The 576,716-nt window shown below is 39.5% G+C and overlaps 5 protein-coding genes across 7 annotated transcripts; all 5 read left to right on the forward strand.

The window, feature by feature from the left end:
- The first annotated feature begins 103,464 nt into the window (after positions 1-103,464).
- On the forward strand, positions 103,465-397,401 carry FRMPD4 (FERM and PDZ domain containing 4). The gene is given in 19 exon segments (XM_058825363.1): positions 103,465-103,605; positions 290,298-290,414; positions 298,639-298,665; positions 298,667-298,720; positions 333,114-333,274; positions 335,376-335,478; positions 366,937-366,982; positions 375,342-375,446; positions 376,644-376,751; positions 379,698-379,829; positions 381,880-381,999; positions 382,772-382,908; positions 384,133-384,259; positions 386,589-386,678; positions 387,269-387,451; positions 390,706-390,844; positions 391,442-392,503; positions 392,828-394,099; positions 395,231-397,401. Coding segments are annotated over 19 exon segments (5,376 nt in total). The 5' UTR covers positions 103,465-103,564; the 3' UTR covers positions 396,583-397,401.
- A 33,088-nt stretch (positions 397,402-430,489) lies between these two features.
- PRPS2 (phosphoribosyl pyrophosphate synthetase 2) lies at positions 430,490-453,441 on the forward strand. Of its 2 annotated transcripts, XM_058824591.1 has the most exons (8): positions 430,490-430,729; positions 440,025-440,208; positions 442,782-442,802; positions 445,425-445,523; positions 446,567-446,691; positions 448,520-448,693; positions 451,274-451,433; positions 452,293-453,441. In XM_058824591.1, exons 1-8 carry the CDS (start codon positions 430,608-430,610, stop codon positions 452,383-452,385), a joined length of 978 nt encoding a protein of 325 aa, XP_058680574.1. In that variant the 5' UTR covers positions 430,490-430,607; the 3' UTR covers positions 452,386-453,441. The 2 variants fall into 2 exon arrangements, with proteins under 2 accessions (XP_058680574.1, XP_058680580.1); XM_058824597.1 differs by lacking the exon at positions 442,782-442,802.
- Positions 453,442-456,990: 3,549 nt separating this feature from the next.
- On the forward strand, positions 456,991-464,590 carry LOC131572433 (toll-like receptor 7). Its single transcript, XM_058825610.1, has 3 exons — positions 456,991-457,000; positions 457,979-458,025; positions 461,450-464,590. Exons 1-3 carry the CDS (start codon positions 456,991-456,993, stop codon positions 464,588-464,590), a joined length of 3,198 nt encoding a protein of 1,065 aa, XP_058681593.1.
- Positions 464,591-471,967: 7,377 nt separating this feature from the next.
- On the forward strand, positions 471,968-477,697 carry LOC131572338 (toll-like receptor 7). Of its 2 annotated transcripts, none has more exons than XM_058825488.1 (2): positions 471,968-472,096; positions 474,503-477,697. In XM_058825488.1, the coding sequence occupies exons 1-2, from the start codon at positions 472,094-472,096 to the stop codon at positions 477,641-477,643; spliced, it is 3,144 nt and encodes a 1,047-aa protein (XP_058681471.1). In that variant the 5' UTR covers positions 471,968-472,093; the 3' UTR covers positions 477,644-477,697. The 2 variants fall into 2 exon arrangements, with proteins under 2 accessions (XP_058681471.1, XP_058681472.1); XM_058825489.1 differs by lacking the exon at positions 471,968-472,096 and adding an exon at positions 472,281-472,309 and having other exon boundaries at positions 474,553-477,697.
- A 49,202-nt stretch (positions 477,698-526,899) lies between these two features.
- Positions 526,900-527,826, forward strand: TMSB4X (thymosin beta 4 X-linked). Its single transcript, XM_058825249.1, has 2 exons — positions 526,900-527,013; positions 527,369-527,826. Exons 1-2 carry the CDS (start codon positions 526,914-526,916, stop codon positions 527,401-527,403), a joined length of 135 nt encoding a protein of 44 aa, XP_058681232.1. The 5' UTR covers positions 526,900-526,913; the 3' UTR covers positions 527,404-527,826.
- Positions 527,827-576,716: the final 48,890 nt, after the last annotated feature.

Here is a 576,716-nt window from a genome sequence, read left to right on the forward strand (position 1 = left end):
AGATTTCCTTTTCTTCTTTATCTGTGAGGAGAGATAAGGTTTCAAAATAAAAAACTCCCTTGTTTTTGATCAACATTTTCACACAGTGAAAATTAACCAAGTTATTCTGATATACCTGATATGCAACATTTTTTTTTCCTTTTTAATTTTCAAACTTATTTACTTCCCAAAAGGCTACAGGAGTGGCTTTGGTGAGAAGCTGCCAGAAGTTTCCTCCATGTATGGCAGAGCCAATGCCAGGCAGCTCCAAGCAGTGCTAACACTATCAGCTCCCTGATGGGGTTTAGGAAAGTAGGCCTGGGCTACATGAAGGATGGGAATAGAATTTTCTTTAGTAATTCTCCTACCTGGACTGCATAGGTGGGTTTGCAATCAGAGATGCTCTCTGCTAGGATTGTGGTTGAGCAACAGAGACTCTGCTATTAGGTATTCTCTAGGGCACTTTATTTTCCCAGGTTCTAGGAAGGGAAGAAGATATCAGAGAATGCTCTGGGCTGGTGAAGCTATTTAAAATGCCTTTGGATTGGATGTTTTTATTTTTAAAAGGCAAAAGAAAAAATTAATTTGAATTATTATTGAATGTAATTTTGCAAAGGCTTTCAACAGCCAAGCTGGCCTGTTTGTCTTTTCCCTTCTCCTTCGTTTAACCATTCTTTCTTTTTTATAACTATCAACTGAGTTTGAGATAATGAAGTTGTGTAGCAAATGTCTGGTGAGTGGTTGTGCAGCGTGGGACTCATTAACACACAGAGCCTGACTGTGAGACTGCACTGTGCACCCCACTCCTGCTTGCAAACCCAGCTGCAGAAGGGATTTCCAAAGAAAAAGCACTGATCAGCAAAGATTCGGGTCTGCAAAAGTCATGGGATGTAGAGCAAGGCATTGCCATGAAAGCTTGCACATCCTGGAACTCTGTTTATGTGAGCAGTTCCATATGTTTCCATGGAATCGCTCTTGGAGGTCAAATTAAGGATATGAAGGCATCTCCCTGAGCTGTGTTTAACTTTCCTAAATTGTTATGACCAAGTTATGAAAATTACTCCAACACAGTCATATATCTAAGCAAGGGGATATTTTCTCATGTCTAAGGCAAAATAAGGTCAATTTTCTTCCTTTCCCTTCTGAATATCTTCTCCTAAACAGTCTGAAAGAGATCACTTGCTTTTCTGGGCAGTGATAGTGAGGGGAACAGCCAGCTCTGATGTGGAGCTAGTGGGGGACTGCAGCTGTGCCTGAAGTGGGCCAAAGCATCCCAGAAGGGGGCCTGAACAGGTGAGGTATTTCCTCTAAATGTCAGTGGTCAGTGCAAACTGGCTTTCTGGAATAAAGCCATCATAATACTTCTGGGCTGATATTTACTTTTAGAAAATGGGTTTCAAAGGAGGGAAACCATTATGATATTTTCTCCCCTACTGCTGCAGTCTTACCTGCAGTAAGTTGCTTAAAGCCACAGAGCCCCTGGGAGTGAGTGGTGACTGTCCTAGCAATTCTCCGGGAGACAGGAGTGTCATGCATTTCCTAGCTTTGTAATACATGCAGGCAAGAGCAGATATATTGTCTTGACCCTGAGATTCAGCAGTCATCTGGTAAAGACTCCAAATACTCCTGCAGTGAGAATTTTATGTGATGAAGTGCTCCTAAATCTCCACTGACTGTTGATTTGCACACATGAAAAATGAAGGAGCAGTAACAAGTCTGGTAGAGTATCTTAACTGGGAGTGGGGGTCCTGCACACTCAGGGCTCAGAGAAGCCGTCTGGTCTCCCACTGGTCACCTACACGTTGATCTGTGCTCTGGGGGGAACACAAGCCATTTGTATCAGTGCCAGCCATGCCAGGATTTTCAGACTAAAATTAAATGTGAAGTAAAATGCTTCTAGAGCAATCATTAAGAGAAATAGAGGAGTTGGATATTTTCAGTAATAATTGCAAAGTACCTTGCAGACTGTAGTGTCTGCTCCAGGGAAGGTTTTCTCTCTTCCCTGGCAGGATTACCAATGCACCCTCTGATGCAGTAGTGAGTAGAGCAAACAGATCTCAGAGGGTGGGTGTGGAGCTCCATAGCATGTTAGGTGTCTCAAAAATAGGCTCAAATGTTTTATTCTCTTTCTGCTCCCATTTGATGCTATTTATGTTAAGACAAAATAGGATGTATAATATTATTGTAAATAATTGAAGAGCCACAGCCCCTTAAAGTATTTCCTGCATTGCACTCACAGCCATTCGGAATTTCAATATGAGAATTGTCAAAATGGCTGCAGTGTCCTTATTTTAGATGTGGTAGGAAGAGAGAACACCAAGCACAGTCCAGCTAAAGAGGGAAATAGAAATGCTGTCAGATTAAAACAGTTCTGTCTGAGATCTGTATTGTCAGAAATACCTAGGCACCTCCCTAAGGTACCTTACGAAAGGAGGCCTAGACAGAGGGAATAAGTAACTATATCATTAATTCATACCCATTTTTTGTGGCTCAGAATAAGAACTACTTCCAAGATACCTGGTGGCAGTCCTGGAGTTGCTGTGTCATACATTAACACTCCCATCCTCCCAGAACATCTGCAACACCTCTGGTGCAGGGCAGCAGTGCCCCAGTCCAAACTCTTCTCATCCTTCTAAATGCTGTTTGCACTGTGGTTTTACCTAGGAGCCTTGGCTGTGTGTCATAGATTCACAGTACCAAATGGTGATGAAACTAAAATAGAGAGTTCTATTTCCAGGCTTGCAGTTTTTATATACACCAGGAGACAGTCAGGAGGAGGTGGAGAGGCAGAAGTGGGCAATGCCCAGCTGGACTAGCACCATCATTTCTGCCACAGTTTGAGTGCAGTGGGAAGCTCTTGCCCCTGGGCATCTACTTGTGAAGGCTGTGAGAGGAAGACTGTGTGAAGGCTCAGTGAGCTGGTTTACCCTGAGAAGGCTGGCAGTGATTCCCAGCTCAGCTTGCTTACAATAGTTGTGAAAGATATGGTTGCCTTGCACAAGCAGCAAGCAGGGCATGGATGAACCCCTTTTCTCAGACCTTGGCTCTCCCAAGGCTGTGGCCAAGAGGTGGATGCTCTTCCTCTCCTGAGGTCTCTGCCTCCTTCCCATTCACACTGTCCCCCTCACTCTGTGTTTTCTTTCAAGTGCGCAATGTAGCTCTCCCTCATTCAGCACAGTGTAACTGAATTACTTTTGGTGGCCCAAGTGCAAGATCTTGTTGCAGCATCAAGGATTTGTCTAGCTTTTTTTTTTGGCCTGTGTGGTGTGGCTGGTGTGAAAGGATTCTGCACATTTTTCCCCATTAGGACCAGAGCACAGCTAAGAGCCATGGAGTGGTATTCAGCCCCAGGAGGTACTGAGGCCATTGCAAAATTTTAAAAGACCTTCCTCTGACAAAAATCCTTTTTTTATGCCAAAGGTTTCCTTCATTTTTTTACCAAATTTGAGCTTGTTTTCTCAAAGAAAATCTCTAGCCTCTTTAAATTCAGTTTGTGCTTAGAAGAGAGGTGTGAAACATATTAGGCAGATGAGAGAAGCTAAACCAGTGTAGGGATAGACTGTTCAAGGGACTGAAGTTCTAACTATAAATTATTTAAAACACTGAATTTGAATTTACAATATCCCTTTAAATTATCCTCTGTATTCCATAACTGGAGGTAAGACTTCCAAAGATATTCAGCCTGCTGCCCAGGGCTCAGGATCTTTCTTTCCTTTTCTTGCTGGCTAAGTATCCGATAGCTTTCACTTCCTCTCTGATCATGCTGCATTTTAAGTTTCCTTTAGGTGGACTTTAAACACTTGAAATGTGAGTTCACAATGTTCTTCTGTAAGGGAAGACCCTCTTCTGGTTTTTGCAAGCATTATATGGTTATCCCCATCCAGACAAAGGCACATGAGGAAAGGGGATGTGCTTTATTCACTGTGTTGTGTAAGACTCTCCTGCCAGCATCCTGGCTTGATTCAACACCGAGTGGAGGACTGCTGCTGTGCTCCTCATTTTTCACTTGAAAGGGGAATGTGGATACACAGAGAGCCATGTTCACAGTGTCATCTTCCTTATCCCTGTAGTAAATTGGGCTGGCTCAGAAAAAGAGGTTATTTTTCCTTATCGAATGTGAGTGCTAGGATCCAAGGCTCTGCTTGCTGCCTTGGAGAGGCTTTCAGTCTGCTACTGAAAGTGCTAAATCCTACACTTCTGCTAACTGGTTGGAGGAAGCACCATCCCCCAACTGTGTGGGTTTCAACAGTGATTTAATATATTTTTAAGTGCTTTAACACTTTCCCTTATATGTGATGGGCAATCTCTAAGCCTGGATGTTGGATAAATTACCAATAAAAGCTACTGCTGCTGTTGGAAAGAAAACCTCATGCGGCTTCTCGTGCAGACATTGTGTTTGTAAATCACTCAGGGCACATGACCTCTTAGCCGTATCTTGTTTCCAACTTGCAAAATGATGTAAAGTGATTGGGCTCCATGCACTCACCACCACTCTCCCCCCTTCTCTCATCTGTGTGATTTTCCTTCCCCCGAGTTGCTCTGACAGAGTAAGCCCAGCTTGCTCCAGCCTTTTCCAGCTGAGGGGCAGCAGGTGCAGAGCGGCTTCATGCGCTCCCTGCTCCCGCCAAGGGCAGGGGCGGTGACAGATCCCTGCCTCCATCATGGACAGGGGCTTTGGCAGTGGGAAAAAGCAAACCCTTTGCATTCCCTGGGACATCAGTGAAGTCATGGATGGAGTGGAAGAGGAGCAGTTTTGCCCGTGAGTAGCAACATTTAATTTGGCAGCCGCTTTCCGTGCTGGCAGAGGGTTGATCCATGGTGCTGAGAGCTGCTGCTGCATCACCTGGGGACACACTGAGGTCCGTGTGTCCCTCAGCATGGCAGGGGTGCCTGCAGCAGCTACCCTCCAGCCCCTCAGAGGACAGCTACAGGGTGGGCACCCCTTGTGCAGTGTCACAGGGGGCAATGAAGTTTTTGGGAGCAATTGAAAGAGGAAAAATTCGACCTGGGTGAATTTCTGAAAGAGAAGACAGCTCCAGACTAGCTGATATGGTAATGCATGTAATTTTTAAAATGGCAGTAGAAGAGTCTGCTTCTTTCTTCTCTTAAAAGCTTAAAAATCTTGCCCAGAATAAGAGGGGAAGACAGTATTTGTTTCTACCTGGATACTGTGTCTTTTGCTGTTGAAGACCTGGATATGCAGCTGCCAAAACTGCAGCAAAGAGGATGGGTTTGGAGAGGTGAGAGAAAGATTGGCATAGAAAAATATATGTTGACAGGATTTTAGGCTACCATAGTGACAGTGCCAAAATTTTCTTCGGTTTTAATCTTTGATAAGATGAACAATCCTGGCTGAATTTCAGTACTAATTGAGGGTTTCCTTTTGATCATCATACACACACCAGACTTCAGCACAATCTTTAGAACTACTTAACAATGTACGAAGATATTCAGATATCCTTCACAATCAGTAATATGGACATATAAACAATCAGATTTTTTAATTGAAAAAGATGTTTTTCTGATACAAAATCTGTTAGGTGAAAACCTGAATCTCACAACACTTACAGACCTCAAATTCCCATCTGCCTGACCAGGCTTCCCTCATTCCTAATGGGAGCTAGGGTACAGTACAAAGCTGTGTTGGATCCACCTGCTCCTTGATCCCTTGACCTTTGTAGATTAAAAAGGATTTAATGGGGAGGAAGTTCTGGATTTGGGAAGAGGGAGGGGAAAGGGCTTCTTTTGGAAGGCTGTGTGTTGGCTGATGTGCTGCTGTACAATTGGCCACAGTCTTGGTCTTTTAGCCGTGGCTGTATTAACTGCACCACAATGTTTCTGTTTCTTTCTTTCAAGGGAATGGGGAGAATTAAATCCTATTTTCTCATCCAAGTTATTCCTCTGAGCCAAGATCATGTACTCAGTTTTGGCAGATGCACTTGGACATGTGCCCCTGTCTCTTTGTTTGTAAGGCATCCTATTCTTTCCTGGTTTGGGGAATGTGGAGTGTATCTTTGTCCCCCAGGAGTAAGTAAAGAGCTGTAAAATACACCAGCATATTCTTAAGGGCTTATTATGAGCAGGTAGCCCAGACATTGCAAGGGCACTGTCACAACTTCCTTTCCTATCACACAGTACTGCAGGACAGATATATATATATGTATATATGTATATATGTATATATTTTTATATATATGTGTGTGTGTGTGTATAAAAATCTATTTTATATATATATATATATATACACACACACATACATACACACACACATATGAGAATGTTTGCTAACTTAGATCTGGGATAAATTACCCCATTAATCAACCCTTCTGCCAAGGTTTGTGGGAACAGGAGGCTTGGGAGTTATCCCACAGTCTCATTGGTGCCAGGGCTTAAGCTTTCCTATGGGCACAGGTGAGAGCTGCCATGGTTGCTGCCATCCCATCCCCCTAGTCTGAGCTTAGTGCTTTGCTGGTGCAAACAAAGAAAAAACTGCATTTTTGAGAAAAAAAAATGCTTACAGCCTATTCTTTCATTTACACTAAGAATCAATGGGAAAAGGAATGAGATAGCACAAACCCCATCAGCTTCCAGCAAGAATAATTACACTTCTCCTGCTGTTATAGAGAGCAAAATAAAATCTGTAAAGGGCACCATATAAAGGAAGACAAATTAGGGGAGTGTGGATACAAATCTTTAGGACAGTGAACAGTGTCCATTTCTTATCATAATATTGTCTCTTTGTTATTGTTTTCAGTTTAGTCTCAGCTAAAATAAATCTTGAAGTATCATTTATACTTCTACGTGTGGCTTCCACCCTCCCTCCATAACACAACATTCAGTGTCCATTTAGATGGCTACTAGTGGTTGAAAATAGTTGGCCCTAATGAAGTACATAATAAACCATTGTACAAATATAATTTTCTCTTGCAATCATGTAGATCCCCTACCTGAGCTCAGCTCCACTTTGTGAAACAAGCACGGGGACTGAAGGTATAGGGGATTCAGTAAACTTTGCAAACTCTTTCTAGCTTTTCTTACCAGCATTTGTATCACATACTGAAATAACATCAGATGGAGTTGCTTTGACTCCTGTTCTGCAGTGCCTACACCTTTCAGGATACAGCATATTAAGATGCTGAAGTGACTTTAATCTTCCACTTCATTCAGTTTAGGGTTTTTTTTTAAGCTGGAGATAAATATTTTTATACTAATCAGTGTAACTTTCACTGAGGTCACTGTTAGGTAGGATGAACTTTGGCCGTGACATGGCTTGTTCTGTCAGTTCTAGGATAAGTATTATTCATTTAATATGTGAATAGAAACACAGCAGCTGCCTGACCTCCACATTAGGTGTATGATTTGTTAACTGTCTGTGAAGCCTTTGATTCACTGAGAATCTTGCTCCACTTGCAGTGAAAGCTTCCAGCAGATGTTTTTTGATGGATTTCAGGGTGGTGGAGAAGCATTTCAGTGAGCAGTGCAACCAGTCATGCTTTGATTCCCTGGAGATTTATGTCTTGAGTTTGAGCCACCTTGCATACACTGGTTCAGCCTGGGTGGCTTTTCTCTACCTCACCTCCTCTTTCCATTAATCATGTTCCAACTAAACTCCCTTGATTCTCCTGCTACTCTGTCAAATAACCTTGATATTGGCCAGCAGCTTCACAAGCTATTAGGAATAGTAGACACACAGTTAGCAATATCAGGTAAACATAATAAAAAACAGTTGGTCTGTACAGATCTCTAAAACAGGTAACATTCAGTTTTAGCATTTTACATTGGAGGAGAAGAATATGTTGTGTCTAGGCCAAGCCCTAAGAAGTGCCAATTGAAGTACCTTCAATTCCTATTAAATTCCACACAAACTTTCAGGCTCTGATCAGAGATTTGGATCTGGCTATGACTTCCTCTAGAACTGAGGCAGGTACCCCAATAGCTTATAATATTATAATATGCTAAATTAATCTGAGGGAGAAAAAATCCAGCAACTCCACTTGGTGCAACACCTCAGAACTGTAGTGATCCCAGTTGTATTTTAAGTGCCATGCAGACTTGCTTTTGGTAATAAGAATTTCTGGAGCTTATTCAACCATTTTCTATCTCACTTTGGGGCAGATGCTATAAAAGGCCTAAAGCAAAAAGAGCTTCACCTTGCAATATTCTGTCACAAGTATGACAGACTCGTGATCACAGCTGCAGGGGATGAGCACCATGGTATTTGAGGAGGTAGAATGTGTATTCCTGAATCCTTCCAGTAACAGTCCCTCACCTATCAGCAGTAATTAGCTGCTGCACAGCTGGTTTGAAGCAGTTTCTTGTGCAATTGTGTAAGGCCCTTGAGTTTGGGGTCAGGTGCCCAGCCATGGCTGATGGGCAACAGGAGGTCAGGAAAGAAGGTGGGAGAGAGGGGGGCTTTGGTGAGAGGGTCTGTGCCTACCCAAGGGCTGTGCTGGCAGAAGGGGTGGCTGGGGCTCAGGCAGCAGCTCTTGGAGCAAAGAGAGACATTTTAGCTCAGCTGTGCCTGGGACTGGAGGGAAGAAGGGTGAGAAGTAAGGAGCATTTAATGTTTTGATGTGCAGTATGCTGCTCTGCATCTTCTGCTCGTCTAAAGCTGAAGGTCACCTTAGATTGTGGAGTGCTTTGGGTTTGGGTCAATACAGGAATTATCTCATCTTTCCGCAGGGCATTGATGGTTCCATTAACCAGCTGGGATTTTGTCTGAGAGGCTGCATTTTGCTGCAAGCCCAGCTTGTGCCGCAGAGATATCGAGCCTGGTTTGGAAGCTGCAGGAATGAGGTTACTCAGAACTTGTGGCATTTGGACTCTGCTGTCACAGTTAGTGTGCTGATGCCCACTCCAACCCCATGCAATAGTATTTTCTTTTTAAAGAAGAGGAGACTGCTTTTGAGTTTGTTGAGGCAGTCAGGGTGAGTGACAAGATGGTAGAAACAGGACCTGACATCCTTTCCTGTGGTCAGGTAGGTTGCTATGGTGTTTAGGAATAAAATGAAACTGAGAAGGAGGAGTAGTTCTAAGGCTGCAAACTTTTATTGTTTAAAATCACTTGAATACACAGACGGCTCTACACAAGCCCTAGTATTCATGACTTACTATGTTTCACTAAGTTTGGTATTATTAGCTTTTCAGAAAATAAAGGCCTGAGGTGCTCCTGGTAGCTTCTATACCAAATGTGTACAAGCAAGAGATTATTTTACTCTTTTAGCTGGAGAAAAATTCTAATTAATTTTACCTTTCAATCTACTCTATTAATTCAGAATCCACTGAGAAGCTTTTGATTAACCAAAATGTGTCTTTTTATTAAACAAATTAGAGCCATTCAAGAAGCACAGGAGAAATTTGTAAATCCACTATTAGAAGAAGCTTACTGATGATTTTACAGTAAGAAGTTAATTTTCCAGGAAGAGAAGACCATTTATGTTTCAGTGGGACTGGGCATACTCAGAGGTGTAGCATCACATCAGAACATAGAGGAGATAAGCAGCTGAACTGCTCAGGATGTTCCTATTTGTTTGTTTCCTGTATGAAAAATCTGCTTCTTGTATATTAACACTCAGAAATGTTAAAATATGAGTTAAGAGTAAATAAGCTGAACTGCATTTAGTCACTGCACCAGCTCTCTCAATAAGAGTTGACCTTTACTCAATTAAGCAGAAATTATTTTCAAAGTGATTGAAACTAAGTGGTGCAGTAGAGGCTATTAGGTTGCAAATTATTATGTATGAGGGATCTGCAGTAATTGACAATGGTTCTTAATATATAGCAAAAATGAAGTCATTCAAGCCAGAGTGGTACTAGGGCAGGGAGCACACCCAGATGCTCATGTGGGAGCTGGCATGCAACATGTTATTGCCTCAAAACTTGTAGTCTAAGCACTAAATTATTCTGAGACTTTTTAAAATGAAGGCATCTGCAGGAGACTTTGATGAAGTTTACCTGAACTGCCTTAAAAATGGGCTGGAATTAACTCTGCTGACCACTGTGCATAACCAGGTTATGGAATGGGAGTGGGATTCTGGAAGCAGCCAAGGAAAGCTGAAATCTGTTCTGCCAGTTGTCTTAGGGAAGTGGTGAGGTGCAAAGGACTCAGGTCTCCCTTGGGAAGAGAATTGAAGCTGTGACTGAGCAGGGAATGCCCCAGGATGAAGAAATGGCATTAAAAGTGCCTCTACTGTTGAACTTGGTGAGGGAGTCAGAGACTGCCAGCACTGGTGCAAGGTGGCAGCTCATAATACCATCAGGGTGAAAACCCCAGCACCACCCAAATCAGACTCTATATATCTCTATTCTGCATCTCATTGTAGTGAAAGGTGCCACCATGTCCAGCTCCACATCTAATCTGGCAGTGCAGCTTTAACTCATGCATTACATTTTCTGTGAGCAACACAAAGGGCCCGGAAAACTTGTCTGAATCTCCCACTGTCTCCTTCATACACTTCCTAGTTTTCCTGTTTCATTTGGCATTTTTGTGCTTTCTCATAATGGGCATTCACAGAACAACAATAAAGAGGAAATTTGGTGAAGAATAAAGGTAAATTTATTAAATCTAGCAAGTGGGGAGAAAGATGATGTGTGCTGCATCTATAATTTTGCCAATAACACTGTGACAGAAATAGCAGTTTAGGGTTTGCACTCAATTTGTGCATCTGCATTTCTTCTCTGCTGCTTTGCAATCAGACTAACAGCCCCTGCAGAGACCATCAGTGGCAACGATTACATTATGACCTTTTAAAGCTTACTTTCAGAGTAAAGATTTTTATCCCATATTACCGATAATTGCTGACTGAGTTTAATACAATCCTCCCAGTGTGCTGAAACTGCAGCGTTTGTGATTTCCATGATTTGATAGATCAAGTGTCACTGCTTTGAGGGAGACAAACTGTTGTAACAGCATCTCTGCCATTTGGTGATTTCAAATATCCTACCAAGAGGCTCTGTATTTGCTGTATGACTCTGCTGCCCTAATCTTGCAAACCACATCACCCTGCTGAATTTATAGCAATGTAAGGAGTGTAGGCAGAGATGCACTTCAAGGGCTTGTCAAAGCTTTGTGATAGTGAGGCTCCTGTTTAGTTTTATCTTCAACCAAACCATGGGAGCTGAAAGCAGAAAGGTGGTACCTATACTTCAGCCTGCCATGGCATGTCCGTCCTTGGCAGCTGTTTACTGCATGAGGCCCAACAGAGGTTTCATGTGACACCTGTAAAAGCCAAGGTGTGGTGGTGTTTGTGGGTCCCCAGGATGAGGGAAGAGATGAGAATCTTGACTCCATGTTTCAGAAAGCTGATTTATTATTTTATGATATATATATATATATATATAATATAGTTAAAGAAAATGATATACTAAAACTATACTAAAAGAACAGAAGAAAGGACTTCATCAGAAGGCTAGAAAGGAATGATAATAAAATCTTGTGACTGACCAGAGTCCCGACACAGCTGGACCTGTGATAGGTCATTAATTAAAAACAACCACATGAGACCAATCAGAGATGCACCTGCCATATTCCACAGCAACAGATAATTATTGTTTACATTTTGTATCTGAGGCCTCTCAGCTTCTCAGGAGAAAAATCCTAGTGAAAGGATTTTTCAGAAAATATGTCTGTGACACCAAGGCACAGTGACCTGTGTCTCTGTGCAAAACTGCTTTGGCACACATCTTGGTCATTTGTGTGCCTGCCTTCAGTCACATGTAGTGTGCTAGTTTGGACTTGTGACATATGTGTATGCCAGAAAAAATCTGGCACAAAATAAAAGAACAATCAGGTCACCAGCTCAGTATAAACCAAACAATTCCAGCATAGCATTTTGAAATAGTCTAGAGGGACTCAATTGAGATGTAGACTGTGTCTTACATATTTCTTGCTTCTTATAATAAGGAGCACTATCATTAATAGAGTCCTAATAAACAATTTGCTTATAAACAATTGAAGGTGTCACAGCAATTGCTAGATCATTTTCCCTGGAGAAATACCATTAACCTAAAAACACTTGGTAAGGCAGGCCTTATACAGTTCCTGAGATATTTTGTGGCTACTGAATGAGACCAATAGTCAATTTGGCTCCTTCAGCAGTAGCCTTCCTCCAGGGCTGCAGCTTAAAGAGCCTATCTTCCAACATATATGCACATACACACACGTGTGTGCAGGCACATACCTGCATGCACAGGTGTGTGCAAACATTCCCATGATCGTTCCCCCTCCTCCAGCCAGTCCTTTTTTTGGGACAGAGAAAAACTGCAGTATGGTGGAGTGGTCATTCCTGGTGTATATCTCTGGGGAAGGCTCACTTTTCTTTTGCCATGAGCTGAACTTGAACAAGGTATGAAAGCCCTCAACAGCCAGGGGCAGCCAAACCCACCTGGAAAAGGTGCTGTGATCATGCTAATACCATCAGAAACTGGGATGGGACTATTTGTGTGAATTAAAAAACAGATCTTCAGGGAAGACTGAGAATGATCCCAATGAATTTTAAATTAAGGTCAAATTTGGAAAAGTTTATTTTGTTAATTTAGGTTTTGCATCCTCTGAATGCAGATCAAGATCGGTTGACTGGGAATGACTGATTTGCAAAGTCAATTCAGGTGGCTTTTAGTGCTCAGTGCAACAAAAGCTGCTCTGAACCCTCACTCTGCTGCTTATCTTTTGGATAAAGATGTCCATGCTTACTTATGGCTGATGGCACTTTGTTTCCCCCATGAAGAATAGCGCATCGAACCTGTGCCAGAACTACCACTTTTAGCAGCCTCTTGGAGATGTGCTTTTACACCCACTTAATTCTTGGTATTGGTTGAGGGGACAGCTGATGCATTGCCAAACATGCCAGTGGTATACTGAGTGAGAACATATTCACTGGGTTCTGGATGAGACTCCTGAGCTGAATCATGGGTTCACTAATAGTAACAACTCCTCTTCACTGTAATTCCTGCTTTTGGCGTTAGGGCAATGGCTCTATATCAACAACCTGAAAGAAAAAGCCTTTACGTCCCATTCCTTACTGGTTTGTTAAACTAACCAGATTCTAAGAATGAAATTAATATCCCCTAGTGTGTAATTTCCTCATTAAACAGAGAACCAAATATTTTCCCAGACCTCTGCTTTATAGAATCCTGTATAAACAAGCTGAGAAGGCTCTCTCTTAAATTTTTTAATACATTTATCATTTTATGAAACACTGAAATTGAGATCTGACTATTAGCTATAACAATTTTAATGCTCTAATTAAGCAGCTCTGACATCCGTCCTTTCTGTGTATTGTCTAAAAGAGCATTGACTATGTGCACAGGAGTTATGAAACTAGTCAGCTAACATTCGAACAAACATTTTAGCAGCACGCCCCCACAGTTTTCAGAGGCTGAACTTTTGTTTCAGCTGTGATGTTATACAATCCTATTTCCATGGCAAACTTACAGATACACACTTGTCAAAATTCATGGTTTATTTAGCAAAACTGTCGAGGCACATATGTGCTGTATGCATTCCCCTATTCATTACAGACGTACTTTTTAAAACAGCGATTTCCTGCTGCAATTAAGTGTGGTGCTTGGACTTCAACACACACAATGCCAATATGTGTGGCATTGAAAGGGAATCTGGCTTGGACTCCTATCACTAAAAAGATCAGCTGTCAAGAAACCCTATGTGGCTTTCTACTGTTCCATCTCCTGCCTATTACAGACTTTTAAACATCCTGTTTTATTTGATTTTTATCAGTATTTATCCTGCATTCAGAAGGCATCCTTTCCTTCAATAAGACTGCACTTGCATGCACCTTAATATCAGATATTTTGGGCACTGTCTATCCATGAATCTTGAAGTGACTGTTTAGTTAGTGTGACTTATTAGTGACTGTTATCTGTTATGGCATCTTCTTCACAGAGCCCAGGATAAGTACACAGGCAGTCTGAGGACAAAGCAAAGGAGGTGCTCCTTCCAGCACAGATGTGTGTCAGGCAGGCAGCCTGAGGCAGGATTTTGTGAGCCTTCACCTTCCCCTGCAGACAGAGGTGTCACCTCCGTGCTGTGTCTGGAGCAGTGGAAAAGAGCAACACACAATGGACATTGAACGCTCAGGCCTTGACTTTCAGCTGACTAGAATCTCAAAATCTGGTCAAAACATAGAAAACTTCATGGGACACAGATTTTTTTTTTTGTTTGTTTTTACTATATATATAGTTTGAAAATATTTTCAGTGCAGAGAAAATTCCGCCTTTTGCCTTTGTGTCCCTCCTGTGTCCTTTTCCTTATTATTTTTCTTATTTCTTGTGCTCTGGTCATAGTCTTTGCCCCTCCTGTCCCACTTAGGAGGCATCCCTCCCCATCCCCAGTGCTCTGGTCCCATTTCACTCATATCTTTGCTCCCAGTTGTCTCCCTCACCACCTTGTGCCTTGCCTTCTCCCATTCTGCTGCCCCAGTTTCTGACCTAGAATCAGCCACCCCTTCTCTCATCTTGACACCTCTGCCCCTCTTTCTCTCAGGGTCTTCACACTCTTCACTATTAATTCTAATCACAACCATTCCTGGGCTCCAGGATCAAATGTATCTTGCTTCCTTTGCACCTGGTGCCCTGAGAAAAGATAATAGTTGCCAAAATATGATAAATGCAGGCAAAGTTCCCTGCTTCCCATCCTAGTGTCTGTATCCATGACACTGGGCAGCACTGCACCATGGAGCCCCTGTCCTTCACGCAGCTGGGTTCAGTGCCTAGAAAGGCAGCGGTGAGCCAGTGCAAATGGAAACCCAGCTCCAACATGAGAAAGCACATTCTTGTAAAGGATGATGTAAGGCTGCTTATTTGGGCATTATCAGACCTGTCTATAACAAGGAAACCCAAGCAGCAAACCAGAAAAAAAAAAAAAAAACAGGCAAAGAACTAAGGAATCCAGATCTAATTTTGCTTGCTCTGTTCACTAAGATGACATAATCTCAGCTGATTGTGTAAATTATAATTGCGTGGTGACCCCTTTCTCCCTTTGCTGGTCACTCCTCCACCCCCAAGATAGATGCAGTGCATGCTATCAAGCCATGACTTAACTCTGAGCCAGCTCAAAGCATAGTCACAAAAGAGTCAAAATAAATTTTGGTGCTTGAAGAAGAGAACCAAAATCCCTTTCCTGTCCTTGTCCAGGCATGAGGAGGCCACTTTGCACAGGGGCAAACACATTTGTATTGGGATTGGAAGGGGAGAGGGGAGTGGACTTGAAGAGGAGGCTGTGCTTAGCTCTGCATGAGGAACCACTGGCCAGAGCTGGGGGAGGGCAGGTGGGAGCTTACAGGGTTACTTTTATTTTTTTCCCCTGTCAAATAACACTCACAGATCACTTTTGTTTTTCCCCTGTCAAATAACATTCACTAGCACAGCTTTCCCCTTCCCTATTCTAGCTTATTCACTTATGCACCTCTTACAGGCGTCAAACTGCCTTTCCTCACAAGAAGGCCTCTCTGTACATCAAGCAACACTCAGTCCTTAAGCTTCCCAATTTTGCCATGTGAGACACACCTGGGATGGTGTAAGAGAAGGAGAGGGGCTGGGAAGGAAACCCTGGCCAACTGGACTTTGAATTTTTTTCTTGAAATAAAAAAGAAATACTAATTAGCTATGGTGATAGTATGCCAAAGGCTGTGGTTGGAGGGAAGCCCCAAAGGGAGCATTTGAAGCCCTATTAGATCAGTCCATATAATTTGATATAAACACCTCACTACATCTTGTAGCCATGCTTTACCTTTAGTAGCACCATGCTGCCAGCTCAGAGTACTGAGCTTAGGCTGCAGGAGTGAGAGAGCAGATGCTTAATTTGTTGGACTGATCCACAGGAAAATGGAGAGCCCTGCCTGAGTTAGACATTTTGCAGCTTTTTGCTGTACCACAGGTAATGATCATGGTATGGTATATTTTAAAGTAGTCACTTTTAGTGCCAGCAGTTCTCTCTGTAGCATCTTTGAACCTTCCATATGCCATCAGCAGCTATATTTATAGCAACCTTAGTTTAGTGTCCTTTTCAAGGCTTAAAGGTTTCTTTCTAGTTTATTTGTTTTGCTTTGTTTTTGGAGAGAGGGAAGAGAAGAAAAGGAACCAAAAGTTAGTGAGATCATGTGGATGTGAAAGAAATGTGCAACTGTGAAGCTTGCCTGTGGCAGAAAGGCTCCCTGAAAGGGCAAGCTGTTACAGCATTTCAGTAATTTGCCTGTTCTGTGAGGTTGTTAAATAATCAAATCCTTCAGCTGAAATTGCTCTGTCTCCACTCTTGTCTGTACCATGGTGCAAACAGATATATCTGTTGTGGTCATAGCTAGTTGAAGTTTCTTATTTGACACAGCTGGAGCTTGATGCTCTTACTAATAACAAATATTCAAGGATAAGCAGAAGTGAAGCTGGGTAGAAGCCAAGTGAAGTTCCCTAGTTTGTCCCAGAATAAATCAAAGGGTCTTCTGAGGCAACTGTCAGAGGTTCAGACTTCTCCTTCTAGTAAATGAACACAATTGTTTAATAGATTTCCCCTTGCTTTAAAGGGAACGACAGCAGCATCGAGGACACACAGTCAGTTACAATAGTCCCATTATCCCATCACAGCTCTCTAGGGGAACAGCCACATTTATTATTTTGCTTCCACCCACACCAGCACCCTCAAACTGCATCATCCTCCCTTGTTTCTAGGAGTGCTGTGTGTCACCTATGGAAGCATACAGCTCAAACAAGGCTTTATCTCTCTGGTTAGCTTTCCTGCATTGTCTGACTGGGATTAGATGTCCACAAACTTAAAGCTCCATTAACACATAACAAGGCTTAGGCAATTTGCTTGAATTATTCATACAAAATACTGCCTAATTCCCTAATTCCTTTTTGAGTTTATTTAATTTATTCCTCCCCTTGCTAAATGTAGAAAAAATACATGTTTTCTACAACCACTATTATTAAGTAGTTCAGGCTATTCCCTCTGCCTGAACATCAGACTTTTTTCTTTTGGAATTAGTAATAAGTTACATGCACTTGGCCCAAGTCTTCACTGCTCTGCCCTGCACAAAGGACAAAAAGCTATATGTAGAGATAATAGCCTGTTGCCTGTTGTTTTAAGCACATGTGTGATTCTTCTCCCTCGAAGCACGCTCCCAATTTGTGAGCAATCTGTTCATCCAGTCTTTCAAACACAGTATTTTTCTTCCAATGCCAAAATTTGAAATAACAGAACAGTGTCCTCTGTCTTTTAGTCTTTTGTGCACATAGCCACCTAAGTAATTATTAATTAACAAGAACCATTTTCCAGATAATGCATTGTTCTTCCTCACCTAAAAATGAATTGGAATTTCCTTCATTCGTGTCACATGGGGAGTAACTGGAAATACCTGTGAAGTTTTAGCCTGAAGCATGTCCATGGACAAGTTTTAATAGTCCTTTTTCCTGTCAAAGTTGTTGTGAGTGACCAGCGTCCTTTACTGCAGCAACTGCAAAATTCACAAGTGCTTTATACCAGATTTTCAGTTTCTTCACCAAATGAGCCCTTACAGGTCATCAAAACGCCAGCAATCACTTCATTAGCCATAAAAAACTTCCCTCCTCAAAGTGCTTACCATGTACAAATCAGGACAGAGAACTGTGGCACAGAAACAGCCATGGATGAAATCTGAGATGTGAAGCCAGATTTGTTGCATGACTAAATACATACTAAATAGCAACTGAATACATGCTGAAATAAAAGCAGTTATCCCAAACAAGAAATACCTACCTTATACCTTTTCTTCCTTTTCCAAAGCAGCCATTTCTTCATGTTAAGCATGAGTTTGTAGGCAAAGTAACTAAAAGAAATGATGGAACCATTGAAAATACATGTTTGCATTTTTGAAATGATGTAAGTACAAGTACCAGGAATCAAATACAGATTACTGAGTTGATAGCTACTGACAGTTACCATGGGTATCTTTTGATATATTTATATTTATCTAGTATATATAGATAATATAATTTACATCACTCTTAAAATAAAAGGTTAAAGTAACTATTGCTGTATAAGAAATAGGTATCATCAGTGAGTCTTCTCCAGTACTGCTGAATGTGCAACCATATGTGGTGATCAGTTTCATATGGCCATACCCATGTGCACCTGCAAATAAGAAGCTCAGGATTTGTGGATGTTTATTATATGAGTTCAGCAGAAATGTCTGCTTGATGGCCTTTTGTTTTAATAAATAAACTGGCTTTCTTTTGTAGGATATTTTAGATGTTTTTTTTCCTCTACAGCTTGAAAATTTCTTTTCCCAAAAAGTGTTTTAGGAGAGCGTTTAAAATGGGTTTCTGTCGGCTGCTATGGATATAAAAAATGCTTAAGTGCCTCTTAGGAATTTTTAATGTTCTTTGAGGCAAGAGAGTCAGAAGGAGTTAAAAACCAGAAGTGCCATAAGCAGAAATAGATTTTACAGTCCTTCTACTGGAACACAGTACCATCCCAGTGGAAGTCATTAGACATTTTTTCTCCATATATAATGAAGGGCTGTGGTGACTCATTCCTGAGTTGTAAATGAATTTTTAAAACCTTTCAGAGCCATGGTCAGGGACACTGTAAAAATGAACAGCTCAGAATATTATTCCAGCCCATAATTTCTTAGCAAGGAGATGATACAGGTCAACTGCTGAGTAAACCCTGTTTATGGACACTGAACTTCAGGTCAAGTGTATTGCTAAGAAGTATAAGTGCTGATAAATGAATGAAAATCAAAAGCAATTATGAACAATTCTATCTGTATAAAACTAAACATGTCTTTTTGCTTTTGCTGTTTTAAAATATCAGTGACCAGAAATCAACAGAGACAAATCAACAAACTAATTTCTACGGACTTCTTATCCAAGTGCCTCCTATTTCTGTTTTTTGTCTCATGTCTGTGGGGTCAAAAATGACATCATGTCATTCTTTCCCACATAATTACATTATTGCCTTACTAGAAATAGGAAATCTCGTTTCAAGACTATTGTCAACCATTTTCCTTTCTAGCCTGTTCTCACTTAGCCTCTACTTTTCAAAGTAATTGTTTTTTTTCTAGTGTGATTTTATTCCTTTTTCCATTATCTGGCCTAGTAACCTACGTTACTATGTTGGCCAAAGCACGGCATCACTTTCCCCACATCCTGTTGTAACTTAATTTTCTTTTTGTGTGTCACAGGGATGTATCTCATGTATCTCACCAGCAGACTGAAATGTAGGTGTCACTGCTGACAGTCAAGTATCTGGTCAGGCTGGAGGTGGTGCAGAGGAATCACAGGAAAATGATACTTTTACTTTTTTCTGTGGCTCTTGGAAAATTTCTTTTGTGTTGTGTGCATCAATTTTTGCATCTGTAGGAAGCACATGGTTACTCATCTCAAAGGACTGCTAAAACTTAGTTTATCAATAGCTGTAAAGCACCATGTACTCCCAGATAGAAAATACACATATTTTAGAAGATTAAATTTAATACTTGTGGAATTTAGAGGTTTTAAAAATGGTATTTCATCTACTCAGAACATCAACTCCAACCTACACAAAACAGTCCCTAAAATACCCCCAGTCCATTCATGAAAACCATGGCAAGTCCAAGCACTTCTGTTCAATTCTGTGTTCAGAAAATATTCAGAGTGAAATCCTGTCCTTGCCAAAGTGAGTGGCTAGGGTTTTGTTTCCAATCTAGATTTAGAGTCTCTAGACAATAAAATGCTGCTTATGTCCTTTGGAATCATATTCCAATGGCTTATTGCCCTTATGGCTAAAAGTCTTTGGAGATGGCATTTCCCAAAGGAGTCTACCCATCCTTAGATTTGATTTTAACCGTGTCTTCTACCTTTTAATTGAATATTAAATATATTCAGAAAAGTATTTAATAACATCTTGTGGCTGCTGGCCTTTTCAAAAACAATAATGTAACTATTTTCTAATAATCTGAAAGCATATTGCCTTTCCAAACATCTTGATTTATACGAAGGAAAGAGCTCAGGCAGTGGAAAAAAAAACATTCTCATTCAGAGAAATATTAAAGTGTTTTTCAAAGGCTGATACTGAGAAAGTAGAGACAGTGGAAAAATGAAAAAAGAGTTTATTAGGAGATATATATCCCTTTTGTACAATTTAATTCTTGAGTAGAAGAAAGTACATAGCAAGTGTTTTGCTCTTATTAAAAGAAAATGAAGTCTGGATGCATGGTTTCACATCCAATATGATAACACTGGTATTAGGTCAGCAAGGAATATAACTATAGGAATATAATTTTTTCCCCTTTCATACTGCTGGATTGCAATTTCAGCTACAGGCATGTGGAGACAAGGGAGGGAAAGAAATCTTACAACACTTCAGGCATTACCCTGGATTTTAATGACAATATGTGATTGATGTTACAACATTTTAGTTAAATGCCTGGGTTATTATGCTGTGAGAATTCCTGTCAGCCATAGCTGCATTGTTGCTCAGAGCAGAGCTGCAGTGAATTTCACTCCCCATTAATAAGGTAAACTAGAACAACCTATATCTCCATGCTGTAGAACTGAGGTCACAACAATAATGTGGCACTAAAATTTACTTTAAACCATACAAATTTTATCCTAACCGGCCTGAGGACTCGACCAGATCTTCAGGGGATGTTGCTTCCTTTTATCATTCTGTTGCATCTGTGGTGTATGATCCACATCTTCCCACTTGTTTGGAGTTTAGATCCTTAGACAAATGGAAAGGGAATGAAGCTCATAGTGTGTACATTTTTCAGGATGGACGCTGCCTAAACTGCTTGTTAATCACTCAGCCTACAGAAGGGACACAAAGAAATGAGACTGGCAGTTAGTGAATAAAGCTCAAGAAGTCTTGCAGCTTGCCTCCTGTCCAGAGGAGCCACCTACAGGTTGGACAGCTCGTCCTCATGAGGGGAAGGAAGCTTGTGGCAGTGCAGAAAGGAGGTCACTCACACTGCCAAGATGTAGTCTCAACAGGAGAGATGATCCACTCTCTCTTCTCTGCCTGCATCCCTGAGGTGTTCTGAGGCCAAACTCTCAAAGTCGTGTTTTATAGCTCAGTACAATTGTTCTGGTTGGTACAGCTTCATGTTTAATGATTTCCATTTAATGGGAGTCAGGAAACATTAAATGTCTGGTTACAGTGCTGTACCTGTGTCTCTTAAGCAATGAAATCAGCATGGACAACTCAGTTCAGCAAATGCTAAAACATGGTGGATCCACATGGATTATACTGCTATATTTTAAATCATTCAACAGAAAATGCAATTCTCCTGTCTAAATGCATGTCTCAGTCCCTTTGAATCCAGTAATAGGTCTCAAGAAAGTTTTGCTGATGCTGTGATTTCAAAGGTGAGCGTGACTCTACCTCTTGCCCCAATTATCAGCCAGTTTCTTTAATAATTCAAAATCCTTGCTAAAATCCTGACCTTAAAGATTAATAAAATGATCTTTTATAGCCTTTCCAAGTTAGGCCGATTAAACACAGATTCGGCACAGACAACCTGAGAAACTTCAGTAGCGCTATTCATTTAGCTAACAGAGTTACCTCCCCTGCTGACGCACTCCCAATTAATGCCAAGAAAGGCATCTGAGCCCGTGGAAGGGGACCGCTTGTTCCGTGCTCTCCATTACCTTGGACTTGGTCCCAATTTAATGATAGCATCACTGTGTTTTTCTTGAGAATTGTAATTATTTTATGGAAGTGGGTAGTGTTCTGTCCAGCTCACAAGCCTTCCCGAGAGGACAGCAGGCCCCAAGCGCGGATGGCAGCAGGTGTTTTGGAGGGAAGCATTCATTAGCTCCCCCAAAAGCACATGAAGGAAGGCGTGGCAGTGGGTGATTAATTTATACCCTGCAGTACAAAGATACCTGAGCTGAAGTACTTTATAATTGCAACTGATGGTCTTACTTATATCTGCTCATCAGCTTTTCCAGACCTAGGCTCTGCTGCAACCAAGCAGAGCCAGCTTAGCTTAACTCTGCCTGGAAGCAGCTCCGATTAAACTGATGCAACTGTACACACGAGGATGGATTTAAAATTAGTTTTTTGTTATGCTAGTGTTTATGAATGCCAGCTGAGTCACTGCAGGCTGAATTTAAACCAGTTTACTAGAGTTCATACCCAAAATTATCGGGGTTTAGCTAAACCAGTTTAAAATGTGGCAGTAGGGGTGGCACTGGATGAACAAGTCTTGCTGCAAGGCTCCCAGGGAGGAGGGCCATGCTGAAGGACAGAGCCCAGCCAGATGCCCATTGCCTCTGACATATCTCCAGGGGTAGAGGTGACATGGGTGATGGCTGTGCCTGTTCCTGGGAGGAGGAGAAGGAGAGCAGGAGGTCTGATCCCAGGAGGACTTGAAGAAATAGAATCATAGAAACATTTATGTTGGAGAAGATCAAAGTCATCAAGTCCAACTGCTGACTCAGCACTGCCAAGTTCACCACTTAACTATGTCCTGAGTGCCACATCCCCACATTTTTTAAATACCTTCAGGGATAGAGACTCTTACTGGAGTCCTGCCAGTCAGCACCAACTGGGAACTTGTCCCAACACAGAGCTAAGATATTATTCCCCTTGCCCAAATAACAACACAAGTTCAGCAGATAAAAGCTCTATCTCTTGAACTATTTTGGGCAGTTTTCCCCACCAAACCTTAGTAACTCTGCTTTCAGGATTGGAGAAGGGAGAGAGAGATCATTTAACCATGACTGATTTTACAATTTCCAGAATATAAGGTCAATATAAAATGATGCCAGGAAGAATGAAGTCTAGTTTATGTTCTTTCAATGCTGCACTGGAGACTTTGTGTACTATCTCTTGTGGGAGATGTTGAGAGGCCCCTCCCAAGCCCTGCGCAGAGAGGAGGGTCCAGGTCAGTGCTGTGGGGCACATGGGGTCTCCCATGGCAGGGAAGATTGGAGGTGTCCAACTCCTGGAAAAGGCAGGGGGCTGTGCCTCCATCCAGAGGCCTGCAAGGAGTGTGAGTGCCTCATGGCAGGTGGGGACAGAAAACTGTGCCTGGGGAAGCACCCTAGGCTCATGGCAGCACCAGGAGGAGGCACTGAGGCATGGCAGAGGGAGATCCCCCTTCCATGGGGACAGAGGCCTGTGTCTCCTGACCTGGCCTGCTGAGGGGGGCTTGGCAGATTGGGGCACCCCTGCTCTGCACAGGCACCTCTGCCAAGGCCAGAAGAGGTCCTGGTGCTTTTCTCCTGGATCCTGACTCTTTGTGGAAGGGGCTTTAGCTGTGTGTATAACTGTTGTCAGCAAGAGATTTGGCTTTTACCACTACAGGCCCCACTTCAGGAACTGAGGAGGGCTTTGTGGGCACCTGAGGCACGCACAGTCCCTACTGTGGAGATGGAGCCAGGCTCCCCACTGCAGTGCAGTGTGGGGTAGGAGGACAAGAGGCATCAGGTATAAGTTGAAATGAGAGTTTTGGGCTGTGGAAAAATAGAAACTGCCCTCCTGTGAGGGAGGCAGTGAGCAGGTCACCCTGAGTGTCTGTGCCATCTCCATCCTCAGAGGGTTTCAAGCCCCAGCTGGTCCAGGCCATGGGCAGCCTGCTCTGGCTCCAGCACGGGCCCTGCTTTGGGCTGGAGAGCTCCCAAGGTACCTCCTGGCCTGAATTACACCATCATCCTATGATAACCAATGTGTTTTTAAACCAAGACCACTTTGCAGGTACAGCACATTATACTTGGCCCTTAGCCTCAATAAGGTCTTGTGGCAGTAAATTATATAAATGATATAAATTATAGAGATGAATCAGTTAACCATCATTTCAGTCAGTGTTATTTTCGCTTTCATTTAAGGAAGCAAGACATTTTCATTTTTGCAATCCCATGCACGTGAGGGAAAATTTCCAACATACATGCTTAAGTAAGTAGCCTCTTTTTGACAGCGTTGAGCTCTCATCAACTGTCTCTTGAAGGGAAATTATTGCCAACTGAGCACTTTGGAAAACTTCTTTCTTTGTTTATCAGCCTACATAAGACTTTTCGACCCTAATTTTTGGCACATTTTCTAAAGTGTCTCTGCTGCAGTAGGTTCTATGTGTTCTGAAAAGGTAAATTCTATCCTTCCAAGAAAGGAGCATTATTATCACAGTCACAGAGTATGCTGAGTTAGAAGGGACCCACAAATACCATCAAAGTCCTGGCCCTGCACAGGACAATGCCAAGAGTCACACTTGTCTCTTGAGAGCATTGTCCAAGCACTTTTTGAACTCTGTCAGGTTGATGCTGAGACCACCTTGCTGGGGAGCCTGTTCCAGTGCCCAACCATCATACCTGTGTTATCATTCTTCCCAGATCAGAGAGTGGCTGACCCATCAAAAGTCTCACAGTGAGTGAAAATTGATATTTCAAACACAACCACCCATCTGTTAGTCATAGATTTCATTAGCAGAGAAGCAAGGTCCACCATCCTTATCCAATCAGGTACAAGTTTTGCTAAAATATAAGGAAAATTATATTAAATATGAGCCTTACTATGTTTACCTAAAATATCAAATTTTGTGTATGTTTTATTTTTAGTCATATCTGTAAAAGAAAAGACTTTTTTTGTTTCCAGCTTTTATTTATATGTCTGTTTTCTTCTCTTTTTGCAGTAAATTAGTCACTAATTTAATCATCTCTAAGATCCATATGCTCGCCCACACCATCCTTCATAAGAGTACAATGAGATAAAGATTCTTATTTGCTGCACTAGGGTATAATTAAACTTTCTAAATTTCAATTATTTCAATTTCTTACCATGAGTAATCACATGGCCTCCTGCAATAAAAGGAGATATTGTTTGCATTTTAAATGCAAATTTTCAGAATTTTATACACTCATCTTTTAATTTAGCTTCCAGTCTTTGATAACATGCTTTACCTACATCAAATTAGTGATACACTCTATGGTTTCTTTTGTTTTGGTTTGGGGTTTTTTCCCTCCTATGGCTGTATTGGCAAGTTTCACAGCTGAGCAGTATGACAAATACCATATGTTCACCTCCAGGCCACTGTGTTATTTGCTGGTAACTGAAATTCCTGCTGCTGTTGTTGCCCTGTGAAATTAAGAGTGACTATGACACTTTCCTTCTATTACCTTAAGTCATCTTCTGTATCTAGGCAACTTTCTAGTCACTGCTCCATGAAATGAATTGAAATATGTGTAGAATCACATTTCTCTTTGGTGAAACACAAGCAACATTTGAATTCTGAACAAAAATGAAAAACATTCCAATTGGAAAATTGCCTGCAAAAAATTCAATACTTTTCTGCCTTTATTCATTTATTTCAGCCTATATTGCTTATGAATCTAATGAAATGCTGGGCTAGAGCTCCATTTTGGTATGAAATGACTCAAAGGAATAGCATAAATGTCCAACTTCATGAACAGTATATGACAAATCTGTAGAGCAAGTCCTTTGATTAGTTTATCTAGTGGCTTATAACTTTGCTTTTGAATAAACAGGGATTATCAGACTGAGGTGGCAGGAGAGTTTGCTATGAATAGTCATGCAAACATGCCTGTCCAAAATCTTGTACAGTTTAATGGAGCTATACCTCTACCTTGCTTTGATTAATTGACTTTTAAAATGAGGTTTTGTTAATTTTTGTTTAAAATTTCAAAGAAAGAGGGCAAAGAAGAGCAACGGACGAAATTGCCATTCCCTGAAAATCGAAACACCAGTCAATAGGAAGGCAGGATTGAGCCTTTTATTTCCTAGTATATTTTGAGTCCTGCTTCCCACAGGAGAATGGCTGACTGAGTAAGAGATTTCATGTTTCTTGTTATTTTTAATCTTCTAACAAGAGATGCAGCCCACCCAGATCAAACTATTCTTTATTCATTTCTGGGCTAGTCCTGGGCCAAAGGGTTTCATTCCTTGCTGCACTGCCACTAAAGAAACTCCTGGTCCTTCTCTATCCAGAACATCAGCTCCCTCTTCTCCTTTGATTGCAGAAATCCTCCTTAGTGCATTGTGCTGACCTTTCCTCCTTATACTGAAATCCTTCATCACTGCAGCCACTCACCTGTGGACATGAAGCAGATCTCTAGTTGGCAGCTGCAATGGAAGTTTACAAAACTTTATTACACACACTGTCTCCCAAGTTAGTAACAGTGCTAATGCTGTAAGGGGAAGAAAGGGGGGGAAATAGATATCAAATTCCAAGTAGCAAAAGTGTTATTGCCTTAAGAAAATCATTGGCAGGTTTAGTGTGGGATCTTGCCAGGACTTTGCAGGAGCGAGGGGAGAGAGCTAAAGATACTGAGTTGGATGTAATCTATATGCTTACACAGTAATAAATAGTTCAGTCTGCAGTCATAAGGAGGATTTACAAGGTGTTCTTTCACCCAGTAAGACTTTCCTTAAGGAGGTGGATCTGCTCTTTCTACAATGTGTGAGGAAAATTAGCACCCTAGAGCAGAACCTGTAAAGGCGAAAACAAGAGCTGTCTAGGTAGGAGGAGAGACTTAAGGAGCTTTAGATCTGCTTCCCTCCAGGCAGTGTTATTTTGGGCTGCCTAGAGATACCTTCACACCTGTGAGCCCCCTCCTGGAGTAAGCTTTCAGAGAAGCCAGGACAGCTTGTTCTCAAAGCAGCAAGCGGGTGTTCTCCTTTCAGTGTCCAAGAAAATTCAGTCACTCAGAAGCAGCCGTGGCACCAATTCTTCCTTGTGGCTTTGTTTGCTTCCTCAGGTACTCCAGATTCCTGTGAGATACATGACAATTGCAGATGAGGAGGTTTCAGTTAAAGTAGGAATTCTGATGAAATCTAGACTCTTAAATTCACAGTTGTTGTCCTGAAAACATCTGGCTTAACTGTTACATATTATTAGTGAAAAATTTGATCAATCTATGTTTTGGGTTAATGTATAGAAAAATGTAGAGTATGTAGAAATTGAGAAAATTGGAAAGGGTTTGCCTACAAACAGTGTTCTTCAGTGACAATAATTAAATTGTGGTCATTTTCTTACTTGGCATTGCCAAAATCCAAAGACACTTTGGTTTGTGTATTTTGGGACCATCTAGTCCTTGGATCAAGGGCACAGATGGGAGATTTGAATCTAGATTTCTCTCTTCCCTCTCTCCCAGACATACCTACATCCCTTTAATGTTGTAAAGGAGGTAGATGAAGTCTTCAAATAAAGTGATTTTCTTTTGTTCATTTTGAATGCAGAAAATACTGGTAATATCAGTTTTCCAGATAATAAAGCTGAAACCTTGTGAGATTAAGGTGTCAAAAGAAGAGATGTTAGAACTAGCTGGTGCAATTAGGCAGCAGCTTATTTAAAAGAAAGTTTGGCTGCTGTTCCACCAAGTATTCCGTGGAAACACAAGAAAATGGTTTGGTTGTTAACAAAATGCACAGTGTTATTTTAGAAGAGACTTTAGGGTAGCAAATTTCAGTCCTATGTCTAACAAAGACTCTGTGACAACTGTGGAAATGATAAACAAGTTTGTCTAATGTCACCATTGAGTAAGACAATGAAGCAGTAATTAAAGGAAGTTGTTAGAAAGCAATAGGAACGGGAAGAGCTGCGATACTCACAAATAAACACTGATGCTGTAAAAGAAAATGGTGTTTTCAATCTACTGACACTTTATTGTAAATGCCACATCTAAAGTAAAATAACCTTAAGAAATATTTATTCAATCTTTTAAAAACTAAATTTTTTTGGTCAAAATTCCTGAAGTGGGGCCTGTTACTGAAATTAGGTATCATGAGGTGTGGGAATTATCATTAGGGAACAGCAAGCTATAGAAAATCAAGGACTACAGGTAAATACCAAGGTACCATGCTGGCAAAAAGCCAGCCAAGTGATGACTGCAGAGCTGCACTATGAATACTGTCAAATACATTTCAAATGGTGGTAAAGCTCACCTGAAGTGCAATAGAGTCCTGAAAAAGACACCTCACCAAACTAGGTAAACTGGCAGTGGAATGATAGATGGAGTATGTCAACAAAAGTGCATCATGGACAATACTGCTACTTTAAAAATAAAAAAATGCATCTCTAATGCATTCTTAATGCATCCCTAAGAATTATGGATGGAAAGGGCCTTCAAAAATTCACCAAAGTCCTCTTTATCTGCAGCAATGGTCAAAGTGTGACTGGATGTCTAAATGAGAATATAAGCAATAATAAAATTAATTCTACATTGTAGATGTAGCATACTTTATTATACATGCCTAAGGTTTCTTAAGGCATAATGTGTGGGTGCATGGGTGGGAGTGCAGAAGTACATATATGTACTGACATAAAATATTCACCTATCTACAGAGCTGAAGTTTTAGAAGCAATAATATTTAATACAATAATCCTATGATTCAGATGTTCTGTGCAGTCTTGGGGTGTCATTCCCCTGAAGTGCTAATGCTTCAGCTATTCTGTCTGTACACATATGCTCACTGAAACATGAACATGCAAATTTCTGCTATGCATATAAAAATATTCTCCCCTGTTTCACTGTTTTTTATAACATTTTTCCTGCTTATGGACTCCTTACAGAAATGATTAAGAGTAATGAAAGTTTTCCATAGGAGTATAAACTGAATGGACAGTGACACCTTGTTTCACAGAGGAGTTGAAGAAGTGTATGAAAGAGATGTGAAATCAGGGTACAGAGAAAGGCAATCAGGTGGTGTGTTTAAGGAGATGCTTGATTTACCTAAAATACAAAAAAATCTGAAACATACAAAGGTACCCTTATATTTATCACTGGCACAGTATATTTACTACCATATGTGGAACCTGCTGCCATATGATAACCACTGAGCCCAAGATTCTCTGGCAGTTAGGTGTATCAATGACAAAAACATTGAACCATCAAGTAAAAAAGAAATTAATGGAGACAATGAGGCTTAAAATTATAATCCCTGTAACAGCCAGGTTTTCTACAGTGTTTTTGGAGTGATTTGAGGCACCTGAAAATACAAGTAAGCATTGGATTGATGGGTAACTGTGATTTAGTAGGGTAATGCCACAGATCCCAGTTTGTTGCATTCCTGTAACTTAAGGTGATCTCAGTAACTTTGATGACTGCGTTTCCATTGCTCTTTGATAGCAATACCTCATGTTATGTCCCAAAGAGTGATCTTTTAGCCTCCAGTAAACCTCAAAACCTAATTTTCCCTTAAGAATTACAGCTTTTTTTGGCACCTTAAAGTAGAAGCTGAGATCTATGTGAGATTGTATCTTGCAAGGCTGCTAACAGTTAGCAATGATGGAGTAAATTCAGGATAAGTAGGAATCCCAAGTGCTGTTTCTGTTGCCCTAAAATTGAAAATCATTCAATCTGAGCAAAGACAAGTGAATATCCATTTTTTCCTGAATCCTGAAATAAGCATTGAGTTATATGATTTCTTTCAATGCAGTTTTTTGTTTTTTTTTTTTAAATTTAGCTCATCTATAGCTTAGCTCAATTTTAATACTCAAATAGAATCATAGTGAAGTAAAATGTTAAGTACTGAATTTTAGACTGAGGCACAAATCTATGAAGGCCATTTAAGCATTTGCTATAATGCTATACCAGGAGCAGGATTTTTCCTTAGAAATTTCCCCCCTTTAGATAAAAAGAAAAATAATGTCTCTATTGTGTGTCTTTATAGTCTTTTGTCATACTAGTTTTTACAATTGTTCACAATTGTTACTAAGTTTGCAAATGCTAAAATGTTAAAACTGGGCATTCACAAGCAAATGCTCTCCACTTATTTGTAACACTTGGGTATGAAATTAATCAAATCTTTTGAAGTGTCCAACATGCTCAGTAACTGCAATGGCAAAAATGGAGGAAAGTCCTCTGGCCAGACAGGCCTTTCTAAGTAATTACTTTTTTTCTCATTTTGTGTGTTAAAACTGTAATCCAGACTGGCTGATTTAGGGGTGGTTACCTCTGTTCAGCATGTCTGATTAGGTAACTTGATGTTCCTCTGCCTGGGCAGTATGGAGACTGACAGTGCCTGCTTCCTCCTGTGTGAGCAGTTCTTAGGACCAGGTAAGCCTGGCAGTGACAACTTTCATTATGATGAGGGAAATGCTTGGGAGAGGGTTGGTGGCTTTGATCCAGTGGTAAGTGTGGTGGAATTGTTGGCTTTTCTTCCCTCTTTCACTCTTGAATTTGCTGGGCAATTTTGTCTGTACCTGTCTAAAGAAATGAGAGACAGAGCTGGTGAAAATTAGTGGCCTAACAGAGGACAAAGATCTTGCAAGCATCTTCATATAACCAAAATATAACCTGGTGTTTCTGGTTTGGGGTTTTATTTCAGTTTCAGTATAAAATAGGCAATCCTCTCAGGGAAAACTAAAATTGGAACTTAACTTTAGACACTCAAGTCAAACAGCTACACTTCACAGACAAACAGGAAAGCAGCCTGCATTTTCTCACTGCTCATGGCACTCCCTTTCCCTTTCCCTTTCCCTTTCCCTTTCCCTTTCCCTTTCCCTTTCCCTTTCCCTTTCCCTTTCCCTTTCTCTCCCTGGTTTGCGTAAAAGAGACTAAGAGCAGCTTTATCTGATTATACCCCAAAATATTTTGCATAAATCTTGTCAGAAAAGGAGGCAGAACTGCTTTGCTTTCTCTGTACCCAATCCCTTGGTAGGTTGTTTTTTCTCATCTGGGGTGATATAATTGATGTCAGGGGCATTCTCTCTACCAGCATCCTTGCCTCCTTCCTACTGCCCCATTCCAATTGCCCCAACCCTATCCCATGCTGCTGCCTTCTCTCCGACTGCTGCCAAGAAAAGAACCAGAACCAACCAGAAGAGAAGCTTTGCAGTATGTTGGGCATATTTGTTCCCGTTCAGTACCATGTTCACCTCCTCCCTACATCTCTGCTCAGGGTCCCTTTCCAAAAGTAGCACTGATACCTTTGCATTCTGACCTTCTAATAGTAATTTAGAAAAATCCAAAATGATCAAGTCATTCTATGAGGCCAAGTTCTTGCAAGCACAAGTGTTGGCATACACAAGGCTGGAGGCAGGAGATCCCCATTCCCATCCATTTCCTCCTAGGAACAGTAAGCAGGGCTGTTCCTGAGAACAGCTTCTGATTTCAAGAGCTGGAAGAGATCAGATCCTAATAACAACCATGCTGTTCATACACACAATGCTCAATTTTCTTTTTTGACTGAATCAAAGCTACTTTTGCATAGTGCAGGTTTCATTGTAAAAGGTTCACGTTGTTCCTGAATTGTTTCCCCGTGTGTTCTGTAACAGCTTTGCTGCAATCAGCAGAGATTGCCCCAGAGAAGGAGCAGGGTGAGCTCAGCCAGTGTGGTACATGGAAAACAGCACACTGATTTCACCTTGTTCTTTTCATCTTAAACATTCTGGGCTGTAGAAATAAGATCCAAGAACATCAAAAACATGCCTGTAAAGCCTTTTGCTGGGTAAATTAAATCACTCATTCCATGGCTGCTCTCTACAGGTGCACGAGGGCACTGAAGGGAGAACCATGTTAATTTTCTTTGTATTTGTTTGAGGACTACTTTATATTCACTAGGGGATCTTTAACATTGTGTTCTTTCATTTTTCTGCATTTCAATATATATCTCAATATTGCCTTAGAGTTTTGTTCCTAATTCTAAGAGCAGGCTAATTGGTATGCTATTTGCCATTTTGGTTGCTATTTTCATTGTGAATCAGCAGCAGATATCTATATTTACAGGCTGAAATTGAGTTATAACTCTCTCCATTATTGTAAAATATAGTTTTACCTTTTTGTTTGTTTCCTCCCAGCAGCAGTAAGCTCTTTAAAACAGTCCTTCTTTTTCACCATCAAAATAACACACTGTGTACACTGCAGTTATTAATCACAGCCTATCACTGAAATTACTATTTGGAGGGTGAGGCAGGTGTTCTATGTCATGTAAATATTCAGAATTTTTCCCTCCTCTTATGAGTAAATAGTTTCAGGAAAATGCTCTGAATTGTTAATATCCGGTGTGCCAGCCTCTGAGAGGCTTTAGTAGTCTCTGAGTTGAGCAAGCAGGAGAGATTGCTCCCCTCCTCATTCGTGGATCAGAATCCATTCCTAAGAGAGAGTGCCTTTCTGGCAGCCCATGGGGCGTGTGTGCCCATGGAGAGCTGTCCAGAGCGTTTGACCTTTCTTTCAGCAATGTGCTTACAGGCAAATAAAGCAAGGATTGCCTAGAATCTTTGCAGATCTGGGGACGTTGATTTCTCCTTCAGTGGTTGTCAGCTCTGCTGGGGTTGATCCCTGAGGTTGCTCCCCTTTGGTGTCTGTGTGGGAAGCAGGGGCGACAGAGCCACAGGGCAAAAATACATTTTAGCTCATTTAGGTCTGTGAAAGGCACTGGGCAATTTGTTCCCTTCTTGCCACTCTGCCCCTTCTTTCTTATGTGTGCTAATTGCTAATGTATGCTGCAGTAAATATTATTTACTCTTCTTCTCTCAGGGCAATTTGTAATTCATAGAGGGTTGGGAACAGCTGGAAGGCAAAGCAGTGATCCTGAAATTTTCTGAGACTAAAGTCAATGATATTTTTATGGTCATCTAATTTTCCTGGGAGTATTCTGTGTTACATTAAGTGGTTGTTATGCACTGATGAGCATGCCTAATAAATGTAGCCACTTCCCTCTGATAAATTATGGGAACAAATTTGAATGCTCATTAATGTGTATATATTAACCCTGTGTGAACATTGTAAAGGGTTCTGCAGGGTACAAAATTATCACTGTGACTTACCCTACTGTCTGGATCTAGGTTTACCACTTGGCAGGAGATCAGCCTGAATGGAAATAAATAAATAATTAATTTATTTCCAATAAGGGAAACTGTATTAATATAAAACTGATTTAAAAGCCCATACCCATGGGCAGTTCCTTTCCTTCAGTATTACCATTGAGAAGATATTGAGAAAAATGACTGCAGGAATCAGTATAGTAGTGAGAGGAGAGGTAGGGAGAGCCCTCTGTGCTGAACTGAACCAAGTAGAAGTGTCACCTTGCTTTATTTCAAAGGAGGCTGGGGTCTCTGGGAACAGCAACCTGCTCAGGACCTTTACAAAGCCATCATTTGTGTTTGGTTCATTAATATAAAGCTATTTTTCCATAGCCACATACAGAGGTTTTTACTGTTGCCATAAGCTGAGGTACAGTCTCTTTCGGGCAAAGGAGTATTTTTCTTCTAGGAAAATTCAGCAGGTAATAGGTTTTTAATCATAATATGCAGAATAAGTCAAAAAGAGTAATTTTAAAAAGTAGCTTTTGATCCAGTATAGCTTTTCCCCAGGAGCTTAGATCAGATAACTGGTTGCATTAATTGGTACTCAGTGTAGGAAGAGATGCTAAATACTTCTCCCTGTCAATTCACCCAGATGTACAGAATAATCCAAAAAAGCACATGCAGTAACTGACAGGAATGAATTCTGAAAGAGCTGACAATCATGAATAATGCAGCAAGGTAAAAAAAAATATTGTGGTTGAGAGGTAGTTCAGAGGCTCCTCTACTAACACCTTCTTTAAATGCATTGTTCATAAATAGAACTTTTCCTATGACTTGCCCTAAATTAGACAGCATATTATGAAGGTAAGCTTACAAAAGAGTGGTATCACATCTGTAATGTTTGAAATATAAAAACCTGGGGCCTGGGAAGGAAACTTTGCTAAAATGACATGTTTGAATTTGTAAAACAAATATTATCTCTTTGCTGTCTGTATGTATAACAGAGACAGATTTCCACGGATTGGGATATAGACATAGTAAAAGAGATGCTCCTGCACAGATTTCTTTGTTTGATAACCAACCAGCTGAGATCTGGTAGAAAGCATCCCAGTGGCCTCAGTGGGTGCTCATGAGGGAATATTTTCATATTCCTTACCTTAAGCACGTAATTTGAATATGTAGGTGATGCCAGTATTCCCTGAAGCTTCAGTCAACACATCATTCTCTCGTTTGACTGTAGTTTTGGTAGATTTGCTATTTTTGTCTGCATACATTTCCTTTTCACCTTTGTCAGCTTAATGCAAGACTGCAAGAATAGAGGTACTGAGTGCTGCTAATGCCCCCAGCAATGACCACAAGCAGAAAAGTAAGAGTAAAAAATAGGAGTACTTCACGGAAATTGTGCTACTTTCCCAACATGGTCTCTTAGCCTCTGACAACTCACAGCTCTGAAACTAAGCTCAGAATTGGTGACCCTGTTTCAGATGCACTCAATGGATGTTTCTTCATAATGTACCCATCTGTACCAAGAATCACTGTCACCCCTGTCAGAATGACCTCCACAGTTTATTGTGAAAACTGTGCTTTTGCTCTGATACTTTTGGCCAGTTTCATGAATTTGGTGGGGGTTGTTTGTTTGTTTAGCTGGTTGATTTATTTTGTTATTCCCCAGTCCATGTGGAGATTTTTCCAGTGGTGTTGCTTAGTTTCCCTAAGAACTGTCAATGCCTGAAGATGGCTAGTTGAAAGCCCAGTGAGTACCACTGGGGTGCTTTCTCTCTTGTTCAGGAGTTTGTGAGGCAGGAATTCCCTCAAAAAGTCCATGCTGACTTTTTCTTGATGCCCTAAAATTGTCCATGTGCCTCACATTCTTTTCTTTACTATAAGTAGGTAGGAAATTTCACCAGAAAAGCAGTTTAAATTTTGCATTTATATTTCCTCTGGGTGCCTTGATTCCTACAGAATAGTTTTGATTTTATTTTTTTTTTTAAATAGAAGATATCTTTGCCACCCTCCAGTTCAGAGGGTCATCAAGGATACATGTTGGACTACAACAAAATGCAGTAGTCATTTCCCATAATGGAGTTTTCATTGTATGGGAAAAGAAGTGCCAGACTGCCATGTCCTGCCCACTATAGCAAGATGATGAATATGTAGGTCAATTTTTAGCAAAGAAAGGTAAGCATATAAAAAAGTGAAGCAAGCACAGTAGCATGTACCAAGGCTCTGTGAAACACCAGCATTCATCAAGAGCACCCTCAGGGATGACTTGAGATTGGGTTTTTACACAGACAAAGCATTTCTGGAGCTCTTGCAGTGTTTTTCAGAGCTATATCTACCCTGCCAAATAAAAGATGACATGTTTTCAAACCAAGTCCCAGTGACAGAGACAGGTTTGTGTGTATGCTGTGAAGCAGGAGCCTCTTGCAGATCATGGCTGTCTTGCAGGCAGCTGTTTGAAGAAATCCATCCCGGAACCAAGGGCTTAGAGAACAATTATGCTGTGTGGACAATCAATAATCGAGCTTGGCCTTGTTTTATTTAGGGTATAGAGGCACTCAGTGTGATCCTTCTAATAAAGAGGGACAGCTTGTAAAAGGATAAGAGAAACAGAGTGATTTCTGAGTAAATAATCTGATCTGGGGAATGATGTAAATGACGAGCAGAGGCACTTCCATGCAACGTGAAATCATTAGTGTTATGTAAGAGCTGAAAGCATTCATGTAAGGCTGGTGCACTTGTATCAGCACATGGATAGTGCTCTTACTCACATTTAGCATCCTTTTATTCCTGGATCTGGGGTCACTTGGGAAGATCCATCTACATAAACTGTATTTAGACTGTAATATTTTGATGTTAACTGAGCTGAAAAGGGCTCTCCTGATGAGCTCCTTCATGAAAAAACCAGACAAATCTGAATTTTGGAAAGAATGACTGCACGTGTCTTTTTGATACTACTCAGTGTCATGAAGTCTCATCTGAAATATGACCCAAGTAAAAATGAAACCAAAATGGATGAGAGTGTTTCTGCTTACTCCCCTGGTGTAAAAAGAAGATGGTGGTTTCAGTGTCTGAGAGCTCAAAGTAAAAGCAGTGCTAAGGAGGCAGGTAGTGTGAGTGCATCTCAGGCCAGCACCTCAGATGCTGAAATAAGCTGTATTTAACACTGTCTGCTTTTCAGGCTGAGATTTCTTTCCACAGTTGTTTTTTTCTTGAAGCTCAATTAACAATGATGTTAATAAAGTTCCCATTTCCTGATACAAAATCTTCATTCTTCCTGGACTAAATGGTAAGCATAAGTTAAATCATATGAACAAATTCGCCCATGCTGTATAGCTTTTAAAAGCATAGTAGACATGCCTTGTTAACTAATTGAAGAATTTCAGAGATATAAAAGCACATGATTGGCACATAATGTGCAGTCAAGGGAAATACTATGCTGAGAAGCTTTCAGCAATGAGACACCAAAGCTGCACTGTGCAAAGTTCACAAAAAAGAGCTAATGGGCTTCACTGGAAGAATCCAGAGCACACTGATCCATCATTGATGAAAACCCAGCTCAAGGCTAGCTAGGAAAATGGTGCCTTTTTTGTTTCTTTCCTAGTACAAAACATATTATCTTTTAGGCCTCAGAGTGCAGTCTACCCAACACACCAGTAAAAAGGTGTTCCCTTGAAAAAGATGTGGTTTGCACAGCCCAGGTCATCATAGACTCATGGAATCATAGACTCACAGAACAGCTGGGGTTGGAAGGGACCTTTAAGGGTCATAAATCCAACTAGGATCTTGCCCTCCATTACAACCGCCCTAAAAGACTTTTTCTCCGTGTCATGGTGCACAGTGACACTCTCTCCCAGCAGGACACAGCTCATTGCCCTGGAGCAGAGGATCTGGGAAAGGTGCTGCCCCTCGATTAGAAATCAGCACCTTTTTGGTAATGGTAGTCAATATAATTCTTTGTGTGCAGTTTCAGTTTCCTCAGCATCTCTGTAACTGTCCATGTTTTGACTCTCTTATGTGCTTCAATCTTTTTTTTGTGGGGGGGGACCCCTAAGTAATGGAATTATTCAGGTTGGAAAAAACCTGTAAGCTGATTGAGCTGAATCAAGTCTGAGAGTGTCAGGGATGTTTTTTAATACAGACTTACAGTCTTTTCTGAACACACCTGAGTGAAAACCGTGTAAGCCAAAGGGAACACAGCCACATAGGATACATACAGCAGTGTGTATCCTATCCTCAATGTAATTTTCAATCAGTGGAACTACACTTTCATTTCAGGGAGACAGAGAAGCTGTTATTTTGGATAACTACAAATTTAGGCAAATGGAAATTGCACATGCTCTTCTGCAGATTCAGACATCTTCAAGAGACAGGCTAAGATTGTTTTCATGAATACCATTCCCTTTTAAATCAGTTGTAGTAGTTAGCTGCAAAGAACCACTTGGGTACTTTGATTTCATTTGTTTTAGAACACAAATCATGTATATTTAGCTAATCCTCTAAAATTCAGCTGCATTATATTCTTTTATTAGCCTCTCTAAAATGCATTTTTACTGTTACATTTTAAAGAGGATTAATATCCCTAGTATAAATCACAGTAGTCTCTTCAGTTATGGTGCATTTTAAGGTTTACAGATTTTAAATTATTTAAATGTTGTTTTATGTTGCCTAATTTATTCTGTTAGAGCCGTTGAGAGTGTAAGACTGTCATTAAGGTTATTTTACTGCTTGATGCATCAGATACAAATCTTTTTGAAGAGCTGTTTCTTTCTCAATTATTATCCAAAATCTCAACCAGTACTTATCTTTTTCTTAATGTTTGAGAACTGTAGACAGATATAAAATACTAAAAAAAATTAGGTCGTTATAAAAATTTATTTGATAATAACCACCAGCAGGTGCATTGTCTGTATGCCACTGAAAAATTTAAAATGCTAGCAAGCCATATTCTGCTGTCTAAGAACCTGAATATGAGCTGTCACATGAACTTATCTGGAATTCCTAGATATCTTTTCTCCCTGCTGTCATTCTGCTACAGACATTTTTCTACAATTTTTTCTCACCTGATGTGGATTACATGGGACATTCTCACTTCCAGAAAAGACGATTACAGTACCTCTGCAGGTGTTACCCTCTTTTGTAAAATACAATTGGGGTTGATCTGTGAAACTCTCAGCAGAGGTCTCCTCTCTCCCACATGTGCCCTGTTTACTCTGAATCACAACTTCCACTCAGAGTGAGCTGCAGAGGCTTGGCACAGCAAACTGCCAGGAGACCAGCAAGCCTGGGGCAAAATGAGGACATGCATGTTTTCCTTTCGATGGGGATTTTAAAGCCATTGCAAGTGGCTTACATATAATTCCTTGGATTTATTTAAAAAGTTGGTTTTAATAGGTGAGTGGGGTTACAGCAAGAATGAGGGATCTAGTCACAGTTTAGCCACTGATCTTCTGGATGATCTCTTAATAGTCATGTGACAGGACTTTCAGGAAGGGACTGAAATTTGGGTGTCCCAGTTTAGAGTCCCATTTCTGATTTTTATTTAATTTACTTTTCATTTATTTAGGAGAAACATTTAAAAATGCTGCTTGGTTATTTTAGGTGGAAACACAAAATAATTCCTTTGAAACAATCTGAGTGCATCTTAGCCCAGACTTTTTGTGTAGGAAAATACTTTTACAAATTTCCTTTCTGTTGTTTTCTTATCCATATTATGGATCCAGCAATACTAATCATGTACAACTTTTGCATTTTTGTTAAGGATATTTAGCTCTGCTTCAGCTGAAATCACTATAAAGCTGTGAAAGCTAGAAATCAGGCGTTCCTATCTTTTGAGCCTACAGTCAAGTGTTTGTACATGAATTTGCATTTTGAACCCATGCATGTTTCAAACTGGTTTGCAGTGTGCTGAGAGCGGGGGCAGATATGAGAGTTGTCTTAAGGACAGCTTCTCAGTATGCCAACTGGATGCTCTTCCAAAGACATTGCTCATGAGCACGCATTGGACTGCACTTTGCTGGCAGGAGAAGGGAAAGGAGGAACATCACAAACCCTTCATCTCACGTGTGGGCCAGCGCTGAGCATGCAAGGATGTGCCCATGAAGGAGACAGAGAGGGATGTAATCATTGCACCTGTGTCTCTTTGTTCCAGCCTCATGTTCCTACATCTCTGCCAGGGAAAAGATTCACTTCCAACCACTCTGGCACAGCCTGGGCGGGGCAGTGCAGCAGTGACTCCTGAGGGCATGTCAGAACCTCAGGAATGGCAGAGCTCAGCTCCACTGACCTCCTGGGTGCATCCTGGTCTTCGTTTTCAAGAAACTTCAGCAGAAATTCAATCAATCAGGCGGGGACTTTATTTTTATTTAAAACTGCGATAGAGGAAAGGAGAAAACTCCACCAAGATCTTAATGTAGGATTATTTCCTGTATGCATCTCACCTATACTTTATACATATATATATTCCTTGTGAATAATTGCAGTCTAAAGAAGAAGGGATTGAGAAGTTTGTGATGGGTTTGTTAATTCTCAGATTCAGAGACCCCTACGGTCTAGGTGGGGATAACCTGTTTGGTGGGGGATGGACTTAACCCATAAGGTCTGTGAAGGCAGCTGTGCAACAGTGAAAAGTGCAAACCTAAGACTGGGATTTGCTGTTTGAAGTAAGATTTAGAAAGTAATGAGGAATGTAGGGTATTTGGGCTCCTTGCTGGAGTGTGGAGGGAAACAGAGGCAGCTGAGAGCCAAAGCAGGGAGCCCCGGTGACCTGACAGATAAGTAGCTCTCCATGAGAGGCTTTTACATTTCCTTGTACAGTCACCTGCTACTCTCCCTCAGAGAGATGCTCCTGATCAGATCCACAATCTACCTACAAACCAGCCCTGCTGACTGAGAGGCAAATCTGCCCTGGCTCTGACACCTTCCAGCAGTGCCTTCAGTAGGGCTGATGTTGCTTAATTCAGATTCCAATTAAATGCAGTTTGTGTGTGAATGAGGATATAAAATCAGACACAAATTACTGAGTTCAGTTGCTCTCCACCATAGAAGAAGATATTTGAAAAGGTGTAAGGAAAATGGAGCTGTATTTATAGTACAACACTGCAACATTGTATAAAGTAATTAATTAGAACAGTTGAGAGATCATAAAATGTTTGTATTTTTTTTCCTTTTTAAACTGACAAGCAGAAATCAGAAAGGAGCTGGTGTGAGTTAATTGAATGAAAATGAATTTTACAAAAGACAGTAACAACCTGCTTAAGTGTTACCATAACTTTTGATATTTAAATATATGATGCTTATCAGACAGCTTTGATTAACCTTTAAGCGAAACTAAATTTTGTTTTAATCAAAGTTATAATGTTAACTGCTTATTTCACAGTTTGCTTGGGGTGTATTAGCAGTAATATTTTTATGTAATGTATAAAAAGATAGATTAAATGCTAACTAGAAGGATGATTATTATTTTAGAATTATTTATAATTTTATATAAATTATATATGATGAATAATTGTATTTATTAATAATGATGAAATATTATCTAGATTAATACCAATTAAGTATCATATAATTACCTCCCTTCTTGTAAACTGTAATTGAATGGTGATGTTCACTAATTCAATATTTAAAATAGTTTAATGCAACTTCTGATATAAGGGGTTTTTTTTGAATCTTCTCTTGCTTCCCAGCCACATATTTAGTGGAGTTTTAATATATAACTGTGTATTTGATACACTTTGTCAATGAAGGCAAAGTCAAGAATGATTTAGTGATAAAAGCAGTTTGTGGTTATCTGTGGGTGTGTGTTTGACACTTTGGATTCATCTTTTCCTGTCTTCCAAGAAATTTCTCAGATCTTTATCTTTGCAATGGGTAATTTACCTGGATTTGAGGGCCAGACATACAGGGATGTTCCTTATCATATAATATTAGGAATGTTAGAGATACTTTCAATTCAAGCCTTGTAGGTAAAGACAGATGCCTTGCATCCTGAGCCTTTTTTTTTTCTGGGAAGTCAACATATAAGATAAGATATGATGTTCCTGGGGAAACCACATTAATTCTTGCAGCACTGCATGAAACACAGAATTACACATTACCCAGGGGTACTGACTCAGGACAGTACATGACAGAGACTTGTACCAAGGGAGCTCCTAAGACAAGGGCAGTATAGCCACCAGTAGGGAATGATGGCCATTTTCTCATTTTCTCCATCAGCAGGGAATGGTGTCCCCTACTTTAGGGGGCAGAGCATGCTGGCTGGCTGCATCTTTTGACAAGTCAACAGTTACAAATTGTATACTGGTTTGACCAGTAAGGATTTTGCATGTATTAGAAGAAAAGCAGGACTTCCATCCAGCTGAAAACTGTCTTTATTTTTTCTTCCCTTGCAGCATCAATATGTTAATTCAAATGTTGATTAAATTATCTTTTGTCTAAATTAGAGCAAGTTCAGGATGCCCACTAAGGGCAATGAAACCATCACCCCTTTTCCAAATAGGAAGCAGTCTGCTGTTCAGTGAATGCTCTTAAATCATCATTTAACCATCATTTCATGGCTTCATTGAGATGTGGGATTCCACCAGGACTAGCTCTGAATGCCTGCTTTGCAAATGAGGAAGCCTGGACCTTGGTGTCATCTCCCACCATGGATCTGTTGTGTCTCCTTCAGAAAGTCTTAAGCAACTGCAATGTATTCCCTGTGCTCCTGTAAACTCCTTTAGTTTGTTATCTCTTACAACTTGTCAGTCATGGCTAATGATGTAGTGGATGCAGTGGAAAATGGATGTCAGTCCTTGGAAGACCATCATTAAGCCATTAATTCAGGAATGTGTCTCTCCTTTACATTCCCTATGAAGCTATATTAGAAATATAAAAATCTATTGTAAATGGGTAAGCATGAAAAGAGCTTTTACTGAGATTTTTATAGTTGCACTCGGAATTCAGTAATAAATGTGCCTTTTAAAGAAAAGCTTGTGGAACAATTTCAGTTTTGAGGTAAAGGGGCAGGGTGAGGATTAGCTATAAATGTGTGTGTTGTTTTACCACAAATTTAATCTCAAAAAGATGAGTAGATCATATTGCTCTGCAAGCAACCAAAGGGATGAAGGAATGAACTCTAGGACATAATTTTTAGAATAGTTGTCACTTCCCAATACCCTGCTAGGGGTGACTGAGAGTGAAGCAGGTGTGTGTTGGTTGTATTTGGAGGAATTCTTTGTAATGAAGCTAAGTGACACGATAGGTTAAGTACAATGAAATGACATGACACTCTCTCTTTCTCTTAATAAATAATAATTTATAAATGACAAGATAATTTAAAAGCTGTTGCCACACAATAGGAGATAACATGGTTCAAAATTGTTCATAAGAAGGAATATGTATTTTCCCATCATTTTTTACTAGTTTAGTTCATATATTTCTGTGATTTCAGGTAGTTAAAAGTCAAGCACTTTAAAGGAGTTCCTTTACTGAGCAAAAGTTTTGATAATTTTTTTAAAGGAGCCCTTAAACTGGCTATTTCAGGTTTTTTTAACGTCTCCACCCCCCATTAAATCACTGTTAGGTCTTCTATTTATTCTCACAGATTAAAAAGTTATGCTAAATTAAGGGGAAGATGGAGTTATGCTACGCTTGCTAAAATCTGGACTCCAGTGTAAACAGACATAATAAAATGACTACTTTAGGCCTCTTCATAGTTTTAAAAGTCTTTTACAAGAAACTATAATTGGCTGAGATGATTGCATTTTTTGCAGTCTTTAGAAAGAAACAGTGATGTTTCAGAAGTGCTGACTGAAAATAATACAGGGTTTTTCTTGCCTACTAATTTGTATCCTTGTATCGTTGGCTTTTCTCCTTACAATTTGCACAGCATGGTGTGTTCTGAGGCAATTATAACACCAATTCTAGAATAGCTTTCTCTCCTTGACTGGACATAATGCTGGAAAAAGGGAAACAGATTTTTCCTTTAACCCAAAGAAAATGAAGAAAGTTGCTTTTTAAAGAAAGCAACTAAACATACACAACATATGTTTGTGATTGAGAAAGAGCTACATAGCTCTGATCTGTGGAATATTTAGGCATTTGAATGTATTCAGATTTAAATAGGCAAATGTTTGTGTGTTACATTAACAAAGGAGTTAACATTCCCCTGGATTATCAGTATAGTCTCAACAATGTAAGGCATAGCACAGCAGTAAAACACATGCATGAAACACCTTTGGAGAAAACAGCCTTTTTACTCTCATCCATGACACTTCCCTTTTTCTCGTTTAAATTTTATCTTTAAAATTAGTGCATTAAAATTTCCAGCCAGCCCATGAAAGCAGTTAATAGAAATTATTCCATGAAAGCAAGTTTAACCCTACCTTTCGCCTGAAATTCCAGAGCAAATCCAAACTAATTATCCCAAAAATAAAACCAAAGCCATAATTTGTTCCTTTTCTGGCAGACAGTAGAAAATTAATATCTCAGTTGGGTACAGCACGGACCCTTTGGACAGCAGGGAGTCAGTAATTGTCATTGTATAATGGCCAGGTAGGCCCTTTTAACACAGGTTTTGATCAACACGTTAACATTCGTAGCAACTTTTCAGTATTTCTAGGGAGACTACAAGAAAGGTAGGGACAGACACTTCAGTGTGCCCTGTTGCAATAGGAAAAGGGTTTAAAAATTTAAAAGTTAAAAGGTTTTAAATTAAAAGATGGTCAATTTAGATTAGGGATAAAGAAGAAAAGGAGAGTAGTGAAACAGTGGAACAGGCTGCCCACAGGAACAGTAGATTCCTGCCCCATTCCTGGAAGTGTTGAATGTTGAGGGAACATCAGACTCCAAGGTGCACACTCTGCAAGTTCAGCAATTCAGATTTAGATAGAGCAGCTGCAAGGGGCTCTCTTGTGGCAAGTCCTTGCATACATAGCATTAAACTTGGCTAAGGACAATAATTATAGTCAGTATCTATGGAGAACAAAAGAAAATTGAAACTGCCATGATAATCTTTGGCAAGAACAGACTAAGATGGGGACTTTCCATCTACACGGGTACGAATGTGGACGATGAAATGATGAATGTGCCAGAAGAGATTCTGCCTCTGAAATAAGATTAGAACAGTTTAAAAAAGCAGTGGAATTACCTCCTCAATATGTTTACCTCTGATTTATCTCTACCTCTGTTTTGGAATTTGTAAAGCCCTAAATTAATTGTACTTTAGTTCACTGTTTATGCAATGTTTACACATTGTTTACACTTGTTTCAGTTGAGTCAGAACAATCTCAAAACAGTCTTGAGGGCAGAGCATGCTGTACCAGCGTTCAGCAAATGCTGCCATCTCTTTTTGCCATCTTAATGCAAAGATTGAACTTCACCCAACCTGTCAGACCAGCTTTATTCTCTTTGCTTGGCTAGAGCCAGTACAGCTTTACTGAGTTTTAGGGAATAAAACAATCCAGACTTTCTTCTGGAAGCTGTCAGCTATGCCCAGAAAATTTGCAGGTGTTCATGGTAAGCTGTGTATAATGCTGCAGATTGAGGGGTCCCATCTTTCAGCCATTCTTCCTCCCAGTTACACCAATATGAGAACTCTGCAAGAAATTGCCATTCTTTACTCCCACATTTCTCAAAATGATTACAAGAAGTCTGTGATACCCAATTATTCCCACATAGTGCCTTTTTTTTCATCTCTTCTTTAGACCTTTTGACCTACCTCTCCTGCAGGAAATTTTACAACCAACTTCCTAATGCTCTTGACAAATCTATTATTAAATAGACACTAATCAAATTGCAAATTACAAAAAGATGATATTATGTTCTATTAGTGGTTTCTAATGGAAATAAAAGCTACCACATAAAGCTAATAAAGGTCAGTTGACATATGGAGAATGGCAATTAAAGCCTTAATCAATCAGCAACTGTTACCATTTGCAGTTTGCAGACCCATTGCAATGAGCTCTACATACCTATGCAATATTCCAGATACTTTTGACTCTTTTTCACACCAAATAGTCCACTAGAATATTCTATACACCCCCTGACATTTTGCAGAGCAGTTTCTGCTACCAATTAAATTATAATTTTTAACAAGGCATTTGATGTTTTTTGGAATCTGGAAGACCTGTTTGACCTATGACATTTCAGCTCAGAGTAGGGGCTTGCTTTGCCACAGAGTAATCATCCACTTAGTCCTGTGCTTGGGCTGAGTGCACCCTGAGTGGGTTTGCAGCTGACCCCAAACTGAATGGGGCAGCTGACATTCCTAAAAATGATACACCATCCTGTGAGACCTTGGCAGGCTTAAGGAGTGAGAGCATGGGAACTTCATGAAGTTCAACAAGATTCTACAAATAAGTTGAGGAATCCCCAGTATCCATACTGGCTAAAGGATTAAAGAATTGATGAAGGCCCCCCAGAGAAGGACTTAGAGGTACTAGCAAAAGAAATATTAGTCATGAGCTGGCAATGTGTGCTTGCAGCCCAGAAAGCCAACCACACCTGCATGGCCAGCAGGCTGAGGGAGGGGGCTGTGTCCCTGTGCTCTGCTCTTGTGAGACCCCACCTGGAGCTGTGTGTCCAGCTCTGGGGTGCCCAGCACACCCCAGACATGAATCTGATGGAGCAGCTCCAGAGGAGGACCATGAAGATGATGCTCTGTACAGAAATGCTGAGAGAATTGGGGTTGCCTGGAAAAGAGAAGATCTGGGGAGATTTTCTGCAGTATACTAATATATAAAGAGGGGTTATAAGAATATACACAGGCCCTTTTTACCAGGTCCTTTATTATCAGGACAAGGGGGCAAAAGTTTTAAACTGGAAGAGGGTAGGTTTAGAAAAACTGTGCCCAGAAAAACTGTGGTTGTCCCATCACTGGAAGTGTTCCAGGCCAGGGAGAATGCAGCTTAGAATGATCTTGTAAAAAAAAGACTGTACCCATGGAAAGAGAGTGGACTAAATGATTTTTGAACATCCTTTTCAACCCAAAGTCTTCTCAGTTTCCATGACTCTAGACTTTCCACATGTGTTTGTATCTATTACTAAGGATAGGTATCATTTTAGTATTAAGGTAGCTGTACAGCAATAAAAATTATCTGAAAGACATAAACCCCTTTTATTTCATGAATATTGAATGTTAACATAGGTTAAAGTAAGCAACACAGCTAAAGACTTAACAGTTTAAAAGGTATGTTCATTATTATGAAGAAATGAGTTATAACTGATATTTAAAAAAGTGTTATTATGTCAAAAGAAGAAAATACTTTCTCAAAACTCAGAAAGTCTTTCTCAACTATGCATTACTCTGTAACTTCATGCCCACAACATAATTAAGATTTATTCTTCCAGATGTAATGAAGTGGAATAAGTTTTTTCTCCTTTATGGACTGACTCAAACACTTTTAGTTTCAGTGAGCTTTGACTGTTTCTTGCTGCTGTGTAAGAGCATGACAATCTGTTACACCTATGCTTCACAGCTGGATGGAGCTTACAAGAACCATACACAGCTCCTCTACTTTGATGATGACAGTTCAATCCTTTATCCTGAAAGCACCACATACCTGTCTGCACAGCACAGGGAGATTCTTCAGCAGTTGTGCTGTCAGTGCCTCTGGGATGTTCATAAAGAGTAAAACACTGAGACAGCAAATAATGGCATATGAGCAAAGGTTATACTTGGACTGGAGTTCTAAAACTAATGCAGATTGTGTCTTAAAAAACTGTACACAAAAAATAATCACTTCAACCCAATGAATCTTTACAACAGATACTTCTAGCGTTTAATCAAGTGTTTATGACTTTTGAGTCACAAAGATCTTTCCTATCCTTGAGGATGCCTAGAATAGTTTGATCTAAGGCAAGCAGAGAGGGTTATGTTGGTCTGCAAACTTGCTGTAAAACGAACAAAGACAAGTTGCAAGCCACTAATACTCCCTCTACCTGAGGAGAGACAGGCTTACTGGAAAAAGTGCTTCAACAGGGAGAAAGAACAAAAATATAAGCATGTATAAATGTGTAAGTTACAGATGTTTGAGTTCTTTGTAGAGCTCTCTGAACAACTTTCACTAGTGGCCATCCTGCACATGTGAAGCCTTTATTGTTTATACTTGATTAACTTTGTGCTTCTTCCTTTTAATCAAAACATGAGGCAGAAAGGGGATTGATGCTGCAACACACTGCAGTTGCAGCCCACTTCTACTTTGGAGGTAAGGATAGGAAAAAAAGAAGAAAAGTAGGGATCAGTTTTTTGTTGGCAGACCTTTGTGAGATGGGGAACAGAACTCTGGGCAGCCACATTATTTCGCCTAAATTCGTCCTTGTGGCTTCAGTCAGTCAGAATTGATATTGCTGTGTGCTGCTGTTGAAGTGCACAGCTGAGCAGCTGCTCCCTCTCAACACAAAGAAGGCTGCACTTCAGGACGTGTTCAAGTGATTCTGATTTTAAAGCTTTTTGGGGTTCTTCAGGCTAAAAGGCATTTTAACCACTTCTGCAGCTACTGGTGTACAGGGAACAGACAAAAAGTTCCCTGGAGTTGGTACAGATGAAACTTGAATTTAAATAGAACTTTGGTAGTTCTGGAGGTTTTTCATTCTTCTTTTAATCTGTGTTTAATCTATAGTCTGTAATGGCCAGGACTTATACATAATTCTCTTTAGGGCATGATCCTAGTGTAATTAGTGTCAAAACCTGACTTTAATTAATGAGTAGGATAAGGCTTCAGGGATGGCCATGCATAAGAACTTCTCAGCCTAATGAATTGATTTCCATTTAATCGGCTATAAATATAATATCATTAATAATGAATTGGTTCATTGCAAGGATACCAGAAGACACTAGAAATGAGCAGATGTTACTTTTTTGCCTCAGAAGCAGGTTCAAAGGGTTGTTTCCCCATTGTGTTCTCTAACAATGTTGGCAGAATTTATAATGAACAATGTAGGCCTGTCTTGGGCAGAGATGAGGAGGCAGAGGTTTATAGCTGTGATGCCTCTACGTACAGTTAAAGCAAAGGTCCTGAAAACTGATCACTCATGCCACAGAAGAAACAGCTGAAGGATCTTCAGATATCCTTGCAGACACTGCATCTTCCTGAAAATCATCCCTGCAAAGGTAAGGAGTAGGTAAATAATGAAGAGATCATCAAAAGAACCAGCATTAAAAGTTTTGGTGACCAAAAGTATTTCTTTGATGAGGAGGCTGGAGCTGGCACCAAGCAGACAATTTCAACACTTTCATTGCCTGTAGGCTTCACTACTCTACACTGGGAAAGGGATTCAAAAAATGCCACACTGCCACCAGTATTCCTTTTTGGGAAATTAACATCCTTAATGCATTGCTCTCTAAAGGTCATTACTTTCCACACCTTAGTTTTCTTGTTTTGGTCTAACTATGTTAGACTATGCTCTTTCTAATCACACTCAAAAATCTGTAGATGTCTTCATTTGTGCACAGACTTCTAATTAGGAATGGAAAAGACCCCAAAACAACTGGATGGGAAAAAGTAAAAATTACCATTTTGATTCTCATACACATTCTGTGAGCAGCATCCAAACCTGATTCATCCTGTATTCTCTTGCAAATGAGCTATGTTTGAAAAGTTCAAGTTTTGGGAAGTTCAGAGGGCTGGAGCTTCCTGTTCCTAACACAGAGATGACAGAAACTTTGTTTTACATTTGCACAGCTCAAGGAATGCTCCAGTTACAGATGGGGAAGGATTATTTCCAGCCACTCTTATGAACTTTGTTTTCCAGATCAGTAGGAAGCCCAAGATACTTCACATAAGTGCTGATGTGGAGGTGTTTGCATATAAGCTTATTTTACAGGAGTCAGGAGCTGGTGCTGTGCTTTCACAGTGTAACACACCCATTGCCTCAGCAGTCCAGTAATGCTCTCTTGGCATCCTCCTTCATTACAAGTCTCAAAACAGATGCCCTTAGAATTGCATGTCCATATTCCTGATAATATCTTCCACATTTTCAAGCCTAAATCCTGGTCTCTTGTGTGGAAAGAACTAATTCTCTGAACTGCAGAAAAATACACAACCCCAGTGAATTCCTCTGGATATTGTAAGTGACTAACATTCATGAAAATCAGAACCTCTCATTCAGATGTTTTAAAAATAACCTAAGTATTTAATATCTAAGCATGCTTGTTCAAAAATGTCATTTAAATGTCTCTTTGTAGGCATTTTAGAGAAAAAAATATGAGTTTGATTTTTCAAACATGGTTTCCAAGTGAACCTATCTAAGCTGAGTGTGCAGTTCTGTACTAGAAAGAAAATGCACAAAGGTTTTAGCAAAGGTGAAAAAATATGCCTTTAAATATGGAAGTCCAATTAAATTCCCTGGGCTCCAGTTGCTTTTAACAACTGAGAAAAATAAGGAAGAAAAATAGGTTGATTTTCATGTATTAGTTTAGATTTAGAGAAGAAAAAAGAGGCATCCATCCAAGGTTCTACATTTCTGCTATCATTAAGCACACAATAAACACATTCTCACCACATTAAATAATCACTTCAACAGGAACTAAGCTGGCCAGCCGGCTACCTACAGGGAGTCCTGGGGGACAGATGAAGGAAAAATAAATACCTGTGAATACTCTGGGAAAACAGTAAATCTCCACTTTTCAGTAGCACAGCACTCCTGCTTCTAGCCAACATGAAGGGCAAAAAAGCTCAGTCAGTCTTATAAACTCATTATGATACAAGATGGAATATTCCCTGCCCTGATTATTTTGCCAAGTTAAGTGGACAGGGTTATTTTGGGTGGCAAAGAGAACTTTCTGCTTTGGAAAGAAAAAGAGAGCCTGGCTGATGATGCTAACAGATCAAAGGTGGGGGATGTGTGGATTCACTGAGCTGTGTAAAAATACCCCAGTATGCAGAACCAAGGGTGTTTACCAGACATCTGCTTCAGGACCCAAGAAGAGGATGTACACAAGCAACGGATTGCATTTTTTACTCACTTTTTGCATATGTGAGTAGGTTTTCAGGCATTATATCGTGCACCGAATGTATTCACAATACCATACAAAACAATGCAAATTAAATGTTTAGCTTACCAAAATGTGTTAATGATCTAAGGGTGCAATCTAATCTGTCTGGAACTAATTAGTGCTGAACACTGCAGCAGGAAGGCAGAAATGCCATGCACAGTTAAGTATGCAACTCTACTCTGCAGGGGAAAACTCTGCCTTGTCACAGAGCATGATCAATACATGTCCAAGGCACCAAGAGTGATGAGGTTTTTTGCAGCTGCAAAATACATCCTCACATTCTTCAATTTTTTGCTACTGAGATTGACATGCTTAGGTACATAATGTCAGGGAAATGCACCTTCAGTCTTCTGTGCAGTAAAGACACAAATCTATGGATTGGTTTTTTCTTTCTGGTCACAGTATTTTGAAACTGAAGAGTTTTACAAATAAACCTCTTAGTTTCCTTAGAAAGGAAATAATTACAGCTGTAGTAACAATTCTAAGCCTTATGAAGGAATTTTTCAAAGGTCCTATAATAACAAAAGAAAAAACCCAAACATTTTCATATATTTCTCTTTACATTTGTAAGTTTTATGAGAAACTGATAGGGCTTCATTATGGGAAGCAATTTTTGGATGTTAATTCTATGCTCATCTGTCTCCCCAAGCCCCTCAGACATTAATTAAACTTTTATAGCCATTCAAACTAACATCTAAACATTCCAACTCAGAGCTGCTTAAGTACAGCCTCAGGCTATATCTGGCCCAAATCCACCAGAATGGCTATGTGCCCAATCCTCTGTTCCAGCTATTGATTGTTCTTGACCCCTTTTCCCTTTACTTTTATCATCTATTATCTTAAGGGGGCTTATTCTGCCCTGGTTCTATTTTGTCCAATGACATAACAAGTTCTTATTTTTTTCTGTACCCCTCCCACCTGTGGCCAGCAAGTTTTCTTCCCAGTAACACATTCAGAGGCTTGAAATACCTTGACAGTTTGACTTTATTGAAGTTCCACAGCGGGTGATGGTGATGGTTGTTTGAGCTTGTGCTTCCAGATGGCATGAGATCAATACCTGGGATGTGACTCACAGCTAACTGGATATTTGGCCTTTGAAGTGAAGTGTTGCAGCTCCTTAGTAAGTGTTCCAAGCCTTACAGTTCTGAAGGGAGCTGCTGGCTGATATTTGGTGAGGGAGAGTTACAAAGTGTCAGAGCTGAAGAACATTTGGGCTGAGGTTTGCTGTCTGAGCTTTCAGCTCGTCCTCATCTCCCATCGTGTTTTATACTTCCAGCATCTAGGTGTGCCAGGACTTACACAGATGTCTCAGCTCCCATTAGCACCAGTGGAGTTTTAGAGAGTGATCCTGTGAATTTTGGTTTAAAAAACAGTTATTCAGACATCACTGAGCATGGGAGCAACATCTCCATTGCATTTATTTGGACCTTAGACAAGCAACACTTACCTGGGGATACCTATGTTGCAGACAGATAAAATTGTCAGCTTTTTTGCTCACAGATATGCAAATCTTCCAACACATGACAGTTTCATGAAAAATATTCCTAATTGGAAAACTGAGTGTTTTCCCATCCACAGAGTCTTCAACTCTTTGGGTAATGTTTTCTAGACATATGGTTAGCCGTGACGTTTTTTGCCAGTTGAATATTACAGAATCCTTCAGATTTAGTAACTCATTCAGAAAAATGTATAGCAGCAAAATAATATTACTCTCTGGGACAAAACCAAGTTTTATCAGTAACTAGTTCAGGTTTGTGAAAGAAAGCATACCACTTCATGTGAAAAGAAGACACTGTCTGGCCGCCAGTGGATTCCAACAGGAATGGCAAGGCTGTTATGATAGCCTTAGGAGTCATTTGTCAGAGTATTTCTGACTTTAGCAAGTATTAAGGAAAGGATTTTTCCATTTACATTGCTTTATTTTTGACTAGTTTTCTAAATCCTGTTTTAGATGTGGCAAAAGTGTTCCTTGCTTAGACGTTTCTCTTACAAAAAACCCCACCCTGTTTTCCTTACATATCAAAGTGTTTCTTTAACTCTAAATCCTTGATGACTGTATCCATGATGGTAGATTTCTGAGGAGGACATCAGCTCTCAGCAATATTTAACAGTGGGACCTCAGTCAGCTGCACTGTGAGGTCTGGCATCCCCCAACAGCATGAGGAGGCTGGGCCAGGGAGTGGGAAGCCCAGGGAAGAACAAGGTCTTTTGTCTGAAGGTCCAGCTGCTTTAACTCTGATAGAAAGACAAGTAAAATGTCTCTCTGCATTTTAGCAACTATATTTAGAGAAATACTTATGACTGCCATATAATAATAAGACTTAGGTATTTAGCAGTTACGGAGAATTAGGAATCCTGGCTGAAAATTTGGATTCCAATGGTTCAGTTTGTCTTTGCCCTTTTAAATCAGTCTAAATGCTTGCCAGCGGCTAACAAATACCTGGTACTTGGTACTGCAGGAGTGATACTCTGCTGAAGTTAACAATGGTAATTTTGATTGCTCTTCCAGTGTGTAACTATGCAATCATTACGCTTCATTAATCACATTCAATAGATGTGCAGTTCTATTTACTAGTTCAGGCTGGGAAACTTTCACAGTTCCCCTCTTCAGAGATTATTCCTATCCCCAAAAGCACTATAGGGTAATAGTACCCTTTTTAGTCTAGGCTCTTACCAAAGCAAGAAATCTTAAATTTATTGTTTTGTATTTACATTATCAGTTACTAGATGTGGCAAGCAAACACTCCAGTATTTTTTAGAACTTAATATTGCAAACTGTTTATACATAATGCTAATAGTTATGATTATGTTTATTGCTCAATCTGCATTCAGGAAAGCTTAAAGAAATGAGGAGAGAATGCTTTTGTGAGAAACCTGCTGTCCAAGTCTGTGAAACTTACTGCCTCTGGGCAGCTCTACTTAAAAGGCTTGTTCCTGAATCCTGTTTTCTAACCAAGAACAGGATATTCAATTTACAGTGTAAATGTGCTGGGGCAGAAAGAACTGATTATTAAGTTCAGTCTTCTCGATAGAAGGGAAGTAAAGAGATCTATTCCTACGAAATGCAATTTTTATGAGAGTTGATCATTAATTCTGGATCCTGACACTTTGCAGTTTTGATATATTAAAAAAGCTGTTAGATAGACCTGGCAAATCTCAAAGAAAACTAATTAAGAAAAAAAAATTATAATATTCTACTTGTTTCTGGTAAAGCTGCATGAAGTTATAAAGAGAATGCCAAAAGAATTTCCCCTCCCTTCTAATCCTTATTAATTTTTTCTGAAGATTAATTATGAAAAATCTACCAGAGAGTCATTAAGTGCCAAAAGAAATGGCATATATGTTAATATCTCTCTAGGAGCCATGGCTGTGGCTCCAGGAAATGAATTTATAATTCATGTGAATATAGTTAAAATTCCTTAGTGTTTGTTCCTGGATGTTACAGGACAGGCTCTAAATATCAGAACTTGCAAAAACTATGCAATAAATAAGATCAAGCTGTTCCTTGCACCAGAGAACTAGTATAGAAACTGAGTTTTTTTTCTCTGCTTTCTTCTGTCATCTTCATCTTACTTAAAATACCCAGCAAGAGTTCTGCCAATTGGGATGTAAAATGCCTTCTTGATTGTAGCATATAATTAAATCTTCCCTTTCAGCTTTTTCTCCACATCAGTTTATAAAGGATCTACTTGAATTTGAGGCAAAAAAAGACATCTGGCTTCATGGTTTTGTGTGGGCTGATCTAGTTATATTCCTTTTTTTAAATATATATATTTGCACTGAGTCAAACCTAAAATAATGCACACTCCTTACCCACTGGAATATATTCCTACATACTGAGAGGTGAAATAAATTCTGCCACGATCACTGAAAATATGCCAGAGCCATTATTGCACATTGCGCTACTTTGGCCCATTACCAAAAAGATTGAAGTCCTACACAAACTGAGCCCCCTGCCAAACCCCAAACCAAATACCAAAAAAATTCAAGCACTCCAAAACCTTCTCTTTCAGGTCCAGCTTGTGACTTTAGTTAAAAAATTAAAACAGGTAAAAACTACTACTACAGCATGTTGTATGAGAAAGAGAGTTTTTAAAAACACCCTGCCTATTTTCCTAGAGCATCCCAGAAGTACAGGTTTCAAAGTACTGAAAACATTTTTGCTGGGTCAACATCATGACAGCCATGCATTTGCAGTGTCCTTGATAAGAGTCACAAGGCTGCTTTACAATGAAGCTCATTAAAAATGATCGATATTTAAAAATTTTTGAAAGAAGCGACAATCATATTTCTTTGATGTAGTTTTGCATGCTGAAAAAAACTGCAGTTTTAAAATAGTGGTGGAAAGTTTAAAACTCAAATGATATAATGAGAAAACTTCACGAGTTTTTAATGTCTAAAGAGGGCAAACAAAGCAGCTAATCCTGGTGGTGAAAGAAATCCATAAATCGTGGGTGGCGGAGCTGACAGGGTGAGCTGTAATGCAGCAGCACTCTGGGATGGAGGGGGGTCCCTCGCTGGCCATTGAGTTGCACCACTAACAGCAGCACTTGGAGTACTTGAGAGGGATCTGGCTTATCCTAAATCCATCTCCCACGGTGAAATAAAAAGAAATGAGAAGGTTTAACAGTGTGTTTCAAAGATGGTTGTGCTTTAAGTCTGTCAAACCTTGGTGAGCATCAGTCTGGACTATGTGAATTTTGTTGCTTGGTAAACCCTGGATTGGTTTTGCCAAGTGATAAACTGGATCTTCCAACAGCCTTTCTAAACTGTTGGGATTGGGATTGCAGTCCCTCCAATTATCAAGGTTGGCTCCTCTGCCTCGACTGTGCTGTACTCACAGCCACCTCTGTGCCACCTCTGTGGTGCAGCATCAGTTTATCCCATGGGGGATCTGCTAGGGTTGAGACACCTGAGGGATCCACTTGTGAGTACCTTGTAGCTGTGAGTATAGGCTTTGAACTGCTTTTGAGGGAGATAAGGAAGAAAGGTCTGTTGGGCAGCATTGTGTATGGTTCTTGATGATAAAGAACCATGTCAAACCCCAAAAAAGCTCTGAAAACAGCTTTGATGGGACCTGTTCATCACTCCAGCCATGGCAGCTGGCAGTGTTCCTGAGGGATGACACACCCCACAGGGAGCCCAGCAGTTCCCCTGACACCCCACTGGTGCTGCAACTTGTAGCAGGAGAGACTAATATAACAAACTCCGTACATACTCCAGTAGATCCCTTTGCCCAGGTACAAATCACTTTTTTTAGAGAAAGGTTAAAATTAATGCCTCCTTTACCAAATTTCTACCCTTATGCAGTTATTAGCAGCAGCAGAGTTGCAGTTGCTAGCTGCTAAATAAGCCCAGGTAAAACAGGCTGAATGATGGTCTCTTAAACTGGAGCACTTGCAAAAGCTACATGGCAGCTGCTGGGTGTGGGGCCATGCAAGAACATCAGCCTCTGGTGAGCCACGTGGCTTCACTTCTACCTAGCCTGTGCATTTTGGTCACTGGCAACACCAAATGGCACCACAGCTATGGTCAGAGCTTTGCCCCCTCAGTGATGGAGCTTTCCCAGCCTGGAAATGCAGAGCTCAAGCCACATCCACAACCCCAGACTCATGGGAACAGGAATTCCATACTGTTCCTGAGTGAAACTGCAGCTAAAAGAAAAGCTACTGTTTGCCATGGGGAGAGGTGAAGAATAAAGGATAAAGAGAGGCAAAAAAAATTAACTTATTGCCAAGCAGTAAGGTTAAATCAGTGACAACAGATGCATGTTCCTAGAGTAGTGCCATTCAGATGGGGCTGCAGCTGGACTCCCCTGCTGTGGCTGTGCCGTGCCATTCCATGCCATGCTAGTCCTCTGTTAGCCAAACAGTGAGCAGGTTGCAGAGCAAGCTGCTGGGCCACAGGGACACATTCCCCTTGCAGGGAGGGGACAGGGCTTGGGCAGGTTTGGAACTTCCTAAGGTGTGGAGCCAGGAGACATCCAGGGCATTTTGTAGGAAAGTCTCCCTAACTGACATGTTGATAGCAAATTAACCCCAATGAATTGCATGCACACAGCTTAAAATATCAGGGACAGAGGTAACAGAAACAAACACATCAGTTTTTATTTCAGTCTGTGCAAGGAGGAGAGCAGCATAAGGCATACTTACAAATGATTGTAAATTTAAGCACCTCCTGAATTTTTAAAATCTCCTCTGTCTCCTATCTTGAAGGTCATGTTAAGTGGAAAGCATTTCTGATCTCTTTATAGATTGCCACACAGAGTAAACCTTTAAATAAGCAAGTGTCTTGAGCACATGGAATGACCATATTTTGCAGAGTCTTGGACCTTTACCAAATGTATTCCTCAATCAGGTTGGGGTGCAGTTTATAAAGGCTAACACACTTTTAAGAAAGATTTGAAGTGACAGCTTTTCACATGCCCATTATCTGAGTGGTCTGAGCCCTCTCTCCTGCAGTGAGACTGACAGACTGCGTGCAGCAGGGAGGAGAATGAGCAGGGAAAACCCATGAGAGCTGTATTGCCAGTTCCATTCCATGTGTGCATACCTGGCTTTCCTCTATGAAGAAGGGATGGTTTCCTTTTAATCTATTACCACATTTTCAAAGGGTTTCTTTTCCGCTTGAAATGTGACTGTGAAAAAATGTCAAGTTTTGCGGAACAAATTCACTCTCTGTGTGGATCCAGTCACATCTGTTAACCACAGTGATGAAGCATTAGCTAGTTCTCAGCTGAAATGTTCTGGCCTTTGTCCAAAGTATTTTGGTTTTTAGCCTAAAAACAATAATGTTCAGTTCTAGTGTGTAGTTTTAAATAAAAAAAGAAGACATGTCCTCCATTTTTTTTTATTTTGGTAATGAAAGCAAATGCTTTTGGCCCTCAGTTTCCGCTCAGTGACAAATGCAATTTTTGTCAAAAGGTGGTTTCTGTAGAAAATTTTACCAAGCTTATCATGTATCAGCTCTACCTACAGTCAGCAAAGCAATGCAAGCTATCAAAGCTATTAAAAGGAAATTTTTTGGCTATTATGAGCTTTGGCATTAGTTACTAGTAAGTAATCCTTAGCTGAATAGCATGAGGAATGGGAAGAAGAGTCAGAAGCTGAGAAGCAGAATTGGCAAATGTCACAAGGAAGAACTCTAACAGGGAATTGCCAGTTTGGACACAGGGATGATCTTGTGAGGAGGCAGTATTTGTATTGCAGATGATGTTGTATGGCTCTCTACTTATCCAGAAGAAAATAAAGCCTACGAGGAATGGGCAGAGTGAAGTTCAACAGCTTACTCTTGTTTATTGTCTATGTCTGGCTGTCTTTTAGGGTGTTACTGCCACTAGTCAGTTGTCTCTGCATATTCATCCTGTCTCAGGTAGCCAGTTTTTCCTGTAGGAATGACAAGGAGCTATGAATATTCCCCATAAAATTCACAATTTCTCCCTTGGCATTTCAGTATGACTAATAAGATTTTTGCCATCAACTCTAATGAGCATAAGTTTTAGTGTAAGCATTTCCTGTGGACACATCTCCACTTAATCACCACACCAGACAAGCATGAAGCAAGCAGAAGAGTTCCTCACACAACAGATCTTGGCACCGATGCTTGGAGGAAGATTTATGTCTCCTCAGAGGACCCCTTAACAACCTGCAGATTTGAAGAAAAGGAACAGAAGAGATGATAGTACCTTTTGAACAGAAAGAAATATACTTCTCTGTGGAAGAATGATCTCATGGAAAGCAGTTAATATAGCATGTTCTGCTTCCAGCCCATATCTTATCAGCTCGGCAGATTGCAGATTGCCTGCAGACATCCTGTCTGGATGCCCTTGGGAACGTGGTAATTGTCTTATTGCATTCAAGCACACAGCATCCTGAAGTATGTGCCTCTGACCATGCTGGAGGGCAGGCTGAGAGGCTTGCTGGCCAAACAGTTCTACAGCTGTATGGATGCACCTGCTTCTGCAAATTAGGAGATACTGAGTTCTCATGCAGAATCTTGGGAGGGCTAACATGTATATCTGCTACTTATGGAAGGAAGAGAAATAAAATCAGATACAATGACACCAAAATACACAGAGGGTACCAGAAAAAGAAAACAGGTGTTAATAAGAACTAAGGAATACAGAAGGAACACGTGCTGGCTTGCAGTGGAGATGGAACAATGGTTAGGCAAAGAAGATACATAGGGTCTGTACAAGTCAATTTAGAGGTATCCTGTATTGGTAACTACTTTCCTGACACAGCAGATCTGCAAGAAGCAGCAGATCAAGGAGAAGAGTTCAAACACATTCTTTTTCAGCTGCTGCCATGATGAGGACTCATGGCATTAACACCCTGCCTTGGGGAGAAACCTGGATTGGACAGTGCAGGGCAGATACAGAGTTGGATTTGGGCACACTTAATTTCTGAATCATCTCTGGAAAGATAAGGAGAAGTAGGTTGGATTATCTGAAAATATTCCTAATACAGTTCAACAATTCAAAGTTTTAAGATAACTGATGATGTTGACATAAAGTTTTATAAGTAATTTTCTGCCAGTTTTTAAGCAATTCCATGTCATTAGAATAATACACTAGTAATTTATATAGTTTGCTCTAGCAAACAAGACTCAAGAAAAGATTTCACAGAGTGAGTTGTAAAATTGTCATTTGGAAACTAGGGAGCATCCAACATTTATTTCTCACTACAAAAGCAGCTTGTGTTCCTCTGATGTGTTTTGTATACTGGAGACATACTGGAGCTCTAACTTCTGAAGTGTTCTCTGCTCTGGGATTTCAGCTTCTGCCAAATTTCTAGCCATCTAATGGTTTTGGTTCATTGTCTTTACAACCAAATGAGACCCCAGGCATTTGCCATTGGCATCAGCAGGAGCATGGTCAGTCAAAACTGGATTATCATGGAAAGGAATACTAATTTGTATACTGATGCTGACTGACTTTGGTTTGACTTTGGATCAGAACTCTGGAAAAATATATACAGCTAGTGAAAGAAATTCAACATTATAATAAAGTCATTTGTTCACCAGCTGTTAAAAATAAATAGCTATACAAATTATGTGCCATAAAATAAGACTACTGTTATACATAAGAATGTGTCTCTTCCTTTGATGATTGTTCTTTGATTTCTGAAAAGGTGGTGAATATCCACATCCTTAGCAAAGCTTTATTTTTGCTGGTGATGTTTGTTAATTGTGTTTTTATGCAATACAGGTGTCATGAAAAATGCTTTTAGGTCTCCAGTAAAGAGTGGCTGTCATTCTTCTTCCTGTTAAACTTCTTGCAACTAGAAGAAGCAGCATGTAGTCGTATGTAGCACTCCCATCACATCCCAGAGAAATAAAGAAGTTTATCACCAAGGCAGCATTCACACTCTATTGAAAGCACACAAAACCTAATGGAAAATGTGAAATAAGATGAATGACATGTAAGTGAAAAGTTTGCATTGTCTTGTTTTGATATGGAGAATTTAAAGCAGGATAAAAATAATGGTGCTGATCACTTACTTGGTGTCTTTTAATGAAATTCCTTGGAAGAAATCTTTATATATTCTACCTCTGTGAGATATGGCAGATGAGTATGTGTTTCCATTTTGTGGAGAAACAAATTCAAATTCACCAAAGTTGGGAGGTAGTGATCCAGCTGTGTATTGAAGCACTTGTGCAGATGTGCAACTGCAGAGCAAGACTCTTTGCTTTGATTCAGTATTCTCCTTCATCTTGTTTGGTTTCCAATACAAAATTTTTCGGTAAAGTGACTTTAATAAAGAGCCTTCTGTTTGAATTATTTGACAGTCATCTTTGATATTTAAGCTGTGATATGTAATTCTTCGTGATTTTTATTCGTATGCAAAATACTAAGTAGCGCAGCTGAAAAAGAGAAATTTTAAAAATAAAAACATCCCACTTTGCAACATTCAAGTACATGCTGATTTTTCCTTATCTGACTGCAAAAACTTTTCTATATCAAGAGCTGAAGGAAGATAGAAGAGGAGGCATTCATCAGTGAGCTTTATATACAGATCCAAACTTCCACTAGGCCTATGAAAAATGCAGTTTGATTGCAGGTTTATGCCTACTCTACTGTATGGGCCAGATCCATACAAGAACTTGTGTAATACTGAATAGAAATATTAAGTGGAGTCCCATAGATTGTTGGTCAGCCCTTGAACATCTGAGGCATGTAATAGATAAATGTGTTCCAAGGGAAAGTGTGAACTGTGAACTGCTCATCCTGAAAACAACATAGAAATGAGAAAATAATGAGTTGCAGGTGAAATGTGAATGGATTTCAATCAGATGTATAACTGGTTTGACACAAGGCTACTGTCATTTCACTCTGACAGATTAGAAGTAATAAAAAGGTACTAGTGCAATCTGTAAGGAGTTCAAAGAGAAAGTGTTGCATGGAAAAACCTGACAGTAGTGTACATAGCATTACTGCTTGGGGAAAAACATACTGAAACTCAGATTTCTTCTCTCTCCTGTTCAAAGCACTCATTGCTTGTGAAGCCAAAACAGAGAATCTTGGTTTCACAGGCATTCAAGCAGATGCCAGGCTGCAATGATCTATGCTTGCTGTATGTACACACAGCATCAAGAGAAGGCAATGTTATTCAAATGAACCTCTGGTTTACTAGACGAATTTAATTATTTCTGGTTTGGTTTTGCCCCTAGGGGCTAGTTTTTGATGGAATAAATTCAATATTAGTACTTACATGACTTGCAGTATACAAGCAACACTGTTGAGAGCATTCCAAAAGCAGTGTTCAATTATAGCTCAGTGAAGTCAGTAAGGACAATGAGGTTACATCTGTTATTCACAACCTTCAGTGGAGAAAACTAGGTTGCACATAAACTGAATATATAAGGAATAAAAGAACATACTGAGATCAAGCATAGATAAAATTTTGACTGGATACCTACATCCTCAGATTAGTTTCTCCCCACAATAACTAATAACATTTTCTCAATAATGAAGAGAGAAAGTTTATATACTGGGCAAAGTCTGTAATTCCAAACTTCTCACATCTAAGATTCTCACAGCCAGCCATTTTAGGGGTATTGATTTTTGGATGAAACCATTGCAAAAATTTTGTAAAGGAGATTTCTTTTCTGCATCCCACATTAAAGCTTCTCAAAATGCTAACTGCTTTCAAAAAATCATCTATATCAGCAGAAAACAGAGTGACGTACTTTGGGGTTTAACAGAGTGATTGGCAGTGATTCAGATAAGTCCTTGTAAAGTCATGAATCTCCAGTTAAAAAGAGCTAAAACATTGATGTGCTTTGGGGAAGATAAAACCAGTATTTATATACATGAGGTCTGCAAGAGAGCTCTACTTAGGCTAAAGAGCATTGAGGTCGGTGCTCACGTAGGTTTGCAGTCATACATCTTTACTGGCACATGCAGTTGCTAGTAATTAAAAAAGATTATGTTTCAGCTGCTGCTTTGCCCGAATAGCTTCCCAGGCAAGTGCAGGAATGAGTGGGAGAAGGAGGTGTGCAGCAGTGGGCTTTTAATGCTGGTGGGAGGTGGCAAAGCAACTGTGTGCCTGCATGTGTGGTTACCAAAAATAGTAGACAACCCGACTGAGCTAATATGAAAATGCTCTACTGAAGGGTTGGAGCATCAAGGAGGAAAAATGTTCTAAGAAGGTCCCCTTCTTCCTCCACAGAAGGTGCTGCCACATACAGATGCATGACAGAAAATGCTGACATTGTCTCTTGTTTGCTGTGGGATGTGAAAGAGATGAAAGAGATAAAATGAGAAATGTATTTCTTATCCTCCACCATGTTTTGTTACCATGAAGCATCTTCACATTTGGAGCACCATTTGTGTCTCAGGCAGTGACCAAAAGGCCATGTGGAAGAAGCACTGCCCAGTTAAAGCCAGCCAGTTTGTGTCCCCTGCACCACCAGCAGTGCCTTGATGAAGGAGTGCTCGTTGTTCTCTCAGTCACCTTGTAGATGGTTGTGGGAATGGTCAGTGAACTCATCCCTCCTACTTAGGACCACCTCCATCATGAAAATTCCATGGCAATTCTAACACTTCCTTTACACTAAAGAAGGCATAGGATGTAAAAATGGCATTAAAATTAAGGACTTGAGAATTAGCTACTCCATTAAAAGGCATATAGCGAGAAGTTAAATACTTGTCTAAGATACATTTTGCTAATGATGATTTCAATCTGATTTGAATTATATTCTGATTTGTAGATTGACCTGTCAAACTGACTGCCAAAATATCCTACACAGCCCTCCAACACAGTAAATATCTCCATTAACAAATCTGTTACTGAAATCTGCCTTCCTTGGAGTGGAGACTGACTTGGAAGTAAAGTTTCTCTTTCCCATTACTAATTTTTTTTTGGTTGCAAGTGAATTGGCCCAAGAAACTTTTCAAAAACCCCTTACAAGTAATTTAATGAATGCAATTGTTTTGCTCATTACAGCCTTTGCTCTTTTCACCTTTGTCAGATATGGTTTTCCTCTTATTCCTTAATGTTGATTGTGGAATCTGCCATCCTGCTGGAAGGCTACCATTTGTGTGGATACCTTAGCTGCTATAAGCTTCATCTTATTTACAAAATAGAAATATGCATTTTCCTGGAAGACAGGAGGGTAGTGCTGAGTTGCATCACTCTAAATATGCATGAGTTTTGAAAATAATTTTTAATGCTTTATAACTTCCACAGGAGTCATTATACCAACATCTAAACAAGAATGATGCAAGGCTCATCAGAAATCCTTGACAGAAATTAGGTACAATAATAAATAAATAAGCATGGAGTATTGCTATGTCTGGATCAAGTGATCTTTAATTATGAAGATCTTTAATTTGTTGAAATTCCAAAGTCTAATTTCTATGTGTGCCACCTTTAGCCTGATTGCTTCTTGTGTGGTTATAGTTTGTCTGGGTTGTTCATTAGCCACTTTCAAAAGAGGAATGTTGCTTGTCACTGCTGATATAAGGTGACCTTTCTCAGGCTCCAAGCACAGCAATCAAAAAGGTGTGAACCTATGTGATACAGATCTGGATACCTGTTTTGGGTCCCCCAGCAGCTCAGTCACTGGAAACAGCCAGAAACCACTGAAAAGACAAACTGTGACTGCTCACAGCTTTATTTTGAACCGACCTGACCTGTCAGTCATTGGAAAACCATCTGTGAGCCGCTTAACCTTGATCATAATTTGTTTCTTCCAGTTTCTGAGGCAACTCTGTGCCAAAATATGTTGGGGTGGATATAAATCTTTTGGTGGTACATGACTTCTTGGGTCACAGTTCCAGCTTGCTTATGGCAGGGTGTCAGATTCTGTTTGCTCAAGGCAGTAAGGAATGTGTCTAAGTTAATTATTACCTGGGACTTCTGTATATCCAAGTTTCTAAAACAGAAAAATATTGTTAAACACTTCTGGCAGCACTGAGACTCCTCTCTTTTTCTCTTACATGTCCTGGATTGATTCCACCATGCATATTCACCATGAGTTGTATCTAATTCTGCATGTGGGATTACCTCATAGGATCTTATCTGGCAGGTGCAAGGTTGGAAAAATATAATTTAAATTTTTCCCCTGATTTTATATTTCTCTGTAACTAAGGAACATGTACAGCAATAGCGCTTATTGCAGCTCCATAACATACCTGAAAATCAATTTTCTTGTTTTAACAATCTGTTTACTGATTTTAAGATGATAAATAATAGCATATGAAGAATTCTTCTAAGGATGTCAAATGCTTTATATAGCTTTGTTGATATAACAAGAGTGCAGAAAAATTACTCGATTTAATGCAAACATCAATACATACCAGTCAAACATAAGCTGAATGTTAAACAAACACATTGCACTTCCAAATGGATCATAGATACAAGATTAGCACCACCACTTCTCTCCTCCAGCTCTGCCCACTCTTTTCAGTGAGACTGGGACATGCTCAAAGCTCCAGCACTGTCAGTCTGCCCCCAGTTACTCATTCCTGTTTTTCCACACCCCATTTCCTTTCACTAATGGCCAGCACTGGAGATGAGCTTGGAAGGAGAGAAGGAGCCCACTTTACAAGTGAGAAATACTGTATGAAAAATTCTGACAGGGGCTGTAATTATGATAAACAATGGGAAGAGAATTCTTGCTGAATACATTCAACATCATGGTCTACCTGAATTATGCTCAAAACCAGTGTGTAGATCATAATGTGTTAGGGTTTGGGAGGATGGGGGAGTGTTGGGCTTTTAAGAAAAGAGCCAGAACACTGCCAGAGCATGTTTTTCACATGATTGCTGGCAACCCTATACTTTCTAACATATAAAAGGTTTTCTCCAAAAGCTTCCTCCAAATCTCTTGAAGGCCAGAGTCAGTCACACCAGCAAATATAATTTTATGGAATACTTCATCAGGGGAGCAGTAGCAGTAGGCTGGCAGCTTGCTAGACCAGTGTAACACCAAAGTCCAGTCTACATCTTTCTTTCACGCCTCTGTAATACAGGTGGAAGCTCTGAGACACAGACCTTTACTTGAAGTCTTAAGTTCAGAGTTTCTCATCTAGCTTCTATTCTTCTTTGTTGTTCAAAAAGTATTGCCAGTCTGCAGTACCACACACCAAACAACTTAGATAGACAGTAAATGGAAAGAAACAGACACTTCTAGGCATTATTCATGTTAACTGTACAGCAGCAGCTGAATTAGGTCAGATGAATCACATCCCAGAAGCCGCTGTGGCAGCAAGCAGTGGGTGACCAGCAGAGACAGCCAACTGCACCATGGGCCTCTGGTGTCAGACGATGCGAGTCCTGTTTAGGAGGATTGTTGCCAAGAACAAATGAAGCTAGAGCATTAGCTGTTTTGTAGAAAAAAAATCACCCCTTTCATGCCCTTAAATAGGGTTTATAATGTTTTTATTTTTTTCCAAACTGAATTTGACTAACATGCTATTTAATAATTGCCCTATGGTGCTGCCACCATACTTGACCTTCTGATACTTAGAGACTTCTCTGTATTGAAATGCCATCAGACCTGAGGCACTGACATGATAGGCAAAGTTTTAATTTTTTAAAAATTCCTGTGAAGCAGTAGTTAATCTCCTGTCTAGCAGCACAGTCAAATTGGCAACTTATCAGCACTGTTCTGTGTATTCATTTATTTAGCAAAGCCTGCCTTTGGCTTTACAAAATAGTATTGACACCTTATCCTTAGAAACCATGTTGCAACCAGTGGACTGAAACCAATGTAGAGTAAAAATAAGTGCTGGCCTCACTGTAACCTAGAGCAGCCATGGAAATCAGGATGAGGCTTCACCTTGGCTCAGTTTAGTGGCTATTCCTTCTCTTATGATGTGATTCATTGGACTCAAACATATCTCTATAATGAGATGCATTACATCTACAGGTGTCTTATTCTTTAGTGATTTTGGAGTCTTAGGTGAGGGGATTAAATGTCTGCACTTTTTAAGATAGGTCTCATTCTTCCAGTTAAAATGGAAAACTGTTGTACATAACAGTGAGGTAAGAATTAATTTTGTTGTGAGTTCTAGGAGCACTGTTATTGTGGGTTTAGTTGATTTTTGTCTTTTTTTTTTAGTAGCATTACATCTTTTCTAAGGTTATAGTCATGTTCATCTCAACAAAGTCAATCATATTAAAAGCAAATCCTGTACTGGAATTACCAGTTACATAACTTATGAAACCTTTTATTAAGGCCCAGTTGTTGTAGCTTCTACTATATATATATATATTATCATTGCTCTACTGGTTTCAATGTGTGTGCATCAAATCATGCCAGATGAGCATCTGGCCCTAAATGTTCAGTACGTGACTCAAGATGCTTTTAAGAGTGTAGTGAGAGGAAAGGATCATGTTAAAGGCTAGTTCATTTCATCACTGGTTTGCTCACAAGAGATGCTCTGAGAAAAGCAAATAAAATACATCACTTTTTACCTCTCTAGTTCTTTCAATGCCCCTCTTGCTGGAATTTCAAAACAGGGAAGTCCAGAAAGGGGAAACTGCTGGTGCTGAAGGTTGGCTTCTGGGACCTATCTCATTTTGTATCATGTTATCACTGAAATGATATCATTAATTTCTTCTGAGTAATGAGTTTGACCCCAGTGTCTAATGGTACATGAATAACTTCTGCCACATCTTTCATAGTGTGGGCAGATACCAAGATTTCTCTACAAAATATTAGAGAATCTGAAAAATGAGTAATTAAAGATCCAGATAAATCACATGCAACTGGGAGAAAACACAAGAGCGAAAGTAAGCGATCAGATTATCTATTCAAGTGCACGTGAGGGAGTCATATGGGGTAAACTACCCACATCATCCCTCAAACTATTCCACAAATATTGCCTGAATAATCTTTCATATATGTAAACCTTTACTTCTCTTTTGGACATTTGGAAACTAATGCAGTCTGAGTAGCTGTGAAGGCTGTTGAATTAGTGGGATATCTCCAAAAACACTTGCAAGGCTTGAGAGGAAAACTTGCTATTTTAAAAAGTGGCTTCTGATTACAGAAGTCAGATTGGTGTCATCTTGTATCTAGATGAGTTTAAAGAAAGTGATCATCTGCGACTAACCCTTCAGGATGACACTCACTTTGAAAATACAGCCCCACATGTCTCAGGCTAAATACTGAATATCAGGAGCTCTGTTTGAACAAATGTCTCAACAAGTTGTCTGTTAACGATTTGCTCAATGCCAGAAATAAAATTAGTTTTAGAGCTAGGATCTGAATTCTGAAATGTGGCCTAACCCCATATTTATACTGCACTTGGAATTTTTCAGTGCCCTGGAGTTTTTTAACCCTTAGATCACATATTCAAACCACCCTTGAGAAAACAGCAATTACACTTGTTATAGGCCTGCTTAGCTGGAATCAAAGCTTACCTTAGGAAAAAATCCTGTCTGCTTTTTGTACAAGTGGAGATGTTGACCTCATCTTGTGATCCCAAAAGAAGGGCCCAAACACAAGTTTGCAAGTAGACCAGAGTGTTCAGCTGTCATGTAATAGACCCTGCAGACATCAGCATTTCAACAAGGCTGGTGGTGGAATGTGTTCAGCCTGAGAATTAAGACTCTGGGACCTTCCACTGGCACTTTTTTAATGGAAAGATACATAATGGTCTCCATTTCACTTCTCCACTGTGTGAAAATATGAGTGGCACAGTACAGTAAAAACCCACCAGGTTGTCAGCTTTGCTTTTACAGCAAGGCTCTGGAGCCTTGGAGTGGAATTCCCAAGTGTTTCTCAAGCCAATGCAGCCCCTGCACAGAACTGATTCTGTTTTCTCTTGCTCTGCTTGGGGCCTGCAATGAAAGGTCCTTAGCCGTGGTCATTAGCCTTTAGCTGAAATGGTCTTTGTTAAGCTGTGGTCCCTTCCAACATTACAGAGATTCTGTAATCACCACTGCAGCAATGCCAGCAGTGTTTGTGATCCAGCCACCTGTACTTCTCTTCTGGAGTTTTTCACCTCACTAGGAGAGAAGGTACTTTGTGATTTGGCCAGCCTAGGTGAGAGCTGTGGGAAAGCAGGTGGGTCTGCCTTGTTGGAAATGGAGATGCCATTTAACTAACTGCTTTCAACACATCCATTTCCATGGTGGCTGCCTTTGATGGTAAAGACTCATACATCTGGTATACAGCTCTTGTTTTCCTTCTCTTCATCTACTTGGACGCAGCAGCTCCTGTCACCATTGCAGTCTGGGGGTAAGGGCTGGTGCACTTTCCCACAGCTTCCCACATGCCTGTCACCCCAGCCTCATTGTACAGTCTGTCCTTTTCCTTCCCTGAATGAAGCTGTGTCCAGTGCTGCACTCCTGGAGTGAGGGCACTGGGTGTCTGAAGAGAGGAAGGAGTGCTCCCATGGAAATTCTCAGCTGTCATCTGACTTTCACAGCTGAAGGATTTTTCATGCAAGATAACTGGGGAATAGGTTGGTATTCCTTCAGCAACTGTCTCAGCACCATTGTGTTTAAATTGCAGTGTGGATTGGTAAGGCAATGTTTTCTCTTTACTTGAAGAAATTGTGTTTCTTACAGGTGTTTTGTAAGATGCTTAAGTTCTGGAGCTGTAGGATCCTGTTAAAGACATAGTTTTCAAAAACTAGTGGCATCCTCCTTTGGAAATCAGAGGTCTTCAGCTCAGCAGAAGAAAACAGACATACACTCATTTGTTTTAGTGGACTGCTTTGTACTGTTTGTCCTGTGATATTTAACTGATAGAAAGTCTTTCTCTTGCTGTCATGTTTTTCTTTGCATAAGCAGAAGAAGGCTTTATTTCATTACAACCCCCAAAGTTATATTCTATTCCAAGAATCCCAGCCAATGAAAAGAAAACAAAGCACAGCTGTGCTTATCCCTCCTTACACCAGCAGACACTGACACATCATTAACATTAGGCTGGAATCACACATGATCCAGTCTGCATCAACATACATTCCTATATTTGTTGAGGTTAATCTCAAAGCTTGTTTCAAGGTGAAGCTTCCCAACAGTTTTCAAAATGGTCCTTAAATCATTACAGCCCAGACCACGGGACTGCAATTTTCCCATTGATCCTCCCGTGTCAGCAGCATCGACATGGATTGGCGTGCGGGAGCGTCACTGCCATGGAGCCCCCTCGTGTCCCCCATTGCCCCTGGTAGCTCTGAGCCAGCAGCAGTGTCCATGGCTCCATAGGCAGCCTGGAGAGGCTGGGGAAGGGGTGAGGCCGGGCAGCACACACAGAGGAGGGCTGTGTGTGCTGTGTGTGTGGAGGGTGCTGCGAAGGAGGCACAGATTCACCAACCCAGACCGCCGTGCCCAGGACTCTGCCACCCGCTTCCATCAGCTTCAAACACAATGGATGTCTATGATAATCCCTTGGGAATCTTCACCGTGATTCAGTGAGTAAGCTAACACATCTGTTCTTCCCATTTCCAGCTAATGGGAATATAAATATTTAAATATATGCATACTTTGCAAGGGCAATATGGTTTTGAATACTCACACCTCTGTGCCCTTAATGGTAAGGCATGTTTTGAAATGACTTAGTTAAACACTGAAAATAGTTTGACCTTTGAATTAAACTAATCTAAGTAGCATTTCAACAAGCAGTAACACAGGCATTCTAGATAATTTATTGAAAATGCCATAGAACTGCAGTGAACTTCAGAAAGTGAAGAAAGGAATCAGGCATTTTCTTTCTGCAAGGAATGCTGACTCTCTCAGAAGTTTTAAGAATGTTTTAGTAAGCATGTATTTATGTCACAAAAGGATTTGAAAGATCCTGAAAGTAATGAAGCAAGCTCCCATTAAACTGCATGGTATGCTTGTCTTTGAATAATGAACTCATACTGTAGATAAATTATTCAAGATTTCACTGTATTGCATGTATATTGGGTCATAGCATAGGATATGATGTTTGTTTTAAGAGTGCCTCTCTGCATTTATTTGCTCAAAGAGGTTGTCCAGTACTTAGGAGGGCTGGGAGATGGTGTGCCTTAATTCTGCTCCCAGTTCCACCAAGGACAATTCTTCAGCTCCAACTTAGGTTGAAGGTTTTCTTGTTTGGTTGGTTTCATTTTGGTTTTCTTATGTTGCTGTTGTAATTGTTTGTTTTCTCTTTTTGAATCTTGGTATTTTTCATCTTTTTGGATGCAAAACTAGAATTTAATAAATAACAGTCTGTCAGGAGAGTTAAGTTTTGCACAATCCAAATCTTCAAGAATTGTAAAGGCTTGGACTCATCTGGTCCCTTTCTACTTGAATAGAATTGTCTCTTCCCATTGAACTGGACTGCAGCTGAAACAATTTTCTCTGGATCTTTCAGTAATGTAGGTTGTTTGTAAATGATTTAACTTGTTTAGCCTCTATTTAATTTTCCACAAATGGGGCAAAATAAAATAAGCCCAAAGACATCTGTAAATTTTCATTAACAATATGATTGTCAGATTTTTGTATCTATTCCTTCTGCATTGTTTGCTTTTTGTTACTGTTTTTTAAGTTTTAAATCTCTGCTGCAAATTTTTTTGAATAGGGACCTTGTCTTTGTAGGTCACAAATGAAAAAAGTTAGCATATTCTGGAGCATATTAAAATAAATTCCAGAATTCTGAATAGTTTCTTTATGAACAAAACTCTGCCCTTCCTCCCCTCCATGAATCCCAAGGCAGATGGATCACTGCTATGGGGCCAGCTTGCTCCCTTGTTCTGGATGCAGCAGTTGAATGCAGGAATTGGGCAGACTTCAAAAAGAAAGAACAGAGACACAAAAAATAAAGAACTACATTCACAAATATTTTCCTTTCCCCACCTTCCCTACTCCAAAGACAAGAAAACAAACACCAAGATGGAATACAAACCCCCATAGTCTCGGGAGCAGCAGAGGATGTCTGCTCCAGCTCCACCTGCTCGGGGCAATGCTGCTGCTCCTGGTCTTCCAGAGCTCGGGACACTTTGCCTTTGAGGACTGCTGGGCTGCTGTGTAAAGCAAGGCAACCACTGCCAGTTTAATGGGGCATAGCAACTGAACTCCAGCAGGAGGACTTGCTGAATAAATTGATGGAAAGATAGGTTCATCTTTCCATACACTCCTTCACATTTCAGGGGGGCTTCAGGAAGTGTGTTTGCAAATTTGGACCCAAAGACTGTACAATGGCTGCTGTTTTTAAAGTTTATGTGCACTGAAGTTATGCTCAGCAGGCTTAGAACTGATAATTAATTTTTTTTTTCCAAGTGGAATTCTTTGAACATACTACATCAGAACAAAAGATGCTTGGAATGAGTGGGCAGAGCTTGTGCAGGCTCTACCATAGAGCCATGAGAAAGGCAGAACTCTCTATTATGCACATTCCCCTTAAAACATGAAGAAAGCTGGCAAGTCCTGAACAAGCATAAGGAATTTGAAAGCTTAAAAAGAATGGAAATATTCAGACTCAGTCATTACAGTCTCAGTTCTTTGATTATATGGACAAGAAGAGCTAGAGTGAATTAAATAAGGATTCTTGTATAGTCATCAAGCCTCTGTATTATCTGCTGCAGAATTCAGTCTGACACAGGCTGGGTTTTTTTTCCCAGGGCACTGAGCTATCCTCCAAAGTCAGTAACACAGTAATACAGCTCCCTACCTGCTTGTGGTACAGCCACAAATCTTGATCAGGCATATGCTCCTTGGTATATATGGCTGAGTCTTCATCTCTGTGAAAGCCATTTATCTCTATAAACAACTGTGCTTCATTGCATTCTGAATGGAGAGAAGCAAGAAAAATCACATCACACCAACAAACCCCCTCAAAAAACACAATAAAAAAAACTCCCAAGAAAGCCATATATCTAGCAACAGCTGGGCAGTGAGGGTTATGCCTGTATGTTGGGGTGTTCTCCTGATTCTGTTTCTGACACAGTCTTCCCTGAATGCCCATCTAGCTCACTATTAAATGGACTTGCTGGAGTTTAACCAGAGGAATCTGCTTACTGGAATACAGTATTTTGATTTCTGTGATTTGGCAGCAGTAAACATCTCCCCTATGCAGCTAGCTGTACAGTACTGTCCCCAGAGCACCACTCCTGACTCACAAAGCATCATAAGACCAGGTGTCCCACCATGGACAAGCCTGGAAGATGACAACATCTGGCAGTGATGGCCTGGGACAAATAAACACCCTTTTGGAGCCAATTCATATCAAACTCGACAGAATAGGCTAATTATGTAAAGGATTCCAAAACCAGTGATGTGTACTTCTCATTGTTAAACTTTCAAATTACAAAGAAGACAGGTATTTCCTGATTTGAATCTCTTTTTCTTTGTAACATTTAAGTCCTACCTTTCCAATAAAGAGGGAAAAATAATTTACTAGTTCTCATAGTGGTTCATCAAACGTACCAGTTTTATGTTTAACTGTGTACAGACAATGTGAGCAGCTAATGATGCTTGTTATCTCCACAGTCAGAATCTCTTCCTACACAAAGGATCTCCCTGGACCAAGACCACTCCTAAGTGATCCCAAGATGTGTTTGTGTTAGCAGTTTAGTACAGACCAGGAATGTACCCCGGAAGCAAATATTCTGTCCTGTTTACTGTACTTGCATTCTCAGTGTGAATGAAGGGGTGTTGGAGCACACAAACTGCATGTCCCTTTGCTGAATCAAGTAGATGGGATTCACTCAGTATCCTGCGTAGGGTCCAAATGAGAGATAGTCTGAAGTAATAACCCTAAAATGTGTACAGGTTGGCCCTCAGCTGCTGTGCTGCTGTGTACCCCCCATTTCACTCTACAGATCCACTCCAATCACACTGTGCTACTTGCCAATGCAGAGATGCCCTAGACTTCAAAAGGGGACAGTCAAACTGAGCCTGGCACTGAGCCAGATCAGCTATTAGCTTGCTGGCTTTTGCAGCAGTTTGCACTGAGATTATGAAGAGGTGCTGAGCAGGAAATCTATGACTGCAGTGTGGGTGGTGTCTAAAGCAGCTTTTAGCTTTGGGTTCGATGAGGGTGTCTGAAAGGGGGGTCTTAGTGACTTTTTTTTGCTTCTAGATAAGATGCGTTGTTCTCTCTTGGTTTGTTTTCTTTTCACACTATGCTCATCATCATTACGTGAAAGGTTGTGTCAGGATACAGCAAGTTCTAGCCCATGCCAACAAAAATGGCAGTAAAACCCACTGTCACAAGCTATCCACTTTGGAACAAACGCAAGGTAGAGCAAGTGGTACAAATATTCTGTCAGAGTGATCATCTGGATGATATAGCTGGATCTGTGACCTTCCTTGACTCACAGAGGATCTTTTTTGCTCAATAGGCCACTGAAATAGCTGACTTCTGGCTAGATTTAAATAAGCCACTTGTAAATAATTTTGTCATGTGTACTGGGAGGGAAAAAATCTGGCTAAAATTGATTTTGTTCCTGTACTTTCACAGCATTTTGCCACAAGCCCTCAGTATTGACAGTTTTCCCAGACCTACAGTGAATTCACAGTGGCTGCCCTAAATATCTCATGCCTGCTATTTTCTCTTTTCCTACAAGTTCATGTTGAATAAACATTGAAACCATTTCTGTCCTTGAAATATTTGCATACTGTGGTTAAGTCTCCAAAATGGCAAATGCATAAAATTGTTCTGTGATCAAATCTGTAAGTGATACTTTCCTAGGAAGGTACAGATGGGCATGACAAGCAGCTCACCATTAATCTGAGTTATGCTGTGTTTGAATCTACTGTGAAGCTTGCATTCATTTTAAACAGTGGAATATTGGGCTTATGGAATCCTTTGGTTCAGTCAGCTGTTCCAGTTGAGCTAAGAGCAGTGTAAGTGATTATGGCTATCAACTCACACTAGGCTATTGTCCTGTTTTTGTGGAAGGAGGGGTGCCCTCAGACATGGGGCACTGAGCTCTTTTTGGACAGGAGAACAGCGCTGGTCTTTGAGATGGTGACCCATGGCTGAAAGTAAAGGGTTATGGCAAATGGCACTCTCTTGAAAAAGGACTGACGGCCTTGGCAGAAAGTCACCTGGCAATGTGTTCAGTGTTAGCTCTGCTTTGAGCAGAAGGTTGGAAGAGAGACTTCCAGAAGTCCCTTCCACTCTGAATAACTCTGTGATGATGTTAACAGGACAGTGGAGAGGAAATATGCTAGAAGTAGCTTATGAAAAATAAGTTAATGTGACTCTCAGAAGTCACAGACCTTAAACACAAGCAAAATAGTGATGTTGATGAAATCAAGAGAGCTGCAGGCAATTACAGCACAAGCGTGAAAGATTCTATTAGGGAATCAGCTACATGGTTAAATTGGCAATAACACATTTGTCTCCCTCCTCTTTGATGTCCTTCCTTCCACCTTAATACCCAAACTTGCCAATGGCACAGTTTGTAGTGGTGAGTTCAGTCTTGACAAAGTTAATAAACTGAAAAGGCATTTTTTTGTTGTGTCATGAGATTGGCCAACTTTTTGTTGATCTTTCAAACTGGGAGACCCAACTGAAATACACCTTTCAGTGGTTCTGATGATTTAAATATTCTTAGCTGCAGAAGAGCATCCCCAGGTTGTTCAGTTTCAGTTTGCAATAAAATCTCAGTATCAGAATATCTCAGGCTTGCAAGGGTCTGCATGTGGTAGAGCAGAATTTATTGTGGGCTGAGACATCCTGGTGTTCAGCATAACAAACTAGAGCTCCCTCAGAACTCAGGGTAACTCTCCTCTGCAATCCACCATGAAAACATGGTCTTGTGCACCTCAATTCAATAGCAGGTAGAATTTTTTTGTAAATGGTTGTCTGGCACCTGCCATGAGTCAGCTTTGATAATGTGCCTTTTTGAGCACTGTTTTCAGAGGTACTCATTGCTTGTGTCTCCACTGACAGTGAGTCTGGAACAGAGGGCCCTTACCTGCGGCTTTGCTAATCAAGCATCTGTTTCTGGTGTTTGATAGCAGAATTGGTGGTCATTGCAGAGAGTTCTTCAGTATATTTCTGTGATTTCATGGTGTGTTTTACTGCAGAGCTGCTGAGAAAGGGAAATACTCATTTGCATGCTGCAAAGCATAGGCAAGGAGCCAGATCTGTGCTATTACAATATCTGATCTCTGTAAGGCAAACATCCTTTTGAAAGGAGCTAATGTTTCTGTCTATTCAATTCTGATTCACAGTTCAGCACTTTCCTCATTCAAACACCCTGGGGAAGAGTTAACTGTATTTTTCTCTCTCCTTTTATCTTTATTCCTGGATTAAGTGAAGAAATTATTGGTTCATGTTACAGCCCTTTTCTCCCCTTGCAGTAAGTCATCTGCAATACTTCTTGCTATGGGTGTGCTGCATGTCATGTATACCCTGTTCATGTCACACTGAAATAGTTAATTATTTGCATGACAAACATTCAGGCTTTATCCTATGAGTTGCCCCATAGGAGGCACATACTGTTAACTAATGCCTACATGCACATATCTTAGAATGAGCTTTCCATCAAAAGCAAAATATTGCTATAAAACATTTAATAACAAATGCTCTTGATTATTTTTCCCTTCTGTTTATGAAGAAAAATCATAATATTTAGTATAGTCATTAGTAGAATCTCAGCACTAATTTTTTATCTGCTGTTCACTTGCTGCCTATGCTTCACAAACACTTTCCAAAAATCAAATTATAAGAGTCACGAGCTGTAGTCTCTTCTTTCTGAGGGGACATGTCTGACTATTAAAAGAATCTTTAATTCTGTGAATACAAACCTTAAAATTATTTTTCTATAAATACCATGCAAAATGCAATTCATATTTATCACTTGTATTCCTGCCAGGAAATTTAATTGCTGTTCACAGAGAGCAAGTACGGAGAAACAAATTCATTTAAATATTTAAACATTTAAACATTTCCTATATGTGCTTTATTTGTGAAAAACAATTTGTGAAAAAACAATCCAAACAAAACAAGCCCACAAAACTCTTATAATAGGGAGCACTTTACATGTATTTATCAACACAAAGACTAGTCATGTCTTTTTCATCAGTCACTGTGCTTGTGCTTTCTCTAACACAGCAGTTGCCCTCTACCTACACCTGCAGTGTCCGTATGGACCCCTTGCCTTTCCAGATGAACAGGCACAGGAGCTGATTGTTCTTGAGGTGATCTTCCATGTAAAGTCTGGGGAGCATTTCAGAAGCCTCTCCCTGCTGAACCAACATTCCCAGCGTGCTGAAATGCTGAATAAATAACTTCCCTCCAAAATCAATGCATGCTATATACTGCTCCTTCATTTAAATAACATCTTTTTTATTCCAGGGCTTCGGGGTTAGAGTTCTGTAATGTGAAGGCAAGTTATCCCTGCATGGTTTCTGGCTTCAATCGCAGCCCAGGCTATTCAGGAATCTTTTTCTTCCAAATACTTCTGCCTGGTCCCACTGTGGCTTTGCTGACAAATTGTGTGCTCTGTGAGTGGCAGCCCACAGCAGCATCAGGTGTGAACTTTAGGCCTTTCCAGCCAGTCCTTCCTCCCCAGGGAGTCAAAGGCCCTGCTGGTGCCCAGAGCCTTCCTGCTGCAAACCCCTCATGGGGTGGTACCTGCTGAGGGAGCACCATGCTCTGCCTGGGGAGGATGGGGGTAAGGAGGCTCTGGGCTGCCCAGCAAAGGCATCCCGGCCTGGGTGGGTTTGTCTGTCTGTCCTCTCGGCCAGGCCTTTCAACACTGCTGAGGGCGCTGCACAACAGCTGTGCCTCACAAACTCAGCTTCCCAGGGTAGGAGCTTCCAGATTAAACTCTCCATCAGTTCTTTAATGGTGCTACAGCAAGAACCTTTTGCAGGAGGTACAGCTGCTTCTAAACACCCGTGGTTCATCAGATACAGGTTAGCAGAGACGTCAGAGTTTCCCAGCATGCCTGGGGTTTCACTGAGATCCTGTCATCAGTCCCTGGGATCTGAAGGGGAGCAAGAGGCTGCATTTCATTACATATTTGTATTTCAAATGAGACTTACTTTTCTTTTACCTCAACAGTACAGCATTAATGTTTTGTAAACGTTGATATATTGAAGCTGGAACAGCACAGCTCAATGGATGCTAATGAGCTTTAAACAAATGGAAAAGACATATGAGTGCTTGCCTAGTTCCAGCCTTGGCCAGCTGCACCAGGTAGCAGGCGAGGTTGCTTGTGGGATACAAATAAGTAGCATCAGTCCTCTCCAGAGAAATTGCTCAACATCTCTGCAGATACTGACACAGGAAAATATCTCTCCAGCTGTCAAACCTTCAGACTCCTACAAGAGGAAAAAATTGCTGTGGTTTGTTGTGACTACTTATCAGTTTAACTGGTTTATATAACCAAATATTTTACCCACATAGAAAATGATTTCAACAGTCAAATACAACAAAGAATTGAAAAAATTAGATGTGGCACTAGGAAAACTGTATCCTTTTCTGTAAAATCATAACCAAAGGCAGGGAGAAAAATCTCATGATTTTTTAATTTTGAAATTTGCTCTTTACTTATTTCTAAATAGTTATGATTGCTTTGAAAGGATACCTTAAAAATTAAGGAAGAAATGCAATTTTTTCCAGGACTTACAATTTTATTCCTTGCTGAAGGTTATAATTTTTTTCTGTGCAATTTATTGAGCTAGTCAGGAAGAGAATTTGAAAAAAAAAAAGTAAGCAGTATTGAGCAGTCAGTGTATTCCTGAGCATCTATATAGGAGGAAAGGTTTCTTATAAATTAGTATTCCTCAAATCTAAGAAGCTTTCGCTCTGATTCATATGGGTCAAAAATGTTCCTCTCATGAAAACAATTTAGAAATTCAAAGGTAATCCTATTCTAGGCTCTCTGCCATCCAGGTGCTTGTACCCAGCAGGAAAAAAAATATCTCTTTAATCCTCTTCTGTTTTTATAATTAGTTGTTTTTCCTCTTCCCAGCTGTTCTTCTGTTGAACACAAAAGTTACCACGTCCAATTATACCTTTTTGTCCTTGCTTATAAAATCTTCATGTCTCCTTAGTTATATATTAACACAAGATTAATCACTTGATCAATCTCAGGCTTTTTTCTCATCTGGCACAGCGACAGCCACCAGCCATTTGGTGGCATGCTCTCAGGGTTTTTGTGCAGCCTATGCATGTGTGTGACTGCATGGGGGAAAAAAGAGGATGAGCTAGAGAGAAAGAAAGAGCAAGAACACCAGGATCACATTTAGCATGGTAAATGCCATGGCATTTTGGAGTGACCAGCTTCCACATGTGATCATCTAATAGCTTCTGATCCGTGTTGTTGTGCATTTCACTGTTTATGTAAGAGAGGCTGACAGGAAGGGCACTTCTTGGCAGTTAATGATCACTGTCATTGACCAAGCCAATCAGTCAGTAACTGGAAATATCTGACCTTTATGGCTTTCTTCCTTTGATGATTCTTTTTAATCATATATTTTTTTAACCTTTCCTGTTGGATCTAAAACTGTGTACTTTGATATTAATGTAATGTGCCATACTAGAATGAAAAGATTTTTCTTTCTCGGACTATTCCTGACAGTTATTGTAACCAAAGGGAAAGCAAGATTAGTTTCTGAAAGCTCCATCATATTTACACTTCTAGTATTTTCCTTTACCTCCCTTACCTTTGCTGGAGCTGCTATCACTTTGTACTGTCCACTGCATATTATCTTGAGAGTTCATCTCAGAAAAAGCCCTGAATTTGTCAATGATTGTTTGCTTAAGGTCTGCTACAATATGAGTATTTTAACCTAGGGGATTTAAAGGTTTCCAAAATTGAATTCTCTGACAAAAATACACTGTGTGATGAAGACTGTAGCCTTTCTTGGGAAAAGGATATTAAGATTTTAATTTACAGATTACTTGGGGTTTATTTGGTAAGCCATTGTGAGTTCAAATGTTGGCATGAACAGAAGTCAATTTACTAGAATGTATCATATTCATAATGTTCTGAAAAGAACTTAGCTTTCCAAGCCATCTTGTGAATAGTTGCATTTATTACAGCAAATACTTGTATACTTCTGGCCAGGGAGAAACATTGTGATTTATTTAGGCACATACGAATATGAAGCAGAACCTCAGATTTACAAAGTGTGTTATCATCTAACAATTTTCTTAAAAATCATGGCTAGTCAGTGAAGTGCTGAAGGCCATGTTTTTCTTGGTGGCCCTCGGTGAGCAGAGAGCTGGAATTGAGCAGGGGTGCTGCTGCTCTGACCTGCTGGAGCCTTGGAGTGATGGCTTTGCTCCCCATGGCTGAGGCTTGGAAACACATTGGCTGTGCAGCAGACGTGGGGCAAGTTCAACCCAGTGGCCAAATTGATTTCCATGGTCATATTTTGTTTTGTCTTCTGGTTAAGCCTATTTCATGTATAGCATAAAAGACACTGCAATACACAAGAAAAAGGGACCAGTCCAAGGGCACTGAACTGGACACTTTGCAAAGAGAAAGGAGCACAACTCCAATGATTTCAATGGCATTCCCATTAACATAGTGCCTCTAGCTGGAAAGATGCAAGGAGGTTAATGTTTGTTAATGTATTCTGGTCTTCTTTTGGTGAAGCTCAGAGACACTGTCCTGCCCAGTGTGAAATCTCTCTATTTGACTCATGTCATGGAAAAGGTTAGAGTTATTAGGAATCATACCTTTAAGCAATAGACTTTCTGTATTACAGCATTCTGGTAAGTTTGGACAATATTTGTAAAATGATATGAAAATTACTTCTTGGTTTTTTAAAATTATTGTTTGTGAAGCGTTTGTTGAAATTACTATGCTGCAGTGAATTGGTGAAAAATTACCTGTCCCTGAACACCTGAGATACTACAGTAATTGTCCATACCTAGAAAAATACAATATTGATATAGCACTCCATGAGCATTGTGTGGTTCTCATTTCTGGCACCAAGCAGCCAAAGAGCAAAATGAACTCATGTTCAAAATGCCAGGCCTCACCTCCATAACTTCACAAAACAAAGACCTGTATCTTGTCACCACATAGATCCCTGCCTTGTTTTGCTTGGTAACCCTATGCATCCCCTGACTGCACTGGTGACAATTATGATGATATTGTGAAGTGCCCTGACACCAGCTGCTGAAAGATGCCATCCCTGAGATGCTGCTAAATAACCCCACAAAGCCAGGCGCCCCCCTTGTGAGGGAGAGCAATTCGTGCTGTGCCTGGGAAAGGGGACACTGGGGAGTGAGCTCGGCTTTGCAACTCAGCTAATTAAACATTAATGAAGCCCTTTCAAAAGAGGGAGCTTTGCTTCACACATTTCAATGCCTAAATCCAATCTGTAAATGTTTGTTTTCCCCATTTTAGCTTTTTAATTTATTCCTCAATTTTGTAACCTCTGAAATGATAATAAAATGAACTAGATTTGAAATAGAAGTCTCCAAACAGTATTTTGGCAATCTGTTAGGAGCTGGAATACATATGGATTACTCTGTAAATCTAAATTATTGGCACTCAGGAGAGATTATTTCCATGTATTTTGTTTTATTGTGTAATATTTTGCAGCTACAGCTGCAGTGCTGTTATTAACTCGCAATAGTTCTAAACCCGGGTAGGTGATAAGATCATTTACTGTGTAAAATTCAGGCCTCCAAAGTGAGATGGTGCTAATCAGTTGAGCCACAGGAGTTCCAGCTGCTCACCCTCTCCAAAGATTTGACCCCTACTGTATTGGAAAAGTCTCAACAGAATTTTAGTTTGTAATTGGAAACAGTTGGTAGAATATATGTTTTTCTTGACTAGCTATAATAGAGATAAGATACCGAAAACATTATCACAGCACAGGATGATTTTAATTCATACAAAGAAATTTATGGCAGGAAAACAGTCTTTCCAGATGCAAAGATGGGTCTGCATATTGCAAACATGCTTTTAACATACTTTGGAAAGAAGTATTTTCTCCATTGAAGTTAATTCCTTTTCTCATTAATTACTTATGTATCTTTAAAAATAAGGCAACTCTCTATGTTAAATGACAGCTGTCCTTGGTGATAGATAATTTTGCAACTTGGGCATTCAGGAGATGGGGTATTGCCACAGTCACTCTTGGTCCTCAGGCAAGTGATTCTATTGGATTTCTTGCCTGTATAGTGAAATAAGTCGTCCCTCATAGCTAAGGTAGGATTTTCCTTCCTTTTTTTCTCTCTCTCCACATCCTTGCACTTTAGATGTATTTGAATTTATTTTCTTAGGAAAAAAAAACAAAACAATGCTTGCTCAAGAAGGACACAAACTGACTTAGCAGAAAAAAAGAAAAAATCTTGAGAATTGCAAAGTCTGGCACCAGTTTCCACAGGGAGGAGGAGAAGACGATGGATAGAGTCACTCTCAGATGGTCACTCACTGAAAACTGTGGAGATGTTTGTTCTGGGCAGTTGGAACCTGGCTGAGGGATGTCTTTCACCAGGGCCTTTCTGAGCCCAGCTCCAGACACCGTTGATGCAGGTGGTACTTACTGCTCACAGCTTCCCCAGGTGATCTGGGCTGGATGGAGCTTGAATCATGAAGGGCTATGGCATTTCAGAGTTGTACAAATGTAGATTGCCACTGTCACCACATACACAACAAACACCAGATTTCTTAGGTAGGTCAGTGACCAAGATGGAAGAAGACTTGCCCTTTCCAAGTCCTGCATTTAGCATGCAATAAAACCTCTTCCCCCAGACACTCAAAATATTTGATTTGAAAGTATAAAAATGTATTACTCTTGCTGTGTTATGTCTATTGGGGGCTCGTTTAATGCACTTTTACTGTCCTAGCCCAATTGATTCAGACATAACTGAAATAAAAATGTTATTTAGAGAAGCAGGTGAATGTTATGTAAAACCAGAAGAATGCCATTCAGAACTTCAGCTCATACTAACCTACACAAAAATGCTGGAGGCAGTGTTCAGCTTATTTTCTCAAACTATCACTTATGGCTTATGTTTCAGACCTTAAGTTAATGACAGCAGTTAATTCAAATTAGAACAGCCATTTGGAGGTGAAGTGGTCCTAAACCAGGACAACTTCTCACCATTAATACATCTTATGCTAGCAGAACATGTGATGGAGGAACTTCTCCCTTCAAACAGTAAGCATTTGTATTTGTTTGATATGTTTACAGACTGATGTTAGTAGTTCTTTTTATAAGAAAAATTAAAAAAAATAAAAATAACATGAATTGCAATTGAAGAGCAAGTGGCCTTAGCAAGAATACAGGAAAACAGCACAGGGCACTTTCACATACAACAACAAAGAATGACTTGTCCAAGCATCCTGTCAGCTCTTCAAAATGAAATTCATATGATCAGACATCCATGCACATGATTAGGCATCCATGCACACTGTGGTCTGTGTTCTTTGCACATTTTTCTCAGTCTCATCCAGTGAGCAGCTTGCTCAATAAAGCCCAAAGGAAAAAAATCCAAACTATAAATTTTTCTTATGCTTTTGATAAAGGTGTTAGATTATCTACATTAACATTTGCAGCAACATCACACCAGTTTGAGATCTTGTCAGAGCTTACAAAAGTAGCTGAGCCAGGTCTTATTGGAAGGGAGATGGCAAACGTCCAGCAGCTCCCAGGTGCTGCAGAGTTCAGCAGCAATTAAAGATGTGCCACTCTGCCTCTGAGCCAAGACCATGATGTAAAAACTCAGAACAAAGCTATGAAGATCCTGTCAGCTTTTGGAAACCATGTAAAAGTGAAGTTCAGGCTACATGTGGTCATTAAAAATCCCTTCAAGCAGTTGGCAAATATCGTGCAATGCCTCCTTTATCCTGGACAGGTGCGACTCAGGTTTAGTTCCTCATCTGGCAGCTGATGCTCCCTCTGTGGTCTCACTTTATGGACAGGGCTGGTGGATGGGAGCTCTGCTTCATGCATGGCTTTCATTCTCTGCATGCCCACTGTGAGTGTGTGCTCTTCAGCTTTCAGCTTGCCTGAGAATTCCACCAATGAGAGCAAGTGTTAAAGTCAACATGAGGAAATTGGGTAACCTCATTACTTGAGAAGCATTGTCACACAGGAGTTTTGGGGAATATTCTAAACATTTACATGTAAAACCTGCTTACTGTTCCACTCAACCACTTCAGGACTGACTACCTCTTACAGTTAAGACCTTTAGTGTTTTCCAGAGATCTTTCAGAATATTTGAAGTTTACCATGCTCTGGAGCATGCCAACATTCCTACCCCCTGCAGGCTGGACTGAAGGTCAAACAGAATCACAGAAATATCTAAGTTGGAAAAGAACTGTACAATCATTGAGTCCAACTCTTAATCCAGCACTGCCATGTCCACCACTAAATCATGTCCCTTAGTGCCACATGTACTTTCTAATACCTCCAGGGGTGGTGACCAACCACTTCCCTGGGCAGGCTATTCCAATGCCTGGCCACCATTTCTGTAAAGGAAGTTTTCCTGATACCCAACCTGAACGTCCCCTACTGCAACCTGATGCCATTTCCTCTCATCCTGTCACTTGTTATCTGGGAGAAGAGACTGACCCCTGCTTCACTACAATCTCCTTTCAGGCAGTTGCGGGGCTCCCCCTGAGGCTCCTTTTCTCCAGGCTAAGCTTCCTCAGTGTTCCTGTTAGGACTGGTGCTCCAGACCTGTCCCCAGCTCCTTTGCCCTACTTTGGACGTGCTCCATCATATCAGCACCTTTCTTGTAGTGAGGGGCCCAGAACTGAATACTGGCTCCAAGGTGTGGCCTCACCAGAGCTGAGTGCAGTGGGATGATCACTGTCCCAGTCCTGCTGCCCACACCATTTCTGACTCAAGCCATGATGGTAGAACACCATAAACAATTTGCATTGACATACAAAACTACTCAGTATCCACAGTCACAGAAACGAAGTATCTTTTATCTCCTGACTGCCAAACTAGATAACTGAATAATGTAGCTCTGCAGCTACAGCATGGAAAGTGAAAGGTGTGAATGGTAAATGCCCTCAGGTCTCTAAATTACCTAAAACATTCCTTCAGTATCTGTAAGATGGTTTGGTCTCACCAACTGCATTACAACTTACACTGTGGTTCCAGTTGAAAAACTGGGGTTTGGCATTTCCCAGTGAAAATATAGCCCCAATTTTGTTCTCCTCCTGGATTTTGCATAATAAATAAAGCTGCCACTGGTTTCCGAATATATATATATAAAAAATGCTGATTCAGAGCTCAAGGTCAGTCTATGTCAGAGAGACAAAAAGGAGACCTTTATGGCTACATTGTTGGGGAAAAATGTTTAAAATAACATCTCTTCAAAGCTACACAACTATTTTAGGCATGTGGTGTGATTCTTGGGGTTGTCCTGTGCAGGGTTAGGAGTTAGATTTCAATGATTCTTGGGTCACTTCCAGCTTATGGTATTCTAAGATTCTATGATTTTAGAAGCTACAAAAAAATTGAGGTCAAGCAGTCAGCAAAGTGAGAAGTCCCGAAATAATTGGATAAAATAAAAAGGAACAAAAATTTGGACTATAATACAATTTTTTTTCCCTAAGTTATTTTGAAATTGGTGTGGAACAAATTGCTACCTGCACTCCTTTCAGTCATAAGAATAATAAACCCATAAATAAATACAAAACTGAAGTAGAGCACTGCTTTCCACACCTCCTGCCCTTGATCCCTGCAAGTACCAGGAATCACTCTAGTTGTCTTTCACATGGTCCGATTAAAAGGTTTTTGAAATTCTATTTCACAGCCTTTGTGTTTTGAAAATGTTGTTATCCTCAGTTCTTTTCAATAGACAAAAACAGAGGTCTCCAGAGAACCATTCATCTCATTTTAAGATAGGCATCTAAGTCAGGTCAGCAAATAGTGTTCTGAAGATGATTCTATTAACTATAAAGGGAGAGTAGACTCAGATATCCAACTTTTAGAAGTCTGTAATTAGACAAGATGATTTTCCACTCATCAAGCTACTTTTAGACAACTTTTTTTCCTCTTAAAATATAAATCTCAACTTTTTAAATGAGACAAATACACTACACCCTTACTAATTTTAGAGCCCTGCACATAGTAAGAGGGACTTTATTTTTCTGCACTCTAGACAAACTTTCAAGCCTTTCCTACTTCCCCCACTTGAAAGGCCAGCATACTAGAGGGACATTGCTCTCTCTGCATTTCTAGGTGTAATTCAACTCAAAGTGTTTGAAAACTCGTGAAAAATGTACTTGTCACATTTTCAGCTCAGGTTCAGAGACTTCCAGTTCATGTATGATTCAAAGGATCATCTAAATATTAGGATGCCTGTCCAAACTAAAATGAAATTCCAGATACTTGAGATTCACCTGTCATTGAAGATAATGTTCCATAAAGAAAGCCCCAATTATTCCACTAGCAATGAAATGCTGAGAATAACAGTAGTAAAAATGGCACTTTCTGAATTTACAATGATGCAAAGCTATGAGCTACCAGGAAGATGAACAAGGAATGTGGGAGACATTTTCCATTATTCATACTAGGAGCTGTACTGTACTCCTTGCTGTGAACATACCCATCCTGTACAGCCTGCCCAGAGTCAGATACTGTCCACCCCAAACAATTGCATGTGTCAGTTCAAATTGCTCATTGAACGGTGACACCTCACTCATTTCATGCTCCTCACCCTTTTCTCTGTATCATTCCTTTGTTGTGACCCTTTCTGTCAGAGATGTTAGTTTTAGAGCCAGCATGAGATTAACTGCATAATGCTCCCCTTTCAAGCCTGCCTTTGCTTTATCTCCATCCAGCTGAGCTGGACCCCGGGATGCACCGAGCCCCCCCGGGAATGCTGCAGCTCCCTGTTTGCATAACAGCTCACTCCTTTCTAACATGACCACAATAAGAAGACGGGCCACATTGTTTCCAGAAATAAAACAGATTAATTCTAAACCTACTGCAGAACCAGGATAATAATTCCTTTTTTTTTTAGCCATGTGTTTAACCATTTCTGAGGAGTCTAAAATAGCTAGACATTTGTGTGTGTGCTATTCTCGTTTAAGGAACAATCCTCATCTGGGTTTACCAGGGATTTATGTTTTCCACCCCCAGTTTAACAAAATACATTCAGAAAAAAAAAAATCAAAATCAGAAGACTGCATCACTATTTGCTAGTCTCCTCAAAATAAACATATTTAGAATTTTCCCTCAGTCCATCCACTGTTTCTCCAGCCAACTATTACTCAGAGATATGTTTACCTTCTTTCAAGGAACAGTTATTACTACATTTTTCCATGAAAGCCTATATCTGCTCTCTGCTGATTAACCAGCTAATTGACAGCTTTTATGAAGTGGGGGTTTTTTTCAAGTTTTTCCCCTGCATGTTTATTCTCTGCACAAGGCATTGATTTTCTCATGTTTTCTCTATGCCAGGCAGTTCTGACTTCTTCCCTTCAAGCTACGCTGTAATAAAACAGGAGAAATGCTGCAGTATTCTCTCCTCAAAAAAGAATAAGATTTTAACATGGGTGGTATTTACAAATAAAATTCACCTCTCTTAACTTTATGCCTCTATAAACTAAGTTTCTAATAATTTAAGTCATTGCTAACTGGCCATTTACATTCTCTACAGTCCTCAGACAGAAGCTTCCAGAGGGTAATTTATCCCCTGCTAAGATGGGTGCTCAGGGCAGGCACCTGCAGGAGATACTGGCTCCTATCTCATCCATTAAATAAACACAGCACCTTAATGATCTGGCAAAAACAAGACATGTATGGTTTGGCAGAGTCAAGTTGCAGGAGGTGAGATTTGCCCAGTGTCTGAATAACTTTAGGAACTTCTAGTCTTAAAAAACCCCAAACCAGCAGTTTTCATATAATCTGAAATAACTTTCAAGTGAAATGAGTGGTGCTGGATCACTTATCACAGTTTAACATGGAAATTAAAGCAATCACAGAGAAATGTCTTCCAGGTGATTACAAAATTTTCCCCCCCATTTCTGTGCTCTTTTGGAAAGATAATAGGAGTTTTGATTGTGCATCACCCAAGGATACCCTGCCTGTATACCTAAGAAAGATATATTTATTACAGTGATACAATGTTGATAAGTACTGCTTAATATCCATGTCTTGCTGTGGAGGAAGCAAAGAAGAAGAGTTATTTTATCTCACTCTTAAATATACTTCAACATATAAATTATATCCTTTCTTGAATAAATTTAAATACATCAACTTTCCCAAAGTTTGAAACTGCAAGCATTCTAAAGCAATTTTTCACATGATATATGTAAAGATATCAAAACTATCTGATATTTATCTATGATAAATATCAGTTCACCTACAAATAGCATCCTGCTGAACCTATGTTGAACAAGAAAGTATCAGTAGATTTGGGACTTAAAGCTCCTAAGTAACCTGGTAAGCTTATCTTAAACATTTTGCAGAATAATATAGACTTGCACAGATGAGAAGTATGTGAGGTGGGTTGAGTGATTTTTATTTGCCATATGCATTTACTGCACTGGGTCTTGATGAAGTCTTTCCTGTGCCCCTCACTGTAGACCCAAAGCAGGTGTTGCAAACCCAAAAGCCTCCTGAAACAGCAGGATCTCCCTCATCCCATGCCTGCCTGTGATGTTGTCAAGGCATTTCCTAATCTCCATCCCTGCTGCCTTTTGACAAGTGTATGCAAGATTAGAACTAAGAGAAGGAAAATATCTTCTAAGTAATATTAGTGGGGGGAACTTTTGCACTATGTGACAAAAGGGAACTCTACTTTCAGGCCAGCAAGCAAGGAATAGAGGAGTTTTAGCATGTAAACTTTTCAAAAGTTTAATTTGCTTTTGAAAATTGAATTGCTGTAGCACAATATGGAAATCTTGAGGGAACTCTTGGTCTTTTACTGAAATAAGCTGTGGCTTTTGACAGTGATCTGTATATAGATTATGGCATGAAAAAAACTATTGGGAATTAATCTGATACTATGAGGGGAATCAGATGGGACTCAACAGGACAAGAGATGGTTCCAGTTGTCTCTCCAAAATGGCTTCTGCATTTTTTAACTTGCGATAAGCTCTTTTTAAAGTTAGTGCTTTATCCCCAGGAAAACTAAATTGTCAGGAAACCTGAATTTATGATGAGCCAATGTCAAGATCATGTAGTCTCAGCCCATTGTAACCATGTTTGTTATCCCTAAGTAGCAATTCAGCCTTTCTGCTATTCAGAAATAAATGAGCACTTTTATCTGCTTGTGTGCAGAATTTATGAAGCATACAGGAAAAGTCCCAGGTCACAACATTATTTACTTAGTGCTGCAAGGGGAGTTCTCTGGCAGCAAAGAAGAGCTGTGATATGACATGTTCTTAATATTTCTCTCTACCCAGCCTTGTTATGTGCCCTGCAGTACTATGAGAGAAACTCTCATACCCGTTCTGGGAAATAAGCACATCTGGGTGCCTCCTTAGAGAGCCTGTACATTAATACCCACAGCATGGGGAACAAATAGGAGGAATTAGGGCTATGATCTCATTGGAATCACAGGAATGTGGTAGGATTCTTCCCACAACTGGAGAATTATGATGGATGGAGACAGACTTTTTGGAAAGGGTGGCAAAAAAGGGTGAATTATGCTGTATGTGAGGGAGCAGCAGAGATGAATGGAGCTCTGCTGTGGGATAGGTGGTAAAAGGGCTGAGAGCCTGTGTGTCAGGATAGGGGACAAACTGACATAGGTGATATTGTGGGTGTCTGCTACAAACTGCCTGGTCAGAAAGAAGTGGATAAAGTCTTCTTCAGAGAACTGGAAAAAGCCTTGTGTTCACTGGCCCTGGTCCTCATGGGGAATTAGAATCATGGTGGTATATTCTGGTGTGCTTTGACTGAATAGATAATGATGGAGCTGCTTTGCTCATGTCATACTTACAAACAAGGAAGGGCCATTTGGGAATCTGGGGCTGCCAGCACCCTTGGCTGCAGTGATTATGATGACTGGAGCTCAGAAGATGGAGTGGAGGGAACAAGGCAAAATTAGGATTATAAACCTGGACTACAGCAGAGGAGTGATGGCTTAAACAGCTGGAACAGAGTCTAGACAGAGTTAAGGGGAATATAAAAGGATATTTCTTGAAGGGCCTTCAAAGGCCACCCCCTGGCAGTACCAGAGCCACAGCTTTGGCTCTGCCCAGGTGGCTCCAAGATGGAAGCAAAAAAGAGGGCTTGGTCACAAGATCTCAAATTTTATAAGTTTTGGTCCATTAACATATTGGAGCTAATTGTCCAATTACAGCTCCAGCCCGTGAAGTCCCATCCTTGTTATTTTTCTCTCTTCAGTCCACATTGTTTATACTCTTGGGCCTGAGATCTGGATCCAGCTGTGCTTAGGTCCCTGGCTAGAGAAGGCACTGTTGTGTCTACCTACTCTGTGAAGAGAGCTAATTATCCCCTCATATGAAACCCAGACCCACACACCAAAGCAGCCTAAAATCAAAAAGAAGAAAAAAGAAAAAAGAATTAGAAAGCTAAAACCCAAGGTATCAGGAGACTTTGGCCTTTTTCAGAGATCTGCTTGGAAGAATGCCATGCAATATGTCCCTGAAAAAAGAGAGGTCAGGGAGAGCTGGTTCATTATCAAGGATCACTTTCTCCATCCTCAGGGGTGGTCCATACTAATGAGCAGGAAATCAAGCAGAAGCAATAGGAGGCCTGCATGGATAAACAAGGAGCTCCTGACTCAACTCAGACATTAAAAGGAAACATACAGGAGGGGAAGCAGGGATTTCAATGACATTTATGGGAAAACTCAACAAACATCAACAGTCTCAGTTTCCTAAAGAAAACTTGGTAGGGGACAGGACAAGGAATTCTAGTTACAGAGAGCAGGAAAAACAATGCAGTCTATGCATTTCATATGGCACTACCTACAGATCTGAGCAGGTTTAATTTTAACTTGGGACCTATCTGAGAGAGAGTAACTTTTACAGAATAAGAGACTTATCATCCATTGGGACAAAAAATGATCTGTGTTGCTGGTATTTGAGATGATGTCTCATAATTTTCCCAGTGCCTTCATATGGCTATTGAAAGGAAAGAGTGATTGATGTAGAACTGGAGGGTCTTCATATCTTTGGCAAGTAAGACAAAGCAGGCCATCAGCCCTCTGATTGCATTTCATACAGTGGATATTTTCCAGCTCAGTGCTTAACCATTAACTTCTCAAGGTAAAATGACTACTCAGCGCAGTGAATATATTGAACATTGTAGAAAGACACAGGAACCTTTGAATGGGCCAGAGTGGGTCATCCATCACTCCAGCCAATGGTGTGTCTATTCCAAATCCTGTCTGCCTGATATTTAGCTGGAAGGAGTCCATGAGCCAGGTGGTAAATAAGTTGGCTGTGCACAAACACAAATCAAAGGTGGTGTGAAGGCAGAGGTGATGGAATAATGGTAAACAGCATCTGAAAAAGTTTCAAAAATTTGCATTACTAAGTCTGCATTCTCAAAGCGCTCATTTTTTCCTCCACTTTTTTTTAATATAGAACTTAATGTCTACCACTTCACTGATGCCTGGGGCCAGAAATCCATGGAGAGAATCTGGTACTCAAAATGCAGAAACCTATCTTCATTTTGCAAAGTTTATGACCAGACACAGTGAAAAATAGCAAATACAGTCAATAAAAAAATACATATACTTTAGCACTTCCCTGATCTGCAAGGAAAATTTATGAGCTTCAGTTTAAAAGATGGTGTAGAAAAATTTCTTGGACTATAAAACTTTAAAAAGAGGATTGTTTATATGTTCCTTGAAGAGATAACCACTTCTGCTTCATAGAAATATATATACCTATATATACACACACAATGATTTATGAAGGTGATATAGTTAGGGAGCATTACAGTAAGGAGCAGTGATCAATGCACCACAAAGACATAAAGTTATGTGCTAATGGGTTTTTGATGTTGCTGGAAAAAAAACCAGGAGTGATAATATTAGCCAGATGATTCAAAAATGTATTAAAAATAACACTAATGAAAGGTCAAACATTGCAAAAGGAACATTGCAAAGCTCTTGGAAAGACTTCTGGGACTCTCAAGGCCTCAGATGACTCTTGGGGATTATCATGAAGTCTTACCCATCCTTGAGAATGTGAAATGAGTAAAATAGCTTTGCTGCCCACATTCACAGTATATTTTTAAGGTCAGGTAGAATCAGAAAATGTTAGAGGACCACAGAAACACTCCCTTCAAAACAGACTTAAGAGCTTCCCAACTTCAAAACTGCTATTAGCAGCAACACTCACCATGCTGCAAATCACAATTCCATCCACTGCATTCCTTACTTTCAGATGTACTGTGTCCAGAACTAGTAGATAAATTCCTCTCATAGCCAGATATTTAGACTTCCCAAAACTAATAAATTGAGGTCTGCAGTGTACATCTAATGTGCTCAATGCTCTTACGATTTTTTTCAGTAGCAAATTCACATAAAGCCTCACACCTTTCAACCACTCCCATTAAATTATTAAGTCTTTAGAGATCTACATGTGATACCGACTAATGCCAGAATTTATCAAACTTTGAACCAACAAAGGAATTAATTGGAATTGCAGTCTTCACACTAAAAATAATCCAAACCCTAGCTAAACAGCACGATCCTAGAGTAATAGAGAACTATTGTGTAGTGAGTATGATCATATCCCTGCTACAGCAATTTTATTACAGTCTTCCTTTAGATGGCATTTGTTTGAATTATTTGACAGTAAATATGAAGAGGGATAAGGGGCTGAAAGTATTCATAAAGTCTTTTCTTGCAATATTACTCACAATATTACTCTCCTCTGATGTCTGTCTTTATCTGGTGAATTTAAAATTTCACTTTTTATATTATTTTATTTAATTTATAGAAAGCTATTTGATACACTAAAATATAACAAAAATTCTCAATATTACAATACTAAGCTTAAATTTAAAGGATATTTTAATTTTAGTGTTTTTAAACCACATTGGTCTAAAACAAATATGCAACGAGACATCTGTCTAATCATCTTAGAGTTACAGAGAGAAAAAATAAAAATAATCCCAGTGACTCCAACTGCTTTTCTTACACACTATCCTATCATTTGAAGAAAAATAATGAAACTATACATAAAGCTGGTTTTAATGGGATTTTGGAAATTTTTTGTTCTTACTAAGGCAATTGACTAGAAAAGCCAACTCCTGAAAATGTGCATTGTTCAGTAAATTTTTATTTGATTCATAGTAGGATGGTGTGAAAAATATCAGCCATGGAAAATAACAGTCAGAGTCTACAGAGATCTTATTACAATGTCAAAACAAGACATCTTTCATGTAAATTATGCTAGCAGCAAAATATAAATTCTGACCATAGAAGTGAACGGAGAAACTCTTAATCAATTAGTATAGAATATAGATTTTTTTTTTTGTCTCTGTTGTATCAGCATATAACTTTAATAAATGCTACTTCTAGCCTTAAATTGGCATGCAGTTACCAGTCCACTGCTTCTGGAACAAATAAGCTCCACAAGATTACCCATAATGTTTGAAATTCAGCCTGGGTATTTCAGGAGTCAAACTGACTTGGATCCTTCACCTCAAAAGTCTTATATTTATTCCTGCAAGTTGCAGAACAATTCAAAGTAATCAGGGTGATAAAAGCAGTGAAATCTCATTTTCCTGAAAGCTTTTACTGTTCTTATTGCAGTGTGTTAGTCTGGTGTTCTTAGTCCAGTGTGTTTTGCAGTTAATTGTAAATTGGAAGGTTTTCAGGTGGATGCTAAGAATGTCTGAATGTGCCCTTTTAGGTGAACCTTTTAAACACCAAATACACAATTAATGCATACAAACTCATAAAAGCTGCAGGCTAAATGACTGAAGTCACAAAATCAATTATAGAATAATAGCAATTTTTTTTCCTTTTAAAAAACTTATGGCCTACTGTCACCCTTTCCATTTAAGACTTAGACCAACACCCTTAATACCTCAAAGCCATCATGATTAAAAAACAGATTTTTCAAAATCTGTTTCATATTGCCTCCTCAATCTGCTGAGCTTCTGTCCACCTCAGTGACCTAAAATTTCTGACTGACAGATTCCAAACCCTGCAGAGTGATCACTTATGATTTCATACGAATAACTTAGAACTAGAAACAGATATTGTACTTCAAATAGGGTGTAAAATTCTGTAAAATGTTTGTGTCTAGTTCTGGCAACTTGTAAGATACAATGGCTATATGCCTGCATTGCTCTGATGGGGAGACAAAATATTTTTGTATTTTGGAGGGCTTTACACTTGTATGAATATCATTTTCCCTTTCATTCTAAGGACTATGCCTTGTAACTAGGCAACCACACTATAGTGCATTATAGTATAATATTTTTTAATTCTCTAAAAATGATATAGTTATTTGTCCACATTGCTCTCTAAATTTTTCTATAATGCTGCATAAACAGACAAATCATGGGTTTGTGCCTTTGCACTTTATTGCCTTTAATAATTATATTTACCTATATTGTGGGGGATCTTCAGAGCTTATTTCTGCCTTCATTCCTTGTTAGCAATTACCAGTCATTCCTTTTTCCACTCTGTGGGAGCGGATCCAAACCAAAAATATGATCAATTGTTCCTCTGTCCCAATGATTCTTTTGTGCAGGACTCTGTGGTGCTCAGCTTGGCCATTACTCCTTCTCATCTGCAAGGTCATGACTGTTTTAAGCTCTCTTGGCACCAGCGAGCACCACAACTCTTAACTCGGTGATTTCTCATCTAAGCAGTACTAAGGGCTTTGAGTTTTCCCACTCAAAGTGGGACAAAATGATGATTTAAGTGAGAATTTCTGTACCATATTTATTGCAAAAGATAAAGATACTGTCGGGCTTCTAATAACAGAATTTGTATCTGTTCCTCTACATTATGAATTGCATTATGAAGCAGTAAACCAAAAATTGCAGAGGATTAATCAGTAGCAGAGGACAGCAAGATTTTGCAGTCTCTTGTGGGAAGAGCAGAGTGGGATGAACCTGGATATATAGAATCAACATGGTATGAATGTAATATTACACTTACCTCTGGCATTGCTGTCTCTTCCTTGTCTTGGACCAATATTAATCCCCCAAAGCTAAGACCAAGAAGCCTCCACTGAGAAGTATGGCTGCCCACTTTGATAGATGGTCTTGGGATGAGTATGACTTCAACTTTGCACTGTGCACCCTTATGCAAAAAGCTTGATTAAATTCAAAGTGTTATTTTTGACATTAAAAAATCCTTAAATGGACAGTCATTTAAACCCTGGTGACATGACTCTTAATTACAAGAGAATCAAGATTATACCAAATTACATTGAAATACAATACACAGTTTGTGGTGGATATTTAGCTTTGGGCTTCAGAGTTCATATACATCCTCTTTTGAGCACAGGGATGGGATTGTGTGCCACAATATAAAAAAAAATAAAACTATTAGAGAATGTCCAAAGGAGGGCAACAAAGATGGTGAGGGGCCTTGAAGGGAAGCTGTGTGAGGAGCAGCTGAGGGCACTTGGTCTGTTCAGCCTGGAGGAGACTGAGGGGAGGCTTCATGCAGTTACAATCTCCTTGTGAGGGGAAGAGGAGGGGCAGACACTCATCTCTGCTCTCTGGTGACCAGCGACAGCTGACCCAAGGGAATGGCCTGAAGTTGTATCAGGGAGGTTTAGGTTGGATATCAGGAAAAGGTTCTTTACCCAGAGGGTGGTTGAAAACTGGAAAGGGCTCCCCGGGGAAGTGGTCACAGCATCAACCGTGACACAGCTCAATAAGCTTTTGGCCAATACTGCTGGACACATGTGACTCTTGAAGATGGTCCTGCACAGGGCCAGGAGTTGGACTTGATGATCTTTGTAGGTCCCATTCCAACCCAGCATATTTTGTGATTTAGTATAACTATTTCTTTTAACACAGCTGACAGAACCACAGATCTCTGTTCCTTTCTCTTTACTCTGGTGAATGGTGCAAGCTTACCTTGACACAAACACCACCTGAGATATCCAATTCAGGAGCACAAGCAGTGGTGCAGAGATGAAACCCCACCTCTAAATTCTCCCACTCCTCCCCCTAAAAAACCAAAACACAAGCTGAACAACCAGTCAGACCTTAAATGGACAGAATTGCCTCAGAAAATGCTTGCAGTCAGTCTCCACTGACTTCACGGGGAGACCACTCAGAAGTTGTAAGGTGACTTTCAGGTAAGCAGAGTTTGTTCTCTCAAATGCAAATGTCTAAGCAGGAAGTTGATGGGTGTAGTCATGACCCCTACAGTGTGGTTCCATTAATCTTCCTGCTTCAATGGCTTATTGACAATTTGGACACTCATCTGGCGGAGACATAGGAGAAGTGGGCCTGGAGGACAGCCAGCATTATGGAGTTGACCTGATGGATAACCAGAATAATTATTCAAGTGGATGGTCTGATACAGCTAAATATGTATTTTTAATTTTATGTGTTTCAAAACTTCCAATATCCTGACATGTTTTCAAACTGTGCTAAGCCAGAAGAGTCTTGAGGAATTGTTACACCAGATGTTGTGCATCTCTCACCTAGATGTGTTTCTTGACGCAGTCTGAAAAGACTGGGTTCTCAATGACTGCGGCTGGCTTGGCTTGGAATTTCATGGGCATCTGATTTATTTCCCCTTAGTGTATGTTGTGCTTTTTTAAGAGGGACCTCCTGGAGGAAGGGGAGGTTGTTTCTTCCCCAAGGGGCACTGAGTGTGCTCAAAGAGAGAAGGTTCAGGAGACTGCAGGATGCACAGAGAAGGTAAGCTATAGAAAGGGGTCTGGACATCATGTGTGGTTTGGTTTAGAAGACAAAAACAAAGATGACAGAGCAGGCCAGCAGGCTTGGAGGTAAAGGGAGGAATTTCTAGAGGACTAGAGCAGACAAAGCAGAATTTCTATCCAATCAGAAATCTGTAAAGTTAGCTGCAATCATGGACTACCCTTCAAAACACACTGGATTTGTAAAAATTCTGTAGAGAATTCAATTTCTCTTTATGTCTTCTTTGTCTCCTTTTTAAAAAGATAAGATTTTAGGTTTCAGTTTTCATTCAGACGAAACTTTTGTTTCTGAGTAATGTAATGCAGATATGCAATAACCTAACTTTGAAAGAATCATCCAGGGGGAAAAAGTGCTTTGGCACATTGTAAACAAATAATTGTACTAATCTCAGCAGAGAAATACAAGAAGCCTTTAATAGGACATTTATATCATCTTAAAACCACTCATAAGGTACTCACTGGACTGATTTAAATCTACAGTCACAAAAGTATTTCATGGAACATAAAGTGAGCAGCCCCTTTCCTCACCTCTTTCTTACTGCTCCACTGGAAGTAAAAGGAAAAATCTCATATAGCTCTGTGCTCCTTGCTGCATGAAGCCAGCAAGCTTCCTGACAGTTTCACTGATATTATTCTGGCTGCTAAGCTCCAACATAGCTCTGAACCCCAGGCATTTTATGAGGCCTGCTGTGATTTGAAAATACCAATGCCTGATGTTTACATGGAACAAGTCCTGATTTTTTGAATTTGACTAAAATTCCATTCACCTGCAGCTACAGAAACTAAAGCAATAGGTTGGGCAGTGGGAACAATTTTCCCATGGGCTTTGTGGAAACTGTGCTATGTTTCTTTTTTGCAAGAGCTAGGAATATCTGCTAAGTATGTTACTGCTCTTTCATTAAATGGAAACACTTTAAATTCCTTTATTATTATTATTGCATTTGGATTTAAAATATATATCTGTAGAAAATCAGGGTGCACATTACAAAATTTAGATCAGAATTAGGCAACCATTTCTGTGACAACCCCCACACAGCACCAAAATAGCTGCTCTGAAAAGAAGTGATATGAGGCACATGATTAAATGTCAGTGAATTCTAAAGACTGTTTCTACTAGGGAGCACAAAGAAAGTGATCTTGCATTGTGCTCTAAAATGTCTCTACCCTGTAAGCTGATCTGCACAGACTGATGGTTCATATGCTGTGCATTGGGTCTTTGACTCCTTTTTGACTCCAGAAGGTGTGCATGTCCATTTGTGTGATCAAGGGGCACGATCTAGGCTGAGCAGCCTGCCCTGGGGGATGCTGTGCAGCCCTTCTCTGCTTTCAACCTCAGAGCACTGCATGCTGCAAAGGGGGAAGGGTAAAACAGGTCTGAGATAATGAGTATGGAGACAAAACAGGTTATAAATTTCACCCAGACTAGAACTGGTAGCTAAAGAAGTGAGAACAGGTGTGAAGCTCTCTTGTCAATGTTTCTTAGTGATCTGGGCAAACAGATTTCTGTTAGCAGAAAACATGGCACAAGAGCCTTTGCACACAGGTTACTCAGGCATGTGACAGGCCACTTGCTGATGAGGATGGGAAGGCTGGTTTTCTATTTCCTCCGAACTGACAGCATTAGGCTTGTACATTGTAGTAAGTAAACAGTTTTCTAAATGCACTGTATTTACAGGATAACTTTAATCAACTGCAGCACATTTCTAAAAATTGTACACTTTAAAAAAAGAAACGTATGTGACCATTATGGCATTTTTTTGTGCCTTTCAGCTTTGCAGTCCCTGCTGGTCTTTCCACATACCATATTCCCAAGATAGTTACTCTCCAGTGTTTATTGTTAGGACACATTAGGGATTCATTTTCTGTTCTAGAAGCACTAGAGAGCCTGAAAAAAAATCAAAATCCTTAGTGACACTCACCAGTGGTCACTTGAATAAACAGAAGTGTTTTGAGCATGCAAGACTCCTTATCATGTTACTCAGTATGCTGAGCAAGTAAATATCTTACTGTACATTCAACTACAGACAGATTTGCAGTCTTCTCTTCTGCCTGGAAAAAACAACATTCTTAATGCAAGCCACATGAAACAGTAGCCTGTACACACCTTGCAAACACAGATTTACACTGAGAACAACCCCTGATGTACAGACTGGCTGTTCTGTTGATGCCATGGTCAGGAAGAGCAGCTGCAGTGTGCTGTAATTTACCTTAGCTAAGAGCAATTCCTCTGCCTCAGACCTCACATATAATTCACAGGCCTAGTTGTATTAAACCTGCAATTAAGATCGAAATAACACATTGTAGTGGTTAAAATATGGGGTGTGTGATCTTTCAAACTACAGGCTGGAAATTTTAAGATGATATGCTTTGTCTCTTCAGATACTCAGGCAACTTTGTATAAGCTGCTTGGTTTTTAAAAGTACCTAGCAATCTCTTTTTCATTTGTGAATGTTTAGTATTACTGACAAGTAGGCCACCTATGTGCAAGTACCTAAATATGGACTGAGGAAACTGGGTTTTGGCACCCAGATACAAATGCTGTGTCTGTGAAGTTTCTGTTTGTTGGGAAAATCTCTTTTTTCCTTTTTTTTTTCTTCTCTCTCTCCTCTGACTGTAAGCTATTTTGCACCTGTGACATTGCTTTTTTCCTCTCCTTGCTGCAATGTTTGCATATACTTCCCAGGAAAATGGACACAGAACAAAAGCTTACAGTATTTCTTGAGTTTCACCACAATATCCCATTCTAACATGGAGGAAAAACAAATACAGACAAGCTGGCAAATTTTTAATCCATAACTAATATAAGAACCTGCTACTGGGAATAATAATAAAATAAATATTTTAAACTTCAGACTACAAACAAAAACAAAGGCTTCCTATCCCAATACAATTCTATCATAACAATCTTGTTCTTGGTTTTGATATCTTAAAAAAAAAAATTGAATATGCCTCTGATTTTTAAAATTCAACACATATTTGATCATTTAAATCACAGATAGTACTAGAAAGACTTCAGTGGTATTCCTGCTTTTTAACATTTTATTAATTTAGAAATTCATACTTTGATAATTTTTCTGAAGTTGCCACAAAATTTTCATTCTGCAGTTGGTTTTGGTTAAAGTATGAGAAAATCCCTGATGGCAGAATCAGGATTGCCTTTGAGAAGAAGGTGGATGAGGTTTTACTTCTCCTCAATTCTCTTTTCATTGTAAATAAATTTTAAGTACTTGCACATTAGCATTTCAAATTATTTTTCTGATTCATCTCTATACATTTTCTTATGATTTGTGAAGTCATATTTATTCAACCAACACTTAAACACGTGCTTAACTTTGTGATTGTTTCAAGTTATGTTTTAGATTAAGTGAAGCCATGAATAGGGCTGATTAGGAGCATATTTAACATTTTCTTGAATTGGGTCCATTTGTCAGTAACAGAGCAACTGTAGATAAGTCCTTTCCATATTCTGATTTCAATATTTCATACATACCCATTCCAGAAAAGTGAATCCTTTTTAATAAAGATAATTTCATTTTAAAATAACTAATGCATTAGCATTGTCTCATTCATAGAAGTAGGAAATGTTGTCTAAGGTCCTCTTCCTTATCTTGAGCTCATCTGTGTATTGCAGCATAGACAAATATTCTATTTAATGGTGTTTTTCTAATGCTACAGGTTGATATACTGCAAAAGTTTTCAGTTCATAATAACAACCAGTAGTTTTTGTTAACTGTCTTGATAACAGATTGCTTATATAGGTTTGACTACATGTGTGGCTTCAGCAGAATTGTTGCATCGGTTGCAATATTCTTGCTTATATTGTTCTATGCAATTCAGTATCCTTTAGGCTTCTAGATTTTTTTTCTTAATTGGCAAGAAAGAAAATCTTATCTGTTATTTAAATTTTCTATCTATGATCTAATTTTGCACTTTGATCTACCATGTCCACCACACTAAATTACTCAGCAAAATTGAAAACCTACAGGGTTTAACACTCTGTATGGGTCAATTATAAAACAGGCCTGAAAATGCTCTATTTGACACAGGGGCCAAAAAATGACAGGTAGAAACTGGTGCACAGATTCAACACAAGCAGAGGGACTTCCTGATAATGCTGTAAATACAGACATGGAGAAAATCTGTAATAATTACAATGTTTTTATATAGATTTGTACAGTGTTGGTAAGCACCATGATATAGGAATCTATTCTAAAAAAATGCCTGTTTCAAAGGCTCAAGGCTGAAAAAAAGAATGTAACATTTTAAAATACAAGTACCCAGAGTATTATAGGACATACAACATGGCAGAATCATAACCAACTATCTTTAGAAATAACAATCAGTAAGTAGAAGATCACAATGACAAAATATCTAAATATCTTCCCTTAAAACTTTGCATCACCAGCTATGTATTACCACCGCCTTACTCAATGGGTTTTATTATCACATTTCTTTACACATTGTTGCCATTTGGATATGAGTAATATCAAGCACTGCAAAAAAATCATAGAACCTTCAGCTCTTATCTAAAAAAAAAACATTCCAGCTTGATGAATTTTAAACCGTTTTGAGGATGAGACACAGCACTTTAAAGTATCTTTTAAAAGATTCCAAATCATTAAAACCCCTACTTGACTAGTCTTAAAAAAATTATAGTGTTGAGTTTTTAATTCACTGAGAAAAACTTTGACAACTTCTGTGAGACCTACAGAAGCATTTAAATATTAAGTGTTAGGTTTAGGATTCTACCTGTTTTCATTTAAATTATCTGGGATCAAATTTTATGCATCTTATAAATGACAAGAGATGCTATTGGTCCAGCTGCAGGGCTAAGTGTTTGTGCTGCTTGGTATCCTGGAAATCCCAAAGCATCTTCTTCTGGGGATTATTTAGTGCCTCAGAAGAAAAAATAAAAAACCTTAGAACTCAGGAACAAAAAAATAAGTGTTTCTTCATGTCCGTTGTAAATATATATACAATATATATATACAATCTTCGTAGCAGATTCTCTAGGAGCAAAACAACAGGGTTTTCAAAAAAATTAAGAGATTACTTGGTTTTAAATTTTAGATAGTATAGCATTCCTGTCTGCATTACATATGTCTGCCATTTCCTTCAGAACAGGGAGCATCATAAAATGACACAGATTTCCGTCTCTAAAAATCCCTATGAAACTGCCATACTATATGAATCTAAGGCTTTTATTCGCCCACAGTCTACATAAGGATATCTATGATTACACAAAGCATTAGTATTAAGTGTCCTAATTTGATTACTCTGGCCAGGCATAAAGATAATAGTACACGGTAACAAAGCATCCTCAAAAAGCTATATTTACTACGCTATTCTAAAAAAAACTGTAAAAAGCCAGGAACTGATGTCAGATTCTTACTTTCAGATTAGAAATGTTCATGTTCAATTACTATTTGTTACTGAGATACTGAGTACATGTTGGTTTGCTGTCTCTGGCTGCCTGTTCTCATTCAGTGTTTACATGTACCTTTGTCACATTCAAATGGGTTTTACTTCACCTGACTTCAGTCATCTGTTAGACAGTCCTCTAGTCAAGGGCAGGCATCTGTGCTTCCTGTCACTGGAGTTAACAAAGAAAATAAAGCACCTGCAGAAGGCAATTTATGTCACTTTTCCTAGAAAGAGATGGTTTGGAGTGCTAAGTACCTGTGCACCGCAGAGGTGGGGTATGACTAGCTGGGGCTGGGTCCTGAAATTTTGGTAGTTATGGAGAACAATCCCACTGTAGTAACTGAAAGGTATAAATGCATGTGCAAGAGTGCAGTCATGACACAGTCTAATTGATATTTCTGCAAATGAAGATAAAATACCAAAATATTATTTCAATGTACAGTTGATGGCTTCAAAGCCAGTCCAAACTACACATATCAACACTCACTCTTGAAAGAGAACAACGCCCACCCCTTCACTTCTTCGGGTAGGCAAATTTTAATCTTTTACTATGAGACTGACAGTTTTGTATCCAGTTGCTATGACAGCAGAAGCCAAAGAACCATGAACCAAAGTTCACTCTCATACCCCAGCCTCCTTCCCCATGTGTGATTCTCACATTGCACAGCTCCAAAACGCACAGCACTTAGCGCAGTAGGAAGGACACTTGCCCAGGTTCTCTTTTCATGTCTCACATCTGGGAGTAAGGCTCCTGTGATACTGCTATTAATGGACCTCCAGCACGTTGGCTGGTCCAAGAGTATCTCCACAGGCATTCTGGAGGATTTGCAATGCCGCAATAGCTTCAGCCTAGGAAAACAAAAATATAAAAGTGACTATAAGCACTGCAATATGGCATGTATCTATTTGGAAAGCCAAAGAAAGAAGAGATAATTTCAGCTTCATTTCAAATTTTAATGACTTTCATAAAGGTCTACCATTTTGGGTACACATCCTGTGTTTACAATACTGATGTTTATAAACAATCCTTTTTATCTCTTAGTCATTGTTTTGCTAGGCAAAACTCTTTCTTGCCATAAGACTCTTCATTACCTTTAACATTCCTGCACCTGCTCTCAATTTTCATAAATGTACTTTTTGAATAAGCTGAGTATGGCATTTCTGATCTGATCTTATGTTTTCTGCTTTTCTACATATCTCTACTGGAAATACTTCAGCCAGAATATCCTAGGATCACATTTGCCTTTCCTGAAAGACCCTGAAATCACAGAAATTCCAGTGACCCCTTAGAATTTTTTCATTTTTCTGGCACTCACCACTATGCTCTACAGCACCTTTATGTGAGAAGCCTTGGAGCATGAAGTGCTCAAGATAAGAACCTTGTTTGATATGGAACATATGTGCTTAATCTTATATATGGTGTATCATTTCATCAGCTTCAGTTAGCTTTGTAGGATCTTGGCCTATCTCCTCAGTCTATAAATAAATAATGACAGATTTATAAATAAATCAGTTTCTAACCAGCTGAAACTATGTTATCTTTGTAGCTTTTACCAATCAATAGAGCAGTGCGAATGACAGGCACGGGTTCTGCAGTTTTAAAAAAATCTGGTATAACAATAAATAAATAGAGTACACGCAAGTACCACATAAATATTTTGATGCACTAGCATAAAATATTTCATATGGTGTTTCAGAATATGCCCAAGCCGTTTACATCTATGCTAGGCCAGCAAGTGCTTTTTAGCTGCCAGTTCAATGTTCTCCCAACATAAATAGATGATCAATCATTCTTTGTTGCTATTGTTTTAAAGAATAGTTTGAAACCCAATTCACACTGTGTTAGTACGGCCTGTTCTTTTTGTTCTCTTATCAATACAAGTTTTAGTATTAAAAAAGTGCATTGTTTTCATCTGGCTGCAGGAGTATATGTGCTGAGCTCTGCTGTTACTTCCTAAGTTGGTTGGTGGGAGGGTGCAGGTGCAAGCCTGCAGAAGAGACTGAAACTCAGTGAAGGCACAAAGTAAAGCACATGCCAATCCATTCAGAGAACAAACACACAAATGAAAACACTTCAGTGAAGAGAATCTGCTCCCATACTGAGAATTATTGTATTACAGTGCAGAAGTTTGTGTGCAGATGAATTTGAATTTTACCCGCCTTCCTGTTCTGCTCAGAGGAAACTTATGGAGAGCTAAACTCCAGTGCCTCATTTAAAGCCTGACGCAGGACATGAGGCAATGAATGCATCTGTTCTTGTTCTTGTGTCAGGAGCCCTAGATTTATCATTTTTCCACAAGATGTGGTATGAAGAATGCTTGACTTTAATTATGTTGCCACAAACCAGCCTTGTCATGTTTCTGCCACAACGAGGACGCCGTCGGCTCAGGGCTCTTTCCTGGCATGTACAGAGGGATCACAGGATAGTGCCAGCAGCCAGCGGTGGATTTCAGCCCGGTGCCTGTCCTCGGTCCCCACTGCTGAGCACTCAGCGCGGGGGCTGAAAGCCAAAAGGCCTTCCTCACCCTCGGGGACTGCATGGAGCAGTGTGATCGTCGAAGAAAAGACGGCTCTCTGCTTTCCCAAGTTTTAGCTTTGCCAGGCCCAGGGTGCCGCTCCCGGGCTGGGGAGGGAGGTTTCGCCTCCTACTCACCAGGGCTCCCCTTCCCCTCTCGCCCAGCGTTCCGCTCCCTACCCCGGGGTCCGCAGCCGTGCCCCTCACACCCGGACCCCTCGCCCTCCTTCCCCGGCACCGCGGCTCCGGCAGGCCCTGTGGGGAGCCCGGGCTCGGCCCGGCGGCCGCAGCGCCGCCTCGGGCTGGAGCGGCGATCGGCGCTCGCCCGGGCTGGAGCGGGCCCTGCGCTCGCCCAGCGGAGCGGACACACGGCCGGCCGGAGGGACAGACACCCCGGTACACCCTGCGCTCTCCTCAGCACCCCGCCGCCTCCCTCCTGCGGGCACTGCGGAGCGGCGGCGGAGCGCGGCCGCCTCTCCCTCCGGCTGGCGGAGCGCAGGCTGCGGGCAGCGCTCCCGCCGGGCTCCCCGCTCCGCTCCGGACTCAGCCCGGGAGAGCGCTCGGCAGGCGGGGAGCGGAGCGGGGCGGGGGGAGCGGGGGCAGGGCTGCGCGCCGATGAGCGCCGGTCCTGCGAGATGCTGCACGCCCAGCTCCCCGCCGGAGGGGGGTAGCAGCCGCTGTCTCCGCCGGCTCCTGCTCTTTTGCAAGGGCTGTTGCTGCCGCTGGACGCAACCTTCTCCCGACATGGAGCTGCTGCCGCCGCCGCCGCCGCTGCTGCTGGAGTGAGTGAGTGTGACGGGCAGAGCTAGCCGGCCGCATGGATGGATGTGTTTAGCTTTGTGAAGATTGGGAAGCTCTCCGGGTAGGTGTTTGCCGCCACCGCCGCTGCTCCGCGAACCGCGGGCGTCCCGCTGCCCGTGCCCTGCGGGGGCAGGCAGGGATGGGGGCTGCCGAGGGCTGCCCGGCGTGGGGAGCGCCCGAGCCGCTCCCAACTTCTCTGGCGGCGGGGCTCGGCGTGTCGGGGTGGGGCGGTGGGGGCTCGCTGTCCGTGGTATCTGCCCGGGCCGTGCCCATGTCCCTGCGCGGGATGGGTCATCCATCCCCCTCTCCCTTGTGAACGGACAATGAACTGCGGCCGCAGCTGGGCGAGAGCGGTGCCCTCCTTGAGACGCCGGCCGGAACGGGTGGCCGGAGTGCCCCTGGAAATGCCAAAGCGGCGGCAGAGCCGGAGCCGGGCGCGGTGGCGGCGCTGAGGGGTGTGTTGGTGTTGGGGGTGGTGGCCGCGGTGCGGGTGTCGGTCATCCGCGGGAGCGGGGGCGAAGTTCCGAGAGCGAGCAGCGCCTGGCCGGGCCGCGCCGCCGGCAAGGGTCCCTGCCCTCCGCTCCGCTCCGCTCCCGCCGCACCGCGGGCACACCGGCTTCCCCGGGAGCCGCATTTTTGGAGAAGTGGCGAAATCGTCGCCACTCGCATCGTTTGTGAGCGCTGCCCCTCCGCCGTTTCGCACGGTGATGGGCGCAGGGGCGCGAGTGGATTTGGAGTCTCATCCCTGACTTGTAAGGCTCGTACTCCTCGTTGTTTAAATATGTGGTTGATTTGTATTGTTTTTCTCTATTTCTTTGTTTTCCGAATAAACCTTCTCTTGAATGGCCTCAGAGTTGCGGTCTCAGGCTGTGGACTGTTGCGTTCGCAGCCGGTTGCCAGGCCTGGAGCTGCATAGATAGATCAAGAGGCACAGCAGCCCCTGTTACAATGTTCCCACCGTAGTTCAGTCTAACTGGAGGTAGCCCTTCGCAGCTACACCGAGAATTGTGCTTTATCTCAAAGATGCAGTATGAAAGTACTTGAGTCACATTTCTTTTTCAGGGTTCTGGTGTGGATAATCTTCCTAAAGGATTTAGCTTTGATCACTGTAACTAGGAGTGTTTCAAATTCTTATGATTCACTGGTTCCTACACCATAGTTACCATATCCTTTTCTGTTTATGAGGCACGTATGAGGCAGAAATTGGACGGTGTACAAAAGGGAGAAAGGCCTTGGTAAGGAAATAAAAAAGGTGGCTGCTCCCATGATGGTCAGGTAGGGAGCTTGTCAAAATGACAGATGGTCTGTAAAGAACAAATATTGCACGGCTAGAAGTTAGAGTGCCACAGGTGCAGGCACTGCCTTTATCCCCCAAAATTCCCACCATTGCACCTGGCTGTGATTACAGCTCTGCTTGTGGCATGCCAGCACAGAACAGCTGCTGTCATTCAAGCACATCATTGTCTCATCCTGCTCCCAGCAATTTTACACCATGTGACAGTGACAATACAAGCAGCCCCCTCGACTTGCCTTGGGTGGTGTTCCTGGCTGATACCGCTAGAGCTGCAGCAGCAGGAACTACAGCAGAAACTTTGAGGAGCGGGAAAATATGCTCACGTAGATAAGGAATAGGTCATGTTGTATGGTACTTATTTCCAGGTAACTGAATTGTGTGACCTTCTCAATTTTTTTTTTGAAATGATGTTTTAGAAAAACTCCCAGGTCTTCACGTCACACTTGGTCTAGAATCAAAGGCAGAGAAAGGGATGTGTCATTCAAAAATTTTATTATGTCAGGTGCATAGTAGGTTTTAGATATGTATATTGTAAGCTTGGGTCTTTCTTGGTGTGTACAAAATCTGTAGCTTTCTGCATAATTGAAGACAGAGCTAAGATTTGCATTTAAGTAAAGACAGATCATAGAAATTCTTCAGAAGAACCTGAAGGTTCCTTCTGAAATGAAATTGCAAGTTTTAAAGCTTGTATCTGCCTCTGCTTCATTTAAGGATGTGAAATACTTACAGACTGTGTTTATCTTGCAGATTGCAGTACATGCTTTCTGTACTGAGCTACACTTTTTATTTCTAATTTTCCGGTTGTTAAAAGACATAATAGTTTACACAGGGCTTGACTTGACTTGCTGTTACCTAGGTTACAGCCAGGTGTCTATTCCAGTTTTAAGAGAGCTTCATGAAGAAGACACTTCCAGTGTAAACCCCAGGTTTTAGTCCCGTTGTGCATTTGGGTTGGAAAACTAGTTTGCCCAAAAATACTGGTTGTTTGCTGCAGGAAGAAAGGCCTCTCTGAAGAAAATATTTAACTGAGCGTGTGATCTTACAGGCAGATTACCTACAGAAAGTTGTTTTGAACATGGTTGGTGCTGAAATTATTTTAAATTTTATTTTGTTGTGCATTCAGATCTCCTCATTTTAAGTTGCAGGTCTTTTACTACAGTTTTATTCTGCAGCCTTGATTTTGCAGGCAGTGGCACACTTAAGCTCTGTTATACATGACTACTGGTAGGAATGCTTCCTAAAGTCATTATTTGATTTTAATGGGTCTGATAAGAATTTAAATCTTGTCTTGATGAATTAACATGTAAAATTTTTTATCTGGAAGAAGCTTTAGATGAGGCTTAAAGTCCTAGAAAGTGGCTACTGGATATAAAATTTTACATCGCATACATAATTTTTAATATTTTGATTATCTATGTGTGTTTTTTATGTGATACCTTTGTGTTTAGGGTCTTTTAGAGACTCTGCTTCTACAATGGCTTCAACAATTGTCCATACTTGCTGGGTAAGTGAAAAATATGGACATAATCTGGAAAAAGATTATGTGCAGAAATGACAGAATGCCAGACTGGTTTTATGACAAATGTGATCTCTGGTAATCTTGTCCTTTCCTTGACTTTGTAGGTCTGTCACATTGTGTACTATGCATAAACATACAGATCCTTCATGATAAAGTTTCTGTTGAAAGTTTGGAGATACCCATCAGACACTGAAACCAAAAATACCATACATAAATAGTGATCACACTGACACAGCCTCTTCCCCATTCCATTTTGGAAATTCACCAATCTGGTAATGGTCTGCAGTAAATGTTTTGGTATAAATTTTAGGGTGTCATTCTCTGGAGGAAAAAAACACAAACAAACAACCACCTTTTATTGTGATGAATGTCCAAGTGTAGAGAATGACTGACAAGTGTTGTTCAATGGATCAGTCCCCTGATGTGGAGCTGTACAAGGCAGGTGAATGTTTCTGTACCATGGGCAGCATAAGCAGGGATGGTGTGGTAGCATCTGTAATTTGGGGTGGAGGATTTGTGCCATAGGTGTGGTAGCATCTGTAATTTGGAATGGAGGATTAGTGCAGGTGAATATGTTTGTACTGTGGGCAGCATTAGCATGGATGGTATTGTAGCATCTGTAATTGGGGATGGACGATCAGTGCCATAGGTGAGGTGCAGAGCTGACACTTGAGGTTGGTTCAGAAGTCTGTCTTACCTGGTATTCTCTCCCAGTTGCTTTTAGCAGCTGCTTGGAGAAACAGTGGGAGTGGTGAGTCTTGAGCATAGGTATAGGCAGTGGAGGAGGGATGGTGCTGCTGTTCTGAACATGGAACTGTTTCCAGATCAAGGTAAATCTGAGAAAAGGGCACAGCGTCAAGTTTCTAGTCAATACTGGACAGGTGAACTATGAAACAATAGGTCAGAATAGTGGATGGAAGTTACTGAGAATTTAGGCCTGTATTCATAGAATATATTTTTAGTTGGATTTTTTTTTATTGGGAATGACTGTTTTTGTGATGTCTGTTGAGGTCAGTTCTATTTCAGAGCTTTCACAGCAGGAATTATAACTTTGATATGGAAAGATGCTTGTCTGGATGTCACCTGAATGTGACTGAGTGAGGCAGTGACCCTCCAGAGCTGGGATACAAAGCTCCTGTGCCCTCTTTTGTAGCTTTGCCAGATAACACTAGGGAGAAAATGACATGGCTGTCTGCATGAGTGGCTGTCATGTTCTAAGCTGTGGCAATACTGCTGAGGGTAGGGTGGACATCTCTGTCACACAGTTACATTTGTGGGAGAAGTGCTGAGCTCAGGAGTAATTTGTCACCAGAAAGAAAATCTCCATGTAGGCCTGCAGTATGGGGTAGGAAAGTAGAAATTGAGACTTTATTATAGCCATTAAAAGTATAACAATTGGAGAGTTAAACCCTTGTATCAAACAGGGGGATACCAGGAAGGTTTGAACGTGCCCTTAACAGCCATGCCAGTTTGTCACATGGGGTAGGTAAATTTGTCCTACATGGATCTTTACTTTTCTGCTCAAGTTTAGCATTGCCATCCATTATCCTTGAGTTTAAATTTATTCCATTAAAATAGGATGTGAATAGTCATGTCCTTGTTAGCCAGGCCCTTAGAATTGGCTTTAAAACAATGACAAAAAAAAATCCCTTAACCCTGCAAGCTCTTCTATTCACAGAACAGTCAAATATATTTTCTTGCTGTGATTATGCTAAACCTGAGGCTGGGTTTCTAACTGAGAAGAAACTTCTTACCAAGTCCTTTTCCATTGGGGTGGATAAATCTCACATTCTTATCTTTTGTGTTTATCCTTCCATAGCTGGCCATCTCTACTCAGGTAGACTGACTTGGTACCTACACAGATGTTTGAACTTTTGGGTTCTTGCTGCTGATAAAAGTGAAAGAAGCCTAAAGTGATGTGGAGCCTTGATTTGTTCTCTCCCTTTCCAGCCTTTGTAGCCCTGTGCTCAGTTTTGTTCTCTCCAGATACTGTCATTAGTCCTGCCAGACTGGTGTGAAAGGTTCTCTCCTAGATCTGCCTTAAAATGTAACAGACTAGAAGCTGTGCCTGTATCTTCCGACTACTAAACTCTGTTGTGGTTTTGTTTGTTTGTTTTGGTTTTCTTTTGTTTGTTTGGTTTTTTTTTAGGGAATCAGGTTGCTTGACTTCATGATTTAATTATTTTTGTTCAGCCAAGCAGATATATGTTTTTAGATTTAAAGTTCCAAAATTAGCCTGTCTGTTGTTTATGTTTTTGGGGTTTTCTTGAGGTGATTTTTTTGTTTTTGTTTTTTTAAAAATTTTTAATTAATTGAAGAATATTTTGGGATGTTTCTTTGTCTTTATCAGAATAGCACCTTTCTTTTTCTGTGATTTTCCTTGCTAAGTCTTTATTTTGCTGTGAAGTTTAAAAAAACTCTACGTTAATGGAGAGACAATTGAAAGTGTGATTAACTTACTGATGCTGTTTTGCATATGATTTTTGGAACAATTTTTATAAGTACTCTTTGAAATGACAATATTGTAGCTTGTAAGTTATTTTCAGTATTTACAAAAGATTCAGTAAGAAAGCCTATGATTATCCTTTTCATGTTCAAAGGAGGTAATTTAATTCCAAAAAGGATTTTATTATACAGGATGATAATTCAAATAACCAATAATTCATTTCAGCCTTTTTCCTTGAGGACTGCATTACATTTAATGGTACATTTGCCTAGTCACATTAATATAGGAATGTTACCATATATTTTCTTATTTGTCTGTTTTGTTTTGTTAGCTGACACACATAATAGAGACATATACTTTAATGTTTGTGATGCTAGTAATGTTGTATGTCATTGTGACTTCAGCAGTTTAGAGATTTATTAAAACCTCTCCTTACATTATGAACTGTTGTAAACTTGTCAAGTGGCCAGTAAATGATGATGCAACTCTGTTAAATATGTAGGTTCTCTATACCAGAAGCAACATTGTCTCCAGAAATTTTTGAGAAAGCAAAAAACAAAATAGAGAATGAGCCCAAAGTGTTGCTTTCTTTCTCCTCTTGTACTAATTACTGAAGAAGATGGAATGCAAACTTTGAGAATTGATGCTTTGATTTCAGAAAAATCAAAATGTGCAGGTTCAATATAATGCTTTTATTTCTAGGAAGATATCTTTTCTGTTTGCTTTTGGTTTATTTTGGAGGACTTCAATCTGTAGTGTAAAATTGTTGGTGACATGTCCAAATCAAGAATCTCAGGGCAGTTTCTCTTACAATTGTAGCCTGCACCAAAGTTCTTGTGTGTGCATGTTTAAGTCACTCTGTTAAAATTTTTATATGGTGTGAGAAGACAGAAGAGGGTTTTTTGTGGGTTTTTGCCTCTATTTCATTGGTACCAGGAAAAGCCTGAGGTATTTTACAGTTTATGTTTAGTTTTTTGAGGGAGGAGAAGGTTTGCTTGCTCCTGATGTGATTTTGTTGGTTGGTTTATTTTTGAGAAGCCTGCTTTTCAGCCTGACAGATTCATGTGGGAAATTTCAGTTAAATTGAAAAAAATTCTCACCATAGCAGTAATAAAAAATGAGGATAAGTTTTCATATTTTGCAGCATTCTAGATCATTGTGGAAGTGTACCAAGCTGTTCATAGGGAATACAAACCATGACCCGAAATAATGAGAGGATAATACATGGTGTCAGCTCCACTCATAATGTGGTGTAGAAGGGGTATTTTACTGCTCTTGAGAGCATTTCCCAACAGTTATGTCAGATCTCTCACAACTTAGCATCTGACTGATGGGGCAAAGAATTGACTAAAGTAATCCAGGAGCCTTTTATAAAATAAGCCATCATCTGGGGAGGATCTCTATCTGCTGTAGACAAATAATGCAAAAACTCAAATGTGAGAAAAGGGCAGGTAATTTTGGATTCCAATCCAACTGTGCCATGCACAAATAGCTCTGTTAAATCAGGGAAGACCATCCAGGTACATGAACTACTCATTTTCATGACTGTGTGCATATAACCCATATGAATCCACGTTATGGAAACTTTTGGTGCTGATAAAGTATCAGTGTTTAAATACTACAGGGACATGCTTGAACAGGAATTGACTTCTGATAATACCAAACTGTATTTAAAGCTGCTTTTTATAATTAGGAATAAAATGACTAGTTTTGTGACATACCTTGAAGAAATCTGTGAAGTGAAAAGGCTGCACATTTATTGAAGGAATGTTTAAAGACCTTTAAAATAATAAGTGAGACTCTGTTTCTGATAATTGTTCAATTGACTGGAAGTGAAACAAGTAACAGTGGAACAGTATAAATATCAGTAAGTAATTGCATTTCAAATCCTAGTGAAATCCACACTGCTTAAAATCTAAACCTGTGAAAGTACATTGGAGCTAGAGATGTAAAGTACTCCAGTACTCAAAAGTCTTTCTGATCTAAATTAGGACCTGCTGTGGGAGAAGTTTCTACCAGCATTCCTTTAGTTCAGAGCATACAGAAACTCCCTTTAAGAGGTTGATTATTGGCTACAAGCTGAGACATTTCTTTTCATTAGTTTTAAAAACCAACATTTAAAATTATAATAAAGTTAGTGAGGGGACTTGTCAGGTATCAGTTTCAGCTATGAGAGTGTGGGGAGATAAGGCTCTGCAGAATAGATGGATATCTTGCAAGATTTTGCGAACTGCTGGTTAAAAAAAAAATATACAAAAAATAGAAAGAAGGCGGTGAAGACTAAGAAGGAATATTTGTATGTTAGAGTCAAATGCTGAGAATGACTCTTCTTATGATCGGGCTCTTGATAGAGTTTATTTTTGGATTTTTATGAATTTTTGGAAACTTTAAGGGAAAGAGACTTGGGATATTGTAAGGTATTATGATTATTTTTGTATCTATAGATAATCAAAACAAAAAGGTATGTATTTGTAGATTGATCAAAACTATTTAGTGATTTACATTAACAATCAAAAAGACCAAAAAAGTCTCCCTTCTGTTCTTAAGAATTTATTTCTGCATATGCCCTTTCTGTTTGTTTTTGGGGAGTGGGAGAGAAAAGACATAGTTTTTGAAACTAATGTTTTTTAAGAAGAAAATCTAAAATCGCTATTTGTAAAACTTTGCAGTACTGATTGTACCTTATTTAGAATGAAGGTTTTTATTAATGTTTGTGTGTGATTGAGTTTTAATTGTTCAGACAAACTGTCAAACTTTTTCATGAAAGTGCTTACATATTTGTTTAAAATACTTTTCCAGCATTATGCAGCCCATAAGGTTTTGCTTATGTTGCTTATAGATTTTGCAGTTTCATTGTTTGTTCTTAATCTTGAATTTGTGATTATATTCCTCTGGATTTGGCAGTACTCATATGTTTGGAAAGCAAAATGCCCATTATTCAATGGCAGTCAATGCTACCAGGAGTACTGGCGTTGGCACCAGCCATGTAAAACAAGCCAGGCATGTGTTATAAGGCCGAGCTGCCTCATTTCACTTGTGCTCTGTGTTTCACTGAAATAGAGCAGGAGATAACTGGAGGAGAAATCTGGAAAGATTCCATTTCTAAGCAGATTTGTAGAGGCAGGATGCTTCATTACCTGAATGCCTGAATGATGGCACTGACTTTGACTTACTCTAAATGAGGCTGTGACAAGCCTTGAGGCATCCATGACAGGAGCCTTGAGACAGCAGAGATTGTAATTGCACAGCAGAGCCTGCTCCAGCAGGGCTGAAGTTCAGACTTTGGGGTTGGACCTGATCTTCAAGGTCCTTTCCAACCCAAACCATTCTATAATCCTGTGATTTTTCTTTGCTTGTGATGTCAAACCTTTATCCCACAAAAAACAAAGAAAAAAAATTTTAAGGTTATGTATGGCAATATTGTCAAGGCCTTACTCGCTCTAGAAAGGGGTGGGCTGTCTCTTTAACACTGCAGTATGTAACAGGTTGTGCACCTTTATCAGAAAAGACAAGTTTTGTTTTGACTGTACAATGTGGCTGATAAGTCAAAATGTAGTACATATGTTCAGGTAGAAATTACCAAATTTCACAGGTTTTTTACTGGCATTAGATTTTGGATCATATGAAAGTTGCTATTTACAGGCATCTGCTTTTCTTGTTTTTTATTTTTGACTTGTTGCTATCCTCAGATGATGTTAACTGAATTTTTAATTTTTATCTTTGAAGAATTTTTTTCCCCAGTGAGGGTGGCAGATAGATTTCTCATGAAATTGGCTACCTGCCTAGGTCTTTGCTTTGCATAATGTATTGTGTGTTACCTGTCATGTTTACAAGGAGTGCCTTCTCCTCTGTCAGGGCACACAGTGAAGGGGGACAGAGAAAAACTGCATGTGGGGAATTATCTGTACTTGACTATTCTGCTTTGAAGGCAAGGTGAGTCTGGGCTACAGTGTGTAATAGGGAAGGAATGGCAAAGGAAGGAAGAGAGAAATTGGAGAAAGGAATTAAATGAATGTTGTATTGGGTGAAGGCTAATTTGCCTGAGTTAATTGAATTAATTGTTCAAGACTAGCTGATCTTTTTGTGAAGGTGAACTTACATTGTTGCCTGGGTAGAAGTTTAGTTGCTTCATAAGGCTGTTTGAATTAATTGGTGAGATGTGCTGTAATCTGTGTGACTGCTGTTTTAAAAAAGGGAAGAATTCACTTCAGCATTGGAACAGAAAAACTTTTTTGGTTTCTAATGTCTTGAGTTTCTTCTTGAAAGTCCTTTAATTTTCTAAGGGGTTTCTGGTGGCTAAGCTTGATCTCACTCAACACATGAAATAATAAGATGGTCTTTGACTCCCTGAGCATTTTCTGTTTTGGAGACCCTGCATTCAGGATGGTGCCTTCTCTTAGGGTGAAGCTCAACCCCTGCATTGGTTCACTGGTGAACCCTGTGATTTCCCCCTCTTTGAATGCAGATAACTTGACTGCAAAATATGTAGGTGTTGGGGAATGTGTTTATGTTTCATTTTGGCTTTTAAAAAGTCCAAAAAAACAGAAGGCATTTGTTTTTTTTTTCTTTCTTTTTTTTTTTTTTTAATTGGCATGGGGAAGAAGTAGAACTAAGGTACTCTGAGGCATTTTGAGGGGGCACTTCTGTAATATGATCAGCCTCATGTAATATCTACTGGCAGAAGACCTAATGAGGCTGTGGGGTCTGATTTCCATTTTCTTTTGCTTTTCATTTTTCCATTCTGTCCCCTGCAGCCTTTTATGTCTCACACCATGGTGAGCTACTTCAGGGACTAAAAGCACTGGAAAACTGGTTTTGGTTTGTTTCATTTCTGCTAGTATAGATATCTAAACTGGCTTGGCAGAAGTGATTGAAGCATACATATTGTCTTGGGCAGCGAGGTGGAAGGGGAGAAGGGGAAATGGAGCTTCTGGTGTATGCTGAGCTCTATCACATTGCCCCCCATTTAGGGGTGGGTGGTGCTGTGAGAGAACAGGGAGGTGAAACCTTTCTCCAGGCACCTCTGGGAGCTGCGGAGTGGGGAGGCTACGTGAGACCCCCAAGTATGAGAAATCCAAGAAAAGGGGAGTTTCTGCAAAAGATGGCTTGCAGTGAGGAGAGGCTGCTTCAGCCCCTCTGCAATTCCTCAGATCTTTCCTAGTTCCTCTTGCTTCCTTGTCATTTCCTGCCTTTGAAGCCTGTTCTGCTGCCTTTAATTGACTTGGCTTTGCTTGGCACTTGGGAAAGCCAGTACAGGTTCTGTGTGCTAAATGCAGCTTTGTGTATCTTGCGCATCCTGATGTATGAAGGTATTGCACCCTTGCTACCATGCCATGCAGTCTAAAGAAACTGGCTTCCTGTTGTTTTTAAAAGCAGATTTCTAATCGTATTTTTGCTTTATTAGGCAGCAGAGGAGTGTGGTTGTCCAAGGGATTAATTTTCTTAGATTGCTTGTAGATGGTGAACTATCCAGGATAAATGAGAGGTTGTTTAATTTTTTTTTTGTTATCTTTTAAATAATGAACATGTGTTCATTCCTAGCAGCAATTTTGCAGTTATATCCTTTCCATGGACATATTTTCCAAGTTCTGGAAGCTGTCTGAAGAGATAAAAGGTTTCTTTCAAATGCTTTATTTCTGAACTTGGAAAGAACATCTTACAGAAGCAAGTATAGAGTGTCTGTGCTGCTTCTGAGACCACAGAAAAATAACTGGAGAGTACTAATGGCTTGCTTTTCAAATACTCTTCATTTTGAAACTGGAAATGGGAGTTTTATAGGTGCATAAGTAGTCTGAGTTTTTAATTACGCTTTGAACCACATGGCTTTCTCTTTTTTAGCAACAGCAGTAGTAAACTTTGAGGATCTTCCATACAGCAATTTTTCTCTTCCTTCTGTATCTTCTGTCATTTCTTGTACATATATGGCACTTCATCAGCCCCCTTCCTCGTTGATAACTTTCATACTTTGCAATGTTTATCCATCAACTCTATCACATCATTGAATATGTGGTCTGAAAATGGTGGTGGTGATGGGGATCTTGAAGGATACATCTAAAGGAGAAATCTAAAAAGCCTCACAACAAATTATTTCATAGAAAAAATTAAATTTAGGACTACTAAAGTTCTTTTAGCTTGGGTGTTTTATTGTAAAAAAAAATATAGTATATCCAAAGAAGTACTCTCAGGATGCGCAATTACAAAAACTACAAATTACAAAAAAAAGCTACAAAATTACTGTAGCTTTTGCACTTTTTTTCCTAGGTGTCAAGGTTTGACACTGGCACAAGGCCAAATGCCCCCATGAAAATACACCTTCTCTGGTGTCTGCTGTGAGATTTTGACCAGGAATAAACAAAGCAGGCTCTCACTTGAAAAAAAGAAAAGTTTATTAACTAAACTACACAAACAATTACTAAACTACACACAAAAGGAAAAAGAAAACACAAGGAAAATGAAAACCTCACAAAAACACTCTCATCCTCCTCCCCCCTAAATTCCCAATACAATACATCTTCCAAAATCACCATTTCTGGGTCCAGCACCACCCTTTAGAATACTCAACTTTCAGTTCCTCTAGAGGAGAGGGAGTCCTTCCATGTGTCGTGGTGGCCTTTTCCGTCCTTGTTCCGGTGCTCTCACCACCGAACAAGAATCAGGGCTGCTTCCAGGGTTGTCTTTTTAAGGATGCTTTGTCCAGTTCCAGAAAAGCACAGTCTTTCACCTTTGGGACATCTGTCCCCCCCATATTTTATATACCCCCTGGGGCCAAGGGGTACCCACACTGAATCTTCTTTGGCACTGGGACATTTCTCCCCCTGGACTCAGTCTCTGTATCACACGGAAACATGGCTCTGTCCATGGCTACACGAAAGAGTCCAGCATAAAATGCCACTCCATCTTCTCCATTCTTCTAACATCTCTCACTCTCTCTTTGGTCCAGACTTCCATCACACTCTCTCTTTGGTCCAGACTTCCATCACTCGCTCATTTCCTTCGTCCTCCTCCACTCTTATCCCTCGTTTAGGAAGGGTTAATGTTCTGTAAGGTTTTCATTGTCCAAAAAGGGTTAAAAACTCCTCCAAGCGGCTGGACTCCTGGCTGCACACCCCCCCCCATCTCCTCAGCCGGGCTGCCTGCTGCCAGCACATATTTACTGAATTTCAAGGTAATGGCACACAAACACAGGCTGCACTCTCTCTCTCTGTCTGTTATTACTGCGCCTGAGTGGGTCGCTGCTGGTCAGAGATAGACGGGAATCTTGTTTCTTGATCAGAAGGCTGATTTATTAAGATATTATATATAATACATTATTACTATACTAATAGAATATAGAGAGAGGTTTGCAGAGCTGCTAGGCTAGGCTAGGAATAGATAGAAAGAATCTACAACAAAGTTGTGCCCAAGGACTCAGTCCCCTGGCTTGCACTTTGTGATTGGCCCTTAATTATAAACAATAAGCATGAGCCAATCAAGAAACCCCTGTTGCATTCCACAGCATCTGATAATAATTGTTTACCTTGTCTTCTGAGGCCTCTGGCCTCCAGAAGACGCAGAAATCCGAAAGAAAGGATTTCTGTGAAGAAATGTCTGCGACAGTCTGTCTCCAAGGGGGGGGAACAGGCTGCACATTGCTTCCCGGCATTTCTTTACTTCTTCCTTCCACCCTCGGGGGGGGCCAGGCCTACCTCTCCCGGGCCGGGCCGCATGGCTTTTCCCCTGCCCCCGCCCAGCCAGCAACTGGGCCGGGGGAGAGACCCAACTCCCTCCCGCCAGAAATCCAAAGAGAGACTGCCAGGGGGAGAGCCCTGCTTTTACCCTGTGTTCTCGGAGGTGGATCCAATGCCCAGTGGTTGGGTCAGATGGCAATATTCAAATCTGAGCACTCATTGGCCCCATCCACAGCATCCCAGAAATCCTGTTTCCAGGTCAAACCATGACACTAGGTAGCTAACATCATGCATCTGCGTGACTTACAGTTAGCATGTCTTAAAGAAGACTACTTTATAAGTAATATCCGTGGAATATGAACAGTGGAATACAAGTCTGTTTGTCTTTAGTTGGCATGTTTGGAGAAAAAAACTTCCAATATATTTACTTTTTGATGCTGAATATGTTGCATATCTGTTTACTGATATGAAGGTGTGTTCTTTCAAAGCAAGACATTGATTATTGTTATTGTCTTTTGCTGGCTTTAATAGGCATTAAGGTCCTGTGAAGGTCTGATTAAGACAGGGATGCTCTGAAATGGCAGTGTGGAAAGCTGGCAGATTCTTTGCCCCTGCCTCTTGTTTCTACAGTTGTCCTGTTGGATTCAAGTTGTCCATGGTATCTGTGTGTGCTACTTGGTGCCCTGACTGTTTAATAGATTTTAATAGTAGCCTACCCTGTAAAGGGTAAAGGATGAATTTCACTCTTTCCAATGTCAGTGCAAGCCTTCTCCTTCATATCAGTAAAAATACTTTCTGTTTCTTTAATAGCAGACTGTTGATTTGCTTTTTGTTGTGTTTTCTAAAGCTTGTCCAAATCTCATTGTGTTCTTTAGCCTTGGACAAATGTATGTTTTTGTTTTTTCCCTTACATTAGTGTTCTTAAGCCATTAATGTCAGAGTTCATCCCATTTTCTCATGTTATGTGCTGGTTCTGAAAAAGAGAAATTCTGTTTTGATGTTAAATGTTTAAAATGTTTCTTTCATAGTAGAAGGTAAAACAGCATTAGTTTCTTTTTTTTTTTTTTCCAAACAGTTCATAGTTCAGTGCTGCAATGAACAGTTTTCCAACTAGAGGACACAATACCTGTTGTACTGGGTGTTATTCCAAAATGGCTGAAATGTATTTGAGCTGCAGAAAATGTTACCAGTACTATTTGTTTATATTTGTTTACCAGGCTGTAATTATAAGAACTGACATTTAATCTACTCAGTGTTCAAAATATTCATTTTTTTCTTCTACAAATGTGATGATAAGCAGAAAACAGTTTGTCTCTCAATTTCTGTGGTATGGTTTGCTGTTTTACTTCCTTTCCCCCATCCCCCTCCAATCAGTTTCCAACTTGAGCAGCTTTTTTTGCTAGTTCCCCCCTTTCACAGTGAGTGCTTAATGCTGACTCACCACTTGTTGTGATTGGGCTGCTTGGCACTGTTGGCAGGGGCACAGGAGTGAGTGTGTAAGAGCACTCAGACCACAACAGACACCTTTTTGGTCCAGATCTCTCTTTTATTAATTTATTAGTTCAGTATTCTGGCTTTTAAAGGTGTTGGGGGAATATGTGGTTTAGACTTTCATTTATATTTATGTTCAAGGGAGAGCAGTTCTGAGCATTAGAAGATCATGGTGATTCTGCCTTCAGTGAACAGTGGCAGGAAGCTGTAAAGCTTGTTTAGTGTTGTGTGAAACCATAAGGAAACTTTACTCTCATTTTTTGTAGTCTTTGCAAAAGTTGAGTAAGTAAGTACAGCATGGCTACTTTGTTTCTCACATACATGCAATTGTTTTATTCTGTCTTCATCCTTTTTTTTCTTTCTGAGCTGAGCAGCACAGATCTTATAACTGACACGAGGTGGATTTTTCTCCTTCCAGCCAGACTGTGCACCCTGCATAGGCCAAATGACCCTGTGTACATAATTTCTTTGCTCAGTAAATAACAGTGCAGCTTGAATCACAGCCAAAACTTTCTTTGCAGGCTTAACTGTAGCTCTAATTTCATCGGGTAGGACCTGCCTGTCCCAGGTGCCAGTTCAGCGTGTCTGACCAGCCACAACTGCCCCGTGTACCTGAGTGGAATAAATGAAGCATCCTCAGCACGGAGCTGCAGCCTCCACTGCTGCCAGGCTGGGTGGGGAGAGGAAACCTGCCACCCATACCTTGGGTCTGCTTCCCTATTTCTGTTGCTTCTGAAGGTGATGGTTCCCAGCCTTGGCAGACCCTTCAACAGGGATTTGTAATACACTGAAAGATTACATGGTCTATTCTTCAAAATGGCAAATCTAGTCTGGCAACTGTTTTGAATAATTTGCTGAAAAACCCAGTGTTAATGATGGCAAAGGAGTTGCATGCTTGGTGATTTAGGGGTCTGTGAATGCATCATTGTGTACACGTGCCTGCTCAGCTCACCATACAGCTCCTAGAAAATATCTGTTGAGAGTCTTTGCTATATAAAAGAACAGTCATTTTGGAGGCAAAGATCATGGCTTTCCATTCTCAAGTTAGACTTTCATAGCTTAGGCCTGTTGTATTGAAAGTTGTGGTTGTTTCACAGTACAAAAATAAAGTGCTATTTCACCTCTGAGAAAGGTACTTCTGCATCTTAGTGCCTGGTGACTTGTTAAGTATTTTTTGATATTTATCAACATATACATATACTAAGTGATAATGCTGGTGGTCCACTGGAAGGAAAACTCACCTGTGTAATGACCAGACACTGGGCTCAATGTAAAGATCAGATCACAGAATTAAACTGTCACCTGGTAAAACCTGGGAGAAAATTTTGTTCCAGAAAAAGCCAGCAGTTCTAATTGTTTGGTTTGTTGAGCATTTATTTTTAGTTCATGATTGTGGGGTAGGACAAAACCCCAGCAATTAGACAAATTTTTACTATTTATTCCTCTTAGAACTAGGATTTTGGTATCTGTAATCTATAAGCTAATGAATACTGAACTTCCACATGAAGATGCAATAAATTCAAGCTGATTTTTGAAATTTAAGGCCACCTTTGGCATTTCATTATGCCAAGTAGATATTGGACATCAAGAATTTTCTAAAGGACATGTTATTTCCATGTGGAATTGTCCTAAAATATACCTTTCTAGTTCATAATTAAAAATACCCCTGCTCAAATTAAAAATGTACCTTTTACATTTTGATTTTAAAACTGTCTGCTTTCCTCTGCCCCACGTTCCTATAGTGATTCTGATTGATTGCAGTGGCTCTTGGTGGTGACAGAAGAGTGCACCACCTGCAGTCAAGATCACTTTATTCTGGATTTAGCCAGGAGTCTGCTCCCTTGAATGGGAACTCCAACAGCATTACTGGTAGGTAGGCTTTTTTCTTTTCCCTGTTTATTTTCTTTTTTATTTTTCCCCCTTCTTCTGATTTTTACTTCCACAGCTCAGAAAATCAGGAGAAATGCTTTTGCTGAAAATGTTTAGAATGACGTGTCTGTCAGTAGATTGGAAGTAGCTTTTCTTTCATGTTACTGGGTTCTAACTTCTTAAACATTTGCAAAATAAACTCTTATATTTTTCTGAGTTTCTTGTAGAAAACCCATCAGCATTCAGTGCTAGGCTCTGAAACCAGAGTGTTCTGTTCATCCAAGGGATGGACTTGGCAGTGCTTTTTAAAGGATTGCTTAGTTTCCACTGTTATGGGGTATAGATTTGAAGATCTTGTGAGACAATCCATGCTCACTTGGAACATTACACGTAGATATTGTTTTAAAACAATATTTCAGATGTTGTTTTTAAAAATAAGTGCTGGGGGATAGGAAGAACTTCCACATGCTGGTGAATATTTGGGAACTGATGCAAAAAGGGGATTTTCTTAGGGATACAAAACTAAATTTTCAGGTGACGTAAAGCATGGGTTTGATATTTACCCTTATTTCATCAAAAACTTTCGACGTCCAGAGCAGTTAAAAAAAAAAAAGGAAGAAAAGACAAAACAGACTTAAGAGGGGGAAATTTTATGAATCGATGTGTGCATCCAATATAAATGCCTATTTAGTACTTGTGCTCTTTGCAAGCCATAAATACCATCAAGGCTTGTATTTTTCTGGAACATTATACTCTGATTTAGCATAAAATTAGAATCTGCGGTTTTTTGTGGCGTGTAATTTGACTTGTAGCTGATGAAATTAGGCAAAAAGGGTCAAAGTTCACTTTGCTACAGATTTCAGCTGTATTTCACCTTAGTATGGAGAGGGTGTCATGAGGAATAGCACTTTGGAAAATGTTCTGTTGTATTTGTTGGTAACATATTGCTACCACAAAGAAAACATGAGCCTTAAGCTTTCCTATGCTTCATTGGGAGAAGTGTCTTCTCATCCATCTTCCATGGGCTGCACAGCACATAATATAAACTGTAATTTAGAAGGATATTCTGAATGTAGCAGTCTGTATATGTTGGTAAAAAAACTTGAATTCTGTCACCATTTTTCCACTTGGGAAGGATAAACAGTAAATAAAGTGATGAGAATCTGGAAGACATGCTGTTGGTCAGCTGATGAGAGTTTGTTGCTAAATGAAAATATGATGATTTATGTTTAGATTTCTCCAGTTCTTTTTTTTTCTTCAGTAGTTTAAATCTTCCCTTGTCTACAGGAACTGTAGAATAAATAACAAAATGGAGGGCAAGAGATGATCTACCTACTCTTGAGTGTCCCTACATTTTCTAGTTGGTATGCCAAAGTGAACTGCTGTTGCCTAGTTTCACATACATCAACTTCTGTGAGAGTTCATAAGCACAATTTCTGAAGCTGTCTGCAGACCATGCAGAATCACTGGACAAATCATTCCAGAAACTAAAAAGGCTGGATGCCAAATGAGATTTCATAGCTGCTGAAGCAAGTGTGTAGGTGAACTATAGAGCCCATTTACCATGTTGTGATATAACCTAAAATTTTGGTGACCTCCACAAGCTACAGAAGAGTCCAAGTAACTTTGTTATCACAAAAAGAAGCATCCTTAGGTATGAAAATTTACACCACATTCCTGAGGCTATTGAATGTTCCAGACCAGTTCATGTTGGCTAATAAGAATACCAGATGTCCCTGATGAGCAGATCTGGAAAACCATTTGGCAGTAGCTAGTAGAAAATATCATTAGGCACAATGGTGTTGCAGAATTTCTGCCCTTCTTTGGATGTTGTGCATTTCATATCCCCTCTGAAGGCTGGAGATCTGAGCCAACATCTGTTGCTCCTGACTACCAGGCATTAAGATATTCCAGGAAGAAAGAAGTCTGCCACAAATACAAGAATGAAAATGGAGTAGGGAAGAATATAATGTCTGACTGTTAATTAGTTATAATTAGCTGCCTAGGAAAGGGATCCTTTGACTCCAGTCCCTTTTCCTGGGTTTATCCAGGACTTTTATTCTCTCATTCTAACACAGGCATGCAGAGAAGAGATGAGACTTAGGGGTCCCGACAGCCAACAGCTTTGGCAGCTTCTCTCCATCTCATTCCATTAGCCATTCCCAAGCTGTTGTTATGTACAAAGATACCAAGACTGTGTTCCTCCCTTCCTCACTCAACTTTGCCTCTGCTTAGTCCCACTTTGTTATCCTCCATGTCCTGAGAAAACTGTAGATTATTTTACTTACTCTATTTTCATCCAGACTTAACATTTCTTCAAATACTTTTATTAGAGGTTAGTAAAAGAATTTCATTTTGTTGTAAAATAAGGTCAGATAAAGTATTCCAAATCTAGCAAGACTCCAAAGAACATGTATTTTGACAACTTCTACCAAAATGACTTAAGAGGGCTATGCTGCTGGCAACTATAGTTTTCTCAAAATAGACCTCCACTGCAGTGCAACATTATGCTGGAACAGTCAGCTATGGTGCAGTTGGCTTTTTTTCCCCACTTCCTTTCCCTGGACTTCACTGATGCCAAAGACAGTCCAGCTAAATAACATAATTCCTTATTTTTATTATGAAAATAAATATATAAATGATTAAAATGCATTCTAAGCTTGAAAATTAAAGCTTCTTATACCAGACATATCTAAATATGAGCCTTTAATGTCACTGGGTTTTTTCCTTGTGGAAGGTGCTGGACTCTGTGTTCTGTTACACGTGATGGTTTTCCAAAGCTAAAATTAACATTAGGATAGGCTTAAAAAATTAGCTGGAAGCTATTTTTGTTCCCTCTTTGGAAGTTGCGTCCTTGCTGTTTTGAGCGGTGAAATAATATAAATCACTGCCATGAGTTCTGATCTGGGTTATTCTGGTGGCATGTTCCGCCACAGCAGGTGGCAGTGTGCAGGTTGTGGATGCTTTCCTTGTGGATGCTTTCCTTGTGGCTCTGCGTTGTGTTTTGGGGAGGAAGGGCTGCAGACAGGGGTGGCTGTGTTGTTGGGGCGGTCTCCGTGTCACCCTGCTGTGGCTGTGCTGTATGCTCCCAAAGCCAGAAGAGGGAGCACAAATGAAGACCGTGTTTCTAAGATGTGGCTGAGCTCCATGAGGCAGATCCCAAGCCATGGAAATACCGAGGCCACACGAGTTAATTCAGAGCGCCTTACTCTGTTAGACTGCATGTGAATAAAGAATGGGAATTTCAGCCTGTTGTGGGCTCCAAAAAGGAGGAGAGAAATGGGAGAAGTGAAAAGACTAGGAAAAGCTGGGCTTGGCACGAGGACTTTTAATGCAAAACCAAACTGTGGTTTGCTATTTAGAGCTAACCAGTGTATTTGGTTTGTAAGACCAGTGGTGCTTTTCATGAATCAGGAAGAATATTTTGTGTTTCTGTGCAGGTATGTTAGATAGTTGAGACTCATGCTTTCTACACAGTTGTGTCTTATTGTGGATCATATAGCATGTTCCTATGGTCTTTCTTGCTTTTTTATAGTAATTCTGATTTGTAGGATTGCTAGTTTGCAAATATATATAAATTTATATGTACTTTTACAAATTATGTATTTTTAATGATAATTGCAAATATTGTGTGATGAGCAAAGGTAGTATTGAAACTAATCACTAATGGGAACTATGTAAGGAGACGGAGGTGTTGATTAAATTTTGCAAATTGGTCTCCTTGATGGCAATAGCTATTTAGATTGCAAAGGCTTGTTGACAGATGTGCAACTGCTTCCCACTTAAATTAGGAGACTTTTCAAGAGTATAGTCTTCTCCTAAGTGTTTTCTGAGACTTAAGTTTGCCTGCATTAGCTTGAGGAGTGTGATACATGGTATTTTGAAAAGAATAATTAAAAAAAACCCTGCAATCTTATTAGCCGCATGCATTTTTTTTTTTATTTCTTGTTTTGTTTGTTTTGCTTTTCAGTTTATTGTTGGGAGAGAACTCCAAATTTCATGTCTGCATCTATTTGCTTTATTACTTTAGATGTGCTATTTCCAGTGTTATGCTCATAGACTTAACAAGCTAATCTGGGAGACTAAAGCAGAACTGTCATTTTGAAGCTACTTAGCTGAAGTCTCTTTGAAATCAGTGTAGAAAGCTCCAAGACTATTTTTGTTCCCTTTTTAATTCTTAGAGAAGATGTATTGATGTGTTATGTTATGCTTTTAGTGGTCCCTGGATGAGCAGTTACAGAAATGTTGCCTCTTTAAAATCCCCTAGGGATTTTGCCCCAAATGGACATGATTTATATATAGGGACTGCACTGGTCTGAAGGCAGACATGGGATGACTCCAGGATGCCCCTTTTTTTGAGACAATTGTTTCTTAAATTGTATAGTATTGAATTTGGTGAAAGTATTTTAATGCTTAAGTGAGGAAAATGGTCCATTGGAATGGTAGTCCATGCCAACATTGCATGATAAGAAAGGCAGCACAAAATTAGGAGTGCTATCATAATTCCTTTGTCTTGACACGGCTTGTTTACTGTCACTCACAGAAGCTTCCAGGACTGTGGAGTATTTATATGTGCTGTGTCCTATAATAGCTGTTCCCACAGTGTGGTCATCTCCTCTTCCTGTCTACTTGGATTGCTCTGTCAGAGATTAAGGAGGAGGTGATTGAAGCCCTTTCTGTTTGTTTGTTTTCTCATTTCCCCTTGAAGAAGACTGAGGCTGTGACATATCTGTGGTGAGCTGCCACTCCTCCCTCAGGATTCCTTACCCAAGGTCCCTGTCGTGTCAGCTCTTTGAAGTTCACATGTCAGGAAGCATTTGAGCATCCCTATAGCAAGATAGTGCTGAACTAATGACAGCAAATGCTGGTGACACAGGTTAATTTCACATTCTTTAGCAAGCAAATTAAAGGCATGATAAATCAGATTATTGTCACACTAGCTGTGCTTGTGCTATACATCACGTTTTAGAATAATGGAATTATCATAGCATCATAGAATGAGCTGAGTTAGAAGAGACCTATAAGGATCATCAAGTCCAACTTCTGGCCCTGCACAGTCACACCACGCACCTCAGAGCATTGTTTGAAGACTTCTTGAACTCTGACAGGCTTTAAAAGCCTATTTCATTGCTCAACCATACTGTGGGTGAAAATCTTTTCCTGACATCCAACTTAAACCTCCCCCAGCTCAGCTTCATGCTGTTCCATGAAAGCCTGTCACTGGTTACAAGACTGAAGAGATTGGTACCTGCCCCTCTGTTTCCCCTTATGAGGATGTTCATGACTACAATGAGGTTTCCCCTCAGTCTCCTCTTCTCCAGACTGAACAGACCAAGTGCCCTCAGCTGCTCCTCATACAGCTTCTCCTCAAGGCCCTTCACCACCTTTGTGGTCCTCCTTTGGACACTCTCCAATAGCTTGAGGGGTTTTTTATATTACGATAGCCAAAACTGCCCCCAGCACTCGAGGTGAGGCTGCCCCAGCTCAGAGCAGAGCAGGACAATCCCCTCCCTTGCCCAGCTGGCCATGCTGTGCCTGATGCCCCCAGGACAGGATTGGCCCTCCTGGCTGCCTCATGTTCAGGGCTGCTCATGTTCAACTTGCCATTGAGCAGGAACCCCAGGTCCCTTTCCTGGCACTGTTCTCCAGCCTCTCATTTCCTAGTCTATACACACAACCAGGGTTTCCTCATCCCAGATATAGAATTCAGCACTTTTCCTTGTTAAACTTCATATGGTTGGTGATTGCCCAAGATATGGTCATGTGCCCATCATTGCCTTCATATGGTAGGTGATGGCCAATTTGTTAAGGTCTGTCTGCAAGGCCTCTCTGCCCTAGTTTTGGTTGGAAGGGACTATTAAAAGTCATCTAGGCCAACCCCCCTGCAATGAGAAGGACAACTAGAAGACATTGCTCAGAGCTGTGTCCAACCGGACAATGAATGTGTCCTTGGATTTTGTCTTAGAAGATCCAGAAGACAGCTTTCAAGTTTGTGCAGCATGATGGTACCTTCAAAGTGCTGTCTTACACGTATCTTCAGCTACGTAATAATGTGTTTTGTTTATCAGAATTTATAGCTGTCAAGGTTCATTGGATTAGAAGGGATAATTGATGGGCTGCCAGTTTCAGAGTGAGCTTTGGCTCCCTTCAGGTCCCAATGCACTTGCAGCTCCAAATGCTTCTTGGGGGATCTTGAAGGAAAACCCCGATGTTTCACAAGCCAAAAGTTTAAAATTATGCATGATAGGGACAGCAGATTTTCTACACTCCTTCCCCCTTTTCTTTCCAGTGCTTTCTGAGAGAAAAGAGTTGTCCATTCATCTTGGTCCTAAGGCAACCAAGTGAAGATTCTATGAGGACTAGTAGGTCATGTGGATGATGCAACTGTTTGTTCAGCTCTGAGTATAGGAGCAAATCTTGTGAACTTTTGTTGTCTCTGCTTGAATATATGATGAATTGAAAGGGTTCTGAAAGTTAACAAAACTGCTGACTAAATTATAAACTAGAAATGTACTACCTGAACAAGAAAAATGTGTGCAGTATTATATCTGGGCACTCTGTTCACGCTCTTTCCTGTCTTGATTTACTCCATTTGTCCACCAGCAACCTTGTACCTGTTAGTTTTGAGGGCCTCTGTTGATCACCTCGTTTTTTTTAAAATGACAGGTTCTTGGATTCTAAAGATCAGCACATAGGTAAGTTCAGCTGTTCTAGAGTTGCTGTTTTTATTCTATGCTATATGTTGATAAAGCAGTTGTTTCAGGGTGATGTGCTCTTGGAACAAGTTAGCAAAAAAATTTTTAATAGTTGCTGGGTGTTGTCTTTCAGCTGCAGCTGAAGAAGGCCCTGGTGCCTGTATGGTTGAGGTTGTTGGTCCTTTATCATCACTGCCAGAATTAACACTTGTGTGCCCTTTTACTTTGACCTCTGGTCAAAATAATTTGGGTAATTCTATGCCATTTGAAAACCAATTATTTTCTCACTTAATTACTACAGTGAAACCAGCGGACTTGGAGGGATTTTCTAGAGAATGAGGATGCAGAAAGATGAGGTAAGATTTTGTAAATCTCACATAGATCTCCTTTGCAGACACAGATGTGGTAGGCTCTTGCAGGGAAGGAAGGAGTTGTATTGTTGTTCTCCTCAGCTGGTTCAGCCTGAAGCTGAGGAAGAGCTTTTATCTGCAGTCCTGCTTGCAGAATGTAAAGCAGCACTAGCATTTTATTTAAACTGTTTTCCTGAGAATCTGCAACATTATTTTCATTCTCATCTTCACAGAAGAACAGTCAAGATTATGTGCTCTAAATTTAAATTCTGTGTTTTCTCCAGCTCTGAGTTGAAAGGTGAATGTGTGCCTTAAGGGTCTATTCTTTGTTTCTCAATCTTATTTTTTACAATAAATAGTACTTAGTTGAAAATAATTCAGAACTTGCCTGGGAAAATAGTTTGATGTTATGAAAAAGGCCAGGAGTCCACTGGAGATCTTGCTGAAAGAGCAACAAGGAAAGAGTACTGAGGACAATAGAAAAAGGCATTAATTAAGTGCATGCAGAAAATCATGTGGCTTATATGGATCAGTATTCAAAGCACAACTTGCAGTGCTTGGGTTTTTGTTAGGTTTTGTGGGTTTTTTTTTTTTTCTTCCTAAATATATCTAGTAGCAACATCAGCTATAAGCAGGTAGAAATTGGACTTAAGGACTGAATTAGGAGGAGAGCTGAGGAGGAAATAGCAAAGAAAGTGGAAATGATGAGGAGATAGAGGAAAATGGGCAGTGGGAAGAAAAATGAAATCACTTATCCTTAGAAAGAGTACACCTGTTCTTGTCTCAGTTGTACTTACTGGTGGCAACTTCTGAAACCAACTGCTATAAATCACCCGAACTGTGAAGGTTATGAAAAATTGTTCCAGCTTTTACAAGCCTTCCTGGTGAGATCTTGCCTTGGAAGCATTCCTAGGCAGGGTACTGGTGAGATGTGCCTGTTTGTACACATTTTTGCTACCACTTTAAGAAGAAATGTTGGCAAAGCCTGAAAGAAGACTAATTACAGCTTTTCAGTGAGGGTCTTAATATGGTTGCGGATGACATTGCCTTTTGTTTTTGGAGCAAAAAATAGATGTTAGTGTGAAGCAAGAAGCAGGGACTGCATTGTTAAAATGACTCTTAAATTATTACTTCAAGAATGTCACTTGCTGGTGATTCAGGATACAGTGATGACAGGGGAGGGTTATTCCTGATGGATGCAAAAGATTAAATAGCATGCAGAAGAAATGAGAGAAATAAATGTGTGTTTGGGAGAGAAATAGCAGGGACAGAATGAGTGTTTAAAGAGAATGAGAGAAAAATCAACCCGTTCCTCACTTTTTGCGGCCAAGTTGGCACCCCTTTGACTCATTAAATTGTTCTTTTGAATCTAGAAATTGCCTTTACAAAATGATACCTCATCAAACAGTAGAGGGTCCTTAGGAGAGAGGAAGGTCAGGGCCAACAAATTATAAGCAGAAGCCCTAGCTATTTTAGTTCTGCTCATTCAATGTGGCTTTAGGTTGGAGACTTAATTAATCATCTTTGTGTTTGCTGACGTTTGTATATGTGCTGTATTTCCATTCTTATTTGGCATCAAGGATGATAATTTAATTTTAGTGTATACAGAATCACTGAATGGTTGAGGCTGGAAGGTGCCTCTGGGTGCCATCAGGTCCAACACCCTTCTCAGGCAATGTGTAGTTGAGTTTAGAATATCTCCAAGGGTAGAGACTCCACAAACTCTATGGGCAACCTAAGCCAGTGTTCAGCTATCCTCATGGTAAGAAAACATTTTCTTTAGTCAAATCAAGTGTCATGTATTTAAATTTGTGTCCATTTCTCCTTGTCCTGTCACTGGCAAACACTGAGGAAAGCCTGGCTTTGTCTTTGTTCTCCCTAGCAGGCATTTATACATGTTGGTAAGCCTTCTCCTTTCCAGGCTGAGCTCTGTTTGTTTGTCAAATGCTCTTAACCATCTTTTGGGCTTGCTCCAGCATGTCCACATCTCTTTTGCACTGGGGAGCCAGGAGCTGGACCCAGCTCTCCACATGTACCTCACTGGGGACATGATGCTCTCCCTCAACCTGCTGGGGTCACTCTTCCCAAATTAGCTTGAATGCAGACAGTTCTGTAAGCTGAAGTATTTTATGAGGCACTTGAGAGCTTCCAGCTCAGATTTGTTGTGCCATCAGCCATGGTGCTGTGAGGTGCTGCTTTCCCTTGGGTTTGTTTCCCTGCTGCTCCCATGATGTGTGTTGACTCCTCAGGTAGCTGAGAGAGGGCAGCAAATTCAGGTTGCAGCATCTTGGTGTGCTCAGCTGCCTACAGGGAAATGGCAGCACTTGGATCATGTCTTTGGGAAAGGGTTCTGGAAGGTGTGGAGTGGAAGGAAGTTGGGGATTGGGGAGGGTGAGGCACAGGTGACAGTGCTGTGGAGGGAAGGGCTTGCCTGGCTTTACCTTTTCAAAATTCTAATTGCTTGTGGACTTATTTTGAACAGTTTTGGCTGTTCTGTCTTTGAGAATATTTTTACTTGTTTCAGAGTACTTGGAAAAGGCTTGAATAATGCTTATTCATTTGTGATTTATGCAGTATCGAGGCTTGCATCCAAAGACACATCCAATGAGTGTCCCTCAGGGCCAGACTGGTCCATTAACTTGTAGTATATTTGCTAGAGACTTCTGCTTTCCTTTATTTTTTTTTTTTATTCATAGCTGGTATACATTCACTCTTAATTCCACCTTCACTGGGAGTATATTTTAGTTATTGTTTTGATTTTCATTTTTATGTTAAGAGTTTCTTTGCTTTAAAGCCATCCCAGAAACAAACAGACAAGCAAAAAACCAAATAACCACCAACAACTCTCAGAAAATAGTTGATGGATTTACAGAAGTTACCACTCAGGTTTACTTAGGATTGGAAGTTGGGTAAGAAATTTGTCCAAAACATTTTGGTTTACATCTGGAAGAGAAAAATGCTTCTGCCTCTCTTTTCTTGGTTTGCTGAAAGATCTGTGTGTTTCATAGTTGGCAAAAGCTTACATTGTGATACTGCTAATTTAAATCAGGGAAAGAAATATGGGATTATTATTGGAAGCTAGAGGTAGATTTAAAAAAAAAATCTGTATAAATTCTATAGGAACTACTGAACTTGTAAAATATCAGCTCATTAACTTCTGAATGATACCACATTTCAGAGGATGATATTTAGGAAATCCAATATATTTCTCTGGAAATTTAAGAAAAAAATTTATTGAGGTATGTACATTTTGGTAAACAGATTTTACTTTGCCAGTTGCAATCTGCTTTTGTGCTTCTCTTATGCTGGTATTGGCAATGTAAGAAATGAGAAGGAATTGCAGAACAAAGCCTGTGATACTTAAACTTCATCCTACAAACAATTTTGACAGTCTGACTTAATCAGCTTTAATATTTGTTCTCTGCTCCCGGTTGAAATGAGTTAATAACATAGGAATATTTTGTTTTGCTGTAGTTGAAGTTCTTGAAAATTTTATCTGAGTCTTAACTGTAAAAACAATCCTAATTAAAATTAAGGTGTCACATTAATGTAAAAAATCTTGACTGAAAACTAGTGGAAGTGATGTGAGATCTGATAGCCTTGTTGAGGATCATGCAGAAGAGCACAGTTTGGGCTGCATTAGCCATGTTCTGGCAGAAATGAGCACAAAAGCATTAGGAATGGGGTATGATAACCCATTTCTGCAAAAATATTGTCTAATATATTAGCAATATTTGTATCTAACACAAGGAACTCAAAGTGATACAAACCAGAAGATCTCATGCTGGTTCATAATGAAGACTCCTCTTTTATCCGAGTGCAGGAAATGTTTGGCAAAGGTTTTAAAGTCCGCAGTATGAAATATCTAGCACTTTTCACAAGTTAATTTTATTATGTCATGTTCTTACATCTTCAATTTTAGACTCCTTATATTTAAAATATTAATTTTTAAAAATACTTTAAGAATCTTTAATTTCCAATCTGGAAAGAATAGACTTGGTAGGGAAACTTGTAAGTGCTGTATGATAAGGATGTCAATTTTTTTCCTATTAAAACATTTTCTGCAGTGCTTAGTGAAAACTAGAATTAATCTGAATGAGGATTGAGCAATTTCTGCATATGTTATGTCAAAATTGGCAAATGGAAATGTAGGGCAAAATGCTGACAGAGCAACTTTGTCATACTCAAACAGTCCTTTTTCTTTTTTTTTCTTCATGTTATGCCTATATTTCTATGTGTGAGGTGGGATATTCCTCTAACAAAGATCAGCTGCTTAATATTTCTGTTTGGCCATGTCTCCTTTGTTTCAGAGTCCCTGCATCCCTATTCTGCAGCATGTGCAGAACTGCTTGTTTCCCAAAGCTGCTCTGTGGCTCACTTATCATTGCATCTTCATACTTTAAACTATACTGCATTCATTTTGTTCTGCTGCTGTAGATTCAGCAGCCTTTTCATATCTGTTTATGGAAGACGGATTGATATATGAAATGATTAAAGCTAAACAAATGTCTAGGTCTTCACTTGTGATATGGGACACATAGATCTGATTCTTCATGGGCTTTTTATTTTTTTAGCCCTCTCTGAACAGTGAGAACAAAATTGTGGGGGAAGGTTGTTTTGTGTGTGTGCTTTTTTTGTTGTTATTGTTTGGTTTTGTTTTGTTTTTAATTTTAAAAATTTAATTGTGGTCTGAAATTTATTTAAAATATTTTTTAAAATGCATTAATTTAGATAAATACTTGTTTTCCATTTTTGCAAATGTCAGAATCCTTCTTTCTGCCATAGCTGACTTTGTTAGTGTAGACATCTTTTCTGCTTAGCACTTTTGCAAGAAAAAGGCCCAATTCAGCCTCTGCTAAAAAAAAGCCCTACAACTGTAGTTTGCAGACACTGGCTTAAGTGGTTTGGAAGACCCTGTTTATTCCATAGATCTAGATCTTTTTGCTGTCCTGATAGACAGAATTTTTTCTGTCCAGATAGACCTGCCCATCTCTGGGAAAGGCTGGTGTTTTGTACTCCTGTGTCTGTACGGTTACTGTGTGTGTTTAGATATAGATACATCTATATAGTTTACATATATTTCTTTTATCTAGATGGTTTGTTTATGTTATTAAAGACATCATCCAGTATCTGGAATAGCATTAATCTTTTCATATGTCATATATTGAATCTTAATATCCAGAATTTCAGCAGCTGGCTGGTACATTCTGTATGTACGATTGAGATAGAAAATGAAGGCGTCCAGTGGACTTCACAGCTATTCCCAATTGCATCTTCTGACCCCAGGCTTCTCTCAGCTTTATTTTATTTCCAGCTTCTATCACTGCTAGAATTCTTCTATCCCATCCTCGCCCCTCAGCAGGTTTCTGTTTCCCTGCTCCTTTTCCTAGCCCCACTTGTGCTGGCGGCCATCTCAGCTCGTCTGTGTGCAGCGGCCGCGGCTGCAGCTCTGCGGGCTCAGCTCTGTCCCATTCTCTGTAACAGCTCCTGGTCAAGGGCATGAACAACCATGAGTGAAATCTGTCTCAGCTGCTTCAAATTGCAGGTGGAGCTCCTCCCATAGCCCTCTGGGACCATGCAGGCTTCCTTGGATGGATGCATGGCCAGCACACAAAGAAAGGGTGTGAGAGTTCCCTTCATTTGCAGTCAGGAGAAAAGACACTGCTGCAGGCCTCCCCAGAAGGATGCCTGTCAGTAACATCTTTCCCTGCCAAATCTTTTTTTTTTGTTTTAAAACTGCTGCTAACTTGACTACATATTCAGGAAAATAGCAGGCACACTGGTTCAGACCAAGGAAAGTGGTTGACAAATGGTTAACTTAACAAAACTTTATTTAGCTTAGATAGAATTAAAAGTCTGTACACTAAGCTGTGTGCGGTGAAAAGCTGTAGTACTTGCTGGGAAGGGGGAGGAATGTGGAAAAGCATGAAAATATTCCTAGCTTTCAAAAATCAGCCCTGGAAGCAGACATAAAATAAGGATGGCAAGGAGCCTGTTGTGTTTTGATGTATGTATGATGGAAATCTGCAGTTAATTACAGACTTTGTTAAGCACTAAAAAAAAAAAGCAGGACCCTCTTTGGACTCTCTCTGCTTGCCCTCCCCCCTTTTTCTTCCCCCTACCCCTTTCTGAGAAGCAAATATTTGAATATTGATAGGGTATGGCTGTAACTGGACCAACCATGGTGATATGACTGACAAAAGAAATAAGATGATCCTGTAGAACTTATAGTTCATCTCTTGTTTTCTGTTTCCACCAATATCTCAGATTCAGTAAGAGGGGTAATGTAGAATTAGAATTTCCCAATCAATGAATAACTATAACTGGAATTTCCTGTTGATTTTGACAGCTGATTCCTTCTTTTCTAAGGAATCTGCATTTGTCGCTTTAGAATACTGACTATTAATGTTGGAAAAGGCCCCTAAGATTACTAAATCCAACCTTTGACTGAATACCACCTTGTCAACTAGACCATATACTACAAAGTGCCATGTCCAGTTGTTTCTTGAACACTGACAGAGGTACTGACTCTACCACTTCCTTGGGCAGTCCGCTTCAATGCTTTCTTCATCCTTTCAGTAAAGGAATCCCTCCTGAGAATTTCTTTTAATATCATATTAGTAGAAGTAGGACTATGATAATTTATTATCTCAGATGTTTTTGCAGTATAAAGAAATATGATGCAAAAGCACGCTTCCAAATTACTTGGGAATATGAATTGAATACAAAAATCAGCAGTAGTATCCTTTGTAGAGCAAAACTTAGTGAAGGCATTTGGCTTTAAGTTAGGTGGCCATGGTACTTAATTGTAGCCATCACTATATTTCCTCTATTGGACTAGAGAAATGTACCTGTTACTGGAAAAATATTACAGCACATTGAGTGATTGCTGTGTTTTCATACATGTTTAAAAGTGTGTTCAAACTGAATACTGCAATCACTCAGTTTTATGCACAGAAGCAGGTTTTATCTTTTATTGCATAAGTACCACAGATCACAGAGTACATGCTGTGACCTTTTGGGGTTATTTATCTTCTTTCTTGTATGCACTAGAGCTTGTGGGCTTTAATCTGTGTTTGCTGAGAAGCAGCCAAATTGCCTCTTCTGTAGTAATCTATCTTTTGTGTGTGTGTATTTGTGTAATCCATGTTCTGATTGATGTATTAAAGGTTTTGTAAAAAAAATGAGTCATCTGTATCAGTATTTGCTTATGACTCACATTTTATTATATGTTTATTAAGTATATGTTAAGACCTTGCAGACACTCAGATGCTATATGGAAGAATAAATACTTAATTTTTTAAATGTGCTTCTAGCCTGTTAGGGCTGGGTGAGATGTGGTGCCTTCTTCATCTATGTGCTCCCTCAGTTAATCTGAGGCTTTCAGATCCATCCATATAAAGCACTGACAAATTGATAGAGATTAAATAAATCTGATTTATTCAATTTTCTTGTGTGTGTAAGTAAGCCTGAAGGACTGAAGAATGAAAAGCAAGTTGCTTGGGGTAGATGAAAATTCTTTTCAAATGGAATAAATAACTGTTTCCAATATGAGATCTAATTATGGATCAGAGAACTGAATGACAAAAACCCCATTGACGTCAGCATCACTAGGGCTTGCACATATGAAGTCAAGGCAAATGACAAAAAAGTGGGTCTAAATTGTGCTTTCAGATCTTCAGTGGTGGTGTAAAAGTAGTTCAGTTAAAAAATTCCATGTGAGACAGATTTCTTTCCATGATTACATTACTAGCTGTTTTAAAATTGTGTTGTGCTTAAGGTTGCACACTCTGCTGTCTCTCCCTGTAACAGAAGTGGCAAAAAGAGTTGATATTTTTGTCCTGAATTTCTGGAACATTTGTCTAGGCATTTTTGAAGCCATTATTGCTGGCATATAGCTGTCTAGGTCAGGAAGGAAAGATAGCAAGATAGATCAGGTAGAAGACATCACACAGAACAATGGCAAATTAGTTTATGCTCAATTATTTCTATGTGTAGTCCAGAGTTTAGTTAAAATTTTGCATTGAACTTTCCCAAGAGGAAAAATGTTTTATTCTTTCTTATAATGTAGTAAAAATGTATAGTGTAAGAACTATTGAAATTAGGCAAATTATTTACTGTACAGGTATGCATATGTATATGATTTTCCCTCCTTCACCTTAGTTATAGTGGATTTATAGAGTTTTCCTCATCTGATTTCCTCATTGGTTTCCTCAATAATTTGTTATTCTAGAAGTCTCAGGTAGAATCACAGCCTTTTTTATCATGCTGCACAAATAAATTCATATTTATAATGAGGTCAAAGTAAACTCAGTAGACTAAAATATTGATTAAAAAAACCTGAGTGTAGTTGGTAACAGCATTACTTTTTGCCTAGAATCTTTGTGTCTCTGATCCCTCATAGCATGTCCCTTTTTTACCCCACGGCTTTCTCAGCCTCTGTTTTTGTGCAGATTGTGTGAGGATGTACTCAAGTTAAGTGCAGGCTGTGAAAACAGTGTTGAGTTTTGGGCGCATGCACTGATGTGGGCAAGGCACTGGGATTCTAAAAGATGTTAGTTTAAGAGAAGGTAATAAGGCATCTAAGAAAAGTGACCTTTTGAGAAGTCTGAATGAATCATGCTTTATTTACTGATGGGAGAAAAAATTTTCATGTATGCAGAAGACTGATCCAGGGGAGAAGCAAAAATATGCTTTCTATTCATAAGGGATAGGGCAAGAATTTAAATGTGCAGCTAAAACAATGTGGGTTAGATAGTGGGGAAAAAAAAGCAAGACAAACAGGTGGCATATAAAGAATGGGCAGAATACTTTTGAGCAGCAAGAATTGTGAGCTTGGGAATAGATTACTTGGAGACTCTGAGGAACAGATTGGAAAACTCTCTGTCTGGATTACGTTGGAATGGGACTTGGGCTATCTGACCTCTCCAGGTCCTCTTCTGTGCCTTTTTTTTCCCTATTGGTGATTATGTTGTGTTTGTGTTGAGGTAAGGACTTGCTTTCCTTAAAGATCCATATACTCTATAATATTAATATATGGTAGTCTGAAGTTCCCATTTTTATTTACAATAACATTTTGCAGGCCAGTAAGCCCTGCTGTCCAATGGATGTGTGTATTTTGGAATTTATGATCTGCAAATTAAGGTAATTTTTTTAGAGTTCCTGCTTGTGTATGCTGGAGGAGTAGCTGAATGCCTAATGAAATGGTTTCCTACAAAGCAATCAAGAAACAATTTTGTTTCAGAGGCCAGTTCTGCTTCTTCGTTTATCTCTTTGCAGATGCACCCTTAGAGTACAGGTGGTGTTAAGAAGGAGATAAATATCTGGAAAATGACAATTTAGGGGCATGAGATGCATTTACATGCAGTCTGGGAATATACTTGCTGCCTGTGAGTCAGCAGTGTCAAGCAACTATGCGGCAGAAAAGAAAATGATAAAAAGGACAGAAGTGACAAAATGAGTGCAAATTATGTAATCAGTGTTTCTCTTTTTATCAAAATAGTTATTTCAAACCTAAATGAGCTTTGCCAGCTAGTGGTAACGTTTTGAAGTATTAGAGTAATTAGCATTCATTGGATTTTGTTAGTATTGATACAATTTTCAGTAATGCTGTGTTAATATCTAGGTGACATTTATCCCAGCTGCTAAGTAGTAGAAAAAGGTGTTTTTTTTTTTTTTTAAGATATGCATGAAATGAAAAGCCTTTTTATTATATGAAATGAGATCTTATGGGGAAAATGTGTTGTTTTTATCAGATGGAGAGGCCTTGTTTCTGTGTAAAAGGGTTGGGTGACTTAAAAAAAATTAGGGAATCTCTTCCTAATGTTGCTGTATGATCCTGTGTGGTTTATTACTGCTAATTGGCTTGGCACTGATTCATATGTCCTAGCAATTTTAAGGTCATGCAGGACCATAACAACATATGGGTTAAACTCTGTATAGTATAGGCTTTTTCTGAATCTATGCAGCTACCTTTCTGTTAGGCTGGTACTCATCATGGAGTGCAGCTTCTACAAGTGTTTGGTCTTCATTTACAGATGTGGAAGATGCATTGCACTCTAACTTCATCAGTAGTTAATGGTCCTCATTGCTGAAAAATAATTAAGCTCTATTTCTAATATGTAATTAAGCTCTATTTCTAATATGAATTTGTCTGCTTTCAGTTTCCAGGCATTGCCTCTGGTTTCTTCTTCAGAGCTCCAATGCTTTATTCTTAGTGAGATGTTTATGCTCTCTAATGAAGTCACCTTTCAATACTCTTGTACTGAACTAATCAGATATCCCTTTAACTCTTGTTGTAAGGCATTTTCTCTAGTCCTTTGTTGTTACTGTATCAATATGAAATGTTTTAGTTGTATTTTTATTCAAAGGTTTAAAAGAGAACTGCATAAGTGCTGGTAACATCTACCTGGCCAGTGCAATACAACATACTAAAATCAATACTCTGTTGTTTTCCTGTTGATTTACCCAAAGATTGCTCTGTACTACTTCATTTCTATGTCATCATCCCAGGAGATCAGATTCATCTACTAGCTCACTAAGAATTTTTTGCAGATGTTACTCTTCAAAACATGTATAGAGTTCTACAGAATAGGTTAGAACATTTTTTGCCCAGCTATAAACTTTAGATTATTTCCCTAATCCCTCTGCCAGTGGTGGCTTGTATTAACAAGCCCTTTGTCTTCTGGATCATTAGTGAACTGTTAAATAGCAAAGGGCCAGAAACTTTTCTTGGTGGGTCCTACTTAGTTACAAATTTATGTTAAACAATGTCTTTTTAAAATTTAATTTTATTATGTTTGCAAATTACTTGAATTTTAAATCAAAATAATGAATGGATAAATAATTCATGTTTGAAAATGCCAGATACATTCTGTTAGCACTCCTTTTCCATTTAGTATTTCAGTCATCATTTTTTAGCTGTTTTTAGCTGTGGACTGTAGCGGAGGCACTAAGATGAGCAGAGAGCTGAAGCACCTCTCATATGAAGACAGGATGAGAGAGTTGGGGCTGTTCAGCCTGGAGAAGAGAAGAGTCCATCAAGACTTTAAAGCACCTTCCAGTATTTAAGAGGGGGCTGGAGAGGGACTTTTCACAAGGGCCTGAAGTGATAGGACATGGGGGAATGGCCTAAAGCTGAAGGAGGGCAGGTTTAGATGAAATATTAGGAAGAAATTCTGTGCTTGAGAGTAAGGTAAGGTTGCACAGCTAGATTGTGGTCTCCTCAGCCCTGGAAGTGTTAAAGACCTGGCTGGATGGGGCGCTGACTTACCTGCTCTAGTGAAAGGTGTCCCAGACCAATGGTGATCTTCAAGATCCTTCCTTTAGACCCAAATCACTCCATGATTCTATGAGTTCCTGTGTACATACATACATTTTTAATGCTGGCAGACAGATATATTGGATATATTTGGATGTGATATATTAATGTAAATATTTAAGAATGTAGTAACCCAATTTCTGAAAGTATTTTCTCAAAACTAAGTTTAATAAAGAAATCCTCATTTTCAGTGATTCTCAGAGCAAAACTTCATTTCTGTGAGGCCCATACTGTACATACCTGGGTTTATGTATGTGAAAACTGTATATCTGGAGACTTTAAATAGCATATATATCCATTTTTGTTTCAACTTAAGAATTTAATTTATTGAACAGTTTATTCATCTATCTAGAAAAAATAGTTGACTTCTGCCTGTCATGCTAGCCAACTCATTATGTCTTAAGAAATATTTTTCCTTGTTAAGTATTTGGATGTGACATCTGAAATGGAGAAACTTTGGAAAAATGTTTGGCTTTCCTTTCTGTGCTGAAAGCTACCTTGTCGGCCCTCCTGTGGTGTGAGAACAAATGTGTGCAGATGTGAGCAAGAGCAAATTGAGTTGTGTTAGCAGTGGCCAAGAGAAGGGCATCCTCAGTGGGGTCTGGAACTTATTGTCAGTGTAGTTGGGTGCTACAGTCCCTAAAAAGTGAGACTTGGCAGGTTGATTCTAGGCCAAGCCACGCCTGTACTGCCATTGGGGTTCAGTTCTTGCAGAGGGTACTTTGGTGTTCCCAGTGGAGCTGTTGGAAGGATGGATGACACCAGGAATGCTGCCTGCCCTTCATGGGATGTGAAGTAAGTGTCGTGGGAGTCACTTCTCTGCTTTTATTTTTGGATTGATGCTGATTACTGCTGAGAGTTCCTTGTACAGAAGATAGATATTTAACTTGTGGCACTCTCCCTTAAATGCCTTTGCCTGCAGGAAACGGGTAGAATAGGAAAAAAAAGCCTCGAACCTCATTTCTTCCCTTGGTGCTGCAATTTTGGCCATGCTTGTCCTTGGGATGACATTGGTCCCATTTGCACCCACGGCTCAGCTTGCACACTCTGTATTTTGTGCTCTTCCTAACATTTGGACATAAGTAGTACTTGTAAGATAGAACAGCACGTGAATATTAAGAATCTGTAAAATGAAAGCTACCAGGAGCATTTGGCTTGCTATTTTTTATGTTATTTATCACTTTTCATTTGCCCCACTATTAAGTGTATTGAAATGTGCTACCCAGTTTAGCATTTGATTTATGTGAAAGACCGTTAGGCTCAGGATTCAGGTGCAGCTCACTAAATACCTGGTTCAATACCTACTGGAAAGGCCCTGGGAATGAGAAATCCTCCCTATTGTCTCAGAGTAACTTTTACTCTGTGTTTCTGCTCCTAACTTATGACAAGTTACCCTGGATTGTTTTGTTATGGTATAGGTTTCTTTTGGGGCTTTTTGCTTGTGGGGTTGGATTTTTAAAATTATTTTTATTTACTTAGAAACATTTGTGACATCATCTATAATATCTGGAGAATAAAAAAAATACCCTTTTCCAGCTGAGAGTAGAAAGTCTGAGTCATGCAATGAGATGCCATTCATAAACTTTCACAGAAAATTCTATTAGCCAGTTGTTTGTAAACTCTGACATTAGAACTGTGTTTAAATCTTATTTCTCAGGTAATTATGATGCCAAACATACTTCCAAAGCTCAGGCTTTCTGCATAGTATGCACAAAATAACAGACTATAATATTTATTATGTTTGTAGGCCCAGAGGGGGAAGAAAGGTGCCAAGTGAATGTAGTGAAGGCTGTCTAAATTATTTCACCAGTTGAAGGATGAGGGAACATTTTAATCTTAGAGCCTGTGGGAGTTTGGGAGGAGTGTTTCAGGGAGGAGAGTAAGTATAGACTGAGATTTGTAGTGATTCAGAGTTTTTTAGTAAAAGCCATGTGGACAAATTGCTAATTTTGGGCTGATAGGTCATCTCTGGCAGTTTTTTAAAATCTGACAAACTTGTTTCCTGTTAATTGTACATGTTCCAATTATGTTTGAAGGAGATTTAATTGGAGTCACTTTAGAAATCACATCCAGCAAGGAAGAATTAGGGAATACAGAGGTTTCAAATTTATATGTAGCACCGAAAGATAAATCAGGGAATGTGACTCTAGGGCGGTTTTAAGTGGTATGCCATGTTAGGCACTCTGGTCACAGGTGTGCTGACCTGTCTCTCCAGGCTCTGGTGGACTCTGTATATCTAAAATCCCATGTGTCTTTTCTGGGCATAAGGAGGCCTGTGTGCATTTTTAATTTTTTTTTTTCCAATTTGCAAATTCCTCTGGTGTTCAGCTAATTAAACTGCTTACATTGCCACGGTGCCAGGAAGGCTTGCAGGGTTGTACAGGTGCTGGCTGTGTTTGAGTGGTGATACAGGAGACCCAAGTTGACTTTTGGATGACTTCTGTGTTCGTGGGAGGAGGTTTCTAGAGGCAACAAGACGTTATTTGCAGCAGATGTCTTTGTAAATCTTCTAAAAATGGTTTTCCAGAAGAGGTGTATCTCACATGGTTTCAGCAGTCTGGGTGCTAAGGTGTTCTGTCCTGTTCGGAAAGAAAGGCACAAAGCAGCTTTGTAGAGGTCTGACAGAGGTGCAGGATACCAATTCTGTGCTGAGCAGGAGTTGATTCACTACTATTAATGTAAAGGAAAGCATCTTTAAATCACTGCTAGCATTTTTTGTCTTGACTTTTGATTTTTATGGGATTGGTTAAAAATGGATGACAGTAGATTATTTAAACTCCCTTGGCTTAATGCTTTTTTCAGCATTAGCGAGAAGGCATAGGAGTGTGTGTTTGCTTACCTAACCTGCTATGGTGCTTGCTGGTTTTGGCAGGGTGAAGTTAATTTTCTTTACAGTTCTGGTAGGGGGCTGTGTTTTGAATTTTTTTGCTGAACACAGGGTTGATGACATGGAGGAGTTCTTGGTATTGCTGAGGAGCGCTTATAGAGAGCCAAGGCCTTTTCTGACCTTTTACAAATTACAAAGGGATATTCCATACCATTTGACCTCGTGCTCAGTATATAAAGTGGGGGGAAGGAGGAGGCAGAACGTTGTTTGGAGCAATGATGTTTGTTTTCCCAAGTCACCCTTACATGTGATGGAGCCCTGCTCTCCTGGAGATGCCTGATCATGGGAAGCAGTGAATTACTTAGTTTTGCTATCTTGTGTGCATGGCTTTCACTTTCCCTATTAAATTCTCTTTAACTCAACGCATGAATTCCCTCTTCCCCTTCCATCTCTCTCCCTGATCCTGCTGGTGGGGCAGTGAGTGAGTGAGTGCCTGCCTTGGGGCTTGGCTGCTGGCTCAGGACAAATGCTGAGGATGAGTTCACTTGAACCAGAGGCAAACAACCCAAGTGCTGTGATAAACTGGCTCCTGGCATAACAGGAGTTTGTGTGCCCCTAGAGGATGGTGACTTCAGTCTGGGCAGACTTGCCTCCAGGAGAAGGTAAATGTCACCAGCTGGCCCATCTGTAGTCCTCCCAAACTATAGGAAGTTGGTAGCAGGTTCATCTCAAGCTGTGGTTCACAGTTCCTTCCTCTGAATGGCACATGGTGAGGATGGGGAACAGTCTATCACAATATGCTCTTTGGAATATGGTTTGAAATTACTGAACCATCATTTAAATCTTCCCAAAGCCAAGTGTAGAACTTCATAGTCACACATTTTCCCCTTTATATAAGTTCTTTGCTTTCTCATTTCCCCTTCCTCTTTGTAAACAAAATAGGGAATGATGAACACAATTGAAAGAAATGCTTTGGGAAATGGAAAGTGAGAGACAGATCTATTTTAAACCCATCAGTATTATAACTGAAACAATGGAATAAAATGTTAACAACTTGTTTTTTGCAGAACATTGGACACTCTAAGTTGGCTTCTTACCCCAGAGCTGAGTAAGGAACTACCCTTTCTAGACAAGTGATCTAATAAAACAGACTTATATGACATACTGATCTTAGCTGATGAATTGGATAAGCAGTTACACTTTATTTCAGGATTTAAGTAGGATTTGTATCTCATATATTAAGAAGACATTTGTTTTGATGCTATGTAATGCAGTGATTTGCATGGTATGCTTCTTTCCTTGCTACTTCTTTGACCTATTCTTTACTGAGATGCAAACCTCAAGTTTTACTTCTATTCATTTAAAAACATTGGACTTATTTAAAAAGTGCATGTGCATGCATCACAGCTAAAAGTGAAGGCTCATAAGCTTATATTCCTTATACCCTTTTAGTCATATGTTTTAAAGGAGCAAGCAGGAGAAAAAGAGATCAAAATGAAAATCAAGAAGCAATCAGCTAAAATTCTTTTAATGAGAAAATTAAAATTCATAAATATACTGTGCAATTGAATTTTTATTTAATAAAAATCTCTTAAGTGTAGTTTAAATATTAAGAATAGGTAAATAAATGTGAGACTAAAAGGTAATATGCTTTGTAAATATGGATGAGAATATATTAAGTGTGGAGAGAGATAAAGCTGGCATCCTACCTGGCCACAGGGCTGGGCTGAATGGGGCTTTGAAAAACCTGATTTAGTTAAATGGCATCCCTGCCCATGGCAGGGGGATTGGAACTAGATGATCTCTAAGGTTCTGCCCAACCCAAACCAATCTGTGATTCTAGGATAACTACAAAAATAATATAAAAAAAGGAATATAATTTTTGTTGTGCATTGGAACGCCTAAGGAGATATTTGAAGCAAAGAATAAAAGTGCTGGGAGGTAAAAGCAGCAGTGTACCTGAGGGAAGGCAAGACAGGAGAGGCTAAAGAAATGAGGAGTAACTACACTAATGTTAATTCAGTTATCCAATGCTGGGAGTGTTCCAAAGGAAAGTTAACCCTGGAGAGTTTGTATGACAGAGGAAGCCTTTACTACTCGAGGCAGTAGTGGAGAAGAACAAGGACATTAAAGATGAGCTACAGAATGTCCAGATTTAATCAGGCACATCTCATCTCAACATAAGGATTGTATAAAACAGAGGAAGATACCTTTGCCTCTTTACTGACGGGATTGAATCTTCAGCTCAAACTACTGTTGCAAAGCTGGCAGGATTTTTTAAAGTATTATAATTTTCTTTTGTCTTTAGATCAAAAACTTCTCACTTCTCTTGCGTCTGTTATAAATTTGAAAATTTTATTGCAAGTAGGATGTTTTAACTGTTTACTACTTTCCATTCTAATAACCTACATTTTATGCATTTTAGCTCTACCTGCTACAATTGAATTATATAGTAAGTAATATATTTGAGACCTTTAAAGCTTGGCTTTAGCAAATTAGGTCTCCTCTTTTTCAAGTCTAGGAATGCCCTACCTGTATGTGGTCAAGGTGTGTTACATGTTTGTTGTATATGCAACTGTGTAAAGTTGTGAATTCTTTGACCTCAGCAATGTTTCACTGCCAAGTGTGGATGCCTGTTAAATTATGAAATGCCATGTGGCAAATTTCTCTGAGGAGTTGTATAGCCTCACTTCGGACTATACTAATTCTTTTTTATGTGAAGAACATCAGAAATTTGATTTGATAAAAAATAACCAGTTTAATTTGCTCATTGCTGCACCTCTAGACAGACAGCATTGCTCTTCTTTTGACCAGTGCATTATAGTAACTGTAAGACCTAGAATGATCAATTATTATGAGAAGGCATTTAGTCCAGCTATTTGTAGATGAATCCTGAAATGTTTGGTTTCTGAATGTGGACTTTTTTCCTGGTGTTTATACTGTGATGTGGCAGTGAAGGATTTTTATTCTTGTGCCTAAGGAGCTTTGTGTCTTGACTCCCATTTCATATTGGATATTTGTACTTATTTGTTAGCTATTCAAACTGATGCCAAGGTACTGACTATATATATCTATACCTACTATATATATGACACTTCTGAGTGGTATTTTTTCAGTAGTGATGGTGACATAATTCAAAGCATTCTCATACACTGGGCCTTGTGTGTATGCTTGTTTGCTGCCAAGTTTCTAAATTAAGAGTGAACTTACAGAATTTATAAAAAAAGATGTTTCCACAATTCTGGGGGGAAAGAAAGCTAGTATGAAGTTAGTCAACAGTGATAATTGCAAGGTGACAGTTCACCTTTGGTTTTGTTTTTATCTGAAAAGTTACATATTTTAATTGTGTAGGGGTATGATAGGAATAAATATTCCTTATGTTAGCCAAACTCCCAACAAACACCAGTGCATATTAGGAAAAGAAAAATACTAATCAATGGGCCTAGCTCCATCCTCAGAGCTAAATTTCTAAGGCATGTTTATTTTTTTTTGCAAGTTAAGAGAAATGAGTATGAATTATTCTCTTCTATGACATGTGTGCATGAAATAAATAAAACTCCACACTTTTTCATGTTAAGTTTTTGTGTTGTGTTCCAAGATGGAAGAATGAGGGGATAAGACCTTCCCTACAAAGAGGATGAGTACAGCAACATGTAAGCTATATAAATGGCAGGTTACAGGTGTTTTTATTGAAAGTAACACAGGGCTCTCATGTGACAGTTTTTGCATTGTTTACATCATACATCTTCCTAAACACAGAAGTGAAGTAGGATTTTGTTTTCCTCCTATAAACTTGAGTAAGATACAGCAGAAGAAAACATTTTCATGTAAGTTATTGCATTTACTTTTATCAAGTTATTATTTACAGGTATTGTCTTCAGTATTTGTGGAATTTGGAATGTATAGCAGGAATAGGGCAGTAAACATTATTTTATATATAAATACATGCATATTTTCATAAAAATACAAAATATTTGATGAATTGAGACAAGGTTTCCATTATTTTTAATAATAAAACTATAAAGTGTTTTACAAAGCTGGATATAATTTAGGTATTAATTGCCAGATGACCAGATCATAACATTTTTAGATGGCCTACAGAATTAGAATAAAACTAAACTTCTGTACCTGCAGAGAACTCCAACTTGTCTTGACATACAGATGCAATTATCTTTAAGAGATATTTGAATTAACTTGTGCTGCATTACTGAACTTGAAGGGAGGTTATGTTGGGTAAAACTCAGCACCTTGTCTTGTTTCAAGTTAGAAGATAATTCTGCTTCTATTTGGCTTTTCTTTTTTTCCTGGCAATTCACATCTGATGAAATCTTCCTCCCTATTTTCTGAAAATTGAGCCTGTTTAAAGTGCTATGAGTACTTGGAATGACTTTTTTTTAAAGTCTTTTCCCCTTGAACATTGATGTATAAAACCCTCAAAACTCCTCTATACCAAGATTTAGTACTTCCAAATTAATTAATTTCCTAAGAGGACAAATGAGGTATTTTTACTGTCTGCTCAGGAGTTGATTAATTATGAAGGTAAATGTGAGCATGGTCATCATACAGTAAGCAGTGGGTGGTGTTTGGTGTGTGAACATTTACTTGCTGGTGGTGTTTGGTGTGTGAACATTTACTTGCTGGTGCTCTGGGTGTGAATGTGGAGGGACAGTGCCCTCTGCTCTCTGGTCTGAATGCCTGGGAAGAGCAGAACCACCTTGTTGTGTTGCTCTTGTGCTCAGCATACCACTTTCTGTGTGAGAACAATCCACACATCATTTGGTTTGTCTAAACCTGTGTGTGCCTCCTGATTCCAGAAGATGGTACTGGGGGAGCCTCTTCCCAGAACCATTAGGAGAGAGCCACAGAGTTCCAGCCTCTTGCTAGAACTGTAAGAAACAGTCTGGGACAGTATTTAGGGACTCCTACACTTCAGAAGTTCCCTGGAAACATTGTGGTCTTAGGTCCTGTAGAAATTGTCCTGATTCTTTCTTTTTCCACTTAAGGGCTCTTGGAAGCCCTGGAGAGTAAGAGATCGTTGATAGTCCTTCAGTGTAAAAGCAGAACAGACCTTTGCTCAGGATGAGGATGTCTGCTTAGCCAGACATTGAATTGTGGGTGCAGGCCAGCCATACAGGCTGATCTCCCTCTATCCGTGCCTGTGGTGGCAGCTTCAGACAGATGCTGGGGTCACTAGGACAGGCTGGCCTGGGGACAGTGCTGTGGTGCCCCATCATACCCAGCTTGGCAGCAGGCGGTGCTCTGCTGTTTGCCCAGTGCTTTGTGTGAAGTTGGTCCTGTTGGCCCTGCCCCAGATTGCCTGTTCTCACATCACCATCCTATGGCAGGAGGTCTGGCACATGCAGCCTGCTCCAGTCCAGGGTCCCGAGACTTGGGGAAGAAGCAGAGACAGGCATGGAAAAAAGCCATAGCTCCTGCTTTGGGATCTGATATCAGCAGTGGTTACCTGCCTTGTCCAGGAACGTGTCTGCCTCTGCCTCCTTTGCAGCTCTCTGTGCCCATGTCATGCCTTATCACCACACAGACCACACAAGCTCCATTATGACATAAAAAAACGTGCACGAGTCATCCTGGATTGACTTCACCTGGTATGAAGTGAAAGCTTATGGAAATGCTTATTCCCTTTCACCATTAGGTGGAGCAAAGAGCTGTTCTCCCCCTCTAAGCCTCCGAGTTGAGTAGTCCTTGCTTAAGCTCTCCCAGGGAGCAAAAGAAGCCTCATGACTTCCAAGCGCCGTGTGTTTGCTTTAGTTCAGAAAAATAAAGTGCCAGTGTAGAATCCCAGTGCGTTTTCCCATCAATTTAAGTAGGAAAACTGAGTATGTGGTAAATGATTACTGTCTGCAGTGAAGCAGCTTTTATGCACAAGCTCAATCTTTCATGCATGATTTCTACTTGAACCCTCTTAACTTGCATGGAAAGTGAAGCCAGAACAGTCAAGGGGATGTATAACCAAATACTTCCTTTTAAGAAGTGATTTTTGCCAACAGGAGGTGAGTATAACTTGTGCTGAAAACTTGAGTTATTAACCTGCTATATTGAGAAATGTAGTTCTTGTGATTTGCAAATAATTTTCAATTGGTGCATCTTTACACGCCATGAAGCTATACTTGATACCTTGTTTTCTGTGATAGATTTTTAAAAAAATGTACTTCTTTCTCCATTAACTCTTCCTATTCTTCGTTTAGGTGTTAGGAGGGAGGGAATGAACATGGAAAGGAGCAGGATGAAAACCTGCTTGTGTCCAGCTGTGGTTGAAGTTGTTTGTATTTTTCTCTATGTCCATGCATGTCCTATTGTGTTGTCTTTATTTTGAAAGAACAGTTGCTTGATCAAAACAGTATTTCTTTCAGGTGTTCCCCTCTGAAGGTGAGTTGCATCTGGTAAGCATGGAGTTTTTTATGCTTTCATTTTGGGACTGAGGGAGGTTTGATACCTGTTCCTGGCTAAGCCTTTTCATTCTTGTTAACTTACAATGTGAGGTTAGTTCCTTCCACTGCTTTTTCTTTCCTGTTTGTGTGTTTATTAGGCTTTCCTATCCTGAGAAAGTATTTAATAATTTGATTCTGCAAATAGTTATTCTTTTGCTAAGGAAAAGGACTGCTGTAAAACTGATGCGGGGAATTCAGGAATAAATAATGGTCAAAAGTAAATCTTGCTGCATGCAGCTTGTAATATTGTGTTTACAAGTGCATAGTCACACTGTATTATAAGAATTTGCTAGCATATTTTTCTATTCATATTACGCAACTTTTATTGAAATGATGTTACATCAGATGTTCTACTTTTTTATGATGTAAAAGAGTTATGACTTTTAGCAACTCCTTGGACATAATTTCAAGATGACCTGTCTTAATTTATAAGTCACTATTCCTGGCTATCTAGATAGTTCAGTAAGAAAGGAATATAATTAATTACATGGATTTTTTTGAGTATAGAGATGAATTGTCTGCTTTTTGCAGTCTTAATAGTGGTTGAGCCTTTTTATCGTTGTCAGACATCTGTCACAAGGTGGGATCTTGTTCCTTGGAGGGGACAAAGCTGTTTGGCAAGCTTGCTGCTAGTGCATGAAGCTCTGTAAATTTGTACAGAGTAATGTCAGGAGAGAGGGTTTTTGGAGAATGAGACAAAGATATTGTGATGGGATTTTGTACATAGTTCATGGACATAATCTAGTTCATTATAGCATTGACTATAAGTACTGTAGAGAGATCACTGCAGGCTTACCAAAAGTAATGGGATCTATGGATAGCTCTTTTAAATAGAATCGTCCACTGCAAACTTGGATTTTAAGTGACTTATCATTCTGCAAAGATTATTAGCCTTAACTCCTCAATTTTTTATACAAAACCAAACATTTAAAGAACTTTCAGGTTATTTGCTTATTCGTAGGGAAAAGTCAGTTGCCTATGATTCACTGCAGTGAATACTCAATTTAGTCTTTCTCTCTGTCTTCTCTTGTAGTCTGATATGTGTTTTATTTATTTCAAAATCTTCATGGATAACCTCTACATCTGTAGCTGTCTTCTCATAAGTAGCAATAATACCTCTGTGGTGATACAAGCAGAATATTGTAATATTGTTATGTGAAGCAGTTCATAAAAAGTTACTGAATGCATTTTTGATCTGTTTTTTAAATAAATAATATGTATCATTCACTATCGAAAATGGAAGGAAATAAACCATTGAACTAGAGTAGCATGCACCACTGTTTTAGTAATCTTTTTTTTTTCTGTAGTAAGAACTGTGCAAGAATTCTTTTAGTAGGTGAACTGAAAAATCTGATTTTCTACAGTTTAAAGCTAGAATATTTTTTCTTCCTGTCTGTGAATATTGCATACATTTCATGCTGTGGAAACTATGTTCTTGCTCCATGCACAGTATGGTGCAGTGACCAAGACACTCATTAAGGAACTCCAAATTCACATTTGTTCCCTAACATCTTTTAAAGTAGAAATATGATAAACAGTTATTGAGTGGGTTTTTTGAGGTGAGTGGGGTGGATTTTTTTCTTTGGTTTGGTTTTGAATCATGTTTTGGGAGAGGGGGTGAATAATAGGATGCAAATATTTGGACAATTTGATCTGGATTGTCATTAAAGTTTTTAGAGTTAGTGAAAGTACACATTTCTTTCAAAATATTTGTCAAATACTTAAATGACCTTTCTATCATTAAAAATAACTGTTCCCAAGGTAGCTGATAACTCTTTATCCTCTGGGAATAGGTTGAATACCAAAATTACTTGGCATGTTATCTCTGCTTAATATACAAGCAATCATTTTAACATCTGTGTATTTTACTTATACAGACAATCCATTTTGTTTATACATAATTTTTATGGAATGACTGCACAACTACATCAGAAGTTTTCTATGCTGTGTGTGCATCTGCACACCTACTGCACTGAAAGAAGAGGAAATTTTAAAGACTTTTTTTAAAGACACATTTACAGTACTGCAGAGGTTCTTATGGAAGGGATAACCTGTTATGAAACACGATCAGAGGATTGGTTGTAAGTGGCAGGGAGCTGTGCTGCTGTTGAAGTAAGGGCTTGTGACGTGATGTTGGCCTGCTGAAGGCTCCCACAGCCGCAGGCCTTGCGCGCTCTGCGGCAGGGGGCTCTGCGCTGGGTATGGCCATGGGAGAAAGCACTGCTCACACTGAATCCAAATAAACTTCATTTTATCCATAGCAGGAGGTGTTCAGATGGCAGAGAACAGGTTTTTTGAACAGTCAGACAGTGGACATAGTGTTTACTTTGATTTAGAGTTTAGGTGAGAGCTAATCATGTTACTGCTTGTGACTGATTAGTAAAAAATGATTGTGAAATGTTCAGGTGTTCAACGGGCATTTTTTAGCTGCATCCAAAACCTCAATTTGTTTTTAGATTGTGCATTTCTCTGTACATTTCTTGTATTAAAAATTGGGGGAAAAAATTATTAATCTTCTCATTTCCTCATTAGTTCTGTAAAAACATTCTCCCTATGCTCACCCTGTAAGGATCTCTACAGGGCCAAAGGCCATTGTCCACAAGTTGTAGGACTTTCAGGCACTTGTGTTTTGGGTGCTGGAAATTCTCTGAGCCATTGCTAATGATTTGAACTCAGGGTAAATCTCAATATGAAGAAGCTGAACATGTCTTTTCTGCTTTCAAATTTTGGTGTTAGTGAGAGGAAAGAGGAGCTGTTCTTTTGTGCTCCTATTGGAATACATTAAAAAAACAAATACTGCAAAACCAGGATTTTTTTTTGGCTGTTTTCCAAGAAGCAAAGGGGAGGAGTTTTATTGTTTCATTGATTTGTTTGTTGGGTTTTTTTTTTGTTTTGTTTTTTGAAGTTACAGTGAAGAGAGGGCAAGAAACCTTCTAAGCAGCTGAAATTGTTAGTGTGTGCCACTTTTCAACTTGATCATTAATGTGCTAGAGAAGGACTGAGCATTTAGCGGGGGGGAGAGGGAAAGTCTTGACATTGAAATTGGAAAAGTTGTTCGTGTACTGATAGAAGTGACCTGCAGCGTACTCCTTTCACAATAGCTTCTGTACCTAAGGCATGAGGTCAGTAGAAGAAGCAATAGATTTTTAACATGAATGGACATAGCCATCCACTATAGATCTAAAAACCTGTAGATTTATATTGCTGGCCCCAAGAGTAACTCCTGGAGTACTACTGCAAATTGCTCTAGAGGTGCCTAATCAAAGAAATCCTTCTGTACCACAAAGTGCTTGTAGACATTGGGAGGATTTTTGATTGTTGTTGCTGTTGTTGTTTTCTTTCCAAGCACTTTAAATGTGGTTTTAACTTTGCAAAACCACCACGAGCACCTGCCAGACCAGAAAAAGTTGCGCTCTTCAGGGCGGGATAATCTCAGACACTGTAAGGCGAGAGGGCCTCTCGTGAGGGGAAGGCTTGGAATGGCTGAGCCAGGGCTGGCGCGCGGCCCTGGAACTGGCCGGGCTGGCTCAGCCCCGTGCCCTGTGCCGGGGTGTTCCTCACACGGCGAGGGAGCAGGGGCTGGAGTGCCGCCAGCCAAGGCTCTTGGGAGAGAACAACAGCCTTGTGAGCAAGCAGCAGCACCACAGAGGAGGCTTTTTATTCTTCCTTTACCTTGTTGAACCTTACCTCTGTTGAACTTGCTCTGTGTCTGGCCCAGCTGCTGAGATGCAAACTGTTGGCAATGTGCTGGTTTTGAAATAAAAGCACAAGGCAGGCAATGGGGCTGGTTATATTCTTCATGTTACATTGATTTGTTTACAATATTCCCTTCTGAAGGTCTGGGCAGATGTACAAGGCTGCATTAACAAAGTGTGAACAAAATGTACGTGGATTATGTAGCATTCCTTTGTGCACTTGTTGAAAAAGCAGTCTGAAGAGAATGAGACTGAGGAAATGATGAGAGAGCTCAGGGTGAGAGCAGAGGAGCTGTTGGTGAGGACAGCTGGTGCCCATGCTTTGTGTTCAAAATGGCTGTGTACTTTGGGATGGCTTTGCTCTGCTGGGCACATAAGCTGTGTTTTTGCACACAGAAGCAGGTATTGTAGGTTTTGGATCTTTCTTGTGATAGTACATAAAATGGGGTGAATTTTAGGCATTTCCCTGAAGTTTCTAAATGCTCCCTTAAGAGTTTGTATTGAAGATTTCTCTTCAAGCGGTCTTACTTTTTCATTATGTGAGGTTCACTGTCTTTAAATTTATTTCTAGTAAATGTAGTGCTTTATTTTCTACCTGAAACTTGTTGCGCTGGTCCCTTTTAAGGGAGACAGTGTATGGATGTTCCTTTTAAGGACATTTTTAGGTTTGTATCTCTGAAAGTGTAAGTTATCTTGAGAATATTATAATTTCTTAAGAAAGAAATTGAGTAAGCCTTGGCTTACAAAGTCATTCTTATTGTCAAAGCCCTCATATTGTCTTCCTTATCCCACCTTCAGTTGTATAGGCAGCCTTATTATTTCTCATTTCTCAGCTTGGCGAGGTCTAGTTCCATTATTTATGCAGCTCAGGACTGGCAGTCTTCCACTGCCATTAAGAGGGTGATTTGCAGATCTGCAAGAACAAAACTTTCTGCTTTGAGGACAACCTTGCATTTGGTTTACAGCTGGTAGGACAAAGGACATCTTGATCCTGTGACACTGGAAGGTGAAAATCGGTGTTGCAGGTGTTGGTGCCAGCACTGTAGTTCATGAGCCTGGCACAGCAAGAGCAGAGGAGCTGTACTGAGGAACCAGACCAGCCCCATGTGATAAGCTGTCAGGCCAGTTCTGACAAGAGTCATTCTGTTTTCTTTAATTGTTTGGTTTTGTCTTGGTTTTTGTTTGTTGCAGTCTGTTTGTTTGTTTTTTCCAGAGCATTTTTTTCCAAAAAACATCAGTGGCCTTACCTCCTTTCCATTTCTCATAGTCTTTGTGTGATGAATCACAAGAAGTGTACATCACAGAAAACGCAGAAACTCTGAATTTTTAGTTGTGAAATGTGGCAGTCAAGTTGTCAGTTGAGATTTGTCTGCAAATCACGGTATCATGACTAAAATTATCTTTCATAAATGCAATGAAACCAGCTGAAATCTATCTTAAACTATTAGCTGAATGGCAGAGCTTGTTATGTACAAACACTGATTTTTTGTAAGGTCTCTATGGAATGGGGAGAAAAATGTTGCAAAATTTCCTAGAATTTCTCAATCTCCAATTGTGACATCTTCTCAAGAAAATGAAGACCTCATTGTGTATAGTAGCAGAGTTACTTTTGGATAGGAAAACAAAAGTTTTAACATATGAGCTTCCCATATATTTCAGAAATGGGAAATAACTGTCTTTTCATGAATTTGCTCCCATCTCAGTCATGAAATAAACCCAGTACTTTTTCCCAGTTAAAAAGACTTGGGAAATAAAAAAAAAAATATAAGCGGCCATGATATTCTTTTTTGTAATCCAGGATCTTAAGCTTGAAAGATAAATGCCAAATTATCAGCAGATCTATAATAATGTTGCAGTAACTCTGAACTGAAAATGCTTTTGATTCTTAATTTCTGCTGTTCTTTCCACCAAGGCTTTATTGCATTACAAAATTAATGACTCCTATTTTCTTCTTTTCATTTGGTGCATCCCTATAGTATTCATTTGGTTCATTTGTAAATCAGCTCAACTGGTGAGTAATTTTGTAGAATAATAGCAAAAACACCTAAGCTGAAATTTAAAAACATACACTGTCTCTTAAGTAAAGAAAAAAACCTGAACCCCAGAAAAACAACCTAAAAGCCACATTTCACCTTTACTCCTTTGTGTAAAGCTTGCCAGATGTCCTGCAGTCCTGCAGACCTTACTTAAACATACTAAGAATAAAACACATTCTGATTTATCTGGGGTAATAAATAATTGCTTCATGTTGTTAAGGCTGTTCATTTAATCAATCTGTCTCTCAGATTTTCTTGGGTTTTTTTAATGGATGCTTGCTAGATTCCAGTGTCAGCCAGCAGCTATTTTCCCCAGAAGAATGGACCAGCTGGAAGTCTTTTTGGTAAGAGGGGAAAAAAAAAAATCAAATAATTGACTCCAGCCCATGCCAAGTCCCTTCATCAAAGACTGTTACTCAAAATGCTAAATCTAATTTTCTGCCACCATTATGAGCTATTCCTTCTGCATAGCAGATATCACCCTAACTGTTCCAATTTCAAGTCATTGGTTGTCACTACTAAAATACAAATGACTGTTGTAATCCTGAGTATTTATTTTCTTCAGTTCGTAGTTTGTGGGGCAGTTTGATGGGCATAATGGATTCACAGAATCATCAAACAATGTTTTTCTCCTGGATTCTTCTAAGGTATCTTTTACAGACTTCCCCTGCCACCCCCCCCGCCTCAAAAAAAAAAAAAAAATTTAAGCAGGCATGTTAGAAAATATTTTCTGAGTTACTCCTTACAATCAACAGTCTTCCCTCATGCAAGTAGATTGTGTAGCAAATAATCCTCTGCAGGAATGCATTTTAATCTACTGTTAATGAATACTTTTATATAGAAACATAGGAACAGAAATTTGTTAGTTCCTTCCTTCAGTAATTATGGAGATTTAGCCTTCTAGTCTAGTTTCCTGTTACATTAATATAATACCTGTTTCCTCTTTAGATGACTGTTTTAAAGTCAGTTAGTGCAGTCTTTTATTTCACATTATTATACTCAGCCTCTTGAGAATGTCACCTATTCTTTGTTCATATCAAGACCACAACTGTAGGTAACTGTAGGTTATGCAGTAAAGAAGTTCTTTCTCATATTCATGTGGAATTTCCTGTGTTCCAGTTTCTTCCCATTGTCTCCTGTCCTATTGCTTGGCACCATCAAGAAGAGCCTGGCTCCATCCTCTTGGCATGCCCCCATTCAGATACTTACTTACATTGATAAAGTCTTGCTGCTTTGTCATATTTATGTGCTGGATTGCATGTTTTACTGTGTTTTGATGTTGCATGAAGGATTGTTAGAAAACACAAAAAAGAAAATTATTTTCACAGGGCAATTATTTTAAACCTCTAAGTTTATTTTATAAAGCCCGAGAAATACATGAAATTTTCAAGAGAAGTGCATGAGATGAAGGGCATCTTGTCAAAACTTGAGGGATTTCAGAGAAAGCTTCTTAAATAGTGTGAGACTGTGGAAAATAACAGTACAAAAGCAAAGTTTAAAAAAAGGAGTAAATTTCAGAGGCATTCAGAGAAAAATGTTGATTAGAAGTTCCTTATATGAGATGGAGGACCTCAAGTAAAGCAATAATTTATTAAAACTTTAAATATATATACCAAATCAGTTGTTGTTAGAATATTTATCTGAGTTGGGGTCTTGTGGGATAAGAAATGTTAGGTTCAAGTTTTGCTGTCCTCTGAAGCATAGCAAATCTCAAATGATGGGACACCAGTCAGTTGTGGTAAAAGGGCCAAGCAGTGAGCTGCTGACATTTTGGAATGCAAATATATTACACAAATAATGTTCCCATTACATGAATATGCTTGCTTTCTTTTGGAGGTCCCAAGAATTTTGCTTAACAAAGAATGTCAAGCAAAGAAAGAGTGTTCCTTTTTTACTGTTAAAAGTATTTGGAAGCTTTATTTTTCAGTCTTCCTTTCTAGTTCCTTGCCTAGATTAATCATCTTGATTACCTCTTGCAGTCTGCAAGTAAATACAAATAATGTAGTTAGCTGCAGTGCTTCCCAGGTAGTCAGTTCATTTTCTGTTGTTGGTCCTTGGTTTTTTATTTTTATTTCCAGTGTTACCATCTAGCCCATGTTCATAAATCTGCTCCTCTTGCCCATCCTCCTATGCTGTAGATTGGGCTCTTTTCTTCTTCTTCTGACTGCCGCTCATGCCATTAACATCTTGTTCATTCCCATCTTGCTCATTACTGGTTTACATCAGCAGAGGAAGGACAAGGGGTAATCCATAACACAGTGATAAATTAGAATATTATTTATGCGTAGTAAAAGCAAACATCCTGGGAACAGGGAGGTGTATCAAAATGATTGTTTTATAGATATTTGCAGCACCGCTTTGATTTGTGCCTTCATCCTCAGCAGGACTCCAGCACACTCCTGGGAAAGCTGGCAGCCCCTGGCTTGGACAGGTGCACTTTTTGTTGGTTTTTGTTGGGTTAAGAGCTGGCTCGATGGCCAGTCCCAGAGAGTGGTGGTGAATGGTGCTGCATCCAGCTGGCATCCAGCCCTTGTGGTGTCCCACGGGGATCCGTGTTGGGCCCATTCCTGCTTGATGTCTTTCCTGATAATCTGGATGAGAGGATTGTGTCTACTATTAGCAGATTCATGGATGACACCAACTGGGTCGGAGTGTCAATCTGCTGGAGGATGGGAAGGCTCTGCAGAGGAACCTGGACAGGCTGGAGGGATCACTGGAGTGGACCCCTGGAGTGCTGGGGGCTGGGTCAGAGAGGCTGGAAAGTGGGCTAGCAGGGAGGGACATGAGGGTGCTGATCAGCAGCTGCTGAACATGAGCCAGCAGTGTGCCCAGGGGGCCAAGAATGCCAAAGGCATCCTGGCCTGGATCAGAAATAGTGTGCTTGCATGACTAGCAAAGTGATTCTTAGACTGTATTGCACCCCAGGTCCTGTGCCCAGTTCAGGGAGGACTCTGAGGTGCTGGAGAGAATCCAGAGAAAGGCAGTGAAGCTGAGGAAGGTCTACACCATAAGTCCTATGAGGACCAGCTGAGGGAGCTGGGGTTGTTTAGCCTGGCGAAAAGGAGACTCAGGGGAGACCTTACCACCTCCCACAAGTCCCTGAAAGGAGGCTGTAGCCAGGTGGCCATTGGCCTCTTCTCCCAGGCAACCAGTGACAGGACAGGAGGACATGGTCTTAAGCTGTGCCAGGGGAGGTTTGGGTTGAAGGCAGTTTATGAAGTATTTCTTCACAGAATGGGTGATTAGATGCTGGAATTGACTGCCCATGGTGGAGTCTCTGTCCCTGGAGGTACTTAAGGAAAGACTGGGCTCAGCACTCAGTGCCCTGATCTGGATGACAGGGTGGTGTTGGGTCATAGGTCAGACTTGATCATCTTGGAGGTCTTTTCCAAGCTCATTGATGCTATGATCTGTGGAAAAAAAAAATTAACGTCACAACAGGAGAAATCTTAAGAGATTTGCAGTTCTGCCTCTTGCATAGTATGTTATTCCTCAATATTTGTGAGAAATGAAACTGTTAAATATTTTCAATGAAGTATTTGTGCATAAATACTTGATCATATGTGGTAACAGGCTTTGGTCTAAAACATTCCAATGGTTTGGGAACTGCCAAGCTTCAAGTGAGCAGTCAAGGCTCTGCAAAAGATGGGAGGTATGGTAATTAGAAAATAAAATGAAGATTATATTTTAATAATAGCAGGCTAAGCTTATTTGCAGTTTTGTTTGGTAAACTACTTGCAGCATGGTCGGCAGTGTTTAATAAAATACAAGAATAAGAATGAAAAAAACCTGTGGTGAGAGTGCCTGTTTTACATTGTTACTGCAAGGGTTTATATGAGGAGACTGAAACTGGGGTGAGTTATAGTAGGAGTATATTTGCACTGTGTTTAAGACTGTAGCATAACTTCCTCAGGTTATTGGAATGAATTACATCTGCTATGAAATATTTAATTTTAGCTGTGTTTTCCACAAAGTTAGTGTATGCTTCCTAAAGTATAGGGTGAGGCATCAAGAGATCTGAATTCATGTTAAGTACCAATTTCCCTTGTGATTGCTGAGATGCTCAACCATTTGAGCGTACTTTTCCTTTCTATAAAAGAAAATAACTGAAGATATTTGATTGTTTCATAGTAAAATGAAAAAGTGTTGAAGAGAAAAAAATGTGTGTCTTAATGGGAACATTTTGAACATATTGGTAATGTACTGCAGAAAACCTTGGCAGTTTTCTTAGTGTCAGCTAGTTATTATCTTTCATGGGTGCACTCTCAGCAAAAAGACTCACGTTTTAATGGTGAGGAATCATCCTTTTTCTTTCCTTGACTTGCTTTGTTAAGCAAAACTCTTGGGATCTCCAAAAGCTAGCAAGTGTGTTCACGCCATGACAACAGCATTTGGGTAATACATTTACACAATCCTCCTGCAAATACCCAATGTTTGTTTTATGGTCTTTTATTCTTTGAAAAATACATTAGTAAAAACAAAAATGTTTAGTTTATATTATATACTTATACATTTATGTTGAAGTTACCCATAAAGACACCAGTGAAGAGTTAAAGCAGTGTTTAAAACCTAGTCAGTGGTGCTTCTTTTTCTGCCAGAGATTAGGCCCACTGCTCAGACTTTGAATCCGCCTGGAAGTAAATCTGGAGTTCCCTGGAGGTTTTATATGCCAGTTCAGGGTGAAAAGGGTTTGAGATCCTTTCTTTTGAATTCTGCTTTCTTTTTGTGCAGCATTAGAGTCTTACTGATTGCTTGGCAGTTTCCTTTTTTTTTTTTTCTTGGAGGTTTTCCTTGTTGGCTTGGTTGGGAGTTTTGTTTGTTTGGTTGGTTTTGGGTTTGTTTTTTTTAATTTACAGGACAGCTGCAGTGTGTAATTTCCCTATGCTCTGAAGAAACCAGAAATGTGGAAAAATGTCAGTGTAACTTATTATCTCATCTTTGTAGAGGATGAAGCAAGTAGCATTCACCTGCTCTAGAAAGAGAGGTGCTCAGTTTCTTCCTCTTCTTCCTATCTAGCTGCAAGTAACAGTAACTAAGACAGGAAGCTTTTTCTTCAACTTCTAAGAAGATGATCTAGAAGAGAGAAGTAACATCAAGGTGAGGTCCCTTACTAGAAATGATTTATTTAAATTTCAGCATCAATTTTTAGGTTAAAGGAACCAGCTGCTTCTAACTAATGACAAATTGTTCTTTGAGCTCTGAATGTTGTTATGAAACTTAAGATCATAAGCTTCTGGGACCAAGGCTAAACCAATTTTTTGGGAGCCTGGTGCAGCTGGTGCTGTAACCTTTGTGCTTTAAGCCTATTTTGTTACAAAAGCACAGAGGGGCCTCCAAAGTGTGTAATGAGACACTGTTGCCTTGCTCAACTCTATCACTGAGTTTGTTTCCTGCAAGTTTTTGCAGTTTTCTGTATTTTGTGGCAAGTTTGTCTCCAAGCTGTGCTGGGTCCTTGTAAAATAATTAGGTTTTGAAATTAAAATGTGTGTATGAGTGTAGGAAACACCTAAGAATGAGGTAATGCTTTCTGTCATGTTGGGGATTGATCTTTACCTTTGTTGTCCAGGGGTATTTGAAACTCCATCCAGATTTATCTCTGTTTCATTGCCCTTACTTAAAGCTCGTCTCACAAATAAGGAATTCAGTGAAGATAATGGCTGTCTAGTCAAGTGTTCAACTTCACAAATGCAGGCTCTGATGCCTAGATGACATAGTATCTGCCACATCTCCTATTGAGGAAAGCTGAATTAGCTTTCCCTCCTTTATTTTCTGAATGCAGACTTTTTGTTGTCCGTTCCTTATTTTGTTAGTGACAAACTTCATCCTCAGAATTCAATGTTATTATTTTTGCTTCTCCCAATAAGAAGTATTAATAGATATGTCATGATTCAGGTGTGACCAGTCTTTGCATATAAAAATATAATCTTCATACAACATTGTGCCATCCCTTGCTAAGAAGCTGAGGAGCTGGGACCCCTGCAAAGGACTGTGTCTGTCCCAGGATCTCCTGTGGCTGGTCAGCTGGGAAGGAGCTGACTTCCCAAGGACACATCATGTTGTATCCCTTGCAGCAGTTCTTCCATGCTCCCTGATGTAGGAATCTCCTGTTGCATCTATATTTGCCACCTGCACTGCATGTTTGGGGCAGATTTCAGCAGCTCATGATCACCTCAAAGAGCATTTATGTGGTAATTGTTCACCATATTTGCATTTCAAAAAGTGCATATGTGTAGTAGAGCTTGGCACCCACCAGTTATGTCTCCATAGTAAGACAGCTGAAAACACATCTGAAATGTCTGTCTTACAGGTTTGGATCCTGCAGCAAAATCATATTGCTTGGCTGTTAATCATATAGGACACTAATGCAACAGAATTAAACCTGAGCAAAATAGTGGAATAAGATATATTAAGAGAAAAATTACTTTCAAGGGCATTGCAATGCAGATGACAGTTTCTCTTGAAACAGGAGTACAGAGGCTGTTGTGGTGATAATTGTGTGTTATCTACCTTACAATCCAGTCACTTGTTATTTACAGTTTGGGTTTTTTTCCTAGAAGTTTGGATTTTTTCCAGATCTTCATACTTTCATTAACTTTTATGTGTGATTTTTTTAAGGCATTTAACGGCTGCAGCAAGCCATAGTGTGGTTTGAAGAGATTTGCTGAGATGCCTAGGCTGTTAATCTGAATTTAATACAACATGTAAGAGAGCAACCATAAGAGCTGTAAATAGTCAAGAGAGATTATGTTGAAAAATAGACTGCATTTTTTGCCTACATGTAAAAAGTGTTTTCTGGGAAGCATTTTGTGAGGTTACTCAGGTAACTGTTTTTCAGGTAGCAAGTTAGAAGAGAACCATATCTTTACTTACAGCTTTTTTTTGCTCATGTAATCAAGTTCAAGCTTTACTTAATATATTTTTTCTACTTTTGAAAGATATCTGTTGAAAAGCGCAAGGATTAAATTTAAAAAATCCAGAGAAAACTTCTCTGCAGAAGTATTACTGTCACTTCATATGACAGACCAAAACCACTAAAATGTATCAAGTTTGAAGTAATACCAAATCATGTATGATGCTGATAAAAGGCAGTTACTACTCTGGTAAATTCCACCAATGAACAGGAGAATCTCACCTGTAACTCTAGAATTGAGAGACCTTTTCCTTTTAGGCAGTTTCTTTTTCTTGAAGGGAAGAGAATGGAGGAGTAAAAAGAAAAGCCTGGGGACTGTAACGTCCATACAAAGCAAATTACTTCTTTTCTTTCTAAAAGCATCATTCAGACAGTGGGAGTAAGAGGTATATAAAGCTTTTGTACCTGGCAGCCATTTGATGGACAGGCTATCATTATTTCTGTTAAACTCTTGCAAGTCTTCTGCTGGAATCTGAATATGTAATTTTGAGCCTTTGGCAGGAGAGGATGACAGTATCCCTTTTGCTTCAGAATTCAAACAATGCATGTGGGCATTCAGGAAGTTTTGCTGTATTACATAAGCCCTTTTCTTAGGCCTTCCATACAGACTCCTCATCATTTCAAATTAGTTGAAAATACCCTGGCATTGCCTATTCTAAATGAAGTCAAACCAGGGGAAAAAAACCAACAAGAACAACAAAACAAAAAATCCCTCTAAAAACACCAAAAAAAACCCAGCATAAAACCCCTCAGAAACTAGAACACAGATTCATAACTTTAAGTGGTGAGACATGGACTGGTTTTTCTTCATGTGTTGGTGTGTTTTGCATTCTGGTGTAGAAATGTGCTTAAAAAATACCATCAACCTGTGTGATGTTATTATGAGTAAGATACAAATATGGAGGCCACCTTATTTATGAAGGTGATGTCTGCTGGGTAATACCTCCCCACCCCCTACAATCAGGCCGTGTAGTGACTCCTCACTGATAAGGGTGCCATAAGGAGATTCTCTAACATAGGAATTCAGGGTTATAAACAGTGGTTTAAATGCTTGCACCCTTGAGATCTCTCTCTTTGATCCAGTTTTTCTAGAAGGCACTCTTGTGTGAATGAAAATGTTCTCATTTCTAGAGTTGGCAGTTCTGTAGGTTTTTCCAACTGTTTTCAGTAGCTTCTGTCTATATACAGCCTGGCCTTGTGGACTGAGACAGAAAATACATGACATTTTATGGTAGGATTGTATGCTGAAAGTTTGCCTCTTTCTTCTCAGTGGGAGTGTGCCCAACTGGCTTAATTCCTAATTCAAGTCAAAGCAATGCACACCTGAAATTTGGTTTTTGAATTCTATTCCTGTTACCTTAGTAAATATGTTTTGGGGAGGTTTTGATCAATCATAGCTTTCTGCTTGTCTTCCAGCTGCTCACTGTTTTGCAGATCTCTCTCTTCTGTGGTTGTTTATTTTGAAAACCAGAAATAAAGGCCACTGAATTTCCATTAGCAGTGTCCTATTTGCTCTCCATTTCCCCCTTGATGTGTTTCCTTTGTCTGAGGATGACTGGACAGAGTGGTTTTGTAACATTTAACTCTTGCATTGCTGTTGCCCACCACGCAACTCTTTTCCATTGGATGTGCTCTGCTCCTGCTGTGCTGCCAGGCAGCCTGGGCTCCAGCCTTATGGGAGCCATATCTCTTTGTGCCTGCAGGATGTGTCATTCTCTTCCTTCCTTTTTTCTTTTTTTTTTATATTTTTTTCCCCTTGTGGGTAATAATTAGAGCTCTATTTTATTTCCAGACTGATATTCAGAAAAGCATGCATAATTGAATGGTGCAGTCTAAAAGGTTAGAAGTGCAAAAGTTATTTTTAAGCATCTGTTTTCTGGTTCAGACTTAATGATATCTGAAGCATGTTATTCAGGACAACTCTGTTAGAATGGTTTGTTGTGTGGAAAGGCTGATCAAAATCTATTGAAAGTGATGATTCCTCTCACATAACGTTTTCTATTCAGCAGTGTGGTGAATTATGTAAAAGTTTATATAACACTGTATTAAAAAATTGCTAGTTTGTTATTTTTGCAGTTTTCTTCCCCTTAAAGGTTTAAGGAAGGGTTCTTCCTTGACTGGATTAGAGACACTCAGGCAACTATTGCTTGGAGACCCCTGTTTAATGGGTACTGTAGAAATTAAAGAGATGCTCCCTTGTTTTAAAACAAAACCAAACCAAAAACCCCACAAACTGCTAAGAGTTTTGTTGTCAGACATTAGAAATCTTGTGTCTGACTTACTTGATTTATTTATTGTAAGAAAATACAAATGATTAGTGAATTGCAGTTTTGCAAAATTTGTATTTTCATAATTACTTTCAGATTTTTTTTTTTGTTTCCATAGGTAAAAAGCTAGGAAAAAAAGTAGTTCATGAAGGTTGTGCATCTTCATATTTCAGGATGAAAGACAAGTTATACATTTTAAAAATAAAAATCATGTGCATATAGATGAAAACCAGACAAATTTTGCTAATTTATGTAATTGCACTTATTCTGGTCTTTATATGTAATATTTTGGTTTTATTATACAATGCCTAAAAATTTTAATGCTTTGTCCAGGGGCGTTGCAGGACATCTATAACAAAATGTGCATTTTAAGAAGAATCTGTTTTTAACAAAGGTTATAGATCTGTGATTTAATGAATATCATTGTATACTTCCATAGCAGGGTTTGCATTAAAGCTGTGTGCTGGTGATTTTCTCCAATTTTAAACCTCATTTACTGAGTAGTTCAAGAATGTTGTGACTGTGACAAAATTTCTACCAAAAAAAAAAAAAAAGTAAAAAATGATATATCTTTTTATAAGGAGTACATCTTAAGAAATTATGATTTATATTTTTGGACATGCCTTTTGTTTCAAATTCAAGGAGAATCTTATATTCACTGGATAGGGTAAGTATATATATGTGTAATAAGGCATACATAAAATATGTATAAATAACAGCAGTTTAAGACTATATTTTCCCTATGAGTAGGCTTTTTTGGGGGTTCTTGCAGTTAAAAGTTCAGGAGAACCAACATATGGCTGATATGAATAGTATATAAAGGCAATATATAATAGAATCATGGAATCATTAAGGTTGGGAAGAGTCTCTAAGATCATTGAGTCCAAACATATCCTTGAATGCTACATCTACACATCTTTTCAACACTTCCAGGGGATACTCTGATTTCTTATCAAATTGTATAAATCTTTTTTAGTAAAGATTTTCATGGAGAGGAACAGGCACGAGTGTTGAGGGATGCATATTATAAAAGAGCAATTCAGTAATATCTTATAAAATAAGTACTGAATTTGCCTAGTCTTTTCCACAGATAAGCAGAATGCCCAATCATTTTGTTTCCTTAATGTGTAGGTTTTATGTAAATTGTAAATTTAGGTGCCTTTTGGTGACAGCTGAAAGCCTGTTATGGTTTGAGCTTTGCCTTAGGGTGACAGGAGGCAGCGCTAGGTTTTTCCTGACCTCAGAGCTTTGCTCACATGCACACTTGGAGGAAGCTGCTCTGGTAGAGGTTGAGTGGGTCATTGCCGTTACTCTGTTCAGCCTTAGCAGGCTGCAGGTGGGGTGATGTTTTCTCGTGCTCTGCCCAGGCTGTCTGGGCAATGTCTCCCTGTCTGTCCCTCTGCCCGCCTGGGGCTCACACGGCCATCGTGCCGTCAGAGTGACACAGGAGGAGGAGGAGGAGCACACAGGTGGTGGATGTAGGGAGCCATGAGCTGGTCCACGTGGTCCCTTTTTGTGGGAACTGTTGATAAGCAGTGTGGAAAGAGTCTGGGCTGGAGTTCCAGTGCCAGGCAACACCTGCATTGATGCAGGAAAATCCCCTTTAATTTTTTTTTTTTTTTTTTTTTTTTAATGGCCAGGCTGCTAGGTGAAGTTTGGCAAATGTGATTCAGAAGACTGTGCTGGTTACCTGGTGAGGCATGCTGGCTGTTCTCAGATTTCTTCTGCTTCAGTGATCAAAGATAATTCACATCTCACTTGGCCAGCCTCCTTTTTTAATACCTTTTTATTAAGATTGTTTTGTTTGCCAGGCTAGGTGTATGTCTAATTCAGTAAATGAAGCACTTATATAAGCTTTGTGTGCTAATGCATCATCTAGGAGCAATGTGAACTGCTTTCACAGACAAGTAGTTATGCATTTTGTTTATGTTTCTTCTAGGATGAGAATGCTTGGGAGGAATAACACATTATTTATTTAATTCACTTGGATGTAAATTGTTTTGGAAGAAGGAAGATTGCAACAAGCTGCAATTGCTAAAGAAAAATGAAAAAAATGTGAAAGAAAAATATGTTTAACAAGAACCGAGAGTTTTAATACATTTCTCTAAAAATAGCCTAGATAAAGTATGTCATTCTGCTCTATTTCAGTCACATTGGTTTGTTTCATAGATTTGTTTTTAGTCTCAGTTCCTTCAGGCAGAGAAATTTAAGAAACATGAGATCATTGCATCTCTGAAGGTAGACTGCCACGAGGCTTGCAGAGCCTTGGAAACTCGGTTACCATAACGCATGTGGCCCCCATGGGAAAAATTTTGGTTTGAACTAAAATGTCCTGTGATGTGGAACATTGTTTTTGCCTCTTTTAAGAAGTAAAATGAAGGTGGAAGGAGGTGGTGGCATGTAACAATAGTCTTAACCTTAAACCAAAGCCAAAGAAAGAACAGCCCCAAAGATTTCAGCATCCTTTTTTATTGGGAAAAAATGTTCAATGAAGCTAGAATAGCTACAAAAAATTTTGTATTTGCTTTCATAAATTACAGTCATAAAATTGTAAACCAGCCCAGGTTGGAAGGGACCTTGAAAGATGATCTGGTCCAAACTTTCTTGGGAATGGAAAGGTAGATGAAATTATCTACCACCCTCTCTAATCTCATCTTGAAAACCTACAGTGATGGGATCTCTACCACAACCCTGGAGAGAGGCTGTTGCAGGGAACGATCATTTGCATTATAAAGAAAGTGTATCTTATGCTGAGGTGAAACCTCTCCTGGTGTAGGTTGTGCCCTTTGCCCCTTGTCTTCTCCATGTGGCTTCTTTGAAGAGAGAGCCTCCATCCTCTTCATAGCTACCCATTATATAGTGGAGTACTGTTGTGACGTTCTTCCAGGCAGAAAAGGTTTAATTCCTTCTGTCTTTTGTCAAAAGGCATGTTTATAACACTGTCGCCATTTTTATGGCCTTTCTTTGGTCTCTCTCTGGTCTGTCTGCAAATTGTGGGAATGAGAACTGGGTATGGTACTGCAGCTGTGGCCTGAGAAATGCTGGGCAGAGTGGGATGATCACATCTGTACCTCTGCTAGTAATGCCCCCGAGGATTCAGCCCAGGATTCAATCCCTTGCTGCAGTGACACACTGCTGACTCATGGTCAGCTTGTTGTCCACCACGACCCTCAGATCCCTTTGAACACAGCAGCTCCCCAGCTGTATAAATCCTGTCCTGTTTGGACAGGATTTGGTTATATTGCCCCAAGTGCAGGACCTGGGACTCGTCTGTTAAATGTCATGCTGTTCTTGCTACTCCACTTTTCCAGACTGTCCAGCTCTCTGTAGGATGGGTGTTCCTTCTGATGTGTCATGAGGAGACTTGGTGAGGGCATTTTCAATCCCAACACCTCCGTGATTTATGAAGGTGTTGAACAGTGTTTATCGCTGAGGGATGACCTGTGACAGGCTACCAGCCATGGTCACCACCCTCCGAGTCCGACCTGTGAGTCTGCTTTCAACCCATCCTGCACACAGCTCACCCCATCTGTACCTTGCCAGTTTGTCCTGGAGAAGGCTGTGGGAAACAACACTGAATGCTTTGCTGAAGTCCAGGTGAACACCATCCTGTTCTTCTCCCTATGTTGACAGAAGAGATTATTTTGTTGTAGAAGTTGATCAGGTTCATTGGTGTGGTTTGCCCTCGGTAAATCATGGCAACTTTTCCCAATCACTTGCTTCATTTTGTTCATTACATCTACTTATTTTGTGACCAAGCTGAAAGCCCTCAAGTTGTATGATGTTTACAGTAAAGGGGATTGGGAAAAGTTACCTTGGAAATTAGGCTGTGAAAGTTAAAATAATTCAGGGTTGGTAAGGCTCTTTAGCTTTCCCTACAGTTCTTTCTTTTTCTTTTCAAAAACTCCTTTATAAAAATAAAATAAGCTTTCCAGAGGGTGCTTGATACATAAAATAGACTGGCTAACCATGGAGTAATGCTGTGTGGCACCTACTGAGCAGAAAATAATGTTTCCACCTATCATAAGGAAAAAATATCTAGATGTTAAAAGCAGAATATATTAAATGTGATCAGTAAAAAAAGGAGTCGATGATATTTAAAAAAAATCAAAGTAATAGCAAAAAAAATCATATTTATGATAAAAAGCAGTTGTCTGGCACACAAGGTAATTTAGCATTCAAATCTGAGTACTTTTAGGAGAAGCACCTGCATAAGAAATATCAGATTTAAAAAAAAATCTTTTAAAGCAAAGAGAAGCCACTTAAAGGATGAAAGAGTGAACCATAGTAACTGTCCATAGTGGATAGAAGATCTTCTTATGTGTTTTCATCTTGCAGAAATGAAATCCTTTTAACAGTTACTGGACTTTAGTGTGAATACAAGGAACAATACATTAGTTCATTTGTTGTTGTATCTCTTGCTTTTGTTCTTTATTCTGTCCCAGGGTGGTAGCAAGAATACTTTTTATTGGATAAATAAGGGACTAAATGAACACAAATTATTGTTCTCTTTTTTTTGAGCAAGGTTGTTTTCTTGCAGACTTGACAAGATTCCTATGGGAGTGAAACAAACCTCATTGTTTTCCCTTCAATTGAGATCTAATTCTTGTAGGGTAATCAGTAGCTTTTGAATAAAAGTCTTGTGCAGAGAAATTTGCTTTTCAGGCAAAGAAAAACTGCAAAGCCCTTTTCTAAATATCAGATGTGCTCAAGAAGTTGGGTAGTTTTCTTTAACTTCCAAAGTGAACCAGCTCTGTGTGTCCGACTATGAATTTTACGCAAGTGGGTTTGTTGAAAATTGGTCTGGTGTCATAGGAACCTGTTGTGTTTTTGGGGAGGGAGCAACCATTTTTGGTTTTATCTTCCACTAGAAGTTTTTATTTCTTTTCATGAAGGTGTTGATAGAGATACTAAAAACGAATATGAGTGCATAATTGAAAATGTGGGACTAATAACATTTTGGATTTTGTTGTCCCCATTCAGAATGTCCTTTACAAATTTTTTTCAGCCTTGTCCTTCTTTCATTTAGGAATGCTAGAGAAATTCTTTGGCTTTTTATCAACCTTTTGAAATTGAATGGGCAAAATATTTATTATTCTGCTGCTCGGCTTCACAGAGACTTTTTCTAGTGAGAACCTAAACTAGTAAGTGAAGCAACTGGGATTTGGAAAGAAGTCCCAGAATGGGTTAATTTGAATCCTGTGCTCTGCTTCCCGAGAGGTAATGGTTTTAGAAATCTGCTGAAGAGCTGTTCCTGAAAAAATTGAGAAGCTGTTAAAGGCTCCTAGGAGCAGAGATAGTGGTGCTGCTGCACTGTAGACCTCCAACAGAAAGAATAACTAATCTTCTAATGATTTTCAAGAAGTTTTTGTAGCTACCTCCTGTCCTGGGAGTGATGGATATCCAGGGCAGAGCAAGAGTCTCGAAAGATTACAGTGAAAACCTTTTTGGTAAGATTAAGAAAAAATCTATATACTTCACGTATTGCTTCATTTCCAGTTGTAATGTTTTATGTTGTATGACTAATATTGTAGTTATTAAAAGAGGAAGAAAATAAGCTTATTAGAAATGGTGTATTTTCTAGAGTTTAAAATAACTGATCCTTGTTTTCCCTCCAAAATTCTGAAAAGGTGTGCAGTGACTCTTTCTGAGACAGAATTAGTGATGGTTGCAACTTAATTAATAAGGTCCTGCAACTTCAACAAAAATGCAAAATAATGTGAACTAAGATGATACATGGGATCACATTTTGATTCTCCTCCTTGCTTTGTTCCAAAAAGCAGATATTTAGTTCATATATTTCTTTGGTGTGATTAGTGATACCAAACTTGCAAAGCTTGATGTTCTGTTGATGATACTGGTGATAACTGGCTGGTTCCTTGAAAAGATGAGGTGTGTGAAACCAAAACCTTTTGTATGCTACAGAGATTAAGTAGTGATTCAGTTCTTTGCAATGATGAGGAACTCTGTTAGTTCAGTCTTGCTGTGATTCTTATTCAGTTTTGTTTGATGGATTTGCCCCTGCTTGAACATGAAAAGTGATTTTGCATTTACATTGAATTTTGTTCTACATAGTTCCTGTTGTGGCAGGTTTTCTTTTGGTGCTATAAATCACATACATTATAATGGATTATTACTTATTGCACAGTATTTTGCTGTATGCCAAAGTCCTGAAGCACTGAGTTTACATTTTGAGAAAATACCTGATATTACTGTAAGATTACTACTTGTGATTTTGGAGTGCTTTGGCTATTTAATGGTACTCCTGTATTTACTCTCCTAAGTAGTTCTCTGTCTCTCATCACATTCATGTGCTCTTCCAAATTACCTCAAGGGTACTTATGAGAACTTAATTAGGAGATTAATAAACTCTGAAGCCAGCTACTACTCTTGTGTGGTAGCTGATAGCACTGTGACACCCGTGCCCAGGAGTGGCAGAGCAGCACTTCCCTGTGAGTTCTTCCACACAGGAATGCCTTGTGACTGCACCAAGGGTTTCCTTGGCTTTGGGAGAGCTCCAGCTCTCCTGTTTCCTGCACCTCTTGGTCTCTGTTGCCCACTGCAAAAACAAGGACTTCACAGGGCAGGCTGTCAAGAAGGCTTTTCTCACCCATGCCCAGCTGTTCAGACTTCTGCCAAAGCACGTCCTAACCTGGAGCTCAGGTGTTTTAGCACCTAGTGTGAGGTAGTTTGTCTAGTTCTGCATAGTAATGGGTTGAATAAGCTCTTAGCAAAAGACAATTTCTTTCATTTTCTATGTCTAGTGCCTGACTCTCCCTTCAATGTAAAATAGAGTGCAAGAGTTTAGGATCAGCAAAGTGAATCCCACCCCCTTTGTTCATGTTTCTGTACTCCTTTAGGCATGCATGTTACTCTTCAAGGCAGTCAATCCTTACCTTCAGTGGTGTTAGAGATGCAGACAGAGCCATAAAATAGAAATGGTTGTAGGATGAGGGACATGCAAGGTCCTTCCAGATTTGCAAAAAATGTTTTTTGTCTCAAAGAAGTATGATATAACTCTTACTTAAATTACTTGGGTTCACCCACTCTGTGTGGGTTCATTCTTTACTGTCTTTGTATTAACAAAACTGTTCCTAGATCCTATTTCTTATGTGCGTGTTTTTAAGACTGAAATAATGTAATGTACTGGGGCTGTAGTTTTTGTTATTGCTTGTTGTTTTTACATCTTTTTTTCATAATAAGATCCTTAATAATCTGAAAGATGGCAACAATCTATGTGTTGGATCTGAGTGTTGGATACTTGTAAAGAGAAAACAGGAGTAATGTTATTCTTAGCCTGGGATTTTTTGGTGACCCCATGAGATAGAGTATGAAAAGAACCAGATTTATATAAAAAGGGAAGAAGCATGGGGAATATGCAAGGGGAGGAGAGATGAGAGGATATCTGGTGAAGTAGCATGAACCTCAAGAAAACAATTACAGGTGTCTGCTGTTGAGGGATTTGCTGCCTGTAGCCATGGTAGGTGGCAGAGCAGCTGTTTGGCAGCCTGGGGCCATGGGGCTGGGTGGCAGCTCGGTACAGAAATAGAAAGGTGTAGTTGATGCTTTTCACTTTGGTGACATGGTCTGTGGGACTGCTCTCTAGCGGAAGTTCTGAAGGAGGATAACTATGTCATGTGCCACTGGAAGTGGCAGTATGCTTTCAGAGTGAGCTGTTGAAGTGTTTCCTGAGGATGAGAAACGTGCTGAGCTACCTGGGCCTTCTGCAGTCAGTTTTTATATCAAATATATGTGCTGTTACCCTGTCCGCGCAGGCTGGTGTTGACTGAAATGAGGTCACTGAGGGTGGAGAGGAGCTCAGAAGGACTCTAGTTCAACCTCTTTCTGAAAGCAGGATTGGTACTGGATTTGAGATGCTCTAGACTCTGCTTCTCCAATTTAGATCTCTGAGAATCTTGTTCCACTGCTTCACCACCCTTAATTTTTTGTGTGGGTGTGTGTGTGGCTATAATGAATAGTGCCGTGGCACACCCATGGTGTTGGCAGTAGCAGGCAGTCCACAGTGATAGCAGAAGATGCCATCTAGCAGAAGAGCTATCTAATTCTTCTAGCAGAAGAGCCTATGCAACTCCTATAGCTCCAGCTGTACAGAACTAGGGGGCACTTGATGCTGTAAATTGCAAGATCATTGCTGACACCATTTTACAGACAAGTCTCACAAAATAAATGTTGATGGCTGTACAGCCCTGAAATAAAAACTTTTCATTTGTAAAGACAGACTTCATATGCATAAAGATTTTGAGGTATCAGAAAAATCTCCCAAAATCTATACAACAGTGGTGCCAACACCTGGCTCTGCCCACGGGCCATGGTTTGCTGCTGCCTGGCAAGGAGCAGAGTGAGCCAGGGCACCTTCAGTGTCCAGAGTTGATTTGGGACATAAACCTACATCTGGAAATGTAATAACATCTGCTGTGTTTTGTTTCTCTAAATATAATTTCCAGAGGGAAAAAAAGAATTCATTTAAATATGCATCTCAAAGGCTTGTGTAGAGAATCACAGCTGGCCTAGTGCCTTCAGGAAAAAAGTGTATTGACATTGGTTTCTGTACATTCATATTTTAGCTGATTTCTTTTTTTAAAAAAGGCCTTAGTGTGCAACCACTTGTGTAAGTACTGTTCAAATGTTGCTGTCATCAGTATATTTGCATATCATCTTTATTTATGCTGTGTGATTGCTGACAGCTTCATTTTTTCTTTTGATAACTCCTTTGGGTTAACTAAGGCATCTTCTTCTAACAAAGCTTTTTTCTGTTTGATGGAGCTCTCACCCCCATACTTGTGGTCAGCTGTGGATAGCACAGGGCATGCAGGGCAGGCAGAGAGAGAAATCCCTGTTAGTGCTCTTTCCATTCCTTTTGCTCTTTCATTTTCTCTTGCAAAACAATGCTGCCTTTTAAGTTCTTTGGTTTTCCTCTGAGCACTACCAAAGTGTAGCAAGATTCACAGCTTTTTTTTTTTTCTTCCTTAATGATATGTTTATCTTTTCTAGTCTGAGACAGCATGGCTACAACTCTTGATTTAGAGAACTCTTTATTCTCCATTTGTATTAACTCTCCTCAGCCTTTTTTCTGAGGTAAAATGAGGTTATATGTTGTGGTGTGCTATTGTAAAATATACTTTTCAGTTGCTTCAGTCATTCTTGTCATATTCTTCTGTACCCTTTTCAATATGTGGGCACCCAAATTAGATATTATTCTCTGATGCTGTCTTGGGGAAGCTGTGAAAACAACAGTTGTCATACAGACTCATTATTATTTCAGATTATATGAGATTCTAAGTTTACAGATTGAAATTTAATTTTATTAGTTTTCCTGACTGTTTTCCTATGAATTTTGTTCTGTTTGTTAGCTCTTAATGGTCCCTAAGTCTTGTTCATAGCTTTTGTAGATTGAAACACATAATTAAATGCAGCCTTCATAATTTTTAGTTTTAAAATTTCTAGTAGATCTCTGGTTCTTTACTTGAGCCTTGTTGTTTATGGAAGTCAAATTACTGTCTTCAGTGAATTGTACTGCTGATCTTCTTGGCTTAATTATTTATTATCTGATTTTGCACCATCAAGTAATTCAATTTTTTCAAGTAATTCAATGAAAATACTGTAGATCATAGCATGTTGTCAATATAGTCAGTCAAAGGTGTTGTGTTGGTAATCACCACAGGAGACCCATTATGAACCATATTTCTAATCTTGCAAAAAATTATTTTAAATTGGCTTGACATAAAGTTTCACCTTCAACCCATACTGTTTTAGTTCTGTTCTCCTTGGAAAGCTAAAACTCCTTCATGCTAGTTGCTTTATCTACTCATTTTATGATATTAATACTATGTTTTCAAAGTTGGGAAAAAAAAGACACCTAAATGTAGAAAAGTGCTACTATGAGGTTTGTATTTTCTGTGTTGATGCCATTTGGGTTTTGCCTTTTTTTTCTTTTATGTGTTCTCTGTATTATTCACACATATATTTGTAACTCTGTCACTGTATTATTCACACACATATTTGTAACTCTGTCACCTATTGTATTAGTAGGTAGTTTTCCCAGTACTTTTCCATGGCCTTTGCCTAGGCAGAAAGACAAAAATTCGAGGGTTCCAAGCCCGAGGTATCAAAGGCCCCTCTGCTGTCCTGGCTCCACCTGGGGACCAAGGCAAAGAACAACTCTTTGAGGTCCATTCTCATGGACAAAATGCAGCTAATGCTGATGGGAGGGCTTCAGAAAAAGGCTACACCTAAGAAAAAATTGCATCACCACTTTCCTCCGCATAATAATTTTATTAATTATGCTAATTTCCTAAAACCTATAAAAATATACTCACCCCTGGAGGAAGTAGGATTTTGGAACTATCTTTCCATAACTCCTCCTGAAAACCTTCAAATAAACATCTACTCTTGTATTATCTCATTACTAAAATTATCTCAAGTTTCATTTCCAGGCTGAGGAAAAGGCAACAGTGTTACTATTATAGCTCCATAACTTATTAGGAAGCTGCATTATTGTGTTGCTTTTTGTAAAAGCCACTTGCCCACCATGTTTGTAGCCACCTTAGCAGCTGGTTTCTTTTCTCTTGCACGTTGATGAAGAATCTATTTATGGATGTTATGCTTGACTGATGACGCCATGTTTAAGTTTAGTAAAATTGGTTGTTTGTAAAGGATAGAGAAAACCTTTTATTTTCCATGTTCAACTCTAGCAAAAATATTGTAATACGTTTTGCTTTTTTTTTTCTCTTTAAAAATAGTTTTTAGGGGCTTTAGAATAGAAATAATTTTCCTTAGGTCCTCCTTCATTCAGTATTCAGAAGTGCCGTAACATTTAGGAAGAATAATGATTAAACCACCCTGTTGTTTTTTGTTGTTTTTTTGTAGTTTGCAATAACCATGAGATGCACTAAATTTCTACTTTGTAAGCAGTGTGGGTAATTTCTTTCAGACAAGTTAATTACTAGGGAAAAGCCAGAGATAATTTGACAGTTTCCTATCTCTTGTACACAGCTGATCCTTTGTAATTAGGCTTTCCTCATTGACTTCACATGAACCTTCTTTTGAAAATTTGTACTAAAAAATAACAATTCTAGTTCTATTTTTGTATTATGCAGCCCCTCATCCTGGGGGGGGGGGGGGGGGGGGTGGAGGGGTGGAGGGATGCATAATACAAAATAATACAACCCCTTTTATAAAAAAAAAATTCTCCTTCCCAAGTCATATGTATGCCTTTAATGTTATTATCACCTTTTGGTAAGCGTAACTGTGCTCCATGTTGACAGAATGCAATTGTTTTCCTTGCAGTAGCCTATACTTTTCTCCTTCCTCCTTTGGCTTACTCTAGGAAATGCATCTCAAAGAGCATAAACTGCATTTCACAGTAAGGCAGTCCATTGAATTTGCTGTGTGACAGGTGGTGGAGCTGTGCTGTCAGAATCCAGAAAGATGGACACTGAGAGGCGGACTGACCTTGTTCATTCTTGGGTTTTAAAAGCTAGGTTAAAAACACTGGTCCTAGGGAGGAATCAAATTTCAGGAATGGAAGGCTTTGGTGTAATTCCTTGGTTAGCACACTGTCAGCTCTCCAGCTGGAGTTGGGGTCTGGCTTGTTTGGTGAGGCATTACTTACCTTTGTGTCTTGAGGGCACCTGCTGCCTCTTTCTCCCTGTGGGTCAGTCAGCTGAAGAACATGGATGTCCTCTTAAGAAAGCCTAAAGGATTCTAGATGTGCTTTGCGGAAACAGCTGATTCCATCCACCAGCATGTAGAAAATGAATCTTTTCTTAATGTAAATAGTATCACTTGTTATCTAGTTTACAGGGAAGGGCATAGAATAAAAATGTCTATTGAATGTTCTGTAGGTTAATGTTTTCCTTTTGATGTCCTGACCTTTTGGCTGTAATTTCATTTTGCATTAATGATGTTCAGGGAAAATGTACTGATTGTACAGAATGGCTGAGTTTGCTTGCCATTCCTATGCCATCTTACCACATTAAAAATCCATTTTCATTCTCTTAATCATCAGGTACTGAATGTGTCTTCTGGGAATTTCAGTAGCAAATAAATACTTTCTGAATCCTCAGAGAGTAAATTTCTGTCTCTCTGAGGTAGGTGTGAGTTTTATACTGAGTGTGTCACCTCTGAGCAGTGTGCATCATTGTGGCAGCTTAGCTGTATATAGCACATGAAGTCAGCACGTATGTTACCTCCGTTCCACTGCCACTTCAAACAGGAGGTGCTTTGCTGAAGGTCAGTCTGCAAGCTGTTGGGCATGGGAGAAAACAGCCCACAGGTTTTCTGTTCAGCCACATTGTCTAATTTTGTGGAGAGCCCTTTCATAGCAAGTGGCATGTAGGCTATTTGACAAGAGGTAAATAAATCTTCTCTTATATTGTTAGATTTTGAGGACTAAAGTGTCAGTTGTTAGTCATGATAAGTTCAGCCAAACCTGAATTTTTAGGCAAGCAGTGTGAATCCAACAAGAGCAAAAAGCAGTAGAAAGTGTCCATAAACATAAAGTCCTAAAAATACCACCAAATCACTTAAAATTAAAAGAGAACCACAAGGATCATTGAGTCCAAGTACTGGCCCTGCACAGGCCCATCCCCAAGAGTCACACCATGTTCCTAAGAGCATTTTCCCAAACACTTCTTGACCTCTGTCAGATTTAGTGTTGTGGCTATTTCCCTGAGGAGCCTTTTCCAGTGTCCAGCCACCCTCTGAGGGAAGAATCTTTTCCTGATATCCAATCTAAACCTCCCCTGATACAGCTTCAGGTCATTCCCTTGGGACAACTGTCACTGGTCCCCACAGAGATGAGTGTCTGCCCCTCCTCTTCCCCTCACAAGGAGGTTGTAACTGCAATGAGGTCTCCCCTCAGTCTCCTCCTCTTCCAGGTTGAACACACCAAGTGCCCTCAGCTACTCCTTATAAGGGTTCCCCTCAAGGCCCTTCACCATCCTTGTGGCATGCCTTTGGACTTTGTCTAATAGTTGAATATGTTTCTTATTTTGTGGTGACCCCAGCACTCGAGGTGAGGCCACTCCAGTGCCGAGCAGAGCAGGACAATCCCCTCTCTTGCCCAGCTGGCCATGCTGTGCCTGATAATCCCCAGAACAGGGTTGGCCCTCCTGGCTGCCAGGACATTGCTGAGCCATGCTCAAGTTGCCATTGATCAGGACCCCCAGGTCCTTTCCTTGGCACTGCTTTCCAGCCTCTCATTCCCCACTCGGTCTGTGCAAGTGCCATCCGTGTGCAGAATCCAGCACTTATCTTTGTTAAAGTTCAAACAGTTGGGGATTTCCAGCACTCTGATTTGTTCAGGTCTCTCTGCAGGGCCTCTGTGCCCTTGAGAGAGTCAACAGCTCCTCCCAGTTTTGTATAATATGAAAACTTACTTAGTGTCCCTTCCAGGCCTGCATCCATGTTATTTATGAAGATGTTGAAGAGCACAGGGCCAAGGACGGAGCCCTGCAGAACCCCACTAGTGACAGGTCACCAGACTGATGTTGCCCCATTCACTATAACGTTTTATGCCCAATGCATGGGCCAGCTGCTTACCCATCCCATGATGCTTATCCAGCTAAAAACTGGACATTTTGTCAAGAAGGATCTTGAGAGAAGACAGTTTTGAATGCATTGCTGAAATCCAAAAAGATTGCATCAACTGACTTCCCTTGCTCACCTAGCTGGGTTACCTTGTCATAAAAGCAAAATGAGTTTAACAGGCAGGATTTTCCTCTCAGGAAGCCATAGTGGCTGTGACCAATGACTGCATTGTCTTTCAAGTGCTTTTCAGTACCTCCCAGAATAATCTTTTATTTGATTTTACCAGACACTGAAGTAAGACTGACAGGCCTGCTCTTTCTGGGGTCCTCTTTCTTGCCCTTCTTGAAAACTGGGACAATGTTGGCCAGCTTCCAGTCAGCTGGGACATCCCTGGATTCCCAGTATGGCTCAAAAATCATCAAAAGAGGCTTTGTGATGGCATCAGCCATCTCTTTGAGACTTCTTGAATGAATGCCATCAGGCCCCACAGATTTGTAGGGGTCCAGCTGGAGCAGCAGATTGTGCACAATTTCAGGGTTGACTGGAATTTGATCATTCTTGCAGTCATGGTCCTCCAGCTCAGGGTACTGAGATCCCCTTGGTCCATCATCCATGTTGAAGACAAAGGCAAAGAATGTCGTAAACACCTCTGCCTTGTCTCTGTCCCTGTTTGTGTGGTGACCATCCTCATCATGTAATGGGTTGATGTTATATAAATGCATTGATACTGACAAAATCTCAGTAAATACTGCCAAGATTATAGTTTTTAAGAAATTCTCCTCAGTCAGATTGTCTGCAACCATCTTGGCATTAACTTGAAACTACAATAGATCTGGCTAAATATAGTTGTGATCCTTTTGTACTTGATAATAGATCTGCAAATTGATCCAGAAAAGCTTTTAGTTAAAATTAAAAAGTACAAATGTATTCTTCTAGATTTTCTTTTAGAAGAATCTTTTCAGTGAGGGCAATCACATTCATAAAGGAATGATGCTGGTGACTATTACAGCCTAACTTAAAGTCTGTCTTGAAGAATTGAACAGTGTGATTGACACCGCAGGTAATATACTAAGCTATAATTCAATTTGCTGTATTTAAATAATTATTTCTGCTGTTTAAAAGGAGATGCTCACTTCATTAATCTACATGGATTGACAGTGATGTCATGGATGTGAATGTAAATTCTGTATCACATTTATTATAAGAAGCTTTTTCATTTTTATTGTGACAATGAAAATTAGGAAGAAGACTAAAGAGGCAAGGATAAAAAACACAATGAAGTCCCCAGAGACTGCTTGTGCATGGTTTGTGAATGCTCTTCAACCAAACACCCCCGTGGCCATATAATATTTATTATGACTTTTTTTCCTCCTATCAAATTTCATTCTCTCTGAACTGTTGGGAACATTTGCCTGCTGTGGTGATAATAAGGTCTTCGAATATTAACTGTGTCTTAAATGATTTATGAAGTCTTGGAATAAAGTAAACACTTTTTTTTAATATAGGTGGGAATGGGTCTTGGTGATTTCAATAAAAATATGAAGTCAGCATCAAACACCCCAAAATACGTGGAATGTCTTATTAGTACTCTGCATTTACTGTATCTGGGACCAGATGTAACATGAAGCTGATGTCACAGAGAAGTCACACTGTGTGACTGCAGTGTAACCTATTCATGTCACTCTTTTGGAGCTGATTAGGAGACAGTGGGAAGGGACTTGGGGTTCTGTGAGGATCTGTATTCAATGAAGTTGGTCAGGGAAAAAAGTAAGTATGGAAATTGGGCACTTTGTAAGGATGCCTTGTAACAACAAAGTGTAAACACATGAAATGTAAGCAGAGCTTTATGTATGACATGAAAACTATTTATTTTGTTCCGTTCAGCTTTGGTGAGATACTGTAGAAAAGATGTGGAGCAATTTCAATCCAGAAGGAAAGAAGAAAATCAAGCTGGAATCTGAGAAGTGTTGCTTTATATTGGAGGTCATACTAGGAGATGAGTGTTATTACCCTTGAGAGGGGAAGACCAAGGAGGAACTTAAATTCTCAGCCATACAGAAATGGCATTGCATGATGAGTGTGTATTTAGTGTTTCTTGTGAACATCTATTTCAACGTGGCTAGCATAAAAAAAGTCTTCAGCAGCTCTACATTTCAAAGATGCTTGTTACTGAGAACTCCCCTGCTGGAATGTGGACAGGAAAGGGATTATTTTCAGGGAAATGGGACCTATTGCATTGTAATGGGCAGAGACTTCAGACATCTGCCCTCTTTGAGGTGATGGTTCTGCAGGAGAGGTTCCTTCCTGTGGTGCTCGTGTGCTGGCCTTTCAACCTCACCCATCCTCTGTGCAGCCAGCAGCTCTCCCTGGCCAGCTGTTTGCTATGTGGGATTATGGAGCAGGAGGGAAAATGGGATCTTTGGTTATTTGAAGTGGGCATCTGTACCTGCCCTGACAGGTCCTGGTTTTGAGCCTCAGCTCAGTGACTTGCTGTGGTGGAGCACAGGCAGCCGTATGGCTGGACAGGGATTGTGGAGGTGGATAACTCACCTGCAGGAATAGAGCAGGTGTGGGGAAGAAGGTGGCACAAGACAAAGGATTACAGGATGGAGGACTAAGGAAAGATCCTGATTCTCAAAAATGGGGAAAATTGGAGCATAGTAGAAGTAACATAAATAAAGTCTTGACGTACTGGTTGGAAGTTACATAAAAGGGAAGGTGAGAGAGGAAGTGACAAATGCGATTCTTCTGATAGAAAGAGCAAAGAGAAAGGAACTGAGCTACCTAGACAAGGAGACCGGAATGTTATGGGGGACCTGACAGCTGCAAATTAGTGTCTCCTGGCTGGTGAGGGTATGAGTGGTTATGGAGTTTGCTCCTACTGAAGTCAAATTAGGGCAGTTCAGGAGCTTGTGTACACATTCTCTCACAGAATTGTTTATACTTTATTTCCTACTTTCTCAGATTGGAGAATTCAATTAATCCTCTTGTTGGCAGGACTATTAAAATATATCTCCTCTCCTTTCATTTCTGCTTTAGTATTGTTCAGTCAGATAACCTGAAACTGCTCTCAATTCTCCTTTAAAATGCAGTTTTGAGGTGGGTAAAATGGTTTGGAGAAAGGGAACTACAAAAACCAGGTTTTGTAGCAGTCATTGGTAATTAAGTATTTCTGTTTATCTGCCTTCTCTCTTGAAGAGAAAAAATATACTAGCATTGCTCAAACAACAAATGCTGGAAGAGAAATATTTATTGAATGGATATTTTGTGAGCAGAATTCAGAGCAAAGAGCAAAGGAAAGTTTAGAAGACACTTTGTGAATGATGTGGAAGTTACTTACCAACTTTGAGCATTGTTTTATAACTTATTAAAACTAATGTATGTAGCTCATAGGCAAAAGAGCTAGAAAAGATTTCAAGGGGTTGAGGTGTCCTCCTGTCAGGAGATGTAGTGTTTTGGAAAAACTACCTGTCAATAATTTTTGTGAGAAAAATATCCTGCTCTCCCCAGCCTTGGTTTCTGAAAAGGAGTTGTTTTTCATCAAGGTCCCTAGAATACTCAAGTTGGGTGAAGGGCTGTTTTTTGTAGTACTTGCTAGTCTTGGCTGTGTGACATTGCCAGAGCTGAGCAATTGCAGAGGGCCATTACAGTGGGAAGCACCGAGTATCCCTGGACAATGGACAGGGCCTGTGGTCCCTACTGAAGCAAGCTTTCTTGCTGGATGTAGATGTGAGTTTGGTTAGATGAAACGCACTTCAACTTCTGAAGTTCTGTCTATTTTTCCTAGTTATGAAGTGAAATTGTCTTTATATTCAGTAGTAAGTATTAAGCTCTAATACCTATTTTCCTCTGCAGGCCACAAATCCTCTTCTACCTTTTAAAATTATTAGTTGGCCTGCTTTGCACAAGGCACCCAGAGTAAGAAAAAGTCTCCTCTTTAACTTAAGAAGTCTTTAACACACTTTTGATTTGTATTTAAAGAATAAGCTTACTCTTTCTTGTTTAGGTTTAGGTTCGGAAGGGTTTTATTTGGTTGCGTTTTTTGTTTGATTTGGGAGGAAAAGATCAACACAAAGTACTGTCAATAGAACAATACTGTCCAAGTCACACTGTTGTTGCTTTATGCCCACTGCCTTGACTAATTGCCCTGTACAGGCTGCCTACACCACAGAACAAGAATCACCTGAAGGGTGCAGTTTGTGGGAGTTCAGTCAGCAGTTGCTCAGTACAGAGAGGAGGCAAAGTGAAGGCAGTGTCCGAGGTCTTTCTTATGCTTTCCTTTCTGGTGATGTGTGAAAAGTTTCCCATTCAGTTCAGAAGCTGCTTGCAGTGAAACAGTCTCATTCTCCTGTGGTGATCACACTGCTGTCCTTTCTCCTGGTTGGTCTTTCAATGGTTGTTCTGCAGTTCAGCTGATTTTTCTTATGGCTGAGTAAAAGATTAATTTAAAAGGACAGGCAATGTAAATGGTATATGAATAATAGCAGATATCTTATATAAAAATATATCTGATGTTTTGGAAGTGGGTGTAAAAAGAAATGTATAACTTTTTTCTTTTTTCCCCTTCAAACATGGAAAAAAATTTCCATCTATTTCCAGAGTAAATTTTATTGTGATATCTGGAGAATATCTTCACGGATATTTGATTCCTTACATATTTCATATGATTCTTTTTGTCTCTTATTTAAATCAGTAGTGGAGCTCTGTATTTGTGTGTGAATGTTATAAATGACTGACATGGTTGTTTTCCTGGGGTTTGTTGCCATTTGGGGTTAAAAAAATTCCAGTCCATTTTCTTTTGAATCTGTAAGATATTTTGACTGATGTTTCCATCCTGTGTCTTATTTTTCTGTAGCTGGATTGTGTACTGAAGTATACAGAGAAGGTGTAAAAAACTGAAAGAACCATCCTTAAAATAATTACGAATTAACTGAAATGTTCACAGTCATGGAATCACAGGATCATTTAGGTTGGAAAAGACCTTTAAAATCATCGAGTAGCATTAATCCAGCATTGCCAAGTCCACCACTAAAACATGTACCCAAGTGGCCTCTCTACATGCATTTTAAACACCCTCAGGGGTAGTTACTGAACCTTGCTGGGCAACCTCTTACAGTGCTTGACAAACCTTTTGGGGAAGAAATTTTTCCTAATATCCAATCTAAACCTCCCCTGGTACAACTTGAGGCTGTTTCTTCTTGTGGAAGAAGAACCCTCTTCTGGGTTTCCAGATGAACTGACACTGCTGTTAACTTGTTTTGAAAGTTTACTCCCTCACATGGAAAATTCCGCAGGTGCATGAGACAGTATTGTGTGGGTTCTTTGATTCCCTCTCTGTGCTCTAAGTCTCCAGTGTGCTGACTGCTGTCAGCTATTGATGATGATATTTTTTCCCCACACAAATGCAGGATACTGTCTACTACAAGTAATTTGTGTGTTGTAGTTTGCTCTTAAGGAAAAGGGAAAAGAAACTTTATCTGAAATGCAGTCTCATTTTGCATTTCACTGTTTTTTCCCTGGGTGTGCACAGAGCTGTGTCTAAATACTGGAGAAGTAGTAGCCCATAGGGAAATACAAATAACTCACTAATAAATTGTGTAGTTGGAAAAGTTCAAACTCATTTAAGAAAAATGATGGACCCAATAATAAAGAATTAAGTGGAGAGTGTTGACTGACAACTAGAATGCATCTGCTTCCAAATTTCAAGCTTACTCTTGTAACAGACAATGCTTAAAATGACTGTAATAGCACAAAATTGGATGAAGATAATGCTTCTGTCTTTGTTCATTTATATTCTGCTTTTGCAGCACTTTGAATATAGCCATCCTGTTCTTTTGTACTCAGCCAATTTGTCTGTTGTTGTTTGTGTGAGTTCAGTTTTTTCTTCTTGTGGAAAAGCAGGACATAATGTTTTCAGAGGAGAGAGGGAATATTTTGAAACCATCATTAGTCATCAGGGGACTTAAAGTGTTTGGTACCTTGAAGTTTTTTTTTAATTGCTGCCTTTAAAAGTGGAAAGGTTTATCAGGCAGACCATGATGGTCCATAGCATCTATTTACTGGAATTCAGAACAAGTGAAAAGCAAAATGTGGCAATTTAGAAGTCAGTTCTTGGAGCTACTAAATATTGCACAGCTGAAATAGTTTTTGACTTTCTCATACAGAGACAAGATCATGTGTGTGGAAAAGTTACAGGACAGAAATCTGTGGATGGCATGAACTGAATCGTTCTCATCAGCTGAAGCAGTTCAGATAAACTGATTTGGACTTTGTCTTTAGAAAAAGCCATTTTCATGAGCAGAGGAGATTGAAACCTGCATAAATATTGAATGGACTCAGTTAAAATACATATTTACAGTAATAAATGTTGCTATTTTCCATATATTAGGGAAGAAAGGTATTTTCTAAGTGAGGAAACTGTAAGTTAGTGTTGGAAATAATAAATAAATAAAACCTCTTTTTGGATGTTCTGATCACCTACAATATATTAGGTGTGTGTGCTGGTTTGATTCATTTTTACAGATTCAACATCTGTGTCCTGTGTCTAATTTTGGGGGTGTTTACACTCTTTTAATCTGCACTCGTGTTGTGTGAAAAAAACAATTGCAGAATCACAGAATGGTGGGGGTTGGAAAGGACCTCTGGGAATACCTATTCCAACCTCCCTGCTGCAGCAGCTTCACTTCCAGCAGGTTGTGCAGGACAGTGTCCAGGCAGGTTTTGATAATCTCTCGAGACCCCACAGCCTCTCTGGGCAGCCTAATTGCTTAATACCTCCTTCTGCTAAAAGACTTTGCTGGGCTGTCAGTAATGCACACACATCAGGGAATGTTGAAATATTAAACTACTGGAACAGATTTGGCAGAAATCAAAGCCTTCTTTCTGGTAAGAATATTTTTTATAACTTCAGATTAAATAAAATAGGCCAGAATATAGCTAGAAAAGTTTGGGAACTGTCTCTTCAATGTGATTAAATCTTGAATGTAATAGATATATGGTTTTCTAGCAACAAAGTCATTATGATTTTTCCTGAAATTTTAATTCATATTCACCAAGGAACTGATTTGATGAAGCACTTAAGAATAAGCTTAATTATAAACCTGTGAGTAGTCACACTGTTGGTTTTATTTCAAGATTGTGAATTTGTTGTGTTCAGTAGCTTTGTTTATTTTTGAGGCATGGAACACACTCTGCTATTGTACTTAATTGTTTTTTCTTGTGTGGACAAAAGTTTGTGGGAAGTAATCATTTTGGGGACTAATTTTATGTGGATTCTACTAATTTCCCAAATTTTTTGTAAAGTGGGGTTGCTGAGCTGGTGAGTGCAGAGGGGACAGGTGCCACTCTCCTGAGAAAATATAACTTTTTAAAAAGCTGAATGTGCTGATTTGACGCCTCACTTTTAGCATTAGAGGCGATTTAGGAGGATCTGGTAAAAAATTCTGTGTGGGGTAGATTTTCAGTTGAAAACACTTTACCTCTAAAAATCTCAACACATTTTTTGATGTGGTTTTGTGCTTTTTTTTTTTTTTAATGAGTTCATGTCAGTCCCCTTAAATTAATCTTGTCAGGACATGGGGTAATATTTCCAGTGTTTCACAGGAACAGTAGAAGAACCAGATAGTCTGAAGCCAGTTCATATCTCTGCTATTTTTAGAAAAAATATTTGTTAAAGTGACTATGTATTCAGGTTGAAATAAGATTTTAGTTCTGAATTAATCTGTGCTACAGAGAATCTTGGTTTTTTGATCTTCCTAAGGAACCTCTTTAGAAGTAAGAGAGCTTTGAATTCTGACAGGTGACTGGCAGGCAGTGAAGAAGAGGCACAATGACGCTTATGTTCCAAAGAAATGTAGTCATCTGAAAGGTCAGTTGAATTGAGGGTGGGAATAAACATTTTCCTACTAGTGCATTTTTAAAACATAAGCGATGTCAGCAAATAGTTTTGGACAAATGTATTATAGATGTCTTGAGGTGACTCATGAGTCATTATCTGATGGCTCTTTCGAAGATAAAATAGCAAGAAAAAGATAGGATGCTACTTGCCATGTTCTAAAATTCAGAAGATTAGATGGTGCTGGGGAAATGGCATAAACACTGATTGAAAAAAGAATTTTTTTGCATCTCTTTCCTTTAGATAACTGGAAATGCTGCTTCAGAAGTTTGGGCACATTTATTGTCAGGAAAGCCATTGAGGTGATGAATTTACAGATGCTGCAAGGTAGAGAATAGGGGGTGAACCCCAGCACCTAGACTGGAGAGTTTGAGATGGAAAGTTTTGTGTGGCATCCAGGATATTGATTCTTATCTCCCTGCATACCTTCTGTGAATTTTTTAGGAATTCAGGTATTCCAGCACATCATATGCTGACATGAAGCTTTTATGTCATTTCTGTATCCAAACTAATTACAGCATACACTTATAATAAAATAAATGCTCTGTTATCAGGAGTTTTAATTGTAAAACTTTGACAGGAAATATTTTGAGAGTACTATAAACTTAGCCCAGTGTAAAATCTTTCTGGGCATGAGAGCAAATACTGACTGGTTTCCCACTTGGAGCACTCTGATTCAAGAAATTAAGCAAGCTGGCCTGTGTAATGGCCTTGTAAGAGAGGAAATTAAAAGAAGGAAAAAAAAGGAATGGATTTCAAATTCCTCATTGATATCTAAATCAGAGCAGGATTTCTTCTGCTGATAAGAGTTTAGAGGCTGAATCCCTTCTGTATTGCCCCCATTTATATACTTTTGGTTATGTTATTCAAGCTATCTTTTACAGTGTCAGCTGAAGAAACAAACTTCTCCTATCTGTGCTCTCAAATTTGGCATCAGTCTGTTGGGGCATTTATGCTCAAGTAACTTTGATTGTTGTGCAGCTTCTTGTTTTGGCTATTTTTAAAGCCCAATACCTTGTTATTTTTGCAGGCTTCATGACTACCCAGTTTACACAAAAGAGACTGTTTCTTTGTGATGCTGCCACTGATCCCTGACAGATTGTGTATGTGTTTGAGTCCAAGTTTAGCTGAGTAAAAACCTGGCCTACTTTCTAAAGATTTTTTCAGGTTGTAATAAATATGCCAAACTTGGAAGCAGAGAAGATTGTTCATGATGTCTAATTTGCATGCCAATACTTGGAGTGCATTTGCAGATCATTAGGGCTTCTCAGCAGTGCTGGATTGTCTGGGTGGCCTTGGTGCTGTACGTTCCTGCTGCTTTGGGAGGGTCCGTTTCACAAGGGAACTATGAAGACTTTCCACGTAACTCTTTGCACTTTTGAAACTGAGAAAAGTTGTTTTTTACCATAGAATCATTATGCTTGGGGAAGACCTCCAAGATCATCAGGTGACCAAATACCACCATGTTCTACTCCAAAAAACAAAACTAATATTCATCAGGAAGCATTTCTGCTTCAGGTCCGATGCCTAAAAGGCTAGAAATGAGTCATAGGCCACATCCCTAGCTCATGCAAGTTATCACAGTTTGAATGAAGTAAATTGAGTGGTAACAGATTAATCTGACTCTATATTCAGTGCAGATTTTCTTTTAACTACGTGGAATCCAAAAAAGTCTACTTATTCCAGGTAATTCCCAGCATGGGGAGATGATAGAAATCTTTTGAAGTCCTCAAGGATTCATCTGGTGTTGAAAGTACTCTAGTTTCATCTGTGATGGATAGTGTTACCTGAAATACCTTTTCCTGTAATGACTAATTACACATTAAAATACTAACTCTTCAGTCCTGTTCTTTTAAGGAAATAGGACAGGTCCTGCTTTTTGTTCTTAAATGGTGCTGAAAGGCTTCTAAAAGTTCTTCACAAGTTTTTAGGAGAATTTCAGAATTTTCAGGTACAGACCATTTTAACTTTTTGCTAAAAAAAAAGGTGTTTTTGTCTTTGTCGTGTGTATCTAATGCACCTTGAAAGGAAGGTGTGATCTACCCAGAAACATCATACAGCTTTTATAAACTTTGATTGCATTATGGATTTGGTGTTGATTGTTAATATGATTCTCAACTGCATAGTAGCTTCTTTTTTTCAGTATTGAATATTTTACTGTATTAATCCTTATTTTAGGATTTTTCCTCTGTAATTCTTTATTTTCCTGCTTAATTTCAAGATTTTTGTCAGGTTCATAAGATGAATTGTGTCAAATCAGTCATTAAAATAAAACAGCGCCACATCACAAGGAGTAACCCACTTGAAATTTAATAGAAATGCGTATGATGATAAAAATTTGACCTCAGCTCATTTTAGAGGTAAGTGTAGATGGACAGATTGTATTGGCAGTGTTATAAGTGTCTGTACTTGTCAGCATGTAAAATATGCTAGAGGGGATAGCTGGCTGTGTCCTTAGTTTATGGTTGCCATCTGGTACCTATTCTCCTCTGTTGTTTCTCTCTACAGCTTCATCCTGTGCCCTTCAGCACCATAACTGCAGTTCCAGCTCTTTGGGACATTTTCCCTGCTACAATACAAATTCTCAAAAGCATGTAATTTGGCCTCAAAATTATTTTGTATTTAATTGAGGAGATAAGTGTTCTAACATTCACACTTGACAATGACACTGACTATTTCAGTGGGCAAGGGAAGGGCTACAGATGTCATTTATCTGAACTTCTGTAAATCATTTGACACAGTTCCCCACAACATTCTTCTCTCAAAGTTGGAGAGATGGATTTGATGAGTGGACTGTTGAGTGAGTAAGCTATTAGACACTTGCATACAGAGGGCTGTGGTCAGTGGCTCAGGGTTTTGTTGGACAGCAGTGACAAGTGGAGCCCTGGGAGTCCTTAATGGGACCAGTGTAATTTAATACCTTCATTAATGACAAAGACAAGAGAATTGAGTGCACCTTTGGCAAATTTGCAGGTGATACCAGGCTGAGTGGTGTGGTTGGTGCTCATGAAGGATGGGGTCCATCCAGAGGCACCTGGATAGGCTTGAGAAATGGGCCCACAGGAATCTTATAAACCTTAACAAGACCAAGTGCAAGGTGCTGCACCTGGGCTGGGCCGCCCCTCATATCAATGTGGATGGGGATGAACCCTGGGGGAGTAGCCCAGCTGAGGAGGACTTGGGGGTGCTGGTGGGTGAGAGCCTGGCCATGACCTGGCCATGTTCACTTGCAGCTCAGAAAGCCAAACATGTCCTGTGCTACATCAAAAGCAGTGTGACCAGGCTTTGTTCAGCCTTGGAAAGAGAAAGCTTTGGGGTGGCCAAGTTTCAGCCTTCTAGAACCTGAGGGGAGCCTGCAAGAAAGCTGGAGAGGGGCTGTTTTCAGGAGCATGTAGTGACAAGACAAAGGGGAATGGCTTCATGCTGAAAGAGAAAAGGTTTAGGCTACATACTAGGAGGAAGTTCTTTGCTGTGATGCTGGGGGCACACTGGAACAGGTTGTTCAGAGAAGTTGTCTATGCCTTATCCCTGGTGTTGTTGAAAGCCGGGCTGGATGAAGCTCTGAGGAACCTGGTCTAGTGGAAGGTTTCCCTGCCCATAGCAGGGTGATTGAAGCTGGATGATCTTCAAGTTCCCTTCCAACCAATTCTATGATTCTTTGCTCAGATATAAGAATTAGTGTATGTTAGAAATAGTTTTCTTGTGCTTTTTAGATCTTACATGGAACACTATCCAGGTCTATTTCTTAGTCCTCTGGTTCTATTATAGTATATCCCAAAAAAATGAAATGTACCAATAAGGTCCACCTGAAAGAAAGCTTTTTGGCTCAAGATTTGTCTGAAGGTTGGAGAAGGAGATGGGGAAGTTTTCATTTTTGTCATTGCTGAGCTGACTGAGTGTACTGAGTGTGGTAGGAAGGGAATTGACCTTCAAAGAGTGTGAGCTCTTGGAACAGTGTCTGACGGATGTGCAGAAGGTGCTGGTTGATATGGAGCACAATGCACCAGGCTGGTTCTTGACTGGGAGCTTGTCTACTTCAACAAGTACTACTTCAACAGAAAGTGTGTTGTGCAACCCACAATGTCAGTCTACTTTAAAAAATAAAAGGTTTCTATCATCTGACTGTATAAATAATAAGAGTACAAATACATATGTTTATAAAGATTCCTAAAAAATACGCCTCATTTACTAGCAGTTGAGAAAACATGCTCTCAAATGAAAAAAAAAAAAAAATTCCCCCTCCCCCCTCCCCCCCCAAGAAAAATTTATTACTAGCAGTTGTCAGACCATTGCATCTGGTTCATAGTTTGCTTTATCTTGAAGTGTGAGCAATTTCTTTTTAAGAGGACTTTTGGTAGTTTTTGTTTGTTTTTGTTTTGGGCTGGTTTTTGTTGTTGTTTTGGGTTTTTTTTTAAAAGAAAGATTGGAGAACCTTGGTGTGTAAATAGTGACTTTTCACTACTAGCCATGTTTCTTGTAGCTCCAGTCTTACTGTTATGTTCCTATTTTGTGGAAGTGTTCATATATCTGGTTTTGAATGGCAGGTCAGCTGATGAAAACAAGTTGTCATAAAATATCTGTGTTGCCAAGTCTTCTTTTTCCTCCTCATTTTTACCATTTGTGGATGACTTTCTGCTATTCTTGGCATTAATAGTCTTCCCTTTTGTGTTATACGTGATATTTGGTGCCTTTGTTAGTAACAGGATTCTTTGTGTGTTTTTCTTACTGTGATTCATGTGAGTTTTACTATTTGGAACTCCTTTATTAGGTTGCTATTTCAGAACAGCCCAGAACTCTTTTTGCAGCTTGTTATTTCTTTCAGGAGGGAGAAATGAGAAGGCTCTAGTGTACTGTTGACTTGAACTCTTTACAAAAATTCAGCTTTGAAGCAATAACTGCCTTGAATAGACTGCCTACTTAGCAGTATGGGATAGACCTATCTATCCTTTAATGCTATTACATTTCTTGAAGCATTGCTTAGTTTAGAAAGTAGAACACAAACTGTAGTTCCCTTCTCAAAACTCGAAGTGATGATTACTTATTTTTGTTGTGAGCCCAGCAGTGTGCAGCTACAATTGTAAATGTTAAAAAAACACTTGCTGAAATCTGTCCTGGAAACCATGTAGCCTTTTGGAAACACTGTCCTCACAGCCTGAGTGCAGATTTGTGCAAGATTTTGCAAGCAATCACAGGCTGTGCAAAATCAACTTGAGTTGGGAAACTGTTGGTCCTACACAGGAAGTCCTTTGTATGACAGAACTCAGTGTCTTCAACTGCATTCCAGAAAGAAGGTATAGTGCTCTTACTTCATTAAATACAAATTCTGAGTCTAAACCTCTTTTTTCCTTTGAATATTCTTAGACTGAGATACATCTCAGTTGTAATTTGAGGTGGACACAATGGATTATTATCACTTTAACCTATATTAGTGCAGTTTTGAGGCATTGTAATTAACTGTGTCTAGAAGTTCCACTGAATGACTATGTGCTGAATGAAAATCATAGCAAAACCTCTCATTTTACCTGAACTAATGGTGAGACTGACTTTACATAGCCTGAAAGTGTTGGAAGTATCATATGATGGTGGCACTTCATTCCCTGTTTAAAAATTTCTGTTTAGTTGTTTTTCCTCTATCTGATACATGCAACATTAATAATTATTCAGCATCTCTGGGAAAAGTGAAATGCTGCATACGTTGATCCTGAGAATTCTTTAGTCTCAGGTCCAGGTAATTACAGTTTCTGTCATGTCATAGGATGGATTATTTGTTATCTGATATATGACCAGTCTTCCTAATCAGTGCTGATCTGTTCTAGCGTGCAGTGACTTTTTAACTTAGCACACTGAAATTCTTCTGAGAAGGTAAATGATAAACTGTGTTTGGAGAAGAAAAGGCATTGTCAGTGCCATTTTTAAAAAAATGCCAAAACCCAACCCCATTTTTATCAAATCCCGTTCTATTTTCTTATATGTGCTGGTTACTGAAATTAGGATCTCTATTGCTTATACATTTGCCTGGATATGTTGCTTTTATTTTTCTTTTTTCCTGAGGATACTGGATAAAAATTTCACATTTAAGAAAACAGTTTCAGTTTTTTAGGACTGTTTTATTTTTTTCATTGCAGTCAGCTCTGGCGGCCTGAGGAGAATGCCCTTATGGTGTTTACCAGGTTTCCCTGGGTGTAGTGGTATTTTTCTTACAACCATAAGTCTCAGGAGATAATTATAGTGGTGCACTTCAGTGTGAGAGCCAGGCAGAGAGAAAGATGCTTCAGAAAGAAAATTTACTTTGTATCTGGAAATGCGCAAGGGGGTTTTTGATCCCAGAATCTGTGAAGAAGAAAGATCTGGTAATGATGGCAATGTAATATAACCTCTTGGAGAAAAATTCTGCAGGCATTACGGTGTGTGTCTGTCTACTGACTTCTGTGAAAAACATTTCAGAGTAGTTGGATCTTTTGTTATTTCAGGTAATTCTAAAATATTTATTATAGATGCTTCCTGAATACATATAAATTCTAAACATCACTTTATTTCCTACTCAATCTCTTTCTGCAGTCCTCAGCAATGGAAATGAAGGACTACTTTCTGCTGTATTTCAGAAATAAAAGGTTTTCTTCTCTCAAGCAATTATTCATTAAATTGCACTTAATCAATATTCACTAATGTGGTGGACATCTCTGAATTACTTTTTAGCCATTATAAACAAAAAAATAATGTGGGCTCTTGCTCAGAAACACATTTCTATTTTGAATGACCCAAAGCTGGAGCAGTGCTTACTGAAAAGTAATGAAGAAAAGAGTGGGAAGAATGAGTCTTAAGTTTTTGCTGCACTAAGCCTGGAGAAATCCTCCATGCAAGAATTTAAATCTCAATGTTTAATACTTTTGCCAACCTGGAAATAAAAATGCTACACTTGGTGTATTTTCATTGGAAAAAGAAGGAAAGGTGCTGGTTCTGGGTCTTTTCAGGAATCTTCTGAATAACAATTAATTTTTCTTCTCCAAACTTTAACTGTAAAAGCACTGCAAATGGCACAGTCTTTCAGTGGACTTCAGAACACAAAGATGAGCAGTTGTATGTGCTGACTAAAACCTCTTTTTTAATGCATCTGTAGGAGATGGGGATATTGGTTTTTCTTAGTCATCTTGGAACAGACAATAGAATATTACAGCTATTGAGAAATGCTGTGTAACAAAGCTTTTGATTATGTACTGTCTGCAGTATTTTTCAGTAATGTGAAAAGAATTGCTGACCTTCACAAAGACAAATGAATTACATTAGTACCATGATGCCTGGGTCCTCTTCTCTCAAAACCTTCAAGTATACCAGTGGGTGTTAAGTAAAATAGAGTACTCTGTGGAAGTGAAGAAGTCGTTACTGTTTCTGGCAGTATTGTGGCTTCCTTTTAAAGGTTCTTAAAATGCATAAAATTGAAAACCCATCAGAAAGTGGTACAAGCACAGCTTTTGTACACAGCAAAAGAGGAAGTAGAATGGATGTGAGAAAAGGAGCACTGCCTATGAAATGCTTCAGTAATTGATCATTTTGGGATGTATGACACAGGAAGGTACAGAAGTATATAAGTGCATAGATCATAAAAGGAAGCAAAGGAGGTAGTTTACAGAAGGTGACCCAAAGTCAGTCAGCTCATCTGTGGAGAATATCAACTCAAGAAGAATTTTCCAGGTCACTGCTAGCCATACTTACTTTAACAGCTGTAGGTAACTTCAAATCCCAAATTGTATGCTGTGGCTGATAAGGAGCAAATCACACTAAACCAAGTCAGTCTGTCACTGTGTTTCAGGAGAAAATTTGATGCACTAGATATTTTCCTCTCTTAAAATCACAGTATGACTCTTGCTATCATGTAATGAGGATGGCAGGGGAAACTAGCTTAGGTGGCACAAAGCAGAGTGTAGCTAGAAAACTTCCTTCTAGTTGTCACCCATTTACTTGTGAATTTTTAAGATTTGCAGAGTTCTGATCACTCTGATGTTGCCCTGCATTTCTGTGCACGAGCTGAGTGATGGAGTACATGTACTCTGTTACATTTCCAGGTGCCATTTCCTCCTTAAGAACATGCTAGACAACTGTCAGAATGATATAGGCAGAGCTGATCCTCTCTTGAGGAAATAGATGCATGCAGGAACTTTTTACAATTCATCTCATTTCACCATTGGTTCCTGGCACCTGCCAGCTCTCTGTCTGGTGGCTTAGGAGGAGGAGAAAGGCTTTATTTGGCTGGATTTTTTTTTTTTTGGGGGGGGGGGGGTTTGGTTTTTTTATAATATGCCAGAATTTCTAGGGACTAGGAAACATCTGTTTCCTGTATTTTTGCTTTTAAGCAGAAGGCAGCATTGTTACACTACTCTGGGTCCCTTGTAGCTTCACTAGAAGTGGTTTAGTTTGGTCTTTCTCCTCCATCCAAAGTGCAGCATTGCTTTTGGAAGGCCTCCTCTCTAACCTGTGCATTCTAATGCTGAAGTTGCAATAGTTTTATGTAACTTGATGTAGTATAAATTTGCTCTGCTAGAGCACTGTGTTTTATACACATACTCCATAAAAATTACATGGTTGGGCTAGAGGGGGTAATACAGAAATATAATTAAACAATGTAGGTGTCATTGTCATTTGAGCACGTTAAGACTTGCTTAGGCCTATTTTCTAGCACCACTTAAAGAAGAAACACAGTGTATTCCCCTGTACTCGGCACTGGTGAGGCCTCACTTGGAGTACTGTATCCAGTTCTGGGCCCCTCACTTTAAGAGGGACGTTGAGTTACTTGAGCGTGTCCAGAGGAGAGCAACGAAACTAATAAGGGGCTTGGAACACAAGCCATATGAAGAGCGACTGAGGGAGCTGGGGTTGTTCAGCCTGGAGAAAAGGAGACTCAGGGGTGACCTCATCACTCTCTACAACTTCCTGAAGGGTGGCTGTAGTGAGCTGGGGGTCGGCCTCTTTCTCCGGGCGACAACGGATAGAACAAGAGGACACAGTCTCAAGTTGCGTCAAGCTAGATGTAAGTTAGAAGTAAGAAGGAAATACTTCACAGAAAGAGTGGTCAGAAACTGGAATCATTTACCCAGTGAGGTGGTAGAGGCATCATCCCTTGAAGAATTTAAAAAAAGACTGGATGTGGCACTTGCTGCCATGATCTAGTTGAACAGTTAGAACATCGGCTGGACTAGATGATCTTATAGGTCTCTTCCAGTCTTGAAAATTCTGTGATTCTGTGATTCTGTGATTCTGTTTCAACTGTGAGTCTCTCTGCTCCAGCAGAATCAATTCTGGCTTCTCAAAAGATCAAAGAAGTCCCCATTAAGCTCATGGACATTGTCTTTTGAAATGCCTGAAAAGTGATCTGTATATCTTTCTTCAGTTTTACAGATGTTTTGGTCATCATTGCATGAGAAGAGCAATGACAATTCATAAAAATGGGTTTGGTCTACAAGTTCCATTCCTTAACTAACCATTTATCCCAAAATACACACAAGCATACAACTGTTACTCTTCATAAGGTGCATGGTTGAGTTTTACTGATTTCATTGGCTCATTTCAGCCTGGATTACAAAGAAGAAGATGACCATTTTCCAGCTCTAAATAGGTTAGGATAGTGGCTTCCCACCAGCTTGGAACCTTTCTTCCAAATGTGCTGTCTTGATCCAAGCCAGATGTGGGCTTTTAGCTGTTACAGTTATATTGAAAGTGTGGAAACAATTCAAGTTATTTTATTTTTTTTTTTTTTTTCCTGAGTGATGGTAAAGTATTGCCATCAAATAAAAAACCAAAGGAAAACATACCTTGAAATACTAGTGAAGGGTTACTTATTCCTAAGTACAACTGTGTTCTCTTTTCTTGTCTGAGACTTCACTGAAATGCCCCAAGGGATAAGTAGGCATAAATTTTATACTCATGCTAACAACAATCTTCATAGCCTCCCAGTATATCTCCTGTTCTCCTCTAAACCATGCCATCTTATGGAAAAAGAGTCTTGTATGAGGAATCTTGTATTTTTAGAAGGAAAATTTATTCTGAAAAAAATTAGTACAGATAGGTTTTAACCACTATCCCATTGCTATTTATGTATATGCCAGAATATCTCTGTTAATTTTCTCACTTAGAAGTGAGAAAAAGTGAGAAAATGAAGAAAAACAATGGAAAAATAGGTTTCAGCATTACTCAGCAGAAGTTCAATGATTAATACTAAGATGAAGGGTTTTTTTAAAAAAGTTGTAATTTACTGGGTGTAGTAAGTAATTACAGTTGTGTTACAGCTGTCAGCACAAATGAACAAAATACACTTGGAAGTTAAGAATCTGTTTATGCTGTTTGTTCTGGAACTTGTTCACCATAATTTAATAATTCAGTGTTGGTCTTACTAGCATGATCTGAATTAATGAAGATCCATTCTACTGTATTTCTTATTCAAAAGCTGATAGAAGGTGAGCCTATTTCTCTGTGCTCCTGCACTCTGACATCCAAAATAATACCTTTTAAGTATGGTGAAATACAGCTGGAATGGGACATACAGTGGAAAATCCCCATTTTAACTAAAATGAAAAATTACTCAGTTATATGCTTAACTAAAAGTGGCCACTACTTTAATTGGTCATCCTGTAAGATGCAGAATGGCTCTTCTAGCTGGGTCTGTGAGGCCTCATCTTACACAGCCAGGAGAGCCATCAGTGACCTGACAGTGAGCAGGAGTTGGGACCTGCTGCCTTCCAGGGGTCCCTTCAGCCCCTGAGGGGTTGTGTGGCCTCCCAGAGCCCACCTGCCTCCTGTGCCCAGCCTCTCGAGCTCAGAAACAGCTTCTGGGGCTGCACAGTGGTACCCACACATGTGGGGGTATGTGGGTGCCCCTGGTGTGATGCCTCTGCTCCTTCTTGGCTCTGGTGAGCAAAAGCTGAAAAAGGCAGAGGATGAGAAAAACAGGAGTGGAAAATAATGAAAAGAACTTCAGGGGTGCAGAGCTCCCAAAAGAAAGGAGGTGGCTCTAGATGAGAAGAAACTGAAGGATAATTTGGTAACAAAAGAAAGTAGGAAATGAATATGGTCATGTAGGGATTTCTTGAAGAGCAACCATGAAGCTTCTTCCAGGTTATCTGAGAGGTGGACTATGGATTAAAAAAACCCTGCTACTGAATCAACCATTAAAAAATAATATAAAGGTTTGAAAGCTACTTTAGGCTTTCCTCTTCTCCTTCAAGTGCCAGTTTCACAAATGATCATAGCTCTGGTTCTTGGTGACAAATAGTTGGTTTGGTCTGTCACATAATGCTGCAGAAGTGAGAAAAAACAGTAAAAGTGAGAAAAAAAATACTATGTAACAAAAAATGTTCCAGTACCTTTGTTCCTGTTTCTTTTTCTTTTTACTTTGGAGAGCAGTTGAACATGCTGGGGTGGAAGCATCTACCACCCTCCATCCTCTGGAGGAAAACGTCTGAAAAATTACTTTGTATTTATACACATTTTGGCTCATTAATGTATTTTTCATTTCCAGAAACCATGTCCACATATATCATGTGTTTGTAGAAGAAAAGCTAAGTAATAATTATTTACAGAAAATTCTGGTGCAGGTGTCATCTCTAAAACAGGCAGTCCATAGTGGTGTACCTCTGGGGGTCTTGGGATTTCCATTTGAGCCCAATGGGGACGGAAACTTTTTACTACGGATAGAGGCAAGAGATATTGTTTCTCTGAACAAAGGAAGAATAAGAGATAGTTTTTCCTGTTTGCTAGAGCCTCAAGAAAACCCAACCTCTTTAATTAAAAAAAAAAAACAACAAAAAAACCCCCAAAAATTAGGAGAATGTAAGAGAAAAAAATAGGAGAATGTAGAAGAATATGCATGGCAACGAGAGGAGGTCAGTGCAAGGACAGTTCCTATTCAGATGGTATTTTGTAGACTCAGATTTAGGTCAAAGTTTAAGTTGCTTATGACCTTCGTGCTAGAGCAAAGCTATGTATAAATATTGGTGAAATCTTGTATGTTGTAAGCATAGTCTGAGAGGACATGGTCCCCACTGTCACACAGGATAGTGCCCATCACCTGTGCCCAGAAGCATAAGGATTAGACAGATGAATCCAACTGAGAGAACAAAATGTTTAAACTGAAGCCCAGATTAGGAAAGGACATTGCAAACTTGTTACTGGGAATGAAATTCTCAATGCTCATTTTTCCTGATCAAAAAATATTGGTTGGTTGGTTGTTTCGGTGTGATTTTGTTGTTTTTTTTTGGTTGGTCAGTTTTGTTTTGTTCATTTGGTTTTTTGTTGTTTTTTTCTTTTTTTTTTTTTTTTCTGTGTGTGGGGGTTTTTTGTTTGGTTGGTGTTTTTGGATTTTTGAGAGGGCTTGAGTGTGTGTCTGTGCTTCCAGAAGCTGAATTGCTATGAAGTTTTTTTGTGGTGGGAGACAAAGATGTTTCAAGAAAAAAGTAGACAAGGTTCTGCATAGATACTTTAGGATAAAATCTGGTTAATTCTGAGATATACTCACACTGAGTGGATGTAGATATGCACACACCTGCATTGCTTTGCAAATAGATTTTTTTATTGTCTTTTACAACATCATACTAAAATAAAATAGGTGTCTAAAAAGCATTGCTGTATTTGGATGTGATAGATTATATCATGCATAACTAGCTTTCTGGGACATAGATGAAGGTATCTGCCATCTCTATTTTCCTACTGCTGTGAGAAACATAATGCAGTATCTACTTCTTTTAGTCAGAATTTTGATTAAATTTTCTGCTTTCACAATTTATTACATGGCTGTGTAACTTGGATGAGCTGCTGCATTTCCAAGTAACATACATTCTGAAATAACAGCATCCTCTCTAACTTTACAGTCTTATATCTTAGTGTGACAATTGCTTAATAATTGTATATTTTTTTTTTATTGCTGCATGGTATTAAGTTCTCATTTGAGCAGTGACTCTGTCCTGGGCAAGGAGCCTCATTTTAGTAGCCTCTGTACAATGCACCAAATAAAAAGGTGCTTGGTCAGCTAAACCTCTAATGAGCTGGTTTGTGTTAATAGATCACATTTACATTATTAGTTAATGTAACATGTACCCTTAAAACTATAAAAAGTGCTAAGTTATATATATTATGCTGCTTCACTTGAAGGCTATATGTGTTACTGTATATATTACTAAGAGACTGTTCCAAACTTTTACTTAATAAAACTCAGGATCCCTGCAAAAAATTCTGAAGCTCAGTTCTAAAAGCCACCTGTCCTCAGTAAACCTGCAACAGAAATACTTAAGGATTACATAAGTACTGTTATTTTTGTAGATTCACTAGCTTTCTTTTGAGATCTTAATACAGATGACAAGGGTAAAATATTGTGCTTTTCTCCTAATCCACACTGCAATTTGCTATTAGCATGCTTCATAATGGGTTTACTGTCATCATTGTTGAATTGAATGGGGTTAGCTGAGTCACTGAGTGATTGTGGTGCTTGAATTTCTAGCTTTTACTGTGCTGTTATTTCTATGAGCACAATGCTAACATGTTTTCCTTAAAAATGAAGTCATAGTGTCACTAAAGGGTTTGTTTTTTGAAATTATCCCTCACTGTTTCTTTCAGGCAGAAACCTTGTTTCACTCCTAACCCTTTTTAACTCTCCTAAACAAGTGTTTATTTTCATGATTTCATTTCCTCTTAATTAGTTTTTAAAAGAATTGTGGCTTTGTTTTATGGGAATACTAACAAGGTCAATATTTCAGTTGTATTATTTTCTTACCATCCAGATCCTCTTTTCAAATACCAAACCAGTTGCTTTGCAATTCTGAAGTAGAAATGGCTTCTAGCCATATAGCTGAACTAAGGAGGAGATGTGATGGGCAGACTTTTTCTGACTTGAATCACAGAGTAGTTTGGGGTGGAAAGAACCTTAAAGATCGTCCAGTTCCAACCACCCCCAGCCAGGGGCAGGGACACCTCCCACTAGACCAGGTGTCTCAAAAGTGGAGTCTCTATCTGTTCACACTTTTTGCATGTTTTTATGTGGAAGGCAGTTTGCTGTCCCTAAAGCAAAGGCAAAACCCAGCAGGACTGCCCAGGTGTCTCCCAGGGGCTGGCCTGGGCAGGGAGGCTGGGAGCCCTGCAGAAAAGGATTAATCATCCCCTGTGATGCTGGGGCTGGGCCAGGGCAGGGAAATAAGCAGAGATCATTCCATTTTTTAGAGATTTGGGTATGGTTGTTTATTTAATATGTTGACGATTGAGGAAAGTTACAAGGAATTGACCCTCAGGGATTAGTACTCAGTTCCTGCCTATTCCTGTGTAATTATGATTCTTTCAAGTAACTGGAAGGGTATCAGTATCTAGACAACTCATTTCTATAAGGCTTTCAAAATCCTGAGCCTTGCTCATGAGTCTCTCACTTTCTGGGGCAGTGATTCTGCTCTGATGTGTGAGATTCCATTTAATGTGTTTAATCCTCATTTTCCTTTTCAAAGAGCAGCAATTGCAATACATAGCTATTAACACTTTCTTCAGTGCTCTAATCCTAGGTGTGAGTTAGGGTTTATCACATTATTTTCTATAAGTAGTAGGTTACAAAAAAGTGATTAGAAAACAAACACTTAATGAGTTATTGAGGAGAGAAAGTAGAAATCTGAGACTGTCAAAATGTTTTCAATGTGTAAGCATGTATCTGTCACAATTTTATTGTTCCCCAGAAATGTAAACTAAGGATGTTAGGTTCAGAACTCAAAGAGAATGACCTAATGAATAATATTTTGCTATAAAATGACAATAACATTTTATTAGAAATACTGTCATAAGTATCAATGCTTCATGATATATTTTAATGGATTATTTATAGAGATGGTATTTTTATGAGATATCTGTGGTAGTCTTTTACAATTTTACCTAATCTGTAACACTGAGTGTTTTTAGAGATGTATTTCCGTAGATCTGTCTGGGGCCTTTTCTGTGTTAAAGACTATATCCCAAAGGGAGTTCAGAACTTAGCTTCCTAAAAATAATACTTAAAAATAGATTTTTTTTTTTGTTAAGTATTTTCTGAGGTCATTGTTGTGCCAGTGAAGTATGAGTGGTGATCTGTCTTTGTGCAAGCTGCATTAAAGCTGCAGCAGGTTTCAGAGCTCTTCCTTCTTATATTTTAAAAATGGTTTCAGACATGACTTATCACTAAAGCAGAGACAGTTTCTGTGGTGCTGGGTGAAATTGTGTGATCTGTCCATGATGGTGTTTGGTGTTCTATAGTAACCCACATGTTGATGTGAAGGAGCAGCTGAAAAATTGTGAAGGCTGTGTCATTTCTACAGGAAGTGGAGAGTAATTTTGTCTGCTGAAATAACTGATCAAATGATCATTTTTAACTCATAAAGCAGTGTTTTGCATTTTTTTTTTTGCTGTAATACCTAATAGTTTTCCTTAGTGATGGGGAATTCCTTTTAAATCAAAATAAAAATCAAAATACAGCATTTAACTTGCAATTGTGGTATACTTTTTTGCATAAGTGGGACAGATTTTTTTTTTTTTTTTTTTGGCAGGAGAGAGGGGCTATGCACTGCTAAAGCTCTAAGGGCTTTAACATATGGATTTTTCCAAATCCAATTATATCTTAATTATTATTCAGTCAGTCTTGCATATCATTCAGTAACCTTTCAAGGGATAGGAGCTCGAAACTTACAGTAACAAAGATGCTCTCAGACATATTTAAATTCCAGACCTCTGAGACCAGACTGCTGTGCTGGAGGGTGGGCTGGCAATGCAGATGCTCAGGCCACTGCAGTTCAGTGGGATTTGTCTGTTCCATAGAGGCTGGGTGGTGATGGTGGTACCTCTCTGTACACCTGTCTTCTCCCCTTCTTTCCTTTTTGCAGGCAGTATGGGTTTTTTCCCCAGTAAAATGAGATGGAAACTACAGACAAGTTAAATATGTTCAGTGATGTGGAAATTCTGCAAAGGTTTGGGGACAGATGTCAAACCAGGAACCAGTCTTTGCTCGCAGTGAAATGAAGTCGTTCCTGTGCATGTGGAAGACTTGTTCCCCCTAGATGCTTGTGCCCTTCCCTTTTCTCTCCAGCTGGGCATGGAATCCTCTTTAACAAGATGGAAGTGCTTGGTGACTTCCTGCTGTATCTTCATGGCCTAAGTAAAAGACTTGCTAATTAAAGTATGTTATGAACATAAGATCTAATGTAATAGAAGACTAAGCTGTAGTCCTGCAAGGTACAGAACTTATATTTATCCCACATAATACTTGATATAGTAACAAAATACATGATAAAGTAATAAAAATATTACTTAGCTGTATAATCATAGTAAAATAATGGGCACTGACAAGCAAGGTTTCTGTCCTTATCTAAAAGCATGTTGTTTAAATCATTGCAAGGAAGATAGCAAAAATCAGAAATTATTAAATTTCTTTAAGACGATTATAAATAAGTGTCTTGAGATTATGTGGATACCAAGCTGGGGTTCTGTAAGAGGAATGTAGGAAGTGCATGAGGGACTGACAACATGTTATAAATGTATGCAAGAATTGCCCAATCCAGGTTTTTGAATAAACCTGAGAAATAAAGATTAGATATGCAACATTTTCTACTGATCTTTTATTTAAAGCAAAACCATTTGTAATTTACAATTCTGTAGGTTCCTCTGTGAGCTCTCTCTTTAGATTTGATAGCTGTAGTGATAGATTTGGGTTTGACATAGTTTTAGGATGAAGCAAAAGGCTGAAATAAGTCCACCTCAAGAAATATCTCTGCCTGTGTTATTCTGATAAGAAAATATTGTACCTTTGTGGCTTGACTATGACTATGACTTGATATGATCTATTCAGAAAAGAAGATAAGGTATACTTGAAAATAAAGTATTGGTCCAATTGAATAATTTATTCTCTATTTATTGCAGACAGTTTTGTAAGATGAATCCCTTCAGTGTTTCAGTTATGTTCCTGGAAGCTCCCTGGTGGCTTAGCTTTTATGTGAAGGAAACTATACTTCTGTGGCTCATCTGAGCTACTAAGGGCAAGGTAACAAGTTTGTATTTCAACATTTTGCTCAAACTTGTGTGTAGCAGACTTCAGTCAGACTTCCCTGTTTCTGTGTCTCAGACAGCTGAGGGTTATAATGCTCATGTAGCTGATGAACTTTGAAACTGGTGTGTTCATGAGAGTGATTTAATGCCGTGTGCTCTCTCTGAACCTTTCCTACAACACTGCAGTTGAAGAAAGACTGTTATCTTTTCTTTGTGCAAATTTCATCCTGTGAGGATATTGTCAAAATGCTGGGGAGGCAGATTATGCTGCTTCTCCTGGTCCTGTATCTGTTGGGGGAAAGTAGAAGGGGGACTTCCTAAGTGAAGTATGGTGGATTAATGCTTGGGTGGGTTTTTTAAGGGGGGACTTCCTAAGTGAAGTATGGTGGATTAATGCTTGGGTGGGTTTTTTAAGGGGGGACTTCCTAAGTGAAGTATGGCGGATTAATGCTTGGGTGGGTTTTTTAATTTGTTCTGGTTTTGTTTTGATTTGGGTTTTTTTGTTGGTTTGTTTTTGGGGCTTTTTTGTGTGTGGTGTTGTTTATTTTGGGGGGGTGGGGAGCAGGTTGTGGCTTTTTAAAATTTATTTTCCAAATCCTTAATCTTTGTGGCCATTTTTAGATGATGATAACCTCTGAAATCAATCATCAGAACCTGAAGCAGGGATTGTGATGGATTCTGTCCTTGCAGTGCCTCCAGTATGTGCTGTTTTGAATTCAGCATGATGTGAACAGATGGTTGTTACAACTTAGCTTTCCGGTGCTCCTAATAGTACAAAATTATTGGAGTATTAAAAAAAAAAAAGGCACCAGCATTTTCCTTGTTTCCATTCCTGAGCTGGATGAGAGGGAAGTGGCCAGCAGAGGTGGTTTCCTCTGCACAGCAGATGCAGAGTGAGGAGCAGCACGGGGGCAACGTGGTGCCCATGTGCACAATTCCTCTTGACGTTAATGGCCCTTATGAATATAAAGTGAGGCTAGCATGCAGTGATTACACATGAAGAGCCAAATTATTATTGGTAATGATGATGTGTATATATTTCAGGGAAGGCTGGATTGCTCCTAATGGGTTTTGTTTGCAATTCCCATGTTTAATGTGAGGTACTTCTGGCTCCTGAGTTCTTGTTTAAAATAGGATCCCCATCCTCTGCTGTCTGTGAAACATGATTTCTCTCCATTGATATATGCACTTTTGTTTTTGCTGTTCCTTTTTTTGAGGGGGTGTGTGGTGGTTTTTTTGGTTGCCAGGGTTTTTTGTTTATTTGCTCTTGAACTGTCAAAATAAGCAGCATATTTTCACCTTATGTAAGGTATAACTTGCACCTTATATAACTGTTGTGATAGGAGTATGAAATTTTGCAGAAAATAACCCCCCTTGTGTTCCAGCTTGTCCTCAGATATCAGAAGGACGGGGTGCAGCTGGTCCTAATTTCTGATTTATAACCAATTCAACACTATAGGTCTGGTTACATTGAATCAGAACTTTCACCATCAGAGATTCACAAAATGCAGTTTCTTGAAGCAACAGGTGATAGATTATTGTTAGATTGCTGGTGATAAATTCACTCAACCTGAAAATATGAGCATGTAGTGCTCTGTACAAGTGTCCTTGTGTGTGCTTTGATGTGGTGAGAGGTACAAATCTTACCCAAGAGGTGTCCCTGCTTTGGAGGGCAGAGCAAGGAGCAAGCCTGTCAAGTGAACATTTTCTGTGAAGTTTGTTTGTATTCTGATCCTCCCTAATGGAGGATTTCAAGTAGCAATTTTTTACTTTTTTTTAGAAAAATGGAAGCGTGACTGTAGTCAAGAATAATTGCTTACCTGTTGCTGCCATCAGAGACAGTGGGGGGAAGATGTTTTCTCATTTTCATATTGGTTGATGTGTTATTTTTAATATATAAATTAAATGATAAATAATGAGTTTTTTGTTCCCCTCAGTCAAACTGGGTTTTGTAGCTAATGGTTGAAACAAAGACAGCATAGAACCATAACACCTTGGAATCCTCCTCCTCCTAGCTGGGAAAGTGGCCGTGAAGTTCCTCTGACATCTGCCAGAATTTTGCTCACGCTGTTAATCTCCTTGAAGGACCAGATTTATTACAATGTTTGTTATGCATGGAGGAGGGAGAGGGAGGGTAATGGCTGGCACAGAGATTTGGGTGCTCTCCTGTGCTTCACTGAGACAACATCAGGCTATGAGTGAGGCCTTCAGTCCACCCCAGACCTCATTCAGCTGCTAAGCCCAGCTCAAGCCAAGGTGCAAGAGGAGCAAGAGGCCCAGATCATGGTCCTTGCTAATTTCACCAGCATCTCTATATCTTTACAAGACAGACCTGTCAATCTCCCACAATAACCAATGTAAACTTTGAGGGAAGGTGGTACACAGAGGCAGCAGGTGGCAAGTAATGGTGGAGTGGAAGCAAGGCAACTGGGATTTTAGAGGAGGCAGGGAATAGAAGAAAAAGCATTCCTGCAGCTGGGGCTGGCTGTGCCCAGGCAGTTGGGAATGTGTGACCACCACGAGGGGGCTGTGCTGGGGCAGGACAGCTGTGGGGAAGGAATGGGAGCTCTCATTCAGGTCATCATCTCCTGATGGCAGGCATGCTTGTGCTGGATTCACAAGGTGCAGCAGTGGACAGTCTCAGGACACTCCAGAAAACCTAAGCAATTTACTGATTCACTGTTAGATGACAGGCTTTACTTAGTCTCTTTTTACCCTTCTGTTCTTCTCTGAGTTTCTGTATTTGGCTGTCCAGCCTGAGATGCTGTCAGGGGTGCTTCCCACCCTGCCTTTGGATGATGTGGATGGTGGAACTGCCTGACAGGTGATGTTTGGATGCTGGCTTGCTCACAGCAAAGACCAGACTATGAGCAGCCAAGCTTAAAACCTCTGCTATTAAAAAAAACAAAACAAAACAAACCCAAACCAAACCAAAAAACCCGACAGGAACCAAAACCCCAGAATTCTGAAAGATTTTTCTGGAAAAAAACTTAGCTGTTGCATCAAGAGTCTTCTTTGCTAGGGAAAAAAAAAAGTTAGGCATTTTTAGTCACTCTTTTCAAGGGACAGAATGCTAATTATCATGATAATGAAATCTTTTAGGATTGCTGTTGGTGAATCTTAGTGATGTACATGATTGAAATTGTGAAATGGAGCTTTCAAAGAAGAAAATAGCCAGAAAAGCCATTACCTTTTGAAGGCAAAAATAGTATGAAATTAATTCTTTGTCCTAGGAAACCTTTATAAAGGATACCCTTCCTCACTTTGTAAGTAAGAAGAACAGGAGATGGTAATTTTAAACAGAAAAAACATTTTAATACTTTGTGTTCCATGGTCAATTTTAGTGCAGGTCTTCTGACAAACCAAGGGAGGAGCCATGTTGTGTGTTTAGCTGGAAACCTTATCTCAAGATCTGGAATATGAGTAAACCCAGAGGGATTTGCTCTCCAAGACATATCAGAGCAACTCCACTGAGTTAATGTCATTTATTTCTACTTTTTCAAACTGCTTTATTTAAAATTAAGTGAGATTTATCTCAGGCAACTCTAGTTTTGTGTAGTCATTACTAGTTTATCAAGCATGGCCATTACTTTCCAAAATATTTTTATTACAGCTTTAATAAATAATTCAAGATATGTTATCATTTTCATTGCTGTCTCAAGACTGAGCATTTCTAGTGGCCTTCAGGCAGCTGCTTAATTTGTCCAATGCACATTATGGTATTGGAAGAGTGATCTCCATCTCTAGGAAAGGAGGTACATATTCAAGGCTAGAATAGCTGGCATAGCAGTTGGTTGATGCTGATATTTTATTTTGGCAATCACCAGCTTTCTGACAACATTCAGTGTTTGCAGCTGTCCCTATTAGGACATTGGCTCATATGCCTGCAGTAAAGATTTCCTTTCTTTAGTTACAGTAGAATGAGACTAATGTTACATTGCATTTATTTGTCTTTTCAGTTAATTCATGCTTTTGCTAGAAGATGAACGAACGGGAGTGCAGGAGAGAAGGGTATTGGGAACAGAAGTGGGTGGGAAAGAATAGAACCTACACAACTTGGGGAAGAGCACCCAAATTTGGCCCATGGGGCAGAGGGAGATGATTATGGCAGGGAGGAAGGGAGAGGTGTGAGACAGTGAAAGTATGTTGGATTGGGAGCTCCTTTGGGGTTAGGGGAGGCAGAAGGTTGAATGCATTTGCTCATGATGCACAGAGTTTGGCTTTTACCCATGGATCTTAAAGGTCCTTTTTGACAGAGAATTGGATGCACTCTTGAAACACTAACTTGAAAAACAACCCAACCTTTCTTATTTTTTTCCTTCTGAAAAGTGTTTTGGAACTCTGAGTTTCTTCTAGGTACACTGTTGGCAAAATGTGAATCCTGAACCTTTAAATCTGCAGTGCAGACCCATTACAGTGGAGGAAAAGAATAAATTTTGATCATCTTGGGCACCCATATGCTAGAAGGCTTTTTATAATATTTCTTTGTATCAAAACTGTTTGGTAGACACAATAATAGGGATCCTAAGCTGAGTTAGAGCTTCGAGTATGAGAGGGGACTGCTGTCTGTTGATTCCAGAAACAATCAAAATATAATTACCTTGCATGATCAGCTCAGGAGTCTGTTAATTTATTGGCTTGGCAACAGTTGCATAGAGCTGCTACATGGGTGGGATAAAATTGCTTCAGTTTATAGGGAAGCATAGGAAATCTTGTAAGTAAAAGGCATATGAGAACCTAGAAACATGGTTAAAACTCTCTTAAAAGGAGGCAGAATCATAGATTTTCTGGCTTCTGAAAGAAAGATGAAGTGTGATCTATTTGGAGTAATGACATTTAATTAAAATTGAGCATTCATGAGAAGCAAAAGTATGATTTTATTGGCTATTTTTTCCTATGGATTTTCAGGTAGGAGCATATGTAAAATCATTGAAGCATTTCTGATATTTTGAAGCTTTCTGGTATTTGGATTCAAATTGCTGCTGGTAATGCCACTCAAAATTAAAGGAAAAGATATCAGATAATATCACAGCTATGCAGCAAAGGTAGTACTTCTCTTTTTGTCTTTTTTTCTTTGTTTGTTTCTTTTTTGTTTTCCTAGTTTCTTTATTAATTTATTCAGTGTATATTGAGCTCAGGACCACTGAACAAAATACTGGCAACTACAGAACTTAACCCAACCACTGAATCAATCACTCTCAGAAATGAGCACTTGCTGCATTCTCGAGTGACCATTTGGTACACCAAATTACCATCTCTTGCCTGGTGTCATTGGAAGAATGCCTTAAGGAAATGGCTTATCCCTTTCCTAAGGAATAACAGAAGATTTCTGTTAAGATACTCTTAAGTCCTGGATAAGATACTCTTAAGTCCCCCATGTTCATGGTGTTAAAATACCAATCCAGGTCTGGACTTTATACTTCCTCTCTTTTTATAATTTTTAATATTAATTGTATAGTTATGATATTGTAGTGCTAGGTACAGCTAGTACCTAACATTTTCTGGGAAAAACATGTTCTGGGAAGAACATTTTCTGGGAAAAAAAACTTATTTCAGAAATCATGCTTGATTACTCTAAATCCAGTGTTAATTAAGCAGGCAGGAGGTAAATGTTGGTCCATTCATCTCACATGTTCTGTGATTGTAATGTGTAAAAAGATACTGCCTCCACACACCCCAAGTCTCCCTGACCCAAATCCTCCAGCTGCACCAAATCTTGAAATTCAATGAATTATTCAATGGCTTTTTTCAAGGTAAAGATCAGATTAAAAGCCACCTTCCTGAAGAAGGCACCAAGAAGTTGCCTTTTTGCCAAAACAAAGTTTGGTCCATCATGCAGCCAGCTCAGACAGGACAGGATGCTCCAGGTAGAAGTAGATGGGTCACTCTTCCAGTGTTTTGGGCATAAGGGACTCGTCCATTTCTCCAGTTATTATTCTGTTGGGATAACTCTTGAAATCGGGATAGGAAAAATTTTGTTTTGTACAAGTGATATGAAGTTTGCTCTGGTTACATGAATTCCAGGTCCTGACCATTTTATCTGTATCTTTGCTTGAATGATAACATCAAGATTGTAACTTTCTTTTACTGCTAAGTAAAAGTGTAATTAATATAGGGCTAATACTTTGACAGGGAAAAAAAATTTTCCAAACCAGATGCTGGTATTAATTGGACAGTGAACTGCTTGAAATCATTCATTAGCCTGTAGGTACAGTATTCCCAATCAGCTGCAGTTTCATTTCAGGCAGAAAGTGATAAGATAATCTCATTTTAATTAAGGTGATATTATAAATTAACCTGTCAATAAATGGCATTAACTTTTTCAGCAGTGCAGTTACAAGTGGATGGATTCATAGCACTGTTCTTTTGCCAAAAGACAAATATTGTATCCAGTGCCAAGTTGTTAAATACTAATGAATAATTTATTTAATGAATTTTGTCTTTCCCTGTTCACAATGTGACTGACTGAGCACCAGGCCTCTCCAAATGTTCTGTTCTTCATAATTACTCTGAATTTTGGGCCTTACTGCTTCAACTCTGCTACCCAGCATGCTAACTCCTTTGCTCTATTTTGGACAAGATAAGTACATTATCTGTTAATTTCCCTGATTCAGCTGAGAACTATATAATATTAAAGGTTTTGGTGGGAAAGCATATTGGTAATTAATTTTTAAATTCAGTTTCTGCAAAAGGTTGGCATGTGTGTTCTCTGTAAACCTAATTGTGAAAATGATCATGAAAGTGAATCCACAGTGGCTCAGACATCAAAGTGAATTAAAAATGTGGTGAACTGCAGAAATACTTTATACTATATCTGGTCAGATCCAGGTCATTATTCTCTTTTGAAAGATTTTTAGGGCTTTTGGAAGAAGAGAGAACTATCTCCAAAAACCTTACTTGAAGACAATTGGCTTACTATGGGCATCTGGTGTAAAGTAACATGTGATAAAATTATTTCCAAGATTTGTAAGTGCCGGTAGGTCCAGCTGTTTTTTTACTGAACTGTTGGCGCTGAAGCAGCTCTCTTTAGAAGATGGTCTACACGTTTAGTATCTTTTGACACAATTTCAAACCAAACCAAAAAGTATGGCATGTTCTGGTTTAGTATACTGCAGTAAGAAGGAAACCCAGTGTCCTTGGAAGTGGGACTGTGTTGGGATGAGTCTTATGCTGGAAGTGTTGCAAAGACTGAAGGGGTAATCCTGAGGTGTATATGGAGTTGGTGAACATCACTGCTGCTCCTCTTCATGAGCAGCTGCTGCTGCTGCTGCATTTTGGGCTCACGTGCTGCTGCTGCTGGTTTGCCCCATGCCCTGTATAATCTGGTTTGTATGAAGGCACTTGACATTTTAAGCTTTTTTTTTTTTAAAGCATGTTTTTCTTTTTATCAACTTCTGACATCTGCATGCTATTTAAAATAGCACTACTATTCACTACTATCCCATCTGCTTCTTGAAGGCTACCAAATGTGCTTCTGTTGGAAAAGATGTTGTCTTTTTTCTCCTGCCCTCTTAGCAGCACCCTGGGGGCTGTTGCTGAGGGCTGGGGAGATCTTTTCCCCTGCCTGAATGTAAAACAGGGAGGCACGTGCAGGAGCTGATGTGCAGTCTGGAGTAGAGGCTGGAGAAATAGGGCTTCAGTATTCATTGCTGGAGCTCTGCTGGGAGCCCTTGTGGGATGGAGGTCAAAATATTTCAAGTGCAAATTCAGTTTGTTTAGTCCCTGAACAGAGATTGTTTGCCTTACCTGGTCTGTCACAGGCAATAGCTTTTAACCAGTCTTTAAAATCAATTGGGGTGATTATGTTTATGGCACAATGGCTGCTACTGAAAGTCTCTGTCCTGCAGGAAACCAGGACCCAGGTCCTAAGCATAAGTGCTTTGAGCAGTAGTCAATTATTTGATGGCTGGCTTTCTTCCTGCTATTTCCATGACGTTATATGTGGTGTTACCCTAAGGCATATTGGGATGCTGAAGTGGAACTTTAATTACTGTTTTTGATTGATCTGGAAGGGTATGGGGGCGAAGGGGTGGTGGTATGAGGATTCACTAGTTAAACTTTAAAATAAAAAACAGTTACAGAAAGAAAAAAAAAAAAAAAAAACCCAAAAAAACAAAGCAAAAAACCCCCACAAGGCACCGAACAGTGTGATTCAGTTACACTGAATCACAGTAATCCTGCCTTTGCAAAACATAATAATTAATTTTAAATTCTTATTTCCTGTCTAAATTAATTGCATTTTGTACTCAAATATGTTCTTCTGAAATATTCTCTTCTTAAGTGACTTCCTGCTTAATTGCATTTTTAATTATGTGCCCTTCATAGTAACATAAATGTTTGTATTTTCTCCTGTTCCCTAGTTTTTGATGTATTCCCCCCACAGTCTGTACATTTCAGTGGTGCTTTGAGCTCCCACTTTGTTTTGCCTGAGTTCACTGTAGGTACCAAAGGCTGTTGATTTTCTGGGAGTTGGCAGTTTCACCTATTTTAAGGAAGACTAGGCAAATTCCATGTTACTGTACAGTACTGTACCAGCTGGGGCAGGAGAACTGATATTGCTCAGAGACTTCCAAAGGATCCGTAGCCTGGAGAAAATACAGATTAAATAAAAGAAATATTTTTTTTCTAGATCTCTAACAGTGCTGTGACTCACCAGGAGGCAAGAAAAGAAGCTGATTTTCCTTCAGCCTCTTGCAGAGACTATGTACACACTTCTCTTGGGTTGTTGAATGATAAGTAGAAAATTAAAGGATGGCCATTGGGGGATTTCATCCTAAGTGGAGGAAACTTCTCTCAGCTCAAACAGCCAAAGAGCAAGCTGTCTTCCTGGGGAGGCACTGGGGAAATACTTCTAGGTTTTGTGCTTAGAAGAGAGCAAACCTAGTTGCCCACTGTTGGATTAGTATGAACCATGGAGTATTTCAGAATATACCCCATCTGAGAAAGAGCTCTTCTTTTCATCTCTGGAGAGAAGATATTTTTGATAATTTATATTAATAGCATTTTGGTATCAGGAAATAAAAGGTGCTCATGCTTGCTTGTGGCACTTGCAAATATGAGGGCAAAACTCTTTCCTTAGCAGCAGGGGTGATTTTACATGCTGTGTGGAAAGTACCTGTGTGCTGGTCTGCTATCAGTGCCTTTCTCATTGGCCTGTTGCTAATGACAGACAACTGTAGGAGCCCCCATTTCTTCTCATTTTAGTTTTCAGATGTTCAGTTTTTCTAGAAACCTTAATCTTTAAACCCCAAATCTTTTTAGCAAGAGAGCTGGTACTTTAAATTGTCTAAGCTTGAATGAAGGACTGTGGCTTTGGTCGATGGATGCTTTCTGGCCATTGATGATTGCTTTAGCTGCCAGCCCAGGGCTATTAAATGAATGGAAATTCTATAACAGGGTGACAGAGCCAACAGACAAGTGCCTATTCTGGGCTTGCTTGTTCTGCCAAACAACAAAAATGTTGTGAAGCTGCGTAACACTTGCATTGTGATTAGATGCATCACTTATTCATGTTCTGCAAAATAAACACATTTAGATAGCTGACCATGATAAGCATTTGGAGAAGTAATAGTCCTTAGGCATCAGCAAAGACATAATTAAACTGAATATTGAAAAGAGCTTCACAGCTGTGAGTACAGTTAATCAATGAAATGGCCTCTCAAAAAAAGCCAGTAATGTTCACATCAGTCCTATATTTTTGGGTCCAAGAATAACGTCATTAATACCCTACTAAAAGTGATGGAGACCAGCCTTCTGTACCTCAAAGCGAACAGTAGCCATCCACTGACCTCCCCTTGGGGAGCTGCTGCACTGCAACCCTGCTGGGGATGGGGCTGGAGTGGGCTGATCCACAAGAGTCAACATTTGCATGTCAATTACAGCAAGAAGGACTGCTAATAGGAAGTTGGTGTGTTCAGCACTGAGATAGTGCACAGTGCCATTGCAGTCACGGTACAAATCCTTAGGCTCTTCCTTAATAAGAGGAAATTTAATTTTCCACAAGAAGAAATTTTATGCTACTGTGTTCCACCTATTAATGTCTTTGTGATCAGAACATTCACTGTGAGCCTAGAATTAAAAAATCACAGAAGAGGCTGAGTTGGAAGGGACCCATCAGGATCATCAAGTCCAGCTCCTAGCCCTGCACAGGCCACTGCAAGAATCACACCATTTGCCTGAGAACATTGTCCAAAGTATTGGTAGTTCTGCAAGGAACAGGGGAGTTGCACTCAGTCATTATGGGTGCCTTTCAAATTAAGATAGTCTACAAATCTGACTCTTACATGCAGTAGGGAATGAGAAAAAAATCAAGTTGGCAAAGAGTGAAGTATAAGGAAACCACAAAGTAAGGTGGAAAAGAAGAAATCATGTAGCAAAAGGAGAGGCTGGAAAGTCTAGCAAAGTGGTGGAGAAAGTTGTTAAATAATGAAGGAAATTAAAGGTGAGGAGAAATCATGCAAATAAGTGAAAATCAGAGGAACAGATTGAAAGGGGAGGAAGAAGGCAATAATTTAATAGTCACACACTTTATTAAAAAATACAGATAAAATAGCAGTGAAAAGAGTGTCTGTGTATAACAGCTGTGCAAACATGCAAACCCCACTACTGATTAGATTTCTAGGATGTGTATTGGCAGATGGATTTACTTGGAATGCTTTATGTAAGCCATAGGCTCAGCTGTGTCTTACTGGCCCTTCCTTTTCAAAGATAGGCAGGGGACAGTAGTCTGGCAAGTTAAGGATGGAAATCCTCTTTCCAATTCTACTTTAGTACTAATGTGTGGGTAAGCTGGTGATCTGGGGTGATAATGAACCTCTAACATTAAATGGATGTTAAAAAAATATCTGTGCATAAATCCCTCATATGTCTGTGCATAAATTAACACTCATTCTAAGTGGGACTTCCCCAAAACTTTTACTTATGAAATTTTGGATGTTATTTTGTTTTCTTGGACTTCAAAACCTGAAATTTTTAGGCTTTTTTTTTTCCCCAGAGAGATGTGAGACCAGAAATAAAAAATTTGCATTTAGAAATAGAAAAGTTGCATTTTTGCTATGTAAATCATGTATGCAATTTAAAAAAACAAATCAAACCAAACAAAAAAACCTCAAAAAAGAAAAGGAAAATCCACCCAGAACACAACCCTGACTCCCTCAACAACTGGCCAGAGGAATAAGAGTCAAATTTTAGGATACTCAATGTCAAAGTGGAAAATCCTGGTGTATGTGAGTTATTGTAGCTCCACTGCTGGCAGCTTTATGAATCAGGACTACAGGAAACAAGGCTATCATCTCTTGCTTTTCAGTTGATTTATAACTGCTTAACACCCAGCTTCTCATCTCTATTGGACTCTTACCTTGGGTAAAGTGAAGTAATAGAGTTATTATGTCTTGTGGAATGACAATGCTTCCAAAGACTTGTGTGATTTGATTAGATGGACAGTGGTAGAGTGACTTTCTGAATAGTTCTATTTATTGATAGGAAATTATGTGTGGAACTTAAAATCTGTGGTGTTTCAGAGTAAGATGTCTCAGCCCTGTTGAAATCCAGTGATATTTTAGTGACTGAGTTAACTTTTTAAATTTCTGGTCTTTAAACTCACAAATGGAACTGTAAATGTTCACTTCCAATCTTTCATTTTGCATTGGTTTGTGCTGTCACCCAGTCTCTTCATGTTTTCAAGCAATCACCCCATCCTAAATCAGAGCTAAAAAGCTGCATACCCCCAGATAGAGAACTTCTATTGGCTGTATTGGAATTAACCAGATTAATTTAAATTAACAAAGTTCTGAGTTTAGTTTTCTCTGCTACTTCATACTTTGTATAAAGTGTTTTCCAAGATCACCTCTTTGAAGAACTGTTTACATGTGACAGAGCAGTCACTCAGTTAAGCAGTGATTTGGTGATCTTTGAATTACAAATCTCTGTGTAAAATTGATATTTTGGGGTATTACTCTGCAGCACGAAAATTGTTTGAATTTTCCTCCACTCCGTTGCTAGATATATATGTTGTCAAGGTTTCTCATCAATCATCAGTACATTTATTGTTTGACTTTGTTTTCTTGTTAACTGGATGGCTACTCTTGGCAGTCAGCATCATCTTTTGAGTTTCTGCAGACAAACATGCAGAAACTGCTGTGTTGGGTGGAATAACTGGGTGGTACAAATAAGAACATAAAGGTTGTTCACTTGTTGGTGCATGGGTTGGTATGTGACCTGAAATTAAACTGGGACATGCCTTCTGCAAAGAACCAGCACAGCTGTTCTGACACAGGTTGAGAGTCCTGATGTGGTTTAGTCCCTGTTTTTCTTACAATTGAGAGCCAACAGAAGAGAACAGGACTTTAGGATTTAACTCACTTGGTTGAAATGGGGCAAATGGAACCTGGCATAAGAGAACAACTCTTGGATTGTGCACGGGGTGGTGCTTCCAGTTCCCTGTCTGGGAACATTGCATCCCACAGCACATCTGTGTTGGTTTGACGAGAGGTAAAGCAGTTGAAATGATAAGTTTCCTCAGTAGGCAAAATAGACAAGTCTTGATCTGAATACAAAACACCTATTACTTCTCCTGGAATTATTCAGTGAGGGACATACTGGAAAGAGGGTCAGTTCTTAGCTGAGAATAAAAATGAACAAATCAAATATTGAACTACCAGGGAGTTGACATTGTTTCAGCTCTTAGATTCTTTCCCTCTTACACATGTTACATCTATAATGTTAATTAAGTTGTACTGCAGTCAGTAGGTTTCAGCATATCTAATTGCCACCAGGTGGAATGTAAGTTCTTCAGTCTGCCTGCCTTCTATTTCAGAGTATTTCAGAGAGGAAAGAAGAGAATGTTTTTATTCTCTGAGTTGGTTTTGGTTGTTTTTTTCCCCTTGCTTTTATTTTTTTAACGTATTTGGGGTTTTGTTTTGGTGAGTGGGTTTTTTGGTTTTTTTTGGGTTTTTTTTGGCGGGGGGAGGTGGGTTGGTTTGGTTTTGTTTTCTTTCTCCTGTTGATTTGGAAGGACAGAATGTTTGGTAAATGGATGCCTTAAGCTTTCACCCAACCCGCATAACAAAAACCCTACAAATTCCCCCATACTTGAAGTCGTAATTATTATCTTGCAATGTTGTTTTGAATAGGAAAAAAAAGTGGAACTGGCTGATACTGGAAATCACTAATAAGTGATTAAATGTTGAATGACCAAAAATTGGAATATCTGTGCTACTTAGAAAGCCTTCCATGCTCTGTTTCCCCACCAAGTGAGCATTTCCTTGAGTATGAAGGTACAGTGCACACAGAATCAGCAACTCTGCCTATACAGAAGGAAAATATTTTTATTCTTCACAGTGGGTCTGCAACTGCAATCAGTAATACAGGGGAGGAAAAAAGATGCCAGTGAAAGTGCTGGACTGGTTCAGCAAACACTTGTGCATATTAGGTATAACTAATTAACCTAATATCAGCCTTTGCCAACATCAGCATGTATTGCTTAAAAACTCAGGATGAAGCCAGAAGGTAGAAAAATTAAATCTTGGTTCATGCAAGAATAGCTGATAGGTTATTACTCTGTCTCTCCATTTGGAATTGTAATATTTCTGTCTGTAACTTACAATTAATATAATTCTCTGGAGAGCATTAATTTGCCATACCTTCAGTTATCAAAATTATGTTCTCAAATTTATAATTTTTCTGTAATGCAGTTCCCATGTCCTTTTCTTCCTCTGCACATTGCATTGAGCATTAACTAGAAAGATATGAAGTTCCTTGTCTGTATTCCAAAAAAGGTAGATTGCTCTTTTTCCATGATGTCATCTTCTTTTATCTACTAAAAGGATAAGTAGATAATGACAGGGCTTCAACAATAGTAGATAGAATAGGAAGACTCTAAAAAATTTTCCATAATATTTTATTTTTATCATCTTACTCCACTGCTGAATGTTTTCTAAAACAGATTTTGTTGGAGCTGTGTGTCTTTCTACTCTTTTGAAATTGCCAGCAGTCTTGCTTGATAAACTTAAGGGTCATCAGGAATTTAAACAGAATAATTTTATCACACTGGGGGTACTCTCAGTTGGGCACATGAGCCCATAAAGCCCCTGATGACTTTTGTAATAACTCACCACAACATGCCCTGTTGTATTGCAGCTATTAAGGAAATGCGATTTCCAGCAGTGCAAGACCTTCCTGAAACTTCTGCCCTTCTTTGCAGGGCTGAGCAATGGAGATGGTCAGTCAGGGCAGTGAGGGGGGATATGTGGTGTAAATCCCCTTTCCCCCACCCCCAACCAAACAGTCAGATGCTCCAGAAAATTCCAGGGATCAATCCTGCAGCATAAGTGGTATAAAAGAGACAGTATTTTAGTGAGGGCATAGTGACTGAATGAGAAATATGGTGTTAATAGGAGTGCATAATAACTATATAGTGAAAAGAATAAAGAAAAACAAAGAAATGGGAAAAGCAAGGAAGATACAGGACCCATCAAGATGTTATATTTTTAACACTTAATTTTATTGAGCTTTTATTGTTTTATCAAAGACAATAGTGAAAGGTATTGCCACAGATAGCACTTTTTTTGAACTTTTAATATTTCAAAGAAATTTTCACTTAGAATGGCAGCTTCTCTGTCCCATTATTTGTAACATGCCTTTTTATTATGATTAGGAAACTGAATTTTTAAAATGATAACTTTTAACGTCCTTGCTGTCTTGGAATGAATGATCTTTGCAACAGAGACTTCTTTCCTACTGGTGTAGAAGGAGATTACCTCGTGGAGAATGCTCCTGAAATATAAATAATGTATCATCAGGAACTGTAGAACGATGTAGGTGGAGGACTAGAAAAACTGAATGTTTGCCAGGCTCATCTATTTTTTATCAAAGCTGGTTAAATCTAGTTGTCACAGCCCAAGATACTCACAGATCTTGGTAAAAGCCATTCTTCTCATAAGTCTTATTTCTTTAACCAAAAATTGCAGTTATACTAGTTCTTTAAAGGCTTGCAGGGTTTAGGAAGCTTGTTATGGTCTTGTAGTTTTGTTTGAGTTTTTTCTCTTGTTTGTTTGGGGTCTTTTTTAATACAGATTTCAACTCACTTTGTTGACAAGTTGAGACATGCATTTTTTCATATGGATCTCTGATACAACAGAAAAAAATTAACCATTTTTAATTAAAAACTTGTTTGTACTTTAATTAAACTGCCAGGTTTTTCTCTGAGGACTACAGAGCTGGTTCACAAAATAGACTTACCTTTAGGCACATTTGAAAATTCAAGCCTTTAATGTGTTTTGGAAGCCAAAGGAGTTTAAATCTGGTTCCTAATAGCCAGAAAGTTAGCTGTGTGGATTATTAGCAGAATATATTTTTTTATGTCATTGCTTCCTATTATCACTTGGATAGGTCTGGTAATTTTTGGAGTAGCTCCAGTGGGGTCAATAAAGCACGTGTGAGAGGGTGTGTGTGTGTATACCAAACATAAACACAAGTGTACAGATAGTGTCTGGCCATAACAGAAGTAGAATGCTTGCAGGCATGCTGACACACGCCAGGGCAGAAGAAAGAGAGCCCTGTAATAAAATCTCATTGAGGATGCAGAGAGAATGTGTCAGCATTAGGCATTCTCCTCATGTTTCACATAAATGCATCCTCCTCTCATGAGGGGATGAACAGTGCGTTTGCACCGGCTCATTCGAACTGAATGTTGGTAAAAGAAGAGTCTTGAGCAAACACTGAAGAGTCTGGCATTTTTTAAAGACAGGGGAAAGGTTAAGCTGACTGCTGTTTAAACTGCTGTTTATTGGATATTTATTTGCTGACCGTGTTTATTGAAGGTGGTGTTGAAAAGATCATTGCCAAGATTTCGGATGGCTGCATAGCACAGGTCAGAATTCTATTAAACTAATGCAGTTTTTACAATGAAGTTTAGATCTTCATAGGTGACTTTGTAAGTTTTTTTTATATCTGAGGGTGGTTAGATTGTATTTTTCTGGAAGATAAAAGAAGGTAGGATGTGCCTTCTCGGTATCATTTCCTTTCTCTCTCTCACAGTACTGCAGCTTTAACTTTGCTTAGGGCTGTAGTAAATGAGTAACTTCCTCTGGATCCAGCATTTACAAACCAGAACATTTATTAAAAATAATTAGATTTCAATATGAATGTTTTGTTTTTATTATTTTTGTTCGCTGTTTCAAAAATAACAGAGCTCACTGAACTTGCTAATTTTCTCCTTAATGCACTGAGGGGCTGCTGGGGGAGAGTCACAGTCACTCTTTTGGGTGAAGCACACAGTCATCTTGCAGTGCCTTAGGCATATTTAAAAGAATCACTTGTTAATTTTTAGAAACAAAAGGTAAGGGAGTATATGGACACTAGATCTGGTCTTGCATTGTACCCACAGTGAAGAGATTTAGAAGAACCAAGGAATTTTTGAGGTATTTTAATTTTCACTGGTTTAACTATCTGACCTTGCAATAGACTCACACACACACAGGCACCACCTCTCTATATAGCTGAATGTCAGAAATAAATTCATTCACTGTTTCAGCAGGGTTTCTTCTTTAGTGGTGTCTGAAACATTAGGGGAAGTCTTGTGTTACAAATGCATTTGAGGTGCTATTTGCTTCTCTTCCTCTGCATGCACATGCTCTCTGTTTATAATTTTTTTTTTTATTATGAAGGCACTCTTTCCAGGACTTTTATGGTGATTCATTATTTTTTATTATTTAATTTATTTACTTTTTCCCTGTCTTTCTCAGAGATCGGATAAAAAGTTTTGTAAATTAACTGCTTCAATGAAAGTCTGTGTTCCTGGTTGTGAAGTCTTGCTTATGTTGTAAAAGTGGTTGGCAATATTTCCTCAGGAGAACTGCACTAGGAAAATACTCAAAATAGCAGTGTTTTGCTTTAAAAATGTGTGTGTATGCATGTCATTTATATCTATAAATATATGCTATATGTGTCTAGAGCTGGTATCGAATTGTCTATGCAAAACAGACAGGTATGGTGTTTTTATTAGTGGCACCGCCTTCAGATTGCTTAGACATTCTTCCATGGACATTCTGGATTGGAGGTTCCTAAAGGAATAACCCGAACTCACATGCAGCTCATCTTGGGGTTGACTGGCTCTGTTTGGATATCCAGTGTAGAGAAGCTGTGAGCAGTCACATGCTCTGTACCTGCTTCCTTGGACAATTTGATTGCATTAGTGGTCTCAGGTGACTGGTGGAAACCAGGTTACCCTGCTGTCATTACTGGGAGTAAGCAAGGTCAATAAGCTTATGCAGCCTCTAAAGCATTTCAGTACTGGAATGTGATTTTCTTTTGTTTTGGTTTATTTATTTGTTTTGTTGTTATTGGCTTGTTGGTTGGTTGGTTCGTTTTAATTTTTTTGTTTTGGTTTTGTTGTTGTTGTTTTCTGTACTAGGACAAAAAATCTTGCACTGGGCTCTGTGTGTGTATTTACTGCAGTGACACTTGAAATCAGAGTAACTCTGGAATCCTAAGACTGTAAGGTGTGCTCCAGAGCTAGGTAAATGCTTCCTGTGAGTTTCCTATGTATCTGTTTTTAGGTTTCCAAATGACATGGTTTGATTTTATGTTTGAATGAAAGTATTATATGAGCAGAACATAGCTTACTCAGTTCCACAAGAGTTTCTTTAAATACTCACCCCAACCATCTCTTTTACAGCAGCTAATTTTGGAAACACTGGGTGTGATCAATTTTGAGTGAAAGAGCCTATGATGGAAAAAGGCATGACATGAAGCTTAGAGAATTATTGTGGTCCATGGCATTGCTTTGCTGCCCCCAAAGTTGTCAGATGCTCTGGATCTGACTGTATTTATTGCTTGGTAGTGTGTTAAATGACAGGCAGCTCTGTCATGTGCTGGTGTTTGAGAGGGAAAAAAAAGTGATGCATGTTGAGACTTGCACCACTTTCAATACTGGTTAAAAGCCTAAAAGACAAATCTTTCCTGGGTGGGACAGCTGTATTTGGTTTGGGTGGCCAGGTCTTGGTAGCAGAGGAGCTACACAGGGGGCTTCTGTGAGAAGCTGCCAGAAGCTTCCCTGTGTCTGGCAGAGCCAATTCCTGGTGGCTACAAGACAGACATGCCCCTGGCCAAGGCCGAACCAGTCAGGAATGGTAGTAACGCCTCTGTGTTAACATACTTACAAAGGGAAAAAAATGTTATTGCATGGATGTAATTGTCGCCAGAGAAGAGCAGAGTGAGAATATGTGAGAGGAACAATTATGGCCAGTGAAGGAGGGGCAGGAGCTGCTCCAGGCACCAAAATTGAAATTCTCCTGCAGCCCATGGTGAAGACCACAGCGAAGAAACTCTGCCCTGGCAGCACATGGAGGACCATGGGGATGCAGAGATCCACCTGCAGCCTGTGGAGAAGACCCACACTGGAGCAGGTGGATGCCTGAGAGGGACCTGTAGGAGACCCATGGAGAGAGGAGCCCACACTGGAGCAGCTTTCCTGGCAGGACTTTTGAGTCCATGGGGGACCCATGCTGGAGCAGGTTGTGTCTGAAGGGCTGCACAGTATGGAAGTGCTACCCACATGGGTGCAGTTCATGGAGAACTGTTTGCTGTGGGAGGAATCTCATGCTGGAGAAGGGGAAGGACTCTTTCCCTGAGTAGCATCAGGAAGAACTTGTGATGAACTGACCATAACTCTCATTCCATTTCTCCCTGCACCACTGCAGGGGGCAAAGGTAGAGCTGGGAATGAGGGAAGGATGGGGGAAAGGCATTTTTTTATGATTTATTGTACTTCTCATTATCCTGCTCTGATTTTGTTAGTAGAATTGCATTTATTTCCAATTTGAGTCTGTTCTGCCTGTGATGGTATCTGGTGAGTGATGTCTCTCTGTCCTTATCTCAACCCATGAACCCTTTGTTATGTTTTTTCTCCCCTGTCCAGCTGCAGAGAGGAGTGATGGGGCAGTTTTGGTGGGTGTCTGGCACCCAGCCAGGGTAAACCCATTACAACAGCCTCTTCCTATCCCACACACATGGCAGGTTTTGATTGCACTGGATTTTATGCTGTTGTGTCAGTGTGTTCGGGAGTTGTGTGTTGGAATTTTTAAAAAATTATTTTATTATTAAATCAACTCATTTTGAGATCTTTTTTTTTTTTGAAAACTGGGAGTTAAATCCCAATGCTATCTTAAATGTTAATTAACTTTCAGTACCAGAACATAGTTTCTTGCTTTTCTGAAATCTGATGATTAATGCTTTTGTTTACTTCTAAGTGATACGTAGTCATGTCATCACTGAAGCCCTGCTCCTTTTCTAAAATTGATGTTCTTGGCTTTGCATGGGCAAATGTTTTCTTTTTCTTGCAGAAATGCCTTAACTTCTTGTCCAGAATCCAAATAGTGAATAGAATTTGAAATTTTAATTAATCTTAAAGCAGTATTTTGCAATTAAGTCTTAACATCAAGTTTTACAGGATCATATAATGGTTTGTGTTGGAAGAGGTCTTAATGATCATCTATTTCCAGCCCCCCCTGCCATAGGCAGAGAAAACTTCCCCTAGAGCAGGTTTCTCAGAGCTCCATACAGCCTTGAACACCTCCAGCAGGGGTGAGTCCATAACTGCTCTGGGAAGTAAGTTAGAGTTAATCCTTTTTTCTGACTACCTATAAGAAAGATGAAGGCAATGACACCGATTTTCCTGTGTGCAAACAGGATGCTTTCAATATCATTGCACAGTTGATTCTGCTGATAAACTCAGAGGGTTTTAGTTCTACAAAACTAACCAGTCATTTGGCAGCTCTGCATGTCCGCCTTTCACTTCTAAACATTTTAAACATTTGTTTCTAGGAGAGCTGTCAGGCATTTCTCAATCAATATTTATAGTATTCATATTTGTCAGAGTACATAAAGAATCTCTCTGAGTGTGTTATAATCTACATCACACCTGTGAGTGACTGCAGCCTTTCATTCAATGGTAGAGAAATGACAAAGGGGCTGCGTGGTTATCCCTGTGTTGTTTCAGGATGGCAGTAGAAGAATTAGTCATTTCTTGGAGAATATGTTTAGGGGGATAGAATATAAGAAAATAAAGGTACTATAGAAAGTAATCTTACCCCTAAGGAGTTGCAGCTGAGCCAATTATTAGAGATTAGGAGCAGGCCTGATGTTAACAGGCCACAGCTGTAGCTGATAACAAGAAGAGTGTTGTAAAAGAGTGGATTGGTTGGTTGAGGGGGACTGGAGTCAGTTGCTGCTGTGAGAAAAAGGAAGAGTCAGTGCCTAGAGGAGTTGCCTACGAGAAACATCAAGGAGGTATGAAATTCTTGTAATAAGGAAACAACAATATGGAATCTTTGCAATATAATGACAACAGATACGTCTGAGCTGTCCCAGGAATGATGTACACTGGTACATTAGAAGAAGTGGAAAGAAAATCAGAACTAACATTTTCTGGGAAAGTGTAACTTCCCTTCTGATTCCTAGGAAGCTCTCCATTTTGTAGCATTGTGCTTTCTCAGGAGGTCAAAGTGTTGACATTTGTTACATTTACATTGTAAATACAAGTGTCATGTCTGCTTCTGATAGATGTCCACTGAATGATGCAAAGGCAGTCTTTGAGGTCAAAATTACTCTTCTGCTAATTTAGTTGGCTGCTTACTCTTTTTGCAGATGGGGGAAAAAAATATTTTACTGGGGTGTTAGGGATACCTAGCAACTCAGAGGTTTTCAGAAGTTCTAGTTCAGGACAAAAACAAATATCTCTGGAAAATAAAAAGAAATAGCAACTTACAGAATATTCCTAATGTACTCTTTTTTTCTAGTTAAAATTTGGCTCAAGAAGGTAACTATTAAAAATTGAAATTATTAATAGATTTTGTATTTTAAGCTACTTTTAAAGTTCAAGTTGTAGTAATTTAGGAAGGTTTTGGCCATTTCCACACCCATCTGAGAGCTACAGAGAGAAAAAAGACTCAAAGTTGTGCTCGTGCTCTAGGAAGGACTGAGCTCAGCCCTTCCTGGTGACTGGTCAGCTTGAAAAGTGGACATGAGCTTCCTTTCTGCTCAGCTGTTCTCATAGATACAGTCACTCTCCAGGATTTTTTAGGGAAAGAGAGGTAGCTTAATGTCTGGAGGCAGCTGCTTCTGTGCAAGACCTTGGCTCTTTGGTGAAAAATTCTTCCTTTCAGATACTGAAGAACCAATTTGAATTATAAATCCTTTGGATTTAGAATGTTGTTTTACTCTGTGAAGAAAGTATAAGGTCCTTGAATGGATGCAGTTGTACTAAACTGCTGGATTTTGTATTTGGTTGAGTACATGCAATAAAGATCAGTCAGATTTCATTGAAGGGGATGCTGCAGCTGTTGGGGAAAATGCTGTGAGTGAAATTAAAGGGTAATTATGACTCAGTATTTTTTGCATAGAGTTTCTAAGAAACTGAATAGTCATTTGCCAATGAAAACAGTTCATTGAAGTTAATGCTTTATGGATATGAAAAGGGATGATGAGGCTATAGGCGTTGAAGAAAGTAGCAACAGGACAATAAAGTCCTTGCTGCAGATCAGGTGGTCTTGTCAAATTTATTTTAGTCTTTGAAAATCCTTTTACAGTAATGTTTTTTGTGAGGTTTTTGCTAGCCTTTTGCCCACTCAAAATTTAAGATGCAGAAAATGTAAATGTCACTTCCATATTGAGGATTAGCTTTGGGCTTGGAGGAAAAGGCATGAAGTTAATTGGAAGGTCATAAATAAATCAGTGCATTTCTCATGTGTGTTTATGCATACACTTTAAAAATCTCTTTGTAGAAAAATAAGTCATTGGTTTCTAAAGAAGATTTGCATAAACTTCTGCCCATTGACCATCTTAGCTGCAGCCTGTAAGATTCTCTAGTTTGCAGTTAGCTGAGAAAATTGTTTCTGAATTTCAGGAGCTGGCTGTATTGTTTCAGAAACAAAAAGGAGATGCCATATACCTTAAATAGAAAGAAATAATTTTAGCACCTGATATCAAATACTTAATATAAAGAAAAAGAAGAAATTTGTTTATTGTAAGAAAAACAGCATTTATTGGAAAATTTGTGTGTGTTTGTGGTGCCAGATGAATTTGATTTCTCAGTTTTAGTGAAATTATATAATGAAAAATGCCTGTAATTGCCACCCCTGGAGGTATTCAAAGACCTGTAGGTGTGGTGCTTAGGAATGTTTTTAGTGGTGGACTCAGCACTACTGGATTTATTATTCTGTGATTCTATAACATGATCATGACAGTTAATGTAATAATATAATCTTTGGCACATAATAATTAATACTCATCTTCAATTTTAGAAAGAAGATTTCCAAGAGTTTTTAGCATGTTTTTTTCCATTAATTAAAAATAAAATCTTCAAGTACCGATTACAGTTAAATTGCTTCAGGAATGCTGAACCAGTGATCTTGGGGCTGTGAATGGCACGAGAGCACTGTCATCTCTGGCTCTATGGCACTGGTGGACAGCAATGGTGTGTGGCTCTTCTGCTTCAAAAGCCAGTGGTCAGCAGCTGGCCAGAGGCAGAGAACCCCTTCTGGCTGGGGCAATCCACACAGATGGTGGGAGCTGCTGGCCCTTCCACCAGCACTGGGTGCAGAGAGGGTCCAGCCATGGTGGAGCATCAGTAAAATCATCTTGTATCACCTTCTCCAGTCCCTTGTGCCTGCAGTGATTTGAGCTGTAACACTTACAGCTCTGTGTGTTCAATAGAGCACCTCACTGGACTTCAGTGGCTTGGTGCCTCTTGGAAATGGAATTTCTGACTTCATAAAGGCAATGCAGAATGATGTTGGGGAGCACTCAGGTGATGTGAAAGTGCTTTGTCAAACAAAACTGCTCTAGATTGTTGTGGGTTGACAATCTTTTAGGTTTTGCTTTGTATATGATACACTCCAGATTAGCTGTATTTCAAATGTATAATATGAGGCTAAGGAGTGAAAATTTTACGTATCCTAGTTATCAGACTTCTCTTGTGTTTTCAGAGCTTTATCGTATGCCATTTCATGGTGGAGTCTCTTTCAGTGGTTTCATAGTTTGGTAGTAGTATGTGGAAATTGTTACTTTGCTTCTAATTTAATAATTAGAGGAAAAAAATATTATAGTCTAAGCATGATATAGTATTGGGCTTGTTTGTTTGTTTTGGTTTTTTATCCTCCATCTCGGTAACTGGGAAATTAATGCTGAGTGGATGCTGTGCTCAGAAAACAAATGCTGTACATAATTCTATTTTGAATTAAAGTGGCACCATACTAGTGTGTATATCATTACTGATATGCTCCTGGGCCTTGTAGAGTACATATATCAATGTTTTGGACTGAAACTCCTTTACTGGGATACTGGAAAGCAGTAATAGGCAATACATGAAAATGATGAAGTGGAAACTGGCATTTCTTAGTCTTGTAGCCATTCCTGTTTGAAGTAGGTAGCTATTACACCAAAGAAATCCCTGTTCTGCAAAGTTGAATTTGTGAAATCTTCAAGGTTTTCTTTCTGCCTGAAAATCTATTCAAACGACTTATTTGAGGTTTGCAAAAGAAGTCTGCAAAACTATTAGTAGTTTGTGCAAGGTTATGGATTTCCAGCTGATTTCTGAATTACTCTTCTCTTAAGCTTTTCTTTCATTTGGGCAGCTGCTATATACAAGGTGAGTTTGGTGCTTATTGCCTCCTTCAAGGGATGGACTACAGTCATGGTGTTGACTTTGATGTAGAAACAACAGTCACCTGTCCTGGTCTTATTTTTCATGGACTTCATGTGAAGTAAAATTGCATATGAGAAGGATAATGGATTCAATCAAAAGCAGTTAGGGAGCTTCCTAATCTATTAAAGCAGAGAGAAGCAGAGACAGAAAATGCTAAATGAGAAAATAATGCATCCAAAGAATGGTTTCTCTGCAAAGGCTGGTGGCATTACCAGAGGAAGCCAACATGCATTTGTGACTGAAACTTGTGTATTGTTTGTAAGTTGTGTTTTGTCTGACTTCTGGTGCATTTCCATTTCAGACAAAGAAGATAGGTTCTAAATTTCATATGGGTTCTTGGAAGCAAAACGTGGGTTCTTCAGAGATTAATAAGTATCTCAGGATTACTTTTATTTATTTATGTGCATATACACAAACACAGATGTGTGTTGTTGTTGGGTCTGGGAATTATTTTTGTCCCTCAAGTTTTAAATACCTAATCTGTGAAGAAAAGTCTTCTCTGAAGCCAAGTAGGGTTTTTTGGTTTTGTTGGGTTTTTTGTTTGTTTTTGGTTTTTGTTTGTCCTTTTTTTGGTGGGTGTTTTTGTTCATTTGTTTGTTTTTTTTTTTTAATTTTATTTAATTTTGTAGTGATGAGCTATAGCTCATAACTGTCTGGCAGAGCTAAAGTGCAGTTTTTTACTGTGCTTGTATTTTATTTCTGGTCTGAGCCAAAGTGCTGAACCATAACAAATCTACAATGCAGAACATTTCTTTACAAAGATTGAGCACAGTAATTTTACAAACTGGAATAGAGTTCATTTAACAAAGTGCTGAGAAAAAAAAAAGAAATTCGTCAGCTCTATTCCTATCCCACTGCTGGATGTTTTCCAGGCTTCACGGAGCAGGGTTCCAGCTCTCAAATTCAGGAGCATGAACTTTTCCTGGAATCAAGGCTGAGTGTATTAAAGCCTCAACAGGCTTCTGCTATGCTCTGCAGTGACCACCAAGAATTACAGTTCTCCTCCTGTGAACCTGATGCGTTGTGTAGAGTTTTAAAAGCTGCATTGACAAGCATGTGGTTGAGATAATTAGCCTCTGGAGGCTTCACTGAGAGATGTGAGAAAGCAGCTGTCCAGTGTTGTAGGGAAGTAGGGTCCTTCGCAGCAGCAGTGGTGTAGGACTGAAGGTCAATTCCTTTGACATGACAGGAGATGTGTAATTGCATTTTTTTTTGTCTTTTGTAAACTACTTGCTGATGGAAATGTGACTTTTTGATAGACTCTGCAGATTGTGATGGAGGATGGACTTTCCCAGTAGCGGGAACAGCAATATCTGTTGATGCATCTCTTTGGTTAGCTCTGGGCCATTAATAATGGTGAGTGGTACTTGAAAACACAAGTAAAAAGATCTTTTTAGATGGGGAGAGTTTGATGTGAGTGAGAGAAAAAAAGCATTTTTCTGTGTGCTGTTGTATCTTCTGAAGAAGGGCAGGATCCATTTGCCATGTGAAAATAAGTCCATAGTGTGTAACATGGAAAAACATTGTTTCCAGCTTTTTTAACTAGATTTTTTTTCAGTGTACAGAGTCTGACATGGTTTGTTCTTGTCCATCCATGCACATGAATGTCTTTTTAGAAAAGAATAAAAATATGCCTGTCAGCAGCTGGAGTGTTCCAGGGTCCCATTTCAGCAGTGCCACCAAAAGAAAACTTGATGAAATATGGGAGCAAAGCTTGCTTGTCTATAGCTTTGCCTGTGGATAGGATAACACCTTTACATTATTATTTTTTTCATTATTTTTTATTGAAAATTTAGAACTGCAGTGATATTTATGCTGGTTATAACTTCTTTCTTTAAGCATTTTGCATATATTCTTAGGTATTTTGTTCTGAAACATGAAAACTGAAAGGGAGAACTTGCAGAAAACATTGATGGCTGAACCAGAGTTTGACTGGTCAGCTTGCTTGAAACACTCAAAAAATGTATACGAAGACACTAAAGCTGGTTTTACAACTTTCCAGCTTGGCTTCACAGTTTGTGATTTTTGTTTTTCAACTTTGACAGAATTATTACTGTTTGTTATAATTATTGTTTAAGAAGAAATATTCGAAAATGTTATTGAATGCGAGAGGAGAAAAAAGAAAAAGCTCCACAGCAATTTCCAGGAGAAGTTTAATTTGAATAACAGTTTTAGTAGTGTATCCTAGAACTTATTCTTAACTGAGACTACATGAAAGTGCATTGGAAGACAAATAATTCTTAGCTCTGAACAAGTTTCAATTTGGACTCATGCCTGTTACATTTTCAAAGTACAGAGCATGGGATGTGTGACAAGAATTTGGGTGAGAAGTACAAGAGAGCACTGTATCTGTGGTTTGGAAGGAGCAGTTGTCTTCTATAGTGTGCAGTTTTTAAAATTTGTTATTGAAATCTAAGCACTGAGTTCCTTTACTGAGCTTTCTGATTTCCAGAAAAGTGTTTTGGTTTTCTCTTCTGATGTTTTTGTGCTTGCAAACAAAAAGAGCTGCCTGCCTGTGAGAAGTAGATGAGAAACAATTTTTTGTCTGTTTTTTTTTTTTTTTTTGTGAATGCAATTCTGTCAAAAGTCAACTAAGACTCTGGAAAACAGAAGAATTTCACTTTTTTCAATTTATTTTAGGACCTGTTTGTTACAGGGTGACAACTAGTAAGCCATTCATGTTTCCACAAATTCTATAGGGTTTTGCCTATTGTTGGCTATTTTAATCTCAAATATGGGTGTCTGCACCGTGACTGTAAAAAAAACCCATTTCTGGTGTGTTACATGTGCTTGCCCAGGCTCTACAGCCCTTGCTTGTAAATATAAACTTGCAATTGTAGATAATCCTATGTCTATATGTATGCATGTATGCTTTCTCTCAATATGGAAACTAAACTCTGACCTCTCTTTCCTTGGTAGCTGACAACCTCCTGGCTAATTGGGGTAAGATTGGGATGGTGTCAGGGGGTGAGGTGAGCCCAGGATAGCATTGCTTCAGGGTAATGTAATAAATAACTATAATTTGTTCCTGGAAGTTTTATGATTGTAGAGAAATTATAGGGTAACACTCCGTGGTTTTTATTTGTTTGGTATTTGGTTTTTAGTTTTTTTTTTTTTTTTTTTTTTAATAGTATTGTTTATTTTTTTTTTTAGTAGATGTCTGGGAAAAATACCTGAAGACAAGTGTATTGAATATTACTTTATCACAAGCAGCAAAATCTTCTCCAAACCTCATTGCTTCTCTATTCAGACTGCTTTAGAGCACATGGGCAGCTGAACCACATGGTGCAGGAAGCTTGCCAGTGTGGTGTTTGTTACCCTTGCAGGTGTTCATGCCTGCCTTCTGGAAACATGAACATCCAGCCTTGGCAAGGACTAAAATCACAACATTTATGCTCTTGTTACTGCTGTGATTGACCTGTAGTGCCCTTCTTCATTAGCTGTAGCAAACCCCTACCCTTACCCCTTTTTGCACAAGTGAAATTATGCCTTAGTGTGATGTGTAAGTAACAGCTGCAGCTGGGCTCTTTGGAGATGAGGGTCAGGTCTGCTTGTGTCATGTGTTTACAAAGAAAAAGAGAAAGCAGAAATCATGTCACAAATTGTGGTGTTTTCCCAGATTGTGGTGTTGTTGGCTGAAGGGGACCTTGACAATGAAGAAACCTCCTGGTTAGGGTTGAGTAGTTCTCCCTCACAAGGCAGGTCCAGATGTGTGTCTCCCTTAGCCCAGCATCTGGAATCTGCCAGTTTTTTCTATAGCTACTGATGCAAGACCAAGGATGTTCAGTGACTGCAACCTCTTTTATTTAGAGACATTATAAACCAGAACAAAACCTTGACCTTGTTAACTCCATCTCCTGAAGTTATTGGTTGCAGTAAAGCTTGAATATCATGAGTACCTCTAACAATTTTTCCAGTTTCTGTTTGGGAGCAGTAGGATATCTCTCTGTCCCCTTACCTAGCCATGAACTGTATAGCTAAAAATGGCTATAAAGTTATTGATAAACACTCCCTATACTGTGAGTAGTGTGGGGTCAAGACCATAGCTGACAGAAGTGCAGCATTTACTCTATATATTTTCTTTTCTGAGCAAAGTGTTAATCTGTGGGACAGATACGTGAAGTTGTGTGCTGGTTTAACAAAGGCAGGCAAACTGTGGTCTTGCACAGAGTTGATCTAAGTATCTTTTTTGCCAAATTCCTGGGTTCAGGCTCTCTTTCCTCCAGAGGTCCACCTCTGCCAAGCACTATGTTCATTTTGTTGTAACAATGTAAAGGGGTGGTAAGAGTAGAGAGGGACTGTGCTGTGCAGGGTTCTGGCAGCAGAGTAACAATCAGATTGTGGTATTCTCCTTGCTGCTTAAAGATCAGCAGTTCTCTTACATATTCTTTCCAGTTTAAAATTTTTAGCCTGTGTATGACATTTATAGTATATTTTGGTAGGTCATGTGAAGTTTTCAAAAACTCACTCCAAGCTGGAGAAGTTCTTTTAGTCTTCCCTCTATTTAGGGAGAATTAAAGGAGATTTCTGTGTGAGTTATTTTCAGTTCTTCTAGCAGGAAGAAACTTTTTTTAAATTGTGCTATTGAAAAATTTGGAAAATATGGATAGAAGTGTAGCATTATGGAAAGTGAAGGCACAGAGCTTGCTGTTGTGAGTTGGAAAGTGAAATTTTTTGTTAAAAGACATGGTGTAAGCTGGTTTTACTTAGGCTAGAGAGGATGTCTCATGGGAAGGTTGTCACTCATCACATAGAGAAGGAGAGAGGATCTACAGACTTCCTAGGGTATTTCAGAAGAAAGATTAGAATAAATTATGCATTTCACTTTTTGTCTCAAAGCACTCAGTAAACTTCCACCTTGTTCTGTTTTTAGCAATGAAATTTCACCTTTACATCAAGGGCAGTAATGGCACTTTGTTCTGAGTGGTATGTGAGAAAGGCAGTGTCAGAACATACAGGTCTTCCTGCTTATAAGTGGGGCTTGTCATTGTTTTCAAAGTATGTAATATGGCTAAATGAAGAAACTTCTAAACAGCACTTCTTTTTCAGGTCTGCATGCTGTGTTCTTACTGCTCCCAGTCCTTGTGGTGCTCTCATGTAAATCAGTGGCTGACTGGTCTTTCTCTTTATGATACTTGCAGCAATTCATTAGCTCTGTCTTATTTAAAGGACTTTTATTTTTAGCTTTACAGTCCTTTAATGTGCTTCTTTCTGGCACTGACACATGACTGTGAGAGAGCTCTCAGATCCAGCTTTGAGAATGTGTTGTTCTACAGGGAATGAATACAGTGGGAGTTCATCCAGTTTGTCCAGGGGCTTTTACCCAATACTTGCTGTCATCTTCTATGAACGTGGACTTCTGTTGGAGTAATTTCTGTAATGAAACTCTGCACTATGGGGAAGGGTGCAAATGACTAGATGGAATAGAGCTTGATAGTAGATGTAGACGTACTTTCTCTTACAGGCTAGTGAGTTCATTATAAAATTTTAAAAGCACACTATAATACTCTGCAGCGCAGGCATCTTGCTTACAAGAGCTGCTAAGCTGCAGTGAAGAGTCTCCATTTAAGATGCTTAGTGACAGATTCTGTCACAAACTAATCTTAATTATATTTATGTTTACCTGTCTCCTCTGTAACTTAACTGCATTATGAAAAGGTTCCTTATTTTTCTGTTAGTAGCAAGCTATCCAATAATAGCAGACTTGCACGTGGCACTGATGAGTAAGTATCATTTAGGTAAACTAAATATATTTAGAGACACCTTTCATAGTTATTAGCATGCTATATTTAGAGAGCAACAGCTGAGTGATGGATTTAGGTAGGGAGGTGTAGGAGAATATGGCTAGAAATTTAAATGAGGAGTCATCTGTAGTGTTAGCTGAGCAGGGTCTTCAGTGATGGTAATGCACGTAAAATCCTCCAGAGAACATTCTCCTGCTCTTCTCATGGTCAGAGGAGAGAAAATGGCTCTTCCAAAAGGGAGTTCACTGCCCAAGAGACATTCCAGTTTCTGCATCCCTCTCCTTGGGAGAGTCACTTTTCCTGTGTCAGCAATAGATCAAGCTGAAGGGGACAAGCATCACTAAACCAAAGATTGCCCTCAGAGGCCCTGTGGGAGGTATTCAGAAAAGCAATGTTCAAGTGAAATATATGAGAAGCATTTCAGATTTCTAAGTGTTGTCTGCTCTCTTTGGGTTTGCTTGGACTTCAGAAGAGATAGGAAACAGTGTGGTGGAAGTGTGCAGATATGAGATCAAGTGGGCAAAAATGGCATAAAAAATTTTATTTGTTTTTATTTATTAAATATATTATATTCCTTTTTTCTGAGGCTGTCTGTAACATCCTTTTCCATATTGCCAGTGTGTCTAAGAGTGTTTGACAGCATTGAAAACCTGGGTTATTTTAAAAAAAATCCTTAAAGAGTTTAAAATTCATTGTCTATTTAACAAGCACAAGCATAGGGAAGGAAAGGGAGGGGAGTGGTGAATCTATGTGGATGCTGGAAGTAGGGCTGTAGAAAGGACATATCTGTGTCAGGCTTCTCAAGAGGAACCTCAGCTGAGGTGAGTCCTGGTTGGTTTAGAGGGTGTTTGCTAAGAGAAATGGTACAGCAAGGGGTGCTGGTACATTACCTGGGCTGGATCATGGCTTCAGGATGATTTTGTTCCCTCTGCTTTCACATAAGCTTTTAGTACTTAACTTTGCTTGTGATCATTGGTTGCCTCTTCTGTAATGGAGGTGCATCTTTGTGGCCCTTTTAGGTCAAATAAAGAAGTTTCCATAGTTTTCTGAGACCAGATCACTTCACACTTACATGTGTTCACATTTCCCAAACAGTTGGAGTCAGCAGCAGCAAGTGAAATGGGGTAATATTTTTGTATAAATTGATTTGGCTTTCAGTTTCAAAGAGGTTCCAAAACAATGAAGCCCTTCAGAATCACACTGGATTTCATAAGGATAAAACATCTCTGCAATCTGTTCTTTAGTGATAACTCATATCTTGTGAAACAACTTTTATGACACAGCTATGTTTTTCTTTTTATTTTATAATTTTGTTATAAATGTATGTTTTTTTTCTTCTGTTACAGAGCATTGAGCATATTCTTGAAACTGCTCTATGCCTTACCAGTGTCCCCTGACTGATGGTACGTCAGAATCAGAAATGCAAATGGTTTCTATCCAGTGCCTGCTTTTTCTCCAAAGATGAGAACAGCTGCTTGAGCAGTGAACCTCCTGGCCAAAAGTCAAATGCCAGCCTCTTAAGCACTGTTAGACAGGGATTTGGCTGCTACAGCCATCAGTGGGACCTCAGAGTCAGTAGAGAGCAAGGAAGGTGAGAAGCGTTGCCCCCTGGTCCCCAGGGACATGGAGAGCCAGGTGTGTAGGCAGAGATGAGAGCCCTGGTTCCTGATGGGAGAACAGACTGTGGGGAAGATATTACACACTGGGACGTGCTTCCTGTGCTGCTAGAACTGTGAGCATCCAGATTTAAAGGGGAAAAGAAAAAAACATCTCAAATACTGTTAAAAGGAAAAAGTAGGTGTACTGGCACATAGTACATAGCCCTCTACCTCTGGATCTTTCAGCATAGCTAGAGATTTTATCCCTGCTTCATGCAACATGCCTGGAGCTCGTGGCCGTGTGTTGTTGAAATCAGGATTTCTGTGCAATGGCTCTTGCTCCCACAGTGGTGCTGTTGCTCAGCAGTTGCTCCCTCTGACATCTGGCCTGTCCTTTTAATTCCCAGTTTGCTCACAAGCCTCTGCCAGCTGGTGGCCTGACAGAGGAGGAATTCAGAGGTGAAGCTAATGTGCAGGGTGTGACCTGAACAGGTATGTTACTGAATGTCTCCTGGACAAAAAATAGATGGAGATGGTCTTTGATGCAAACAGTTGTGCTACTTTGCAGCTGAGGCAGTTGGGTGGCCATGGTGCCTCTGGTGGTGGGAAGAGGACAGATGAGGTAATCTGCTTATTTAATAAATTTCTCACCAGAAACTGGAAAACTGGAAAGCAGCAACCAGCTGATCACATGGATGCTTAGGGCAAAGATATATTATAGTCTACAAGTCCAAATATACTGATGGACCAAATGACCTTCTTGCTATAAAAAGCAAAAAGATAAAACAAAGAAAAAGGGAAAATAAAATTGTGATATTGCTGATGGATGTTACATCTCTGCCACTACAAGGTGTATGTATGGGGAAAATATACTTAGAATAATTTATGTTCTTCATCATTTCAGTCCAAGGAGCTGTTTGTTTTCTGCAGCCTTCATAGCAGCAGTAGTATTTCAGTGTTTCAGATGTATTTTTCTTCCATCATATGCTATCCAGTGCAGATTTACACCCTATGCCAATGCAAGTGACTAGGTACTGTTTCTTCCCTCTTCCCCCCCAAAGTGTATATCCTAAATTTGCCTTTTGAAAAATCTTGGTGCTACAACTAAATATGTTGAAACAATAGATATGAAATAGGTAATGGGAGGACCACATAGCTCACCTGTTTATTTGGGGGTTATGCTCTGTAGTGTTTCCCAGCTGAAGCAGGCAGAACTTTAGTGTGTTCCACATTCAGGTGTGCAAATAGTTCCTCCAGCAAGAGGAGGAAACCAGGTTTGGTATAATCTGGTTTACCTGGTGGATTTAGTTGGTTTGTTTTTTTTTTCTTTGTCAAAAAACACATAAGCAACTTAAACAAGAGGTGTCTGGGGGATAGGTGTCCTTCATAGTAAATTGTAGTGTTTCATAGATTGAATAAAGCTGTTATTTGAGAGAAACGGACACAGAGGTTTCTCCTTAGCAAATCAGCATTTTGCATGCATAGCATTCTCTTCAAAGATCAGTTTCTTCAACTACCATCCATTTCAAAACTGATTATAATGACATAATTCATCGGGGTAAGTCTTTCTTATATGGACAAACAGAAATAAAAATGTGCCTTATTTTACTTTGTGGGAATTTCTGTGGTCAGAAATGAGAGTAGGAACCAGCAGTCTCTTTGGGAGCTGTGAGCTCAGGCATTTGATCTATTGGAAAAGATACTCAGATGTTAAATCTTCAGGCATCCATGCACTCCATTTGTAACTTCTCTATTAATGAATTTGCCATGTTTATAGAATTTCAATTTGCCAGAAGGAAAAAAAACGGGCTGCAATTTCTAGCAAGCTATTGTGTTATGCTGGTGTCTTTCACTACAATGAAAAGCCGTGCATCAAACTGCAGGGTTGTCAGAGGGCTTTTGAGACTAGATGTGCCAACAAGGAAAATATATAATGAGAGATGAAATGACTAGTGTAGTTTCTTGAAGGAGCTCAATTTCCTTTTCTGAAGAGAAATTTTCTTCAGTATTTGAAATATTATTGCAGCGTAGCTATTTGGCAGCTTGGCTTGTTTGCATGCTATGAGAATGATGCTAATAATTCCTACTGACTGCTGTGACCTCTGCTGGAGGCAAAAGAGTCCATTTCCTTCTAGCCCTTCCTCTCAAAGCCTGGTAACATATTCTTAATTTATTTATTTACTACCTGTTTGTTCCCTGCAGCAAATTTCCCTGCCTGCCAGGTGGCTGAAGTAATTTACATTCTTTGTAATTTATCTCTTGTCATAAATGTAGTTCAAAATCAAATATCTGATGAAATTTTTAACCTAATAGGCCTTCAATTCCATGGGTGTATGCTTTGTATTCTTTGTGGGGTTTAGTTTAACTTTGCCTATGAATGTCTGTCTTAACGTTTACATCTGCAGCTACATTTCTCTATTTGTACAACACGCCTTGCTCCGAGCGTTCGGAGATGTCAATGTGTAAGTGTAGATTGCATCACCTTTCCAAGTGCATACCCTGAATCTGCAGTCACATCTACTTAGTTTGAAGGCTGCTGCTGCAGTTCTGCCTCTTTTTAGTTGGAACTACTGACAGTGGAGCCATTTCAGAATAACAGATCTTTGGCTTCAGACTGTGAGGATAGCCGCTAATTATGTATTTCTCATTCCTCAATGCCACAAACATTGGCTTGCATTTTGACTTTATGCTCCAGTTCACTAATTAGATTCCTCTTTAAGAAGATGCATGTTCAGTATCATTGTTTTGGAAACATTAAGAGGCTTGGATTTTTTGGGTTTTTTTGGATGGAGAGTTTTTTGAGGAGTTTGTTTTGGGTTTTGTTGTTTTGCTTGTTTGGGGGGTTTTTTAACATGGAGGACTTTTTTTCTGTATCTAAAGCAGGCCTGTCATTGGCTTCAGATCAAGAATTGTCCTTTGCTGTGCTGGCTCTGCCCCAGAGGGGTTGTAGTGCAGAGCAGCAGTGAGCACACCTGTGCCGTGTTTTTGCAGGGACTCCAAGCAGTACATTGTAGCCCTGTTGTGTCAAAACAGCCAAAACTTTTTGAGCTCTGACCCACAAAGCATGACTCAGACTTCTGCTTGCTAGCTCTCAGCAGCCTAGGAGGAGCTTACTAGAGACACACGTAGGCCCACGTGGTGTTTGTTCTCTGCACATTTGTGGGCAGTGTTGTTGTGGTTTGGTTGTAAAAGCAGCCCCCTCAGATGGGGAAACAGGTCAGCAGAGCGCCAGGTTTTGGCTGCACGTGGGAGGCTGTCAGGGAGGAGTGTGAGATGGAGTTAGCTGCAGCCTGGGAGCCTCTGCGTGCTCCTTTCTCCTGGTGAAATGGCGTCACCTGTGCCAGCTCAGCTGCCTGTGGTGACACACACACAAACCAGGTGTAGGAGCCACAGCTGTGGCACTGGCAGAAGGGAAAAATAGCTGGGAGGGACAAGCCACGGGATTCATGTGATGCCTTAGGTTTTTGTGTGTGGGAGGGAGGGAGCTCAGAGTTTGCTCTTTCTGTCGTATCTCTGGGAGCTGCAGAGGCGCCAAAAGTTGATACAGAATGAAGCTTGAGTAGAAGAGTCCTAAAGAGGAAAGTGCTGGGAAAAGGGAAGGCATCTGCAGGGCATAAAGGATTTGGGAGGAATAACAAATGAAAAAGTCTAGATAAGCACAGTTTTTTTTTTTCCCCTTCAGTTTAGCCTGTGTCCTAGCAAACAGTGCAGAGGGATCAAAACTCTCAATATTTCAGAAGGTTAAAATCTGAACTACTGTACTGGGCAAAGCCACAATGGTTCCATAAATGGTGTTGAAAGTCTGATTGTCTCTTGCTGATTGGATTGCTTAAAGCTGGATATCCTCATCCTTTAGTGTCTTAATGTACCTTTGCTGTTCAAAGGGGCTGTGTTGGCATCTCCATCTTCTCTTGCTCCTCACCAGGCAGATTTTACCATGCTTACTTCTTCATTTCTAAAGCTTTGAAGCTTAGTGAAGAAAAGCAGCTTAAACTCTTGGAGACCATCATGACCACAGTGTTGCACGTGGAGAGAAATTTACAAACCTGGAGTCTGTGGTTCTCATCTTTATTGATAGACAAGAACTGATTATAAAAGAACTTTTATGCTATTGAAATTAAAGTTATAAAAACAAACTCCAGAAGTGGAAACAAATATAACAGTTAAAAAAAGTAATATATTTTGAAAAATAGGAAAGTCTTAGAAATGCAAACTTTAGAATCAGTTCTGATTTTTTTTTTAACTTATTTTATAGAACCTTATTCAAGGGAACAGTGTTTGAACACAATGATATTTACATAGTAAAGTGGCAGTTTTTTCCTTTTCCTGTAAAATTGATTTAATTAATATTTCTATTATCTGGGGGAAAAAAGGCTATCTGCCTGCTTGACATCGCCTCTAAAAATCTTCTAAAGACCTTGTGACAAAAGGCAGTCTAACAGTCTTAGCAACCACTTACGATTCATAATCTTTTATCACTTATAAGATTCATTCTACCATGAACTTTAGTAGAATAGAAGAAATACAATGGTTGGTGAAATAGGAATGGTGATGCTTACAATACATCATCTCTACTGCTTTTCTGGGGAGTGGCACTCTTCCTGTAAGCCAGTCTCCAACATTCATATTGGGGCACCACTCTTTGTGTAAAGTATTTAGTTATTCCTTTATATTCACATGAGTACTTCTCCTGATGTGGAAATCCAAAATGCCACCGAGTGGAGGAGTCCTTACAGCATCCATAGGGACAGATGGTGATTGCATTTCCTATGGCTGGTGAAAACCTGAAAATGCTGGAGGATGGAGGAGTTTGGATCACCTGTTCTTAGTGTAACACTACAATGTCTAGATGGCAGCCAGTGTGAGTTTAGTAGTGCCAGCAGTGCAGCTTTAAAGTGCCTTTAAAGAGTGAAGGATTTGTTTGGGTTTTTTAAATTATTATTTGCAGTATTTTCTCTTGGTGTGTTGTGATGTTTCAGACTCAGGTATGCAATCACTAGGACTCCAGCACTGCCTGCTTTTCTCCAAATTACATCTCTGTGGGAGTAGTCCAAGAAAGATAGAATGAGGGCTTTATTCTTGATGGGAGATGACTGACTTTCTGCATAATCACTGAACTATTCCTTAGTTTGAATTGTAGTTTGAAGAAATACTTCCCCAGGTCCTGTCTCACGACAAGCAATTGCGGTTATCTTGACTTCCAAAACTGCGTGTGTACTTCCAGAACGAAGGGATAGCATTTGTTGTGTTTGGTTGTAGAGTTTGCATCTGTTTATCTGTGTGGGGCTTTTTTGGTGTTTTTTAAGATTTTGTTTTGGTTTTATGTTTGGGGTTTTTTGGTTGTTCGTTGGTTTGGTTTTTGGGTTTTTTTGGGGGAGTTATTTGGTTTTTTGTTATTGTTTTGTATCCTGTTTTAGGATAGAGTTGGAAAAAATATAGCCTAATTTACTTCAATTCACCTGCCAAAAATATTCCAGTTGGAGGCTTTCTTCTCTAGAGGGTAGGGGGAATGTCAGTGATAAAGCCTGATTGTTTAGCAATTTTCTGCCTATTAATCTGTAGAAGTCAATTCCCTTTTAAAAGAACATTAGCAATCATTTATTTCATTATTTTTATGGTAGATTCAATTTAAGCTAACCTCCACTCCAGTAAAGTGGGCCTGAAAGACAGATTTGCCCATCCCTTCTTTAAATGCCTGTCTTCTGCAATCTAGACAATTAAGTTTAATGCTTACATCTCAAGTGTAACTATGGATTGAGTGATATGGCACTGGACTTGCAGCTTCAAGTTAGTTACCACTTCTTTAGGACAGGCAATTTGACATTTTATGAAACTGAATGTTGAGCTGCAGTTTGACAATTGGACTTGTCAAGGATAACATGTTTTATGTCCAGTTCTCAGGAAATGACAGGTTGGTTTATGCTCTCCCCTCTCACCCCACAGTGTATTAAATAAAGCTGTACTATTGCCTTCCATCCATCCCTCCTAAGATTATTTTCTGGCTTCAGCAACAGAAAGGCCTTTTGTGGTGACTTTGAAGTATCTGATTGCAGTTAGTTAGTTTTGTGGCATCTAGTAAAACTAAGTTTCCGTCATTGACTTGCAGTAACCAATGTGTCAGAAATTATGACCCTGAAGCTTCAGATGTTCACTAGGACTTCAGCAAACATGACATGTGATAATGAGTACTGAAGGGAAAAGTAATAGGTAGTTCTTCAATTTTATTTAGAAGGATTGCATGGAGCAAGCTGACTTCAACCTGCATACTTTCAGCTTTGTTTCTATTAATATTGTTTGGCGTTTTCTGTACATTATCTGAATCACAGCAGACGAAGGGGGGAAAAAATCAATATAATTGGCTTGTATTGCATCAGATGCCTAAGTCCTACTAATGTCTGTATTACATTTGTTTCTATTATATTATAGCTAAAATGTAAATCAGTAGATTTGAATATAGCTTTTTTCTTTTTAATTTTTGTTCTTCATTTTACTTTAAGTTATATCTTGGATTAAATCTACTTTAACTGATGTGGCAGGTCTTAATTTTCCAAACAATGGGCTGTCAAACCATTTAGCCTTAATAGAGAGTTGTATTAAATGAATTTTTGTAATCTTCTAATGTGGGGAAAGTACACTACATTCTGCAAGGCTACATTTTCAATTTTATCATAGCAAATCTGCAATAACTTTTTAATGCTGTTAAGCGATTTATATTATCTCTTGATGGAACTTAGTAATAGATAAAACTGTCCCAACAGAAAGGCTAAGATTTTTAGCACCTGCTTCATCCTTTGTTTCTAGGCACGAAACAAATTCTGATTCTTTTTACAGCAGCATTTTGGAAGAAGGGGGTTAGAGCAAATAGTGTGTTGTGACACCCAGTATCTTTCCTCCACGTGTGGAAACAAAAAGAGCATTTTTTGACTATATGGTCTCAATAGTTGCAAGCAGGAATAGCAAAGGAATTCAGGATTATATTCATGTTGGAGAATGAAGTAAATGCATGGGCTGGAAACTGAGATTTGGTTAAACTAGTTTGCTGATATGGAGGATGTATGCATACGTAGGGGCGACTTAGCCTGGTTCCCAAAGGGAAAAAAAAAGCTTATATAATTTTGCTTCCTGTTTCTGTGCCTGTCACACATTTTAACTCATTGTCAAATGTCTTTCAAGCTGGCCAGATGGGTGGTGATCTCAGTGGTCCTAAAATAGTCTAGCACAGCCTTTAGCCAGGAGGACCTCTGATCCCTTCCCCAGCACTTGTCTCTGACCCGCTCGGGAGCCAGAGGGGCAGTGGGCACTTGCCTGTGGCCCCAGGCAGCTGCCATGTGGCTGAGCAGCTGGTGCCCATGCAGGGCTGGATTAGCCCCAGGTTGCTCTGCTCACACTCTCTCTCTCTCCCCAGTTATCAGATCAAATTAACCTTGGTAGGTGACCCCTGCCAGTTTCTAAGAATCGGGCTGGGGGAGGCTGGCAGATGCACACAGAAGGTTCAGGAGCTGTTTGTGGCTGTTTGCCTGGGCTTCATGACCAGAGGAGGGTTGATATCTCTGCTGCTGGGGGACAGCAGCCTGGACACCCCTCATCACTGATTCAGACCCATCCATGCCATGAAGGTGCCCTGACAAGTGCTAGTGGTTTGTGACTTCACCCACTGTGGGACAGGGCACGGTGTTTGCCAGCCAGATCAGTCATCTGGGGAGGGCTGCTGCTTGCCTGGAGCCTGGATCCATGGTGTCTCTGAGAGGCTGTCACAGCTTACCTGGCTTTCTGACTGCTTCCTTGGCAACTCATCTAGACAGGCATCAGTGAAGTGGCCAGGAAAAGCTTTCAGCAGATTGAAGGTGACTGCAGGGCTCTGGGGGCAGAGGGAAGAAGGACAGGTGTCTGTGTGGCAGGCTCCTCAGTGCTCCCATGTGAGATGTGAAAACTTACTGAGAGCTCAGGAAAAAATAATCCTATTATGCAAGAAGATTAGGATCTTTTAAATAAGACCTCCTTGACAAGAAACTGCTTTAGGAACTAAAATTCCGAAAGGCATAATGCAAAAAGGGGAATCAAAACCAGCTGAAGTAACAAGAAGGGATTCTTAAAGTCAATTGATAGCAAAGGGAAGTTTGGGAAGGTGTAAATTCACTGAATAGAAGAAACCAGCTAGTATATAATGGTACAGAAGCACTAAATGCTTTATTGGCCTCAGGGAAAAGCCTGTTTCCCTGCCTATTTATTTGCTAACATTTTTTTTAAACAACCAGTATCTGTAGGGCAGCAAGTCAGTGGGCACTTAAAGAAGCTGGAGATATCCAGAAAAGTGGGATTGGAGGAGACCTGCTGAGGGTACTGAAAGAGCTGGAAGATGTGAGACCACTACAAAAAGCTTGCATCTGGGGAAGATCCTCAGTGAAAGAGAAAATCCTGATGTGTTATCCATCTCTAAGAAAGACAAGGAGGAGCACCTAGGTAACTGTATGCTGCCTAGCTTCATCTCTTGGCCTGGAAAGATCATGGAGTGTACTCTTATTTCCAAACACATAAAGAACAAGAGGACAACCAGAAATTGCCTGCACAGATTTAGCAAGGGCAAATTATTGCTGCTTTGGCTTAAATGACTTGTTGCAGGGGTAAGGGAATGAAGTAGATCTCTTGAATTCAGTAGTGCTTTTGTCACTGTCTTTCATTTGGCAGCTGAAGTGGTATGGTCTAGGCAAGTGGAATTTTAGAGGGGTTGAAGACTAGCTGCTGAAAGGTTAATGGTGCTTTATGACTGGTCCTTAACAAGCAGGGTACTCCAGGGAATACTGCAGAAGCTGACACTGTGTGTGTTAGGGTTTTCATTTTTCATCAACATCCTGGGTCATGATGCAAGAGGCACTTTGTGCCTATTTTCAGATTCACTAAATCACTTTGGTAGATCTTCAATCCAGATAGAGCACTTGGTGCAAATTAACCTGTGTATTATATTGAATTGAACAAGAGCCTTGCATGTGCCATTGTCACAAATAGGGTAAATGAGGCACTGGGCTGTGCTAGAAGCAGTACCTCAAGAACAAGGACTGCTTTTATCTCCTGTATTTAGGCTCTGTAAGGCTGTCTGGAATACTCCATTCAGTTTTGGAGGCACTGCACTTCAAGAGGTAGACAGAAAAGTGGAAGAAGGACCATTTGGAGGTCTAGTAAATGGTGTGAGGTTGTGGGTGTGAGTGAGAGGCTGACAGAGTTGAGTTTGGATAGTCTAGAAAAAAGGAATCTGAAGAACAGTCCAGTACCATCCTAAAACTTCCTGAAGGGCATTTACAAAGATCTTAAAGCTGATTTCTGTTCAGTAGTGACAGATGGCAAAAAGACAGATGTAATGGCACAAATTGTAATTTGGGTTTGAACAGTAGGGAGAAAGTTTTGTCTGCAGGGACAAAGCAGCCCTGGGAGAGGTTGCATATGGAAGTGGTTTAATCTCTCTCCTCAGAGGAATTTGTAACTCCTTCGGACAAAATTGTGACTGACTTCATCTGCTGGTAGCAATGGTTTCCACCTGGGCAGAAGACCTCCCAGCCAGTACTTCTTTGATTCTCTGGAGTCTAGAGACACAGAGGATGTGGGGACAGTTTGGTTCATGTATGGTGCAAAAAGATGTAAGAAACAAATTTCTTTCGGCTGGATGCTTTGGTGGTTTGTTGGGGTATTTTGTGTGGTGTCATCATCCCACATTTCACAGAGGACTGGAGAAAGAACTTCACTCTGGGTCTCTTAAAATGCTGTACGATTATGTACAAAAGAATAGTTATTCCAGTACCAATATGCACCCCATACAGAGTGCATCACTAGTCACTGTTATCACTTAAGCTGAAATAAAACAGCATAGTATTTTTACATCTGAGCTTTAATTTGAAAAGTTTACATTCATTTTTTAATTGGAGACATGGATACTTTTAACAAGGTAGTTTGAAAAAATGAGTGCTCCCCATTCTGAGTTCAGCTTTTCTGTCATCGTAGACTGGATAAAGGTCTAATGTCCTGAAAATTGCCCCATTTGGTGAGTACTCTCTGGATTCAGGGAACCTAATGGAAGCATATATAATTCCAAGATTGACTGCCTCTCACTGTGCAACTTCTTAGTCTCATGGTCTGCTGCAAAGAGAACTTTTTGGGTTGAACTGAATGATGGTCAATAGTACTATTGTTATATCCTTTGTCTTTAGGAGACTGAGGAGGTAGTCTGAAAGTAAATGTATTGCTTCTTTTTGTCCTTGTTCATGTTTTGCATCAGTTTGCACAGTGCTGTCTCTGTGGGATTGCATGCTTGTAATCAAATTTTTACTGCTTATTTTCCTTTCTAGCTCTTCATACCTTCATGAAAAATATTCTTTGTGCACAAGAAATGGTTAGGTGTATGCCAGTAAAATATGAGCCCAATAAATGGAGATTTTCCCTTTAAAAGATTAAATGAACTGCAGAACTTCCTATCAGTTTATCAGACTTCTTGTTTAATCTAATCATGATGATTGAAGTCTGTTTACTGTGGTAGCTTTTATTAGAGGTTATGCAAATTTTGTGTTAAATCCCATCATTAATAATCAAGATCTTCTTAGCTAGGAAGTTATATTGCTTGGATTTTTTAAATGCCATTTTTTAATACCTGGGGAGTATCTCAAATGTTCATTTTAAGGTATGCCTAAAGTGTAATCACACCTTTTACAACACCACTGAACTAGTCAGCCTGGTTGACAGTAATAATGCAGTTAGTTCAAAAATCATACGCTGCCACCATTCCTGTAGTTATTGTTACAGGAATGGCCTTACTGTAGAGGCTGAAGGAATACTCAAGTGCTGTATCAAGAAGCCGAATGTGCAGGCATGTGGCGTGCAGGTTTTATGAGCTCTGCGCATGCAGTTTGTGACCTGGACTGGGAGGTGTGATGTGCATGCACTGACCAGATGCACTGTGTATCTCCATAATGAACCTGGGGGCTTGGGGAAAGTTTTTTCTCTTGGTCTTTGCTTCTGGAGTGCTGAAGAGAAATGTGAAATACAAGCATACCCCATTCACGGTTGGTTTTGCTGCACCATTGATCCTTGCACCATGAGACCAAAGCTGTGCCTGTCTGGGAGGTGCTTCTATCTTGGGTGTATCTGCATGAAGCATAATTACCCTTCTGAAAGCAGGATTGATAGTCCTAAAATAGACTCAGGATCTGACCTGAAATTTAACTGGAAACTATAAATGTATGTGTTTAGATGTATTATTAGTGCATGATGCCTGAGGTCCCAAACAGCTGCAAAATTTGATGTTTTAAATTATCTCCGTTTATTTTTTGAGCTGTATGCATAATGGAAGAATTTGTAATGCTGACATGGCAGCTCAGATTGCATGTTGCTAATATTCTTAATTACTCTGCTTCTGCAACTGAGAAGGATGACAGCTCATACCTATTTCAGTGATGATTTGTTTAATTTTGGTGTAATGTCTTTATGAATCAACTTATTTTGCAAAGCTTAAAATTGTCAGATAACAGTGGTTATGATTTGCAATGGCTTTATTTTTAATTGTTGTGCTTGTTTGTGTGGGAAGCTGAAGGAGAGAATTGTCAAGATTGAAAATTACGGTTATCAATCTTCTGTAGAAGCCCTATCTGAAAAGGTGATTTTCTTTTTCAGTTGCTCATGTTTAAGATGCAAGTCAAAACTAAAATATTCTGTGTTCCAGTACCAAACCAACATTTATTATCTTAACAATTATCTGTTAAATATGGTTGCAGGAACTATTAGTAAAATTGGTCCACACATAGCAGTGGTTGCTACGACAACTTGCAAGGATGTTGCAAGGTACAGTGTGCTTGATGACTGTCTATACTGAGGAAAGAAAGATGTAACTTGATTTTAAGCTTAGGTTTTCATGTATAAATGCTTCTGAGAGATAGTTGGGTTTCCTGCTTTTCCTTTTCAATTTAACCATTCTATTGTAAACCATAAACAAGACTTAGTAATGTTGTAAATGTCTAAATTACGAAGGAGCTTAAGTGTTAGAAATTTAATGTGTGATTTTCCTGCTACATTAAGGTGTTTTTCTATTAAGAGTACAATGATTTTATTTGTGTAACAAAATTATCATTTTTCTATGAACTTAGGTTCAGTGCTTTAGCTTCAGATGTATGTGGTCGGTTTCAATATTCAAAATTAAAATAATGAAATTACTCTGAGTTTGAGGTTAAGGGTTTCAAACATCCAAATTTGCAGCTGAATAATCTGGAATGACATAGTCTGTCTTCATTTCATGTTCTGAGTTGTATTTTGTATTTTTGAAGTGATGCACCAGTTTTAGCACTTTTCTTGGGTAGTTATTTCATCTTATCTTATGAACATGGATTAAAGTTACATATTATTAATAATTAAATTGGTAAGATCTTTGGTAAGATCTTTATGCATAACATCAGATTTTACAGTTCTCCTGGTTTATGATCCTCATGTTTTGTTGCAAGTCTCAGAAAGTTCAGAGGATTGGCCGCACTGTACAGCTGGAGTGCACAGAGTATCATTTTGTTTTCACTTGTGCTTGTTATCTGCCTGGCATTGCACCTAAGTGCCTGCCAAGGAAAAGTAACTGTATGGAAGTCCATAAAAGCAACTGAATTTGAACCTCCTCTGACTTCTACAATGACTTTTTAATTTTGGTTAGTATTTTTTTTTTATTCTAAAAATTGGAAATAGGAGACCTGTATAGAAGATGGTCACTACATACAACAAAATTTGTGAAGTTCAGGCTTTTCTATACTAAACACTGGAGTAGACCTGCCTGTTGTCTACAAAAGGAATAATGAATTTCAGCCTTTTAGAGAGTTGCTTTCTAATTTTATTCCTGCCCACAGCAAGGGTTTGAAACTAAAAGTTCTTTAAGGTCCCTTCCAACCCAAACCATTTTATGATTCTGTTACTTTCCTCAGTTCATGTCCTTTTTTATATGTATTCCTGTGTTTGAAATTGGACTTTTTCTTATTTTACTGAGTAGAGGTCGATTGTTATCCTGGGGTAGTCACTTGGGTGCCTTGTGGCTTTATTTTCCCAATTTTTGCTGAATGAAGAGCAGAGCTGTAAGAAGTAACAGTCTTTGAAAACAATACAAACAAGATCTGGAGGGTAAGAAGGCAGAGACAAAAACAGTGGGTTTTAAGCACACAAGAGGAGCTGGGCTGCTGCAGGATGATTTCTGCAAGCCAGCAATATCAAAACATGTGTTAATAACTCCTGTCTCTTCCTTGCGTTACACACATCAGAACTGTATGAGCTAGCAGTTGTCACTAGTGCCCTGTAATATATTTTATAAACATAATACTGAGTGCATGTATGCAGGAATTCATATGTGGACATAGCTTGTAAGTCTGGAGTAATATTAAAGCACATTTTAAACCATTTGGAAAATAGATTTTTTTCACTCTACAAAAAGCAACAAAAAAAAAATCGTTCTTCTTTTGTTTTGGCCAGTCTAATTTAGATATTTTGCCTTTCCTTCTTTCATGAATCCTTATTAGTATGGAAAAAAAACTAATTATTTCAGTGAGCTAATTCTAACTAATCCTGTGATGCAGAACAGCATGTGAAACTGCTTGTACCTTTCTATTACTCAGGCTTGCAAGAGAAAAGGGGAAAAAAAAGAGCATATATATCATGGATTATATTTTGCTTCAGGCATTTTCTGACCTACTGTATTATAATTTGGCAGTTACATAAAAAAATTAAAAGCTATTTGGGTTCTTATCAAATACATTTTATAAAAATAGAAAACACCAGTAATTCAGACTGTTGGAATAGCTTTAGATGGATGATTATTCTGAAGATTTTAGTAGTCCAATAAGAACCTAATCTAATTTTATGTCGAAATGAAGTTAAATATTTTCCAAATAGATTACAGAAAGGGAATTGCATTTGTCAGTGTGGTACGACACCCTTCCTTCTCAGTGAGCACTCACATTTAGAACCTGTATAATTTTGACTAAACAAATGTGTTCCAAAGGAAATGGGTATAACCAGGTAATGATGATATCCGTTTTGCCCACTTAACAAGAGGATCACCGACTGGAAGGCAAGGTCTTGCCAGAGTAGCTGTAAGAGCCAGTTACCTCTTTGTTTCCCAGTTGCAGCTTCTGCAAGACATTTAATGGGTTCAAGGCAAGTCCTGATTGGATTGGAAGATGTCCTAACTATCACAGGTAGGGCTACATTTGGGACAGTTGTAGGAATATTGGCTGGTCCCTTTGAGCTCTCAGTGTGAGGCTGGAGCCAGTAATGACAGTGATCCCAGAGTCCCTTTTGCTGGGTGATGGAGCCTCCAAAGCAGTTTGGTGCCTTGAAGAACAAAGGACTGCAGGAGCTGTCAGGGGTTGGTGCCATCATCCTTTCAGGCCCTAAGTGAAAGGACTGGAAGCAGCAATGCAGGTCAGAGCTTTTTGGTTACAAGGTATGTCTGATACAGCATCTGACTTTCAGATGGTGTGATCTCTTTGATCTGGTCACTTTGAAAATTTTAGGTCCGTACCTGAAGCCCACACTTCTGGCCTATGGGAGGAGGTGAGCATACTTGCTGGCCATTCAGCCTGCATCTATTTAAACCTATTATTTAAATATACCAATAATATAAGTGATTCTACAGCTAGAAAGGAACTAAATGAGATACTCAAAGGTAGATGCTTTTCAGGCATCAAGTATATTGTTTTCTCCACATCTCTCCAAGTGTAATCATAAAATAAGTGTTCATGTCTATCAGGAATGGAGTTCTGCAAGATTTTATTTTTAATAGGGAAAAAAAAAGCTCAAACTTTCCTCCCATCCAAGTATGAAGTACAAGCTAGAAAAAGGTTGGGAAGAAACTGGAGCAAGAATGAGTGCAACCTTCCCCCTGCATTTGTACAACACTCTCCTGATCCTTTGCTTCTGATTTTGTTTTGTGTTATTACACTTTGGATAGCATGTTATAGTTTACACAGTGGGAATAAAAACTTGTTTTGTTCTGTGCCTGAAATGGCCTAAGGGTGTGCTTTGACAAGATGCTGGGAATTGCTGATCCACATTGAGCAGGTGCAGGTGGAGCTGGTTTGGAGCTTTCATGCTTAACACCCAAAGTGCCATAACACCACAGGACTTTTGATGAATGAATTTATGAACTCCTTTGATATCCATGTTCTGAAGGTGTCATGAGAAGAACTGCTGAAATTGACTCTGTGCATTTCAGACACAGAAATGTGAGGGCAGGAAGAGAGATGGGAATAGTTCTCTTCAGATGTCTATAGATTTGCATTAAAAATTGGTAATTTAAAAAATCTGCAACCCTGATGTATTGGTTAAATGCACTGCATTACCATGCTCTTTAAATACTAAGGAAGAAACAGTTTTTTCTTTATGCTTAATGAGCAGTTTTGTCAAAATACTGCTTGGAGAGAAACATTTTTCTGAAAATTTTTTGTTGTTGTTTTTTGTTTATGTTCCCTCTATCCTGAAAATAAAATGGGAACGGGAACATTATTAACTTTTTTTTTTTGTTGTTTTTTTTTGATTTTACCAATATTCTAAGTTTTTTCTACTAAAATGACATCTGTGGCCCAAAAACCTAGAGAAAAAGCCAGGAAAATTGCAGAGCAGAGAAAGGGGGAAACCTTTGTTTGGTTAATGTGACCAAAGGAAAAATACAGCTTTCTATGATTCAGTGGCTACCTATAAGTGTTTCTCAAAGTTGGATGTGTGTAGGATCTACCTTTTTCCTAAAAGTTCCAAAAAATTAGGATGATAGAAGATTGAAAGAGAATCTTCCAAACTGTGATTTTTTTTGTCTTCATCTAAATTTTTAGTTATTCATTTGTAGGTTTTATATTACTAAGAAGTTAAGTCCTTTCAAAAAAACCTCATAGAACAGATGAACTTTTCTGAGTTAGTAATCTTTTTGGGAGGATAACTTTCTGTGTGCAAGTCATATTGATAGAGTGTTGCCAATGCCACCATGAAGGTACATTTTACCACTGATATACAAAAATTAATACATCTATTCACTGTACTTGACTGATAAGCCTACTCTATTGCTTCTATTCAGCATATACCGAAGGTATATAGGTATATTAATAGAGCAAAATATAACAGGTGTATTAATATAGCAAAATAATTTTATTAATACTAATTTAAAGAGTGTTCTTACTAGCTGTCAATGAATGTCATTAATTTTAACATCTAAATACTCAAGTATCTATATTTCTTATTAGTCTGTTCCCATGTTTTGATTTATGTATGCAGAATTAGTAATTCAACCAAATATATTTATTAAGGAGTCAGGATATCCCAGTGTAGAAAAAAGCTGAATGTAGTAGTGGGATTATCAAAAAACATCTGTTGTTTCATCTTAGCCATACTTATGTTCTACAAATTTTGTAGTTTCAATTTTTTCGATAAATAAGATACCACAGTTAACCTATTGGCACCTAAATTGTGTGCCATCAAAGCTGCATCTATTCTTTCCCCAAGCCTTCATTTAGAATGAACTCCTTTTGAGTGATTAACAGTTCAGTTTGTGCTAGGTCTTTCTGGTTTTTTAATGGCATGTATCACCTTCAACATTGCTCTTGTGTTAGAAATTTGCTGCCTCTCCAGTGCTGCAGGTAGCTCAGGAGCTGCTTCAGAGGGCAGTTCTCAGCCTGCAGCCCAGCATGTGTGGCAGCGGGAAACCTTGTACATACACTGCTCAATGGAGTAGCTGCTGCTTCACCAGTCAGCTGCTAGCCCATTTTATTGCAGATTTCTGAAGTATGGATTTATGTCCATTTTTAGTAGGGCTCCCAATGATGACCAGGATGTCTGTTCTGCCACTGGAGAGCTGCCTGAGGAGGTTGGCTTCTTTTGTTGAAGGAAGGATTTTGGACACAGCCATAACTGTCAGCAAAGTGGCTGAAGAATGTCCCCTCTCTCCGATGTAAGCCTCAGCTTCTTGGGAAAGGGTTTTGGGAAAGCATTTTCTTGAAGAGGGAGAGAGCTGTGAAAAAGTGCCCATGAGATTAAGGTTTGATTTCTTTCTCAGTCTCTTCTGAAAAATGTTCCTGGTGTCACCTATAGCCAAGCATTTAGCAGAATTGCTGACTGCAAACCCAAGAAACATCTTAAGAAACACCCACTGAGGTATTTTTAAACTTTCTAGGGCTGAGGAATAAAACGAGACAAGTTCGCAGATGCAGATAAAAGATTCTATTTATTCTAATCTGAATCCGTCATGAATGGATTCAGATTAGAATAAAGCAGTAATGTAAAGAAAGCAAATATGTTCATATTCACGTGGAACTAGAAATTATGTAAGATGAAAAATTTTTAATTTTCCATGCCGTTTATTCTCTGTTTTTGTATTTCATGTAAGAATGTAACTGAGGGCCAAACAGGACTTCAGATACTCTGTTATAGAATCACAGAATTTGCTGAGTTGGAAGGGACCTATCAGGATCATCAAGTCCAGCTTCTGGCCTTGTACAGGACACCCCAAAATCCCTCACCATGTGCCTGAGAACATTGTCCAAATGCTCCTTGAACTCTGTCAGGATTGGTGCTGTGACCTCTTTCCTGGGGAGCCTGTTCCACCCTTGGAGTCAAAAACCTTTTCCCAATATCCAACCTAAACCTCCCCTGTGTCAGTTTCATGCTGTTTCCTCAGTTCCTGTCACAGGAGTGAAGGGATCAGTGCCTGCCCCTGCCCTTCCTTGTGAGGATGTTGAAGACCTCAATGAGGGCACCCCTTGGTACTCAGAGTATCTAAGTTCACATGATCATGCTCTAGAATAATGGAATCATTTAGTACAGCAATGAACCCAATGCTACCAAGTCCACCACTAAACCAAGTTCCTAAGCAGTTCACCGTTAACTTAGATATTAGTGCAGATACCCCATGTGCAGATGAGTATTGTATACCCATAGTAGTACAGGAATGGGCTGTAGATTCCCACATGTTATTGAATATGTACTAATCATAAACACTGAGGGTTTTAGTATTAAATGAAAGCAGTGAAACAATCTGTTATTAGTAAACTATATAAAAAGTAAAACCACATTTTCTTTCATCAATAGACTGCAGTATTAAGAGTGCTCCATTTGCAATTGGTACTTTTTAGTGTCATTCTTCAAAACTGATTAATTGAAGAAGAAATGCTGGAGATTGCGAGACACAGACTATCTCATGTACTCTGGCACTTCCTATTTAAAAGGTGCTGCCACATGGTGTAACAAGGAAAAGTTAATACATTTAGACATGCTTGATTGCTGTTTTTGTTTAGTGATGTTCAATATACATGTGACTATAAAAAAAAAGATAAAAAGCTTGTATTTGAGATTGTTTTAAAGGTTTTCCTACTTTCAAAATTTCCTGTTAAAAGTTTTTGATATTACAAACTAATAACAAACAATCAAACAAAAAATTTTCCTCTATCATTGGAAAAGCAGTTATCTATCTTCTTTAAAAGAAGATAAAAAAGTAATCAAGAAGAAAGTCCTAAGCAGAAACCTAACAGAGTGCAAGATGCCCTATATAGTATAAATGAATAATTCTTTTCCAATTAGTTGAACTTTTGAAATAGATTTAGGTTAAAGAAAAAAGGCAAGAAAAATATTAAAGAATCCAAAAATGACCTGTTTGCTCAATTTCTGGGGAGCAGTGATAATTCTAAAATTATGTGCCACTAATATTTCTTTTTGACATTTAAATTGTCTTTCCTTTTGGGGCATGAAGATTCATTGTTTTCCTTTAACTTCTTTGTTAGAAAGTGGAGAGGAGTAGCATTGAGCACTGGCACGCTTGAGAGAGCTGGGGAGCAGTGGTGGAGCAGTGAGCAGTGGTGGAGCAGTAATCAGTCCTGCATATTGTAATATCTAAGTGGGTAATGATGATGAATGTTCAGCAGGATGCTGTGTGCTATAGAAATGATGCCTCTTCTGTTTGATCTGTATGCAGACAGAGTCCTGCAAAAGCTGTAAGACAGTAAGGACTATTTGCTTTGGCACAGCCTTGTTAGCAGCAGGATTTCTTACATGCAGGTTGTGTGCTGCTTACATATTGAAGGGTTTTTTAAAAATTAATATAGGTTGTTTGGACACTTGATTTACTCTTATTTTTGATAGAAAGTGACTGATACTTTAAAAAGTAATTTTGGGGTTTTTTGCTTGTTTGGGATTGAAGGGAGGTGTGGTGTTGTGGGATTAAATATGGAGTGGAGAGTGCTGAGAAACTGCTGCAGCTGTGTGGGTTAATCCCCAATTTAGATGTTCACATTTAGAATTCACATTCAAACATGACTCATTTGAAAAGAAGGAAGGCTAGACTGTGTCAATGATCTGTTGTTTTTGCTTTTTTAAGTGCACCTGTATGCGTCTGATTCTCTCCAGTATGAAGGGTCACAGTTGCAAGTACTTGTACAGCCTGTCTGAAGGGCTTTAATGCAAACATGTATGTGGAGAGATTAGTTGAAAGGGACATGGCTGCAAAATGAACATTTTAGAAGAAATCTTTGCCCCTCAAGAAGCAGATTTGATAATATTTTATTGTGTTCAACATGGGAGCCTCTTTCTGCAGAGTTTAAGAAGCTGGAGCCAGCTGTGGCAGGAGCCAGGGAAAACTCTGAAGTCCATGAGTGGGGAACCCAACATGGTGCAGGAGCCCAGCCTAGGTGGGGAGACTTCTGTGAAGTTACTGTGTGATATCATGATCCCTGTGGCAATATACAGTGTTTGGCTTTGAATTTACTCTGGTGACGGCCATCAATGGGACTGGAACTTTGAAATTTTGCCCTACTATGCCACTGCTCCAGATTGCAACAACTCAGCAAAGATGATTTAGTAGTCTGTACTACTGCGAGCTAATGCATGAGTTACCTTGGTAAAATATGATCACTTTTAGGAAATGAAAATGTTTCAATTGAAAATAATTTTACTCACAGTCTAAACTGTGGAAGAAAATAAGTACAGCAGCTGCAAGAAGAGCACTATGTTAATCTGCAATAGCTAAGGTAGGAATAACAGCCTGGAGGGACTTACTGCTTGCAATAAATATTCAAAGTTGTATAATAACAAACAGCCTGAGGACAAGGTATTCAGGTATTTGACTGTTTGAGAAAATTGTTCCATATTGTCAGTAAAATAATAACACCATATTGCGCTATGTGAATTACTGATTGTTTCAAAATCACTTAAGTAATACAATAATAAAATGGACAATTATTTTTAAATTTGACTGGAGAAATTCTGAGGTTGTTTAGGCTGTTCTATAAAACCTGATTCTTAATAGTGGGAATGCAAAAAAATTACTTTTTTTGTATTTTACCTTTCTGCACCTTAGTAATTTTAGTATACACAAAATTTGTAGGTACTAAACTGACTCCATTTATTAAATTCTTTCTGTAAAACCTTTACTTTGAACTACCACTGTTTGAAATAATTCCATTAACAGTGTCGAATATAATGAACTGAAAATGGGCTAACTGGTAATTTTCAAAATAATAACAACAAAAAAAACAGTGTTGGCGAGAGGCAAGTGGTGTGTCCCCAGAAATAGACTACTGGGTAGACTTGGCTGAGGGAGCTTGCTAGCACTGGTGTGGCAGAGCATGAGAAGTCCCAGATGTGCCAAGTTGTGCTCATGCTGTCTGTGCAGTCTGTTGTACCTGGGTGGCCTTGGTGTCCCAGCACTCTGATTGCAAAGGCATGTGCCTCTGCACAGCAGGCGCAATTAACCCCCTTTTAGGAATGAAGCATGTTGAGCACTCTTCCTTCCTCCCCTGAAGGCCATATTTCATTTTATGAAGCCCCAAGGGACCTCTAGGCCTTGTTCTTTTATCTGCTTGCTGTGGGCTGTTTAAATAGGCTGTTCCTTGACTGTGTCCCCTAACGTAACTGAGACCTGCCAGTTTCAGAAGTGTTTGTTCTCTGCATTCTTGAGAGGTGCCATGGCTCTTGTACTGCTTTCACTCTTGTATTATAGATGAATGTGAACACCTCCTCTCCTTCTTTTATATGAATTTGTCTGACTTCAGTGTCAACTTTTGTCTTTTGTTCTCTTGCGCTGTGAGATGGAAGTGCCTTTTCCAGACCTGCTGCTACTTTGCATTTGGGTCACATGCTTCTGTTTGTGAGTCCAGTCACAGTGCCCAAGTCTCGCACACTGCTGCTTCTCTCTTTCCTCTGGATGCAGTTTATGGCTCTCTGCTGCATCTCTTGAAATATGGAGACTCAACCTAGACCCCACATTTCAGCACTGATCTCAGCTTTTCCCTCTCTAACTGTGGGTCACTCTTCAGTACCCTGGGCCTTGCAGTCATACTTATCAGCTCATTTTGTGGGGAGGTTCATGTGCAGCTCCTGTGCTGCTGCTGCCCACAGAAGGCCTTTTTCCAATGCTGTCTTGTATGTCAGACTTTAATTCCCCATCCCCAGATGGATTACCTTGTGTACTTAATTTAAGATTTCAGCCAACTGTTTAAAAGCTGTGGCCAGCAGGGCGAGGGAAGGGATTCTGCCCCTCTATTCAGCTCTCATGAGACCTCACCTGGAGCTGTGCGTCCAGCTCTGGCATCCTCAGTACGGAATGATATGGATCTTGGAGCAAGTCCAGAGGAGGACCACAAAGATGATCAGAGGGCTGGAGCACCTCTCTTAGGAGAACAGTTTGAGAGGGTTGGGGTTGTTCAGCCTAGGGAAGGGAAGGCACTGTGTTGATAGCAGCCTTCCAGTTCCTGAAGGGAGCTACAAAAGAGCTGGAGAGGGACCTTTTTCAAGGGCAAATATTGACAGGATGAGGGGGAATGGTTTTGAGCTGAAAGTGGATAGATTTAGAGAAGATAAAAGGAAGGAATTTTTTACAGTGAGTGTGGCAAGGCACTGAACAGGCTGTTCAGAGGACTTGGGAACTCCCTATCCCTGAAAGTGTTTGAGGCCAGTGTTTGAACAATCTGGTCTGGTGCAAAATGTCCCTGCCCATGGCAGGGAGGGTGGAACTAGGTGATCTTTAAGTTCCCTTCCAAACCAGACCTTTTGTTATTCTATGATTGTATGAAAAGTTTGGTTTAAATGGCCAAAATAGCTGAATTTCTTCTGCCTTGATCTTCTCTTTTAAACTACTTCATCCATTTGCTTTCTCATCCAAAATTTGCATCAGACCTTTGTACCCTTAGGCCTGCAAGGTGCCTGTGCTTGAAACACATTTTGATGTAAAACAGGATTTGAAACTGGTTTTTTATTGTTTTATTTCCATTGAACCCATTGAGTACTAAGGGAGAAAGACAATAGTTCAGTGATTAATTTGGCTTTATTTTTTATAGCAAATTCGTAAGTGAAACCAACCTAGAAATCACTACCTTTTGGTAAAGAACTGGTTATTTTTCTCCTAAAATTTAATTTTCTTTTTGTATGCACACACCTACACATGCACAATTAAAGTTTTGTACAGATTCCAATGGTAATTTTTAGACAGAATTTTCAAAGTTTTGACATTTTAATTTTTTGGTAAACAAAAAACCCTCGTTATCATATTAATGAGAGTTTTCCAAAATAACTCAACATTTTGTCTAGAAGACTTGTGAAAATGAAAACTATTTCCAGACTTATGTAATGGGAACAATGCAATTCGAAATAGATGAGTCTATTCTGTTTTTTATTGTTTCAACATAGTATATTTTTAGTTTTCTATATTTCTTTTAAATACTTCCAGGTTTCTCTCTGTAGGAAATGTCAACAACACTCTAATTAATTGTTCTACTGTGTAAAGAAGAGTAGGCTTTTTATATATGAGCTGCACCAAACTGCTACTATATATTTACAGAAAATCAATGAGAAAAATCTAGCTAGAATATTGTCACTTCCCAAAGGAAGTAAAATTTAATTTTCACCAATCAAAATGTCAGCTTGATGAATGTATGCAAGACTACATATACCAAACTGCAGAGTTCATTATACTACTATAAATTAGAGTTATCATTATGGTAATTACATAATGCCTAATAAAATAAATTCCACAGACCTTAATAATTTGCCTTTATTCAAAAAAGTGGCTACTTCCAGTAGCTCCTGGGTATTAAAATCATACTTACCTGTTCAATGTTCTCTAAAGTGCACTTGAGAGCCTCAACTCATGCATTTGTCTATTCTGTGTCTTCATTTCCTTTTCTGTAGCTTAAAATTTTAATTCCTTCTAGGTATTTCTCTGTAAAATACATTTATATTTTGAGTCTTTCCGCTTTGTCCTTTTCTAGCTTAAAATACTTGTTAACGAGTCTTTATTTTGGTTTTGTTTGTATTTTTTTTCCTTCCAGAACTTGTAGAGTATATAGAAAATATACATTTTGTCACTTAAAGCCTTTCAGCTCACTGGTCACTACTTTCTCTCCTCACATGCATCTCTTGGCATCTGATACATGAGGCATGCCATCCCAAAACCAGGAGAGAGGCAGGAGCTTGCTGCTGCTGACATTCCATTCATGTTGCCCTGTCCAGGCAGTGATAGTTTGGCCAGCACAGCTTCTCAATTTCTCTCATCTCCCTTATGGCCATCCCCGGTGGAATGGGATGTGGGCCTATCTCCCCCCAAAGCAGCACTGGCTCTGGACCAGGCCTCTCAGGGCTTGGACCAGTTGGAAGTTGAGAAATTCAGAAATGGAGATAGCACAACCTCTTGGGGTTACTCACTCAGCTGCCTTGCTATCATCCCTGGGAAACAGATCCTTTCTCCTGCTGGAGTGTGGTCTGATGTGTGCTATGCAGGGGGACAATCCCTTATCTTGATCTCTGGGCTGTGCCCCTGTTTGTACATCCCAGGAGCTGCAGGATGCTTTAGTGACCGAGGCTCAGTGCACACCATTGGGATCTCCAGGTCATTGGTAAGGGTGTTGGAGGCCTCAGGACGGACCCCTGCAGCTCTCCCTCCACTTGGGGCTGGTCTCTGGGTGGGCTACAGCTCCCTCAGCCTGAGTGTCCAACCAGCACCTTACCTGTCTTAGTTGAGCTCCAGTCTTTTCTCTTTCTTGGCCATCTCTCTGAATATTCTGTAAATTCTTAATAGCAATTATAGTTGTGCTGCTTTTCCTCCCTCACCCCCTTTTCTCTCTCCCCCCAAAAAAGACCTTGTACATTGCAAGACAGAGCAGGGGAGTGATGCAGTAACTGAAGATTTACTCAAGAGGGTTTTCTGTACTGGGGCTCCCATGCTTGATTTCCTCAAAACACGAACCATTAGTTGCCATAGAGTAAGTAGGATAATTGGATTCTTTCTGAGAGGACAGGTAACTAAGATCCTGCATTGCACAGTTGAATTTCTGGAGCTATAATGGAGTTTAACAGCTTTTATCTCCACAGTGTGTTCTTTTAAGCAGAACAGGCTTTACTGAATTGGTAATTGGCTTTCCTTTTCTTTGGTTATCTGCTGTTGGATACCTCTGTTTTGTGTTGAGATGGAGGAAGCTATGAAAGGATCTAAGATGACACGAAATTACCCATCAGCTTGTGAGAAATGCTGTAATTTCTTGGTTATACAGACTGCTGTATGATCTGCATGCTACTGACACACTGCCTTTGAATAGGTGAGGAAAGGATGGACTTGGTCCTGTTTCTCTCCTTAATGCCTGTTGTGGTTGTTGCATTGGCATTAGAAAAATATAAATGGTTGTGGTCTCATTTCATGAGGGAATGACTGAATATAAAAACAGTCTGGTTCCATTACATGAAGTAATGGCAATAATTTGTTCAACTGTAGAAGTCAGAAAAATCTTATTATGAAAACCAAGAGAGAGAAAGCCTAAATTTTGCACCGTGGTAAATGTTGAATAAAAGGTAGGTTTATACAAGGTTAAATTATTTTGTCAACACATTAACTATAAGGATTGATGTACTGCTCAGTTCAGGAGGACCAACCAGCAGCCTGCCAGCAATTTATGAAGAAGGCAGAACTGAGCCTTTTACAGAGGCATTTACCTGAAAAATGACAGATTATAGTAATAAATTGAATAATGGGAGGTTCAGACTGGATATGAGGAAAGAAAGCTTTATCATAAGGATAATTAAGCAGTGAAGCAGGTTGCCCAGAGTCCGTGCAGTTTCCATCCTTTGATGTGTTCAAGAGTAAATGCAATAAAACCCTGAGGGGAAGCCTGGGTTGACCTTACCTTGGCCAGCAGGTTGAACTAAAGACATTCATATATATCCCTTAAAACCTGAATTACTCTCTGGGATAAGGGTCGTCTTAAGCAAGATTCATATGGGCCTGGCTTTAAATTCCATGGCCATTTAGCCTGGGTGAGTTCTGCAGTTTATGCCCTTTGAAAAGGCCAGTTGCTCCACAGCCTTTGTTCATCTATAGCAAAACCATGGTTTTTATTACAAGGGATAATTTAATGTTGAATGCTGCAGCAGTTAGTTTGATTCTCAGGTGGTATCAGTTGTTGTCAATTTAGAATTCATTCTGTATGCATTTGTTTCATTGGTTTTATACACAGTGCATCTCTTACTCTGAATTAACCATGTCACGGGCTACATTTTCACTTCTTTCCCAGGCTTCCCTTCATTGTTAATTTTAAGTACAGCTTTGTGCTTCTTTGCTCCTGCCAATCTTTCTGCATAATTTTCCTTCTTTTGTTATATTTCCCAGTGTCTAGAGATGTGACAGTAGCAAGTTATTTAGCTAAGTTTGTCATCATTCAAAACAAAGAATTTGTTGAAAAGACAAAACAAACCCCAGATACTATTATTGTGAAATTTGTAATTCTCAGGACTTTTATTGTAAAGTTATCTTGGATCTTTTGTCATTATTACTATTGTTAATAATATATTCTTCCACTGCCATGAGACAGGCTTCCTCAGCTTTTTTTCTATCAAATTTTCATGCTGCGAGCCACTTTTTTATAACTATTTTGTTTTGGTTCATATTCTGAAAGGAAACATTCTTTTGCATCAGTGATAGCTGATAATTTTTATCCCAAAATTATATGCCTCTAAGATATGAAGCATAACATAGCCAATTGGTGCACATGCTTAGTGAATTATGGTACTTCTATCTTGAGTTGAGGGAAGGATCCTGTACTTTCACAAATTTTTAAAATTTGTATCCTTGAATCAGTTGTGTTTTATCTTGCAGGGCTGGAGGTTTATATATGGAAAGAGTCAGGGTGGTGGGAAAACAATGAATTTGGGGAATTCCATCATTAGGACCCAGAGTTAACCCTGCTTTGGTGAGAACAGTTTACTGAAAGCTTTGGACTGAATTAGGGTTTCATAGCTTACATTGCCATCAGTCTGTGTCCTCATCCTAACTCTCTGCAAGCAACATCTTTGCCCCACTGAGTTTTAAATACCCCTGCACTGAGCAGTGTTGGGATCTGACCCATGATGAGACTGACATTTTCTAAAGCAAGGAGGGCAGGACAGACTGTGGTTTGGCAGGTCACAGCTGACCAGCAGCACATTTTTTTGGCAGGAGGCTGAATGTGCAGGCAGTTAGTAGTGAAACACACAGGTTTGTATATGTATTTGCTCTCAGAAAATCAGACTACTTTAAACTGAGACTTAACCTGAGAGATTTTATCTTTCCCATAACATGAAGGATTTCAAAATGGGGAATCAGATCTTTGCAATCTGGTTAAGGTCATGGTGCCATCTTCATGCTACAGTCTTGATTTTACTAGGATGTAGAGTTTCATTTGGCTTATGGGCAGACACATTTCCTTTGAACTGTGCAAAAGCTTACACATTTTTTTTTAGTTAAAAGACTGCCAGCAGCTGGTTCACGTTTTTAATTTTTTTTTTCTCTTTTTGTAGTTATGTGAATTGTGAATTGCTCTGAGGAAAATACAAATGAGTTGTGAATCAATTAGAAGTATCATTCTGGCTGAAGGAAATACAGAAACATAGCTCATAATTGTAAGGCATTTGTAGGTCACAGAAGAGCTTGCTCCTGATCATCAGGTGCTCTTGCACAATATAGAGGCACATGGCTCATTATTCCCTAAGTAATAACAAGCTTCATTTTAAAAACAATTCAAGAGTGAGAATTAGTTTGTCTGATTATTGATACATGCCAACTCTACATCTTACAACTTTTTTTTTTTCTGAAAACATGTTAATTCTTTCTCTAGAAATTATTGCTTTGTGGCAAAGATTTTATGTTATAACAGTTGTCATGCCTAGTGGCTTGATGATGCTGCATCCTCCACCAGTTTCTTCTTGCCTGTCTGCCCTTCCCTTTTCAAAGGCAATCAGTCTGTCTGCCTGCTGTTGTTATTAATTTTGAGCTTTTCCATTTTTTCTGTTGGGATGTGGTATGTCATAAAAAAAAAAAAGCTTTTAAATTACCACTTATAAGAAGGAAAATTACTGATTCTAAGAAGGAGCTACTTTGTGGCCTTCCTGTAGGTGCTTCAAAGTGCATTCAGGTACAGTTGGTATTGGCATAGACTTTCTGGTCAAACTAAAGCAGATGCCATGGAAATAGGCAGTTGTCATGGAAATAGGCATGGTTATATTGCCCTATTTAGCCTGTGTAAATGCAATTATCTGTACTTCTGCTATGAATGGGGATCACAATGTAGAGCGCTGGAACAAAATAATTACATTATTTGATGCTTGCTTTTTATTATTTCTTCTTTTTTTGTGTTTGTGATGTTTGGATTTGTCACATTAATTGTTCTTGCAGCAGTAAGTATGGCTTTAATTGTTCTCAAACTGTATCCAAATATTTTGAAAATTACCAAGCATTCTCTCCTTTATAGTCATTGAGTTTTATTTTTAACTAAAACTTAGAGCAAGTTTACTAAATATCTCATGGGTTTTTGTTTTTTATTTTATTTTTCTCTTTCAATACCCAAACTTGAATTGTCAGTATTTTGCAACAGGTTTGTAATGAAGAGGAAAGGTTATTTTTCACCTGTTCCAGAAAGTAAATGCTTGATTTAGTTTTTGAATGCTTAATTCAGTGGTCTAATGTGCTGAATTTGTAGTAATAGGTCTCATTTGATGAAGTTTTCTGTGAACTATTTTATACATGGGTAAGGGTAATGACATGATGCTCCTCGGTTTGAGTCCCAGCTCATTAAATGGATGCCTTGGAATCCTAGCTGGGCTATTAATTTTTCATGTCTTTATACAGTATAAATGATTAATGTGTGCTCCTGCACTAGAGTCTAAGATTTTGAAATGTGAATAACAGATGACACAGCATACTTTCAGCTGTGAAAATGTTTCCCAGGGGAGCACTGAAACCTGAAAAAAGAGTGAACAGACCAAATGAAGAGTTAAATGAAAGAAAATGCTTTAGGTTCCTGTCATTTGAAAACAGATAAATATTGTAACTTCCCTTGAATATTATATTGTTTCCTACAGATGTAGGAAAACCTAGGTATTTAATGTCATATCAGATAAGCTACTTCAAAAAGTATCTTAAATAAAGAATAGGTGGGGTTATTTAGTTAGTTAGTCTTTGCATTCAAATGAATTTCAATGAGAATTTTTGCAGTTGATAGCAGAGGAGTTACTTTACCAGTAGTTCCCTGCTGGGAGTTATTTTAGAAGGAGTGCTTTGCTCCCATTGCCTTTGAGAGATGCTGTTAGGTCTCTGCCAGCTGAGGTGGTCCAGGGGAGCAGCAGGAAGAGCTGTGTCTGATAGAAGTTTGCTCCACTTGCAGGCTTCTGAGGCATGGACCATGAAATACACTCACATATAGGGCCAGAATCCAAAGACTGAAAATAAAAGAGACAGCACAGACTAGGATGTGCTAGGGGATGGTTTGTGGTCTTGTGCCACTCATTTTCCACTGCTGAGGGAAGTTTAGTCCTGCAGTTCAGAGGTCTGTGAAGCGTATGAGTAACGCAAAGGGCACAGATTTGTTTGTTTCACTAAGCCATTACAGTAAAGTTCCTTTCACTTTCTTAGTTCTTCACTGTTGTTTTAGATGTTAATGTTTTTACAAAATCACAGCGTGACTTTTGCAAGTTGTGTAGCCCCTCTCAGCTATACTTGCTGTGAAAAACCTATTAGATGATACGTGGTGAATGACATTAGATAATACCTGGCCAGAAAACTACTCCTGCACTTGACTGGAAACTGCATCAGCTCCTGATTTAAGAAAGGCTTTCTGCTAACACCAATTTACTTGGCTGTGTTGTTTCTGCAGGAGATTTGTGCTCTGCTGCTACCATGTTTGCTTGTAGAACATTTTCACTCTTTCCTTGCTGGGAGAGCTTTTTTTTTGGTTCTAACATGACAAAATACAGACACTTGTTAAAAAAATTAAAAACTCTTATGCACATAAAAAATACTGTGAACTGTCTCCTGACTTTCTTATTAGAGGTTCTCTTGAGATGTTTCTCAACATTGGTTAAACTAAGGAGCTTCCTCAGCCATGTGCTTCTGGAGGGCTGCCTTGGAGAGCGGAGCCTCTTGGAAGCTTGGAGCCAAGTTGGAAATTCAGTTGTGTGTTGCCTCCTAAAACTGAATTATACTAATAGTGTAAGAGGTTTGCAACCTTGCTTTCTATCATCAAGGCTTCCTTCCTTTTGAGGGGCTCCCAGGAGATGCATCTTGTCCTGTTTGGTAATAATTTCTCTTCTGCTTCTGTCTTCAGTGCACTTTCTGGGAGTCTCTGAATTGCAATTGTAGCATAGAGTACTTTCATACATGCACAGGCACAAATTAGTCTTGAACTACTTTTGTACCACATATGTCTACTCTAAATAGGTACCAAATACCTACCTGTTATTTACATTTCATGGGATTGATCTTCAGAATTACAGGAATGATTGAGGCTGGAAGGCACTTCTGCAGGTCACCTTGTCTAATCCTTTTCTTAGGCAGGGACACCTAAAGTTGGTGGCCCAGGACTGTGTCCAGTTGGGTTTTGAGTACCTCCAAGAATCTAGATTCCATCATATCTCCATGTGAATGAAATCTAATTTGGCCTTTTAGCATATTTCAGTACTGATGAAGTATTTGGGATGCATCTAATGCATCATCATTTACGACATTCTGCAGTAAATGTTTTCTTTGATATTTGCAGTAAATCCCAAATTTGGTCTGTTGTAAGGCTGCCATGATATGTTATACATAGAAGACATGAAGACTGACAATAGAAGCTGCTGAACTGTGTTTTGTTGCTGTGTTGGGGGTTTGTTGGGAGGGAAAGGTGACACGATAACAGACTGTGGGGGAGGCTGTGAGGGAGGTGAATAAGCTCATGTGTAAAGGACATGCAACTCTATCCCCATCTCTGGGGTTGTCTGATTCTACTCCTGTCCCTAGACCCCTTTCTCAGGAGGTGCCCTGTCTTCCAGTGTCCACCTCTGGCCTATGTGGATGCCATTCCAGGAGCTAGACCTGGCTTGGGACAGCCCTTGGGTAGCTCTGCTCTTACACACAGGGTTCCACACCACTGGTAGCTACACATTTGTGTGGACTGCTGAGAGTACAGCCCACAGACTTGGAAAACGTCCAAAGTGAATTTTATCTTCCTTTTCCTTTTTCTCTTGATCCTTGCTAGATTTGTGGTCTTAGGCCATAGAGAGAACTTGGAGAATTACTTGGGTTTTGCTTAGCTTAAGTAAGGCCCTCAGGAGAAAATGCAGATGAAGATGTGTGGTACACAGGGTTGTTTTGTCTTCTTGAAATGGAGAAATGAGGAGTTGTTACAAGATGCTGCTCCTGACTGGTACAGAAGACTTCTGGGGCATATTACCACCTAATTTCTCCAGGCTGCAATCTTCCCACGTGTGAAGCAGGTGTAGACACATTTGCATTATCAAGTGTTTTGTGAGGTTGAATATTTTGAGGTTGCTCAGCTGTTTTGGGGTCCTCAAAGTGAAATTACAGTATAAAGGGCAAATAAATAATTATAATTTGGCCACTTCATTTTTCAAGACAACTTAATTCTAAGCTAAGGAAACTTCAAAGCTGACATGTCGTTAGGAAATAAAAAAATACTAAAAGCTAAGGAGGTTATTAAGCCAAACTGTGATTAACTGAATTACAATTAAGGAATGGCAAAATATTGCCACATTTGTAATTACCTCTTTAAAAACATAAGCATTTTAAAAATTGATGTTTATAAGTAGGATTTTTACCAAAGAATCTCTTTGCATTATTTACATTCCTTTACAGGAAAATAATTAGTGCCTCAGAATGTGATAAAACTGTATTATTATCAATGCCTACAATACAAAAAGATGAAATTGAGTAAAAATTCTAGTGTGTGGGGTTTATTCTCTCATATCCATATAAATTAATTTTACAAATAAAATAAAATTACAGATTTACTAGCCATGCATATTAAAATTATTTCCCTTATGGGAAGTTTGGCTTTTTTGAGGATTCTTTGAGAGGGAAGCACCAAATTATTAATCATGTGTTGCCTCAGTGATAAGAAGGTGTTTATTGATGGAACGTTTTAATGGAACTGGCTACAGTAGAAAATGAAAATATGCTGAGTAAATTAATAAAGACAGTGCAAAGAATAAAATTATTACCATTCTTACAAAGTTAAATTTTTAGCAAAATTCTTCCAGTAGAAGGTAAGGAGCCATTTTTTCCTGGCAATATGAAATTTCCCACTGAGCTTTTAGTTTGAGTATCAATATATAAGATTAGCCTGATTGAGACAGGTGAGTAAGTCTCCAATTTCATTTCAGATGAAAAAAAAGAAAGCTGCGCAGTAGAGCATGAGGAACTATGCTCTGGTGCTCTGTGCATGGTCATTGTTTTTTCAGTCAGCTTTTAAGCCGCAGTGTGTGCCCTGCTTCTTTTTCAATGAGCTGGAGGAAAGCTGGTTGTGCTGAGATGAATGTAGCAGCTTTCAGCTAGGGGTTCATTAACAGGTTGTTCTTTTTATTTTTTCCAGTTGCAACATGAGTAACTACAAATTTCAGGTACAAGTTACTAGTAAGGATATAAGTCAGACGCAGGCTACCATATATATTTTCTGTCTGTGCAAGAATGAGAAGCAAGGTGTTAATATCAGCATGTCAATATTCATGGGGGGAAAATGTGTAGAACCTGCAAGAACTGGCTGCTGTGCACAGAATTTGTCTGATGATATTACTGGAGATGTCATTTTATGGTATTGCTTAACAGGAATTTTCATAGAGATGGCTGTATCTGCAAAAGAGAAGGGAAATGCCAAGTCATGATTGCTTCCTGTGTGGAGGTAGTATTGAATGCTATATGATTGTCGAATTTAAACACTAAATGGATAGTTCCAAGTAGAAATTAGGTGGTGCACACGTCAAGAAAATAAATGTTCGTCTCTCGCTGTACACGAACTTTAAACAGCCTTTGCTCTTCTGAATATTTGCACATTATATCTTGGAGCTAGACAAATGCTTTTGCTATTTCTCCATTACTATTACTGTTATGTGATTGTGCAAAAAGCTGTCTGGATTTTATAGCCCCTGACTGCTGCCGGCTCTCCTTGAATTAGGTCTGTCATTTCTATCATAGGTTACTTGAGTAGAGGAGTCTCAAGTATTGTAGCCTCTCAGGGCTGTTGCTTGCTGCCCTCTCCCAGTATTCCCTGCAGATGGAAGAGATGCTGTACCTGTAGGAGGGTTTTAGGGTTATTTTTTCCTCTGACAGAGCTTTTACTCTGTCTTCACCATGGTTCATGGTGATCACAGTCAGAACATCAGTGTTAGTTTTGCATGTCAACCTCTGTGAAGAGGGCCCATCTCTGTGTTGCAGATTAATTCCCAAAGCTAATTAAACCTCATGAAACAGTTTTTTCAAGCCTAGCAAAGCTACTACAATTGAAGATAGGATGGCTTCGGTTGAGTGACATAGCTGAAACTTCTGAAGCATCCAGCATCTGTGAATGTTCTGTCTTTTGTGGTTTGGGAGCACATTCATTCCTGTTTTTCAAGAAAGGGGCTGTAAGAAAGCCGCGTGCATTTGGTGAATTATACGTATTCCCCGAGGTGCTGGGGTGGCAGTGTTTGACGAGAGAGACTATTCAAGTGTGGATCAGAGTCAATGCCTGAAATCTTCCAGAGGTTTGAAAAATGTCTGTGTCAGAAGGCTCTTGTCCCATTCAACTCCTATGGCTTTTCTTTTCAAAACATGTCAGTTTGAGTGTAAATGTTAAAGCTTTCATTCTCATGACATCCTTTTGAAGCGTAAACAAGATTTGTATAACCCTGCTAGATATTTAACATTCATTTTGCAGAGTACACAGGTAACTATCAGCATATAGGGAGTTGATAATGCTTGCAGACTAATTGCTTGAAAATGGATTCACATTATCTGTGAAAAAAACTAATAATTCATTTAGCTGAAAGCTCAATGCACATGATCCTTCAAAACTGTCTAATGACTCAAGACTTTCTTTGAATTTTAACTGTTTTTTCTTAACCAGATAAGGATCTTAGATAATGTGCTCATAATTGCTTTATTGCAAGAAAAGTATTCCTGGAGGAGGTTCTTTTCTTTTGTTACTTCAGCTTTCAGTGTAATCCTCTTTCTGCCCCTATATCGAAAATAATATAGAAGACTGTTTTCTTATGATGTTGACAAGACATGACTTTATTTGGCCTAGAGAAAAAACCTTCTTTGCTCATTCTGAGAAGGTTATACTAATTGCAGATGCTGATGTATTCTTCCCTCCTACATTCTTGTATTCAGTCAAAACGGAATATATTTTCAGATGAGACCTGCAGAATCTGCTGCTCTTTAATATCAGACCACAAAAAACCAGCACTCTGCAGCCTCAGTTCATCTCACTGGTGAGCTTCTCTTCATGAATATACTTTATTTTGCTTTCTGAGCAGGAAGGTTTAAGGGCATTTTGTCTGAAAACTCTCAGCAATAGTTTTGATTCCTGTTTGCCTTGTATGAGGTAGCACTAACTTTCATGTTTGAACTACAAGGTTTATGAGCTGCTGATGTGAAACAAACCCAAGACCCACATTTGTGTGATAAATTTTAACCCTGGGAGTCTGGTCTTTGTAGAGTCCCTCTCTAATGAGTAGAGAGGATGTGGTAGCTCCTCTAGCAAAAACCAAAACTGTTCCAGCTTCCTCTGCTGGGTTGCTCCTGGAAGAAACTTCAGTCTGTCCATTGAGAGTAGAGGAAATCTCATGAGATTACAGTTTTAAGGCTGCTTTTTTAAAGGCTAGTTTCTCAAAGAATTTCTTAATAGTAAAAAGAGATGTAAGAGAATGCTTTTAATAGGTCAGTGCTGAATCAGTAGGCTGGATATGTACCTGCATGTTGATTGCTGCATTGTAAATGCAACATCCCTCATCCAAAAGAAATTGCTTGTATTAAACAACCACATTACTGCAACTTAGAAAAATATAAAACATGAACAGCCAGCCTACCTTTTCTTACACAGGCTTCAAATAAGATTAAACTAAAGTTATCACTGTGGAATAGGATTCATCAAAAGCAAAATAATGTGGTAATGTTTTTTGGTTCTCTAAAATATCTTTGTAATAGATTAACCAGATGTCACCTGAGGAATTTGTAGTTAAAGCTAGTGTATTACCAGAAGAGTGTGGGAATCTGTACTGTAAAAATTTCTGATGCTTTCTTGCTCTTTATTAAAAAGAAAAAAAATCAGTATATTTTAAGATGTGTTGAATTATTCATGTAGACATATTAAACAATGAAGACTGTTGGCTTTTCACCATACCATTTTGATAATTACAGTTGGTTTATTTTTTATAAAAAATAGTGTCTTGCAGCCCAGAGCTGTATTTTCCATATTATTATTTTTTCCTTGTGTTGCTGTCCTATTTAAAATCCTGTATCATTGCCAATGTATTCCAGGTTCTGCACCTCAAGCCAAAAAGAAGCTGGGATTTCTGTGTATTACAAGGGGGTTTTATACAGCATTTCTTTAATAAGGAAAGAGTGTGTAATAACACATTGCATTAATTTGTCATAATTGCATTCCTCAGTGGTGATGCACCTGGAAATCATAAAGAAAGTTTCATAACTCTAGAAATTAGGAAGTTGTTGACTGTACTAGAACTTGCATTAGAACCAGAAAAAAAGTTAAGCTATCCCAAAATAAATTAGATCTTTTTGATACAAAACAACAGTATCATACAAGACAACAGAGTATGTGAAGTGAAAGCTCCCTAGAGAAAAATACCTTCATTCATATTTTTTTAATTGTAGGTGTTTGAAAGGCCTGAACTTCTTGAAGTAGTCTTGTCATGATGAGTTGACAGTATAGAAATGTAATCAAAATTCTTATTTAAATGGTTGAGAGCATTGGATTTTTAAATGTTTTATTATTAAAATAGTGATGTATATATAGTAGAGAAGTTTATTAATTTGCATGAGTAAGTTTCTTCTGGATTGTGAATGCATTGTGCCATTGATGAAGAGACATATGAACTTGCACTGTATAGGTCAGTTTGTTTTGGGCTGATATTTTTCTCTTGTCCCACTGTAATCCCATTATCTCAATAATTTTGTCCTACAGACAATGGAGAACTGAGTACAGTATTGTAAAAAAAAAAAGTGTTCTTTGTAAAAACTTGATTTTAATGCAATTTTTGTAAGACGGTGGACAAAAATTGAGAAAGGGGAAAAAATAAAATACTTTCTGCAAAATCTAACGTGTTAAAGTTAGGCTGTTACTACAGTTGGGGTCTAAGTTGTGGGCCTTGTGTAGTATGTACCTGACCTCTCTCCTCTCTGCTGCTCTGAACTGGATAATGAACAAGTTATTTTTCATCTCCATAATTACCAAATATGCCAGGAATAAATGTCTAGCAATAAGTACCCGTATTTCACGCAATGCTCGTGTGCCAGCTTTCAACCTTGGAGATGCCACATGTCTTGATGATGTTTTCTTTGTGATGTCAGAGTTAAAGATGAAAATGAAGCATGGTGGGTTTGTCTGTGCTGCTCTTGATCAGTGCAATGGGTCATTCAATAGACAGTCTCTAGACATGAGACTGCTCTTTTATTTGGGCTTTGTATTCCATATTTCTTTTTTTAATTTAAAATATTTAGCATGGAATGATATTATTTTGCTAAGAATTTTTTTACCCAATTTCAGGGTAAAAGATAATGTAGTGCATATCTGAATAAAGAATATTTTTGATTTTAAAAAAGTATAGAAATGCTTGAGACTCAGCTAAAGAACGTTGCATTGTCTTGACACATCACTTGGTTTATTTTCATGCCCATTATGTTGCTTTGTTCCAATTTAGTGAAAAATAGTGAAGAATAAGTGCAGTCAGAGGCATAAGGTCTTTTACATGATCATCTGAATTTTAATATTAATTTTAGAGCAGGAAGAAATAACTAGTGCAAGAATATTATGAAAGCTTTCCAATGAGTTGACAAATGTTTTTGCAAAATTATAAGAATAAACTTCCACTTTTTAACCAGATTCATTAGTGTTTTCAATACCATCCTTCTTGAAAATATTTATTGTGCTTAAAATATTAAATAACTTTATAAAAAATGACTGGAAATCCGCAAGCTTGTATGTGTTTCTGTGTAATGGGTAATTTTTGTGTGTTGATATTAAGGACTTCATTACGCTATATAATACAATTCAAAGTCACTTGGCTTCCAACTGGTTTGCTTTATACAAGGTAGAGTTTAATCCTCTGGGTTTGTCTGATTTCTAGGCAGAAAGTAATTTAGAAAAATTTGGGCTTTCTTGGCAGATCTGAAGAGCTTGGAAGAAGTCTGACATCAGTGTTTTGGATGATAATTTTCTGGTGGCATGAGAAGGGAGTGGGCAAGGTCTATTCTGTCCTTCAAAAAAGGCAGACTGTTGGTAGCCATTGGATGAAGTTTGGCAATGTGGGAATAAGGAATCCTGGGATTCTTCCGTGCAGCCTCTAAAATTTTGTTACAGATTTTATGGAGAGAAAAATCCGTAGTCCATGAGTATGGTGTTTATATTTGAAGCCATTCTATAACTCTGTGCCTAGAAAGAGGAAGATTCTGCACAGAAATGTTGCAGCATTGCTTATCAAGATTCATAATATATAAATAGTTGGAGACTTAAAAGTTCACTGAATGAGGATTTTCTTCCTCTTCCACCATCATATCCTCTCTACATGTTCCCTGTCTAAGGGTTTTGCTTAGCAAAGATTAGTCAAGCCTATTTCTTTTTGGCATCATAGTGGAACTTCAATTTGTCTCCCATTTTTCTCCTTTGTTCCCTTTTGACTGGTCCATATTCTGATTGAGAAATAATAATTCTTCCTACTATTCACTATTTTTTTCATACTTCCCCTTGAGCCAACTACTAATTCTGGGAGCTGCACAATTTTTCAGATGTGCAGTTGTTAAATTTTTACTGAGATTACATCTAACAAAGTCTGGCCTATTTGGCATTGGTCCATGCTGACCTACCTTAAGAATGTCTTAAATCATCTTCTTTTTGTTTAAGCTGTCATGAATCACCTGGTAAAGTTTGTGAGCTACTTCGATCTTTTAATTTGACGTCTTATCCAGTTTAAAAAATTGCACTCATTGATTTCTTCACAGAGCCTGTGTTTTCTGTTTTAGTTATGTGTTTTTTTAATGACCTTCAGGTTTGATTTTATGTCTCGAATTGATTCCCTAATTACCTGTTTTGTAATGATTAAATGTGTCCCTCATTTTTCATTTTAATTCATCTAGTGATCCCATCCAGCCATTGACCCTCATTGCACTGTTTTCTCAGTAGATACAGATCTGACATAAGATGTTTCTTCAGGAATGCATTTTTATTTTAAATCAAAAAAGAAGGGGTGAGGGGGAACCTATGGCCCCTGGTACTTCTTTATCTCTGCTAAAATCTATCTCCTTTGGGTCTTCATTTTAAACACGAGAAGATATCTGGTCAGATGCAAAATAATTAGATGCTTTAGAAATTTTGCAGTTCTTGTAAGTGATCATTTAATTATCATTTATTTATTTTATCAGAGATGCATCTATCTGCAAAAGGTCACAACACCTGCCACCCTAAACTCCTATGGAAATTGTTGGGGATACTCTTTAAGTCAAATTATATTTTAATGTGGAGGAGGTTTGTAATTTATCTTTCACTGTCCACCTCTCATTTCTATCACTGATGCCACTATAACAAGTTTGGGCCCAGCTAAACCAAATAAACCCCGCTGTCTGATAAAAAGTGAAATGAGGAATGTGGTGCCTGAAGGAATATTTCAGCTTGTCATTCCTTTCCAAGGAAAAATGTCTCCTTGCTTTACTACTACTCTGAGGACAGAGAAGATTACAGAATGCCCAAGATTAATAACTCTTCTGGTGCATCATTCAACGATTTCCCTTAACTTAGGAATGAAAAATTTGTTGATGGTTTTTCATGCTTGCACTGCCTTTTTTTTTTTTTACTGTGCAGCATCTCTGCATGAGCTCATGCAGCTCAGGGCAGCAGCTACATATGGGGCTGCAGGGGGGTTGATGCACTTTGGGTGTGCTTTAGGTATAATTTTCAGATGAAAGAAGAGTTTTGCAAGAGAAGGTTTTAAAAATCTCAATTAGAAAAATATGTATCTGTTTACAGAAAAAATAAAGATCCTTCAAAGTGCTTTTATTTTAAAGCAGCTGCCTTTTGTAAGTAATCAAAAGAGAATTGACTCAAGGGTTTCAATTGTGTACCTTTTTGGAAAGCAATACAATGATGTTACTGTATTTGATATGGTGAAGTACTGTTGAAAGTGGACTTCTGATCTTCTACCCAGCAAACTGAAGGATGAAAACATCAAAAGACATATCTGGAAGTAATAATGCTTCACCCACTATGAGACAAATAATCCTTATCTTAAAGTGGACTATTTGAGAGAAAATTACAAATACAGCACTGTACTTCAGTGCCCTTATATTTGTGGAAACATCTCTGTGGGCAGTCAGGGAAGAACAGGTCTGTGCTCCTTGGGAAGTGTTTGGGGCGGTTTTGTTTTATTTGTACGTGTGCGCTCCTTTGTTTTAATGCAGGATCAAAACTTGTTTACATCCAGTTTATTGCCTTCCACCCCTAGCAGTTGTTGTCCAGGCCATGCCCCAACCCTGTTGTGATCCTTACACCTCTCATGGCTTGCCAGAGACCACCATGGGACCGCCATGAAGGGAGGTCACTGTTGATGCCACTCTGCTTTCACTAAGCCCTTCTTGCTAAATGGAAATAAAGTATATTCTTCAGAGTCCTTTATAAAACCACATGAGTAGAAATCTGAAAAATTTGACTGAGTTCAAGAAGCATTTGGACAACACTCAGGCACGCTGTGTGAAACTGGGGCTGCAGCAGGCTGGGTGTTGGATTCGATGATCCTGATGCATCCTTTATTGCCAAGCAGATGAAAAACTGTTTAATTAATTTGTTCTAATAGAGTGCATAAATTCAGGGTATTAAGAATATTAACCCTGAAAAAATGATACTTAGTAACAATGGAAATAAATTATAAAATAATCTTTACTGATACGTTTAAAATCAGAAGTTTGGGGCTTTTTCTTGAGCCTTCTCTGACCCAAGCGGTGACTCTTGATCCTATGGCATGAAGTTTGCTTGCCTCCATGCTCCAGGGATGGTCAGTGGTACCTCATGTAAGGGGATTGCTTCAGTGGTCAGGTTCTCAGCTGACAACTCTTCACCTGATCAATCAGTCCCTGGTCCCAGGATTTTGTTAGTTTTGGGAATGAAATTATAACCCTTATGATACTGGAGTGAAAAATGAACCTGGGTGTCTCACGGTCATGAGGATGCAAGCTACTAAACATGCATTTTCATAACAGGGACTCTTGCTGACCTTGGGTTCTCCAGATTTTGGAATAGTTTAATTGGATTTTGCTTTACATCCCTTCCTATACAAATTGAGGAATGTATGATACACCTGTGTATTCCCCACCTCTTTCTTTGTCTCTAATTAACTTTGGTCCAATGATTTTAAACTAATTAGATCATCCAAGCTGGTGCTAGGAGGCAGGCAGACGTTTCTAATGTGTTGGATTCAGTGAAAGTACAAATTGGATATTTTTCTGGCAGAAGCTGTTTTCCTGCTTTTTTATTCACTGATAGAGGATTTAGTTTCTCTCCTCTGCCCAGTGCTTCCAGGTAAATGAGTTAAAAGCATTTTAACAGGGTTAGCCTTTGTAGGAGCAATATGTGTTCTGCCAGGTATCTCAACAGCTGGTAATATTAAATTTCTTTCTTATATGGGGTGAAATGTGACCCAATGAAACAAGCAATGGCATACTTAGAATGAGTATTGGGATTTCACTCCACTGACCATTTTAGGATTCAAGCTGGTTATGTTCCCAAAGCAGTGTATTTCTATTCCTGGCATTTTCTTTGCTTATGCATCTCACATGTTTACTTCCAAGGTAAAGAAAAGCTACTGACTCAATATGTTATAATAAAAAGTGAGGACAATTATCCTTGTTATCTGCCTACCTTGCAGTGTTTTTTGCCCTGTTTTGCTTGTTTCTCAACCACAGATTAAACTGGTGTCCTATTTGTGCTTCCTAGACAAGAAGTGGGACTAAACAAGCAGTAGCCTTTTCCAGCTGAACCTGACCTAAGAGGTGAGAGGAGTGTGGAGGAGTGGTGGAGAACGATGATGAAAGGTATCCATGGGATACTCCCCAGGGAAGAAGTGCATGGTAAAATTAATGCATGCCTGGTTCCTGCTATATGAGAATGGTTATAGCTATGTGAGGAGTCAGTAGGACAGATTGAGTCAAATATTATTAGTGTGGCAAAAAGGGAGAAATTGGTTTAGATAAAACCAACTGAGAACATTATGAAAGAAGCCAAGATTGCAGTAGGGGAGAAAAAAAGCTTCATAAAGCATATAAACAGAGCAAGACTGTGCCTCTGGGCATGTGCTTGTATTTAGTGGAAGTGCTTAGCTCCAGTGCCTTGGGCAGTGCTGAGGGAAGAGCTGTGCCTTAGAACTAATCTGTTTTTTCCCTGCTCATCACCCTTGGCATCTCGAGGGAAGGGGCTGCACTTCCCCACAGAGAGGGGAATGGTGCAGACTTTGCTCCAGACTGGCTCAATTCTTCTGCTCACCACTTCCCAGCTTCCAAAGCCGGCTGGAGTGACAAGGGAAGGAGCCCTGAGCCTGCCAGCTCTTCAGAGCACATGGTACAGGGTGAAAAAGGGAGAAAAAAAGTGGGTGCAAGAGACAAAAAATGTATTCAAGGATCATTGTGTTACGCGTCTGTGCAACTGCAAATTGTTTTGTGCACCGAGCGAGTAGCACAAGACGTAGAGGGGTGACAAGGGAAATTTGGTGTCAGACTGAGTCTGCATTGTTCAAATGGAGAAAATGTTTTATGTTTTATGGCTCGGCGTGCAGCAAGGCACATGAAGTAAATATGCCAGTAAATTGAGAAGTGTTTTCCTCCTCAAAAGAGAGTAAATATTAATGAAGATACAGGTGGTATGCACACAGATGCACACACAGAAGAAAATATAAGAGGAAGTAGAGCAGTTATAAAAAGCAAGCTCTGGAAGAGTTTGATGGCTGCTTTCCCAGAGGTTTTTGGTGGGGGGAAGGTGGAGGAAAATGCAATGGCAGCAACAACAAAAGAAAATCATAAGAGGGTTTTATAAACTCCTGAGGAACTGGGAGATGAGACTGAAGGGAACTGAGCAGCATCCTCTTCTTAACAGATAAAAGGGAATGTGCTGTAAAAAGCAATATTAAAGTTTGATCTCTTTGCTGATGACATTTTTGTGATTGATTTAGGGCAGTCCCCAAGCACAAGCTGTAACAGGCCATGCTAGGTCCAACTACAGCACCTTGCTGCAGCTCTAGAGAGATGGGCCCTGAGGACTGGCAGCAAAGGAACAGTTTTTGCTATGGTAAAGACAGCTCAAAACTTAGTAATGGGGCTTAGGGCTAGATCTAAGGACAGAAAATATTTCATGCTTATAGCCAAATGCCTAATGCACAAGCCTTTAACAAAGGATGATACCATAGCCACCAGAGCTGGGTGGGAGACAATTTAATTTAAAGCCAATGCTGCTGAACACAAACTCATATTTGGCTTTTTTGTGGATGGATGAAAATTGTCAGCACTGAAGTCAACTCCTTCAGAGCTGAAGCTTTCCACTGTGCCTCGCTCCACTTCTTTCCACCCTCAGACAGGGCTCAGCCCATATCTCCCATGACTCTTGTCACCTTGTGGGGCTCGTAGCAGAGAAGCCTTTTGAAGGAGAAGCAGAGAGGTTTGAGGGACTGTCCTGCCCTGCTCTCCCTGGAGCTAGCCAGGCTTTGGGAGCCTTAGAAGGATGCAGCCAAAGGAAGGGCATCTCCACCTGTGCTGTGTTTCATGGCAGGCCATGGGCAGGGTACAGGGAAATGACAGCAGAGAAACAGAAGTGAGGGCTCTGGCAACAAGGTACTCAGTTACACAGTACCTTTGTGTATAAATTGGGAAAAGAGGAGTCTTGAGCAACATAATGCTAAAAAGAAGAGAGTGTGCAGACTTATTTATTTGAATTATTTCTCCTTCAATTTTATTCTGTCTTTATATTTTTCAGTTGCTGTGTGAGTGATGAAGTATTTGGACACTCTGATGCCTTCCTATTGTATACTTGAAATTGTATGTCTTCTGTAAGATTTATGCTAAACCTCTTACAGCTTTTAGGAAAAGAAGCAGCATATTTCATTTGCTGTCTCTCTATAAACAAAATGTAGAAGGACTTTTCTTATTAAGTTTGTGATTTGGGGTAGAAGAAGTAGATTTTTTTAAAATGTGATTAAGAATAAATATGGAAGGACAATTAAATATCTGTCAGACTTCTCAGGAATAGAGGTCTAAGAATAAAAGTAACTCTTTCCCAGACAAAACCAGGAGAGCAGGGCTTGTCTAAAAGCTTTTAGGCAATTCCTCTTCTGCCTCAACCTTTCATAGTTAAAAATCTTCCTTCTCCACTTTGAGTTCAGGAAACTTCATTTTATGTCTGAATCAAAGCTGCCATCAAATAGCAAGATCCCAGAAAGTTTAATTAGAAGACAAAATAATTAAGCTTGTAATAATATCAGAGGTCCTAGCTCTAAAACAACAAAATGGGGGGGATGGGGGGGGGAATGCTACAAGCACACAGGTAAAATGAAACTTGGTGGGAAAGCAAATTACTTTGTATGATGTGTATGTCTAATACTCCATGCATACATTACGTATGTGTTTATGTATATATATATATATATTTTTATATATATGTATGTATATATATTTGCAGGTCTCCTTTTTCTCCTTTTTACTTGCAGCTAGATATTCTGTTCCTCATTTGATCATTTGATCATAAAATGGGTAAAGAATTTAAAATAATTTTGCAAATGTAGCTTTTGGTAGAAAAATAGGTAAATAAATCATGTTTACATATTTTGTCAGGATAAGTCCAGTAAACTTGTAGGCTTCAAAATGTCTGTATTAATGACACAGTAGATCACAAAGACCAGTTTAAAAAATATTGTTTATTGCCTACTTGGATTTCAAATATGCCTGCACGTCTGCGTGCTCTGACAGAGCAGGTAAAAGAAATAATTGCCTTGTTGTGACTTAAGAAAACAAGTTTATTTTCCGAACTCCCTAGATTTACTGCTAGGGAACAGTATGGGGGGTAAAAAAGTATATCCTCCCAGATATGTCTTCAGGACTCTGACTCAACTGTGTTTAACCCAGCAACAGGGTTAGGGCTGTTGCAATCTAAGCTGACGGTCAGTAAATATTTACCATCCAAAGCACCCTGTGTTGTTTCTTTGTGCTGTCAGTTCTGTGGAGCTGATTTTGAGCTGGTGAGTTGCTGCTGTGGACAGGAAGGTTCCTGGGCCTGTGCTGCACTCCAGTGCTGCTCTCTGAGCACACACCTGCCCAGGAACCTGCCTGCTGGGGAGAGCCAGACCACCAGCTGCGCTGTGGGGCTCAGCAGCCCCAGAGCTAGGTACTGGTGTTTGCTGCTGATCATACTGCAGAAATGAAAACCTGACCCTACTAAGGTTAGTAGTAAAAGTTCTGGCATCTTAAGTGGGATTAGAATTTCTGTTTATCTTCAGTAATAGCGTTGGGAAGCCATAGTCCTCATGTGTAAGTACTGTCCTCCAAAGTGAATTTTCAAACCCAACATATTGTTGTTTGGGAACAGAGTATAATCCTCTTATTTAAATTAAAAATCAGAATATCAACTTGTCAAAAACCTAGGCATATTTAAATTTATTATTTTGTTGGGGTTGGTGATAAATAGAAGATTAAAATGTGTTAAGATATGACCTTTAAAATAAAATTAACTCATTTCACCAATACTGTATTTGCTGACATACTAATTTATTTTAGCAATGCCTACAACAGTCTCAAGTTAACTTAAACTTGGTAACATGCTTATCAAACCAGAACCTAAGTTGCTTGGAACTTAGATTTATCATTGTAAATCACTGCAGTCAGGTTTTTAAGGATATTGAAGCATCTAAAGGTTCAGGTGGGCTTCAGTAGAGTCACAGTAAATAACTCCTGTTACTGGACACATTTTTTTGCCAGTTTTATAAATAACTAGGCCCTTATGAACACATGTAGCATTTCCGAATGTCTTTGCAGAAATTAAGCTGTCAAGTTCTGGCTCTGTGCTTCAGAAAATGGGTGGGAGAGTTAATACATTGAGGAAATAAAAATAGCTCTGTGAAGTATAATGGAGTGGTGGGTGATAAAATCAGCCTGCTGACCTGTTGCTTGGGGTAAAGCTTTGCTAGCAAAGGCAGTGAAACAGCAGCACTTAGTATTCATTCCAAATAGGCTCTGGCATCCTCCAGGACTGTTTCTTGGGGTGTGAAACCCTGGAAGTGGCTGGCTGACTGGAAATTTGGAGGCTGGCTACTGTGCAAGTAGTGCTTTGCTGTGGCTAGAGCAGCAGAGAGCTCAGGATTTGCTAGGTCCCTTTACATTCATCTTACCACAGCCAAGATTTTGGGCTGGCAGAATTGGTTTACTTTATCCTGTCAAGGAAAGAATCTATTTCTAAATGAATTTGCAGTGCTGGAGGAGGGAGTGCAAAAGGGTAAAAGTTAATGTATGACTCTCAAACCAAACTTGGTAAGTTTTCTCAGTTGCTTCCATCTGCAGTCACTGTCTCAAGATGTGTTTCTGCAAGAGAAAAATGCACAGATTACAAGAATGATCTGTTTTCTAATGGCTTTTGTTCAAGAAAGGATTAAGAAATTTAATAGTCATAGCTGGGGAAAAAATTAATTTTAAATGCTGGTTACTTCTTCCCTGAATTTTGCTGCTTCCCAATGTAAGGGACATGACAAGGAAGCTGGGCCCAAGCCATTTTGGGTCTGACCATCAGTATCCATCCTTTATATTGTTTTTCTGTCTTTCCTGGATAAAATGGCCTCCTGCAACCTCCCATGGGCATCTAAGACTTCTTATAGTCTGACATAGGTATTCTGATCCTTCTTCTGTCAGGGCTTCACCTTTTGCTGTATCATACAGGGCAGCAAGAGAAGAACAAGTTTGTTTACTCCCTCTTCCCAAATCTTCCCATATTTTGTATTCATCATATTCCTTTAAGTGAAGGAGAATGCACAAATTACCATTTTTCTTCTTTTTCTGTCTTCTTTCTTGCAACTCAGAAAGATGCCACTTTTTTTTAATTGTGAAAATCACATATACCCATTGAATAATTTTTAAACCTTTAGCTCACTAGTTCCAGAATATCTGTTGTGCTGAGACTGTCTCATGAAGGCCTGACACGATACAGCTGGTGCTGATTTTGGGGCCAGTTCAATTGAACATATCTCTTTCATTCCCTGTTGGTATGAGGTGACCTAATTTATGGGATATGTTGTGAAGTTATTGGGAAACAATACAATGGTAGGTGGAACAATGCATATATCAGCCCTTAAATGGATTAAACCCACGTGTGGCTGGGTGACTCCAAGCAGTTTCTGCACTGAAAACACAGAAGTTCATTTCAGAATTGCATTGACTGCTAAAATTTAGTGTTTCTGTATGCTCTCTCTCAGATTTTTCTGTATTGATATTGTGCCTAATTTCATTCCTCCTAGCAATGCAATTAATAGCAAGCTCTGAGAACTGCAAATTTAGAGAATGCATAATATCAAAGAGCTGGACTCCATCTGAGTGTGTGTGTAGGTGCAATCCTTCATTGGAGTAACATGCAGTTACAACCTGCAAGCAGATTAATCTACATTACTGTAGGAAAACAGCCAGAAGCACTACAGCTTTTTGTCAGAGAACAGCATTAAACCTGTGTAAGTTGCAAAGTGCCTCTAGTTTTCTTTCTGCAGGGAAAGTTTCATTTTCTGCTCCAAGATCTTTAAGGAAGCTGCTTGTCAGTGGCTGTAAGTAGGTTAGCTCAGCCTGCTGTACCTCTGTATCATTTTCATTAGCTATCACTTGCAGAGGGCTGAGAGAGATTTTTTGGGACCTTCTAGTAGCTATCACAGTAGCAATGCAGTTGTAGTTTGCCAGAATATACACAAGCATATGTACCCAAAGTCCTACCATGGCATATAACCAAGGACTGGTGAAAATTGGAGGGGGAAAGATTTAGGTTATGGTTTTTTTTTTTTTTTTTTTTTTTTTTTTTTTTTTTTTTTTTTTTTTTTTTTCCTGTGTGTATGTGTAATTTCATTTCTAAGAGCCTGCTATTAGAAGAAATTTATAAGTCCATTTACCTAGATGGATTAACATCATAAGATATTAGGGATTTAGATAGCTGGAGCCTTGGTATTCAGGAGCTTTTTATGCAGCAACATTTCACAATTATATTTTCTCTTTTGGTTGTAAAAGTAATGTCTGCCTTCAGAATGTTTTTCAGGTCATAAATCAAATTAAAGAAAAAACATGCATTTTGTGTTACAGGTTTTTGTTTCCAGACTTTATATTTAAAAATCACTGGGTTAGGAAACACTGTTGGGGAAAGAACAGGATACAGACCAAAAAACAAGAAAGAATAGAATCAGCAAATTTTGCTTTTTCTGTCTTTTGCTTTGTGATTAATGGGATAGGCATATAGAGTTAAAGTATTTAACTCCAGGCAACTTAATTTTTAGCGTAATAACTATTTTTCAGAGTTTTTAATGCTGAATTTTTTTGAGTGGGAATTTGGAGGAGCTGGCCTTGTGAGGTCCCTCCCAAATGGAGTTGTCCTGTGATTCTGTGATGTGTAAATGTGTAGGTTGCTATTGGAGCATGAACGCTGCTGCCTCAGAGCTCAGCAAAAGCTTTTGCTGGTCATTGTGTAGCAGGAAAATGGCAGACACACACATGGTTTGGGCAGCTGGTGCTAAAACATCATTCAAGCTGGATTCTAAGCCTTGCTGCTAATCATAAAGGCAGGCAAAAGGAAAGGGTGCAGTCACTGACTTCACCAAGTGTACCATAAATTGAGTAATGGGTGAACAGTGATTCTAAGTTGACAGAGAAGATTAATGTTACTGGTGCTCCTTGTTGTGGTTCTCTGGGATAGAGGGGGCTCTTGTCCAAGAGTTAAGTTTGCCTTGGTTCTGGTTTTCTTTTTTTTTTATTTGCAAACAAGAAATTTCTTCCTTTGTCTCCTGTCCTTCTTTTACAACTTTTCACATTTGTAGCTTCTTGTATGGAAAGCAGTAATTTCCTTGGAATTTCAGGAAGACATGTATGTTAACCAGTAGAGAATGCAGGAAAAAAATATTTTGAAAATAATTCCTGAGCAAATGTCTAGATCAATTGTCATGGGAATCTGCCTCTGTCACTTATGGATGGATGTTTTGCCCACCTTGTTCAAAGCTCCCCTGTGGTTTGGCCTGGGATATATCGAAGGGATGAATGTTCCTGAGATCATTTGTCTCCCGTTTTGTATTGGATCTGCACAGCTTCAGATCTTCAATAAGTTCCATTAGTTAGTTTTTAAGGCACCTCGTATTCTGTTGATGCATATAGTTAAGTAGTGCACTTGCCCTTAAGTATGTAAGCTCTAAAATAAATTTGAAACATGAGACTTTGTTTCCACTTTATTGGCTCATACTTCATGAAGTCAGTAAGGCTAAGGAAAAAGTTTTAACACCCCACTCCTGAATAATTCTTTCTCATTTTTTAAGGTTTTACACATGCCTTGGTTTGTGACATAATTCTGCAGCACAACATGCCAAGTGGTAATTTCCTAAGAATGAAACTGCTTCAGATTTTCTTGTCGTTTAGAGTGCTTTAAATAACCTCCTGTCTGGATGCAGGCTTCTTACCACTGGTGAAAATGTCTGACTACTACATAACATGCCCTTTACTTGCAATATTTCTCAGTATGTTGCCATAAAAACCATAATTTTCTCTATTGAGAAATACAAAGGAACTCAAAGAAAAGAATTTAAAAATCCCAGCCTTGTAGCATGATAGCAGTAGAAACACAGGCTTTTCTGCGTATGTTTTGAGAATGTAAGCAGATTGCTCAGCACACGATTTATCTGGTCCTTTTCTGAAGGTCTTTGCAACTTTGCTGGGAATGAAGTATAGAAAAATGCATAGTGTTGTTACTTTTAATAGTTGTTGTTACTTTTAATGTCACTTTTAATAGCAGGATGGCTATTTTATCATATATTCCCAGTTTGGAGAATTTTGGTTTAAAGGCAAGTGGAATATTGAGCTTTTAGGGTATTTTTAATCTACAAATTAGAAAAAACCAGTTTGAACTACAATCATGTTCTTGTATAAAGTATTTGAAATTAGATTTAAGCCTAGCAGACTGATTAGTTTGGTAATTAAGATTTTTGAAGGGGAAATGCTGCTTATGGAAAGCAAACTCAGCCAGTGGTCAGTGGCTGCATCTCATTTCAAGGTCATCAAATGTGTTTTGTAAGGAGATGATCCTTCGACTCTCAAAACTTCTTCTGTAACCACTGTGCAGTGATGTTTTTTATTGCTGGATTTCTGTGTAGGGAAAATATTAAAAATATACTTTTCTTTCACCTCCAAAACTAAGACGATAGCATTGGTTTAATTTCATTTACAAAATATATTTAAGGTAGGCTACCTGTATGTAATTTATTGGCTATTTCATTTTATTTCCCAAGAAATTGAAAGGGGGGAGATTAAGTTATAGAAGAAATCTGAAGAACTGGTAAATATGAGGGTGTTCTCACTCTTCTCCTTTCTCTGCAGTACTCTTCTCTTAAGATCTAGCCAGATCTTTTGTTCTACTATTTTGCTGATGGAGCTCATCTTGAGATGTAGAAAGACCTCCTACCAAAAACAAGCAGTAGGAAGTTAGGCTTTAATCCAGGTTTACAAAAGCCATTTTGTTTCCTTTTTGGCATATCATTTCATGCCTCTAATGCGAGGTCACTTTCCTACAGACTAAAATGTCACCTTCCAGCAACAGTATGCCATGAAGAATTTCCAGGTGACGACAGGCCTGACACATGGGTGATTTCTTTACAGAAATAGAAATAATTTACCAAAAAGTGCTTAAACTTTTTCTGAGCTGCTTTTTCTAGTGTATGATTGTCCATTTTTCTCACAGCAGGCAGATTGTATTCATATACACGTATTGAAGATAATGTGAAATTTACTATGCAGAAAAATGAGATTCCCTTTAGCTTTTCCAAATGCTCTGTGCGTAATTGAATTTTAATAACTATATACACCTCAAATTTTTATGGCATAAAATGGACAGTTGTGTAAGAGGTGGTAAGAAATTATATGCTATACTGTTATTTTTATTTAAAATATGATGCCACTTTACAGCATTGTGTTTGCAATGCTCTACTCTCTCCTACCATAAACTCTCATTATTAGTAGCAGTCCAGTCGATGAGATAGACTGCATTTCTACCAGAGGTTTTATGGGACATTTTTTTCATAAGGCAGAAATGGCAAAATTCCTGCACTTCTGCCTGAAACACAGTGGTGAGTCCAGGCTGCATGTTACTGCAAAACTGGTAAGAGGACAAATGTTCGTTGAGAGCAGAAGTAACAACACATTAAAGCAAGAAAAAAAATCCCTAAAAATCATATGTGGGATAAAATTCAGCATATGATAATAGTTGTGATTTTGTCAGGGATCGCATTTTATGAATAATTAATTTGGTGCCTGGTCTGGGGGTATGCTGCAGATCATATGGTAAGATTTCCTGCATATACTAGGCTGAGGGAGAAAAAAAAAATAGAAAGGTTTTTCAGAAGATTTAGAAATAAATATCAATACTCCATTTACTAAATTAGAAAGAGACAAATATGCTTTGTGTGCTTTCATTAGTTTGTTTTGTTGAACTTTTTTTTTTTCTCCTGCAATACCGAATAGGCCTGAGAAAGCCTAAGGTCGAAATCCCCATTAAAACAGAGAAAAACATCTCTCACACATCAGCTTATTTAGAGACTTTCACTTACTAGCTCACATTAGCATGAAGCTAAAGCATCCTATGGAACAGAATGTCAAAGAGCCTTTCACAGGCATCCAAGTCCCAGCCATTACTTGCTGCTTTGGGTAATTTCTGGCTTTAGCAAACAAAATTCTGGAGGTGAAAGCAATCCCTTCAGGACTTGGATGGATGGGGTCAGCGTGCTTTAAATGAGAAGTGCTGGCTGTCTAAAAGAAAATATGTTGGAGTCTTTTGTTTTCTATGAAATGGGGCCACATCTTTAATAATAATGGATGTAAAACATAGAGCAAGAAGAGACAGGCAAATGAAAAATGTGACCTGTATCAGATATTTTAAGAAGCCCATGAAACCAACCAACCAAATAAAACCCAGAACAAACCAAACAACAGACATAAAATTGCATTAATTGGGCAGCAATGACTGTGGAGAATCAGAGTACATGCGCATTTTTTGCTGAAAGGGAAGACTCGCCTTACATGGAACAGGGCAGTGCAAGAAACAGCTCTGTCAGTGCTAGAGCATTTATAACTTTTTGTGGAATCTAAGAAAGGAAACATTCTGGGGCAGGCAAGGTACCTCAAGGAAGGACAACGCCTTTGCCTTGAACCTTTTCCAAGGCATGTGGATATTGTTAGTGCCTGGAACAATCCAGCATTGCCTCACAAGGTTTGTTTCATACCTTGTCCCAGTGTCCTGCCTGTACCTTTGGTAGTTATGGGTCCACAGAGGACAACAGTGGCTCTTTGAGCAGCCAACACTCAATTCTGAGGAGCTTTCTATATGTCTGAAACAAGCGTGTTCCATAGGTACTTCACTGTGCTGTTGGTTACTTGTGTCTTTGCACATATCAGTTAAAGAGGGAGGAAAGCAAAAATAAAATTTTGGAAGATATTTGGTGAAAAATGTTCTACACATAGATCCTTAGAACAAAGTTTGTTTGGAGGTAACATCATGTTGTTGTAGTTTCAGACTGAGAGGAACCATTCCTTGTACAGTGGGGTGTGTAATGGGACATTTTGAAAAAGCCAGTGGTTCTGTTCTTCATTGTTCTGTACTGCCTGTGATACAGACAGAAGTCTGGAATTGATGCTGAAGTGTTTGGAGCCTGTGAGTGGCTGAGAAAGTCTACAAATAGACTTTTCTGGCCATGTGGAGCTGCCTTCTTTTTTCCCTGATGAAGTGATGGGCACCTGCTGGTGTTATTTCCTGCTTGTGTGGCAGGAGAGCTGACATGGAGCATTCCCCATGGAATCCCTGGTAAAAGGGATCCTTTACCTTTCAGATCAGCTACACAGCATGGACCCTTGTTGTGTCATGACTGGCAGCAGGAGCAGTGACTTCTGGAGGAGGAATTCATAATTCATTGGAGTGTCTTCTGTTCTCAATCTAGGCATAGGCTGCCATTTAGAAAAAATCTGTTTTAGGCACTGAGGAGATGGAAGCTAATGAAATCTATGAAAAAAACAGTCTGATGGGGCTTTCTAGAAATGTAACTTCTCTACAATTGTGAATTGCATAGAGGAGTTCAGTGTGAATTTTTGAGTTGTACTTGAGGTTTCCTCTGGTCCCCCAAAGGATTTAAAGGTCGAGTGAAGCCTTTAGCATCATTCTCTGTTTGGAGTAAGAATGAGTGGTACTTGGTGAAATTGTGAATAATTCAGAACATCTGTGATGGAAAGTGAGGACAGGAGAAAAAAAAGTTTGGAATTTCTTTTGCTTCAGCCAGTGTTTGGGGAGTAGTTTATGCCTAAGAAAGAAAAACTGAGCTGGAGACTCAGTTTTCTGATCAACCGGTGAAAGGCAACCTGGTTTTATTCATAGACCTTACTAGGAAAATGGAAAAAACCAACACAAAGTACAAGAAAGGTGTTTATTTTCTGAATAACATTTTCATTTTCCTGATGATGCATGATGCAGTGAGAAAATTTCAGGCAAGTGTGTAGAATACAGCAGTCTTATTCTACCTTTGACAAGAGCATGGCTGTGTTGCAAAATTATTGAGAATGACAGGTTTCAAAGGGCAAAAATATTTTTCTAGCATTTTATTCTTATGATCAAATAAGAGGCAGTCTTGGACAACAATTCTACCTTTGTTGATTGGTTAATTACAAGTTTGAAACTCTAAACTCATTTGTGGGATGATACTCATCAAATTTCTTTTAACTGACATACAAAATTTCAAAAATATAACACATTGAGATGAGGACTAAAACCCTTCTGCTTTCTTACCCATCAAAAGATTTGAAAGCGTGTGGGTTGTAGAAGATGAAGGATATCTGAAGTCATTAGGGTTCCCTTCTATACTGAAATGATTTAGTAATAAGAGACTCAGTATGAATTAAGTTTTTTACTACAGCAGAAGGTGTCTGGGGCAGTTAATTTTCTTCTTTTGAGTTTCTGGCAGAACTACTTCTCTGGGGGTTTATAGGACTCATCTCTTCAAAGACAAGAAGTCTTTCAGTGTCCTTGATCTTGTATCCAGAAACTATTGTCCATCATGTCTGTGTGCCCCTCAGGAGAGTTTCAATAGCAGGGTATGATGATTGATTTTGATAGTATCTCTACAGATTCTTTAAAACTTTCATTCCTCATTTTTCAAGTTAAAGTGGTATGATGGAGGTAAAAGTATTGCTGTAGTCTTCTGGGACAGGAGAGGGTGAGAACTGGATTGAGAAAGAAGGGTTTCATTCCTGAGGCAGTGCAAGATTAAATATCATAGAGAGACGGTTACTGAACTCCACTTGTGTCACAATAATGTTTCCTATTTGCAGATAGACATGCCCTGCAGATACTTCAGGTGTGGTGTTCTTACTTTTTAAAACAAATAATACAAAATGTTTTATCTCTGGTGTTCCCCTTGCTACCTCCTTGGGATTGGTGTGGCTAGAGCTGCCTCTGTGCTGTGGAGCTGTGTGTCCTCCATGAGCAGCCCTGGGAGTGCAGTGTGGCTTTTGTGCAGGATGTCTTTCCTTTATGATGGGTGGGAGAGGGACTGCCCTATGTATTGGCATGTGGGAAGCAGAGAACTGGCTTTTGTACCAATGGAGAGTTGAAAAGAAGCCAGGCTACGTGGCAAAACTCAAATTTTGGAAGTTTTTCTTCATGTAAATATTAATATAGTAAAGGAAGTCAGCGTATCGACACTGTTACTCCATTTGCAGCGCTGAGCTGCTTGTGCTACGTGGTCTCACTTGTGTGAGTCACTGCTGCCCCTGCAGACAGTGCTTTCAGGGAAAAATAATTCCTGTGTGTGAGGGGGTACTGTGGGAAGCATCAAGATGTTGAACAAGATGATTCCAGGACATTGAATATCCAAATGGTAAACACAACATTGTAATGTGAATGAATCCCCATAATAAACATTCTGTAATTTCAGCCATTCACCACAGCTGCAGCGGTTCAAGGGCTTGCTATAAAACATTAGCAATTAGCAAAACATTAGCACTATTTTAATCCAACTGAGGAAATCCAAGGTAGATGCTTAAAAAGTTACTAATACATAAAGAGAAAGTAGGCATAGAATATTAATATTTCAAATTATTTATACTTAGGAAAATCATAGAGCTCCATATGGTTCCACATACAGAGATTTTAAACAATTATGAGGATTTTTGTCAGAGACTCTGTGGATCCTTTCAGTTTTTGATAGCCTGTGCTGTGAGCTAACAGATATTAAATAAAAGCAACACTGGGAGAAAATAAGGCAGAGGGAAAAAAAGCTAAGGGTTTTTTTTTGTAGATGTGTTGAGGGGGAGTTTTCAAGGGGAGCTGCTTTGATGGGAACATTTTGGAAGGCATGCCCCAACTGTATACTGAGTGTTGTGCCCCATTAGACATTAAATATGCTAAATACAATCGGGATATTCAATTTAACTGAGTGCTTTACCAAAGAACTCGTTGAAGAATGCAGTTCTACCATTTATTTTTGCTGCCATGTGACCATCTGTGAGGCCATGAAGTAAGCAGAGACGAATCTGAATGGAAAAAAAATTAGCTGCTAATTTTAAGGTGAAACAGTTTACTTTCATTGGCACAGGAGCAACTGTGATGTGAAGCAGGAGATGCTGGAAAATGGGAATGCTTTTGTGTCAGTGCCAGTTTATGCTGTTTTAAAATTACAGCCTGAGAGCTTAATTTCCACTAGTTCAGGGAAGAACTATATTTATAACAGAATTTACAGGCTTGAGCTATAGAGGTGGCACAGTTAAAAAATCTGTCAGGATTTCTATAGCAAAGACCTGTTGAGAGGAATCTCCAATTGCTGGTTAAAAGAAAACAGTTTGGGGCAATATTACATACTTATTGTCTGTATGTATGTATTGTCTGTCAATTTTTTTAAATTGAATTTTTCAACCTATTTAAACATTTATTTTTTCCACGTTTGAAAGAAGAAATGGTATTGCTTTCTATGTTCATTATTAACGCTATCTGAACTGCTCTGGACATTAGAAAATTTTTATCTTTAATCTTTAAAAATTCAAACTGTTCTAGTTTTGATCTTTAAAAAAGAAGTGGATAATGCTAAAGATTTGCACTTCTTGTTAAGGCATGGTTTATGCTGAGTATGTTCTCCATATCACGTAAAGAGCATATCACTGGAACAGTGCAGGAGACTTTACATATGATCTCATGTTTCAGGTCATTACTCAAGCACAGGACAGAAAAAAAGCTGACCTGAAGATGTTTTCTGTGGCAGAGCTATTGCATTATCAGTCAGAATGTCCCTCCACAGGACACATTGATTCCTTACACAGTAATCACCACTTCGGTGATTTAATGAACTGATTGTTTAATGTCAAGGAATTCGGAGAGATCAGGTTTTATATTTCTGCAGTAGGAATAGCAAAAAGCAGGTTGAGGGATATTTTAGCTATTCTGCCTTTTTTTCAGACCCCTGCTGGCATGGTGCTGGCCTGGCTTTCCCAGTGAAGTTTGGCACCCAAGAGCTGTGCTCCTAAAGGCTCTCCAGCAGCCAGGCTCTCCATTGCCACGAGCAAGCAGGGAGGGTGATGGACAGCAGTGCCAGTGCTGCCTCTGCAGCCAGGCTTGCTCAAGTAGAAAGTACATTTTCTTTGTCTTTTTGGCCTTTGTAAGTGCCATAAACCTTGGCAGCCTTGGTGTGCTCCTCCTTTGCCTGTGCAGGAAGGAAATGGCGAGTGGTGATCACTGACCTGAGGGATTTATCCAAGGTCACCAGCTTGGAGGTGGGATTTGGACTGGGATCTCCCAGGGCCTGATGATCTTCCTCACCACTAAGGCATCCTCTAGACTTAAAGATTACCAAGATGTCTTTGTTCTTCCCCCAGGTGAAATGTCTGACTTGCTTATCATTCCTGGCATTTATCTCCTCTTTGCCATCTTTTCCCCTTCATAGTGGCCACTGAAGAGAATTCTTGCAGACAAGCAGAATTATATTCAACAAGTGAAGGGAGGTGTAGAAAAAAATGCAGTTCACTTGCTCCTTTTTTCAGACTGTACAGACAGCTGAGAATCCTAGTCACCTCTGAGAGTAAAGACCTTGCTTTATTGTGATGATGTGAGTGTTTATTATTGAATTGCACAATAGCTGTAGGAAAAATTATGTCTTTTTTCCCTCTGGAGCCACTGTGAATTTGCACACATCTAATGTAGGTGCATACAGTGTCTCAAGTGCCAATTTGTATCCCACTGATTTTATGAAAGTCTGGAGGAGTAGATCAGATGCAGACATATTTATAGTTAAGTAGGACAGTTATTACCTGTTATATATGATATGGTTCTGACACCATTAATGTTTTAAGGGCTCAAAGAAAGCTTTCAAGGGAATTAGATGCACCTTAAAATTCACTAATACTATAATCCTTTCAAAGATGAGCCTTTAATTTGAATGAAGAGAGTTACAATGTTGATCATCATCACTGTCCTATGCTCCTACAAATTATCTGATAGTTTGATGTACTTTACTTGGGAATTTAAATGTCACTATATCCATTTAACAGATGGTGAAGTTATAGCACAGGGTTTGTGAAACACATCTAATTAAAATGAAAACTGTTGAATGGATGGGTATCCATTTATACAGTGTTGATAAAAAAGGTTACATTCTAAAGTATTTAGTTAACTGCAGTGGTTAGGATTCCAAATACTCCAAAGTGTTGTTTGAAGTCTGTAGATGTAGTTAAGCTGACATTCTCACATTGTAGAATGGCTCCTGTCAAAGAAGGGAGGGACCCTTTCTTTGTCTCTCAAGCATATGGAGAAAAAGGAATGTTTAGGTTTAGCTTAACAAGAAACTGCATGAGAGGGTGTTGAAAGTGTATTGGATTTGTTCCTTGTATAACTGTTTCTAATCAATTCCTTGGATCAGAAATGGATTCGTTGCATTTATCTGGGCTAGTGTAGCATATCTGACATTTATGTGTTTGATTAGCTTTGAAAAACTAATTTTTTTAAGGATTCTAGCATTTTCAATATTAGATTTAAACCGTGCCTTATGGCAAATACCAGTGTTTGAATATGGTAACAGAAATGTTTTTCTACTCCTTGAAGATAGAGTACTTAATGTAATTGATAAACCAAATGATACCTAGCATTCCATTGTAATGCTCTACTTTACATGTAAATTGTATTTTGAAGCACCATTTTTTTTCTCAATTGTGATTAATCCTTGAAATGAAGGGGGAGGGTTGAGCAGCTAGTTTGTTTTTAATGATAAATTCTTCCTTTGGGAAAGATTAACTATGCACAACTTCATTGAATTTAGCAATTTACAATCACTTGTTGAGTTGTCTGTGGAGACCAATTCTGTTCCTTCAGAAGTGCTTGTCAGGTTATATTGTGCTCTGTTTCTCTAAAGAAAAGAATTTCTTATGCCTCTATCTGTGGCAAGGGGAAATAAATTCCTTGCTACTATTTGAATTTAAATAAATCTAGCACATAAAACCAAGCTGTAATATATTTGATGAGTGGAGAAAGACAAAAATGGGGAAGACAACTAATTCAAAACATGCTCTTATTTTGTGTAGTTTTGGTTTTCATGTCAAAATTTCAGATTGTATTCCATGTTGGGTGCTCATTCCTATTTGCCTGTCTGTCACATGCCCTTAGCTGGCCTTTAGCTTTTTTGGTTGCCCTTCCTCTTCTTCCTGCTCTTTCCCTTTTTCAGATTGCACAGATATTAATTTTGCTAAGAGACTTGTTGTCTTCTGAACCTCTTAGTCCCACAGGAGAAAGTGGGAATGTGCAGTAACTAGCTTAATGCCTGCCAGTGAGGGGAAAAGCATGTGTGCAAACATTGGGTATTCCCGTGGGAAACGATGGTGGATCCTTGCTAGCTGAATCTTCTTCTGTGTGGAGTCAGTACCTCAGAAAACATTTCAGATTACTGGGGAAACACTGTCACTTGGGAGTGCTGCTGGGCCCTTCTTTGGGAGTGGGAATACTAGCAGACAGTGCTGGAGCAGTGGGATAAAACACTGTGTGGGCTCAGAGATGCTGCAGCCTTTTAAAGGTTATTTGGTGGGAGAGCTTAATGGATAATGATCAAGTGCAAGGAGATTCACATATTCAGTCAATTTAGCATGTTACACAGCAGTGTCATGGCCTTCCCTCGTTCCAGCACAAGAAGCAATAAAATGGTTTGCTAACAGAGAGAAGGTTGGTGCTCCTTCTTGTCCAGGTGTTGCACTGTGTGTTTGATCTGCAGTGATGCAGTGGGTGGTTTGGTTTGATTTTGGTTTTTTTCCCTAAAACTGTGCTGAGAGCTGGCATTTGAACAAGGAATGGTGATGAATGAAAATGCTTCCTGTTCCTTGTATTAAAAAAGACTGAAAATTAGCACTGTGTATGTGGGAATGACGGAGAATGACAAATTCACCAACCAAAGGGCTGAACTCAGACTGTTAGAAATGACAGCCTATCTTTCTAGTGACTGAAAGAATATCATAAATGTAAATAGATTGGCTAACCTCCGTTCCTTGCCTGGGTTTTGACTCTGTATTTCACATCTATGGAAGTACTTTGATGTCAAGTGAATCATATGAAGTACAAGAGAGAAATAACTTATTTTTTCCCCCTCTCTTTTCCCTTCCACATTTTCCAAAACTGCAGCCACAGGAATAAATCTTCAGGCTGGCCTCACCCTTCAGGGACCTGGAGCTTGAACCAGGGGACACCTTATGGATGGGAGATGACGGCTAACAGAGATGGAAGAGATTACTTCATCAGGTAAGGGGCAGTGTGAGCTGTGCACTGTGGGGCACAGCACTGCAGCCCTGCTCTCAACTGTATACCCTTGGAATCCTAATTCCTGCTGCAGCCCAACACGGTTAACGTTCACTGCTTTGATTTATGGCACAGGGATAGCTCAGACTGTGCTTTCTGCTCTTTGCTTTGGTACTTGGTTATTTCATTTGCTCAAGAGAATGTTGGTAATACAAGGACCTGTAATTCTTTGAGAATTACAAGTAAGGTCATTAACAAAAGATGAATAAAAAATAAAAATGCCATGTTTAAAGAATGAGGCAGAAGGTCAGTTCTGACTGAGACTTCCAACTCTCCTACATGTTGATGCCTTAGGATTTAGCTTTTATATTTTTCAGATCCTGTACTGCTTCAGTTGTGTAACTCTAAAACTCCAAGCCTGTCAGCTACTGTTCTCCTCTTTTATTCAGACAAAGCAATTCCTCTCTAGGCCTGAAACTAAAGGACACTTTATTGTCCCAGGCCCAGAGAGATGTAAACAACAGTAAAGGGGCGGGGGCAAACTTGGAGTAAATTACTTCATTACCTGAAAGTGTAATTGAAGGATTAACGCCTGATATGGAAATAGACCAAACTTTTAACTTGTGACCATTGTCCATCTTGGGAAAAGCCCCCCGGAGGCTTTTGACTGCCCAAGGTGCACCTATTGAAGACCCTTAATGAAGACCCACTTTTATACTCTTAATTTTGTCTAGCCTCTGTTTTAGGTAGCCACTCCAAGGCATCAATATGAGGTCTTTTGGTTTGTCTAATATATTCATTATACTGGTAATAAGAAAGTGAATGTTTGGATTGTATATAGTAAATATGCTAGTTCTTGGCTTTCCCATAGTTTTCAGCTCTGGTTTAAAAAATAAATATCAGTATTTATGGTATAATTGTAAAGATAATTGGCTTTTCTTTTCCCATCGTAAGCTGTGCATACTTATTTTTTAAATCACTGAGGTGCCTTGGATAAAACACATTTTGCTGTTCTAGCAAATGTACTCTTAGGTGGCTTTGGAACTTCTTCACTAAAGTAGGATTGGCAGAACTATTGGCTGCTTGGCATTTTTTCTTTAGCTTACATTTCATTTTTAAGGTTAGCATTTTGATTCTGTTCTTGTGAAGTTTTGGCTTTTAAAATTGTTATTTAATTTTTGTCTTTATCAACCTATTTAGAAACTTGCAGGTGCTTGAAAAAGTCATGGATGAGAATTACAACTCTTTTAACACAGAGGAGAAGGATCAAACATATTTTTAATTGACTATTAAAAGTCTTTAATTCTCTCAAGATCCTTCAACTGCAAAAAAATAATTGTAAAGCATAAGGCTGAAGATCCCTGTAACTGTGCTTTTCTTCCCTAGCCCTTTTGCCCACGGCTATGCCTTGGCTTCCTAGGAGGCATTTGCTTTTGGAGCCAAAGCCAGATTTGTAGCAGCCTGGTGACCTGAAGGCTTTCAAGATTTAGAGCAATTTCAGACCTGTCCAAATTGGAACAAATTTTCTGGGTTAATGAGGGCTCAGAAGCTGACTTTGAAATGTTGTTTTCTTGCTTCAACAAGTATTTGTCATGCTTTGGATGTCTGAAGGATGGGCAGTGTGAAGCTGAATGCCAGGCACAATATCACTGTATTAGCATAGGCTTTCTGCCTGAGTTAATGAGGCTTTCCAAGAAGTATAGGTGAGCCTCTCTGAGACTCTTGTTTCTGTTACTCAAGTTCATGAAGATACCTGCACATCTCATTCTTATTTTCTGCAGACTGTTGGCATGTTTTCATCTGTGTGAATGAGATTCATTTGAAGGATTAATATCCTGATTAGGAGGAGAGGGGCTACATTTGATTGCTCCTCTTTCCTCACTGGTCACATAATGGGATGCTGCACTTGTTGTGTAGCTGTCAACAGCTTTAGCTTACAAAAAGCAGTGCTTTAGTACTCATTAATTTTGCAATTTGGGAATGTTTACTAATCCTCTGTAGCTAATGATTATTTGTTTGTTTTTTTTAAATGGCTTTTAGTACCTAAAAGTGCCACATCCCTCTCTTAAACTGAGAAAACTCTATCTAGGAAAAAAAATCCATAACAGGGAGTGCCAAATTATGCCTTAAGAAACATGAGGCCCATGGTTGTTTTGTTGTTGGGGTGCTTGTTTTAGGTTTTTTTTCTCATGCTCTTACAAGGTGCTTGTTTTTTGTTCTCTTTTGGGCTCTGGTCTTCCATTTTTCTCTGGATAGCAGACTACGTGGAGAAAAATGGTCTGCTCTAAGAGGTAAAGGGCATGGTAGAAGCCTTTGATGTTTTGTGCCAGACTTTCCAACCCACTGGAAGCTCTGAGCAGTTTCAGGTGCAAGGTGAACAGTGCTACATACCTACACACTGTGTGGTTTATTGTACACATTCCTACAGGACATATTCCTACAGTATCAAATGCTTCACAGCAACAGCACTGGCTGTAGCACGTGCACTGATGTGCTTCCAGAGCAGCAATGCATCTTACATGAAATGATGTAAGGAGTGCACTAAAAACCAGTACTTTTGGAAACAGGATGAAATCAGGAAACCATTTGGAGCCATGTACTGCTAGCAGCCATCCACCATTAATAGGGAACATCAGCCCAGGTGGCTGCTGCAATGTGACTGGGTGGTTCCATTAGATAGATCTTGGTTTGAGAAGAATGACCCAAGACTAAATAGAGCCAGTGACTTGCCAGTGATTCCTCTGTGGAGGTGTGCATAGTGTTTGTCCTTACATTGACTGTTATTTGGCAGAGGAGCTCTCTCTGGCTTTCAAAACAACTGTTTTTGCAAATACTACATGAGACTATGTAAATTAAAACAGAATTTAATTTTCTTTCCTTCATTTTCACACCTAGATTTTGGGAATGATATAGTGAGATGATTATTGACTGTTATGCCAATAAAGACAGGAGGGAGATCAGTGAGATAGCATTTTATTGTCTCTAAGGCTTTTTATATCCATGCAAATTAACAAATTGCATCACACTGAAGGAGAAAAAGCAATTCAAATACTTTGGTTGGTTTTGATTAAAGATGCATAAACCAGGTATTATTACAATGAAATGTATGTGTGAGTTCTGTAAAAGGAAGTAACATAATTCATAGCGACATTAACTGCTTTTTAATTAAATAATTTACTTTGTGCCATATGTACATATCCATTCAACTGCAAGCAGACATATTGTAATTTTGAAATTGTGGGAGGAACAGAGAGTCCAGGAGAATCTTCTGGTGAAATGAAAGGTAATTATAATGTGTTGGAGCAAATGCTTTAAAGCATGAATGGGAAGAGATGTTTATTCTTTCTGCTGAAGCAAATTTGATTTCTTTCAAATCTCTGAAAGCCCTTATGACATGAGCTAATCAGGGGCAGCTTCCATAACCAGGCAGTGCCTTTGTAAAAGTGTGAGAAGAATCTTTTATCAAAATATTTTCAGATGTTACTATCAATTCATTATCTCTTCTGTACAGATGGCACAGCCAGGGTCATTTTGCAAACCTCTAAAATATTTTTTCTTAAGTTTAGGCCATGGTACATAAAGGTTTCAGAACTTCACCCATTCCCTTTTAACTTGCCCCTTTTACTTGAAATAGCATTATAATATAAGTAATACATTTCAGTATGGGAGGATAGCAATCATCTAATATTCTCCCAGCATGTTTCTGTACTCCACAAGCTGTATTAAACTGGACTTTTAATATGAAATAATTTGAATATGTTATATTTACCCACTTTAAAATCCTAAGTGTTTTATTTGCATCTATTATATATGCTGTGTAGTATGATTATGAGAAATTCTGTAATGTTAATTTGAATACAAGCATGGCACATATTAAAAATGGTTTTGTGTGAGTATAGTATTTCAGAGAGCAGAAGGAGCAGAAGGTTTTGGCTGATTTTGTATACAAAAGCTTGAGACTCACAGCAATTTTAGGTCCTTATTTTTGCTACTGCTGTGATCTTACTGATTTTTGGGCCTGAACATTTTTGTCCTTTCCCTTGAGGAAATTTTACTGCTTGTCAGATCTAGAAGGAAGTTGATAGAGGGAAATAAACAGGCAAAAGCTAATAAAAAGTCAATCTTATGGAGAAAGCAATAATTTTTATGTTGGTTTTGCTCTAAGCCAGTCCTTTCCATGGTCTGATGAAGTTGCGGAATGGTTTAGCATGGAAGAATCCTCTGAAGGTCAGCCTGTCCAGCCTCCTGCTCAGACCATGGATATTGCCTGGTGGTGAGCATTGCTCTCACACTCAAACCATCTGAATGGTTTGAGAATAGAGTTGCAACAGATTTCTATTGTCTTAAGCTGCCCTGTAACTCCACTTTATGGTGCCAGTTGAAGCCTTCAAGTCAAACCTTTTTGATCCCTATTACTGTTTAATTCCTAAGGAATGGGATACTTCGGTATTTTCATGGATCTGGTTTCTGTCATTCAAATAAAGACCAGAGAATGTGAAATAAAATTAGCTGAAAGGAAGTCTAGCCCTCCTCATGTGAACTTAAAGTAACGCTGGTTCTACTAAGCTGTAGTTAGTTATTAGATTTTCAAGATAGAGGGGTCTTTTAGGTAAATTTGTTGCCATATCCTTGTTTGCAAGAGGTGCTATTGGTTGTGTTTACTTTATTTTGCTTTATTATTTTTATTGATTGTGTTTACTTATTCTTGCTATTGCCTGGGAGAGGATGATGGGGTCTGTCTGTGTTTCCACTTTGGCTTGCTCCCTATTTGACTCCAAGGACCCTGACTATCTGTACTTTGTGCATATTACCTTGCTTCTGTGCTCCAGTCTGAAACAAACTCAGCAAACAGCTGGGATCCCAGACAAGAAATTAAAGGAAGCACACCCAGAGCTCAAAGCCTGCAGCATTATTACTTGTTGGCTTGAACCCATGGGTAGTCTTCAGAGTGCACAGCAGAACTGGGAGAGTGCTACTTGTCAAAAATCTTTCTGAATTTTATGTTTATATGACATGGTTGCTAGGGCAGTTGAAATGACTAAGTGACCCACCTAGTGGATGAGAGAAACTCTGAGGATGTAGGCTACTTGGACTTTAACAAAGTCTTTGATATTGTCTCCCATGGCATTCTCATGGAAAAGCTGACAGCCCACATCTTGGACAGGTGCTGTCTTGACTGCATTAAAAACTGGCTGTATGGCTGAGCCCAGAGAAGAGTAGTAAAAGATATCACATCCAGCTGGAGGCCAGACACTTGTGGGGCTGCTCAGAGCTCAGTACTGGACCAGTCCTGTTTAATGCCTTTATTAAGGGATGAAGGGCTCAAGGGCACCCTCAGTGTGGTCACGGACTGCACCAAGTGGGGATAGGAGTGCTGATCTGCTGGAGGGTTGGGAGACTCTGCAGGGGGATCTGGACAGGCTGGGTCAGTGGGTGAGGCTCTGTTGAGTAATACACTCAGTGCAGACAGCTCAGTGTGCAGCTGCAGTGGGGGCTGCAGGTTGAGCTCTGTGGGGTGGGAGCTGGCAGGTGGGACACTCAGGGACATGGTAGGAGCCAAGGATCCCAGCCTTCCCTGTGCTAAAACTGTAAGGATATAAAAGCCCAGGTTTCCTTTTTTCAGAGTCCCTCCTCAGAGGCATCCAACTCAAGCTGTTATTTTATTATTGCACCATGATTAAATTATTCTAAGCATCAAGACCTCTGAGACTCTGCTATGGGAAACTTGGGGTTGAGCTGGTAAGGAAACCTGGTCTGATGATGAGTGTGGGTGTGTAGCTGTGAAGGGGCCTTGGTGCCAGCTCTGGTGGTGTGAATGTGGCAGAGTGACTCCTGGATGGTCAGGCAGGGACAGTTGAACAAGTCCAAGTTGCTGGCTCCTGCACTTCAGTCACAACACTCCCTGCAGCACTACAGGCTTTGGGAGAGTGGTTGGAAAGCAGGCCAGTGGAAAAGGACCTGAGGGTGTTGGTTGACAGCAGGCTGAACATGAGCTGGTGTGTGCCCAGATGACTGAGACGGCCAACAGCATCCTGGATTGCATCAAAAATAGTGGCACCAACAGGACTGGGGAAGTAATTGCTCCCCTGCACTGGCCACTGGTGAGGCCACACCTCAAATCCTGTGGTCAGTTTTGGGCTCTTCACTTCTGGAAAGACACTGAGGTGCTGGAGCATGTGCAGAGAAGGACAACAGAGCTGGTGAAGGGTCTAGAGAGCTGAATCATATGAGGAGCTGTTGAGGGAGCTGGGGTGTTTAGCCTGGAGAAAAGGAGGCTGTGGGGAGACATTATTGCCCTTCTCAACTGCCTGAAAAAAGTTACAGCAAGATGAGGGTCGGCCTCTTCTCCCAGGCAACTGACAGAAAGAGAGGACAGAGCTTCAAGGTGCACTAGGGGAGGTTCAGCTTGGACATCAGGAAGAATTTCTGCATGGGAAGCGTTGTTAAACATGCCCAGATGGAGTCACCATCCCTGGAGGTGTTCAAGAAATGACTCTAGGTGGCACTTAGTGCTATGGTCTAGTTGACAAGGTGGTACTCAGTCAAAGGTTGGACTTGGGGGTCTTTTCCAACCTAAATGATTCTGATACCTGCACATCATATTTTGATATCCTGAGCTCCTTGTTGTTCACTAGTGCTTTTGTATTTAGTATAAAAAAATAATTCTAGATTTCTTCCAGGTGTATCTGGCAAGCTTAATTCTTTTCTCTAAGGTATGTTTTCCTGTATATTTAATCTCCATGACTTTCAGCTTCTGAAATCATTACATTTCGGTTGTCCTTGTTTGGCTTAGTAGCTCTGCTATTCCTGAAACATGAAATTCTCAAATGTCAGCTTTGGCCCTGTACAGAAAATAGAGGTAATGTGTTTGTGTTCTTTGATAACTCTTGTAGCTCACAACATCCTAAATTCTCAAAGCATACATGGTACAATATTTCTTTGCAATAAAACAATGTTATGATATTCTTCTGTACTCAAATACTTACCTAAATTTTCTGTAGTAGTATTCATCTTATTCTTTTAGTGCCTGCTGTGCTTAGAAGAGGAACTCAGTTGTGTTTTATGAAAGTTCACCTCTGTGCCTGTTGATGCATCCTGTCTGGCCTGTGTGCTCCTGCTTGTACACCCACTTCTCATAGCTGGCCAGCAACGTGGAATAACACAACACAATCATTAATTATATTAAAGGCCTATCAATCTAACATCCTGCTTATTAAGGACCAATAATTTATACCAGATGCAAAACTGAGGCTCACAGCCTGCAAATCACTTTACTTCAAAATAAATAAGCACTGAAGATGATCAGACAATTCAGCAATTTTTTAAAATTATTATTTTCTTTTTTTTATGTCTAACCTACCCCAACCTTCTCGTATATGTGTTCTGTAGGTGTTTGCGTTGTTGGAAGGTTCTGAAAACCGTCAATGGTTATAAGTAAAATACAGTGAAAGCCTTGATTGTTGTTACTGTGCTGCTCATCTTCCTGGATTTTGAAAAGGCTGTTGTTATTTCACCTTAAAATAACCATAGTACATAAGGCCATAATGAAAGTGTGGAGTCACAGGAGCCACTTTCTGCCCTGTAGGTATGATGTTACACAGCACTTTCTTGAGCACATTGCATTCTTTCATCTCTAAGTACAGAAACAATGTTGACTGGATTCACAGGGGGATTTATGTGATATTCACAAAAATGCAAGCAGCACAGCTGCTGCTTCGTTCACGAGGGCACTCATGCCTTGTGCAGGGCACCTTTCCTCAGGTGAGGGCTGTGAGCAGAGGCAGCCCATGTGCTGGTTCAGTGCCCCAGCCAAAGGCTGACTGCCGTGCGCCTCTCCGGGCACCTCCGCTCCCAGGTGAGATGCCAAGGGGAAAAAAGGCAGTGGAATCACACTCTGGCCCACTTATTCCCGAGTCCCTAAAAGGGACATCCAATGAGATTGAATGGCAGGCAGTTTAACAGTGATAAAAATAGTACAACCTATATAATTAGCAAATAGAACTCTCAGCTACAGGTTACAGTAAAGCCTAAAATGCTTCATAGGATTGAAATGTACATTTGCAAAGTACATTTGTAATAAGACTTTCACTATTAAATTACATAGGATTAAAAAAAATTAGAGCAGATATAAAATCTTATGTTTCAGACAAGCGGGTGAGTCAGCTGCTGACTGCCTTGGGCTAGGACGAAACTTCCTGTATTAATCAGGTTATTCTATAATTACAAGGTTTCTTGCACCTTCCTCTGAAGCGGGTACTGAGTGCTGTCAGAGAAAGAATACTGGAGCAGGCGGACAACAGGTCTGATTGGTATGGCGATTCTTGGCTTTTTCTATCTCTTTTATGTTGTTTTTTTTAAATTCCCTTGTCACTAATACGGATGGTTGATATGAATAGTGTGCTATTAGAGAAAGAGTGCTACTCTGCTTCTTTCAGACTGAATACAAATTTGTTGCTAAGGATTTGACCTACTCAAGGACAGGATCATATGGTGGAAGGGGGAGTGGGTCTAGATGAGATGAGCAGCAGCAGGAATGCACAAATGGAAGGGACTGTTTAAAGCAAACCTGAATAATTAGAAAGGATGGGAAGGAAAATTGTATAGCAACCTGTTTATGTCAGTGGTTTGCCTAGAGACTACTTGGGTACGGTGAAAAAGAAAGTATTGCTAAATCAGCTCAACCTCCTGAAAAGAGAGAATGATTTAACAATTGTCCTTCCTTCACAAAGAGATGTTGCTCTAGCCATAAATACAGCAGTCATAAATATGACAGACAAAGAGATGTTAATACTGGCTGGTGTTAAATCGTTGTTATAATGGAGGTTATGATAGCAAGGAGATGATGGTTTGTGGGGTTGTCTTATTTTAACTAGAGCGTGGAAAAATAGGGAGTTCATTTCATTGTAAGGCAGCTGTACCTAACCTGGTTAGTGTGCTGTAACTCAGGAGCTTGTCACAGCAGTGTGGCTCCCTCCCTCTCTACTGGCTTGCAGTTTTTGAGTCCCCTCTGCACACACATAGAACCCTCACTGACTGAACCAAGAGTATTTCTCACACTGGAAAGGTGAGGGGGGTTATACAAGAAGGTGTGAATGTGGGTGAGACTCCTCAGAATAGAAAAAGCTTTTGCTCATCCATTTGCCTTGGGTTGCCTGGATGTAGTTATACCTAAGTGGAGTACAGGGAATTATACTGTGGGCCTCTGCTACAGCAAATTCGATGTTTCTGAGCTAGTCCTCTGTGTTTTCTCCAAACACAAACTGGATGAGGACACCATGAAAATCAGAGAATATTGCATCCTGAGCACTGTTACTCTTTGTGTTTGAAGATGGATTAGGAAGGAATGACACTTTGGGAGCAGAACCTGTATTAAAAAAATAAATAAAAATCAAAGTACTCTAACCCAGGATCACAGAGTACGTTAACATAGAGGTGCAATGATTAAATCCTCAGTATTGTTGGAGTACACAGTGTTCTAGGCAGGTGTTTCATGTGGAATTACAGCAGCTCATCTGTGAATTGAATTGCAGCATGTAAATGCTTTTGTAGAAGCATTGCTTTGGTACACCAAGATACCCTTCCTTGGAGTGTAAAACAAATTAATTCTTGTAAACAGTTTGTGTGAGAATGATAGTCCCCACTGGAGTCTGTTTTTTCAAGCACGGCTCTCCTAAAACAGTGTGGTCCCTGCAGAACTGATATTAAAGGTGTTGAGTTCTGGTTCTGTAAAGCCATGGAACTGGTTGGAAGAGAGGTAGTGGTTTGTAAGAAGCTAAGTCTTATCTTGGGTCAAATGCTGGTATCCCAATTGATGCAAACACAGAGACTTTGGATATGAAATAAAACCAGGCTATGTAAAAATAAGGAGGGGAATACAGCCCTAGAAACATCTGAAAGGTGTTTTCTGCAGCTTGCACATGGGGCCTTAGTGGCCATGAGCTTTAAAAATTAAATAAAGCAAAGCTGTCTGATACTTGGTGATGGAACTGAGACCTTTCACAGCAGAGGCTGTGAAAATTTCCCCTAGAGCTGCAGTTACGACATTGAGAGAAAAATGTGCTGGAGCTGGGTGATAGAGCTGGGGAAAAAAAAAAAGAAAGGGTATGAGAGTTAGCACACTCTATTCTGCTGTTTAAATAGTAGAGTTGAAGTTTACCAGTTCATCGTGGTGAATGTACAGAATTTAAAATGAGTTACTTAATGTGTTACGCCATGCCAGGAAATACTGTATTTCCAGCAGACACTCAGGTACTAAAGAACTGCATGCTGATGTATATGAAAGCCAGCACTCAGGAAGCCTAATTCATCCTGTGGGATTAATTTCTCTCATGTTAATATATTTACAGTTTTCTGTAAAGAACATCAAGTATAAGCCTTCTGTGAAAGGTTCTTGTCTAGACTGATATTGTAGAACAGGAAGATAACTTGTTTTAGAAAGACAAGATGAAACTACTAAAAGTCTACTGAATTTTACTTCTCATTTAGTTTTAAATTGCCCTTTTTATAATAAAATACTGCCTAATTATACTCAAAATTATCAGCTCCCAAATATAATTCTAAGAATCCTCATATTTTGTATGTTGTCATATAAGATTCAGGTAAAGAAATAGTTCAACTGAACTCAAATTAATCTAGTCACTGACAACATTATGACTCACTGCAGTATTTTGAAAGCTGTTTATCTCAAGTTCACTGGAATCCTGGACCGTTCCACAGAAGAACTTCAATTTAAAATAAACCAATCAAACTGTGTCGCTGAGCAATTAAATATCTCCATGGTAACAGGGATTAAGCACATAAGGTAAAGACCTGCTGACAGTGCAGAGATTATTTCAAATTTCTGGCTCTTCCAGCAGTAGACAAATGAATTTACATTTTCTGTATCGAACATTGGGAGACATAAAATGAAAGCGATTGAGCTACTTCTGTGACATCTTGGGACTTCAGACAGTATTTTCTTGACAGGGGAAGTAATTAGATGGAATTACAAGAAGGAACTTAGCAGACAGATACAAATAAGCATTTGCTCATGGGATTTATTTAGCTCTTCGTAATTAAAACCTGGATAGGCATATTATTTAGGATACAAATAGCATGGAAAAATCTTGCCATAATTTAAAAAGTTAACAGCATAATAACACCATTTTTCTTCTAATTTTTAAGAGATCTTAGATTCACTTAGGAGAGAAGGTTATTTGCAGCTCTGCTATCAAGTAATATTTTTAATGAGAAATGTACTTCTAAAGTTATAGTGCAGATAGCCACACTGATATTCAGTGAAGACACAGGATGATGCTTTAATCAATCCTAACATCTTTCTGATTCTCTCTGACTCTATTCCTAGCTTTTTCATGTGTACTTATTAAAACTACTGGAAATGCCCATCTGCTGGCATGTGTAGTTTTCAGCTTTCAGTTATGCAGCTTAGGGTTGGTTTGTTTTACTTTTTTCAGATTGGCTTTTGGTTTGGTTCCTAGGGACATAGAAAGACATGGAAGGGACCTTAAAGATCAGTCAGTTCCAAGCACCTGGTGAGCACAGGGACACCTTTCACTGGACCAACCAGCGCAATTGCTCAGGGCTGCATCCAGCCTGGCCTTGAAAACTTCCAGCAATGGGGCATCCAAAGCTTCTTTGGGCAACCTGTGTCTTGCAGTTCCTCACTGCCCTCGAAGTAAAGAATTTCTTCCTAATCTAAATCTAGCCTCTTTCAGATTAAAACAATTGCTCCTTGTCCTGTCACTGAAAGCCCATGTAAAACATCTTTCTCCAGCTCTCCCATAGGGCCCCTTAAGGTACTGGAAAGCTGCTATAATGTCTCCCTGGAGCCATCTCTTCTCCAGACTGAACAATTCCATTTCTCCCAGCCTGTCTTGATAGAAGAGTTGCTTTTCTGTCAAAATGTGGGAAGTGGAAGTGAGCTGTAGGTATTCATCCTGTATTAGGCACTTCTAAACTCTGCAGTGCTTCTGCATTCTGAATATTCTTTCAGTATTTTGAGCTAAAAATATATTGAGATGAAAGGTGTATTATGCTTACTAGTTTGAGGTTGGTCTTGGAGTCATGCTGTTCTCATTCTTTGTGGCAGGAGGGGATTCCTATCCTTGCAGATAAGACACTTGGAAAAACATTTTATGAGACCAAGTTGTAGATGGGACCCACAAATGAACCTCTTCAGTTGGAATTAGAGTTTACCTACCCTGTCCAGCTACATTTTGTCTGCTTTTGACTGTGGGAGTCCATGTAGTCTTGGATGTCTTTGTTCCCTGTTCATTTCAAGCATAAACTTAGGTCTCTGTGTGTAAAGCAACAGGCTTTTTAGCTGTGCTCTTATGAAGAGACATTGCTTTGATTGTCCTAGTTGTCTGACACTCAGCTTTATGTCAGAATGTCCTTCCTTGCATATTGAGGTGCAATTTTTTCTCTTTCCATCTTGGGATGAAAAAGTTGTGTTAAAAATTCATAATAAATATGGCAGATATATCTAAAAGCCATGGTACCTGGTACGTTCCTAAAGGAAGAGATTAACTCTAAGCACATTTGGTAGGAATGCATGTAGAGTGTCTGTTTATGGCTGTACTCTTTTACCATCCAAAAAAAGCAGAAGCCCATGGTAAAGTTAGCTCCTGGCATAAGCATCCAGCAAATGCAGAAGGAGGGAGTACTGAACCATTGATGAAAGTTCAGGTAAACCAGAAAGTCAGGGCTCTATGGAGGAGGTGTCTCAAGGAACAACTTCAAAGATAGAGTTTCTGAGGACTGCTGTTTTAGATAATGCAGTTTCTGGGCTTGAACAGGTGGGAACAACAGTTTTACCTGGGGTCTAAAGAGATAGTTCATATTTCCGTTCCTGCTTATAATCCCTTTTGTGCAGTGTTTTCTTCTTGCTGCTGTGTTTTATTTGTTTTGTTTAATCCAGTCAGTGCCTTGAGCTGGACAGAGGAGACTTGGCAAAAAGCCACACTGATAAAAGATATTTTGGGTTGGGCCATGAGGGGCTGATTTTGGCAGCTCACAGTAATGACATTTAGAGGTTTTGTTGCATAATTCCTGTTGCCAGCATCCAAAGAAGATGCAGTTCCACCCTTTAACAGGGTCTTATGGAAGTATGAGCTAGTGATCTATCTCTGAGAAGGAAACTGTAAGCACAGCAATGGTGTTGCACACTGACAAGTTGTAACTTTACAATAAGGAATCTTTTTATTTAAAATATACATATAAAGAAATAAGGGTTTCAATGCCTTCAAACACAGGCCAAAATTGTGGCTATGTCTTGAAAAAGATTTGGTTCCCCAGAGTGTCACTCTATGACTAGCCAGAAGTTTCCAAAAGGCTTTGAACAGTGCCTGGTAAGAGAAATCCCAACATCAGGGTACTCGAGCTCCATCTGAGCCAGCCCTGTTAGTTTCCCTGACTAGAATTAATTAACGCAAGTGCAAGCTAATGGGCAGATCATAGGAACAGCTGCTTTCATGGCATGAGCCTTCAGGAACACTGCTCCTGAAGGAGGAACCCTATCACCTGAACATAATGTGTAATAGATGCACAGCTGGTTTCCCAGCCCTGCCTCTGTGACTTGCATAGGCAATCGAGCCCCGTGCTGAAAGCCTGGGTGCTGTTAGGGAGAGTGACAGGACAGGGCTTCATGGAGAGTTGCTTGGAGGGGGAAGTTTAGTTGTTGGCTTGATATTTTCCATAAGCTTATTTTCCAGCAAGCTGTACTCAGAGTGGGCTGGCATATCCCAGCCAGCCTTAGAGAAAAAGGATGGCATGACTGCCCATGCTCAGGATTTGTCAACGTGAAACAGCCAGGTAGCAGTTAGCTTAATGGTGCTGTTGTTTGACCTTGAACTCATATTTTTTAAAGAATCGATCGGCGGAACCTCCAGAGAAACTTGCTCGAAAACTTATGGGTTTTGGTCACTGGAGTTCTTTTTTTTTATTGTTTTGTTGGGGGTTTTTTTGTTTGTTTGGTGGGGGGTTGTTTTGTTTGTTTGTTTTTGAGGTTTTTAATTTGGTTGGTTTGGGGGTTTTTTTTGTTTGTTTATACTACAGGAGCACAGGAAATCTGCCACATAAAATTGGGATCCTCATGTACTAAGTGGTTACATTTTAATTAGCAGATGCTAGAAAGACACTGACTTTATTCTCATTATGGGTTGCAAATCTGAAGCATGAAAAGATTAAGTGAATTTTTTAAGGAGGGATTTACCGTCACCCTCTCCTCCCCAAATTTCTGTTAAGCTTAAGAACTGAATGTGCATTTTTTCATAAGTACCATTCAGTGACAAAATAAAAAGCTAAGTTATCCACATGTTGCCAGACTAAGTATTGTGCCATACCGTAAAGTCATAATGATATTTTAACGTAAATATTAAAGATAAAAAAGTGATTTTCAGCTGTTTGGCTAAATTTTTATAGAATACAGCACAAATGCTGAATGCTTCTGCTACGTGGAAGAGTAAAACTTGTTTGCTCTAACCAATCAGTGTTGTATTCCCTAATGAGCTTTTAAGTTCTTTGGATTGTCTGATATTCCTAGGCTACCATAAAGTTTAGCATGGACAATCTAAAAATTTATTTGGTTTCTCAAGCAGGGTTTATAACTCAGACTGATCTTTCTGCTACAACAGCTACGCTGCTACTGGCATCTGACTTTTCTACTCTAAAGTTATTTTGGGATAGCTTTGCAAGACAGTAGTTGCAAGGAGTCTATTGGCTGCATTATAGAATGGCTGCTGCTTTCAATAAATCTGAAGAGCATTGTTTTTACTGGAGAGCTAAATGTGGATCTGTATGAGGCTGAGGGGGATTCTCAGGCTAAAAACTTGAAGGTAGAGGACAGAGAGGCAGCAGAAGCCAGGAGTGGTTTATTCCAGTCGCAGTTTCAAGATTCAGCATGATGGCACAGAGTGGTGTGTGAGCATGGAGACAGGTATGTGTGTATATACACACATAGATACATCTCCAGCACTTGTACCATGCTGATGCTAAGGATTGCAAAAAGTGTGTTACATATTTAAGGAAGACATTTTTAATCATCTGGATTTATAGTCTAGTTTATAGAGTCTCACATCTTTCAGTGATATGCATGCACCTGAAATCTGTTGTGAGGCATAGCTAGCTGAATAACCACTTCCATAAATACATTGCCAAAAAAAGCAAGAGATGTGTAAGGAAAGGTTAAAAGGACTGACCAACATTGAGAACTTCATAAAAAGCAGAAACTAGAGGGCTGTAGTGAGGTTTGCAGAAATGTGGCATGAATTAGCTCTTACAGTGGCTCTTTATCCATACATAAAAGAAACGAGAGACCTCTGAATTTTACTGTGTTTGTCTGTGTTCTTTACACTAAGACATGATTAAGGATTAATAACAAAATCTTTCCAATGATCTAAAGGTAATTGTTCAAACAACTGTGGAGAGGAATCTTGATTTATTAGCTGATTTGCTGAGAGAAATCCAAGTATTATCATTTGAGTATGTCACTGGAAAATGCTGTTGTAGAAATAGGGAAGTATTATTTATAACAGCTAGACATGTTTGAGAGGGGGAATTCAAACTGTAACAAATGCAGAAACTACTGTTAGAATGGTTTTGATGAGGGAGATAATCAGGGGAGACAAGAACACATAAATTTGTCTAATACAGCAAAAGATAAAGAGGGAATAAACACCAGGAAGAAGCAAGAAATATTTAAAACAAAAAGCAGTTTGTGGCAAAAAAACCCAAAAGGCGCTATATATTCAAATTGCAAGAGAAGACCCTTAAAGATTAGAGCAATGGAGTTAATTTCCAAGTCTGCAGCCAGAGCACTGGATTGAGTAATCCAAAATGTATTTACCAGAATGATTATTGGTAAATATTTAATGGAGGCTATTGGACACAGTTTATATGATAGATTGTAAAATAGCATGGGATTGGAGATGGTGGCAAACCAGATCATTCCCATTCCTGTTTTCCTGTAAAACAAGTGACAGTTTACCTCTTTCTTTAGCATGTAGAACATGAAATCTAAGCAACACATTTGCAAAACAGACTTAATCCACTATATGCCCTTAGAACCTTTTGCAAATATTAATGAAACATATCTAATTATCTCTGTTAGACAGATTACTCAAGGCAATTTAGATTGCCATATAAAAGCAGAATAAAAATCAGTGGTTTTAGTTACCATATGGGTAATAAAAATACTTAAATGGGATGATATTCAAGGCGATGATATCATTTGACCAGGCCTTTGGAAAACTGGATAAATGCTCTTTTCTAAATTCTGTCAGAGAATGATGAATAATCTCATTTCAAAAAATGCTTTCGTTGAAAGATAGGAGAGGAAATATTTTTTTCTGAAGTGTTTATATGTAGTATCAGCAAAATGGTTTTCTTTCTCTGGATAACGGGGATCATCATCAATCTTATTAAAGGACAAAATATTGAAGTAATCTGCAAATGTAAGGACAAGTTAAAGGACAATTTCTTTCTGGAAGTTCTGATTTTTATACTGTTTTCTGGTAACAACCAGCATCAGTTATTAATTTCATCAGGATATGCTGGTTGTCCTCTTCTGCCCACTTATCTAAAAAAGCAATTGCTATTAGCTGATATAATTTTTTTGAAACAACATTTAGGGAATCTTTTTGCTTATGTGAACTTCTGCATAATTGTGGTAATATATGTGGTATTTTTGAGTGAGAAGACTTTTGTTGCCAATAATATAAATGGTGGTGCTTTAGAAGTGTGTTAGTTAGACAGCCCTTCAGAGAAACAAAACCCAACAATTTGAATGCATTTGGCATGCATATGGTACAAGTTGCCAAAGCCTCCATAGTTCAGGCAACCTGTGTAATAATCAGCTTCCGTAGTCTAATGCTACAAGTTACCTTCACACAGTGTGTAAGTTTTGGGCTTTAATGGTTTTATTAGTTTATTTAAAAGACTGGCTTTTATTTTCACTGCTGTTCAGTATCAACAGCACACTTTTCCTGGCATGTGGAGACAACAGTTTCCTTGAACAGGCTATCCACAATTTGCAGTGTTGCAGCACAGACCCTATACTACCTACCACAACTACCCAATACAAGGAAATAGATACAAAATAGTGTCAAACAAGTGTTGGCACTGGAGCAAAGCAACTGGCTGCCAGAATGTCCTGGTGGATATGTCACATCTACATCAGACCTCCTTTCTGACTGGCCCAATGTCTCCTTCCCTTCTTATCCTAAAGTATAGAATGCTAACACTCATTATAATGAGTTCTCAGACATATAGCTATTTTTTCAATTAAAGTAGAAAAAGTGAAGTAATGCTGGTCAAATGTAGCAAATGTTTTAAGAGAGTACAGGTTGGTGACCTTCTACATGAGAAGGGATTCTCCCATGCTGCTGTGATGGCACCAGGCTGCTGCAGTCCCCTGTCCCCTGGTCCAGCTCCCCATTAGGCTGAGCATGCAGCCCCCCTGACTGCATGCAAACATGCTCCAGACTGGCAGAGATGACCACCAGATCATGCATGCAGGCAAACAGTGCCCTGCAGGCACCACATCAGCACAAATAGCCCACCCATGAACAAGACCAGTGCAAACAGCCTGATCCTGTTCTTACCCATCAGCAACTGGATGGGTCATGTATACCCATGCACACTCAAACTCCCCATATCTGTGCAGAATTTGTGTCACCAGTAGTTGATCCATACCTGTGGTCTTCCCCACAGCAGACCCTTGCCTCTGGCCTCTCCAGTGCCATGCTCCACATTACTTTTCCTCATTGGTTTCACTTCCATAACATCTGCACCTGAACTTGGTGTTTGTGAACCATCACCTAGATGCCATTACCCTTACTCAGTAGGACCAGTACAGTTCCCTTGGCACTGTTGGCCTTGGAAGTTCAGTTCCCCAAGGGTTGGTTGGGGTCCTGTCAAACGTGGTGATCTTCCACATGGTTCCCCCTCACCTGCCCATGATACCCAGCCAGCTCTCCCTGTCACTTGTGGCACTTCTCACTCTTCTGTGTGTTACACCCAGCTGTTTCTCTCAATGTGCTTTCCAGTTTTTTTTGGTTGATCAGCTGCACCTTAATCTCTGTATGCATTAAAAAAAAAAAAAAATCCTTTATGAAAACAGAATAATGTGTGTTCGCTACATAGTGCCAAGAGTGGTCAATTCCAAATTCTGTCAAAATCAACCTCTGTGAAAGAAAAGGAAGCACAATATATCACAAGTTAGAACAAGGCTTCTGCTCTCCATTTTTCAGTGAAGTTTGGATTCTAATTATGACTATTGCATTTTAATTCGTTCTAACAGTACTTCAGGAACTAAACATTTTTATTTATATATGTTTTCTCTGCAGTAAATGAGGATGGTTGTCTAAGCCAGATATTGTAGATTTATAAAAAGCTATACTGCTCTATTGGTGTTCCAAAGTCTTGGAAAAACTTGAATGAAATTATCAAGCTCTTCATGATCTCATTCTTTTTACAAGGGCTGCTGAATACCTTTCATCAGCAGACCCTTTCCAGCTATTTGTAACCTTACATGCTTTCCTTGACCGAGGTGAAAAGTTTTGTTCCCATCTCTTTTCTGAGACCTAATTGGTAAATTGAAAAGTATCTTCCCTTTCCTGGAGAAACAGAAGATGTTTTGCCCAAGTGCATTGCAAACTTGGTTCCCAGTGTTTGGGACATATTTGAAACGTGACCCACGCATTCCCTTGCAACCAGGGATGTACTTTCTGTTGTTGTTGTGAAGCTCTCCCATTTTAAGAGCCTTCTGAAAATTTGGAAATTGCCAGGAACACAGAAGGAGCAGTAGCACCCATGCAATATGTCCAAAAATCACACAGCTAAAAAGAAGTATGCTGATAGTGACTGCTGGGCATCAGAATGGAGAGCTGAGGGGGAAGCTAGGTAAAAATGTGGACAGCACAATTCGAGGAGGAACTAGTGTGAGTGGCAGGACTTGGTTTAACTGAGTTTAACAGGATAGTCATAAGGAACCATGAGAGGAGAAGGATTAGGTGGAGAAGAATTGGTCTCACAAGGAGATGGGAGCAGGAAAGTTGGAGGACAGGGGAAGTAACAAATGACATCTGTAAGTTTTTTGCAACACAGTGGCACTGACTCATGAGCTGGTTATGACCTGTAATAAGTTTTGCTATTGCTCTGCCTGTTTTATTATAAATTTTTTGCATATGAATTCTCTGTATTTATGCCCATCAAAAAAATAGGAGCATTAAGTCTGCAACATGAATGTTAATATTTTGTTTTGTCAAATGCCCAAAACACTTAGTCATGTGTTATATGCATATTTACATTATTAAAACATTGTTAGAGTTCAGGAGTGACATGAGTTAAGTGTTAAAACATTTTAGTGTTTAGGAGTGGCACAAATTAAGTATTGCAGTTCTTGCTAACTGAATCAAAATTTGTCTTACAAAATTATAACATTTAGTTGTCCTGAAATGTGACTGCTAGTAGTTCTGAGGTATTCATTTCATGCTGTGGTGCTGCCTTTCACAGAGGTGTTTTTAGTATTTTAATTATGTGTATCATTGCCACTGTCAATGTGAGACCACAAGATGAATACAATCCAGCTCTCCTGCACAGTCTACATTTGTGTTCTGTGTTATTGTAGATCTTCAATAATATATTTCTACAAAATCTGCTGTTGAATTTAGACATTAGCTGTCATCACAGGAAATAAAGAGACAGTCTCTACCATAAGTTGGATTGGCTTCATTAATGTCAGCAGAGCCCCACTGATTTACACCAACAGAAATGACACAAAAGCACATTCTGTATTTTACTGCTTCTTCCATGAGTTACTCTATTGCAGTGTTTCAAGAGTCCTAGAATAACAGCTCTTTTTCTCTTTTTTCCCCATCTTTTTTTCTGTGTGCTTTCATTGTTTTTTCAGCCACTTCAGCTCAAAAATATCCTTACCTAGTTTGAATAAGTGTAGAAAAAGGTTTAGTTTTTGTGTTTGTCCATAATGTTTGTCCATAGCTACCATGGAGGCATTTCAATATTTACTTTTTCATTAGAGATATTAGTCAAGTGTACTTTGGGCTTTTGTGAACGAGAAGCTGGCTGCCTGTAACATTTCTGGCCTTGCTCTGCAATCATCATCCACACATAAATGTTTATGGATGTGAATGTGTGTCCTGTCAGCCCCATAGTAGAACCCAAATTGCAAATGATTGAGTTTAATTAGGCCTACTGCATTCATTATGGGGACCTTGACGCATTTCTCTTAGATAAGTGCATTATGGGGTCATTTTTCTGGATCAGGGTCTGAGTTGTGACTCAGGAAGCAAACAGGCCTAGTCAAACCCAGGGTTCTCCTGCCCTGCAGTCAGTGATGGTTGCTGTGAATGCTGCGATCAGTGCACCCCAGTGAGCCCTGACTGAGCTGGCCCAGGTGCCAGCACAGCTCCTGCCATGGCAGCCTCAAGCTTTGGCTGGTGTGAAGAGGAGCAGGGTAAACTTGTGCTGTGCTCTGCAGTGCAGCAGCTGGGCTTCCTGTGGCACCCAAGCACTCTGGCTGAAAGCTGTATAGATTTCAGTCTTCTCACAGCTCACTACTCAAGTATTGCCTTTTATAGATAGTTGTCCTTAGTGATGGACTTGGATTTTCAGCCTGACCTATCTTCTAATGGAAACACTCTCTAGGGATGTCGTGGTCTTTTCTGCATGGCAGAATCTCTCGTATTTTGTTGCAGTTAGCAGCCTCCACCTTGCACTCCTGATTTGTATCAGCAATAGCATGGCCAGCAGGACTAGGGCAGTGATCATCCCACTGTACTTGGCACTGGTGAGGCCACATCCTGAATCTTGTGCTCAGTTTTAGGTCCATCCCCAGAGGAAAGATTTTGAGGTGCCAAAGCAAGTCCAGAGAAGGGCAATGGAGGTGCTGAAAGGTCGGGAACACAAGACTCATGATAACCAGCTGAGTGAGCTGGGTTGTTTAGCCCGGAAAAGAGGAAGTTGAGGTGGGACCTTATTGCTCTCTACAAGCGCCTGAAAGGAGGCTGTACCCAGGTGGGGTCAGTCACTTCTGCCAGGTGACAGGGTGGGAGGAAGTGGCCTCAAAGTTGCACTAGGGAAAGCTTAGAGTGGATGTTAGGAAAACTTCTGTGGATGCCATGGGATGGAGAGAGAGAAATGGCAAGCGTTTCTCACAGCGGCTTGTGAGAAGTTTTAGGGAGCTGGAAAGATGTGATAACCTGTTGACTATAAACAATTTGCAGGTGCTGTTTTTCTACTTTATTTTTCTGTTCCTCTCAAGGACAGTGTGTGAGAAAGAGGTTTCTCTTAGTCAGGCAATAGAAGAGAATCTATCGTACCACTCTATAAAAACCGTGTGGTTCTTTTGAATAAAGCCTTCTTTGCCTTTTCTACAATCCTGCCTCTCTCCTGTTCCTGCCCCAACCCCGGCAGACAACTGACAAACTTCCTTCGTGGAAAGCATTGTCAAGCTCTGAAACAGGCTGCCCAGGGAAGTGATTTCATAACCAACCCTGGAAGTATTCAAAAGACATGTAGATGTGGCACTTAGGGACATGGCTTAGTGTTGGACTTGGCAGTACTTGGTTAATGATTTGGCTCAGTGACTTTAAAGGCCTTTTTCAACCTAAATGATTTTGTGATTCTATGAGAACTTGCAGCTTTATTCTGTGAATAATTGGTTTTTTCAGCTTGGTTGCTATTTCAGATCAAATCAAATGTAATGTGTGTGACTGTTTCTCCTCTTCAGAGTTGTTCCCTGACTAGAACAAAAAGTACTCCACTTCTTCAGTAATTCATGCTTTTCTACACAAAATGACCTATTCATAGATAGATTCACAAAACTGCCTGAATATTATAAACTGCTTTTCAAAGTGATTCATGACTTTGTGTTCTTCAGTTTCATCATCTACCATGAGATAAGCTCATGATTCCTGTTCCCTGCACAAGATTATCCAGCAGTCAGCATTCCTGGCCACAATGGTGCAGCTTCATGTTGCATAAATGTGAATTAAATGCTCACTGAAGCAGAGCAGGGACCAAGTATGACACTTGTCAGATGACTCATTTGGCCTTGCTTCAGCTTGCCTGTGGGTAGTGTTTTGATGAGATTTAACTGATGGACTTTACAATGCAGCCTTATGCTGGGTGGGTAGCAGTCACTCTCCAGTGCCATGGGAGCTTGCTGGATGCCTAGACCCTGGGAAGCTGATGGAAAAAGCTGGAGTTTTTTCCAGTTCCAGAGACTGCTTCTCCTGAGAAGGAGTGACCCCAGTTTGAGTCCCAGATACTTCACTCTTCTGATGATTTTGAGATTTTTACTTCAGCAAGTAAAAAGCCTGTATGAGACCTTACAGCAGTTAAAGCAGGACTGACTCACTGCTTTCCAGGACTTTGGCTTTATGGGGGAGCTGAGGGATTGCATCCCAGATGTCCTCTCTTTTATACTCACTTACTGGGAATATTAGAAGGCAGATAGCAGCTGTGCAGCTTTCTTTATGGATACTAAAAAAATCAGCAAAAATTGGTGCTGTACATATGCAGCTTAAGTGATCTGTTCTAACCTTTAGAGAAACCTGCTCTGCCACAGAATGATCACTTGATCTTCAACATATTTCTTTGAAAGCTGTCTTTGGAGATGAAAATAATTATTTTTGCATTCAGTGGAGTGGAACAACCCCCCACCTTGTAAACTGAAGGAAAGAAAGGAGTCTGAAATAGTTAACAAAGTTAGAAAAATTAACTGCCTTGCAACAGATCCTACTTTATTTTAGTAAACCTTCAATTAGGTTGCATTAAAATATCTCATTTTTAATTTCTTTTGCAAAATCACTTAAAAATTGATGATTTATTCTACATATATTCTCAAAATATTTTTCCAAAATTGATGTAATAGCATTCTCTTTTACCCCACTCCAGTATTTCTTTTTTTTCCACATTTGAAAAATATTTTTTTAAAGTAGACACTAAATTTGCATGTGTGCTGTAAGCCTTAAAAAGGGTGATTCAGAGGCTGTGAAAATTTGAAGTGTTTAGCGTTTATCCTTAGAAAAGAAGCACTCATTCCTAGACTCTGAAAAATCTTGATCTATGGTCAAGCACAGCTTAAATTGTGAACATGAATAGTAGCAATAATTGTTGGTTTTTTGGTATGTTGGGGTTTATTTGTTTGTTTGTTTTTGTTTTGTTTTGATTTGTTTTTATTTTGGGCCAAATTATATAGTTAATGGCTAATGGACATCATTACTTTTTGTTGCCATTATCATGTATTTCCTTAGGGGATGTAATGTTTGGGAAATAAGTCATACATCCCCCTTGTGATTTATGTTCATATACATACCTGTATGTATACAGAAAGCATAGCCTTTCTTTGAGGTACTTAACTATAAAACAAATTTGCTACATTTCCTTGTTTCTATAACAAGCAGTAGTGCTTTACTCATACACTGCTGTGTATATTACCTGTACTATGTAATTTGTTCTATTCTGTTTGGTTTATTTTCTAAAACTACTTTAGCCTGTGTTATTTGGTGAATACGGAGTAATGGAAGTAATTTTAAAAATGTTTATCTAAGATTAGAAATGAAAATGTTATTAGATACTATAATGTTTTGCAGTAAGATTGCAGTACTATAATGATTTGCCGTAAGGTTGTATTTAGAAATTGTGTGTTACTGGCTCTTTGGGAAGGCCATGCTGGAAGGCAGGGAAGAGACTTCATCTTTTATGTGAAACAGCAGCTGGGAAGCAAAGAACTCTGCTGTGGGGATGGGAGATGACCAGATCAGTGTGTACAGGTCAGGACTGGCAGGTAAACCAGCATGGGTGATGCTCTAGGACATCTGCTCTAGGCCACTGTTATGGTTTAGCCCCAGCCAGCAGCCAGGCCCCAGGCCAACGCTTGCTCATTGCCCCAGCATCAGGATCAGGGAGAGAATTGGAAGGGTAAAAGCAGAAGCTGTGAGTTGAGATAAACAGAGTTTAATAGGGAAAGCAAAAGCAACACACACAAGCAAAGTAAAACAAGGCATTGATTCAGTGCTTCCCACGGGCAGGCAGGTGTTCAGCCATCTCCAGGAGAGTAGGGCCCTAGCATGTATAACAGTGACTTAGGAAGGCAAGCACCATCACCCCAAATGTTCCTCCCTCCTTTCTCTTTCTTCCCCCCCCCTTTTATGTACTGAGCATGATATCAGATGGTCTGGAACATCCCTTTGGTCAATTGGGGTCACCTGTCCCATCTGTTTGTCCTCCCAATCTCCCTTGCCTCCAACTTCCTCCACAGCATGGCAGTAGGAAATGCAGAAAAGCCCTTGGTTCTGTGTAAGCCCTGCTCAGCAATAAAAAAACATTTCTATATTATCAACTCTGTGCTCAGCATAAATCCAAAACAACCCCATACCAGCCACTGTGAAGGAAATTATCTCTACTCCAGCTGAAAGCAGCACAGCATTCTGGGCTGCATTAGCAAGTCCATTGCTAGCAGGTCAAGGAAGGTGAATTCGTACCCTGCTCAGCACTGGTGTGGCTGCATCTGGAATCCAGTTCCCCACAGAAGCTTGCCAAAGGTGCTCAGTATCCATCTGGACACATTTCTGGAAAACCAGCTCGAAGTTGCCCTGCTTGAGAAGGGTCTGGACTAGATGATCTTAAAAGGTCATTTCTGGCTTCAGTTGCTCAGTGACTCCATAGCTCCCCTGAAACACTTTCTCATCTTCCAGCAATTTGTTAGTAGATTCTTGGTGCTTCCCATACAGAAGTTGTGCTTAAAGAATGTTTGCCTTTTGACCAGAAGCTGGGTGATTTTTGTTAGGTGTATTTAAAGGGCCATGGTTATGAATCTTTCTAGACACGATACTTCTATTAATGTCAGTAGAATGAGACACAAGATACTGATACAATTAACACCCCAAAACATCTATTTTTATAGTATTTATTGCTGTTATAAATTTGCACTAAAGCAGCAAGATACTTTCTGAAAAAGATATTATTGTTTTAGACATCATTGAGATAGAAGCCTTTGTAAATTAAGCAGTACTGTATGATATTTTCAGGGACAAGAATTTGATAATTCTAATTTGAATTTTTAGAATGGTCCTTGACATGCTCATGCATGTGCCATTGAAGACTTTCTGAATAAACTGTGATGATAGATTGGGATTTAGCATAGGCTGTAGGGGTCTTGTAATCCCCACAAGATTTTTGGACATCATACCTTCTGTTCTGGAGTTTAAGAGAATAACTATAATGAGAAGTACAGTGCAGTAATAACGTTGGCACAGGCTGCTCTGTGCCATTTGCTCTCAGAGCCAGTGAACAGCTTCTGGCATAATTAATTTATTGGTACTACTAGGGAGACAGAAATGTTCTAGGCCACTAGTGCTTGTATATTACTAGGAAATACATAATAGGGAGGTTGGGGATACTGGGAATCTTCTAGTCCATTTGCAGAATAAAATCAGTTATCTGTTGAGAAGTACCGGGGAAATGATAAATGAGGATGTGCTTGGAGAACACGTCTATCTTAGTAAAGCTCCATTTTTATTTTTCCCTGTACATGAATATCCATTTTTGTCAGTTATCCAGCTGGCAGAAGTTATTTTTTGCCAAAGGAGAATTTCTTTTTCCTAGAGAACCCATGCTAAAGGAATTATTTCTCTTTGAGGCTTGGTAAAGGATACTTTAAAGGCATGCTGTGTAAACTTGAAAAGGTGCACTGTGTTGTCATTGAATCTTACAAATGTTTTGTTATATTATTACCAAGCTGCTATAGGCTTTGCACTGGTTAAAAATTTCGTGGCAGCCCACAGCCACTGTGGGCATCAGCCAAGGCAATGCCAGCCAATGGCAGGCTTGGCAGGTAAGAGCTGCAGTGCTGACAGGGGCAGGGATGCATTGAGGAGAGATTGATCATCTCAAAGCCACAGAGAGTCAGTGGATGAGTTTGTTCCCAAGCTTGATTTATGTGCCACTGTATCTTGTTTGGCACCTTATTGTTATAATGAATTATTCCTTTATGGAAGCTCCTAGAGATTCCTCTGAGATATGCAAGCACATGTTGACTCTGTATTTAGCCTCACTATTAGTTAGTTATACCATATTTTTGATAAACAAGAAAAATAGCAGGACTTTTCCATGGAAGTTAATCCTTGTCATTGAGGCAGAAAATGCCTTCTGGTTACCTCTGTTTTTTTAAGGAGATGCAAAATGTGTCTGGCTGGTTTTGATTATTGTGAGCAAGGTTGTGGCATTTTAGGCTTTTTATATGTGATGTCACCAAAGCATTGATAGCACCCGAGGCTGCAAAGAAAAAAGATGCAGAAACTGCATCTATCTGGAAGCTTCAGAGGTGGGCATAGGAACCTTCATCTACTTTCCATGTGTGATTTATCATGATCTGTAGCTGACTTAGTGGGTAGAGCAGTAAGCAGTATTTTCAAACTGATATTTTCTGATATATATGGTTGAATTTAATCTGATCTAAGATAAGGTATGGTAAATAAGCCTATACCCAGTATATTATCCACTGTGAAGTACATTAAAAACAGAGTCAGAAAAACCCTCCCTGAGAACAGTGAATAAATTTGTGCTGGTAGTGTTTTTGTAAGTGTGATAGATCTAGAAATAGAACTGAGGCAGTGCTTGTTAGCAGAGATAGTACCTTCTACTGGGATGACAAAGATAGTTTGGGAAAAAACCCAAACCAATAAAAATCAAATCCATGCTTTTGGGCAACAAGATCTGGTTAAAAGCTTACTCATTTTCTCAGCTACATAAGCTACTCTAATAACTTGCTATTAGGCAAACTGGGACTCAAAGTAATTTTTTTATTCCTATAAGCTTTCCTTTACTGCTGTTCTTACAAAAATACAATTGCTACCTAAATAAATAGCCATTGCCCATGCAGCCTTGCTGAAAAGCAGCATGCCTTCCAGTATGCACGAACCTGTTATGTCATCCTTTATACAGCATCTGTTAAGATCCTAAGGATGTGAGTCCTGCCCAGAAGTGCTCCCCAGGCAGCTGCTGTTGTTGGGGTCTGGGTTCCTGTGCAGCTGCTCAGGGGTCAGGCACATGCTGGGGACTGTGTTTCTGGAGTTACCACTGATGCTGAGCTGAGCTTTGCTTCTGCAGCTGGCTGGACTAGGTGCCTGATTTGCTGGAATATATCCAGATAGACACAGAAATAATTTTAGAAGTTTCCACTAGTAGAAGACACAGGCTAATCAAAAATGCTTGACTTACAGTGTCTCCTTAGTGTATGTGCTTTCCCACAACTTGGGGTTCTCACTCCCAGTCTGTAAGATCTCAGCCCTAATTTGAAAAGACTCTGAGAGCTTGCTGCTAGAGCCAAGGACACCAATTCCCTGGCATATCAAACTTGCTGCTCAGGTTTGGAAAACATTGTGCAATGTGAACTGAGACTTGAGTCTGAATGCAATGTGTGCCTAACCTAGGCTGGTAGAGGCAGCTGCCTGCCTCATCATCCCCTGCACAGCTGAATTGAAACACTGGAATGGTGCTCTGAGCTCATCAGCATGAGTTCATTCCTTCCTGCAGGACCACTGTCCCTCTGCTCACGGCACAGTGGAGGGGTGTGAAAGTTTGAATGGAGCGGGTGAGGATGACAGCAGCATGTTGGGTCTTTATTTGCTGTTTATGGCCTTTGTTGATAGCATGAAGTAAGTCTTCTCTATAAATAGCTAGGGATGGAGGTAATTTTCTTTCCTGAAATCAGGTCATTTGTCCATGATTTCATTTTTTTGGCACAGAAACATATACTGCACTGCTTAGCATACTTGTACCAAAGCTGAGCTTTTAGAGGCTAGTCCAAAATTAGGAAGGACAAAGTACTGCATCCAGCCTTGTTGCCTTCTGATCCAAGCACATAATGTACTTATAAAAGATTATTAGCATGCAAAACCCCTTAAATATACTATTTTTTAAAAAGAGTTCTATTGAATGTAGGACAGCACTTTACCATATTTAGTAAACACTGTCCATGTTGCTTTGTGCCAGCAGCATCATTCATAGGATACAATTATACAAGATAAGCTTTATTAATGAATTAAGATTTTTATGATAGATCTCCCTGCTTTGTAGACCCATCTGCTTTGATGTTTCTTCCGATCAATCATTAGCATATATATACCTACTGAAGAATTCTCTTTTTTATCTTTTAGAGGACATGTCTTTCTGGCTAAAAACATAGACATTTCATTTCTCTAGTTTCAGTTTTTATAGCACAGTCTCCCATCCAATTTAATATTTATCAGTAGTAATAACTGACTGCCAGGGTATTTTCAACATTAATTCCGGGTGTCTGTGCAATGGAAAGTCCTGCATTCAGAATTACTAAGCAGACTATGCAGGCAGACACTTTGGCTGTAACTTGTTTGCTCATTTATATACAGAAGAATGGAGATGAATAGCTAATTTTGCTGCAGAGAGTTGTCTGCTTTGAATCCCAAATGCTCCATATTTTATAACTCCAGGAGCCTGGTCAAACTATTGTAATAGTCTTCCAACTGGTAGAAGGGATTAATTATTCCAAGCTTCTTTCTTTTTTTTCCTCTCCCTGCCCCTGCAACTTTCACTAAAAGAGAATCTGAATAATTATTTAGGGAGCAAATTAAATACTTCCAGTATGACTGATTTAAATTTCTCCTAAGGATTACACTGCAAGTGTAGTCTTGACTGAAGATCCATAAAGGAAAGCACATATAAAGGCAAAGGAAGACACACTGTAGCAGAGGAACTGGATATTTTCTGGAGATTTTTCCAGCAAGATTGGGCCATATTGTTTCAGTCTAAGGGATTGATTTGACCCTAACAGCACATAAATGCAGGTTTATTCCCAGCTGTTCAATGTGGGAATTGAACATTGCAGCCTCAAGTTTACAAGAGCTATGCAAAACTCAGATGAAAATCCAGTCTTCTGTTTGCCCTTAGTTACAGCTACAAGGAGATCTAAGAGGAAGAGACAGGTTTTGTTCTTGTAGAAAACATTCAGTTCATGCTCATGTTTTATTTCATCTGGCAATATGTACACAGCTTCAGGGCTGGATTAGTGATGGTTTTTCCTCCAAGGAGCTAAGCTCCACTATAGAAGATTTCCCAAGCAGCACAGTCACTGAAGCTGTGAGAAAAGAGGATACTGGTGATCACCCTGTGATCCCTACAAAGTGGCTTTAACTGAGTTTCTGTGTGCTGGAGTAATTATACCCCTTTAAAATAAAAGTTGCTTTTGTCTCATCACTGTGAATTAACAGTGTCTCACCTAGATTTTACAGGGAAATGTCCTTTCAGTATGGCCAGAAGAACTGGGAATGCAGGCTGATGGAGCAGACTGAGAATGGCAGTGCAGAATTTGATGGATGGTGAGATTATAATGTTGCCAAGGCTTCCCAATATTTTTCTATTTCCCATAAAGACTGCTTTTGTCTTCCCTGACCTGAGTTTTACCTGGATGTTACTATAAGTCAGGCTGCCTGTGGATTCAGGAAGGAATGAAATACTGATTGATGTATGAGTTAATCTGTAAGAAAGGATCCTGGTAGGAAAAACACAAGTTTGGTTTCTTTTTCAGTCTTTGGAAGGAAGCTGGAAGTAAGATATGGAAGTTATGGAGGCTTCTAAACAGTTTTCCTTGTAATTTTTTCCTGCATTGATAATGTCACAGGTATAATATTGAGTGTTCCCAGCAGACCAGAAGTTTAACTGTGAATTTTGTGTTTGCAGTAGCAACTCTTTCCCCACACTATATACAATTAAGAGGAATAGAGAAGTTGCTGATGAGTAGTTTCTCCTCCGATATCACCTCTACCCCTTCCCATTTCTCCTCTGTTTCATGGTTTAACTATGAAAGAAGTCACCCTGGATTTGGTGTGCTCATGTTCCTTGGGCTTTTTTCCTCTCCTATCTCCACTCTTGCAAGAACGTATATGTGGCCAGGCGTTTAGCTGGATTTTGGCTGCTGGGTTTTTTTCCCCCAAGATGGTGCTAGTGAGGATGGGATTCTTCTTTCATACCTGAGTGTTCTAAATTCTTGCTATGCATTAGCTATTTTATATAGAAAAAACTTCAGGTTTATTTTTAAAGTGGTTTTATTTTCCTATCCTTCTGTCTTAGGAAAAGAGAAGAAAAGTTTCATTGAAGTGGTGTAACAGAAATATTTATTGCAAAACATTTTCTATTTTTTCTGTAGCTGCAAGTTTTTTTCTGGTTTGTTTTGGGGTTTGTTTTTTTTTAAAAGCTTCATGTATTTGGATCAGGCCATAACTGGGAGGTAGAAATACAGGACCTAAAACTGGCAAAAGAGTAATCTGCATAACTCTACAGATTATGGATGGAGAAGCTTAAATGAGACTTCTTCTAAACACATTATTTTGTTCCTACTATTTCATTTATAGCAAAACTATAATGGACAGACAAAAGATCCCCTAAATTGCTCATGCTTTAGTTGATCTCATTCTTTACACAAAATAAAATAAGTACCTGTGTTCTACAAGGATATGAATTTGATTTAAAATGTTAAAACATTTCCAAATCTATTCCTTATGTTTATGAACATAAGTAGTAGAGCAGTTGAGGTTGTCAGAACAGTGAGTAGGTTAATTATCCATCGCTGAAGAAGACTTGCTGTTTTCTCTTGCCAGATGTTTGAATTAATTTTTGAAAATAGTAGAGCTTTGCTTTGTTTTTATTCCAGCTGTTTTAAATCAATTGTGAGAATGTATGACTCATATTTCAAAACAGAATTCAGAGTAATTTAATTTCCTGATATGACAGATTTTTTTCTGTCCTATCCCCAAATCTGAATTATGTCATTTTTGAAGTTAAACTGCTTGTCAGAAATAAGTAAAACTTCTCTAATTAATCTTTCTGAGTTCTTGATTTGTAAAATAACAATTTCATTTGCATATGTTTGCTATATTATTAAATTATGAAAATGTATTCCATTTATAGACTAGACTCTCTGTGATTTTAAAATATAAATGTTGGTTTGTTGAGTAATTAATGATGGGAAGGGCTGGTTTGCTTTTGAAGAATTTGTGCTTCCTACATAGACTGGCTTCTTATTCTATTAAAAATCAGTCTACTAAGTGTCCAGAAATTTATTTCCTAGTTGTAGGAAATAAATTGTAGGCTGTGATGTGACCAAGATATGCATAATTCCTGGATCTGTCAGCAAAAATATTGTATGTAGAAGGGAATCATAGAAGTTTGGAAAAAACCTTTAAGATCATAAAGTCCAACCATTAACCCAGCGCTGCCAAGTTCACTGCTAAACCATGTCCTCAGTTTTACACATCTTATAAATACGTCTGGAGTTGGTTCCCTGTTCCAATCCTTGACAAACCGTTTCTTTAAGAAATTTTTCAAATATCCAACCTAGACCTCCTCTGACACACCTTGATGCCATTTCCTCTTGTTCTGTTGCTTGTTACTGGGAAGGGACCGATCCCCAAGTCACCAAAAGCTCCTCTCAGGTGATTGTAGGGAGTGACAAGGTCTCCTCTGAGTCTTCTCCAGTCTGAACACTCCCAGGTCCCTCAGCCACTCCTCATAAGGTTTGTGTTCCAGACCCTTGGTGAGCTCCACTAACCCTCTCTGAAATCAGACCGTTTGGTTTGGCTTGGCTTTCCATTTCTTGGTGGAAATGTTCTTTACTTTAATGGCAGACATTTAAAACCAGAGTTCAGCATGCTTTGTATGGACACTAAAATGAGGCCACAGTATATTTTATAGAGAGTTGAGGTTTCACTGGTATAATTAGGCAGATGTTTCCCACTTTTTTTTTTTTTTCTTCCCATGTGCTGGGCCATGCAGTTTAAATTCTACCCTGTGTTTTGCAGGCCACTGTGGTTTAATAATGCTCTGTGCAAATTAAGGGGTTTTGGGCCAGGAAGTGTTATCTAACTAGAAAAACACTCTTTTATAGAATGCCCTCTGTAGTGGAAGTAATTTACATAGAAAATTGTGAACTTCATCACTGGAATGTTTCCTACAAAATTGATTTTATCCTTATGGCGTGGACTACGCTTAATAGGGGATAGTATTGGTCTAAATTTGGCTACAGCTAGATAATCAGATCATGCAAGAATGATATTTAAATAAGTGTCTAGTTCAGCACTTATTTTAGTTTTGTGGTGGTTTTGCTAAAAAAAACAAACAAACAAAAAAAAAAAAAAACCCAAACCAAAAACCTTGGTTTTGTATGGCTGCCAACTGCCACTCTTTCCATATAGTCCTGAAACCCAGATCAGCCCAATCCTAAGCAGATCTACACTTACAAGATAAAGTGATATACCTTTACTGCCAATGGCTCAGATCTATCCTTGCTCTTAAGTTTCAGAAGATAAGGAAGAAATTAATATATTTCAGAATGTTAGTTATGGCTTATTTTCTTCAAGTTTGGCCTGTTCTGTCAGTCTGATCTGTCTATGTACAAAAAGAGACATGACAGTTTCCAGGCTGAAAATGTGTACTGCAGGCGTGCAGTATCAATGACCAAGATTTTGTTTTAATTGTATTTGTTTTCTGAAAGTCCAAGCCTTTAAAGTCATTTTTTCATCATTGTATTTAATGTCAGAATTGCACTAGTGTTGTTTTTCCTTAAAAAAACCCCAACATTCCAAAGTGCTTTATGTACTTTCTCAGTTAAGAAACCTTGAAGGCCTTTATTATAATGTTTTTCATGAGATGGGGCTTTGCAGAGTTTATCAGCTCTAGATTTCAGAGGAGAGTGACATGTCTGTGGCTTAAACAGAAAGCAAACCATCTGTAGAATTGTTCTGAACTCCGAAGTGAAGATTGTCATAGTTTGGAATTAACTGCTTGCATTACTGAGAGCTTTCACTGTTTACAGAGAATTGGGACTTCTTGAGATAAACAGGGAGAGCTGATGTGCTGATCAGCCTGGCTGCAACTTCCATCGTAATTTACTTTTTTGTGTCAAGGTTACTGTACACGACACTTTTGTTTGACCTTTTTCTTCACCTGTAAGTAAGGGGTTTCTATCTGATAGGCTTCCCTAAAGCAGCTGTCACTCCAGTTTAACTCCAATGCACCTGTTTTGAAATGTTGTATATTACTTTATTTCTCCTTCACCACTTGAGGAAGCTTGCTGGCAGTTACAAATTGAAGGAGGTAATGATTCCTGTGCATTGTTACCACACATAGTGTCTTGAATAATATTTACATAGATACTATTAAACACAATGGATTGGAAGTGGGCAGCTTCTTGCATAGGTAAGTAGGTAAATAGAAATTACTTACAGGCTTTAGCAAAGGCTTCTTTGATATAATGAAGCTGCACTATGATCTGCAGCACCCCTATTTCTAAGATATATGAAATAGCCTACGGTTACTAGAAGTGTTCTCACTTAGAAAGGTTAGCTGCTTACTTTGGAATGTAAAAGTAAGTCCAGAAAAATAATTCAGCCATTTGTGCTGAAGTATAGAGAGTAATGTATCAGGAAAAAAATCCAAAGATCAAACACACCTAATTTTTTTCTCCCTTAATATCCTATGCTTAATTTTTGCATGACAGCTCTATCTGGCAGCCTCACATCCCATCAGTGCAATCTGTCATTCTAACTTATTTCAATTAAGTTCTCTTTTTCATTTTGCATTTGCTGAGGAGTCATAATGGCATGCTCCCAAATCAGCAGTCAAGAAGAGTAATTCTTTCTATTTGTAGTTGTTAAAAGAAAGGAGAAAGGAAGAGTTGGTTTCTTTGTTTCCTCTCTGTCCTGAAGGCCTTCTCCAGAATTACAGGACTAGAAGATTTGCTTTGAAGACTAATTGTGAAGACTTTGTTACAGATCATGAAGGTTTGAATTTGGGACTTTTGTGAGCTATTATGAAAATCTTTTAAATTCATTCTATTCCCCTTGGTTGCTTGCAGATCCCTTTCTGTCTCGAAGCTGGAGAATGAAAGGTTTTCCTTGAAGTCATTTTATCAGTTCAGGAGTTGGACATCTTTATAAAAGTAACTTCGTGATATTTCCTGTGCTGGAATTTCCAGTGAAGAGAATTCATACCCATCAAGGGAAACTGGAGACAGCTGGTTGTACTGATGTATAGGCTGCTCCTCTGTGTTACTCTGAACTTGGACAAACTCAATGTTTCTAACTGGGTTGTTGTGTTGCCCTTTCCTAAAGTGAACATACAGAACAGGCACAGTCTGCTTCTGAGTGCAGAGAGCTGTACTGGCCAGAGTGAGGTAAACTCAGGGTTTATATCATACATGCATACATGAGCATTTAAATACTTGGTTGTCGATAAACTAAGCAGGTGCAGTACTGAGTACCCACTGTTTATCAACTCACCCATATGCTGGTGTTTCACCTGTTTTGACACTGGCAGCTAATGTTCAGCGTTCCCTGAGAAAGGTTGCACTTTGCCCAAGAGGCAGTTGGCTGAATGCTGGAGTGACACGGTGCCATCAGAAGGGCTCGTATTGTTCAGGAGCCCTCCACTGTAACTGGAAAGGAAGGAAATGAGTAGATTATTCAAAGCCCTTTCTGTAACCTGCTCCTCCATTCAGTTGCTGAAGGAATGAGGAAGATTAAGTTCAAAGGATTAACAAATGGGTTTTGCTTCTTCTGTAATTGCTTATCTCCACATGCTCATAACAGCACTGAGTTCCCAGGAGTTAGGCAGGTACAGAACAGTCAAAGCAGGGGCTTCAGTGTTTCAGCTATTTGGTCATGCCAAGCCCAGCTCTGCCAGGGGGTTACAATGGGCACATGAAATTTGCATTCCAACTTCTTACCCTGTCATCAGGTTACCCACACTCAGTATTCACAGAGAGTGACGTGTGATTGTTGGAGCAAGCTTCCAGCATTGCACCAGATGAGATTTTTTTAGTTAGTAGCTTTCCTAATCTAATCAGCACCTTAAAAGCAATTTCTATGCTGCTTCTCCTCCCTTGTTCTTTTTATAACATTTCAGTTGGACAAATTGTCCATGTTGAGTTGGAGATGGCAGCTCCTTTTACTTGCTGGATGGGAAATGCTGGCAGCCCTTAGCACAGGTCTGTGCTTTTGGTTGCAGACTTGGGCCAGGCAGGGCTGACAGATTGCTCTTGATGGGGTTAGTGTGAAATCTCCAAAGCAGGATGAATAGGAGTTGTTTGTTCTGTTTTCCAGAGGACACTTTCAGCCCAAATGGATTTATTGTGTATTTGCAGGTTGGGTATTTTTTTTCCTTTACTATGTCTGTAGTTGCAACAGGGTTTATTGATGCATGTGCAGAGGATAATGAAAAGCTACATTTCAGATCATCCTTAAGGGCCTTAAAGTAGTTCACTGTTCTAAACAGAGTAGCTAAGATCACTTTAAGAAAAATGCTTTATCTCGGGATAAAACCTGGGTATACTTCAAATCCTAACTTTGTAAGAAATTCCTGCTGTGGAGGAAAGCCAGTAATTCTGATTTCTAGCAGAAACATCTTGCACAGTTTCCTTCTTGAAGGAGCTGGGTCAGGCAAGTGGTCAAATATCCTGCCTCCCTGTGCTATACTGCTGCCCTTGCTGCTTATGAAAGAGTTGACCTGTGAAAAAGCTTCTTTCAGGAAGGAAATACCAGTGATTTTGTGGCATTGTAAATCTGTAAATCTTTTTTCCAGGAAAAGGCAAGGACCAATTGGTGGTTAAACCAGCCAATGTTCGCCATTTGCCATTTCTGCTGGCTTGCTCTCTCCCACATTTTGGATTACCCTGTGTCTGCACAGCTCCAGCCCAGGGCTTGCCCTGGAATTTCTTGTGGAAGGCAGTTCATGCATAGCTTCATCCGTCCAGTCTTGTACATATGAGAATTTAGTGAGCTTCCTTTAGCTGTGAAAACCTGCTCAAGAATGGGCCCCTGGATCTCTGTCAATGACAGGCTTGGAAACCAAGAGTATTTCTGCTGAACCTGGTGTCCCCCAGGGGGGAGAAGTTTGCTGGGACAGAAACTGAGTGCAGGGTGCCATTCAGCAGTGTGCAGGAGCATAACTGCATGTTAGGGGGTGGCCTGTCCATGTGCATTACTGCCACATGTCCGTGGCTGCAGTTCAGACTTAGTTGTCATGGCACACCCCTGTTGGCTGTGCATTTTGGGCAGTGAGTCAGAGGCTGGCATCATGCTCAGCTTCCAGGGGAGGCAGTTCCAGCATTTGGGTGGTCCTTTCTCCACCAATTTTCACTGAGATGTTTCTGTGCAATTTCTGCTATTTGGCATGTGCCTGTAAAGTCCTGTCCTAATACAAAAGGCAGGAAATCCAACCTTCATCATGAACAGAGCCTTTGATATGTTTGTGGCTACCCTGAGAGAAGAATAATTTAAAAAGATAATTTCTCTAGCAATCTGTAGATACAATACTCAAAGCAAGCAACTGCTAGTTGGCAGCTGGGGCTTGAGGCTTATTTCCATGTCTTTGTGGGATTCAACTATAGAAGTTTGGGTTTTTTTCTTCCCTATATATGACATTCCTATATAGAATAAGGCAGAATGCAGAAGTATTCACATTTTACACATGTAATAACATGAGTCCTAATTGTCATTGTGAATTATATTTTCAGTGTGTTTTCCCCAATGCCTGACTAAATTTGAGCATAAATCTTTGTAGCTCTCTGAATTTGTATTCATGTCAGTTTTATTCAGTGCAATTTTGGTTGACTTTGCCTTGCTTTAGATTGCAGATCATGCCCAACAGTGGAAGAGTGGATTTTGAAATTTTTTTACGTGTCAGATTTCCCTATATCCAATTTTATCAAAAAAGCTGTCACCAGCTTCTTCTGAAACCAGCAAACCTTTTTCTTTCTAATTACATTTTTACCATATGTTCATCCAGATGGCATATGCCAAACATTTTCTAGGGTGTTATAAAATGACCTGACTTTGGAGGATTTAACTGTTGAAGAAGCTTTAAAAAAAAAAAAAATTTGACACTGGGGCAAAAAAAGAGTAGTCCTAGAAAGAAACAAAAACATCTGATAAATAGCCCCAGTTGCATTTTGTGGCTGTGATACTGAATTCTTGGTATATACACCTGCACAAAAAATCCAGTAAAAATAGAGGGAATGTTTTTTTGAAGTGTTAAAAGTTGACTCTTTTTTAAACACCGAAAAGAAAATTTTTGTCTGTTGAATATCTCTAAAAAAATTCTAGCGCTTTGAGTGATTTTCTGGTTTCCTGCAAAATGGAGCAAAAAAGAGTTTGTCAAGGCACCAGATTCTCTGTAGGAGCAGCAGTTCTACTGAGCAATGTAATAACTACTTGTGCACTTTTTTCTTGAAATATCATTTTCAAGTAAAAGGCAGTTGATGCATGGTTTTGACACTTGTGTCCTAGTTCTTAATAATTCTTGGGGGATTGCTTAGAGAAAATAAATTAACTTGGGATATACTGAGAGGTTCCAGGAAGAAAGGAAGGAAGGAAATTATTTTTCATATTTAGCTACTAGTTAAGCTAAATTAACGAAGATGAGTTTTTCATTTTCTGGAGGGTTTGCATATTTCTTCATCTCTATGACAGTTCTCTTTTAACTGTCATTGTTATTTTGGTAGTCTTTCCAAATTATCAAGCAGGAAAATACAGAATACGCTCATGTTATCAGTTTCCATGAATCTGTCTCAAGTCTCAAGCCATTTCACTTAGTGCTAATTCCTGAAGAACAGTGATTGAATGAGAATTAAATCTACTTCCTTGTTCCTTCCTTGCTACAATAGCTTTTACCACTCCCAGGAAATTTTGAGTGCAGAGCCCAAGACTCTGAGTATCACAGAGTTCATAGAATATCAAGAGGTTATTTTGGGGCAGGATGGGCAGAGACTCATGGCAGGGACTCAGATAATTGCAAATGAAAGTTTGTTCAGTGTCCTTAACTTGCACAGATCTTGTTGAAAATGACAACTGCAATCAACAAAGCAGATCCTCCACCTCCTCCAAATTAATGAGACAGGATTTTAACGGTGCTCAACAATTTGAAGTGGTTTTGTTATTTCTGAATTCAACCTTTGGTAAAAAGTCCTTATCTCCATCCTCCTTGCCCACTTCCACTCATTAGTCTCTGAGTGATTTGACATTTCCACAGACTCTTCTCTGTCATTGACCAAGTTTACACCTGCTGTGTCTCAAGTGAAAAAGAGTCTATTTTTTAGGTAAATCGATCTGTATAGCAGAAATACCGTAACTATTTAAAAGCAAAGGATTAAACACCCCCAAATTGCAAGCTGGTGTTAAGCAGCATGTCTCCACCCTGTCCAAATATGATGCAACAGCTGATTGATTACAGTTGTTTTAGAGTTTGTGGGTGTGCAGCTGTATTCAACTCAGTTTGAGGTATTGCTTTCTCTGCTTTCTTTTTGGAAGTCTTTGCAGTATGGAGCTAAAGTTGTTCTGGTTGTTACTTATTTCTAAAATAATGTTTATCATATTAGGATCGCTGGTTCATACCATAGTTTTCAGTTTCTTAGAAGAGTTAAAGCTCTAAGCATTTTTCTGTGGAAATGAAAACCATTTTTTGTCAAAAAAACCTTCTGACATGTCAGGGAATGACATATCAAAATGCAAAGGCTAAAAAGCATTGTACTCAGACACTTTGCTTTTAATTACTATTAAGCATTATTAAATCAAGCTCTGGATTGCAGTCTTTGTTTATATATTTCTTGGATTATTCAGCCTGTAATTTACATAAGGACAATGCTAGGAAGGTTTCCATGGAAAATATTACCAAGTTAATAACTTTGAAGCTAATTATGTGAAGATTCAAAGTGTCAATCTTAAACTACACCTCTGACTAAGCCAAGCACGAATTTGGATATGCAAATGTTAAATTAGGCTCCTCATAATGTCCTGAGCTTCTGAATTGTGTTTGCAGGTGCTAGCTGCCTGATGCAGCTGATCAGTGCTCCACAGGGTGTTTGTCTTTCCTAATTTTCTTCCTCCTTTGCTCACTGTAGGCCCTTTTGTGGGCAAGTGTGCGCATGAATTTTATGCCACCCTGCAATGTCTCTATTCTGCTCTGTGTTGGTGCATGCTCGCTCAGATGCCTCCTCTCTCATTTCCCCTGTTACCTTCTATATTGGCTGGAGCAGTTTCCACAGAGGGTTTTTGAGAGTAAGTGCTTATGATTGCACTTCTGCTATGATTTTCCATAGCTGGTAGTTTATCTCTCAAAAGGGTCTGGTATATAAAATCTCTGTTCAAGAAATTCCCAAAGAATTTTTGTCCTTTATCTGGCAGCAGTCTCCCACTGCTGACAACATGAGTGCCTCAGAGAAGATGGCCTTTTGCAAAGCAGGGACTAATCTCAGCTTGAAAATGGGAGGAAAGAAGTGTCTTTCTTTGAAAAGACAATTTAAGGACAGCTTGACTTTGTGTACATGGAAAGAACAGTTCATATTTAAAATCTTAGGCTTTTTCTTTTCTCCCATTTTTCCTTGAGAAAAGTAAATCTTTAGCTATGATGTAAGAACTGTATCTAAATGTATATAAATAAATTTTTTAAGATGTTTGAAGCAAATAGCAAGTTTGTAGTGTTGCAGTTATTCTTCTGAGATCTTGCACAGTATAAGGGACATTCTAGGTAGGGTTCTCCATAGTGGCTTTTTTGAGTCCAAGCTTATTAGATTCTGGTTTAGAACTCGTAGCATAGTTATTCTGCAGAAGTTAATATTTTTCATAGCTGAGACAGAGATCAAATACCTCCAATTAATGCAAAATTCAAATTAGTCCTGAACTGTGGTATCACAACTGGCATCTCAATAATGAACTAACCACAGGAGGAAGCAGGTTTGTCAATGTACCATCACAAAAAGCTTTGAGCATTCATCTGATCTCTTCTGGGATCATATTTATACATCTTGCTACTCTCTTGAAGTACACCCCCAACATACTGAATGGCACAAGAATATCTGATGCAGCAAGCTGTGGAAGTGTGAGCTGCAGTCTTTTTAGTTGATGTATTCCAAGGTGGATAACCTTAAAAATCAATAGTGTCTGCTGTGCCTCTCAGAATCATGATGGACTGCTCCTGGCTGATCCTCTTGCTTAGGCTTTGAATAACTGATGCTGTGCTGCTGCAGATCCTCAGCACCAGCCAAGGCAAGGGCTGGAGCTTCCAGGAGCAGGGCTGCTCTCTTAAGCAAATCTCTGCCTGCTCTTAGAATTTGTTATGTGAAGTGCTGCTGTTTGTTGGGGGCTTTTGAGGCTGTTTTGAGGCTTTTCCTTTTTAAAACATTGCAAAAGTGTTAGAAGACAGAGGAAGTACAATGTAGTAGTACAATGGAAGTAGTTTTCAAAGGCTCAAGCAGTATTTTCATATTGCTTGTATATATGGTATTTTCTCTTTGGGACAGAAGGCACTTTCTGTTTGGGCTTGTAGTGCCCCAAAAATGGAAACAGCTATTAGGAAAAAATTATTAAATAGATTATCTTAACTTTGTGGAAAGTGGGGCTGTCGTCAAAGAGAGGTAAAAAATGCAGAGTTTTGTCTTCTCTACCAAAACAAAGCTCTCAAGTTGAAATAGATAGTTTTTTAGACACCAGTGACACCTCAGAAATTGTCTCATTAGAAAGAAAAAGTGTTTGAATATCTAGATGCACAAACCACAAATACGAATTTATGGAGAGGAGATACGTGGGACGTCTTGAAGATAGATTTCTTAAAGGGTCTGTGTATAATTATCTAGGTTTTCTAACAGTTCATTGGAAAAAGAAAATAGAATGTTATCTAAAATAAACTGACAAAAGCTGGAGGAGCAGGAGGAGGAAGATAATGAAGTATCAGATGTGATGCTCTAGCTGGTAAAAAACAAGTACTTTCTTTGCTGACCTCACCTTATGCATATATAAAGAGAGCACAGAGATATTCTCTTGCTCTCTTATTTTTGTAAGGAAGTAGTTTCTGCTGCCTCTGATCATATGCATAAAAAGACAGCATGTTACTCTTAGGCAGACTGAATCTAGTCATAGGGATAGAAAGCTTCTTTGAAGAAAAGCCCTAGAAAAATCCAGTAACAGAAATAGACTCCCACTGAGAGTTTACTGAGATTTTGCTGCTCTTCTGTGTATCAGTAATGAAGCAGACCATGGAGAGAAAGTAAATTGATGTCATGCCCAAGGTGTATCTGTTGGGGAAAGATCAGAGAAGTTTTTGCGTGTCATTGATGCTGAAAACAGATCTCTGAATGATACCTTTCTCCTTATGGACTGCCAGTTTGGAGTTCTTCAGGGTGTTGTGTTCACAGATGGAAAAGGGACAGGTGGTGAGAGCAACAATGCTGGTTGCACAGTATGTCCCTTAACTCTCAGTTTATGTTATATGTAAAATTATCCAATACTTGACTTTCATATTGTTAATTACTCATGAGGACACCAATGGATGATACTGCCTAGTGCTGTAGGGATATCTGCCTCTCTGATGGGCATTTCAGAGTTCTCAGGCTGGGCACATGGTCAGTTACCTTTCTCAGAGCCTCTGCCCTCTCTGCAGATGGGGCTGGAACTTGGCTTCCCCCATTTGTCTATTTACCATGAGCTAGAGTCATTCAGCACTTGCAGACTTACAGTCTCTTGAAGGCAAAAAAAGAGTTAACTCTTGGCCAGGCAACTTAAAACAAATATTATCTGAGGTCTCTCAGGACTGCAACGAGTTGATGCCATGACCTGAAATCTTTATACTGTGCTGACCAGATATTGCTTGTTGCCTGCAGTGGTGGTTTGGTATCCTGAAGCACATGAGTTCAATGGATGGTGTTTGGGGTATGACACTGGAGTGGTCTCTTTGTCTGTCTGATTGGCACTGGGAGTTGGTAGCTGTGATTCAGTGTGGACTCCAACCACTGGGTGGAAAATGCAAAGTATGTTTTGGTTCTGACCGTGTACAGTATCAGCCATGTTTCAGTGTTTATTAATGTTAATTTAGTATCTTTATGCTTTTAAGCTGTTACCTATTTCATGGATATGGGACGTTGGATAGGTTTCATCCTTTCTATTTTCTACTTGAAAACTCAAGATCTTTCCCTCCAGCCATGAGAATTTTTCTTCTAGGTACAATAAATAGGCTTTGTCATAACATGTAGAAGAAAGCAAAGTAAAACTTTCAGAAATTCCACATAAATATATTTTCTTGATTTTTTTTTTGTTTGTTTGTGCCCTGAAACATTTTAAAGTGATTTCAGATAGTTTATCCAAATAGCAAATATTGAGCTGTTATGGATGCCACAGGAAGGGAGAGGATTCAGTTCAGAAACTTGCTTAACATGATAGATCCCCAAATTAAAATATGTGTTCTCTTTTTAAAAAGTCTGACAGATTCTAATTGTTGGGTTTTATGTTATGAGCTGGTCACTACTATTATTTTCCCCTTCTAAAAATTGAAGGGTGAAAAATTCAAGCGCAGATGACAAAGGCTTTATTATCAGGTTGTTTTTCTTTCATATATGGGATGTGATTAAATGCGTGCTGTCAAAAAGAGACCTCTTTAAAGCCTGATACTATTGATTATTATTTGAGACCTGCCAGCAGCATTATTACTTAATGCATAAGAAAATCTAATAGAAAGTTATTAAGTTGGTGCTTTAGTTCCTCTAGTGAGAACGTTTCAGATATTCATCTCATATCGTTGCACAAATTGCTTGGCTCAAGTAGATACCACAAAACCATGTTTTAATGATTTTTTTCCTTTTTCCATCTTTTATTTTTTTCACAGTCACATGACACAATCAGCCACATTTGAAGACCCTCGAATAGAGAGCTGCCAAATAACCCCTCCAGCCCCTCGGAAAGTGGAAATGAGGAGGGATCCTGTGCTAGGATTTGGGTTTGTGGCTGGTAGTGAAAAGCCAGTTGTTGTACGCTCAGTAACACCAGGTATGTTTTCCCCAACTGACCCCAGAAGAAAACTTTGATTTAGGCTATTAAGATGAAATGCAACTACAAATTTGAGAACTGTTGAAATATTCAGGCAGACAAAGTAATCACAAATACTAGATACGATTTTTAGCTTTGTTTTACCCAGTGGTTTCCTTCTTCACACTCATTTTTGAACATCACATAAATGTATTGGCAAAAAGCCAGTTTGGAGTTATTGCTCAGAGCCATTACTATTGTTTCCTTGAAAAAGTTAACCCATTTCATTCAAGGAAAGAAGGTCTTCTCCCGGGTATCTTTACATTGGTTTGCTGTCATCTTCATTACCATTGAATCAGCATTTTCAAGAGGTATGTTGAGTTCTGAGATTAAAACTTGCATATTTTTCATTCTCACCTTCGCCTTCCCAAAGAAAGCTAGTTTTCTAAAAACAATATCTCTTTCTGAAAAAGAGGATGTTACTGCTGGATTTTTTTTCTTTAATGAATGCATCTGTATAACTATATGGTTAAAAGCCAGGTCAAAAGATATCCCCAAACATCTTACCTGCAGTGAAAATTAGTGAGGATTGTGATCTCTTTGAAGTTATAAGAAACCAGCCCTGGGATAATCTGTTTCCCAAATCACAGGCTCCTGCTCTCTATGCTCACAAGTCCAGCTGTTATGTAAAATTGCAGCCAAGGGCAGGGATTTGACTTTGCTCCTGTTCGCTATGTTCTCCAGAACCCCCACAGAGAGCAGAGCAGAGAGAGGCAAAATCGACTCTGTGAAGTTCTGATGTCATTTACCAACGTGTGTGCATTGATTACATTTGTATTGCTTTCACATGAAGTGAGCAGTGTAACTTATATTTGAACCAGATCCAGACAGCTCATTTCTCTCAGCTTGGCATTATTAATGTAGTTTTATGTTAAAATTTGGAAATAGTGTTTACTATGTTCTGTTCCGAGTGAATAGGAGGAAATATGAGCTCAGGACAACATTCTCATACATGGATTTGTATCCATTTATGTGGGATATGGAAGTGGAGTAAAGTTTTCAAAGCAAACAGGAAAGTATCAGCATTAGCTCAGTTGTTCAATGAATTGGTTTTGATGCTGAAGCATTTTATTTTTAGACTTTATCTTCATAATGGTAATATTATTTGGTTTTTTATGTATCATCACTGCAGAGTGTAAAGACAAAGACTAGAGAGGATATATCTCTACAATAGGAACTGTGATGTTACATCAACTTCTGGGCATGTAAATGTGCTGAGAAACAAAGTAATGTGTGCATTTTATAAAATACAATGCACTCAATGTGCATTTCAGTAGTGCCAGAATCCAAACCACATAGACATATAAATGACTGATTGTCTATTCAGACTAATGCTAAATATTCATGTCTAACGGAAAGCGTCAATGCTTTTGGATGTACCCGTGTTCATCAAGTGGTAGGAATCCAGCAGAAAAGAGATTCAAGCAGCTGGAGTATAAAAACTTTCTGTCTCCAACTAAAGAAAACAGGTCTGCTGTGCCTAGAACAGTAAAATCATAGGATAGACCTGTGAATGACATTCAAATACGTGAGTGATTTTTCATAGGAGAGAGGAATAAGATGTTCTCTGGCGTTCTTTGCCTGGGACAGGAAACAATGTATTGCAACCAGGAAGATCTGGTATATTTACCATGGGAAAAGACTTCCTGTTCTTAAGAGTAGATAAACAGGATCATTTTTTTACAAGAAAAGAAATCCTTCTCAAGGTGGTCTTACAAAATATCAGACAAACATTGATCAAGGATGATTAAAATACGGTTGATCACACCTTAACGGGTGCATAAGTCCACGGCTTATGGGTCCTTCTGGCCCTTCAGAAAACTAAGCCCTTAGTTTAGGTGGTTAGATACAGGTTTAGAACTTGAGGAACTTCAGTAGATGCTTCTAAACCACTAGCTTGCAAGATTTTCCTGGTGAGGGAGTACTGGTAACGTCAGAAATAGTGTAAAAATGTCATTAGCTGAAGAAAAAACACACTTGTAGTATATGAACAACAGTATCTGTGTGTTTACAATGGTCTGCTAACCTGTGCTCTTTTTTTTCTTTCTTCATTTGTCTGCAGGCGGCCCCTCTGAAGGAAAGCTTATACCAGGGGACCAGATCATAATGATTAATGATGAGCCAGTCAGCACTGCTCCAAGGGAGAGAGTCATCGACCTTGTCAGGTAGTGGATGTCCTGTCACTTAAACTACAAACCCAGTGACTTATTGCCTTGTGCAGTCATTCAGTAGTACAGCAAGTCTTGCCTTCCAATGGCTGAGAAAAGAGAAAATAATTTTGCTTTAGTTATAATGAAGAATGATGAATTATTTCAATGTTTAAATGAAGTGTCCTCTTAAAATGTCATCTGATTAGCTGAAAAGGTATAAAACCATCCAGGAGTAGCTCCAAAGTACATAAGTATCAAAAGAGGAATAGTATTTTCCTGGTATTCATTTTTTTTTTTTATGGATTGTTGAAAAGATGGTTCCTGAAGCATGGAAGTTCCACTCACTGTTGCATTACTGTTCATTTTTCACATGAAGAAAGTCAAGTCAGGTTTGTCTTATGTGAAGAATAAAGAAAATGTGGTAGGGTGATTCTTGAGAGTGAATGAATGCATGTAAGTATATAGGGAAGCTCAAAAAATGTTTAAGTGGAATGCAGGTAGGTGAGTTTGTGTGAAAGAAGCAGGCAGGAAAGAGAAGAAGAGAAGAAGACAAAAAAAAGTGGCTGGGGATAATACAGGAAAGGAGAAATGTCAGTATTTTTAATGGGATGTAGAAGGAAAGGAAGGACAGTGACTGATAAATGCTAAGGATATAGAAAAAATTCATTGCAATTCATATAACAAATTTTGCTTTTGGAGTAACAAGAAATGTTAATGCATTGCACAGAAAAATGGCAAGTAACTAAAAAAATAAACTCAAGCATTAATAAGTTAAATTCCAGTAGCCTAGTTGCTGTACCTGTGCTGGAAATAGCTCAGGAGAACAAAATATGGTGCAAAAGCCATTGAACAGCACCCAGCTTTGTTTCTGTATTCTTCCCATTGGTGTAAACTCTGAATTGTGGGTCTTGTTGATTCCTGAGAGATGCTCAGGTTTTAATGGTACAGGTGCCTCTTCTCAAAACTTAAAGCTATCAGTGTTTTCACTGTAACCTGTGTAATTTTGAGAAGTCACATTTGTTTACAGAAATTTGGCCAGGAAGTGCCACAGCAGTTGTACTCTTCCTGCAAATGACTGCTCGTTTACTGGGGATTTAGCTGAAAGAAAACTTCCAAAGATGGCGCAGAAATGGTATAAAAATGTCAGCAATGCTGACAACCTTCATCTGTGTTAGGTGGGATTAAACTATATTTTGAGATTTTCTTCAAAAAGGTGTTAATCTGCAAGTCAACTAACAAACAAAACTTGCTAAGAGCTTCTTATGATGAGTAGACTCCTCAAACTGAAAGAACTGTCCTGCTCCTAATAAAGTTCTGTCTTGTGCTCTGTGTAGACTGCTGGTATAAGCCTCAAAAATAGTCTTGTACTCATTTCTGAGGTCTTTGTTTCTCAGTAAAGCAGTAATATTGTCTTCTTCATTCTTTCCCTGATTCTTTGATATTAAGCAAAGTTAGGTTCTCTGTCTCATTTTCTGCTTCTAGCAATATGTAGTAATAACAGCAAGGAAAATAGACTGATTAGACCTGAGACAAACTTAATTTATTGTATAGTTGATTCTCTGTCTGCGCTCAAATGAGATACTCAATTAGAATGTCACCCTTCCCAATTACATTGACTACATAAGTAATGTCAAATTAAGTGTTGTTTTGTTCCAGGGAAAGCTTTAGGTGATTCTTTTCTTATACTGTAATTCTACCTCTGCTCTCAAAACCTGTCCGCTGTTGGGATTTTGACAGAAATTCATTCTTTGATGAAATTTGGGAGTGAAATATACTGGGGTTGTATGTTACAGCATTTGAAAAAACAGCTTTCTTTTCATGCTGGTGGACATGCCTGGAATGACTACACACTGTCAATGAGCAGTCCTGACACCACAGCAGAGGCAATTCTTTACACCAATAAAATAGTGAATGTCTTCTGTATAACTGAAGGTTTTCATATGGACTAGATACATTTACAACTTTTCAATGCATCTGTATTTTTCAATATGCATGGGAGAAGTTTTGAAATCTTGTTTTCCTGCTGGTAGCAGTGATCAGTATTGAAGGTGTTTTAAATGCATGGGTTACACAATGGGCATAATCACAAAAGCACAGAAGAACTAAGAGGAGACTTCTGGAGGTTATCCAGTCTAATCTCTTGCTCCAGGCCAGGTAGTGTCAAAGTTAGATGTGGCTGCTCAGCACTTGCCTAATCAAGTCTTTAATATCTCAAAATACGGCGATTTCACAACCACACTGGGTAGATGTTTCAGTTCCTAACCAGTGGCCTTTCAAAAAAACATTGGCCAACTTCTTTATCAGCTTTAGATGCATCCCATCTTGGCCCATGGACTTGTGAATGTCACTTTTACCTAAGCAATCCCTAATTCAGCCTTTGTCTGCCTCCGTTCCCTAAATTCTGTCACTGAGCTCAGGGACCAGGATAGCAGACCTTGCCACTAAAGGCCAAAGCCAAGAAAGCATCAAGCATCTGAGCTTGTTCAGTATCCTTCATCAGGATACCCACTCAATTTAGCAGTAAGTTTGTACTTCCCTTGGCTTTCACTGCTATTGTGGTTGTAGAGACCCTTTTTTTTATCCTTCATCCATCCTGGATAAGTTTCAGTGCTCACTGAGCTTTGCAAACCCCATCCCTGCCTGACCAGGTACAGCTTCTCGGTTTCTCTTGGGTTTCTCTTCAAACTTCACCAGGATTACGGAAGCCAAAACTTCCAAGCAAAATACACATAAATGTTAGATGTTAAGTCAACCTTGAATGTTAAACTGAGTTTTTAATGAAACACGACATTTGTTTTCCAACAAAACATTGTCAGAAAATTAACTTGTGAAAAGAGTTATGAGCTTGAAGAAAAAGAAAAGGATGAGGCAATTTCTGCTTTCTTTAAAAAAGTCTATCTTTTAAAAAAAATTCAAAACTTTCAAAAAAATATTAAAAAATTAAAAATTCCACCAAAAAGGGTAACTGAAAAATGTCAATAAAATGTTTTTTTTGTTGTTAGGAAAACGCATATCCCTAAGCAATAAATTAGCTTTATTTCTAAACTGCCCACAAAATAAATGAGAGTAATTTCTTTTAGATAATTTTTTTTTCTTCAGCCCTTTTCCTATCAGCTCCAAATTCATTGTCTAACTGTTACTCCTACTGGATAAGAAACAGATAGACTAGTTTTTCAAGAAAGTCCCTTTTTTTTAATGGTTTTACTACAGCAAATTCAAGAAGTTAAAGGCAATGCATAATACAGAAATTTTCCTATTGGCTTTTTATAGCATTGTAATATTTTAATTATGTGGGTTTTTTAAGCATTCATTACTGAAAATAATCTTCCTTAAGTAGAAAACTGTTATAGCTACTTCTGCTGACTCCAGGGGGTGCTGAGCAGGAACCTGGTGAGAGATTTTGTTTTTTAAGAATGAGTGACACTCTTGTATCCTAGGAAGTCTTAGGTCTGAAGATTATCAGGGACATTCATTATAAATATCCCCTGTAGGTCATTCTGATCCATTGAGTTCTTTAGGCTCTGCTTTACTGGCAACACTTAATTAGTGTTCAAGTTGTCCTTTGAAAGCCAGGGTTGCAGAAATATGAATCAGGTTTGGTTTGCAGACAAAATGCATTTGGACTCATTATTTCTGGGTGCTGTTCAATGGCTTTTGCACCATATTTTGTTCTCCTGAGCTATTTCCAACGCAAACTCAGAAGTCATGTTTATAGTTTCTCTTGCAAAGAGAGGTCAGTTTTATGGAAGTCACTTGAGGTTGTGGTCAAGATGAATTCCATTCAAGACAGACAGTTACAGAACTTCAAAAAAGAGGAAGAAACAAGATCACTTTTCTAAATGTAAGCTTCAAGTCAAGGCAAGTAGCAAGCGAACAGAATACAAAGGATGTATTTGAAGTGCAGTCAGTTCAAAATTTATCAGGAGCTATTTATGTTGGATTTATTTTGCTGCTGATATGGATTCTGTGAGTTATAGCTTTTCACACATACATAACAGTAAGTATTTTGAGATACCATTGAGGTCATAGCACAATGGAGCAATTTTTCCTTATATGACGGTGAGCAACAATGCAATGCTGACATATTAGAAGGTATATGAGTGTATGATATCAATTAATTGGTTGCTCAGAAGTTCATGTATCTCATTATCATTGGTTAATGTTACATTTTTATCTGTTTAAGAATCAGCTTAACCAACCTTTTTTTTTTTTTAAACAAACATCTAACAAGTAATTTGCCTTATTAGCTGTTCATAGGCAACTCCTATATCATGAATAACTTGTTTTTCTTAGATTGCACCGAGTAGGCATTAGTCTACAAGGATCCCAACATATGTAAACTGTCTTTTCATTTAGAAAGGTATTTTAAGTGACACACAAGTGTACTGATTACTCCATAAACCAGTGAGTAGTGGCATGGCAGTGGTACTTTGTTCACACTTTAATTAAAATACTTATCCAGGCTGCCATCCAGGAGAAATTGGCATCTGAGGAGTGTAATCCATCTGAAATACTTGTTTTGGAAAAGCTAGCCTGTTGCAGAAAGCTTTATTGACTAAAGAAGAAGAACAAAGAAGTATTTTTAAGTAGAAACCTGACTTCTAGGTTGCTAAATTAGGCTAGGTAGTCCATTCCTTGCAACTATAACAGCATAAATCGGTATTTGATATCCTCTGGAATTCCACTAAAAATACCTATATTGCAAAGCAAGAAATGAGAAAGGTGAAATTCATTAAGGGATTTTATTTCTTGTTGGCTCTATTTTCTGTTTAAGAGAAATGACTCAAAAACATCTCTGAAATAACTCTTTCTTTGGCATGTTAATGTCACAGCAAGTTTTCATCAAGAGGATCTAGAGGATTCTTTCAATTCTGCCGTAGAATTTATGGTTTAATAGTGTATTGCCACAAGACTGGAGAGAAGGAACCCTCCAGGATTTTAGGCTGCATGTTGCATTTTAAGTGCTAACGTGAATTTAATCAATACTGACCTTCCTCACCATCATTGTGAAATGAATGAGGATTCTGTCACTCCCATTTGACTCTGTGTATGTCATGGAACCACTTTTCCTACTCTGCATTCTCAGAGCTAAATGCAAGTGTAAAAGGGAGCTCAGTGACAGTGCCTGTCATCATAATCATCTTACAGCAGCTGAAAAGGACTCTTTTCAAATGTTCCTGGATGTAGTTTAGACATTTTCTTATACTTAAGTAATTTTGGCGGACTTAGTATTAAAGATATTCTTTCTTCATCAGCATCATAGAGAAAAAAATCAAGCATATTAAGCTATTGTCTATGATACTGCTTAGCAACCATGAACCTTGAAAACTGCTTTTTCTGAAAAACCAGTCATGCAGACATTTTAATTTGAAGGTACTCCCAGTTCAGTAAATGAATCTGGAGGCTGTACCCACTTTGTGTCAGGCCCTGATTAATGAATTGCTAGTGTTTTAGGTTTTAAACACAAAATGGTGAACAAAGGGACAAAATGCTGGACCAAGTGATCTGTCAGAGTTTTACAAGTGCCATCAATGGAGATAAGCTTTCTGCCAGGGCATTTAATTAGCTACATCTGATCAGCTAGCCCATGCAGGGAGCTCAGTCAGGATACTAGAAGTCAGTTCCCCTCCGTCCTGAGGGGTATTGTTAGATATATATCTTCTATCTTTTGAGATGTTTCTGCAACATAATGCTGAGATAACTGGATCATACTTCAAATTTACTCTGAATCTGTGAGAGCACATGTTTAATATTATCTCATTTATCTTCTTTTCTGGGCTGTTGTGGTGCTTCTTGTTCTTGAGCTAATATATTGAAGGCTAATTCAGGTTTCTCCAGATTTTAATTACTAATCTGCAATAACATTTCAGAAATGCCCACCCACCTTTTCAAAGGCGTGTAAGAGCTGAAAGCTGTACAGAGCTATTACTTGTTATTGTTAAAATCAATGCCAACTGTGGACATTGTTCTCTTTTAAATCCATCCTATCTCTCAAATCATGCAGTGTCATATCCTTGCTGATTCTTGGGAGAAAGTTGACTGACATGGTTTAGAAAGGTTTGGCCTTGATAATTCAGATGTTCTGAGATCTTAATTTGTTGTGTAAACTTCATTTTCTTTTTGTGTTAACCATGCTGAATGGCCCTCAGAGTCAGCAAGTGTAGGCCCTTTTTTGAAAATTCAAGGCTAATGTGTCATCTGTTTGAAATGTTGTGTTATCATCTCACTCTGTTCTCTAGAAAAAGGAGTCAGCTGTGATGAATTTCAGGTCAGCTGTTTCTTAACAAGTTGCTTTATGGAACGCGAGGGCATGAATGGAGATGTGGAACAGCTGTGCCCAAAACACAAGTAACTGTACTGATTGGTTCTTCAGATGTGAACCAGCAAATGTTGCTCTCATTAGCTTGTTCTGATGAGCTTATTGCTTCTCATCCAACTAAACAAAAGTGTCAGCCTGTCCAAATGGAAGATTTGCTCTAAAGCCAAATGCACTGATGAGAATGTTTCAGAGTAGTTGTTTCCATGTAAAGTCAGTCAAATGAATACCCAGATTTGAGTTTATTATGAATCAATGCTTCCATGTGATGAATTACCTTTATATTGCATGCTCTGCAATAGATGTTTATCCTTCTTTGTACTGTTTATGCAAGCTTTGTGCATCAAAGGATGCATCCAGTTGGAATATGGAGCAGGAGGTAGCTAAAATCTCCCACCCTGTGTTTGGCGTAGGGAGGGTTGGAGAGTAGGTGTCAAACTACTGCAATTGCAAGGTTTCTCTTTCCCAGCTGCATTATATGTCTCTTTTGAAGTGACATTTCCAAATCCTCAAAGACAATGTTGGGCAAGCCAGCCCTTTACACTGTGCTGTTTGTACTTGAATGTTCTGTGGATGCCGTGAAGACATTACAACAGGACAGCGACACTTACACAGGTTTATTCACTATGAAATGTAATCAGCAGAAAAGTAGAAGTCAGGGAGAAACACAAGCCAGAGACAGTTTCAGGAGCTGTTTGGGAAACACCAGACTCTGCAGAACAGTTTCTGGGACTGGGGAAGCACTATAGGCTGACAGGAGAGGATTGTGCCATGCACCTGGGGCTGCCAGCATGGTGTGCTGTGAAGTATGAAGATGACAGAGATGCCTTCACCACTGCATGCACAGAACTCACAAAGTAACTCTGTCCTTACAGAAGTGTCTGTCTGCCCTCACTGGAAAGTTGACAACTCCCTTATCCTGCCAGTCAGTTGCTGACTAATTCAGCACATACACATCAGCTAATGAAGCTACTGTAAGGGCAAAACATAGCCGTTTCTGAGAAGAAATGATGGTTGTGGGCCTGTCATGCTTTGGGAAGGCTTTCACAATGTGACTTTTCCCAGTGATGGCATCAGCATTCCCTTTTATCCTGAGCCAGTGCCGGCTGTATGAATCACAGAAATTAACTGGTTTTCATCTGCTGTCTAAATAGCTTCAGGATGACAGAGAAGTAGTTCTTTAAAACACTGATATGTAGGTTGCCTTGTCAATAAAGTGGCTTGTAGTTTCTCTGAATTATACTAAAATGCTGTATTTTGATAGAAAGATGGCAAAGGTGATGTCAAGAGCTGAGAGGCAAACATGACATTTTTATGGTTATGTAAGTTGACCCTTGGAGACTTCTGTCAGCTACAGGTACATAGTATGAGAGAAAGGCATTTCCATTGCCTCCTTGTAAGGAATGCTGTTTTGAAGGTGGCAGTTTTACATGCACCAGTGTTCATAGGAGGTAAAAGGCAATTTAAACTGCTGAGAGAGAAGGGTGAAAGGACTGTGACCAATTTGCAATGTCTTGTATATTTCCACTAATTTGAAGATTTGAAGTATCTTTAGTTTTCAGGCTTTTTCCCCTGTCAAGGTGGAAGCAGCACTGCCTGGGGTGGGAAGGACATAAGGAGAGTGACTGTAAATGAGTAAAACTCTACTCAGAGAAAAATGTCATGGAGAGGTGTTGGTACTCCATGACCCACAGCTATAACAGTTTAATTTTAATGAATTGCATAGTGGAAGCTGAATCAGGCGTCCCTGAAGATGACAAGATCTTTCTCTAGCTTTGTGGTAGGCTGATCCTGTCTTCCTTCCTTCCAGAGTTAGTTTTTATTTTCACAATTCTATTTATTTTCCAGATGACATTTAGTCTATAAAGTAAAATAAAATGAAGAATGGTGCTTCCTGAAGCGGGGTGTGTCTGTAAGGTGGCTGTCCCTCAGAACATTAGGGTCCACTTTCACTTCCATTTCATATTCCTTCTCTCATGGCAATGTTGCCTTTCAGTCTGCCAGAAACGTCTTAGGGATGTCAGTGTTTGAAACCTATAACCTGTAGTTTGTCTAAGGAGGTGGAAAAGCACAAAAAATAGTAGAGATGAGAAAGTACCTAAGTGAATACATAATAGTTGAACTAGATTGGAAGGGGCAAAGAGAAAAAAACAGGCTTGACGTTGTGCCAGAGGAGGTTGAGATTCAACATAAGAATAAAGTTCTTCACCCAAAGAGTGACTGGGCACTGGAACAGGCTCCCCAGGGAAAGGGCCACAGCATTGACCCTGACAGAGTTCAAGAAGTGTTTGGACAACACTTCCTGGCACATGGTGTGATTCTTAGGGTGGTCCTGTGCAGGGCCAGGAGCTGGACTTCAGTGCTCCTTGCGGATCATTTCCAACTCAGGAAATTCTATGTTTATATGATTCTCTGAATCCTAGTCTGATAAAACTCTCTGCGACTCCTTTTTGATTGAGAGATGTCTAGATTTAATTGTGTTGTAAAATAATTGGATCTGGCTTTCAGTGCAATTGACTTTGATTTTTTTTCTGACTTCTTTTTTTGTGTGTTTGCAAGGCCTGATTTTTAGGATTTTTGAAGCTTTTTTAAAAATCTGATCAAAAGGCTTAAGACTCTCACTAGCAAGTCCTTTCTCTTTCCTGTTTCCCTCCAATAAGAATAATTTTGTGATTTACAGTCTCTCTTAGCTGGTGACACATTAATGTAGTTGGAATAGAAATGTTGTGGGGACTTCTGTGTTGGTTGATGGACTAGAAAAGTTTGAACACAGAATTAGATCATATTTTTATTTTAGCGGTAGTGCAGCCAACAAGGACTGCCCAAATTGCCAAGAGACTGAGTATCTACTTCTAACTCTACCTGATATGCCCAATCAGGGGGTTAGTTAAAGGGGGAAGAGAACAGTTTTACATATTCTGACTCATTAGTCCCCAAAGTGAGATTCTTCAGTTAAATATTACCACTGATTGGGATGACTGGGTCACAGTGGGACGTCAAAGAAGATAAACAGTTTCTCATTAATCTGAAACAAAAACTAGTAGAAGCTAGTAGAAAATAAATATAGCTAAAAATAAATTAATTTTTAAAACACTGAATGCTTCAAAAGGCAGTTCAATGTGATAGATTTCTCTGGGATTTATTAGTCAGCTTTTCCTGTATTTCTGATGTGACAAGTGATCATCTGTAATTTATTACAGGCAACACATAACAAGCAGTGTAAGAAAAGTATTTTAGCTACTACTTTAGCTTTTCTAGGCTTTTTTTCCCATAGACATAATTTTCTGTTTGACTTTTTGCTTGACTTTTAACAACTGAATCTTTACAAACCTCCTGAAGGTAGCAACAGGAAGAGAGGGAAGACAAATGGTGTATTTCAAAGCAGGTGACTTACAAATTATGTTGGTATTGCTCTTGCTTTGGCTTTGTTTGAGAAACAAAGAAGCTGGTTCTGAGAAACCAAGAAGTTAGAATATTTAACTAGAGGCTGCAAATACCAAAGGAGAGACTGCAGAAATAAAACCAGATTGCCATCAGCCTACGTTTCCCAAAGGCATATTTCTTACACATTATGTGCTGAAATGTTAATTGTTCTTTTAGCTCCTATTCCTCCTCATGCCAACTAAAGCTTCATATATTTTACTTACTGCACAAGGGAAAAGAAAATCCCCATAGTCCACTGTCTATATTGTTGAATAAAGTAATTCAGTTTGATTGGAGGTTTAGTTAAAACCACATTTGTTCAGCTTATGAATCAAACAAGACTCCAGGAGAGGCAAAGGTCTTGTCATTTTGTATCATGGAGCTTACACATTTTATGATCGCTTCAGCTTTTCAGCAGGACTGTTACTCAGAAAGCACTCTGCGAAAAAGGCAGTTCTTTTGTAGAAGAAATTGGTTGCTACAGCAATCGAAAATCCTTTAGGTCATCTGTATTTTATAAAAACCATAGGAAGCATCAGGTTTAGTCATTACACTGAAATCTTCATTCCACACTTCATCTTTTCTTCTCAATATTATTTTCTGTGTCTCATTTAAGTGTGCCAGAGACTTAAAAGGAAAATATCATCTGCCCGAGTTTATCAAGAGAAATAGCAAAACCTCTCCATGTTGGAAGACAGCAAAAAATTAAAACAATTAATTGAGTTCGTAATCAATATTCTTTTTAATTTTTTATCTTGTGTCATTCTCCTTACTGCTCAATTTTACATGGAAATTATACTTTTGTGACCAGAAATACTCTTTTGATCTGCATTTCATCTGACATTCTATTTGTATTGAAAGTCTTTAATTAAATATTAGGACAACTGCGTTAGTAAAGATACTGCTTCCTTTTCCCCTTAAAAAGTATTGAATCAATTTCTTAGTGTTCTACACCAATTACAGTCATGTTGCAGTGTCCAGCAGATGGCTTGAGTTCATCAATAATTCATTCCAACTGCCATGGGTTTAAGGAAGGAACTGTACCACACTGACATATGAGAGAGGAAGAAAATTCAGCACATACTTTAGCAACCATGTTTTTTTGGGCAAAGAGGAAATTCCATAATTTATGGTCCCAGATATACAGACTGAGGATATAGTTTGCTAATGTAAGACTTAGGATTGTTTATTGGACAAATAACATGCCATAAGCATGCAGTGTATATTCTACATTTGTATGCAGGCATTTGCACATGTTTGTATGTGGAGAGAGAGGAATATGATTCATAAAGCTCTATTATAATGGATTTGGGATTTATGAGTTACTTAGAAACAAGATCCTGAGGTTCTGCAGCTCATGTTACACAAAATCTTGTCTTGACATTTAACATGGTTTGTCATGACCATTTTACATGGTTTGTACAGCCAAGCTGTTATAAAGGAGAATTGCTTAGACAGTTTTAAAATATTTCTTTGAAACATTTTCTTTATCTCAACCTAAAAGTGATAAATAAAAGTGCAAATTCTACCATGTCATTGTGATTCTCTCCAGTAGAAAAAAAAAATCATGTTTATTTTTTACAAGAAAAATACACGTTAAAATGGGGAAAGATGTGGACAGAGGGGATTTTTATAACACCTATAATTTTATGAGTATTGCTAGTTTTATGGGGTTCATAGGATATAGAGGTCACCTATAGGGAGAGAGAGAGAGAGAGGTACTGCATACATTTTGCCAAAGATACACAATACACTTAATTTGATGCCTTTGGAGATTGTCTCACCTACAGAAGAGGATGTTATCATGAGGCTTTTGTAAGTAAGGCAGCGACTGGAACTCCATTTCCTGTGAGAGGCTGAGGAGCTCAAGTTCAGGAGGGCAGACTGGAGGTCATGGCAAACCTGGTACTTAAGGATGACAAAATAAGCACATCATAGAGCAGTTTGTATTGGAAGGGACCTTAAAGATCATCTAGTTCCAACATCCCACAATGGCCAGGGACATCTTCCACTAGATCAGGTTGCTCAGAGGCCCTTCCAATCTAAACTTGAACACTGCCAGGGATGGGGCATCCATAGTTTCTCTGGCCAACTTGTTCTATTGCCTTACCACCCTGAAGTAAAGAATTTCCTCCTTGTATTCTAAACATAGTTGTCTTAGTTTAAAATATCTTGCACTATTGCAGCAGACCCAGCTAAACAGTTGGTCCCCATCTTTCCTGGAGGCTTTCTTTAATTTACTGGAAGGTGCTATAGGATCTTACCAGAGCCTTCTCTTTTCCAGGCTGAAGAATCCCAATTCTCTCATTCTGTCTTAATAGCAGAGGTGCTCCAGCACTGTGATCATTTTTGTGACTCTCTCTGGACCTGGGTCTTTGCACCACTAGCTGATGGAACCACTGTCATGTGGCAATAGCTGGTGAAATTCCAGAAGTTCAGAAATTTAGGGAAAGGAGCTTTGAAAGTTGTGTGCTGGCATTACAAGGGAGGTGCTGTTTCCCAGTGTAGGGTGTTGAAAATGGCCTCTGGTAGTAAAAACTTTGTTTCAGAAGAAGGCTGGCCAAGGTGAAGTGCAGGGTGGCTGTGCCTGTTGCTCAGAGCAAGCGGATTAAAGCTGGTATCAAGACTATTTCTCTCTAGATCCCCTTGGCTCACATAATGAAGCTCAGCCTAGGGTGAAACTACCAGAGACTTAAGATACAGCAGTTCATGCCTCAGCTTGCCATGGCATTAAATAATTCATTGAATCTGACCTTTCAGAGCAGTACATTGTAGGTAATAGAATGAATGTAAAATGGATATAAAAAGAATAAGAATATCAAGTGGGAGTAGGGAGGCAATATAAATTTTATATATAACCCTAGAAGGTCTGCAGTGCTGTCCATTCCTGAAAGTGTGCTGGTAATTGGATGTAGTTTGGGAAGAGCAGCAAAAATTAACCACAAGTTTCCCCTTTTATGAGATTCATAAGAAAGTCAGCCGAGTTAGCTTGCTGCAGGACAGATCAAGATAGTTTTATCTGAACAAGGAAAAACTGGGATAGCAGGTATCTTTTCAGCTTGATAAAAGAGTCCAGTCTAGTCCTAAGAAACCACAGCTAATAACACTGTGAGAGATAAGAGATAGAGAGAGCTGTGCTCATTCCTCATAATTTCAAGTCTTTAAGTTATAAACTTGTATCTGTTTGGAAAGATGTGTTATAGCTCAAGCTTAACATAAGGCCTTTACAAAACAGCTGCCAACAACGCTTAGCCAGGAAGCTTGGACTAAGTCAGATATAAGTTGTGTGTTGGTCTTGGATCTGGGAGTGCATCAGAGTAGTAGTATTGTTTTATCTCATACCTGAATCTGGACTTTGAGGAGTTGAATAAGCTGTACTTACTCCTTTGGGACTATCAGTCCTTTCTGGGAAGATGTGAGTTTTCCAGGAAGGAGGAAAAATAAGTAATTCTCTCTTACAGCAGTGAATTTCTGCTCTTGGGCTCTTGTTCACTGTCACCCATGCCTGTGTTCTGTCTACCTGCACTTAGTGCTGCACAGAGCCTTTCAAAGGCTTGCCCACAGCTGGATGTCTTCTGACTTGCAGCCTCACCACATACTGATGCTATGTAGGACATGACTTTTTTTTATTATTATTTTTTTTTCACTTTCTTTCTTTTATTTGATTGGTGTTTTGTTTGGTTTTTTGAGGTATGTATTATTTCACTGGGGCTCATGACCTGTTTTTTCATTGGAAGTCAAATACAGGATGATATGGAGTTACTTTTCTGGTACACAATACTGAACATACACAGTTTACAGTGTATTTCAGTACTATTTTTCTTTTCTGCACTGAAATTCTGTTTTGGCAATTATAGCTCTGAATGTCAGAAAATAGTAAGAAGAAGTGATAATTTGGTTTGGTTGTACTGTGGTCATGACTGATAAGGCATGACTGCCTTAATTTGATAGGATTTACTGATCTAAAACTTTTTTTTTATTCAAGCAACAGTTCACTTACTAATCCCTTGATTAGAAAGATGATGTTTTATCAAAGGGCAGTGTGCAATAACTTATTTGAATAGCTACTGTACATTTTCAAATATTTTCACATCTTACTCTTCAATATATTCCACAGAAATGATAGTCTATTGACTAAATACTAAACTTGAGGAAAATATTCTAATATTTGATTGTGTAAGTATTTGATAGATGCTTTTGAACAGTTAAATTGTTTCAAGAAAATAATATTTGGATTTTTAATTGTCTACTGTCTTCACAGTACTCTCCTCATGACAGATTGCCAATATCTCCACGAGATTTTTTTCTTTCAGCTGCTGCTTTAGAATAATTATAGTATTTTTCTATGTGTGTCATTAAAATGAGGAGAAAAAAAATGCTCTTATCAAGGTTGTTCATTTAGATATCTAATATATGCAGCAGAATACCATGAATTTCCCAGTAGGTGCCCATAGTGCACCACCAGTGGACCATTTTGGTATTTCAAAGAAGGTAATACTATTATAAACATGGACTTTTATGACTAGCTTAATTTATAAAGACAAACATCACTGGCTCTTCCATCAAAAATACATTTGTTAAGATAATTGTTTAGCAATACTCTTATTATTGTAAATGGAGTGATAAAGCACAGAAATTTATAATTATTAAGCATAATACAGAGAAAGTAATAGTGTTGTTTCACCCTATCCTGCCAGTGCCAAATCAATTAAAACCCTTGGGTGTTAAACAGTCAAGTGCAAATAAAGCAATTCTACAGCTTTGTAAATTAACTATTTTTTGTTTACCAAAGATACATGGTGGATTTGTTTTTGCAAGCAGGAAGAATAATGTCTGAGCTTTTTTTTTAAGGACAGCTCTAAACATGATGAATGCTTTGTATGTTGAACCTATGAATGATGAGTCCATAAATATACATGCTAAAATGCATACTGCCTACTTCTAGAAATGCTTATATTTTGCTTTCTGACAAGAAGTCCCTACTTGCTTAAGGCTTTGTTAAGGGAAAATTTGACAAAGGTGTTTTAAAAGCAGCAGGAAAGGTGTTGCTTTGCTGCCTGTTCGGCTTTTGTGTGGAATTTTCTTGGAATGGAACAGCGGAGCAATGTTCATTCTCCAGCAACATGACTGATGCAAAGCCTGCTGAAGATGATGGTAGTCTTTTGGTGGATTTCAGTGGTATTTGAATCAGACTGTTTAATGATTGTCCCATGAACTGCTTGTAGTGGTTCTACTTGTAGCCTCCTAATTTTAAGATACAGCTGACAAATGGTGGAATAACAGGCTTTAATAAAATGTTTCCCTATTTGATCTAGGGTACTTCAAGGGATATGCCATTCCCAGTGATAACCCATGCCAGCCTCTGCAGCTCCCTTTCCCATCATCACCCTCCCTTCTCTGAAACTGTGCTTAGTAAGGCACTGTTCATTTTTTTCAGAAAATACAACATGAAAATTAGGTATTTCAAGTAGACCAGACTCATTCTTAAGGTAATGCTATATGTTCCAAAGCAAAACCATAGAGGAGAGAGACACTGGAAGAGTTTTTAGAGCATGAGGTTTTATGGTAGTAGAAATGACAACAAATGACAGTTGTAAATAAATCATAGAATTGTAGAATGGCCTGAGTTGGAAGGGACCTCAACCCTCCAGTTCCAACCCCCCTGATATGGACAGGCACATCTTTCCACTAGAGAAGGTTGCTCAGAGCTCCATCCAACCTGGCCTTGAACAATTCCAGGGATGGGACCATCTACAGCTTTCCTGTGCAACCTGTTCAGTGCTTTGCCACCCTCAGAGTAATGAATTTCTTCCTAATATCTAATCTAAACCCGCTCTCTTCCAGTTCAAAGCCAGTGCCCCTTGTCCTGTCAATACATGCTTTTCTCCATCTTTCCTGTAGACTCCCTTCAGGTCTTGGAAGGCCACAATCAGGTCACCCCAAAGCCTTCTCTTCTCCAGGCTGAACAATCCCAAATCTTTCAGCCTTTCCCCACAGGAGAGGTGCTCCATCCCTTTGATCACCTTGGTGGCCTCCTCTGGACTTGCTCTAACTTGCTCCACATCCTTTCAGTGCTTGGGATCCCAGAGCTGGATGCAGCTGTCCATGAGAACAGAAGGGCAGAATCCCCTCCCTCACCCTGCTGGCTTTTGATGCAGCCCAGGACACGTTTGTCTTTTTGGGCTACAAGTCCACATTACCAGGTCAAATCCAGCCTCTCATCTACAGCCCCCCAAGTCCTTCTCAGCAGGGCTGCCCTTGATCTGTTCATTCCCCAACCTGTAAATGAAAACATACAGAGGTTTAAAATGTTTGTGTTTGTTCTGTGCCTCAGTACAATGGCCTGTGTACTGATGTTCCTACTATTTTTTCACTGCATCGCCCAATGTTTGAGGCAACTTCACATCTCTGGGGCAGGGTGCAGGGGCTCATGGGCTGCATAGTTTGCACTAACACCCTTCAACATCACTTTCTAGCTAAAACAACAAAAAAAAACCAGTGTGGTTGTTTTTTTTTTTTTATGTAGGACCTGGAAAAAACCCAAGCATTTTGAAATCCTTTCTCTGTTTCTTTCATGAGTCTAAATTAAAATGTTAGGTACTTTGTTATGAGTTATGATATTCAGGTGAATGGATGAAAGTCCCAGTGTTGTTTCAGTGGAAGAGCATGGTCATCTTGACTGCAGAAAGCATAAAATCATGAGCTCAGAAAGACCAAGAATGCAAGAACAGAAGATAGAAGTTTATCATAGCTGGCATCATGGCTTTGAAGTCACGGTAGGCTTTGATACACCATTATTCAATGCGTGAGTCTGACAGCACTGAGATAAAGTTTCTGATGTAAATCAGTGCTTCTTTTCCCTGAGGCTGTTTTACTATGAAAAGAGGTTAGAGGGGGAGAAAAGTGTGATTGTGCCTTTGCCACATCCCTCCTAATTTTGTCTTCATCCTCTTCCTTGCAAGTGTTATGTGCAGTTTGACCATTTATCTGATGGACTGCAATAACTGCCTTTATCTGCATTATCACTACCATCTTCCCTGTAATAATAGGAAAGTTTTTGAAATCAAATTTCATTGTTTTTCATGTTTCTTTTACTTTCCTTAAGCTAGTTGGTTTAATTTTCCAGGTATCAGTACAGTGCTAGAGATGAAAATACAAAGCAGGCAGCATCAGAAATGCCTCAGTTTCAAATTCTGACCTATTAAATTAAAACTTCAATAAGTAAAACAAAATATGTTGTTAATTGATAACATCCTTCTTTACAGCCCATATTGTCACGTGGTTTGCAGTGAACTAATTTTCTTTCCTGAACGAAGCATTTTGTGCAGAGAAAGTTCATTCTATTGAGAACTTACTGTTATATAATTCCATATAACAAATACATTGGTGATGATTGCTGAAGATCGGGAGAACTTTGATGAGTAGCAAATGTCAACAAAAAATGTCAATACTCTCTGTACTGGGTAACATCTGAATGTGAGCATTATCACAAGCTTTATAAAAAAGTTAATCACTTGCAAGAAGAAAACAACCATTTAGGAACCACCAAGCCAAAACAGATCCAAGGTCCTTTATTGCTACATGTTGTATTTGATAGACCTGGCTCCAGTTGTTTCAGAGAAAGGTCAGAAACCACACAATGATTTGTGTATGGAATAATCTTTCTTGGGGAAGATCTGTTTCAACAACCCTTTTAATTAGAAAAAGCATAGGCACTTTTTTTCCCTCCCTTGATTTTTACTGCACTTTCTGCAACAGTCCTGCATTTTCCTTAAAAAGCGGCACAATAAGAACCTAGAGGTTCTGCAGGTTCTTCCCTTCAATCATCATTGGCTGCACACATAATCAAAGACCTCCTTAATGAATATATATAATATGGATTTTTCAAGTGGAAAGTATAGAGTGATCATTGTCTTTCCATTTCCCTTGGAACGGGAATGACTGTGTATGGATCTTACCCTTACTCTGCAAAGGGAAAGGACTCTTGCATTTCCAGAATAGGATAATTTTCCAAATTACTTCTTAATAATGGGTAGATGGACAGGCAGTAAATGGCATCTGAAGCAGCTGGAGTACTGTGCAGCCTAGGGCACAGGAAGAAAAGGTTGCAGCTGGGAGAGGAGCTATCCCTTCTTCCCATGCTCCCCATAGTGAGCTCAGAGAGGCAGCTTAGGGAGGGTGACTTTGCTTTCCCTGCCTCTCCAAGAGGCAGCCCTTTGGGAGTGGGATAAGAGGAGTGGCAGGTCTAAGGTTGTGTCACACAGCTGGAGGGATCCCTAAGCATCTCCAGTGGCTGGCTTTGAGCAACCAATGACTTTGTTGTGCAGGCCATTGCAATACACAGAGCCTTTGGGACGCCTGGGATTCTTTGCCCAGAACAAAACAGAAAGAGGTCTTCAGGCCTCTGCTCATGGAAGGCACTCCATGTACAAGGTGGCAGCAGCAGCACTGGGAGGGAAGTACAGAGTCACCACCATACGTTCCAGAACACTCAGGGTGTGTCAGGCTGACTGAACAGGTTAATGATACTGGCAGCAGCAGCATGCAGAACAGCAAAGCAAAAGTGGAATATTTGGTCTCAATGAATGGATGAATCAAAGAACTAGGAGAGTGGATTGTGGATTGTTTATAACTGCCTTTAAAAATGTGAGTAGTATGTCATTTAAATGGTGAATTTACAGATCGTGAAGAGCAAAGATCCCCTTCACAGGTGACCTTCCTGAAACTTTCCTTTTGGAGTTCAGATCTTTAGAAGAGCCATGGGGAAGGTATGACCTTTGAACAATTCTTGGGAAGCTGCAGATGGGGAGAGGGTAGAGGGAGGAAAATAAACAAAATAAACCCTCTCAAACCTCTCTGATCTCCCTCCTCCACTTTTTGTTTTAATGATTAGCTTTGAGAGTGTGATTCTATAAACATGCTTCTCTTCCCTGTCTCTTTTCCTTATATGCCTTTGTGGATGTTGATCCTTTAGATAAAGAGCTTTTGCCCTGAGGTTATCTTTTAGTTAGGATAGGACAGAATTAGGGAATGAAAAGTATATTGAAAATAAATAAAAAAAGACAACCAAACGAAAAATTCAAGAAGGATTTGCAAGGTTTAAAAGATCTCAAGTAGCTGGATTATTTTTTGTAGAATAACAGATTAGTAAATTTGAACTATTTTTCAATATTTTTATTCTTCTCTTGCCATGTGTGCCATAAGGAATTAGTGACATGCATGTGTGCCATAAGGAATTAGTGACATGCATGTGGGCAGTTTGCTGTCTAGTCAGGGCTGCAGGTGATAAAAACGCATCATCCTGTGACCTCTGTTTAGATGTTGCTCTTGGTCTCATGCTCTTTTTGCTGACTTAAAGGTCAAAATTATGCCTGAGGATGGACTTGTAACTGTTTTCCTCACTTAGATGTATGCAAAAACTACTGACTTGCAGATATAAAGAATCTGCCAGCCAATACTCATACTTTGGCACTCTGGCATTAGCCGTAAATGTAATTTTGAAATAATGATTCAATTTGCTTTTTACAAATCACATTTGCAGTCTAATTAGACTCAAAAAAATTACTTTATGACTACATAATGAAGAATATTCTGTCCATTGGAACATAGAGATACAGTGATTTTTCTGTCAGAATCAATTCCTATTTTTATCCTTGAGATTTGGCCTATAGCACTTAAAGAACATATATCCTTCCATGCTAAATCCATTCCTATGTCCCCTTTGAGAACTGAATTTTAATGCACGTCCTTGGAACAAGGAATTTATTCTTGCACAGATAGATTGTTGTCAGTGTGTACAAGTGAAGCAGATTTTTGAAGTGCTTTTTTTTGTGCTTATCTCATGATTGCAGCTGAAGTGAGGGATATTTGTGATGGCTTAAGTTCATGAACTAGCTTTAAATGAAAGTCCTTAACATACTATGGATGAAACACAAGTACAAGCTGTTCAAGAGGAAAATGGGATGTTCATCCAAGAGAAGAAATCTGCAGGCCCCAAAGGTTGTTCTTTATAGGAGTTATTCTGTAGGAAGGGCACCTTCATGCTGCATACTTCTCAAACCTGGTGAAGTTGTTTACATGGCTAATAAATGATGCATTCTTATGCAGAATACCATGGGTTGGCTCAGACTACAAGAGCAAGCCCTGCAGTATCCAAAACCCGGGTAGCTGACTCAAGGTGCCTAAAACCCTGAGTGCAGCCCACAGAGCCTGTTGTTCTCTTTGTGTGTTTGACAGGTCAGGGTAATTCCTGAACAATAAAACTTCTCTCACACCTGATTGAAAATTCACCTCTATGAGCTCCAACTCTTTAAAACCAAGCCTTTAGCCTGAACTAGCTGCCTATAACCTTGCTGAGGATGGGAGAAGCTATTTGGAGCTACCCTCTGATTTCAGAAAGCATCTAGAGAAGTGCTTTTGACACTTTAAGCTGTGGTACCTCATGCCCTGAGACAGCTCGAGGTGAATCTCCTGTTTGGATGGGTGTGGGGGCTGGCTGATCGTGCTGGCTGGACCAGCAGAGCCGCTCGGTTGCCACCTCACCTCGGCTCATTTGTAGCTCCCGGTGAGTGTCTGAGTGCTCCATCCCAGAGCCCGGCCTGCGAGTGCTCCATCCCAGAGCCCTGGCACAGTGAGCCCGGCCTGTGCCCCGGGAGATAGTCATGGACAGGCCTGGCTGCTTCAGAGCTTCAGCCAGAGGCAGCAGCGGCCATGGGCCCTGCCCCTTCGCTACCATGGCTTCTGCTTAGAGAGGGCTTGCACAAGACGACTCGATTCACTGTTTTGTGTTGAGTAGTTGCTTGCTTCGGCAGAGCAGGGGCTGTGCCGGGACAGGCTCGGTCCCAGCGCCGCCGCTCGGAGCCCCCACTGCAGGGCGGCGCCTCCGGCTCTCCCGGGCCGCAGCAGCAGCGCCCTGTCAGCCGCACGCTGAGCAAGTACCCCAAATAAATTACGCACGAAATACCTATGAAATCAATTTAGCAAGTCACATCGGGTCAGTCCCTTCTTCTTTTCCCCCTACACCAGTACGCATCTTTCCTCCTACCACCTTCTGGCTGCAGCTATGTGGTGAGTTATGCATTCACCCCTCCCCCGTGAACAGCTTCCCTCCTCCCCCTGTTTTCCTGCCCTTCCCTCCAGCCCTGACTGTTACCCGCAGCTCCTAGGGAGCGGGAGAGGACAGGGATAAACTGGTTAATTTTCACCTTTTTTTTTTTTTTTTTTTTTTTTTTTTTTTTTTTTGTTGCTGCGACGCAGCAAGGGCGGCGGGCTGGGCGGGCCGGGCACGGCCCCGGTGCTTGGGTGAATCGTGTCCCCGAGCGAACTTTATCTGCCGGCTGCGGGTACCGAAACATCGGCTCGGCAAGGCAAGGATGGGCGGCTTTAGAGCCCATACTGAAGAGACTGGCATCGTATTTTTACTGCTGGTGTTACCCATCTAGACTAGAGCTCACATCTCTGTGTCCGACTGCACTGCAATTATGTCTTCATTTTTTGTGTGGATAGAAGAATGCAACCATTCAGCATTTTATGCTTGGTTTGAGTCTGCAAGGCAGTTTTCTTCTCCTCTTTTCAAACATTCGTTCCCCCTCTATAATTTACAATATATTTGCATTTATCAGGGAAGAATTTCTGCTTAAGTATAATTTAAGTTTTATCTTAACAACCATGTTTATAAGCAGCATACATTTGCTTTGAAACTTTTCAGAGAAACTTCATCCCAAGAAAAATGTTAAAAAATTATGTTTTGTTCTAGTGATACATAAAAAGGGAAAAAAGTAAAGGGTATAGCAGCATAAATGCATCTTTAGGTTAACCAGCATAAATAATAAGATTTATTAAATGACAATAATATGATTTTGAAAGATTGGACAAAGCTTTAAAGAGAATAGATTTTTAAAGCTACATCTAACTGATTTTAGCACAGTAATTAAATTTTTCCTTTAAATAAATTTTTTAAAAAGGGGATGAACCTTTGGATTTGAAACATTCCAGATATATGGTATATATTCATGGCAGGACTTTGAATAACTAATGCAATTTAACAGGAACAGGTGGTTAATTGTCTGGCAGAATTTCTGTCTCGATTTCTTCTCCTTTTGGTCTACTTATTAAATAAATTAAATAATTTGTGAGGATATAAATATAACCAAAGACTGCACTTTGAGACTGCAGTCTGAATTACATGCTGTGTGAATGGTAGCTTGAGAAGGTAGCCCCTTTGGCTGCTCCTCCAAATCATTATCAAATCACGTTTGCCATCACTTATACTGTTCCAGTGGCACATGGGTATGTCTTTGGCATCTGACCAATCAATTTTCCATTCCAGATGCAGTAAGCAAAAATCATTCTGCATTAGTCTCTGCAGCTCAGTATCCATCAATTGTCTAACCTTGCAGATATAATGATTACAGTAATACTAACAATAAAACCCACAATGCTCCAGACACTGCTGGAACTTTTCTTAATGAGGAATTCAGTGAGTCTTGTTTTGTTCAAACATTTACTTCTTAAAACCATTTCCAGCAATCTGTAATTATTTAAAACATTATTCTAGCATTGTGTTCCGTAACAAAGGATTGCGATGCTCTTAGATTGGATGAGACAGTTTGGTCCCAAAAAAGCAAATAAGACTGAAAAGCAAAAGTAGTAGTGTTCAGACATCTGAAAGAAAAATACCATCACTCTTTAAATGAATGTGGGTTTTTTTAGGAAACAACAATCAAGCCAATAATATTGAACTGAGAACAGTGTATAATATAGTGCTTGAAAATACAGTGTTCTTCAGAATTCAAGAGCTTTATCACATTTCCAATTGCATCTTCCTCTTTTTAATTTATTTTTCTTTATTGGATGAGTTACTTCGAGCTGAGATAATGCTGTGAAGGACTTCCGACACAAAATAGCTCTAAGTGAATGTTATGCATTATTAATAAAAACTCAGATAACTCTCTAAAACAAGATGATCCTAAAGCATTTAACATTTAATCAGCAAAATTTATCTCATGTTCTGCTTTTTGAAAAGCATTAAAGGAAAGAAAAAATTTAATAGCTGCAGGGATGAAGGATGTGTGTAAATGCCTGACCTTTCATTACTACATACACAATGCCCAAATGTGAAAATGAAAATGCCAGTGCCGTACAGATTATGAATAGCAGCTGTAATGGTTTCTAATTCTTCAGTACAAATGAAAATGAAGCTCTGATCGTAAAAGATAATGGTTAATTTGTCACATAGTAAAAATATCTGTAAGATTTTCTCATCTTTAGTGATCTTTCGTCCTCTTTAACATGTAACTCCCATAAATCTCTTTTGCAATTGTACAGATACCAGCATTGCTCCTCTACACTTTGTGACATCTTCAACTATCTTCTCTTTTAGTTTCTTATATCCAGTTTGAAGTATAATTGTAAAATATGTGATTTCCTTGTTTCTCAGCAAGGAACAATAAGTCATACTAGTCTTTATTTTAATTCATTGATGTAATTATTTATTCAAAGTGTTTGGCATTAGATAATGCATTTTATTAAATAATTGTTTTTATTGATCTCTTAACATCCATAGTATCTAGAATATACTATACAAAACTATACAAAATACTGCAGCAGCATGTATGGTAGATCTCTGTCCAAAGTATATGACAAAAATCAGAGTAAGGGAGAAACTGTTGGGAGAATATATGTGCTAATGAAGCAATATTTGCATTATATTAGTATCAGTATGTCAATTATTTACATTTTGTGAAGACCAGGCAGGCAAACAAGAGCTCTGCTAGAGCCAGTGTTCATTGTGAAGACAGCAACATTGCTTTTCCTGCTCCAGAGGATGCTGTGGCCATCCCAGCAAGGGGACTTTCCTTCAAATCCATAGGCACTCTCCAGTCCAGCTTTGGATTGATGGTTTGTGACAGCAGAGCTGCACCTTGCTTGTTAACTCATCAGTGTAGTTTTAACCTGGGCACAGAGTTACATTTCTGCAAAAATAGTCATTAGCTGTGCCGTTAAGTTTTTGTTGACTTCTAGGCTAAGTTTAAGCTGCTCTACCACTTAAAATGAAGAGAAATAGCCCTGCACAAATTATCTCAAAACTTTGCCTTCTCATGGAGCTTGAGATATCTGCTGCATCCAAACTAGAGAAAAAAAATTATTGAGTAAAGTGATGATTGTTGCCTTTTAACATAGTGTCAGCAAAAACAGGCATTAAAAATAAGCCATCAAAAGACCAAAATTCTTTTCTAAATGAAAATTTACGTAGCAGCTCTTTGAAAGAAAGAAAGAAGAAGAAATCAACAAGGCTTCATTATATGAATGCTTCATTATGTGAATTATATTTACTCCCTGAAACATCCTTTTCAATTGCTAGACCATATTGATAATCTCTGTGTTATACTGAGATAAGTAATGGAGTAACACCAATTTCCACGGTTTGAAAAGTTGTCTCATAATACCCTTCAGCTTTAACCTTCATTATTTTATCTGTTTCCACTATTGAAACAAAAATGAAATAAAAATTCAAGAGACTGTGTGGCTGCACCAAGGTGTCTAAACAAGTGCTGGAAATTCAGGAGAGCATAAGAAAATTTCTTTTATTCTAATTCAGATAATGTAGAGGAACATGAGAGACCTCTACAGATATGTTCTCAAGATGTTGTATTTCTTTTCTTTCTCCTCCTGAGTAAGTGAACTCTGAACTCAGTTTAACCATCCATATATATTTACAAAAATTTAGAAGTTATTTTAGAAAACAGAAAGATGTTGTTATTACATTTAGCATTTTTTAAATTAAACTTTATATGAAAATGTATGCTACTATAGAAATATCATGATGGCTCCGTTTTTGAAAGCTGACCATAAGAAATGACAAAGTAGTTGGGAATGTATTTAGTAACCATTGCTGGTTATGAGGGTCTCTGGTGGCTTCCGCAGGTGAATGGTTCATGCCACTCCTTCAAAGCATAGTCTATCATATCAGCTTTAGGGTAGATTTTTTTGAATGGTTAGAATTTACCATGTTGAGCATTTTGTTCTGGAGCTTTGGTGTTTTGTTACAGCCCAAGTTCCTGGACATCCTCAGTGAGAATGCCAGTGCAAAGAATGAGTGAACCCAGACTGACGTTGTGGGTTTAACATCCCTGAACACTGTGAGCAGTGGGCAGGTGTTGTGTGTCTGCTGGATCCGTGCATGGACAGCTGCTGAATGGAGAGCAGAATTGCACTTAGCTGACTTAGAAACTGTCCAAAAGGGCTTGCACAAAATGCTCACACAAATGCCATTTAAAAGTAATTGCAGTCTAATGGAAACAGCACAGTCTGACAAATAAAGATGAGAAATTTTCAGGAGACTACAACTGACCTTTCCATGGTGAGACCAACCTCTTCTGTAAATATTTTACTTTGCTAGTATTGTATTAAAGCTCCATAGAACTGCTTCTCAAGATACTCCATCAATAGACATCTTGGGACTGCCTCATATTCATTTTCTTCATTACACTTTGAAAATTAACGTTTCCTCAGAGCTTTTGAGACTTTGGCAGTTAATGATAGAGGAAACTAGCACTGGAATGTTGGCCTGGATGAGTGACCTGAGAGACCAATATTATCTCATTTTGTTTGCCTTTGATCCTTTAAAACTAATGTGTAGAAAGTCTAATTAGAAGAGGACAGCTGAACAATTAATTAATAGGGGAATAAGCACTGCATTTTTCTCCTTGGCTGTATGGCATCTCCATGCAGCATGGATTAATTGATGTGGTAATGGTGTTGGCAGTGGTATGCCAACAGTTGGAATTGGTGTCAGTCTCAGTCCATCGGATACACACACATGCTCATCTGGCTGTTGGGTTGTTTTTTGATGCACTGACCAAAATAAGCACATACTGCTTCTGTTGGATGAGAGAACTCCAGTGTAGTAACTCCTAATATGTTATTGGTTCTGTCTTGAAGTTTAACCCCAAGTGCTCTCAGGGGTTGAGGGAGGCCATCATAAATCTGTGTAAGTAGGAAAATGATTTTCTAAAGAAGGCACCTTTGTCTATGTCAAGTTTTCTGAATATCACCAATACTTCGAGGTGCACTAAAGAATTAATTGAATTCCAGTGTAGTAAGGAGCAGGTAACATTGCTCAGCAGTGTAACACTGCTGCTGGTATTCAAGCAGCCTGGCCAAAGCCCTCCTCTAACAGCATACACAGGTATTTACAGCATACACAGGTATTTACTGTTTGACCAACATTTTGGTAACTCAGTTATGAAGTTTTAACAGCCTTAAAGTTGAAAATATGAGCAACTGGAAAACCTTGAGTATTTGTGAGAGGAGGGTTTATTTTGATAAGAGGTAAATATAGTTGTCATACAGCACTGAAATTCAACAACTTTATAGGGCTTACCTTCCCACAGTGCTAGTACAGGAGGAAACAGTGTGAATCTGGTACCTGTGAAAGCTTGACAGATGAACAGCTTTAAAGAAGAGGAGGCTTCTTTATTCTCAAAGCCTTTATTGCAGAGGTATCTGAGATGGCATCTGCTGTATGAAAGCCCACCAGTGTGCCACAGCCCTGTTCTGAAGGGACCACTTTTGTTGGAGGAAGCGAGTGTAATTCAGCCTGCAGACACATTCACTCCTTGACCCCTCACAGAGATTGCCAACAAGGGTTCCAATTAGTGCCAGCAGCAGACTGTGACAATTTTAAAGATTGACTTTCACACCATGCCAGGCCTTTAAAATAAAGAACATTTATACAGAACACAATTTGCTTTGACAGTAATTTTCAGTATGCTATTATTGAAGTTATTTATGTTTGAATCTGAGCATCTTTTCATTCAGCTGTGTTTCTGCTGCTGTTTGATCCTGCAGTGTTGTAATAATCCCATCCTTATATGTTTTATACTTTATGTGTCAGTGGTTGTTTCAAGCATCCATTACATACACAGTTTTTAGGGCTCAGGCATTCAATCAGGATTCTTGCAAAATTCCCAAGTTCTTGTGCAGATTGCTTTTGCTGTTGCAAGCCCTCAGATATTTGATGGCACACTTAAATTTTAATGACTTTGTGAAGCAGCAGGATATGCAAATTAAAGTGTAGGGTTCAGGAGTTCACAAGTTGAAGTTGCTTGGATGTCAAAAGTATTTCACTCCTTTGACAGCAAGGCTAAGGACAGGTAATATCATTAACATCAGCAGACAGGGCAGCCACAGCTTTCCAAATGTGATTGTGATGTCTCTGCCTTCTGATACCAGGGATTACAATGCACCATTCTGATCTCCAAAAATAAGACCTGGACACTATGGTCTTTGTATTCTGTGCTCTGTCATCTCCAGAAACCAGTGTCCAAGTTGATGCTCATCTCTGAAGTTGTTCTTCATGTGTCTGAACCCAAAGATTTGTACCTTGGCCTCATATGACGCTTCTCATACGACTTCTCTGTGACTTCTTCATATGACTTCTTCTGTGACTCTATTTCATGCAGTGTTACCTGTCCTCCCTAAATTGGGACCCCAGACCTCAACTCTGTTGTGGTGTACCTTATATTATGAGCCTCCTGCTATGCTTCCTGCAACTGTCTTCTGAGATGGAGCTGGGGATGTAATGCCATGTGTAGTGTACCTTTCCTTGCCTGCATGGTGTGATGGCAGGAATGCCATCTCTCACTGTGTACAGGATCTTCAGAGAGAGTTCCCAAGGGTCAGCTAAAAAGGCAGAGACTGAAATCCCATTACCACTTTTCCAGAAGTTGGTTCTTCCAGGTACTGGCAACCTCCAGAGAAAGTATAATTTTCTGTGTTCAGAAAAAAAATTCTAGAAAACATCGTCCTAGACATGGAGAGGTCTGATTCTTCACCTGCTGCTAAAACAGTGATTATCTATGGGTAGATGTAATTAAAAGAACAAAAGGTATCTGCCCACAGTAGCATGGCTTCCAGCTTGGTTTAATCTGTTGTACTTGTCAATTAGAGTCATGGAACTGTTGCCTGCAGTTTGTGTTCTGTGGGGTTGCCTTTGGAAAAGGAAAAGGAAGAGCCCCACATGCCATGGCTCTTGCTGGAGGATTGTCTGGTGCTGAGGGCTTTTAGCTTGGGTGTTTTTGTTTGCACAGCGCTACATCTCCTGTGGCAAAACCAGCCCAGCACACCCTTCTTAAAGCCTTTCACCCTGGATCCTCCACATTGTTTCATGGGTGCCCATGAGTACTGAGCTTGTCTGAGTACTGATAGTTTATCAAGGTGCCCCAGGGCAACTCAGGCAGCTTGGCATCATCAAGGACCTCAAGGCTCACTCTGTGTGTCTGTGCTGTGTAATAACAACTGAGAATGAGGAAACTGCCTTAAATTGGGTCAACTCTGTCCCACCAAGGTCCTTCCAGAGGATATCTCCATCTCTGGAAATAAGTATGCCTGGATCTCTGGGGAAAACTCTTCCACAGGAATTGTTGCTCATGATAAAACCCTGGGGAAGTGAAATTTGTAACTTCTCTAGGTGAATATAAGTACCACAAAACAGGTTTTATCTAAAAATGTATATACAACTCAAATAAAAAATGATCCTTAGTTGTAACTAAATTATTTTAAGGTCCCTGCCAACCCTGTGATTCATTCTATGAAATAATTTCAAATGTACTACAATAGAGTGACTTTGCAAACCCTTTGCTCATTAATACTGTGTTAATATTCATAATACTAAAAGATAATTTCCACTTTCCTTAGCTTTGAATAGGGCATTTGAGGTAACCTGTTAGATTTTTTAGTTAGCTTTTGACCCATTGATTTCCATTTCCTTACTTCAAAAATGTAGGGTAAACATACTGCAGATTATGGCATCAAAATCCACAATTGTGGAATTCAGGTCTTTCTTATCAATAGTGAGACCCAAATTGAAACAGATAATTTTAATATAGCAGAGAAAAGTGTTTCAGAACAAGAGTTTCAGAATTTATTGTTCATTGTGAATGAAACAGCTAAGTTATGGTTAGAAGATTTTTCTGAATTGTATTTCCTGAAAATTATTTATTATAGCTTTAATTAATTCTTTGTTTGTTCATCCTCAGTGTGAAAGAAACCAAGTATTCCTCTATTATGTAAAACTGCTAAAAGCTTTAAAATTAGCATAAGCAATTTTTCATTTCTCCTTCTTAAGAGCAACATATACATTTTTTTCTATTTATATGCTATATTTGCTGTAGGATGCATATGAATAACAGACCCACTTACTCTGTTTTGCTCAGATCCTGGGATTCCCCCATGTCCCTCACCTGCCTTTGCCCTTCCTCTCTTCCAGCTAGCAAGAAGCAGAGGAGAGGCAGTGATTTCCAGCCTCAAGTTCACAGAGGCTGGCATTGTAGCTGAATGTTAATGCCTCATGCAGCTCGAGATGCCTGATACTTAGTAACGCAACTTTAACCTTTATAATAGACATGATTTGATTCTCAAACCATCTATATTCTCTTCTTGTTGCAGCCCAAGTAGCTGTGAGGAGTAGTGAGAATGGTCAAATATAATCACCACGCAGGACATGGAGAAGGACAGAGAGATGAATCACAAATTCCCATCAGCTTTTTCAGCCTTGTTATCACTATTTGATTCTAATGCCAGGAAATGAAAGAAACATGAAGATATTTTGTTGTGATGTTGGTGTTAGCCAGTGAGATGGCAGAGCGCTCAAAAAGTCAGCAGCTTGTTTTCTAAGCTGGTAGTGCAGATGTTTGGTCTTAAGTGACTCTAAAAGAGCACAGAAATAATTGGGTAGTTGTTAAGTGAGTATGAAAGGTATTAAAATAACTGTAATATAGGCTTTTTTTTTTTAATTTAGGCACGTTAGGAAAGACATTTCAGGGTGAAACTAAGAAGATACTCCAAAGGGTCTTATTATAACCTTAAATGTTGAGTGTATGGTTCAGTTTAGCATCCTTCCAATGCAAGTGTTTATCCTACAAGAAAGTCTTTTCCACCAGATATACCTTTTGATCTTTTAGTTAAAAAAAACAAAACACTTTCTAATCTAGCATGAATCTTGCCTAGCCTGACACCTGGACAGGTTTAATCCAAGAATAATGAATAGCTGAAAAGCATTTTCGGGAGAAGCTGATTTTATTTTTAAAGACAACTCTCTAGCATAGCTGGACTGCAGGAGGCAGAGGTGGTGGCGGTAATCATACACAGCATGAGAAACATAAAGTAGTAGTTCAAAGTAATTGAAAGGATCACTTGGTCATGGTGCAGTTATCCCAGTGCTGCAGTTTGTCCCAAACTAACAACTGTGAGCCTTTCTGTCTACTAACCTGCCTAGGTTAATATAGCAATCATAATTGGATAGATGTGGATAGCACAGAGATTATGAGGTTCTTGAAATAAATTACCTTTCTTAACATGCATTTGTAGATTCCCAAAAGATGTGGTAATAATGCAAATATCTAATAAAAGAAGTAAAAAATTGAAGCTCTAGCAATTTTTTTTTAGTTACATGGTATTAGATTAGACTTTGCTCCTTACATGACTGATGGCTCTGGCAAAAGTAGAGTTTGTTATCCCTGTTGGCATTTAATAATGTGTTTGCTTCATCAAGTATAGACTGACTTTCCAGAATAGTTTTCTGACTAGGCCTTCATTCTCTCCTCCATTTTTTTTGCCTTTTGGCTTCTTAAGTTGCATATCAGTGTTGTCATTTTTCCTATAAGGTGACCCTATATGCAACCAATACAGTATGATTTTTTTTTTTAGTTAGTTCTGCTCAAGGGGTCAGGCATGCAAAATCAGTTCCATGTCAATTTAGCCAGGTGGTAACTCACATAAATAAATAATTTATGTTTTAAAGTAGTAAAACCAATAGAAATTTAATTCTATCTCAACAAAATGGCAGCTGACCTTTTCTTAACTAATATCACCCACTGCAACCATCTGATCAAAAGATAATACAAGAGCTATAGACTGTGATTGTCTTTTCTTCCTTCCTTCCACTTTACTTTTCCACAGTTACCCACCACCCCCATCTACCCACCAATAATTAAAATATATGTATTATTTGTCTAGGCCACTTGGTCACATCAAGATTTGTAATAATTTCTTCTCTTTATCCTGTAAATCAGTTGTGGATTTTTAGAGATTTTCATATGTTTTGCATTTACTATGTTTTTCATCATAAAGAAGAGCTGTTTAAATTGAAAGAAAAACCTTTCCTTAGCAATTCTGTAAAAACTTAAAATTCTAATGGGAGTATTCACCAAACATTAGTCTTTTCCCACCCATTTAAAAAGGTGAGCTAGAGAAGGAATGGAGGTTAAATTTTGTCCTCATTTTTGTTTTAAAAAAGAATGCTGCTGTTTCAAAAAGATTTGGCTTGAAGTGTACAAGAGCTAGGTGGTATAAAAGTGACTTGCATTTGTAAAGTAGGTAAAAGAAATTAATGGACTACAGATGCTGAACCAATGCAATTAATCAAAGGTTACTTCATTCTTGCTAGAGACAACCATTGTTGCAGCATGCAGGTTTCTCTGATGAAGCAAAAAGTTTGTAGCAGAAACCGCACTGTTAGGCCAATTCAATTTATTAGATTGGAAAAAACTTATTTTGTAATATATGTCATTATTTTGGCATATTATTAATCTCTGTACTACTCTGGTATGTCATTGTAATGAACATTCTTCCATATTAATGCAGTTTTCTCCATTAAAAAGAAAAGCAGGTTATCAATAGTGAATAAAAGAATGACTCTTTACTTGATTTTGTTTTGTTTTTTCTTTTTATAGAAGCTGCAAAGAATCGATCCTCCTCACTGTTGTTCAACCTTACCCTGTAAGTATTGTCAATGTTTTCTGAATTAGTTTCCTAGCAACACAGCAGCTTCTTTTTCTGCCCATATTCTGCTTGTGTCCCTGCATTATCTGTGCAATAAAAAGAAGTAAGTGCAATAAGGGCTGTGTCTATTAAAGGTGGTGTTAAGATGGCATTACTGTGTCCTCTACTCAAAGGCTACATTAGTAAATTAAAAAATAACAGTCTTTAAAGTCATAGTGATAGAGCAGAATTCTGAGTTCTGCTTCAATTTCTTGTTTGCTGCAGTTCCTGGGTTTTTCTTGATTCTGCCCTGGTCCCACAAAGTTACACTGCTGCAGCAAAGCAGCTGTACTTTATCTAAGGGAGGGCTCTGTCTGCATCTTCAGCCTGTGGAGGCAAAGGGAGAGCAGAGACAGACAGACACCCATGTGAAGTTTCCTTGAATGGACTGGGAGAAACTGCAGCCCATTCAGAGCTGGTTGATGCAATGTGACTTTGCAACTCACTCAGTGGTTTGTGTGAGTGGGTTCATGACCTCAAACCCATCTCCCATGAAAAAAGAGGAGAAAGCAAGCCAGGGGAGGAAACTCATCTGTCCATGCGCAGCCATGTGGACACTGCAGGCTGCTGAGGGGCCTCAGCCATGCATCAGGAGTAATTCAGATTCAGCAGGTCCATTTGGCTCCCCGTTGTTTAGCCTGATACACAGCAGTTTTCATTAAGAAAGGATAATTGCATCCATTTCATGCAAGAATAAGAGATGACGTGGATTTGACACAAAGATTTGAAAACAAGTTTATCTGATGAAGCTGCCAAAATGTACATCTTGAGAATGCAACTGTATGTCTTTGTACTAGTCATTAGCCTTTCTGGTTAGTTTTGAGGTGGCCATGCAGCTTTACTTGTCCTGCACCTTTCTAGAAGCCAGTCTGCACTGCACCTAATTCATGGGGAAAAAGCAAGCATTCCACAGCAAAAATGGGCAGGGGCTGCTACCCTGCAGTAAGACCTCTGTCAGGAGGGTGATCTGGGATCAGGCCAATATCAGTCACCTTAAATGAAAATGAGGTGTGGTCTGACTAAATAAAGAGCCTATCTGCCTTTAAAGCTTGCTGGTTTACAGCCAGTGGTTTAGGTCAGAGTGAATATATATATATGATGGGGGAAAAGAAATCCTCACACACTTTTCTTTTTTATACAGGTTTCATCCATTGACAGGCTTAATTCTTGTCTGTAAATGTCAGGTGAAGAAAGGGCATGTGCTGTAGTGGACCTATGTGTAGCCCTTGAAAGTGGACAGCAAAGTGTAGTAGTACTCTGTGAGGTGCTGTGACCTCTTACCATTATGCTGCTGGTCTGAGAGCAAGCCCTGTATGAACTGAATGTAAGGGAAGCTGAAATCCAAATAAATTGTGCACTCCATGTCCAATGGAAGACCTTACAGCACACGTACAGTCCTCCTCCAGTCTTTAACCTGGAAAAGAAGGAAAGTCATCACCTGGTATCTTTACCAGGGGCAAGTCTTGCCTGACCAGAGTAGTGGCTTTCTATGGAGTGGCTGCATCAGTGGACAAGGGGTGGGCTACACATACCTTTTATCAGGGCTTTGACACATCAGGGCATCCACAACATCCTTCTCTAAATTGGAGAGAGATGGATTTGTTAGAGGCACTGTTAGGTGGATGAAGAATTTGTTGGATGCTCAAATCCAGAAGGTTCTGTTCAACATCTCAGAATCCCCATCATCAGCTGGACATCAGTGACAAATTATGTCCCTCCGGGATCTGTAATGAGACCAATGTTAATTAATATCTTTGTCAATGACATAGACAAAGGGATTAGGTGCATCCTCAGCAGATTTCTAAGTGACACCAAGTCAAGGGGGATGGTTGACACACCTGAAGGACCTGAAGGACCAGAGGCTCAAGAAATGAGCCCAGGGGAATCTTTTGAGGTTTAACCAAGTGTGAGGTGTTGCATGTAGTGATAGGACAAGGGGTAGTAGCTTTGAACTGAAAGAGAGTAGGTTTAGACTAGACATTAGGAGGAAATTCTTTACTCTGAGGGTGGTGAAGCACTGGAACAAGGTGCCCAGAGAAGTTGCCGATGCCCCATCCCTGGAAGTGTTCAAGGCCAGGTTGGATGGAGCACTGAGCAACCTTGTCTATTAGCAACTATCTCTGTCCATGACACTGGGCTTGGAACTGGATAATCCTTGAGGTACCTTCCATTCTTTAATTGTGTCGGTCTGTGATTCACAGCTATTTGTTCAAGCTCTTTGTGAGGCCTGACAAGGCAGAATCTGCTCCTCTCGTTAAGTAGCAGCAAAATCTAATCATTATCTGAAATACCTCTAGATGTCACTGAGCTAAGGATGCTACTGAAACCTTTTTCTGTGAGCCATTTGTACTGATATGCCCATTTGTACATGAATTTGCACTGCCCCATTCTGATATGTCTATTGGTGTCCCCCAGCTCTACCTCAGCAGACAAATCACTTGTGGTTTTGGGGGGTGATGGACATTTAAGCTCTTGTAGGCATGAAGATAGTCTCCCCAAGAATGTGCACAGAGCAGTTAGAAAATGAGATTAATGCCTGCATGTTGGTGCTAGCTTTAATTGACTGATTTTTACTCCAAGGTTGGGATGCTTAGTGAAATGAACTGGTTGGGAGGGCCTTGAGTGCAGGACTGTTGCACCTGGCAGATTTCGTCTGTGCAGTATTATTGTACTTCCCTCCCTCCCTGTCCAGACCAGGCTTTTATTGATTCATAGCATCCTCCCCTTACTGCTTTCAGCTTCAATTTTTTTCTGCAGTGGAAGCAGGGGTGTCTGTAGGGCTGTGGAGCAGTTGGGATGATGCCAGTTTGTGCAGCCAAGTTTTGGCCCTGAAGCACTACAAGACCCCTCAGTTTATGCAAACCTTGGGCTGCAAGGTCGCCTGGGTACTCCTGAGTCATTTTGAACGTCTGGTCCATGCTGGCCCTCGTACTGCCACCACACCATTGCTGTCACTAGTGCCTGAGCCTGTTGGCATCTCTTTCAGCCTTGCAACCCCTGGGTGTTGCTGACTCCAGCTGTCTACTTGTCCTGGTCTTCTGTGCAGGGAATCCTCTGACAAACACAATTTGCTTTACAGTTTGGAAATAATATTTATGCCTTCAAAAGTTCTGATGCACATTTGTTTAATTTTGCCTCCTCCATGTTTCTTTTTACTATTTTGCTAAAAAAACTGGGATGATGAGGTAGAAACCAGACGAAGGAAAGTAAGAGCTTTTAAATAAAGACTGAATTTCTTCCCTCTTCTTGACAGAAGTACGTCTCAACAAACATTTCATCGATCTCTCTTCATAATGGTGATTTTCCTTCTGCCATTGCATGAAAAATATCTGCCAAGATGGATTACAAAAGTGCTATTTCTTAATTGGTTTTATTTGTGCTATTTAGAGTGTGGTTTGATTTTGCATTTAAGTAACCATCCTTTATGATTGCAGGTGAAAGTAGATGTAATCTAGATTTATGGTACTCTGTAGTTCACTTAGTACTCTTTGACAGCTTTTGCAGATAATTTTTGGTTAAATGCATTCAGTTTTGTTTAATGCTTAAACACATTAAAATTTCATTTTAATTATGACCAAGCCAAAGCATTAGGCTATCTTTTTCTTTCCATCAATCTACAAATCTCTGTTAGGTTCTTATCACCAGTGCTCCTAGGGAGGTCACCAAGCAGCTCAAGCACTTAAAGCAGTTCAGAGTTTTGATTTCTGGAAGTATGGCATTTGATTATAGTTTCTGACTGTTTTATTCTGTAAATGAACTATCATTCTGATTGTTGCCTTATTAAGTTTTAAGCATTACTTAGATCAAATAACTTGCCTGTTTGATATCCTTTCAGATTTTATGTGCAGAGATCATTTGATAGCTTGCCTTCATGATTAATCTCTTAAGCTCCTTGGATGAAGTCCAGGCCTGGCTGAGATCTATGGCAATTTTGCTGTGCATTAAGTTTTGCAATGGGAAAAAGATAGATAGGATCTTCTTCTGTTTTGAAAGAGATGCTTCTTGTTTTAACATGGTTATACTTCTGAGACACAACAGTTGCAGAAAAGTTACAGTAAATAACATTTATGGATCATAATGGTTGTGGCAACAATCTTATTGAGAGTTTGTTGTAGTAATGATCAGACTGTGATTACCATCTACAAATGGTAAAATATAAATAATGCAAATAATTAAATGCAATTGTCTATGATAGATTGCCAACTTTTTAAGAGAGAACCCAGATCTGACCACTATTCCAACAATTAAATTTGTGCCAAGAGTTCAACAAAGAAATACTCCTGATGATCCTCTGTCAGTGCCGTGTGGTTATCACAAATATATGTGTGGTAAAACTTCTCCACATTATATCTTCCATGTCCCTACTTGCTCTTTTACAATGCTCTTGTGAGCCAGTGTAGTCTTTTCAGCCTTGTTCGCAGCTATGAATTACCATATTTAGTTTGCCTTTGGGCATTATGTCCTGTTCCACTTAATAAATGTAATTCATCCTCTTACTCACCTTTTATTTGCTTGTTAAATACTGGTGCTTGTCATTGCTGTTAGCCATGAACCAAAAAGTCAACACATTTTTTGCACTTGTGCAATTTTTTCCTTATTTTCTAGGATACTAAGTATTTTATATTAAACTAATGACTATTTTTAAAAAACAAGCATAAAATTTATTGCATATATACACTCTGTGACTATTTAAAAACTACAGTCATTCTGTAATTTTAAATGTAGTATTTCTAATTTTGATGCTTACGGTTACAGAGCAGATTTTCTTTTCACCTTGTGATTGTCCTATACTGCTATCATTCTATTTCTTTATGATATCTCAGTACTACACTGTGCTCTTCTAGCTACTAAATCCTTTATTTTTCTTGAGCATGAGTAAAGGTTTTGCTGTTGCAGCACCTCTACTGGCAAGGGCACTCAAAGGGGCTTTTTCAGCAAATAAAACCCACTTCCTTTGCAATCTCATCCAAATTATAGTTTATGCCTAGTGCATTTTTACTTCCACCAAAAAAGTTTCCCTCATAATGTAGGCTGTTGTTTCTAAAATCTATTAATAAATGACCTGCTCTAATGCTGCTGACAAATATAGGATCTGATTTTGAAAAGTCTAGGAAATGAGAAGGTAACATTTTCCTGAAAGTCTGCTCTGCAATCTTTTGTGTTTTGACCCTGCTGATGGGAAGCCCATTGATTGCAGTCACTATAAGCACGGTTCAAAGTAGGGTCTAGGTCTTCACTATTATTTCCTCCAAGTATATCTCTGTGCAATGCTTCGTTTTTCTTGTTAGCAGTTTCTCTAGGTAGTGATGAAATGATCAGCTGATATTTTCCTTTGAATTCTATGTAAACAAGTAAAAATTATTTAAAATCCTAATAAATTTGAGCTTTTAATGGGAAACAGGGCTTAGGTCACACAGAATAAAGTTTGGAGGGTTTTGAGTTATTTTGACTCCTTGTTAAAATGTGTGCCCTCATTTTGCAAAAGTCACTCTAATTAAGCTGTTTTTATCTGTGACAATGCAAATACTTTACTTGCAGTGATAGATGTCCTGCATTAGTGTAAACACTTCCTGCTTAAGGTCATTAACTGAGAATAATGGTATCCATTTGGCTAAAACACAGAGCCTCAGAAATAAATGAATTATTTTCTGGCACTGTGAGAATCATTACGTGATAGCATTCTTTACAAACCTAAAGACATTAAAATACAATAGAGCTGCACATCATCTTGCTGAGGCTTTGTTAGACAGGCAAATTCCAACAATCAAACCTAACTGTTTTCCCAGGTATTTGCACATCCTTTAGAAACACTTCTATTCCCAAGGAGAAAATGTCAAGTATCAAGTTGATGCAGAGGTAGAAAGAATGACATTGCGCAATTAAACACAAATGCTGGGCTATTACTCAAACCTTTAACCAGCAGAGAATGTTCTCCCAAATACCTGGCACAGCTGTTTCGTTTTCTTACACCCCTAGTTTATAGTTTGGAGCTTTTTGGAAAACAGTCTGCTCCAGGCTCACCTGGAGTGCCTGGCAAAGGGCCAGAGTCCTTCCCATGTATCCACAGCATAAGTGGAAATGAAAGGAAGTGCCATGTCTTATGGCAGACCATGGTGTGCTCTCATGGCTGTACAATGGGTACATTAAACCCCACATCCCAGAGGGGTTCTTGGAAGCCCACATATGTTCAAACCTTTAGTTATTGATTGCATTTTTGTAATAACATAATTTAAGTGTTTATGCCTCCTGCAAGAGACTTTTGAGGCTGTACAGAGAAAAAGAAAGAGGTTGTAGAGAGCAATAGGGACACGTAGTGGTTTTCCAGAATTGCTGTATGGGAATAACCTTGCCAGAATCCAGAAAAAATTTGGCAGTCTGCCTGTCAAGAGAGGCCAGACTGGTGACTCATCTGTAATAAAAGCAAGCAACAGCACAGAGATTTTTTCAGCAAGAATAGTAAGAGAAAGCCACTGTTTTTCCCATGTTCTTGCAAGGGAAAGCCAGTGGCCTATTCCTGCTGCTGTGTTGCCCTGTGGCAGTGGAATCAACAGTTTGCCGTCTATTACTTGGGTGCCAAATAGACTATCCCCCTAACACATTGCCAAGGGGGACTACATGGAGAGGAAGGAAATTAGAGAAGGCATCTCTAGGGTTGTTTTATTAATCATGGTACTGTTTTATAATGTATCTTCCTAGGAATTAATCTCCAGAGGACAGTATTTAAACTGCTTCAGCATTTCCATATTGTCCCCTCTTGCTAAAGAAGTCAGCAAGGTCCCCCACCTTGAGATGCCTTTTTTTTTTTTGTGCACTATTCTTTTTTTTTTTTTTTTTTTTGTGGTTGTTTCAAAACTTCTGGGGACGTTCCACTTTTTTCAGCAGTGACTATGGAAGCTGGTCTTGGTTTGTTCATGGGGTTGAATTTTCTGTTATTTACAGTTATTGATTATTGTGTGGTCATATATGCTAGAGAGGTAAGAAAGTATGAACTGTGAAAGCAAAGAAGCACTTATTTTTATTTCTTGATTCTATTTTGTGCCTCAGGGATTACTGGATGTCTCTGATATTTCCTGGGAGAATGTGGCAGTGTTCATTCCTTGTTCACTGGTTGATACTGAACCTGTGGTAATAGTTACCATGTTTTCAATGTGATGATAGATTTGAGGCATGCAGAAATGAACTAGACTTGTTCCTGCTAGTTACTAGAAACAACTAACTAGCTGGTTAAGAATCAAGGCTTCTGCATCACAAGAAAATAAATTTTTAAGCAGTTTCAGCAGAGATCAGAAACAGAGGAGCACGTTGTTTCCAACTTGGACTACTCCATTGCTCCTGCAGATTGTTAGTTGAGTCAGAATTTGAGTGATAGAAATGAGACTTCCCATGTTTGCAAGGACAGCTCTCATGCCACGTTGCATCATCACCACTTGTGCCTCCCCTTTCCTTTTGCCGATTATCACCGTCATGAAGGAGGCAATGCCAAGAAGCACTGTGTTTGCAACTTACCTGAGAATATACCAACCTCACTTCTGCTGCTGAAAATGGAAATCCCATTGACTGTGAATATTTATTTTGTTACTAAAAAGTAGCTGTTAGCCAAATTTCTCCAGTGAGTTTTTTCCCCCGGGGATGAAAACGGGTGAACCCATTGCATAATGTAGTAGGTAAAAGTCAAATAGGTCTCAGAAGAAAATTCGGAATGCTTCTACATTTCTAATCCATGAAGCCCTACAACATGTCAATGTTGATGGCACAGGGTGTGTTTAGGGGATGCCTTCAGGGGAAGCCTGATGGCCTGCAGGTGCCTCTTGGTGGTTTTCACCTGTGCTCTGAAGTGCACAAATACAGTGAGATGCCACTGCATTTGGAGACCTCACTGACACTTTTCTTGCAAAATTTGTGTGTATGTCCAGTAGATCACAGATTAGGCAAAGATTTTCCATTCAGTCTGTAAAGAAAGGGCTGCTGGTAGGTCTCTGGTCAGTGTCCCTTCATGCAGACCAGATTGGGTGACTACAGTCATTGTGGGAACACTACAGGAATTTCTGTGTGCACTGAGAACCCTTCTCATTGCTCCAGTCTAACAGTAGGATAATTTCCAGTATTTTCAGTATGTACTGGTGTTTCCTTATGTGTATGTACATAGGGATTACCTTAAGATGCATAATGGTTTGACTGTATTTCCATTCTTCTGTATGCAAAATGTTGCTGTATGCATGGAGTTTCCAGCATATAATAGGGGAAATAACTGAAAAAAGAAAAGAAAGGTTTTAATTTTAAGTTATGTGATATATCTTGTCATCATCTTTTCTTCCAGTCTCCTAAATCAGCTTTTATTAGTGCTGCAAAAAAGGCAAGATTGAAGTCCAATCCTGTCAAAGTGCGCTTCTCTGAGGAAGTAATTATCAATGGGCAGGTGTCGGTGAGTATGCAGCTATTTAACCTCAGAAAGGATTGTGCATTTCATCCAAAGGCACAGCTCAAGCCTGGAAAGGGAGGTAATTAGACGGCAAGAAAAGCAGTGACAGGCTTGAAAGAGAAGGGTTTTTCTGTTTCTGAAGTTTTCCAAACACCTTTTTTCAAGTGCACTAGGCCCATAACTTTATGAAAAATTTGTCCCTTAAAGTAAAATTAAGATGCTAGTGAATGAATTTTGTGGTGATAACACATTTGTCTTTATACTTTTGATAGTGTTTGTCTATTGGTTTCTTCAGATCAACTATGTTTTCGTGAGGCCCATAAGCTCAAGAGAGGTACCATGTCAGAAAAACTGATTAAGATTTTAATTTAAAAACCAATTAACCTCACAGACCACTTTAAAATTTGTTTTATCTCCTTGAACTTATTGTTTCCAGACCTCAGGCAACGTCAGCCTCCCTTTGAGAGGCACTGAACTCCTCCTCAGACATGAACTCCCAGCTCATTTTCATAATTTGCCAGAGCATCATTCCACTCTCATGTCTTTAGCCAACTCTCTTCCAAACCTAAATTGATACTGCATTTTTTCTAAAGCAATTTCTGCTTTTTAAAATAAAAAGAAGCAAACAGTATCTCCAAAGATTTGTTTCCCTTCCTTCTCCCTATTTATTTTGCTATACTGGTTATGAATCATCAAATTCAGTAGCAATGTTATATGCTGTTCTTCTTAAATGATGAAAGAAAGAGCAGTATTTAATATCCCTCTATAAAGAACATGTTAATTACCTTGATTGTAATCCTTACTAACAAACTGTAGTTTCAATTTTTTAGATTGAAAACACTAAATAGATCACTATATTCAGGGAAACAGTAAACCATTTTTCTATTTCAGTGAAAATGTTTCAACTTCAGAGGCAATATTTATTGTCAGACAGATAGTATTTAGGGAAACAGAGTACCCCAAGCCAGACATAAAATGTATATGAACAGTTATATTTTTCCAGGGCAGAAACCTATAGAGGGCAGCAGTAATGAGCCTGGCCAGACCCTTGCAGGGCATGGATATTTCTACTTTCAGTTTGGGCCAGCACCTTCCTTCTCAGTTTTTGCTTTTCTGTCAGAATTATGTACTTCTTGATAGAACAATGTTTATATTTCTCTTGTTGCATGTTGTAACCTGATTCACTAATTTGCTTGACAGGAAACAGTTAAGGACAACTCACTTCTTTTCATGCCAAATGTTCTAAAGGTGTATCTTGAAAATGGACAAACCAAATCTTTCCGTTTTGACTGCAGCACTTCAATAAAGGTAAGCTAGCTATTCCTTGGTATGAGACCTTCAGTAATTATCATTTACTTGGAATGCTTTAAAATTACTGGTGTGTTCAGTTTGAGCTGGACTCTTAGTTCACAAATAATGAGGATTTGGTCCATCTTTCTGCTCCTAAAAATGTATTGTGTACAGTGAAGAAGAAGTGATGACTTTAATGTGCTTGGAGCACAATCAAAATTGTGTGCTTGTATCGTTTTGATATGCTGCCAAACACTAGCATGATTTGTCAGCAAAAGTCAGAAGCTAAGAAGATTAAGATGTTGGTTACTGATTGAATATCATCCAGCTTATCATTCAGTGAATTTAAGATGGAATATTGTAGGATTATGTTGGTGATAAATTACTTGCCTCAGTGCAGTGCCCTCTACACTTTCCATAACACATTTCACGTGCAGAAATAAAAAGGTAAAGCCCTGGCACACAACAGAGTCTGCCAGGGAACGTGTGTGACACTGTTCCATGTGGGTTCCTAAATCAGAGGCATCATCAGTGTCTGTGAGAGCCTTGGAGCAGTGTGGTAAGCATTACTGTTTGGGGAAGCTAGTTTCAACACAGATTGGTTACCAGATCTAGAGTTTGGTTACCAAATCTACACCGAGACATGAGAGGGGCATGGGTGGGATGATTGATGAAGGCTGGAGATGCCAGCTTTAGCTAGTTTTAAGGGATTGTAAAACCAGGAATATTTAAAGAAAGGCTGCCTTTGTGCTCAGCAGCATGCTCAATCAGTTAGAGCAGCAAAGAGAGTTAGTTACTAAGACAGACAAGAAATATCCTCCAGTCTGATGGCAAAACATGCTAGAGTCACACTTGAAAATGGCATGCAACATTTGTTAATAAATGTAGCATATATGCCTTAGGCATAAGTTGAATGCAGGTGTAGATGCAAGCATTCCATCCATGGGATACAACTATGGGATATTGAATTCCTTGAGTTAATTTGAAAATTTGGCTGGTGAAGAAATAGGAGACATTACTCATGTAGCTAGTGAGTTCTCCATACCCTTCTAAGGAGCACAAGACTACTTTCTAGTATTTTCTGTTATGAGCATATAAACAACCAACCTATTCCAAGATGTTTTTCCCCTGAAGACCAGTCTTTGGCCATCACATTACATTAGTTTTCAGTAGTTCTGTCGTGGATGTGTCATGTACTGTCAGACCAAATGTCAAATCTGAAGTCATTGGCACAGATACCCATGGGGACTCAGTTACCTACCTAGCTGTATTGATGTTGTAAGCCTGCTTTGAACTTAGTCATTTTGACTATTGGTAGGAATAATTTCTTTTGCATCTAATTCAGGCAATTATATATTCTGAGGCCTTCACAGCTATAAATTACATATTCTTGCATGTGTCTGTGTATTCCTCAGTGTGGGTGGGTGGGTGTGGATTGTTGCTTCTTTGCTTAACTGGGGTGACATCACCCAGGTGAGTGAAGGTAAATGCAGATTTTTCCACCTCTAGCAGTCCAGTAGTTCACCACTTAAAAAGGAGGGTGCAAGCAGCACCTAAGCTGCAGCCCTCACTTTCCATATTGTTGGGTCATGGCACCTGGGCTGACTCTGAAATTATCAGATGGGAGGAAAAGCAAAAACTTTGGTGCAGTAATTCAGAGACTGTGTGCCTTAGCCTCATATTTTAAAAGGCCCAGAAGAGCTAGTGATGGAAAGCAGTGCCATTACCCTCTCTTAAAAGGGAGGGTATATTTAGTATTATGCTGCTTCATGTTACTGTTACATCCACAGTCTTTTAGGATAGTTTAGATGTATAAATAAAAGTAGATTTAATGTGAAAGTAATAAATTCCCCATTGGTCAGAATAGTATAATATTAGCCTTTATTATTTAGAGTGATAGCTAGCAATTCTTTGATGCTATCTTATATTCTCTACATTGTAGAGAGCAGTCCCCATCTTCCCACTTACATTTTTTCATCCTTCCACCAGTTTCATCTTGATTTTCCTTAAACACTCTGTAATTGATCAATTAATCTTCCTAAATTATGTTAAAACACTTGGATTACAATTTGTCATGATCTCCTTACTAAATCCTATCCATCTGGATACTTACGTATATCTGAAAATCTTTCAGATGGAAGGAAATGTTTTAATCTTGTCACCAACATACTGTGAAAGTGTTTCTAAATGATGGGTTATTATGTATTTCTTTTTCCTACAGTATTCACTAAAGTAAAAGATACCTTGACAAATGATATTAATAAATCTGCATACATTTACAAAGCATTATATGAAAGTAAGGTAGGGATTAGTTGAATAGTTTTGTGAAGAGGTTTGTTTAGCTGCTATTTTAGATACAGTTGTTCCCAAATTAACTCTCCTTAGTCATAATTCAGTGTGAAAAAAGCTAATCAGGAGTCTCTAAAAATTTATATGGTCCATCAGTTTAGAGCTATTGTTCTGCACAGTCATCATCATTGACTTTTCTGTCAGCATTTAAAGCTCAAGAAGTGAAATTTAAAAACCCCTTTGCCATAAGAACAAATAAAGGCCATTCATCTAAATTTTTTTGTTGAACTTATAAATTTAATTTGTCTACTTGATGGCGTGGCCCTGATAAAGGGAAGAGAATAGTGATAAGACCATCTCTTCTTTGCTGATGGGTTTTATTTCCAGGGAGACAGATATGATTTAAGGGCCATGCCAATATAATTTCCATGTTAAATCTCAACAGAATGTTGTCCATTCCTGGCAATCCCATTTATGTATTTCTCACGTTCATATCTGTTACCATCTTGGGGATATTTGAAGAATTGTTGTGATGTCCTGGAAACTTGTGCAAAACAGGCACAAAGCCTGGGCTTCTGCCCTCTGCTGGGTACATTCAGGGTGTGCGGCAGTGAAGAACCGGATCCCAAGCATTTAATTAATTTAAGCACTTTTTATAAATCCTTTGTTAATTAGGATGTCATCTTAACACTCCAAGAAAAGCTTTCCATCAAGTGTATTGAACACTTCTCCCTAATGCTGGAGCAGAGAGTGGAAGGATCTGGAACGAAGCTCCTTTTGCTACATGAACAAGAGACTCTAACTCAGGTTTGTGTAATGGTCTATGAAAACAGATATTAATGAGATGGCTTAATCAGTAAATTTTCCATCTTTTTCATTACTCAGATGAATTAGCTGCAAGCTTTTTAGTTTGATATAGTCTATCAAATAGCTAGGATATTTAGAAGTGATTGAAAGAATAAGGTTCTCACAGGAATTTTCTGATATAAAAACATTATATTTCATTGCTTTATTGGGCCTTTCAAAAATATAAAGAATTTGAAAAATCAGACTGAAATCTGAGAAATACTTACCTAACCTTTTCCTATCACATGAGGTCCAGCTAGTGAACATACTCAACAGCTGGAAAATCCATGGTAACAATTCTGAGAAGCACAGTCTGTCCAAATTTATTTAAAAGCCTTATTTTGATATTTCGTTCCAATTTGATTATACAGATCTGTATCTGTGTGACAGGGAATAGTCTCTTTCTGATGAAGTCAAGTTTGGCTTGTTTACACAGAGGTACATTGTGTCACTTCATTGATGATGAAATGTGACACAGAAAATGTTGGTGTGACTTTCTTCCTTAGATCGGGGAAGTGTGACTAAAGTTAAACTTTCTTCACAGTTATCAGCAGAGTACCCTGATTTTATCTGCTTATCATTTTGCCAAATTGTTTAGCCTGAAATTTTCTATTATATTTCTGTGTTTCAGGAGAACATTAGTATATTTTTTAATTTCAGTTAAATTGGAAAAAGAAGGAAAAAGGAAAAATGGATTGTTAGATGTAGATACTTAATTTAAATGACAGAATTCCTGTAATTATAATTAGTCTGTGTAATGGTGTGAAGGAGCTTAGTTTACCAGATAACAGTCTTTGTAGCATTTTCTAACCTTTAAGCACTTGCTTTTGCCATGTTAACATTCTTTTCTTGGGAGTATAAGCTACCCAGTGATTGAACAATATCCAGAAATACTCAGTACTTGTCCTCCTAGCCCAGCCATCTCCTTGAAGTTATTGGTAAAATTCTCACCGAAATCAGAAAGATCAGAATAAACCCAGTTAGTGAGCTTTCAAAAATCCTATCTGGAGCTTTTATTAATATGTGCAGAGTATGTCTATATACTTAGGAAAGAGGTGAGACAATGTGCAATAAATAGAACTTCTGAAAATTGTTTGAGCAAGGCAGAGATTTCTATTGGAGATTTTTAAAAGTACAGTTTTGTCAAGAAAATATGTTGATTTTAAAGTACCCTAACTCTCTAACTGCATTAGCCTAATGAATAAATTACATAAACTACATTAATTCTGAGGATGTCTTCTTTGAAGTTCCTGTAAAATCAGCAATACTTTAATTTGTCATTATAATGTTGCTGCTGACCATGACTTATAATGGTGGGTTTGGATTATTATCCAATTATTGTTTGCTAGGCAGTGGTCTCCTGTGAATATACCCAGATTACCGAGTTAGATGCTTAAAAAAGTTTTGCTGACCAACACATAAAGCAGACTTTTTAATTTTTTAACGTATTGAATCTTAGTCAGAAGTTATGGAGTAGATCTCTTAATCCAGAACAATCCAGGAAAAAGACCTAATTTCTCTCAATTTGCCTCATGGATTAAAACAAGCAAGAGAAGGTGAGACTAATGGCTGCCAAGTTGGGCCTCACTTGTGTTCTCAGACAGCCTAAGAAATAAAATGTGACCTCTCCCCAAACTCCTAACTCTTCTCTTTTATGTGTATTAGTCCAGCTGAAGCTCAATTCAGTTTGGATTTCACTGGGATGGTTTTTGTTAAGGTCTGTTTAATCTGTTTCACCCTGGTTTTGAGTGAATTCTGTTGCTTTGAGGATAAGTTTTATCAGGCCGTCATGCCTGTATGAGTCTAAAAGTCCTTCCACAAGATTATATATACGATGTTCTTAGGTAAAGAACTTAATAAGTTGCCCATGGCAAAGATCTTTTTTTTTTTTGGCAGAATTATTTTTCCTGCTACCACAGGGCTCTGGAACAGGGTAACATTGCCCAAGGCTATGGACCCAGTTGCTCTACCAGGGTTGCCAAGCTCTAATATTATTATTGCGCTGTCCTAGGTGACCCAAAGGCCAAGCTCGCATAAGATGAGATGTCTTTTCAGGATTAGCTTTGTTCCAAAGGATCCCATTGATCTTTTAAGAAGAGATCCAGTTGCTTTTGAATATCTCTATGTACAGGTAAGTGAAAGCACAGCCATTGCTGGTGTAAAGGAGAATAAAAAATACACTTACTCTATATATATAAATTTACATCTTCACATAGAAAAGCGTGGTTGCAGTGAATTCTGGCTTTTATTACTGCTGCATAAAGCCAGTGAATGCACTTGGGGAATTCGCAAATCTCTATCATCTGCAAAGTCCTCTTTCTTCATAAGTCTCTCCAAGTAGTATGCTTTGATATCTTTCCAAAATATATTTGGCTTTAGAGAAGAGTGAAGCTGAATTAATTGTTAATATTTATGGTACTGTAATATCAGACAGAAATGATGTCTGAAAAGGCACTTCCAGTAAAGGGGATGGGAGGACTGATGTACAAGCAGGGTGGTTCTCCTGAGTATCTCACCAGGTGGAATCCTGCTATCCTGAATCCAAGTATACTGATACCCTCCAAGCACTCTTTGGGATGGAGGATGGATTAGTCTTCTCTCCAGGAAGGCTGAAGAGAGCTTAGGTGAAAAAAATCATGCCTTTTGCTCTTTGGCAGAAGTACTGGCATTTTTCATTAGTGCCCATATCATAAATATCTGACACCTCTGAAAGCAAAAACAGAGTCCTGCTTCTGAGTTAGGGGTTACTTTTCATGAAGTGTTAATTAAAAAAAAAAAAAAACAAAAAACCCCAAAAAACCAACAAAAAATGGGGGGGGGGGTAAAATAAAAGAAAAGAGCAGTAATTTATTTTTAGTGCAAAATTTTTTAACATGATGCTCCCTCTACTGGTTCTTTGACAGAGCTGTAATGATGTGGTCCAGGAAAGATTTGGACCAGAACTGAAATATGACATTGCCCTGCGGCTGGCTGCATTACAAATGTATATTGCAACTGTGACCACCAAGCAAACTCAGAAAATCTCCCTCAAGTACATAGAGTAAGTTGAGAATGCTGTGTGTTCTTTAAGAGTGAAATGTTAGGAGTAACTTGTAGATTATTTAAGGTTGTTTCTTTAGTATGTCTGTATGCATGTGCCAGTTTAGATTTAATCTTTGTCCCTGAAATTAATTCAGGTGTGTTAAGAGTGGTACATTTTGTCCTTTGGGTCTGCTTTACCTTTTGATCATCTGTTTGGGCATGTGAAATAAACTATAAATGTAAATATGATTAGTTCATTTGCTTTCAGTGATTTAAGATCTAAGTTTATGTGGTCTGAATCCTATGGTTTTAGTAAAGATTAATATGGTAAAATTCAGATTATTGGTTGGTTCAGAGGACAGTAGGTCATAGACTGGGGTTTGTAATATTTCTTAAATGCAGATGTACTCCAGTAGGCACCTGTCCTATGTTAGACTCTATATATATTTAAAACTACATATACATACATACATACATGTATACAACTAAAATGAAAAATAAACATTGGAAAGTGCAAATGTGTGTATATCAGTATAGATTGAAAAAAAAAAAACACAACAAAATAAAAACTAAGCACTAAAACTTTTGTTGCTGTTGCTTAGTTTGCTTGCAGAATGGAAATAATAACTGTTACACACTCAGTCTTGAAGAGTTTATCCATCATATTGAAGGCAATGTTATATTCTATCGTATTAATGAAACTGCAAAAATAGTGATAAGTGAAGAGTCAGTCTTCTGTCAAAAGGGGTGCTTCAAGCAGAAAAATAATTTGGTAAATGGAGGCAAACTGGTTGCATTTGAGGAGGAACCAGACCTCCCCCGCCTGACCCCCAAACATAAGGGTGACAAAAAAAAGGCTCTGTTTCCATGTTCTAAAAGAAACCAATGAAATAAAATTAAATTTGTTAAATTATCTGCTATTTTAATTCTTTAATCATACTTTTTAATGTAATTAAGTAGTGTCTAACATAGACTTTAGATATCAAACTTAAATATTCTTTTCTGAATGGCATGGATGAAGAGATGGAAGGGGTAGAAGAGAAATTATTTATCATTTTAAAATACCTTTCTCATTAAAAATAAAATGTTTAAATTTAAGAAATAACATGTTATTGCAAAACTCTGGACTTGATCAACTCTCCTTCTGTTTTCAGGTAATCATTCACTTGGCATCGTAGTCACCAGTCTTTAGATAAATAATCATCACAGGAATGTGAAATTAAATATATGCCTTTTATTGCAGAAAAGAATGGGGATTAGAGACTTTTCTTCCATCTGCTGTGCTGCAAAGCATGAAAGAAAAGAACATAAAGAAAGCACTTTCCCACCTTGTCAAAGCAAATCAAAACCTAGTTCCTCCAGGCAAAAAGGTATTACATTTGCATCATAATGGAAAATATGTTTTAAAGAACAAAAGTATGGCATGCATGGGACACCTTTAAAGCTAATCTTTTGGAGAAACACCTAGCCACTTTATTTTCAGATTTAACTTTGGGTGCTGGTGCAACATAGCCAAAAATTATTAAAATAATTAATTATGTCCCAGATAAATTATCTTCTTATCTTGAGAATGACAGAGGACTGGTTATTAATACCTCTTGTATGATAACCATATATATTTTTTTTCATTAACTTAGCACTTTCTATGAATGGCAGATTTGTTAGGAAAGTTTTTGTTCTCTCTCTGATGCTCTCATCTGACATAAATGCTGTTTTTCAGATTGTTTTCTGTTACACTGTAGAGAAAGACTTTTCGCTGGCCAAGATCTAACTGGATAGATGATGGTCCTTGCAGTAAATGACCCTCCTTGCTGTTGTAAAATACTTTTCTTAGCACTAAGCTTTAACTTCAGCTGGGAAAAAAAAGGGATAAGACAATGTCTCTGAGAAATGCCTTTGTTACATGCATGCAGCTGAGACTGCTTTTAGACACCATAATGTGGTTTCCTAGAGCAGGTCATCTTCTCATGTGTAGTCAACGGAGAGGAATTGGCACTTCCAGGGAGCGATTCATCCCATCCCACATTTGGGACAGAAATAGGTCAGCTTGCTTGTGCCCTAGAAATGCTTATGTCTCTTCATGGACTATAAAAAGAACCTGAGAGTGACTAGTTGAGACATAAAATGAGCTGAATCCTGCTTCATGACACTTTGTTTATGAACTAAAAAACCTCAAAACAGCTGGTGCCTGAACTAAGGCTCATTGTCATCAGCAGAAATGCTGCTTGGAGGTCTCAGAACACATTGTGAGTGTGAACATAGCTCTATGTGTCTGACCTCAGAAAGAAAGGCTGAAGCAGTGCATGTCTGCTATACTTCTGAAACAAAAGCTAAATTATGCCAATTGCTTATTATTTATCTTGGTAGTATAAATTTGGATCTATTTTGGAAGCCCTCACTGCTGCAGGCCATACTGTGAGATATGCCTTACAGTGGCATACCGGTATCAGTTCTTGGTTAGGAGAGGTATTGCAACAGTCCCTTCCTGCAGCAAGCAGACTTTGCTGGGTTTGCTTCATTCTTTTTGATTTGAGCTTTGGAAATGCATATTCACCCACCTGCTTTCTTAGCAGGTAGGTCTGAGAAAGAAAGTGTCCAAGCTGTTGATCACCTCCTGTCTTACTTGTAGGTACCACCACAGGAACTGATTTCTTTCTGGGAGTCTTCTCCTCCTTCACATGAAGGGAAGCTCGTCATTCTCAGGGTTCTCCTGTTTTTTTACAACCCTAGTGTGTTTCTGCACCAGGTGAACACCTGGTACAGCAAAGGGCAAAGCATTACCAGGAGTTGCTCTGCTTTGGATCCATTTCCTCCTTGTTGTCTAGGAAGAATTTAGGATAGGGGCCCTTAAAATGCTGTTCAAGATTAAATAAGATTTTGAATTAGAAATCCAGTGACTGGAATGAAACTAGAAACTGATTTGAGACTGTTTTATATTATCTTCTAAACATCCAGATGCAAGGATTTACATGAGGGAAGTGTAAGGTTTGGATTCAGACTGCTGAAATGAACTGTTGCTTGTTTCCCTTCTGTCTCATAAAATATTTCCAAGTTTTCTTTTTTAAGTAGGCAGTTTAAGCTCAGAGGAAAAAAAGAGGAGACAAATTCTGACATCTATTATATAACATGATCATATGTATTCATGTGCTGTATTTAGCTTTCTGATTTATTACCTACTAAATATAGTGAGAGTGTTATTTTAGAAAGTAGGAAATGCAGTAACAAGGTGGAATAATATGCCCAACACCACAAGTACCTAGCAAAATGTAAAATATGTAGCTGACAAATGCAAATTCTCTGTTCTCTTTCTCTGTATAGGTACATAAACGTTTAAGAACTGATGGAGTTTATGAATGGAAAGCTGCTGTCATAGCCTTGAAATCCCTCAGTGAACAGATGTTTAATCTGAGTACTTTAACATTGTCCCTTCATTAAAGCAGTTAGGATGTTCTTGAAGTGCTCTGATCTGCCCATTCCCGAGTCCTCAGTGCATTTTAAATAAACAAGCAAGATATTAATTTTAAGAATGAAACTGTTTCACCTCATCTGAAGCTCAAGCATCTCAAGATTTAGTTTCAGGCTCCAAAGAACTGTTATTACAGACCATTCTTTTTATATTCCACAAATACATTTTCTTTCAGAATTTTATAATGTGATGATTTCCACAACTACCTCTTACCCCTGTTTCTCCTTTCTCAGCTCTCTGCTCTGCAAGCCAAGGTGCATTATCTAAAGTTCCTCAGTGATCTACGATTATATGGAGGGCGAGTCTTCAAGGCAACTCTAGTGGTAACATTTCTCTTAAAATAGTCTCTTCTCTTGATTTTTTTTTTTATCTAATGCCTTTTTTTTCAAAAGCTGGATCATATAATTTTCTTTAGAAGTTTAGGTTCTATTCATGTGCTTAAAAATAATTTTTAGTTTATCCAAATCACTTTTTGCTTCTTTTAATCTTGAAAATAATGTATTTGTCATAATAAAAATTATATTGGTAATTTGGAGATAGATAGCACTTTCTTAGCAAATATCACCATCCAATTATCTATTGAATGCTAAAATTGTTAGTCTGGAAAAATCTTAATGACCAAATTTTTCTTTTAACAGAAGCAGAGTCCATCCATCGTCTGTCCATCTAACTATCCACCTAAAATCTAGAGTGCAATCAACATACAGCAAGAAATTTCTTTGCTTTTTTAAAAATTATGAATCAAGTATGCTCTTGTGTATCATATCTATCTAGTAAAAACATAGTAATCTTTAATGCAGAAATGCCATGCAAATGTAACTCTGTGTAACTGAAAGAAGGGAGTGGTGATTTCTGTCACTATACAGTACCTATCATGTTTTTTACTTGTGTTTTCTTTCTTTTTCTGCTAAAGCAGGGAGAAAAGCGTTCAGAAGTGACTCTGTTAGTAGGGCCACGGTATGGAATCAGCCATGTGATAAACACCAAAACAAATCTTGTGGCTCTCCTGGCAGACTTCAGCCATGTGAACAGAATTGAGATGTTTACAGAAGATGAAAGCAGTGTTAGAGTTGAGCTGCATGTCTTAGATGTAAAAGTAAGTTTGTTATTGATTTGTGTTGATATAGCATCTTTTAATAATGCTTTTCTCATTGAGTTTTAGATTAAGCTATGCTGTTCTAAACGTTTTCATGGCAGTAGTACTCTGTGAGTACATTTTCAGCTCTATTTTTTGATCACACTACATTTATACTACAGGTTGGGCCTACAGTGTACTAGGCTGGTGTTTTCCAGCACCTGAATTCTACTTTGATTTTTCTCTCAGCTGACCCCCAACAACTTGCTTTGTTATTTTGTTCATGTATTTCCATGGTAAGAAGATGTGATGATGAAACTGACCTTCTTTTGAAGCTCCTTCTAGTGTAATATACAGTATTGTTACCAGTAAAGAATTGCCAGCTGCATTCGACCAGTGTCCCCTGTAATCCAGTGTTATATCCAAAAAGTTTACTGCAAGTAACCACATAACAACTGACAATTAAAAAAACTGTAAGAGTTAATGGGTTTTTTTTCTTTACCTTTATAATTCCAGTTCAGTATTCACAGATGCTCATCATCTACCTATAGTCATTTAATTTCTTTTAAATATCACTTAACACTCTGCATCTGTGTGGCATCTAATGGCAAACTCAGTGGAGTTTTCTATGTTATGCTGTCCTGGTTGTTTTCACTGTAGTTTCCATTTGGCTTTGAAGTAAAAGGTTTCATAGACTTTCTAGGGCATTAATCTGAAAAACCAGAGATTGAAGGTGGAGTTCTCATTGTATTTGAAACTTATATATTTGATTAAAATAAATAGAACCTAACACTTCTTTTTGCTTACCCAACTATACACAAAAAGCACACATGAGGAATATTTTACTAGGCTTTTGCTTTGAATGCTTTAGGTGTATTGACCTGGAACAGTTTCTCTGTATTTAAGGTAATGAAAAAAACATTGTTGTAAAGTAATCTTTAAAGGCTCTTTGACTACAATTTAAGAGAAATTTACAGGTTGGCGAACACAGCATCTCTTTCACCTTACTTACTTAGCAATGGTAACACCTGAGGATCTCAGGCTGCTTTGCTTGCATTACTGTGCTAAACTCATAGCCCTCTTGTAAGAAAGCTATTATCACCTTTTTACAGATGGGGAAAGTAATATAGAAATTAAATCCTTCCCATCTGCCCATAGGTAATATGCAGCACAGTATGCCATAGTATTATGTATTACCATGGTATTATCTTGTTATATTTTAAAATACAGTTAATGTCTTATTGCTAATTTTGCATATCCTCATCTCCTTGCACTTACACATGTGATCTTAAACCCAGAGAGACTGACTAAAAAGTAAAAATCTGGGAGGCTCTGGGTGGAGTTTGACAAAAACTTGCCTCTCTGTGGGACACAAGTAGGGGTTGTGACCATGTCCTGTAAAGGAGATCCATGCACACACTGGTAGGTATTCTCAATGGTGTTTTCATCCTTTCATTTACCCTCAAGTAGCAGGTTCATATATCAGGCTTCTGAATGTACCAGTATATGTTATATATGATATTATTTTCTTAATGAACAGACAGTTCAGATTTTTATTTTATTTTTGTTTCTTTAAATATGTTCTCAAGAACATTTCACTTGGCAGAAGCTGGCAATAAAAGTTTAGCTGTCACAGGACTTTTCAGCAGATTAGCAGTACTTCACAGAATTGTTTTCAGCAATCTGAGATTTTTACAGAGTTCATCAATTTCTGCCAATCACTGCAGAAAATTTGAGATTATTGTAGCATTTCAAATGTCCATTTTTAGTAGTTGCTCAAAAAAAGAGATTAATTAATCCAATGTAGGTTTAATAATTTATAGTAACTATAATAGCTATATTTGAATACCTTAAAAGAAGCATGTACTGAATAGAAGCTCAAGCTGTAGCAAAAATAGGTTAAAGAAAAACAACCTTAATATATTTTTCCAAGTTGGTGAAAAAAATTTATACAACATTCAGGGCACTTGGAACACTGTGGCCTAAGGTGCTGTAGCAAAGGCTTTTAAAAACTCATCAGACCTATTGTGGGTTGGGTAGTAAGCTGTGATCAGTTATGTTTTGGCCACAGCTTCCATCAGAATCAGTTGTCTTTTTACTAGTAAGGGGTTGAGTAGGTTGGAGAGCCTACATGTGATATTCCTCCTGGAATGAATGATATAGGTCCTTGCATCTGTCTTGTGACAGTGGGCTCTGCATGCTAAATTATGATAAATTGTCACAAATGTCCACATTTTATGAGTCACTACAAACTGTGAGTGATAACATGGGTTGTCTGTGGCCTAATTTTTATCTATGCATCTTGGTGAGGGCTTCATTTTTATTTCCTGTCTAGGAGTTGTAGAGGCTAGCCACCTTATTAAATTATATTTGAGGAGATCAGCTTTTGGTATTAAAAGCTATAGAGACTTGAACAAATTTTTTAGGCAAGAAAATGTATACATAAAGAAAAGTGAAAGAAAATGAAAATTGAATTAAAAGAAAATTAATTAAAGAAAAATTAATTAAAGTATGTTTCACATAGATGTCTTGGGTTCAGTGCTTGCTAACCTGGCAGCCACAATTTTTCAAAGCTCTGAGGTCTCACTTTTTGTTAGGACTGTCTTTTTTTTAGTGTTTTGTGTTCGTTTTCTTTGCTGGTCACACTTCTGGTGATCCTTCTCCAATCTCTTTGTCTCTGCTTATCTGCTTATTTTTTCACCACTTTTCTTTTCAGTAACACCAGGCCACAAACACTGAAATCTTTTAACCTGGCCCTGTCTTGCAGTGTAATGATAGCTTTAACCTGACTGCTGTATTTCATGAACCTCAGCTTTCCCTGACTGTTTGCTTCCCCTGTCATGCTTCTTTGCATATACTTAGTGCACCACATTTTCAGGGAAGCAGCAGATTCCCATCCAACTGCAAGACTCCAGCACCTGCTGTACCAGGTTCTCCACCTCTGGCATATTCAGAGTAATGTTAGATAATGCTTTTACCAGAGTAAGATATCTATGCAAGAAAAAGATGGAGCAAGAGTCTTAAAATAGTTAACTTCATTCAGAAAGAGAGTAATAAGTTGTTAACATGTCTAGTTGGACTTCTACCTTACTACAGCTCCAATCTTGACTGAACATTTTACACTGTTTGATATTGGTAGTGAGGAGAACAAATTCTCACGTGTATTTTTCATTGTGGTGTTTGTGATGTAATTACTTTTGCTCCGATGTAATAGTATTGTCAACAGGCAAACAAACTGAGGAGGAACAGCCTTAACTTGATTTTATTCTTCTTAGCCTATTACTCTTCTGATGGAGTCATCAGATGCAATGAATCTTGCTTGCCTAACAGCTGGATACTACAGACTGCTGGTTGACTCAAGGCGTTCAATATTTAACATGGCCAACAAGAAAAATGCAGGGGACCGAGAAACAGGTATTTATCTCACACTGTGTTACCCATGGTCCAGTGTATAAAGCAGAAGTCAACTTAAGCCAGAGCACCTCCAGATAAATAGAAAGCTGTGTCAAATGACATTTGATTGCTGGCTCAGACCTAGCACCACAGTGTTCAATTCAGCTTAGTAGTGTTCTAGGAACACTACTACCCAGTTTATGATAGCATTTCCATGGTAAAATAAACGATGTGTTGAATTTCCTTCATACTCTAGTAGACAGATGCACTCTTCCTGTGAGTGCTATTATTTTATATGCATATATCTTTTGTCAGAATACATATGGTTTTGTAGAAACCAGATGCTTTTGTGTTACTATGCCTGGAACAGCATTTATACCTAGCTGAGGTTTAGATTTGTTTTAGAGCACAGAAGTACCAGTTAAACTTTAGGTGATTAAGTCAACAGGTATTTAATTTAGAACAGAGATGAATTTGAAAACACTTTTTTGAAGTATTTGATGGCTCAGCTATCCTATTCAGAGTGTTTAATACTTAGCATCAACAAATTATTGTTTACAAATTATTTGACTTTGTTCTTTGATTTCACAATGTTGATTTTATTTCACCATGCTATAGGACCTGAAAATAGAGGGAAGCATAATATCCTTGCTTCTGAGTGGAATTGTATACCAAAATCTACCACTTTCCTGGCCGAAGGAGATCAGGAGGCGCAAATGTCCTTTGCTGATCCAAAGCAGAAGACTATAGATGTTTCTGAAAGTCTGTTATGTCCAAAAGAGCACAGACATCTGTACATAGAAAATACTTATAATTCAGGTGGATTTGATCAGCATCTGGCCAAGCAAAGTGACCCTGCTGAAACCGAAGAAACCAGAAATTTTAACCAGCCTTCACTGCTGTCCCTCTCAGGTTTGGAACCTAGCAAGAAAGCACAGGATTCTCCCAGGGGAGCAAAAGTTTCCTTTATATTTGGAGATCCCAATTTGGATGGTCTCAGTCCCCAGACTCTTGGCTATGAAAGGCTTTTGGATGAAAGTCCAGAAGTATTAGAAAAACAAAGAGCCATTTATCTTAGTAATGCCAATGATATTAAAGGCCTGGAGTTGTCACCAGATGCTGAAAGCATTCAGTTTGCTACAAACTCTGTTTACGCAACTATAAGCGATGGTAAAATATTTGGAGCTGCAGAAGGGATAGAAGAGCCTTTGCTGCATGATATCTGTTATGCAGAAAACACAGATGATGCTGAAGATGAAGATGAAGTAAGCTGTGAAGAAGATATTATGGTAGGAGAAATCAATAGGCCTGCTCTTCTCAGCCTTTCTGGTTCTAGTGATGACATTATTGATTTGACTTCACTTCCACCTCCGGAAGGTGATGACAATGAAGATGATTTCCTTTTGCATACCTTAAACATGGCCATTGCTGCTCCTCCACCTGGTTTCAGGGACAGTTCTGATGAGGAAGACTCTCAGAATCAAGCGACACAGCCTAGAGACAACAAGGAGCAAGACAGTAATCTAGGCAATGATGACATTCCAGTGTCGCTTATCGATGCTGTCCCTACTAATACAGAGGGGAAGTGTGAGAAGGGGCTAGATGATGCTGTAGTCTCTACTCTTCAAGCACTAGAAGCTTTGGCTGCTTCAGAGGAACAGCAGACGAATGACAATTCAGGTTCTTTCACCATAGTTACATTTATTCATTGAGAATCATTCCATCTCATCCATTTAGCTTTGGAAGTACTCCATTTCATGAGGGTTGGTTTGTTTCTTTTTTAGTTTTCCTTCTTTTTTTTTGCCATCATTTTTCATACATCGTATTTCATGTTTAATGGAGCCACCATTGTTATTAAACTACCTGTCTCGGGAACTGTGCAATAAAGTCAGAGTATTCTTACAAAGAATATTTTTGTCTCTAATACACCCCCTTTTGCTTGTCACTTATCCAGGTGCCTCAGCTACTGTCATTTAATTGACTCTTATTTTTTGTGGCTTGCAGGTGTAGCTATCCTGCGAGCATATAGCCCTGAGTCATCTTCAGATTCTGGCAATGAAACAAATTCCTCTGAAATGACTGAAAGCTCTGAACTAGCCGCAGCACAGAAACAGTCGGAAAACACTGCACGTATGTTTTTGACCACAAGTGAAGGCTACCAACCGCTTGTGGAAGAGCAGACTGAATTTCCCATTGCTAAGAATCAGGCTGGAGGGCCAGGTATGAAGCCCTCACAGCCTTTGGCTGGTGGTCAGGCTGCAGAGCTACAGTCAAAAGTTGTGCCTTCAAAGCAGATTCTTCATTCCGATAACATGGAAATGGAGCCAGAGACCATGGAAACAAAATCTGTGACTGATTATTTTAGCAAATTGCACATGGGATCCTTGGTATATTCTTGCACTAGTAAAAGGAAAAATAAGATGACAGACAGCGAGGTAAAAGCATCCTCTGATGGCAATGCTACTGTGAAAAAGCAACAGGGAAATAAAAAAGCAGAGTCTGATGAAGATCTAAAAGCTAAATTTGGAACTCTTTCAGCAAGAGACAGCCAGCGCTTAAGCACTTTCAATGTGGAGAGAACTGCCTTTCGCCAAAGATGGTACGCTGCCGATGATGGGGCAGCAGATAAGCCAAGCCCAGAAACAGTTAATGGGAAGACTTTTCCAAGAGTTCCTGTCCTTGGTAAAACAGAAACTGACTGTAAGGATGAAGTGGATCCTGAGGTGGATCAGGATGACACCCCAGGGCTTAGCCAAGGTGAAAACTTCCTGTCAGATATGACACCCGTGTCTTCAGCCAAAGACCTAAATGATGCAGAAGATACTGATCTATCTGCAGATGACCATCCTTCAAAGCTTCCAGAAGCCGAGCAGGGTGTGGCTAGACTTTGTGAGTATCACTTGGCTAAGCGCATGTCCTCTCTGCAAAGTGAAGGCCATTTCTCGCTGCAGAGCTCTCAGTGCTCTTCAGTGGATGCAGGATGCAGCACAGGCAGTAGCACGTGTGCTACCCCCGTTGAATCCCCTCTTTGTACCTCTGATGGTAAACACATCATCTCTGATCCATCAATGAAGGGCATTGCCTATGTTCCAGCAGATGAAAGAGCTGCCATTCTTCCAAACCACGGAACGACGTACAAGGACCTGCACCAGCAGCCTGAAGCAGTGTGTCACAGAATGACGGTGCCTGTTGTGCATTCAGCAATCAATGCTGAACCACTTTTCGGCACTTTGAGGGAAGGATGTCATCGGATCCCCAAGATAAAAGAAACTACAGGTACAGCAGTAATAGAGTGTTTCTTCTGTTTATTCTTAAAGTTACAAGTTCATGTTGAGGTCTAAATAAGACATTTCTATTATCTTTATCTGGAACTACATCATCACGCTGTAACAGAAAGTGAGATTAGACTTTCAGTTTACCCGTTCATTTTATTTGTTGAGATATTCTGATGATCTGCATACAAAGATCAACTTTTTAAAAAACCTCTCATTGCAGTTATAATATTTGGAGGGACACTAATGGAGATGCCTCTCTTCCACTCTTTGGAAGCCTCTCCAAAATCCACAGTCAGTTGAGTCCCAGATGCTTGTTAGATTGTAAAATTACTTCAGAAGTTTTATTAATATAGGGGAGCAAAACCTTTGATTCATTTCTTAGGTGTCTTATATGCTATTTTAGCAGGTTGTCAAAAACATGCCAATATGAATAAAAAGCTCTAGATGTTAAGAATAAGAAAATGTCGCTACCTTATTAAGCATGAATTTACTTCACAATCTGACAGTAGGTGTTTCTTTAAAGTTATAAAAAATGCAGTTTTCAGAGACAGCATTGAAATTCTTTCAGCTGAATTTTAAATGTTTCCCTCTTCTTGGATTGCAACCCACATGTAGCACTAGTGTGTGAATGCATGAAAATCCAAAAGTGGAACAGACTAAGATTTAAAATGAGAAATAATCTTTCTCTTCCAAAAACTGCTACAAAACCAAACCAAAAGTACTATGAGCACATCTTTCCATGCTCTTTCAGGTGTAGTTAAAGAAGATATTTTAATCTGAAATTATTCATCTAATTAGTTAATAGAAAACATGCAATCCATGTATTAGGGGAGATTGAGGATGTTTTGTACACAATTTGCTGTTCCTTTTCTTGAGTAAGTCTGATGTAGTGAAATGAACAATTACTTATTCATAAATTACAATTTGTTGACCGGTTGTAAAATGCATTTTAGTGAAATACAAAAGACTTGTAATGAACTTTTAATGGAATATTTTGAGGAATGGGGACCATTGGGAAGTACCAGGAAACCATTTGTACTGACTGTTAAAAGATATTTAAAAGTTCAGCCTATGAATATTATCAGGGTGATGCTTAATTATTCTGTCTGCTCTTCTACTACCCCTAGTGTAGCTTTCACAGAGCCTGAAAAGGGAAGACAAGGAGGCATGCCTACAGCTTTTCCTAGACAGCCTCTAGCTGACTCCATCATGCTATCATCCATGCTATCAGAATCAAAGGTGCCAAGTCAAAATGAAGACTCTTGTGACATTCCCAAAGTAAATCAGGCTTGTGGGGCAACAGTTAGTTTATGGCCATATGACATGATAGGAGGAAGCCTCAGGATGCCGCAGAACAAGAAAATGCTGAGACGCAGCAGCAGCAGCAGCAGCATTGGAAGATCTGCAGGCACTGAGATGCTGCTTGAGAAGAAGGCAGCCACGGCCAGCTTGAAATGCCTGGACACCACCCAAAAGGATGACTCCAAATCGGAGAGAAGGGTGGAATTTTCCCTGGGCAAAAAGCTGTCCAAAAGTTACTCTCAGAGTTGTGTGTACGTCAGCACTGATAAGAAGGACAGTAAGAAGTGTTCAGGCACTGGCACCAGTCAGAAGGACTCCAAGCAGTGTCGAACACTGCCCTTGCGAAAGCTGACCAGCAGCGCCTGGAGGTGTCGGGGCCCCTTTAGCTATTGCTTCCTCAGCAGAGGAAATGATGACAATGAGGAGGAAGATGACCGAGACAGCCATCAGCTCTCACATCTCTTCGAACCACAGACCCCGTGTGAGCTCACAGAACCAGTTGCTCAGTCATCTGGAGACAATGAGCAGAAAGTCTTTGAGTCCCCAAAAGCTGCTGAGCCCCCACGTGATGCAGTCAATGAGCATGAGAAGAGCAGTGCTGACACCCAAGGTGGCCAAATTGATGTGAATCTCAACGATGTAGCCTTCGATGCACGAATCACACGAATAAACGTGATGAAAGAGAAGACATATGCAATGCCTGATGGATTTATTGCAGCACAAAAGGATGCCAATGAGCTACTCTCACTGGTCCGAGCAAGTATGGGCAAGAGAGAAGATTTACATCCAGAAACATATGACCTTAAACTTTCTAAGTACAAACAACTGTTATCTTTGGAATCGAGACAGTTGGGAAGTGCCTGCAGGAAAATGGCCATGGCTGATAAAAGCCCTGAGGAAATGCTTTTAGCTATGACTTCCAGCTTTCAAGTACTCTGTTGCTTAACAGAAGCCTGCATGCGTTTAGTTAAAGTCATGAACTCTGAAACACAGCAGCAGGAAATTATAGCTAAGATAGATGAGGTTGTTATAAACTACATTTGTCTTCTGAGGGCTGCAGAAGCAGTGTCAGGCAAGACCTCTGGTGATCCTAGCATTAAACTCTTGGCTCGACATCCGAATACCATGGCCGCTATTGTAAGCACACTAACACGTTCTCTTAAAATGCTTTTAAACAAATAAAATACAAAAGTCACTTCATAATCTACCTTTGCAAAGCCATACATTAAAAAATTTTATTTACTGTATGTGTATGAACTAATGTAACAAACTCAGCTTTCTCTGTATATTTTGTTATTTTATATAAAATAGGTAGGAGATTAAAAAAAGTTAAAATACTGAACATTGACAAAAGTAATGACTAGGTCTGTCCTTCAGTTTATACAAAAACAACAGCCAAAACCCCCTTTCCCCAAGATCAGAAAAACAAACAGAAAAAAGTCCCATATAGGAGCAAATTGATGTTTGGCTATTTTTCATATAGTCAAATTTATGGTTGTATGAAGTGAACTTCTAAAGCCTGTTATGTAATGAAATTGTTTTCTGTTTCATCCAAGTTTTCACTTGGAGAAGGCTCCGTGTTTAGAATGATTAATTAAATCATAATGTATATAACACAATATTTAATGTTTTAAAATTATAATTTTTAAGCATTGAAAATAGCAAAAAGACATTTAAAATCCAAGAGACTATTATAACTTACTAGAGAATATATATATAATAAATTACTCTTTTGTTCATATGGACTGAATTACCTGATTCTTCTTTTCTAGGAAATTCTGTATTAAAAAAAATGTATTGAATATATGACTATACCAACTTCAGAGGGGATCTGATGTATTGAACTTATAGTGTTGGCCTTTTAGACAGTGAAGGTAACTGTGGAGGACTGAGGACACAGAAACCAGAGTGGTGGTGTTGTTCTCTCTGAAATGAGAGATTGATGCCATAATGGTCAGACCAGAATGTATGAGGCAGGTCTACATACCCTTTTTCCTGGTCAATGACAGAGAGGACCATCAGAAAATTCCTATGCTGTTTACTGTTTCATCATATATTTATGGTGCACCTGAACAACATGGACTGCATCTATTTTGTTAAATATTTTATACTTCATATTTTATGATTCTGAATGTTTAACTGTAAATAAGTTAGAAATAAAATGAAATTTTCAGAATACAATAAATATCTCTGAAATATTTCCAGCTAGATACAGTTCTTCTCTTGAGTGATGACAAAGGCAATTTGTGAGTAATCTCTTCCATCTGAACCTTTCTGGAAAGCATTTTGTAGCCCTGTGTTTGAGAGGCAGCCAAAGCAGCAGCTCTCAGTTCTGGCTGGCAAATAGACTTTCACAAGAGCATCTGGTGACCTTCTCAGTGACCAAGGAGCAGCAGCCTCCATTCTCCAAACTGCTGTAGGTAATTTTCAGCTGTTTCTCATAACACCATGTGCAAAGGGTATTACTGCTCTTGTTTTGGAAACTTAGCCTTTCAGTTGAAGCACACGTGAAGCTTTCTGTGCAGAACTAGAATGACTAAACCAACAAAAAACTTTCTTGCACTTCACTTCATAAAAAAAAAGACATGCCTTTTCCTCTAGCTGCAGAGAAACATCTTCAGGAACACAGCAGCAGAATCTTAATGTGTTGTCTGTGGTAGAAAAATCTGATTTCTGAGACCAATTCACTTAGTGCAAGGACCCACTTTGGAGGGCAGCTCAGAGGGAGGCTGCAGGCTGGCTTACACTGCTGGTGGGTGACAACAGCTTGTCCTGTGTGGTGCTCACACTCGGTGCTCTCCTTCTGGCAGCCTAGAGAGTGGGACCGTGAATGCTGCTCTTGTGCTGCAAATACTATGGGATTTGAGCATGTGATGCTGAGGAAAAAAACCAAGCTGAACTGTTGCATTGGTATCTATTCCTTGATGGTTTTCTGAGTTTATAAAAATGTCAACAATGATTTAGAAATACCAAGTTTCAGAAGGTAATTTATATTGTCACAACTACGCATTGACATAGATAGGAATGTGTCACTTTGAGCATTTTTAGTCCAGTTCTTTTCATTCCACTTTCCAATTGACCTAATTTTATTTCAAAGGTAAGTAGATTTTTGTTCTTCTTACTGTTCAAGATCTTTTCTGATTGTAAACATGTTCATTTGGCTCCTTAAAGTTAACTATGGTCTCTGGTCTCTGTCTCTCTCTCTTTTTCTTTGTTTTTGTTTTTGTTTGTTTGTTTGTTTTTCCTGTTTGGTTGGTTTTTCCTGTTTGGTTGGTTTTGGTTTTGTTTTGGGGGGGTTTTTTGTGTTTACCAAGGGGCAGGGGGAGGAGGGGAGGGTTGTATCTTCTGCTTTTTAATGCATTTTCATAGAATCATAGACTAATTTGGGTTATAAATCTAAATGGTTTTCCGTAGTTCACCTAGTTCAACCCCTGCTCAGGTCTAATTTGATCAGGTTGCTCAGGGCTGTTTAAAGGGTTTATTGGACACCCTTCAAGGATAGATGTCCCACAATTTCTCTGGGCACCAGTTCCAATATTTTACAGTATTTATGGCTAAAAAATGCAAAAAATTCTTTAGGTCTAATCAGAATTTTCCATGTTCCAACAATATCTATTGCCTTTGATTATATTGCTGTGCATCCTTTAGAACAGTCAGGCTCTGTCCTCTCTCTAGCCTTTCATCAGGCAGCTGTAGGCTGTAATAAAGTCTCCCCTAAGTCTTCTCTCCTCCAGACTGAGTTAAACCAGTTTCTTCAGTCTTTCCTCATATATTATGTGCTGCAGCCCCTGACTAGCATGGTCACCCCTGACTGGGCTCCATGGTGTGATTTCATAAACCACCACCATGCTCTTGTGTCAGTTTTGATAAATAGGATCATCTAGCCAAGCTCTCTGAGGCATCCCTTAGAAGCAGTTTCTTCTTCCCCCAGGACTTTAGATATCCCCATGTGGTACCATATGAATGTCTTTTTCATAATGTTTCCATGCAGATTTATATGCAGGCTTTTAAATGCTGCCTTGTGAGAGCTTTGTACAATGGCACAGCTGCTGGAAATTATTTGTCTGCAGTCTCCTACAATCACATGTATTCACAGGCATATTTTGTTAGTGTCTCACAATCATCCTTTGTCAGAAAGTATTCTCGTATTTCTACTGGGCTTTTGGGAGACCCTTATTGCAACCTTTCAATACTTAAAGAAGGCTTTACAAGAAGGATGAGGACAAGCCTTTTAGCAGGGTCTGTTGCAGTACAAAAAGAGATAATGGCTTGGAACTACAGATACAAGAAAGAAATTTTTTTATTATGAGAGTGGTGAGGCATGGAACAGATTGCCCAGAGTGGTGGTAGGTGTCCCATTCCTGGAAACATTCAAGGTCAGGCTGGATGGGGCTCTGAGCAACCTCCTCTAGTTGAAGATGCCCCTGCCATCGCAGGGGGTTGGAGAGCATGACCTTGAAAGGTCCTGTCCAACCCAAACTGTTCTGTAATGCTAAGATTGTATGATTCAGCTTGTCCTGTCCAGCTAAGAGTATTGAATGATAATAGACATAACTTTTATTAATTCTGGAGCATATCAACTGCACATCAATTGCTGCTGAATTACAGCCCATTTCTATTAATCTTGAGCTTTAAGGTAGCCTTGTCTTCCTGTGTGGATCCTAATTGATTCCTGCATTAATTGCACATTTTAACTTCATGACATGAGGGAATGCCATCAGTATGTACCTACTGCACTAAGGCAGTAAAGAAATGCTAAATGATATCATGTTATCTGTATACAGTATATACAATGTATACAATATATGAACATATAGTGTATATATAAAAGTTTATACTTTTATAAACTTCTATATATACACTATATGTTTAGTGATTTTTAACTTTGCTAAATGACAGGCATCTTCATGTCTGAGTCCTTGAGTTCAGGCTGTTTTAAAAAATAATTGGGCAAAGTTTGCCATTTTGCCATTAAGAAACAAAGCTGCATACCTACACTTTTTCCCTTCTATTTCATTGATACTCCTTCAATTCCTGATCACTGGAAGATCCAGAATGCTTCCTGATGTCCTCACTGTTCACCAGACATGTGATATAATCACTCTGGCACATTATTCAAAGCTGAGAAATGCATTCCTGAGTACCTTTGTTTAAACACAATTTATATCAAAGAGAGACCTGCTTACTGCCCTGAAATTGAGTTAAATTTAGTAGTATTTTATCAGGGATTAATTTGTCTCACTAGACTGAGGCCAGAGCCAGAGTCTCTTTGAACTAAGCACGAAACTGTTACAAATTGAAAACTTGGTTCATGTCACAAATAGTTTAGTGATGGACATGTGGCACTAACATTAACCAGTATTTTTAATTTGCCACTCAAAATTCAGTAGTAGCTGTTCTGCACAAAAAGAAGGTGATCACAATCTTCCACTGTACTATCTGTGGAACAGCCCTAATATGTTTTCAGACCTAGATTTGGCCAAAGCCATAGAGAGATTGAGGCACAAATAATTAAACTCTAAACTAAAATAAATAAAATAAGTTAAAATAAATAAAATTCTAAGTACATTTTCCTATAGGTGTTCACAAGGTAAAATCTGAAATTTTCTGCCAGTACTGATGGAATTTGGAAATGCTAATGGGTGGAAATTCATAAGACTCAATCCAAACTCTTCGTTTAGAGCCTGTGAAGCTATGGATTCTGGGGAGAGAAAATTCTGGCCCATGAGATCTGGGAGCAAATCTTTGATTTCATAAGGGTGGGAGGAAAGGCAAACTAGCCTAACACCCTGTTGTAGTACAGCAAATGCAAATGTTTCAGTATTGATTTTGAGGTGCATTTCTTTTTTGAAGAGGGACTGCGGAACATTTTTATGCAACAGGAAATACTTAACTGCATTTTAAAGCTCATTTTGTCATTCTGAAAAAAAAAATTATTTACTCTGAGCCTGCAAAGCTAAGAGAGAGAAAAAAGAATGCATTATGTCTCCTGCTCCACTTGGAAAACACTCTAAAGTCCTTTTTTTAAGTGGTTGTCTTGCTGCACTGGGTTTCTGTGGACCTGATTGCTCAGGTTTCTGAAGTGTTTACTCCTTATGATACCTGCACTTGAAACAGTCTTCTCTTAGTCTCAAAACATTTGACAGATGTTACCTTGAACTATTACAGTTTTTCTCAATGGCCAGCTAAGTTATTGTCTTTGTTCTTCACCCATGCCTTCTTTCAGGATTACCTTTTTGTCTTTTTGATCAGAGAGATTTGAATTATATCTTGCCACCTGTTTAAGAGGTGCCTCTACTGATCAAAATAAGGCACCTATGTGATCCTTTCACCATACTTTTAAAAGTGGAATGAGAGGGCATCTGAGTGTTTATCTAGTAGCCTAAGAAACTTCTTCTCATCTGTGAGGCCAAAACTGCAAAACACAAAAAACATATTGGGAATATTGACCAAGCTGAAATGCTTGTCACCTTCTCACAGGGAATGGCTTTCATTTTGACACAGCCAGAAATGGTTGTCCTAAGACTTATCCTCCAGATGATGCTTCCCCTTTCCATAATGCTGAAATGAAGCAGAATTTTTCAGTCCAAGTGGCAGGGATTGCAGCATAGGCAAAGTCCCTACATCAGCACTGCTATTCCTCAAAGTCGGACAACTTTCTCTTGTGGTGGCAGCATCAAGTTTCCACTGGGGGAAGATGCCTACATTTTCCCACCTTTCTAGGAAGTGGCATTAGATGTGTTCCCTCCAGTTTGACTGTCCATTGGGCAACAGGATTAAACAGGGACTGGCCAAAGCCTTACATCCGTATCATGGAGTTCCACATTATCTGAACTGCAGGAATGTCTTTCTATCATATCTAAAGTTGTTCACTCAAAGAGAACTTCACCACTAAACTACCCATTTTTAAACTTGATAACCTGGAAAGGGTGTGTGTAGGTTTCCTTTCTCTCTTCCAGCATTTAACTAGCCCTTGGCAGAATGTCATAGGGAACTGTATTAATTTATTAGTATTTTATCCACCAGGTCCTCATCAAAAAAATGTCTGAGCTCTACCAGTGGATCTGTCACAAAAAGATTGGTGTATCAGTTTGTGCCCCACAATGCTAATTTTCGTCTATCTTGAACACTCATTCAGATGTCTTGCAATACTTTCATGAGAGTGGTTGAACTCTCAGGCTGCCTGTTGGACAGTCCCCTGATAATGTAGATGGAACATATCCTCCAAACCCTGTGTCCCCAGTTTCACTTACCCCAGTTGAGGATAAGGTGGGATGAAGGATGCAGAATTTTAATCTAAAGATTTTCTCCCTTTCTCAAAGAGACTTCTGCTGCTACTCATCTACCTGTTAGGTATGTGGGCTACCTGTGCAATATGGGCTATTTGACTCATCTGAGTCTAGAAATGCTTTTCTCCATGCTGCAGATGGAGAAAGACTCACTCTTTCAGCACTCCTATTTCTCTTGTGCCTTATAAGTAATGGAATGGAATGTAAATTATTAACTAGATTAGGTTTTGGGTTGATGTTTTTTTTTGGCCTTCCCATCAGTCCAGTCTGTTCCAAGTTACCTGCTCAAACTGAAGCAGTCTGGCCTTTTGTTGCATGTTTCTTACCCTTAATGAAGTCTGTTTACTATCTGTCACAGCCTTGAGCTGTCCTTATCAAGATCTTTCCATCTGCCAGGCAAGTCACTTGCAGGAATTTTAATTTAGTGTTTCATGTTCTCCTTCTCCAAAAAAAAGTGGCATTCTTTATTGTTATCTACTCTGTTAGAATCAGAGAAATCCATACCCTTGTGATTCCTTTTCTGACCTTACTCTTCAAAGACAGGCCAGCTCTTAAGATGCAGCCATCATTTTTGCTGAAGGTAGTGTCTTTAACATCACTTATTTGTTTATGCTTTCCTTCACCTTCCCTTGGGCTTCTAAGAAACATGCTTCATTTTGTACCTTTAATAGCAAAAGAGCTCCCTTTATATTTGTATTCCAGGCTATCTCAGATTATACAGACTGTGTATATCTCTGACAGATCCAGCAGTTATCTAGATGGATGGTAGGTGTCTCAGTATTTGCTATAAAACTTAGGAATCGATACTTCCAACTGAGTGTACAGCTTCTGTGAGACTGCTGAGCTACTGACCTGCAGTATATCCCCCACTCTTTCCCCAGGCACTGTGCCATCTCTGGTGAGCTGCCTTGAGAGCTGCCACAGCACTTGGTAAAGTCAAGAACCTCTGGTAGATAATTTGTGTCAGTTAATTTTATGAAGTCTCACAGTGTGAGCAAATTGTAACAGACATCTTTTATGAAAAATCCGTTCCTTAGGATTTTTCCTCCTGAGAAGCTGAGAGGCCTCAGGAACAAAATGTAAACAATGGTTGTCTGCTGCTGTGGAATGCAACTGGTGCATCTGTGATTGGTCTCATGTGGTTGTTTCTAATTAATGGCCAATCACAGTGAGCTGGCTCAGACTCTCTGTCCGAGACAGAAGCTTATGTTATCATTCCTTCTATTTCTATTCTTAGCTAGCCTTCTGATGAAATCCTTTCTTCTATTCTTTTACTATAATTTCAATATAATATACATCATAAAATAACAAATCAAGCCTTCTGAAACATGGAGTCAGATCCTCGTCTCTTCCCTTATCCTCGGACCCCTGTGAACACAGTCATAGCTAATGTGGATATTAATTTAAAAGCTGAAAAGGAAAGAAGTTCTATTAACTCTAAAAGCTCTATTAGCAGGGCTTGCTTCAATGTTTTAGACCATGTCTGTGTGACTGATCATTTAAACAATTTATGGCACGATAAGGGGAGCTTTATGCTGTTGTGTCAAAGGTGATGACAACAGTATGAGTGCATCATCCCTGGTTATTAAAAAGGAAAAATCTCTGCTGTCTGGAGGGATAAGGGGTAGGTGTACCCTCAGAACAGCTTTATTTATAGTCTGTGCATCCTAAAGAAGACTCACTACTGGTAAGTTATGTTTCTTTCTTGAAGATCAATCTCTATTCTCTATTCTACCCATGGATTACGAGAAAGGATAATGGGGCAGCAGTCTGAATCAAGAAAGATGAAATTATGCTTATAAAAATAAAACAGATTAGTGTTGTTTCATACCATAAACAGAGGATCAAAAGAAGATAGTTGCCTCATATAGTTGCCTCAGATGTGCTGATAACTACTAACAACAAGCACTACCCTCCCATTTTTATGTAGTAATTTGATAATGGGCAACACTGAGATGTTGCACAGTGGTAATTGTTATTACAATGTTTTTTGAGTTGCTCTTCAGAGAGATGTTTTTTAAATCCTTTTTGGCAGTGCATTGCAAGATTCTTCCATGTTGCTCATGCCTTTCAAGTGACAGCAAGGGGTGACAGCAAATGTCATAAACAGCTTTATCCTTGTAAATCTTCTTTTTCTTGTGCTAAACTCTAAGATTGTATACAGGACAGGTTTGAAAATGATGTATCTAAGTATTATTGGTAACCACCTGAAGGCTTTAGCCTGTGTTCCAGGGTTTGGTTTCAGCAGAAGGGCTGAGTTCCTTAATACAAATAAGTCTTTCAGTATCCATGGAAGGAGGTGATCTTAGCCCTTTATGGGAACCCCAGTTTCCTAATGGCCAGGACTGTTTTTTTCTGAAAGAGGTGCTGAAGGATCCAGTTTTACTTTACTTTACTTTAAACGTTTATTGCCAGTGAACTGGCCACAGATGCAGCTAAGGATCTAGTTTGTCCCTGGGTTGGCAATGCATATACTGTGGATGCCTGAAGAATTTCCCAATCTGTCATTTTGCTGAAATGGAGCATCCTGTCATCCTCACAATAATTTGTGATATGAAATCTTTGTGAATGGTTCAAAGGACCGGCAACCTTGAGAAAACAGAGACCCACGGTCAAACTTCTCCAAGTGCATAAACACAAGCTTACTTCTCCAGCTTATCTTCAACTGCTTTCTGCAGTAAGAGGAGAAAAGTGCTTGTGCTCCCTCACTTAGTTCTAGTCCAAAGTCAGCAGGTTTTGGTGGAAAGTTTCAATGTTTTCCAGCCCCACTGAATATGTTTTTTAGGGCTTCTGCTACAGGTCACTTCTACAAGCAAATAATGGGCACAAATGCAGTGCAGCTAATTGTACAGCTGAACTTCTCCTGCCTAAAGCAGCCAGATGTACCTTATAGCATAGTCAAGTTTCAGCAAGTGAAATGCCTCTGAAACATTACTACCTATGCAGGACACTACTTGGATTAGATACTTCAATACAAGCTATTTATCTCACTGAAATCTGGCTTTTTGTAACCGTGATCTCAGTTTTCTTTCATACACTTCAGATACTTAGATTTTGCACTTGAAAACCATGTCTTAAGAAGCAATGCATTAAGTATGTTTCTCATTAAGGATGCTTTTTTTCTTCTCATTAGGTGTTTTACTTTTAAAAGCAGTTCCTACCTTCTAAAATGTAAAATGTTTACTGCAGCATCTTCTCTTTAAATCAATGAAGCAGAATATTAAAATAATCTTCTTTAAATATATGGAAGAACTACGAGAGCAAGGCAGCAGTACATTCCTTGAGGAGTCAGAAGGGGTAAGTATTCACCAGAACTAGTGAGGATGTGCCTTTCAACCGCTTCCTTTGTACACTCATAGGGCTTCAGGTAAAATATTGTGTCCAGGAAAATAAAAAAGCAGACCGCCTTTGCCTTGGAGATGCTTCTATGGAGCTGCCTGCCAGCATGTCATCCATAAAAAGACAAAGTTGCATCCGGCAGAAAGGTTCAGGGACCTGCACCAAAACTTGAAGAATATTGTGAAGAGCCTTGGACAACTCCTGTGTCTCTGTGGAGGCTGCCTTCAGCTCACGTGGCTCTGCTTATGGCATGAAGGTAAGATTGCAATTTAAATTCTTTTTTCACATTTTATAAATTCAATTTCAAAGGTCCTGGGGTTTTTTTCTGCCTGAATTTCTGTTGCCAGTCTTACTGACTTAAAAAAACAGGGTTCAATGTTTTTTCTCTCTTCTCTTGCTGTATAAGACCACATAAATGAGTAAATTAACCGCTAGATTATGAAAAAAACCTGACTCTACACAAAGGCTTGTCTTGCATGTAAAAAAATTATCTGTACAGTCATTTTAGATTTGAGGTCTCCCATAAGAATTGCAGTATTGTTGTAATTGCAGTAATGTCAGTGAAAATTTTTAAAAGAAACTTCATTTTGTGTAACTGAGTTCCCCAATGGCAACTTATTTTAATGACATTGGAAGATATTGGAGTCTAGCTTTTTTTGTTTGCTGCTTTTTAAGCTTTATTTTTCCTTCCCTGCTTTTTCTAAATTTCAGGAAAATGCAGTTTTCTTTGCAAAGCTTGAAAAGGAATCTAATTTAAAATTGCGTTAGTCTTCCTGAATGTCCTTATTTGCACTTCACAAGTTACACATTAATAGACTGAGAGTCTTTTTCCTTGCAGAAAAATTTGCACTGTTTATATCTCTTATGTCAATAGGACCTTTGCATTGAAAGGTACCTTCTTCTAGCTGAGTCTATTTGTGTTTTCTCAGTGCAGACAGGCAGGCTCAAGACCCATCTTAAAAGCACTTGGGGTTTTCTTTGGGTCTTGGGTCTTCCTTTGTAGATAGCTGTTCCAGGACATCACTGCTTTTAATTTCTTACCAAAGCCTTAAATAAAAAGATAGTTCTAATAAATTTTTTATTTAAATAGTTCTTTTCTGTTACTGGTGCTTGTGCATCAAATTCCAGATGAGATCTGACCCATTTTTATACAATGGTAATATTTCTTCTCTGTCTGTGGAAAATTTCTTGTCTGGCTTACCGCAGGATGCCTTTTACCCTTCATGCCTGAGGCACACTGGTGGGTTAGAGTCATTCTGTGAATTACTGGTATGCTCAGTTCCTTCTCCTTAACCAATTAAAACTTATGAGCTCCTAAGTTACCATGGACTTTTTTTTCTTTCCCCAGGGCAGAATTCATCTTGCTTGACTCTAGTTGTCTAAATGCTGGGTATGGGGTATAAATCACATAAACACCCTCTGCAGTCAATGCATGGAGTGGAAGAGACATCTCCAGAGGCACATTCAAAGATGTCTGGGATAAATCACCCCCTGGATGTGTTTTTTATTCTCTTTCCACTGGCAATGTAGAGAGCCTAGACAGCCAGCTTGTCTCAGTGTTGAATATAGGGAGATGAAGATTTCTGCTCTGCCCCTCCTTTCTCTTCACACTGTTTTAAATTTTAACTCTCATCAATTAGCATTTCTCAAGGTCATCTACTCCTCACTTCTTCTAGTGACATCTGATCATCACTGAATTGATGATGCTTCCTATCTTTGAGTCAACAAAGTTATTTGAATGTACCAAGAACTCCACCAAAAAAATGCATTTAAATTGAGGGATGTGCAGCTTTTTCCAGGATGTTTGAGGATGTTGTTTAACCAGTTAGAACGCATCTCCCAGCTTTTCAGACCTTTTTCCTTGTTTGCCCTATTAATATTTGCATTTTTAAATTTTTGCTTGCAAAGTTTTAATGCGCCGTGAAAATTTAGGGGAAAGTTTCTCCAAAGTTACTGGGGACGTTTGTGTGATTACTTATCATTTTGTTTATGTTAATATGAAATTGGTTTCTTTTGTTTGATCATCCTGCTGATTTAAACTTGAACAGAGTATTAATTCCACCAAAGGTGCTTAAAAGTGAAGCTACAGCTCACTTTAGCAGTGAACAGTAAGAAACCGTTCTAGAACTAGTAATGTTAAATATTTTCTTTGAGTTGCTAGGGCTGAATTCTGGTGCTTAAATGCATTTGAGGCTCTTGGATCAAAATTTCTTTTACTGGATCATTAGCAGAATATGGTTATTGAAAAACAAAAAAATAGGATTAATTTAAATGACTAGAGATGTTTTTATCAGAAGTCTTCAAATGTGAGCTAGTCATGTTGAGGTCCCTTTGAACTGGAGAGGAATAGGCACTACTGGATGCTACTCATATAACTGGAAAGTAAAGATGAAAAATAAGTAAGTGAATTCACATCTAGGAAATGCCCATTTCTCTGTGATAAATTTTTAGGAAAGTCTAAGCTGACCAGCTCAAATGTTCATGCTTACCTTGTAGATGCTTCAAGTTGTTTGTTTTTAAAGCTAGCAAATGAAAAAACCCAGCTGAGAAATTATAAGGGTAATGAATTTTATCAGTTTAGAAGGTCTATAAAGCTTTCTACATTTTCCCCCTTTTTTGTTGTTTTGGTTTAGGCTTTTTGTTTGATGTTTGCATTTATCATTATAGTGTTTTCTCTTCCTACTTTTATGTCATGCTTTCCTGTTAGCCCTTTTGAAAAGCATATTTAAGCCAGTAGAGGACAACATGGAAGAATAACTTTGTTAATAGTACACAATCTGTGTTGGTTTTGGCACCATCACGTCTGTACTGGTTTGGTTTGGGATGTACCAGCTTGCCCAGCCTTCCCAGTCTCTCTGAGTGCTCAGGAACCAGCACTGTCTGCCAGAGCTCCTTGTACACATGCCCTGGCCTCTCTAACCCTTTGTACCACCAGTGCTGGAGATAAAGCAGTGAGCTGTGAGAGCCTGGAAAGGAGTGTCTAGCTTCTCTATAAATCTCAATGTTTTATTTTGCATCAAACTTTAATAGGAGTGATTAACAGCCCTTCATAATTGTTCATGGTTTAACAACAGATCTCTCTGAATACTCATTAGTATTTGCATAGACATTACATAAATTGTATTTTTCAAGATTTATAGGGGGCAGAATTCCCACCTATACTTTTCTCATATTTCTAAATGCCATTTCAAGTAAATTGCAGGTCAGTATAATAAATAGCAGAAAAAAGGCAGATGGAGAATGTGAAACACAATTTCAGGAATAATGCTATAGTTATAAATGAAAAGTCAAAAGACTGTTTCTCTTTTCTTAGGAAAATGCCATGTTTTTACTTTGAGCATATGTTGTTATTTCCTCAGAGGTGCACGAAACCCTTGTGTAGTTCTTACATTCCAATTCAAAAGGCCAAGGTTTTCTACAAATGAATCTCACAATCTCAGATGTGCCATTTTAGGGGATTGTAACAGCTGTTTGTTTACATTTATTGTTTAGGATGCACATCGATTTCCATGAGACTACTCACATTACATATTCACAGCTTTCATTATATCTCTTTTTCAGTTCAAATTAGCCAAATATGGTCTTAGTCTGAAGGTTAAACTGGTTTAAAAGCAGTGAATTTGTTGACAGAGCAAAGTACATTTTGATGATTTTAAAATATTCTGCCAGCACTTCAGAAAAGATCTACATCAAAAGCAATCCAGCCCTCTTCACTCTTTGCTTTGAATGTGCATCATTGGTGATGTCAGTGGAGCTCTAGTAAAACAGTTGTTAATTAACTTATGTCCCTTCTCATGGTGCTGCAGAATAAAAGCACAAAATGTTGTAGGAGCAACCTGAAGAGCAAACATTTGTTTGTTTGGTTCTTTATTAATAATTTATCATGAAATGTTTCAAATTCTCCCATCCTATGACGACATTCCCAGGACTGGACCCCATCAATCTTGCCCCATCCTGATCATTACGATCCACAAGTTACTGTAATACTCACTCCTGCAAACACTTCTCAACCCAGCATGAGTTCAGATTTGCCCGGCAACTTAGAGTAACAGTGTGCTCTTGAATATACCTTTGAAAACAGAAAGAAAGGCTGCAAACCTAAAGTGAAATGAATTTAAATTAAATTGAATTGAATTTTTTATGAGCTGTCCTGAAAATAAACGATCAGAGCATCTAGTGGCTCTTACATGAAGATCAGAAAGTAAAACAGACCAAAAACCACCCGAACCTTATTTCCTCCTATTACTCTTTTCAAGGTTAGAAAAAACCTGCATGGAATAAACATTGAAAAATCAAAATTATTTCAATATCCTTTATTTATTAAGGCTTTCTGTGTGGATAATTGTTCCTTTAAGTTTTAGTTCCCTTATACATATATATCCTGCAAACAGAATTGGAAAGGACTGTGTGGACAATTTCTCAGAAAAATAATAAAAGTCAAGCATTTAAGCAAGATATGTTGAAGCATTAAATGAAAAAGACAGGGTTTTGCTGTCTTCTAGATCAGGTAATATTAAAGCCAGATAGCTTCTTATTACAGTTAGTCTACTATCTTTGATTTCAGTTGGGGGGAGAAAAAAGAAACAGTGCAGTTGTTTAGAAATATTTCTAATATCATTCCAGGTGTTCCAGCAATCAAAATGAAATCAAATATTTGAGTACAGACTCTTTTCTGTGCTTTTATTTAGATCATGAGAAGAAAATAAATGGAAATGGGAACAAAGAATGAAAAATTATACAAAGTATAAAATGACTAACAGAAAAAGAAAGAGATGAAAGATGTAAGTAAGAAAAAGATGTCATGTAAACACCTTGAAATATCCTATGCTCATTGGAAAAGTGAATGGAATATTTCTATGGATTTCCAAAGTACATATTTGTGCCTCTAGTTACAAATAAGTTTTTCCAAGACACTGATTTCAAAGGTGTGCTACTCTACAGTCTCATAAATTGTGCAGGTCCATAAGGTCCATTAAACACTTCAATTAGAGAGTAAAAATAAAATTTGATTCTTTACTTAAATATTTTTTCACTGTTGCCATCTTAAGTTTGATCTACCTGGTTCACAACAAGGGAAAACACCTAAGTTCTGTTATTTTCTATGTATAAAGCTCACACTAATGGATTGCTGCAATATCACTCCCCTCAAAAGATAGAACTCCATCAGGTCTGTAGAAGGACTTTATAAGTCATAGTGCGTGACAAAAAAATAATTATAGATAAAATTTCCAAATTTAGTGTTGTCAAGACTTTTTTTTAAAGCAGGAAAAATTCACTCAAACTAGCAAATGCATCTTATCTCTGACATATTTAGATTTGATACTTAAATTATTACATGACTTTTGACAAAAAGCACACAGGAACTAAGAAAATTTTTTTAATTATTTTGGGTATAGTTTTGTAAAAAATAAATCTCTGCTGATAGAAGATTATAAAATAGAGATTAGGTTCTTAAAATACATGAAAATCTGAAGTGAAATTGTGGTGCCACTTTCAATTATCTTTTCTCATTCCACATTATCTAAAGCTACCCAGGAACAGTAGATGCTGCTCCAGTTAAAACAGGTTATCATGTCTTGTTGAATGTATTTGGTGGCTTTATTGACATCTCCTGATTATATATAAAGTGTGAGGGGAGAACAATTAATCATTCTGGAATATAGCCTAATGAATTTTAAAATTAATATTCTCTTTCTTTTTTCTGTGCAAGCACTCAATGAATATTTGATAGCCTGTTTTTTTTAAGTGGTTTGTTTACATTAGAATAGTTTTGTCCCAGTCTGTCACTTTAGGCTTTTCAATTATTTTCAGAATCTCAGATAAGCTTGACTGAAAGACCTAATCTTTTAGTTCATGTCTTCATTAAAGATGGCATCAAAATCAATCCTTCATTAACATCTGTTGAACAAGACCAATGCTGCTAGAGAAATGCTGCTACATCCCCAGCCAGTGTGAATGAAATCCTTAATGAGACTATCTTCTGATTGCTAATGTCTCCTTATTAGCAAATGAATGGAAAAAAATTAATCTTAGCACCTTATCAGGTCAAACAAACAAATCAGAAGGGGCATATTTATTTTTGTTCCAAGAGCAAGAACAATCAGGAGAAAAAGCACATAAATTACTTAATGAAAATCCCAGAAATAATAATGTGCATGCAGCTTTTGGGAGTGACAGGAAGATGTGAAGATGTTCAAAGCTCCTAACTTTGAAAATTCAAAATTCTTAATCTGTTCAGAAATAGATTTTAGCATCTGTTTTGTATCAGCCTAAATGGAGATGAAGTGGAAAGCAAATATTTAATATGACCCTCTGAATCTCACAATAAAATATAAACATTTGCTACAGATAATTAGATGAATATACCTTTAAAATTGTTTGACGAACTGACTCTGCTTATTCATTTTGCCACTTATTCTACTGCCACTTATGGACCAAAAAAGCTTCATTCTAAATTTATGGATGCATCTTGTCACAGTGCAAGGCAAGGAGATTTGGTTGTTGCATCCGTTTATTTTTAAACAGAACTCCAACTAAGATGTTTTTCTGTTAACACTCAGTGTGGCATTTATCAGAACAAATACTAATCATTCCACCTTCACTTTATAGGCAACAGATAAACAATGGGCAATTCTGCAACAGAATTTCTCTCATCTTAAAGAAAATATCTTAAAGACAGTTTATTTGTGCTCAAGAAATGCTGGAGTTTTTTCTCTACCCCCTCTCAATGGGACCTGTGTAGGGAGACTGGGATGCCAGTGCAATCATGGAAGTCTAGTCTGTAAAGGTGTAGATATTGATGGGATGAATCCTGCCAGTAACAGTTTGCTTCTCATTTGTAGGAATTACATTGCTTTATAACCCAGTTTTATTTGAATTAATAAAACTGGGTTATATCTTGAAATCTTGGGCACATCTTGAATTCTTCGGCTGCAGCTCAGCTTTTATGGAGTTTTCAGATCAAGTAGGCCAGGAAAAAAATCTTATATTACAGGTAACAGCAGAAACGGAAGGGCTTTAAAATGTGAGAAAACATAAAAATCAAAGGAAAACAGAAAAACAGGGTTCATGTGTAAATTCTGTTTGATATTGCTACAGGCCATTGTACAGATGTTGCTCCCTGTTTCAGGCATCTATTACATATCTGAGGTTCATTCCTGAAGTTGTGCAGATTTAAATATAGTTAGGCACAATCTTTGAATTCTTCTACTGACTTCAATAACTCAATGTAATACTCTGATTTCAGCGCCTCAAGTCTTGCAGTGCTCATTTTTCTAGCTTTATTTCAGTTTCTATTTTAAAGTTCCCAGGCATAAGTATATGAGACCAAATTCAGGAGAAAATGACTGAGTACTCTACAGCCAGTTCTTGAGTGTTTTAGTCAGAAGTGGCATTTCTCATTAGCTGTGCTAAACAATTCTTCACAGGTTTCTGTTAGTGAAAGCTGTGACCAAAAAAACAAAACAAAAAACAACCAGAAAACCAACAAAAAACCCCCTTGACTTTCCAACAATTCCCTACCAAAAGTTTTCTTCTCTCTGAGACTGTCTGACATTGTCTTGCACCACTCACTGCCGGTGTGCTCATGGAAACATTTCTTCTCAGCCTTGGTAATTACCTGCTCCCCAAATCTGATTCAGTGGAAACATCATCAGCTTCAGGACACAACCTTTTGCCTCCAAGCCCAGCTTTACCACACTTACTTTCCCTTTATGTTCCCTGAATGTTCCTCTTCAGCTGCATTGTCTCCCTGAGGTGGAGGATGTTTGTCTAAGCCCAGACTTTTCAGGTGGAGGAGCCTTGCTGCTCCGGTTAATTCAATTCTTTAGATGCATCTAACACTGAGAAATATTTCCATCCCACTCCATCCTGGGGGTTGCTATTCAGAGCCCTATTATTTGGGTGGCCTGCCCCAAGCTGCACCTCTGACAGGAGGGAAAATTGGGAACCCAGCCAAGAATAAAAGTATGTTCTTATCCCCAAGGAAAGGAAAAACTCCAGCCAACTGAAGAATTTAATTAATTCCCACCCAAATGAAAACACAGAGGAACATCTTTAGGTATGTCTTTAAAATTCAAAATAATTGGAGTATCCACTTTAAAATGACATTTGGCAGTGAACTCCAGAGACAGAAACTAAGAATCCTTTTTTAACATGTAGAAGATAAACACCTTTGCTAATATTGACTAGTGTCGCAAAAGGTGTTCATAAAACTGTCTCTAAATGCTTTCCTAGGTCAAGAGTAGCATCCTAAATGATGTTTGTAAACTACCAGTTAGCCAAGGAAAACAGAGGCACACTGGTTTTACCAAGACTGTCACCTAATGCCCCCTAATTAGGAGAACCCCACAATTTGCTTCAGCTCTCTTGACCCATGATTTTGAGGGCTACCTGGAATAAGAACAGTCTAGAGACTGTTTGTACACAGAAGTGTTGAAACCCTGGCTGGGAGAAGCAATTATCCTGGCTGCTTTTGCTCCCATCTGTGTTTCGTAAGCACCGAAGGTCACCAAGTGGGAACTGAATTAACAAGAAAAACCCCAAATCCTCAAATGAATAACCCTGCTGAAAGGAAGATCTTACTCTTCTCATATCTTTTGGTTGTTAGCCTGAGTAGACAAGAAAGGTTTATCTTAGTTTTTTCATATCCTAATAGAAGAGACCATGTACAGAAAGCCATTGTAAGAAACGAGGTTTAGAGCAGGGATCATTAGCACCAGGCCCCAGCCTTCTCTTTTCTCTCATGAGGTCTTTGGTCTGGGACTAAAATCAGCTATCTTCTGGAAACATTCAACAAGAAAATTTTTGACCCCCAGTGTATCCATCCACTGCAGCTATAGGGAAGGTTCTGCCACCTCACCAATGTAATTTCTACAGCATCAGCCTAGGCCCCTTCAAAACTCCATTATTGGCTGCAGAAGTGCAGGACTTCATCTTTAACCTCACTCTGCTTTTAAGCAAAGAGTGTGCTGTGTCATAGCCAAGGTTTGAAAAGCTGCAGAGGATCTGGATATGTTTTTTACATAGACTCATTTGAAATTCAAGTATCAATTGAGTAACTGATTTAGATAAAATGTGTTATTCTGCAGTGCATTGTGTGGCAAATAATTATGGGACAAACTTCAAGGTACAAAATATAAACATTTTTGCTTGAGAACTCTGAGGAAGTGCTTATATTTTGTTACAGTGAAAGTGTGTCTTTTACCACCACTTGACCTGAAAGCAGTTAATGAATTTTTTTCACAATATCCTCTGTAAAAATTAGATCTGAGCAGATACCAGACTCTAAAAGTGCATCTCTTACAACCTAGAGATGACTTTGAAACAGGTTTTTTAACAATGTCATGTCCAGCTTTCTCCAAAAAGGTCAAATATTAATTATTTTAAAGCTGTGCAATGGGATGCAAGGGATGAGAGCAAATGTGTGCACATGGCAAGAGATTTTTACTGGGGATTTTTAACTGGGATATTATGACAGGAGGCCAAACCCTTGAAAACTATTGGTGTCCTGTCCTGATTTTTCCACTGACAGATTGTATGATCTTGAATAACTCATGTAAACAAATCAGAAGGCTTTTAAGGATTTAAGGATTTTAAGGTAAATGCTTTAAATAATCCTTTGCAGGAAATTTTCAGTCAGTGCATGCACATCCAAACAGAAGTCTCAGCAGGGATTTAGCAATGCTAGAGGAGACATGTGAAAGAAAGCAACTAATCCACATTCAGTTTTACTGGATGATCTCCTCCTTCTAGAAAGCCAACCTTTTACTACAGAAGTACAACCTATATGATTTAATTTTATTTCCTCTTAAAATTCCAAAAATTCTCTTCAAATTCCAAAAAAGAAAAGCTATTTGTGTAGGGAAGGATGGGTATGGGGGAAATATTTTATTCTGGAGAGCAACAATTATTTTCTTCCCTAACTGCATTTAATTTCCCACAGAATACTTTGTAGACAAATGACAGGGGCCACAACCTTACTTGTTCAAAATTGTTTAGCAAATTAATCTGTGAATTTATTTAGAAGTACATCAGGTTCTCTCTTAGAGTACTGGGCTTTGAAAGCTCACAATAAGTTTCACATGCGAAGCATGAGACTGATGCTGGCAGTCAGTTTATTTGCTTAGGTTGGGACAGGAGCAAGAAGAGAAACACTGCAAATGTTTGCTCTGCATAAAATAATTTAATCACATCCATTAAGCTTGCAAGACTGAGTCAAATCACAAAACCCTGTAGCATTGGTGAATTGCTACTTATTCTCTGCAGAATTATGGGAAAACATCAGTGACTAATATTTTATTAATGCTGTTAATATAGTATCTTTTTAAAATAGAGGTCACTAAGAATTGCTGCCTGTAACTTAGAGGAAAATTAGTTTGAAATTGCTTTGTGCAATTCATGTTTCTTCCTAAAAGTTATCAATCTACTGTAAAATCTGTTCAGTATAAAAGCAGTGGGTGATCATTTAATACATCAGCAGAGCATCTCAGATAGGGAATTATGCTGTAAAACCATCTTAGCATGCATTCCCTGGGGGACTGTGCTGTGCTCTGAGTCGGGAAGGGCAGACAATTCAGCAACTGGCCTCACACCTGGCCAACGTACACAGGAGCATATCCATGTTATTCTCTGGTTCATCTTTTAGAGCTGTCAGTTCTTTACACAGAATTTTTCTGCTGCTAAAATGTCGCTTTTAAAAATACTGTTTTGTGGAAATTGTTTAATTCTGACCTTTGAAAGTACACATCCTCTCTTTTCTGAGATCCTGGTCGTTTTTGGATTTTTTTTCCTTTGCTGTATTTATGGCCATAATTACATAAAAAAAAAAAAATCCAGCCAAACAACCAAAAACTCCCCCACCAAACCACAGCACAGAAAGAACAAAACAGACACATTTTACCCCCACCCATTCCCATCCCTCCATACATTTTCCTTAGAGGAAATCAGAATTACATTTCTCAATGGAGATGTGAAGATTTGTTTCCTTATTTTGAAATTCAAACAACTGTACATTGCCTTTTTTTTCTCCAGCAGCAAAAACAAGCAAAAGCATGCATCAGTATGTATAACTCTCAGTATTTGCAAAAAGTAGCAAATTGCCAGCACCATCTTAAAACAATTTGTAAATAAGGGTCAAATTCTCTAAATAATTTTACTAAGAAAACTGTTCAGGTTTAGCAACAACCAAGCACCACTGACTGTGAAGTAAGCAGACTTTTCTTTCGATTTTGTAATTTGGTGGTCAGAGACATCATGAAGTGGAATTTTGTCCCCAGGACAAAATATGCAGAATAATTAGCACTCTGGAATATCTGTGCTCTCCCTTTACCAGGGTTCATACAGCTCATTCAGTCATCTGAAAACATTTTGGGTGTAGCTAAGGGCACAAATGAGGGCTTCGGAAGCAGTATCACAGATAACCTAACTTAGTTTCCAGAGCTTGGTTGCAATTCACTGGATAGGAAATTAATAAACATGTGGAAACCTGTGAGAGAAGCAAGCCAGACTTTTATCAGCATGTAGTTACCTCCAAGGAGAGACCTGGGTCCCACAGCAGAGCACTGGGCATTCTCCATTTGTGTCTCCCTGAATCCATTCAAAAATTAGGGATGATAAGTAAAATTTGCATTCCTTTTTTCCTGCTTATCTTGCAGTTTGAGCCCTGAAGTAGCTAATTTTTAACTCGCTACAATAAATATGCTTGCTGACTAATTTTGCTTTTAAAAATCCCTTTAAGCTTTCAGAAACCTTTAGGTTCTCAGTGACTGGAGAAGATAAATTATACAGGCAAATTTGAAAGGCTTATTTATGTAGTCATTCTGCCATACAGTAATCCAAGAAAGTGGTCTGCAAGTCATTTTTGAAAATTATAGACAACTTTTTTTCTTGATACCCAGGCATAGAGGTTCAGCAGCATTTCTCTTACCATTTCTTCTTTCCTTTTTCTCTTCATATATTTTAAGAGTGTCTTCTCCTTTGCTTTTCCTTTTAATTCTTTTCTCAGTCTCTGTACCAGGTTTCATGGCTAACAGATTTACTTTAATATTGCTTTTATTTTGTTAAATGTGATGTGAGCTGGGTACTACTTGAATCTGAAATGACCTTTGAGGAATAATGAGTCAGTAGGTTTCAAATGGGCCTAAAAGTATTCTCTTGGTGATGATCCAGACTTTTGTCATCTGAATCCTAAATACTGCTTATTTTATCGCAAACTTATTTTATCACAAACTTATTTTATCACAAAGTGCCAGAATATCCTAGAATGACAATGGGATAAAAATTAATTCGGCCATTCTAATCAGGCCATTCTAATTTATTTATATAAATAAAAATATTAGCATAGACTAACATATAGGTAAAACAATACAGCACCTGAAACTGCCTTTGGAAAACTGCTGAGGAACTTCTCCATGTCCACAACAAATTAGATTAAGCTACTTCCTGCAATAAAATTGGATTGGCATTTTTATATCTTAATCTTCCAGGTACGAGCATAAAGCAAAATTTACAAAAAGCAGTAATATTTTGGTTTTGTGTATTCTAGAGGCTTTTGAATGACTAATTAATTTATTAATATTAGAATGTTTTTTGCAAAGGGTAAAAGTAGAAGTTACCTTCCTTTTTTGATAGATCCTCTCTCACATCTCACAGTTCTCTGTATGCTTAATTTCTACATAAGTGAAACAAATGGCAATACCTGTACATACTTTTTGCCCAGTGCCCTTTTGCTGAGTGGGTCTGGTGACTGAAGGCAAAGTCATCAGGTTGTACAGAAGTAGGGAGGGAAGGGATGCATAATCTTCCCCTTCTTTTAAGGAGACTGGGAAAAATAATGAGGTATTTTATTCTTCTTCAGCACCCTAAGGATCATTCTGCATATTTCAAGGAAATAAAATTAAATAGAAGCTAGCAGCTGTATAAAGCTATGTAATAGTAGTCATCTTCCACTCCTTCAGGATGCACAGAAAGCTGGGACCAATCCCTCCTATGGAGAGGCAAGGCACAGACCAAGCTCAGATGAAACACTCTAAGAAAACAGGAATGTTTCCTCCTCTTGAGAACACAGTGGCCTCTCCCTACTGAGATCATTATTCTGTCTATATCCATTTGTGGAAGTGTTCCATGTGATTGTCTTTCCAGGAGAATGGGGACTATGAGAAGCCTAACTATGGTAACTTTTTGTATGAAATCCCATAGCTGCTCTAGAGAGAAGAAAATAATGACATTCAGGTCATGATAGCTTATATGTGTCTTATATGATCTCCATGTATTATAAATAAAGTGGAAACAGTAGCCTCTCCCCATAGGTCTTGCAGTCAAAATTTAGCTCTGAAACTGTGAAAACAGGGCATGTTACCAGTGCATGACATCAGGTGGTATTTTAGTTAATAGAAAAAAATATGCCTTGCTTGTCTGTCTCTCTTATGGAGTGCTGCTGAAATGGAATCTGCATGCAGCTGAGATCAGACCCAGAGGAGAATACAGAGCACCAGGCTACATGAGGGAGAAATAGGAAAAATGGAGGAAAAGCCACACATTTTGTGAAAGGGAAATTTATTTGGGAATATAAGGACATATAAAATCTTTAGAGCAACCATTAGAATGTCCCCACCTTCCCAAGGTAATGAAAGCCTGAGTGTACTGTTGCTCAGTTTTACTTGTGCCTATTTCCAACCTACTCAGGGGTGTTCTTAATGGAATAACAATACGTTTTCTCCTAAATTCCATGTAGAGGTCAGGTTCTCTCTTTTACAGGAACAATAAGAGTACTAGGGCTGAAAAGCATAAAGTCACCTTATATGGAAGGAAACCACATGTAGTTTATTTTTGTCCTGATCATTAAAAACAGGACAAAGAATGACAACTTAGAATTATGTTTGGAAACTGTGTAAGACCTGATAGCAGAAATTGAAATTCTGTTGCACACAAGTACTTATACTGAGATCTAGAGAGAAAAAACAGTCTTTTTATCTATAGTTTTACTGTGAGATCATGAGCATTGGGTGAAATTCAGAATTTTTTTACCTACAGAAAACAGAGCCACCCTAGCAGCAGTTTGTTCTGCCCTTACTAATATAATTCTGAAGCACCAGTCACTGACAGAGTACTTCTGTGCAGAACATTAATTCTTTAAGCAGAAAATCTAAATTAATGGTCCAATTCTGAGTGCTCAGCACAGAGACCCTTCCATGTTGTATAGGTGATTAGAACTATTGGAAATGGGTAAAAGATTTCTAATGAAGTGTAAAACAGCAGCACAAAGGTTTCTCTCTTAAGTAGAGAAACTTCTCTGGTTGGTTTTAGACTAAGATTTATTTCAAGTGGTGACAGTGAAGACTTCTAATTTCCAGGCTGCTGGAAAAGGTTATTTTGCCTTCTTGGACATGTTAGGCTTTTCATGGCTTCGCTCTTGTTTCCATTCTGTTTTGACAGATACAGAGGTGTCAGGACAGGAATATCAAGGTTTCACTACCTTAAAGCACCTATTTTTGTGTTATGACTTGATGTGACATCTGTTTCAAACTTGGGGAAAAAATACAGGTTTCTACTGCAGGCAAGTTAATAGTTGTGTGAGAAAACATTTTCTGAGAAAGGAAAGGGATGGTTCCTTTCAGGTATGTGGCAGTTCCAACTCTGCTTCAAAATCAATCTTCACTTTGTTGTAATTATGGAATCATATGCATTTTAAGGGACATTTTAAGTCCAGTTTAAGGGATTTTTAAAGACTTTTCAAAGTAGATCAAATTAGACTGAGTTGCTCAGGGCTTTGTTGAGTTTTGAATGTCTCCAAGGATAAATATTTCATAGCCTCTCTGAGAAACCTGTTTCAGTGTCAGCCCACCCCATGGATAAATAGGATTTCCTGTTTCTAATCAGATTTCCCTTGTACCTGAATGCATCCATTGCTTCCTCTCCTACCACTGTGTCCCTTTGAAAGAGTCTGGCTCCACTATCTCTATACCCCCTGAGAGGTGTTTGGAGACAGCAGCAATATCCCTGTCTTTTCTTCAGGCTGAGCCAGCCCAGTTCCCTTGCCCTCTCCTCTTCCTTCATGATGCTGTCCCTCTGACCATGCAGGATCTCTCATAGCAGGACTCCAGCCCTTGTACTGGGGAGCTCAAAGCTCTGCATGGCACCCCAGAACGGGTGAGCAGAGCAAAAGGGAAACCCTGGCCTTGGCTTGCTGGTCACACCTTGCTAGAGCAGCCCAGGTTGCCCCAGGGTGCCTTTGCCACAGGCACATTCCTGGTTTATGCTCAACGTGTTGTCCACCAGGAACAGGTCCTCTTCTGTAAAGCTGTGTTGTGGCTGCTCTGTTCCCAGCTGTACTGGTTCCTGGGCTTTTTGCTCTCTCAGTTCAGGCCATTTACCTCTGTTGAGGTTTTCATGAGGTTCCTGATGGCATATTTATACAGCCTGTTGAAGTTTGTCTGAATACCACCCCTGCCCTCCAGCCTACAAACCACTCACCCCAGTTCAAACTTCCTGAGCCTGCACCTCTGCCCCATTGCTGAGGTTGTTAATAAATAAAATAAACAGTATTAGCTCCAGTATCAACCCCTCAGGCATGCAGCAGGTAACCAGCTGCCAGCTGAACTTTGTACAGCTGATCACAACCCTTTGAGCCTGATGAGCAAGCCAATGTTTCACCCACCTTATCATCCACCTCTGTAGCACATCTTGGTTATAGGATACTGTAGCAGACTGTCAAAAGCATTTCACTTTCTAGGAATGTTTACATTTGTCTATTGGCATTTCCTACTCTACACTCTAGTCTACTCTTTCTGTGTAGAGCAGTAGGTTTTAAGCATTAAAATGAACTCAAAAGGTTTTAACCATTAAAATTAATTATCAGTCCTGACACTGAACATATATGCCTTTTTGCCTTTGCTTGCTTTGAGAGTTAGTGAAAATTGGCACTTCCAGAGATAAATTAGTTTGCCAAGAACAGAATTAACTCCAATAATTATTTTCTGGTAAGAAAATATCTTTTTAATTATTTAATCTAAATTCCTGTTGTGTCTGTTAACTCTTATTTTTATCCCCCTGCTAATCCCTAGTATTGTTTTCTTCATACATATGGAGAGATGTCCTTCTTCCTTGCCTGATTTTTCCTTAATTCTCCCATTGTTTTAAAACTCTTGATACAGCCACAGTAATTTCTTATCTCTGCTTTCTGTCTAACATCAGAGATGTTTGCTGTTCTCTCTCCATTTATAAACCTCTTCAGTTAATGCTATCTTCCTGGCAGTCTTCTGTCATTTAAATTAAGTTTCCAGAAGACTCCATCGGCCAGGTCCTTGAGTGTGTTACAGTTTGTTATTTCTTCTAATCCCTTGACTCCTTCCTCTCCTTACCATAATGAATTCTTCTCATTTATTTTCACCAGGCTTGCTTCCCACCTTTATGTTTGCAGAAGTTTTCTAGTGCCAATCAAACTGAGAACAGCCACTTCACCAGTAGCTTCTAATTTTCATGGCTGGGAAAACAGAGGCTTAGAAGGGAGACAGGACAAGGGAGAAATCATTACCAGAAAAATTTCCTGGAATAACTGTGCCTTTACTAGGAGATTTCAGCATGTCTGAGGGTACTGCTGACCTTTAGAGGATGATCTTTTTTGCTAAGAAACCATGAAACTGTGTCCTGATGTAAGCTTGGCCCTTCCTAGTTAGTGCTTTCCCCAAATATTTCCTGGGGGCAGTTCAGCTCATCATCATTCTGAGGGTCATTACAAATAGGTAGTTTGCACACAGACAGTGATTTGGAGCTGAGATTTTATCTAACTACATACTACTTTGCCTCAGTGGAAAGGAAAATTCTTAGATATGTTTTATTCATTGGTATGTAAGATTGCTGAACTGTGTACATTTGTTTTTCCAACAGATTGATGACTCCATCTATCATTAGATTGTCTTTTGTGGGCTTCAGCTGTCAATTTGAAAAAAATAACTCTCCTCCTCCTGGTTATTACTCCACAGATTTTTGTGCTTAAACAAGCCTGGATCTCATCTCTTGAGCTTCACAAAGACTATACACCTTCCTGGTATGAACCTTAACACTGTTTCCACTGACTTGCATTTTTGCTGCTTATTCAAAAGGATGCATCTATGCCTTTCCCAGGCAAAAGGACCTTTTAGCCATAACCATTAGTGGAGAGCTGACTCCCAGTGTCTTTCACAGCAAGTGAGATTTTTGTTACTGCAATTGTCTCAAAGGCAAGAACTGGCTTGAGGTTTTTCATTTATTTCTTTTTAAAAACATATGCACCTTATTTTCCTTTCCTTTGTAAGATAATTCCATAAAAATGAACAGGAAGCAGGAAAAACTTATGAAACTTTGAAAAGCTTGAAGAAGGAAAAATTAGAATATGTAAAGATTTTTAAGAATCTAAATATTTCAAAGAAGATTTTAAAATGTGTAGTCCTGTTTTGATATAAATAACACAAGGATCCTGCAGGATGATTTGAAGAAAATGGTTCTTGAACTCAAGGCAATAAGTATACACACATACAAAGATATCTTCATCCAAATCATGAAGTTCCTCAATGGATGCATTATTATGTATTTTATGTATGAGTAATTTTAGTCACTGATATGCTACACAGAATATTAGGGCAGAATTTCTTGAGTAATTTAAAGTTGGGATACAAGACAAGATCAGAAATCATACCTATGTAATATTTTTAGGATCTGTTAGGATGTTGAAACAAAATTAATGAGGACTTAGTACTATTTAAAAATTATTTCAGAAGGAAATAGTCACTATTTTATTTTTTCAATATTTATTCCTCTCTTCTTAGCTTCATAATAGAAGTGAACATTAGTATGTGGCTAGTTTGAAGCAGGTTTGTGCACACACTTTTTTTCACCCATTTGTAACACTCATTTTCTTTTTTTTTTTCTGGTAAAGGCTGCAGATTTTTTAATATGTTAAATTATCTAAAATCTTTGCATTACCTTGGTAATTGAGAATTGGTTTTGACTGTAAAGCATTTGGTCTGATTTATATACAAAGGCAGCAAATGTGAAGAAGCATTTTGAACATGGAGTGACTTATGATGAATTAGAGATAGCGAGTCTTGTTATATTTCATCAAATTTTTTTTTTTTTTTGGTACTTGTTATGCTGGTGTTAGTGAAACTTGATTTGCATGCCTGTCACTTCTAGTGAAGAAAATATTTCTCATACCAGATTTGGATAAAACACACAACTTATAGAGTTGTGTCATATAATAAACACTACAGTGGAGTTGATTAAACCTTCTTCAGAATATTTATGGGAAAATATTTCTTTACTCTTTGCCAAACCCTTAGTTCAATTCAATAATAACTCCAAACACTTATCAATTAGAAAAAAAATATATATAGCTAGGCAAAAAGTATTTTCTGCAGTTTTCTTTCACCAAAAATATTTTTATAAGCTTTAAAGAATCTTCAATGAAGGACTTCTTTAAATCTCAAAAAAACTTGCTTATTATGAGTTGGGTGTATCTATTATCTTTGTATTTGTAGCAATGTTGTAGGGATACCTACTTTCAGATTCAGGAAAATCAGTTTTATTTTGTTAATATTCTTATATTTTTTCTATTGTTATATAAAGCTTCTATGCTAATTTCTGAAGTAACTAGCACCATTTAATAGGAATTATAGTATAGAAACATGAAGGGGAAGTTTTGACTCCCTTATACATGACCCTTTTTCAGTCCTACTTTGTTTCTATAGTTGTACTTTAGATCTCTTCCTTTCAGTGTGCTTGGTTTTTGTAATCAAGAGGAAGTTGGTAAATAATTGACCACTTGCATATCTTATCCTGACTGAGTATCCTGAATGTCCTATGGGATATTCACCCAAATGTGGAAGCAAGGAAGTCTTCTTGGGTCTCACTGCACAACCACAGCCAAAGAAACCACAAGACAATTCCTACAAACTTCCCAAGGCAAGTTTTACTCAAAACTGGAGAACAAGCATCACAGAAATCACAAAATTTACCCTGTGACTTAAAAATAGACTAAGGGCTGTCTACTTTCATGGAGACTTTTCTTATTTTGGCTTGGCACTTTATGCTGTCAGAACACAGGTATAAAATATCAGAAAGGCCACACCAGCTCAGAACACATCTGAGAGAGATAGCTGACATTCTGCCTCTGACTGGAGTCAAAACCAGGTGCCTGTGGTTGTGCAAGAATGATTTGAAAGAGTGCAGTCTCAGATTTTGATCTCCTTGCTTCTCTTGTTTGCTTCTCTTTCCTTATCTTTTTCCAGTCAAAAATGTCCCTGCAGAATGGTTTTCCTTTGGAAAATGTGATTTGACAGCAGAGACACAGCATGGTGATGTGTTCATTTAGTAGAAGATTAAAGAGTAAGAAGTCAGGCTTGCAGGCTAAGCTGGATCCTATGGCTGTCTAGACTTAGAATCAAGATGCATAAAAGACAAGCTAAAATTTTCTAAGTTATCCTGAAGCAGAATGCACAAGATTCAGCCTTACAAAAGAAATGGAAATCTTTGATTCTTTATCTTGAACAAAGCTATTTTTAAAGGGGTAGAAGAGTCTTCTGAAGAGTCTTGGTCTTTTGCCTCTGATACCTGAATAGTTGATATGGAACAATTTGCTCTGTCCTTCCACCTTACCTTGGCACTGATATGATCCTTTCTCCAGTAAGAGATTCCTAGAACTTGTGTTCTGCAAATCAACTTCAATCTGTTTATATATAGACTTACAGAGAAATATTTAATTCCAAGATCAGTCTGCTGTCTTGCCTTTATTTACTCAGGCATGTGGTAGCAAAGATGTTGAAGACTGGTGGTTGACTAACTGGGGCAAAGAGAGGTAAAATCTGTGGTACTAGGTTAGAGATGCATCATTCAAGGATGAAGATTATGAGCTACTCAGTAGTTCAAGCAGGCAAAATCATGCAAGAAACAGGGAAAAAAATCAACAGTGAAAAGGGACCTAAGAAAGAGGTATTACAGAAACTGGAAGTAAACCCTTGGGAAAAATATCCAGCATAGAAAAAGTTGAGAAATGATCCAGTAGTAGGAACTAAATCTCTGAAAAAATTAAAATGTTTCATGATTCACCAGGAAACCCTAATGGAAGGATCCTGTGTGGTAATCACATATCCTCTGAACAGAGAGAGACATAATTCTCTCCCAAGATTTTCCTGAGAAGCTGTGAGAAAGCTCAGAGAAAACAATTCCTGTCTCCACTTACTACACCTGTTGTTGTGCACATGTAAATGTTATGGAGATTGTTTACCCAAAAAGTAGTTTCTAAATTGAACTCTAGTAATAGTGTTTTGATGAATTAACCAATTAAGTCAAAACTGTATCAGACTATCTAGCAAAAGCAGTAAGTGTTTCATATAAAAAGGTGCTTTGTAGGCTGTCTGGGAAAACTGCAGCATTATGAGGTGACATATATACATAAGTTTTTTAACTTGTCCTAGCTACAAGAATAATGAGTGATTGCTTACTGCAGTTGAAACACGTCCACTAAAGATCAGACTGGAAAAATAATGATGAGTTTTCTGGGTTTCTCAGAACCAAAAGACAATTATGTGTTGCTCAAGTAAAGGCAGGTTAAGAGAAAATCAGGTAGAGAAGCAGAAAGCATCCCTGTGTAGATAGGTAGGGGGCTAAGAACAGTCTAGAACATTGATGTGAAAATGTCCAGATAGCAAAGTGTGAACAGTTAAATTTATGTAACCTGCAGTTTGAAAATTCTTTTTTTTTCTCCATTGATCATGATGCACTCCATTATACAAGATGCACTTGTTAGATGATGATTAGAGTCAAGAAAGGTGTGTTATGATGCACATTAGGAGAAATTTATGAAGAGAGTTTGGCTTAGCATCTTCCTTCAGAATAAATGTAAGAAGGGCAATGAGCTGTTTTCCAGAATAAGATTGGTGAGACAGGAGGAGTCCTATCTGCTGACAAAGAAAAGTGGAACTCAGTGATCAAAGAGATTTCAGTAGCACCTGAATAGGACACAGAGCTGTGGATCTGAAATAGAAGCAGCAACTGAAATATTCAGTATATTCATGCTCAGAAAATATCCAGAGGTAATGTTAGAAATTATTATGGGAAGCCATAGAGCAAAGCCAGGAGCATTGGGAATTTGGAAGCTGGGAGGGAGATTACTGGAGCTATGTAGAAGTTAGGAACATTGAGGGGAATTTGGAAGCTGTGGGTGGCCAAGATCATGAAAAAAATGCTAAGATATGGAGTAGGAACAACTCTAGGGGTTTTATGGCAAAACTTTATGCTTTATCAGTAGGGTTATTCATTTAACAACTTTTTATGTTTTTATACTTGCAGGATAGAACAAGCTTTGGAAGAACCAGATCAGCATTTGAAAACAATAGAATCACAGGTCTCAAAATGCAGAGATAATAGGTTTGGACAGATGTGACTGTAATGTTGTCAGCTGCTGCTATTCCATATCAAGGCCTTCAATATTTGCTTTTTATTCTTCAAGCCAAAGCCTGTGAAGACAAGTGATTAGAAGCAAATATTCTCTGTTTTTTTAGTTCTGAAGGGAGATTCTGAGAAGATCTTGAAATCATAACAAGAAAGTACACTAACAGTTAGAAGTAGGCAGCAACTATTTATTTTAAATCTCAGGTTTTTCACAACTAACTGTTTTAAGATTGAAGCCATGATGTGCTAACATTTGATAACTAAATGATGTAACTGAGGGCAGAAATTGGTCAATGGACTCTTGCAAATTATGACAGTAAAATAAAGGAACTAAATAGCTTGATATTCAGATTGTATTTCCAGAGATCCAACAGGGATTTTGGCAGGTTCTTCTAAGTCTGGGGTTTTTTCCTCCAACAGATATTCTCCCATAAAGATATTTTCTAATTGGAAGGGAAAAAATCAAACAAACAAAAAATCCTCACCAAACACTCAGAAAGCATTGTGATACAAAAACTACTAAAGCCCTGAGTTACTTTGACTTTTTTCAGGGTTTTTAGTATGGGAACTGTAAGGAGAACCCTAAAGCGAGCTGTATGCTAAGATTTGCAAAACTGCTGTGCAAAGAAATCAAGATGGGCAAAAATTTTTCAGTTTTATGTAAATCAGAGAATTTCTGATTTCTGCTTCTGATATTTAGAAGCTCTTACTGTTCCTTGTCTCTCACACCTTTGCTGGAAATGCTTTCTGTTGTAGGAGCTGATTCACATGTGTTTTCTCAGGTCCAGCTGACTCATAGCTGTTTCAGTCTTTGTCCTGGCTGAACTGACCAATACTTTGACACAACTATTACCAGAAAAGACCATCTTCTTGTTCTTTGCTGATTATTACAGCCTACACATCAGGCAAGACTAACAATGAGATGATAAAAGGAAGAAAGCAATTTCTGGTTGAGAGTTTTAATTTCTCTCATTTGGCAGGTACCTCCCTTATGGTTTTCATTTATCAAAAAAATGTTTTTATTTTCTTTAGAAAAGTACAAAGCTTCAAGTGGGGATGGCACTAACTTTTGAATTCTGATCTGCTATTTTCGTCTATGACCACCAAGGGAAATGCAATCACACTTAGCATGTCAATCACCACTATTTCTTTTGCATGACAGCCTCCATGACTACTTTTAATGTGTAGTTTCTATATTGTAGCTACTGGATAAACACTAATTACCTGTTGGGCATAAAATTTTAATGGGCCAAAAAGAAATGTCTGGATATCCTGCTAAGCCAGTGAATAAAGGAATATATAATAATTATGAGGACAAGAGTTTTAACTGGATGTATTAGGGAAAAAAGAACGGATCTAGACAATCACCAATTTCATTGTAAGGTTCAGTACTGGCAAATAGATATTAAAAAAACTGTGGGCAATCCAAACTGGTTTTTTGTCTTTGTTCTGGTCCTGCAGACCATTTCAATAGTTCTGGTGTTATTGAGTGGACAATGAAGTATGGCTTTCCTTTACTATGTTATTTTGAATTTAAATTGCCCTTTTCTGTCTAGCAATGTTTTTAGTTCTGATAAAACTGAGGTCATATTAACAAATTTCCTTTTTCACATATTTGAAACTTGCAGTCTTATTGCCAGCTGTGATGGCCTGTCACAGATCTAAAGATTTTAGACTAATCAGTACTAAAAATCACAACAAAATCAGGACAGTGAGCAAAATTTGGAATTGCAAGAAACTCAATAAGATGTAGCCTACAAAATTAGTCTTTGAAGAAGATGTATGAACTGGAAGAATCACAAATTTGACTTTGAGATGCTTTATGAGCCTATGGTGCTGACAGTTAAACACATTTCTTTTTCATTGTGTAAAAAGAAAATACAAAAAGGGCAAGTGGATGAGTGGGCCAAAAAATGGTCTTTGTAAGCTGAGGTATTGGCAATGTATCAAATACCAAAACAGATTCTACAATTATGCTGTAGTAAGTCAAAATTCTTATATTTTCCATTCTGTCCATAAGCCGAATCCCTTATTTATATTCCCTCTACAGTGATGAGATACTTAGCAAGAAGTGTCTATAATTTGTGCAAGCATCTGGACTACCAAAGAATGGGAATGACAGCAACCCAACCTATCATCCCCCAGCTCTACAACCCAAAACATTTATTACCCAGTTGTTGACTAAAACATTTAATTTAGTTTGGGAGCATTTTTTTGTTTGTTTGTTTGGGGTTTTTTTGAAGAAGTTCCTTACTGGACTTCAAGTTCACTTGAAAAATTTACTAATCAACAATGGATTTATTTAGTAATGAATTATTCTACAGATAGAACATAAATAACCGTGTGTTCAAGACCCTGCTCTTTGAAGAAAATGCTTAAGACAGGAAAACTGAGGTGGTTCTGAAGTCACCTATCCAATGCAATCTATTTATTTGTATACAGACAAGTTAAAACAGCTCTACCTGAAAGCTAAGACCTTTTTATCTTAGTCAGTTTTCAGACAGCACTTTGCTTATGAGCATACTTCTAAGCAACAATCGACAAAGCCAAGCTAATGGAAAATATGTAGCGTTTACACAGAATCGGTCATGGGTTATTTAAGGACAGCTCTGCTAAGTAAAACTAGTAAGATCTCTAACCCCAAAAAATAAACTAGTAAGATCTCTCAACCTAGCTATAGCTGTATTCGGCTTTTTTTAGGTGCCGGTGTCACCTGAACCACATATCCCGAAGGCAGCCGAGCCCCCGTGAGGATCTTCCTTTCGTGCCTCTCTCCAGGGGCGGCATCGACGCGCGGGCAGAAAAACCCGGCCCGCCTGAGGAGCGGAGCCCGGCCCGCCTGAGGAGAGGCCCGGCCGAACGCTGCTCCAGAGGCGGCGGGGGGCCACGGACGGCACCGGGCTCGGACGAGGAGGAGGAGGCGGAGGAGGCGGTGGCAGCCACCCCCCCGACCGCCACCCCGCGGCCGCGAAGGGCGGCCGGCCACACCTGTGCCCGCGGCGCCCCCGGCTCGCCCCGCCCCGGTCCCTCCCGCTCCGGGCGGCGGGGCGGGCCCGCACCGCCGCTATTTGACCCCGCACCGCGCTGCCCGCGCTCCTCCGCCGCTCTCGCCGCAGCCCCGACCTCGCCCGCCCGCCCGCCGCGCTCGCCCCCGCCATGCCGAACATTGTGCTCTTCAGCGGCAGCTCCCACCACGACCTGTCCCAGCGGGTGGCGGACCGGCTCGGGCTGGAGCTGGGCAAGGTGGTCACCAAGAAGTTCAGCAACCAGGAGACCAGGTGCGTGCCCCTGCCACTGCCCCGGCCCTCGCCGCGCGTCCCCTTCCCACGCCCCGCCGGCGTCACGGGCGCGCCCCGGACACACCCCCGCGCCCGGCGGCTGCGGCGGCCCGGCCCGCTCCGCTCTCCCCGGGACTGGCGGTGGGTTCCGCTCCGCTCTCCCCGGGACTGGCGGTGGGTTCCGCTCCGCAGTCACCCGCCCCGCTGTCACCCCAGGCTAGAGGCGGGTCCTGCCAGGGCGGCTGTGCCGGTGCGGGACCCGCGTACGGACGGCTCGGTGCAGGCGAAGCCGCGGGAGCCCGGCGTGGTGCGGTGTGTCCCGGGCGGCGTTCGTTCCTGATTGTGCCCCTGCCTTCCCCCGCCCGCACAGGCACCGCACCGCAGGTGTCCCTGCTGGGTTGTCCCTTGCGAGCGCTCCCGTCGGGAGCTCCTCGGCCGGAGGAGGGCTGGCACGGCCCTGGCCGGGTGAAGAGCATCCTCCCTCCTCTGTAGTGGGAACGGTGTTTGCACAGGCAGCCCGTCTGCGATGTCAGGCGCATCCTGCTGCTCGCAGATAAGTAACTGTGCAGTTGATCAACTTTATCTACCGAGACATAAAAAAAGTCCTATGAACTAGGGTATGCTGTGCAGTTTTTTAACTAGGTCTTCCCTACTTACCTACCTATATCTGCGTACAGGCAGATATGAAAACAGGATGCTGGATTAGATTTTTAAAAGCATCTAAGTCAAATTGCACTTGCAGAATTTGTTGCAACTGGTCTTTATTTTGCATTAGCAGCCAAGTGTGTGTGTGGTGGACCCACTGCAGCTCCTATGGGGCTCCACTCCCTAGTCCAAGACTGATGGTCATGCATGAGAGTGATACAGGTTGTTGTGATGGCCTTGGCTCACTCCTGAAAGTGCAGTCATTCCAGATTCCTAGCCAGCCAAACACCAAAACTAACTAGTAACAGTGTAAAAAATCCTGTGTGAAACCATGAGGACAGCTTTGCTCACCTGGAGTCCAGGAATGTGCTTGCCAGTGCTTTTTCTACCAATATTGCCTCTCTTTGCTAGTGTGTCATCTTAGCTTTCTGACCCACCTATTTAATTTGCTCAGTTTTAATGAACAGTTTCAAATTGAGGTGACAGTGGTATGTTCACCCCATGAGCTGGTGAGACTGCAACTGCTCCTCTGCGTAGGTATGTGGGTCTAGGCTGCCAGCTGATTCTGAAACAAGCTCCTGCTGTAAATAGCTGGCTAGTCTCTGAGGTTCTCGTGTGTTTATTTTCATCTGTTCTTGTTCTGAATCTCCTGAAAAAGCATGTTTTCATTGCTTCCTTTGAAAGATTACCATGATGTGTTCTAAAATTGCTCTCACAAAGCTTGTCCTTTTCTGTCTACATTTTTGCATTCTCAGTGCAGTTGCTCTTGTTCTAGTTATGCTCACTGGCATTACTATAAACCCTCTTCCATTGGTGTTTATGCAATCTAATGTTTGCACACTCTAACTCTTCTATTCATTCCTGATTAAATGAAAGCTTAAATCTTATCTCAATTCTTTCCAGCCCCATTCTCACTTTATTGCTCTTTGATCTCTTTTCTGCATGATAAAACTTAACTTGTGTATTTGGTTGCATGAATTCCTTGCTAATTTGTCTAGTTTTTTTAAATGTTTCTTCTCCAGAGACGCTTATCTTAATCTGTGCTTGAAACAGGAAACAGCAGAACTAAATTGATTTAGATTTCATCCAAGGTGGAAATTTATCTCAATTTGCATATTTATTTTATAAGATAAGTTAATTAAATTCTGGGCTTCAGGATACACCTATTTTTCCAGGTATGGAATATTCTATTTACCATTAAAAACAAGGTAGTGGTGACTGCAGTATCTCAGTGGTTTTGCTAATCTACTAGTGCCAGTTTTTATTTTTAGGCAAATAGTGATGTACACATATGCAGAATGTATTTATTAAAAACATTATTTCTGGTTGCTTCTGTTGCCACATGGCAATGCTGCCATTATCTTTTTTATTTATTTTATTCCCTGAACTAATATGGCTTAGTGTTTTAAACCTATAAGTGTTTGGGTTTTATTTGGTTTTTTGTTTTGTTTTACAACTTCCTTCAAGAGTCAAATCTGAATTTCCTGTTTCCCCTTCAGCAAGTCAAGTTGTATCCACTACATATTATTTCAAGTAATTTTGTCAATGTTCTTAGCAACTTACTTCAGGATGTTGACTTTCCAGTTTTCTAGACTAATGTTCTCAATAAAAAAATCCCCAGCAATAATAGTAAGAGAATTAACAATGCACTTGAAATTAAACTACAGGTAAAGTTGATACTTATGCAGAGCAGTTCTTTCCTGAGGCATCTGGATTTTCAGTCTTTCTATACTGTTAAACTGCGTGTGTATATAAGCAAAAATTTACTTTTTCCTATATACAGTGACTCCAGCACAGTACTTTTAAAAAATTTTTCTTCCATTTTTAAATTTATAAACAAGTGTATTGGCATTATGAAATACACTTGCAGTATTGCAGAATACTAAAACCTGATAGTTAAAAAGCTCAAAGAACCTTAAACCTTCCAGTGGCACTCCAGCAATCCCCCATGCAAACAGATAAGCCTGGGCCCGAGGGTCAAACTCTTGTTTTGTCAGATCTGTTAAGTTAGCAAGTTGCAGAGAAGATTTACCTTTTGTTCAAAACTCTGTTTTGCTACCTGCTGCATTCTCTTAAATATAAATGATGCATAAATTGACAACTGTGTGCAGCCCTGGGCTTAAATCTGTGCAAGAGGTCCTAGCTGGGAGCCTTTCACTTGAGAGTTGTAATTAGTCTGGCTTGCAGAATAGAGTGGAGGGAAGAGTTATTAAATATTTTGCATTATATTTCAAGTCAGACAGGCTTTAGGTTTCAGTCCCAGGTCTCAGCAGCTGTAAGTGGGTTTGAGAAACTGATGCTGAGGTTAGCCAGGGATAGGACCACCACTGACAAGCACTGTGGCTAAGCAGCCAGTGCCTGTATGTTTACAGCTCCAGAACATTTAAAATAGGAAAGGCTCCTCATTTTTATCTGTACAGAGACTGGTGTATCTAGCAACAGTATCACAGTCATCTTCTGATTGAGGCAATCTATATTCTTTCAGGTTCTGTAGCTGGTAAATGGAAAGCCTGTGCCGAGAAAGTGGGGAAATTGCTGCCAGACTCAATCACTGCCCCATTTTTTTCTCCCTTCCCTTTAAGCTGTATGGAAATGCTTTCATTCAGCTGGCTGCTAAAGTCAGGCAGCCCTACCAAATGCAGCACCAGAGCTCCTCACTAAGCTCTGGTTGTGGATGATAACTCTGTTAGCCTGCACAGCTTTTGTGTCAGTTAAGTGCCAGCCACAGTGGCGTGGAAGGCGCTTGGGTGGCACCGCCTTATTTATCTGGCAAAATGATAAGGACTGCAGTGGGGGCCGCAGTTTATCTTCTTCAAACCCCACAAACCAACTGTCATCAGCAGTTTTGAGGCTGGAGAAAGAAGTCCTTAAACAGGGATGGCTGTTGTAGCCTCAGCATCGTGAAAATGTTTGAGTGACATGTAACAGATTCATACAGATATTAAATACTCTGAAGCTTTTTGCAAAATTGTCTTCAAATACACTGAGGTGGCATTTAATTAGAGTTGCTGTAGAATTAAACCCCAGTGCAGCTATTTTTGGTGAGGCAATTGAAAAAAATATGATTAAATGTATTACTTTGTAAATAATTTTATTTTCTTTCAAGTTAGGGTATTCTTGCTTCTCTGAAGACTATTTATTTTAACTCTGCCCTTGATATACTTGTTATTCTCAAAATGGAGAAACTGCTCTCAGATGGCATTCTTTAGCACACATTTTTCCTGGTGAAAGATGGTTAGTGCTGCCACCCATTCCTGTGAGGTTCCTGGCTTCTTGCTGTCAGATTCACTGGCTGAAGTGAGTCTTGTAGATTTTCTTAATCCAGGAGGAAAGCAATTGAAGTCCTGCCTGGCAGATGTGAATTTGAAGGCTTCCTACCCACAGCCTTATTCAACTGCTGAAGTTGGACTGTTTCAGAAATATCAAATTAAAGTGAATCTCATTTAGCTTTTGTAGAAGGAAATATGGAATGACTACAAAGAGACATTGTCAGCTTTATGGGAAAAGCTGTGCTGTTGATATGAAAGCCATTTCCTTGTGAGTAAATTAAACTTGATTTTGTGGGCTGATATTTGGCCTTGAAAGTTAGGAAGAAGTAGCTGATGTTTCCCTGGAGAATCCAGGATGGGTTGGAGTTTGTATTTCACACAAAGTGGCAAAATGAAATCACTTTGTTCCATGAAGGAAGTAACTGAAAAAATCAAGAGCAAACCTGGAAACTTATGTCCTAGGGATTTACAATATGTCACCTGGCTTTAAGACTTCCTCCTTAATCCCCCATCAGCATCCTTGTACTGCAGTTGTCTCAGATGAGCCATAACTCCACTGCATCTCATGTAACCTGGTTCCTTTTTGTTCAGCTGCTGTGGAGCCATGAGCTGTATCACCCTCCCTGGGGAGACGCTTTGGTGTTTGCAGATCCCTGCTCATGGAATGAGCAAGCTCAGGTCACAAACTGGTGTTAGGACAGCTGAAGGCAGGAAGGACACATGGGGATGTGAAGTGTTTCCTCATAGTGCCCAACAAGTGGTTCCCAGCTGGGCTGGTGGTGAGTCTGCCTCTCTCAGAGGGGACAGCTGTTTCCCGCTCTCCCAGCTTGCTTACGCTGTCATGAGCTAGAGGAGGCTGGAGAAATAGATTTTACCAGCTTGGCTGGAGAAGGTAAAAATTGTTTCTGGACTGCACACTGTATGTGTTAAAGCCATAACAGTGTTTTGTTTGTATAGGGAATTGAAGGCACATCAAATATGGCCATTTATTGCACTGTTCATTTCTCTGAATTGGAAAAGGACCCAAATCCTTTAAAGCTTTTGGTTTGAGACTTCCACTTATTTGACCTTGCCATATGCAGTACACTTTTATATTTGTGTAGATGCTAAATACTTGAAATTAAAAAACAACCTCCCCCCCAAAAAAAACTCAAACAAAACAAGGAAAAAATTAAAAACAAACCAACAACACCACCTTCCCCACCCCACCCCCCCAAGAAAAAGAAAACAAAGGCAAGCCAAACAAAACCCCCAATATGTGTGGATAATGGCTGACAGTCCCAGGTGTCCTGAGGTGCAGAGTTTGGTACTCAGCCTTTGAAGAGTTTTTGCACGCATTCAGACTTGTTAGACATTCGTTTCCAAATGTTTGAGGGTAGTTTTGGGCTGCATGTTGTTAAACCCAGAACTTGCCCAACAAAAGGTGTTTTCCTCTTGCTGTGGCAGGCTGTGTGCCAGAGTGGAGGGTAACAAGATATTTCCTATCTTCTGGTGTTTACCACACCAGTGCTCTGCATCAGAGCTGGGCAGTTGTTAATGGAGATATAGCAGGGGGTTGTCTTGGAACTGTGGAAAAGCCTAGAATTGAGGGGACACCATGGCTGCCAGGAGATATGGGATTCCTGTAGCCTTAAAACCAACTCTGGCATTTTTATTGTTTCTTTCTTGCTTTGGGCTTTGCTGGTATTCACTTTATGATGTAACATCACATCAGATGAAATATTTGCCCAATGAGTTGAAATTCTTGGGTTGAAAGACTTTACTCTGGGAAATGTGTTCCCAAAGGTAAGAGGTCAAACACACCCTGCTGCTCAGTGCTTGCCATTGGCTGGGTTTCAATGAGTTGCAAACTCAGCATGTGGATTTGTTTGATCACTTTTGAGATATTGATTCATTTGCACACCGTATGAGGACTCTAGACCTGCATTTCTGGCCTCTTCTCTGGGTGTTGGAAGGGCCTGAAGTACACATCTACCTTTTTAGCATCTATTTTTTTTGAGAAATCTTACTTTTTATAAGCATGGCTAGAAACTTAAACTGCTTTAATTATTTTTAAAAATACATAGAACCCTTTTAAGTGTATAATTTCAACATCCTAGCTATGTATTTACATTATTTACCCTTGTAGTCTGGCTCTGCATACTTAATCCCCTGTTTCCCACAGCTGCTTGGTTTTTAGTTAGAACACACAAATTTGTAATTCCCGTCCCTAAGTTCAGTTGGGACTGCACTATAAATCTGGCTCAAAAGGATCTCAATCTGTGATTACTCCTGATTCTGATTTTTGGTTAATGGATGCTTCAGCCATTGGAATATGTTTGTAGCCTAAGTGGGTTTCATGCTGTATCCTTAATTCATGGTTGCTAGTGTGTCCAAGTTTCTGCTTGTTAAATGGAACACTCAAATCAGCCTTTGCAAGTTGAAGGCAGATACCAACACTTAAGCTTGGTATTCATCATGTCCTGTCTTATGTGTATCTTTCCCAGCTAGAGCCTTGTGCTTCTGCATGCCAAGCATCTGGCCCAGAGTTAATTACCTTTGTTTGCTATTGATTTTGTAAATTTCCCTTTTAAACACAATTGTGTGGTGTCAGGGCTTTTAATGTGCAGGTTCTGTTGACTCTTCTTGAACAGAAATTTATTTAAACTGTTACCAAATAGGTGAATTTGATTAAATTGCATAAAACAAACAGAGCTTGTAATCTTGAGGCAAGAGCTTGTGTTTGTGTCCTTCCTCTGTGTCCTGACTATGTGAAATTGTTTAAATAACCTCATAATCAGTTAATAAGGTCATTATATAGATGGGGGAATTTAGGAGCAATGTTAATAAGATAACTGTCACAGAGTTTGACTGCAGTTAGCTGAGCGTTGTCTAATAGATATTTGAAATACAACATTCAAATACCTGATTCTGTATTTTATAGTCTTTTATTGGTTGCCTGAATAGGAAAAAAAAGAAAGGGATCCGGCAAAAAATCCACAAACCAAAACCAACCCTAATTGCCAATTCCCTGCTCTCCCTCCAGTCAAAAAAATCCAAAACCAAAAAAAACCACCACCCAAACCCCCACCAGTGTGGTTAGTACAGGCTGTGTCTGCAACACAATGACTGGTTATCTTTTACTCTGGCTTGGGGAAGGTGAAATAGGTAGCTCTGTGTGTATCTGTTGGTTGAGTCCACACAATACCTCCCAGTCTTTGAGAAAGTAGATAATTAGAGATACTGATCTGTTGTATAGCTCTGTCTTGTTGACTGGGAAATGTGACTACCCACATTTCTATGTCACAAGTAAGTATGTCATTCTAGCCTTAAAAACATGGCTACACTTCTTTTTCAAATGCACTTAGAGAGAAAGAGGTAAGATGTTAGTTTTCTAAGTTGTTTACAAGTTGATGTTTATTGGTAGCCCAAAATCATAAGAAAAAAATACAATTAGTGACAATGGAAAAATAACATGGTATTAACCAGACCTATATTTATCTGAAAGTATATTCCTTGACCTTCTGAAAACTGTGATTTTTTAATGATGTGCATAGTAGTGACAATATATAAAAAGAGTAAAACAGCTCCAAGTGTTCTTCCGGTATATAGTGAACACTAAGATCATATACTTTTGTCACTCAGCCAATGTTTTTCCTAGTATGTAATGTTAGACTGTTAAATTAGCTGTTCTTTTTTTTTCTTAAGTAATAAAATAATTTTTCTTTGGGCATATTCCAAAGGTGTGGTATGAGACAACATTCATTATAAAGCAGGTCTGTGTAACTGCTGAGTCAGGGTGCAATTAGAATTTTTTAAAGCCCTCACGATAACCACAAAGCTTTAATAATGATTGCAGCCACATCTGTAAGCTTGTGGGTAGATTCCTCACATGGAGCTGGGTTTGTGTTCAGAAGGGCTCCTACTTAAGTCTGCCTAGTTTTTTCCAATCATGTATCACACTTAGTATCTTGCTGAAAAAATGTTATGTTGACCAAAACTTGTCCAGCTTCAAAAAGGGAAACAGAAAATATTTAAATCAAAGCACAATTCTATGAATGGCCTCATTCCATTGATCAAAAACTTAGAGAGGAAAATAACAATTTTGTGCCTAAAAAATTGTCTTTGTGGAATAATGAAAGCCTCCAAAAGATTTCCTGACATATCTGCAGATAATGGTGTTCCTGATCACCTCTGTCCTTCCAGAGACCTGATGTTTGATGATTTGCTTTCTTTTGACCTTAAGAAATCCTGCTAGTAGCATTCTTAGGCAAAAAAATTTATTCAGTTAAGGAGAAAACTTAATACAGGATCTTTGGATAGTTTGTTTGGGCCTGCAGAGAACTCAAATAGGGCAGTGAGACCATGTACTCAACTATCTTGATAGTGATAAATCAAATGTGTGCTTATCATTAAGATGTTTAAAAGCAGTAAATTCCTTTCTGCAGAAAGCTCATGAGTCTTGCATAGCACCCTGAGAACTGATAAATAAAACTTGTTAGTACTGTGTTTGACTAGAGCAAGCCTCAGCATTGAAGGACCCTTTAGAGAAATTATTCTACCCACATCTGGGCCATTTGGATGGTTTCCAACCAGAAACTTCAGCTTATTTGTGTCTTGGGTAAAGGTACAACCTTTTAAAAGTTCAATATATTCTAGCATTTAATAACTGAGACTAACATACTAGAGCATGAATTTGCAACGTCTGATAACTTAATTATTTAGGAAGGCTGTATGTTTTGTGTACATTGTGCATGGATTTAGGGAAAAACTAAGGTTTTTCTGTTATATTTATATGTAAGTTTTGAAGTAACAGATGTGAAAAGTTAGTGTGGTTCACCAGTAGATGTCTTTTGCTTGGATCTAGAATTGAGAAAGGATTATGCATTCAACAGTTTTTTTTTCTTTTTCCTGTTTAAGTTCAATTTAATTTTTGAATTCTGTGGTGTGAGCAGTGATTGATCCCAGAATTTGTCTTGAAATCTGTGGAAGAACAAAAAAACTTAGATACTCACATAAGGAACCAAAGCATGTAAGCACAGTCAGAGGAAACAGAACACAAAATGGCACAAAATGAGAGCTGAGCAGTGGCAAGCTGTTGATTGGCAGCCTTAGCTTTTCTGTAAGATTTTTGTCTTAAAAACACTTTACTTGAACATCATGGTGTAGATTTTATAGCTGTTGGTTGGTGCTGACCTGATGAAGACCATACTGGCTTATATTAAAATTGTCAAGGAGGCTCTTATAGAAATCGCTGTAAAAATCATCCTACTCTAAATGGCAAGTTTACAGAAGACCTACGGTAGTTTGTTAAAACACAACTGTTTGGGTTTTTAAATTATTTTTTAGTAATGCCTTTCCAGTAATTTAAGTGTTGAAATGATCATCTCCTGCTCTTTCAGTGTAGAGATTGGTGAAAGTGTGAGAGGGGAAGATGTCTATATTATCCAGAGTGGCTGTGGAGAAATAAATGACAACTTAATGGAGCTGCTCATCATGATCAATGCTTGCAAGATTGCATCATCCTCCAGAGTGACTGCTGTAATTCCATGTTTTCCATATGCCAGGCAAGATAAGAAAGACAAGGTAGGTAAGAATTGTCATTTTGGAAGGCTTCTATTCACTTTGCTTACTTGAAATTTTTTGAGATTAACAATTTTCATAAACATTTAAGTGATTTGAAAGATTTGGTTCCCCCCCCCTTTCCTCTTAGTATAATGTTCAGTTAGTTTATCCACAAGGAATGAAGTGAGACAAATTAGTTTTTTTGTTTGTGTTTTGATAATTGGCATGCCTTCAGTTTGCAAAAGTAGGTATATTCTATGTGTGTGGTCTTTGCAGAGTACTTTGCTAGCAAACTGCATTTTAAGGGATTGTTTATCCTACTTTTTCAAAGTTTTTTTTTTTGTTTTTAAATCCCTTTTAATGTGGAGAGAACACCTTTTTAAGCATTTTAATTGCATGGAATTAAATACTGAATTCAAAGTGCTGTAACAATTATGTAGGTAGGTTTTTTCCTAGATGGTTAAACAGAGCAAAATGGAAGGAACTGATAAAATCCACAATACATAACAGAAATTACCAAAAACATTATTTTATGCTGCCAGACAGATTTAAAAAAATTTATATTGGTAATATTTTTTTTTATTTATGAAGACAAGAAATTGTATGGAAACCCTATAAATACTCTACTGATTTTCTTGCCCTTTTCCTGAATTTGGTCTGTCTTAACTGTTGAATATATCAGTACAGTCCAGTTGGTAACACAATAACAAACCCTGTGTGGGAAGTGAGACTGATTTTAAAAAAGAGAAAACTGGACTTTATCTCTACTATATGTACAAAAAAAGACCCTTTGAGAGGTTAAATGAATGGTGCTTTTACCTAAGCTCCCTTGAAAAGAAGTAATAAGAAATGGGAATTTGGCTTTAAAGATTGGATTGCAATGGTTGTGTTTTTGGAAAATTGTCTCTCTCCTTTACTTTTTATAAATGGACTGCCTCCTCTCTTTCACTTTGGGCATCAAACCATTCTGCAAACCTTCTGTTCATTTTGATATTCTTTTAGATTAAAAACCTAACAGGACTGAAGTAATGGAGAAGCTAAAAATAATGGCAGTTATTATAAAATATGTAATAGTCAGCCTGTGATATCTAAGAACAAAACTAAAAAAACTTATTTTCTGGTATATTAGTTCTTTAACTGCAGGCTCTGTAATAGCATACTACTACAACGAAAGTCTACTTGATATACTTTCATAAATGGAATTCAGGAATTAAAATGTAAGACCCTATTCTATGTCTACATCTCTTGGTACTTCATTTTTGCTGTGTTTTGTAGTGGATGATGAAGTACTTTATACCAAAAGACCTTGAAAGGGCACCAATATGCATTTTGTTGCTAAGAAGAGAAAGCATCTCACTATGTTTTGATTTCCCACTTCATATTGGGAAGTTCTGCTGTACCATCCTCTAAGTTCTTGGTGTGGGAAAAGGATGAATATATTCCAAAATTTCCATGCCTCTAAATTGTCGTGTCAAGGGTACCCAAATTTCATGTGGCAGACTTCCAGAGGTGTTTTAACCCCACAGTGTGGTGGCACAGTGCATGCCATCCAGGAGCCTTTTGTATTTCAGAAATGCTGTGGAAAGTGATTTTGATGAATAGAGATTTTTAGGTTTTTTTCCAGACTGTTCTCTCTGTGTCACTGAGTTCCACAATTGTAGGCATATATATTTTGTTGCTGTTGGTGTTTGTGGAGGTTTTTTTCCCCCTCAGTTTTGCAATTGAGAAAATGTTTGCCATCTTTGGAAATTAACCTTGGTAGTTGACCTCTGTGTTGCAAAATAAGCTATAATACAGCTGTCAACATTGGGCAGCTATTGACAGGGACATCTTCCCTCCTGCTTGCATCAGATCACTTGGTCTTTGACCCATCATGAGTGCACGAGCTTTGTGTGCTGCCTGAAGTGTCAGTAAAGTGCCAGCCATTTTCTTCCTGTGGTCACACACAGATTTTCTTCTGTGGTGGAAGACTTTGCTGTAGTTTGCTTGACTTTGAATTGAAGCAGTGTAATCTTCAGTACATGGATGTTGTTTTCTAGTTTGAATTTAAGTTAGTGGCTTTAATTCGTTATGAACAAAATAGACTGAGTCCTTGCTGCTTAAAATAAGCATGTATTTGTCATACCTCTGGTGCAGTTATGATTTCTGAGAACAATGAAAGTGCTCTTCATTTATTCATGTAAGGAAAGGGCCTTGTAGTAAAAATCTTAGTCTGAGCAATTTAATCTACTCTGAAAATTTTAGCACTAAACCTGAACTATCTTTAAATGGGAAACAGATTTTAAAAAAAGCAAAAACAAAGGCTTACTAAGAATGATAAAAAAGTCAGTAAATTAATTTAGATTCAGTCAAGTGCTGCCCTGAACTAGAATATTTCTGATGCACAAGCTAGGTAAACTTAAAAATAGCTCAGATGTTTCTGTGCTTTGACTATAACTACATTTATGCATCCTCTAATTATGCCAACCTTCCAAGCTGTGGGCAGGAAGCATTTATGTAGGATGCTGTAGAGATGCCTTTGAGATAAGTTAGAAGTAGTGACAGATGAGTTTGGTGTTCTACAGCTCATGTAACTTTGTTTTTTTGATTTGTAGAAGGGGTCCGTGGAGCGTTGGGTAGGTATAATTTATTTATTTTTTTTTTAATCTAACACTACGCATTTCCATTAATATGGCCTGAAAGGGTGAAACTCACTGGGTTACATTATGTATAACTAGGAACATTTTCAGTTTCACTTCTTGATTTCAGTTGTGTTTCACCTAGGCCATGACAGTAATCCTGTGGAATAATTGCTACAAGAAAACCCCTAGATTCTAGTTTAAAAATTATTTGGATATTCAAGATAATGGCTGTCAATTTCTGAGGCTTCAAAGTAAATCTCTAATTTTTGAGATTATAAATTTGGTAATGCATTAGTGAACATTCGGTATCCATACACTTCACAACTGGCTTTCTTGGAAGTGAAAGTTCCAGTTATAAATCTTAGGGCTTTCTTTGGTTTTCTTTATTTTTTTTTTCTGTTCAGTGTGCATGTGATGAATATTGAGCAAGACAATGTACTAAGATGCTTAAAGGCAACAGAGCTTTGATCTTAATGGACAACTTTTACTTTCAGCAATGTGTCCTTTGCACAGTTACTTTTGTGGTGTTGTTTATATTAGCTTTGTGGATTCCTCCTGCCACTGGTAATTCAAGTGATTTTTTAACAATTTTGTTTCTGTAAATAATCTAATGCTGCATTTCACACTAATAATTCTGAAAATAATCTAAAATTACATCAAAGAATTGAATAATGCATACTGTGAATCTATGTTTTTACCTCTCTCATCAGAAGGGAACCTTACAAACTATGTTATAAGGAAAATCCTGAGTTCTCATTCACCTTTATCATCCAAGTTTCTGAATAATGAGGTCAGGTTGAATGAGGTTCCCATGAAGGAATGTGTCTAGCCTGGAAAGATAGGATAGTACAAGCAGGAGAGCAAACCTCTCATTTCAGATTTACCTGTTAGTCCAGCTTTAAACTAGAGGTTTGGAAAGAGCTGGTAAGAGAACACTGCAACAGAATGAAAAGAGTAGATACTTGTTTTTTTTTTGGTTAGATGTTGACAGAGATTTGAGAGTATTTTGAAGTCCAGCTTAAAAGTGTCAGGTGCTAAAATGAGCTGAAGTGATCAGGAATTCAAATGGCATGAACAAAAATTTGCTACTAATAATAGAAATATCCAGAAAGCTTTGGACAACTTACAGAACTGAACTTAAATGAAGAGCAGTGTTGTTCTCAGTAAGTGGAAAATCAACTGTGCTGAAGCAGTAATGATGATGAACTCTTCTGGAAGTGATATGCATCTGAATTGCAGAGATCTAGGGAAGTGCTGGCTGTTGCATCTCCCTTCTGTGTATCTTACACTGACAAAATGGTGGTGATGTTCTGTGAAACACAACACACAAAAGGGGTGGTTTCCAAAATGAAGAATTTCAGTAAGGATGGTGATAAACTTGATCTGGCCATAAAATGAGACTGCAGTATCTCAGTTTCTGTTCTGGAAGTGTGTTGTCAATCTGCAGGTTAAAACAGAGAAATGCCCAGTGTCCACCTAAGCTAGGAACAGTTTTGATGAAAACAGTTAAGATGAAAATACAAATGGAAAAGCATCCAAGCTAAATTGTCAGTGATTCAGCTCATTGTCACTTATGCCCTTGAGCATCAATGGAAGGAAGACAGAGGTACCCTGTAATTGTGTGTATGAGCTGGAAGGAGAGGAAGTTCCTGGGAGGTGAAATGAGGCTGTTTGATAAAGAGATGTAGCAGGAGAGAATACTGTGCCAGCAGAAAGCAGTCTGATACTGAGATGGAAACTCTGACTTGCAGTTCTGCCTTTATGCTAATGTTATTGCCAGCTATTAGCCTTATTTAAAGATTAGCAAAAGAAAGCAGGAGGTTTTGTTTAGTGTAGAGAAAACTGTCTAGGGAAAGACAGGTTTTTACAGAGCTTAAAAAAATGAAAAACTTTGGAGTAACCAAAAAATAGTGAGGTATCCTCCAGTCAGTTTCCTTTTTTTTTGTTTGTTCTGCATCCTTGATGCTTTTAAAAACCTCTTGACATTGGCATTAACTTTGCTAATAAGATTGTTATTCTTTTCATTCTTTCTACTTAGGATTTCATCAACCTCCCCTGTGCCTTTTAGGAGTTCTAGACTCCTAATTGCATCCAGGAATTAAACAGAAATTTACCAAAAAAAAGTCAGGGTAAAAGACCCCTGTCAACAAGGATCTGCTACAAGCTTTACTGTGTTATGAAGAAATGCTTGATACTAACATTGTTTTAAAGCAGTGTTCTCAAAAGTTGGGTCCATTTTGCCTTCCATCTTCAAATTTTGCAGTGTTTCTTAGAATAAGATAGAATGGAGTGTTTCTGGGGAGTAGAGAAGTGAAGTTAGCTGAAACTTTTAAGTAGAAGAATTGGAAAACTATATCTCAAATTTTATCTCTTTAATACAAAGCATTATTAGGCAGACTGTGCAAGCTGATTTAGATCTTCCTAAATGCTTTACTGAGTTTCAAAACCCTAGTAGCAAGATTGACAGGCTGGTTTAAACTAAAATTCTGAAGCTTTTCATATCTAGAGTCCAGATATTGTAAAAGGAAAAAACCCAAGAAAAATAGCTAATCTTCTGATTCCGTGCATCTAGTCAAAATATTTTTTAAATGTAAATGTTTGTGCTTTATTTCTCAGAGCCGTGCACCAATCTCTGCAAAACTTGTTGCCAACATGCTGTCAGTGGCAGGGGCTGACCACATCATCACCATGGACTTGCATGCTTCTCAGATCCAGGTTGGTTCTTGCCTGCTGTCCCAGAAGCTCCACTGAATTAATGTGACAAGCTGATAGTAATTCTCTGTGGCTTTGGTCATTATTTTGAAAGGCTATGTACAGAACTGTGAGGGTTCAGAGAAAGTCTTGCTACCTGTTTCTAATGAAACTCCATTTTAGAAAGAAACCAGTCTCGATTTTATGAGATGATTTTGCAGTTACTTCAAATATTTATGCATTGGAGCTGTGGTAGAATTTGCCAAGTCTAATGTAAGAGCTTCCAGAATATAAAATATACTGGCTTGGGGCAAGTTCTCTTAATCTTAGCCTTGTCAGAGATTATAGTATTGCCCTAGGTAGAGTTTTGTTGTTACAGCCAAGGGTGTAATATTTTCTTAAAAGAAGTGGAGATGGAGCCTGGCAACCCTTATCTGGCTTACTGCTGAATCCAACAAATCACAAAACCTGTGCCTCAGACACAGAGCAGACATAATTTGTCATTCTCATGTGTATCTTGTTTTAAGAGAACTTATTTTTTACAGAAAACACCAAATCTTTCAGTTCTGGCGCTCCATTTAATCAGAATTTCTTATTATGCTAGATGGCTGTCACATAAATAAAAAAGTCTAAACCAGATTTCTCGTTTTTACAACTTGTACCAAGATTCCATTTTGGTTTGCATCCTCCCCATGTTGAAATACTGCTGTTAATGTCAAGCAGTTGAAATTTATGGTAGCTGAGTATTATTCACTGGATGTTTTGAGAGCTTTTCACTAGCATGAATTTACTTGAGTGCCTGAAGGTGATCATCTTTCCTGATTTTTATATCAATTGGGAACACCTGTTTCCTTTTTCACTACTCTTGGGTGATATTTTTCAAGACCTTAATGTTTATTTGACTTCAGCAGCATTTGACAGTAGTATCAAAAGCAGAATTAGACCAGTGTAAAATACTAATGAAGTTCTGCCACTTATGAAAGGCAAAGGCTGGATTCTTTCCCTTTGTCTTCATTCCAGGTAAGATACAAACACATATTTATGAAACTCTTTCTCTTTTGGACTAGGGTTTCTTTGACATTCCAGTAGATAACCTGTATGCAGAACCTGCAGTCCTGCAGTGGATTAAAGAGAACATTCCTGAGTGGAGAAACTGTATCATAGTCTCACCTGATGCAGGTGGTGCAAAAAGGTACTCTACAAACCTAAACCAATTAGATGTACATATAGTTAGTGGTTAATGATCTAGTTTGTCTAGTCTTCTGTATTCCTCTAGAATTGTGCAAAATAAAGGGTACAACACTGATGAATCCAACTGCATTGTAGAAACAGAACAACTACTTCTTCCAATGCTGTTCATGCTTAAAAACATTCAGGAGCTTTCTATACTCTAAAGATATTTTTCTCTCTCCCTGGATGTGGCCTCATTAGCTGAATCCCTCCACCAGAGGGAAGAGATTTTCCCTGCTGCTTGCCTCTTTAGCCAAGTTGCTGCACCTCTTCCTGCTTCGCTCTGGAATTGCCTAAGCTTCCCTTCTCTGTCAAGGCATATGGCCTATTCCCACTGTACCTGCTGCCATTTAGGTAAGAGCTTGCTTGAGTAATTTCTTTTTTCTTTACATTATTGCATTCTAGATGTAAACCTGCTGACCCCAAGTTTTGCACTATAAATACTAAAAAAAGGGAATGAAAGTTTGAGTGGCAAAGGGTAAAAATAGAAAACTTAGTTCATTGGAAGCTTTCTTCATTCACAGCGTGTGTTATTCATTTAGCAGACCCTGTTTTATTTGGTATTGATTGAGCATAAACCAATGCCAAAGCTCAGAAGCAGGCTGGCTGGTGAGGTCATAAAGCATGCCATTGAGGCAAAATGCATATTCTCAGGTTTTATTGCTCATGCTGCTTCTGCAGAGGGAACAAAGACAAATGAAGTAAGACTCCTGTAAGCCCATAGCAATTTAAATGTCTGAACTGTAGTATGGGGAAAAGTGTTAAAGACTGTCATAATTTGATTTTAATTGAAGTCCTTGAGTCTGTTGTGAGCGTTCATGTTGTAATGATCTTTAGGGAAATATGACTGAGTGAAACTCCTAGTTGTTGGTTTGGGTTTTTTTTTAGATTAATCAAATTAAGGATGTGAAGAACATAGAAAGAATTCTAAAAGATCACTTAGTCAGTTAAATTTCTTTGTTCCTATCAGGATACTGTTATTTTTGCATTTGGTTTTTATGCTGGTTTTGTTTTTAACGCAAAATACGATCTTTGCTTAGAATTCAAGCCAGAAGGCAGCATTTTTCCCCTACCAAATATTTTTGCATTATTAAATTAATGATACAAGTTCATTTTGTAAACTCTCACTGTATTTAGTAAAGATAGTAAAAGAACAAACTGGAAAAAGGCAATCGGAAGTCTGTAACAGGTGAGGTTTATTATTAGAAGTTTGTTTGGCCACCAGAGGTCACCCTGAAGAGTTTTAAAAGATCTTTGTCAAGCAGATGTATGCTAAGGGAATTATTAATGAAGTAAGCTACTTGATTACTAGTCAAGTACTGTGAAAAGAATTATTAATCACTATTAACTTGTTTGGGTTTTTTTCTCCCTTTGGCTTGGTTTCAAACCCTGCAATGGTATTTTCCAGTTAGAGTGTTAAAGTGCACATTCCCGTAGGCTTAGAATTTACTTCCCCCTACTTTAAATTACCTAGTGTGACTGGTATTGCAGCAGCTTAATAAAAGCTTCTGAATAGCTGAAATGTTTTCAAAGCCAGGCACTTAATGACAGAAAACTAAAGTCAACTCAATTAAAAAACCGATATTTGGGGTATAGCTTAAGACACTCTGGTTCATAATTAGCAATGAATTAGGATTGCTTCTACCTGTCTCATTCCTTGCAAAATTTTTGCTGTGGTAATTTCAAAGCCAGAAGACAAAAAACTTGTTTTGTGACAAAAACATTTGTATGATTGTTTTTTTCTTTTAAAATGGTTCTCTAAACGTGGTGCATTTCTTCCTGCAACCTAGGGTTACTTCAATTGCTGACAGACTGAATGTGGAATTTGCTCTCATTCATAAGGAAAGAAAGAGGGCAAATGAAGTGGACAGAATGGTCTTGGTTGGTGATGTGAAAGACAGAGTGGCAATTCTTGTTGATGACATGGCTGACACATGTGGCACAATATGTCATGCAGCAGACAAGTAAGTGTTATTATGGTCTGTCTCACTCACTGCACGGCTGATGGATACAGTTGTCCTCAAAGCCTATAACCCATCCTGACCTCTCTAGTATGAAGTCATTCTGACCCTTGTATTGATAGGTCACAGTTCTGTGATTCAGCTGTGTCCTCCTTTTGAACATGAAATTGAGAAAATATTTACAGAAATATATGATCTGTACCTAGGAAGAGCACAGAATAAATAAAATGTCGTAACTTGAAAAGGGCTTGGGCCATCTAGTGCACTTTACAGTTCTAAGGCAGGAACCAACAGCTAAAAAACCATTCCCTCCTTCAACCTCATCATGGAGCCTTTCCACTCTTCTTAGGCAATCTTTAACAAAGCTTTACTGGATTTAACACTAAAGTATTTTCACCGTAGTGTCCAATGCAAATGTAATATTACTTTTCACTGTACATATTAAGCATAAAACTACTTGTGCTTTTCATCTGGGGAGGTGAGCACAAGTTTTCCTGTCTTCTGTCTGAAAGTTGGTTGAAGAGTTCTCATTTCCCTCTTGACTAGAGTAACTTGAGTTTGTTCAGTCTTTCCACAAGATTTTAGACTTCTGCTCAATTGTGATGCCTTCTGGTTTCCTTCCAGCTGTTCTACTTGAAGAGGAACTTGTGAATGTAGATCCACTATCCTAACCTAAGGCTCTAGCAGTAGAACTAAGGCTCTAGCTGAGTAGAAAGGATTATTTATGGTTTTCCAGGGGCCTTTATGGTGGTTTTTTTCAGGTTAGTAGTAAGGCTGGCTCGTGTTAATCTGGTTCTCAACCAGCACCCCAGGTCCTTTTCCACCAGCCAGCTTTTCAGCCTCTCTTCCCTGAGCCTGTGGCACGTCATGGGGTTGTTGTGACCAAAGTCAGGACCTAGGACTTGGCCTTATTGAACCTCTTGCAAATGGCCTCAGCCCATTGATCCAGCCTGTCCAGATCCCTCTGCAGAGCCTTCCTACCCTCAGGCATATCAACACCCCCACCCACCTTGGTGTTACCTGCAAACCTAACTGAGGGTGCCCCCACTCTGCTTGTCCAGATCCCTGATGAAGATGTCAAATGGGTTTGGCCCTAGGGGAACCCCACAAGTGACTGGCTCCCACCTGGATAGAACTCCATTCACTACTGCTTTCTGGGCCCAGCCATCCAGCCAGTTTTTTATCCATTGAAAATATACCTGTCCAAGCTACACAATGCAAATTTCCACAGGGGAATGCTGTGGGAAATGGTATGAAAGCAATGAGTCAGACATTGTTCTTGGTGGTTTGAAGTAAAATTATCTCACAAGTTTACAGTCTTCAGTTGCAGACTTGCTGTTTTCACCTATATAAAGGATGTCAAAAACTCCCATGTAATCTTATGTTTCTTACATTTTTCATGGAAATTTGATGAAATTTTGCAGAGATATTGTGTAGTTGTTTGCTATCTCCATCCTAATCTACATCATACCTCAAAGTATTCTTTTAGGCTGTGCCCTTTGCAGATCGCAAATTGCCTAGCCAACATCTTTTTAATACTCTTGTGCATAGAAGTTAATTACTGTGAAAAACCTTTCTTTCCGGTTTGAGAGAAGCACTCTTTATTTACCTACAGTGCATTTCTAGAGACAAAATAGACCAAATTCTAAAACTGTCAATCACCTTCAATGTATCTGCAGTGTCCACTAAGAAAGATGCTTTAGCTTCAGTGGTATTGCCTTGTGTCATGTTCTTAGCATGAATTAGTGTTTTTCATTAATGTCAAATCCAGGTGGGATGTACTTTGTGTATAATAAGACTCATGCACCAAAATACTCCCTAGAACTCTTTTTGCCTCAGCAACCTAGATGCATATCAAGGAGATGAGCTAAGGAACATGTTTTCAGATACAACAAATGACTTTGTGATGATCTGATAAAATTCCTCAGGGTCTCTGTTTCTAAGGCTAGAGAAGCAGGTAGGACATAGCTGAGCATCTGGAGGCATTGAGGCCATTAGAAACTAAATTAGGATATTTTGAGTCATTCACAAGGTGTTCTAGATCTTTGATTTATACTTTTTTCCTCCTCATGCATCACTTCACTGAGTGCTTGGATCAGCAGCATGTCTTCCCACAACCTTGCAGTAAGCTACGGTTTTAATCATTAACATTTCTTCTTCCTCAGAAACTCCTTCCAAGCAGAACTGTTTGAATTGCAAATGAAAATAAAGGGGGACAATAATGGAGGCACAATGGAGTTGTGAATATTGCCATCCAACCTATTTAATTTTTTGCCTGGTTAAGATAGAAAGCTTGTACTGGAGTTCATTTTTATGTTGTGCTGGTGTGGTCAAAAGCACAGCATTGTGGATTAGTAACACTGCTGCAAATAAGAACATTTTAAGTTAATTATAATTTTTGTTGGGGATTTTTCTGAGACAATTCAAACTTCTTCGGGTTATACAAATATCAGAATTATTTTGTAGGTATTTTATATATAGGACTTCATAAGTAAAATGCATTTTAGAGATTTGTATCTGGCTTCATCTATAACCATATATGTACACATGCATCACAGCATGCTATTTTTGTGTATTCTACAGGTTAATGTCTGCTGGAGCTACTAAAGTTTATGCCATTCTGACTCATGGCATCTTTTCTGGTCCTGCCCTCTCTCGGATTAATAATGCATCATTTGAGGCTGTTGTGGTAACCAACACAATCCCCCAAGAGGAGAAAATGAAACATTGCCCAAAAATACAGGTACAGTGGTGTTATGTCATTTCTTTAGACTCAGTATTTGTATTTTACTGCTCACTGGTGCTAGAATTTGTGCCTTGAGATGAAATTAATATTCTTAAATACATTGTTTGCGAAACATTTTGCTAAAACATGCTAAAGAACTGTTTTAAGGGGATTCAGGTAATATAATGGGGCACTTCAAAATATTTATTTGCCACACCTTGAGTATGCTTAATTGTTGAAAGAGTGACAAATGTAAAATTGACTGGGTTTTTCTTCTTTTTTTTTAATTAATATTATTCATAAAATATTTGGATGTAGGACCTTAGTTATTCTGTTGAGGAGGCCACAGAAATCTTAGGTGACATTATTTTTCCTTGAAAAACACAAATGGAATTGTTCTGACAAGTCCCGTGTCCCTTTAGGAGGTTTTGCTTAGTATAGAGTGGAGCAAAGCATAAAGGATTGAGGTTTTAAATGCATTACTGGATTTTTTAAAAGCTTAACATTTGGTATTTATTGAAACAGGGCAAGCACTTAAAAAGGTGTACTTCCTTTAAATTGTATTTATGTCAAGCAGACACTGCCATCTGATGGCAAGAATAGTGGGGCTTTTTGACAGCATGCCCTTTGTCAGAAGTACTCAACAATATGAGCATTCAGTGATCCTAGTCAATGCATTCTTACTAAATTTTTGAGTTCTTATTTGGTATTATTGCAGTTCTTATGTATATATTCAATGCCTAAGCTTTAATGTTTTATTACTTTCTAAAAATAAAAGCTAAAAAGGTAGATGGACTGTTTGTTTATATGGCTCTAAACTGCATTGTTTATTGCTCTTGGCATGCCATCAAATTTTTCTCCTCAATTTTTCTTTCAGTTTATTGACATTTCCATGATCCTGGCAGAGGCAATTCGAAGAACACACAATGGTGAATCGGTGTCTTACCTGTTCAGTCATGTCCCCTTGTAACTGCAGGGGATTACACTGCATCTTTGCAAAGGTCTCTTAAGCTAGCACTGTTTTTAACTATGCACATCAACCACGAGAAATTATCTTTGTACAATTCGAGAGCTTGTATGTTTAATTATCATATTTGTCTTGTAATTACCATTTGTTCTTTGTAAATGGGCAATAAATCTCCATCTTGCAGAAAACTTAAGAATTCTCTTCCGAGTCTGGAAGTCTTGTGTGTTGTGCAAGTTCTTCTATGTGCCTGTTCTCACATTTGGCTAACTGCTGTGTCAGATCCACTTTTCTATACAGAACTACAAACTGTTCACAGAACTTAACAGGATGTACATGTGTAAGATCATTCTCTGTGTTAAGCTAAATGCCACAGACCTGAGTTTCTTGTATCTATTAATCTGTTGGGCAAACAGCTGGAGTTTTTTGTTTATGTTTAAGTACCATGAACAGTATTTTGTAAGCCCTAATATGTAAAGGTCATGTTAATTTTGAGGAACTGTTAACATATACATAGTATCACCTGTTTGGTACACTTAAGGTTCACTTTTTTTCCCCACAAGATATTTGGGGCTGCTGTTTTCTTTTGTAAAGCTCTCATCACAATAAATTGTTCGCTTAACATCTATTCTGTAAAGTTGCTGTCTTGTAAGATTGATGTTCCAGTATTATTAGTATCACTTGTCTAAACAATGACCAAGCTTTGATCATGAACAGTTTGGTGTAAATTTCATTTTTTTCTCTGTCATTTTAGATATTCCCTGGTTGTGATGATAGGAGTAACTTTATAAAAGCTTTCCTGTCTCAATATTATAAAGATTTATTGTGCTAAGTCCAAACAGAAAATTAAACGCACTTACACAGACTGGTCTGTACCATCGTTGAAAAGCATCTGAAAATAAAGGGGTTTTCAGCCTGCACAGTCAGTGGATCTTCTCCAAATTCCTGTTACAAAATACCACAATATTTGACTGTGCAGTGAGTGAGCTAGGCTACAGTAACAAATCATGAATGCTTTAACATTAGAGAATTAAAGTCATTATGAAAACAATTTTTCCTGTTGTATTATGGGACAGTTTATGGTTAAATATGGGTAATGCAGTCAGTAATAGATTAGGGCAAGGGGTCGGGACTCAAAATTGTAATTTTGTAATTAGGTCTTTGAATCCTATTAGGAACTGTTTTCTGTCTTTCTGTTAGACGAGTAATGTGTATTAAAATAATATCCCTGTACCTGGATCACAGGAACTCAAGTTTCCTACCTGAAATTGCAGTTTTTAATTGCAAAAGCATTGCCATACTTGAGAAGTGCTTCCTTGCTGTAGTGCTGTATAAAAAAGCCCCTTATTTCATCCAATCTTGCTTATTTGGAGATATATTTATAATAATACAATGATGGATTATAAAGTGAATTTTTCCTTTCCAGTTAAGACAATCTTCAGAAGGTTTGTTTTTTTCTCTGAGAATAAATCCAATTGGTCTTTATTTTTTTTCCCCATTAATTTTGTGTTGTTTGTGTGAAATTATTTTCTTCTACATGAAAATAAGTAAAACAGAATTTCACCTGTACTGCTTTCAGTGATGAATACAGAAATAGAGTATATAAACTCTATTTGTGGTGAGAATTCAGTTCAGCTGCTTTTTCTCAGAGAAGTTTCTCATTAGAGTTGTATTTTCAGAATTATGTTAGAACAGTGGAAATGAATTTACAGTATTTGGTAAGGAAATTTCTTAAATGCAATATCTCATAATCACATTATTTTACAACAAGCTTGTTAGACCCCAGGTATGGGGCCACATAATTATACCAAGTTTACACCAGAATACTCCAAAATAGGCATACAATACCATTAATGCACTGTATCAATTCACTTGCTTTATGCATCAGATTGTTGGAAGCAAACCCACTCAACTGCATTTAACAGGATGAGACTGGGGAAAGAGCAGAAGGAAAATTGTAGAGCTAATCTTACTGTATGTGCTGCAGCTTGTGTGCCCAAAATGCTTCTGAAGAGTTACAGGTGACTTCCAACAGCTCTGTCAAAACTGCCTCTGTTTTGACAGAACTTAAAGCCATGAGAACAGAAAATGGTGAGGGGTTTGGTGTTTAATTCTCTATGCTCCCTGGTCCATGCCTGGATTCTGGTCTGAAGATCTGTCAGTTCAGCCTGGTGGGAAACATTCCTCTCTCTGCAGCATTCTTTTGAGATAACTGAAATTATACTCCATTGCATTGCAGAAATTGGAGGATTTAGCTCATTTAGTCTGTAAGCCTTACTTTTAATCATTCCAGTGCCCTAGTGCAAGCACACATTTTTGGCCTTCTTGGTAAGAGTATTTGATGTTTGCAGCTTTGCTGGAAGCTCTTGTCATAGACTCCAGGGGTTTTAAATGTCAAACACTCAGAGCCTGGTGCTGAGGTATTGGACTGTGGGGAGTGAAACCTCAATGTCTTTCTTGTCCTGAAGGGCCCAAAACTGAACTGAGATAAAGATTTTCCTTAGCCCTTCTTTGGTTGTTAATACTTTTATAGGAATACTTTATTCTCTTTTTCTGCAGTAGCCAGGTTACTTTCTATTTGGACTTTAGACCTTGTCATTTTCTCCATGGTCACCAAGCTCTGAGTGCTTTCTCTGCTCTTGTTGTACACCAGTCTCCTCCAATGCCAGTCTCCTGTTTATTGTTTTGATTAATTTTAGTGCCTGCAAATACATTTTTGCTAGGGCTGTCAGCAAGGAACTTACATGAAATAAACACAGATCATACATACAGAACCTTTAAGGCATCTGCAAGTGATTTTGTTATCATTTCCCCAATTTTGCTATCCATTTCTCTTTTTGGTTCTTTCTGCACATCTGTCTACATCAGTTAGAAGAGTCAAGTTATGTATTTCAAAAACTGAGCAGGATAACTGCTTTTCTTGAATAATTTCATGGGTAAATTATGCAATGCTACACTGAATGTTGTATTAACTATGAACAGGTGGGGTTGTATCCTCATTCTTGAAACGAGGGTCAGCACTTTAGAAAGAAGGCATTGCTTCAAGACCTTAGGACTGCAAATAAACTACCCAGATATAAGATGAACACAGTGGAATCCTGATTTTGATAAATAAGTTAAAGCAACTTGCTGTATGTTTTCTTTTAGAAGACAAAGGGGGAAAAAAGGAATCTGATTACAAATTAACTGATGACAAAACTCATAGGTGAAGGACTAAAGCAATTACAAGTTCCTGCTTTATTTTGAATTACATTCTTCACTCACAGCTGCAGCAATATGCATTTGCTCTTACCAGTGGATCCTCCCCTAACATGTGATGGAGTAGGCAGTACTTTTTTGGTTACTTTGTGTTTTAGAGGAGAAAGAGATTATGTGCAACTTCTGAGGGAAACTGAACTTTTAAAATCAGTAAACCAGTAACTTCCTGTGCCTCCAAAAACCAAACTATATTCTGGAGTTCTGAACTGTAGTGCCACCACGTTTGAAGGGAAATATTGCTGTATTTTGCTTTCCACATTTCATTGGTAAAAATAAGGGGAAAAAAGCAGCAAAATCATGCTCTGTGTTTCTATTAATGTTTCGCTAATCCTGCAGTTTCACTCTGTAGAGAATTGAAACTCGTGTGCTCTTAGATGGGTAACAGTAAGTTTCTAATATAAAGAAGAGTCAGCCTTATTTCAAAATAAAATGCTGAGTGTCTGCCTAGATATTAAAATATCTGAAGTTTGTGGATTTAGACTGCAAGGAAGATCTCCAAAGACCCTGTGCACCTGCAAATAATTATTGGTTTGCGTGATTGTACATGGATTAAGAAACCCACTTGCAACCAAAAAAAGTAGATATTAAGCATCTCATGATCTGGTGTCACATAGCAGGAGCATGGCTGGGTACTTGAAGAAATCAACACAGTCCAGCTTGTGTGAAATCATTCTCTTCCTTCATAATTAGTTAAGCACATTATCTTTGCTATAGGGTCAATAATATAAATGAGTGGAAGGTAACTTTCCTTTGTTGTGACAGCCACAGTGAAATATTCAGAGCAGAATAGCTAGTGTAGAGTGTTTGCTAGTGTAGAGTGAAGGTTTTCCTCCTACCAGAAACTTCTTGAATGGCCTTTCAACGCACAGCAGGATTTTAGTAAGATTTTTGCATTAGTTATGGTAGCACCCAATGAAAACCTCGATGTTTTTAGAAAAGCAAAATCCAATTATCAGTAAAGAGAAGAAGAATTATTCTGCATTGCAGTCCTTCTAGGATTCAGGCACAAAGGTGAGAAATATAGTCCCGAATTAATATATTTGGGAATTAATAGGCCCTTTTCTAGGCCTTGATTGAAATGGTAACGATGCTGTACAAATTCCCTGTTTATGTCTATATGACTCAGACACTAAACACAGGAAATTTGAAAGTATGATTACAAATTCTTTCCCTGTTTATTCTTCAGGTTCCTATCACCTGAAATGAATTTCTCAGCTCCACTATAGTCAGAGAAACTATAAATTGCAATTTCAAATGTCAAGAAAAATATGTGGAGAATGAAGGCATGAAAAAAACCCCATAAACTCCACCTAATAAACATCCTAAAAATCAAACCAGTCTGTTCTGGTGAGCATGGAGGCTTGTAAGTATAAAAATGTCTGCAAGAAGCCCTGTTCTGTGAAATGCTGGATTGTCATCAGCATAAGTCTATCCATGTAGTTTTAAGTTTTGGCCCTTCTACACTCTCCCACACAGTTTTGACTTTGTTGTATGCCATTTCCTGTGCCCTTGCCACTATCTATTTTATCCTCATTGGGTTTGTTTTACTTCCCCAAAGTCCCATTCACTTAACAGACATTTCTTCCATAGAGTATTCAACTTAGAACTGTCCCTGTTCTTGAAGCTGTTTTCATCAGGAGCGAACGCTGAATAATAATAAGAATTACTAAACTTCCAAAACTGAACTATTGTTAACATCAGTTACCAACTTCTGTCTCTCTTTTCATGCAGCTTACACTAAAAAGAGGGGGAGGGGGAAAGGAGGAACTTGAGCTTCTTCAAAATCTTAGTTTAGTCTGGACTGACTTATGCTTATGTAACACATTTTTCTCCTTGCTGATTGATCTTAAACTTTGTGGCCAAATATTTCACAATTGTCCTTTGGAATTCCCCATAGCTTGGGTGTTGACCTTTTTTTGAGTAGTTTTTATATTTTTTTATGGTGTGGCACTGTATCTAGGTAAAACACAGTTTGAAATGAAAACTGTTCAAAAGTAGCATAGAAGAGAGCATATTGAAGCATATGAGAATAAAAGCACATGGATGTATGAGTAATGTAAGAATTTGTTTAAAGGGGGAAAAATAAGAGTACTCATCTCTGTGGGGGTGGAGCAGTAGATGAGGTGCTGTTGTTTAAAGTACAAATGTTAGAGGAAGTAGGTTGCAGCAGTTGTTTCACATTCAATTATTTCTCAAGCTGCAATCGAGGTGAAAAATAGTGATGGAGTAGTGATTTCTGCTGTTGTCTTGAGTGAGTTATGTCATGTTTCATTCACTTCTGCACCTCAGCTGAACCACTGGAAACCACTTGGATGCTGTTTTCTTCTGCTCTGTTATATAGTCTCTTCCAGCATCAAATCTGCCAGACCTGGAAGCACACAGAAAATGGTATGTTAAACTTTCATTTTAAAATTGGTCTTAGGTATCTTTGACTAGAACTGTTGTAGATTTTCAAGAACATATTCTGCTTTTCTGTTTTCTAAATGGTACAGTTTACTGTTACGGTTATAAATTGCAGTGCATCATGACAGAAAGGAAATTATTCATTTGCATTAAAACGTATTTACATCAGTGCTACAGAACAAGCAATGAATGTCTTATCAAAATGCTCTAAGTTCTTAAGTGTTTATTTTTCTCTTCCCTTTCCTCCTGTCATAACCTAAAATGCATGTGGAATCTCTACAGAAAAACTTCCTTCAGAAACACATAGCTGTACTGTTGCTGAATATTTGAAGAACACCGTAAATCATTAAGAGTTTATGCACATGCCAGTTAAGATCAGTAGATTCGTTCTTTTCAAACTTCTTATAAAGCCAAGCATGGATCACAGAGAAAAGAACAGCTCCCATACTCTAGCTGTACATTTAAGCAGGCCTCTCATTGCAAAGACGTTGCCTAAAACAGCATTGCTTTTTGCTCTTGTTTAGAAGTATTTTTGTTTTTTCTCAAACTATAATGGACGTGAGGTTTTAAACATATAAATAGCCAGATACAGCACAGTTACACAGAATGTAACTCTATACAGTTCAAATAGCTAATGCATTAAAAAGATTATCAGGAAAGGGAAGAATATACAAAGAAAGGAAGCACAAAGATAGGCTGGCTCTGCAAGAACACTTCGGTTCCTAAAAATACTGAAATATGTGAGAGTTCAAAACCTGAGCATTGTACAAGACTCAAGATTCTTTTCATAAGAAAGATATTAAAAAGAATATTCATGAAGACTTTCAAACCCCAGATTCGCTGCCCCTAATTTCAGACACCTAAATGTGCAGCATTAATCTCTGCTTGGTCTCTACTCAGGCAGATCTCCCTTGATCTTCAAACCCAGCAGTTCTTGCAGAGAGGCCTCTCTCTCTCCCCCACTTGAATTTCAGTGCTGCTGTGCTCCATGGGCACTTGCCGTGGGTAACCAGACTAGCTCTGGGCTCCATCAGTCTGCTAATGCAGGAAATGGAGGCAGGCAGCTGCTGGGACATTACAGGCCATGGTAACACAGACATTCTTTGGTATTCCATTAGTCTCCTAACATCCTTTAAATGTACAATATGCTGTGTCCCCTGGGAAAGTATTAGGGAAGGCAAATTGTTTTCAATAATATAGCCAGATTTTTCTTTGGCAGTGTCTCTTGTCACTCTAAGAAAGACCTTCAATTTTCCATATAATTTAATAGCAATGGCAGAGTCCTTCCTTCTCCTTCCCACATCCCTGACCCCAGTACTGGAGAAAAAGGAATTCTACTGAAAAGCTTGGGTGGTGAGAGGAAATTAATGCCCTTTATCTTTTCCAAATTCACTCCCCACTTACTCTGATTATTCTCATTTATCATTTTTATCAAAGTACTTTTCTATATCAGGAGATAAAAAAACTTAATCCTGCTCTAAAGCAAATTGGCTAGACTGTACTGAAAGCACTGGTGACCTCTCTTACCCAGTGAACTCTGGGTGGGTTTCCTAAGTGAATTCCAATAAGCCAAATGATAGTTAACTTGATACCTAGCAAATGAAAACACAAGAGTTGGAGATAATAAAATATGAATACTCAGGCATGGCCTGTTAGTCCGAATGAGCCTTCCCTGAATAATTGTATGTATGACTGCCATGGCTACCAGCCATGGTATTTAGCTACCTTGTCTTTTCCCAGAGGATCTCTGGAAAAGAAGAAAGCACTACAGCACTTCCAGGGAATGGGCAAAGAAACTGTGGTAGCACTGCAACACCATGTCACTGTATCAGGTTACACTGAAGTCAAGGTCTGCAGTGGACTTTTACATTTTTCCTTCTATACTGGGGTTCTGTAGTTCCAAAGATGACTGAAGGAATTACCAAAGGGATGCCATTTGGATGTTGAGTCAAAGTAGCAGAAGTGCAGAGCTGTATGAGACCTGATCTGGCCTCTCTCACATTTGCTGCCCTGCAAGTCACCTGAGCACTCTTGCAGATACACAGATGCAGAGGTAGATCAGTGTAGATCTCTAAGGTAACACAGAAACACAAATTTGTACAGGGGACACAGTGCTCAAAGTAAACAGAGCAAGAGGAAGCCTCGCTTCACCTCCAAGCCCGTGTCACCTGCAAGGCACAGCTTTGGCAGCACTCAACAGGGTTCACACAGACTGCTAGGCAGGTCTCTGTATGTTCTTGTGTCCCAACTAAAGAGATAAAAACATTTCCATGTATCTTGAATATTTTACCAAATCATCTGGTTTTCACCAGCTTAACTGGGTTTTGACATTTAATCAGTATTGTGCCACAGGTAACCAATCCTTGTTGTTTAACCCCTCTATGTGCCATGCGAGCCTCCAGCACTGAGTTTTCAAAGGAGAAATGGGGCTGTTGATTTTCATGGGGTGACTTGTCTTTAAAACTCTTGACCAGCACCAGACACAGGCAGTTAAGGTGCTGGGCAGGGCAGCAAAATGGTCAGGGCCCCTGTGCCACTGCAGCCAACCAGGGTTTCCTGGACACGGACTGCTGCTGAGGAAGTAACTAGTAGGTTGTGAAATATTAAAAACTTTTACCATAAAACACACAAATCTATGAAGTCAGCAAAGACTTGACAGACAGAGAAGCTTCTTAATATGCCTGTGGGATTTTAGCTCTGGTTATGTAGTCCAATTATTAGTCTTTTATGGAACATGCCCAATTTTAAACTTGCATTTTTATGTGCCCACCTCAAATTGATAATTTTTTTTTCATACTTCTTCCCCTATTGGGCAGTGAAAATGCAAACTGGTATGAAACTTTATTTAAATAAAGACATTGACTGGCTTAGGTCAACTCTACATCCGTTTTGACACGTACTAGAGGAAGAGTACTTATGAAAACATTAAATTTGAATTAGGAACTCAGTCACCCATTAGTGAAGTTTTGAAACTTTACATAAGCTTTTAAGTGAATATAGATTTTAACTATCTTGCTTACAATTTGGAAAAATAGCTCTGCTCATCCATGCTATTATGCAAAGGCAATCTGCAGGATGTTTAGTGCCTCTTTTTTTCCCTTTCAAAAGAATGTTCAAAGAGACATAGACTTTATTCATCCCTTTTCACTTTTTCAGGCGATTTTTTTAAATAATTCCTTTTTTAGACAGTGATATTTATTTAAATACTAGAATTTTGGAGATAATAAAAAAGCTTTTGAGGGGCAAAAAGAACATATGCCTTCCAAAACTTCTAATCCTACTTACACATCTATTCCTCATCAGTGTGAGACAAGAACCAGAATTTAGACATATCGTTAGTCTGACCCAGTGTATAGATGAAATATTCCCATTGCATTAAAATAACACCTCTGTTTTTCCTTGGTTTTAGGTACCTTGTGCAAAGATGTCAAATGCATTGTCATTTATCTTGCTCTACATATTCCCAATGCTGCTGTCAGGGGCTTGGTTTCCCAAAACTTTACCCTGTGATGTTAAATCTTCAGAAGATACTGTGACAGTGGACTGCACCGACCGGCGCATTACAGAAGTCCCCAGAGGGATCCCTGGAAACGCGACCAACCTTACTCTGAGTATTAACCATATTCCCCACATCTACCCAACATCCTTTGATCATCTTGAAAACCTCCAGGAAATTGACTTCAGATGCAACTGTGTGCCTGTCAAAATGGGGCCCAAAGATAATGTGTGCACCAGCCCACTGAAAATTGAGAACGGCAGTTTTGCTGCCCTGACAAGATTGAAGTCATTGTATTTGGATGCAAACCAGTTGGGAGGAATACCCCGAGGTCTTCCTGCTGCTTTAACCTTGCTGAGCCTGGAAGCAAACCATATCTTTTCTATCCAAAAAGCCAGCTTCTCAGAGCTAGCAAACATAGAGGTATTGTATCTTGGACAGAACTGTTACTACCGCAATCCATGCAATGTTTCATTTGAAATTGAGGAAACAGCCTTCCTGGCACTGAAAAAGTTAACAATTCTATCCCTGAAGTCCAATAACTTAACACAAGTCCCACCCAATTTGTCATCTACTCTAAAGGAATTGTATATTTACAACAACATGATTCAAGAGATTCAAGAACAGGATTTAAGTGGCCTCCCCAACCTAGAAATTCTTGACCTAAGTGGCAATTGCCCACGTTGCTATAATGCCCCATATCCTTGCATTCCCTGTCCCAAGAGCTCAATTCAGATACATTCAAAGGCTTTTGACTCCTTGGAAAATTTAAGGATTTTGCGGCTTCACAGTAACTCTCTTCAGAGCATACCCAGCAGCTGGTTTAAAAACATCAAGAATCTCAAAGAACTTGACCTCTCCCAAAATTTCCTTGTGAGGGAGATTGGAGATGCCCAGTTCTTGACATTTCTCCCCAGCCTTGTGCAGCTTGATCTGTCCTTTAACTTTGAGCTGAAGGTGTATTCTCCCTACTTGAATCTTTCTAAGACATTTTCCTCCCTCTCTAACCTGGAAACTCTGAGGCTCAAGGGTTATGTCTTTAAAGAACTGAGGGCACGAGAGCTACGTCCACTGCTCAGTCTGAGGAATCTAACCATGTTGGATCTCGGGACTAATTTTATTAAAGTTGCAGACATGACAGTGTTTAAAGAATTCCCAGCTCTTAAGTTCATTGACCTCTCAGTGAATAAAATTTCTCCTTCTTCTGGAGAAAGCAACTTCTGTGGATTTTGCTCTAGTCCTGGTATTTCAGTTGAGCAATCCAACAGGCAATTACAACGAGAGATGCATTATTTCAGGTATGATGTGTACGGGCGAAGTTGCCGTTCCAAAGACATAGAAGCTTCTTCCTACCAATCTTTAGTTAAGGAAGATTGCCTAAACTATGGAAAAACTCTGGACTTAAGCAGAAACAATGTATTTTTTGTTAACCCCTCAGACTTCCAGGGACTTAGCTCCCTCAAATGTCTCAACTTGTCAGGTAATGCAATAAGTCAAACTTTAAATGGAAGTGAATTCTCTTACTTGTCTGAATTGAAATATCTGGATTTTTCTAACAACAGAGTCGATTTGCTATACCAAACAGCTTTCAAAGAACTAAAACTTTTAGAAATTCTAGATCTGAGCAATAACAAATATTATTTTCTGGCAGAAGGTGTTACTCATGTGCTTAGTTTTATTAAAAACCTAGCCCATTTGAGGAAGCTGATGATGAATGAGAATGACATTTCTACCACTATTGATGTGGGCATGGAAAGTCAATCTCTTCGAATTTTAGAATTCAGAGGAAATCGTTTAGATGCTTTATGGGTGGATGGCAATTCTAGGTACTTGTCCTTCTTCAAGAATCTGACCAGCCTGGAAGAACTGGATATTTCCTTCAACTCGCTCAGTTTTTTGCCTCATAGTGTTTTTGAAGAAATGCCTCCCAGTCTCAAGATCCTCAACTTAACAAATAATCGACTGAAGACTTTTATCTGGGGAAACCTCCCCTCTCTGAAGAACCTAGTAACTCTGGACCTGAGCAATAACCTTCTGACTAACGTTCCCCGAGAACTGTCCAACTGCTCTTCATCTCTCCAAGAACTGATGCTCCGAAACAATCGCATTCAACGATTGACTAAATATTTTCTCAGAGGTGCTTTTAAATTGAGGTACTTGGACCTCAGCTCAAACAAGATTCAAATAATTAGGAGATCTAGCTTTCCTGAAAATGTCATTAACAACCTGGAGATGCTGCTTTTGCACGGCAATCCTTTCAAGTGTAACTGTGAGGCTGTGTGGTTTGTCTGGTGGATCAATCGGACGCAGGTGACCATCCCTCTTCTGGCCACTGACGTCACCTGTGCTGGCCCTGGGGCACATAAGGGAAGGAGCGTGGTTTTCTTGGATCTGTACACCTGTGAGCTGGACACATCATACCTGATCCTGTATGCTCTGACAGCTTCAGCCATCCTTGCCTTAATGGTGATCCCAGTGATGAGCCATCTGTACTTCTGGGATGTGTGGTACAGCTACCATTACTGCACTGCCAGGCTGAAGGGCTACCGGCGCTTGTCTTCTCCAGCTGCTTGCTACGATGCCTTTATTGCCTATGACAGTGAAGACCCAGCTGTGAATGAGTGGGTGCTGCAAGAGCTGGTTGAAAGGCTGGAAAACCAAAAAGCCAGGCAGTTCAATTTATGCCTGGAAGGAAGGGACTGGCTCCCAGGACAGCCAGTCTTTGACAACCTTTCCCAGAGCATTCAGCTGAGCAAAAAGACCATATTTGTGCTGACCAACAGGTATATTAAAAGTGGCCGCTTCAAGACTACATTTTATATGGCTCATCAGCGGCTTCTGGATGAAAAAATGGATGTCATTATCTTGATATTTCTTGAGAAGGTTTTGCAGAAGTCCCGCTATGTGCGTCTGAGGAAGAGGCTGTGCAGAAGTTCAGTCCTGGAATGGCCAACTAATCCTCAGTCTCAGCCCTACTTCTGGCAGTGCCTGAAAAATGCCATAGCTATGAGCAATTCTCAGGCTTACAACAAGCTTCTCCAAGAAACTGTTTAGTTCTCCCCTTTTTATTAAATATTGTTATGATACACATGCACCTTGCTTGACACTTTTTAGTGTGCAGGAAGAAATGATGCACTACCTCCTGGAAGTCACTGTTATAGAAAATCACTACTTCCAGCTTTTAGTTCACTATAGGCCTCCAGCATCTCCTGTGTTTGGGACAAGTGTGGCTTAGACCCTTGGTCAACATGCTAAATATGCAGAGTGATGGAGTGGTTGGACGATACCTAAAGTTGCTGCTGTTCAGGCACTGTTGGAATAAATGGGATTTTAATAAAAATGTATAGTTTATCTATTTGCTGTATTTATGAAAATCAAGAACAAAATCACTGACACATTTCTGTTAGGAAATAGCTTTAGAAAAACTCATTCTTTGATCTTAGGAGTTGGGAAAATAAAAGATTTCTTGATTTCTTATCTTTTCATTTTAGGCTTACAACTTCTGAGTCTACCACTTTTGTCTGTGTGGGGAAACTGGGGAAAGCAAATTCTGTTGGGACTGATGTCAGGGGCTTGGGTCTGGTACAGGAACTCTCCCACTGTTGAATGGTCAAAAAGCTCACAAATCTGAAGAGACTTGGAAATATGTGTGTGGACTGAAATGGAGAGTTATGAGTTCAGAAGATCTTGTAGGTTGTATAAGATAAAGGGATTCCTTGTGCATGGGTACAAGAAGAAGGAGAGGACAGTAAATGGGCAGATTGAGAGGCACAAGGCAGATGAAGAAATTAATTTAAACCAAAGAATGACCTGCTTAGAATGAGGGAAAGGCTATAGATGTTGTCTATTTAGAGTTTAGTAAAGCCTTTTACACAATTCTCCATAACATTGTTTAGCCAGGAGAAAAGGCGGCTCAGGGAGACCTTGTCTTTTCTCTCATGTAGAAAGTGACAGGATGAAAGGAAATGGACTGGAGGTGCACCAGAGGAGGTTTACATTAGATATTAGGGGAAAAAAAATAATGGAAAGGGTTGTCAAGAAATGAACAGACTGCCCAAGGAAGTGTTGAAGTCACCATCCCCGCAATCGTTTAAAAAAGTGGATATGGCACTTGATATGTTTTAATGTTGAACATGGTCATGGTGCTATGTTGATGGTTAGACTTGATAATCCTAAAGTCTTTCCAACCTTAATTATTTTATGATGCTGTGATTTCTTATGGTTGTGCTTGTAAACCAATGAATTGAAGTCCAGCTACTTTGTGCTCATTGTGACTGAGACAGTCACCAATCACCACTTTGACCATGAATCCCCCTCTGCTTCCAAACAACAAATCTAGGTGGGCACATTCCTTAGTCGGTTCCCTTAAAATCTCCACCAAGAAATCATCTTCAACATGCTTCAAGACTGCTTGTGTCCATTTTGTAGTGTTCTCAGTTGAGGTCTAGGAAGTTAAGATCACCCATAAGGACAAGGACAGCTGATCTGAAGATATTTTCTTAATTCTTTTTGGAATAATTCCTTAGTGTCATGGTCTCAGATGAGTGGTTGATAGCATACTCCCCCAACAATACACATCTTCATCGTACCCAGAGACTCTCAACCATCACCAACCTCATATGAAGAGCCATCCCCTGACTTCCCTGCACTGCCTATCCTTCCTGACGAGCTTATAACTGTGTTTTAACACAATAACACGGTGAGTCAACAGTATTGTTTTATTTGGTAAAGAAATTTCTTAAAAGCAAGATCATTTAACCCAGATTACTTTGCAGTTAAGTTGTTAATAACACTGAAGTCTGGGGGCCACATAATTATACCAAAGTTTACACCTGAGCACTACTCTAAAGGCATTTAATGTACTGTATCAGTTCAGTTGCTTTATATCTTTGTTTTAAATAAAGTGCTGAATTATTTGCCTTCCCTGTGCACAAGTACTGTAAATAAAGCTTCAAAAATCACTTGTGCCAAGAGGTTGCTTGGGCTTCTGTTCTTTTGAGACTCTTCTTATGCAGATTGTGGCCTGCACAAGTCAAATAGAGAAACATTAAAACAAGTCAAATAAAACATTGACTGTCATACAAACCTTGTTCATAAATCATGCTCCAGCTTGTCTTGAACGTGAGGATGAATTGTTAATCACACCAGACTGGTAAACATCTTCGTAATAAGATCATCCTTTTCTTTTTTTTTATGGTCTGACAGAAGGGACACAATGTTTAAATTTCCTTGGGAATCTGAGTTGCATTTCATGAGCAGTGGAAATTTGTATTTCTCAGATTGTTCGAAGCAAACCCACTCAACTGTATTTGATGAGATGGAGGAAAGAGCAGAACTAAGCATAATTGCAGAACTAATCTTACTCTATGTGTACCCAAAATGCTTCTGAAGAGTTACAGGTGACTTCCAACAGCTCTGTCAAAACTGCCTCTGTTTTGACAGAACTTAAAGCCATGAGAACAGAAAATGGTGAGGGGTTTGGTGTTTAATTCTCTATGCTCCCTGGTCCATGCCTGGATTCTGGTCTGAAGATCTGTCAGTTCAGCCTGGTGGGAAACATTCCTCTCTCTGCAGCATTCTTTTGAGATAACTGAAATTATACTCCATTGCATTGCAGAAATTGGAGGATTTAGCTCATTTAGTCTGTAAGCCTTACTTTTAATCATTCCAGTGCCCTAGTGCAAGCACACATTTTTGGCCTTCTTGGTAAGAGTATTTGATGTTTGCAGCTTTGCTGGAAGCTCTTGTCATAGACTCCAGGGGTTTTAAATGTCAAATACTCAGAGGCTGTTTCTGAGGCAGTGACTATAGGGAGTGAGACCTGGGCGTGTTTCACTGCACAAGTCCCTCTCTCAGTCGTTTGTCAGGTGTCTGCTGCCAGTGCCGGTGCTCTGTGGTCTCTCCTGCACCGAGTGGCAGCTGAGTGTGTCTGGCAGCCAAGGCCCACCCATCCAGGGGGGAGGATCAGCTTCAGAGCAGCTCTGGTTGCAGATAAAGCTCCTGGGTAGAGATAAAGCCAGGCTAATAAGTTAAGGGAAAAAGAAAAAGGCAAATGATGCAAAAGTGATCACTCACCACCTCCTGGCAGCAGACCAGAACCCAGCTAGCCTCTGAGTGATGGCTGTTTTAGCTAAATCCACATCCTGCCACCCCTCCCCGGTTTTATTGCTGTGCATAAAACCTTAATGGCATGAGTTATGCCTTTAGTCAGCTGAGCTCCATAATTGTGGCTGTGCCCCTTCCCAGACTCTGGCTCACCCACGGCCTGCTCACCAGTGTGAGGAGTGGAGAAGGCCTTGAGGCTCTGCAAGTTCCCCCACAGTGTGGATTACACACATGCTGGTGTGTAACCCACACTGCCTTTGTCACCAATCTATGCCAGGGTACCAGAGGGCTGCTGTGGAGAAAACAGGCCCCATCCCAGCCAGATCCAGTATGGTTGTTGTGACAAATGAGATGTGATTGTGGATACTCGTGTCTGCCTTTTCGTGGCCTGTGTTGAGCTATACTTGTAAGAAAATGTAAAAGAAGGCAAAAAATAAAAGAAATTGTACAGAATAGGCAAATCATAGAGACTTGCTGAATTCCCTGCTCAGATTAGGTGTTGTGCCCCCATGCATGTCCATACACATAGATATCTGCTCTTAGCAGGATTCATAGTGGAGGGCTTTCATCTGACACTAAGGGAAGAGATAGTCTTTGGCAAAATTATGATGGTGCTATATTGTAGTTACAATTAAAGGATTTTTGATAGGATGTTATGATTAGTATAGAACATCAATTATTATTATTAAAATGCCACAGGATTTCTACAAAACAAATTAACATAGTACAAGCTGTAAGTAGTGTAATACAGAATTTATAATAAAATTAGTGACTTGAACCCTGTGCAGATCGAGTTGAGTCTTAGTCCATGGTTTGCTCTATCAATGTAGCAATTATAAGTAGACTCTCAAAACATATAAAAGAATAAGTCACTCCCTCCATCCTCAGAGGATGCAAACAATGGTGGAGGCATCCCTGCTACTGGAGGTTGATGGGTTTCACTGTCTGTCCAGCAGCAGTGCTGGTTCAGGTCCCCCCCTTGTGCCTCCTAACTGGTTGGATCTCTGGACCGTGGGCTGCTAACATCACCTCCTTCTTCCATGGGGGCCTGGTGGCCAGGGGCCTGGGACCCTCCAGGACAGTAAGGAGGGGAGCAGTCACCTGGTGCCCAGGAACCTTGAGGATGGGAGGGAGGAGAAAAAATAGTTTGTCTGGGTTTTCTTCTGGGTTCACAGAGCATTCAGGGCCTGAGAATGAGATGAAGGGTAATGAAGGTATGATCCACTCAGTGACAGGCAATGGCTGCTTGCCTCATGAATTGGCATTAACAAAATCCATGAGCAGGGGCTGAAGCAGGGTGTACTGGTGGCAGTGGCACACATCAACAATTCGCTTCTAAAGTGGCTTTTCAGGGAAGGCAAGAATTAGGCATGTGTCACTGCCGCTCAGCTCTGAGGAGACCCCTGGTCCCACCAAGGCTTGCAGGGGTAGGGTTCAGAGAACAGTGGTGTGAAAGCAAAGGGAAAATCTGTCTCCAGGACAGGCTCCAGAGGAAGGCTTCCAGGGAGGAAGGTCACAAGGCTGGGAGTGGAAGTCTGCACCACTGTAAATGGCAGGGCTCTGGACATGGTTAAACAAGTGCTATGATGTATCTGCAACTACATAGATAATATGCAATATATACACTATACAAAATACATTCCTATTGTATGTAGGTGTTTTGCATGTATAAATATACAGACATAGAGGGAGACAAGAAGTCAATCCATTTCAAGTGCAGTTCATGACATTAGAATCTAAATAATCTCTATTGAATAGTAGCCCTCACAGATAGAAATGTCATGCACAGTTGTCAAAAAGGCAGTATCAAGGTCTAAAATAAATGAAAAAATTATGTCTCACGGTCTTTAAAATTCCATAAATTGACATGCATGCATGTCTAATGTGAGCTGTGTTACAGTAGTGTGCCTGCCATAAACTAAGCCTTTATTTCATATGGAGCTACTCTCCTGCTATGTGATTTGTTTGGGTCCAGCAGTGTCTGAGTTCCACGTTGTCCTGCAGGAGCTGCTCCAGTGCTCCCTCAGTGCTCTTGCCTGAAGATACCTTCATAAACCATGGCAGGATTACCTGCATGAAATATGAAAAAAAGCTAGCAATGTCATCAGTAAGAAGCAGGATGTGAGGATATCCTACTTACAGGTGCCAAACTTCCTCTGAACCTGCCAGTTTTATGATTTGCCACCACTTTCTCCATTGCCATGCACCATCACTTCCAACATTACTGCCTTGGCACTTCTCATCATCCCTCAGAGAAAAGAAGGAATTATATCTGTGGCTACTCTGTCTTATCTGCCCATGAGGAAAGGGCAACCAGAAGGGACACAGTTGCAGTGCTTACCCTGAAGAACTTGGAAAATAGCTCCATCTCATTTCAGCTATTCCAGGATGCCTTCTGTCTCCCTTGAGGGTAACTCAGTTTCAAAAACAAGAGTGCTGGGCCCCTTTCTTTGAGCAAACAATTTTAACCTGCCTGGTACTGAGGTAGCCTGGGGCAGCCTGAGCTTTCAGAAAAGGCAGTGTCTGTTTCTGTGGTATCAGTGGCTCCCTCAGCCATATCTCAGCGCCCTGGGCAGTTTGGGTAGGCTCTTAGCAGAGTTCAGTCAGCCTGTCCTCCCTCACCAGCCTTCCCTGAGTGCTTCCTCTGCCCTTGTTGTAGGCCAGTCTCCTCCCATGCTGCCTTCTATTTATTTTTTTGGTTATTTTTAGTGCTCGCAAACACATTTCTGCAACACCTATCAGCAACTTCAGTTTGAAAATTCAACTCATGTATTTCAAACACTGAGCAAGATAACTGGCTTTCTTGAATACTTTTGTGGGCAAATTATGCCACGTAATGCTGAACACTGTATTAACCATGAATAGATGGAGTTGTAGCCTTATTCTTGAAATCAGGGTCAGCACTTTAGAGAAAAGACATTGCAGCCAGACTTTAAGACTGTAAGTAAACTTATCAAGATTTAAAGATTTTTATCCTGATTTTGACAAATGAGATAAAGCAATGAACTTAAGAGCTGGGAATTCTCCTGTAGACAAAGGGGGGAAGAAAGGGAATGTGAGTTCACCAATCTGATTACAAGCCAACTGTCAATCAAATTATAGATGTTGGATTAAGAGAATTAAGGACTCCTGCTTTATTTTAAATTATTCTCCTCACTCACAGCAGCCGTAATTACATTTGCTCATACCAGTAGATCCTCCCCTAACACATGATGTAGTAGGAAGCACTTTCCTGCTTTCAGTTTCTTTGTGTTTCAGAGGAGGCAAGAGATTTTGTGTGACTTCTGGGGGAAACTGAACTTTTAAAATCAGTAAACCAGTAACTCCCTGTGCCTCTAAAACTCAAGTTATAGCTCAGAAGTCCTGGATTTCTGAAGACTCCCCTCCATTTACCCTGCCTCGATCTCTGAAGTGAATTATTGCTGTATTTAGCTTCCCACATTTCATAGGTAAAAACTAAATAAAGATAAGGAGAGCTCTGCATTTTACTAGCACTCAGCTAAAGCTGCAGTTTCATTTTACATAGAATTGAAACTCCTTGAGCTCTTAGCTGGTTGACAAGTTCCTAATATTAAAACAAACAAAAAAAAGAGATCAACCTGAGAGAAACTGCCAAGTGTCTGTACAGCTATTAAAATTTCCACAGTTTGCAGTCATAGATTGTGAGGGAGCACCTGTCAAAAATAACAAGGTTGAGTGACTGGAAGTTGTGTTTTAGAAAACTTTCATGCAAGCAAAGGGGACACTAAGCATCTTCTATTCCACTGACATGTACCAGGGATGTGGCTGGTTACCTGAAAAAAATCATTCACAATCCAACTTGTGCACTCTCTTCCACAGAGTTTTCACTTCTTTGTGTTCAGTTACCTGTGTCCTTATCCTTTTTGTCTTGGTTTTGGTTCCCTTCCCCAAGTTCCTTTCACTTAACAGACATTTCTTCCAGACCTCTACATAAAGTATTCCGCTTAAGAGATTTGTCTGCTCATATTAGTGCACAATTGATCCTTAGAAAGATCGGAATCCTTGAAGCTAGTAACTGCAGAAATAAATCCCAAATAACAATTATAAAAATTACTAAACTTCCATGTCAATTAACAATTTTTGTCTTCCTTCATGCAGCTTACATTTCAAAAAGGAAAAAAAAAAAGGAACTTGAGCTTCTGCAAACTTTGTTGATCACATGAGTATTACCCTTTCCTGATGCCTTTGTCTCCTAGCTGATTAATCTCATACTCTCTCATTAAGGATTTAGAAGTTGTGTTCCTTTGGTGTTCAGATGAAGAGAAAGAAGATACAGTGTAGATTACTGTTGTCTTGAGTGGGTTATGTCATGTTACATTCTCCCCTACGCCTCAGATGAACCTCTGGAAACAACTTTGATGCTATTCTCTTCTGTTCCAGTTTATGGTTTCTTCCAGAATCTAATCCATCAGACCTAGAAGCGCAAAGAATATGGTATGTTAAACTTTTATTTTAAATTTGCTTGTAGACATTTTTGACTGGAACTGTTGTGGAAGATTTTCAAGAAAATATTCTGCTTCTCTGTTTTCCAAATGATTCAGTTTACTGTTGTGGTTAGAAGCTGCAGACAATTATGAAAGGAAAGGATTTATCTGTATTCCTGTACTTCAGAATGAGCATGATATATTTTCTACTTTCTGTAACTTCTGAGGTGTTCCTCTAACCTTTGTCCCCATGAACAAATACATGGAACCTTTACAGAAAATCTTCCTTCAGAAACACATAGCTGTAGTGCTGCTGAATATTTGAAGAACACCCTAAATCATTAAGTTTATGCACATGTCAGTTAAGATCAGTAGATTAGTTCTTTTCAAACTTCTTATAAAGCCAAGCATAGATCACAGAGAAAAGAACAGCTCCCATACTGTAGCTGTACTATTAAGCAAGCCTCTCATTGCAAAGACATTGCACAAGACAGCATTGCTTTTTGCTCTTGTTTAGAAGTATTTTTGTTTTTTTCTGGTACTATAACGGATCCGAGATTTTAGACATGTGAATAGTCAGATACAGCACCAGAATGTAACTCTATACAGTTCAAATAGCTAATGCATTAAAAAAAATATCAGGAAAGGGGAGAATATACGAAGAAGTGAAGCACAAAAAACTAAGCTGGCTCTGCAACCACACTTAGGTCCCTAAAAAAACTGAACTACAAGAGAAATTTACAAGTATATTCATAAAGACTTTCAAACCTCAGATTCTTTGCACCTAGTTACAGACACCTAAATGTGCAGTATTACTCTCTGTTTGGTGTGTAGTAAGCCAGAGCTCTCTCAATCTTCAGAGCCAAGCAGCAGCTGGAGAAGGATCTCTCAGTCTCTCTCTTCCTTCCCTCTTTCCTCTCTTGAATGTCAGTGCAGCCTAGGTTAATGACAATAAGCACTTACTTTTGGGTAAGCACCAAAAATTAAGGGTCGGAGTGCAATGGCTGCATACAAGTTCATGTAGAAAGTCTTGTTCATGTTCTGTGTCTTCAATATAGACTGCAATCATACTTTGCCCATGTCATGCTCTAATGCTTGGACAGTGTTTATTTTGGATTATCACATCTTTAAATGTTGAATCTAATTAGCTTTTCCTCCTGTTGCATTAAGTATGTTGCAATTTGGCATAAAATAACCTCCCTTGCTTTCCAGCTGGTCCACAGAAATCAGAGGGGCTGGGTGTGTTTGAGCTTAATTTCTGATTTGAGCCAATTAAATACTACTAAGTCTGGTCAGGTTCCCAGATGCAACAATAGTCTGATTTACACTACAAGCCTCATGTCATTCCTGAACAGATTCACCAGTTGTGAGTGTTACTGATTACTCACTACAAGTCTGGTTTAGTTCAATAAGAACTTCCATGAACACAGATTCACTGACAATGCAATTTATTGGATAATTAATAAATACACTAGACTGGCAACATACAAATTTCTTTTGGGGAGAAGTGGAAGCGAGACTGTGGTCAAATATCCTGTTACAGCCATCTTTAATGGGGGACAGAGAGAAGTCCCTTCTGTGTAAATGAGGGATACCAAGAGCAACAAAGTGATTACAAAGACTTAAGGTCTTGCACAAGGAAAGTACAGAATTGTGAAACTTTAGCATCACTTCCTCTTCTACCTGGCTGACTGAGGGTAAAAGGGTTGCCTGTTTCTGCCTGATAACGTATCACACTTCAGCACACCATCATGCCCAGAGTAAGCCCTTAGCCACAGATCTCATGGAAATCCCCTTACCACCTATGTAAGAGCATATCTCATGGCTGTAGGTCTCATTCCTGCACCTTCCTTATTTTAAAGGTGGACTTTGATGTGCAGTGGCTGCCAGTATTGCCCTCTCTGACTGCAGGTTCTGTGTCCATGGCTGGTGACAGCCAGCATTTCATGGTCTACTGTGGTGTGCATTGTCAGATGCACAGAAAAGGGTACCCAGTTGATGGAGCAAAATGTCTTGCAGTGCAAGGAGCCTCTATGGTTTTCCTATCAGCTGTCTGCTATGCACCATGGGCACTTACCTTGGCCAATGTTCTTGGCCCTGGGGTACATTGCTCCGCCATAAAAGATGGAGACAGGCAATTGCTTGGGTATCAGGGGCCATTTGGCTAGGCTAGACACTCTTTCATTAGTCTCATAATGTTCTTCACATGCATAAAATGCTGTGTCCCCTGGGAAAAAAAAAAAGGAAAGGAAATACCAGTGTAAGCCTCCTGAAACTTCTAATGCTGCTTGCACATTCATTCCTCATCAGTGTCATACAAGAACCAGAATTTAGACATATCGTTAGTCTGACCCAGTGTATAGATGAAATATTCCCATTGCATTAAACTAATACCTCCATTTTTCCTTGGTTTTAGGTACCTTGTGCAAAGATGTCAAATGCATTGTCATTTATCTTGCTCTACATATTCCCAATGCTGCTGTCAGGGGCTTGGTTTCCCAAAACTTTACCCTGTGATGTTAAATCTTCAGAAGATACTGTGACAGTGGACTGCACCGACCGGCGCATTACAGAAGTCCCCAGAGGGATCCCTGGAAACGCGACCAACCTTACTCTGAGTATTAACCATATTCCCCACATCTACCCAACATCCTTTGATCATCTTGAAAACCTCCAGGAAATTGACTTTAGATGCAACTGTGTTCCTGTCAAACTGGGGCCCAAAAATAAAGTGTGCACCAGCCCACTGAAAATTGAGAACGGCAGTTTTGCTGCCCTGACAAGATTGAAGTCATTGTATTTGGATGCAAACCAGTTGGGAGGAATACCCCGAGGTCTTCCTGCTGCTTTAACCTTGCTGAGCCTGGAAGCAAACCATATCTTTTCTATCCAAAAAGCCAGCTTCTCAGAGCTAGCAAACATAGAGGTATTGTATCTTGGACAGAACTGTTACTACCGCAATCCATGCAATGTTTCATTTGAAATTGAGGAAACAGCCTTCCTGGCACTGAAAAAGTTAACAATTCTATCCCTGAAGTCCAATAACTTAACACAAGTCCCACCCAATTTGTCATCTACTCTAAAGGAATTGTATATTTACAACAACATGATTCAAGAGATTCAAGAACAGGATTTAAGTGGCCTCCCCAACCTAGAAATTCTTGACCTAAGTGGCAATTGCCCACGTTGCTATGATGCCCCATATCCTTGCATTCCCTGTCCCAAGAGCTCAATTCAGATACATTCAAAGGCTTTTGACTCCTTGGAAAATTTAAGGATTTTGCGGCTTCACAGTAACTCTCTTCAGAGCATACCCAGCAGCTGGTTTAAAAACATCAAGAATCTCAAAGAACTTGACCTCTCCCAAAATTTCCTCATGAAGGAGATTGGAGATGCCCAGTTCTTGACATTTCTCCCCAGCCTTGTGCAGCTTGATCTGTCCTTTAACTTTGAGCTGAAGGTGTATTCTCCCTACTTGAATCTTTCTAAGACATTTTCCTCCCTCTCTAACCTGGAAACTCTGAGGCTCAAGGGTTATGTCTTTAAAGAACTGAGGGCACAAGATCTACATCCACTGCTCAGTCTTAGGAATCTAACCATGTTGGATCTCGGGACTAATTTTATTAAAGTTGCAGACATGACAGTGTTTAAAGAATTCCCAGCTCTTAAGTTCATTGACCTCTCAGTGAATAAAATTTCTCCTTCTTCTGGAGAAAGCAACTTCTGTGGATTTTGCTCTAATCCTGGTATTTCAGTTGAGCAATCCAACAGGCAATTACAACAAGAGATGCATTATTTCAGGTATGATGAGTATGAGCGAAGTTGCCGTTCCAAAGACATAGAAGCTTCTTCCTACCAGTCTTTCGTTAAGGAAGATTGCCTAAACTATGGAAAAACTCTGGACTTAAGCAGAAACAATGTATTTTTTGTTAACCCCTCAGACTTCCAGGGACTTAGCTCCCTCAAATGTCTCAACTTGTCAGATAATGCAATAAGTCAAACTTTAAATGGAAGTGAATTCTTTTACTTATCTGAATTGAAATATCTGGATTTTTCTAACAACAGAGTCGATTTGCTATACCAAACAGCTTTCAAAGAACTAAAACTTTTAGAAATTTTAGATCTGAGCAATAACCAGCATTATTTTATGACAGAAGGTGTTACTCAGTTGCTTAGTTTTATTAAAAACCTAGCCCATTTGAGGAAGCTGATGATGAATGAGAATGACATTTCTACCACTATTGATGTGGGCATGGAAAGTCAATCTCTTCGAATTTTAGAATTCAGAGGAAATCGTTTAGATGCTTTATGGGTGGATGGCAATTCTAGGTACTTGTCCTTCTTCAAGAATCTGACCAGCCTGGAAGAACTGGATATTTCCTTCAACTCGCTCAGTTTTTTGCCTCATAGTGTTTTTGAAGAAATGCCTCCCAGTCTCAAGATCCTCAACTTAACAAATAATCGACTGAAGACTTTTATCTGGGGAAACCTCCCCTCTCTGAAGAACCTAGTAACTCTGGACCTGAGCAATAACCTTCTGACTAACGTTCCCCGAGAACTGTCCAACTGCTCTTCATCTCTCCAAGAACTGATGCTCCGAAACAATCGCATTCAACGATTGACTAAATATTTTCTCAGAGGTGCTTTTAAATTGAGGTACTTGGACCTCAGCTCAAACAAGATTCAAATAATTAGGAGATCTAGCTTTCCTGAAAATGTCATTAACAACCTGGAGATGCTGCTTTTGCACGGCAATCCTTTCAAGTGTAACTGTGAGGCTTTGTGGTTTGTCTGGTGGATCAATCGGACGCAGGTGACCATCCCTCTTCTGGCCACTGACGTCACCTGTGCTGGCCCTGGGGCACATAAGGGAAGGAGCGTGGTTTTCTTGGATCTGTACACCTGTGAGCTGGACACATCATACCTGATCCTGTATGCTCTGACAGCTTCAGCCATCCTTGCCTTAATGGTGATCCCAGTGATGAGCCATCTGTACTTCTGGGATGTGTGGTACAGCTACCATTACTGCACTGCCAGGCTGAAGGGCTACCGGCGCTTGTCTTCTCCAGCTGCTTGCTACGATGCCTTTATTGCCTATGACAGTGAAGACCCAGCTGTGAATGAGTGGGTGCTGCAAGAGCTGGTTGAAAGGCTGGAAAACCAAAAAGCCAGGCAGTTCAATTTATGCCTGGAAGGAAGGGACTGGCTCCCAGGACAGCCAGTCTTTGACAACCTTTCCCAGAGCATTCAGCTGAGCAAAAAGACCATATTTGTGCTGACCAACAGGTATATTAAAAGTGGCCGCTTCAAGACTACATTTTATATGGCTCATCAGCGGCTTCTGGATGAAAAAATGGATGTCATTATCTTGATATTTCTTGAGAAGGTTTTGCAGAAGTCCCGCTATGTGCGTCTGAGGAAGAGGCTGTGCAGAAGTTCAGTCCTGGAATGGCCAACTAATCCTCAGTCTCAGCCCTACTTCTGGCAGTGCCTGAAAAATGCCATAGCTATGAGCAATTCTCAGGCTTACAACAAGCTTCTCCAAGAAACTGTTTAGGTCTACTCTCCCTGTCTATACTGTTATGATGCACATGATCAAATGATCCTAAAGAAAAGATCCTGAACCTCATTTGTGGAAACTGTCAAAGCCTGGAAGTTATACCTCTTTGATGTTATATCCCAAGATGAAAGGCACAATTACTTTGAAATCCAGTAATTCCAAATTGAATAGAAAATGTTGCCAGAACTGATATTTAGTTGACATTCACCTTGGTTTGCACTGATCTCTGCACAGAAAGAGAAGACGCTAAAATGGGAAGGTGTGTGAGATCAGATTCTGTAGGGCTTCCAGGCTGCTTTGTGAAAGCAAGGAGGGGGAGCAGGACAGCAGAGAGGCAGAGGAATAGGCACAAGGCAGGTGGAACGACAAAGACAGGAATGGAAAATAAAAAGAAGAGAAAGTGGGAAAGCTGATAAGAAAGGAGGAACATGCAGCTATACTAGAGCATAGCCGAAGTTCAGATGCATTCACTGCTAATTTCCAAATAGATTTCTCACGTTGCCTTTCATCTCCCTCCTGGGCTTTTGTCTGAGCTAGCTCCTCCCTGAAGACTTTAGGGCTCCTCTCTAATGTTGTACTATATCAGTTTGAGGACCTTTTCCACCCAAGCCTGTGGTGACCACCCTTTCTGTACCTTGGGTATTAGCTGCTCTAGCCAGGGCTGGAGCCTGAGGAATACCACCTGTCCCCAGAAGAAAATTTAGACAGAATTTGGAAGTGAAAAGCATGTAAGATCAGGTCACACAAGGAAAGCATCCTTCCCACTGTTTCTTTAGCTGTGCTGTGGTTCTCCAGAGGAGCCTTAAGCCCTCCCTCATCTCCTTGCTCCCCAGGCAGGTCCCTCTCCCACAGCAGCTGATGGGAGACTAAACACTTGAGATAGGAATGGGTCTGACTTTAGGGACATCCTGAAGAAGTGAAGAAAAATAAACACCGGTGTCTGTTCCCCACTCTGTTTCACAGTATAGACTCACTGAACACATGAGAGTATTTCAAGTGAAACCTTTTGTAATGGCAGCCTAAACCTCTGAGCATGACAGAGGCAGGTTCTCTGCTTGATGTGATGATGTCTGTTTTGGGAGAAGCAGCACATTTCACCTTGCTGAGTGCTTCTGTCTGCAGTAGTCTGGGCAGCTTCTCCCTTCTTGATCAAAGCCCTTTTTCTTTTCTGGCAACTAGTGTTGTGACATCTCTGGTTGATGTTGTCATTGTTAACTGCTTTAAATTTGTTTATTTCAGATGCCACTTGCATTTCCACACCTAAGTGTTCTAGCTGATACTTTCTTTTGGCACAAGACAGAAAAACAAAGAAACACAATTAAAAAAATGTATATAATAATATAACAGATAAGAAAGGTTTTTCTTTCTCAATTTTTCCCAACATTTTTATTGATTGAATACAGAAGTAGGAAAAAGATGAGGGCCATTAAAAACTGGGAGTTTTAGAGTTATATTTTAATAATGTGTATTTCTGGTGGTTTTGTTTGTAAGCCTAAACAATCTGTGTGTCTAAATATAACATGAGTTGTAATGTGACTCTCTCCATAAGGTAATACTCGAAACAGGAACCTCCATCCCACAGTTACTCCCGCACCATCTCCCTCTGCCTCCCCACAAAATACCTATTTGCAGCAGATCCTCTTTCTCAGCCTCACTGGCAAGGGCAGGAATGCCAGGGCACTTAGCCTTTCTGATGTTGAGAGGAGAGGTATTTTTTCTCTTCCATTGAGAAGCATGCACAGGATGGGTATGAGATGAGTAGCAATGAGTATAAATTGATGCAGGTACTAAGGCAGGTGACTAAGAAAGGTATCCTCCTTGATTTGTTGCTTGCTAACAAGAAGGTCTCATGAGTGAATGGGTGATTGGGGGACATTTTGGACCATGAAGCAGCTGAATTTAAAATATCTAGTGACAGGAGAAAAATAGCCAGCAAAATTCTGAATGTGAGAATACTAGACTTCAGGCTGCTCAGGGAAGTAGTTTGTAAGGCCTCTTGAGAAAATGGTTTTGAAGATGCGGGAATCTACCACTGTGGTCAAAATTTAAACACCACCTTCTGAGCATGGGAGCATGTAATTCCAAAATACTGGAAGTCAAACTGGTGAGGCAGAAGACTGGCTTGTCTGACCAGGGAGCTTTCTCTGGAGCTAAGGCAGATAAAAGAAAGTGTATGGCCAGTGAAAGCAAGGCTGGGTGACTTGGGAGGATGTTGTGGTTTAACCCCAACTGGCAACTAAGCACTACACAATCACTCACTCACTTCTCCCCACCCTGGTGGGATGGGGAGGATGAATCAGAAAAAAAATGTAGCACTTGCTGGTTGAGATAAGGACAGTTTAGTAGTGGAAATGAAGTAAAATATAATTCTGCAACAACAAAAATAATAAGAAAAAAGGAAGAGAGAGAGACAGAGGGGGAGAAAGAAAACCCATGAATGACAAGTGATGCACAATTTATAGATCACCACCTGCTTACTGATGCGCAACCCATCTCCAAACCACAATCAGATCCCTTTCTGTGTTATTCCACCAGTTTATATATTTGGCATGAAATTCTATGGCACAAGATATCCCTTTGGCCAGTTCAGGTCAGCTGTCATAGCTGGGTCCCCTCACTTGGGCACTTCTCTCTGGCAGAGTTTGGAACTTGCTTGCCTGGTTGGTATAGCTGTGTCCAAATTACAAACTACTGAAGAGTTCTGAGGTTTCTGTACATCAGGGTGTTGTGATGATATAGCTTGCTATTTGGTGTGAGGTCAGTTAGGAGGAGGAACTATGGATTTTTGGCCAATTTAAAAGTGGACTTCTACAGTGACATTAAGAAGTCTATGTGTCATTCTCCCTTCAGAGGTGAGATCATTGACTTTATGAATATCTCATCCTAAATTAAGAGGATGCAAGATGCAATTATTTTAATTGCAACCCAAAAGTATGATTTTTCTCCTTTAACTGTGTAGGTGTTTGCATTGAGAACACTTTCAGTAAGGCTAGGTGGCTGCTGCTCCAGGCTTGCATGTGCAGCAAGTTGATCTTGAATAACCATGTCACATGGACATCAAAGTATCTGATGTACTATAAATACCCACAGTGATGACCAAAGAATGGTCTGCATCAATTGCTACTTCCTTACAGAAATTGTAACAGGCCATGGCTAGATTTGGTATTTTGGTATGTGGTCTGGAAGAACCACACGTGGAACAGAAGAAGCAGAAAGAGGATAAAGGAAGAAGAATATTGGTGAATTAATTGAATTTTTACCATTATTTTGGAATTGGAAGAAAAAATGTGCTATTTACATTATTGTTATTAGCATGACACAAAAATAGGAATTACTGAAGGTTGGTAAGAAGCATCTATACTTACAGCACAGATTTATATGACTGTAAAATCCTCTCTGATCTCTTTGATCTCCCTGTTTTTAAGAATTGACATATGAGGAACTTATAGGTGCCTCCTCTGTGAGAAAAGTTTATAATTGAAGGAACTTCTGAAATCAAATCAAGTCTGATTTCAACATAGCTTGTTTAGTCTATTGTTCTGCAATAAAATTGGGTACTATGTAGCAAACATGATATTGCATAAAGGAACTTTATAACAGCATCTTTAAAAACACACTGTATAGTAGATCACACTGAGGTTCAATAGGCCCTCTAGAACTGTGAACTTAATTTTTGTCTTCTGGCTAACCCTGACTTTTCATTTCCTCAATCTTGTTCTGAAAGTATCAGCCTGTGTAAATTAGCCCTATGATAGGTTGTTCATTTGAAAAAAAAAAAAAAACAGCCACAGGCCAAATTTCTCCATTTCCTACCAAGAAGATATTCAGATAATTTTGGTTATAATTACTCTCAGTTGCCTCTGGATGAACTCAACTTCACTGAATGTCTATGGAAGTTATTCTCATAATTTGGGAAGACAGATTTTGTCTGTCTTCAAATACAAAAGATATGCACATTAATCCATAATTATCTCTAGAAGTATAAGTGATAAAAATAAAGCACAGAGAAGTCAAATATTTTCCACTAAATCCATATGCTGCTGCTGAAATTAAAAAGGTAATCTGTATATCCAACTTCTAAAAGGAATTTGTGTGCATTCATTGGTTAATGAGCACTTAGAGGTTATTATACATGGGATTATTTAATTAGAAAAATAGCCAAAATGGAGAATCAAATGTGTATCTGGTGAGAAATTTTTAATTTGGGTGTGTGAAGCATGAGACAGCCCTACTAAGTTCTGAAAACTAAGGTGGTTAGGGTGGTTTTCTTTGGTGGGACAGTATCTTTGTTCAAGACATTGGGTCCTCAACTAAAGAAGTGTACCAGAATAGCCACAGATCAAAATCCATGGCCTTATCTCTCTTTGTTTTCTTTCCTTTATTTTTTCTGCATACTGGTAAGGGCAACATTTTGAGCAAAACCATCTCTAGGTAACTTGATCTTTTTTTAAAGAGAAACTCCCATAAAATCAAAACCATCTTTGCAGATGAGAATTCAGAAACATATGAGGAAATAAAATTTCAGTCTTTTTCTATCAATGACATTATTGAAAGAGTGATAATAGATTTACATAATTCTGGAAAAGCTGGCAAGCTGTAAAATGGAAGGTTTCCACTTTTAGTTTCTAAATATTTTTCTGAATATTTTCTTTCATTTTACAAGCTAAGTTCTAGTCACACTGTCTTAGCTATGTAGTTTTTCTATGTCATACTCCCCACAGTAATATTGCAACTCTGTTATCATACATCTTATCAGTATTTTATTGAGATTCCACAAGAGTGAGAAGGTCTAAAATTATGTGTTACCTAAAAACACACATGCCCAGTCTTGTATTTTCCAACAGATAGAGTTGTTTTCAACTAAAGAGCAAAGCTGTAAATAAGCCCTTGGTGAATATGCCTTCTTTTCATGACATAATTGTTAATGGTTTTGCTTAGCTAACTGAAGAAATAACTGAAATCCAATTTCCAACTGATCCCCCACAGTGACAAATTATTTTCAGTGTAGAAGAACACAGGAAAATTTCCTGAAACATAGAAGAAAAGTTTTAGCTTATATTCTTATTAGCTGGTTTCCAAATGATTGTTTGCCATAATTTACCCACAATATTTGAGGTCCACAAGTCCATATGGAAGGATTATATTCATACATGATTATGCTCTTAAACACTGCAGCTGAATCCTGCATTCTGTACATAATAAAATTTCTTAACCTAATTACCTTGGTCTAAGATTTACTTTTAGTTCTAGTATTAACTTAGGAAAAACACTCACTAATCCTTGTTCTTGTTTGTCTATCCTTCTGTTCATGATGTAAAAGAAAGAACTTCCAAAGAAAGAATTTTATTGACCCTTGCTCTTTTGGAAAAAGAAATGTCAAAGTTGTTCCATACTTCCCTGTAGCCTCTCACCTTGCATGTTGCTGTCAGAAGTTCCACAGCATCTCTGTGACAGAGTGTGTTTTAGTGTCCTAAATCCCACCTCAGGCAACACTGGCATCAGCTCATCAAAATCCCAGAGCTTTGCTATTTGTCTTTGAAAATCAACCAGAAATTTGGGCTGCTGCAAGAAGCAGAAGAAGTGATGTATAGCCTGCACCTAAAGCCACTAAAGGTATACACCAGTGTGCCAAAGAGGTGATGAAAAATGGAGCAGAAGCTAGTGGCTTTATCTTCCATCCCTCTAATATCAAGAAACCACCTTTTCTGTTGTTTTACCCTGGATGTCTTTTTCAATTCCACCCAAGACCCATGCCATCTGGCATGAAAAAAGAAGCCCCTTGTATAGGTGACCATCTTGGGTTTTGGTTTTGATGTGCACCTCAGCTGGACCTGAAAAGAGAGAGGGAAGAGTGAGGATGGATTGTAGGTTGGCATGTTGCCTCACCCAATGATCTCTGGGAGAGAATGAACTTTGAAGGATAACTCAAAGTTTTGTAAAGGTTAGCAACTAGCTTGAAAGAAAGAGGAACCTAAGAGCACAAAAGAAACATAATTTCTATTGTTATAAAGCCATATTCTATTGTTAGGAACGAAAAAAATTAATTGACAATTCCAGTCTGGCACTGTTCTTAAAAATTTTCTTGTATTAGTAATTTTACATACAATGAGTGATTACTAATGTAAAATGAAAAAAATATTTAATTCTCTTGGATAGGCCAGTTTCTTCATTCCAAAAGAAAAATAAAAGCTCTCCTTTTCTACTATCTCATGGAAAAGAGAAGAGAAGAGAAGAGAAGAGAAGAGAAGAGAAGAGAAGAGAAGAGAAGAGAAGAGAAGAGAAGAGAAGAGAAGAGAAGAGAAGAGAAGAGAAGAGAAGAGAAGAGAAGAGAAAAGAGAAGAGAAGAGAAGAGAAGAGAAGAGAAGAGAAGAGAAGAGAAGAGAAGAGAAGAGAAGAGAAGAGAAGAGAAGAGAAGAGAAGAGAAGAGAAGAGAAGAGAAGAGAAGGCTTTGGGGTGACCTAATTGTGACCTTTGAGGATCTGAAGGAAACCTACAAGAAAGATGAAGAGGAACTTTTTATAAGGGTGTGTAGTGACAGGACTACAGGGAGAGTCTTCAAACTGAAGGTTGGTTTAGATTAGATAATAGGAAGAAATCCTATTATCTTTCTGTGAGGGTGGTGAGACACTGGAACAGGTTACCCAGAGAAGTTGTGGATGCCCCATCCCTGGAAGTGTTCAAGGCCAAACTGGATGAGGCTCTGAGAAACTTGGTCTAGTGGAAGATGTCCTTGCCCATGGCAGGAGGTTGGAACTATTTTATCTATAAGGCTCCTTCCAACTCAAGCCATTCTATTCCATGATTGGAAGACCGGAATCTGAGTTTGATGCATTAAGTTCTTGAGGAAGACTATTTTTGAGACAGTTAATTCTTCCTGAATCGTCACATTCCTGTCTGCTCATCACCACATACCTGCCCACCCATCACTTGGTCATAACAATTCTTATTTTTCGTAACACATTTTATTGTTCTCCTTCCTTATTTCACTTTCACCTTGTATTTTATGAGGAAACTTTTTCTGCAGAGCAAACGAGCTGACTCAACATTGATCTCAAATGTCAATATTCTCATTAGTCATTATGTTTTGTTCTCATTTTAGATGACAAAATAACTGATGCTAGCTATCCAGTATGAGATATTTTCTGTGCATATGCATTAAATAAAAGCACATCCAGGAAACACTTCATGTCAGTCTGCAGTGATGCTGATGACACACACCTGTATTGCATATTCAGACACATTTCTTCATCTAATTGCAGTAAAACCACTGCATTAGCTGCCAGCATTTCTTTCTCATTTCTACAAGTAAACAGTTCTCTCCTTCAGCACAAATTCATATTTAAACTTTTTTTCTTAATTATGTAAGTGGTTTGAGTAATTTTTCATTTGCATGGTTATGTGTCACAGTGTTGTGTAAGAATACCCATGCTAGAGAATTGCATTATGTTTCAGGTTTGTTGCTGCATGTGATCCAGCTGTTAGTGTAAATAAATTTTGAATTATCAATGGAGAGAAATTCATAACATTTTCATCATTTAGGCTTCTTCAGGCCAATTTTTAACCTACTGGAGAGGATTTGAAGGTTTTTAACAGCTAATGCCAACACTTTCTACATGTTCTATTCATGTGAAGCTGTTTGCCCTGAAGAAAATTAGCAGAGTGCAATCTAATTTCACCTTGGTCACTTTAATACAGAATATGAGCACACTGCTTGATCTGTACTAAAGGATTAATACCTTATTTTAGTATGTGAAAAGTAGAATCAACAAACTTTGACTTCAAGTCAGACCATGGGAGGACTAAAGAAAGAGTGATCCTAAAAGCATGATTTTTTGGAGGATTTTAGCAGTTTTGAGAAACTTTAGATTTTGATACTGGACTGAAATTGGCACATTAAATGCAAAGAATGTCACCATGAGATGTCTTCAGCCTATGCATAGATTAAATGCAATTTTCTCAAGTTTGAAAAAGTTGAAGGAATTACATCTTAATGGCAATGATTAATGGAGACAGTACCTAGAGGCTTTCCACCTACTTTACCTGATTAGGTCTCATGCCCATCAGCATCTTTTCCATTACAACACCTTCTCAGTCTTGAAGGAAACTGGTGGGGGTTAGAACTGGGATTTTAGTGAACCCTGTGGAAAATATCTTTCTGCAGAACTTGGGCTGTCCTGCTGTCACCAGCCTGACCATATTGTTACTGTCTCTCAGTAACCTGGGTGTGAGCCTCCCTGCCTGTGTCTGTCCAGCACCTTGATCCAAGTGCCTCAATTGCACTTCTCCACTTGAACTTTGCTCTGGGAAATCTTGTGTTCAAATACTTCCTTACAAAAGAAGACTCTAATTCTGACTCCACAAAATACCTGCTGGATGCTTTCAAAAACTGCCAGAGCTGTGAGTGAATCCCGTCTGCATCTGATTTCCTCAGGCAGGTCATAGCCTCTGGAGAGGTTGTACAGAGTTCATCTGCTCTGGAAGAGCAGGATTTATTTTTCAAATACCAGAGGCAAATCCAGTCATGGCATTGAAACCATTCTCAACACTTACAATCCCTAAAATCATTGTATGTATAAGAAGTCATCATTCTGTTATAACATATGTCTAAGAGCAAACCAAAGAATGTACAAACTTCTATTCACTCTTAGGAGTGAATGCTAGATGTTCTTGATAAAGTTGCAAGCTTTAGAAAAGCTGGCATGCCTATTTTCAAGTAATGTAATAACCTGATAGACCTATCACTGAAAGAAAATTAGATATTTGCATAAAGGAAACTGTATTTTTTTCTTAAATATATGAGGGAAAGGCAACTTGACAGATTACCTTTCCAGCTGGAAGCAGAAAAACAAGTATCTCAACATCACTAGCATGTTCTGATCAGAGATTCTGCAGTCAGTTCTCCTCTGCCAGCAGAGATGATGCTGGAAATAGGTCTTCAATCACATTAGTGACATTGTGGGTAAGATTTCATAGCAATGAGCTTGGGGCAGACATTAGGTCTGATACAGAGCAGTTCTGTACACAGTATTCCTCTTTAGCCATCACAGGTTTAAGCATTTTAAATACAGCATTATGTCTTCTCCTTTGCAGACCAATCATGCACCTCTACACTTGCTTTCAATTTATCATCCTTCCCCTCTCCCTAACGCTACAAAATTATAAAGTAACTGGCTCCTGTTTTTTGGGTTTTGATACCTTCTTTTAATCTTTGTTTTTCTGCCCAATTCAGACATTTTCCAGTCACATACCCTTAAAGAAACCCAACCAAAAAACCAATCAAAAATAAAATTACAAAACAAAACCAAAAGCCAACCCAACAAAAAACTTGTCCCCTTATTTATTCAGGTGGCTTGATACAGGTAATTAATGTGTTTGGTTTGGTGCCTAAGACATCTAGAAAAGGAGATTTTGACATAAACTCCTTGTCATCGGGTATTTTGATATATTGGGAAATATTTACGGAAGACAGCTTTTATAAATTCTGCAGTGTTGAGGAGATCAAATACTTGCACATGATTTCCATGGACATGATGTTTGCTGCAGGAACATGGAATAGATTTTCAGTCACCCTACTCCAGTTATTGAGGCTGCAAGTAAGTGGCATACATATTTATTCCTTTTGCAACAAGTTGGAATAATTCACTATTGGTTTAGATATTTTTAAAAGATGTAACAGCATTTAAAAGGTATGGACAAAACAATTCTAAGTTTTAAAACAGTATTTTTCTTTTTGTATTAAACAGATACTGTGAAAAGGAAAAGGACAAGTATTCAACTTCCCATGCATTGCTGCTAACATTTCCATCTCTTTTTCTTTTTTTTTTTGTAATGCCTTGAGGGAACAATTCAAATCACAGGAACAGAGACAGCAAAGGGCAGGAAAGAAGTGTGCAACATTAATCTCAACTGAATCCTAATAAAGTCAATAGTAATTTCTCTGTGACTATGGCTTGAATCAGGTCCTCAGGGGTAGCTTTGTAAAGTAATGTAGGTGCCAGCATTTTTGTAGATCCCACCTGATACCTATCTGCATGTTTAGACAGATGAATGTAGTGAAATTCTGCACTATCAGATATCCTTATATCTCAGACAAGGTCAACTCTATCTGCTATTGCAGTCAGCATTACAACTTTCTGAAGCTGTTTGGTACCACCACTTTATATAAAGTGATTATGAGAAGCCATTAAATTCTTCCCTGAAAGTCAGAAGGCAAATAGTACTCTTAAACCACCCATCACTATTTCTACATGAAAGGCAAAGGCAAGTCAGGCATTTCAAAGCACTTGGAAATAGAAATTTTGCTGAGCAGGTGTCTCTGCATGTGTGAGTGGGAGATTGTGGGGGCAGGGAGAGCTGGGTGGTGTGAGAAAGCTTCTGGGAGAAGCCTGCAAAAGTAGCAAGGGCAACATTGTGGGATGGGAAGAGTCAGCAAGAGTCGTTGCAGTTCCTGGCCAAGAGAACTCCTTGGCCAGGAACTCCTTTTCTCCTTGTACTGAGAAAGTAAAAACTTTTGCTGTGGCTGAGACAACCTTTGTTGTGGACAAGAAAAGAATAACTTGTCCATTCTTATGAACAAAAGCTTGCAGAGCACTCAGAGCAAGAAAAATGCAGGTTCTCTAGTTATCTGGAGTAATCTACAAAACTTTAATCTCTGGCTGGCTGTTTGGATTAAGAATTGCATGCAGTGTGCCAATGCAGTGTCTATTTGTCCCATCCATTCCTCTTCTAGCAGCTGCTGTGTCTTTATCTGTGACACAGTTACAGTACACTTTACTTTTTTTCTGAGTCACTTATTGTCATTTTCTTTTAGCCTTGGTGTTCTTTGTACAGCTAATCTGTCCAACTCCTAGATCTTTACTGAAGCATTTGCTTTCAAGGTCATTTAGACACTTGCTTCTGCCTTCAGTGTGTTCCCAACATCTGCATTTGAGCAGAGGACACGGAGGCATGTTCTGAGAGCCACACTTTGGTCTGCAGAATGGCTTTCTCTCCATGGCAACTCCACGGCCATTTCCTGAATGCATTAGGAGGAGTAAAGATTTGGGTGCACACTACATCTGCACACCACTGAGTTCCCACTGTGAGGACCTCTGGAACTGCAGGCAGGGATGGTTGGTGCCCTCCAGCAGGTCCCCAGAGCTGGAAGAGAAAAGTACATGACACATTATGAGGCACACCTCTTCCTGGGACACATATGGTCTAGGCTTTTGGTGATGAAAATTTGTTTAAGATGCTGAAGGTCAAGTACTGCTTTGGTACTCGATCACTTTCTTCGCTTCAGGTGCCTGCCCTGACATCCTCCTTGCTTGGCATCCTCCTCTGAGTTAGTGAGATGCCATTGTCTGGATGTCATTGTCCCCTACTGTGGTACAGTGGGAGCAGTTGCTCAGTAGGTCCATTTTTGGAGGATATTATATTGGCAGACTCTTTGTCCTTTTTTTTGTAGGGAGGGACGGTCTTCAAAGCGTTTGTTTAGTGATTTGGAAGGCTAGAGCTGACAGTATCCTTTTAGTATCCTGGTACAGTTTTTCTGGCTTCCCATACTTGTTTCATATAATTTCAATTCTTTTTTTTTATTGTAATAATGTCAATGTCTGACGGTGAGATTTTGCATGAGTGTATGGTTGAGAGGAGAGTTTCATTAGCTCATTTATGCAAGTTCCCATTTACTTTAACTGTTCAAGCAGAACCTTGGCATAAAACTTTGATGAGGTTCATGATTTTTGCTGGCATGCAATAGACCTTCAAGATGTTCCAAAGTGAATTGCACTGGCATCTGTCAAATGCTTCCATAAGCCCAGACAAATTTAAGGCTCTAAACACTGTTTGAAATCTGCCTCTAATTGAACTAAGCTCCACAATTTCTGGATTTTAAATCTGCTGTCAGTTTTTTACTTTATTTAAAACCTGCCATATTTAAGGGCATGCAATGTCTGCACTGTTTGGGCCATCATTTCTAGTTCCATCTCATAGCTCATGTCCATGAAACCCAGGATCACTTGTAAATTGCAGATGTATGGGTCACATGAGGAATTTCCTGCTTTAGCCTGGCATATATTTTCCCAATGCAAATGATGAGTACTTGTCAAAATAGAGAAGACAAGCTCAGAAATATTATTTAATTACTTTGTAGCAGAATTTGCAATACTAACCTCAAACCCAGAAAAAAATGCAGAAGTCAGCTCAAGATAAAAATCTAGGAGATTCCTTTTTATTTTCTGCTTAAAGCCCTGCTGCTGTGACACTCCTGTTGCCATAAATGTACCCCTCACATAAGGCAATCCTTAAACCCATTTTCATCCAACTGCAGCTCATGTTCAAACCTGTCTGATTACATCAGGAACACAAAATATTTTTAATAGTATGAAAATACTGTCCTGTGCCCATGGAAAGCAGATAAGTGCTAAGACTCCTCCCTCTGAGTGCAAATACAGTGGAACTGCTTTGAGATTCTGTTTCAGTGTCACTTCCCTAATGTTTTCTGAACTGAAAATGTATGGGAGTGAGCCTGGTTACTATAGCAGCTGAGTATCTGGTTAAGTATTCAGAATTTCCAACTGCACATCAGGTTAATGAATCTTGTTCAGTAAGCTAGAAGATGCTGAAGATAAAAATTTGAACGAGTGAAAACATTTTGTTGTGGCAGTTTTGAAATTAAACATTTTAATTTTTCATCTTGAAAATGTTTGTACAGAACGGGAAAGTAAACAACTCCCACTGCTGTTACCGATCCAGTAAAGATGTCATATTAGATTACTCAGTACAAAGGAGAGAAGAAGTAGCTGCTCAGGAAAAATTCAGAATATTCTGCACCCTTCTCTTCTGAGAGCTGAGTTTTGTCATATCCATGAGCTGGGAACTACATTCCTGTCCCCACAACTCAACTCTCTCATCAGCTCTGTTACTGACTTCAAGTGCTGAGCCTGGACTGAAATAAGGGGAAGTGCATCTTTTCCTTCCTCTGTTAAGCAGCAAGTTTGAGTCAGCCAGAATACCTTTTTGGGGAAAAAAAATCAACTGCTCAAAGAGTTAAGTCTGCCCTTCTACGTGAAAATTTGAATAACTTCTTGTATGTTAATGATTTCTTTTAGGCAACTGTCATTCTTCTTATAGGAAAAATAAAAGTGTACCATCCCACAAAGAACAGCACAACTCCCTCTTTGCCATCCACGTGGAGCTTGAGTCACCGAGTGTCAAATCACCCCAGGAGGGATTTGCACAGAACAACTCTCCCTCCTTAAGACAGCTCTGTGACTGTCAGGTGGGAAAGATGCTGTAGCCAGAGGAAAAAAAAAAGAAAATTCTACCATCACACCCATCACACTGCTTTTCTAAAATGCAGTCAGAGTGCAGCAAGTGCATAGAAGCAAAGAGACAAAAATATGACACTGCAGAGATTCTTGCTCCCTGATAGCCTTGGAGAGGAGTTCATCACAGAGATGGTCTGTCAGCTGAGGAAATGTGCATCCCTGCACAAGATGTCTTTCCGTCAAAATCTGAGATGCCAGAGATGCATTTGACAGTGGGGAGAGATTAATTTGGGTCTCTTTGCTGAATTTGGTGCTAACATTAAATGCAGTTTAAATGCCCACTCATTATGCTGCTCCCTCTGAAAAGTAAATTTACATACCTTGAAAATACTTGCAAGTATTCAAGTCCAAAGAGTGATCCTTTAAATCATCTCAGGTTCCTCTGATCTACAAAAAGATTAGAAATATCAAAATTGTATGAAATACTACTCAGGTCTATCTGGTAGTAGAAAGAGCTACAATTTATGTTACAAAACTTTCTACACAAAGTTGCATTCTCTATCTCTTTAACAAAATTTAAATATTTGAATTTTTTATGTTTATTATGCTAAATATGGGGTGTGATCTGATGAAGTTATCTCTCAGACTTTTTAAACTTCTGATTTCAATCTGGACAGACCCAAGGACTCAGAATGTATGCCAGTATTTCAGGTGTTTCTAATCATGGTGTGAACAACTATCAGAGAATATTTTCACTCTGTTTCCACCAAAGCAGTTAACATGATGTGGAAGTCCCTTGGTAGCTACAGTTCCAGAAAGTTTTGCACTTTCTTAAACATTTGGAGCAAGTCCTATTAGTGACTGATGTCCAATTCAGCTAAGTAAAATGCCAAGTCCTTGAAAAAAATGAATGAGATAAAGCTTAAAAAATTCCACTGGAGACAATACCTTAATTACTGCTCTGCTTCAGGAATTTATATCCAGCAGATAGACATCATTGCTCAGATTAGACATGCAGCTGAACATTTTTAGGGCAAAAAGCCCCCAGTATGCCCATTTCTTGTCACAGGTTATATCTGCAACAGCATATTTCTTTAGATATAGAGCAACTAAAATTGAAAGCAACCCTTTGCAACCTCTCCCCCTCCTCTGACTGGCTGTGCTTTGGTTCATCATGTGGAATGCTCTTGAAATACATCCTCTGGTTTCCTCTTAGCTGAAACAAAGCTGCAGCATCACAGATAATGCCCATTCATTCAGTCTAAGGACCAGATTATGATATCTCTCTAAAGTAAATTAGTCTGAAAAACACATAATTTTTCTTGTATCAGACTGTGCCAATGTGACTGATCAGTCAGTATAAGCAATGTCAAATACTGCCCTCAAAACCATCCCAGGATATTATTTGTTCCTTTAATGCCATTTATTTAACCTTGGGAGAGGAAAACTTATTAAACCCACAAACAACTAGAATCCATGATATTTATAAAGTAGCTATGTTTTTCTTGTGACCTTTTCATAAATGCATGCTTTGTATAATTAAAAATTATCTAGAATGTGATTATTATTCTTATTAAAGAACAAAATTATCATATTACAGGTTTTATTAATGGGCCATTCATCTAGCTGTTCTCTCTTGATAAAATCTATTTTTCCCTTGAAATAAAATGTCTGCATCCAAGCCTATCTGTTCTGCTCGTTCTTCATGATCCTCACGGACCAGAGATCTTTTATTACCCCAGAAAACTATAATGTACTTTAGAAGCAGAAATCATCAGTTTCTTCATAGTCTTTCAATGAAGCTTGAAGGTTTTAACAATAATTGGAAATAAATGATAATGCAGTCACTTTGATGTTTGCCTATATTCATACCAAAGCAGTTTCTGATGACATCTTTCAGAAGTTCACAAATCCTAAAGAACGTAATGTGTCAAGTCATTCCTATCTCATTTGTCTTTTTTTTCTTCATCTTAACAGCATTAGGGAAATTATATCTCAGTAACAAACTCCACAAAGTATCAGGGGTTTTCATCCTCCATTGCAGCACTAGGACTAAATGTTAACAGTGCTGTTCCCACTACCAGGAGTTTGCTCTGACAATTCTATTAACAGAACATTTATATTCTATTTATTGCTCTTACAGAACTGTATGAGCAAGAACTGCTTCTAAAGCAATCCTCATGGAAACAAACTTGGTTCAGGAGATGGGGCTTTTGCAGGTCTCACTGACTGAGCCATTCTTTCTTCTTCAGCAGCTTTACCAGAGCATCTCTCCATCTGCTCTCCTCAGGAACCCAATGTTACCTTTGCTTAACTGCATAAAGACCAGTCATGGATGGGATTTGAATATACTTTTTAATATGGAATCTCTTCATTCAAGCAGGCATTATCTGAGATGGTGTAATGCTCATTTTGTATGTGAGCCCTGTATGGGTAACACCTCCATCCAAACACTTGGTAGATTTGCAAAACCTTTAACAAATTAAACACTTGAATTATTACCAGCCCTTTCCCAACTGTTGTTTCTGCCATCTGGACTCATAGCTTGCCCCAGTGAACTGTTTTAAAACTTACATTTAATTATTTCAGGAAAGAAATTACTTTTGAAAAAATTCTTGCAGAGTTTGACCTTTCTGCATAATGTTATCTTTAAATTTTGAGGGAAAAATCAGGCTGATGGTATCTAAACCTTGCACAGTCTTTTTCTTCTGTAGTATTTAAAAATGAGTAAGTCTACCATGTTTGAAGTATGTTTGAAGACCTATCTGAAAATATCTCAAAAACTATTTCCCTAAAATAGTCAGCTTTTTTTTTTTTTTTTTCTGGCATAAACTTTATAAAACAACCTTAACTTCATTATTTTTCAAAAATGTTAATAATCTCACAGAAATTAATTTTCAAGGTGTCACATTGAGGACAAGATAAGCCTGCTCTGTTAGACTGCCTTGGTGAAAACATGACTATTTTGACCCTTTCAGGTACCCCTTCAGGTACTCTTTCAGCTAGGACAAACCATGGACTATTTATTTTAAGTGCACTCAGACCCTGACCTAGAAAAGCACTGGATCTGAGCTTCAAAAGCCTCACATTCATTAACTCAGAGCAGTTAATAAGCTTTGGGGTGAATACCTGATTGAATTTCTCCATGAATTACAGCAGTCAGGTTGTGAACAGCAACAAACACCATCTGTGTGATTTCAAATATTTAAATCCGTCTATCAAACTGTATATTGGATTTTAGTTTTGCAGTACAAAAAAATTTAAAATCTGGAACTACTCAAGTGAGCCACAATAGACAGGACTCACATCTCAGTTGCCATTTACTGAGAAGATCCTTTTCCTGAAGATTTCTAGCTTGTGTTGGAATGCATTTTCTACATGTAGAGACAACCATCTAAGCGATAATCCTCCCGAGGTATCACTGTTCTAAGGAAACTGTTTTAAAATTTTATGGATCAACAGATAGATATGGGAAAGACATGCATTTTTAAAGAACATCCACAACCTAACACATGTTGGCATATCCCACATGAAACAGGAAACAATCCCCACTGAAGCAGACTTACTGTGCCAGGTGTGAGCACCAAAAAGTGAAAGTGTTTGCCTTAACACCTTTCAGTGCACTAACTCATGTGCAGCCAAATGGGCAGAATTTTGGCCTTTTCATGACTGTTGATGCTTCTGGAGATTCTTGGCTCACTTCACTGATAAGGCTGGGCAGGATTTCGGAGACTGATGCAGGATGTGCTGTTGAAATAGGATGTCCTTTGTACCTTGAGCTGAGTTTTGGCATGCTAAGAGAGACGGTCAGCCTGCAGGGCTTAAAGAAACATTAAGTGAAAAGGCGAATGGACAAAATTGTGTCTTCATCAGATGTACAGAGCCTGCTACCCCCTTTATACCACAGGCAACAACAACAACCTCAACAACAGCCCTGGGGGCCATACAGGGCAGGCTGTTGCACTTGGAGGAGAGCACAAGCCAGCTGAGCTGAGCAGGGCAGGCCTGTGCTGAGCCTGCTGTACCACACATGACTTGGCTTTAGGGCTGTGCCTCATGCCCTACCACACAATAAACGCACCCAACCTGTCAAACCAAAGAGTCTCTAGGCAGCACATGTTTGTCACCAGCCATGATGCTGAAAGTATGTTCCTGACTTTATCTTGAAGTGATGCAGCATGTTTTCCTACAAACATTCTCTTTTTTTCCCCATAGTAAATATGACAGATAGAGTTGCTTTGCTTCTAAGAAAATGCTATAAAAATTGTGAAGATGACTGCTGGTGGAACTCACCATGGATGTGAAGTTTGAGTAGGGTGCCATGGCATGGCAGAGGTCTATCTTACATTGTATCATTGGGGGCTCCCAGCATCAGAGGGAGCATAAAATAGCTATCCCTTTTGTGGGATGTTAATAACATGGTTAACTTTCCTGATAGCACTTTTGCCTTTCTTTCTAGGATCAAGAAACAATCAGCAGCTCCAGATACCAAACAGAAACTATCTGATCTGGTCTGCACAGATACACAGGATTTCCTACTTACTGCTATTAGCATTATTTTGACAGAAATCACAAACCATTTTCTGGGACGCCCTCTATACTTACTGCTCCTGCCCAGCAAAAGGCCTGGCTGCGTGGCCATGGCCACAGAAAATACTCTGATGACGCAGGTATTGTGCAGGACACCCAAGAGGCAGCACTGAGTGACCAGAAGTCACCAAACTCTGCAATCTGGCCAGGAGGGAAGGGGAAGAAGTGAGTCCTGCTGTGCCCAGGGAAGGTCCTGGGGCCCAGGTGCAGCTGGCCATCAGCTGGGTATGGCATGACCAGGCAAAAGAAAAGCAATTCTTGCCTGCATGTTTGGGACAGCACAGACAGATGCTGCTCACAAGGCATGCAGAGAAGGGCATACCCTTAAGCTTCAAAGAGGTTTCTGCTTTTAAGAGTGTTTACTGGTAACGTGCAGGACATTTTTTGCCTCTTTCCAAGTGACGCAGGAGTACTTGTGAGGTCTCTCTCTGCTTTGTCTTAATCATTTGGGCAATGTAGATAATGAGAATTGCTTCACAAATCATTTTGCATCTGTAAAGTGCTTTGAGATAATGAGATGAAAGACACAGGGAGCCTCATCTTGCAAAGAGGAGATCTGTCAGGATCTCCCAGAACAGAGCCCAGTTAATATTCAAGTAAGTGAGATATTGCTATTGAACATTTCAGGTGATTACAGCTTTCTCACAGTGGCTGCAAGCAATTATTGGGAACATTTTCCCAGATTTTCCCTCCCTGCAGGCTTTGGTATTCAGCCAGATCAGTTTTGCTTGTCTCTCTTGCCTTAGTGAAACTATCATAGATGTTGGCTTACTGATACCCAGGCACAAAAATAGCTAATTACTGCCATCCCACCGGAGGGGAATGCTCCAAGGCACCTGGGCATTTAAACCCCAAAATACAATGATCTCTAAGGCTTTATTTTGCAAATATACACATTTACATAAATATCTGCCTCTGGGAGATAATTCACAGCCTTCATCCAGGTTTCTCTTACTGGGCATAGGACAGAGAATGGCAACTTAAGGTGGAGTTAACTCAGACAGCACATTGAGAGGAGACATCCTATGCCAAGCAGTAGGAGATGTAGCTGGTGAGACAGGCCAGCTGCAGTCCTGTCCACCTCCTACCATTTATGCATCTAACCCCCAATCTGAGCACAGGTTGGGGTGTTTGTGTCCACTGAGCTGAATACGATGGGATTCATCCTTCTCTTCAATGTCACTGGCAAAAAGCAATGAAAATTTTATTTTTCTTCTTTTCTAATTAGAGGGTTGGATTATGGTTATTGAATTGCAGTTAGTCACTTCAGAGTTTCAGTTTTTTGGGGTTTTTTTTTTGGTTTTTTGGTTTTTTTTTTTTTTGGGGGGGGGGGGTTTTCATTCTTGGTCTCTCTACTCTCCTAAGAGCCTGTTGCAAATGCTATGACTTGTGTATGTGTCTAAGTTACCAGTTGTGTGTAGCAGAGTGGAAGAGACGCTCAGAGGTTTTATTCAAATTCATGCTGAAAGCTGAGTGCAGCTTGCCCGTCCAGGGAGCAAATTATTGCCCTGATTATCAGGGAGGGAAGGAAATAAATATGCACAGCAGAAAAACCTTGCACACACCCTACTGTCAGGGTGGTCCCAGTGTATTTCATACAGTTTTTGGATGTGAGGTAAACATCTGGAGGCTGGACAGTTGTATCTCTGTATCTTTTATGAAATGTTTTACAAACAGAGTGAGATGCATCCTTGCTGATGGTCTCACTAATGATAGAGCCATTCTCAGAGTGAGTGCTGTGAAAATAACTTCATAACATCTAACATAATCATAAGCAATATAATTTCCCAAATGCTACCAAAATTGAAACTGGAACAAATTTCAGCCATCTAAGCATCTGACCGCTTTCTTTCTCTAAATGGCCTGTCCAGGGGAAAAAAAAAGAACAGAAGCTGGTAAGCCTTTCTGAAGCTAGAAGGAACGAATTACGCAGCAGTAATTATTAACAAAGCTTTGTAAAAGAATTTTATTTATTTTATGTACAAGAATTGTACATAAATAAAATATATTTATTTCAAAGTCATGCTTATCTTATTTATTATCTTATTGTCAGCATTGGCCTGGAGAATAATATTTTAAACCATCAGTGAAGTTTCTAGAGGTGTCCATCATGAACTCTATTTTTAAGACCTATGAGAGCAATAGACACAAAGGTTCCCATCCATGATAAAAGCTTGGGACTGGAGTTTATTGTGCCATAAATATGTATATAAATATTAAGGCTGCTATGCAGAAAGCATGGAGTTGTGTGGGCACCATGCTCAGATAATTTCCTCTCCTTTGTACTTTTCCTCCTGAAGAGGTCACCAGCTTTGTGATCTACTCTGGCATAACAACTCATCATGTGTCTGTGTCCCTCTTGGTCATCTTTTGTCATTAGAACTTATATTCCTACCACAGATAAGTACAGGAATTACTCTATTAAAATCATTGTGACTTCCAATTAGTCCAGAGAAGATGCTAGAAAAAACACAGATCACTTCTGTTTACATGCTGGCCCCTCTGTGTCAGTTTATCAGTAGATGACAGCTTTCAGTTTTGCCATTATTATACACAGATTATTTTTTATGTCAGAGAGATAAAGAGAATTACTAATTTCATTTTTTAAAACACAAAAATTCTGCCAGGGATTTCAGAAATTAGAGGCTGAGTTTGCTCTTAACACAGATTACTATTCAGGATGGCTTTGTTTATGTGTCATTGGAATCAATCTCACAGGTTCTGACTGAAAAATCATTGTTTTTCTAGAAAAAATGCTTTTAAAAATGTATGCTCTTTAGTATTGTGTAAGCTGGGATTGCCTTATGAAGTCTCCCAGGTAACCCTGTAGTGATGAAGAATAAGAACTTTCGAATGTTTCTTAAAAGTGTATTTGTTTGGACAAACAGTAATTTTAATGAAATACTAAGGGCTACCAGTAACCCTGTTTTATGGATATTTTTTATCTTTGTTCTAGACTATTATAATATTATATATTAATATTTTAGTAAATGTATTTATGTTTGCTTGTGCTTGGTGTTTAAGAAAACACAAGTTTTAATGCATTTTAATTGTAGAGAATAATTTTGGTTTTCTTTGGTCAGACCAGTTCAACAGCTATCATGTTGCCACTTAATCAGAATTTTAATATCTACCTTTTGATAATAATCCTTTCACCTCTTTCATCTCACATTCTTCCCTTCTTGTCTTGTTTGTATGTTTCCTTATCTGAATATTGTCTACAACATTGTAATAGCGTCTTCCTAATCACATGCTTGCATTATTTTGCATGATAATGTCCTTAATTTTTTTAATTTTGCTTTTTCTTTCCTTACAAATATTATTATGCTTGAAAATATTATTTTAGTTTTGAGACTGGTCCATCTCATTATGATACTTAACCTTCCTTCCAAAGAAAAAAAGGAAAGAAACAAAGTTGAGGACAGAAATAAAGATGTCTGAGTGCTGCTGCTACAAGCTTGATCTCCCACATTCAGTCTGAGCCTTCTTCCTCCCTTCACCTGTCTTTGGAGTACAAACACACTCCTTTATGCAAATATATTAAAGTAACAACAGTCTGAACAGCCTTTCAGAGAGATTTCTAGCATTTTCATCTACCATGAACTACACACCCTTTTTCTGTTAAGTAGTCTCTGTTTTCTATGCTGTTGGTATTTATTTAGAGAGGCATCTCATTTCTCTACAAAAGCAATGAAAGCCCAGAAAAACTTCACAATCCTTGCTGTCAACAGTCCCTCCATGAGCTCAGATTTAATTGCTTACCTGTTAAATGTTTTTTAATAGCAAAACCAAGGTATATTAATGTCATAGAAAAAAAAAGTCCATGAATACACTGTGTATTTATGTTATGGATTTTTAAAAGCTAGTTCTAAGTACCTGTTAAAAGAAAATTAAAAATCTCTTATGTTTTAAAGGAAACCTGAATTCCTCAGTCACAAGTCTGTTATTAATTGCACTTTGTATTTCCAAAATTCTTGCTGAATCCAAGAATCCAAATGCTGCCACTTACCATTGTGATGAACAATTCCTCTGTCATTCTTGGCTGTAGTGTACATCACCTGAAAGAACACATGGAGATGCAATTGAACTGAAAGTCTCAGAAAACTGCAAGAAGAGAAGATTGTTTTCAGGGCCTGAACAAGCTGATGAAAATGAATCTACACAGGAATCACTAAACAAAGGCAATTGAAATGCCTCATGATTTATGCACGAAAATGGTGGAAACTGAAGATGAATCTTTTGCTAGCTTTGCAAATCCTACGGAATTGCTGGCTGATGAAAACAATTTATGTAAAGTACCACCTGGCCTTCCATTTCCTTCAAATACTTTGTATTTGACAAATAATTGCACATTTTTCATCAGCAACATTTCTTTCAGTACTTACACAACAGCAGAAGCATTTGAAGGAGAATCAGCTTTATAATAATCCCTGAACAAAAGAAACCAAAAACTTCCATGTCCCCCAAAACAAACAAAACCCTCTAAAATTCCTCCCAACCTTTTCCTCATAGAGCATTGCTCCTTCCACAGCTTACAGGCTCAGGACCAGCCCCCCTGGGCAGTGCAGGATTTGGTGTCGGGGTCAGGGTGAGGATGTTGCTACCCAAACCTTGTTATCATATTTCTAGAGTCCCATACCTTCTGCATGGTTTTCTCACACACAGCTCTTCACAGCAATGTTGTTCCTGCTTCTTTGTCAGGGCTCCTCCAAGGCTCTCCCTGACCAGCCGGCCTGTCGGTTTCTCGGCTGTTTAGGTGGCCTGAAAAGACCCAGGGATGGCCTTGGACAGCCCGCGCTTCAAAGGACGAGAAGAGACTTCAGATCTTTTCTCGGTCTCGGTGTTTATTAATTGTTTATCTAAAAGATTTTCTTTCGGCCCAACAGAGGTCTGCACAGCATGTCAGCCATGGGCACACTGAGAGCCCCCGGGGCGGTCACCTATCTTTATACTCGAAGTTACATACACAATATTTATTATTTTTCCCCAATACCTTTTACCCTTATTAACCAGTGCACTTCTAGTAATAACCAATCCCAAAGTGCCAACATCACCACAGAAGATGGAGGCCAAGAAGAAGAACAGGACACGCCCCAATTCCTCCATCTTACTTCTTTAGACCCCCCTGTACAGAAATCCTAAACCCTGTGTCTTACACTCTAATTAACTTATCCCTTCACCATTCACCCCAGTGAAATCCTCCCATCCTCATACAGGTGTCGTCTCCCGTGTAGGATCAAAGTCCAGCCACCAGACACTTCTGGCAACATTCCAGGACTCCCGAGCCCCCCAAGGGTGGTCTCGGTCCCTCTGCACTTCAGTCCTGAGGTGCTGAGATCCCACACCGGCCCACCTCCTTTTACCCCAGTTATCTTCATTAGCCACAGCTGCCACCCAATTAAGGACATCACAGCTGCAGCCCATCTAGAACAACTGGGACCTACCAGGGCAAGGCCGCTTATACAATACATACTAAGATTCAATGGCCACCTATATGTCCCCCTTCTCTTTTAACAGTTATACAATTACAATACATATAACCCACCATGACTCAAAGGCCATGTTCCTTCACAGCTCTTGGCTGTCTTAACCTCTACAGCTCTCAGGCTGCCACAGCTCTCAGCTGTCTATCTTCTACAGCTCTTCAGGCTGCATATTTCTATCACACCAGGGTCACCACTGTTGTTATCATACTTCTAGAGTCCCATACCTTCTGGGTGGTTTTCTCACACACAGCTCTTCACAGCAGTGTTGTTCCTGCTTCTTTGTCAGGGCTCCCCCAAAGCTCTCCCTGAGCAGCCAACCCACCCCCTTTTATCCCAGTTATCTTCATTAGCCACAGCTGCCACCCAGTTGAGGACATCACAGCTGCAGCCCATTTAGAGCAACTAGGATCGGGGCAAGGCCACTTATACAATACATAGATTTTACTGAGACTCATAGGCCACTTATACAATACATATATTTTACTATGGCTCAAAGGCCACCTATACAATGCATACTAAGATTCAATGGCCACCTATAGACACAGCTGGCATGGAAACCTCCCTCTAACTACAGCTACCAGCTGGCTTTACATCTAAAACCTGCTGTTCTGGAATTCAGCTACTCAACAAAAGATAGTGGCCTGGGGTGAGCTTCTATTCTGTCTTATTTATAGCTTCTTGACTAATCTTTTTATCACAGAAGAGAAATGCACATTCAGGAGCATAAACATGTGTAACTCCTGCAACCTGCTTCCCTCCAGGATCTGCAGGGAAGAGGTTTGATGTTCAAGGACTTTATGATGAACACCTTCAGCCTTTCAGAAATCTGAAAAATCTTCCTAACTGCAGTTTTGGAGTCATATTTATCACACAATTTAATCTCAGTCTTTCACTAAGTTAAGCACAATTTCTTTGTCTGGCAGCAGAATATCACCTTTATTACAGGGTAGTGACAACAATCCTATTAGTAGGGAATCAGTCAAAACCTGACACAGGCTGTAGTAAATAATATGCCCTTGCCAGAAGATAAGTCAAGCAATGATATATATTTGCTAAAAATTCATTGCAACATCTTTGATAAACCCTTCAAAGTTCAAACAGTGTTGTTTTTTTTTCCACTGACAGAGATTTGAAGGTGTTTAAAGGATATTGTGTTTGAATTTGTCTTTGATAGCATTAACTAGGCTCTGAATTATATCAGTTTTATCTTCCAACCTAATCTGAATTATTTCTACAGTCATATAGTGGACTTGGTTTCATTATGTTTTCCATGACTCACCTACTTTAGGGGCATTAAACCATAGTGAAAAAAAGCAGGACTTTATTGTGACAAGGAGATAGACAAGTTGAGTTTTCTATATCTCTCTTTATTTAAGACCTTGGAAAAAACAAAACAGGATTTAAGATTTAGGAAGATCTACCTCAACTGTATGCACATGAATACGGAGGTACCCAAAGGACAAAATGATGGTGGAAGCTCTCACACTCTTCTTGGAAATCAAGAATGGATGTGTCTCTGAAGTGCTATACAGAAAGGAAGAACTGGTCAAGGATGTGAAGGTCAGGGGCAGCCTTGGTTTCCATGACCATGAGATGGTGAAGATCAGGATCCTGAGTGGAGTATCCTGCAAAAAGCAGGGCTGCTGTCTTCAAAAGAAAAATCCAAGGGTGAAATGATTTACCAAGAGTCTGCATCCTTGGGGATATTCAAAACCTAACTGGACACAACCCTGAGCAACCTGCCTTAGCTGCTACTGTTTTGAACAAAGGGGATTTACTCTATGACCTCAGTGGTTCCTTTCAGTGTCAGCTACCCATCAGATTCCCTGGTATTTTACACTCACAGAGACTATTATAGTCAACAGCTCTCTACAAAAGCTGGAGTTTGATGGAAAACATCTCACCTACTTATGGAAAGATGGAGATAAAAGTTATGTAGATCAATTAAAAGATCTTTGTGTTTTGGTGTATTTTGATATATGTCACAAAGAACCTCACAATATTACCCACCAGAGATTTCTTGATTATCCACAGCATTTAAACAAACTATTTCTAAAAAATAAACTACTGTGCTTTTTGATTGGAAAACACAGACTTAAATCCTCAAATGAACTATCTAAGATCAAAAGCAAAAAAGTTAGGTATAATAAAAAAAACAAATGTCATATAATGACAGTATAGGTAATAATTTCTATTACTAAAATATGTGTAATCATCTTAAGGACAGCATTTCTGTCTTTCAGGTGTTTTTACTTCAATGTAAGAAGTTATTCCAGCTTTCTGATAGACCTTTTTTGTGAGGCATGACTAATATCTGTTTTTACAACCACTTTAAACACATAAAGCAAACAACCTTCCTGTTTAATAGGTAAAATTACTTAATGCAACTGGGCTATAAAGGGAATCCTTGTTACTGTGCAATTCCTGATTTTTCTGTAGGGATAATAGAAAATGTTAATGTAAACATCCCATGACTGGAAACTAATCTCATCTATGCAATTCCAGAACATTAGGCAGCTTAGAGCACATTGAACACAGACCTATTTGCACAAATGGGATTTCAGCACTGTGTTACTTCTTTTTTTTATTATTTTGACTGCTACAGTATCTTCTTTTTTATTATTTTGACTGCCTGACAAAAATTCCCTGGCTCTGCATCCATGGCCGCAAAACCCTCTCCCTACAAGACACAGATTGTGCAGGACACCCAAGAGCCAAGACTGACTAACTGGGAAAGCACCAAGCTTCAATTTGGCCTGGAGGAAAGTGGGTCCAGCCATGCCTGGAGGAAAGGGCCTGGGAAGTGGGAAAGGCTAAAGGTCTTTTCTGGCAGTCTAGGAACAGCAGGGTGCACAGAAAACCAAAACTAGTAGAGATTTTATACAGATTTTATACAGACTTCGCTGAATGATGGAACAGAAAAATCAACCTTTGCCTTGGAAATTGTTTTATCAGTGTGGAGAAATCACCAGAATAGTGAAAGTGGCTGTAATTTCACTTGAAAATTGTTCTGCAAAGACTACAGAAGTTTGGAAGAGTCAGAGGCTATAAAGCTTTGGCCTGATTTTATGAGAATTGTGATAGTATTATATAACTCAGAATTTCCATTCATAAATGTTATACTGATGATTTTTTTGAAAAAAATGTTATGGATTTAAACGGCTTAAATAGTTATGATCTCACTTGCCAGGGGAATTGCTAAGTGCTTTTTGTCTTTGTTAGCTTTCAAATAATTTATTCTTACTATTTCATTGTTCGTTTAAAAATAGTTTACAGTTCAAATCATTCATTGTCCCCCAAAGCACTCAACCACCTGCTCATCTTTCAGTACCTACTCCTGTCTTATGGAAACTGGTTTTATACTTTCTCTTATTTAATTCCCCAAAGGCGCAAAAACAGTGGTGGAAGTCCAGAGTTTTCATGGCTCATATCACCAGCTAAATATAATTTATTTAAAGTGATTGAAATTTAGCTATTTAATAATAGAAAAGAAACACGGAGGAAGCACACAAGGAGGCACTTAGGACTTCCTCAACATATATGGGTTTGCTCCTTAGAATGTTAATTGTGTTAGAGGAATACAAATTTTTTCTTAAGGGAGACATTTTGTCTTCCCCAAAGATATTAGTATTCATAAAAATAATCTTTCCCTTTTTTTCCTTTTTTGATGAGAGACTTATGGACTTCAAAGATTAATTTAAGAAATAAAAAAAATCTTTTCCATATGAAATCAGCTTTTTTTGTGCTTGTCTTCCTTGAACCTAGTGGAAAATCTGCCTGCAATTGCAATGGCACAAGTAGATTAGCTGGGACACATTTATGAGTATGTGCTTTTGGAGACAATTTAAATTAAATAATGCATATAATATAAGCTGCTGCTAAACTGGTGAATTTCCAGTGGGGGCTTTAGTCTTGTGCTAATTAAAATAATTAGCTCATCAATCTCTTTTTCAGAAGCAGAAAATGTTCTCTTGTGGCATTGTAAAGGCTTATGTTGGCTATGCTGGCTCCTCCACAGTCAGGGAGAAGTTTCCTAAAAACTCCAAACCCCATGTTTGGGAGCATGACCATCTCCACTGAGCATAAGGGGAGCCTGAGAATCTGGGCAGCTATCCTTGATTTATCCTTAAAACCAGAGAGTGAATATTCCTGATGCCACCTCACTGCTCCTTCAGATCCCTGAATTATCTCTGGTTTTGTCTTTTCGTCTCCATCACCTGTGGTTCATTCCCAAACTAGGCATAAAGAAAGAGATTTTCAGTTTCCTACTTTCCAAAGGCTTCCCCCAATAATGTAAACCAGCCCACACAGAGAAAATTAAATTAAGATGGGAAAGGAATTTTGAATGATTTCTGAGTGATTAAATAAGGCACTAAATACACTTTTTCAATATTTTTCACATACGTAGAAAGTAATTGGAACTGAAGAATTTATAAAACCCCTTAAAAATTTCTAGAGAATAATAAAGTGCTTTCCCTGCTATTTTATTGCTTATAGTTTAAGCAGTGCAAACTCAGCCTTCTGCCTTACAAAAAACAAAAAAAATCTGAAATATTAATTACTCCCCAAAAATGGAGAATTGTAAAATGCTGAATCTGGCATAAAAAAGAAACTAATTTATCATTTAACTTAACTTTACAAACCTTCTAGTAAAAATAAAAAAAAAAAAGATTGATTTTTAAATAAAATTTCTGTTTGATACTAGAATGTGAAATAATATAGTTTTGAAAATTTCCAGTGTATCACATGTACAACATCAAGGCTTTTTTCTAAACATTGCCAGTAAAAGGACTTATCAAAACTGCAGCATTTTCACTATCTATTTTCACTCTTCATTTAAATTTTAACAAAAAGCCTATTTCAATAAAGAAATTAATTCTTCCAGATTTGCAAAGTTTCTACAAGTAGTTTCATATTTTATTTTCATTTCCTTGCTAGTAAAGAGGTGGCAAAAATAGGCCAAGTATTACTATTTGCATACTCTTTTCTATATTTAATTCTGGTGACACTCAATGAAAGCTTGAGAAATCAGAAACTTTCTGAGTAATGTTTGCTGGGAGGTGTCACTGCTGGGAGGTGTAAGAGAAAATTCCCCAGCAGTTCCAGGTGCATTTGCAATCTGCAAAGAAATCTCATGTTCATTTTTTTTCCAGTGTTGATGTTTAGAGTAAAATGAGTTGAAAGTAACATGACTGTGTGTCGTTGTTGAACTGATGATCAAAATGGACCAGACTGGGGGTCCTTGAACAGGATTTGTTCCATGGTGTCATTAGGCTAAGCATCAGCAATGTGTTTCTCTCAAAGTATTTTGTCCCCTTTCCAGTGGGCATGTTGTCCTTCTGACAGACTTTCTGGAGCAAGACATTTCACAAAATCCATGCTCCTGTGATTGGCAGAAAGTTCTTCTCATAATTGATTCTTTTAATTTCTTTTTTTAATTATGGTTATAGGGCAGTTCAATAATGCATGTTACCTAATGTCATCTTGTGACACTAAAAAATGTAAAATCTATTTCTGTAACCTTTGCTGACAGCAACCAAGCAATGAAACAGGTAATAGAAAGATCCAGGCAGACAAAGCCACTTTCTGGACACACCTGTACTGTCAAGGCAGCCTCAAAAGCCAGAACTGTGCTGAATATTCTACTGGTTCTGTGCCATAACTTGCAGTTTTCTTATAACCTTTTCTGCTAAAAAGCCAAAAAGTCTTGCATTTTCTTTTTAACAGCCTTTTTATGAACAGCAGTTTGGGAAAAGTTAAGATTTTCAACATGCAGAAGGTGTTTTCATGTACAGAACTGTGTGCTTGTGATTTCTGATCCACAGTGATAATATATTTCTATTTCCAGGTAAAGGCTCTCTTCCTATGTTGCAATTACTGTCTTACCATACTATTAAAGACAGTGAGATTTACAAGGACATAATTTTTGGTCCAGACAACTTAAAATTTTCACGTGTAAAAAAAACCCAGAATAACAATTTAGCAAATATAACTACTTCTGACTTGCCTTCCTTGTGTTTTACTTGCCCCAGAAGCAGAGTTTCACCCTCTTTGAAATTCCCCATCACTCCCTCAGCCACTCAGAGGAACAAAAAGGTGTTATATTTAAGGGCATCAAAGACCAGAAATACTCCACAACTGCATAGACTTGCAGGGTTTAAGATCACAACATAAACCCTTTACCAATGGCAAAAGTGTGTAAAACAAATCCAAACTTTATTAAAATAATTTCCCTTAAATATGTTAGCAACTGATAGCATTACTTATGTTTTAATGTGAAAAACATGCATCAAAACAAATAATATAGTCAGTCAGGGGAAATTCCCTGTAAAAATGGCATAACAGCTGAGTAATTTCCTCACAGCATGGGCCTAGCAGTACACAGCTAGAGATAATACAAGGGAACCAAATTACAAGGTGGAGGTTCAGCCTTCAAGATTTTGAAAATCCAGAATTAGAAAAGGCTTTGCAGCTTTTTCTCGTTGTATCAGGCAGCTTCTCTTTGAGCCACAGGCTGATGATGTTCCTCTTCCTCACCCCCCAGGCTCAACCATCCCTTTCACCAAACTCCAGCACATCCCCTGGGTGCAGGGTCCTTTCTCACCTCCAGCCTCACCTGACCTGCACATCTTTGGTGGGCACTCACACTCTGCAGCTCTGGCCTTCCATGAGAAGGAGGAAAGGCACATTTGGGAGAGGCAGGTAAGAACAAAAGCCTCCAGAATGGATCCAGGGGCTGCTCAGAGCTGCAGCTTTGCACCAGGTACTGATCCTGAGCAGGATGTTTGTGGGCATGGGCTCCTGCAGCTGAGCAGGTGTGGCCACACCTTAGTGCAGATGCTGGTGGACACCTCTGCAGAAGGAACCTCTGTGTCCTCATGGCAGCTCTGCAGCCAGGGAAGGGGCACAAAAGGCTGTGGCTAAGGACAAACCCATCTCTGTTGGAACAGGACACTTCTTTAAGGACTATAAAATGGAGAAAGTCAACAACTGGCCTCAGACTGATTCATCTGACAAGCTTCTAATCCCTGCCAAAAGGGAGAGTGGTTACAGAGATTCTCAACTAAAAGACTTTGCATCATATATCAGCTTTAACCGGAATCTTGGCTATAAATAGATTGACCTGCAACTTTTTAACTTCACAGCCACAAAGCTGAGCCCAGTGCCTCTAAAATGCCAGCCAGAGCCCTGCCACTTGGAGCAGTTGTGGGAAACTGGAAAGAAAACTGTACAGAGGAGAGCTCCTGGTAGTGCTAATGGAATGCTGCTGCACCTTCCAGGTGGAGGACACATTTCTTGTGCCAGAAAAACGATGTTCCTCTGAACACAAACAATTCCCTTCTTCCCTGTAAACCACTGCCAGGCTTAACAACCAGACCGTGCAAAACTACTGCTGCTACAGATGAGGAAGGCAGAGAGGGACAAGAAAAGGCTCTCAGGAGGGAGGGCTCACCAGCAGTTTGGCCACCAGAGGACAGGAACGCGGGAAGCAGATGACAGTCACGCTCGCCATCTAATGGCCAGCAGTCAGAAAATAGAGATGAGAGAGAGATGATACAGGAAATGAAGAGGGAAGGGACTCCTTTAAGAGTGCAAGTTTGGGGCTGAGCCCTGCTGACTGCTTCTATTTCTAATCAGAAATTTCATTTGTGGGATTCGCATCAGGGAATGGCAAAATATGTTTAGAGCTGACATTGAACTTTGTTGAGCCCTGCAAATAGCGTGGACAGCCAAGTTGTGCTTATCATATTACATGTTCTTTACTGCAGGAAATGTTGCAGAATATCCATATACTTTCGGCTATTCTTTAGAGAGTAAGAAGTAGACAGGGGGAAAAAGACCTGTTCCCATTTATCCATTTATAAGGATGCTGCAGACAACACACGTCCTTGGTTAAAAAGTATTAACAGCTCACCAGAATCTGTGTTTCTGTCCCGAGGCCTTTCCAGAGTGCCACAAGATAGAATAAGAGTTTTCACCAGCAGAGTGCGATGTTTCCCTAAAAATATGGCAGCATGACTTCTCAACATCGTAAAAGGCAATCCCACTCTGTGCAAAAGCCGTGTTTTACTAAAGACAACTTGAAAAAACCAGTTGCATTTTCTGAAAGAAGGTGCCCTTAATAATTATCATGATAATCAGGGAAATTATGCTGCAAGGTTCAAATATGCACAGATGTAACAATCTAATTACAGTGACACTTTCTGGCAGCAAGTCTATGTTTAATGAAGTGCGTAAGTATTACATTTAGCATGTGAATAGACAGTGAGACTAACCATGTGCTTAAAGTCAAGCAAATTACTGAGTTCTTTTGTAGATCACATCATACTTAATATGCAAATTACTGCCAGGTTGACTTCCCTTTTTTAAAAAAATAGATTTATTTTTTTTTTTAATTCTAACTATTTTGAAACATGCACCGACTTCCCTGGAGGAGTTTGTTTTCCTTTGTTTATCCAGAGCATCATCATATTGACACTCTAGTTTTCCCAGAAAAATTGTGTCAAGACTAATCCCTTTTCTTTTTTAAAGAAACGTTAGAGGAAGGAAAATAGCTAAAGATTTTCTATTGAAAATAAATATTACCCATTAATTACAATGTCTGTCCAACAAACATAGTATATAGTTCAAATATGCAGCCAAACCCTCTGGAGCAATCCTTCAGGCAAATGAACTGAGTAAACACAGTCAAGGAAATGGAAGAAAACCACAGTCATCCTCAGCTACAGCAATGCATTCCACATCCACTTAACCTGACATGCTGTAAGTTAGAATACTGCTTGGACCAAATGTCTACTTTTGCACCTTGCTAAAGCACATACAAGCACCCCACTTAAGATGTTAAGACATGAATAATATCAGCTGCACTCACCAAAAGATCAGTCATCTTATTTGTGGAAGCCCTTTACCCATTTCAGAGCAGGACTGCATTTCACCCTGGTGTGGGGGGTGCACTTCCCTTCATTTCAGTGAGTAATTTTGGCTCAGCTTATAGTCAACAATGAGAAACAGATACTTCCCACTGAGGATTTATCTGAGTATTACCTTAGTCTTAGGGTCTTTGGCCCTTGGAGGTGTACATTTGCCCCTGTGGCTGCACAGAGGGAGCCTGGAGTGACTAACTTTGGATGACTAACTATTTAAACAGCTGGCTTAAAGAACATAAACCTCAATCATATCTTTAAGGGCACTTCTCCCCGCTTCCCCAATCCCCTCCAGGAATTACGTGACTTAGTATGCATGAATTCCTAAAAGGGGAAAGGGACAGGCAAGGAGGGAGGCCAAGGAGAGAGGAGAAAAAAAGAAAACAAATGTTCTTTTGCACTCTCTACTTCCCTTTCAGTTTCTTTCTCAAAACGGATGTGGGGAGCCATTAAATGTCAGCTCAGCCAGCGTGGCTCAAAGCTCAGTGTGACAAGGTCATGCAGAGGTGGCAAATGAATGTACAATGAATTCAGCAGAGTACTGCTGGCTGCTGCAATTCTGAAGGGGTCATGCAAGCAAGAAAATAAAGAGAAGCAAGAATTTTTGCATAGAAATGGAAAAAGAAATAAAAATAGATATGCTTTTTATGTCATACCTTGGTATTTTTTAATTTGTCATTATTTTTAAGCATCACTGTACTTTCAAATCTGATCTATTATTATTGTTAGAAAACTAAGCAAGCAAGAACAGTTGTGCTGGAAACTATAGAAACAGTGACAGACATGCTAGAAATTTTTCTGTGGGCAGAGGAAGAATCTGGCAGGTATGCAAAGAAAAAGAAAACTGAACAGTTAGCAATGTGTGAGAAGGCTTGGAGAAGTACAGGAATCAAGCAAAGAGTGGCATCCATGAGAAAAGATAAGCTGTGCTTTGTTTTATTTTGCACTAAAACACACAAGTATATGCACATGAATGTACACATAGATATTTATAAAACTGCATGGTATGATAATGGTATATTATATTGAAACTTTTGGCTTTTCATGACTTTGTGACCTCTATAGTAAACTAGGATTCACTTTTTTTTTTCCTCATGGAACTGCAAGATATAAAGAAATTCCTTTCAATAGAAGTAGATACCCATTGATCCTGCAATATTTATACAAAACGTTAAAGAACAAAACAACATGCTTTAAAAAAAAATTAAGTTCTAAACTTCACGGCACCTTACAAAGCATCAGCCAATATTTAAACTGGTGTGAGTGGACTGTGTCAAAATGATGCACTCCATATCCTGCACTGGGAATCACTTTCCGTCTTCACAGGACAAAATTAAAGATTTAACTACTGTTTTCCAACCTATTAATCTAATTTTTTTCCTGCAACAGGATCTGCCTGGATAACACATGAGGCAGGTGTGCTAATTTTAGATGCAACTTCCCTCAGGATGTGGAGCCTTTCAAGGATCTCAGCAGCAGCAGGCTGTCTGCCTGAGAGAGCAATTTCCCCTTACAGCTGGATTGAAAAAAATACAGGAATATGCTTAGACATTTGCCTTCATATTCTATCAGGACATAGGGTTTAAGGATTTTGTAATGGAGCAGTTCATTTCCTCATTGTTTCAAACACTGCTGTCAACTACACAGGAGAGAGTGCATTGTCCTATGAGAGGCAGTGAGAAAGCTTTAAAATATGGATTAGGGAATAAAACATGTAAACATCTGCCTTGATTAATTATTGGCATCTGTTTATAAGATGTCAGTTTCTGCTTGTTCCTTTAACCATATGAAAGTTATATGATAATTATATTATGAAGCAAACAGGTTTACATACTGGAGCATTTTGGGCCAAGACAGACACCACAGAAAGCTTTTCCTCAAAAAAAGAAGGATGGAACTTGGTTCAACCCTTGGACCTCAGCAGTGCAATGTCACTCCTGGTCTCAGTGATCCTTGCCCATGCTGCGATTTCAGTCTCCATCCAAATGGAGAGGAGAAGCCAATTTAACCCAGTCCTTTAACCCAATTCAGAAAGCTGCTTGTGCCTGAAATCATGGTCATTGCACCAACACTGACTTGTCCTATGTCTTCACTGAAGGTTTGGTGGTGTCAGGGTGATGGTGCAGTGGGACACAAGCACCTCGGTGCAGCTGCTGCTGTGAGTGGAGAGAGAAGTGGCCAGGGGCTGTGGTCACAGAGCTGTGAGGGCTCACAGAGTGGGGGTGGGTCTGGCTGTGCACTGGGCTCAGATGTGCTGCCAACCAGCAGGAATCGTGGAGCCAAAGATTCACAGTGCAAAAGACCTCTAGGATCATCCAGCCCAGCCATTAACCCAGTTCAGCCAAACCCATCAAAAAGTGTTCCTTAAGGGCTCTATCCACACATCCTTTCAATTCCTCCAGGAATGATGAGTCAAACACTTCCTGGGGAAGCCTGTTACAATGCTTGATTACCCATTTGGTGAGGAAGTTTTTCTTATTATCCGGTCTAAATCTCCCAAAGCACAATTTGTTATTTGTGACTTGGGAGAAGAAACCAACCCCCACCTGGCTGCTACCTCCTTTCAGGTGGTGGCAGAGAGTGATAAGGCACCTCCTCAGCTGCCTTCTTCTCCAGGCTAAACAAGCCCAGCTCCCTCAGCTGCTCTTCATAAGACCTGTGCTCCAAACCCTTCACCAGCTCCCTTGCTCTTCTCTGGACATGTTCTGGTATCTCAATGTCTTATAGTGAAGGGCCAAAAGACTTGATTAATTCCAGACCTTAGCAACCTGGACTCCACTTCTATGTGTGCTGTGGGCTTACGCTTCATTGGACTATGAGATGAGATGTGACAGAAGTTGGGGATTTTTGTAGTTATTGTTTGGTATGTTGTTTTGTTTTGTTTTGTTTTTGTAAAAAAGAAAAACTTTCAAAATGTAACATAGCATTGAAAGACTGCATGGAAAATCCTGTGGGGTAGCAGAGGTGTCTCTCCTGGCTCTCAGTGCTTAAAGTTCTGCTGTTCATCCACCTTTTTTCAGGCCAAAAGGAGAATCATCATTACAACTCTTCAAGAGCAGAATTATCAATATTTTGGAAGCCACTATCCCTCCAGAATGTGCAAAAGGCCAAGTATGAAACATAGAGAAGCATTTCGATCCAAGGTTTCTTTACATTAAGATACAATTTTTAGGTCTTTATTTCACAAGAAATAGCTAACATCATTGTGACCAGTGTGGGAAGAGGATACTCAGGCACGGATCAGCATTAGCCCCATTGATTTCTTTGCGCAAATTGCAATCCTTTTCCCTCAGTAATATGGCATGGAGTGTGACCCAGGCTTACACCCTAAGATGAGGAGTCCTTAGTGAGCCCAATGATTTGCCTGGAAAATGCAGGAATAGGCAAGAGTCTTAAGATCCCCATAAAACCTATTTCTTGTGGGAATCTCCTCACTTAGTCAACAGATCCCAGGTTAAGTTATCAGATCTACTTAATGTTGACTTCAAAGAGAATAAAGTATACACAAATATCTCTGAGTGGTTCACTGGTTTCTGCTACAGGCCTAAAGGTCTCCCCTAATATTAGCTATCTAAAAGTAAAGTGCCTGTTGAGAGGTAGTCCTTCTACACTCTCCTACAGTCATTGGGATGGAGTGAGAGGAAACTGGAGAGTGACTCATTTCCTCAACCTCTGTCCTTGGATTGGCTGAATCATCTAAGACTGCCCTGGTTGTGGAAAGAGTCTGGGCTACAGCTCAGACAGACTTTAGGCAGGATGACTCGCATCCTCTGCGATGCTTGCAGCAGCAGCTGGGGGAATCAGGGAGTGCCCATTTTTTCTGTAAGTGAGAATAAGTTTTCCAAGTCACTTCCTTTTTTTTTTTTTTTTTTTGAAAAAGAATGTCTTCCAGGCTGCTAATAAAAGTCCCCCCCACAAAACAATTCTCACCTTGATAGAGGACTGATTGCTGATTCTTACTTTTAGTGGACACACTTTGTAGGCGTTTCCCATTCTGGCTGAATTTCCTCAGTTTGGTTACAAGAACAAGAGTGGTCTCATGGGCCCTAAGGGAGGCAGGATATTTTACACTTATTGCTTTCCCATTATCCAAAGAAAGAAATGGGATTGGCTTGATCCTTGTTGGCAGTTCTTTATCATGATGTTATCTTCCAGGTATTCAATCTTTTTTTCTGAGGCTTGAAGTTAGGCTGTTAAGTATATTAGGATGCTTTGGTTTTGTATCCCACCATTTAAAAATGAGTGCAGAATTTGACCTTTACAGCTTTTCAGAGATCTCTCTTGTCTCTTCCACATTCTTTGAAGAATCTACTAAGTCATTACTTTTATTTGCTCCATAAATATCTTGTCAAATTTCATTAGAATTATTTGGCTTGAATACATTTTTCTCAACCTCACTGCCTGACTCAATCTTCCCTTAGCTTGAATGCCACTCCTGTCTTCATCTGTCTGAACTAGTGTGATTAAGTCCTCAGAGAGTTCAATTTTTGGCAGTCAAAGGTGTAAGATATTTTCTCACTTTCCTTACAATTTCACAGGGAGGTTTAAGTTTTAGCCACTCATTTGCTCAGAAATTTTTATTTCTTGATTGTGGATACCTAGTATGCCTTACCCCATATTAAGGCAGATGGACATAACCAACTAGGTGAGGGAGTGGTGGGGAATAAGATCTTCTGAGGCAAATCCTAGGAGGTACAGCAATTGTCTGGGAAATGGGAGATCCTGTAATTTCAAGCCATGCCCCTTCTTCCCCCTTGTCCGATACCAAGTGGTTTCAAGCCATGCCCCCTTGCACTCATGCTTGTGCAATGTTTTCAGCCCATCATGGTCTGAATGAGAGATGAGGTTCAAGATACTCTCCTAGTATGTCAAAATTTTAACCCCATAGGGTCTGACTAGCTCCATCTACCTGGAGGTTGCCCCATCTTGGATGCCAAAGAGCACTGGCACGTGCTGCACCTCTGCTCTGCAAAGGGCCAGGTGGCATCACAAGGGGATGACAGAGGGGTTTGGGGTCCCCCTGAGTACCCAAGGAAGGCACCACCTGTGGGAGATGCCTCTGAAACACAACTACAAGCAGACTGCGTCTTCCCCTGCAGCTTCCTGAGCTCCCCTTGTAGGCTTCAGGACAATATGGCAGCAACATTAAGGCTAATTTGGCTTAATTGCTCTTTCCCCTGCTCTCCAGGCTGTAACTGAAATGTTCAGTGAAGCATTGCCTATGTTCAGCATCTGGATTATGGCAGGCTGGATTTCATCCATCTGATGCTGATGATGCATTTGTAAAATCTCAGAGGAATACTGATATTATGCAACCACACAAGTACTTTAATACATCACTTGAAAAGCGGCAGATTTATATAAAGTATTTAAGAGATGGAAAGAAAAATTATCCCAAATACAGATTTATATATACAAAGTCATTTTACAATGTCCCTTGAAATCTTGCCCAAAAAAAAAAGCTTGGGTCAAAACTTTGTGTCAGAAAATAATTAATCAGTTCTCTGAGGTAGACTTGATCAGTCTCACTCTTTACTTCATTCTTTCTCCATTACCAAATCCCTCCCTTAATCTTTCATTCCTTTCCTTTGCCCAGTAAACAGTAGTTTTCTCTCCCTGAGACAGTTTTGACTAGAAGTATCAAAAGTAACTCTCTGATGTCCCCATCTCAGCTGATATTGCACACCCTCAGCCCTCCTTATAGTCTGGGGATAGTAGGGGGTGGCCACCACATTGACTGATTTTGGCACCAAACCACAGGACAAAGACAAATGCTAATGGCATACTAATTTAGATAATATCCATAGCATATCTTAGCTGGTGTAAAAGAAATAATGGACTCTTTTAAGGTTTTAAATTCAAGGTGAGTTACTATGGATGCTGGAGGCAGATGGGCAACTACTCAGTTTAATAAGCATATATGACTTTTTATGCTGGCTGACTTCCTGTGTTATCTTCCCTGAATCAAAAGGGACTTTGGATATTCAAAAGATTGAATGGCTGAAATAAAAAGAGCAGTCCCATATGTGACTTCTTTTTCTGTGTCTTGTTTCAACTATTAAAGGCAAAGGAAAATCAAGCTGCTGAGGTCAAAAAATAGCCCAAAGCTATCCTAATGACATAGTATATCTCATTTTGAGCAATCCATTCATAAGTGCATTAATATAACTCATGCACAGCTCCACTTGGCCTTACCTCAGCAACACACTATCCCCTGCAAACACCAACTCTCCGTTTCATGGTATTATTTATTTTCTCCCTAATTGTGTTTGTTTGCTAGGCATTACAATTAAAAGCATGATTGTAGAGCTGGTGAAAAGCAGATGCATATAAGGAAGGAGGACTGATTTGAATTGCAATAAAGACCACTTGCTGCCATTTTCCATCTCATTCAGAAGCTCTAGAAAGGGAAACAATACACAGGAGCCAATAAGCAATACAAAAGTAATCAATAAGTCTGAAAACCTCATCAAGCCATTAAATGAATGACTAATTTGCACTCATCTGGGACAACTGCCTAAGCATTCAGTAGCAATAATACTACTCTGGCTAGACAAGCAAGGTGGCACCACTGGTGTGACTGAACCATGGTCACCATGCTTTGCTCTTTCTCTGCCTAGAAAACAGAGAGGCAGTCTCAAAAGCCATGACAAATATGCATCTCAATGGAACCTGGTTACTCTCAAAAGCAGACAATAAAGAGCATTCTGATGAAGATTTAGCAAAGGTAATGAATGGCACATAGAGAATAACTGGAGATATCTGTTTATCACATGCCCTCATAGCAAAAGCAGATCTCCAGTGAGAGTGGAACACCATACATCTGCTGCTGGTAAAAAGATTTCTCATAATTGAGACAGACAACTGAGTACCATCTTGCTGCTATCAAAGAGTGGCATTCCTGTTTTTCTGATAACCTTGTATTACTCTGGAAGAGGAGATATAATTTTATATTCCTCATAGTAATGAATTTTAGGGGAAAAAAAAAGCATACAACCTAATTATTAGTATTCCCTTAGTGGTCAGAGCCTTCCTCATGGCAGGGTGTTGGACTTGCAAACAGAACAAAAATATGGGTCTGGACTCACTGCAGAACTGGAACAGTAGTTTTGCTCACCAGCAAGTGATAAATTAAGTTCTTGCTATGACTCTGCCCCAAGATCAGCAGGAGAGAATCTCATTAGACCACTGTAATTCATTACTCACTCAGCAATGAAATCAGCCCACATTTACAGAGTCCTAGTCCCTCACTTTTTTGAAGAATTTGAAGGAAATTTGAGATTTTTCAACTGCATAGCAAAGATGCTGATAACTGCATGTGAACAACAATTTTGTGCATGAACCCGCTGCAGGGCTGTGTTTCAATTCAGTACCATCTTTTAATGGGTGAAAATGTGTGCCTTAGTGGATGCTCCTGGGATCCAGATGAGAGAGCTGAGCAAACTGTGGGCTGTGCAGTGCATACTGCTACCCCCAGTGCTAAGGAGGTGTGGGATGTTCCACAATGATGAAGCTTTTCAGGAAATCCATTTTGGTTGAGGACTGAATTTTTTCCTCTTAAGTAATTTTGCCCATGTCAGTAACACATCCAAATAAGAAAGGTTCTCTATTGCCTTGCTGCTTTGCTTTCATTTTAGTGGTGTGTGAACTAGATGTGCAACATTAACCCTTACTGCCTGGGTAGGATATTTTCCAGCAAGGTAAAAAATGTTAATGCCAATGACCCTCAGGCTAAGAAATATAACTAAAACATTGAGCCAATATAGCATAATGTAATATATTGCATGTATACTGCATTATCATATTATATTAAAAAATATTCTGCTGCATTTTATGTTGTATATGTGTTACATATTCCATATTCTATGTTCTGTATTACAGTATATATATATATGTATGATATATTGTATTTTTTACTATACATATTACATATTATACATATATATATATATACATACACACACACACACACACACACACACACATATATATATATATATATATATATATATATGCTGTAGGTACATATATATAAGGATTATCATCACCACAATCTCTGGCCACATTCTCACAGAAATGGTAGAAACAAACAGTTTTGAGGAGTCAGGGCTCTGGTGTGTGTTAGTCATGGTCTGATCAAACATTAAGGAATTCTGGAGTGATGTAGTTTCTAGATCTTTGATAAACTTAGGCAAGAGCAAAGCACTGGGGACTCAAAGTAGCTTATGTGCCTGCTTCAGGACACGTATGGATCTTCTCTGCTGAAGCTGACCTTCGGTGTCTAAAGCCTGTGTTTCTTGAATACTGATAATCAATCTGTGCAAACCCATTGCAACCTCCAGTAAAATTTGAAACCTACAGTTTATAAATATACAATTGCATTCCCTCCAAATAACCAACGTTAGGACTAAGCAGGGGCAAGGCTAACACTAACAGATGTAGTGTAAAGTTTATTGTGGGAAAATGATCCCTTAAGGAACTTGAGGGTGTGTCTAAATGAACAGGATTAACATCTATGCTGAGTGTGCATTGCTGAGAGAGAAATGAAGCTTTCCATCTAGTACACGTCTCCCTCCAGCTGCCCTGTTCAGGCATGGCTTGATTTTAGATCTGGATTCTTGGAATATTTTGGCTATTATGACAAGCATTGCAGACGTGTAACACTAAAAGCGTGTGTTGATACAAACCACAGCCCACTGGTGGCAGCAGTTCGTCAAGAGTGGACAAACGCTGCTGGAGCAGCAGAGGGTCTGCAGGCAAACACATCATTTGTGCATTTGTGGGCAGGGACAGCCAACTCTCACATCCAGCTCAGTCTGCAGGGACGCTCCTCTTTCTTAGCCCAGAATGTGTGTTTCATGCAGACCACTGCTGTGAAAGAAAACTTAAATTAAAAGTGAGGGAGACAATCGCCCAAACACCACGAGGCCATGACTTGAGACATGCTCCCTTTGGAACGTTTGCTACCATCCCCAATTTCACATCTGTTCTGTATAAGGCACAATGAGTAACCACAATGAGTAACTGTGATAAATAGAAGTTGAACCCTTATTAATATCAATAGCAAACCACCATGGACTCAAAAAAATGCAACCTACACATTTTCACTCTTTCTCCTTCTGTGTGATAGCTTGCATTCAGGTTCAAGGTAGCTGTACACCTTTCTGCATAAGTGAGCTCTGCCTGCAATTATTGCCTTATTTTGGCAATAATCCACTATGACAATATGTATTACTGTTACTGTTGTTGTTTTTCATGTGTGTAGTAACTTCCTACCAACCTTAAAACATGCCAGAGAATGCTTTTGTTTCTGTTAGACATAAACAAACTTGTGTATAAGATAATGAGCATGAGGTGAAACTTGAGATGCCACAGACCCTGTTATCACCAGAAGCTGTGAGTAAAGCTGCAGGTTCCTCTTCTTGCAAGGGAAAATGGACACTGCTCCATCTGTTCCCACCACTACTTTTTCTGCCATCAACCATGTTTGTGGGTGTATGCATCTAAGCCTGACACTTTAAAAACAAAAATCACAAGCTTTATCAGTTTTTAATCTCTAGTACTGGTCCATACCTTTCTGTGTGGAATAACCTGAACACTCCTATGGGCAAAGTGGTGCATTCCTGAGCCCCCCGCCAGTCGATTTTAATGGCCTCAAGAGCAAAACTAGCCCAGGTGAGATTATTTGAAAAAGTGAGACAGTGATATAGCCTGAGAAAATTCTAATACCTACCAAGCACAGGGTCCTTTTCAACCCACACAACCTGCATGTGTGACTTTGCTACAACAGATGTCCCTGCCAGTCCACACCTCTGTTTACACTTAGACATTGTAATTCCCCTCCAATTTAAAAGAAAAATGTGAGAGAAAAAGAACCCACGAGTTTCAAGAACTTTGTGAGGGCCAAGGACACGTTTGTCAGGTGATAAGAGAGCTGTGAGATGAGAGATGCTGTGAGAGCTATAGAGCTATGCCTTTCAGCTTTAAGAAGGTTAATCTGCAAAACACACACACACACACACACACACACGTCTAGTCCATGATACTGGTGGAATACACCAGAGACAACTAAAATCCAGGATTATGGCAGTTACAAGAAGCACTTCTTCTCCCTTGCTTTTTATAAGCTGGCACTATAAAGAAAGCATCACATCAAGAAAGTTTAAATGACTGGGTGTGCTTTACCTCAAGAGTTTCATCCCTCACTCCTTACCCTGGTGTCACATTGAATGTCAAGGATGTGAGATGAGTTTTGAACAGACCTCCTAGCTATTTTTATATCTTGTTGGGTGGCAAACTTCATTTCTTCTATTTTCTTTTTTTCTTTCTTTTCCCCTAAAATTAAATTAAAAAGGGAGTAGTGTTGAAAAATAAATACATTCGATAGACAAACCCACATGTAAACTTTGAAAAACCTCACCTGCCTACAACCTTACAAGAGACAAAAGCTTGTTGCACTTGTATGGGTTTGGAAAGGCAAAACCAGAAAGAAGTTTGATAGGTGAATATGCTTAACATGGTTTTAAAGCAAATGCCTCAGATACGGCAAGCTGCATTCAGCACAAGCGGTAAAATCCGCCCAAGAAAATCAACATAAAGCAATAAAGCTGGGGTGAGTTCCAAGCTGCCACTAGTTTAAAGCCAGCTCAGAGATAACGATACACAGAGCACATAGCACAGGTGTGGCCTCACGGGTAGTGCCTTTTCCAAGCTAAATAAATAAGTCCTTCCATATGCTTGTGCACGGTGACTTACACTGCTCTTCTGTGTCATGCCAATTGGTCATAAGAACGGTGGTTGTGGAGGGAGGGAGGGAGCCCCACTCTGGAATGACATAGTTTACCTAATTAATGATGCTGGGTACATTTTATCACTCTGAAGCTCATCCAAGAGTACAGTATGCAATGTGGGTATCCTAGGGATGGTCTCTGACAGGTATTTCCTTATTTCTGTGCTTTTCTTAAGAGCAAGTGGACTGGCAATCCTCCAGGGGACTGCCAAAGCCCATACAATGGCCTAGGCAATTTGATGCTATTAGTCATTGTTTCGTTCTGAGTGTTTACTTCGGTCATTCCTTTTTCAATGGAAAGCTGATTAGAATAGCTGCCTTGTCTTTTGTGTGTTGAATGGACACCACAGTATTTCAAATGCCTATCTAGCTTTACCTTTGCATTGAAAGAAACTCATATTCAATTATGGCATAAAAATACAGTCTTTTCATTTGCCTGAGATTTCTGTTGGTAGTCTCTATTGACACCCATACACATGCCATAAAATCAGCACTTCTGCTTAGGAGAAACCTAGCATTGCATGGAACAAGGGGTCACTGGGTTGCACTAGGAGAAATGATTCATCATGCTTTTGTGATGCATAATGCAGCATTTACATGCTCTCAAAATTATTGTTTTTACTCATAAATGAGAAGAAAGTTGCTGCAAAATTCAGAAAGTGATGGCAAGCACTTGTGAAACTTTGGCACAGAGATGCTTTTCTTCTGGCAGGAGATATGCTAAGGTAGTTTCCAGTTCTCTCAGGTACCTTGCAACTCAATCACTGTTTCTAGAGATAGCTTTCAAACATAGTGTTTACATATAGAATCATACAATAACTGAGGTAGGAAAATACCTGTTAGATTGTGAAATCCAATCATTAACCCAGCACTGCCAATTCCACGGCTAAACCATGTACCTACCTGCCCTGTGTGAAAAACACAAGACAAGTAACTGGAAGTTTGGTGGTTCTCTGCAAACTTACAGATATCCTTATGGAATTTTTGAGACATACATCTCTTGCTTCTTCTCCATTTATTAGAAATTTCAGAGTATGATGGCAACAAATTCTTAGCATCCCTGAAAAGCCAGAAATGACAGCTGAAGGCCCCCTCATCTTGTTTGCTTTGTTATTGATGGTATGCAGGCAGCCTTCCACTTGCAGTATTTGGATAGCCTGGCTTCCAAACTGTTGCGTTGCCACAGCTTTCCGTGTGCATTAAATAAAGGCTCAGCACTCTTCATTTATTGTTTATGGGTATAGCAAGGCAAGGAAAACAGTCAGGCAGATTGGTGTGGGAGAGGAGCATCTGCTACTGGAGGGTATTTAGCTTCCTGTGCAGCAATCTGAGCTTCCCAGCCTGGCTTCTCTTTTCTTCCGCTGCTTTCTGAAAGTCATGACCTATTGCAAAGTTCCCCTTTTGTCAAGCACTGTAAAAAAGGAAATGTCACTTTTTGTAAAGCCAATTAGCACCAGAACCTGTCCAGCTACGACAAGCATTTTGTAATCCCTCTTCTGAAATCGAGTGGTGGGGGGATGGGAAGGTTCTCCTTTTGAAAACGTTTCTCCATGAATCAATTACCCTTTTTAAATTGTAATTGTCGGTAGCAATTTGTGGAATGTGGCACACCACAAATATTGTGCTCTGGTGTTTGAACAACCGAACACCCAAGCCCTGATGTCACTGTCAACACCCTGCTGCTGTTGGCAGGGAGGCAGGGCAGAAAGCGACTGCCCAGAGGAATTGTCTCTTCACTTACACTCTCGGGCTCCCTGCCAGCTCCTGTTTCCTCCAGCAGTATATGGAGTGAGAGAAAGCATCCTCTCTCAGAGAGTCAAGCATGTGAAAAGAAGATTTCACATGTGAAACTGAGACCTGGAAAACAATCACTTGGCTTCCCCTTCTTTAACTTATTTCCCATATGATGAAGAAATTTGCATAGTTTATTTTTAGCTTACTAGTCATTTTATGTGCCTAGAATCCCATTTTGAATATTAAGTTGAGATGGGAATTAACCTTGGGAGCTTTAGCACATAGGTGTTGCGTGGTCCTTTACTTTTTTTTCTTTTTTTAATAAATGCGTAAACTCCGTGGCAGAATAGGCACAAGGTTAGAAGATTTGTGCTCCTGATCATGTTTCTTCAGATAGAGTTGAAGGAAAAGTCTACTGAAGGTAGTTTGAGATGCAGACACTTCCACTGACAGCTGCTAATATCAGATGAAGCCCCTGTTCCATGTCCTTGAGCAAGTCTCACATCACATTTAAGCAAAGAGAATCAGTATGTACTTATCTGAAGAAATGCTCATGTTTTTTATAAGGCCTCAAATCTGAACATACGAATGAGATGCAAGAACTATGGTTTAGCAGTTCCTACCTTTCCTGCAATGTGAATTTTCATGGAAAGCAAGAAAGAGCTTGCTGCCTTGTTCTAGTTCATCCCTGGAAGGTGTTAGGGAAAAACTGCTAGCAAGGGTCCAATTTCCTCCTTGCAAATGGAATCACCAATGTGCTGAAAAGTGCTTTCCTTTAACATGCAAATGACTGATAGAGGGCATGTCTAGCAGGGTACTACAACACTAAATACTAGTTGACTTTTTCAATTGATTTGAATTTTTTTTTTAATAATCACAGGAAGAAACTGCTGACACAAAACTCAATAAAGCACTAAAAAAAAAATCAGCTCATTAATATCCAAACTAAGAACTCCTAAGCTAGCTATCCTCTACAAATCATGGCCTCGGATATTTCTTGAGGATGTCAGCTCTATCCCATCTAGGTGTGCTTTGTTGTCCTCAGAAGTTACTTAACACGTGACAGTTTTGCAAGAACATGTATCTTCCTTGCATTCTCCAAATAATAACAAACATAAGCAAACATAAAAGGACAAGGAGATGTGCAATTTCTCTAGCTACACCACTAATGCAAACCATTGTGGGGAGGATTTAATTCTACAGAAATTAGCTGACCTCTTGCCACCAAAATGCAACAACACTCATTTTGCCTCACCAGAACAATCCTGCCTTCATATGGAAATTATATGTAACACTGCTAAGGTTCTGTGCCTACCTCAGTATTACTCCACCTGAAAAAAAAGGTATAGGAAGGCAGAGAAACAGCAACAGCGCAAAACTTTTGTCACTGTATCTCACAGCTATAATTGAATCTAAACTCAGCAGTGGAGTCTGGTTTGTAGACAGCAGCGAAGCTCCATCTAAGGCTGTGGTTTATACTGATTTAGGGGATCCATGGCTCTGTCCCAAAACAAATAGAAGGAAAGAAGGCAATGTTGCTACTAGACAAGAAGTTTCTGAAAAAAAGCCAGACCCCAGTCACACAAACATTCACTCTTCTTTAATTTCAGGAGAACATTTCCTGCAGTGAAGTCAAGGAAATACCAATTTGCTTAGACAAATCTGTGAGAAGTTGGAGAATCCCTAGATGAGAAAAATTCTAAAGAATATTTATATTACATTTACTCTCACTTTAAAATCAGGAAAATCTTTGGCAAAACTGAAAAGTCTGGGTCTGTAACATCATTGAGGATGCTTATGAACTGATCATCAGGGGAATTTCACAATTCCTAGTCATGAGGTTCAATGCCCTAAAGTGTCAAAGCAGTAAATGGTCATAAACTCATTCTACAGAACTTGCTCAAAAGTTAGCAAAAGTAGCTGGTATCCAGCACAGAAGATCCCTTGGGAACATTTTAAATGCCATTATTATGAAAATATGTAAATATCCTGAATTTATATGATCTGTTCCTGGTCCTTGCTTTCCTGCGACGTTCCTTTGGCCTTTGGTCTAGCACAGTTCCTGACTCACACCATATTTATCTCAGTTTTGGAGGTGTTCATGCGCTGCAGGAGGAAACTAGACTTTGTACACCACATCTCCAAATGCAATGGAGCTCGACTTTAGGAAGACTGCGGGCTGACTGGAAATCCTGGTTTACTATAGAAAGTATTGTTGGGATTGCCATGGGGACAAGATTTTACCTCCTCAGAAATACAGCTCTGGAAATGCTATGGAAAATAGCCAGCCAAGGGGGAGAGAACAACCACGAAACAGAGAAAGCAGGATCCCCAGGGGTTTTACTGAAATGTGTTTACAGTTCTTTTTGCATGTATTAATACTGTTTATGACTCAGGGCTTTTAATTCAACATCAATCACACTAGCATCTAATGCCCTGCTGGAGGGCAAGGAGCAGGGAGCAATACGCTCCGTGGTTTCCATTCAGGGTACACCAGAAGGAGCAGAAATTAAATGAACTCTCACACGCCTGCTCCTGAACCCCCTCAGACCTCGAAAGCGAGCGTGCCTTTGCCGCCGTGCAGGGCTGCTGCCACACAAAGGCGCAGAGATTTCCCCGTCTCCGTGTCAGTCAGCCATACGCACACGCACACAGGCTCCCCCCGGCGTCTCTCGGCTCTTTCACGTGAATGCTTCAGTTTTTTCCCAATGCTGTATTTGCAGAAACAAGGAATCACGCGTCCCATCCACCCCCCTGCAGCCGCTGCCCACCCGCCCGATGATGCTGCGCTGGGAGCTGCTGCTGCTCGGGGCTGCCCGCCTGAATCCCCGAGCCCAGGGAGCGCCGAGCACATCTGGAACATCCAGCGGGGGCAGGCAGCAGCCCAGAGCCAGCCCAGGGCCCCCAAGCCCCGTGCTCGGCCCCAGCCCCGCTCCCAGCCCTCCTTCCCTCGGGCACGGGCGGACCGGGCCGGGCGGGCGGTGCCAAGCCGGGGCCGCCCCGCTGCTCGGGAGCGGGGCTGGGGGCAGGGCCCGGCGGCATCTGCCACAGCCATTGTCTGCTGGCCCGGCACCAGAGCCTGGCCCGGGGGCGTTGTGGGGTGGTTCCCTCCTTCCACTGCAGCAGGGATGCAACGACATCGGCAATGGGATTTTCTGTCCCTGCATCGGGATGCAAAGGCAGCGGGCGGGGGGTTGCGGGGCGAGCCGGCGACAGCTCCCGGAGCTCTGAAGGGACGAGTTTCGGCTTTTCCTTCTGAGTGCCGACATTTGAGTAACGTTATCAGCGACATGATATTGCTCAACCAGAGGAGCGTCACGCAGGGACGTGGAGCGCAGCCACCGCCCGGCTCCAGCCAAGCACAGCCCTCCGCCGCCGCGGGATGCGGCCGGCTCTGCCCCTGCCCTGGCCCCGGTCCCGGCCTCTGTCCCGGCCCCCGGCCCGGCCCGGCCCGGCCACGCGGCAGCCCCGGGAAGGGGACCCGGGAGCCGGGGGCAGTGCCCCCCCCGCCCCCCCCCCCCCTCCAGGCCCGTCCTGGGGCTGTCTCCCGTGGCCGGGGCAGGGACCGAGGAGACTGGGGCGATGCTCGGCTCCGATCCGAGCTGAAAGCTGTGCTTGTGTCCTGAGTGTGTCGGTGTGTGCGTATGTGTGTGTATATGTGTGTGTGTAGCTTTGTGAGCGTGTACGCGTGTGCGCGGGGAGCAGGAGGGCCGGGCGAAGAAGGGAGGGGGAGGAAGCAAGGGGGTAAAGAAGAAAAGAGAGAGAGAAAAACGCGGAAAGCGGCAAAATGACATCACCTCATTTGCATAGGCGCGGGGATAAAACCGCCCCGCCAGCGAGCGCCCTTTATACTGGCGTGCGGAGCGGCGGCAGCAGCGAGCGGCGGGGCTGAGCATCACCGCGCGGCGACACCGGTGGGTCCCGCCGCACCCCCAGCACCCCCGGGTCCCTCGGCACAGGCAGCACGGACCCGGCACCTTGCCGGGGGGGACTGCGGGCAGGGCAGGGCGCGGGGGCTTTTGTCCGGGGGGGGGTGGAGGGAGGCGAGGAGGAAGGGAGGGGGGCTATTGTCCGCCTGGGGTATTGTCTGAGGGCGCGCCGCTGCAGGGCGGTGCCGTGCGAGGCGCAAGGCGGCTTTGTTGCCGGCACGGGGCTATATTTTTAAATTACTTTTCCTTTAACGAGTTAAAAACGCGGTCAGCGCCGGGCGCGTCCCCCCTATTGTACTCCGCAGCACGCAGATAGTGGGACCTGCCCCCGGTGGAGGCTGGCGGCGAACCGCAACGCCCGGGATGCTGGATTATACAGACGCTTCCCAAAAATTAGTATTATTTTAAAATATGTCGGGGGTGAAGCGTTTAACTCGCAGCGAGCTTCAGCGTGCGGCTCCCGCGGTGGGTGCGGCGGGCGCGGCCCCGCGGGGCTCCGGGCAGCGCTGGCCGGGGCTCACGGGCTCTTCCTTCCCCTCCTCCGTGCGCAGAGACACCTGCCAACATGTCCGACAAACCAGACATGGCTGAGATCGAGAAATTTGACAAGTCCAAATTGAAGAAGACAGAGACGCAAGAGAAAAATCCGCTGCCTTCAAAAGAAAGTGAGTGAGGGCAGGCGGCAGGGAGGAGCAGGCAGGGAAGGAGGGAGACGGGCGGGAGGGAGGGAGCGAAGGATGAGGGGGGGAGGCGGGAGGAGACAAAGAGGGGCGGCAGGCGGGAGCCGGGGTGCGGCGGGTGGAGGGAGGGAGGATACGCGGCTGTGTCTGTGCTAGACAGCAAAAACCTGAACCCACCGCCTAGCAGCGCTTAATTTACAATTATCTACACGCCGTTTTGATATCTAGCTAAAAATACACATTTATATTAGCAGTTTATAGCAATTGTCATGTGAATGCATATCAGTTTTTCGATTTTCATTTTGTTTTCTCCTTTTCTGTTTTTTTCCCCCCCTTTTAGCAATTGAACAGGAGAAGCAAGCGGGTGAATCGTAATGAAATCTGCCCTTCCAAATTATGCACTGTACATTCCACAAGCATTGCCTTCTTATTTTACTTCTTTTAGCTGTTTAACTTTGTAAGATGCAAAGAGGTTGGATAAAGTTTAAAATGACTGTACTGCCCCTTTCACATCAAAAGAATAGAGAGAACTACTGACACTGAATGAAGGCGCTGCCTTTCCCTCTGCCTGTCTGGCTTTGGTCCTGGTGGCATGAAAGAGCTTGCATGTTGATGAAAGAAGAACTTGGGTGGGACTACAGTAAACTAGAGTAACACACGAATAAATGCAAAGCTGTACCAAGGTCCTGCGAGCTGTAAAATGCAGTTAATCGAGTGCCATTTTTTTTTTGTTCAAATGATTTTAATTATTGGAATGCACAATTTTTTTAATATGCAAATAAAATGTTTTAAAATCTGGATGGTATTTATGTCCTCTATTTGGAGAACTGTATCAATGGATAAGAAGCATAAGAGCCAGTACTGAGACACAGGATACTATAAAACCTTTGGAGATGCCTCAAACATCAATCACCATTCTCATTTTTTTCAATATGTGTGCTCACCAATACATAAACTTGTGATCCTGGAAGCTAGTTTTTAGACAGATTTCAGTAAAAAATTGCATATCTTGTAATTTGTCACCATGTGAGTATATACCTTTAAGTATTTCTTTTATGTAGCGATAAAGGCAAAAAAAATCAGGTTGCATTTATTGCTTTGCCCCACCCATAGCATAGCTGTTTTATTAAGAACCATTCTGTACTGTTGCAGAGATTCCGCCTCAGTTGTATAAATCCCTAATTAGTTTAATAATTAAAGCTTGATATTTTGATACGGTATTTAAAGGAAGCTGTAATTTGAATTTTAAGTCCAAGGTTGGACTTTTTAGTTTCGTAAAGCATTTGGTGGTTGGTGTTCCATGGAAATAAAAATAATTTTGCTACTATGTTGCTCATGTTTTGAACAAGGTCTTTTAACAGTCTCCTTGATCCTAAGAACTGGTATCAAAGTTTATAAAGCTACAGTCTTCTTAAAAATTCAAAATGGACCATTTGGGGACAAAACCATTTGTGCTAATTTATAAAATAAAGATCATAAAAAATCTGGCATGCAAATAGCCAGACTCCAATGCTGGTTTACAGCAATTCTTTCAGACCTGGGATGGTTTTTTGGTTATTTTTCTGCAAATGACTGCGGGTAAAACCTGTGATCCAGGGAGATCAGTAGGAGTTGTCTTTAGTAGTCATGAATTTCATCAAAATGGAGTGAGTAATGATCATTCTGGGAAACAAAACTGCTGTCAGATAACCTGTAGGAGGGTGGTGAGCATGCTTCTGCAGTGCTTTAGTTTTATCTTATGGATTTGAGGCTGCATTAATTTCAGCCAGTTCCTGTAAAGCAAAATTAGTCCCTCTGGGGAAGCTTGAGTTTTGCTGAGGCTGCTGCCTTGGTGGGGTCATGTAGACTTGGGGTTTCATCCTATCACTCCTTCCTAAAAGCATTTGACTGCAACAATTAGCTGTCCTTGGTTTTGCACCACTGAGGGCAGTGGGACTCCTCTCCTTGGAGATTTGGTGGATGTCTGTGCTTTTGGAGAAGATGGGAGCCAGAGGGGTGCCACATGCTTGTGGGCACGGTCCCCAGCCCCCCAGTAGTGGAAAACTTGCAGAATTGAGAATTTGATAAGAATCTCCATTCAGGCTTGAGATTTTTTGATGCGGTCCATGGGAAAATTTGGGAAGTCCTGGTGTCATATAAGGACCTTCACAGTAATTTAAGGTGATGAGTTCAGGAAGGAAATGAACCATTTCTTGTGCTTGTTTAAGCTCTGATTTTATTCCCTGTGTATAATGGGAAAGATGGGAAACTTACAAGCTGAGTTTCTGAAAAGTCAATTAATCAACTCCTAGCTACTGATCTTAATCAGGTAGCATGGGATGTGACATGACTTGGTGCAGAAGTGTACAGTATGAGCTGCATGTGCACAGAGGAGTGGAAGCAAGCGCTTGGGAAAAAACCAGCAAGGTTTCTGAGGGAGGCAAAGCCTGAGGTATACACAGCTCTGCATAAGTCAATGAAAGTGCATGCTGTAATACAGCAGAGTTCGGCAAAAATGGAATGAGTAATGAGGCCTATGACTTCAGAACTGCACATCCAAAGTGATCAGTGCTGGTCAAAGGGCACCACCAACTGCAGCTCGAGGTGGTGAAGCTCAGATCTGTTTTCAGGAGATAAGGCACTAAGCCACTACCGCTGTTATAGCTCTGTTTCTGCCATCAAGGGCTGAACAAAATTACAAAATCAACTGTGAAGAAAATCTTCCAGGTCAAATTCAGGGATTACTGACTGGAGTCAATCATCCCCTGCTTTGCTCCTTGTTCATCTCTTTTCATACATTCAAAGAAAATTGTGGAAGGTCTTTGCCATGCTTTGCATAGGCAGTACTGAGGTGGTCACATCTGACACCTATTTCACAGCAATGCAATTGATGATGTGAAACATGGAGGCTTGGAATCGATTGTAATACTCAGGACTGTGTTGGGTGTTAATAAAATCAGTCTCTTCAGTCTACAAACTGTCAGTCTACAAACTTTCATCAGTCAAAAATTAACTAGGAAAAAAAATTACAGCCCAAAACCTGGTTATGAAAAAGGGTCATTAGAAAGAGAAACATATGGGTTTTGATCTCACACTCAGTGCAGGCACAGTCTGCCAGCCCTATGAGACTTACGGTGTCTGGTGCTGCTGCCTCCCCACCCCCAGCCCAGAGGCAGCTCTGCTGAGGTGATGTGGTGAGAAGCTCTGCCCTCCAGTACTAAAGCAAATTCTTCCTTTCTCAGGATTTCTCAGAAGATTTTCTCTCCCTTTCATGCACCTCCCCCGATATCATTAACTATACATATATTGGACAGAAAGCATATGCTAACCATATCCAAAATAGATCATTGTGGTATTAATTACAGAAACGTGGAGACTTCAATGTAAGCATTTTGGTCTTCTAGGCTATTTTTGTGCAATGTTGAATGTGTGATAAGACACCACTTCCCCTAGTAACCCTTTACTTCCCTAGAAACAGTGTAGAAATGAGCAGTTCCTATTGTGTATTGTGATCATATATGGCTGCCACATACATCTGCTGCACAGTACAATTTTATTAATAAGGAAGCCTGTGCTGCTCCAAGCATCATATAAAACACAATGAGCACATGATACACTGTTCAGTGCAATAGTTCCACTGGGCTGATACTAAAATGGGTGTGAAGAAATCAAAAAATGCAGCTCTTGCTTGTTTGTTGGTATACAGGAGGATGACTATGCAAAGCAGCCTGTGTCAGGCTTGTCCCTCTGTCAGATCCTCTGATGTGCCAGCTTTGTGCATTTTCAACTCAAACAGGCAAGGCAATCAAATTCTATAAAAATGGGATATTTTGTTAATTCAGAGAAAAAAATTGCAGACAACATTTATTCATTATTTGTATGCAGTCTGGCAGTTTCATTTGCCAGTGTCCTTGTGATACGGTGATTAAAAAAAAACAAACAACCACTCTGCGCTTTACCATACACCTGTTTCAAAATTCTGTGGCTTAATGACGGGAGTCGATTTTTCTCTTTGTCTTCAGCTGAAGTTAATGACCCGATTCCCAATATTGCTTTTACTAGGTTTTAAAAATATCAGAACCCTCTCTGACTTCCTCTTCTTCCTGTTTAGAAAGAAAAAATTAAAAATTATACATGGTGGGTTCTTAGAGATGCTTAATTTGCCTCTGGGTTAATGAGCTTTTAGCATATTGGGAGCAGAGCAAAGATAATTTTTTTCTCCTGTTTCTACAGTCATGAGGATTACAACATTACCTTTTCTCCTTGTAATCAAAAACTGGAGTTCTCAGGAGATTTTTCAGTCTTATGGAGCTTGGGCTTTATGAAAACTGTCAGGCACAAGAAGATTCGTGCAATGTTATGAGAATTGGCAACTTGGAGGTTCTGCAACCACTGCTCCCTCACAGTAAGTGGATATTGATGGCTAAGCAGACTCAAATATAGCCCTATAGCCTTAGTTTCAGGCCATAATAAGCAAAGAATGGCATACTGAGATGACTAAATATGGGTTTTTTTTTAATTTCCAATTCCTGTGACCTCATATTTTCTGATAGCTTTAGATTTATTTTTTGCCTAACACAGATTTTCCTTTCAGCAATGTTTTGGAACCGAGTGAGTGGATTTACTCCAACTTAAAAACATTTCCAGCATTTGAATAGTCCCCAAATATTCACCACGTTCCCCATCAAAACATTGTCTTGAAAAAAAATTTCATCATTGTATTGACCAAAGGCTTCTCAGTGATGAAGAAAATTTTTCCCACTATTGTAATTCTCATGACTTTATCTTTGGCATGTGCTCATGGGCTTGAAATTTGGGCCTGGAAAAAATCTCATGTGATTTTTAGACACTGCAGATTCCATGAACAGACACTTGCAGTGCTCTTTGTTTGCGTGTTATCGTCAAATATTGAATACATGTACTACACTTAGAGATATGTTTGAAAATGGAAATAAAATCCCCAAAAAATCAAAACAACTCCCTCCAGCAAACACCAAACCAAGAAGAGGAATAGGAATGCATTTGTGTGTTCTGTAATATCTGCCATGAGCAGTTCAGTTATTCCTAGTACCTTCTAGTGGGGTGGAACTACTGCAGTAACATTCTGGTCTCTAAAACAAGTCAAATGAACGCACTGAAATTTACTCTATAGACCAAAAGTATGAAATTCAGATTCCCAGATGGTTCAAATCTTACCTAATGTGTTTTGCACATTTCCATATATATATTACTTTATGCTTTATTTTTTATAATGGTGTTTCCTTTCCATCTGATGTATAACTATATATATAATATGGTTTATATTAGTCAGGTATAGCATTTTAAATGTTTTGAAATGGATAAATACTTCTTCAAGCACCACTTGAAGTTTTGGGATTTATCTTTAAAGCCTTTGCTCAGCTAGATTTTGAGGTAAGATAATGTAGAGAATTGTGGAGCCACATAATAATCAGAAAAACCATTTGCTGGATTAATTTTTCATGCATCCTAGTTCACCTCATCTGCTCTATACCATGTGGCCTGTACAAGAAAATTGAGCCAACAGAAGGATATTCTTGATCCTTCTACCTAAACTGGACACAGCCTCTGAGAAATGCCACTGGGCCCCTGTGCAGTGTGAATAAAAAAGTCCATTCTTTGCACTGCACATTTTTTTTATGTTTAATGTGAGAACCAGTAGTGGGGAAAAAGAGGCCATTGCAGAGTGACATCCTCAGAAGAAAAGTGGACGTGGCCCCAGGCATCCGCACTGCCAAAGTGGAACCCATCTTCAGCAGGCTGAGCAGCCCCCAGGCTCACAGCAGGTTTGCTCACACATTTGGGGTTCCTGTGAAGGGGACCTTTGGCAGGTCACCCACAGTGTCACCCAGTGGTGTGCATTGCTGGCAGCATCACCAGGTGGGCCCCAGGGCACTCCCCAGGGCAGCAGAGACTTCTTTATTTTAACATTTCGATTCAGCTTTCCATCATTTCAGTCTCAGAGTTTCAGCCACACAGAGCAGTAACACAAAATGCTTGAGCCCTACTCGTACTAGGCTGGAATGCAGACCAGCCACAACCTTTTGCTCCTGGCCCAGTGATGGCTTTGCATCCAAAGAACAAGTCAAACAGCTTAAATCCATTACTTAAAGAAATTGATTACTAGATTAAGGATACTGCAACCTGCATGAGGGCTTTGGCTGACTGGGGGCCTGATGCCTACCTCTGCAATCTTGTCCTTACATTACACCAAAGGCTGGAAGGTCCCATGAAAGGTCATCAAGGAGGGCAAAATAAAATGACTTTTTAAAAATTACTTTCATGAGAAAGCAATAAAAGATGAATGAGCTTTATACAAAAATTCCTATTCCCTAGCAATAGCAAACAAAACAAGAAATTGTGTTGGTGAAGGCACCAATGATTTTGCTCCCACAGTATTGTTTCAAAATGAATTAAGAATAAGAAATCTCCTAGCAGCTGAGCTATACCCCATGACTCTGACATGTTGGGGCAGGACAGATGGATCCCAGGCAATCTCATCTCCATAGCTTGTAACTATAAAAGCAGCTGATGCTTGGATCATGCAGAGAACATTGCTCCTGGGAAGAACTTCACGTTTCTTTAATTTTTTAAATTATTTTTTAAGCAACTTTAATTACCACTCTGAGAGACACAGAAAAATCTGCTGCCTGCTTTACTTGTGGTAGCTGACTTGCCAGCATTAAGTGGAGGGGGGAAGGGGAAGCCCTGAAAATTAATGAGGCTAAAAATGACACCACTTCTCAGCATGAGGAGTTAGAATGATGCCAAGAGGAATAGAGGTGAAGTCCTGGGAGATATGCATCCCTTTACAGGGGTCCATGGACTGTACATATTCATACATGTCTGCTTCCCTGGTGCTGTGCTTGTAAAGTCATCCCTGATGCATGTGGGAGGTGTGGGTTACACTGAGAAATGCCAAAGTCGCTCTTCAAGTCCTTGCTGCATTTTAAAGGTTAAAACTAGGAACAGACTGGCATTTTCCTAAAGGTCTTTAAATGGAAGAGCTGTTAAATCACATGCACTGCAGCACGAGTAGAGCTGTCTCTTCTATATCATTCTCAGCTGGAATTTGTGAGCTGATAGGCACAGAGCTTGTTTTTAGCAAAGGCAACGCTGTGACATCTACAGTTTGCTCTTTCCAAGATCATAAAAAACCAGCAAATAGTGTTTTGAGACTTATTGAGGAATTATTTCACACAGTTTTTAATTTGGTTGCCTAAAAGACTTCTAAATGCACATTTAGGGTTAACAGTAATGGAGCTGTTGAATGCTCACACCTTCCAGTGAAATTTCCCTCCTTGTTGAAGAGAAGTCCCTATGAAATGCCAAGCTGCTGACCAGGTGTGGTTGCCTTCATTTCAGTGAATTTGCTAGATATTAGGCTATTTTTCATTTGAGTGTCTAATTAAGGGTAATAACATCATTTTAGTCCCATGTAACTCTCCCCAGTTTATGATACTAGCTTGTGTGGGGCCTCCTGGCCTGGACTCTGTTGCAATGAGCACTTCTCAGAAGGATGGGAGTATCCCCCCTCTTTGCACAATATATGAACTGCAATCACATATCTCAAGCCTTTCTCTTCTCACTGTCTCCTTTCACATATTCTTATTTTTCCTGGAATCCTGCCCTAAATTTGTTCTCCTCCATTTAGATAAGCACCCTAATAATACCACCATTATGTGCCCAAGAAGCTTGGGCTTCTCCTTGGTCCTCACTTATCAAACCCAAGCCGTGGGTGTAACACCCCTGTAAGCAGCTGCTCCCTGCTTCAGATCATGTGTCTGACTCCACTCTATGGTCTAATAGTCTGTCAGATTGCTTGGTGTCTCCAAATTGCTCACTCTCAGTAGGAGACTTCTGCCAACTTTTTGACAGTGGAACTCTATCAAGTATCTTTTGCCTGAGATGGCTGTGCCTTTAAAATATTGCCAGCAAAAGCTTCACTCTTTCCTTTCCCATCTATATGGAATGACCAAAGCTGGTCCTCACAGCTGACCCAGCAGAGGAAACAGCTGCATGCCAGCAAACGGGAAGGGTTAGATGCTGTGCAGGCTGCCTATCAGGAAGAAAGAGCTCCTCTCTAACCTTTATACAATCCTTCCTCTTGTTTGTCTCAGCTTCAAAACAATAAATTTTAGAGGGTTGCAATGAGCTTGTTTATTTCTAGTGCTAAATTCCTAGACTTTTCCTTTTTCGCACTGCTAGCCAGCAGTGGGAAGGTTAAAAATGCAGTCCGTTACCAGTGGCAACATACCAGTGTTGTAAATCCTGCCCACACATCTTCAGATCTACTGACATTTGAAACATCTAGGTCTTTTCTGTTAGCTGTACCAGTGTAATTATGTCTTGGTATAGCTTTTTTTCTACATGTCATCCTTCAGGAGTGCTCACATAAGTATATTTGAAGGATATAAATGGAAGGGGAAAGAAAGAAGGAGGCTGAAGTTACAAAGAAAGAAAGGAAGCCATTGCAAATAGCTCACTGGGGTGTTTGAAAAAGCAATATCACATATTAATAGTTGCAATTTAATAGCAGATTACTGATTCCTTTAAATTATTTGAGATTGTTGCCTGTGAGCTGCAGGACAGGCTGTGCCAGTAAAATCAATTACATTTTATATCAGTACTGTATGCTTATCTTGCACAGCAGGGACGTGGAGGGGCCGTACATCCTTCTAGTCAGCAGTGCCAAAGCTAAACAGGCTGTATGTAGTGGAGCTGGCATATATGCTAAGGCAAACCTGTGAAATCTCCATGTGAAGACCAGTGAGTCACTGCTGTTTCTCTTTAGAGTCAGCAGGGAGAGGAGACAGCTTTGCTCTTGCTCAGGATTCTGCCTGATGCAAAACTGGCCTGAATGAATGTGAGAACCTTTTGTTTATAGTGCAGACACACACACAGAAACAAATGAAATTTCCAAGTGGAGTGTGTTTCCAAATGCTGAGAGAAAAAGGCTTTACTGTTCTCTCAAGGCCTTCCTGATCACTGTTTTGCTCAGCAGCCAAGACCACTGCTGTTTCTGCAGGGCTTTGTGAGAGTCCACCCCAGTACAGGTGACAAAATGGAGCCTCAGGTGATGGGAAGGGCAGCCACAACTTCAGCTGATTATGTCCAGGGTAGCAGCAAGTCTCAGCTAGAGCCTGGCCCTTGGCAACTTTCTACTGTATAGTGCTTTAGAAGAGGGCAGGGGGAGAGGGTCATCCCCTTATGCCCAGCTCTGGTAGGCCATCTTGAAAAGTTTGTTATTTTTGTTACTTGCTGCTGGCCCAGAGACAGCAAAGATTGGTCTGCTCAAAGCACTGGTTCTCCTGGAACAGAGCATCTCACTTATCATCCTTCACATATCCAAATATGCATGTGGAATTAAAGGCAGATAAGAAACTGGAGTGCCATGCAGTAGTTAGCATGTTTTAAAATTCCTTTTAATTGATATTTTTACAGAAGTAATATAGCTTAGATCAGTGCTATATTATGGGCATCTTAATCACATGTGTCTTCAGGCATGGTATCTTTTTAAAATGTTATTGTTCTTAAAAGAAAATGGGCCAGCAGAGAGAACAAATACAAGCTTATGATTATGAAGCAGTCACTAGCAGTTTACACCCTTGTCCACTCCTGTGTGAAGGACTTTTTATGGGGTGGGCATGCTCCAGGCTGAGAAAGAGTGGCAGTAACCAGCAGGACTAATCACAGGAGTAACCAGACCAATGAACAAAGATTTGGCAGTTGTTCTCTGTGCAGATAAATAAATTAATTTTGTGATCAAGGCCTGTGCTTTGGTCTTTGCCAATGTGAATTATTTATAACACCATGCTGAATTTCAGCCATATATACTATATTCTTTCAACAGATGTAATGAAGTCTGAGAAATTATCCTTTGTGATATGGATGTATGTTAGTGGGCCCTTATAGATTGCTTCTTCCATAGATGCAGTGTATAGATTTTTAATCTGGTAATGGACTGTTTGCTAACTTCAGCCATTATTCTTGCATTTGACAGTAGTGAAGCCATTATTACAAATCCAGCACAATTTATCCACAGCTTATAGCTTGCCTAGAAGGGGCATATCACACACAGACTTTTCTTCCAAATATGCGAAACAAGATTTCCAGGAAGGTAGTCAAACATACTTTTGCCCTTCTGAATATTCAAACATTACAGCACTCAATAGTGCACTCAATATCTCCAGGGAAAGTTTGCAGAATCCCATTTATTAGTGTACACTGTGCACTTAAAAAATTATATATGTGATTATTATATTATATAATTTGCATATAACATTCTTGGTAGTATTTTAAGAGTTACTATGTATTTGACCAAGCTGACAAATATTTTTTATGTTAAAATATGCTTCAGTTTTATCTCAACAAACAAGGAGATATGCAGCTAGCTACTTCAGACATCTCTGTTGACATTAAAAGGGAACTTGTCTGCTAGTTTTGGTCTTCAAACCAGCCTAATAGAGCACTCTTTTGGTTTTTTTTTTTTTTTTGCAGGTTCCATTTCAAATACTCAGCTGGACTGAGAGCATGGATGGTTCTGCAAATTGAGCTTGGAGGAACGGTTTATTTATATGTCTTGACACATCATTTACTGCCTGAAATTCCTAGATTTGGTTAGGAAAAGAAAGGTGCCTACACAGACTGACTTTCCTACAAGCAGAAGCAAAAGAATGTTCCTTTGGTGGGAATAACAACCATCCACACTCCTCATCACCATCCCTGCCTCTCAGGATTGGGGAAACTGGTCCTTGTGCAAGGGCAGTCCTTTCTTCTTGCTCATCCCTCTGCAACCCACAACACACTCATCAAAATAAGGAGGCAGCCTGAGGCTGCACTGTCATTGCTTAGAGAAGTATTTAATTTATATTTCAATGTTTGTCTGAAGCTAGACAAAAGTCAGGAACTCAACAGACACAAGATGCCACCTTCTATTTCCTCTATGTTCTACTATGATCCGTCTTTGCTTTTCAGACAATTCAATCATACATGCATATACCTTGAGAGAATGACAATTTTTTTAAAAACTCCACACTTTTAACTCAGTCAGTAGCTAAATTGATAAGAATATGCATACTTTCAGAAAGCAGGTATAACTATATGGGGATTAAATGAAAATTAAATGAAATGGTTTTATTATGAGGTTTTTAATTCCTTTCTCAGTTGTGGCCAGTGATTCTGTTTCACAGTAGGAAATCATATTTCAGCAACAAATTCACAGGGTTGGAAATTAATAGCTGCCCTTTTTCAGTGCTATTTTAAAAGCTTCTAATTTCACCTCTTTTTTCTCACTTACCTTCTTCTAGGTCTTCTGGTTAGTTTACCTTAATTGCAAACATTCAGTTATTTTAGTGCAATAGTGGAGCTTGTACCATACAAATGCACACCTTTCTTATGCAGCATTATTCAGCATTAGAATCATTTTCTTGGTATAATTTCCACAGGTGAAAATATTAGCTGTAATTTCCATAATTTTGGAGATAAAATTTGGGACAGGGAAGTGCCTTGTTTCCTCTTAAGAAAAGTGCAATTTATGGATATTATTTGGTTGATTTTGACTTTAGAGTTCAGGGTCAAAGTACAGAAGCTTAGTCTACTTTAGGGAAAGCAATCTTAGTAAACACATAATAAAATATATTTCTCATAAATCCCCCATGAAATGGACCAAATATCAAGGTCTGTTACTGTCATTAACATCTTGTTGTCTTGATTTTCTTACAGTAACTTAAAAGAACATTAAAATGTGTGAATGGCTGATCTCCCATACAAAAGGATCTAACTGATAGTTTTATTTGGCTTTTCCCCCTAGATCCTGTGCAATTGTTTTAGCAGGGATATTTCATATGTTGAGTGAGTGCTGTATTTAAGACCACATGTATGTAATCTCCACAGAGTATTAAAAGTTCGGAGTATGGAATATATAGTTATGTGAAGCATTTAGAATGTAATATATGGTCTTATATACCCAATGTAACATTTGCGTAGCCCTACTGCCTTTATGAATATAGTTTTCCTCCTATTTTGTCTTTCACTCCTTGAGTTTATTCCCATTTACATCTCCTGATTTACAGAGTTTTACACTCTGCTCCCTTGTGTTAATGTGTAAGGACAGACTCCAGTGCTGAAGTGAAGGATCCCAGAGCACCCACACAGACTGAGGAAGGGACTGTAGTGCACATCTTGGAAGTAAGAAATGTGCTCAGAGTGTTAACAGCATCGACAACTGCGATTTCTTTAAAAGAAAAAAAAATTAATTATGCTGCCACTTCTCTTGTTTAGACTACAAACTGGCCTGAGTACCTGGACTATCTTTTACATTATATTTATGTCAGCTTTTGGAAATCAATTAGTATCCGCAGGTGGGGACAGATCTGCAGAAACATACAGTTTGTTTGGACACATGTATGCATTCAAACCCCCTCTTTTGGTAGTAGCTCCAGTTGTTCTGTAAAGTCATCCTTAAAGGACTGGGCCCTCAAAAACTGGGCTCAGGACAAATTTAAAAAAGGAGATCCTATGGAGTCTACCACAGTCTTTCAGGTGCACTGTGATCTGCAGGTATTACGGTGGTTTGGGAAATAAATATAACCTCACCTCTTTCAGGAGGTAATTCAATATTGGCATTTTTTTTCAGTGTATAGCTAGGTCAATTTTTGTCTCTTCATAAGATGCTCAGCTTATTTTTTTATTTAGGACATTCTCAGACCCTTTCTACTTGTCCCCTTTGTTCACAGTTAGCAAAACTCCCAGTTACTTTATGACATTGTATTACTTCTGACAAAAACTAGCCCATGTATTCTCATTTTTGGTGAGTTTTTACATGAAGCTTTCCTATCAGTTTTGTACTCATTAGCTGGGGCAACAGATGGGTGTCTCCATAATAGCAAGGAATTGATTCTGCCAGGTGTGGGAGGGAAGCAGGGTGAGAAGGACTGGAGCCCTCCAGCAGTGACAGGAGCTGGAAACCCCAGTGTGAAGCCAATGTGGCTGCAGTGCCACTGCATCTTTCCCTGGCAGCTGAATGGGAGTTTCCACTTTCCACCTTACTTTGTCCTCTGAAGGTGCTAAACAGTCAGCAAGATTTTTGTTCTTTTGGCTATTGTTAAGATAAAGAATCTGGGATTCTAGTCTTGCATAAAAAATTAGTTTAGTTATGTAAGGATACATAGCTATAAATTTAAAACTATATAAAGACAATTTATAAAACTTATTTTATATATATTATAAAATTTATAAAGCTATATAAAGAAGCATCGAGAATACTTATAAGAGCAACAGAGTGGCTGCTCCTCAGGCCATGTTGCTCCTATATGCTACCTGCTGGGTTCATTGTGAGATGCAATCCCTGCTCTGCAATAGCTGAAAGAGAGGCTAAGTATGATAGATTTATTCTCAACCTCCCACCACGACACTAATTCCAGTTCCAGCAGCTATTTGTTCCCTCGCCTTTCGGCTGTTCCCTCCCAGGTTTGCCGCGGCCCTCCCTTCCCGCCGTGCAGGGCCGCGCTCCGCAGGGAAGGAGCGGGGGCAGCCCGGGGAAGGAGCGGAGCTGGCTCCAGAGCAGCGCGGTGGGGTGTGCTTTGCACCTTCTCTGGGATGCTGAACATGTCATTTGCACCCTCCGGGGAGCGGCTTCTCCTGGAGCCCCATTCCCACGCAAGCAGCGGGGCCCGAGGACCCGCCGCAGGCCTGGGCCCGCTCCCGGCTCCCGGCAGCGGCAGGGCGGAGGGGCGAGCGGCAGGAGCTGGAGTTCAAATGCGCCAATCACGATAAATAGCAAAGTGAGCCTGCCAGAAGGCAGGCAGATGGATGTGGTGCCCTTTGGTTCCTTCCAGTTACAGAAGTAATTTTTTTTTCTTGAGTCATGCCTAGCAGTGGTACAATTATTTTTGGACCACCACCAGGGCAGCGCTGATATGACGGTCGTTTCTGTGGTACAACTGCTGGCCCTTGTGACAGAAGTATGAAATAGTGTGTTTAGACCCATTGCTTTTTATTTCTAGATGTTTGTCCAGCTCATTTTAAAATTTTCTTATTGTCTAGTAAGACAGTGTATGAGTCTGAGTGCCCAAACTGAAACACGTTAATGGACTCTGAACCTTGATAAGCAAAGATTGCCTGTCAAGGTAACCATGTAAGTCTGTGGGACATTCCAAATGTACTTTTTTCCAATAGCTTTGTCCAGATACCTGGGTATATTTCATAGACATTGCTGCCTACAGTTGTGTAGTTTGAAAACAATTACCTTTTTTTGGTGTATTATTCAAGAAGTAAACCAATATGGAGCTCATCAATATTGATAAGATGATGATTTTTGCATTTTTATGTACTGACTGTATTATTTTGTGTTTGTTGTGTAGCATTTTTAGAAATGGGACCCTGGGATGCATCTTGAGTGACGCTATTGGAATATCTAGGTGAGGTTCCAGCATTTAGTTTAGCTGAGGTCAGACTAATTCTTAGGCAGAGCAGTGAGTACAGAGCTGAGGCTCTCCATACAGTTAACAGTGAGAAACATTTTCCTTTAAAAGACAGACACCAGTCTAAGTTTTTCCATTACTCCAGGCTGCATGTAACTGCTGCCATCTCTCCCACCCTCCTGTACTCTCCTCTGTATGGGCTACTGCTTGCATCCTTGCCTCCAAATGAAGTTTACTGCTTGATAAGTGGCCAGTGACACTTTTCTGCTTCTGTGGTGCCATGTGAAGGGGATCATACTCAGAGCGAGCCATAAGGAGATGTTATGTATTGTGACTTTCATCCTTTGAGGGAACTTATTTGTCTGACAGCTGATGACAGAAAATTTACTTGTCTTTCTAAGATGGACGGCAAACAGGAGACAGTACAAGAGACTCTGGTGCTGATTTGCAGGACACTTGAGCAGGACTGTAAAGCTGTGCTTTCCCCTCTTCCCCTTGACACTAGCCATTGTGACATATGGTCAGCATTTGACATGGCCACAGCTGAGCAGCTCCCCATTTAGATCTGGGCTGCATCTGCCTCCAGAGACTCAGGTGGAATGTGAGCCATCTGTCTAATGCTAAATGCAGAGACAGCCCAGGGATTGTGCCCTTATATGACTTTTTCTTTTATTTCCTTTAAATAAATAGATTAATCATTCTTGAGCTTACCAGTTTGAAAACAATGGAGGGTTAGAAACTACAGCTGGGAAAATGTTTTGGGGGGCTCCCAAAGTACACTGACATATGGAAGCAAGTCCAGGGGAGAGCATCTAGGGACTTGAGCATACAAGAGGAAAGACTGCAAGAGCATCAGGCTTTGTGCAGCTTGGAGCAAACCCAGCCTTAATGGATGTTATAGAGAGGAGACAACCAGTCTTTCCACCTACAAGTTGCAACTGCTGTATATTAGAAAAAACTTATGATAATCAGGACAGTCAACACTGGAAGCAGAGGGGACCTCCATCACCAGAGATCCTCAAAGTTCCAAGGGCTCTGAATGTCCAAATGCAAGCTTGGCTCTGCTTTGGGTGAAGTGTAGGAGCAGATCACCTGCAGACCTCCTTTGCAAGCTAAATGATTATCCTTTGCAAGCACTATCGGATCAGTGCTGCTGTGGTCCTTGTAATGCATTACTTGGTTGTGGCTTGCCAGTCATTACTTTTCTCCAAGCAGTGAGATTAATATTGGCAATGTGGTGACTACTTTGGCATTATTTGCACCAGGCAGGCAACACTCAGTCACATAACAACTGCAGCTGTGTTCGTATTTTGTCATATGTAGCTGTACCCTCCTGCAGTGACTATGGGTAGACCAGCCTCAAACAACTCAGCATTTCTTCAACTTTCAGCATTTAAAAGCTTGTGAAAATATTAAGGCAAACACACATACTACTTGCATTTCACCCTTCTTACCCAATGTATTAGCATCATTTTTTCCCCTGTGTAGTCCCATGGTGACCATCAATTCACTGCCAGTGGCAGGGACTTCCTTCTGACCAATGTCTGAGCAATGTCTGAAATAGGGAAGATCCACCGGGGACCTCACATACCCAAGAGGCTAAAAACACCCTTTCCTGCTTGAGGGGACAAACCCACGTCTGTACCCATATCAGCCAGTGTCCTTGACCTCTTTCCCCCTGCAGATATTCTTCTCCCAGGACCCAGAATGCTGTGAGCTTGCAGAGTCACTTACCATTTGATCGTCATTTAAGAGACATTTGGCTGGAATTTACACACACACTCTCTCTCACTCTCTCTCTCTCTCTCTTCCATGACCTCTCAAAACTCTTTCCAGTCCTGTTTTCCAGAGCTATGCAGAATAAAACATAAACCAAAAATACTATCTCAGCCAGGCTAATGTTTAAGTGTTAGGTTTAAGAGTTCACATATGAGAAGGACATGAAATAATGGACTCAGAGGCCATGAAGAGGGAACTTTGGATGTGCTGGGAGAAAGAACATGTAATCTGTTCATTATAAATGCTGGAAGCCTTTATTAAATCTATGAGCATTCAGAGAACATTCTCACATATGGAGAACTACATATGTTGCAAAGAATATTGAAATCCTCACTAAAAACCAAAATTTTTTGCTGTCAAGCTGGAAGACATTATTTTGTTGCACAAGATAATGACAAATAAGTTCCCAACCCTTGACCTGGAAGTCTAATAAAGTACTAGAGCTGACACAGTATCAGACAATATATAAAAAATGATAAAAGAAGATAAACAGGAATGGGGCAAGACTTCATAGATGCCCGAGTCATGGGTAATTTAAGGGACCCTGGAGTAGTTTCTGTCAGTTTCATCAGGCACATCATTCAGCAACACCTTAAACCCAGACACTGCTTCTGGCCACTGGTTCAAGAGCTCTTCTGGATGGGTGTCAAGCAGACAAGGACGAAACTTGTCCCATTGGCTGTGTTTAGTGACATGAGTCAGGCTCCTCTTGTCTGGGAGAACTTCCACCTCACCCCATTTGTGGCAAGGGTGAGGGTGAGGGGATTGGCAAGCAGCTGTGTGAGCATTGTGGGGTCCACCAGCACTGATTCACTCAAGATGAATCAGAGGCTAAGAAGTAGGTGCTCAGTAAATGTTGCAGCTTCTACCCGGCAAGGTTTTCCCTCCCACCATCTCCCCGTGTCAGTTTGATCCCTGGGTGAAGGCTTGGGTCACCATGGCACTGTCACAGACAGGGTGCTGCCACTGAGTCACCAGCTGCCTCACAGAGGGACAACAATCCATCAAGCAATAAAGTGAGTAATATTTGATATCATGAAGTGAAAGCAAAAGACATCACAAATAACACACGGCTGTACCTGCTGCTCCCGGATCTCCTTATCCCAGGTTCCACTGGGAAACCTCCACGGGTGCTGTGGGCAGGAGCAGGCTTTGAGCCACCCCCAGGTGATCACAGGACTGGGAGGTGCCACTGACAATGAAAAGTCTTTGCTTTTAACATTTTGTTCCCTGGAAGTGCTGCTGCTCATCTTTCAGGTGCTGTGCATGCAAACAGAGGTTGGTGGTTAACCTCAGCTGTCTAATGCTCTGGTGGTAACTGCCAGTGACATTTGTCAAGAGTTTTGTTCTCAAGCACAGGGAGCACTGAAGTGTGACAGGAAGCAAGGAGAAAATGTGCAAAAAAACAGGAAAAGGAGGGGAAGCTGCTCATGAATTTCAGAGGCTGGGGCTACACTGGATGAGGCAGAAGGCCAGGCTGAGCCTCAGAGTGACAAAGCTGAGGTGCATATGATCTCAGATAAGATGCAGGGGGTAATACTACAGGCAGCAGTACTATTAACTACTAGGAGTAGGACTAGAGTAGCAGCTACAGGCAGCACTCAGGCTGTCCTGTCCCTTCCAGCTGTGCACTTTTCCCTGCCATGAGGGTGCCACAGAGGTTTGTGAGGAGATAGCGTGAGAATCTTTATTTTCATCCTGTGAAAATGTTTGGGATTTCAGAGCAGGGTAGCAGCCAGCTGGGAATAGAGGAAAGAGCCAGCTCCAAAGTGACTGGAAACTCCTAGATTTGGTACAGGAGTAACCTTTCTCTGTAGACTGCTGCTAGGAAAAATGAAGGATTCCACATTTTCTCAGGATAAAGAGTTTGCCAGAAAATATTGTCATTATTTAAGATCAGCAGTAATCAGAGAAAGATCTTTCCTCTGATCTTTCTCATTCCAGGGACTTGGAGAGGACAAGCCTTAAACCTTCTTCCTGGAGGCACATCCTTGGTCTCTAGCAGCAGCTGGGGCAGGGCTCTGGAGCTCTACAGGTGGCCTCTGAAAGAAGCCCAGAGCATCTGCAGAGGTGGAGTACCACCAACCTTGCTCTACAATTCAGCTGCAGTCACAGAGTGATGATAGACCCCTGTTGAATCCCAAGGAATGGGATAAAACCCAGGGAATCAATAAGCTCTAATTTCCCAGATGCTCTTAATTAAAAAACTAAGGCAGAGGAGGCTGAAAGCTTTTCAGGGGAGAGAGTGATGAATGCAATCTGCTGTTGCTGCTGCTGCTGTTGCTATTATTACTAATAATGAAGAATGGCTCTTTTTTAATTTCAATTGCCTTTGAAAGGCTTCCCTGGTAGAAGCTGGATCAACTGCTTTCCCAGATAGGGGGATTTTTCTGATCTCCTGTGCTGTGGTGTGTCAGTGTAAGGCACAGGCACAGGAGCCCCTGCCCTGCTGAACAGTTACCAAAGGAGAATGTTTCTCTGGGAATCCTGCTCCCATGGCTGCTCTCACCACCACTGCTCATGTGCCTGGGAGGGAGCACCACAGGCCTGTGACAAGAGCATAACCAGTCCTATAGAGGAGAATTCCTTCAGGATTTTGAAATTAGAAATGCAACATGCACACCCTCTGAAGCCTCCATCCTGTGAGAGGAAAAAACCCAAAGTGCCACAACATGTGTGGGGCACTGTCCTAGGGAAAGTGATGGATTTCCTTCTGCTGCAGCTGTAGGGCTGTGCAAAGGGAGGCACCTCACACAGCACAGGGCAGCTGAGCAAAAGGGCTGCATGCCTTGGGCACATTGCTGTCAGATCATTCTCACCAGAGCAGAACTTGTCCTTCTGCTGGTGTAAGGTGTGTTGAAAGCAAAACCACTGATTTCCTGCAAATCACTCATGCTGGCACTGTGTTTTGCTGGAGGCATTGCTTTTGGGGCAGGAGGCATTCATGGTGGACCGGAGGTGTATGGGCACCCATCCAGGTAAGAGAGACATTCCTGTCTCCAGAGCTGCTCCCTCCTGAGCAGCCTGGGGGCCATTACCTACGGAGCCCCTTTGGCTCCCTTCAGCCTTCCTTAGATCCCCACAGCTCAGTCTGAGGCTGGTTGTGCCTTACACCACTTGCTCAGTGGTGCCATCCAAACCTGGAGGACCAAGTTTTCAACGCTGAGTGCACTCACTGGGCTGTTTCACACTGGAAAACCCACAGACAGATGTGGTGGAGGAGCTTGCACTGCGTTCCCGTGCCTCAGCAGTGAGTGACAGCACTTGACAGCACACCCCAGGGTGTTCATGAACATTCATGGGTACTGCCTACACCCAGAGAGACACATCTGCTCTCTGCCCCCAAGGTGGGAGTCTAATAGGAGTTCTTTGAGACACTGATCTCTTATGAGACCAAAAAAAAAAAAGCCACAAAGTAACAGCTTTGATAGCATTTAAAATCAATGCCCAGTTAGTAGCACAGATCCCAGCAGAGCTTACTTGAAAATAACTGCATTTTCATTTGATTTCCATGTAGAGTGCTGAAACAACAGTTTTTTCTAGCACTACTTTTGCTCAGTGGCACCTGCTTTCCTGCTCCATGCTTGATCTCTTTCATACCCTAGCTGGTTTTTTATCAGTTGTGGTATAACTCCACTTAGGCAGGGACATGCTTTGGTCCTTCCACCCCTTTGCTCAGTAAGTGCCCTGAGGTGTTTGCTGAAGCTTGCACTGCATTTCAGCCAGTTTCAGTTCATCTGCAGAATCCTACTAGGTCAAATAAAACTGTTGAGACAAGTCTGAGTCGGCTCAGCCTTTTATTTTCAAACAATGTAACATAGAAGCATGTGCATCTTCCTTTACCAAGGAGAAAAAAAAAAATAGGCAGGAAGGCAAAAGAGATGCTTGACATATTTTCCTGAACTACACAATGATGAGTGCTTCCGTGTTTGGTGCAATCTCCTTCTCTGGCCAAACATGGTAAGGAAGTGACTCTGCTCCCCACAGCACATGCTTGCCAATATCTCCTTTCAGCTGCCAGAGGAAGAGAGGAGGCTGCATGTCTCTGCTGCTGGGAGCTTGCCTTCAGAGAAAGGCAGCAGACCATAGAGACACTGCATCAAATCAAGGAGGAAGTGATTAAAAGTGATTTGTTTCAAAGATACATGCAGATCACTGAATTGTTCTTTGTTTGTCCCAAATGTTATGATAAAAAGAAGGTGAAGGTTAGGATTTCCACAAATCCATAAGCCCAGAGCAAGGAAAGAGGTTTTACCTGCCCACTCTAATCCAAGGCAGGGATTCAAACACCTGGGGCTGGAGACAAGCCCTTTTGGCTTCTAAACTTTCCCTCCACTCCTGATCACAGAAGTGCAGCACCTAAAACTTACATAGAACCACATCCGCCCCCATTTCTCATTTGAGGCTCAGCAGCTGCTCTGACCCTTTACACTGAGGCTGCACTGTGAACCCAAAACCAACATTTCACCAGGGGAATTGCACTAGAGCACTTCATCACTGCAGTATGCCTTGGTGTTTCTCACCAAGGTCTGGGAGCAGTGCGGGGAGGAGGAGGGTGGCTCATTGCTGTGGCTTTCGCCCTTCTCCTATCTATAGCTTCTGCTGCCTGTGGCCAGCTTCCCAGTGCTCATCTTCATGCCTCTGAATTTGGCCACCTGAATTGGTACCTTCAGTTGTGCTAATCTGTTAGCTGAAGCCTCTCCATTTTGTCAAATAAATGAAAGGTGTATAATTTTGCTGCATGGTATGAAAATCTCTGCATTCACCCATTTTCACTGCATTCACTCAATTCCTGGTGAAACCTGCCCTGAGTAGAGCTCTGGAGCCCAGCAGCTCACGAGCAGTGCAGAGAGGATGTGTCTGGCTCTGGCTCTGGCTCCTGGCTGTGAGCACACAGGTGATGGCAGGTGATGCTGAGCTGGCAAAGGCAGCCATGGAGTCCTGCATCTAGAAGTGAGCTATGTTAAAGCCTTGGCTTGCTTGAATAAGGCCAGCTGTCTCTGAACACTGAGCAGGTTTCCTTGAATATAAGTATATGAAGTTAAAGCCCTCTCTGCATCAAGTCACCAAAGGCATCACCTTTACTAGCCACAGAAGCGAGGTCTGTAAAACCAGGGAAGGATAAAAAATATCAGGAGCAGTAGGCTTTGTTTTGCTTAACAAAGCACTGTCTGAATGTGAAAATAAAAAAGAACTGTAAGAGAAGAAGGCTGGTAAGGGAGACCTGTGGAGCGCTTGACAAGAGGAAGGCTGGGATCTGTTGATTTGGACCCTGTATTTCAGCTGGGCTCTGCTCACTGCCAACCTGTCTGTCAGGGAAAAGCCTTAAGCAATGTTCCTGAAAGATAGGGAGAGGTATCTTTAGGCACAAGGAAAGGAATACCCACAAAAGTCAGCTCCCTATTTCTATCTCATATTCAGAGCTGCCAAGTTTCATTTCTAACTATAAAGCTGCCTTTTTGTGTTTTAATAGGAAATTGTCTGAAAATTTCACTGGATGGCATTTTCAGATGATTTAAGAAAAGGCTGTTGATTTCAGACCTCAATAAGTGGTTTGGTAAATAAATACAAAACTGAACAAAAAGATGATTTGATGTTTCCAGTGGCAATTTGGTGGCACTTTTCAGAGATACAATAGTTCTGCATGCAAAATACATTTCTTTTTATATCATGGCTGGCAGGAATCAGATAGCCTTCTTTGTTTTTTTTTCCTGCAAATTCATTGAAGAAATTCCGTGGTTTGGTATTAACAATGCTCTATCAGAAAAACTCGTTGACTACTGCTTTTTGCTTCCATTAATAACACCTTCTGGAGGTAGTTCCCAATAACTGCATAACGTATTGTAAACCAGATCACTGCCCAATACTTTTAAAGGTAATTTATGACTGTAATATCCTGTGAAGATTAGCTGTTTCAAAATTCTCACACTTACAGTTTACTAACACAATTTATTTCCAAGCCTTACAAAGAGGGTGAGAAATAGAGGATGGGAGAAGTTGCAATAAATATCTGCTATACAATTTCCAAGGTGTTATTTAACTTTCAAGTTGCACTTGGTAGCTGCACAACAGCAGCACAATATTTTTGCCAAACTTAAACTTCGTAAAAATATACTGCATTTAGTATTTTCAGCTATTATCTAGTTTTTTTCTTTTCATTATGTGCATATTATTTACTTTTGCCATTATGCATTTAGAAACACATTTTTTGTACTATTATTCTTAATGTTATTGAGTAGAGAGACCTCAGCTTTAGCATTTTAGAGTGCACCAGAAAACAAGAAAAAAATTACACTTATACATCCTAAGTTAATACATCTTCTGATTTTTAATTTTAAAGATTTCAAACAATAAACTGTCCAACAGCCTTACCCTAGAATACAAGAGGAGATCTTGGCTTCATTATTACTTCTGTCAAAAGCAAAACCCCCCATTTTTAAACCCAGAATATTTTACTAAACACTTGTTTACTAGGCTTTCGGTGAATAACTTAATGTGCCTTGAGCATTGCTGAAATGTAATTGCAACTATTTATGGAATGAGGGGAGAGGGTTTCACACAGGAATTAGTGTGGGGAGCAGGTGAACATGTCACAGGGAGCCAGAATGAGCAAAGTTATCTGTGATATTCTTCAGGAATGTGTTTGGAAATCACTGCAATGCAGTTCTTTCCTTATTCACCTGGGTACAAAGCGTGGCCTAAGCTTAAGACATTTGTCAGTAACATGAAGAGGCATGGGGTCACTAATGCCGAAAAGGATGGAGCATCATCCATCAGGGAGGACCAGAGGACCCATCAGAGCAACAGAGGGAATTGCAGAAGCAAAACGTGCAAAGCCATGGGCATGGACTCATGAGCAGGGTCCCTGTGTCAGAGACAGCAGGGCAGGGAGGGGGATTGTGGAATGGTGGCTGAAGATCTGTGAACCACCAGTGTGATACTGCTGGGATTCAGTCTCAGGGACTCTGAAGAGCAGGATTGAATGTCTAGGGTAGTCCCAGGCAGTCCTTTTCCAACCTTATATTGTTCCACTTCTATGATGTATCAATCCAAGAATGATCAGCAGACAAAAAATGGAAGCTTTAGTACAACTTGTACTAAAGCATGTGTATCAACATCTGGAGAATATCAGAGTCTTTTTTATATTTGTGAAAAAAAGGGAATTTAAACTGACCAGAGGAATGGGACCAGAGGAATTCTACCAAGGTGATGAGGAAATTGAGAGTAACAAATGAGAAGATATTATTGGATCTTGGCTTATTTAGCTAAGCAGAGAGAAAGGAAAGAATAGGATTACTTTTCACATTACTCAAAGAGTTTATACCAAAGAGAAAGAAGATTGGGGGGAAGTAAAGAATAGGAATAATGGTACAATCAGTTCTGGATTTAGAAATTAACTTGTTAAAATAACCTTCCAACTTCCTTTTAATGAGTGACCAGTTTTGGGAAGATGTGTGAGGGGATTTCTACCTTTGTCTTTAGCCTGAGAAGCTGGACTCAGTTAGGGATGAGAAGATGGGTGAACACTGCTGGCAGCTACTTTGGCATGCCTTGCTGATTTGCTAAAGGTTAGACTAATCACCTGAACTGGAGTCATAAACCAATTTTACCCATCCATTCAGGAGAGACTTCTGGGAGAGGGAAAATGCAAAGTTTGAAGAAATAGAGATGAGAATTCTGAACTGGCACTTTATAAACTCACTAACAAAGCACTCAGAGTGGTAAAACTGGAGTTTGATTTCTCATTTTCTCTGTAAAACTGTAGGATTGGCCCTTGTATTTGAATGGGGAAGCTGAAAAGGCTTTGTGCCTTGTGGAAAAGGCAATGATCAGGCTGGATAATGCTTTTCCTGCCCACTGCCTGTGACTGTGGGGTGTTGGTCAGCCTCAGACATTGAGCTCTGGGTGCCTGGTCCCCTGGAAGAGTTACCATGGCTGGGACACTTTGTGCCTGTGTTTTGTGAAAGAAGCAGCTGGGGACCCTCGTGTTGCTCAGGAAGAATTGGTTGAGGGTGTGCTAGGCTTGGCAGCCTTGGTGATCCATCCTGCCTGCTGGTCTGTAAGTAATTAAAGCATTCAAACAGAGGCCAGTCCCATGACAAACGATAACTTACACTTTCTAGAGCTCCAGAAGTTTTCTCAAAGGTATCACAAGAACTGAACTGGCCCTGTCCTGTGTAGTTGATAAGATGAGCTGACGCAGGGTAATTGCTGACTTACATACAATGGAGCACAATAGTTGGAGAAGCACTCGAGCCATCAGCCCTTTTCAGGGCATTTACACTTCAGACACAGACTGGAGAGAGAGGTTTTATTATACTAACAGCCTAGGAAAGAACTAGATTGTTTTTTTTTTTTTTTTTTTTTTTTTTTGCTATAAACACAAAAGGATGATGAGAGTGGTTGGCAGCTTGAAGAACTAATGTTTATAGATTTGAATTGCAAACTAATGTACCTCAAGAGCTGAGACAGCTGTAGCTCTGGATCACCCTGTTAACCAGCTCCTTCACCATGCTGCTTGCTCCTTCTCTACCTCCCTCTTCTTTCAGGAGTTCAGAAACAGTTCAATGTAGCTCTAGGCAGGATATTTAAGTAAAAGAAAGAATAAGGAAAAAGAAAAAGACCTTAAAACATAGTCTGTTCCTTGTTGAGGTGTGTCTTACCTTACATATGTCTAGCAGAATAGTTTGGTGACTGAAATATATTATTAAGAATAATTGCTGGTGATGAGCAGTTGCAGACTACCTTTTAAAATGTATCCTTGTATGGAAGCAAAAATGGCTGCAAAAATATGGAAAGAATAATGCTTCATAGTTTATTTTTTAATGAATGCAATCAGTACCACAGTATAATGCATACCTATGTAATAAAAATGGTATTTTGCACTAAAAATTTAGTCCTTTTTGAACCTGCAAAATACCATGCTGTATTGCAACAACCCTTTACACTAAACATCTCTCTGACTCTCTAAGAATCATTTATATGCTAATATCAATGTGTGCTTGGGCTTAATTCATTCTATTTCAGCTCAGATTGAAAATATTCTTTTTATCAGACTCACAAGCAGACGAACTCGTGAGAATATGAAACGAAATTCACAATTGCCAAGAGGAAAAAAAAAGAAAAATTTGGAAGAAACAGTATTTTGGACTTGCTGAAATTGAACTGCTGTGGATAAGTGTATCCATCTTCAGATGTGCCCATTGTACCTGTTATTTTTTTAAATTTCCTACTTCAGATACTTATATCTACTTTAAAAAATATTTATCCATAAAACTTAGTGTAGAATTGAAATTTTGCAGGCAAGCATTTATCTCAGGAAATATCCATTGCTTTTTAATCTAATCCAGCTGCATTTTATAGTGTTAATATTTTCAGTGAAGTTTTCTAGCTTCGTTTTAAACAGTGCATTCAAAGAAGCAGCATATTAACAAGGAAAAGTGTAAGAATCTTGATGACCTGATGTTTTTCAGTGCTGTGCTTAAATTTAGTCACTGGGCTCATTATTTCAGGTATTGTTCCTTCATATTTGCTGGAAGAAAGAAGTCTTGGTATCTGTCAGAACTTTAGACACAAGTTGTCTAATGTGCAAAACTGGAGTCAAGACTGAGAGTGAATTTGAAAATATGGGTGTCTGTGCACAGCACCATTTTACTTCACAATGAGATTTTACTAGCATGTTCTGAATCATTTAGTGCTAGTATGGAGAATTTTTGATTGATAAATTTCAAGGTTCAAGTTTTGTAATGGTGTCTGGAGACTCTGCATTACTGATTTGTAACATTTTCAAATAGCCCAATTTTCACTGCATCACCTGCTCTGGAAATCAGCATTCTTCTGGGCGAGGGGGAATAACTAGTGCATTTTTTTCTGAAGAGGATGAGGAGAAGCTCACACAAGTCCTCTTTCTATGTATGTGTGGAGTTCAGGGAATGATCTTCATTTTGGGGCAGGAGGCAGTTCCATTTTCAGTCAGAACAACTGTTTGCAAAATGAACATTGCTTCTTCGACTTGTGTGTGTTCTGCAAAAGGCTACAAAACCCGAGGCAATGGGAGTAGGGGGTATGCAATGCAATGGGTTTTTTGAATCAAATCCTCAGGCTGTAGATACTTTTATACCAGGAGTTGAAGAAAAGCCACAATTTATAATTTATATTGCTGCCCTCCCTTTCTGACCATTTTATAGCAACCCAGCACTAATGTTTGTTTAGCCAGGATGGATGGAGAGTCAAGAACCTGAGGGAGGCTGATCCATCTGGATCACAGTGTTTTTGTCCTCTGAAGTTTGTCTGTCACTGCTTGCTCCTGTGTAGGTTTTTCTGCAGTCTGTACCTGTCCTACAGAGTTAAAGAAAGGGTCAGTGGATCAACAGCTCAGGGCTAATAATAGCTGCTGACTAACCTTGAGAGGCTGTGGTGTACACCTACCATGTATCACTGTGCTCAGCATCCTGCCTGAGAACCAGGCAGCCCTAAAGTCAAACCCTGCCCCTGCCAGCCAGATAACCCTGGAGCTGCAGAGGTTGCTTTGCAGGGGGAACCCCTGGCAAAAATAAAAAGTTGGACTGTATCATGTTAACCTGTGTGAAGGCTGGAAGCAGCCACATCTTCACAAAGACTTTCCTCTGTATCCACAAATGAGAGCAGGGAAGACCAAACCCCAAGAACTGCTCTGAATGTTCACTCAGGAAATGCTTAAGCGTGTGCCTAAATTTAACTGCTCAGACAAGTGTGTGCTTAAACTTGCTGTTTGTGTAGCCTGACTGTGGTCAAAAGATCCTAGGAATTCTTGATGGATGAGGACCAGGCGTGTTGAGGGAGCTGAATATAATAGATTGGGTCCTGCTTACCTAGTGCAGTCATGTCACTCCATTCATGGTTTGACTGCTCATAGAAATGAAATTAATAGGATCTGACCCAGGAATTGCACCTAGTTGGAAATAATTCCTTTTATGGTTTTTGAGAGCAGTTTCTTAGACTGCTTGTACTTTTTTGGCCTCTAAACAGATGGGTATTTTCCAAACCTTATCAAATTCTGATTAGATTGTTGTGTGGGAGTCAACAGGTACATATTAAATAGGCTGTGAGATTACTTTCCATCCTGATGGCACGCCATACATAATTAGAAAAAGAGAAATGAGGCTGGAGGAGCACGACACAAAGCTCTGGCAGGAGCTCAGGTGAAACCAGAAGAGTACATAATGCAGTCTGCAGACCTCTGACCAGAGCTTTAAAGATCTCCACTAACAATTGATTAAGCTGCATATTTTATTTTCTTTCTGCCTATTTCTCATGCAAATTCTGCATGCAGTAGGACTGAGCAGGGCTTGGGTTCTTAATGTGTCCCAAGAAGCAATAAGAAAAAAAATTGCTTTAAATAAATGCAACAGCTGTAAGAGGATTTTGAGCTGGAGGATAAGGAAGTTCTGGAGCCTTAGAATAGGAAGGAACGCCTGTGTTTTACTTGCTGATGGTGGTTGTGCTTCCTGTTGTGACCCCACTGCAGTGTTTCATAACACCTTGGGAACAGCTCAGTCTAGCAATGTAAGGAGGAACAGGGATTCCCAGTTCCTCCATGCTATCTGCCAGAATTCAGGGTCTCTTTGGTTATGACAAAAATTGCAATAGGAACTGAAGAAAAAAAGGCAAAATTCCCCAGCTGAAAAAAAATCCAGCTTTGTATTTCCAAGTGCTCACGTATGTCAGTGCAGGTCCTGAGTAGAACTCATGTGGTTCCTGAATGGAAATGGCCACACCAATTTTCAAAGAACTTTGTTAGAATTCATCTGCACAGCCAGGCTCTGAGCTGACTGTCAGACCAGAAAAGCAAGGACAGGATTGAAGGCTGTTGATGGGAAGGCAGCTCTGAACCATCCTGGGGACTGACATCATCTTGTACCGTCTCCCCATGGGTTGCTCTGCAAGGGCAAAATGGGTAGACTTTGATACATGTATTCCTGTTTCTGACTCCTCTAAAGGTGACCTTTACTGTGCACTTGAGCTGTGCTGAGTGGAGGTGAGGAAGGGATAGGAAAGAGAAAGAGGTTTTTGGATAAAGAACTTTTATTAATATACACCATGGCTATACATGTGCACACAAACTCAAAATATTGGTTAAATTCCTTTTGGACTCATTGATTTAACTTTCCAAACATAAATAGATACCTAACTCTCTGCCTAGGCTTTTACACTAACTGGGTAGGAGGAAAGGACTCCAGTCTAAAGACCTGCAGCTTAGCAAGAGGCATGTGGGTAGGAACATAATATTTGCACTTTGATAAGGCATAATAACTTACTGGAGTTTAAATTCACAGCATTTAAAAGTAAATCTAGCTAGGCTGTGTTCACTAGCAATACACCCACACAACAAATACTCTGGCAAGTGGCAATGAGATAAAATCTGGAAAGGCAGCTGTGAAGCAAAATGAAATATCTGTAGGGATAGGTAGCACATAAGTCATATGAACAGTTTTGAATCATCTTATCACTGGAGACATATCTTGGATGGCTGTACTTTGTCCTGCAATATCTGTGAGACAAACAGCATACATAGAAAAGTTGTGAGCTAGTGTCCACTAAGGAGATAATAAGAGGTGGCCAAAGAAACTGAGAAGAATTTGGTGGAATAAAAAAATTTTAGAACACAGCTTGTGATGTTTACCAATGTATTTGCCCCATTGAAAAGCTGTATTTGAACAGAGAAATGCTGTTTCTCTTGTGTACCTAAATTCCTAAGCAGAACAGAACAAACTTTTATTTTCACAGCACAGTAATTTCATAAGTAATAGGTCATGATCTCCAACATTTATCAGATCTTAGCCCTTCCCTTCTCTCTGTTTTCTCTTATTCTCTTTCACCTTACTATGTTTGTTTTGTTTTAGGAAATGTGAATTTTGTTCTGTGAGTAAAACAAAACCATTCTTAGATGAGATTTACCTGTCTGTACCTAACAGACCCTTTCTGATGAAAGTTATACTAACATTCCTCTGTAGTAACTGTTCAGTTTGCAAGAAAAGTGTATTTCTCCACAGACTACCAATATTGTTTAACCAGAAGAAATCCTGACCTTCTCCAGTGTATATGCTGTGAAAAATGTTTATGAAACTGCATGAAAGATGGAAATCATTCATTGAAAGGGTTTTTGGCAGCATGTGGTATACAGATTTTCCCAGGGCTACTCCATCCATCCACCTTTTCCTGACCTGGATGCACAAGCTGTCATGAACAAGAACTCCAAAATTGCCAGCCCCTGCCAGGGTTAGGTAGTTATGGATTTTGCACAACAGGGAGACTTTCCATGCTGAAACTGAAGCAGAATTTTATCCCTTCTTGGAGACTCTGGATGGATCCCAGCTAGTTGGAGGGGCAGGGTTGTGTGGCACAAGAACAACAACCATGCTTCATGGCTAAGCCCAGGTGCAGAGCACCCCACCTCCCTTCTGCTGTGCTGTGCCCATCTTAATGTCACCAGACTGTCCCCAAGAGCTTGGGACAGCCTGAGTGATGTCTATAATGCAGGTGTAGATAACAGGCTACAATGGTATCAACTGCTTTTAAAGACACTGTGTCTAAGGGGAAAAAGCACTGAGATTATAAAATATAATGCTTTGCATGGACAAATAAAGGCAGCCAAAGTAGGGTTTTGATCTCATTTATACCTTCCATGCAAACTTATTTGAAAAACTAGAAATTTTAAAATAAATAGTTTAAACATGGGTAAGAAATCAAGGTGGAAACTCATTTCAGGTGAAGATATGAAAGAAGACAGCATGAGCACTTGATGTATCTTGAGAGCAGAGCCAGAAATAATTTTTTTTTACCTAGAAGGCTGAAAGGAATTCAGAAATCTGCCTTCAAAATTTTGGGCATGTTAGCTGCATCTGTTCTAAGTTTGAAGGAGAAACTTTAATGTAAGAATTTTGAGTCTAAGAACCAGGGCTTGACTGGGAAAGTGCAACTACATTGTAGGGTTAAACTCTCATTCACCTCATTTAACCTTTATACCTTTCTAGTAATGGAAAAAGGAGAAAGAGAAATTTAAACAAGATGAAAGTTCAGAGAGTAAATTTTAGAAATGGCATAAAAACATGAAGAAGAAAATCATTAGAGAGTTTCTGTGATGAGGAAAGTCCAGTGAGGAGCTAGAAAGAAAGGACAGAGATGGGGAAATGTGCAAACAGCCCTACAGTACCTACTAGGCCTTGGAGAGTAAAATTCCTCCAAAGAGGAAAGGTAATATCTTGGCTTATCTCAGTCTCTTTTTCAAATTGAGTATGTGTTATTTTATAGTTCCTGGCATAGACTGAAAGAAGTTAAAAATTAATGATTTGTGGGAAGTGTGGTGCTTATGGCAGAGTGTGCAGCCAGTGTCAGCTCTGTTTCTGTACCAAAGGACCAAGCATCCCCACCTGGGTTTGTCCTAGCACTGGCTCCCAGCAGCAGGAGGGTCAGGGAAGCCCTACAAGTCTTGCCCCACACAGACAGATCCATTCCCCCTCCAGCAGGAGCAGCACATAGAGAGACAGGGACACTGTCCAGCTGAATGGTGGTGCTTTGATTTAGTGCTCCTCCTCCAACTTCTGCCATCAGGGCTTCTGTGATGGCTTAGCTGTGATTGAAGCTGTGTGAGGTGATTTACCTGGGTGATTGAGAGCACAGGTGATATCTGTTCTTCCCCAAGGTCAATGCTACCAGGTAAATGGCATCTAAAAGTGGCATTGGCTTGTTGAAAGCTGGCCTAGATACTACGATCTTGTACTGCAGTCTGCAGCCAACCCCATCACTTAATGCTGAATCCATCCATAAAATCTTTCCAAATGCTTCCCCGCTGGTCAGAGTGTAAGAGGCATTGTCCCCAGAACAAATATATCAACAAGCCTGCACAGCAGCTTGACAAACAGGCTGCTCTGAGGTTTTCTGCCAGCTCAGGTGGTTTTCTCTAAGGGATTAACTCCAATGTCTGCGAAAAAGGATCTGTCAGCCCCTTCTACAAAAGACATAGAAAAGTCTCAATCAAAACTACTGGAAACCCATTTGTCAAAGTAGCATTTGAAATGTTACAGGTTCACCATTTTCTCTCCATGTATATAAAATGGGTGTGATATAACTTTTAGAAAACTTGAGAGTGGGAGTTGCACATATATACTTAAAAGAAAAGAAAAAAAAAAAAAGAAAAAAAAAGAAAAAAACCAAACCAAAACAAAAAAACCACAATGGAATAAATGCCTCCTGGCAAAGACCAGCAGAAGAAAGTAGCTGCCAAAAGAGGAAGCTGCCTTTGATTAACCTTTACATGCAGTGTGCACTTGTGATTCTTTTTCATTTGGGTCTCATTGCAGCAAATGCATAAGAAGTCCCTGATTAATGTGATTGCTTTGAAATATTTTATTTCTAACAGTCTCCAAATATATATCTTATATATATCATATTCAGGACATCTGAATGCTGGTTGTCTTCCTGTCCTTCCCATAAGTACCTCACAGAGGCTGTTTTCTGTATGGGGAGCAGTGTGTTCTGGTCTGCAGATGGGGTAGCACTGCCTCTCCTCCCCCCAGCAGCTTTGCTTTGGCAGCCACATCTCTCACATGCCCACTCACAGTAACAAATGAGCTTCTACAAGGATGGAAGTGTGAGACCTGTGTGATGGGATTTACAATACCTGGCTGTCAATTGTGGGATCTCAGCACCTCAGGACTGAAGTGCAGAGGGACCAAGACCACCCTTGGGGGGCTCGGGAGTCCTGGAATGTTGCCAGAAGTGTCTGGTGGCTGGACTTTGATCCTACACGGGAGGCGACACCTGTATGAGGATGGGAGGATTTCACTGGGTGAATGGTGAAGGGATAAGTTAATTAGAGTGTAAGACACAGGGTTTAGGATTTCTGTACAGGGGGGTCTAAAGAAGTAAGATGGAGGAATTGGGGCGTGTCCTGTCCTCCTTCTTCTTCTTCTTGGCCTCCATCTTCTGTGGTGATGTTGGCACTTTGGGATTGGTTATTACTAGAAGTGCACTGGTTAATAAGGGTAAAAGGTATTGGGGAAAAATAATAAATATTGTGTACGTAACTTCAAGTATAAAGACAGGTGACCGCCCCGGGGGCTCTCAGTGTGCTCATGGCTGGCTGCTGAGCAGACCTCTGTTGGGCCGAAAGAAAATCTTTTAGATAAACAATTAATAAACACCGAGACCGAGAAAAGATCTGAAGTCTCTTCTCGTCCTTTGAAGCGTCGGCTCTTCAAGGCCATCCCTGGGCCTTTACAGGCCACCTAAACAGCCGAGAAACCGACAGTCAATGTGATTGCCAATGTCAGTGGGAGAGGGAGAAAGAGAAGAGAAGAGACCACGACTCTTTTCTTGTATTTCCTTCACCCCATCATCATCACCGTCATATTTCCCAGACCATTAATCTCTTGCTCACTCAGAACTCCACTCAGGCAGTGTGCTTCCTCAGCCAGGTGCTTGTGGAGCAAGTCTGGCAGTGGGAGCAGGATTGGGCAGGCTGCCCTGCCTGCAACAAGCCCTGGCCCTGCATGGGTCAGCAACAGGCTCTCTGCTGCACCCACACCAGGGTCTAGCTGCATACACAGGGTGGTATCTGGGGACCCATCATTTTAAGGTAGCTGCCTAGCCTGAACTAGTCATCATCTCAGGTTCTCTGGTCAATATGGAGAGTCTAAGGCAGGTGCCTGAGGTGGGAGGGGTGTTTCTTCCTCTGGAGCTGTCTGCATATCTACTATTAAATGATCTTAGACAATCAACTCTGACTATATATCCAACTTCTAGATAACTAGAGCTGCTTAATAGAAATACCTCTCTAGGGCATAAAGATGAATGGAGGAGAAATAACTCAGAATGGTGGATCATAAATCATTTGCTCCTTGAGAACTCAAGGTTTATGAACTATTTCCACGACAGATTTTGGAGTATTTTTTTTTTCCTCAATAGACACATATTATTGTACCCTTCTCCTATAGGTATCTGAATAAAGTACATAATTTCCTGATATTATCATCATTCCTGTGCTACATAGGTGGAGGCTTGTATTTTGGAGCTAGAGGCTTTGTAGACAAGTCCCACAGACCATTCATTGCATGTGGCATTGCACAAACCCTGAACGAAGTTTCTCAGCATGTGATGAGCTCACAGCAAATCTCTCTCCATCTTGGCAACCAGGGCTGTGAGGATGCTAAAAGTGCTGAGTGGAGTGCTGGAGCCCAGACTCTGGCTAGAGCAGTGGGAGTTTTTTTGGAGCACAAATGACAAGGCAATTCAGGATTTATGTTACAGAAAGAGCTGTGGTTGCATCTGGCTCCTGCAATGAAATGCTGACCATTTCCAGAAAACCTGTAACTAACTGTATTAAGCCTGGAAGATTGAACTGGAAGATTTGGCTGGCTGGCTGCTAGCTAATAGAACAGAGAATTTGTATTCCAATCTTTGATATCTGATTAGGCTACCTTTGATAGCTGATTAGATGGCAACCTGTTCAACCAGGTTAGCAGGAAGGCACTTTTAGGCATGCTCAGCATTGCACTTCTAGGAGTGGAGGAATTTAAACCAGTAAGTATAAGGAATTTTTTTTGTTTCCCATTTCCCAAAGAGTCATAATCTGTGGTTTGGTTTTTGGTTTTGTTTTTTTTTTTGGTTTGGTCTTCTTTTCCAGTTTAATTTTGGATGTAGCTCCCTAAATCCTCAATGTATTTCTTCAGAAATGGTCATTGGCCAGTAAAGCCTTTTGTCCTGACAGTTATATTAAAAATTATATTTAATATGTATCAGAATTGGGATCTGAAACTCACTTGTATGAGTTTCTCCTCTTAGCTGTGAGCAACTGAATTGAGATGCAGCATGTCTCCAACCAGAGTATTTCCCAGCAAGATGAAATAATCATGACATTGAGCCAGAGCTGAGACTGTATGAGATTGGGGCCTGATGTCCTACTTTTGTCTGCCAAGCAGAATTCTTTCCTTTTACAGCCCCTGTTAGGCTGGTGGCCTACTATAAAAAAAAAGACCTTTTTATATAGTACCTGCTGTCACAGACAAGGAGGAACTACTGATGGAGGCCCAAAGCTGTAGTGCTAGACTCTAGCATGGGTGTGCATCATGCAACCCAGCTGAATTATTTATCAGGAGTGTGTTTCTGGGAAGTGCAACTGTTAGTGGTATGGTGGACAGAAAAGTAATTTTATCAAAAGGTTTAGTGTTATAGAGAAGAATGCATGCAGCAACTAAGAAAAAAACAAAATGTAAATGCAAAGGGCAGTATATACATTTTGGAAGATGGAAAGGCAGGAACAGGACCATTATCAAGAGGAGATGATGTTTTTAAGGACAGACAGCCAGTATGAAAGACCTTAATGGCCTCTTCTGAGACTGAAGCACTGATAAAAGACTTTTAGTGTGCTGTCTCTTGAGATCTCTCTTTGAACACTTACATTTTCTTTGCATCATCATGCCTGAAGTGCATTAAGGTTTATTGAATGTGCAGGATGTTGGCACACTGTGATGACAGCAGAGCAGGTCATTAGGTGGCTGGTGGTGGATCTCCAAAGCAAGGCATAGCAAAGTGGCAGAGAACTGGGCATTACTGCCCTGGAACTAAATGATATACAAGAGTGATAAAAAATGTTCTTCTGATGGGTAGGATGTGAAATGAAAGCAGATTAAAAGTTTGTCAGCTCTGACCACACCAGTGATTTCTTCTTTGCTTTCAGAGGGCAATAGCAGTGTATTGAATTGTGTGGTTACCTGCAAACAGTAAGTATGCTCTGCAGGTTGTGTCAGCAGAGCCCATGAGAAGTCAGATCTCCACAATGAATATCTTGTGTGTGCTTGCATTCCTCAAGAGTGGAATGATCCCCATCTATTGCTGCAGGCAGGCTTGTGGGCAGGGATCTGGAGGCAATGGGGAGATTAGCTTGCTGACATTTCCTCACCTTGACAATAGAATTTAGCCTGGAACAACTTCTTGATTGTAATCTGTTTAAAAAGAGAAAAGACAGATGCTTTATTTGTATCAAGAAATTTTGTATTTAAACTATGCTTCCAAGTGAAATGTGCCCTCGAGGAATCTCTCTAGTGATGCCCGATGTTAACAAGCCTTGCTTCTACAGAGGTGGTGAAAAAGGAGTAGAAAAAGCCAAAGCAATTGGGAGCCTTCCCCCTCACACCACTGTAATTACTGCACAGAGAGCATTACATGTTTGTCTATTCTCCCTAAAGCACTGCTTCATGGCACTCTTCACAGGAGCAGTGAATTTCCATAAGTGAGTGGTGACCTACATTCAAGGCAGAAGCCTTGCTGCTGCTTTCAGGAGTGTGCCCTGGCTGCCTTCCAGATCAAGCCTCAGATTCTCAGCATTTCATTTCCTGGCTCATCCCTGTCGGCTGTTCTGGGGACTGTGTTCTCTGCAGAACATCTGCACAGAAAGGTCACTGCAAAAAGAAGGGTTGGAATGAATTTTTGTGGTAGCCTTAACCATTACTCTGACAGAAATTATAAAAATATAGCCTATGATGAACACAAATCAATAGGCAGTTAAGAAAGCAGCAGCCTGGTTAAAATCTGGGCTTGTAAAAATCAAGGCTGTGATTCAGCCATAAAGTATTTTTTTCAAACTTTGTCAAAGTCTTACCATTAAATGAGTTCCTGAATTAAAAGTTGAGGCTTTTCCATTGATGCTTTGCCCTGCTGTGTACCTTATCACTGACAGGAGAAGCTACCAGCCTGTAAAGTGGTGTAAGAGTATTAACCAGCGTAACAAAAGTGCCATCACAAATCTTTTGTGTGGACAAAACAAGAGTGTGTAAACTGAGTGCATGATTAAATTTTTAATGTATTACACAGCAAACTGGCTGTGAACTTCCTAATTCTGGTTTGAGTTTTATTGTGCAAATAAAGTGGTTGCTTGAAGTGCTGCAGGGAGCTGCAGCTTTTCAAAGGAAAGCTCTGCTCCAAGTGTGGCTGTCCCAGTGGTGAGGTGACATAGAGACCAGACAGACCAAAACCAAAGCAGAAATTAAATTAGTTGAATCTGCTCAGAGATAAACATTTCTAGAGAAATTTAGACCAGCTGTTCCTTTGGATTCACACAGTACAACTGGACAAATACTTCAGGATAAGCAGCACTGGCCTCACTAGCATTCTCTATAGCTAATTGAATATTAGGATGTGTTGCTTGGGCTCCAGAAGAGAGTTTCATCTTCCAAGATACCTCTCACTAATGTGAAAATGTGCAAGGGCTAAGGGAGCACATTCCTGTCTGCTCCAGCCTATCACACTACATAACCACATGGAGAAAGGCAAACAAATAAAAAGATCAAGTCAAAATATCCACAAGGAAAATCTCTCCAAACTTACAGCCCAAATACTGAAAATTCTGAAAATCTTGAAAATTTGGCAAACAAAAGGGAAACTTTACTTGGCTAGCGAAAAAATGGGAAAAATATGGGAATGAGTCATTAGGGTCAGGGCTGGTTCAGACTTCAGATCAACTGGAGTTTGTTTCAGGCAACTGACTTTTTTCTGTGACACACACAGAGGAAAGGCTGACGAGGCAGAATGAAAATAACAAATGACCGTGACTCCACAAGTCTCCTTTTTCCCAGTCAGCTGCCTAATTGCTGGGAGGCTACTTACTCTGTGGAAGAGCTGTGCTATGTTTTTTTTTGAGTTTCTTAACTTCTGCCAACTGCAGCAACCATACCTGAAGCTGCTTCAACATAAAAATAGACCAGGAGTGATAACAGCAGTGATGGAAAGCTTTGAGATTTTGCATGTTTTAACCCCAGGCTATTTGTCTTAGCCAGGAGGGATTTCCCACCTTCCTTTGCAGCAACCTCACTTTCCAGAGGGCCTCATTCAGTGTGGCTCTGCCTGACCAAGGGGAGTGGAGCAGGACTGTTCCTGTGAGAGCAGGCACAGCAGTGTCCTTGGGGCAGCCGTGAGAGAGAGCCCTGCTCCAGGCTTGGGCCTGAGAGTGTAATGGCTGAGAAATGCTGACCCAGCATGACCAGGGCTGGTGTTCAGTGTCCCTTTGAAACACCCCCTCTTTCACTTCCATTTCTGCTTTTGTGCCTGCAATGCGCCGCTGTGTTTCACTTATTTCTCTGTCTTGCACTGTCTGCTTCTCATTTTCTTTCTTCTCCCTCAGCTCTGTTCTTCCCTTGTTCTCTCTTCTCATTCTTGTTCTGTGTGTGTTTCCCCTCTGGCCTTCTTCAAAAATTTCTGCTCCTGCCCTCCATGATCAGCACTCAGTGATCCTCACCCTTCTGGAGCACTGAACAATGTTAGGAGCTCAACCACCACAGCAAACCTGGTGGATGAACTTAATCCTGTACATTTCTCTGGTTGCTGTGCTACAGCAAAGGCTGTTTTGTGCATGAAGACCTAAAGCTTGCCAACCGTGCTTTACCTGGAGGAACACAGCAGCCAAACCTACCCCATACCAACACCAGCTTCTAGGTCCAATACTAACACAAGCTGCTCGGCCCAAAGCTGAACCAGGATTTTAATCTGCAATATAAACAAAACTGCAGGACTACATTGTTCAGTGTAGAATTCAGTGCTCTCATATTTCATGAAAAAGCAGGGGAAACTGAAAAACAGCGCTCTGCCACCAGGCACAGCATGAAGCAAGATAAATGAATGATACTGGGCTACTTTCTTTACCTAATTGCCTGGGGAAATCACCTAAAGCAAATTTGGATGCTAAAAATGTTTGCAAGGATAAAAATATCAAGCAATTTGCAGTTAACATAAAAGATGCCAATACTCTGAAACTTTACTGTTTCCTCAGTGCTTAAAAGCAGGTCTGCTGGGGTTCCTTTTCTGAAAAAAAACAACATGTAGTTGTGTCCTCTCTCACATTCAATGAAGGACAAATGTAAATTCAAATTGCTGTAAATTCAAAAGTCATGCATCGGTATCAGCAATCCACACCTTGCCATATTTAAACCTTCTGTTTCCTTCCTATTCAGCCTGCTGGACTGAAACATAAGTCTTAGACTGGGATCCTTTTATTACATTTGTATAAACTGCAAAAATACCCACTAAACTGAGAGCAGGCATTATAGAAATATAAATAAATAAATAATATAAATTAATAAATATAGACTACACTAAGACATCAAAAGAAAACTCACCTGGGTATATGCCTTATAATAACTCTTCCTTAAATCTATTTTGGCTTTTTAAAGAAAAAGATAAAAATCTAGTTACCACCTTGATTTCTTTTAGGTTGTGGTTCTTTTTAATCAAACCCAAACATCAGTGAGAGTGAAGGAATATGAGAGAGACCAATTCTTCTCAAAGTGGGGAGTGTAGAGTAAATTTCAGATGGATGAGGGAAAAATACATCTCACCTTTCTTTCCTTTCGTTCTACCCTGGTCTTTGGGACCCCTTTCCCCTTTAATAGCCATAGGATGAAGTGCCAGAAAGAGGACGTGAGAAAAGCTCAGGTTTTGTGTGGTACCTCCCCTGTGAGATGGCATGGCAAGCTCAGAGGTGGGTCACAAAAGATGCATCTGCCTACCACTGTTAAAGCAGCCCCATGGGGACTTGCCCAGGGGAGGAGGCGGCTGATGGGCTCAGGTGGGAGTGCAGGGAGCTGCTGCCAGCAGCAGGGATGCATGGCACACGGGCCAGGGCACCAGGCTGAGCCAGAGTCAGCCTCACTTTGGAAAAGCTGGCGAGGGAAGGAGTTTAAAATGTTATCTTTCATACAGACGTGATTGTTACTTAGGAACACTGTGAATTTTTATCCCATTAGTTAATCAGTTCAAATGGATTGTACAATCTGAAGGAAACAAAGAGGTAGGCGTGGTCAAGACTGCATGGTGCAAATCCACATTACTTCTGAAATGCAGATTCTCTCTTCCTCCTTTTCTCCCCTCCCCTTTGCCAGCACCCTGACTGCAGGCTGCAAAGAGCACTCCCTGGTTTGGTTTGGTGAACATTTCACCTGTTCCATCCTGTAGGGAAGGAGGGGACCCAGATGCAGGGATATCACAATTCTCAGCAGTGCCATGTGTGCACCAAGTCAGCTGGCCTGCAACACTCTACCCATGTCAAAAATGACAATCTTATTCTGAACAGTCTCTCCTCTTGCATCCACAGAGGGTGTATTACAGACAGAATTATCATGTATTTCTTTTTGTATCCTCAATAATTCAGTAACTACTCAGTTTGTTTAAGGAGAATGAAGTTCTAACCTTCTTCAAAAAAACAAAAAGAACCTTTTCTATCACTTTCTTGCCTACTCCTTTGTGCAACTCAGTAACCTGGCTTAAACACTGTGATAATGATTTAATTGCCTACACACTACCTGTCAATGATGCTTTAAAAAAACCACATCCTTCTTGGGTTTCCTGGATCTGTGTCTAGCATAAGTCATGGCCTCAGAAAAAGAAAGGGAAGGTTGTTTCTTTCTTTTATAAAAGACTTATTATGTTAGGAGCTGGACAATTCTCAGGGACTCAAGCGGTCAAGGATATCTGAGAGCAGCAGTGCAGGGTCTTGCCACTAACACTGCTTGGATCCTGCTTCTCAGACAGGACTGCAATTTTGTGTGTGTCTGACTGAAGTGTACAACTGACATGCAAAGACAGGACTTGTGCATGCAAATCCCCATTGCATGAGAAAATGTAAGATTTGCTGAGACATAACATTTCTACCACATGCAACGATTGAATTTCTGCACTATGGTAAAGTTAGGCTTACACATGACTTTCCTTAGTGCTTTGCAGGCTAGAAAGATTCAACAATATGGTTTGGAAGATTTCAGAGCAAGAAATTTGGTGCCTAAGGGTTTAAGAATCACTATTGTACATAAAAAGCCAACAAATGTGTGTGGGTGGGAAGGAAGGTCAGCGTGTTCTTCATGCAAAATCACAATCAGTAAGAGCAGAGTGATGGCTGGGGTGTGAGAAGGGGGTGATGCTGCAAAGAACTGGGATAAGTGAGAGAGCAATAGCTGCAGTCATTATAAATCAGTTCAGATTTTAATCAGCACTGTATACCACAAGAGGCTGTTTATCTCTTGTTTTTCCCACCCAAACTGTCACCAGCTGCCCTACCCTTCTGCTTTAGGGGCACAACCCCTGCAGCCTCTTCTTCCTTTATCAGATTTCACCATGGACTCTCTTATTGCTGGCATACCATTTTGCCTACATCCCACTACTGGCACCCCAGTGTGACTGCACAAGCAAGTGCTGCACATCTTCCTTACCAGAACATCACCTGGTCCATGCCAGGCCCACCAGATCCCCCACACCACCCCTCAGATTTTGAGTGTATTCACTACAGTATCCACTGCTCTCTAGTAGCAGGATCTGCTGCAGCTCTTTAAATCCAGCTTTTAAAACATCCTTTGCTGTGTTGCTTACAAAAATCTGAACTACAGTAAGGAAGTGATACCTTCAGCTTGCTGTGCTGCACAGTGTTGCCTCCTTTGCTCTCTTACTTGTTCATCCCTGTCCATCTTCTTCACAGCTGCTTAATGGGACAAGAAGGGCCTTTAGAAAGCCCTCTGGTTGGAGCCGAACCACAGGTGAATTTTCTGGGCATTACATCCATTGAACCTCTAATAAGCAGAAATATAAAATCCAATATCAAGAAACATTTGGGCTGGTCTGTCTTGACTGGTCTGTTGAAATAAGCAGTGTCTCAGCTGTTCTGGCTCTTCACAGTTGACTCAGAACTTGTTGCCACAGTGCTCAGGTCCCTTATGCACCAGTAAAAATGTGCAGTGTGTGAGTATGACCTATGTTGCAGGTTAGCATTTATTCAGGAGCCAGGGAATACACTCTTTAGATTTCTCATGTGATAATTAAATAATGAGAGGTCAGAGGCTGGGAAAGCATTCAGGGGAAAGAGTTTAGACTCTTGGCCCAGATTGCTTGTTTCCTTCCCAGTCTGTAAAGTTGTTTTCTTCCTTTCACAGAAACAGTTTCTGTTCTGTATCATGCTGCTACACATCTTCCTGGGGTGTGACATGTGCACGTTCAAAACCTCCTGGTGACAGTAAGCAGAAAAAAAGCTCAAGAGAGCCTGTTTCTGTCAGCCAGCTGGACATCTTCATGCAGGTACTGTGGGGATAAAGCCTGGTGCATTTTCCATGGTGAATTTTTGCTCTCCTGCTCATAAAGGATTTGCAAAATCTCTTCTGCTGGAAGCAGAGTGTCGTGCTTGCAAATGAGAAATCCTCCTCTTCCCCTTTCTCATGTGTTATCAGTGATCTCTGGTGCGAACAAAGCAAAAGAAACCCCAGAGAATAAAAAGCACTGAAAATGCTGCTTTAGGCCACAGAAGTATTTTACAGTTCCTGATTGTCAAGTTCACAGCCAGGACTCAATCTGTATTTGTGGCCAGCCCTCATCACTTCCTCAATAGCTCTCCAGTCACTTCTGGGCGTGCTGGGGGCATGCAGGGGACAAGGAGACATGGGCTCAGAGCCCTGCAGAGGTGCTCAGGAGGCACCAGGAGCAGCTGGGTGGTTAGCACCTACAAGCTCCTTCACTGGAGATCCTGTGGACTTTCCCAGGGGTTTAGACAAGGGAGGAGCTGGGGACCAAGGTGGCAGGAGGAGAAGGAGATGCTGAGAACTGGAGACAGAGCAGACAGACAGCTGCCCTCAAAAGACAGAAGCAGTGATGCCAGTGAGTGGAGCTTGCTGGAGGATCTTATCTACTGTTTCAGGAACTGACTGTGATTTCAACAGCAGTTTTGACCAAGGTTGATCAGTTACTTCCAGCACAGCCCTGGCTTTTGGCTCTGCAGCTAACTCAGCTAATGTCTGTATAGAGCAGATAGAACACAAAGACACAATGGCACAGAGCAGACAATGCCATAAAGAGGGTGCTACATGTGCTGGAATGGGAAACCATAGTTCCTTCTCCTTGTCCTTAGGCACATTGACCTCAGTGTAACTCAGTTAATACATGGAACTGCATGGAGCTCATGCACTTGGACCCTTGGATCCCTGCACAATGCTTCTCTGGACCACTCTGTGGGTGGGAGACACAGAGGGGCAAGATCACAGGATAAACAATGTTTAGGGTTGTCCAAACAATGCAAGGCCACATGGAAACTAAGTTCCCAGGCCACCTCCCATTATTTTTCTCCAGCCCACTTAAGGAAAGCAGTAATACTCCTGCAAGAAGCTATGTCAGATATAGTTCTCTGCTGGAACTGGAGATGGCTGCTGACCTACAATGACCTTATTTACAGTCCTTTTCAAAGTATTTCTTTCTGGATCCTCTTGTCAGCCATTTAAATGCCCATTCCGTGGGTTGATTTAGTGAGGTGTTCAGCCAGTCCTCCTGGGAATAAAGCAGTCTTAACAGCATTTTGCATTCAAGCCAGTATCCCTTCCTCTACCATCATCACCCCCGGATTACTTCACAGCCAGCCAAAGACAAAAGCCTGTGACAAAAGTGATGACAGCAGTTTCCCAGGCTAACATGTCCCAGGGCTCCTCAGCTGGGCACCAGCTTTCCTGTGCAGTGGGGAGTGAAGGGGCTTTCTCCCATAGGGTAGCCCAGAGGCTGGGGCATCCCAGAGGGTGTTTGTGTTGCCAAAACACGGAGTGGAGATGGGGGTTTAGTGACTACAGTGCCAGCAGGGCAGTGGTCTTGGCTGACTGCTCTCTTGAGGAGCAATTAGTCAGCACCACCAAGTGTGTGTGCCCAGCCCTGCATGCACTGCCAAGGATCCCTTCCAGAAGGGATGAAATGTATCTGACAACACCAGTGCAGCTGTGAGTCTGCTACATTTCTGTGTGGAGAGCCCTCTTGCTAAGTACCACTGGGAGAGTAATTTACTTGCTGCTGCTATGTCAAAAAACGTCATCTGTGCCTGCAAATTCACCCTCAGCACTTTCCTTCTGCTTTGCTCTCAGATAATATTTTCCCAGCACAAGAGGTCTTGCTTCATTCCCTCTATTCCACAGAAATAACACATAAACAAAAGCACGATGTAAACATGTGGGTCTCCTGTGTAAAGCTCCATTAACCAATGCTCCTGCAGGGCTGGATGAATCACCCTGAGCAGGGACGTTTCTAAGTACACACTGTATGTGCTTTAGAGCAAAATAGGAAATACCTGTGCTTCAGTCTTATAACAGTCATGATTGAATCAAAGCAGATGATTTGTACCGAGGGTCAGGTTCACAAGAAAGGGCGAGGTAGCTAGAAAATCAAAATGATAAAGCTTCCTGTTTTTAGAGATGGATTTCAACAATGATTATTGCTGCTTCAGAGAAGGAAATGGATGCCTGCTAGCTGAAAAGTACCTCTCTATATCTCCTGGCATTTGTGTGCCAAAAAGTCACAAACAACAAGTGAATTGTGCTGGAAATGAATGGAGGATTTCTTTTGGAGTTTTCATCTACAGTAAAATCACTACACACTTGCAAAATTAAGGCTGCTCTAGTTTTTGCTGTTGTGCAAACTTTAGGCTTTCTCCTAGGCAACACAGAGAGCCCTTAAGAACTAGAAGAAGTGCTCCATGTCATATGACTTTCTTTTCCTTATATACACAATGATTAAAACAAAAGACAGCTGTTGATTTCAGGAAAAAGCCACTATGCAATAAATCTTTTGTGCGGCACCATAATAACACTCCTCTTCAGACAGACACAATTGAGCATAAGAGCTGTCTACATTTGGTACTACTTACCATAAGAAGGTGTCCTTTTATTTCCAAATATAAGGGAAAGTTGGCTGCACATCAGAGCTGCTGATCATGATACATACAGGAAGGGAAATCTCATTTTTTCTTCTTAAGTGGCACTTCACCAAAGGCATTATGTGTTTTCTGTGTCATAGAAGTATATAATCATGGAATGCTTTGGGCTAGAAAGGACCATAAAAATCCTTTAATTGCAACCCTCCCTTCCAGGAGCAGGGATATGGCTCACTAGACCAAGTTTCATCCAACCTGGCCTGGAATATTTCCTGAAATAAATACCCATTGATTATTTTTCACTGATGTCATTGCGTGCTTTTGTAAAACAGGTGACAGATTTCAAGTTTGCTGTGAATTGTGTAAATTGGTCAGTCAACCAGAAGGGTCTGAATCACCTCTTTGCCACAAAGGCTCACCTTGTCAGAGGTGAGAGAAGCAAGACAGGAAGAGGCAAAGCACTGAGTGTCTTCCTGGTTATGTGTCCCAGGAACCATTGTATTTTACTCCAGATGGGAAGGCACAAAAGCAAGCTTGAATACCATCAGCTCCTCTTCTCCCTGGGTGTGATGAACATATGGTTTGATTCAGTGCTCGAGGAACATGGGGATGGGGCCTTTCCCACAGCCAGGCTGTTGTGGAAAGTCCAGGCTTGTCCTTCCCGAGGACTTAACCTGCACTTGTGTTTCATTTTTGAGGGATAGTTACAAAACCGAGTGGACAGCAGTCTTTGAAATAAAGTTGGGTTTCATTCAGTCTGTGCTGGTTCTGACCAGATCAAGGTAACTATTCATAATTTGAACAGGTATCATAAAATAATTTTGTTTCAAAATGAGACACCTACCACAGGACCTGCTCTTCCACCAGAAGCTGTAGAAGTATTTCTTCAGTCAGTGTCTCCCCATATGAAGAGCATTTCCTGTTTGTATCTTCAAGACTCAGGGTCATTTGAACACCCAAGTACATCAAGTATCCCCCAGGTGCAGCAGAGCACACACCCTCACAGGGCCACAGCACCACAGAAACAGATTCATAAGACAAGCTGATGAGCTGCTGCCAAATGATGAGGCCTGGATAAACACACTGAGGCAGCAGCATGCAGATTTTCATTGCAATGCTTTGATACACACTCCAAAATGATCAGTTGCAAAAGGGATCCTGCCTGGATGCATTAGCTCCTCGACAAAACAAGGTCTGCTTTTGTTTTGAATCACTCTGAACAACACAGTAGCACAGAATTCATATAGGTAAAAAAACACCGAGTCAGCCTGCTTGGTTTAATACTTTCTCAGGCTTTGCAGGTAAGCTCCATTAATATCTCTGAGGATTTTGAGTGAGATAAGATTTTATGTGCCAGGTGTTATAGAGGATTTAGTGATCCTCTTGATTTCAACAGTGATACAGAAGGTGGTACGAACAGTTCTTTGTTGAGTCCCTCCTACTCGTCTCTGTTTTTGGAGGCTGAATATAAGTTCAGTGTCACCTTGAATCTATTTTTTTCAGGGTATTTCTTGTACAAGTAAGTAGGTAACTTGATACAAAGAAGGTACAACGAAAGTAATTCGTATAGATTTGATGTTTAGAAAAAAGAGTACTTATGAAATGATGTGTGAATTCAGGGTCCTGGTTCATCCTCTGGGGTCAGTTCTGAAGTTCAGATTTGGAGCCAGGCGCACTTTTCAGACCAGTTGCTTGCTAGGTTTGGCACATGGGAAATATGATAATTGGTAAAACATCTAAGAAAACATAACAAGAAATCCCAAAAGGTCTTTTTTCAGGTTTATGTGCCTTTTGAAAAATGTCTTCAGACTGAGAGAACTCAGATGGCCTGTGAAAAGTTTCTCTGCATTTAGAACATACTCCAAATAAAAATTTGTGTAGGGAAGACAAAGTATGGCTGGAATATTTGCTACTATTGGAAAAATTCTGGGATTATGAAGTGGACCATTTCAAGGCAATGTGTTTCATCTTGGAAAAGGATTGTGGCCTGATGTGCAAGGACTGTTGGAACTATTAAGGTTCAAATCCCACAAGGAATTCAGCAACTATTTATGAGCATGCTTGTAGTGCTAAGTAAAAGCAAAGCAGGAAGGACACACAGCATTGCATCCTCCTCACTTGCCCTGTGCCATTGCTAAGTCACCTCCTGATTTGGGCCATTCCAACAAAAGAAATTTTTTCTGGAGTGGAACATGTTACCTGGCTTGGCTGTGAGAGACAAACCCCTGGACTTCCTTTATGCAGTCATAGAGCCACAGTATCTCAATCAACTTGCAAAACTCATCCAGTCCCATGTAACCTAAGCATATTTAAACAAAGAAACAACAACAAAATAATTTAGAATACTTAAAACTATCAGTAAAACTGTAGTTTCATCATACATTGAGCTGAGTACCATGCAGCTGGTCCATGGTGCAGAGAACTGGCAGAAATTGGTAGAAACACCAGATTACTTTGGAGAAGATGACCCCCATAAGGATGGGATGCCCTTGATATATTCTCTTCTACCTCAACTATTTTGTGATTCAAATGTCTGTGAAAATCTCTTTCTCCCAGGAAACATTATACCTTGTGGTATATGCTTGTCCATGCCATTCTAATTCTGCCCTGACAATTTCTGTTTCACAGCTGGAATAGCATGGACATAGAACCAAAAAAACAAGGTAAACACCTTGCTGGGAGCCACGTCTTATTCAACAGAAGTGCCATTTTTTGCCCAGACTATGTCCTGACTTCTGGTATTGCTCATCACAGGATCATGTTCAACAGTCAAACAGGAGCTGTAACTTTTCCTGGCAGTCAGTCAAGGCCCCAGAACAAAACAGCCAGCCTGCTTATTCTTATAAAATATCTTTGCTTATCAGCTATGAGCCAGTAAACTGGATTTTCTGCTATGTTCAGCACTGAATTTAACTAAAACTGACTGTCTTGCCATTATTGCCTCTTTCTGGCCACTGGACATCAAGAACCTTTAGCTGTGTTCTGGTAAGGTAGACTGAGGGCTGGTATTTTCAAGACACAATATTGTTTCCTCTAAACTTGTGGCCATGAATTGATATGTGCACACACCAGGAGGTCAAGCCTCACTGAAGAGAGAATAACACCAAAAGACATTCATATAATCATTAGTGTGCCTGAGTTTGTAATAGACCATGACCCTTGCTTTTAGAAAAAGAAAAGAAGCCCTTCTGCAGGCCAAGCACATGTTGAAATAATAAGTAAATAAATAAATAAATAAATAAACATATTTAAATAAATAAATTTAAATAAACATATTTAAATGAACTCAATAAGTTTGGGTTTGGAGCAGAGCACGTTTGCTTCACAAAAAACATGGACACAGTGAAGTGATATTGCATTTCTTTATAGTTTTCTTCAATATAACCGAAGGAAAACATTTTTATGCTGCAATATAAAAACTTCAGAAAAAAAAAATTAACAAAGAGCTAAAGTGTGCATTGCAGGCTGGGGCTAAAATCTGCTTAAACTGTGGGATTTCCTTCACTTGGGATTTCCTAAAGATCCTGAACAGTGATAATGCCAATGTGTTTCTGATCATGTGTATCAGCTTACTAAGACTGTGTTTCCATGAGTTAATGCTTTGAAACCACCAGCAAAATTTTTAGTTATTGGCTGGTTGTGATGTGGATGCTGGTTGTCTGGAGTTAGGCAGGACCAAATAACTCCCAGGTGACCCAACACAAGCATGAAGAATGTCAGGAGAAAATATTACACTGGGATTTTTGAATAGTTATACTGAAGGCAGTTGCTCACCAATGGTATAAATCATATTTAGCACCAGCTAGCTGGAATGAGCCTATTTTGCACAGTCTGAGTTGTGAGAAGAATGACTGGCCATTAACATTCACTACATCCCTTCTTTTTGTATACTGAGTTATTTTATAATGAGATTCTTATATAATTTTACACATAGAAGTTGTTTCATGGGTTTGTTGGTCAGTATGGTTTACAGGTAAAGAATCTTTTAAAAAAGCTACTTTCCTTCCCAGCACAGGCTGGCTATTTAAGCTCACTGTTTGGTTGTACCTTTGAGTAATTGTTGGTTCAGGGTATTAACCATTTTATAGGAAGAAAATTGAGAGATTTTTCAGACACTATGAAGAGTTTGTTATGCATATGATGTAGCCCAGACTCAACAGCAGGGATGTCCACAGCTTCAGCTAGGTGGAAAATAACTTAGACCTCTAATAAATGGAGTGAAATGACCACCTAGACAGCCCAAGCTATTTTTGATCCAAGCAACAAGGAAACAAACAATTCCCCACCTAAAAACACCACCTCGAGCAAACAAAAACCCTCAACCTAAAGCAAAAGAAGAAAAAAGATGTCTGAGGAGGTCTCCACCAGGATTCCTGATGGACTGCTCTTGTGTGAGCAAAAATATACCTGGGAAACCAGATATGTTAAAAGCAAGGCCAGAAGGAAGAGAAGGCCCTTGCAGAGGGCAGCCTGAAATCCCATTAGGGAACTGCCTTCATTTGTGACAGATGACAAGCTAAGTTTAGAATTAGGAAGTTTACTTGAGAAGCAAGTAAGTAAATTACTCCTCCAAGTCATTAGCTACTTTGGATTAGGGAGAGAAACATTTTAAACTCCTGTCCCAAACACCAGCTGCAGACCCCTACTGGGAGAAATTCAGCAAATTTTCGTGTTCCAAGGAGCAGTGCCACTGCACAAATCACAGCCTTTGGACCATGACTTAGGCAGAGGTTGCTAATTTGACATATGGCAAACAGAACATCATTTATGATCTTTAAGTGCCCAGCAATAGATTCTTCAATCTAAATCCAAATTTCCAGCAAATCCTGAAGTTACTAGAGCTGTAAAATTATTTACCTCACAAGGGTAGTGGCAGTGGGAACTAATTTTCAAGTAAGGACAGTTTGGGGTTTCTCCTTAGTTTTGGTTTTGTTATGGATATTGGTCTTTTAAAAAATACTTCATGTGCAGATTATTTTGCAGCAAACGCAAAACTCCCAAGCACTAACCAGACTCTGAACTAAAGAGTAGTTTTATTTCTCTTCTGTTTTTTAGTGGCCACTGGGATTGCTTTTACTTTGCAAGAGGCAAAGTTGAGCAACCGTTGCAGGATATTCATTCATTCCCAGCAAGCAACCTACTTTTAAAATTCAAGCAAACATGAGTCTCCCCCAGTGTCTGTGAATTCCAGACATCCAGCTGGGTGCTGCTGATAATGAAAAGGAACTGACAGCTATGTCCCAGCTGTCCCAACACAGAGTTAACTTCTCTGTTTCATAAAGAGAAAACCAGCCCCAAGTCTTGCCTGTATCCCAAAGTGGAGAGGCTTGATTGGACATTAGAAATGGGATCTGGCATGGGTGAAAGAAAAACGAGTGGCAAAGTAAGAGAACTTTCACTTTTAGGAGTGAAAAAAAGCAGTAAGCTTTTCAGTTGAGTGAAGTATGAAGCAATCCATCAATTTCACATGCAATATATTTCTTTCCACTTGCATCCCTGCCTGCTGTACTCTTCTGAACTAAAATACCAACAGTGGGGCTGGCTGCACCATGGGGTGTGGTGAGAGGATGATTTCTGTGGACACAGAGTGATCCCTCTCCAGCAGCAGCAGGCTCCAGCAGCAATGTGTATCCATGGGTGTCACTCTGGGCATGGACAAATGTGGCTCTTTGCTCCATCAGCTGCTCTGCATGTGACAGGGGGCTGTTTCGGAAACAGGAGGTCCTTGTTTATGCTGCCCTGAGGATGAATGAATGTAGACTTAGTAAGATATCCTCACACTGAAAGTCCAGCTTTTCAGCCAT

Source organism: Ammospiza caudacuta, chromosome 2 (genome assembly GCF_027887145.1).
Source record: "Ammospiza caudacuta isolate bAmmCau1 chromosome 2, bAmmCau1.pri, whole genome shotgun sequence".
NCBI lineage: Eukaryota > Metazoa > Chordata > Aves > Passeriformes > Passerellidae > Ammospiza > Ammospiza caudacuta.

Excerpts from the sequence above, each read along its gene's own strand:
- PRPS2 (XM_058824591.1), top strand. The coding sequence starts at position 430,608 with ATGCCGAACATTGTGCTCTTCAGCGGCAGCTCCCACCACGACCTGTCC. Across the intron at positions 440,209-442,781 it reads GGCAAGATAAGAAAGACAAG|AAGGGGTCCGTGGAGCGTTG; the intron begins GTAGGTAAGAAT and ends TTTGATTTGTAG. Across the intron at positions 445,524-446,566 it reads TGCATGCTTCTCAGATCCAG|GGTTTCTTTGACATTCCAGT; the intron begins GTTGGTTCTTGC and ends CTTTTGGACTAG.
- LOC131572433 (XM_058825610.1), top strand. Across the intron at positions 458,026-461,449 it reads CTGGAAGCACACAGAAAATG|GTACCTTGTGCAAAGATGTC; the intron begins GTATGTTAAACT and ends CCTTGGTTTTAG.
- TMSB4X (XM_058825249.1), top strand. The coding sequence starts at position 526,914 with ATGTCCGACAAACCAGACATGGCTGAGATCGAGAAATTTGACAAGTCC. Across the intron at positions 527,014-527,368 it reads TCCGCTGCCTTCAAAAGAAA|CAATTGAACAGGAGAAGCAA; the intron begins GTGAGTGAGGGC and ends CCCCCCTTTTAG.